Below are 559,753 nucleotides of genomic sequence, written 5' to 3'. Positions count from 1 at the left end.
TAGTTCACACCTAGTGATACATAGCTGCAAGGGAGGCTTGGAGAATATAGTCTTTTTTCCAGGTGGCCACATATTCAGTGGAAACTTGGGGGTACTAAGGAAGAAGGAGGAAGACAGCCAGAGACTCTGACACATGAGATATATTGGATAAAGTTAGGTACAGATGAGTCTTTTTAGTTTTCTTTCATGAAACCATTCTTGAATTCTTCAATGAGCCACTCTTTGCATTTGCTATTTGCCTGACACCATCCTAAATGTTAGAGATGGAGAAAAGAACAAGCCACATGTGGTCTTTACTCTCAGAAAATTTACAATTCAAATGAGAGAGATAATAATAAACAGTAGAACAAATAAATGAACAAGATAATATGAGATCATAGTAAGTACTAAAAAGAAAATAAAATCACATGGCCTTAGTTGGTTTCACAAACTATCCATCTATTGGATATGCATAGAGTTGTTTATTACATGAATGAAACATTCAGTCTTCTTCAAAGCTATTTTGGTTTCTCTTTAGGATTGTGCCTGTAAACCTCTGTGAGCTTTTTAGTGGGGAAAATGTGTTGAAAATTGCTTTGCTGGACCATTCATAAGAGGATTTATTTAGACTGGAAAGTTTTAAGCTGACATTTCTAAAAAGTTTATATCTGGGTATGTTTATATTAATTAAGGTTTTATTTATATAATATAAATGCACATTTTCAGGAGCCATTTATTTAAACATGTAAAGACCATTAAGAAAAGTGTTGTCAGTAATAGAAGAGACTTTTAATGGTATGTGTTTAATAAAGCTGCATAATTTATAAAATACTTAGAAAAATGTTAAAATTTTATACTTTTTTCCCCCATGGGAGGAATTTTCATTTTCCTACATTTCATACACAATAGTATGATTCAATTATTTAAATTTTATAATAGATTGCCATTAGAGTCAGATATGTCTTTGCAAAGGAAGGATTTTTTTTTTTTTTTAAGTGAATAAAACACAACAAAGTCATCTATCATCGACACTTGTGTGGCTCTGATTTAATGTGCTTTCTAGTGGTCTGAGTTGATTCTGGAATCTTATAGTAAAATTGTTTAAGGTTAAAGAGATATTTTATGAAACTTTCATTTTAGGACTTTTTCATTAACCCATACTTGAGTAACTTTCTAGTTCCTAATATTACTTTTCAGCTGTTTTGATTCATGGCTTATCATTTCTTAGTTATGGTGAAGACCACAATCTGGAGCAGAAAGAGAAAATCCAGATTGTTTAGAATATCTTTAAATGAGAAGTCCTGGAGAGCAGTTCTGGACTTTACTATAGAAACGTTAATCAACAGCAATAAACTGTACACTGACGGCATGTTTAAAACAAACCAGGACTTAGGAAAAAAACAGGAAATTTGACCAAAGAACTCTTCCTAGTAACAGGTTTTGTGTGTCTTTGTTAAGATCATCACAGCTTGTTTTAATTCTTTTTTAACTTCCTTTCCAAATTGTGGCATTTTGCAGTTTATGTTTCTTTGCAGTTTTATATACAGCTTCATTTAATAAGCACTTTTCACTTCAAACAAACTGGATTCCTATAACAGAGGAATTGCAAATGAAAGGAATCTATAATGAAATTATTATGCTGCATAGGCAAATTGTGTTATAAACTGCTAATTAATGAGTCTGTTGCTACAATAGTCCTTAAATATCCTTCAAGCCCAACTCTTAATTGGTAACATTATCTGGCATTTTTTTAGAATGGGAACACATTTTGCTTACCATCCTTACCCTTATTCTTATATTTTTAATTTTAAACTTGACCCTTTGTTGTCATCGTAATCCAAGAAACCATTCCCATTTAATCTGGGACAGCTGCATATGTTTAGAGACTATATACATAAGTTCTCACAGAAATCTGACCTAAAACGGACAGATGTTTGAACTCTTATGTAAAAATCTATTCTAAACATTCTGGGCTACTGCTAGACAGGAATGCCAAACATTTCCAACCACAAATTATACTTGATAATAACCACCTTGATAGCAGAAAGCAGCAGACCCCCAGTTCCATTTCATGATCTGGAGGAAGATAACAGGTCTTCGGCATTTTAGCTTCGATTTGCTATATTTACAGATGATTAAGGCCAGTGCAAATTGCATCGTTGTGAAAGTTAGAATCCATTAATTCACATACAAAACTTCTCTGAGCTAAAATTTTATACTCTTTTCTCCATGTAACTGGGCCATAGCAAAGAACTGCTGACTGAGAAGCAGAGTCAAGTTTAAAACCCGGCAAGCTGAGTACACAAAAAGCCATATGGCTCAAGAGAGGAAATGGACACGCGTTCCTTTTTAGAGTATCTGAAATCAACGTATTTCTGAAGAACCATTTAAATAAGCTCCCCAGTATTTTTATTTTATGAAATATGGGATATGCCGGCTATGAAATGAGAAACCTGAAATGTGATACATCTATCTTAACCAGCTCAGAGTTTTATTCAATTCTTCAAGCTTTAATCCTATTAACTCTCATGCACAAAGGAAATTCAGGGCTCTCTGATGGTTCTGCCCAGGCCTCACGGCATTTGTAAACCAAGTCGTGAATTTTGCAGATAAAGCTTATTGGTTGATTAAAAATATAACAAGCATCGGTGAAGTCACTTTTCAAAAAGAATGTTTTAGATTGTTTACTAGGCCTTAGAAGAGATTGATGACTTCAACCAGTGTATAGAATTTGAGGATTTTTCAAGCAGCACATTTGAATATACAGATTTTTGGTGTGAAGCACATCACATATACAGCTTTTTAAAACCGAATGTTTGGTTTTACAACTAAAGCTCATTGGTCGATTAAAAATATAAGCATCATAAATGTAACCACTGTTCAAAATGGATTTTTTTTAGGCTGTTTCCTAAAAGGTTTTAGAGAGTTTGATGATTCACAGTCAATTTATAAAATGTGAGGATTTTTTAAAAGCAACTTTACTGAAGTCAAAATTTTGGTTTGAAATGCATCAGGCTTATTTCTGGCAACATGTCCTTTGGACATAGATCTAACCTAGCAAAATAGTAAGATCTGATTATAATGCTGTTAGGAGTTAATCTCATTATAGTGAACATGAGCTAATAACACATTAGTCCATATTATATTATATACTTTTCAGTCTGCGGCCTGCCATTTTGATTAAATTTAGGTATTAAATTCCTACCATTCAAATTTGAAACAATAGTCTTTCTGTTACTACCTATCAAGTTCATAAAGCCTTTCTCTAAAATTTTGAACTATTGTAGATCTCCATTACTTACAAAATCTTATCCAATGTAAAATTTTATCTCTAATGTAAAATGAGAGGAAATATTTACATCCATCCCTTCTCTGTTCAGAAATACTTGCCATTCACAGGTGGTAGGCTGTCATTAACACAGCCTGGCCTATGCTGCAGTGGTCTGGAATGTCTAGTCATTTTGGTTTTCATAACAGTTTCACTGGGGTGTTTGCTTTCAAAGGTCACTTCAATGTCAGTCTCAGCCGTCCACGCGTAAGTCTGCCTGTTCCACATGATTGGCAAAAGAAAATATTTTATCCAAGGCATTCTTTCTCCCTACTTTCTTTCTTAGCCTAAACTCTTTGAATATACATTAAAAGAGTGGTAAAATCCACCTCATATTCTGAAGAACAGGTTTATTTTTCTGTCTGATTTCCTAATCTGTCTGATTCTTTTCCTGCCTGGGAAGGAACCTGGCCTTTTGAAAGCCAGGACAGCTGAATGCTTCCTTCCAAATACCTTGGCCTAAAGTTCGGCATGACACCAGATCAGCACCCCTTATCATCCTCACCCAGGTCCTCCCATCTCTGATAGGATCTCTTCTGACTCAGAACATCCAGGAACATTCTCTTGGTGAATGAACCTGGCTTCTTCTGTACAAGTGTATTGACTTCCCTGTAGCTGAGTAATTTAAGCCAGTTGCCTTTATTTCAACCATGTCAGAGTATCAAGTAAAGCTATAACATCAGACCAGCCAGGAAAATGAGAGGCTGGACAGTAACATGTTTATTAAATCTTTCCTGTTTTCTCAACCCTTGTTTCCCTGGCTATTTTCCATTCTGACAGTCAGAACACTCTTGGAGATTTGCCTATAGATGACGGCCACCAATTTATGGATTTGTCGATTATTTATTAAGGAAAATTGCACAGCTCAAATAAACAAATCCAGTGCTGGGTAAAACAGTTGACCAAAATCAGTAATTCTCAAGATTCGTTAGCATTAATTGCTATAACAACCAGAACAGGCAAGCCTGTGACACTCATTCCCCAGGAAAGCAGTTTAGAGGCCATAGCTAGACTTCACCTTTTGAGACCCAGATGTCTCAGGTGTCCTGCTGTTCTCCAGTGGGGAGGGCAGTCGGCTGGGAGCAAGAATACCTGAGTCCCTTGATTTCCAGGACCCTGCTTTCTGACCTTGGAGAAAATTTGTTTCAAAACATTGATTTTTTCAGTCATTACAGTTACACTTCACATGTCTCTTAGACTTTTGAAACATTCAAGGAATGTTTGTGAAATGCCATAAGTAGGATAAATAAAGGTAAAACCAGAGACCCGGATTCCTAACTGCGAATCCAAGGAAGAGCCCTAGGGAGTTAATAGACAGTCTGTCCAAAGCAAGGCTTCAGAGGGAGTTCTATTCTAAGCTCCCATGTTGAGTATATCACATACACACACTCTCTCTCTCTCTCTCTCTCTCACTCTCTCTCTCTCTCTCTCTCTCTCTCTCTCTCTCTCTCTCTCTCTCTCTCTCTCTTTACCCCCACACACACGTATTCAAGGTACCTTCACCAAAAAGTAGAACCATATCTCCTTAATGATATTTGGGGAAAAGGTGGTTTCAGAAGACAATATGATTAACATTGCCAAATAACATTAAGAAAGGAAGTATATATGCCAATTAAAGTACTTCCTTCTCTTCAGAATGGCACAGACTTATCAAATTTTCTTTCTTTTAAAGCATGTATTTAAAACTTACACTTTCCAAGACACTAGCCAGGAGATGCACATAAATACAAATACTATCAATTAACTGAACACTCATTTCAAACTATTAGAAACCAGACTTCCTTTGGAGAGAACGTGCTACTTAAGTATTCCCTGGACTGGCTACATAATTGGCTGAGTTCAGTACAGAATGAAAACGCAGGGCCCCTCATTCAAAGACAGGGGAAAAGATACATTAATTTTTTTTCTCTTCTTCCCCAGTCTTTCTCAGCTTCTGACGGTGTGCTTTATTTGCTATTTAATGTTTTAAGTAAAGAAAAATAAATAAATTATTAGCATGAATTTTACTCAGTTTTAAATACAAATTAAATTAATTGCACAATTAGCTCATATACGCATGTATTTTTTCTTACCGGAAAAGAGAAAAAGCTGCACAAAACTTACTGCTTTTATTTTACTTCTTGTTCTTGATATACAGACATTCTACCAATAGTCTCTACCTTTGACTTACTCATAAATAAAGAATAACTAAAAAGAAAATGAACTGTAGTTTACCCTAGCTTTCCCTTTCCTTCTGTGTCATCATTTTCCACATTAAATGGTTGCCTAATACAAGGAAGTAATAGGAGTAAGAAATGATATAATAGAGTTTCTCGGTTGTTAGTATTTCTTAGAACTCTTTTAACTTCTGTCTTCATTCGAAGAAAATTCTCGTTCAAATGGAAAGCAGATCTTCTCAGAGCTGCCAGCAACCCCACTTACATGGTCTCAGACATAGTACAACGACCTTGAACTTGCTGTGCATCCCACTGACCTCCCACACGTGGTAGATCCACCAGAATTCTTTGTTCATGGGCATTGCAACTGCTATCTGTGCATGGGGTAGCAAGGAATACTGGCAGACACATGCGCATGGAGCTCCTCTGCTCATGCACGTGCTCCATTGTCCCTTCAGTCTTCACTTACAAAACACAAGTTCAAATATAACATTATTCATAATTTCGAGACAGTGACAATAGATCATTAAACCGAGCATGGGGAGCGGGGTCCCCTGTGTAACTTACACAGGTCATGTGCTCTTGAAGTTGGCCCTTGGACTCCTGTGTTGTAGCTGACTTTCAAGGCAAAGATTGTAAAAGGCATGTAGCTTCATACTTCACTTGTCTCATCCTGTTTTGCCTACTAGGAGGGTCTTGAGAGCAGGAATGAGCGCATGAGGCTGATACTCTGCTCTGATGCTGGTTGCCCTTGCTAATAAGTCCCCCTGCCCCTACCAAGGAGTTGCTCAGGGGAACCGTCTCACGTTTAGCTCAGCTCCCTCTTATCTAACCCTCCCACAATATCCCCCCACCCAAACCAGTGAAATGGAAATAAGGGTTGCTAGGATCTAATTTATTAACACTGCTCACTGGTATCATCAAACAGACTTTATTTCTCTCTTACAGGTCAATAGTTTTTAGTCATAGAATTATTTTTATTTTTTATATTTTTAAGTATGAAATATTTCAGAAATAAAAAATATTTAGAGAATTACATAGTAAGTATTTGGGTAACCATTATCCAAATAAGACCTAAAACTTCACAAATAAAATGGACTCTCTATGTTATAGTCCCTAGTTTCATTCCTTTCCCTACCCCTCCTTCCAGCAACCACTATTATTTTTAATTCTCTCGCATATCTTTATTATTTTACTTCATGCTTATGTACTCTTAAAACATATATTTAGTATTGCTTGTAGTGTTTTAAAACTGAATGTGAATGGTATTATTTGGTACATAGCTGGCAGCTTGTTTTTTACTCTCAACTATATGATTTTCAAATTTGTTCGTGTTGCTGTGGCAGTAGCATTTGTGCCCAGTTTAATTTTGTTTCAAAGTTCCAAGTTTTCGATCTGTAGAGAGTTGTTGTTAGTGAATGCCCAATTTCTGGCTCAGGTGGATTACATCTGGTGATTAGCTTTTAAGGCTTTATTTAACCAAAATTTTGGAGGCTTTAGTCATCAACCCTTATCTGTTTCATTGAGTTTCCATTCAGCTCATTGTCTGGGCAAAATATGTATTGGAAATATTAGTGTCTCTTGGCAGTCATTTGCTGTGGGGACGGCATGGCCATGTAGAATGGGGTGGGCAATTTTTTGGTTACATTATTTACATTCAAATTAGATTGAATCAGTAAAAAAGGAAGCATGTAGACATGTAGAATCAGAGCCAGATAAGGCTCATCTTACTTAGAAGCAGAATGAATATTAGTTACTCATCTATCTGCTGTAAATATCTCTCCACAAATTATTCTTTTATGTAATCATTGCCCAATCCTGTTAGAGTCTATAACATTGTGTCACCCTTTTGATATAGTGACATCATCAAATTGATGTCTCTCCTAATAGGAAAGATAGGGCCCGATAAGGGCTCTTAGCACTTGGGCAGGGGAAGGGATCAAGGCACTGAATTTTTTAAAAAGGGAGAAGGCAGAGTCAAAACATGATTTCTTTTTTTAAGGAGAAGAGTGCAAAGAATCCCTTCCATTTTTAGAATACCAAGCACATACCCAACACATGCTAAGTATTTTACACACATTCAAATCACATTCACTCCTCACAACAATAGATATTTGTTTTATCATTTTATAGATATAAAAGTTCAAAGACATTAAGAAAGTTCCCTCAAGGTCCAACAATTAGTAATGGAAGGGCTGGATCAGATGTAGCCACAGAGGCAGGGCTCTTGACACACTCCGGTAAACCAGGCTTGCTGATGCCACAGTTTAGCTGCAACCTCAACCCTGCCGTAGGCAAGAGTCACCACTGGTGCCTGGCACAGGGTGATGACTGGATATATGCTGTGACTTTTGTGGGTAGGGAGTATATAAGTTGGACGTGGGTCGGTTCACTGGGAAAAGAAGTAGAATGTTAGTGGTTGCGTGGTTTCTAAGGAAGAGCCAGAAAAACTAAAAAGTCACCATAATTTGGGTTTTTATAGACCCGCCTTTGGCCTCAAAGGATCACTGCCCTACTTGAGGTCTGTCTGTGGCTGGCTGGCCTTCTGAAGCATGGTCGGCCCACCACCCGCCTCTCTCTGGCCAGATTGGGTTAGGCCAGAATCCACTGCTCCAGCAGTTAAGTAGCTCCCTTTCTCAGTGCACATGGTTGGCCGTTCCTCTTTCTCTCTCCATCCCTCTCGGCCTTCTGCCTTAACTCTTCTGAAACATGGGCGTAGCTCCCAATTCCATTCTCAAAAAAGGTTTGTACCCTGGAGTGAATTCCAGTGCCCCACCCTGACACCATATTTTTGAGCCTGTGTCAGCAATCCTTCTATTCACTCTCATTATAATCCTTTCATATGACCTTGATTCATCTTGCTATCTTTAGCTTTGCTCTCTTAACCATAGGCACAGGTAATGCCACGACTCAAGTGATCACTTTATCTCCAGGCCTTGGCTACTTTTCAGCCTTTCTGTTTTAAATGTGTCCTTTATTTATCATCTACCCAGGAACCTCTCTGGGTTGATGGCATAATTTTCAAACTTCTTGACATTTGAATGGAGCACATACACACCTTCCTTAATGCTGGCTGATTTTAATTTTCTTGACCACAATAAATCTGACACAGACCTCAAGCAAGTGGCGTGCTCGTCTTGATATTTTGAGCCCTTTTCCTTTACCACAGAGATTGCTTGATTTACGAAAGTAGCTCTGGCATGTACTGTTTTTACTAACATTGGAGTAATAAGTTGGCATTCCAGCACACTTAAATTTCTGCAGCCTCTTATCAACCTGATTATTCCAGACTTAAAAATATTTTGCCTATCTGATATTTGCTGGTACTGAAGATCAGTTAGGGTTTTGTTTGTTTGTTTTGCCTTTTTTGAATCTCATAGAATAATAAGAAATATGAAGGGTTGGAGAGTTTTCCTATTAATTTTTTTTATAGTCCAACAGGGTAACCATAGGAAGTAAATGGTTCTGGTGACAATAAAAGTTGTACCTAGAATTTCCATATCATTTTTTTTTTCTTATCTAGGTCTTATTTGGATGACATTTCTCTGGATACCTGAATGAGTGATCCTCCAAGCAGGGCATGTGTTTAAAATAGATTGATGGCAGGGTAAATAATCACGTTTCCTGGAAAAGATATAAATGAGGGCACTAAATCTTTAGTCTTGTTTTTGTTTTGTTTGATTGGTTTTTAAAGGTCATCTATCCAAGGAGGAAAGTGAAGCCAAGAAGGTTGACCTAGTCACGGTTACTCAGATAACTCATGGCAGAAATGGGCTCAAATCCAGGGCTCCTGAGTTCATATACTCAGAACCTCTAGGAGGGATTTTGAAACCTCACTTCCACATAATGTTAGGTCACTAACAGATGAAGCAATAGAAAACGGCTCTTTGAGACGAAAGATCTATATTCTATCATTTAGCCTGTTATAATCCACGTGTATCCTATATTCTTAAGTAGAAAAGCTTAAATATCTAAAACTTATTTATCCTCAGGTCCTATTATCCCCAAATGTGGCTATAACTTATTTACATGAGATCTGTCCATTATCCTACTCAATCAGTAAATATTTGTTAAATTTATGCAGTATGTTTTTTAAGGCTTAGATAGACTACTCTTCCCTGTCCTCGAGCAGCTGCCTACTCAGTTGGAAAGAAAAGACATGAAAGATTATCTAACAGTAATAAAGTGCTAATTGTGTGATACCAATCATTGGTGCCACAGAACTTTAAGGGAAATAAAAATCACTGGCAGTTAGTGCAGTCAGGGGAGGCTTTCAGAGAGGTTTCTCACTTGCAAGGTGGTTAAGGCCTCTACAGGGAGGTTAAGGAGCAAGACAGGAGGATTTGTCAAAGAAGAACCTAGAGGCCAGGAACGGCAATAAGAACAGGAAATACATCCAGGGGCAGTGAGTTATAACACAGATTAATAGACTGAGGAGGATAGCAGGATAGCAGAGGTATAGGTGATCCAAAGAAAAGCTAACAAGGAAAGGGTGGGAAAAGGAAACGGTGGTGAGTGGGGGCGGGGAGATTGGTGGGGAGAATGGAGAGGAAAAGAGATTGAAATGAATCACCAAATTAATGGGTGGGAACGCAGACTGATGGTTTCCAGGAGCACTAATTCTAGTCCAATTATCTGTCAAAAATGCTTTGGCTTAGTGGCCAAAGGAAACTTAGGAGAAAACTCCCTGCTAAAATACTTGAATGCTTTCCCCAAACCTCTACTTTTATTTTTCTTATTTGAAAGAATATGAAAGACAGCATTATACCTTTTGATCAAGAATATAATCTTAAAGTTCTGATTCTCGAACCCTTTGGAATTAACATATGTTTGGTGTGGTCTTCATCTTATCCCATTGGAAAGCACCTGACATCTTTGGAGCCAGAGTATAGTTTAATAAATTATAATTGCCTGAGCGGTTAGGTGATAACTCTGAGGAGGTCAGGACTTTGGCCAGTTGGAGGAAAGAATAAAGAGGGGAAATCAGCGCTCTTGGTTTCACTCTTCTCTCCATGTCTGGTTTGTTCATAAGAATTCATCAGCTTGAAAAGTCTGAACAGTTATTTGTGGACCATAAAGAAAAAAATTAGTTTGTTTTATTCTGTTGATTATACTTACATATTTATACATTGACTTAATAAGGGGCGAGAAATGCTTAGTACAATTTTTTTCAAACAACTTCTTTGAAATTGTTTCAAAGACAATAAGAATAATATCTTATTCTCTGTCTCATCAGCATGCTATAAAAAGTTTTAGGTGGCGAATGGTGTATTCCCAACATAATTCAATATAGTCACAGCCATTGCGCTCAGTTAAGTGATATTATATGTCCTACTTTCAATGGAGGATGAATAAACTATTAGTAGTTGATTGAGTACATTCTTCCTTGTGTGCAGCCTGAATATGGAACACAGCTTCTCTTAAAAAACAAACAAACAAACAACCCTTGCCCCCTCCCCTCCCAAAAAAAGAATGACCCAGAGCATATAAAGAATATGAGAGAATTATGAATTCTTTTGAGATCATGGAGAAATATGGATTCACCTTAAAACTAAATAGAAAAAAAAAAGTAAAAAATCATGATTAGAAATGTTCATGTTATAGTTTATTAAGTATGATCGTAAAACTTTGAAATACATTATACAATTCTCCAGTATGACCATCTAGCCAGCACCTGGAACATTCTCAAAGGCATTGCTTAGCCACCTTCTCCCTTTTTTCAATCTCAGGAAGTACTAGTGATTTAATGTTCTTCGAGAAGGATATCCTACATTTGGTGGTTCTTATTTTTATTTTTAAATTGGTTACAAAAGAACATTTTTAAAAAATAACCACAGGAAAATTTAATTATTTTAAAAATGATGATACTTTATACAGATTCGTAGTCTTTCATCTAACTTTCAAATACTTTTGAAAAGTTGACTCACCAATCCATGACACATTTAGAAGATTGGGCAATAAATCTACTTCCGTTTAATTTCAAAGCATTTACTGTGTCCTAAGACATATGGACTTCTTTTTTTTTTCTTTCTTTTTTTCTTTCCACTCTCCCTTTCTTCCTTCTTCCTCTTTCTCTTTCTTTCCTTTCCCTTCCTTTTTGTTTTAAGGCCAAAAGAAATCTGGCTTGGCCTCAACTCGCTAGGAACTCAGTGTAACGATGGAAGGAGCCATAAAAGCTCTCCAAATTCCCAGTAACACATGCTACAACTTAAAAACCAGAAACGGAAATTCTACATAGTTTTGAAGGGTCCGAAAGGCATTCAGAAGATTTTTGAGCCCTAAATAATTCCAAAATATAGAAGGCAGACTTGCTTTGCTGAATTGATATTTTAATAACTATTTATTTTTTAACAGGCAACTGTGTTACTTATAATATTCTTGCCAGGAACGAATTTGTGCCTTTTACCTGTGTAGGGAAAGAGAATCAAAGATGAATTCTTGTCTGAAAAGTTCATCTGTAAATATTTACCTGGCCGAGGACAAGAAAGTAGGCTGCCAGTAATTAGAAGTTTTATAAAATATCCATTAAGATTTTGTTGATTAGTAGTCTCAAGATTTAGCCTCTATTGTCGTTCTGATTTCTGTTGGTAGATAAAGTTCAGTGGTCTTTCTAGCTATCCTTTGAGTTGTTAAAGAAGAGAGCTATGTTGGGAGATATTTTTCAATTCAAGGGCCACATTTTTTCACCAACTTGCTTTTTAATTACTTGACTTCCAGTTCAAGAATGGTGTGAAAATACTGTTTAAGAGTATGGATCATTAAGTATGAGCATAATGAAGTTATAGGAATAAGATAGTTACTTCTAAGTATCAGAAAAATGTGGTTCTCTCATCTGTCTAGCATATCCTAACATAAGTTTACTCCTAGCAATTAGTATACTCCTATGAAACAGTTTGAGTTGCTAGCTGAAGGCATTAATTAAAAATGTTAAACATGAATTGAGGTTTGCGGTAGAGATCAGAGAAATATTACCGGATACATTAACTATGGAAAAGGTGAGAGTGGACCCCACTTAATGATAGGTATTGGGGAGCCTCTATCCCCACTTAATGATAGGTATTGGGGAGCCTCTATCCCAGGCAGAGGTATGAAAACTGCAATCTAGGACAGACTTCTGGCCACCACTTTGTTCCTTAGGACTATACTCCAAGATGGAGTCTCTTGCTGGTGTGCCTCCACTTTGGAATTTCAAGAGAAGCATCCCTAGCTCATGTTCATCTACTTTGAAATGCAAAGCACTGCCTGTATCTTCCCTGTGGGCCTCTGTTCTCATTAGCACCAAGCAAGCCACAAACCTTCCCTCTTGGTCAGGAGAGAGATAAGGAGAAGAGGAAACCATAAGATATCTTTTAAAAATGCTGTTTACTTCTTCCTTTGCCTTGGATTGCCCACACATATTAACAGGTAAAATTGTTAATGAAGAACAATTAAGGATGCTTCAGTGAGGCTTTGAAATTCAAACCCAAGATAGCTGTTCTACCAGCTGAAGAATGAATTTATTAGGAATTGTCTGCGGCACCCCAACACAACTGCTAGGAAAGCTGAAGATGAGATTCTGTTAGCCAGTGAGGACTTTCTAACATATTTAGGCTAAGTTAGAGTTATCACAAAATATGAAACACGTGCTGCCAATCTGAAAAGAATTAGAGTATAATGGAGGCAGTATAGCACAGAGTCCAGACACTGGAGTTGGGACTGTTAACCCGAGCACTGCCACTTGTTAGCTATGTGATCTTAGGGAACTTGCTTAACCTCTCTGCACTTCAGTTTCATCATCTGAAAAGTGGAGACAATATTACCTATCTCATAGGGTTATTAAGATGAAATGAGTTAATGCATGTATAGTCGTAAATCAGGGACTAGCACAAAGTCGATGCCATACTAATATTTGCTGTAGTTATTATTTTGTACTTAAAAATGTAAAAATGTCTTGTATTAGTTATCTACTGATATTCAGATGGTTGAAGGGGAAAAAACATGTAGGAATACACATAGGAAGTTTTTATGAGCCGGGCTAACATCATTCTTACTCACATTCCATTGGCTAGAACTCAGTCTCATGGCCACACCTAACACTGAGAGTCTAGCAACAAGAGAGGAGAATGTGGATTTTGCAGAGGAAAAGTCTCTGTCACAACCCTAAAATCCATTAATAACTATCCTGCTGTTTCTGTCTTTTAAGAGATCAGGCGGTTAAAATACATGTGCAATAATCATATTTTGCTACTAAACACTGTAATATGTGGCCTGAAATTCTTTTTCTCTAATTTGTGAAAACTTTTTGTATGAAAAGCCTTACAAAATTATAAAATTTAAATCAATGTGGTTGTACATTCAAGAAAAGAGTTACCTTTATTGAAAAGGATCTCAAAAATAAGAAGAAAAGGACCTCATTGTATGAAATCAGGGCAGTGCCAGAAGATCTGAAACACACTCTCTATTCAATAGCAAACAACTGACCCATCATTATAAAATCCATGTTCACTCTATTGGCTCAACGGCCAGGGTCAGTGTCAGTACAACCTGTGGTTAGTATAGTTGAAACGAAAAGTATTAGTGAAAATTAAAACCACAGAGGATTGTGGAAAATTGAGAAGCCTGGGTGGAACACAAAGGTCAGAGCAATACAAAATTTTCTGATGAAATAGCTCACCCAAAGAGGCAGAAGTAATGTGTATCTGACAGGTGGTGAGTAATGGAATTTCCTTGGCACTTTTTAAAGTATACAAAAAATATATATATAGCCAAGGGCCAGATGTACTTTGCTGGATGTGTAAACACTCCTGAGAAGATGTCCATAAACTGAATTTGCAAAAATCCAATTTAATGCTTTAGAAAAGATACCTATGTAATTGAGCTCTACGGAAAAGGCTAAAAATCCACTTTATTCATGTGGTCTATAAGTCTAAGCATTTACAATGTGATAATTTTAAAAATCCAAAAAAAGAAATGGGCTTTGTTTTTTTCTTGTTAAATTTTCTATGATAATATATTACTTTTAGAATTAAGAAAAGTAAAGAGAAAATGATATACAAGATTTTCTTAGGAAAGAGGTTTAGACTGATTTCCTAGTAGGATTGTTCCATAGTATTATTAAATTGTTTTGCAACTGTGGAGTCAGTTTTATACAGGGCTTATACAACATTTTAAATTAAGTTCATGAGTCTAAAATTCTAATAGTTGCAATTATCTTTAAAATCCCTTAAAGCAGCCACAGAATACATTATATGTGGATTTGTTGATATAAATCTGTCATTTAATATGAATATGTAATATTAGATTAATATATAGTCAATGACAAAATGTACATGCAAGTGTTATGGTGCTATATAAATTATTGGTCTCTGTTTTTCATTATGAGTGGGTATAGTTTAATTTATGTAAGTTAAATTCACACAACATGGAATTTCATGGTGTAGACTGGAAAAAACACTAAGCTTGAGTTGAATCCTGGCATTTTATTTGGGCAAGGCATTTGATCTTTCCAAGTCTTACCTCTGTTGCTTGTAAGATGAGGCTTATACTACTTACTTCATCAGTTGTATGAAAGATCAAATGAAATGATGTGAACTCTAAATATATCAAGAGGTGACTACTAGATTGAGAGTGTCAGGAGGGCAGGCACCATGTCTTATTGCTATTGCATTTTCATGCATTTCTGCTGGAAGTTACAGTTGGATGACCAAATCGGTAAGAGTTCCAGTCTATGTTTCTTGCCCAGGGGCAAACACATTCAGTTGGAACTATGCACAGCGTAGTGTTACTGTGTCTGAAGTAATGAAGGCAAAGGAGTTTTTCTTCTTGAACTTTAGGTACAGAGAGAAACTAGAGCTGTGCACATTTTAGTAAAATAGACCCAGAGAGAAATTCAGAATAATTCGAAGTTGCCCTCACTAGGCAGTGAGCAGTGGGTTTTTATTTGGAATGGAATAGTCATGCTATAAGTTTTCTACTTATAAGGCCATTGTTTGCTTTGATTGACCTGAAAATATGTCTGTTCGCCAAACTCATCTTTTTTCCAATATTACATCTTAAAAGGGGGGTTATTTAATTACAGTAGCACATAACTAATTTAATGACAAGGAGAGGAGTAAAAATGAAAATGAGCAAGAAAATCTATAACATCTGAGATGGCAGCGTCAACCGATTAGACTTTTATTCCCTTCTCCGTGCAATGAAACTAAACATTTTTGGCCATAGTGTTCATAGAATGTTAATCCATCATAGAATAAATTGAGACTATGCATATGTATATATGTGTGATTACTTTTTCTTTTAAAATAATTATAGAATCAGAGGAATTTGCAAAGAAATGTACAAGGAAGTTCCCTATACCCATCACCCATTCTCCCCCCAGTGTTAGCATTTTGCATAACCATAGTACAATATCAAAACTAGGAAATTGACATTGTTACAATCCACAGGGTTTATTCAGATTTCACCAGTTATGCATGCATTCATTTCTCTGTGCATTCATATACAACTCTATGCAATTTTATCATGTGTGTGGCTTCTAGTAACCATTGTCACAGTCAAGATAATTAACTATACCCTTACCACAAGGCTCCCTCATCATTTCTTTATGACTATATCTACCCCTCCCCAGTCCTAACCTCTGGCACCACTAATCTGTTCTCCTTTTCTATAATTATGTTATAGAACATTTATATAACATTATGCAAATGTTATATAAATTGTATTATACAGTATGCGTCATTTTGAAATTAACTTTTATCAATTAGCATAATTTCCTTGAGGTTCATCCAAATTCTTGTATGTATCAATAGTTTTTTCCTTTTTATGGCTGAGTAGAATTCTATCATATGGATGTACCACAGTTTTTATTTAACCATTCACCACTGAAGGACATTTGTGTGGTTTCTTTACAAATAAAGCCGTTGTGAACATTCATGTACAAGTTCCTGTATGAAAATAAGATAATATAACTGTTGGATCATATGGTAAGTCCATTTTTACTTCTGAAAAGAACTGCCAAATTATTTCCCAGAGAGGCGGTACCATTTTTCATTCTCACCTGACAGCAATATATGATTGATGTAGATTTTCCACATCCTCACCAGCATTTACAGTTATCCCTAGTTTAGCCAATCTGACAGGTATGCAGTAATATTGCATTTTAGTTTTAATTTGCATTTCTCTAGTGACTGTCAACGTTGAATATCTATTCATGTGGTTATTTGCCATCTGTATTTCTTCTTCAGTGAAATGTCAATGTATGTCTTTTGCCCATTTTCTATTGAAGTATTTCATTCATGTTGAGTTTTGACAGTTCTCAGTTTCATTGGTTTATGTTTTTTAATACTTTTTTCTGCTTGCTGTAGGGTTATTTTGCTCTTCTTTTTCTGGTTTCTTGAGGTAGAAACTTAGATAATTGATTTGAGATCTTCCTTTCTAGTTTAAGCGTTAGTACTATAAAATTGAATCTCAGCCACTGCTTCAGCTACATCCCACAAACTTTGATATTTTCTTTCTTTTTTTAAATTTCCTTTGAGACTTCCTCTTTGAAGTCTCATGAAGTTCTTATTTAGAAGGGCGTTATATAATTTCCAAGTGTTTGGAGATTTTTCTCATCGATTTCTAGTTTTATTTTGTTATGGTCAGAGGATATACTTTGTACTGATTCTTTCAAATTTGTTAATATTTGTTTTGTGACCCAGAGTCCATTGTGATGAATATTCCATGGGAACTTGAAAAGAATATATATTCTGCTATTATTGGGTAGAGTGTTCTATAAATGTCAGATTAGATCTTGTTGGTTGATAGTTTTGTTCATTTCTTTCAGATGCTTACAGATTTTTTGTCTAGAAGTTCTACTAATTGTTGAAAGTGAGGTATTGTAGTAACCAACTTTGGTTGTACATTGTCCTATTTACCCTTTTAGCTTTATCAGATTTTGCTTTGCGTACTTTTAATTTTAAGCTCTGTTGTTTGCTATGTACACATTTAGGATAGCTATTCAATTATTTATAATATTTTAGAGTATATAATTTTTTATAGTTTTCTTAGTGGTTTCTCCAAGTGATACCAACTACGTAAGTTACTTAATCATAGCCTATTGTTGTTCACATTTTACTCCTTCAACTGAAGCACAGAAACCTTAACATTTAAGTACCTTTACCCTCCCACATTAAAAATATATTTTGCTTAAATATTTCCTCTACATTCTGAATACCATATCAGATGGTGTTATAACTTTTGCTCCAACCATAAAATATGATTAAAGAAACCCATGAGGTAAAGGATAGTTCTTTATGTTTACTTTTATTTTTACCCATTCTGTTCTTCTTTCCTTTTTGAATGCCCTAATCTTCTTCTGTTATCATTTTCTTTTTGTAGCAAGAGTTTCCTTTAGCCATATTTTAAGAGTAAATCTGCTAGCAAAAATTTATCTTAATTTTCCTTCATCTGAAAATGTTCTTATTTCTCCTTTATTCCCCAAAGATAGTTTCACTATATATAATATTAAGGATTACATTTCTTTTAGCACTTGAAAAACATTGTGCCACTTCTTTTGACCTTCCTGGTTTCACATGAGAAAACCACAGTCATTTGAATTGGTGTTCCTCTATAGATAATGTGTCATTTCTCTCTGTTTTCAATATTTTTCTTTCTCTTTGTTTTTCAGAAGTTTAATTATGATGTGTCTTATTGTAGATTTCTTTCAGTTTATCCTAGTTAGGATTTACTCAACTTCTTGAAACTATAGGTTTATGTCTTTTGCCAAATTTGAGGACTTTTCAGTCATTATTTCTTTTAATACTTTTACAGTCTCACATTCAACCTCCTCTCTTTTAGTGACTTTGAAGATATGAATGTTAGATCTTTTGTTGTTTTCGCATAGAGCCCCTAAGCTCTGTTTATTTTTTCAATCTATTTTCTTGCTGTTGTTCAAATTAAGTAAATTTTATCGATCTGCCTTTAAGTTTACTGATTCTATTCTGTTATCTCCATCCCATGAGTTTTATTTTTTATTTCAGTTATTGATTTTCAGCTCTATAATTTCCATTGGTTCATTTTTATAACTTTCCTTTCTTTGCTCAGAGTTTCTATTTTTTTCATTTGCTTCAAGAGAATTTTTAATTGATTGTTGAAGCATTTTTTTTTATGACAGCTGCTTTAAAATCCTTGTGAGATAATTTCAGTATCTGATTCTTCTTGGAATTGGCCATACCGAAAGGAAATTAATTATCCTAACTTTAAAACTTTTTGAAGCCAGTGGTAAACTGAGCCAAACTAAAATTGCAACAAAACCAAGCCACACACAGTTAGACCACAGGTTGTATTGACTTAGCCTGACAGAGAGTGGCATGTATCTTTTCCTGGGATAAATATGATCTGCTTAAGTCTTTTCTTTACCATCAGTTAAGTATACAATTAAAAAAAAAAAAAGTAAAAAGAAAAAGAAAGAAGAAAAGAAAGGAAGGAAGATATGTGAAGAAACAGGAACATGTAACCCCAAATCTAGGGGGAAAAATCAGTCATTAGAAGCAGGCCACAGAAAACCCAGATGTTGGAATTAGCAGACAAGGACTTTAGAATAACTATGACAGATATTTAAAGGAGCTAATAGAAAAGGTAGACAATGTATATGAATAGATGGGGAATATCAGCAAAAAAATAAATAAATAAAAGAAAGAAAAGGTAACTATAAGAAAGAAACTAAATGAAAAGTCTAAAACTGAAAATGTCATAAGTGACACTTTTATAATGAGATTAAAAAAACAGACTGAGATGAATCCTTTCATCTCAGTAGGCACAGAGATGAAAGGATCAATGCACTTGAAAACAAGTCAGTAAAATTTATCTGAAATAAAATGACTCATATAAAGACAAAAAGAATGAAACACTGAACAGAGAGCATCATAGAACTGTAGATTATCAAATGGTCTGACATATATGCAGTTGGAATCACAGAAGGAGAAGGGAGAGGAAATGCAGAAACAAAATATTTGACGAGATAATGGCCAAGAATTTTACAAAATTTATCAAAGAAATTGACCCACAGATTTAGGATGCTTAGCAAACCCTCAGCAGGATAATAGACTACAAACAAAACTGCATCTAAGTAGGTCATTTCAAAATGCTAAATATCAAAGATAAATAGAAAATCTAAAATGCAGCCAGATTAAGAAGACACATTACATTCAGGGAACAACATTGGATATGATGGCAGACTTCTCCTTAGAAACAGTGGAAGTTGAACACAGGGTAATATTGCCATAAGGATGACAAATAAACCAGTGGAGCAGAATATAGAATCTAGAAATTAACCATACACATATGGTCAATTGTTTTTTTCACAAAGACACCAAGAGATATCAGTGGATATCATGGAGCTGAAAAAACTAGATATCACTATAAAAATAAATGAACCTCAACCCATACTTTGCCCTTTAAATAAAAATTAATTTGAGATGGATTGTAGAGCTAGATATGAACACTGGAACCATAACTATTCTAGAAGAAGATGTAAAATATTTTCATGACTTTGGAGTACACACAGATTCCTTAGGACACAAAAAGCACTAACTGCAAATAATTAAATTAATAAATTAAAAATTTTGGTTATGAATTTTTGAAAATGAATAGCTTAGACATAGACTAGGACAAAAATATTCACATTACAAAGGGCTTATATTTAGAATATATAAACAAGACAGCCCAGTTTCAAATATGGAAAAGGCTTGAATACACACACAAAAAATTTTCAAATATTCAATAAGTACATGAAAAGGTGTGCAAAATTAGTCATTGATTGTCAGGAAAATCAAAGTCAGACCACTCTGAGATGTCATCTATACCCATAAGAATGGCTCATGGGTGGGTAAGATAGTAGCTAAGATATTATTGCATTTTACCAAATGTTAGCAAGTATATGGAGAACCTAGAACTCTCATCCATTGCTGGTGGAAGTATAAAATGGTACAGCCACTTCGGAAGTCTTTTTGGTAGTCTTTTTATAAAGTTAAAAATATACCTACCATATGCCCCAGCAGTCCCACCCTGAAGAATTTATCCAAAAGAAATGAAAATACATCCATAAAAAGACTTGTACAAAAATATTTATAGCATCCTAATTTTTAATAGCCCCAAACTGGAAGCAACCCAAATGCCTACTAACAGGAAAATGAATAAGGATATTGTGGTATATTATTAGTACAATGACGTACTCCCCAGCAATAAAAAGGAATAAATTACTTAATGACACAACAACATGGATGTCAAAAACATTATCTTGAGCAAGAGGAGCCAGGTACAAAAGAATACATACTGTATGATTCCATTTATATAAAATTCAAAAATAGGAAAGTTAATCTATGTGCTGGAACTCAGAACAGTAGTTGTCTTTAAGGTGGAGGTGGGATCGACTGAAACAAAGCATGAAAGGACTTCCTTGGTAATAGAAATGTCTTATATCTTGATTTGGTAAAATGCAATCCAATTAAAAAAAAAAAAAACTTCACTAAGTAGACCTGAGTTCTAGGCCTCAAAATGCCATTACAATTTACTAGTAATGGCACCTTGGACAAGGTATATAACCTCACTCAACCTTAGTTTCTTCATCTGAAAAATGAGGATCGAACCAATATCCACCCTTCAGAGATAGTTGAGGAGTAAAGTGATTTTATTCATATATATCACTTAGCATAGTACCTGGCATGTTATAAGTATTTATTAAATGTTAGCCATCATTATCATTGTTATTGTTTTTTCAATTGAAGAAACAGAATGGGTAACTAATTTGCCCAAGGGTACTGGTATTATATTCCAGAGGTAGGAAATGATTCCTGTTTCACTCCAGAGCAGTTTTGAAGGCAATTCTGCTGCTGTTCCTAATGACTCTAAGTCCTATATCAAATTTTTTTTAGAAAGTACATGGACTTGTGATTAATTGATTCATTAGTTAATTAACCCAACACAGAGACACGATAGGCAGTTAATCTTGTAATGTTGAACTGTACTGTAGGAAGATTCATCTGGCAGTGTTGGATAGATTGGATCATATATTATAAACTGGTTACTTATGAAGCAGTTTGAGTTGTCCTAAGAAGGGAATGGTGCAGGACATCCTTACCAATAGGATGGTAACAATGGGAACACTAAAGAAAGAATGGATTCCAGATGGTGGATAGGTAGATTCTTGATGACTTGATTGAATGTGGGAGTTGAAGGAAAGAATGAGACCAATGATGACTCAAAGAAGAAAATGGCAGGGAGTCAAGGTATGTGCTTAAGTGAATTGAATGTGAGCAACCGGCACAATATCAAGATACATTGTGTGTCTGTCAGCCCAGTGTCTGACAGATACTTGGCTGTGTACAGCTGCTCCAGAGGTAGGCCGTGAGGGAGCAGATTAGAGAGACACGTGTCAGTGACAGTTGATGTTCTTCGAGCAGAGCAAGAAGGATAAGCGAGAGTTAATGATGGCCACATTTGAAAGACGGAGGAGAAAGAAACCATGGAGCAGGGCAGTTGCTGACTTCTGTGTAGAATGATGGTGCTATTGTTGCTTGACCACCTGGAATATGTTTTCTTAATGTGGTTGCTCCTTTCTAGAATCAGATATATGGCAAAACTATTGTATTCCTTATGCTTTGAAAGGACTTTAGTGTTCTGTTATAGAAAAGCAAGCCCCAGAGATGTGAAATTACATAGCTAATTACATAGTCAGAAGACCATGATGTGGTGGAATACTAACCAAAGTATTAGTTTCTCTCAACTATACTCATGTCGATACCACAAGAATTTATTGAACACTCTTCTGGGTATATTGTAAGATAGAAAGGAATGTAAAATTCTCAACAAGCTTGTAGTTTAACCAGAAAGACATCTGGGTAACAGTGCAAGGCCCTTTGGATCACATGCCAAATCAGTCTGGTCAGTGAAGGATAGGAGCAAAGATGACTCAAAGACGAGAATGGCAGGGCTATTAGTACAAGTAGAAACATCAAGAAAAGGAATTGATTGCAGGGTGGGGGGCAGGGAATCAAGCAAAGAAAAGGATCTGTGAACTCAGCCTGATTTCATGGATGAGTAAGGACTTAAAATATGAGTATATGAGCAGATGAGAAGACATTTAAGAAAAAAGAGTATACAACCAGGTTTTAACAACGTGCATATCAAATCCTGTTTTAACATTTTTATTGACTCATTTTACCGTGGATCCCTATGAAATGAATGACTTAGTACATCATCAGTCTTATGCTGGTGTGAGGAAAAACCATCTAGAGCCAATTAACCCCAGAAAAAATAAACCCATTGAATACATGCAGGATTCATTCGTTCATTCATTCATTCGTCCATTCAGCAGTCACTTACTGAACAACAACCGTGTGCCAGTCACAGTACCAGGTATTAGAGATACAAACATGAATAACATGGGTCTCCTGCTCTTAAGAAACCAATAATGCAGAAATAACTTTACACTGTTCTTAGAAAGGAAAATGTAAGGTGTGTACTTGTCTACTTTAAAAAATACAGTTTATGGAACATTTATAGAAATTAAACATCTGAGGACTAAAAATGTCAATGAGTTCCTGGAAAGTGGAAATAAAACTATACCTGTCCTCAGGGCAATAAAATAATAAAATTAGGAAGTAAAAGAGGAAAAAATACCCCACAGAAAACCTTTTCTTTTAACTGTTGTATCAAAGAAGCAAATCTAAACTGCAGAATATCTAGGAACAGAAGTGAAAACACCATATAGCTCAATCTAGGGGATGTCACTAAAATTGGTCTTGAAGAAAAAGTAATAGCTCAACATCACTTCTCAGGAGGTTAGAAAATAAAAATAAAATTAACCTAAAGAACACAGGAGAAATAAAAATAAATGAATTAATTAAAAAGCATGAAAAAGAAAACCAGAATTGATAAATAAATCCAAAAGTTGATTTTTTGACAAATCAATAAACGAAGATAACATTGGCTAGCTTAATTAAGAAGAGATAGGGAAGAACTCACTAATATAGAAGATTAGAAATGAAAATAAAGTGACAAACAACAACAGATGCAGAGGAAATTAAAAGAATCATAAACAGTACTTTGTGAACTTTCTAGCAAATAATTTTGACAATCTGGGTGAAATAAATGATTTTCTAAGAACATATGAATCATCAAAAATGAGTACCAGAAGAACTTTTACTAGATAACTTAAATAAATGATACTCATGAAGCCAGCAAAATACTAATGATATATATAACATGACAAGTTAGCATAATATACTATGAACTATTACTATTTCTTAATATAAAAATCATACATAGACTATTAACAAAAAGAATTCAGTAAGATTTAACATATCAAAAGCAAGATAAACCATACTTGGGTGAGTTTTATACCAAAAGTATAAGAATGGTTTTATCTTAAGAAATATATTAACATAATTTACTATATTTATAAGCCAAAGATGTCAAAATTCAGCAGTTTCAAAAAAATGCAGTTAACATACTTCAACAATATTCCTAACAAATACTTTTAGAGAAAATAGAACAAGGTGGGTATGTCTTTAACATTATTGAAGCTACGTGCATATATGCGTTTGTTTGTAATTGAAAGCCAGAACATTCTGTTTAAAGTGAAAATTTAAACAAGACAAAGTACCCACCATCACCATCATTATATAACAATTTGCATTCTAGACCAGTGTCAATAAACTGCTGTCTGCGGGCCAACCGCCTGTTTTTGTAAATAAAGTTTTATTGGACCACAGTATTGCCCGTCATTTATATATCACATTTCCCTTCCCCCACCCCCACTGTAGCAAAGCTATATAGAGGTGACTGAGAAGCTTAAAACCAGTGAATCCCAACAGGCATTACTGGAAGGGATTCAGAGCTGCGAGATCACAAACTTACCTCCTCTGTTCCGCACTCCCTAACTGAGCCTGGTAAAGAAAGCTGAGACACCCCAAGAAGCACAGCAAAAAGAAAGTACCCTACCTATCACTTGCTGAATTGTTGAAACACTATACTAGATTTAATAACCTAGAAGAAATGGACAAATCGTTAGAAATAACCTTTCTAGACTGAATCGTGAGGAATTGGGAAATCTAAATAAACTTATCGCGAGTAAGGAAATTGAAATAGTAATAAAAAACCTGTCTAAAAACAAAAGTCCAGGACCAGATGGCTTCACTAGTGAATTCTACCAAACATTCAAAGAAAATTTAATACCAGTCCTCAACCTCCTCCAAAAAATTGAAGACGAGAGAATACTTCCTAACATATTTTATGAGGCCAACATTACCCTGATACCTAAACCATGCGAGGACAACACACAAAAAAGAAAATTACAGGCCAATATCTCTGATAAACATAGATGGAAAATCCTAAACAAAATACTGGCAAGCTGAATACAATAAAAAGATAATACATCACTATCAAGTGGGGTTAATTCCAGGCACAAGGATGATTCAACATTCACAAATCAATCAATGTGATATACCACATAAACAAAAGAAAAATTTTAATTTTATGACCATATCAGTAGATGCAGAAAAAGCATTTGGTAAGATACAGCATCCATTTATGATTTAAAAAACTCAACAAAATGAGTATAGAAGAAAAGTATCTCAACATCATAAAGGCCATATATGACAGATCTTCAGCTAATATCATACTCAATCATGAAAAAAATGAAAGCTTTTCCTCTAAGATCAGGAAAAAGACAATGAATGAAGAAGTAAAATTGTCACTATTTGCAGATGACATGATTCTATACATAGAAAACCCTAAAGACTCTACCAAAAAAAAAATAATAATAAAGCTATTAGAAACAATAAACAAATATAGCAAAGTTCCAGGATATAGAATCAGTACACAAAAATTTGTTGCATTTCTACACACTAACAATGAAACATCAGACAGAGAAATGAAGAAAATAGTCTCATTTACAATTGCAACAAAAAAGAATAAAAGACCTAGGAATGAACTTAACAAAAGAAGTGAAGGTGAAGGATCTGTACACTGAAAGCTACAAGACATTGTTGAAAGAGATTGGAGACACAGAGAAATGGAAAGATAGTATGTGTTTATGGATTATAAGAATTAACATTGTTAAAATGGGCATATTACTTAAAGCAATATACAGATTTAATGTAATCCCTATCAAAATCCCAATGACATTTTTCACAGAAATAGAACAAAAATCTTCAATTTGTATGGAATAGCCAAAGCAATCCTGAGAAAAAAGAACAAAGCTGCTTGTATCACACTCTTTGACTTCATATGATACTACAAAGCTACAGTAGTCAAAACACTATGGTACTGACAGAAAAACAGACACACAGACAAATGAAACAGAATTGAGAGCCTGAAATAAACCCATACATATAAGGACAACTAATTTTTCTATAAAGAAGGCAGAAACATACAATGGAGAAAGGGAATTCTCTTTAATAAATGGTGTTTGGAAAACTAGAGGGCCACATGCAAAGGAATGAAACTAGACTGCTGTCTGACACCATACACAAAAATTAACTCAAAATGAATTAAAGACTTAAAACAATAAAATACGTAGGAGAAAACATCGAGACTAAAACATAGGACCTTGGTCTCAGAGAGGTTTTATGAACTTGACCCCAGGGACAAGGTAAGTAAAAGCAAAAATAAGTGAATGGGACTATATCAACTTAAAAATCTACACAGCAGAAGAAACTATCAACAAATCATAAAGGCATCAACTATTAACAAATCAGAATATATTTGCAAATGATACCTCTGATAAGAGGCTAATATCCAAAATATATGAAGAGCTTATACAACTCAGCAGCAACAACAACAACAAAACCAATTAAAAAATGGGCAGAGGACTTGAACAGACACTTCTCCCAAGGAGACATGAATGGCCAACAGACATTAGAAAAGATGCTCAACATCACTAATCTATCAGGGAAATGCAGATTAAAACTATAATGAGGTATTACCTCATACCCGTCAAAATGGCTATTATCAAAAAGTCAACAGACAACAAGTGCTGGTGAGAATGTGGAGAAAAGAGAACTCAGTCACTGCTGGTGGTAATGTAAATTACCACTGCTATGCAAAACAGTATGGTTGTTCCTAAAAAAATTAAGAATAGAGCTACCATATGACCCAGCAATCCCTCTCTAGGTACCTATCTGAAAAATTTGAAAACTGATTTGCAAAGATATATGCACCCCTATATTCATTGCAGCATTATTTACAATAGCCAAGACATGGAAACAGCTAAATGTCCTTTGATGGGTGATTGGATAAAGATGTGGTGCACATATACAATGGAATACTCAGCCATTTAAAAAAGGTGAAATGTTGCCATTTGTGATAACATGGATAGATCATGAAAGTATTATGCTAAGCGAAATAAATCAGACAGAACATGACAAGAACCATATGATTTCATTTGTATCTGATAAATAAAACAAAAAGCAACAAATGAGCAAGCAAAACAAACAAAAAACTCAAAGATACAGACAATAGAATGGTGCTTACCAGAAGAGAAAGGTGGGATAGGAGAAAGATGAAGAGGGTAAAGGTGGTCAAATATATAGTGATGGAAGGAGATTGGACTTCAGGTGGTAAGCATACAATAGAGTATACAGATGTTGTATTATAAAGTTGTACACCTAAAACTTAACTAATATTATTAACCAATATCACCCCAATAAATTTAAGAAATGATAAAATAAAACATCAGTAGGATATGGGTTGAGTTGATGGGGGAAGAGGACTTAAAATGATAATTATATAGATACAGATATATGAATATAAAAATATGGATAGATATGTGCATATACATAGATTAGTATTCACACACATATTTATTTATTCTATAAGTTCAGAGGACCTTGAAGCAAAGAAACCCCAGCAGCAAAGATCACACCTAGCATCCAGATCTAGGTTTCTAATAATATTTTCCAATAAAAAGAACCAGGATTCCTTGAGGAAATGACTGATTCTAGGGCTGGGGCAGGGAATATATAAGATAAGCCTGTAGAATCCCGTAATGCCACAAAGTAGGGAAGTACTAAAAGCAACAAAACCCCCTGAATGATGTGGATATGTCAAAGGGATGCAGGTGCCAACTGAGAGTTCCCAGTGGCCAAATCTGGAACAATTTGAGCAACAAACAAATAAAACAGTATTAGGTTATAGCCCAAAGTATAAAATAAATAATAATGAGCCTATACTGATATAAACAAATGATTGAATAAATAATTGGGGGTCAGAAGAGGCAAATCTGTGTAGAATTCCAAATACTGTGTGTAAAGATCCTCCCTCCCCCCATTAAAGAAGTGGATCATAACACCTTACCCGTTTAGTGTGGGCTGTGTATGGTGACTTCCTTCTCAAGGGCGCTGTATGGACAGGGTGCAAGAGTAACTTTACAGTAGAGAAATGACAGACACTACTACCACCTCAGCCCCTGATGTTGACTGATGTCCAGGTCAACATCAGTAGTGATAAGTCATTTTGATAGCATATCCCTTGATGTGATGAGAATGGCACTTTATGTCTGTTCTTTCTCCTCTAAACCTGTAACTCTTGTCTAAGTGTGAGAAAAAAAAACATCACACAATCCCAAATTGAAAGACATTCTGTAAAACACCTGATCAGTACTCCTCAAAATTGTCAGGTTCATCAAAAACAAGGAAAGGTTGTGGAACTGTCACAAAAAGACGAGGCCAAAAAGACATAAAGTCTAAACCTAATGTGGTCCTAGATGAGATGGGATGGAAAAGAGACATTAGTACAAAACTAAGGAAATATGAATAAACTGTAGACTTTAATAATAATGTATTAATATTGGTTCATTGTATTATTAGTATGGTACATTTTGACAAATATACTAATGTAAAGTGTTAACAGTTGGAGAATCTAGATGTGGGGTACATACTATCCTCACAAATTCTCCAAAAATCTAAAAGTATTCTAAAGTAAGACATTTAATGAAATAAAAAGATTAAAATTTTTATGTAAAATATAGTAAGGTATATAGATTGGTTTCTAGGAATTTCCCAAGCCATGAACATGAAGTAAAAAAATAAAAAATAGATAAAAGGTAGTAAAGGCCATTTGAAAAAAAGTAAATAAACATGAGAATGAATGGGACAATTCTTTTCAACGATTACTAAAGAGTTCTAGTTCTATCAAACATTAAACCATGTTCCAAAGGTACATTAATGAGAACAGTTTGTAACTGGAAAAGAACTAGCACTGGAAATGTGGCAGAATAGAACTCAAATAGATTCAAATACATTTAGGATTTTTTTTTATATGACAGAGGTGGCATTTCAGATTAGTGAGGAAAAGACAGATTGATCAATAAAAGTTATTGAAACAACTGATAAGTAATTTGGAAACGTAGGGGCATACCATATCTCTTTACAAAAATTCGTATCAAACATTGAATGTAAAAAAAAAAAAAATCAAACCACAGCAATAACGAATATGAATAAATTTATTTAAAATGAGGGAAACTTTCTACAGTCAGATAATGAAACCCAGAAACCATAAAGAGAATGATAAATATGTTTACATTAAATTTTAAACTTCTTTATTGAAAGAAATGCAATAAACAAGACCAAAAGAAATAAAACAAATTGCAACATATGACAAATAAGGGGCTTCATAATTCCTTAATTTACGAAATGTTCTAACAAATATATTTTTAAATCTCTTTCACCAAAATGGAAATATAATATAACCCAAAAGGAAAGTGGGCAAACAAACCCGGCATTCTCATATTTTGTGGATGTGTTTATGGAGGAGAGAAATTGGTATAATTTCTTTGAGGACAATTTGGAAATATTAACCAAAGTTTCTAAAGCATATTTTTTTTGACTTAGCACTTGCACTACTAGGAATTTCACCAAAGTATAGGTGGGCAAGTGGGCAAGAATATTCACTTCGGCATTGTGGTGAAAACAAAACTCTGAAAGCCACCTAAATGACCATTAGTGGAGCTAGGATAAAGGCACTCTGCCACACCATTCCTTGGACGTTTCTGCAGCCTTTAAAAGAAATGAGGTAGAACGACATGTGGGACAAGCTTCGACATACAATATCAGCTAAACAACATGCAATGTCCATAATGCATTTGTCCTATATATCAGAAAATATTTTCTGGAAAGATTCATAAGCTTTTAACAGCAGTTACTGTGGAGCAGAAAGACTTGACATGGAAGACTGATGAGAAGAGAATTTTCCTTTTCGTGCAGTAATTTTTTACACTGAGAATTTTTTACTATGTACATTACCTTATTAATTATTAAAATTACAAAAACAAAAATATAGGAACAAAATAGACAACCTTTTCAATAAGCATTAAAAAACCTTAAAACTTTCATTGGTTATGTCCCAAATTACTGTTTCTCTAACTAGAATTAACACATTGAGTTAAAGTACATTTAACCAAAAGCAGAGACTTAGGGTTTAATCTGTTGCATTTCCCTCCCCCAGCAAATACATAGATTAAATTGAACTTTTTGAAATACTGAAAATAGTTCATGATTTCCATGGACTTAGAAGACTTGAAGGAGTCAGAAGAAGCCAGGTTAGGAACCACCATGACAGTATGAAGAGCATGGAGTGTCCGCACAATTGCCACCTCTAACTACTGGCTGCCACCAACGCACTTGCTATGGAACGTTAGCAAATCCCTTACCCTTTCTGAGCTTTAGTTTTTCACTCTGAAAAATAAAACTATAGGGCAAAAGGTGGTGGCAAAAGACTTTGAGCTATCAAATTATGTGATTTATGAATATTCTAATCTGTAAATTTTAAATGCCACAGATTGTGATAATCACAGTAGCCAAGTACTATAAACATTATTCTTCAAATTGTACTTTCAAGGACCAAAACAATATTAGCCCTTTATGGAAGTGAGTGCAGAGCTGCTTTTTATCACCAATTCTGAACTTTCCAGGTCTTTCTGTGCTTCCCTGTGCTTCCCTCCCTCTTAGGAGAATCTCTTGCGTTATTTCTTAGTGCTCCTGCCCCACGTTGCATTAGGAAAGTGTTTTATAGTACTTGGATGGAAGATACTATGGGAAATAAACTGTCATCTCTGGAATAGTAGTCAATATGAATAATTCTTTGAAACATTTTCCTGTATCTTAGTGAACTTTCTGTATCTTAGTCAACTTTCAGGTTTCCATCTAAATGAGGAAAGTGGGGAGTGTAGATAATCTAAATGTCATATATATTTAGTTTTACAGTGTGTTTTCTACTTAGCTTTGAGTTCTGGTTATATCTGAAAATCTGAGAACTGACTTTAAATGAAATCACGAAGCTTCCCAGTGAGGACACATCTTACTCACAGTTAAGTGGGACACTTTCCAGGGCCCATTTCTTAGACCTTGCACAAATTTTTCCCTACAATAACCCCATGCTTGGATTAGCCAACTTTCTCGTGTATCTGGGCAAAACTGACCTTTCCAGTGTTCTTTCGTGTCAGAAGGCCATTACCATGTGGGTTTCTATTTCTAATTCATGCAAGATTGAGTAAATAGTATGAAACATCACTTTAGTAAGTGGTTAGGTGGGAGACATACCCTAACAATTAAGTAGAATGTGATCCCCACTATCAATAAACAAGAAATTAAAATTTCATAATCTTTCCTGACTTATATAGAGTTGACATATTTATGACATCTCAAATTGAAAAAGAATTGATTGCTTCCTCCTCTGTGTCCCCTTACCCTTCAATACATTGTTTCATTGTAGCAATTTTAGTAACCTAGCTTAACCTAGTATAGTATAGTATCGAATAATGAATGTTTTATTTTTTTACTTTTTTAAATTTTTTTAATTGAGACATTGTGTTCATATAACATATAACATTATGTTAATTTCAGATGTACAACATGATGATTCAATATATGTATATATTGTAAAATGATCACAATTAGTAGTTAACATCTATCACTTCACATAGTTACAAATTATTTTCTTGTGATAAGAACTTTTAAGATCTACTCTCATAGCAACTTTCAAATATAAAATACAATATTATTAACTGTGGTCACTATTGCTGTACATTATATCCCTAAGACTACTTATATTATAACTGGAAGTTTATATCTTTTGACTGCCTTTACCTATTTTGCCCATCTCCTCCACCCCCATCTCTGGCAACCACCAGTCTGTTCTCTGTATCCTTGATTTTTTTTATTCTATTTATAAGTGATATCATGCAGTGTTTGTCTTTCTCTAACTTATTTTACTTAGCATAATGCTCTCAATATCCATCTATGTTGTTGCAAATAGTAGGATTTCCTTTTTTATGGCTGAATAATATTCCATTGTATGTGTGCACCACATTTACTTTGTCTATTCATCTGTCAATGACATTTAGGTTGTTTCTATGTCTTGGATATCGTAAATAATGATGCAGTGAACATCGGGGTACAAATATATTTTTGAGTTATTATTTTTATTTCCTTCAGATAAATACCCAGAAGTAGAATTACTGGCTAATATGGTAGTTCTATATTTAATTTTTTAGGACTCTTCAAACTGTTTTCCATAGTGGTTGCACAAATTTGCATTTTCTCCAACAGTGCGCAAGGGATCCCTTTCTTCAAATCCCAGCCAACACTGGTTATCTTTTTGTCTTCTAACAGAAGCGAGGTGATATCTCATTGTGGTTTTGATTTTCATTTCCCTGATAACTGGTGATGTTGAGCACTTTTCATATACCTGTTGGCCATCACTATGTCCTCTTTGGAAATATGTCTATTCAGATACTGGGCCCATTTTTTAATCAGGTTTTTTTTTTTTTTTAAATGTATTTTCGGTGTAAACCCCTTATCAGATATATGATTTGCAAATATCTTCTCCTATTTGGTAGGTTGCCTTTTCATTTTGTTGATAATTCCTTTGCTGTGCAAAAGCTTTTTCGTTTGATGTAGTCCTACTTGTTTATTTTTGCTTTTGTTGCCTTTGCTTTTGGTGTTAAATCCAAAAAATCATAGCCAAGACTGATGTCAAGGAACTTACTGTAAGCCTGTGTTTTCTTGTAGAAGTTTTATGGTTTCAGGTATTATATTCAAGTCTGTAATCTATTTTGAGTTAATTTTTGTGTGTAGTGTAAGATAGTGGTCCAGCTTCATTCTTTTCCACATGGCTGTCCAGTTTTTCCAATACCATGTACTGAAAGTGTCCTTTCTTAATTGTATATTCTTCGCTCCTTTGTCATAAATTAATCAACCACATATGTCTGGTTTTATTACTGGGCTCTCTGTTCTGTTGCATTGATCTATGTATCTGTTTTATGCCAATACTATACTATTTTGATTTCTGTAGCTTTGTAATATAGTATGAAATCAGAAAGCATGATGTCTCCAGTTTTGTTTTTTTTCTCTCAAGATTGCTTTAGCTATTCAAGGTTTTTTTGTGGTTCCATACAAATTTTAGGATTGTTCTATTTCTGTGAAAAATGCCGTTGGGATTTTGATAGGGATTGCATTGAATCTGTAGATTACTTTGGGTAGTATGGACATTTTAACAATATTCTTTCAGTCTGTGAGCACAGAATATCCTTTCATTTATTTGTATCTAATTCAACTTCTTTCATAAATGTCTTATAGTTTTCAGTGTACAGACAGTTTTCTCAATTGGTTAAATTTATTTCTAGGTATTTTATTCTTTTGGATGCAATCATAAATGGATTGTTTTCTTAATTTCTCTTTCTGATAGTTTGTTATTAGTATATAGAAACATAACTGATTTTTATATGTTGATTTTGTGTACTGCAACTTTACTGAATGTGTTTATTAGTTATAACAGAATTTTGGTGGCATCTTTAGGGTTTTCTATATACAATATCATGTCATCTGTAAAGAGTGACAGTGCCATTTCTTCCTTTTTCAATTTGGATACCTTTCATTTTTTTTCTCTTGCCTAATTGCTTTGGCTAGGACTTCCAGTACTATGTTGAATGAAAGTGGTAAGGGTGCACATCATTGTCTTGTTTCTGAACTTAGAGAAAAAGTTTTCAGCTTTTCACCATTGAGTATGAGCTTGTCATATACGATTTTTATTACCTTGAGGGAATAATGAATATTTTAGTTATTTAATTTTTAATTGAAGAAATAATTTAAAATTGTTTTCTCCCATCTACCTCCCCCTAAATGAATGTTTTAAATGGAGGAACAGACCCTCTCCACCTGGCCCAATGTTCTACATATGGTCCGTGTTCATCTGATAATTGTTAAATGTGGAGTTTATCTCCTGAATATGGGATTAACACTGCTGCTCAGTGTCCCACACACCTTTACTGTCCACAAGAGGACAAAAAAACAAACAAAATACAGCTTCTTCAACCACTTTCACTTTAAATGCATATACTTTTCACTTAGGAAAGTGCTTCTAAACTTTTAATATGCATGTAAATCAACTGGGGATCTTCTTAAATGTAGATTCTCATTTGGCAGTTCTGAGATGGGGCAAGATTCTTCATTTCTAATAAGCTCCCAGGAGATGCCAGTAGTCCTGTTCCCAGACCACACTTTGAGTATCAAGAACTTAGAGTTGACTTGTGTGTGTTGTTAATTGACTGACTGTGTAAGTGGGGAAGAAAGACATGTGTTAGTTTCCCAGTGAATGCGTCATTTAATATTTCTTTCACATGTAGATATAGAAAGGGATGAAAGGTCGAAGAACGGTTAATAGGGTTCAGTGTGGATGATGTTCAGAAGATGAGAAAGGAAAATAATGAAGCTGGCTGGATCTTGCTTTTGTGTGCTTTGCTTCAGCTCACAAATGGATCCAGAGTGGCGGTAGGGTGAGCGGGGTCAGCTAGTAAAACACAGGTTACTATAGGGGTGAAACACAGCAGCTCTTTAATGTCTCCTCCAACAGCACACCCTCATTTAGGACTGGAAGCCTAGGAGTGTATTGTATCCAAAAGAAATGACAAGGCCTGGCATTTAAAATAGGCAGGTAGCAATTGGCCAACTGGGAATTTACCAAAGATATCAGCAGTGTGATTTGTGTGACTTATCTCTACAAAGATGTATTTTTCTCTTTTGCCATAATTCAGGTACATCTTCTGGCCCTCAGTTTCCTAGTATTTTCTTAGATAGAAGTGTGTGTGTGTGTGTCTGTGTGTGTGTGTGTGTGTGCGTGTGCGCGCGCGCGCCTGTGTGTGTGAGCCATTTAAAGAAGAAAATGAGAAACTCATGTTTATCTTTTGCATTTCAAGGAACTTGAAATGGCTTAGCTTGCTTCCTTCTCTTTTAAAGAAGGGCAGCAGGTAGGCAGGCACCCGGCATGGGGGAAATGATAACGAATAGCTCTGAGGATGTACTCAGCAGGTGTCTTCCTCACCCTCTCTTTACAGTAAATGAATTCATTGAAGATACTTGGAAATCCAAACTGGATACACTTTTTAAAATATCACTACAACACTTGTGGTTGCCATTTGATGCCCATTTGATGCCATTTGACCGCACACCATAGCTACTCAATTTCTTCTTCTTTGTCCAAAATGGTGCTCTTTGCTGCTTCTTCAGTTGAGCTCCTCACAGCCCAACTAAATTAATCTCTCTAAAAGTTAAAGAGGTGAAATAAAATGATCTGAGGAGAGTCTGGCCAAGACATTTATATTTCAAAAATGCACATGACAATAGAAATCCTTATAGCTTCTCTGCAAAGTGGTTGTGATGTTCATTTTAGAGATGGGACAATGAGTCTCATAGAGGTAAAGAATGTGTCCTAAACACAGTTATGCACTCAAGCCAGAAACTGAAGTATGTCTGGCTGTGAGTCCTCTAGGGCACTGGGTGTCAGTTGAAGCTGTTTTTTAAAAAATTACAGGGAAACCTTATTCAATGGCTCTCCATCTCACAGGGCAGATAGAGCCCTGCGCCTCAGCATTGCCTACTCTCTTGTTTCTTTCAGGCTTTTTAAAAAAGTCTGTGGAATGTGACAGTTTCAGTTAAATATCTCTCTCTCTTTTTTTTTTTTATCATTATCAACAGTAAAAATTAGGAAAATCTCCTCAGTGGATATTTTATATCTTAAGAATTTTTTTTTGCTATAATTGCTCATATTGGACTAAGTGAGTTCTAAGGTCTTCTCTAAGACTTCAATTTTATTTTCAAGTTTCTTTTCTTATCCACCTTAAATGCATCTATCTGGTTATACTGCCACTTTTTATTAAAAATAGGTATCTTCATAGAATTTCTAGTAGTTTGGAAGTTGCATGTACTAGAATCATAGCATGCATTTCAGCTGCACTATTAGCATTCTAGCTAAGGGGAGTTTATTGTTCCAGTTTTAGTCATCATAATGCAGTCCTGTTTAATATTGCATGATCTGTGGGCTGCCATAAACTTGGTACAAATTGGAGTGCTGATATAACATGAAATGAAGCGCCTTGTCTGAATGTTGCTTTTGTTTTGCATTTAACAAATTAGTATGTTGACATTTGTCACTGATGGATTTCATTATTTGCTGAAAGGGTTTTAGGGGGTTTGACAGCATGAATGGTTTGTCCTACAGACTTTTGAGAATTGATAAAAGCATCTTTGTTCTTTGTACAAAAGCACAACAGATATCTTATTGATGGACATACAAAAAGGGATGGCTTGTGTAGCTGCAACATAAAATAAACCAAGACAATAATTTTTGAGTTGCTACTTATGCTTTTATGTGATTTCTTCCTCTCATCCTTTTTTTCCTGTTTAAAGAATGCATTTCATTTATCTCAATAACAAGCTCAAGAGCAATCAGTGATCTTTTAGTAAATTTAAAATCTTTGTCTCTTTATACTCCACTTACATATTGTTTAAGAAAGGTATTTTGAAAACATTATAAAAGGAATTATTGTGTAGGGATTGCATTAAATAACAGTACTGAATATCCAGATAACAGAGGAGATGGAGGAGTCAGCCTGTGGATCAAGAAACTAAGAGTCGCCTATAGACAAAAAGAAAAGATAAAAATTTGATATGAAATCCTAGTTTAATCAAAACAGTAAAAATACATGTTCTTCTGCAATTTCTTTTCTGTAGTTATATTTAGAGGGACAGCCTTGTCATTCAAATGTACCTTCTCTATACATATCATTGAGTCCTTATTGGAAAGCTGCTTGCTTCACACCTTTGCCCCAACCTGGGACAATGTACTCTAGGACACACACACACACACACACACACACACACACACACACACACACACAACTTCCAGTAAAAGCTATAATAGAAAGCTACAAATAATGAAATCTATCGGTGATCAGATAATAACACCCATCACTAACAACTGCCAACACTCAGACTAAGGCAGTCAGACACTGTGCAGAACCATCCATCACTCCTGTCATTTCTTCGGGGAGGGGAAAGTAGGGCCTTGGGGGGAGGGGCTGTAGAGTCTGGGAATGAGCAGAATGTAAAGCAGGGAGGTGCAGATCCAAACATGACCCAAAGTTTCTACTGTGAAAACACAAGAACCAAGAGAGAGTGTGAAGTGAATGACTTAATACAGAAGTAAACATTTTGTTTATCGATTGTCTCCCCCTGCTAGACTGTGATCTCCATGAGGACCCCAGTCCCTGTCCCTTTTGTTTGTTAATATATTCTAAGCATTGAGCACAGGGCCTGGCACTTAGCAGGCTCTCACTATAAATATTTGCTGAGTGAATGAACAAATGGCTCAGCATCAGTATCCACCTTTGATGTCCTGTTTGTCCAACCCAATCTTGAACCAAGAACTTATGATCCCTACATGAAATCGCTTACTGTACCACAGAACCAAAGCTGGTCCCACTGTGTGCATGTTCAGAGTGATGGAAATAGAGCTGGGCTTCAGTTCCAGCTCTGCCACTCCTGAGCTTTCTGTTCCAGGTCAGTCTTTTCCTCTCTCTAAGCCTCCATTTTCTCACCTGAAAAGAAAAAATCCAAAACTCTTACAAAGCTGTTCCAGTTCAATTAAAAAGAGAAAGAAAAAATGAATGTGAAGAGCCTTTAAAATATAAAATATAAAAATTATAAAATACAAGGGTGATAATTTTATAAGTTATAAAATTAAGAGTATTACTTTATTAACTGAAGGAGTTTTAGGGGAGGAAGTCACCAATGGGAAAGTTAATTTACTAAGGAAAATACGAAGTTTTGTGAGTGACATAATAGTATTTTTAAATCAGGCTTAACTGGGTTCCTGAAGACACAGGGAAGAGCCGAACGTGCAGCTGTATATGGACACGTGGACAGCCCTGCTTTGTGACTCCTTAGTTGTCCCTTAGCCTCAGGGTCCTTTCTGCAGAGGAGAAAACTGAAAAGCTGAAAGACCCAGTAGTTGACCCCAGTCTCCTTACGTTGTGGCTCCCAGAGTTCCAGGGTGCAGGGTTCACTGCCAAGTGTGCTCAGTCCCACACATCTGGCTGTTTTCTGTGGGCAAAGGTATAAGAGGGAAAAGCCTGCCTAGTTGTGTGCCACTTACACACACACACACACACACACACACACACACACACACACACACACACACACACACCCCACCTCTCCAGATCACCTTCCCAAGGAAGATCTGTGGTCTGAGAGTGTCAGTGGGACAGGACAGTTCTCCCCTCAGCCATCCCGAATCTCCATTGAAACAACCCCTCTGCAAACTGGAATGCAAGGTGCTTTCTCCTCTGAGCCCAGAGGAGACAAAGGTACAGGCAGTTGGCTTTGTGACAGCAGTATGGCTGTCCTGGAAATCCAGGGGCGAGGCTCATCCCCCAACCTGCAAGTTTCCTTATTTGCTATTTGAAAGTGGAGTTTACACTGAATAACCACCAAGCGTCTTTCCAGCTCTAAGACTCATGAACTGCAGGTTTCGTCCTTTCCAACTTATGGAAATTATTTTCCCCACTTTTCCTGAGAGGGGAAGTGTAAGACCCCAGGCTGTCTCCTACAACTGCCAAAGCGGCTGTTTTTTATTGGAAAGTCAGCTTCCTTCTCAGGTTGCTTAACATAGCAGAAGCTTCTTGAGAACAGAGAAGCCCAATGTTTCCCTCTAGCTTTTTGACGTCATTTGCCTGTGGGTGGGTTCCCATCCACCCCGCCTCTCCAACCACACCAAATTTTATTGCACAGATTTAAAAAACACACATCAGTGTGGCAGGCCACCTAAAGAAGCACTTTAGCTCAGGAGCCCTGCAACAAAGCTGTGGCCGAGAGAAGTAGTTTCGGTCCAGCTCTGACTGTGCCAAGATCCTGTCTGGAGGAGTAAATTAGCCCTCATTCCCCTCCCAGCCCCCCGACAATAAAAGCGGAATGCTCACTTTATACTCTCTCATGGGGGATTTGAAGAATCAATTCTAAACATGGACTTGAAAGCACTTAGCAATCTAAGAAAGCGTAAGAGGGAGGAACTAACATTTGTGGCATGTTTATTGTGTGCCAGGTACTAGGGTGGGCACTTGATTTTCATTCACTATTTAACTCAGCTGTATAATCATCATACACAAAACTGTCAAACAGTTGGATTTTAAGCTACTGAGGACTTAAGCTTATCAAGAAGACAGTGGACAAGTAGAGAGACAGAAGGGGAAACCAGACCGACTATAAGCTCCCTGAAAGCTAAATGTCCTTGATATACTTCACACCGCCACGCAAAGTTTAAAAATCTAATTATGTCTATTTGCAGTACACAAATATGAGGCATTGAAAATACATTCTTGAACGCAAGCGTTTTACCTTTTTGGTGCTTTCCAATGTCAGAAAGTTCAGCCGAGTGATTGTAAATCTAACCACTGATAAATTACAGAGATATTAATCTTATTCCACTATTTTCCTTTCGTAGTTAAAAATAATTTTGCCAACCCTCCTAGTACATGTTTAGGTGATTAGTATTAAAATGTGTAATAGGTGATCCGTTCAGGAGAACTGAATTTGGTCGCCAAAATAAGCAATGTTGCTCATGACATTATGGAATAAAAACATACACTGGGCTTGGTCTCGCCTGCTTTGAGGCTTCTATCTCCTGGTAACGTGAGCGGTGTTCACAGTGAGGGGGATTTGTGGAAATCACACCACACGAAAACTGTGACTCAGGTCTGTTCTCAGAAGAACTGAGGTAATGGCTATTAATATTTTATTTCATACATTATAGCATTTGCAAAAGCAAACACTGTAGTTAAGGTTACCTGCACCGACACTCCAGCATAGCCCAGTTTTTCTTTGTGCCAGGCTTGCTTTCTACAGATGTGTTCAACCTAAAGGTGAATTTTCAGAGCCTTAAAAAAAGAAAAAAAAAAAGAAGAAACGAGAGAAAATTCGTAAACAATTAGGTAAACCGCTACAGTTACACAACTGTGAAACATATAATACTTTTTATACTTAGAAAATAGTAAGAAATGTTTTCTTTTTCTTGTTAGTTGTTATTTTCCCCCCACGTGAAACTGGTAAATAACAATAACAAACCAATGTGATTGAAACTCTCAAGGGTGGCCCTTTGTGAGAGTCTTACCAGAGTGAACATCTTAGTAATCAGCAGCTGTACAGTGCTGTAACGTCCATCTCAGAAGTATTTTGTGAATGTGGCTACAGAGGATGGCATATGCTGATTTCTGCCCTCAGTTGCCACTCTATCTTTGAGCGAGGGGGTTCCTCTGGTACTGCTGTGACTGGGATTTTGTAACACAGTATTGAATACAATGTCCTGCAGACTTAGGTCTGACGTGAACCAACCTCACAGAGACAGCTCCCACCATGTGGCACAGGAACATTGGCTTTCTGGGTCTTTGTTTTCCTATATGTAGAATAGAGAGGGGTGGACGGCTAAGATCTCTTTTGGATCAAGTGTCCAGAGATTCCAGAACCAGTCTCACACCTTCCCCAACTTCAGTGCTAGGGCATCTCTCCACCCCAAGGCATCTCGCCTGTTACAGATGCAGCAGAACTGCTGTGAGCCAGATTCTATGCAGGCCTTGGCATCGCATGGCCCTCCCGCAGAGTTGCTCATCTTCCCCCTATCATGGACTAATTTTCTTCTCCTTGACAATGCTTCCTACACTCTCATGTTTCCTCCTCACCTCCAGTCCTCCATCAAAATGAACCCGTTCTCTTTCTCAGGTTGGCAGCTGGCTAATGAATGTGGCATGCATGTTCGCCTTGTGCAGAGCAGCTATGAAACAGCATGCTGCCTCCTGCAGGGCCCTGGGACTGTGTAATGCCTGAACCCGCTGGGGGTTGATTCCATTGTGGAAGGGTCAGGTATCTGCAACAGGTGGTTGGCTGAAGTCACCCCACTGAGATTCCAGCTTCTCTGCACTGATGTCCCAGCCTGGTTCTCTCAGGCATAGAGGTGCAGACATGAGTCTTGGGTGGCCTTGCAGCACACAGCACATCAGCTACAGATCCACGCTATATCCCTCAAGGCTTGGGGCTGATTGCTCCTCCAGTCTTTCTGCTTCAGCCACTGAAGCAGACTTGCGGAAGCAGACTTGCTGCCGACTTGCAGATCTGCTTCTAACCCAAGCACATGGCTTCCCATTGAGCTGGCAAAGCACAGAGGGGGCACTGACCTACGGTCCGGCCCTTCCTGAGGACAGCTCAGTGTCATTTACCCAAGACCTGTCCTCTGCACTTTTCCACAGTGGGATACAATGGCATTTCTGATTATCCTCTGCTTGAGAAGTATGGGAATTCCCCTAGGTCCTGTGGTAGCTCCTGACATTTTTGCAGAGAAGGGTCTTGGATCAGGGAGGAACAGTCTATCAGGATGAGCCATATGAAGATGCCCACTTTAGGGGGTTGAAAATAGTCAAATATCAACAATTTTATATGGTCATCCTAAAAGCTGAAAAGATGGAGGATGGTCAGGGCCTTGGCCTGATGTTATCTTTGCATAATAAGCATCCCGGGTTTTGCCTTGATTATTATGTTACAGAACATTTATAAACTACATCAAAGAATATTACCATAGTATTCTCATTACTGCTATTATTACGATTACTACTAGTAGTTGTGCCATTATGGCTACTACTACTTGAGATCACTTTAGAAACAATTAACAGAGACAAAAGGAACTCCGAACCATCCCCTGGGAGCCACCACTGCCCTGGGCTTCCATCTCTAGAACTAGTTATTTAAAATGAGCTCTCCCCTACTTCCATTCTTGTCCTGTTTTGTCCAATGTGGTTAGTTTCAGAGGTAAGGGATGTTGAATGATCAATGGCCTTAGACGATGTAGCTGCCTTGGTTTCATTTCCAAAATGTCATGGCAATGAAAAAGCCATTTGCTAATAAAAAGGGTGGGATTCATTGCCGAGTGGCTATCATAGTCATGCTGTCGCTGCCTCACCCAGATTTCTCAGAGCAGCTGTTGGCTCAGTGTCGTAGCCGAATGATGTCATTTCAGTCATAACGTAATTTTCCAGCTGCCCAGGATGGAAAAGGGGTTTATTATTATGGCATGTTTTCCACTGTGTCTGAAAGAAAATGAAACAGACATGGATATATGACAGTATCAGTTCTGTTTTTACAGGTGTGTCTGAAGGATACAAGGTACCTTTCATTTGCAATAGAAATGTGACTCTATGGCAAAAGCAAATGAAAACAAAACTTTTCTTTAAGAGATTTAAAATATATATATATATATGTAATTAACGTTGGGAACTGGCCTTGAGTATATTTAACTTGAAAGACAGTGGGGCACGCTGCCCAGTCTCTGGTCTCATTTCTATTCCAATGGATGGGGCTCTGGCTTAATCTTTGCCTTGATTTCTCCAAGGAGAAAATAGAGACCTCCCAAAATATTTGTTTACGTGTTTGTTTTCAACTTCTCATGGAAGCAAAACATGTGCAGGAAAGTACATGCTTGTCTTAAGTGCACAGCTCATCAAATGTTCACAAACTGTATGCATCTCTGTAACCAGCACCCTGATCAAGAACAGAACACAATCAATACCCCAGAAGACGCCGTTGCCCGCTTCCAGTTACCTCCCACCTGGCGCACACAAGGACCTGACTTCTAACAGCATAGATTTTCACCCAGTGAGACCCGTGTCAGACTTCTGACCCGCAAAACTGTAAAATGATAAACTAGTGTTGTTTTAAGCTACTAAGTTTGTGGTAATTTGTTACAGCTGCAATCGAAAACTGCTAACAGTGATGCAGCTGCAAAGTGAGAGAGCCAGGAGTCAAACCCAGGGCTCCGTTCCCAAAGCCTGAGTTCTTAAAAACCACCATAATGTATAGTCCTGCTTTTAGCTTTAATAGGTTTTTGGTCTTCCATGAAGAGTGAGAAGGTAAAATGAAAGTCCAGAGGCCAGCCACCATCAGTTTAAGTTGGGAAATAGGTAGACTGTGTCCTCGACGTATCTTTACTTGCTCATCCCACAGTCCCCATGTTCAGTATGCCTCCTGTCTAGAAAAGCAATGTGTGATAGGTTGCTAACACTTCAGTGAATTATCTTAGTGTATTATCCCTTCCCAAAGTATTTGAATTCTAAAAGATGACCCGAGCAATGACTCTACTATTTATGAAAAAGAACACTGCGCTAGAGTGCTGTGGCCAGCCCTGTGGGTTGATGAGCCCAACACCCATAAGCAGATCCCTTCTTCCTGCCCTCTTGCACCAGAGAATCAGAAAAAGCCGCGGGTCCTTTTTGCCATGCTAAGGGAGTATTAGCCGGGAGTAACCCATGAGCGGAAATCTGCTGTGGGCTTTCTAGGAAGAGTTGTGCTTTCCTGATGAGAAGGATAGTAGTTGCTGGCACAGCACCCCTTTTATTTTGTGTTGAACATGAAGGTGATGCCTGAAACTGTCGTGGCCAACTCATGACCATGAGGTCGCAAGCATGAGGGCAAGAGTACACATAGTAAGGGTGGCACAGTTGGAAGATAGAAGGACCTAGAGCTCTGACTACATTGCTGAGTCCCTGAACCAAGCCCAGCAACTGCCCTCCTCCAGGGGCCTTGTTACAAGAAAGAGAAAACTCCTCCCTGTGTGTGCCATCGTTAGCTGTCTTTTCTGTTCCCTGGAGCTGAATACATTCCAAATGGGTCCAAGTACCTTCCAAGTCACAAGACAGCAACCACCCAGGAATGGGGACGTGGGCAACAATTATTTAGGAGAGGACTTCTGTGACCCTCCCCCACATTTTCGTGGTGAACACATCCAAGAATGACAGATCAGGGAACCATCCCAGAGAAATAGGATATAACTATAGATATCCAGTAAACCTGATGCATTCCGCTTGGAGAGAAGAAATGCAGGGCTCGTAATTTTAAATGAAAGGTTAGTTAAAACCAGGAAACTCTGGAGAGCAAAAGCTTTTATTTGTTTATTTTTGTTTCTGGTGAGTTTATTACCTTTCAAAGGAAAGTGCTGTTAAGTTGAATACCTCTGAGAATGACCATCTGTACCCTACTTTCTAGGACCACCCTGGAAAATGTGAAGCATCTTGTCCCTTTATCTCCACAATCATGTGGAATTGGTCTATTCATGGAATCACAATTTGAGATTAAGAAATATAGCTTTTGTTCCTAAAAGGTCTGTTATTTATGAACCCCCAATAGCCAGGTGATCACTTATCCTTAATGGCACTTATTGATGCAGACCAGTACTTTAAGAAATTCAGAGAGACCTTCACTTTGTAAGTGACTACTAAGATCTCTGACTGGATAAAGATAACTGGAGCAGGCTAATCCTTTTAACAAAGGTGGCGATATATATTGTTGCAGTTGAATGCTCCTTTACAGCCCAGGGAGAATAATCAACGATTCATTCATTTAATTCATGAATTTTCCTTCTGTTTACACTTTAAACAGACTTGCCAGTTGTTTGCTTAGCTAACAAGCTCTGCCTTCATTATAAGCCATTAGTGGCTAGTAATAATTGAAACTGTGTTTGGATTTCAGAAATACAATAAACCTAATTAATTCTACTCTTAATAATATGGGATTTGCAGTGACTGACTTAAACTAGGCCAAAATTTGTGTCTTTGCCCTCTCCAAGAAACAAGAGGAGTTTACTAAACCATTTTATAGCCATAAACAAGGCTGATAGTAGAATTGTTCATAAGGAAAACTAAACAAGAGGTTAAATCCAGGTGCCGATAAGGAATCAGGCAGCAAAAATAAATGACTGCAAGGGCAGAGCATCCTCTAAGAAACACTTGGTCTTCTCTGCCTACTTGTAATAGAGACTCGGATGGAAGAAATTTTTAACTTTTCTCTTAATCCTCCTATAGAGAAGGGGGAAAAGAAGCACACACGTGATTATAAATGACAAGTGGATTCAGCCAGCGGTGGGGAGACAAGAAGGAATGGTGGAGAGGTGGGGAGCTGAGCCCCCTCTAAAAGGCCAGCTGCTATTCAGCTGCAGTTGCTACATGGGGTTGTTGGCTTAGTATGGCCAAATTTTTCAGATTTTTGGTATAATTTGAAAATCTGGATTTCTAGGTAAAATCTTCCCCTTTGTAGACTTTGGCAATGGATTTTTCTTTTTTTCTTTTTCTTTCTTTCTTTCTTTCTTTCTTTCTTTCTTTCTTTCTTTCTTTCTTTCTTTCTTTCTTTCTTTCTTTTTTTTTAAGTTAATGCTGTGTAGCCACCACAGTGCAAATGGGTGGCTTTCTGAGTGTGGTCCCTAGACCAGCAACTTCAGCCTCTTCTGAGAACTTAATAGTAATGCAGATTCTTAGGGGCCACTCTGGCCTAAGAATTAGACTCTCTGGAGGTGGGGGCCCAGTGATCTGTTTTAACAAGAGCCCCAGGTAGGTTTGCCAGGTTTAGCAAATATTGCATTGGACATACACTAAAAAAGTATTCGTTGTTTCTCAGAAATTCAGATTGAGTTGGGTGTCTAAAGATTCCCAGAGTGCCAGAGTAGAACATGGATGCTTGCTCTCAGTGGCGGAAGCGACTGATGTCCCCTCACCAATTAAATTCCAAGTACTCTGGGAAATCTCCACATTTTCTTTAGACAGGGAACATGGGAAGACTTGATTTGTGGATCCAAAGATCCACACCCTCTTATTCCAGAGAAAACCCATAACCACACAGTTCTTTCTGAGGGTGGTGCAAGCTGCCCGAGCATGTCCCTCAATGAAGCAGCTTTCTAAGCTTCCTCATGACCACAAATGACAGCTTGTACGCACAGGGAAAACCAACTGGATGAGCTATTATGGTTCTCAGTTGCACCATTTTATTACTGTTCTGGGAGTGAAGCAAAATGGATTATTTTATTAAATAAAGATTTTCCCTGTATCACAGTGGAGGCTAATTTTATTAGCTCTTTTTATGGGAACAACAACACCCTCGTTGGGGAAGACATGAATAGGGGTTGAAGGAATGGAGAAAATCATATTTTGTCATCCATGCACTCCAAAGGAGGCTGCCAGCACGTTTTAATTGGTAATTACTTACCAGAAGAGTTCTCCAGATCCTGCAGAAAATGTACAGTAATTTAGAGATGATTCAAAAGACATGTTCAACTACAATTAATATAGTTTGAGTTTGAGCGTGGGTGTGTCCCTGGTGTCCAAAACACCAGAGTGTTCAGTAACTTCAAAAATATTATGTCTTTGTTTTCTTCTATGAGAATCCAGAGACTCCATAGTTTGAACACATACCTTAAGATTCAGAAGGAAAGATGTCCATAGCATGTTAGAAAACCCAATCAGATGCTTTTTTTGCCCCTGATTCTTTAGCTTTAAAACCTGAGACATCCACTTGCAGCTTTATTTAGCTTTTTAGATGAGCATAACCAGTAGATACTAACCCCTACCACCTTCCTCAGGAAGGGTAGCCAGAGTTAGGTGTGGCCAAATCCTAATAATTTAGTGCTAGCCCTGCCTCTACCTAGTGTGCGAGTCTGAGGGCTAGACAGTATTGTCTATGGACAAATTTCCTGGTGGCGCAGAAGTAAAGTGCCCACTGCTCTGCTTATATCCGTTGCTAAGCACTCTGCCAAAGGTGGTCTCAGTTTTCTAGAGTCAAAGGTGATCTCTGTGTTTTGTTGTTGCTGTGTGATTTTTTTTTTCCATTAGCAATAGGCCGAGGCCAACTCTAAACAAATCATGAAGCTGACAGGAATGTTTTGGTGTCCCCAGCACCCCTTTTCCCTCCTTGTGCCTCACTAGGAGACACCCCGTGCTCCCCACTGTCATCTATGCTCTGCCTTTGAGCCTTTCCCTGTCATCCATGAGCACCCACGCGGAAGCCTGTAGGATGCAAGCACCGGTCCTTACACTTTAATGTGCAGTGAAACTATAAGCTTTTTCTAAGGTCACTGCTTCAACCAGAGGTTATAAACTTGCAGCCCTGTCCACAAGTTTGTTTGCTTCAGCATAGTCGTTTTTTTTTTTAATTGTCTCCTTCCCTTCCATAGTTACCGATTTCCCTATATTGTTATCACTTCCCTAATCTCTTTATCTATCTGCTTCCTTCATCTTGTTATCCACTTCCTATCTTGTCTTATTCCTTCCTTTTATCAGGCTTTCCTGGGTTCACCTGTTTAACACCTCTCATTATCTGCTTCCACCATCTCCTTGTCTACTTCCCCCATCAACTTGTCTACTTCCCCCATCAATTTGTCTGCTTTCCTCATCTTCTTGTCTGCTTCCCTCAGCTTATCTGCTTCTCTCATCTCATTATCCAATTCCCCTTCTTGTTATCTGCTTTCCTCATTTTGTTTTCTTCTTGGCTCCTATAGCCCTCTGAGTTTGTGACCTGCTTTAAACCATTTCTTCTTGAAAAGAATGGAAGAGGATTTTCAGGGCAGTGAAACTACTCTGTATGATACTATAATGGTGGATACATGTCATTATGTATTGATCTGAGATCATAGAATACACAACACCGAGAGCGAACCCTCATGTAAACTATGTACTCCAGGTGATGATGCATTAGTGTGGGTACATCGGTTTTAACACATGTACCACTCTGGCAAGTGATGTTGATAGTGGGAGAGCCTGTGCATGTGTGGGGCGTGGAATATATAGGATATCTCTCTACCTTCTGTTCAGTTTTGCTGTGAATCTAAAATTGCTCTAAAAAATAAAGCCTATTTAGAAAAAAAAAAAAAAAGGACTATCAGGCTTTAGCAAAAGTGGGTGGGAAGTAAAGGCCAGGGAGAGGCAATAGGCAGTAGACAGTCTGGTGTGTTTCCTTTCCTGGGTTCCTGGAATCATATACTAGGCACAGACCTAAGCACTCTTGTCACCTGCTTGTCTAGGCTTCTCCTTGCAGTGGCTTAGGACAGAGTTAGAAAGAACCAGGTGTTGTGTTTGGGAATTTAGCTACTTTGGGAGCATCAGCAGTGGAATAGAGATGCTACTACCCTTTTCTTGCTCCCTCCCCCTCCCTTTCCTATCTGAGTTCTTACCAGAAGAGACTGAAGTTTGCTGTTCAAAGGCCTGGTAACCTCAAGACAGCTCTGGTTATGATGTAGATTTAAGGAACAGAGGTCTCAGGGTATGGCTGGTGGCTTCCCTTGGGTGGACTCTGAAGATGTGGCTCCTAGGAGAACAATGATCATTGCGCCACTGGGCTTGAGCTGGCATAGAGTGATGAGAACCTGGAAGTCAAAGGTCTAAACCCAGTGACCCTGGGCAGAGTGGGTCAGAATAAGCTTCAGGGTCAAGACTGTTTGAGTTAAAATACTGGCTCCATTGCTTGCCAGCTGTATGATCTTGATTTACCTCTCTTTGACTCATTTTTATCATCTGTAAAATTGCAATAATAAAAATCTATCCCCTGAGGTCATGGGGTAGATTAAACGAGTTTAAGTATGTAAAATACAGTGCATAGCAAAGAGACTTTAAGAAAATATGGGTCTCTGGATTGTTGCTCTGGGGCTTCCCTCTATTACTCTCTGCTGTAGTCACATTTAGCAATTGGACCCAAAATTCATTGACATAAATAAGTAGATATTTTACCGCCTATTTTCTATTCAGAATTTTTAATGGAAAACTTATACTGACTAACATTATCTTTTTCTCTTAAACTGAGATCCTTGTGTTGATCAAATGTAGTATGTTTTTCTCAAGTTTTTAGAACTGGTTTCACCTCAGGCTACTAAAAGTCCCATATCTCCCAAAATAGCATTCCCTCATCTCCTAAGCCTGCGTTTCAAGACTATACTGTGTGGCTACAGCGGGATGCCAGATGGGGGCCAAAGAAGGTGACTAGTGCCTACAGAGCAGTCTCAGGGCCAGAGGGCAGCAGGGATCCTGCCAGGTCATCCGGGCCACCTTTTTGCCTTTGGGACAACAGATGCATCCCCTATATTAGACTATATCCAGGAGAGAAGGGCTAAGAGATTTCATTGCAGAGATGAAGAGGCAGGCGCTGAGCATTTGATTTGCAGTCCTGGCATATATCATGTCACACCTTGTGAAGGAAAGAGAAACGTGTTCTTAACCTAAGGGAGGGGTAGAGACATTTGTCCTCTCTTTCAGATTGCCCCAGGCTACTGTGAGTTTGCTTTTCTGTTGTCCAAATTAAATTAAATTAGCAACTAATTAAGTCATGCAAGTAAAAGTTGCTTTCATGTGCTTCTGAGACCCTCTAAACTATCCAGTTTGATTTTGGAGGGAAAGGAGCCTCAGTTTCCTTCTTTCTTGGTTCTTCCTTCCCCTCTATAATGGGAAATTGGGCTCTGTGTGTCACTGAAACCGAAAAACTCTGAACCCACAAGAAGTTCAGGCTTGATGAATATAAATGTGTTTCCTGGAAGCAGGCACCTCCCGGGGATCTGTATAAAAAGTGAATCTGCTTCCCCTGAGGGGAATTGGGATCTGCTCCAGTCTAGGAGGCGTGGCCTGAGGCTCTTCTTGTCTGTAACCAAAAGCAATTTCCTGTCCTTTTGGTCCCACCATAGCCTGCTCTGACCAGCTGAGGTAGCAGTGCGGAGCTGGAGCCGGTAAGTACTGAGCAGCAAGATGGCTTACGCTGGTCACATCTCCCTGGACAAAGCAAAAATAAATCACACACCATCCCCTGCCTAAGATCTGATGAAATTCTCCATTTCCGCTCCAAATTGAATTCCTCCCAAAGGATTGGACCGGCTCCTGAGAGTAATGAAGGCACTCCTTCCTCCTCTGCTAGAAGCATGTTTCAAATTAACAGGCACAGGCTTCTAATCTGGGTGGGGAGGTAGCTTTTAGGGGCAGTCTCGAGAAACTGTTTTCAGACCAGAAATGATATTTTTAATCTCAGAGAGGCAGGGCGGCAATACCATGTGGCCTTTGTGGGGAGGCAGCCCTGCTGGTGGTCTCTTGGGAAAGAATGGGAACACGTGTCCTGCTGTCACTCTTCGCCCACAGTCTCCCTGCTCTGCCCCTCTGTTGTTCTCCTCTGTCACGTGTAGTGAAAGATAACTTATTATGGAGAATACGAGCAAGAGGGCTTGTGCGTTTTGAGAGTTGAAAGTATTACTTCCCTGCCCATCTCTTACTTGGAAAAAATGATGAACTGATTTAAAAAAAGAAAAAATACATTTTTAGGATGAAGATATCGTTGAAGTAATTATCTTCCATCCCATGTAATGATGATGAATCGACAATTTGGCATTTGTAGAGGCAGTTGACACAGGCCTTTTCAGGGGGAGGAAAAGAAAAAAGAAAACCGTTTTCAAATGGGCCCTGTCAGAGTGAAGACTGATGACCTGCTGGCTGATTAGGATCATGAATAAGAGTCTGAGAAAGGAGGAATGTGTGAGGAGCCCAGGGGTGAAACTTATAAATCACGGTTAAGGTAGGAGTAGAAAATTCTAAACATTCATTCTGTTTTGAAGGTGGACATAAAGTAGAATATCTGTTGGTAAAGGAATATTTAATATTACTCCTTGAAGTGAATTTAAGAACATTATATTTTTCTCCACTAACTTGAGAAAAAGCAGTTTAAAAATTCTACTTAACACGAGAATTTCTGATTTTGAGGGTCAAAAGAAAAAGAGGAAATTCTCCTTGAAAGAAAATTCTATTAGTTCTTTTATGTCAGAATTTTGTTAACAACCCTTGGAAAAGGTTATCAAAACCTCACTCCATGTTTTAATTTAGTTTTAAGAAAGAAGCCATTTCCTTCATAAGGATATATGACCCCAGAATACCCCACAGATAAAACCCAACCTTAGAAAACAAACTTCACTGTAGGAGGATTTGGGGTCTGGTTCCCAACTGGAAAATTGCTTTTCAGAGAGAAGTTTTCCACTGATAATAGGGTGGGTCATTTTTACCCAGTGAACCGCCCTTCCTTCCTATCTAGGAGGATGTTTAAGCTTTTTCAGAGGACAATGGGAAATACATTTATCCCTGGCCAGGAAGAAAGGATTGAGGATGGGAAGTGGGAATGTAGGTGGGATTCCAGGGATGTCAGGGCCTGTCCGGAACTCAGGCAAGATGCGCCAGGGCCTGGGTGGTGTCTCCCCAGTACAGGCAGCTTGAGAAGGAGGTCTGCTGGAGAGGACAAACTGCCAGAGGAGAAAAATTAAAGGGCAGAGAAACACAATGCCACCCCCCACACATCTGCTTTTCTACATTCCTTCAGGCCCTCTCAGACTTTGATATTTGCATAAATGGGCCTTGAATTGGCTTCCCCACTGGGACAAAACAGCTAGTGGGTCACTGAGGACAGGGCAGGCTTTTTCTTCATGAACAGTCATCAGCTTGTGTATGTAACCTTCCTGGGTGGAGCAGAGGGGTCAGTCTTAGAAAGTCTCTGTAACTACGGTGGGTGCACCGTCTGAGTCTCTGGCCCACAGACCCTTCTGATGCAGGCTTGTCTTTGAGCCTGTTTATAAGGCCTGATGTTACTTGTGTTTTGTTTTAGCCAAAAGGATGAAGTGCTGCCAACAGTATGTCTGGAATGTTATTTACTTGGTACATTTCTGTGGCTTTTCTTTGTAGCACTACGCATGCCAGAGCAAGGGGTCATTTACTTAAAAATGCCAGGTTGCACGTCTGTCTTCTCCACGGACTTTCTCAGTAAGCTCCCATGACTCTCAGTTCCCTCCCTCCTTCCCTCCCTCCCTCCCTCCCCTCCTCCCTCCTCCCTCCTCCTCCTTCCTTCCTTCCTTCCTTCCTTCTTCCTTCCTTCCTTCCTTCCTTCCTTCCTTCCTTTTTTCCTTTTTAACCCCTGAATTAGTGCTCTAAACTACTGTTGGTACCTGCTGCATTTCATTCTGTGTCCTATATGCCCCCAATGCACTTTTAATATCTGGAGTTTCTGGTGGACTCTGCCAAGAGCCTGGCAGACGCTTTTTCATTTGCGTGTCTGCCCTGTTATTATTTCACATAAAAGCTGTCTATTTTGGCACACGACTCCTGTGATTTCAGTTGGGCTCTCTGAGCTGAATGGGTGATGTTGTGCAAGGGAAATACAGGTGGGGTTTTCTCTACTGGTGGCCATGGGGGTGGAGGACAAATCTGCAAGCAGTCCTGGCCTGCGCAGAGCTGACATGATGGCTAACAAATGGCTTTTGAAGGAAGAAACCAGTGTGTACAGTTCTTAATTTGGAAGGTTTCACAACTGTTTCTGTTCAATTGATAGAGGAGAGATTTTTTTTTTTTTTTAAAGAGCAAATTCTACATTAATAAGACTGTAAACAAGTCCTGGATAATGAGAAAAGCCGAAAGAGGAAGCATAGGCAGTACATTGTTTGCCTCTTCTCTCTTCCGCCTCCTTCCCTCCCTCCCATTTCATCTGTGCAGTTCTAATCATTTTAAAACAAAGTATGGAAAATAAGATTAGATAAATCTCCCAAGCTGGTGCCAGCCCTGGGGCTATTTGCATACCTGGGTGGGTTAAATCCTTTCTCTCTCTCTCTCTCTCTCTCTCTCTTCCCCCCCTCCCTCTCCCCTGCCTCCTCCTCCCTTTTCTCTTTCTCTCTCTCTCTCTCTCTCTCTCTCCTCTTCTGTATAGTTTTCTTATGCCCTCTGAATGTGTAAGGATCTACAGAAAGAAAATGATGGTATTGAAAATATTTGCCTTACAGAAACTCAACTTTTATCAGAGTCTCTTGGAAAGTCACCCATCCATGGCACCTGTTTGTTAACTCTGGAACCAGCCCCAGTCTGAAGTGGAAAATTTTTGGTTCCATTCTTCTCGGCTTTTCCTGTCCTTCTGCATGACTTCTCAATTTGTTCGTAAGCCGCTTGGATTTTTGGCTGAAGGGTCTTCTTTGATCATCTCCTGACAGCATGGGCTTCACATTCTCACACCTGCTCTTCTTTTACAGTCCAGATTTCCAAGTAAATGCTTCCATTGCCTTGTAATTTCTTCAGTGTAAAACTGGGGTACAGGTTACTTATTACAGGTAATAGCTGTTTGATGACGGAGACAACTGCTTGGCAGAAACGGCAACCTGAACTGCTGCCAGAAATGTAAACTGCCACTTTATGTATTTCTAAAAGCATCTAAGCTTCCAGCCTATCGGTCATGATCTAGCATGCACATGATAATAACAGGCTCGCCGGGCTGAGAACGCCTCCCCATGGGGCAGCCACAGAGGACAGGCTCTAACAAGACTCCCGTGTGTTTTCTCTCCCATTATCCACAGCCCACACATCATCTTCCTCTCTCAGAGCACCTTGACTGGAAGGAGCCATCTCTGCGGGACCCGTCTCTGCCATGAAATTGCTCATTCCTGGTTTGGCCTCGCCATCGGGGCCCGTGACTGGACGGAAGAGTGGCTGAGTGAAGGGTTTGCCACTCACTTGGAAGATGTGTTCTGGGCCAAAGCACAGCAGGTGGGTTTAAAGTGACCCTAAGCATTTCACTCCCTGGAGTCAAATACTATTCCTAGTCATTCGTTCATTCAACAGCTGTGTACTGAGTGCTTATGCATGAAGCATTGTCCTTTTTCACTGGGGAGGGAGAAAAGTCCCTGCACCCTGTGGGGTTCACAATCTAGAATAGGACAGAGAATCGACAAAGGCACACATCTGTAGCACATCAGGTGATGATGAGTACTGCGAAGAAAAATGAAGCCAGGTAAAGAATGGTGAGGGAAGTGCTGTTTTAGAAGGCCTCTCTGATAAGGGCACATTTGAGCAAAGACTTGCAGAAAAGGTCATGCTGAGGCTACTCAAGTATTCCTTTGTAGTTATGGTTGTGGCGACATCGACTGTGTTTTATTTTGGTTTTTTTAAACAATGGGATTTAGTAAGTCAGGAGTCAGAATCTCAAATGCGTGCTGGCAAGTAATGAAGAATAAAGCACTTGGTATTAGAGATTAAGGAATGGTGAGGACTATGGCAAACTGGCAGCTGCTACTTAGTTCTGACCAATTGTTGTCATGTTGAAGGGAGGGCTCGAGATAGCCTAGACTCTTAGTTTTTTAAAGAAAGTTATAAATCTGGATTTTTATGTGAAATTTACTAATTTAAAAAATACTGTGCAAACCACACATACCCAGAGGCCAGACCTGGTCAACAGACTCCCAGTACAACCTCTACTTTAAAGAACTGACCCCAAACTCTAATGAGGATATAGCAGCTAAACTGCTTCCTGCTTATTTTCCAGTTGCTAATATTTGGTCACTTGTTTTCTCTACTACCCCCACCCCTTACACACTCAACTATTTAACATTTTTCTGAAGTTCCCAAGTTTGTGCATACCTTTGTGATTTTGTTCAAGTTCCTTCCACCTGTTGAAGTCCTATTTAATTTTCACCAACCAGCTCAAGGTCACCTCTGAATAGCCCAGACTGATCATTCCACTCACAATTCAATACTGCTCTTCTAGAAACTGAACTCCCACAGTTTTTGGTACTTAACCTCTTTTTTCTCTCACTTTTTTCTTCTTTCTTCTCTCCTCACCACTACTAGACTCTGACCTCTTTCAAAGCAGAGCTGTATCTTACTCAGCTTCCCACTCCCATAGAGCTAGCAGTGTGTCCCCTGCCACATGGAGTCCCATGAAGGGAGGCCACATGGAGGACTTGTGGAAAGCAGCTGTGTTCAGAGTCTGTCCAGGCTTGGAATCCCAGCTCTGCTGTTCACCAGCCTCCCTGAGCCTCAGTTTCCTCATTTGTAAAATGGGTGTGAGAATACTTACCCTTGCAGGGTGAATACGATAATGTGTAAATGAGCTTAGCACAGTGCCTGACACACAGTAGGCATTCAGCAAAGGTAAATAGGTTTCCTATAAATGTGCTGCTATCACCATCCCTTTTTGGGGGTACTTCCATCCTGAGACAATCAGATTTGTGCTGTTCTTGGAAATTGTGAATGTATTTCAGGCATTCGATGATGATTTATCTCCTATATCCCCAGAGAGTGCTCCTCCTTTACCCTCCCCTCTGCCTGAGCTTCCAGGGCATCACTCCTGAGGCTCTTTGCATGGGTCCTGCCTCTAACTGCCCTGAATATGTCTGTCTCTACCAACAGAGGAACAAAGCTGGCCTTGTTGCCTCTGACAGCTGAAAACCTTCCGTATGTCCATTTTGTGCTAGATCTGTAGGGATAGAAGGGTGAATAAGAAAGACAGCCCTGCTCTGAAAGAGGTCATAGTTTAATCGCAGATATGAGAAAAACACACAGTGGCAAGAAGAAGAAAATAAGTTAGAAGAAAGGGAAACATCAAATGTTGTACAAGTTCAAAGTTAGGAGAGGCCAAGTCTGAGAAGATCAAGAAAGTATTAATGGAGAAGGCGACTTCTGACATGGACTCAATGGGAAAGTAGGAGCTGAGGTTTCTCTATCCCTCCTTTTCTCCTAACCTGGCACCAGGGGACAGCCTGGCTCATCATCCTTCAAGGTGCATGCAGTAATTCTTCAGTATGTGAAAACACGAACACTCTTGAGGCAAAGTGGCAGTTCTAGAACCAGCACAAAGTTTGGAAGTATTCCCAGAGCATGTCCATCTCTCAGAACCCTTCCTTGAAGAACGAGTGAGACTCAGCTGCTGCTGGTCCCTGAAAAGTGCCCGCAGACTTTCCAGGCAAGAGAGAAGCACTCTTTGGGCAGATAAGGATGAGCCACCTAATGGCACCCTCCTGATCAGTCACAGGCTCCCTCAGTGAGGAGGACGTGAGGGCACATTGGTCACTTTACAGCATGGAGCATAAACAAACATGGCAGAGTTGGGGGAGTGAGAAATCATTGAATAAGGAGATGGAGATCAGCATTCTGCTCACAATTGCATTCTGTAGGGAGACGTGAATTGAGTTAGTTGCAAGATTGAGTCGTATAACTTGTCATCAATATGGATAAAGTCTAAAGTCTTTCACGGGTGTCTTAATCAGTTCGGGCTGCCATAACAAAATACCACAGACTGGGAGGCTTAAACAGACATTTGTTTCCTCACAGTTCTGAAGGCTAGAAGTCCAACATCTAGGTGCTGACAGGCTTGGTTTCTCTCTTCCCTGGCTTGGTGATGACCACCTTCTCACTGTGTCTTCACATGGCCTCTCCTCTGTGCACATGTGGAGAGACTACTCTGGTATCTCTTACCTCTTCTTATAAGGACACCAGTCCTGTTGGGTTAGGACCCCTCCCCGATGACCTTCCTACCCTTAATTACCTCCTTCAAGGCCCCATTTACAACAGTCGCATTTTGGGGGGTAGAACTTCAACTTATGAATTTGGAGGGGGCATAACTCATTTCATAACACAAGTCTGTTGATCAGCTGGCCTCTGCTTGCTTTTCGGCATCTCTGTCCCTCTCCGGATGGCAACCTGCTCCTCGCCCGACCACATCCCTTGCCATTCTCTAAACACGTCATGCTCTTTCCAGGCCTCCCGAGCCTTGCACATGATTTCCCTCTTCCTGAAATTTCTCCTCCCTTGGCTGACGCCTGCTTTCCCTGGTGACCAGCTTAGACCCTGCCACCTTCTCAGGAAAGCTTTCTGACCACCTTCATTGGTCTTTCACCTCTATCATCACGGAACTCTGATGTCAGTGTTCTTATCTCCCCCCTCCTCCGGTTCCGCCCCCAACCAGACCCCATGGGGTAGGGGCTGTGTTCATAATGTCCTCAGGGCCTAGCAGAGACTTGGTAAATATCTGTTGAATGAACTATTAGAAATCTTTAATTTCAAGAAATGCCTCTAGATAATCTACTAACATCTCCATCCCCAGTGGATGTCCGGCTGCCCTGCCTTAAGGAGGTTATAGCCATGGGGCTTGGTGAGCACATCTAGTGACAGCGGCTGATTCTGACCAGTAGGGCTGGGTGCAGTGGCCTTCTCCCTCCCACAGAGTGAGCCCAGGCAGTACACTGTTTCTGGTTATATGCAAACAGAATCATCTGGGTTGCATTAGCAGGCTCCACTGTAAACAGCCTTTAACAAAACTGAGCGCTGGGAAAATAGGAGGCAAATGGAGGGACCTTCCTCGCCCTGTGCAGAAAGACAAAGCAGGAAAGGGCTGGATGGAATCAGAGTGGAAATGGCCCCCTAGGGAAGCCTGCTCTCTTCAGGGGGTGGGGGTTGGTTCTGGGACCAGGGGGCACCTCCCAAACAGGCAGCAAGAGTGAGCAGCTGGTTCTTTGTTTGAGGACCTAAGAGGCCCCTTTGGCTCCCCGACTTTTCTGATGGAGCGCAAGGTGCAACGGGGAAGCGGTCTGTGCCATCCTCCTTGAAACAAAGCCAGCTGCTCCGTCGTAGGCTCTGACCTTACAGGAGGACAACAATGACCGTGTTTTGTGCATGTGTGTTTATGTGTTGTGGCCCAAACAGCTGGCCCCCAGCGAGGCCCAGGAGCAGCAGGAGCTGCGGGCTGTCTTGCGCTGGCGTCGCCTCCAGGACGAGGTACGGAACTCCCCGGAGGAGATGCAGGTGTTGAGGTAAAGCTCCCCGCGACCCCTTTACCTCCTCTACTCTTCCTCCCACATCTCCTTCCTTGCTGGAAACGTCCGAGCCATCTATTAGATCTGCCGTGTTTCCTTTTTAAATTAAATTGGACTAGGTTACTCATCCTCCCAGGGACATTATTGTTAGGTTTTAAGTCTTTCAGGGTGTGGATTTGGATTTGCCTTCTGACATTTTCCTGGTGTCTCTGTTCAGGAAAAAACTAGCACAAGGCCATTTCTGGGACCAGATTCTTTTGAAGTTCTAATAGTCACTCCATGTGGTGGCTGTGGGTCTGGGAGAAGGTTGGGTTTGGTAGCCTGGCAGACAGTAAAAGGAAAGCCAAAAGGAAAAAAAAAAACCTTTAGGAAAATATTGATTTCTAAGTGTTTAGTAGTAACAGATGTTTGTGTCATGGGGCCTTTTGTTCCGGATAAGTCCCAGCAGGAGGCCACTCCTGTGGGAGGGTTCTGCTCCCAGCTCCTGCACTTTGTTTTCAGAGTGTATCTTGCAGCACTTGTGGGATTACTTCTTGCCGTTTTTCCATTTTTGTCCCTCTCTGCTTTGCTCGTTTTCTTCACTTCTCTGAATAGTTGTTTATCTGAAACCTCGAGCCTAGGCCCCAGGAGCACTGCGGTTGCTGTGGCAACAGAAGCTTTCATCCTGCCCCCTTTCGACTATAGCCAAGTCTTTGGAATCCACAATCAGACAGGTGGGAAGGCAGCCATCCAGGAATCATCTCCACTTTAGATAGCAGCCTTGAAGTCTAGTTCATCTCCTGAGGAGAAGCCTGCCTGAAACGGGTCTGTGTTGTCGCTGTTTTTAACTAAATGCCCCCCACTCCTCAGTAACTGCCCATTGAGGTCCACGTCTGAGGGAACTGCTGAGCCTGACCCGAACCGGAGGCTGGCTGGTGCTTTTGTGCAGCACTGCAGCATGGGCTGGCCTCTCTTCCCACAGAGAAGTCCCCACTCACATGCTAACTGCTGGCATCAGCGCTGATTCATCTATTGTTCAGGAGAGCCAGAGCCTGGAGCCCTGCAGTCCCCACCCAATGCCAATGTTCTTGCATTTGTTCGCTCAGCTAGTGAGACGGCTACATTCACAACCCACACGCACAGGGGCCCTGCTCTCACAAAGCTTCCACTTAGCGGAGACCCTTTTGCGTGTATAGCTAGTTACAGGTGGTGAGAAGTGTGAAGAGGACACAGTGATTTATAGTGAGGAGGTTGGGGAATGCCTTTCAGAGGAGCACGGAGGCCCCAAGGCAGGAAAGAGCTTGGCTTGCACATGCGGAGGGAGCAACAGAAAGGGCAGGGTGGCTAGAAGGGTGGGGAGAGCAGGCAGGAGCCAGGCAGGATCCAGGTCCTCGAGCCTTACTCCAAGTGCAATGGAAGATGCCCCAGGGCCTTCAGCAGAAGAGGCTTTTGGTCTGTCTTATAGTTTTGCAGTGCTGCTCTGGCTGCTGTGTGGGATAGACCGCAGGCAGCACACTGAAAGCAAGCAGAAGTGTTGGAATACTGCAGTCATCCATTAAAGAGGTCCTGGTAGTAGCAGTGACAGACTCAAGAAGCAGACCTATTTGAGACGTGGAACTGGCAGATCTTTGGTCGATTGAATGTGGAGAAGAGGGAAATGAGAGTGTCCAGAATGATTTCTAGGCTTTGGACTTGAGCGGTTGGGTAGTTAGTGAGATAGCACAGACTTTGAGAGGAGCAGGCTTTGGAGGGAAAAATAAAGATTCCAGTTTCGCATGCATTAAGTTTGAGATGTCAAATAGCTATTCAGTATTGAGAACTCAGTGGGATCTATAAATCAGGCGCTCATTGGAAAGCTTGGAACATTTGACCTATAAATACTTAAAATTCTGAGCACATTGAAATCACCAGGGAGAGAGGAAAGTGAGAGAAGAGGTGGAGAGGAGTCAGCAGAGGAGCTGGGGAAATCAGTATAGAGAAAAACCGGACCCCAGGGCTCATGGAAGCCAGGAAGGAAAGTCAAGAAGGTGGGAGTAGGATGTTGGATGCTGCTGAGGAGTGTGTAAAAGGGAGGGCGAGAAGTGACCTTTGGGTTGGACCACATAAAGATGTTGTGACCTTGACATGCATGCATTTATTCATGAGTGGTGAAGGAGGAAGCCAGATTGAAGTGGGTAGAAGAGTGAATGAGTGGTCAGGAAGTAGAGATGGTGAATGTGGACTCTGTGAGGGAATTTGCGTTTGGCGGGGGGCAGGTGAAGGTCAGAGACATTTGTTTTAGGGTGGCCGATGCAGGCACATGCTTATGTGGGAGCTGTATAACTGTGCCTATTCTGTCACCTGTCAAGACTCGGGTTCTCCATTTTCCAAATCTCTTAAGTTCCTCCGATGCCTCCAGTTCTGCATGACCATCATCCTTCGGTGGAGTAGAAGCATAATAATTAACATACGTTGATGAAATGTGTTTCCACTTTATAAGCAGTCAGCCTGCACACTGGAAAGTCTACACAGGTGAGGAGAGCCTGATCTGTTAACTCCACGGGGCTTGGTCAACTCAGCCGCTGGGGGCCAACAGCTTTTCCTGTGTGTATGGAGTCACGAGAAAGAATATACCGTTATTAGATCTGTGTGCTAGAAGACTAATGATGGCATTTGTTTTTCTTTGTGTTAGTATTCAGAAATTATATTTGCCTAAATTTAGGCTAACTATGAAATAACTGCATTTAAAAGACTTGTTGCACATCACTACAGAAAATATTGTTTTCAGATGTGCTTACGATGAAGCGGAAATTTTTCTTAACCTGCCCCGAATTATATAGTCTAGGTTTAGTTTACTCCCATCTCTCTCGCATTTTCCCTTAAGTGGGCACAGAGAACCTAAAAATTACTGAAAGTGAAAAGAGGAACCAGGGTTGTAAAAATTTATTCTCAGATTTTGTTTTGTTTTAATATGCAGTAAGACCTTAGGAGAGAAGTCTCTTAAAACAATACAGTGATCGAAGATGCTATCTTTTTTTTTTCTTTTCAGATACCCCCTGGTCTTGAAATAATGGACCAAGAACAATTTAGATGTCTTGGTTTGTGTCTGAATAATTTCTTCACTTTGCCAGATGCAGTGGAAACTTTTTACCCATCTTTGCAGCCGCTTTCAACATGGGTGACCACTCCCTTTTAACAACACTTTCTTCTCTTGGCTTCTGTGTCCCACACTCTCTTTGATTTCCTTCTGCTTCATGAGCCAGTCCTGCTCTACCTCTCCTGCTGACTATTTAACATTTTCACTGAGATGTCTCAAGGCTCAGAAAGACTATAAAGTGTCCAACATCGTGCAGCTGATAGAGAGCAGAGCGGGGGGGTTGAAACTACCCTCTTTCCCCTTCACTATCTTTCTACCTTCAAGGGAGTCAATATCACATTTAGTTGCATTAAAATAAAAATACTCTGTGTATCTTGAACTGAGGAAGGACATAAAGGTCGGAGTAAAAAAGTAACCTTGGACCAGGCAGCTTTGTGCCCGATTTTGAGAGCGTGTGCCTAATTTTTTCAGTAGACATTGGAAAAAAAGAAAACTCAACATTGTATTGATTATAGATACTGGAGTATTAACAAGCTGAGACGAAAACAACTAAAATTTTGTTTGGTTCTGACTTACTAATTTCAGTAATTTATAAGAACTGGTTTTCCATTTGTGCCTTCCATGCAGTCCGTGTTGAATCATGGCTCTCATCAAATATGTCTTAGATCGACGTGGTTGTAAGTTTTCTTTGGTTACAACCGTTCTTCATGTTCTCCCAGTCTTCTCAGCTTTCCTCTGCTGGGCAGCCTGTAACGTGGCTGCAGGCTGTTGAGGCCATTTGCTCAGAGTTTCGAAAGGCTGGGGGTCATATTACTGACTCCGTCCGTTTTCTCATTTGTTAATTATTAAAGCTGCCTTTCCCATAGACAGACCCCAGCGGCTCTCTCCGGATTCTTCCTCACTGCTCCCAGCCCTAGGCAGCTCTGTGTGCCAGGTGAAGCCTGCTCTTGATGCTGTTCTACTCTGTCCTGCCTGGCCACCACCTCTTCACTTTCTCCTGTCATCCCCCACCTCCCAGCCTAAAAACTTTCCTTTTGAGCAGTGCTGCGGTACTGACTCCTGCCAAGGAAGAGGCTGGGGGGCTTCCAAAAGGCTCTGGTGCCTTTGTCTCTGGGGCACAGCTAGATTCCCGCATTTTCTCTCTAAGTGCATTTAGTTAGATATTCTGAGGGGTTGGTGGAAATGGAAGAGCTGCAGAGTCGGGGTCAGAAGAAATCTCCATTGGTTTTCATTGTTTATGATTTATTACCACGCCCCCTTTTTTTCTGGATTCATTGTTAAAGTCAAGCTCGTGCTGAGAAAAACATCAAAATATATCACGTTGAGGAGACTCTGACAAGCCTGAAGTGCCTTTTTCTCCTAGCTGCCACCTCCACAGTCGATACAATTCTAGAGACATGCAGACTTCTTTTCCTACCTTCCTCATGAATGCCTCATCCCCCTGGGCACAAAGACATCTATAATAATAAGGAAAAAACCCTAAATATGTAACTCAGTCCATAGCCAAAATGAAATGTGTGTACCACAAGTTCTGTGAGGTGCACCACGCCTAAGCACTGTATGTTCCATTTAAATCAGTAAGACTTTTAAAGTTAAAAGCCCATGTGTAAACCTTCTCTAAAATGCATGAAGTTTTCACCTCTAAAGTTTTTCTCAAAATTTTTATTTCTAATCCTTAAGTAACATGGCAATCTTTCCCCAGACGCAGGTGTCCACTGGCAGCCACGTGAGTCTGCCTCAGGGAAAGCTCTTCTCCTTCAAAAGTCCCTTGCTGCTGTCACACCCCCACCTCTAGCACAGTCTTCTCCACTGCTCCTCCAGCCTGGGGCTGAGAGCTCCCCAGGGCCTTACTTCAGTCTCCACTGGGCCCCTGGACCCAGTAAACCTTTTCACTCCTCCTTGGACAACCCCCCTTTCCATTGCCTTTGGCGTTTATTCCAGACCTTCTCCAATCTCTCTTTCTCTTTTGCTTCCTGCCCCACACGGAAAACTGAGGCCATCAGCCTGTTCTCCCTTCAATTATATAAATGCATCAGCATCCACATCTATTCTCACCTCTCAGATGCCAGAGTGCCAACTTGTCAGTCTTAATACAGTTAAAGATACATTTCTAATTTCAGAGGTGGAACTAATTTCTGTGAGTGTGCCTTAACACAGATCCGAGAATAAGGAAAAAAAAATAGAAAAATAAAAAACATATTTAAAACCCTGTGCCCATGAGGAAGAGGGAAGAGAGGGCCATACACCAAGGGGGAATGATGCTCTCATCGCTTTGGACCAGGAATCAGGGTCATAAGTGTAGGGAAACTGTTTTTTCCTAAGGTCGTTGTGCCCCATGATCACCAGATTCTATAAACATATTTCAATTACTGTTGTATTGGACTCCACTGCTTTGTGTGGTACCATTGATAGCTCTTGCTTTCTGGGAATTTCTGTCACCTGGCTTTCATGGCAACCCCTCTTCTAGTTCTCCTTGTCCCCCTCTGCCATTGTTCCTTCAGCTCCTTCACAGTCTGCTCTTTGCCTGCTTCTCCAGAGTTGGTGTCCCCAGGAGGCTCCCCTCTCTTGGAGTGGTTTCATTTATACCACCTGTCTTAGCTAGGGTTTCCCAGAAGCAGACCCTCAGACAAGATTCATGTGAAAAGGATTATTAGGAAGTCCGGGTGTGTGTGAGGGAACAGAAGGGGAAGTAGAAATAAGGAGAGGAGACCAAGCTGGGGTGCCATGGTGTTGAGTCAGTTCACACAGGATTGCTCTGGAGGCAGTGTGGGTCAGCCTCAGAGTTGTCCCCATCAGGGGCAAGAGGCCCAGAGCATGTATACCCCTGCCCCTGTGGTCATTGCCTGGAGAGATATACGTTCCCAAGTACTTCCTGCTCTCAAGTTCACAGGCAAAACAGGCTCAGGCAACCTGAGAGCCGAAAGCTGATGTGCATACAGATGATAAAAGCCCCACGGATGTGAGCTGGGCACGGGCACTGCTGGCCACACCTCCTGTCTGTGCTGGAGGCTCCCAAGTCTCCAGGCCAACCCCGCCCAGCTCTTTTAAAGATCAAATGTGAACGCTTAACAGCCCATTTGACATCATCTCTTCTTGGCCGCCGTATAGGCATCTCACACTGGCAGTCCCCTCTCTCCACCCCAACTGCTAACATCCTTTAGTGTCGAACTCATAGATGGAAACCTGGGAGCCTTCCAGCTCCTCCCTCTCCTTCTCTTTTCTCCTGAGAGGGCTTGAGCTATCACTCTGAACTCACTTCATAAGTATTTCTCATTTCTCAACCCCTAACACCACTGTCTCTCTGTTTAGAACTTAATGGCTTGTGCGCACCAATCCAACAGCCTCTGAATTGTTTTTTCTGCCTCTAGTCTTGCCCCATCAAATCTATCTTCCTCACTTCCATTAGGGAGCCCTACTTAAAACACCTTATGGTTCTACCACCTCCTAGCTTACAACCTTCTAAAAGCTTCCCCTCACCTCCAACGTAGCTCCTTGATTGATTGTGGAAAGGAGCATTAAATGAGAACGGGTTTACTGGAGAGGATAGCCATTAAGAACCTGTGAGACCGAAGGTGGACCAGGGAAGGACAGGCTGGAGTAAATGCTGGAGTTCCTTAGCTGCTGAATTCAAGAGTGCATGTGACTGTCCAGGCAATGGGGAGCTATTTTCAGTTCCAAGAATGACACAATAAAAATGGAGTTCTGGGAAGATCACCCAGACGTCGGGTTGACACATGATCAGAGAGACACAGTCTAGAGGCCAGATAGAATTAGGTGGCTGTTACAGGAACACAGGCCTGAATTAAGAAGAGCTGGGGATCCTCTTTCTTTGTTGGCCTAAGGCTCTGACTGAGGGAGTCGCTCATGTGGGGCTATTCAAAACTGATTGAAATGCCAATACATCTTCAGAGAAGGCTTCTAATAATGTGATGTAAAGTTATCCCTGCCTGCAGGTAAAGACTGACCCACTAAAGGAACTGGTTGAATATGTAAGCTTTGTGAAATTTGTTATGACTTTGAACAAAGTGAAACACAATCCCAAGTTTTTCTTGGCCAAGGCCTGATCGATTCTGCCTCATTTTAGAGAAACATCATCTGAGGATGCAGGCCTGAACTCTCTCCAGAGCTTGTCAGTCTTCGGTCTCAACCCAGGAAAGTAGTATAGGGTTTGTGGGAGTAAGCCTAAGAGCCCAGTTGTCTGGGCTTGAGTCCAGTCATGACTCTACTATAGACTGTATAACCTTGAGAGGGTTTCACGACCACGTTGAGCCTTAGTCTCGTCTCTGTAAAATAATTCTACCTGATAGGCGAGTGTGAGGAATACAGGTGATGAAAACGTGCAAGTCGTTTAGAACACTTGTATTAGATTGAATCGTAGGAAATTGCCATTTTGGTGCATCTAAAATGGCTGAACATTGTCAATTCCCTATTGTTCAATCTAGAGTAAATACTTAAAATGTGTGGGATACTATCATCTAGACTCTCTGGCATTTGGTAAATGGTTGCCCAAGAAGTAACACAAGGACACAAGGGTGCATGCAGCCTCACAGCCAGCCCCACTCTCCCGCCTAGCTTATTCTGCTTTTCTCATTCTGCCTCATTCCCAAGGCTCTGAGCTGGGCCAGTCATTTCTCTCACTTATGCCACCTTCTCTTGGCAACTACAAAGGGCATTCCTATCCCTGTCTCTACCATCCGGGGCCTGGAAACACCTGCCTTTCCTCATGACTAACGATTGGTTGGAGGGTTCACAAAGTTAATTTTACCAAGAAATGAAGATGACATTAAAAAAACAAAAAGTACAAGGATACTTGGTTACAAGTGAAAAGGATGGGATTAAAAGCAAAAAACTAAAATAAATCTGAATGTTAAAGATGTTCAAACTAATAGCTCGAGGTAATAAATTAAATTAGCAACATTTCTAAGATAAATAGGATTCTCATACTCTCCCAACTTCTGGTCTAATCTCTACGTAAGGGCCATTCTGGTGTCCCCTCTGGCTCTGCTCTGTACAGCTCCCCTGGCTTCTGTGCAGACTCTGACCCTGAGAAGAAAAAAGTTCTTGCCTCTGTGGCCTTTAAGAGTTCTTACCCAAGCTCAGACCACCAGCACTGGCCTGTACAGTTTTTAAAGTCTCTACATCTGTCTCTTGGAATTCCGGCCCTCCATCCTCCATTCGTCAGGCCTGGGATTCCCTCCACCTTCTTCCTGTCCAGTTTTCTTTATTTGAATCACACACGCTAACCAGCTAGCTGTGTAGACCATTTCTCCCCTTTCGTGACAAGAGGGTGCTATACCTATGCCAGCGTTTTCTGAAAAATGGTAAGGCTTTCAGCCAGCCAGAAACCGCCTCTGCCTTTTCCTTTTTGAAAGGCCAGCTCCACCCCTCTGAGCTCCCCACTCAGTTCCTGTTTCCTGTTGGAGGGACACCCTCAGCTCGCACTTCTTTTACCCAGCAAAGACGACTGACATGTCCTGAATAGTTGAACTCAAGTAACCCTCCCTATTCATTTTTCTAGATCATTCCCTGGTTACTCATCACTCAGGTATTTCCAAGGGAGGGATAGAATTCTCCTCTATAGGCCCCTAATTACATACTTACTATACAGGATGTTTCAATTTTGCAATAACATTTGATAGGTTTTTTTAAAATATAGAACAACATAAACAAGGAACAAAGTAGTTTATAATCACTGCTTAGTTAACCATGATTTTTTGAAAAAATAAAAGTACATAACAGGAAAATTCAACAGTTTAGAAAGGTATAAAATTCTATCTCCATCACTATAGTCCTCGCCCTAAAATAATCACTGCTAGCATTTTCTTGTGAACCTTTCTGAAAATAAATTTTATTTTATGAGTATATATGTATATTTTTTGTGTATTGCTGCCCTGTGTGGTACTGATTCACTATAACACTATTTGCCTATGAAATATTTTCCTAAAAAATAATTCATAAACCAATCTATAATAGTTCCCTCTCATGTTGCCCATCCTCTAAGGATATCACATGCACTCAGCCAATCCTAGCACTCTGTATATTTTATTCTTGGCTAATTAGTGTTAGTTTCCCATTCAGAAAAACACCCAGAGAGTGAGTGCTTTCTCATGTAATCCTAAACTGACTTTGTTCTACAAAGTACTCGCTTACCCAACCCCAACCCAGCCTCACCACCCCATTTAGTCTATGTTTTGGCCAATGGTTTTTACCCAGAATAGCTGACAAAAACTGTTACAAGTTCTTGTCTGTACCTGCTGCAAAGACATGAAAGAAGAATAACCTAACATGTGAAAATCCAGTTTTCTAAGGGCTCTTCCTCCTTTCAAATCAGAGGTTTAAGTAAGAAAAGAAGTGCAATACATGTACTGGACACTATAAAACATTGTTGAAGGAAATTAAAGAATTAAATGGCAAGACATCTATCTTCATAAATTAGGAGACTTAAAATTGTTAAAATGGCAATACTCCCTAAACTGATCTATGAATCCACTGTAATCCGTGTTACAATTTCAGCTGCCTTCTTTGTGGTTGCAAAAATGGACAAGCTGATCCTAAAATTCATACAAAAATTCAAGAGACCCTGAATAGCCAAAACAATCTTGAAAAACAGCAAAGTTTGAGGATTCACACTTCTCAATTTCAATACTTAACTACAAAGACAATGTGATACTGGCATAAGGACAGAAATATAGGTCAATAGAATAAAACTGAGAGTCTAGAAACAAACCCTCTCATTTATGATCAGTTGGTTTTGACAAAGGTGCCAGAGCCATTCAATGGGAGAAGGAATAGTCTTTTCAACAAATGATCATGGGATGGCTGGATATCCACATGTAGAAGAATGAAGTTAGACCTTCTGCTTCATACCACATACAAAAATTAACTCAACATGGATCAAAGACCTAAATGTAAGAGCTGAAACTATAGACTATTAGGGAAAAAACCCATAGGTATAAATCATCATGATCTTGGATTAGGCAGCATTTTCTTAGATAGAATACCTAAAGCACAGGCAACCAAAGAGGGGAGACCAATGAGTCGGACTTCATCAAAATTAAAACTTGTGTTTCAAAAGACTCCACCAAGAAAGTGAAAAGACAACCCACAGAATGAGCAAAAATATATCTGAGGGAATCGTATCCAGGATATATAAAGAACTCTTATAACTCAGCCATAAAAAGGCAATAAAATTTAAAAATGGACAAAGGATCTAAATAGACATTTCTCAAAAAAATATATGTGCAAATGGCCAATAAGCACACACAAAAATGATTGACATTATTAGCCATCAAGGAAATGCCAATCAAAATCTCAGTAAGATACCACTTCATACCTGCTAGGATAACTATAATGAAAAAGACAGCCAAGAACAAGTGTTAATGAGGATTTAGAGAAATTAGAACCCTCCTACACTGTTGATGGGAATGTAAAAATGGTACAGCACCTTTAGAAAGCAACCTGGCAGATCCTCAGAAGGCTAAACATAGTTATCGTACAACCCAGCAATTCCACTCCTAGGTATATACCCAAGAGAAATGAAAACGTAAATTCATACAACAGCATGTATTCAGGTGTTCATAAAAGCATTGTTCTTTTTTCTTCCTTTTTTAATTAACTTTTTGAGGTAACTAACATTGGTTAATACATTATGTAAATTGAGATGTATAACATTCTAATTTGATATCTGTATACTCTATTATGTGCTCTCCATCAAAAATCTAGTTTTCCTCAGTTACCATATATTTTACTCCTTTTACCCATTTTACTCACCCCCTGCCCCTCTGGTAACCACCATTCTGTTGTATCTATGAGTCTGTTATTGTTTTATTTTGTTTCTTCGTTTGTTACTTTTTTGTTTTATATTTCACATGTGAGTGAAATCATGTGGTTTTTGTCCTTTTCCAGCTGACTTATTTCACTTAGCATGATACTCTTAAGATCCATCCATGTTGTCCCAAATAACAGTATTTCGTTATATATATTATAGATTCACACACACATATTCATACATGCATTCATATATACCACATCTTGTTTATCCATTTATCGGTCGTATACACTTAGGTTGTTTCCATATCTTTGCTTTTGTAAACAATGTTACAACGAACATAAGGGTACATATATCTTTTCAAATTAGCGTATTCATATTCTAGAAACATTATCCTTAATAGCTAAAAAATGGAAACAACTCTGATATCCATCAACAGATGAATGAATAAATGTATTACATCCATGCAATGGAATATTAATCAGCAATAAAAGGAATGAAGTACTGATGTGTGCTATAAAAATGGAAAAATCTTGAAAATATTATGCTAGGTGAAAGAAGCCAGACACAAAAAGCCACATATTATATGATTCCATTTACTTCAGATATTCAGAACAGGCAAATCCATAGAGACAAGAAGTAGATTAATGGTTGTCAGGGGCTGAGGGGAGGGGAAAATGGGAAGTGGCGGCCAATGGGTCTGAGGATTCTTTTGGGAGTGATGAAGATGTTCTGGAATTAGGTACTTGTGATGGTTACATGACCTTATAAATATACTAAAAACCACTGATAGATCTTTCCTTCTTTTCTTTCTTTCTCTTTCTCTCTCTCTCTTTCTTTCTTCTTTCTTTCTTTTTCACATAGAATTATTCATTTATTTAAATATTGAATACAATTTTATAATATAGAATAATTATAACTTAAGAATTTCACTATCATTGAACATTTATAGGTATTTAGTTTTTGAGTTTGGGGATGATATAAGAGAAAGTTTTCTCCCTATGCTTTATTTAGTAGGCCCAGAAATTACATATTCAAAAATTATTTTTGCTCCTTTTGATTATTTCTGTTGGTGGTACTCATTATTTCATTAACATCTTTTATCATTAGTCATTGGATTGTACATTTTTTTATTATTTATTATTTTTATGCCTACAGCACCTGGTCTTTCTAGGCGGTCTCCCTTCCAAGTACTAACCAGGCCCGACCCTGTTTAGTTCCCAAAATCAGACACTGGGCTTGTTCAGGGTGGCATGGCCATAGACCATGGACCGTGGCTCCACTGGGGCACAAACCCAGGACCTTCTGCGTGTAAAGCAGATGTCCTAACCGCTACACTATGGAACCACATCCAGATTGTACATTTTTTAAATGGTGCATTTTATGATATGTGAATTATATCTCAACTTTTTTAAAAAGAGAGGGATTGATGGAAATCAATGGATGTTTTATAACATCTCATAACGGCACTGTAGCCTTAGTGGGGTTGACCAGCAATTGCCTAAAGGAAAGTTGGAAGAAGAAATTATGGTATTAGGCAGCTGGTGTCCTCAGGGCATTGGATGAAACCCAAGGGGCCATTTCCAGTGCTGGGTGCCAGGAGGACATCTCCATAGTGTCTGTGGCATGACAACCCCACACAGAGATGATTCATAGCCAAGAAAGTGCCCCTCAAGTACAAGTATCTACGCACAAGTATATGTTTCAGGTTTTTTCACCCCATCCTGTACCTTCCATTTTTCTCTTAATAGTATAATACTGACTATTATTCTGTTATCAACACTGTAGGTCTTTTATTTTCAACTGCTGCAGAATATCCCAGAATATGAACATTTCATAACTATAGTCTATGGCCATACCACCCCGAACGTGCCCAATCTCGGCATAACTGTCTAACCATTTGTTAACCATCGGATATTTTGGCAATTTCTAATTTTTTTCTTTCACGAACAAAGCTGTGGCTAGTGGTCTTACACAGTTGCCCATAAGAATGAGAAGGGGAGCTGCTCTCCTGACGACTCATCCTGCTTTACATCCTGATGTATGTTGGGCTTCAAACCCAGGCAAGCCACTGAGGAGGGAAAAGTCCTTCTTCAGCTCCCACAGACCATCTGCTCCTCTTTGAGTCATAAGAGGAGACGAGCCTTCCCATTATCTTGGCACACGGCACCACACATGCTGTTGGTGTTCAAAACGTGCTTCTGGTCTCCCTTGTAAAATGAAACTGGTGTTTGTCTCATTTGCCTTTTTCTGGGATGAAGTCATGGGTTTTTTGGTTTGGTTTTTCTTTTTTTACATAGTACAAAAAAAGTTTTTCATTTTTATCCTTTCTACTTTTGCTTTTTGTAATTTCCAGGTTCTCTATATTCCTGTGTTCTGAATGCATGTCACAGACTGACAGCCTGTGTTTTATTATGATCACCATAGCGCTGAATAGAGTGAGAGGCCGCTTTTAAGCTGGCTAATGAGGATACCAGGTCAGGTATAGTTTATGTGTACCTCTCCTTCCTCCACCCTCTCCCCGAGAATACAGCACAATAAAGGTATAATGAAAGCCTTGTGCTTGGTTCCTATACTCTCAAGCTAAATCTATCTCCAAATATATACGGTTGAATAAAATTCAGTTGTTTTCTCTAACTCATTTAGGTTTTTCCCCTAATCATAATTACCCTTGATGTTGATTTAGGAAGGCCGAGGCTATATAGCAAACCTACTGACTCCACCACAGTGGATAAACAAAGCTTTACTTCTAAATGCTGCAGCTTAAACATATTCCAGGTTATTTTATCTTCTAAAATCATAGAATACTAGGATCTGAATAGACCTTAAGAGTGATTTTGCTTAACCTCCTGTATCCCTGACTGTCAGCCACCCAGCTTCTGCCTGAGTGTGTCTAAGATCCAGATCCCATTGCTGCAGCAAGGAGCAGCATCCCTGTGGGAACAGCCCGTCTGAGAATGGCTTTCTGAAATCAGCCGGAACCTGCCTGTTTGGTAGGGTCTGCCTGGTCCTCTCAGTCCTGACATCCAGAGTTGCATAAGATTCACGTTATTTTCACCTAGACAGTCCACATATCTGAAGACCATCTCCTTTCCTGTCATGGTCACTAGGTCATACTGCAGGTTAGAGAATGTTTGCCTGCTTGGGCTTGGTCCTGTGTTGTTACTTTCTCTGAATGTAACACCTGAACTGAAAACAGCACTCAGGTTCCGCCTGTGAAGAATGCAGTGGGACAAGGTTGTTTCCCTTGATCTGGATAGTCTAGAAAAGAAAGGGCAAGAGTTAAGCAAGTTGAATGCACTCACGTATATACCATATTTCTTTTTTAAACCCAGTGTCATGCCCCATCTCACGGCAGCCTTACCATTCCAACTCCCATACAATTTTTTTTCTCCTTAGTAACATTCACTGACTGCTTCTCATGGGCCAAACACTGTTTAAGCACTCTAGACACTTCATCTCATTTAATCGTCAAAATGGCTCTGTGAGATAGGTACTAGTATCATCTTCCTTCCCATTTGATAGGTGAGGAAACATGCCTGAAGATGATAAGCAGTTGGCCATGTTTCCATAGCTAATAAGTGGCAGGGCTGGGATGAAAGCAGAGGTAAGGCGGGCTCCAGAGCCCAGTTTTTAAGCACAGCTCTCCACTCTGTCTGACACCATCCCAGCAGTACTTCCCGCTGCATCCTCATCACTCCTCCATCTCACCTACCATCATGTTTATTGTTTTGGAAGCCACATCAGTCAACTCTGGCTGCATGTTGAGTTTACAGACAATTTAATATACTGAATCTTTTTCCTAGGTAAATACTTAATTTTAAAAACCTCTTTGTCCTTATTAACTATCGTTTTGTGTGTAATGTTGAATGCTCATTCCAGCCTGTGGTTTCTGTTCTTGAAGATGGATACCGTCTGTCAATCAACCAGCTAGACTCCCAGCTTTGACCCTTATGCAAAGCTATCAGACCAGTAAGCCATCATTCCTTGGGTATAGCCCTAAAGACTCTCTCCTGGTTATATAGCAAGTAATTAATCAGTAGCCTTGGTGTTCTGCTTTTTAACCTTCTGTAAAGCCACGAAACAACCACCGTGCACTCACCACCATATCCATTCTGCCAACCCTCTAGTAAAAGTCAGGATGCCTGATGCCCACAGTGAATTTCTGGAAGCAGCCCTTGAGATCCCATGCTAACTGTAGTTCATTATTTTCTAAGTGCTCACAAACTGTTCAATAACCAAATCACAGATTTTGCCTCCCCTTCTCTTATCCTCTCTTCCTATACAAATCAGAATAACATTCGTCTATCAGCCCCTTTCCCAGTGTCCATGATTCCCAGATCCCCCGGGAGGTCTGTGATCGCACCTGGGCCTGGAGTTGGGACACCTTTAAAGGACGAAGGAGTCCTCTCCAGCTGTACCAAGCATCAGTTCCCGCAGATGAAGCATCAGCTCTCACATAACAGTGCTTGTTCTACCATGAACAGTTTGAAAATCTTTCTCCTTGGCAAAAAAAAAGTTGAAGCAGAGTGGGAGTCAAGTAGTTCTATTCATTCTGTCACCTCTTAACACCTGGTCTTCCTTATGTTCCAGACATTACTAAAAAGCCACCCCTCCGCCCCTTTTTTTTATCCTGGGCATTCTCTATTAGCAATTGGCTTATTCTGAATTTTTGCTTTCCTGACAATTTTACAGCTTCCTGGCTCTTGGTTTTTTCCTTTCTCTGGCATCCCCGCTTTCATCTTTTGAACATGTCCTTTGAAAATTCACCTTATCAGGAACCTCCCATGCAGTCATAGTGTTGTCTTCGCTCCATTTTCTTCTTTGTCTCCTTTGAAAATGTGTCCATACTATCCCTTGCTTTGTTGAGTGTGGTGATATACTGCTCAGACCATTGTGTTAATCTGTTCCTTGTTTCCTCTCTGGGATTTCGTTTCTTAGAGAGGAATTCCTAAAACCTGAGGACTAGTTTGATTTTGTGTTGATGCTCATTATTTTCTGCTTTTTTAAAGTTTCTTCTTTTATTTTCCTATGCTGCTTATCAAAATTTGTGGAGTTTGATAGTGTTTTCCACAGTTCTGCTAACTACGGGGTCTTTCCTTATTGCTCTCCTCAGCAACTGACCTCTCCCTCTATAGGTACCGACTACTAGCTCCTTTTGCTATCAGGGGACGGAATATACCTTCTTCACTTTCTCCTGACTCCTCAGAGAGATGCCCCCTCTGTCTTATAACATTTTAGCCTTTTTTAGCACCACAGTAATGGCCTCTTGTGTCTGCTACAGGATAGTGGTCCCTGATGGGAAAAAAAAACCTTTATGCTGGATAGCTGTTAAATCCACTGTGAAAAGCACACAACCAGTCAAACTTGCCAAATGCCAGTAGCTTCAATAGAATACAACTTCATCAGTTAAAGGTGTGCACCTTTTGTCCAATTCTCTTTGGTAGCACTGTCCAAAGGCAAGTCAGGGTCCAGTGTTCCTCATGCATACTTTTTAAGATAGAAAAATAGTTGTAAAAACAAATGGAGGATATAACATTCCTGTACTTTCAATTTTCTGCTTCCATTTTTCACCCAAGATTTTAATAATTACTTCATAGAGTAGTGTAGACTATGATGTGTATGTAAGGAATTTGCCCAGACCTATCTTACTGGAACTTTAAGCAACACCTGAACTTTGTTGTTTCTTTTTTTTATTATTATTATTATTTTCAGATGATGATGTGGCATGGAACAGGCGTAAAGAGCAACCCTTAAAGGATTTACATTCAAAATCAGGGGTCTCACAAATGAAAGGTGTAAGGCTACATTTATGTGTCATCTTTTTTTAAAAAAATGTTTTATTTTGGAATAATTTTAGACTCATATGAAGTTACCAAAATCATAGATAGAGTTCCTTTGTACCCTTCACCCAGCGTCCCACAATGATAACATCGTATATACATAACTGTAAGGTGATATCTTCTTAATGTCTTTGCTTGTCAGAGAAGGAGCTGGCATTCCCTGAACCCTAATCAGAGTGCATTATGATAATAATAGTACACTTATATTATGTACTAAATGCCAACAAGAGCTCTGGATAAGCACTCTTAGATACCACAACAGCCTGATGAAGTGCTATGGTCACTATCCTGGTCCCCTTTTTACATACAAAGGAACTGGGCTTCATGGGGTTGTGTGACTTGCTCAAGATCATGTGGCACTTAAGAGTCAAGATTCAGGCCCAAACTCTTAACCAGTGTGTTATGCTGCTTCCCCTATAGATCTCACTTGTGCATTTGGGGCTCAGATCAGTACTGTGGAGCCAATCTATACACAAAAGTAATTTTTAACTTCCTTTGTTATTGTGGGTGAGCGAGGCCCGGCTCCTGGACCATCAAATCTGTGAGGCAGCTGCAAGTGTTATACAGACAGCAATGTTGAAATGCTGATTAGTCCCTTCCAGTCTTATTTCTGGGATGCTTAGTCCCAGGGTCAAGCACTACAGTAATGAGTTTATAGATGAACCTATCTTGTGCCAAGGAGTGTGAGATGGATAACTCTGGCAGATGGCCCATCTAGGCTGCGGCTGAGAAGTAGGTGTTCGGACCAAACCTGACATACCTGAGCACCTTTCAGAGGCATTTTCCTAAATCCTATCCTTTGTTGATAGTCCTGCAGAATCAGTCCTTTATTCAAGAGCTTTAATTCAAAATCAAATCACTGTATATCAAGTATCACCGCCATCTGACAGCTCTTTAAATGTTCATATTGCTTCTGGGAGTGCAGTGGAAAATGAAGGAGGTGTGCAGGGGAAGGTCATGCTAATCTGAGTTGTTATATTTGGTGCCAGGTACAACAGAAACCAAGGGCATTTCAGCCCAAATGACCTTTGTAACTTGATCTCTTGCATTCCATGTATTCCAGCCAAGGAAATAAACACTGGTGTATAATGCCTAAGAAATGCTTAAAACTTTTGATTTACAAAGTGCTTTCATATTATTTGAGTCTCCTCACACTCTGCAGGTGAGGAAACTGAGCTTCAGGGAGGGAAAGCAGTATGCCTAAGGTTCTCCGCTTAGTATTTAAACAACCAAGGTGAGGGCATGGATCTTGGGGAGGCCCCAGCAAGGACTTTGATGTTCTGTAGACCCAGGTTCCAGCCTCAGTACTGTCACTAATTAGCTTTGTAGTTATCTGCATGCCTCACTTTCCTCCACCTTTAAATGGGCATAATCATAGTACCTGCTCCATAGTACCTGTCGGGTTTTTGTGAGAGTGGAAGGGTGTGATACACAAGAAGAGTTTGGCAGGGTACCTGGCCCAGGGGGATTACAGGAAATGGTAGCTGTTAGTATGAGTTTAATTCTCCATTCAATAGGTGCGAATGTAGCTGCAATTAATAGAATAGTAAGCAGTGCTGATTTAAACAAACGGGGGTTAATTTTCTCATACAAGAAAAAGTTTGAAGGCAGGGAGGCTTGGTCAGTCAGCAGTGGATGATACCATCAAAAACTGTTTGCCGCCTTTCATTCCTTTCTGGTCTCAATAGCACATTGATTTGCTGCTTCATAGTTGCAAGGTGGCTGCTGCAGCTCCATCCACCATGTTTGCGGGGAAGAGGTGCAGTACCAATCATATTTCCCCCTTTTGTAAAGAAAGATAAAGCTTTCCCAGAACCCCACCCTCAACCACAGCAGACTTCTGCTTTTGTCTCATTGGCCAGGACATGGGACATGTCTTCTGACTATTCGTAGCTGCAAGGACACTTGGAAAGTGAGCATTTAACTTTTTCAGATTTGATTGTATAAGTGGCAAGGAAGAAGGTAGATGAAAATGGAAGTAGACTGGGCCAATTGTATTCGCCACAGTTCTTCCTGTCTCTCACACTGTTATTTAAAATATATATATATTTCATTGGTCCTCAGGGATAGAGGGCTTAGTTAGGCTCTTCTAGACTGATTCCCTTTTACTCTCACAAAATATATACTGTTTCATGTACATCTATTTTTCTTAACCTTTTATTAAAATATACATACACTGAAGTACTCATTTCTAGATGGTTCAATAGATTTTTACTCTTTATCCTCATGAAAGCACCACTCAGATCGATATATGGAACATTCTCAGCATCCCAGAAACCTTCCTCTGTTTCCCAATCTGTCAATACTCCCTCCCAAAGGTAAACATTCTTCTGATCTCTATCCCCATAGCTCTGTTTTGCCTGTTCTTTGACTCCATCTAAATGGAACTGTACATTTGCATGTACAGTAGTCTCTCCCCACTCCATCCATGGAGGATATGTTCCAAGACCCCCAGTGGATGCCTGAAACCATGGATAGTACCAAACCTATATGTGTAGTATGGTTGTTCCTATATATATGTTCTTTTCACTTAAAGGGAGCATTTTATGGCTTCTGTCTGGTATATCCAAATTGTCGGTGTCACTACTCTTGTGCTTTGGGGCCATTATGAAGTAAAATAAGGGTTACTTGAACACAAGCACTGAGATACCATGACAGCCAATCTGATCACTAAGAAGGCTACCAAATGAATAACAGGACAAAAAGCATATAACAGTGTGGATGCACTGGACAAAGGGATGATTCACGTCCCAATGGGACGGAGTGGAAAGGCATGAGATTTCATCGCGGTACTCAGAATGGCATGCAGCTTAAAACTTATAAATTGTTTGTTCTGGAATTCGCCACTTAATATTTTCAGACCTTGGTCTACACTAGGTAACTGAAACCACGGAAAGCAAAACCATGTGATAAGGGGGGACTGCTGTACTCGTTTGGGGTGCGACTTCTTTACTCACCTGTGAGAGTCGTCTGTTCTTACATATAGTGGGAGTTCGTTTGTTTCCTGCTTTCTCTCTGTGCATTGTCTCTGTACAGATGGGATAAGTGGCATTATGAGAACCGGCGTAGCACAGAAATGGAAGTCAGCCCTTTTTCACTTGTGGAGTGTCTTTTCCTCATAAAACCCACCCCTTTTGATTTCTTGCAAAGCTTGCCTGGGAACTGCTCCCTCCAGCACCACATCTACTTTAAAAGGAATATCTTAGGGACTTGTATGTTTGCCTTCAATGCTGTCAGCATAAAAGAATTTTCCTGAACACTTCTTCATTTGGAGAGGGTGGAAAAAGAATAAAAGAGGGATGTTTTCTGGAAGGACATTTTTAGGCAAAGGAAAAAAGCACCAACTAAAAGCGTCATCGGGAACTTGAGCCTGGAAGCAGGCTTCAGTGCCAAGATTTACATTGGTCTTCTGTGTCCCCCACTCCCCTCCTTCTAGTAGTCTAATTCAGAGCTCAGGGCTTAAGAAACTTACTTACAGCAACTCTGTCTCTCTTGGGGCTGGGAAAACTGGTCTGAAGTTAGGCTGACTTTGAGAAGCCTTCCTCCTTGTGAGGCTGTGTGGGTGGAGGGCTTTCCCTATCAAAGCCAGTGTGGTTTTCTTTATAAAAGCGCTTAACCCCAGGACAAACTTGAGAACAGGAATAAAGCTGATGCTTTTCAATGGCGTTAAAAGGGACTAGTTATTCCTGCAAGTATGGTCATGTAGGTAAATTGGGGATAAATAGAAAAATTGCAACTATGCAGTTCGCTCTAGCGGCTGGTCGTCGTCTTTCCTTTAGGTATCTGCTGGTTCTGGCCTTGTGTCTAATGGGATGATGTACTGGAATATTCGGCAGAGACTTATTCTTTGCTTGGCAGCTAGAGCACACTGCAAAAGGACTGATTTGGCAGCTGGATCCTCCTCAGTCACTTCCGTTTAGGTCCCACATTCTTACATGTTGTGTCTGTGGACACAGAGGATTAAGTGAAAGAACAGCCTAAATACTCTAACATCAGATGACCATCCTTGAATTTAGCAATATTTATTGCTAACAATTTTAGAATATTTTATTGTTTATTGAATGATTTCTGTATCCTTGGTCCTTGGTAGGGATTTTGCATATGTTATTTCAATTATTTCCCATAGGACCTGAGGAGATAGGATTATTCCCATTTTGCAGTGAATAAATTGAAAATTAGAGAATTTAACTAACCTGCTGATAAGTAAGAGGTCTAAGAAGCAGGGTTGAGATTCAACACTAGGTCTCTTGGATTCCAAAGGCCATGTCCCTTGTATTGCACCAAACAACCTTTTAAATATCACCACCACCACCAGCCTTTCTGACATGCTAGTCCTCTCGTTGGCCCTTGCCTTCCACTCACAACCACATACACTCTTCGGTGTTGGTCTAATAAAGGACTGGTTTTAGAACAGCTGGATACTGCAGATACCTTGTCACATATTTTGATTTTAGCTAGTTGTTAAAGCTTCACAGTAACACATTATATTTTATTAAAGGAATTTTAAAAATATTTAAAACCATAGAGCATAATGGAAAACATTGACTATGAGACATTGGTTTCAGAGGCCTCAGATGCAGACTTAATTCCTGTGTGCCTCAGTTTCCCTTGTTTATAAAATAAGGAGGTAGAAGTATGTGGTTATTGCCTGTTCAAAAAACTTGGGCTTCTATGACTTTTTGTTTTTGCAATTCTAAAATGGCTTCAGAGTACAAACATTTCTTAAAGGAGCCTTATTTACTAAATGCAAATCAAGAAAAGTGGATTAACATTGGGGCTTTCAAATTTTTTTGAAAAAACTATGTTCTTTACTCTTCCAAGTAGAGCTACATTTTCCATTTCATTTTCCAACCCATCATTCCCACCAAAAGAAAAGCACATAGGTTCTTAAATAATTCATATTGCAGGTTAGATTCCTTGAGGGTCTGGCAAGCTTTAATCTTGGATAAGATGATATAAAATATGCCAATAGTCAACTCCAGGTTGCCAACGCAAATATAAATCCCTCCTTGTTCAGTATATGAATTTATAATGTAAACAGTTTTAAATTATACCTGGTACTATTGAATAGAATAAAGACACTGTTAAGCAACTCTGAAAATAAGAACTAAGACGATATTATGGTCTAATCAGTTAAGAATGTGCTATACTTAAAGAAAGTTTTACTGCGTCATTTTAGACCCAATAAAGAGAAAACTGGCCACGTAAGTGACTCAGGATCATCTCTCATCAAACATGGGCTCAATCCGGAGAAGGTCTTCATGCAAGTTCATTATTTAAAGGTAAGAACATCTAAGTGGCAGAAGCCATTTATTATGGTACAACATTTTTTAGGTTATACATATAAAAATAAATTATCAACATTGTAATGACAGTTGACTGAGCAGATATCTGATTGCCCAATAATTAAAGCACTTCATATCCCCCAAATGAGGCATGAGTGAAAGGAAGCCGAACTATTTCCTGCCCTGTACATTTCTTCTTCCTGCTTCATGTCAGCTTTGAGGAGCAGGATCTTAAATTACTATCAGGGTTCAACTGGAAGATGGGAATAAGAATGAAGTATTTTAAGTTGTTCAGGCCTTTCCTGACAGCTGAAGGAGGGAGAAGCTGGGCCCCTCTTCCCTTTTGGTCCATGATGGACAACCAGGCTTCGTGTAAACGAAGGAAAGACAAGATGGTGATGTTATTAACAGATGAACTGAAAGCAAAGTAGTTGATCCTTAATTCCTAGGTCCAACCTTACTACTGCAAATATAAAGGGCAGCCTGAGACACATCAGATGGAACGTTCTAGATGTGCATAAAGCACTGGCGGATGAGTTAGAATTGACTGTGTAAAATTTTTCTGATGAACTCATGATGGACATCTTTTTCTTCTTTTTCCTTTCTTCTAGGGCTATTTTCTTCTCCGGTTCCTTGCCAGAAAACTTGGACATGACACCTATTTTTCATTTTTAAGAAAATTTGTGTATACATTTCATGGGCAGTTGATTCTTTCCCAGGTAATTTATGAGTCTGTGATATATAGTTGGAGGGCGTGTGGCATGTGGGGACTAGATAATGTGTGTATTAAAAAAATAGGGAAAAGATTTACAATTTAATGCATTGGGAAAAATGAGAAGTTAATGAAGTGGGTGCAGGGAAGTGTTGATTCATGGAGAGTGATCCCCCTGTAGTTTTGGGACAGTCTGTGACCCAAAGCTGTCGTGTATACAGTGATATGGATAGTTGCGACTAAAGAGACCTTATAAACAAAAACAAAACAATTCTGCCGTTCCTCTGCCTGGAATGATCTTTGCAAGGCTGATGCCTTCTTATGCTTTTGTCTCAGCTTGAAAGCCACAATCTCAGAGTCACCCCGCTAAACAGATATGCATGTACCCTGTTATTCTCTACTCTTTGCCATTTTTGTTGCCTTCATTGTTATTGCCTTCATTTATAATTATATTTTCATTTATGGATGCATTCGTTTTTTTCTAACACCTCCATTCTATATATAAGCTCATCAAGGCCAGGCTGTTCTCTTTATTTCACCAGTACTTAATCCATATTTGGCACACAGCATATACACCATACTTATTTGATAAACAGATAGATTAATGACAAGATGCACTGAAACATTCAGACAGCCTGACCACAAAACTATCAGAGAAATGCTCTGTCAGCTTATGCAAGCATGGGGCCAAGCTGAGCATAACAAGAAAGTTAACAAAGAAGGAACAGCTCTGAAAACAGTGCTCATAACTGTAGATATTAGAGGATGCAGCCTCAGCGCAGATTGGACTGATGGATATTTTTAATATTTGACTGTTGCGCTCATATATAGTTTCGAGGTCACATTGTTTGGTCTACAATGTTAGATGTAAAGGATGTACATGTATGATTTGAATACATGGAGGCAAAAGCATGAGTATAACAAGACTAGATGGCTATTTCACATCTCTACATTCTTCTCATTCTTTTGGTTGGGGGAGGAGGAGATTTTTCTAAACATGTATTTGGAAAGGCAACTTGAAAACTGGCTCAGAAGTTTTATATGCTTTGTTGACTGATTAGCGGAAATTCCTACTGCTAAACACCATTCTTTCAGTGAAATTATCTTAATTGTTTCTTTAGACACATTTTTTTCTTGAAAGTGACCAGTTAGCCTTATTATACTTTTGTCTTTTTGTTCTTCATGGCATGTGTTTATCTCAAACAACATTATTGTTTTTATTATTATAAATATCATTATAACATTATAATATTGTTATTAATGTTTTTTTCTTTAATATCTATTCTTTTCCTTGCCATTTCTATTTTATTAATGCTCCTATGCTGGTATTATTTTGGTCCTTAATTTATTTCCTTTTCTTTGAAATCTCTCTTTTTATCTCATTTTGTTTCGTGATCTTATCTTCGAGCTTTCATTTTACTGAATTTATGTTCTTCTTACGATCCTATGCTAATTTATTTTAGAGTGTAATGCGTTCACAGAAAATTTTCTTCTGATCCTTGGATTATGTTTTGTTCAAAACTGGATTCTTTGTCTTTTATGTTATGCTTTTTATTTCTGTCTCTCTCTTTTGGTGAGTTTTCCCTGTATTAGTTTGCATACTTTTCTTTTTGTTCATTCTCAGCATGAGTAGCACTGTCCTGACCTTTTATTTATTCTCATACTTGTTGGAATATTATCCTAAATTTCTCTCCCAACTCATCGTAGACATGTTTTTCTTCCCTTCTGAGCTACAGTTTGAAGCTTGGATTTTACGCATGGAGGGGACGGAGAGGAAGAGCTCCATGGAGATGTACACAGTCTTTGTTGCAAGAATTTGGCTCCACTAACTCTTGAGATTTTGTTAATTGTCACCAGCCAAGATTCTTTTTACCTAATTTGGGTGTAACTTTTTCCCACTGCAGCTACTCTCAATATTGTTCCACCAATTCAGTTTGGAGCTGTAGAACTTAACATAGTTCGTCAGTTGTTTATTTCCCAGGTATTGCTCATTTTTTCCAGCAAACATTTCCAGTCTCTCCCAGTCAAAAAGAAAAAAAAAAAAAAGGAAAGATAAAGATATTCCTTTTTCTTTCCAAATGTGTAGGTATTTGTGGGAATTTGCAGGGTTTGGGCAATTCACCAGTCCCTCTACTGCTAAGCATAAGAGAAAGGGTTGGAAACTGTATTGAAATCTTACATTTCTTTCCTTAGTTGTCTCTGAAGTTTATACCACAAAGTTGTACTTCTTCCCTTGTTTGGTTACTGCTGGTGAAGTTTTTGCTGATTTTTTTTAAATAGATTGTGCTATTGCTAGATAGTTATTGATAAGGAAGGCTATAATCCAATTTCTTTCAGAAGTCCTTCAGTTTCTTCTTTTTCCAATTTAATTCTTAATCCTTTTCCTTCTTAACACCTAACCTGTCCAGCATTTTAGTATTATCATCTTTCTGGCCCCAACTAAACTGCCCTCTTGAGCTAGGCAATGACTTCTTCTGGCCATTTAGTTTCTTCTCCGTTCTTATCCTGCCAACACTGTCCTTGCTTCAACATTTTGATTGTTTTGCCTCTCCTACCTCCCCCTCCCCATGACCATGGTAATCATTTATAAAATATCTGACAGAAACTGCTAATCCTGTGTAACTATCAAGCCAATGACAGTTTGTCCAGTAGTATTTACATGCACCTGCTTTTCATTGAATACTTTCACTAAGAAATAATCACCAAATTAGCCATGTACCAAATCAATGTATTTTTTTTTTATCATAATGCTTAATTTAGTCTTGTTAGGTATGAATCAAAATAAGCTCTCTGGGACTGATCTAATTAGCATACAGATTATTAGGAGAGTAGAAAATGAAAAAAAAAATCCTGACGAATGTATTTTTGACTGGGGTGTGGGCTTGAAACAATTACCAGGAATCTGGATAAAATTTCATCCCGGCCCACTGTCAGAACAGCAGGGTTTTTGTTGTCGTTATTTTGCCTTTGGTTTTAAATTTTTTTTTCAGGCATACTATAGAGGTAGCATTTGTTGCTAGCTGACTTTGTCAGTGATTCTAGATCAATTTCAGTGCCCTAGATCCTATCAATGATCCTAGAATCAGCCTTGAAGGAAAGTCTCCTTGTCCAATTAAGATTTGTAAGTTACTTTTATAAAAATGCCAACACACTGAAGGAAAGAGTGAAGCCAGAGGAGAGAATTGAAGAGAGGCGGTGAGGGAAAGAATAACCATGAGAGATATCTTTCTTTTTATGCCATTCTGTTGTGGAGAGTGGGGAAAAGTCCCTATGATGAATCTATTCTAGGGGTATGTGCCAATTTACAGAAACAAACAAGTAAAACAAACAACAAATAAACAAAAACAGGACAACTAGCATTTCATGGTTAAAAACTAGGTCTATGAAAGAAGTAAGAAAGGCCAGTTGGGCTGATAACATTGCTAGATAGTGCAGTGACTGCCTAGACGAGACCAAGTGACTTTTTGGATCGGATGGGTCCGAGAACAGAAGAACATCTACCAGTGCAGATGGACATTCATGTAGCATGTCTTAGAGATGCTTGAGTTGTTGGGTTTTTGTGACACAATGTGATTCCCTAAACCTGTTATCCTCAGCACTGGTTGGCAGCTTCCAACTAGCTGCTGTGTGACCTGCTGGTCTCAGCTCTGAGGCAGGAAGAGGCCAATGGCCACTTGCTAGGAGGTGGGATAAGTAGGTGTCTTTCTTTAAAAATTAAGCAGGTTCCTCGGGGACCTCCTGGACTTTTCTGATATTTATACAGAATTCTGAAACATTGTGCTCTGCAGTCCTGTAAAGAAAGATTCAATTGTAATTGGAAAATGCAAAGGGGCAGAATTAGGATTAGCTCTGCCCTTCCTGCTTCTTATGCAATTAAATTCTCTCCTTTGCCACTGAGTTAATATAATCTCCCTTCACATAACTAAGCATAAATTATGGATAAATATGAGATGAGTTGATACGGTCTCAAAAGAGATAATGAAGTGAAATTAGTAAGAAATTATATTTACAGTATTTGGATTTTTAAGAACCAAGAATACTGCCATTTAGCCAATGAAAAATCTGCAAAGTAATCTATTAATAGATCAAATTGTGATAAATTAAGAACTAAAAAATAATAAAAATAATAACTTTAAGAATCTCAGGCAAAAATATTTCTTCACATTCTAAATATTGCTCTTATTTCCTTTGGTATTTTTCTCCATATACTATATCACTGCAGGTACAAGAAGGAACTTCAGATGTGAGGCATTATTCTGTCTGGGGTTGTCGCCTTCCATCTCGACTTCATGATCCATGCTTTACATATTAGTTTTGGTATTCTTTGTATCATTTATTTTGGGTGAAGCAGCAATAGACTCATAAAGCCTCAGAAGTAGAACTGAGGCTGCAAGAAATAAATTTTTCATTAGTACTCTTAATATGGAGACTTTGCCTCTGGAAGAAATGGACTTAACCACTCTTAAACTCATAGAAAAGGGACTGCTGGCTTCGCCAGTGTAGTAATGGCTATGCTTAGTGCGATGGTAGAAAAAGAACACCTTGTCATACAAATTGTTTGCAGATTTCCATTCCTCTGTAATTCCATCTGTTTGTGATCTGAAGTTCTGCGCTGCTGCGTCCATCACACACTCTGAGTTAATGGATCTCACCAGAGCCCTGTGCTGACCTTGGATCTGCAGGCTTGGTTGGTCATCTGACCTTATACGCATGCGCCCTCTTGAAAGGATCCATTTTAAAAGATTTTCAAAAAAAAAAAAAAGATTTTCAGTTTATTAAAAGAAAAACTTCAAATAGATCCCGAGAAAATTAAATATTGTTCTTGTTTGTTTCATGTTCTGTATTTTTCCAAAATATATTTTATCAAACTTCCATATGTTAGAGGGTTAACACTAATTTAGCAAATAAAAATGTACAACTTCCAGTTAAATTTGAATTTCAGATAAACAACAAATAATTTTTTAGTGTAAGTAAGCCCCCAATTTAACTGGACGTCCTTTATTTTATCTGACAAACTAGTTGAGACCAAATCAGGATTCCAGAATTAGATGGACTGGAAAGATTGGTCACAATATTCAAAGTGCAAATTAAATATAAAAGTGATTTTGAACATTTATATGTGAAGTTTTTTTATGCCTATGTTTTAAGAGTCTTTATGTTTTAGAGATTTTCTGAAACATTGATTGATGGAATTATGTAGTTTCGGATTCATTCTAAATAACACAGGAGGCAGATAGATGGGGCAGATTGGCTGTGGGTTGGTGGGTACATGAAGGATAATTATACTCTTTTGTCTACTTTTGAATGTATTTGAAATTTTTCAAAGTAAAGGAAACAATAGATGTGTGTGTTAAATCATTCCTTCAGGTTTAGAAAATCTATTATTGAAACATTCTAAAAGTCAAACAATTGAAGAGTTGCTCAGTGGCACTAGAAGAGGCTGCAGATGGAGACAGGGACTGCGAACCATTTCTGGAATTGTGACATCTTTGTTCCTCCACTGGGATATTAACTGTCTGGTTAGTCATTAGCCTTTTAGAGCTGAAATTGTTCAGTTTGTAACAAGATCTCTAGGGAAAGTTCATGAACATGAGAACGTAGTTAAGTAGAGAGAGACAGCCTTTTGAAAATAGTTAAATGCAAAATGAAATAAACTATTGGGTTAGGTCAAAATAACAAACATTACATTTTTCAATTTGTTTGTGGTTTTTACAAAACAAATCTCTTTAACTGGTTGGCTCGAAGCCCTGATAAATTAATAAATTGACTGTATAGTCTAATGATTCAGCATCGGCCTAGCTTCTCTAGCAGGTGAGCTGTCAGCAGCTGGGAACTCTCGGTCTCTGGCACGACTCCTGGAAGTTATTCACTGATAGACATCTTTAATGGTTTGCTTTTTTCTTATGCCAGGATTTCCTTCAAATGCTGTTGGAGAACATCCCAGAAGAAAAAAGGTAAGGATCAATTTAGGAATTAAGAGCCCAGTTTTACTTTTAATGTTAAAAATGACCCCACCATTGTTTGGCTCGTTATAACTGAGAAAGTTCAATCTTCCTCTCAATAGCGGTGGGGACCTAGACCAGTCAGCAGGAGTCCTAGTGCCATCAACCAAACTTAGAAATGGGCCCACATGTATATTGGAAGCCAGCAGGCACAGTGGGGAGCCCCAGAATCAGGAGCCCCCAAAGTGGTATATGAGGCGAGCCAAGGACAGACACTCTGCGACCTTGGCTGCTGTGGAAAAGAATGGAGAAGAAAGTTCTAAAAGTTAGGGTGGCTCTGGTTAACATGCCTTAACATAAGGAAACTATTTAATTGAAGGTAAAAATGTGGTGTAGTAATAAGAGCCTGGGATTTGAAGTCAGGTTCTTCGAGGTTCTATCCCCAGTTCTGCCCCTTCCCAACTGTAACATTTGGAGCAGGTCACTTCATCCCTCAAAATTTCAGTTGTCCACACACTCTGGCACGGTTTCACAGAGGATTGGAGGAGCTAATGTATATGAAAAGTCGGTGCTCATTTAATGATTGACACAGTTATAATAATAATCATCTTCTGTGTATCAGGCGCATTTACAGGATCTGTGTACAGTAGATCATTGGATCTTCTACAGCACTTCTCCCCCTCCCCCTCTTCCTTCATGATTATTACAAGCCAACCCTCTGGAGAGGTTACTATATACAGGTACTCAGTAAATCCTCCAGATGACACTAGTGCATTGTGTTTCCATCCCTGTTTTACCAGTAGGAGGACTGAGGTACCGAGGTGCTAAGTGAGCAGCTGGGGCTCTTACAGCTATATGTGGCAGGGCTGAGATTTGCTCCCAGGCAGCCTGTCTCTGCAACCTCTCCTCTTATCCACAGTGTTCCAGATGAGGAAACTGAGGCTCCCAGAGGTTAAGTAACTTTCCAAGATCCCTTAGTTAGCAAGGGAGCTAGCGCAGATTGTAACACAGTCTGCCAGGCCCTCATTCATGCTCTTCGCAACGTGAGCTCGCTGCCCTGGAAAGAAGGAGAGCCTCTTCCTTGAAGGTGCCCATTTTTATTCTGGCTGACCACCTAAAGGGATTCATGGAGAAGGTTTAAGACCGACATCAAAGTTTAGATTAGATTCATTCTAACCCTTCCCTTCTCATTTTCTATCTTAATTTAGGTGCTAAAAGTGAACACTCTGAAACATAATTTCTAATAGCAGAGTTGGTATTCAAACATTAAAGGGGGCATCTTGAGAAATTAAACATTTCTTTGAAGAAGAGCCGATACTACTCTCCTTTCTAGCCCACAGTTTTAGCCATGTTTTTATGCTCGGAACAGATTTTCAAATGTGGAAATGAATTATTTCACACAATCAACTTAGAGCCATACAAGGCCGGACATGCCCATGTCGATGAGCCTGTCTTATAGGCAGCCAAATTTGGGTTTTTAAGGGTAAGATGTCAGGGCTTATGCTACCAGGAGGTGACATGATATTCAGGGGAGGATCCAGGGGCCATGAGGATGTGGAGATTTTTTTCTAAGCATTAGATTTTTGCTTGGCCTTTTTTGTTTAAACTTCCCATCTTCCACCTTCCACCTTCTACCTCTAATTCTTGCTTCAGTGGTTGGGAGTGTTATGGTTAAGCTGCTGCTGCTGCTGTTTTTTTTTAAAAAAAAATCAGATGGAAACACACACAGAGAGAGAGAGAGAGAGAGAGCAAACCAGTGCATTATACAGAATTAACATAGCCATATTATTTGAGAATTTCCTTGATTTCTACCTTGTTCATGCCTTTGGATGCTGAAGGAAGCCCTATCCAAGGAGATTGCATGGGGCTGTAGTCATTGGCCAAGATAATTAGCTTTTTCAGGAGGCTGCTTGAAGGAAGTGTGGCTTGTTTTAAAAGGTCTGAAATGTTTCAGGTTTACCAATTTTTCTTTTTAGCAGAAATACAGGTTTTCTTTATGAAAAAATCACATCTGATGTGGTCATTATTCCTAAAGTTAAGAACAGTCGTTTACTAGCAGTATTTTTTAAATCTCTTTTCTTTTGTACCTGCCCTGGCATAACTTTTCAGGTCCTCTGATAGAATGAAGGCATTTCCTTAGGAACTAGTGCAGGGGGGAAAAAAAGAAGAAAAGAAAATTAGTAGAAATGGTATATTACCTCCTGATACCAAGGGCTGTTTCTGAGTAATGACTATGCGTTCTTTCAGAATAACTTCTTAGGGCAGAGATACAGTAATTTTCATGGAAGGAACTAATTGAGTTTGTAGTTTGGGAAGTCTTCTTTCTTTTTATCTTCTTCCTAATAAGGCTATGGAGTTCATTTGATGGCCCCAAGCCCTCCGGCTCTGGGGGACCTGGATTTTATCATTGTGAATATTTATTGAGGTGACACACTGTGGGCCACAAAGAGACTTTTATTGTGATTGTGGAAGTTAAGAGCAGCATTTCTGTTTAATGGTGGCCAACGACCACCAACCTTCTCCCTTTGAGAGGTTCCCTCTCTCGGGATCATGTTTTGGCTAACAGGTCTGAGTTTCTTTTAAAATTTCTTCTTAAAAGTTAAGGCAGTTTCATTCCCACAGTAAACTCTTTCAGCAAGTATACTGGAATATTTTTTGAAACTCAAACATCTTCTTTCCTGCTAACTAAACTCAGAATCTAATTCAGCTATTGAAACAGACTGTTTATCCGTTTACCTATGCAGCATATTGTACCAATTTTATCTAGATCTCCAAAGGCCCCACACCTATCCCCGGAGCCTCTAATCTTTGGCCCTATTGCAAAATGATCCTCAGGCACATCTGTTAGGCACGTGAGCTGTTCTGAATAGGGCAAGGTTTTTCAGATTAGACCATCCAGTCAGTATTCAGGGGCCTGTACTCTCTGTGTCATACTGCCTTTGCCTGTTCTCTTGCTTCGATTAATTTAACATTCTCTGTTGAGCACCTCCCATACCAGGCTCTAGGCTAGACACTAGAGCAGCAGTCCCCAACCTTTTTGGCACCAGAGACCAGTGCTCCTAGGAGAATCTAATGCCTGATGATCTGAGGTGGAGCTGAGATGGTGATGCTAGCACTGGGGAGCAGCTGCAAATACAGATGAAGCTTTGCTTGCTTGCCTCTTGCTGTGTGGCCCGGTAACCTGCACTAGGGAACAGAAAGGAATAAATTTCATGCCTAGCTCTCGGGGAGCTCCGAGTCTACTGCTGAAAATGTACATGAAATAGATCATTATGACCCAGTGCAGGAAGTGTTCTGGGTAGCTTCGCAGTCCTGGGTACACAGCGGAAGGTGTACCTCCAGCCTTCAGGCAAAGAGGTACCACTGAAGGTTTTAAGTAGGGAGTGCCATCGGCAGACTGGAAAGATAAATGGTAATGTGGAAGGTAGATGGGGGCAGGGAGAACTAGAAGTCAGGAGACCAATTAGAAATCAATACAGCAGTTCACTCAAGAGATGAAGAGCTGGAACCGTGGCGGGGATGGTGGTAGTGGCCGTAGGATTTGAGAGTAATGAGCGGATCTGAGAGGTATGGCAGAGAGGTGCCACAGATAAGACTTGGTTGATGGGTTGTGTAAGTCAAATGGAGGAATCCAGCAAGAGCCCGACCTTCCCGTCTTGGCCACTCAGTCATACTCTGAAGATGAGCTATAAGTACAAGGGCAGCTGTTTTGTCTTGGGAATCAGTGTGGCACAGAGGAAGTGAGTGGGAGGGGAAGTATTTGAAAATGGAAGTGTGAAGATGAGGAATTGTGTTTTAGACATCTTCAGAGAGAAGTTCCGTTTAAAAGCTGATGTTTTATGAGACCAAAGGAAGGAAAAGCTAGAAGTGCTTAGAAAGAAATCCAGACAAATCCCGGATGCCGGCCCGCCCTGGCAAAAGAGTGCTTTAGGGAGTACCTTAACCAATGTACCTGCCACCTGATATTCCAACAGTATCAACAGCTACCAGTTCTTTCTTTGCTCACCACTTCTTGTGTTTGTATGTATGTGTTCCTATGCTGGTTTTAATTCCATACTTTTCCACCCCTGCGGAGCTAGGGAGTACTCGTTTATAAATGTTACATTGGCAACCTTCATTATTTACCCAAGCACAAATAACTTTTTTTGATTAGTAAAATAAATAACCACGTGCAAAGCGTTGAGATATACACTATTTGTATCCACGTGTAGAGAGGACACTTAAAAACATAAATTACTAACATTTAAAACCCACACAGAAGGTGAGTTGCACTCCAGGACAAGAGCATTTTCCATTTCAGACCTGAGCACTGAAGTTCCCAGAGTTTGCCTCCATTCAGTACCTGCGCTCCCATCTATCCTTTAGCTCCTGTGGGAGTTGCTAGGCCATGTGCTCGCCTCTAGAGGCGTGGATAGAATGTGATCTTTAGAATCTCAAGGGGCCGAAGATGGAACTCAGGGAAAGATAAAGACATTTCTCCTGATTAGCGACCAGGTGATAGATGCGAGTAGCAGACATGGCCGATACTCAGCTCCCCATCCTCGTCACTCCACCCTCAAGGATCAACCGAATGAGCGGCACGGCATGTGCAACGCCATTTTCACACAAGCCTGGGTCTATTTCTGTGCACTTTAACATCACGAAGAGAGGAGGAGCAATTGATCACTTTCTTGGCTTCTAACCAGCATCTTGCCAGGGCATCCAGCATATTCTCTCTCCTGCTGCATTAACTATGTGTGGCCACGTTTGTAGCCCACAGGGACTAGAGAGGGACCTCTAAAACACAGAGTTATTGTCTTACAGGATGTAGGAGTCCAGCAAGGGAACTCTCTAGCCAAAAGTTTGACTAGAGACCCCAGGGCTTCAGGCAAGAGGCAGAAGTGCCACTCACGGGCACCAGTCTTTGGAAGGTATGCATCCGCAGTCTGTGCACTTTTAACCGGCTGTAGAAAATCAATTTTCATAGTGATCAGATATGCAGAAGAGTAATTTCCTATAAGTCCTGGGTCCCAGGGAGGTGGAAGTGTGTCTGCTTGTCTGTCATGATGATTTAAGCCACATGATCTCAAGGGGAAATGGTCCCCATTAGCTTGGACCCTGAGTGTCTTGATTTGAAAAAAAGTCAACTTTCGCTTTTACCACTGCTGTATAGCCACGTTCAGACCTAAAAATTTACTCATACTGTCATCTCAATAGTTACGACCAAAAAGCAAAAACTACATACGCGTTATCTTTTTTCCCTAAAACATACAGTTTTCTTCCTTGAAAATTAAGCATTTTCGCACAGTCTCTCATAATTTCCTTGGAAGTAAGGCCACTTATAGTATCCTAAAGCAATTTTTTAGCAGCTGGAGTTAATGCTTTCATCTTCTTCTCAGAGTTTAACACCTTGTGCCACGTGAGCAATCCGCAGACAGGCGTAGGTGCAGTGCGATGTCTGCACCGATACCAGGAGTCCAGAAACTCCGTCTTGTCTTCAGCCCTTTGTCTTGGTTGACGTTGGCCAGTCTTCTTATGCTGCAAGTTTTTCCATCTGCTAAGAAGCCCGATAACAATTGACATCCACTTCACAAGGATATTAGGAGAAATGAAGTGATAATGGTTATAAGATGCTTTGAACCTTTCCAAAGGAAAGTGATCTGAAAACACATGTTCTCTTCCCTCAAGGGGGAGTGTCTTTTGCTTCTGGATGCAGCTGAATGATGAACTGTCCTGCCCTCACACTTTCGCCCCTCCCAAGGGTCTCCCCATCTCTTCAGAACTCCAATCCAAGGGTAGAGGAACAGGGCAACCACAGCAGGGACCAGGCCATATTTCGCAGGAGAAGATGTTAGCAAGAAGGAGGAGTCAGCGTTGCTTGGAGCAGGCTTGTCTGCACCATGAATCACAAAGCTATGTATCGTGACACTTGAATTTGGCACAGAAAGAAAAGAGGGAGCTTTGCAGCCAGACAACATAGTTTAGTTTTGAATACCAATTGTGTAGCCTTGGATAAGTCCCCTAACCTCTCGGAACCTTTATTTGTGCATCACTCAGTTGGGGATAATAACATTGGTCTTGCATAGATATTGTAACATTTAAATGAGATTTTGTTTGTAGTGTGTGGTACGTAGTAGGTGTTCAGTAAGCAACAGGTACTTTTAAACCTTTACTTGGTGGTGGATAGAGGAGTTTTGTTTGTTCTGTTTTTAGTGCCACTATATAGTAGTAATTATGTGTGCAAATACGAAACGTGGCAAAGCAAAATTTGTCTTAATACTTTCTAATGAAATAATCCTCACAGTTGGCCTGGCCGGTTGTCTAGGTTGTAGACGGTACATGAGCATATACGTTCTATGGAAGGTTGTCCTGCAGAGAGCGATGGGCTCGTTATCCACACACCATCTCTCACCCCTCCAACAGGACTCACCCAGGATTGCCCTCCACTTTCAAACCCTGCATCCACCTCCATTTAGGCCTCCTCTCATCACCTATTACTTGAACACATTCATAGCCCCTCGCTTGGTCTCCCTGCCTCCAGTTTCTCTTCTCTTAGTTATTCTTCCTTGGCTCCATTCTGTTCACGCCATTCTATAGCTTTGCTTCAGAGTTTCCTTGATGTAGCCAAAGCTTCTTGGCAGGACCTTGGGGTCCTCACAGGACACCCCATTTCCTTTCTTATCTCATTCTGTGTGCCAGCCTAGCTGACCATGGCTCTGAGCTCCTGCCTCTGCTCTCCTTACCCTGCCTATGCTTGCATTCCATTTCTACTGGTCTTGCCCCATCGTTTGGGACAACACAGCCTTCCTCCATGACAGTTCAAGCCTGCCTCCTTTACGAAGACTCCCCTAATGCCCCTCCTGTTGTCCTCCTTCCTGGCGTCCCACCTGAAGCAGTGAGAGCCCCTTGGACACACATAGAGTCAAGCACAGGCAGCATTCTGACTCGTGTCCTCCTATGTCCCTGTCAGACAGCGTGGCCCTGGGGTTTCCCATCTCAGCCTCTCACAGAGCCTTGTACCCGGTAGGTATCCACCGAATGTTTGCCACACAGAGAAGGCTCCGGTGAAGACTTGGATCTCACTCAGTAATATTCCAGCACTCACCTCCCCAATTCCTCCCCATGCCACTCCTACAGAGGAGTCTTCCAGTTAAAATTCCCCAAAGGAAATTTATGTCCATGTCCTCTTACGCACTCTTTCATGGGGATGCACAACAGCTGTTCACCATCTTTTGTAAAATCACTCGGAAATGGCTATGAAGTCACTCTCCAGACTTCTCTGCTTCGGGATATTTAATCCCAGTTCCCTTGACCTCCCTCTTGGATCCAGTGTGCTTACCTCTTTGATCATCTCTCCTGTTCTTTTCTAAATTCTTTCTAAAATCTTCCTCTTAAGTCAAGGAAGGTTTAAGAATGCCATTTTCCTGTAATGCTACAGCACAGTAAAGCTGAGGTCAGAGTCAGCCTCCTCTTGCTACAGCTTTCCTGAGTATCCTTTGAAGGACAGGTGACTGGAGCTTTTGACCTCAGGGCCCCAGACACAGGAGTGTCCCTCTCTGGCTGGAAAGGAAGTAAACAAAGGGACCACTTAGAGAGAAGCACCAGTGAAGGAAGGACAGGAAAGAAAACGGGCCTTGTCTCTAAATCAGGGCACACAATATAGAGCGCCTGCAGGACCTCCACAGCTGCTCAAGCCCTCCAGCGGGAACTTGACCCCAACAAATGACTGCACCGCCCCCACACACATGCCAGAGAAGGTGGGGGATGATCTGCATTCATTTCAAATAAGACTAGGCCTTCATTGAGCATCTTGTCCTCAACGAAAATTATAACATTTATCTTACCTTCCAGCCTTATACTTGCCACAAAAAAACAACTTCAAGTCTCTTTGGACACTTTATCTAAGTGTCCCCTTCAGTCTGACTTTCCTTCTCCTGGCAGAGCAGTTATGCTAGCCTTTAAGGCTATTTCCAGCTCCCCCACCCCACCCCCGCAGCCAACCAAATAAATCAAGTCCAAGAAAGAATCAATGATCTCAGTGTAAGGTGCCCTGAGAGCTGCCTCTTCTTGTCCAGTCACCCCCATGCCCACCCCTGCCACCTGAGTGTGCACACACTCTCACAGGCACATGAGTGCACACACACAACTCATACTCCCATAACTTACAGAGAGGACTTGGCTGTTCGCATTGAGTTTGACACTGTTAAATGATAACAAAAAAGTAATGGGGAAAGGCCCAGGGATGGTAGGACCCGGCCTTTTATATGAGGCATATCCAGTACCATCATTGAATCTGGGAACCTGGACCAGCGGCCTCGGGAGGGAGGTCACCATCTTCCCAAGATTCACTTCTGCCTCTCTTTTTTGGCCTGTTGTCTCACAGATGGGCATCATCTTGAACATGAATCCAAATCATTTTCCTTGCATAGTCTCTCTTTCTCTCTGTGTATTATTTCTGTTTCGAAATAGCAATGGTCACTTCTTTCAGCAGCCTTTGCTTTTGCCCTGGCCAGGGAGGATAAAATGTACCAGTGACATGCTTCTCCCTGGGGAAGAAAAAGAAGGGAAAGTACCAGTCAGTCCCCTCCTTCCAGTCCCCACCTAGGCCAGCTCCCTGCCTCCCTTTTTCCCTGTACCTAGCAAGGCAAGGCGAGCACTGGTCCTTCCGCACCTTAACAAATGCAAACAAGGCCCATCTTTCCACAACTTCTTTCACAATTCCAAAAGGAAGGGAAGGAGAGAATATTATACATAGAAAATGTACTATGTAAAATAGAAAATGGAAAAGATACACATTTTAACAACTTGGGAATATCTTACTGGGAAAGGTGATTATCGTCTTAAAAAGGAATAATTTTTGTTGCGTTAACAGGAAAATGTGTTTTCATTCATTCAAATAAGAAGATCCATTGGGATCCCATTTTACACCAAGAACTGTTTCAGGTGCTGGGTTATGAAGTGAGTAAGACAGGGGTGGACCCTGATCTCAGAGAGCTTCGATCCAATGAGGAGACAGTTAAAAGTCAAGTAACCAAAAAAATCACAGTCAGAAACCATGATGGATGCCATGGCATGGAGGACAGGGAGCATGGTGGATATGACACAACCTCAAGGAAGGCCTCTGTGAGTGGAGAGACTGGGCATGAGTGGGAGTTATCCAGAAATGAGTGAGGAATTGCTTTAAACTTCAGGAAGACACAACCTAAAGGCCATTGACCCTAAATACACTGGATACTTAGTACATCTAAGGAGAATTCAAATCAACAGGGCACGAAACCAAAATTATTTCAGCTGACTTTGGACCAGACGTAACAAGCAATTATAATATTTCAAATAAAGCAGAATGTGGGCCTGCTTGAAAGCAGAAGCCATAGAAGCCTCACGTGTTCCATGCATCCGAGCTTCTCTCCAAGTGATTTGTATCGTTTTTACTTGTCATAGCTCATCGTCACTATGAAGTTCGAATTTCATTTGGATGCACTAAGTGTTGTAATGTTCAGGTTTCACTTTGCTGCACCATCTCAGGAAGCCGTCAAGCCTGATGTGTCTTATGAACATGACCTAGCCTCCCCAAATTGGCTCCCAGCCAAAAAGTCCCTCACAGGGCAGGAAAGGCACCTATCATGGTCTGCCTCTGAGCTTTAGATTTCATCCTACTGACTGAAGATAAGCTGTACTGAGTATGACCAGGTCCCCTTCCACACTTTAACCTGTGACAGTGGTGCTCTTTCTCCAGAGAACAGATACTTCTCCAGAAGATCAATGCTATGATGTGCCCGAATAGTTAGAGACCATTCTGTGTCATCATGCTCTATAACTTTTAATCCTTGTTGTTCTTGTTTTATTTTTAAAGGCTTGAGTTGTCTGTTGAAAGCATCTTTCGAGACTGGCTTGAGAGTTCCGGAATACCACAGGTGAGCTCCAGATAACTGCTACAAGGGAGGCAATGGAGAAAAGTTTGCCACTTAGTGTATTAGTCATGACAATGATTTATTTATATATTTATAAATATAAAAGTAATCATCTTTCTGAGTTGGAGTATCCCTAAGTCAGGGGAATGATGGTCTGCCACCCCTTCTCAGCCTGCCTCAGGCCTCTGCCTCAAGTGACCTCATGTCATAGGTGGACATGCTGCTCTCCCCTGAACTGTGTGTAAATGAGCTCTTGCGAAATGTGGTGTGTATTTTGGGTGGCATTACCAGGCCACAGTTCAGTGCCGCCAGTGGGTTTGTAGCTGGCCTCCAGCTCTACTCTTTGGATGCAGCCAGTGAGCTGGCTGCCTATAGCTTTCCACTGACCTGGCCCGCTCTTGGTTTCTCTTATCGTTTCCTGGTGCTGCTGCCCCTCGACTTCCCCCTTGAGTTCTGTATCCCTGCCTCAGGCTGGTTTCTCATATGAATGAGCTTTCTAGATTCATTTCTGTCTTAAGGACTAGGACCTTCCCTACTGCTGGTTTTGCTTTCCCCCTTCCTTTCAGCCCCCGGGCAATGCTGCAGGAGACAGTTCCCAGCCAGCCCGCGGGCTCCAGCTCTGTGTCTGTGAGAATCACCTGGCTTGGAGTCTTCTCTCCTCTCTACCTCCCCACACCCCTTGCCTATACTTCCTGAATCCTAGAGGGTATCCCTGGCCCCTCACCAACCTGGGTGCTATCCCTCTCTAGAGCCTGGGCCTTGGGAAGTCCCAGGGTGGCATCCTGAATGGGGCTGGTCAAAGGACCCTGCAGGCCTGGAGCTCTTCTAGTTGGGGCTGCCCCCAGTGTGGCTGCAGACCCATCGTAGTAGGCCCCCCTGTCTGAGTGGACTTCCACAGCGGTGAGAAACTGCCCTGGACCCAGGCAAGCAGCCTTGTTAGCCTGCTCGTTTCTGGTTTCATGGCTGGTTACATGAGCTTCCCCTTGGGAGTGTCTAAATGTCAATGAATGTCTGTGAACCATGAAATTAAGAAACAGGAGGGGCTGTTCTCCATTACCTTTTCATCCCCCTCCTCAAATCTTTGTCCTGTTCTACACAGGACAATGTCGGCCACCAGCCACCATGACTCATTCCTAAGAAAGACTTTGGTTCAGGACTGTGAGTCACCTGTTACAAGTTACTTGTTTGACCCAGTTCTTGGAGAGAGAAAAAAAAAAAAAAAGAATAAAATCCTGAGCCCTAAAAAGGCCAAACAAAGCAAGGGTTGGTAAGGCAGCACCTGGTCTGGGAAGGCAGTGCTTTCAACTCATATGTATTATAATGAGCTCCCGTGCTTTCTAAGATGGTGGCTTCCAAACCAGGCTGCTTGCTAAGTACAAAAATCTTGGGGAAACAAGGTTTCAGTCCGTCTGATCCTAAAGAGCCAAGCCTTGCCCTTGTTTTCGATGGGGGCGGGGGCATCCTCTGAAGCCATCTGCGTGGTGTTTACTGGGCCAGGCTGTAGCATGGCTCCTAGACATTCTTATGGTGGCCTGGGCTGGGAAGAGCTGGGAGCTCAGAGAGCAGAATCCCGAATTTCCTGGTTCCAAACAACAAGGCCGCTGTGTTCGGCAGTTTGCCCCGAGGGAAGAGAACAGAAAGAGTCCTTAATCCATGCCCAGAAGCGGGCGCACCCCACTCGGCTATAGCACTGGGGCTGACCCTCTCACTCCCAGGAGGCTCATAATTTCCCCTGAAGAGGAGGAGGCTTTGCCACCAGGAGGAGGCTTTTGCTTTTCATTAAAAGGGGGAGGAGAATGTGGAGGGGAGAGATTTGCCTCTGAGCGGAATGTTTCTTCCAAAGGTCTAGTTGCATTAGTGACAGCTTAGAGTGTAGACAAGAATCTCTGCTATAAACTGACGAAACCTGCTGTCAAAACACAGCCAGGTGCAACGAGGCCAACCCAGCTATAAATTGTCTTTAAGACCCAACTGGTATTTCCTTGGATGCTTAACTGTTGGGTAAAAACAACAGCCTCAGACAGAAAAGACCCTGATTTAGTGCATATCTTTTCATTGGTGAATGATCAGATGGCATCTTTTCATCTCTTTAACCTTTTCTGCCATTATTTATATGGTTGATGATGATTTACCTGCTTGCAGCCTTTTCACGCTCCTTGCGAATTCTAAGGCTCTGCAAGGGCTGGGACCCTCTGGTTGCAGGAGCCTGGCAGTGAATGAGACACCTTGTTCTTTGTCTCCATCATTACAATATAAAGTTACTAGTGTGCTTGGCCTGGATTGACAACCAGAGCACTGAAATCACTCCAGTGCTCTTTGTTCTCGTTAAAAATTTCTGTCCACCAGCAATTGATTGAAGTCATTCATGACAAAAGAGTCACGTTCTACCGGTGAAGTTTTCATTCCACAGGTTACAGAAGCTTTTTGTCTTCTCTCAGGAAGGCTTGCCTTGTGGTTGGCCTCGATTTTCCTTTTTGGCCACATTGAATGGAAATCATTTTTTAAAATGTGGAAATAGCTTCAGCAGCAATAAAAGTAAGCATGAACCCCCAAAGAAGTAAAATAAAAGAGATCCAAAGAACACCCAACCCTCTATAACCTTTGGCATTGCAAACAGATTTAAAATGGATCAGAGCATTGGCATTATAGATTATTTCCTTTAAGACTTTTTTTGATTATAGAAGAATTATATGTTTTAGAATATTAAAAAGTTTATAATAAAAATAACCCAAAGATAATTTTTGAAATAAATCCTTTCAGTCATTTTTCTGTATGAATATATAGTTTACCTTTTTCTTTGTCTCCCTTTTTAAAAATAATATGTTCTCTATAGCAAGTTCAAGCAATAGCAAAATATAAAACAAAGCCCTTGCACTCTTCAATCTTACCCCGCTAGAGATAATCCGTGCCTGTTAACAGTTTGGTATTCTTCCTTCCATACATTTTCTGTGCTGTATAGCAAGTAGGTGCATATTCCTTTTAAACAAAACTGGAATTTTATTATCCAAACTTAAAGCCTTCATTTAAAAATATATCCTAAGCAAGTGGTGTTGGGAAAACTAGACAGATACATGCAAAAAAAAAAAAAAGAAAGAAAGAAAGAAAAAGAAATTGGATCACCTTCTTACACCATATACAAATATAAACTCAGAATGGATTAAAGAGTTAAATGTAAGGCCAGAAACCATGAAACTCCTAGAAGAAAACAGGCAGTAAAGTCTGGCATTGCTCTTAGCAATATCTTATTGGATATGTCTCCTCAGGCAAGGGCAACAAAAGAAAAAATAAACAAATGAGACTACATCAAATTAAAGAGTTTTTGCACAGCAAAGGAAACCATCAACAAAAGGAAAAGACAACCCACTGAATGGGAGAAGATATTTGCTAATGATACATCCAATAAGGGGTTAATGTCCAAAATATATAAAGAACTCATACAACTTAACACCAAAAAAAAAAAAAAAAATCCTATTTAAAAATATAATAGGCAGAGGACCTGAATAGACATTTCTCCAAAGAGGACATGCAGATGGCCAATAGACATACAAAGGGCTCAACATCATAAACCATTAGAGAAATGCAAAAAAATCACAATGAGATGTCACCTCCCACCCGTCAGAATGACTATCATCAATATGTCAACGAATAACAAGTACTGGAGAGGATGGGGAAAGAAGGGAACCCTGGTACACTTCTGATGGGATTGTGCAGCCACTATAGAAAACAGTATAGAGATTCCTCAAAAAATTAAAAATAAAGCTGCCATATGATCTAGCAATTCCACTTCTGGATATTTATCCCAAAAAAACATAAACACTAGTTTTAAGAGATATATGTACCACTATGTTCATTGCAGCATTATTTACAATAGCCAAGATATGGAAGCATCCTAAGTGTCCATCTTTAGACAAGTGGATAAAGAAGTTGCGATATATTATGTACAATAGAATGTCACTCAACCATAAAAAAAGAATGAAATCTTGCCACTTGGGACAACATGGATGGACCTAGAGGGTATTATACTAAGTGAAATAAGTCAGAGAAAGACAAATACCATATGATTTCACTTATATGCGGAATCTAAAAAACAAAACAAATGAATAAACAGAACAAAACAGAAACAGACTCATAGAGAACAAACTGATGATTACCAAAGGGAAGAGGGGTGGGGGGATGAGAATAAAAAAATAGTCCGTAGTTTACTTTGTTCTTTACCAGCTGTGTGACTTCCAGCAAATTTAACAACAAAAAAAGGCAACTGTTAGACTTTTATATTTCTCAAAAAAATCAGTTTCTTCTACTTTGGTTATCATAATTATTATACAAAAAAAATGGATTTTATTCTATTGTGCTCTCGATTATGATGGTTATTATATTTGCCTGATTACCCAAAATGCTAACTAGTTGAAGAATTAACATTATATTTAGTACCTAGCCAATTTTAGAAGTAGGAAATTATAAATCACCATATTTAGTCTGTATAAAAAGGAATCTTACATCTAATAGTCTATAATATATATTCACCCAAGAAAACATGCATTAAAAGAACAGTAAGAGGTGAATATTCAGTGTGCCATGTGGGGACTTTGTTATGTGATTTCCATTACAGTTAATGGGTGTTTGGTAACTAAGTCCCTGTGCCTCTCTAACCCTGTATGTGCTCCAGAGGGCTAGACATAAAACCGGAGTGATTCAGGAACTTCTAAGCTTTCTGAATTAGTGCTCTTCTTCAAAAAATAAATGAAAGCAAAACACAAAGAAAAAAGAAGCCGTTTTCCATATCCCTTGATATAATTCAAGAGCAATAATTTTTAACAGCTGCATAGCTTCCTAATGAATAGTACCATAATTTAATTTACTCAGACCCTGGCTGTTGGAATAGCAAACATTATTTATAAGAAAGATGCCCATTCTGCTAATTCGACAGTTCTATAAACAGATCTTGATTTCTTTTCATCTCTGCCCGAAGGTCTTCACCACCCCAACCCATATGTACATATATTCCAGTCTTCTTTTAAAACTTTTATATGCAAATATATAAGTATATATTTTCCCATCTAGTCTTTTTTTCTGTACTTCCTTATTTTCATTGCTGCAGAACTCTCTGACTCCTCCCTTGCTTTGATTCCCTGCCCATATTGCCAGGTCCTGATATCCTTTTGTACATACTTATAAATTTTTAAATTTTCTTTCCCTTCCTAGCACCTCCCCCCGTTTTTTATTATATTTTGCTTGGGCTAGTGCAGTAGCTAATTGGCCTTTTAGCCACCAAACTGTCCCCCTTTCCATCATCATCCACATCAGTATAAATGAACCTGTTGTAAACACAGCTAAGATCCATCCTCAGCAGAAACCTTTCCCCATTAGCGATACATTTAGAACAAACTTTGGCCTGCTTTTTCAGGCCGTCAGCAGAACTGCCCCAAGCTACCTTTTTAAACTTTATTTGCTACTACTCCTACCATAATTACCAGTCTCTAAATATTGGTGAGCTTTACCACTAGCCTTTCTTTGTGCATAACCTTTTCTCTTCCTTGGACTGCTTTCCTTTCTCTGCATTTAGCAAGTATCATAACTTGTCTTACGTTGTTGCTATTTATATTCGTCTCATACGTCCCCTCCCCCACCCCTGGAAACAAAGCTTCTATCTGACTCATCCTTATCTTACCTGCTGTGCTGTACTTGGTAGAGATGCTCAGGGGCTCACTGTCCAGTACAGTAGATACTAGCCACACGTTGTTAAGCACTTGAAAAATAATCTAGTGCACCTGGAGGGCTGAATTTTTAATTTAATTTAATCTAAATTTAAATTTAAAATCTAATAATCCAGTTATTATTTGGAGTAACTTAGGTATGTGAATGAATGAATCTACTTTTTCAGCATAAATTTTATGAAATCAGAATACAGACCAAGCATTTCTGATTAAAATTCAGCATCCAAATTTTGGACTGTAAAAACACATCAGATTTATAAGAGTTAGTACCAAAAAAAGAAGAATAAAAAAATAGCCCGTAGTTTACTTTGTTCTTTACCAGAAGTATCTCATTAATCATTTTTTAAATATTGCTCACATGTTGAAATAATATTTTAGATACTTCATAACCCAATGTATATATACCCAATAAAAAGAATTATTAAAATTAATTTTAGTTGCTATGTTTTACTTTTTAATATGGCAGCTCGAAAATTTTAAATGATAAATATGGCTTGCATATATTCCTACTGAATGATGCTGTTGTAAAGCTGTTAGTTGAATTAAAGTCTGAATGCATAATGCCTTAAATCCCTCACCTTATAGGCATTATTGAAATCACCTGTATTTTGTCAGATATATGGAGAAAGAGCTGACCAATCCATAGATGCCCTTCAGTCTTCTGTGACAGCACAGATGATCGTAATCCATCTATGGGAGAGCTGGTTCACAGAGGGCACTCGGAAGGGCAGGAACAAATTAGCCTCGCTTTGGGTCTTAATTTTCATTTTGAGGCGACCTGTTTCCCAAGGTACTAACAAGTCACCCACAGATGCCCAGGAAAATGCTCAGCAGCCATCAAATGGTAAAATCATAGGCAGCAGTGGCAGCAACAAGGGTAGAGACGGCGGGTAACAGCCGACCACATATAGTGTCCTGGAAATAGACAGAAATCCACTCACGCTCCCAGACTTGCTCCTGAATCCCAGAATTTAGAACAGCAGGTTATTGTGTCATCTTGGAAAATGTCACTTCTTTCCAAGCCAACACCTGCAAGTTGCCAAAGGCCACACAAGCAAATGATGGAAAACTTTTAACTCTTGTAGGGAAAATGCTGTAGTCACAAAATTGAGGAAACTTGACGTAAGAGACTTTCTGTCATTGGAACTCTTAGCACTGAGAAATCCAGGTGGTTTAATAGGGGAATAACTTGTAGACTTCTTTTTAGTACACATTATTTAGTATTACCAACATAATTCTAAGGCCCGTTAAGATGCTCAATCTCAGTGGTATCTATAAGAATTCTATATTTAATTGAGACTAGTTGTTTTGCAAATTCCAGAGAAATTATATTTTTAAATTATATGTGCTTTGAGATTCTTGGTGTTTTGGGTTTTCTGTTTTGTTTTTGTTTATTTTGTTGTTGTTTTTTTACGTTGATAAAAGCAGTTGTCATAATGTGCTGTGCTTTTGGGCTCCTAATAATTTTGCTGCCATTTTTGTCCATGGTCCATCATCCCAGAGAGATGTAGGTTACTGAAGGTCTGTACTGGGCGTTGTGTATGATTAGGGGCATCTTGTTTGACACTGTCCAAATGTATTGGCTTCTTCACAGCATAAGGAACCACGTTGAAACAGGAGACATTTTCCTTTGGTGTCCCACATGAAAACTCTGTGTCCTTCCTTCTTTTCTCTTTGTTCCAAAACCTGATTTCAGAAAGAATGAACTTGTTCTGCCCTGTGAGAAAGAAGGAAAAGGAAGCAAGAACCACGGCTTTGAAATGTGTTTTTGTCTCAGTCCAGTCGATGGAGACAGTTGGTAGTGGCCTGTGCAAACATGGGTTTTAATAAAGAGATAAGGCTGGGTACTTTCCAGAAGCATGGCTTTGCAGGCTTGGGTTAAAGGCCCTCAGGGCCACCTAGCCCAGTTATGGCAAGATCTGGTTATCAGAATCATCCAGAAACCTGTTTAAAATAACAGATCCTGGATTCAGCCCATACCTGCTGAAGATGGATCTCCGTAAGTAGGGCTGGGACCAGTATTCTGTCAAAAGAAGTTTCCTCCTTTTCTGAGTATAATTTAAACTTTTAGAGCCCCTCAATTTTATATTCTTCCTGAGGAAACCAAATATTTGGATTAGTGGTTTAGTTCATAGGTTCAACCAATATGGTAAGAGTCGTGCTGGGCAGTGGGCATACAAAGCCTTGCCCATGAGCTCATGGTCCTTGGGGACATCTACAAACCAACCTCTGTTCAAGGCGTGCACAAAGGGCCTCTGCCCGGAGTTGGGACCTGGGGGGAGACGTAGTGGTCAGCTTCCTGTATTTGCCATGCTCGGCAGAGCCGGAGACTGGGCGCATTAGAAGACAATGTGCTTGCAGGCTAGGGACCTGGCTGCACCCCACTCGGTCACACGCCAGCCAGCTCATTGTGCAAGGAAACCAGTGTGATTGTCCTCAAGGTGCAAAGTTCAGAGGGACACGTTCAGACATATGGGCATTACCTGTTTTTCAGGTTCATATATACTATGGCGGCCACACAGTGTCCCTTAAGTAAGGACATTGTAGCTCTTGTAAAGAGCTTATACTGTTTAATAAGCTCTTGCTGTAACAGCGCTTTATCTATTTTGTAGAGAGATCTTCAGAAAGAAGGAGCAACATAAACTCAAAGAATTAGGACACAGATGTCAGCTTTGGACTGTAAACTTTATGTCAGTAAAAAACATCTCATTCTACTTTTTAAGAGGAGCCGCCCCCATTCTCTCTTTTATTAGGCTGAAGACATACACTGGTAGACTCTTCATCAAGGCAGATTGCTCTCTATCTGCATTATGCTTTTGCCACACCTAGGGGGAATGGCACCCTGGGACTCAGCAGTGCAGTGAGCTATGCACGTAGGCGCAGGCACACATCGCTCAGCTGCTGGTGGTCAGGTCTGCACTCCAGGCTTTGGGTAGTGGCTCCAAACGTGGCCCTCCGCGATGCTCTTGGAGACTTTCGCCACATCTGCCACCCGAGCCCCTTTTGACAAGGAAAGCTATTAGGGACACTTGGCTGCTTTTAAAACATGGGGCTGCTTGTTTATGGAGAGCCATTATGTGTCATACAAAATAGGCATACAATATATTTAATATCTGTGTGATAAATGTTTCTTGGGCATGGCCTGTATTGCTTTATAGTTAAATAGTAGTCTTTTCTGGTGTTGCACGACTTTCAGTCTGCTTTAGAATCCTAGGTAGGAGTGAGTTTTGGAGAAGAATTTGTCCCTTCAGCAGTCGGGGAGCTGCAACACAGGGTGGGGTGGACTCATCTGCCCAAGATCACCGCCCTAGTTAGCAGCAGAGCTGGGGCTTTTATTCAAGACCCTCAGTCTTCAGTACATCCAACTAAGGCATTTTATGTTTTTAGCAAGTTTCTTTTTATTCCAAATAAGCTTGGTCCCATCCTTGCCTTAGTTTTTATAAGCCCTATGAAGAGATAATAAATGAATACAGCAGAGAGCCCTACGCAGTGATGATTCTTAATCTAATCAATGACTGCTCTTTTTCCTGAAACTGTTCTTTAATGAACAAAATAGTGCTTTGTGCACGCGGTAATGTGAACCTCACTTTCTAGGGCTTTTCATGAATATGTGTCATGGGAATACATGTCCTTCTTCCATTTAGGTATTTCTAAATGGTTGCCCTGTGTATCTGACGGAATATTTTGCATAGGAAACACTGGGCTTTATTGCATCAAATAGCTGGTATATTTTTTTGGTGTGAATGAATGTGAGCATGTGTAGAGATTCGTGTAGGTCTTTACCTTGGGAGAGATGCAGCTATTTCTCTCTTGAGATGGAAACTAAATTAGATAATAAATACCAGATCACCAAAACAGTAAAGGAGAAAAAGCAATTGGTTGAACAAAAAAGTTGTCCATGTACCTTCTAACGCATTTAAAGGATGTTTCTCATATCCTCTTGTTTGCTTTCAAAAGCAAACTCCAACTAGAGTCCCTGGCTTTTGCCCTCTTTTTGTCCCCTCTGCTGATCCAGAGCAGGAGAGTGTCAGGGGCACAGCCCGGTAGCAGCCAGCCAGCAAGTGTGTCACAGGTCAGGGTAACAGTCAGTGACTGTCAAACTGCCCAAGTCCAAATGAATGTTTGAAAAGGGCAGCATTCGTGTCACACGTGTATCTCTGTTTGGCTGTTGTCCACACTTTATTGGCACTCAGTAATGAGTGTGTTCAGCTCACTCAGCAGAAGACGCCATCTTTCCAGGGCAGTCCTCTGGCTTGAGCCTTTAGGAGTTCAGTGATCCTGTATAGTTATAAGCACCACCATCACACTCTAAGTGGGGTCTAAACAATTTGATGCATAAAATGCAAGGCTGCATGATTTTGAAGTTAATGAGCAAGAGTGGAGGCTAGGTGGAGTAGAGTCAATTGTGTTAAACCCACTTTGCTGTTTTCACAGGGCAGTGTGTAGTGAAGTACTTTTCTGCAAGCTTAATACTATATTGCAGCAATCCCCAACCTTTTTAGCACCAGGGACCAGTGCTCCTATGAGAATCGAATGCCTGATGATCCGAAGTGGAGCTGAGGCAGTGAAGCTAGTGCTAGGGAGTGCCTGCAAACACAGATAAAGCTTTGCTTGTTGGCCTGCTGCTCACCTCCTGCTGTACGACCTGGTTCCTAACGGGCCACTGATGGATGCCAGTCTGTGGCCTGGGAGTTGGGGACTCCTGTTGTATTGGATGAAGGAGGAATTGATACAGTAGATGAAGCTTTGGAGGCAGCCCTATACCACTAAGCTGTGTGGCCTTGGGCGAGCCACTTGCCTTCTCTGAGTCCTCACTGCCTCTTTGTGGGGTGAGGGGAGCTTGCCAGGGTAAAGACCAGACCAGCTTTGTACCTTATGTCACTACATGCTGTGCCTGGTACTTCACTGAGACCTGAGCTGCAGGTGTGCCTGAGCACCTCTGAGAGGAGGGAAGTCTGGATTTACTTTTCCTTTAAGTGTCTTCCTTTCCTCCTTAAGAACCTGGTGAATTGCCTTCAGACTGAAAACTTACCCTTAGTTTGGAGTGATATTGGAGAGTTTTCATATGTTTCACCTGGAGTTGTTTTTTACAAATGTACACTAACAAGAAACCCTGTTTGTGCGTTTCTTTTCTCTCCCACTGGAAAATTGCTATTTGAGAGATTATTGAGAGAGATCTTAAGTAATAATCAATCTGCAAGAGTATTTATGTTGGTTGATCATTGAAGAATAGGCCTGCTTGTAATTCAAATCAATTATTCACAGATATTAACCTGTCTGACCAGCAGGAGATGAAAAAAATTTCTCTAGGGTTGTTAACATCTTGAAATTCCTGCAAATCAATAAGAATTGCAGGTGACTTTTACCTTGGATAGTGGCATCTATTATTTCTAGGATCCATTTGGATACATAAAAATAAGTACTTGTTTTTGTCTGTTCCCTAAATGACCTTGGGGAAAAAAGCCCAGTGAGTTCTAGGTTGCCGTTTGAAGGAGGGGAAAACATGGGGGCCAAATGCTCCAGAAGGAGAACCTCATTTTTTATGCTGCTTTTATATTTCAATCATTAGAGTATTTGCTGCTTTAAAAAATAAAAACAAGCCAGTAATGAAATGTTTATGAGAAATCTCTACAGTGGTCACAGCATAGCTTGCAGCAGACTGGTGCCATGTTCTTTATATTGAAAAAGTAGAACCTATTTGGGGGGTGAGGTATAACAAGAAATGATCAAACCCAGATGCTTTTCTAAAATTATATTTTCAGTGCATTTATATGTCTGTTACAAAGTGTGCTACATGCTAAAAATATTTTCCTTTGTAGGTCGAGAGAAATTTCAAACCGCATTGAGGACTACATAGATCAGATGGTTTTCCTTAAGAGCGTTAAGGGGCATCCTGGTTGTTATTAGCCCTGACTTTCCAATATGACTTTATTTATGCCAAAAAGCTTCACAATCCAATTCCTCTTTATTTTCAGCAACTTTATTGGCATTAAAATGCATGGACGGGAGGCCAGAGTCAGTACGTTAGAAATGAGGACTAAGACTCCAGGGCGATGGGTGATAGTGGGATCGGACTGGAGAGAGCGCCTTCATCCCTGTGGCCCATTTCCCCGGGGAGAAGTCGCCTCCCATGTCTCCATCCTTCTCTCCGAGTGTTCTGTCTCCCTTTCTCTCTATGCTCTCTTCCTTTTTTCTCACTTGTGCATGCATCACTTTTCACTTTTCATTATTCCGTGCGGCCAAGCGAAGATTCGCTCTCTGACTCTTCTTGGTTGTATTTATTACAAAGTGGACTTTTCCTGAGTTCTCAATGGATCTCTTCTCCTCAAATTATATTTCTTCATCAATGACATTGATTTTGTAATTGAAGGATGTCTGTCTGGGTTTAGCAAAAATGCTTCTAGTGAATTAAGCTGTAAATGTGTCAATCCAAGAATGTACAGGTTGTATCGCTCTATTAAATTATATTTTTTATTTAATTCTTCCCTCTTCTTCCTTTCCCCCCAATATATTGGGTAAATTATTTTATGCATTAGAATATCTAGAATGAAAAAACTATCATTTTATCAAATAACATTGGTTTTAAATGCATGTAGCTACTATTAGGATTTTAGATGTGTTTGCATCTAGCGCATAATCATGCTGGTACCTTCAGAGAACAATGTAGAAATGCCAAATTTCATTTAATGATCTTTTTGTAACAATAGTGGGCTTATTTATTTGAGTGAATGGGACTGGAAAGGGAATAGTCTATAATAAGGCAGACATGAAAGAGAACTGCTTCCTTGTGTCTACCAGTCCTTTGGGCGGGGACGGGCACTTGTTGGCCGTGCCTCAGATGTGCCATATCTCTGCAGGCTCCATCCAACAGCATCATGTCTATGTGGTGGTCAGGCGAGGCTTTTTATTACGATGTCACAACCCAGTAATTTGAGACTTTTGAAAGTTTACTTAGGTTCAAAATACCATTTGGGCTTTTGTTTTGGAAGGAATGAGCATTTACTGGTGTACGCTGTGCCTCTGGCTTCAGGTGCTGTCTCCTTTCGTCCTCACCACAGCTCTGTGAAGCAGACAGCATTATCTCCATTTCATAGGCACAGAGAGGTTGTGTAACATGCTCAAGGTCATACGGCTTCTAGGTGGCAAGGACAGAGGGTGCCTAAGTCTGAGTTCTCATCACACATCGCTTTGTGCAGAGATAGGTCAGTCACATTCATTGGACAGCACTTAAAAACAACGGCAGCACATTTGGTTCTACAATAGCGTGATTTCCAATGCCCTGGAACCTCAAAGAGCAAGGCAGTGAAATAGAAACGCTCAAATAGCAGGCAACACTAAAACAGACCATAGTATTTACACTACAAGTTGAAATCCATAATTATAAAAACAGGAAGGAAGGACCAGAAGATTGTTAAGTTTAAGAGAAGCTAATATACCTAATGTTGATATGAATGTAAATTAACTGGGGGGATTCTTAAATTTGGCATGTTAAAAGGTGTTTATGTTGGGTCTAATAAAGCACTAATGTTCTGGGTTCTTTTCCATCTCTCACACTACTGAGCACAAAAGTGTGTTGTGTGCAGAATGGCTGGGTTTATCCCTGGTAGAAAGAAGTTATGTTTGGTATCTAAAGAACAATAAGAGTTTTGCTGCTTGGCTGATCAATGCTGGATCAAGTTCACATTCCCGGCTCCTACTCTCCCACCTACACATGTGGGGGGGCGTGAGGCTGGCGAGGGGGTGAAGTGAAAGCAGAGCAAGGAGGAGGACAGATCCTTTCACAAACGAGGAGGGATGGGGGAGGAGGAGAGAGAGAGAGAAGTGTGTGGGAGGGGGCTGTTCTAATATGGAGACAGCTGGGCCTGGGTAGCCTTAAACATGGATTTAATCCACTCCTGGGGGAAACATCCTACAAAAGGTAAAGAGATTAACAGCCAATCAGTTCTGGCCCTTCCCATTGTTTACCTGGAATACCTTGTATGGATCTAAATGTTTGGTGAACAAACATTCTGGAAAATAGCTTTCTCATATATCATTTATATTTGAGACAGCCACCCCACCCCTAACTGTGATAGATTTTACTTTCATTATTCTCTGTGTGTGTGTGTGTGATCTTACTTCTGAATAGAGGTAGAATGATTCAGACCCATTCTTCTTACTTGCCGATTGTGACTAAATTGTGTACCTTTGGGAGGCCAGATGACGGGCAACCCAGTCTGAGTGCCAAAGTTTTTAAAAATAGACATTCTGGAAAAAGAAAACTAGACATGCCAAGGGTCACAGACTCTTGATGCCTAACCTCCTTGAACGGCACTGTGGAGCACAGGTTCTCTATGTGCATAGACTCACAGATACCATACCCATTCCATTTTACAGAATAACTGAAGGGACCCAGACATATGTGTTTGCTTTTCAAGCTCATGAAATGTCAACATATATGTTTGTGCTTCTAGTTAATTAGTAATATCTTTTGTAAGGTATTTCTAGATTAGTTTTCCTATAGCATCAATGTAGTGTGTCTTTTCTAAACAAGGAAGCCCATTTTGTGAGAACACGGTGCCCAAGACTCAAAGGACGTTCAACCTGGGTTGCTTCCTGTTTGCAACAGTAGCTTTTATACACAGCGCAAAGGGTCTTTTGCATTGGTACACACTGTCCCCTAATCCTAGCCATCAATCTTCCAAATGCAAATGTTTGTTTCCAGGGAATAAATGGCAGACATCGACATAATCAGAACATTGTTTGCAAGGGATAAGTGGGCAATACTACCTCATGTATACAGCCTTCCAGGTCAGCACTAAATTTAGGTTCCCTGAAGACAAGGATCTATGCTCTTTTCACTCAGGACCCAGAATCTTATTAACCATGAACATGGAAAAAACTCCCAAAAGTCAAATATCCATTCTTACCTCCCTTTTGGGTGATGTTGAGATCTTCTACTTCTTTTTAAGCACGCACATGTGTGCTTAACTAATCTTGCGAAGAAGTTTAGGCCTAAGTGTAAGGTATAAAAAATGCTGTCTTAGGTCAGCCTGACAGCCCAGCCCACCCAGCATTGTGTCTCCTATCTGCCCGAAGGCACTTAGTGTAATAGAACATAAGAGGTGGCTGTCCTTTGTGGCAGTAACCTTGAAATTTCGATGTCTCCCAAACATCTGAAATTTTTCATAGTAACTTTTTAGAGATGGATCATCATTAAAATGATCTAAACCAGTAGTTCTCAATACTGGCTGCAAAATGGAATCCCTGGGGAGTGGGGAGTTGGGTTGGGAGAGGGTTTGAAAAAATGACTGATGTCTGGGTCTCACTCTCAGAGATGAGACTCTAAGTGGTCTGGAGTGCCACCTGGGCATTGGGATTTATAAATCCCCCTGGTGATTCTAATAAGCAGTCAGGGGCAGGAATCACTGATCTGCAGCCACTCTTATATAATTTTATATTTCACCTGTGAACCTCTTTAAGTTTATAGTGTCCACGAATCTTAATCTCCTGTAAAGAATTGCAGACATACCGGTGTTGAGGGGGATATACTGACATCTCTTTTCTAAAATGGCTGTTTCAATAGACTTTTGTGGTATGGGATTATATTTTATGGGCTTTGTTTTGATCTGAGGTTGAGCTGATCTACATAATAAACAAATATTTAAAAGCAAGATGGTCATGCTAGATGTTCCCTAAGCTCTGGCGCTAGAGTAGAAAGAGCACTACGTTTTCAGCCAGGACATGTAAGTGATAATATGAAGTCCTAAAGGTACTAAAATTTCCTGAGACTCAGTCTCTTCATCCTGAAGATGCAACCATGTGAGACATAAGTAGAACAGTTTGTATGTGGAAGTGCTTTGTAAACTGTTCAGTCCTGTACAGAATTGGCCACTCTGGTTCTTTCTATCTGTTCTGAGGTTCCATGGTCTCAGATATATGTAGTACTTAAGTACTTTTTTTGTCTTTAGGTCACTTCCCTTCATATTCTATGATGTTGTTTGCCTCTTAGTTCCAGGAGTCTTGAATTTGATAAATAACAACTGCCTCCTCTTGTAAGAACATCACATATGTCATTTGATCTTCACAACTCTATGAGAAAGGAGGCCCAGAAAGCAAATATATGGGAGAGCCTGGATTTAAACCCAGACAGGCTGTGTGTGTGCTCCTTATACTGTGTCTCACTACCGCCTGGTCATACTGTCTTGAGGACAGGGATGGTGCCTTATTCATCTTTGTGTTCACAAAGTTGAGTGCTCTGTTTTGCAGAGGGCACTCAGTATGTTTGTTAAGTGAATAACCCATCTATATGTCCAATTTACATTCCTCTTCCTGCAATCTAAGCCCATTTTCTCTGGTTTTGATATCAAAAAGAGATAAAATACTTGGTTAACATTTTTGTATAGTATTATATTTTATTAAATAGTTCTTGTTCTTGAATTTTATAAGTAGAGTATAATCATATGTCCTTACCTTCTACACTTCATCTCTAAATGTTGTTAATGGAGAGATTTATTAGAACCAGAAAATTTTTCTAGACTTTCTACCACTAAAAAAGAAAAAGAAAGTGAAAGAAAGAAAAAATAAACCCAGTATATTTTATTTATTCATACTTCTCTTTATCCAAAATGGACTTAAGGCAGCTTCCAAAGCAAAATCTAGCATAAAATAAGAAAAATGAAGCAATGTGAAAATAATGGTAGGAAATAAGTTGGGGGCAGGAATTAAATTAGCACGTAATATGCACCCCCTAAAGTTCCTGTGCTTGGCTTAAAGTAGGGTAACAGAGCTTTCTAAAAGAGAGGAAAGGGAACATTCTCAGGGTCCATGAGGTAAAATAAACCAGTTGCTTAAGTCCAACTATTGCTGATGCTGATACCAGGGAGAAGTTTGTCCTGTGTGTCCTCACAGAAAACTACTATTTAATGTAATAAACAACCCTCTAAAACCATCCTTACAGTAAACATTGTGATGGATTTTATGGGGCCGTTTCTTATAAGGCTCTGCTATAAAGGTTGATGGCTCCTTACTAGAATATAATGCATTAAAAGGAATTTCATAGAGCACCAGTAAGACGCAGTGCAGCGCCAGCTGTATCGTGGTCTGCCCTGATCAGAGAAGATCTCAGGTAGGAGTTTGGGCATCAGAAAAAACCTGTGAACCTCCTGACAACTGATGTGTGTGAGGAATGATGGGGGGGACAGCATGTGATGTAGCCGTGTTTTTCTGTAGGGGGCTAATAGCTGACAGCTTATGTTTCATCAGGTTCTAAGGGCGGAGGGGTCAAGATATGAAAGAACTGAGCATGCTCCCTCGGACAAGTTCTGTCTAAGGTTTTGAGCAACAGTGAGCTCAGGGTTATGGTTACTGAGAGAAAGAGGTTCGGTTAGCCAGGTCAATGCAGAGCAAAAGTGGGATGGATTTCCTTTTTAGAAAACCGTGTTTTATAAGGACTTCCACTAAGAGGTCCATTTAACAGGGCCAAAATCCTCTTCAGAAAGAAGTTAGGTTTTCATTCTAACACAGAGGCAACATGGGCAGTAATATAAATTATACACAATTTTTCTAAAATCAGCTAAAAAATAGCATAAAGGAATGTTACATTTAAAAAAACGATAGAGCAAAACTTAAAGTCATTAATGTTTGATAGCTTTGCCCCTAATCTTTACTTGTTATTATTTGCAACTTAAATTAACCTTGAGTTTATTTCCAGACCTGTATAGACTCTTACTTTGTAATTCACCCCAAATACATGTTGGCTATAGAGCCCTTCTGAAGCCAGCCAAAGCTTCAGGACCTCTCTACCTTGTTTGGTATTAAAAGGTCTTTTGACTTCTTAGAGTGGACAGTGCCCAAGGGTGTGTCCTTTGCCATCTGATGTAGTTTGGTCTAATGAAAGGGCTCCCCTTGTCTGCCCTTCTGGCCTTCTGATTGACTAGTAAGGTATGCTGATGCTTTTCATTCTGTCTATTGTACCTCATCACGAGGCAGAAGCACACATCCATATAAACAATATGAAATTGGTGTCACTATCATTTTCCAATGAAAGAAGTCATTTCTTCTCTAAAACAAATCAGAAGAAAACAGAAAAAAGTTTTCCCTCCGAAAGTAATCTCCAGCCGCTAGGTTAAGTAATGCTTTTATTTCAGAGCAATGGCATTTTCCTCAGCCTCTGAAAATTGTCTTCAGCTATTACAAACTGCTTTGACAAGAAAGTTTCTTAGAACAGCTTCCTTTCAAAACTTGCATCTCTACTGGACAAAGCATTTTTATAGACATAATTCAAATAGAAAACATCTGTTTTTGAAAGATAGCTTTCAAGTGCTTTCACCACATTCTCAAAGGTAGTTATTAGAGTATCCATCCTTGACTACAGAATTCCAGTTTTTAAAAAGTCACCTTCCTCCAGTTTCCCCACACCCTATCTTCACTGGGGTCAGCCCCTGAAGAAAGGGAGATTCAGGTAGACAAAAAGAAGAAATATTTTGAGGTTATTATATTGAGTACAGCAAGAATTAATATTTTTCCAGTGTCATGCAATATGTTAAATTTTTATTCTGTTACATTCAGCTCCTAACACCAATTTGGAATATAATTTTAGTGATTACTATATGAGGGAATTAGGAACCTTTATTTCTCAGTTCCTTTTTTTTTTCTAAAAAATGTCATTTGAGAAGTATGCTAGCAATAACTGATGTCCCATGGTCTCTTTCAAAAATTGCATAATTCTCTGCTCTTTATTAATTAAGATTTTTTAGTGGAGAAACTAACAGTTAATTAGAAAGATCTTCATCTTAAGACTCCCCTCCTTGAAATTTTACATGCCTTTCATTCAGTCCTTTGTTTCTTTCCCTTTATATTTAGTCACTTAACATATTTATTGAGCATTTACTATGTGCCAGGTCGTACTTTTAGTGATTGGACAAAAATCAAGAACAAAAGACAGAATCTCTTTCTTCCTGGATCTTAAAGTCCAGTCAGGAAAATAGACATTCAAAAAATTAATTTAAAAAATAGCTATGAGAAGTGTACAACACAAAGAGTGAACCCTCATGTAAACTATGGATTTTGATTAATAATAGTGTATCAAATATTGGTTCATAAGTTGTAACAAATGCCCCACAGGAATGCAAGATGTTAATAATAAAGGAAACTGTGTGTTATGTTGGCATATCAGAACTCTGCCTTCAGTGCAAATTTTTTTAACTGCTGTAAAAGCTAAAGTCTCTTCATTAAAAATAAAAATGTTAAATAGCTATAAAAGATAAGCACTTTGTAGGAAATAAACAGGATGCTATTAGAAAGAATAGTGGAGTGACATAATTTGGATCAGGGAGTAAAGAAAGTGTTGTTTAAGCCCAGACCTAGAGAAGCAGGAGCCTACTAGGCAAAGAAGAGAAGGAAACACATTCTCAGTAAAGCAAAGTGATATGTGAACTACCTTTGCAAATATTGTTCTGGTTTCTCTGTAGAGGATGGATTGTGGGAGTGGGGTTGAGAGGCAAGAGTATAAAAGAGACAAGTTAGGAGGCACTTAGAATGGACCACTGCTTCCCCTCCCGACTCCGAGTACTAGAAGAGCAGAGTGACAGTGGGATGTTTCCTTGCCTCAGTTTATGCCAGAAACAATTAGGTTCTCATGGGTTGGGTGCTAGGAAAAAAGGAGTCTGTCAATGGCAGCAAGAAAGTGTTCCCAGGTCTCAATTCCCAAGATCTTTCCAGTGGCTCAGTGGGATTTATAGAATGAGGAACAATCGCTTGTGTGTTTGTGTGTGTGTCTGCAACCAGGTGAGAATTATAAGGGGCGAGGAAAGCCTTTAAGTACTAACTACCCAGCTGTAACAACAGATTTTCATAGAAGTCTAAGATTTAATTTGTAGTAGTTATCTTTATTCCTGCTACTGGATTTTTTGAAATTTATTTATTTATTTTTTTTTTGTTTGTTTCTTTAAAGACTACATGTTTTAAAATTGTTGCTAAATCAACAAAGAGGACACTTAAGTAAAGTCCATTTAGGCAGGGCACTGGTTTAGTACATCAGTATTGAACTGTTTGTTTCGGAGTTCTTAGGGATGGTGAAGTTTCAGGGAAAACAATTTTAGTGGATATGTCAGCCTGTAATAGATTTCTTTTGAATCCGAAACTGCTTTTTTATTATTAAAATTATTGGGGTGACATCGGTTAATAAAATCATATAGGTTTCAAGTGTACAACTCAATAACACATCACATGCATATTGCACTCTGTGTTCACCACCCAAAGTTAAATTTCCTTCGATTATTAGTAACATGGAAGTTGTTTTATTTCCTTTTAAAATTAATCTGCTCTGCAATTACATAATCCAGTTCATCATTTGTCTGTTTTACCTGCTTATGTGTATGTGCACTAGATATTTGTAAGTCAGTAACTATTTTTATGCATTTCTTTTACGGTAGAAAAATTGTATATGATGTTTGTACATTATATATAAGAACTTCTGATAACATTGAAAAATCCTTAGCAAAGGAGAATGCATTTTGTAGCACTTAGCTAATAAGGATACAAAATGGTTAATATATCTAACTATAGTTTTGTATTCCTGGAAACATTAAGAATTCCCAATTTGAGCAGACCTGTTGTTTATTTTAGGAAATAGAAGTGCATCATCAATGTAATTTTAAGTAGCTCAGTTGTGAATATGGGATGAAGGGATAAAATAAAGTTTTCCACTGTGATGTCTCCATTAAGAAGCTCCTCTTTGTGTAAAATACTCCATGGCAAAGTTGCTTCTATTTAAAGTAGTGAGTTTGATCTTGGCTTTGATCTAAAGCTTTTGATCTTGAAAGAAGGATGGAGTAGCAATAAAGAGAGGGCAAGGCAGATTTTCTTTAAAGAAATGTGATAAAGTTAAAGGAATGGTCAAGATTAGCGAACACGAGTGCGACCCGACTCCTTCCTAAGCGCTCACGCCGGAATCTGTTTCAGCCAATTTCTGATGCGGATGGGAAGGAAAGCCTTTTGGGAGTCGGCAGAAAACCTTGGGGCATCATACACTTTTATAAACTAGTTGGAAACTTTCCCCCTAATTATGAAGACATTGCCCCCCTTTTAAATTCTCCCCAGTCGCTCTGAGGGAACTACGGGCCGGGCGAGTGCGGCGCTGACTGTGCTTAGCCAGAGCGCATTCGCTCCCGCGACTCGCGGGTAGAGCGCGGGCTCGCCCTATAACGCGCTCCCGGCTTCTACCCCAAAGAGGTCACCTGCCACCGCCCAGGAGGCCGGAGGGGCCATTGAGAAACAGCTACTTAAACATTTCATCCGCTCCCAGAGAAAACTCCATTAGGAAAGTTCCTTTCCCTCCGCGAAGGCTATCTGGACACTTAGGCTTCTGACCCGAGAAGCGAGTTCAGGCTGGCCGCGGAGGTGAGGTCGCTTTTCGTGCTAAACCCTTTTGCTCGCGGGCGAGCAGCACTTCAGCTCCCAAGGCGGCCAAGAAGCGCTTTCGCGAGTACCCAAGGGCTTGCGGAGGTGAGGACTAGAAAGGTAAGGCGTGCGCGCCGGGGTCGGTCCGCGTATTGGAGCGCGGGCGCGGGCCGGACCCGGGAGAGGACGAAAGATGTTCGCAAAGAGAACAATAAAATCGCGGGCGCGCTGGCGGGGGCGGGGGCGACCTGCGGCGAGCGCGGCGCCTATACCTTTAAGGCAGGCCCCGCCCCGCCTAGCGCCCGCCCGCCGCCCGCGCCGCCGCCTCGGCCCCGCGCCGCCCGCCGCCTGCGCTGCGCCTTAGGTGTTGCGGGCCCCAAGTGCCCGCTGCTCTCTGCCCGGTCGGCCGGGTGGCGGCCCCCGGGCGCTGGCTCCAGCGCCCCAACTCCCACTCTCACCTACGGCAGGCGAGGTACAGGGTCAGCGCGCAGAGGTGGTGAGGCGCAGGGGAGGGGGCTGGGGCGGCTCCCGGGATAAACTTGACTGTCCCCTTCCCCCGCAGCCGCTGCAGACTGAGCGCCAGGCCGGGGCGGAGTGCGTGCTCGTGCGGCAAGTGGGCGTAGAGGTGAGCGCGAGCGGCGTGGTTCCTGCGGTCCCCTCCCTCCTGGGGCAGTGGGTCCCGCGCCTCATCCCATCCGCGGAGCCCCGGGCGCCCTGTGAGCGCCAGCGCGTGCCAGCAGTGGGTAAGCTGGCCCGGGTTTGGGGGCTCCGATGCGCACTGGAGCGGGGGCGGCAACCTGGACCCAAGATGGGAGGGAGCGGCCCGGCAAAGGTCACAGCCTGGGCGCACCGCAGCCCCGCGCACCCCCCAGCCCCGCGCACCGAGGCAGCCTCGCGAGCCCGGACTGGCGCCTGTGGCTTCTCCAGGTGAAGCCAGAAAGGTTGCGTCGCGAGGCCGTTGAGCGCTTCTCACGCCGAGGGTGGCCCTTTGGACCTCTGGTCTTATTTAAAATGCTGTGTGGTTTTTGAACTTCAGGTCGCGAAATGGAATCGAATGAACCGGAGACCTCGAAAACGGAAACGAAAGGAGAAAGAAGTGTTGGAAAAGGTAGGGGTCCCCGAAAGAGAGCACTGGGTGGAGTTCTCGAAAAATCTCCCTATCTGCCCCTGAGGACTTGGTCACAGCTGTAGAGTAGCATTCTTTAAAAAGTTTTAATTAGATATACAGCAAATCGTAAATTTACGTGGATAGTTCTATAGAAATATTGGCTGGCAATCCTAATGAGTAACAACATATTATGTTCTTAGGAAGTAATTATGACCCGGGGTCGAGATTCGTTTCATGATCGATAAGAAGAGCTGTAGGATGTAAGCGGGTTCCATTATATTAGGCCAGAGTATTTATTATGGCAATGTTAATGTGCCCCTAAAAAAGGGGAGCTTCTGAATAAATCACCCAGTATCGGGTATCTTTGTTTGGTTGTGACAGATACAATAGCACACTCACTCATTTAGACTTTAATCTCAAAAATGGAGAAGCTGAAAAAAGTAGATTACTTTGAAATGCTAGGAGGGATTTTATCTACTGTAGAACAACTGAGAAATTTGTTTTCTGAAATTTAGAGTTTCAGTGCATTACTTTGCAGAAGTTTGGACTACCTATTTTCTTCTGAAATTGTCTTAAGTTAAAACTTGATGTGTCATTGTAATATTGTGAAATAAGGTAAGTAGTCTGATGTTTTCTGAATAACTTATTGAAAACTCTTAAAAGTGAATAGTGTTTTTACAGTGTTACAGCAGATAAGATTTTTGTTGCTTTAAAAATTACTTTACTGTTTTTTGATTCTTGATAGCACCAAGGGATTAAAATAGCGGTGTGTTGTTTTTCTGCTGCTAGAATGTATGATGAATCACTCCTGTTTCTGAAGCCAAATTCTTGCTGATAGCATTGCTGCCAACTTGTGTGATGTGTTGCCTTAGTATGGGCATTGCAGCGTCCGAGAATGTGCACAAAGCACATCATAATGAAGGTGATACCAAAGTTCCAGAGTGCATCTAAGGATACCAAGGGCGGCTTCTAAGAGAATTGGAAAAGAAACTGGCTAGGAGTATAGCCATTTGTAGCTAGACATTCCGTATGTGGAAAGTAGTACCCCAGCTTTTCCCTGTTTAAAAAAAGTCATATATGTCACTTTGGTTAAACAGTAGTAATAGAAGAAGTCAGTTTGAACAGATTTGAGTTTTCTGACCATACCTCAGCATGTTATGGTAGGTCATGTTTGTTTAACTTTTATGGTCTAGGTGTTTTTAAAAATGTTTGTGAGGTGATAAAGGAGATCAATCATAAAATGTCCAAAAAAGGAAAAAGAATTATGGCTTGCTTAGTATTTAAAATATTTTCTAGCTATTTTTTAAACTGAAAATAAGATTATCCAAGCACACAGTGTATCATTGCATTAAAGAAGCGGAAGCTGTCATCTTTGTGGATTACTAGGTACCATCACTACCAAAATCTGAACTTGAAGTAACCATGTTTGTGACACCCGTGGTCTGATCACTACTTTCTGAGTCTGAGAAGAGATGGGTGGGGGACTGAGGATTTTACTTCCCAAGCAAAAGGGAGCCCTTCCCTGAGCCTTTTCCTTGAGAGACTGTTGTGTTAAAGCTTATGAGGAAGACACACATTTGCCTTTTCTTTTTTTGAAAATGTGGGCAGCAGTCTTAAAGAGGATATGAAAATGAAGTAGGTTGGGACCAACGTGCTGAAAAGAACTTCCTTTCAAGGAATGAAGCTTAAACCTAACCAGCTTTGAGGGTGGAGGTAGAGAGGGCCAGAAGATGGGGACTTTAAGAGAATATTGATAATTACCAATGTCTCTAGTCTTCCCTCCTGACTCTGTGCAGCAGCCAAGCCCCTTGCCTACTGTTTGCCTCTGCCATGCCTAGGAGAGCGTTTGGAGCTCACTGAGGCAAAGCATGCGATATTTTCAAGGGCAAGATTGAAAAGGAGTGCGATCAGCGACCAAGAGCGTTAGAACAAGTTCCGAAAGGCACAGAAGCTATCCTGCAGCTGGTAGCCAAGGCGCATCCCCTGATTGCTCCAAGTGTCTATTCCAAAATATAGATTGAATTTTCTGTGGTGATAAGTATTCAGACCGAGGTTATGTCTTAACCTTTTGCTAGGATTTGAACCTGTTATTAGTAGGTATCTAGGTAATTAACTTACTGTTCCATTTAATATGTTCTTTAAATGTCTGCCCCAAATAGAAGCAGATTAGTCCGTTTTGCCTTTTTGGTGCATCCACTGTATTTTTTTGTACAACATTAAAACTGACCTTTTCTGCTGATATTCATTTTATATTGCTGTAAGATAAGAGACTGGGTTTGAGATATTTCTGATAGGTGTACATTGTAAATCTAGCTGTTTCCTTTAATTGCCTGCTTTGTGTCTTTGCCCTGTTTCCCTTCATGCTGTCCTATCCTGCATCCCCCAGTCTCTGCATCTTCAGTTCTCAGGCAGGATTCAGCCTAGCCGAATGAACTTGGTTAACTAGTCTGTATTTAACTCTGCTAGGGTAATATTTTTCCTCCGATTTTTACTGACTTGTGGAAAGCAGGCTTCTGCCTAAGGAAGGAAAACAAAGCAGTGGTGCAAGGCCAGGGTCTGGAACAGGCATTGGATGAGCAGTTACACGTGAAGAATGTAATCTTACAGGAGATATTGGTATTTGCTCTTAAAGGAGATCCCGAAAGAGCTAAGTGGTAGGCACAGCCTGATGTAACTTGAAATACTGTACTAGTTGAGTTTTTCAGTGAACTCATAAAGGGAAGCAAAACAAACTTACCCTGTGCTCAGCTGTGGGTTAAAATAACGAATAATGAAATAAAGTAAACTGGGTGAGTGAGAGGTACCACCCAGAGGAATGATTTAAAATGCTCTTCTGGCCTTTTCTGGCCTGTTGTGTTGTGTTGTGTTGTGTTGTGTTGTGTTGTGTTGTGTTGTGTCGTGTCATGTCATGTCATGTCATGTCATGTCATGTCATGTCATTCCTGCCCACCCACCAGATAGCTCTCCTGTCTTTCAGTGCCGTTTAACAGATTTTCATATCTTTCTGAAGATACAGCATTCTCTTATGTATTTTCTATTTTCTGTGATGTTTATTTCCATTTTATTTTCGTATTTTAGCCCTTTTCCACTGTTATAACTGATTTTCTAATACTTTTTTTCCCCTTTATTTTAAATGACAAGACTCACCTCTTTTCTGGTTCTCAGGTACTTTCTCTTTATATTCAATTCCTTTTATTTAGTTTGAACAATTTGTGCAACAGAAAGGCAAGGGGAACATGAACAACTACACAAAGAACAATTAGGATGAATGGATCAGCCTGTTCTGCAAGGGCTGGTTAAACAATGAGGATTGCAACAGTGAGTTGTATAATGTGTGCTTTTTAAAATAATGTTAATAGATTTTACTAAGTGGCTGTTGGTTTTGGAAGAACACACAATTTTTTTTTGCCTTTTAACCAAAGAGAAATACAAATTATCCATCGCATTCAAAGATTAAGGAATAATATTTTCTATAAATATATGCATTTAAAGTAGTATAAAGTTTTTATTGTATCAGTATTCTGAGGACTAGGGATATACTGTAGATTAATATTTTACGAAATCATATATCTGAGGAAAATATATGAATGACGTATGATTCTTTTAGAGGAAGAAAAATCCCAATTTTCAGATTCAGAAGAAGCACTCTTTCTACTTTATGTATATCTAATAATATTTGGAGAACAAATTTTAAAATACTCATTTCTGGTCATCGATAAGTATATATGATGATGATATCAGAAGTAGTCACTGGTGTATTTTCAAAACATTGACAATTCAGCAATACTAAGGTTGGCCGTGTTATTAATAAGTGTTCCTTTACGTGTTTCAAAGTTAGTGGTCTTGGCGCGGGTGAGGTTTTCTGGCCTCTGTTTCGGTTAGTCATAAGGAGCACTACCTGCAAGTGGTTTCCAGCAAAAGCACTCTTGAAGCTGACTTTAATTATTATTTTCTGCCAGAATCTGAAAAACCGTACTCTTGAGTATAAAATTGTTTAAAATTTGGTGAAGTTTTCCTTGATATAGCGAGTGAAACGTAAAAATTTAGAAAGATAGTTCTGAAAAAGTGGGCTTTGTAGTATTTAGCAGCCATTTTCGTTGGAGCCAGATGATAAATTCTGTTTTCTGAGTCTTTGAGAAAAAATATGCTGAAACTATTTTCTTTGTGCTAATATCCTTCCTAAATTCTGAAGTATTTTCACTCAATTTTTATTTTATTTGTTCTTTTCACACACTTGATTCTGAACTGAGATCAATAATACTCTTAGTATAAATAATAGCTCACAGATTATTAAAATTATGTCTAAAGCCCAACTTTGTGCATTTTGCCACATTTATTTCTCCTTTAAAAATTTTATACATTCCAGGAGAATGCTTTTATCACAATTCTAATATTGAAATATTCAATATGATAAAGGTAGCTACAAATTTTAAACTATTTAACAGTGATTTAGGTACAAATTTTAAACTATTTAACAAAGTGCTTTACTGTTGTTTGTCTTTGTGGCAAAGGTGTGTTTTATATTTGGTTTACAATTTCTGGAAAAAACGGTATTTAAGACTATTAAAAATTATCTGGCTCTTTTTTGGACCCAAAACTGCAGCTGGGGACTGTGTTGGGCTTGACTCCTGAGCCGTCAGACTGCAAAGTTTGGTAAAATGGCACACTATGAATTTAGGGAGTGCTGAACCAAGGGTGCCGTCACCTTACAGGAACTACCCCATGGGCAGCCACTGTTATGCAACTCAGGGAGCATTTGTGTTGAGTGGTTTCCCAGGCATTGGTGCTCTTGCCTTTTTTCAAAAGTACTCTTGCCCTGTGAGAATTCATAACTAGCCTACATTTATATAGCTGTAATCTCTTACAATAGCTTCATTGATACTTGATCTCCATAGAAAAGCTTTATGGATTCTAATGAGTCAGAGCTCTTGAGGCACCAGCCACCCTCGCTTCTTGCTCCCTCCCTATCTGTGAGTGGCTTTGTGTCCTGAGTTGTACTGATTGTGCCTTTGGATGACAACTTAACTTGAGTGATGGGGGAAGGCAGAGTAATTTATTAAAAGTAATTACAAAGAAACCAAACAAAAGGAGTAATTACAGTGCTGTTAATATGCAATTCGTTATTTTATTGCTGAAATATTTGGAACTTGGTCTTATGAGTGGGTCTCCCTTTTTGCCCTGTAAACCCCTAGCAAATGCATAATTTATTCAATTCCCTATATCCAGGTCTCAAGTTAGATCCGGTTTCACAAGATCTTGGTCTTTTTTTTTCCCCCCCACCTTTTTTTTTTTTAAAGCTGGACCTAGGAAAAATTGCTTATAAAATGTGTTTTTGGTAGCCTTGGAAGGAAATCTGATCTGTATAATTTTTATCATTAAATTTTCATCTGTACATTTGTTTTTTTTAAAAAAAAAATGTAGTTTAAAGAAATAGTCTGAAAATTCTGAGTGTACTAAAATTTTTTCCCGTTTTCAACTAGAATAACAGGAAAATTAAAGAATAGTCACCCACTTATCCTCACATACTTATTTACATATTTTAAAAAGAATCTTTGAATGGAACTATTCATATAATAATAGCTGACACTTATCATGTGTCAAGCGCTCTGCTGAGTGCTTTCCATGTATCAGCTCATGTAAATGTACATTAAAGTAGTGTCACAAACCAGCAATGTGATATGAGAATGGCGTAGACTGAGTCAAATGCTTTATTGAAAGTAGATGAGGTACAAATCAAATGATCCCTGTAGAAAAGAATGCTTCGGGCCAGATGTAAAAATTCTTTTTAGCCCAGGCTATTGATAGCCCTAGACCACCAGCATAAAGCACACATTTCTAAGTTAGGAAAATCCCAACCGGCATGTATTTTCAAAGCTCTTGGAATAGTGCAGATAATTACCCTATTGTTGATTTTAGCAGATTTGATGCCAGCAGCCAACAGCTCTTCTGTGCCATAGAAGATGAAAGCCATTTTAATATAAAGCTTAAGAATTTAGCCGGAAAAGTGAGGTGGGCAGAGAAAAATTCTGTGACCTTTTAGTTACTTTTATAGGAAGCATTAGTCCGTTCTTGTGACAGAATGCTTGACTTGGCACTCATTCTCATCTTTGGCATTTTAATGAGCTTCGGTTTTGTGCTGGTATCATATGGCACTAATAAGATGCATTATTTTACTAGCACCTACTGGTGTCTGTATAGTTTAGGGCCTGTTATTGTTTCCATTAATCTTCTATTTTAGGAGGCTGACACTAGCATGTATCTTAAAATCCAGCAACAAGTATTTTATTTATATTTCTGGTTCACTGCACACAGGAAAAATGACACTCAAGCCTCGGATCTCCACTGCTTGGAAAATGACCTGATCACGTGTGGCCTTGATAAATATTTGTTGCATAAATTAAATGAATGAATTATAAAAATGTCACTTACCTTATAAATTCATACCTGGCTATTGCATTTAAAATTTTAATGTTCATATTTTTATTTAATTATTTTGTTCTTTAAAGCATATTTAGTAGAGCTTTCTTGACTTGTGGGTCATTTCTTTCATCGCTTCTATGAAGAGAGCTCAGAGCCAGGAAGACCTGACACTGATTCCAGCTCTGCCACCTACTATATGTTCCTTGAGTTTGTCACTTGACTTTTGCTTTCATCTGAAAAATCTTTTTATTTCATAGTCTAGTTAAGCCAATTTACATTAATTGTAAAATTAATATTTTGCCTTGGCTCTTTAGTATAGTTTTATGATATATTTTTCCTCTTGTCCACTTTTTGATCTTTAGGAAGGCTTATATTTTTGTTTTAATGGTTATTTTGACATAACACATTTTTGCCTTGTCCACTTTTTTTTTTGCTCTTGTGTATTGATTCTTGCTGTGAGGAATAGTGAGATTAGATACTGACCTGTTCTTGCCCTTTACCTCTTTATTTTCTGTCATGTGACTTGAAATGTTATCTTTTTACTTTCGGATAAATATCTTTAACACAGTTGACCAGTTTGTTGTATTTCTCACATATTCCTCACCCTCACCACACACACACAATTTGTGGTAGCTGTACTCTGTTTACAATGTCAGAGCATGTAGACAGTACATACTATACTGTATCTTTTATAAAATCACTTAGTTTTAACTCTGCAAGTAAATCTATATTTAATGCTCATCATCCACCTTTTATTGATCTTCAGTCATTTTGGTTTTTTGAAGCTAGTAGATTTCTCAGAAAGAGCTTGGGGCAGCTGTTCCCTGAGTTCTTGCATTTTTATAAGTTTGTGTTCTTTATAGGTGGAGGTCAGTTCAACTAGACATAAAATCCTTGGTTCATTTTCTTTTTCAAGTATCTTAAATATGTTGATTCGTTATCTTGCATAAAGTCTGATGTGGGTCTCATTTCTTTCCCTCACAATGACCTGGTCTTTTCTCCTGGATGCCCACATTTTTTCCCAAAATTTTTTCTCATACTATGTGGATCAGTTTTCCAGTTGTCACTTGGCTTCTGAGCTTTCTTTTCCTCATTTGTAAAACGAGAATAGTGATAACTTTTTTGCCTGCTCACAGAGTAAATTTAAAGACCAAATGAGATACTATCTATAAAGTGCTTTAAATGTATTTTCTTGTTGTTAGGAACTTTAAAATTTAGAGTACTTCATTTTATGGGTAGCTGGACTTGAGTTAGCTTTATATTTGTGAGACATCTAAAGTGGACGGTCTGAATATTTTTGTCTATACCCTGACAGTAAGTAAACTCACTCTCATTCCATGTGGCAAGCTGTCTGTGTGGTGGACTACTGTCCTGAAAGCAGTGGTCCTTTTTGAAAGTATTTCATTTAGAAAACTCCATCTCGTTTTATTCTGCTTATACTCTTGTTAGTTTGTCATATGTTAGTTTACCACACAAAAGTCTAGATTTACATAATCTTAGTTTATATGTGCATAGAACAATACCAGAAAAAAAGGGACTCTTATTTTTCAGTCTAGTCAGCCAACATGTTTTCTTGGATTTGTTGTACATAAGACCCTGTGTAAGAAGCTGCTGGAAAATACCAAAGAAACAGGAGATGTCATTTCTGGCCATCGGAGATAAAACACACAACATATCAAAGTTCATTTACAAAGCAGCATGTGATAAATAAATCCAAACCAGTGTAGCACAAACTAAGGACATGCCTATATGATGCATTTTTACCTGAGGCTACCCTGCACTAGAGTTTCCATGCCTGGACCTTGTTTTGATAAAGCAACCCTTTAAGCATGCAGGCTGGAAGTTATGGTGGGAAATTGGGTAATTGAATCAACTGAATCCATTTTAATGCTTTTACCTGATTTGTAAGCACAGATAGGGGTTTGATTGATGTACATATAAATAATGTTAGTGTTTTTATATGAATATGTGATTTTTAAAAATAAATTCGTCCATATTTTGCAAGTAAAGCTGGAACCTATCATAGAAATTCTGCTCACACTAATAAACCAGGATGATTTGGAAACCAAAGGCTAGAAATGTAATACTGTCTATAATTCTGTGTATAACACATTCCTTATTAAATTCTACATTTATTTAAACAATTTATTTACTAACTTCATTGCATATTCTCAACATACAAAACACTCAGTAAGGAGTAGAGTACAAAAATGAATGGAACACAGTCCTCAAAGTGTTCATAGTTGAGAAGTAAAAAACTATAGGGTAGAAAAGAGAATTGAATCAAACCTGTATCAGAGGAGCAGTTTAGATCTCTATAAGGAAAGGAAGTTAGAGCACTTGGGCTTTTTGCATTATCTGTAAGCCTTGTTCAGGCTGATAGCAGGATACAAATGTTTGTTTCAGTTCATTCAATTTGTAAAATTGAGGATGCCATGAATTCAGAATTCAGATTGATTTCATGAGAACATACCGAAATGGTGAAATGAGTATTTCTCTTTGGCTCACTAATGGGAAATCAAAGTGCTGCAGCCAATTTTTAGGCTCCTTCTGAACTTGGGAACATTTTCAGTCTGTTTCACACTTCATTTTTTTCCCTTTTATTTGCATTAAGTTTTGGGTGTTTTTTCCTTCTACTAAACGTTTAGTTTCATGGCATAGTAAGAGACAACCTCTTCAGAGTTTTTCTCTTGTGATTTTTGAATGCTGTATTCTGTCATTAAAAAAAGATCCCACGTCTTCAGCACCGCAGCTAGAGCATTTTTTTTTAAAGGTACTAAAAAAAAAATAGTTATATGCCCCTTTTATATTCCTGATGATGAGAACAAATGTACTTGTCAAGTGAGCCACAAAAATGGCATTAAGTATATATCCAGATCGTTTAACATTTTATGTATTTTTCTGTAAATCAAGAAACATTCGTGTTTTAGAGTGAAGATTCATCTTTGAAGATTCACATTTTATATATATGAAAGCAGGAAAACAATTTGGTATGTGATAATACCAGGGAAACCATATAGAATGAGAAAATGGTCTTAGAATATGTTTTTACTTTCCTGACATTTTCATAGAAAAGGCAACAGTAGTCATTTTATGTGGCCTCATTTATAACTGAAAGTCATGAAGCTCATGCTTTTAATTTTCTGTGGCAATTTTCGTTTGGTGTCCAAGAAAAATTCATGATATCCGTGAAGGGCATGAGATAGTAAAGAGAAACAGGAGGAAGAATTTAGAAGAGAAACAACATAATGTCTGGATTGTGTTCATATATAGTTTGATTTCTGATTTTTTTTCTCAACTGTCACACACACAAGCTTTAGTTTTCAGTGTTGAAGATACACCCTTAACATTCATAACAATAAAGGTAAAGGATGCTGAGTACTCCCGTAGACAGCGGCAGATAGTGGTTCTGCTTCTCTCAACAACCTTAGTTATATGTCATGTATATTTTATATGCCATAAAGTTCACCCATATACAGTTTGTTGAGTTTTAAGATATGGATACAATTGTGAACCATCACCACAATTCAGTGTTAGTCCATTTCCATCACCAAAAAGTTCCCTTATGTTCATCTGTGGTCAAGTTCCATCCCCACACCTAGCCCCAGGCAACTGCCAATCTGCTTTTCATCTTTATAGTTTTGCCTTTTCTAAAAATTTCATGTAAATAGAATCATACAGCACTTTAGTTTTGGATCTGGCTTCTTTCATTTATCATTGTGCTTTGAGGTTCAACAGTGTTGTATGTATCATAAAGTTATATTCTGTTGTGTGGATATACTGCCTTTTGTTTATCCATTTGTTGGTTGACAGATGTTTGTTTGTTTTTTGGCAACTATGAATAGCAGTTTAACGATTTTTGTGTAGACATACTTCTCTTGGGTAGATTCCTAGGACTGGCATGGCTTGCCCATAAGGTAGGTCTGTGTTTAACTTTTTAAGAAACTGCTAAACTGTTTTCCAAAGTGGCTGCATCACTTTACATTCCCACCAGCAAAGTTTAAGGTTCTCAGTTTTTTTTCTGCCTTCTTATCAGGATTCGGTATTATCAGACTTCTTTATTTTCGCCATTCTTGTGGGCGTTGAATCATGCTTTTTTATTTAATGCTTTTATTTCTCGAGAGGATCAGAACGTGTCCACATACCCTAATATGCTTCTGTCCTCCATTTTACAGATCAGAAGGCGGTAGTGCAGTGAGTAGAAATTCTGAGTGTCTCACCCAAGATCCCCAAATGAGTCACTGAGCCTGCAGTCCTCATGTCTCTGTTGGAGTTGCAGCAACCTGCTTTTGTTCAGACTCTTGGCTCCCTGTGACTTGGGGTCCTCTGTGTCCTCATAGCCTTGTTAGGTGTGGCTTTCTTTTGATCTTTGTAGAATGATTCATTCTTATCCTCTCTGGAATTTCGCCTGATGAAATCCAGTTGTTTTCTACAGAGGTGTGCTTGTGTCTTTGAAAGTTAACTCTGCTCCTTACTTGAAATGCACAGGCCTTGGGTAGCTCAGGCCAGGTTTCCAAAGTGGTCCCATGTTGAATGTGTCAGTGAGTGTCATCCTGTCTAAGGGGGTAGGTACGTCACCAGAGTCTTGTGGGAGTTAAGTGAAATGACTTAATCTAAGACTGCTGGCCCTTACTAAATATTTAATACATTTTAGAGCACCTCTTCAAAAAGATTGTGAAAGGCTGATTACCTGATGACATGTGGATAGCAACACCATTAATTTGCGTTTTTCTCCTTTATGACAATGAGACAGGAAAATATTCTTAAAATTAATTAAAAATTAAAACTGTATTAGCCTTGGTTTCTTCCTGTAACTGTTCTTTGATTTGCAGCAAGTATAGCAGTATTACTTTTACAAGTCTGTGTTTTGTCTCTGTCTTTTGCTTTATACTCCAGATGACCAGTTGTATTTCTCAGAGCTACTGCATTGTTTCATTTACATCTCTCTTCATTTCGTCCACGGCAATAGAATGAATTATCATTCCTGTTCCAAATTAGAAACACCCAAAGTATTCTTCAGGCTGTCGATAAGATTTGTTTTCTAGCAGAGCTCCATTTTAGATCAATTGATAATCATTTTTTATACCTAATAAGTCATTGCTTTTATTTTTTTGCTCCAACTACTTTGATTCAAAATTCCTTTGCAGGCTGGTGGAGCTTATAGAGATACCTAGCTAATAAGAATCACTTAATATTGGCCACATCTCTTCTTCCATTGTCACTTTACAATGTATTTCTTGTCTGTGGGAAGGTTCCAGCCCCCCTTTGCTAGACAGGTTGCACCATTTCATTTCATGACAAAAAGTGTCAATTCTAGTACAAGTAATTGTGAAGTGATTAATTTCTCTGAAATTCTTGGTCATGTTGAGTTTCTGTATGTTAAAGAGAACGTAGTTTTTGGATCTGTGGAAATCTCATCGTGCCACACAGGACATCAGGAAGAACTAGAGTCGAGGTAATTTCAGAAAATAAAATCATCACCTTCAAGGAGCTGTCTAAAATAACGACAAATTCTAATTCAGAGCAACTGGAGGAGTGTGCTGGTTAATATAGAGTCACAACTGCTACTTGACGTCCTAAATACTTGGGTGTGCTGGGCCACAGAGGAAACAGAAGGAGAACATCACATGCGAAGTAGAACAACTTAAATTCCACTTTGGCACTTTATTTGGAAGGCTGCACAAGACTAGAGTTGTTAGCCTGGAAAAGGCCTTACAGCTTTTCTAATTCTGACTCTTATTTTACATGCAACAACATGGAGGCCCTGAGTGATTTTAGGTCACAGGCCAGAACACTGGCCTGGGACTAGAGACAGGAGTGACTTTTTTTTTTTCCCCTCCTCTTTTCAACTGTCTGTATGGGCAGCTCCCCATAGTAAGGTGTGAAGGAGGGGCAGCTGTAGGTTCCAAGTGAGAAGCATCAGGCTGGCCTTTGTTGTGTTGTGGGGCACAGATTCTGAGGGAAGCAGGGAAAAAAGGTCAGAGAGCTTCAGGATGCCCCTACAAGGCCACCTCCGGTGGTCCAGAAACATATTCGTAGCAAAGGCTTTTGCCCGGCTTACAGAGGACCTGTCCATCTTGGCTTGGTTAGATTTGAGGACTGTCTTTCCAGAGAGTGGGCGAAGATTCAGTGGTGAGACAGCTAAGAGTCTACAAGGCTTGCCATATTTTACTTTTCATATTAAATTAGTGAATATTACAAGGCACAGGATATTTGAAGTTTATGTGATGCTTTATGTCATGAACCAAGCAGCTTGAGACATGAAAATGTTGTGTTTTTTTTTAAATCAAACCGGTTAAGTAGACATTTTATTTTGAAATGTAGTAAAGGCACTATCACAAACGCCTTTTCTTTAGTCTGTGCAGATATTTTTTAATGTATATGTTATTATTTTTTCTAAAATGCAAGGCTGCTTTCCATGTCTATACATCTTCACACCTCATCTTCATACCTCAAGGTATTGCAAATTTAGAGTTCAGTGAAGTTTTTCTACAGCCGCTCTGACTTGGCCGTTTGCTTGCAGGCCAAGTCATGCCTCCTCCATCCCCAAAACAGTATGGATAAAACTAATGCTGAACTTGGATTATGAAAGATTTAGCTTTCTAGAGCTCTCTGTACTGTTGGCAGGGCAAAGTAAATAGGAATACAGTATTGTGGTTTAGGGAAAAAAGCTGCTTGTGTTTTCTCTGTAATACAACTGGCATGACTAGAAGGTTAGTGCCCGAAATGGGCAGGTGAAAAAAAGAGGTAGTGAGCTGCTTCGGACTTATAGAATATGCCGCCCCCGCCCCCAGCAAAATGAATGGCGCTAGAGAGAAGACACCAGGTGATACTCCTGTGATGCTAATCCTGGTGTACTTTGAGTCTTTATTAGAGATTGAGTCAATGATATGGTCAACAATAACATTACCCAGTCGTAGAGCACCAGATAATCTAAATGATGCTGAACTATCTTCCAACAAAGGATTACTGATGTACCAGTGTGCGTGTATAGTTCGGGTGTATGTGCATGCAAACAAACACTCACTATCTGTTTCATTGGCCTTTGACCTTCAAGCAGGGGAGGTTTGGACCGAGGCGCACTATGTAACCACTGTCTCCCATCTTGGAGGGAAGCTGCAGGCGCTATTTCGAGAGCTGGCGCTGCTTGCATCTGACTCTGACTCATGCTCCCAGAGAACTGCCTCGTGCATAATGCAAAGTCATTGCCATCATGAGCCATCTTGGGGAGAGGCTCAGTGGAAAAAGTGAAGGGGGAGCAAATCAGGCTCTAGTACTTCAGAAGGCGCGGGGTGTGTTTTTTGTTTAGTTTTGGAACTCCTGTAATCCTGATGGAGTTCAAGATAATACAAGAGAGGAAATCTGACTTGTTGCTACAGGACTTTTCACTCTTGTGTTCAAATTCTTAAGCAGGAGGAGGGTAGGAGAGTAAAATAATCACAAGTGATTGTAGATTCTGAATGTGTATTCATAATTTTTCAATTTTTTATTTTTTGTCTCAAAAAAATTAAAAACAAACCTGTTTTGCAATCACGCACTGTTACAGAGAAGGAACGTATTGTGACCTTCAGTATTCTTAGTAGTTGTCTTCAGAATAATCTTCCAGCTTCTGGAGGGCACATCGTGAGGATTCGGTGCAAAGAAGAATTGCTATGGTATTTTTGGTGGGACTTTTTTCTCTGAAAAACTGTTACCAGCATATTTGGAAATACTTTATTTTTTTAAAGACAGTTCATTATGATAAATCTTAATATCAGAAATAATTAAAAGTTAAAATAAAGTAGCTGTTTTAACAAGAGATCAGTTAGAGAGGGTTCATTTGTTAAGAGCATTTACTCCCAAGCAATTTTCCAACTCTAGTTTTCTTAGCAAGAGAATGTTAGTCTCTTGTGGATGGATACTTTTTTTGTTTTCCCCAAAACATGTGATTTGAATTAACTTCCCTCTCCACAGAACTTTGGAGATGGCTGCAGTTGATGCCTGTGGCTCATTTGTGCTCTTAGCATTAAGTTGAAATCATAAAGTACATTTCTTCCCTCTAGAGTTCTTCAGGACATAGAATTCATGGTCAAATGGGCAGATCGAAATCCCATCTTCACCCCTTACTAGCTTTTGTACCTTGGACAAACTAGCCTGTGTAAGCCTTGATTTCTATATCTGTAAAACAGTTTCTGTAAGTATTTAGCAAGAGCTGCCAGTGAGTCATTGCTCATATTGTTAGTAATATTAATGACAGTAGTTATTAATGTTATTGGTGATGGGCTATTCTATTATCAGGGTTAAAAGTCCTTTGTCACCTGTGATGTATTATAAGAACAGAAGGAACCCTGAGAACCAGTAGGATAGACCAAGAAATGTAGCCACAGGAAGAGTGGCCGTAAGGGTGTGTGTTTAGAACATCAGCATGGTGTCGATGAGCCAGCTGAAGTGTCCCCAACATTAAAACCAGGGTGGCAGCCCGATTACATCTCCAGCAGGTTCCAGCCACTCCTAGACATATACCTGTCTCCCAGGCTGACCCAGGGAGTCTGTGTGTGGGGCCGCTCTGTCCCTGGCAAATACTGCCTCAGGTTCTATTGGAAGTTTCCTCTAGGCTCTTACAAAGAGAGTTTTAGTTGAAGTCATCAGAGCTATTTTATCGATTTTGGTTCAGGTCTTAATTAAAGTGATCTCAATTTGCAGAAGGTCTGGCCATCCAGAAATACAGTGCTTGCTGGTTTCCTGAGCTCCAGGAAGCTTTCAAAAACAAGTGCTGAGATATTCCCACCTCCCACCTCTCCACCCTCCCACCCCGACCAGAAACTGTAGAGATCTGAGTTTACAATAACTATCATTCTTATGTGTTACTGGCTCGCGGGAATCCCCAGGCACTGACTTACTAATAGAAACCCACTTAGACACAGAAGAAATGGGCCTACTGTTTGTCTCCACTATGAGTAATGTGTTATACATGATTTTAAAAGGCTTCACAGAATGTCCTTGCTTCTGTACGTCAGGATCAATATTTTTTCAGAGAGAAGTTTTTATAGATAAGCCATAACATTATTTGATAATCAGACATAATTTTCAAGTAGTTAAAAGGGTCATTGGACAAAACTCAGTGGACTGACTTTGGCCTCCTAATCTTAAGGATTGAAACGCCATGTGCCCTTTAAGGTGTGAGTATGCTTGAATTTTTTATAGGGAAAGATTTTTTTTTTTAAATGTCAGATAATTTTTCTGTCAAATGTTATATTAACCAACTAGCTCTCTCAGATTCTGCAGGTTGCCACTTTTACTCACCTGATCTCTACTTTTCCCCTGTGAAGTTTATTTTAAATAGAGATGGAGTGACAGGAAGTGGGAAGGGACGGAGGGGAATGAATCCTGAGATAACACTGCTTGTCACTGTCATTAGTCCTTGGCATTCTGGAATATTCTTCCCTCAGTTGACAGAGAGCAGCAGATCAGCTGCAGGCTCTCAGGGACGTCAGGGGCAGTGGGCGTAGAGGAGACGGCTAGAACATTCTCCCTGTTTTCTCCTGGGCAGTGCTCTACCTCTCCATATGCAGTAAGAGTGACTAGAAGGATTTCATAGGCTAATAGCTACAGCAGTGTAAGGACGTGCACTCGAGTGACCCTGTATGAGTACTGACTGCCCTAGAGGATGGTGCTGTACTCAGGGTCTGAGCATGGGCCCCGCCCTGCCATTGGGGTCTGCTGATCAGTTTGCCTGCCAGTGTGTCTCTGAGTGGAGGGAGAATGTTGGTAGGAAGAACAGTTTTATTGCTGCCTTCTCAAAATAGAGGAAATACTCAAGGTTGGTGGGAGAGAAGGGGATAAATATAGCATTTCCATTTTCCCACCCATTTGACTCTTTTCCTCAGCATTTTGTTTCTCATAAGATGAATGTTTGCCCAATCAATTTCAACTAAAAATAATTCCATACCGTTTATCAGATTGGCCCACTTACCACTTACATACTATTATTTTTTTTCTTACTTACAAAGTTTTCTTAGAAACTTTGGCACAGGGATGTATAAAATGATCTTAAGATGCTCGTCTTCTGAATATGGCACATGGGCTGAGGCTTCTGGCTGGGACCTTCTATGAGTAAGTGGCAGGGCCAGTCTTTTGTCCTGGCTGTTGGTTGTCTTCCATGTCCTGTTTCCCAGCAGGGGCATTCTGTATGTTTGCTGCCTTGCCCCTTCCAGCCTTCCATCAATGAGTACTGTCAGCCCATACCTCTCAGACATGGCCCCAGATCCTGGTCTTCGTCCACAGCAACAGTGCCAGATGCTGTGCAGTCCCTTGTCCTGCTGAGAAGAGGTCTGTCATGAGTCTGCAAAGCAGACCTGGCAAATTGACTGTAAGGTCCTGCCTGCCTGCCTGCCTGCCTGCCTGTGTAAAGCACTAATGAGTGTATATAGCAGGTGCTTGGTAAAAGTTCTCTCACTAGGAGATGGGAGGGGAAGGCAAGATAAGTCAGTCATCTTAGGGAGTTGTACATGTTGTGCCTATTCACCAGATTGAGGTTTTTCATTATGTAAAATTATTAAGTTGATATTGATTTTAACAAATAAAACCTAACCTCAGGGTTTCTGGAGGTAAGTGGCTTTTATTAGATTTTAGTACATGAACTAAACAAGAATTTCCTGAGTTTCTCATTTCCTGCTTGTTTGGAGTATCCGTTATCATACTTAGTGTTGCGCCCGGCCTGGGTTTGCCCATGTCAAAGGGCCTGTGTTCATAGGGCAGTGGACCTTCTGTTCCCAGGCCCAGCACTGCCCCTCCTGCAGCAGGCAGTAATAAGTAAGGTCCTCGTGGTTACCGGCTAATAGGGCCGTGACCCGATTTGAACTCTGTAATGAGGAAAGAACAAATTTATTTGCTCCCCCCGAGTGCCTCCCTACTCCCATGTTCCTTTATTATCTTTAAGAGGAAATTGAATAGCAAAATTCTGCATTCTCATAATGTTAATGACCTGATGTCATCTTTTCTACTCTGGAGTCAAAGTAAGAGGGACAACCAAAACACAAATGTAACACTTTAGCTGGGAGAAGCTTCAGCTGTAAGGGGGGTGTGTGTGTGTATGCTGTGTGTGTGTGTGTGTGTGTGTGTGTGTGTGTGTGTGTGTGTAACAGGTGTAATTCACATACCTTAAAATTCAGTATACAAATCACTGATTTTTAGTAAATTTTTCAGATTGTGCAGTCATTACCAGAATCCAGTTTTAGAACATTTCCATCATCCCAGTAAGATCCCTGGTGCCCATTAGCAGTCACTGCTCATGTCGTCTCTCTCCCCATCCCTAGACAACCGGTAATCTTTCTGTTTCTGTAGATTTGTCTTTTCTGGACATTTCATATCAGTGAAATCATATACTATGTGGTCTTATGTGTTTGCATTCTTTCACATAGCATACTATTTTTGAGATTCTTCCATGTTGTAGCATGTTTCAGTGGTTCCTATTTATTCCTGAATAATATTCCATTGCATAGATGTACCACATTTTGTCTGTCCTTTCACCAGTTGATAGACATTTGGATGGTTTCCAGTTTAGGACTGTCATAAATAATGCTGTTCTAAAGAGTCACAAGTTTTTGTAGTTCACTTGAGTAGTTACCTAGGAGTCATATAGTAAATTTATGTTTAACTTTTTTAGAAACTGCTAGATTGTTTTCCAAAATTGCTGTACCATGTTACATTCCCAGCAGTGATGTATGAGGGTTCTAGTGTCTCCATATCCTTACCACAGTCTTTTTTCAAGAAATAATATTAACCTTTGACTCTTATTTGATATTTTAATGAGCAAAAGAAAGCCAAGAACTACTTTAAGGCTTTTGCAATTTTTCAAGCATTGTTAACACATGCTAACTAGAATTGTAGTCCTTGGTACTCTATCCCCTCTAATCTCTAGGTTCTACTACAGTCATGCTTGTACTAGTTTAACAACTTCTATTTAATGATTTTTTTTTTTAACGTAAACTTGATACAAAGTATGGAGGGGTGCGAGCATGCATGGGCGAGTGTGTGTGGGGCGGGGGATGATGTTAACTGTCTAAACATTAAATTAGTTTACTTTGAGAAACGATTTTTTTGAACTTTTTTTTTTTAGTTTCTCTATTCAAACCATAGGGTGTAAGTTTATATTTCTGATTATACACATCGTTTTAATATAGACACACATGTCAATAGAAGCATGTTTTATGATGCTTTAAATAATTAAATGGTAAAGTTTCTAGTTTATAGATTAGGTACTTTTAAGGGTTCTTTATTAAAAATGCAAGTTGGGTTGTTTCCAGAGGCCTCACAAAAGCTGTACAGGAAGAATTTATCACATTTTACATGGCAGGGATTGCTGTGCATTTTCAAGATCAAATGATGAAAGTTGCTCTTTATTTTTGTTTATGCTAGGATTTGCAGGTATGTTTTATTTTGGCAATGAGCTTATCAAATAAACTTTTTTCTGTAAATAAGTCATATAACCAGTCATGACTACACATTCCGGTAGAACAGCCCTTCGCTGGTGGGTGAGGTCCATGACTGCTCTTTGGGGATGAACAGAAAAGCATATGTCTCAGAGCACTCATTGAAGGCTGATTTGTCTTTTGAATTTATGCTTGTCCAAAGTTGATTTCAGCAGTGACCAGGTAAAGGTAATGTCCTTCAGGGGGCACATGACCTACTAAGAAGAAAGGATGAGGGGCACCCAAGTGACAGAGTCTGTGGAAGGGAAATAGTGTCAGAGATGATTTTCTTATGGTCTGGTGTCTGAATAGAGAAGTTCAACTGTACATAATTTGCATGGCACTTTGTCAGATGGGGGCAATTTGGTATGAAGGAGTGGTTCTCCATGGGGCAGAATCACCCCCATGTGGGTGTCACAATGATTGGGAGTGCTCCTGGCCTTTAGTGGGCTGATCCTAGGATCATCATGCCTGCCGGGCACAGCAGTTTCCAGCATAGTGAAGAGTATACCACCTCCCGCAAAGCCTTCAGATGCTTGCTGGAGAATTATACAGGTGAAAAACCTGTGTCTAATATTCGAGCTTAGAACCTAACTCTTTTGTATGCGTAGTTTTAATCTGTGCTAAAATTTCTAGGAATGTGACTCCTTGGTAAACCTTGAAAGATTGTACTTTGTTGAATTTTTCTAGGAGTTTTTGAGGTATTTCAGAAAATCTTGTTACCGGTAGAGATGCTTTTGTGGCTAAGTAACAACACAGCACACACCCACTTCAGTTTGTGTTAACAGCTGTGTGATCATGGGGATTCAGGCCTCTCATTGCTTCATATATCTTATAAGGTACTCGGGCTTGTAAATACTGAAATTTATATTAATGTATTCTGACCCACTTTTCTTTCAGTTCGCCTTTACATTATAGATGGGGCATTGTATTAAGGTCCCTCCACCCCCATCGTATGTATTGTGTGTGCTAGGGTATCTAAGAATTTCATTTCAAGATAGTTTTAAAAGAGGCATTTTTCAATACAGTGAGAGCCATTGGCTCCAGGTTATGATAGGCTTTAGGTCCATGTTTCTGACATATTTAATTGATGTGTATGTGCAGGGAAGTGGCAGAGGTGATGGGAGGCGGTAGCAGCTCTCAGAGGATGCAGGGAGCAAAGCTTCTAGGTAATTGTGGGGGATGAGGTGCTGCTTGTCATTGAGCTGTGCTCATTTTCTGTGAATTAATTCTCTAATGGGCTCTGTGTGATAGTATTCCCAAGACTGAGCCTTCTGTACTTGCCACCTTCTCTATCACAGAATCCTCCCATCACCATGTACTACACTCACAGGGGAAAACGGGGTATTAAGAAGCCAGCCTCGTATTTCTGAGAAGAGATGTGGCTGAGAGGTATAGGGGAGAGAAGAGAGTGAAGAATCAAGCCGTCCAGCCTCTTGATGAGGTTACTAAATTCCTTATGGGTATTGCATAGATGCAGACATTAAATCATCTTACCAGTCTCAGTTTCTAGGCCTTTGCTCTTTTGTCTGTGTGTTCCTGACAAGGAGCTGTGCCCCTATGCCATACCGAGTGGCCCCTTCTGAAGCCTGTGTTTCCTCGGCAGGATAAAGTAACTTGTCAGTGTCATTCCCGCATGCTGCATTTGGCCCTCCCGCGCTCTCATTGCCCTCCTGGGTTCTCAGATACCTGCCTTCCATTCATCACTCCAGGCCACTGGTGCCATGCCAGTCACTCCTTCGCCCCTGGGTTTGAGAGACATGGTGCTTTACCAGCGCCTCACAATTTTAGCACTGATCGGAGGTTGTAGATTTTCCAATTATAATTACTCTCCTCCTCCTTCCATTGTTATTGATATTTCAGACTTCTCAGTGTTTACAAGCACCTTCTCCAGAAGCCTATCAGGGACACAGTGAAGAGGAGAAAGCTAATTCAGCCAGTTCTTGAGGAGGGTTTACTCAGGGGCAGGAGGCTGGAATGCATTTTAGTTTGGTTTCTTTTGTAATAACCAACTCCACTGTTAATATTAAAACCTGAGTTTCAACTAGGCGTTGGCATATGCCGTTGAAAGTCTTTTAGCAGAACCTGGGTAATGCAGGGTGACATTGGCTACAGCGTGCCCAGCAGGCTGATCTGGCAGGCTCCCTGGAGACTCTAGTTTGTATTGCTCAAATTGTTGAACTCTAGATTGAGTATTGAGTTGATCGTTGCAGCTGTGTAGCACATTCCTAGTTTCTACAAAAAGTAACCAAATTTTGCTTTCTTCGTGGCACCTTTCCTATATTTTTATTTTAGTTCAGCTTATTTTGCCCCTGTCTAGTTTTAAACAAACCAACTTGAGCCAAGAAAATTAACATCTTTTTCTCGTTATAAAAATGATACATACACATCAATTAAATATTTCAGCAACATGGACCTAAAGCCTATCATAACCTGGAGCCAGTGGCTCTCACAGTATCGAAAAATGCCTCATTATTAAAAAAAACTCATTATAAAAAAATTCTCATTATAAAAAAATCTACTAAATTTGATCTAGCAGATAAAATTTAGAAGATAAAGGATAAACGAATATTGAAAACTACCAGTAGTCCAATCATCCAGAGAGCTACTTACTCCTAATATTTTGGTGTTTGTCCTTTAAATCTTACAGAAAATAATTATTAAAAAACAAAGGGAGTGTATTTTATATTTGTGACATCTACTTTGTTACTCCTCAGGTGGTTTATTCAGGCCTTTTTTTTTTTTTAATTAATTGAATTCATTGATTTTTGAAATTATCTCTTTGGAAATATCTGTGTGTACCTTCCATAAAAAGTAGCTTGATTGATGATGAATATTAGAAGTCAGCATTTATCTGTAGCTGCAGTCCTGGCTTTCCCGAGGTCTTGTACACCTTACGTAACTCAGTGGTCCCCAGGCTTTTTGGCACCAGGGACTAGGGCTCCTGTGAGAATCTAATGCCTGATGATCTGAGGTGGAGCTGAGACAGTGATGCTAGTGCTGGGGAGCGGCTGCAAACACAGATAAAGCTTTACTTGCTTGCCCACTGTTCACCTTCTGCTGTGTGGCCTGGTTCCTAACAGGCCACTGACTGGTACCGGTCTACAGCTGGGGGGTTGGGGACCCCTGCGTTAACTAAATCCATTTGAAATCCATCCCCTGTATACTGGAGTAGACTTTTGTAAATGCAGGCTGCTATCTGATCTCATAATCTCACGAATGGATGGTAGAATTGGGCGATGAGGGTTTGTGGATTATAGGCACATCTCAGAAATATTACGGGTTCGGTTCCACACCGCAATGAAGAGACTTGTAATGTTTTTGTTGGTGGAGGGTTTTGCCTCACTTTGTGAACAACACATCTTCGAGGTGCAATAAAATGAAGCACAATAAAATGAGGTATGCCCATAGTCCTTTTTGTGTGTGATCATTGCTGTAAAAAGTGGCAGCAGCCCTGCTGTGTTTTCTCTTCCTGTCCCCATGTGATTCAAACTGACATCCATTTCAAGATCTTAGGGTGTACTACCAGTTCACCTCATGGCTTGTGTATGGAGTTTGTAGTCACAATATGGAAATTATAGATGAGCCTCAGTTTAGCAATTAACTGTGGGGCTATATCTGTTCTACTTTAAGAGTAAGGACTGAAATTGATACTCTCCTAATTTATTTCTAAGGAATATGCAGCTACACAGCTGTCTCCTGTTTTCTGGCTTTTATTGAAATGAAAGTAGACTTGACTTCAAAGTAGCATAATCAGATTCTGAAAGAGGTTATAACGCTGATGCTTTAACTCTTTTTTGATATTTTTGTTTTATTGTCGGCCCGGCTGGATTTTCTGATCATCTCGCTCTCTATATTGGTGAGAACTGTTCCTGGCAAGCATGGTCCCAGGCTAGTGGGAAGTGTAGTGTTTGAAGTGCCCAGTTCATCCCTGGGCACTTCAACCCATACACAAAGTGCACATCAAATACAAAGTTGGGTGACAGGCATTAATTATTTTGGTAATTAACAGATTTCTCTGCATTTGCCTGTATTAAATGAAATGGACTCAGTGCATTTCTCTGCTTTCAGTCTTCATGTATCTTCTCCTTTTGATTTAAAAAGAATGTCATGAAACTTACATGGGCTCCCTTTTCTCACAAACAGCCAGTAGCAGAACATATTCTGATTGGGTGTGCTACACATGCTCACAGAATGTCAGAACATGATGTCATGTAGGTCTTCATTTTAATGTGAGAAGGAAATAAGTCCCTCAGAGCAATTTTTTATAGAAACTGATAACCAGTTGAAATGTCACCATCCATCAAAGTCCAGGAGCACAGCTCTTTGCCGATACCCTGGCAGTGGCCAGCTGGTGGAGCATGAGGTCAGAACTGCACGCCCCTAAAGATGAAAGGGTCTTTTGTGTTACACTCTGATGAAGAACCAAACAATTGCTAAAGCTCACCTGTGCACCTCAGGTCTTGTTCCAGCCCAACTCCCAGAGGGTGAGAGAGTAAAAACATACACTTCCTAAACATTGCTGGATTGTGTCATTTTAGGTTCACTCTTGGAAATGTATCTCAGTTCAGATAAGTGAATGCTGTTTGCTGCCTGGTATGTCAACATGTCCCAGATATCTGGAGGATTTTCCTGTTTGATGTTCCACAGCCCCCACCCCTTCTTTGGATTACTCGTGTTTCTGCTAAAGACATCTTTTTCAGTGTTTACAGAGGACACGAATAAATTGCTTGGTCCTCTGTAGCTTTTTGTACCTTTCGGTTTCTCTCATCCTGTTGTTTTAACCGTAACATGGAAAGGGGCCTGACCCAAAGGCACATGTCCCAAATCATCAGACTAATGTGTGGTGGCTCAGAAATCGTCCGGCATGACCTGGAGTGGGCCTGGAAACACATGTTGTAGTGTGTGTCTGAGAAAACCCCACTGGCCCCACCTAACCAAGGCCAGCTGCTGGGAGTGTGCCTTCCTTTCCAGGTTTTCCCTCCCATGTCCTGGCCCTCCTGGGGTGCTGGGGCTGCGTAGGCCTTTCATAGGTACAGGGGAACTGACCTGGGCCTCTGGTGCCCATCAGAACGCCTGTCCCTGTAGGACCAGAGCAGGCTTCTGCCCCCAGGAAAAGAAGGTGGGTCCTGCAGCACTGTTTTTGAAAGGTGCTTCTCAGGTGTGTTTTCAGTTAAGAAAGTTCTGCCATTCTAAGGTGTTTCTATTGACACAGAAGCCACAGGGTGAAATCGGAGATGTTTTCCTGTGTCCTTGGGGGCGGTCATCAGAAGACGAGTGTTGTTCACCCTCACCACAACTGTCCCATAGAAATAGTCTGAAGAGCTGACATTCTCTCAGCATATTCTCCGCTCTGTAGGTCATTTCAAGGCACAAGACTTCATTTTGATATATTTCATTAGCTCTAGAGGCTAGTTTATTTATAACTTGTAAATAATAGCATTCTTTAGGAATAAATAACGTGTTCACTGAAACAAACCCGTGAATACATGACTGAATAAAGTCAGGGCTGGATGATTTGTAGTTCCCACTTCTGTGCCTTTATTCTACGATAAAACAGCTTACCGCTGATTTTATAGGACGTGCTGCCCCGAGAGATCCCCAAGGTCTTTACTGATGAGGGATGTATGTGAGCGTGTTTGCGTGTGTAATGGGGATAAAGATTTTCCTAATATTCTGCCAAGGGCTAGAACACTGGAGTTCATTTTAGAATGGCTGTTTGTAGGGTACCCACATAACTTCCAAGGAGATTTCAGCTGGAAACAGTGCAGTGGGAGGCACATCTGACCTGTGGTCTAGGGGAAGGAGCCGGCAACTTCAGCCAACACAGATAGCTAAGAATAGCCCTGCCGCTGGGTGCTGTTAATCTCTGAGGCAGTCCTTTACCGCTGGGCCACGGCTGGCACAGTTGAGGTGCCCGCCTGGTGTGTCCTCATTTCACTTTTTCTTTTGATACCCTTGCTTCCTTTTCTGGTGTTAGTCTCTTCTCCGACCTGTAAATTCAGGTGCCGCATATCTTCCAAGTGCCCAGCGTATCTCTCCGTTCTCATCTCTTATTCTGTAATACCCCACATGGTGACTCCTTCCCTCCTACAGAACCTTCTCACCCAGGCCCCGCCTCCCTCCACTCCCCAGTGTTCCTCTAGCTTGTCTTTCTTCCATAGGTGCTATGATAAACCAAAAGAAATAATGCGCTTACGTGTGTGTGGTCCTCTCTCCATCGGTCAGTGATTCTTCATGGTAAGAGAGATTTGCTGAAGGTACAGTTCCATAACTCAAAGAGTTTACCCTTTCTTGAAAATGAAATACTAGTCAATAATATGATACTATAATTAGTAATTAATTTAATCTACTTAATATGCCTTTCACCAAAAAAGTCACATGGGAAATTTTTGACATTTAAAAATACGAGCTTTACATTGAGTCTTTGGCAAGATTCAGTGAATCACAATACTGGTTTTGTTTTGTTTTTTTTGTATTTGTGACATTTCAGAAATAGGAATAGAGTATGAAATACATAATGATTCTACAGATAGAAAGTAAAAGTCATACTGTATAGCCAAAAGTTAAATGTCCAAAATTCTATGTGTGAGCAATTCAATTTGATATACTATAAATAGAAATTTATAATATCAAATTACATTATTTTCTTAACCAAATTTGTATGTTCTGTTCCGTTTTGCTGTCAGCCGTGTTAGTATGGTGAAGCCATCGAAAATGAGAGAATTGCTTTCTAAATGACATGTCAAGGACATGCCCCCACTTGTCTTCTACTAGAAGTTTGTTTCCGAGTGCCAGCATTCATAGTGCTTTGTTTTTTGGGGTACACATTTGAAGGCCAAGGATTTTTCAGTTCCATTTGAAATATAATCTTATTCTGATTCTTGCTCAAAGCCAAGATGTAGGCAGTAATTATTTCAACTTTATTCTTATTATACTTTTGGGTAATGGCTTGGACAGGCATCTTCATAAAGGAGATCCTTGACAAGGAAAATAGATCCAGACACCCACTAAAACATACTTTATTTTCTCCTTCCTTGCAGCATTGGTCGATTTGATAGCATAGCATCAGGATGCCAGAGGACAAAACTGGTTTATGCAAACTGAGTTCTCTGACATGGACCATAGATACGAGAGACCACACTTCTAATAGTTTGAGAATTATAAATGGAACAGAAATGGCAAAAGGAGTAAGGTTGAAACAGTTTAAACATAAAGATGAGCTAATCTTTAAACTTGAGTATTGATGATTTTGCCCTTAAACCACACACTGTGGCCTGTGAGGCCTCATTTGGCTCATCAATTTTTATGTAGGCTAATAAAGGCATTTGTTTGAAAGATGTAAATATCATGTTTTAAATGGAGAAAGATTGTAACAGTCATTCTTTCAGTTCTGATCAACTGACAGTCTTTGATTTTACATGAGCTATACTGAGATACTATTTTGATGATTTAATATGATGATGAAATATGGTGATGATGTAACATGATGATAAAAGAGGAGCTGGACAAGCATGCCTTCCTGTGGGTTGGACTGATGGATACGATTCTGGTTTTGTTATGAACCTGTGAGAGAAGTGGGAAGACATCCTACATACCTGGCATTTCATTTAATAACTGGGAGGAAAACCATTTTCAACAATAGTCACACCCCAGTTTTCTCCTGAAACTCATGATTAATTGCTGGCATATTTGAAAAATCTGCCCTTATTGTGCATCCTGTAAGAATAATCAATAACCAGAGCTAACAGTTTGACTCAAGTTGAGGACCGGTTGAAACGTCTTGAAAATCTAAGCGGAAGTAAATCTCTAAGGAATTTCATCGTACCAGTGATTTGCTGTTTCTTAAATGAATCCCTTCAACACCAGATTCAGATAATATTTTTTAAAGAAATTGCTCCGTGGCATAAATAGCTCATCTCAGTAAAAGCAAGCACACACCCCTACTCCCATCATTCTCTCAGACCCCTCCTACCATGTCTTTCAGATGATTCACTCAGAAAATGAGCAGGAGAGTTCTGACTACAGACCCCAGGGAGAGGTTCCTGTGACACTGGAAGCACTGAGTTTCTTGAATACAAAGGATTATACAAATATCTGTGTTTAAATCTCCCCAGATTTTGCTATCTAGTGATTGAGGTATTTTAAAGAATGTCTGCTGGGTTTTAAGGCTTCCTTTATGAGAATGTACATGTGATCCTTTTCTCTAAGTCTGAGCTTGAGGGCAGTTAGAATCTTCCTGTGACCTTGCTTCCTTTTTTCAAGATCTTAACCACTGATTTCTCAGGACATTTTTTAAAATATAGAAATAAAATATTTTGATTTTGCATTTTGAAGTTGTAATTCATGAAGATAGAATTTATCTGGTAGGTTTTACTTGCTTTTAATCTTTACCTATGGAAAAATAATCCTAAATTTTAAATAAACTCCTAAGAGTAGCAATCCTTAAAATGACAAGAATCATAATGGAGTTGGGGGGAGGTCTTTTGTCCCCTATAAAGGTATTTAATCTTTTTTTGAAAAGCTTTCTTTACTCCCTAATTATATAAATATTGAATATAAAATATGTATTTACTTGCTTTTAAAAAACAAAAGTAGGAGCATTTCATTATTTTCAGCAGATGTCAGAATGGTGGGAAGTCTTTTTTTTTTTTTTTTTAACTTGGGGCGAACACTGTAGTTTGTTACAAATGTCACCAGTCATGACATAGTGAGAGATGGAGGAGAGCTGTCGCCATGGGCTCCATGTCTGACGTTCAGACACTGGGCTTGAAGTCTGCCTATGAGGCTGCAGGTTTTAGAGCCCTACGATCTTGTTCTTTAGCCTGGCCACAAGCTTGTCTTAGCAGTCAGTGTCGTGAGTGTCATCTCTTGCGCATTCAGTTGTTATGGGATCAGATGCTCACTGCAATCTGGCAGGATGTGCATTCTGAATGTGCCACTTGCAGAAAGTGTTAACATCCGTTAAACTTCTGAAGCAGGTATCCTGCTACTTAGTTTGAACATCACAGTGGTATGAGGTATGTTCAGCCTAAGAATGGGCATGAAAACTGTAGAGATCCCACAGAGGCTTTTGAAAGTTTTTACCGAAGAGGCCTCAGAGCACTATTGATAGTTTGGTTATGAGTAACTGTTTTAAGAAGTTTCAGGAATAGTATTTCTTTGTCCACCTTTTAGTCTTTATTGTGACTTAAAAAAAAGTTTTTCTTTAATTAATCTCTAACCATTTTATCTTAAGAATTCTTTCAGAAGTCATCCTTCGTTTATTTAAACCAGAAAGCTGATTAGAGTTCATTGTTAGAAAATGACAGGCCGAACAAATAACCATGAAAAATATTTTTGTCCTTGGCACCTAAAAGACATCCAAAATATTGCCACATTTGGTTGTAAAGGATGTGCAGGGTTTTATTATTTGAGATTATGGTATAAAAAGCGTAGCATCTTGGGCACCAAAGCCCAATGAATTCGGGTGTTTTCCTTGAAGTTTAACTTGCATTTTTTTCCCCTAGGATATTCACATTTCTCTTCCACCCCTTACTTTGTGAAATAAATAAGACATAACATTCATTCGGGGTACAGTTTCTTCTACGGAAAGAGGATTTCAGAAGTAGTAAACAGTCCAGCCTGATAAACTAAAAAGGAAAGCCTGGAGCAGTGTTCATTCCTCTTCAGCTGTCTGCAAGCCCTCAGACACTCTTGGAGAAGGGAAACTCTTAGTTCTGAGAACTATGGCAACATTACAATTACAAGCTATTTAACTAATGTGACCCATTACCTGGTAGAACAAGCTAATAAGCTCCTAAGGGTTGATCTGGCTTCACTTTCTGATTGACAGTGATCCTGACCAGCTTTCTGACTGAGCCCACATTTACAAAAATGTGACCAGGAGTGTGATGACATGGTGGGGAGTGATGGCACCTCAGACACATATGAAATACATGAAGCTCTTTAGATAAAAGTTGCTCAGTGTAGGAAATGGCTTTAGTGTAGGAAACCAACCTACTTTCCTTCCTTCCTTCCTTCCTTCCTTCCTTCCTTCCCTTCCTTCCTTCCTTTTCCTTCCTTTTCCTTCCTTCCCTTCCCTTCCCTCTCCTCTCCCTCCTCCTCCCTTCCCTCCTTCCTTCCTTCCTTCTTCCTTTTCCTTCCTTTTACCTTTTCCTTCTTTTCCTTTCACCTATATCCATCCATCTGTCCATCCATCCATCCATCCATCCATCCATCCATCCATCCATCCATTCATCCTTTGTGCAAAGCAAGTTCTCTGCCACTTAGGCCTGTATCACCCAAATTTAAAGTTACATATACTGTCGACACAGGCGAAGATGTGTAAGTTTCTTGAAGAATAAAGTGTACTCGAGCAGGGTTTTTTTAAAAAAAAACAAACTGATTTCTCTCCAGTTTTACCAAAATGATGGTATAACTAAACCAACTCCCTGGAAAGCTAGATATCGTCAACCGTGAAGGATGGGGTACATAGGAATGAGCTCAGCCCAGAGTGTATTTGGGAAACATACTGTTTGTAGCAGCTGCAATTTCACATGCATTAGGCTGTGAATTATTCTGCACCATGGTTTCTAGGCAACTTGCATAAATTTTAAATCTGAATATAAACACGTGCACCCCCCCACCCCTCCAAAAAAATACCTGAAGAAAATGATAGCCTAATGATATTGTCCCTGCTTGTTATAACCTTTGGTAACACAGCAAACACATCCAGGCCACTACCTGGCTATTTGGAGATTCTGGTGGTTAAACTTAGGAAATGAAGACAAAGCAGTTGTAAAGAACCCCTTTTGTTGAAAAATGATTAATATTTCTACAGTGTAAGCAGATCATGGGTACTCTGCCTCTAGGGTCCCCTGCAGGAGAAGGGATCTCCACATGGGTATAGTTTTTATTGTTAGGGAGATTTCTTTTCCTGTACTTTTAGTTAGTCCTGCATTAAGATTCTGAGAAGTTGTAGCTCTTGTTATTGCCAGCAGCAAGCTCTGTTTGTGAAAGAGCACGCAATGGTTTTCTGAATGTTGACTTTATTGGTCTCCCCCAGTCATTACTTCTGGGTGGGCAGGTGCTCACCAGTGCATCCTCGGCCACCAGGAAGGGGATGACAGGAGCAATCCCAGAGTCACTGTGGCTTAATACTGCTATTGGAGATTTGGACTTGAAGATAACCTTGGTAAGTTTATTGACAGGGCAGGCTTAATAAGGTTACCAGTAAATTTAGTAATGTAAGTACTCTCATACAACCGGCACTATTTAGAGTCATGTGGGGAACTGACCAGCTCTAGATTTGAAAGAAGGGTTATTGTGGACCTCCTGGATGGACAGAAGTCAAATGGAACACCTGTGGGTATGTGTTCAGTGCCTTTAAATATTAATTATATAATGTCAGGGAGGGTTAGGAGGGGATCAGTCAGGCTACTTTATAGGCTTTTGGAGTCTGCATCTTGAGCAATGTAGATCAGTTGAGACAGGCCCAAATAAAAGTAATACTGTGGGGATAAAAAAATAAGACCTAGAAGAATAGTTTTTAAAAATTGAATTTGTTCTCTCTAGTGATAGCAACATTCAGGGCTTTGGGGATGAGCTGGCACCAGGCTTCTAACCTTTATGCCTCCAGACAAATCATTCAGGACCTCTCGGCTTAAAATAAAACTCCTGTAAAGAGGAAGCCAGACATCCTGCCGTCTTTACCTTTATTCCAATATTCAAGGAGGTGATCACGAGTTACTGACAAAAATTAAGGACGTTAAATTGCGTTGGCAGGTTTAAGAATAATTTTGCAAATAACAAGTCAGTAATATGCCGTGCTAATAGAAACATTATAAATTTATGTATTTTTACACAGCTGTCTTCAGTGTTAATTGTTGGTGGCTTTGCTAAAAACTGGATCACAATTTTAAGTAAGTACCATTCTGCCAGCAAAACACAACATTTTACTTTGAGAGAATACTTTTCTCAAAAGCTTTAGGGCATCTTGCACAAACTTTAATTCTGAATTAAATTGTATACAAAAAACTTACGAGTTTGCTGTTTTGTTTATTCCTGCTACAGGCATCACATTTGTTTATTCAGTCAGTCATTCATTTTTCATGTTAATTTAAGAAATCTTTAGCCACTGATATTATTTACTGTCAAGAACAAGGATCTGTAAAGCTGACATTACTTTTTATTTTTCAGAGTTTGTAAAAACAGTTTTGGGGGATGTTAAGTTTTTATAGTTACTACACAATGATATAGTTCCTTTTCCCACAGAACTAAAGCATGTTAAAAATTTATTTAATTCTGGGAATATAATAAGAATAGTATTAGGAGCTTGTAAGAAGAACTAGAAGAGAGCATAGGCCTTGTTAGCCCTGCCTCATACAGAGCAGCAGGAGGTCGCTGCCTAATTTTTTCCTCAGTCCCAGAGGACCTTAATCAGGGAGAATGGAGCACAGGGTCAGGCAGCTTTGAGGCCACCGCCCCCCAAGGGTTTGCAGGTACATTGACAGGAACAGTTGCCCATACAAAATCAAATAGTCATTACATTCCTGTATTTTATAAAATTTAATGTGCAGCCTCTTTATGCTGCATTTTATTTCCCCCCTTTAGAATTGCATTGCTACTAGGAATGGTTTTCTGAGAACTAGAGACAAAGAGGGCTGTGTTGCAATTCTGCTAATAAAAAAGATGATCAAACACCAAGCCATATTTAGCTTCTAGCATTAGACCTTTGTAAAGCCACATGATAAGCACCTTTTTCTAAAGGAAAAATGTCCAGGCGTGGGTCCAGGTGTGTTTCATCTTCGGCTGCCTCCCACCGCCTGAGGCTTCATATTATCTAGTTCTTTCCCAGAACCTGTCTCCATCCCTGAGATGAAAGGGGAGAGCAGGGAGATCTGTCTTCCTTTTGCTACTCTCCTTCACTTATTTCTGACATGGTGCTCCAAGAGATGCTTAATGGTGATCCACACTTACCTGTTCCCTCCAGGTTGCATGTTCATGGAGGTGGGGCCACACACAACAGAACCACCCCTACCTCAGCCTCCCTCTTGCAGTGGTACAGGGTCTTAATTTTCAGTGATCCCAACTCTTCTTATGCCAGTTCAATTCCACAGACAGTAATGCCAAATAAGAGCCAATGATAGAAAAAACACTAAGTGAGAAATGATCAGAAAAAAATTGCTTTTCTAATGTAAGACACAGTAAAGAATTGCAGTAAAGAATTCCTCAGTGGAGAGTTTACCTGGGGCGGGGAGGCTGGTTGATTCTTTCCCTTTGGAAAATATAGCAGTGCAGACTTTGGAAAATGTCATAATCAGGCAGTTCAATGACAGAGTCGCTACGTCATAACAAAGAAAAATAGTGGCATTGATCTTGGGGCATGTGAGTTGCTCCAGCCTCTTACCTATTCCTTTTACTACTTAGACATTCTGTCAGGCTTCTCAAACCAAAATGTCCTATGCCGTTCAGGAACTTACCAGGTTTAACATATGTGAATGAAATGTTTGGGGGCAAAAGCAGACCCTGTTAGGAGCCCTTTGTGTTACCCAAGGGTAAAGTGCCTTTTGAACAGTATAGGAAATGGCCTCATGAAAAGACCAATTTATGCTAAAAAAAAAAAAATAGTAGTAATAATAATAGTAAAATAGAAAGTGAGGGAAACCATTCAGAAATAAAATTGTCTTTTAAATTGATATATAAAAATGTAAAATCTGATAGTCATATTGTAATTGCGGTGCTGTGTACACCGTGTGTGTGCGAGGAAGAGGGGAAGAGATTGATTGATTGATTGATTGATTGATTGGAGGGAGGGGGGAGTGACACATCAAAAACCTACAATAAACCAGGCTGTGATCTCACCATATGTGTTGAATTGAACACAACTCTTCTGCATTTAATGAAGACTTTAGCCTTTAGGGGTAAATAAAACAGGGATGGCCTGAATATTTTTTACTGGCTGTAATAATTAAAGCCATGAAAAGGTGGTGGGGTGTGTTACTTATTAACTTGAATCACTCTTAGATTTGATCAAGACGTGGTTGCCCATGGCGTTTTGTTTCATGCTTGTCCTTTGTTTCATTGACATGCTCTGCCCTGGCCTTTGTGGCACTATAAAAGCAGCCAAGCAGTTAGGAACCAAACCCAACAGGGCTTTAGACCTCCTATTCAGCTTTCTTCTCATCTGCCATCCCACCAACAACAAACGTTCAGCCACTAGAATTGAGCCTGAAATCCCCTATAAAGCTGTGTACTTGGTGGGGAGGTGAACAGAGGGACCTGGAAGAAACCTTCTCCGCCTTAGGAGAAAATTTATCAGAGTTTAGGTATAACTGAGAGCTTTTAAAGGGTATTTTTATTTTCCTCACAGGTTGAGCCAAACATTAAGAAGCAGTGAGGCTGATTGTAAGAGGGGCTTGGAACCCAGATGTATTGGTTTCCTATTGCTGCTGTATCATTACCACAAGTCTAGTGACTTACAACACAGATTTATTATCTTACAATATCTGGAGGTCACATGTCCACAATTAATCTCTCTAGGCTAAAATCAAGGCGTGAGCAGACCTTTGTTCCTCTCTGGAGGGTCTAGTGGAGAATCCGTTTCCTTGCCTTCTCCAGCTTTCAGAGGTCCCTGCATTCCTTGGCCCTTCCTCCGTCTTCAAAGCCAGCAAGGTCAGCTAGAGGAGTCCTTCACAGATTGCTATCCGGTTTCTTAATTTATAAGGACCTTGTTATTGCTTTGGGTTCCCCTAGATAATCCAGGATCGTCTCCCCATCTTCAGGGCAGCTGATCAACAACCTTAACTCCCCTGTGCCATGTAACTTCACATATTCACAGGTTTCAGGGATTAGGATGTGGCCATTGTCATGCTTACTACATCAGAGAATGTTGATACTGTAAAGGGTAGTGAATAGGGGAATTCATAGGATTGGATAGTAGATACAGGGTGTACTATTAGAAGTGAATTTTTATAGCTTTTTATAACTTCTTATAACTGCTGTCAGGAAAAATATGTACACACACACATACGCCGTAACATAGAAAAAGTCATTTGTAATTTTAGTTTATATAGGATTTCTATATTACGGTATTATGTCAGCTACTGAATATAAAGAGATTTTAAGTGACAAATAATTCTTAATTTTAATTTGGAGGAAATTGGCAGTTCTTTATTCAAAAGCATGGTCTAACTGTCAAGTTTTATTGACCTAAGAATATTTGTATTAATCATGTTTTGTCTTATGAATTTGTGCTATAATTTGTGTTTTTACTAACACTTAACTTCAGAGGGAAACCTCCAATAAAAATACTATATTTTTAACACTACAAACATCCTTTTTGGCACTCACATCTGTAAAATTTTTACATAGTTTTAACTGCCATGTATGTGTTCTTTGTGCTAAGTGGCTTGATTTTTCTGTCTCCTCTTTCCCAGTCATCTCTTTTAAGACTGTGGATAGTGTGTGCCCCTGTCTGCACAGCCATGGCAGAGTCCACTTAAATAACAGATGTGTGAAGTTCTCTGGGAGAAAAGCACCACCTGCATTTGCATAAGCAGAGCTACAGGAGTTAAGCTGTCAACAGCTTCTTAGTAGAAAATGTCCCTGAAATAGATGACATTTACCTGTAATGGCTTTGCCTGCGAAAATAATGGTGTAAAGCTTTAAAAAAAAAAAAAAAAACCAAAAATCTATTTTTGAATTTCTCTTTTACAGTCAATCCTGCTTTAACAAATTTTTATTTGCTAAAAATCAGTGCTGATGGGCACCAGATTGAAACTTGCTACAAGGCTATTAATTTAAAATGGGTTGTGCTGGGTGCTTGGAGGTGGGGAGATTATTTTAAAAAGACATTCCAGGACTTCAGGGAGCTCAGAAATTTGAGCATATGACAGTGGCACGCTAATATTCTGTTATATGGCAGAATAGAACTGTCCACATGGGAATGAATGAGAGGATAAAACTCAGAAAGCAAAAACAGTCCCTAGAAGGGGTTTTGGAAAAGATAGCCTTTGAAAAGTGTGTGGGGGTGGGGGATTCCCAGCAGAGGGACTGGTATTAGCAATTCCTATCCGTCTGCAGAAAAAGTTTGTTGACTGGTTGAGGAGAGGATTGGAACTGGAAATGAGCATATTGAACGACACACATTGGGGCATCCAGATCATTGTTTCAGTCAGAGGACAGAGAAGGATCAAGTTGTGCTTTAACGAAACTCATCTGGCATGGCGATAGTGGGCAAAGTCGGTTTCTCATCTGGGTCCTTGGGAAAATGCAGGGTCAGCACAGAAGAAGGGCACTGGAAATCAGGAAGGGAGGAGGCCGGAGAGCTTCTTTGGTACCTGGTTTACATTTGGTGGTTAGTTGGGTAGGGAGGGACACCTTACCCCATGCTATTTGTACCATTAGTGTTTAAGGCAAGCGAGTCATTCTAAATTCAGGCCAGAAGCAAAGTGGGCCTTTAGTGCCAAAACTGTTTCCTGACACCCTTGAGAGCTGTGTTGAGTTTTTAACCGAAGTTGCAGAGTTAGTGCCCAAGGTCAGTAAGTAGCTGAGTAGCCAGGCAGGATTAGACAGGGTTCTAAGCGACTCTGCAGGGTTCTAAGCGACTCTGCAGATGAAGGTGCCCCTGGGTACCTCTTGTTTGTGTTAGGAGGCAAGGACACCAGCTTTTAAAGAAGCGCGAGTTTCATCGCCTTCACTAAGTAAGAACAGTCTCCAGGCGGTGCTGGTTGCTGGGAGGGCTCCTCAGATGCCAGGACACTGCGGGGCGGGGGCGGGGTGGGACCGGGACACCACCTGTGGTGGGTGCTGCATGTCCCCGCCCCCCCGCCCACCACCGACTCCCTTCCTCCCCCACCCTAGCCGCCAGGTGGAGGGACGCTGAGACCACGAGGCCACCCTGGGCACTGGCACAACTGCGGACTTTAGCCAGGGCCTGGAGGCTGGTGTCAAGTGAGGGTCCCAGGACGAACCGCACGCGGCCCCTCGGGCCCCGGGGCTGATATGACTTGCTCGATTAAAACTTTCTTGTATTAAGCTACTCCTGGCTTGGGAGCCAGGCTTTTGGGCATACATGAGATTCCCTTAATCCCTTTCGTCCACCGTCTTCCCTGCGGGGACCTACTGCGCCTTCCTGATGGATGCGGGTGGCTTGGACCTTCCGGCGAAGGGCTTCTATTCTAATGCCGAGGGATCCCCAGCAGCCTCCCAGGGCCTCGGCTTCGGAACTGGAGAGAGGTGCTCCCCTCAAAGATCGCTGCACAGCAGTGTACCTCCTCTAAAAGCTAGGTAATTTCATTTTGTTTTTAGTCCTCGTGCTTCTAATTTAGGTCATTCATTCTTTTCAGAAAAGAACGTGCTGCAGGGACAGTTTTCAGTGTAGTTCTTGTCATTAAACTTAAGTGACGGTAGTTGAGAGCGGGGAGCAAGATTTGTCGATTTAGGACAGCATCGCCCAGTGGGCCCTGTGGAATTGATAGTGGCATTTGGGGACTTGCCTTTGAAAAGCCTTGGAAAGGTGTCACCACCCCGCCCGGCTTTGAGGAGAGGTGGGAGCTCAGGGTGATAAGCATGGGGATTCCCGCGCTGCTGGCTAGCGGAGGACTGCGCTCTGCTTATAAAGAAAGGAAGAAACGTTTCCTAGATGCTGTTTCTTAAAGGAAAAAAAAAAAAAAATTATGGGATAGGGCTACTACTGATTTGACTTCCAAAAGGAGAAATGGACATAAAAATGTGGGTGAACAAATAGTATTGGAATCAACGAGAAATGGCATCTGCAATGTTGGTGAGAACTCTTTAAGTGAAGATACTCTCAGGACAGTATGGGATTTTATCTTAAGTCTTGCTCTCTACCTTTCAATTTAAAGTAAAATTGCAGTGTTGGCCAACAGCTTAATCGGCAATGGCTTTTTGCTTTTCAAAGTGAATGCAAAATAAGCTTGTGTTAGCAATAAGACTAACTGTATGGGTGCTTAGCTATTAAATGTTTACTTTTTACAAGAACATTGGGTATATTTTGTAAAGCTTATTTTCGTCTCTTACTGCAGAGTATTTTATTGTGTGAAGGTTGATATCACGGATTTTTCTAACTGAAAATTGTTTTATTATATTGAATGATTTTAATGTTCTTATATACCTCAAAACATGCATAAAGCTTATAAATGTTAAGGGAGGTGTCCTGTCTTGTACAGCGAGATTGACTTTAAAGCTATTTCAAAAATTTAGACTTTGACTCAGGAATTTTGGAAGTATATGTTTTTTGGGGGAATATCGTATTTTTCTCTGAAGGAGCTTTCTCTCTATGTTGTCACTTATTGTGTTTATTTCATCTTCAGAACGAGTGTTTGGGAGTCTTTTCTATATTTTTATTTCCCACGCACCTGGTTTTCTTAGTTGAAACATTTAAAAATGTCTTCTTTTCAGGGCATTAGAGTTTTAAGCCTGGGCACATTAGCATTTGAAATTGTTTGCATTGGAATTTGTTTCTTACTTTCTACTTGTTTTAACTTGAAATTAGTTGATGTTCGTGTTTAAAAAATTAGCTTTTAAAATGGTTACCACAATGAAACTCTAAATTGTGTGAGAAGCAAACTTAGCTTCTAAACAAAAATAGCATTTTCTAACAAAATAAGTTACTAAATTAATTTTCCATACTGTGAAGAGGTAAGATTTCTTGCATTTAAAAATTAAGAAATTTTAGAGGATATCCTAGTAAATGCACGGAGTGAAACTGAGACTGAAAACTACTTAATTGAAATTTTGAAAAAGTTAAAATATTTTTGAAAAAAAATATCGTAAAAGTGGAAGATATCTGAGTCATATAACCTATTTTAGGCAACATTTTTGTAGTTGTTTTTATTTCCTACTCCATTTAATAGCTGATCGCCTTTGGTTTTTTTTTTAAATCTTTAACATAAATTTCTAGGTTGTTCAGTAATTCTTCTAGAATGGATACAGATTGCTGTAAAGATCAAACCAGTGCTGGAAAATAAAGTAGAAAAAGGTTTTTTGTTTGTTTGTTTTTGGTGTTTTGTTTTTTTCCAAGCACATATTTACAGTTGAAATTTTGCTCATTTTGAAAATTCCACTCTACGTTTAAAACTAGATTGAAGAGTTTAATACTCAGAACTGTGAATGGAGTATTTTAATTTTCTAGGGAAAACAGGCCTGATCACTTCCCTTTCTGAGCTTTCCTCTCACTTATTCCCAATAAATAAATTTCCTCATTATCCTTGATATAGTTATTCTAGTTGATAATTGCAGTTTTCTTATTTTGTTGTTGGAACCTATTCTGGTCACCTTTATCTACTGGGACTGCTTTAAGATTGGAAACAATACTGGCCTATGGTGTGTTCTTGGAATGTTCTGGTGGTTTTTGGTGATGAGACAGTCATTAGGCATGAAAGCTGTCCTTGCACCCAGGAAACTGAATTCTAGCATTTGGTGTTTTATTCTTTGGACCGACAAGTAGCCATCCAGCTGATATTAGTGTGAACAATTAGCAACCTCCACCAATACTAATTAAGAATTATGCAGATTGTTCACTAGAAAGATAGTATAGTTTTTTATTCACATAATCTAAACTTTGAGAATGCAGCCCTCCCACACACATCTCTGTACATTTTGCTCATTTCCTGCAGGTGATCCAGGAACATTTGTCGTTCAGAAGGGACCAAACTTTCAAGTTTAAATGTTTTGTTTTGTTTTGTTTTGTTTTTTGAAACAGTGACTTTTTTTTTTTCTTTGTTAGTTGTAGCCAGCATGGTCTGGCGTTTTTCCACAGAAATGCTAATATCCTTGTGAAATAGTATGTACCTTAGAGATTAAACTTTTAAAAAATTTTAAGTACAATGTGCAGTGAGAGAAAGTCTTCACATTCTATAAATTAGAGGAAAAATTGCTACAGCTTTGATTGCCTTTGTTCTCAAAGCCATTTGAATTGCAGGCTCTGTTGGGACTGGTTCGTAGGTACATCGTTTAACTGCTGAGACTAAAACTTCTAATTAGAGTAATTACTGGGTGGGAGCTGACAGGCGGGGCGGGGGCCAGGGGTGTGGCTGGGAAGGGGCGCCGCGCGGTGGGAACCGGGCCCCGACTGGCCACGCGGGGCGGGGCGGGGCGGGGCAGCCTCTGCGGGGATTGGCCGCGAGGAGGAGGCGGTGCGCGGGCGGCCGCGGGACTTAGCAGCCGGCGCCCGGGACGGATCCGGCGGACTCCAGGCTCTTGTCCGCTCCCCGCGCCACAACGGGAGCCTCAGTAAGTAAGACCCTTCCCCCATCCAGGTCGGGCCCGCCTGCCGCAGCACGCCCTGTCTGACAGCTGTGGGGCCCAGGGCCGTCAGCTGGTGTTAGTTAGGAGAATTAGGGTGGTTTCTTCTCCGTCTACCAAATCCCTTCTCATTTTCCTCCCTTTAACCTCAATCTTTCCACCAAATGAGCTTTTAGCAGGAAAGAAAACCAAGCTTGGTTCACAATTATTCGTTCCGCTCTATCATCCTGTCCTTTATTTGCTCGCAGCTAACAGCCCATTTTGTGGCGTTGGTGTGTCCACTACTATGATGATATCATTTGATGTGAATGGGAGTTCTAGTTGCCTTCAAAAATACTATATAGGGTGCTTCTGACGGGCTGTTGTCTTTGTCTTCACGCTTTTGTACTTGTAAACGTATAAAACTTTCAGAGTGCATTCAAGGGCATGGGCTTCGATATTGTAATTTTGGTGTTGTATCTACCAAGCCTTAAAGGAAATAGACTAGGTAAATACGTTTTGATGCTCTCAAGAAAGCTCATTTAGAAAGGACAAATGCAGCAGAAAAAGTAGCAAAAATGACTGCTTCGGGCTGAAGCCTTTTTTAGAAATGTTCTACAAGTTAACTCTAGTCTCTAGAGAACCGTTCTCCTCTTTCCTCTTTTATCAAGGGGTGTGTGCTGACCTAGAGGGGTTCTGATCTTGGGTCTTAATTCCTAGCAAGTATTCTTTGATAGAAACGTGGACCTAATGCCAGACAGCTAACCACAGACACTAAAAGCCGTATTTTAAACTTTGACTCTAAAGAGAAGTTTGAATTGCCCTGTCTCAGATGTTACTTGTAAAGGTCTGAGATGGGACCCTGCATTGTGAAAGCAGTAGAAAACTGGTTCTCAACCTGTGAGGTTGCGTTTAGTAATTTTGAAATCTGTGTGTCTGCCTTTCCTTTTGGGGGGATCTGTGATTACTGGTTATTCAAGTTAATTTGTTTTAAATAAGCTTCACTTTGGGATAGAATATGTAGATTATAGTTGGTGCGTTGTAACTTCGATATGTTAAAAAACAAAGTAGCTGAAATTCCGTTAAAAGGTGGGGAGTAAACATTGTATTTTGAAGTTTTTTTAGTTTTAAGTATGTGAGAAAAATTTCTGAAAACCTATGTAAAGAAAACTATGTTTTCTTAAAGCTAAATTCCAAGTTAATTTATACAAATAAATTAAGCTGGAATACAGAGGGGAGGAAAAGTTTGATTTTCCAGACTATTTTCTATTAAAGTCGAATGAACAATCAGAAAATTTAGAAATCCAGACACATTTTCTATAATTTGCAAAGGTTTTGCACTGTTAAAATATGCCAATAAAATAATTCTGACTTTCTGTAACGTGAGCACATTATGCATACATAAAGGCAGATATGAAAGGAATAAAAATGCTAAAACTTAACTACCATTTTTACGAAATTTCTTTAGGCATCTGTTAGGAATAACTAAATAGAATCCCAAGCGTTGGGATTTTAGATTGCAACTAAAAAACACATCTTAGGTTTAATCGTGGTCATGCCAACACCTTTAGATCCATGGTTAAAAAGTATGTGTTTTGTATCTTCGAAGACTTACTTCTGTCCGTTGACTTTCAAGTACTTGAACTCATATGAGAAAGTATTCCGTGGTAGCAAACAAGGCCGCATTTCAGATTTCCTGCACCAGTATCAGCTTCAGGCTGCTCTGGGGCTGAGTCCAAGTTAGTAAACGTAAGATTATAATGTCTGAACTCTCATAGCAGTAAAGTGGATGTTTTGTTTCAAAAGAACACTTTTATAACACTATTTCAGTCTACTTGTTTAGTTGGGAATAGTTCCTATTGTTATGGGAAGTACATTAATTTATGAATTATTCAGCCATTTGTACATAGCATGCAGTCTTGGGGTAAACAAACCTGGCATCATTCATGTCCATGTAGTTTTATTGTTATGTTTCCCATTCACCTGTTTCACTTTCTCATGTGATATGCATCCACAAGATAGCCATCTTTCTTTTCATGCAGAATGCTCACCCACTAAAAGCTTTCATTCCCTTCAGATGAGCTGCTCTTGAGGTGGAAGAGAGAGAAAAGAAGTTAAAAATGAACTAAACACTTCTTAAGAGTAGGTGAAGCTTGTTTTCTGCATTTCTTTTTCTTGAAGTTCTTAAGTCCATATCTTTAAAAAAAAAAAAAATACAGACTTTTGTGTTGAAGTGACCTGTAAATTAATCCTTTGCTTTATTACTCAAAAAACTTTTCAAAGTTAATCCAGAATGTAAGATGTCTGAATTAGACTTCGAAAGTATACAGGATTTGATCGAAGCCCAACTCCTGTGCTTTATATACATTAAACCATTCTGTGAAAAAAAAAACACTGAGACATTGGATAGTAACATGTACAGTACTCCCAACACATTTTTATTAAATAAAAACAACTTCATTCCTATATTTTTCCAGCAGTAATTCATGGAGTTTGACTCCTTACCCTCTTCCACCTCATACCCCCTCCCCATAATTCCTCTTTAGTTGTGGTTGGTTATACATATATTAAAGGATATGTTTCTTTGTTGACTTTATGACAGAAACCACAGCACAAATTGTGGACATGTGGCTAAAATTTATGCTTAGTTTGGATTTGGTAGAAAGTATAGAAAGAGTATTAGAAAATAAAATCTAACCAAAAAGATATTTCTGTTGTTTTGACTATGCGCCTATGAAGAAGGAAGGACAGGAACTAGGAGTAATGGAATGTCAGTATTTTAGACTAGAATAAATACCCAAGAGTGAAATTTTTTTTATAAATTATGTTTTTTGCTTAAAAATATGTTTAGTGTATGTGTGTGTGCCCATGCCTGAGTGGTTTGTCTAAGCTTAGGGCCAGAGTGGTTGATTCCTTCTGTTTGTCTTTTTCTTACCTTGTAACTCTTGTTAATATCATTGTGTCCAAATGCTGTTGGGGCTTGCTTTTTTTTCAGCTGTTAATTTCGACAATTTGGAAAAAAAAAAATAACACAAATTTTTAATGACAAGTTTAAACGAGGAGATGGAAAGCAAAGAAACATCTCAGAGATACTATTGAATTTTTGCACTTAGAGCAAAATGGGTTGTTACTAACACAATCTAAGTTATTTATTAGCTTTTTAAAAACACTGCAGAGCCATCATTGATTATAGCCAATTACAGTTAAAGACACATTTCGGTTACGTTACCATTAGCTATTAAAATAAGAATCACCTACCACATCTGTTGTTATACAGGACATTTAAAAACTTTTTAAGTTGATATATTTGTGTATATATTACAGATTTGTTTTAGTTTCGAAGTGAGAATCTTCTGACCTGAATTTTCATGTATAGCTATATAAATTTTTTTAATAGACTTAAATCACCGAATTGTTCATTGACAGCTATCTTGCAGTCATTTTTACTGTTATTACTCCGTCGTAATATTGGACATTAAGGACAATTAAGTCCTTTATTTAAATTTGATAAACTTGTGAGTATCGGGCATAGTGTAGGTGGCACATGAAATGAGCAAGATAGGGTTCCATTATTTAAGGAGTTTCCTTGAAAATGTACATTCTTTTTATAGAAGTTTTGTTTGAACTCAGTTATTCTTTGTTTTAACTTAAAATAGGAGGATTCTTTCTTTGTCCATAGATCCTGAAGAACCTATTTTCAGTAAGACCTTAGTGTTTTTTTCCCATTTGCTGATCACTTGTAATTTAGAGGAAAATCTGTGTTTTCAGACTGAGTGTTCCTAAGGATTGCATATTTGTGAATATGAACACCTTAGTTTTGTGCATGCTATAGATCACTTTAACTAGGAACACAGGGCTGTCACAAAGAAAAATCTAATATTGATACAGTTACTAAAACTGTTAAATTTTAATAATCCCACACACTCTCTGATTTTGACATGGGGCAATATAGGAAGTTAGAGAAAGATAGGAAAAAATTCTGGGTTTGAGTGAAATTACAGTTATTGTTTTTTCTCAGACAAAATATTCGATAGTTAATTTGTATTGAAGTGACAGCATAAAAGTCTGAGCATGCAACTGATGAAATACTTTTATATATATTTGCAAAGCACTTGGAAGATTTAAAATCCTTCCAATATTGGTGTCTTGCTCACACAGAATTTAATGTCTTATAGTTGGTGGTATTAGCATTCATCTCTTTTTAGAAGTATGGAAATCAGAACTGTTGAGATCTATGTTATCTTCAAATATTATGACTAAGGAGAGAGAGAGACACTGATAGGTTTCTTGGCACACACTAATGCTAGGGTACCTGCCTGTAACTCACTGGACGTGCTTTATTAGAAGCCCCTGGTTTCCGCTCACCGCCCATCAGAGTATGCGCTTAAACAGTTAGGAATTTCAGTGCTCTTAGATTAGATTGCAGTTTTAAAGTTTTTCATAACATAGATCTTCTCTCCATTAAGTACAATTTTGGAAAATATTTTTAACATGATTTAAGAAAAATAGTTCAGCTTGAGTTGGAGGCAGGGAAAAAAAAAAGAAAAGAAAAAAAAGACCGGACAGCTCATATGGGTTACTCAGAAAAAGTTGACTTAAAGAGTTACTTAATTTCTTTTTATTTTTTGAGGGGGAAGTTATTTACACAAATTCAGATTTATTCTACATTCTGTAATTAACTTTGTCCTTCACTTAATAACATTTCTTGACATCTTAACCAACTTATAGAAACAGTTCCATTTCATTCTTTTTAATAGGTGCATAGTATTCCATTGTGTGGTTATATGCCATAGCCATAATTTTGACACATAAAACGAGCTGACAGTTTTCATAATAAAGGTATATTATGCAAGCTTTATAGTCATTTGATGTACCTTAAGGAGTCATAAATCAGTATGCAATTACAATTTCGAGCTGGAAAATATCACTAAAAGGTAAAAACTCAGGTTCATAAAAATGTATACGCTTATTCAAGATAAATAACATCAGTTATTAAATACAATATTAACTTAGGTAAGAGTATTAATTCTAAGGGCATGAGAAGCAGATTAAAAAAAAAACTATGAGTACAAGAAAAGTCGCAGATATTTTCTGATATCTTCAAGTGTTCCAAATTCTGTAGAAAGCCTGAAATACACCCAACGTTGATCATGCCATTGTTGTCATGGCAGGGCAAGTAGGCTGAGTCACTTAGGAATTTATAGTTTCCTATTCATGAACAGTGATTTTCTTGAGAAGCATAAAATTTAGATCAGGAATGGTGTCGCTTTGGCCCCTTGGGTTATTGGTCTGGTAGGTTTCTGAGAAGAGAAACATGAAGATCTCAAGCACCTCTTATAAGATACTTGGAAATTTTCAGTTTGAGTGTTTACAAATATTTATTTCCCAAAATGTGTAATATAAACCATTAGTGTACATATGGTTTTAAGAGATCCAGTTGCCAAGAGGATTACATTTTATGCAGTTTAAATAATATGCTTTGTGTCAAATTGTATATAGTTTGGATGAGACCTTTATAAAAGTTAGGGAAATGTCAGCACATGAAAATTTGACCCTTATAATCTGGAAATGTGAGAATAATTTATACCAATAAATTTTTTTCAGATACTTTTTGCTAATGATGTCTGTTTTAGTCACTGTGGTGCCAGTTTTGCAAGCAGCGTGACCAAACCATGGTTCAGAAATGCAGTAGTCTTTTTAAATAGTAGCTTTTAGAATTGTTTCCCCCAAAATATAGTAAATATGCTTTTTTTCCCACTGTGAAATAAATTATATGAACATTTGCTTCTGTTTGATTTTTCTTTCTCAAATTTGCAGCCATACTCCCTAAAGGATATTTGATCATCAAAAATAACATTTCGTTGGACAAATACATGGCTCTTGTTTTATTTTGAAGAAAATTGTTTTCACTTTTAATTAATTTGGTGCCTTTCATCTCCTGGCAACTGAAATTTGTGTCCCCAAAATAATGTGAACTATAGACGTTTATACTTGGCAGTTTTTTAAAGTGTATTAAGGTTTCGCTTCAACACATAAAAGATGGTTTTTCTTTTTTAAGTTTTGTTTTTAGTAGCAATTGTTTTTGATAACAATTCAAAGCAATTCTGTTTTTCCTCTATACAAGTTACCAGTTTAGACTAAAAATATTTTAATTATATTATGATATCCTAATGACAGCAGCTCTTGGGCACACTCTTGCCTATATACATATTATTAAATATTTCATTTTTGACACTTAAAAAGGTTTATCATTAAGAAAGTGACAGATGAAAGAAGATTATATACTAACATTGATGTGAAGACCGTGGTCCTCGCCAGTGCTTGGAATAGGCAAGGTCAGCTGCAACACCACAGTTCTGATACTCTTAGGATTTTGTGTTTCTTTTTGGGTTATGAGAAAGGAGAACTCTTTTGTTTTGAGAAACTTCATCAATTATTTACCCCATTTTCAAAAATCATATGAAAATTTATACAGCTTAGAGATTTTTATTTATTTTGGTTCCAGTTCTGTCTTGTGTCCTGTGGTCAGAGTTCCTTGTTGCCCCCAATGAGAAAACTGTATGAATGGGAGCTATTCGCTCTCCCGCCTGTGGACTGTGGAGGCACCTGAGAGTGTATAGTGTGGTTTCTGAGAAGAGTCGGAAGGAACTTGTTAGTCTTTGGAGAAGTCTTATTAAAAAACACACACACACACACATTTTATATCTGTGGGATTTCCTTCTTAAACAAAGGGGCAAAGGAGAACTGCTGTCTCAATTGTGCTCCTACACCAGAAAGCTTTCTGCATGTGACTTTCAAAGGTCAGCCACTTCAAGTCTGGTTTGGACCCTGCTTGTGTTGAATTTGAGCCAGCAAGTCTCCAGCATACAGGAGAATTTGAGATTTTCTCCCTCCCCCATTTCTTCTGTTTTTGTTCAGTGTAAACAGTTCCTGCCGTAGAAACATAGACAAATATAGCAGAGAATACTTTTCTGGAAGAAGAATGCTCCCTAAGCATTTTTTAACCATTTTTGGGAAGAATTGATCTTTCTGTGTATTTCAGACAGACTGAAAGAGAGGGAGGCCATTGCTGTAAATTGAAGTGACATCATATGTATTGCCCCCATTGATCTGCTTTTAGTCTCCAGCCAGGATAAAAGGAAATGGCATCAGGGAGGAAGCATGCTTCATTTAGGCACAGATCCCAGAGTGATAATGGGGTAATAATAGAACTCACGCCACTGTCAGTCGGTGGCTGCATTAGTCCCAGGCTCCTTCCCGGTCTGGGAGCCTCTCAGAGACTTCCTTCGTGGCTGCAGCCGCCAGCTGGGCCGCGAGGGGAGGTGCTCTCCTTTGCTTTCGGAGGGGTGCAGGCCGAGGGGCTCGGATATTCACGTGCACTGGATTCCTTGTGTTCGGCGCCTGCCCGTGGAAGGTCAGTAGTGGGACACATCCGTGACATTTTCTGTAGGAGACGAGCTGGCCTCTTCTGCATCCTGCTAATGGAAGAGATGGTGGAGGGTCTCAGTTGCGTGGGTGGTCCTTCTGGGAGCCAGGGGTGAGTGATGTCCCCTGTGACAGCAGTAAGAGGCTTCTGGAAGAGTCAGGGTTTGTTTTCTTTGTGCTGCTTGTAGACTGGGAGAATGGATTCGGAAAATTCATATTTTCTTTCTAAGAGTCTACGTAGAAACTCTTTAAACCCGTTCAAAGTTGTGCGGCTTGCCTCAGCTCTTAAGTTGAATAGGAAAAATACCAGGTAGACTTTTCTTTTTCTTCGTACATTTCTGGTTAGTTAGCAACTACGAAATCCTCCATGTTTAGAGCAAGAATACAGACCTCTAAATCCTTAACAAATAGCATTTGTATTGACTGACCTCCTTTAGCATTTTGTTTTTTTGTATTTGAGTTAGTGTTGTGGAGTTCTCTATTTCAAGTACCCACATGACTCTGGCACCCATAGCCTTATTTTGTCTAAGTTTCCGAGGAAAATGCATTTTAAAAATACCGACTGGTTTCTGTATGGAAAAAATAATCCCATCTTGAATTCCTTATTTTTGCAGAGGACAGGACTTTCTATTCCTGTCACTGTTGAACTGTGCCTGTGAGCACTGTAAGACCCCCAGAAATAAAGGCAGGTTCTTTTTTTAATGTTCAAAAGAGCTGCTTTTTCGAGAGAATATTCTAAAACATGTACTTTGTTTTTCTTAATCTCCCCGTAGTGTGACTAAAGCCATGTTTGTTTCCTCCGGTACCACTGTATTAAAACACAGTTGGCCTAGGAGTCATGTGAAATTTAATTTGATTTCTACGTAGGTGGGAGTGGAATGACCCACACATTTCCCATTGCCACCGTGCCAGCTGCCAGGGCGAGCCGCCCGGCACTGCATCCAAGCTCATTTGTAGTGTATCTCTCTCAGTTGCTTTGCAAACTTTTGGTTTATTACATAGTTCTTCTTTTTCATTGTAGGGTGGCTTTACAGGGAGTAAATGTTTATTTTACAAAGAGAAATGTACTGTATTAAAGCGAGCTACTCACCACATTTTTGCTTTAATATCCTCTTTTCAAGATCTGTACTCACATGTAAAAATTATGTAACGGTTACTTACTCATTTGTGAATGAAAGATACTGAATTAGTTTTATTCTCTGTGTTCTAAAATAGCATTTGATCATTGATGTTCTCTACTTTTCTCATTGGTAAGAAACTACATTCTCCGGGAATTAGAAGAGTTAAAGTTGAAAGGCAGATGGCGACAGGTTGTTTACTGAATGAGAGTCACTTACACAGCCCATTCTGGAGAGTGGACCCAGCAGCACTCACAGCACTGGGCAGGACTCAGGGCCGCGTGCATGTCCTGGTTCTGCCCCCTCTGAACAAGCCAGCTCTTGCAGCAGAGCAGTCTGCTGGCGCCTCCAAGCTGAGGAGGGCTACCTAGAGGGCTACGTGCATGCCTGCTCTTTACCTATCTCCAATTAGAGTAAATTAAACTTATTAAAGATTCGCAAAGGTTTGACTCCCTCCGTTCCATCTCAGATGTTTATCTTTAGTCAGGGGGCTTAAGCTTCAAATATTTTTTCCATTGCGTAAAGTTAGAACAGGACCGAAACGATCACCGATCCTGTTGTTTTGTTTCTGTGTGCAGACGCATGAACTTCTACTTAGAGAAAGCTACAAGAGATATAAAAATACGAATCCAGATATTTTGATAGGTTCACATATTAGTAATTCTTTGATTTTAAACTGGAATTGCATTTATTGGTTAAACCCAGTTAGGGGTAAGTTGAGGACCAAGCTCATGATCTTCCTCAAGGGTTTCTTTCCTCTCTGGTTCTCTGGTTTAAACTAAATCTCACATGGGAGTTCCAACAATAGACCTCTTTGTGAGCGTGGCACATAATAGGGAGATGCTTTTCTTTCTTCTCTGTCCTTCCCTGTAATTCTGCAATTTGCAAATTGCCAGGCTGGTTCCTGCTATATTTAGTCAGTGAACCAGGCCCCTACCCCCAGCCAGTGGGTGTTCTGCACTGTATCAGGCTGGGCCCTTCTCCAGAAGCTGTCTTCCTGTGTCCCGAGTGGCCTCAACATTTGAACTGTTGCTGCCCTGGGCTTGGCTGCTGACCAGTTTTGAGAGTACCCATGGAGGTACAAGGCTGGGTGGCTACTCTGACCCAGTCTGGAGCCCTCCCCACCCCAGCCCCCATAGAGGCAGGTGGACTGCTGTGTGATGGGCATTCAAGCCAGGCCACCTTGGGGTGGGAGTCACGTGGAGAACACTAGAAAGAGATGAAGTGGGTCGGGAGAGACCATGATGAGGGAGAAAAGGCAGACTCTGTGATGATGGTTCAAGTGCAGAAGGACAGTCAGGGAGTGACTATAGGGGTGTGAGGGATGCACTCAGGGCCGGGCTGAAGGCTCAACCTCCACTGTCAAAAGGCCCCTCTTGGAACTCAAGGAAGAAAGGTCCGGAGAGGGAGGCTAGGCTGCAGGGCGAGACGGCTAGGCAGGAGGAGGTCCAGGCAGCTTGGGTGCTGGCCGAGCTGCCAAGTCAGAGGAGGTAAAGAACCCCACGAGTACCCAGTAGCAAAGGGTTCACGGTGTAACTGGGTGAGGAAGCTCTCCAAAGGCTGGTGGCCCCGAATTTGGCCATTTTATAAAACAGATTTCTTTTAATATAAAAGTAGCCTCATGTGTCTAAAACTATAGAAAATGGAAAACCAGTGTTCTCGTTAATAGTTGTTATGTAGTAACTTTATATCTTTAAAGCATCTTACAGGCACATGACTTCTAAGGAAAGGAAATTAAGTGTTAAGCATTGTGAGTCCTTGTGGAGAACCTCATGGGTCAGTGCTGGTTGTAACCCTCTGTTTTGGCTGAAGGCCTCTAGTTTCTCCTGTCAACCTGAGAGAGGATTCACAGCACAACTCTTAAATACATGGAGGGATGTTATAAAGTAAAAATGCCCAAGAATCAAGAGACGTGTATCTGCGCCTGTCTGTAGGGAAGTGGGTGTTTTATTAGAACTTAGGAGGGCAAGGTAAAGAAATACAATAAATGCTTTCTTTGTGGCATTACGTGATGAATGTTGTGTGTGCAGTCCACCCGATTTTCCCCCTCCCGCCTTTTGGGAAAGTGTGTGTGTGCGTGCACATTTGTGTATGAGGGGCAGGCAGAGTGCACACTTGGGAGCAGAAAGGTAAAGAAAGGTAGAGAAACCAATAACTTAAAACATTTCTTTGAGATGTTCTTACGAATATCCTGTTGGCCTAGTATTGACTTGCATACTTGTAAATTTGGGTTCGTTGACAGAAACTACCTGGGCATAAGGAGGGATAGAGAAAAGCTAAATGTAGAGAGTAGTGGAATTCATAATAATATTTTAAAACCTTAATCGTAGAACATTTTTCATTTTCCACAATATATATCATACATGTATTTTTTCCTTCATTTATAGTTTACGTGAGCTCTGTCTGCTCTACGGCCTCATCTAGGCACCGCAGCACAGTAGTGAATAAGATAGTTTCAGCTCTTAGATTTCACAAATCTTGTTTGTTTATAAAATAGTTTTCATTGTTTTTATACCATATAAAAACACCCTCCTCTCTTTGCCCTTCACTACTAGTAACACCATTTCTTACCTGTCCTGTATGAAAACAGGAATATGAGTGACTCCGTGTGCGTGTAATGATGTGCACATTTTATTTTTTTAACGGAATAATAAACTTATAATTTTTTATAATGGATTGTGAGACATGTTCTTGTTTCATTATATGCTCTTTATTTCCTGATGTACATTTACAGGGTTCAGGTGGTAAGGAAGGAAATCTGAAAGCGGCTTCTTATTTCTGTTATTCCAATATGTTTGCCTAAGATCAATGGTTTCTTGAATGTTTGTCTAGACTAAATGACATTTGTGGCATAGGCATGCCATGAAGTAAAGAATCTAATAAACCATGAGAATTATTAATAAAATAATACAGTCTTTATCATTTCACAGTGTATGCGTGTATTAAATCATCATCTTGTACACCTTAAGAAATTACGTCGTACAACCTAAAAAATGAAAAAAGATAAACACAGTTTTGAACTACTGTAAATATAGAAGTGACATGATAAGCCATAAAGAAGCAGGCTTAATCAGGCCCCAGAATGCATTTTCTTTGGGGAATACAGTGTAAACCCCGAGGTTTTACCAAAATCAAGTTTACAGTCTTCCCGTTTCAGACATCTACTGAAATACCCAGGTTACCCTGGATTTGCTGTCTTTGTTCTAAACGTTTGGGTTTATTTCTTGTAAGATGAATGGCATTTTCACTGGCTGTTTGGTTTTGTCCTTAGCTTCTTCCAGACCAGCTGGTCTTGCTTCTGGAGCATCTCTTGGAGCAGAAGACCCTGAACCCCAGAACTCTGCGGAGCCTTGAAAGGACGTACCACCTCCCCCAGCAGGATGCAGAGGTAAGCCAAGAACGCCCTGCCCTCACAGTTGTGAAGAAAGGTGATCCCATCACATCCCACACTGTTGAAACTGCTATTTTCATTAGCAGAGTCCCATGCTGTGTGCTTATGAGTGAAGAGCAAGCACTTCCAGCCAAGTGTAAACTGCTTCCCTGGTTGTAGTCACTCCAGCAGAGGTCCCCGGAACCTGGTTGTTACTGGGGTATTCTAAGATCCTGAGTTTTTCTCTCTTAGATCATAAAGAGAGACATAAGTCTCCTAAAGGAGTGGGCAGGCAGGGTGGAGTGCTTTTGAATTGTAAGCTCGGGCGGGTCATTTTGTGCATGACGGTGGCACCGTCCTATTGCACATTAACGAAACTTGGCCTTGGCTCAGATGAGCCAGAGCTTCTTGGTTGCATTCAGTTAGGACAGGAAAGGAGCCATGTGTAAAGGAAATGAAAACTAAATCTAACAGCCGTGGTTTAAAAAGCAAAATTGGATGCTTGTGGGAAAGCAATGTGGTTCTTAATATCTTTTAGCTTATCGTAAAGAATGCAATGTGAATCCTAAGATGAGTTCCAGGGATTTTTTTTATGTACATAAAATAAAAATATTTATTGTATTTAGTCATCTTAAGTAAAAAAACAAGCACAGAGTCAAAAAGAGAAAAGCTTTTTTATATAAAACTCCTAAAATGTAAGTAAGTATGGTTTGTTGAAAATGACTGAACATTTTTAAACTGTGCAATCCAGTATGGCAGCCATCGGGCATGTGTGGCTGCTGAGCACTTGATACGGGGCTGTTTTGAATTTAGATGTGCTATGAGTGTAAAATTCACAGTGGATACTGAAGACGTGGTATAGTAAAAAAAAAAAAAAAAAAACAACAAAATAATTTCTTCTTACTAATTAAAATGTGAAAATGATATTGGGTTAAATAAAATACTATTAAAATTAATTTCGTAGTCATTAAAATAGAGTAAATGGAGAAAAGCTAATTATTAGATTAAAAGGTAAGATAGACAATGCTATACATTTTAAAGCCCCATAAATTCAAGAATTAATGGAAAAGCTTCAGAGAAGAGTTTTTTACCCACCTGAGCATAGATCACATGTGCAACTGTTGCTGTTTATTTCAGCTCTTATATTTTTGTTTATAGGAGTTTCCAAATACCAGCCTGTTATTTTTAATTAGTGTTTAAAAGATGTTTCTATTTATAGGCAGGAAGTTAAGTTTTAATCAGAGCTGGATACCACCAAAATGCCAGGCCCCTGTGAGGGGCAGTGGACAGTCAAAGGCGGGAGGATCAAAGCTGGCGCCGGGCACCTGTCACTCTGCCGAGAAACCATGGGGTGGTAGACCCTTTTTGCCCCGTCCTTTTGGCATAAAACACATCGTGTTCTTAACTTACAGCCCAGTTTAGTTGTTATATATAACCTCTTTAATATTTGAGAAGTATAACAAGTTTTAATTGGTGGTTCTTCATCGAACAAACTACACCGTGATGCTCAAAGCCAGGGCAGTCTCTTCAGCTTGGGTCTCTGGTGACAGGAGACTGGGACCTGAATATGGCTTTGCTCCATTTATACAACTAGCGTGGTCACTGTTCATACAGTTCACAAATACTCTGCCAGGCACTAGGGATACAGCAGTGGGCATGACAGGTGAGGGTCTCCCTGAGGAAGGACAGCTCATAAGTAAATGAATAAGACAATTTTAGGTAAGAGCTATGAAGAAGATAGACAAGTGAGGCTGGGGGAGTTGTCTGTAGATTAAGTATTCAGGAAAGGCCATGCAGACAAGGTGACATTCGAGCCAGGACGTAAGGACAAGTAGGAACTGACCATACAAAGCCAAGGGGCCGGGGTGACTTCCATAGAGAGGCAATAACGGCAAGTGCAAACGCGAGAGTATGGCATGTGCCAGGATAGGGGTCAGCAAACTTTTTCTGTAAAGGAACAGGTTGTTAATATTTCAGGCCATACGGTTTCTGTCACAACTATTCACCTTTGCTGTTGTAGCGTGAAAACTGCCATAGACAGCACGTGAGCAAACAGATCTGCCTGTACTCCAGTAAACCTGTTTATGGACCCTGTAACTTGAATTGCGTGTAATTATCTTGTCTCAAGATAATTCTTTTTGTTTTTGTTGTTGTTCCTTCTTCAAACTATTTAAAAAATACACGCCACTTCTAGCTGCGGGCTGATTTGGCCTGCCCCATCCAGAGTTTGTTGACCCCTGCACCGGGGTGGGCAGGGGCCAGACCAGGGAGGGCCTGGGTGCCATGCGCCCAGTGGGATTTCGTTCTAACAGTGTGCCTCCTTCCCTACTTTTGTCCTGGCTTGTAGTTAGTTATACTGACGGCTGATCTCACTGTAATGTTTCCTTGAAATGTCACTCAGAACCAGAAGAGCAGTAGGATTTTGGCCAACCGGGGTGTTTTCTAGAAACTTTATTAGTTAAGCGTGATTTATTTTGACACCAATTAGGAATTTAATTGAATTACCATCTGCCTTTATTTTAAGTGACAGAACATTTCATAGAAGAAAGAGTTGTTCTTTGGTGGGAAAAGTCTTAAGGATTCTGACTTTATTCTCAGTGCTTCTCCTTGACCTTAACAAATAAAGATAGTCTCTTTCAGTTGTTATCAGGGCTTTTAAATATTTAATAAATAGAAAGCATTTGAAAGCTGGCCAAAGATCCTGGAGTGTGGCAAGTTGTATGTGGAACATCCCTATGGGAAAACGTTCTAAAGGTATTTTCCTGGCAAGGAGCACTGTGAGTTATGGCCCTTATGCTCTCTGTTCAGGATGGTTGCCTCTGGCCCCTGGGACCATGGTGTTGAATTAGATGTCTGTGCGGAAAAACTTCAGCACAGAGCAGGGAGTGCTCATAACTTGAAAGGAGCCGGGGTGTGTTACCCATATTTCCAAGAGGTATAGAAAGGTTCCTTACTCTTTTTTGGACTGGTGTTTTTCCCATAGACCAGGGTTCCGCAACCTCTGGGCTGTGGACCGATAGCGGTCCGTGGCTTGTTAGAAACCAGGCTGCATGGCAGGAGCTGAGCGGCAGGCAGTGAGCGAGCAAGCGAAGCTTCATCTGTATTCGCAGCCGCTCCCCCAGCACTAGCATCACCACCTCAGCTCCACCTCGGATCATTCATCAGGCATTAGATTCTTATAGGAGCATCGATTCCTGGTGCCAAAAAGGTTGGAGACCGCTACCTTAGAGCATATACATATGTAAAGATTCCTTTTGAGAAGGCAAACCTGCTATCTCCATAGCTCATTTAAAGCCGTGATGTTGCTGCTTATGCCCCTGATTGTCCAATTCGCTGGAACTCCCTTGTTGGCAGAACCGGATATTCTTGACGCATTAGACCAAAAGAATCTCAGCTGCGTAAGAAGCCTATCCTAGCATGAATCAGGGGTCCTCCATTCAGTAGTTTGCTTTAGCTTCTTTTCTGTCATTTCCCCTTATCCCTTCCCTCCTTCCTTCTCTGTGGGCGGGTGGGCCAGTGCAGTTGCAGTGGGAAGTGTATTTGTAATGATTATCTTTATGTAGCTCAATTTGTGTCACTTGTGTTGCGTCTGTATTTTGGTTCTGTTCACAGACTGTCTCCTCTGTTGGTCAGGATTTCTGAGCATGGTTCCTAGTCTGATGTTGTTTGTCAGCTGTGTTTGCATGTCAGGGATGGTAGGTTACATGGCCCTCGTCCTTCATGTGCCTGCATCACATGTGGTGTGAATCCCCAGGTATGCTCTGGGGGAAAGGATACCACACGTTCAGAATCTTAAAGGAAAAATGCACCAGAACAAACACAGTAAGAAGCTGGGCAGAATAAAGCATGTCATCCTAAGCCATCTCAAGGGGGAATGTTTGCATTTCACAGCCTGAAAAATAACGCTGACTATAGGAGTAAACCATCTTTCACATCCTGAGTCAAAGACACTACTAACCATATGCTGCGTAATTTTAACCAGAACAAAAAATGAGCTGAAGGGAACCTTAGTTCATAGAAATACACTGCTTTCAGTTTTGAGCATACCAACTCAAAGAGCCCTAAAAGTTTAAAAATATGTTGGACGTCTGATTCTTGGAAAGATATTTTCTAAGATCTTTTTTTGAGTAATGAATTTCCTGCCCTCATTCACAGATCTCTTAAGCCTTAGAAATAGCTGCTCCGTGGTAGCGAGATAAAGACCCATGGAACTTGGCTCTGTGACCTTTCCCCCCAAGAGCCCACAAAACAACTTTATTTCTGTAGACTACAGTTGAGCACTTAAAAATTGGAGGCACACCTCAAGTGAATTTTTGGAAAATTCAGAAACAGCAACTCACTGTCTTATCTGTCGTAATTGGGAGTGGTGGACATTTGTCAGAAAAGTCCCCATGGTAGCATGCTCTGCTCTGCTGTTTCACCTGGTAGGCTGAACCAGAAAATTAACTTTCTAGGAGAGGCTGTTACCAGCATTGGTTCATCCTCACTGTATTTAGAGAAACCTGTTGGTTTAGCTTAGGAGGAAGAGGCCTTATAGGTTAGACTGGAGTGGGAAAGCGTGGGTATCATGTCCCTGTCTTCCCTCTAGCCCCCTTCCAGGAGTACCGCACCCTCATGGCTAACCCCATGTGAAGAGAAGAATGACACCTGTTTATGTGCATATGAGTGGCTCTTCCGTGTCTTGATCTCATGAAACACCCAAACCAACCACCTGGTATTGGCCCAGGCATTGACTTCACAATGAATGGACTTGGGTCCCAGGGTCCATTTTCCTCGTCTGCACAGCTGTGCGTGGACTGCTGGTTTCTCAACTTTTTGGCCACAGCCAGCTGTTAAAAAAAGTTTCATGATGCTATCTTTATGTTTAAATTTTCTATTTTCTATTTTGTTTTCTTAAAAATATCTGTCGTGGTACAATAAATTGAGTTTATAATACACATATGGTTGCAGCCCACAGTTTGAAAAATGATAGACAGTGTCACGGTCCTCGCTGGCTCTCCTGCTTCCTCCTTGTGGACTGTGACCAAGGTTCCTGCAACTCCATCTCCTCCGGATTAGAATGGAGCCATAAACCCCTTCTTCACAAGATTGTTAACGTGACATGAGAAAATGTTAGTGAGCATCCATGGTTTTAACGTAATTTCTATTCAGATAAGATTCATTATCTCATTTTGTGTGAAACAGTCAAGTTTTGTTATTTAGCCAATCTCTTTTAATTTGTCAGGACTGGCAGGGAGAAAGAGAGAAAAGTAGTATAATCTCCCCAGCTATTAGAAGGCCCTAAGCTTCCAGTCAAAGAATTCTTGATCTTGGCGGGGAGCTTCTTGGGTTTTGGGGTAGGAGGACCTTGCTCTAAATCAAGGCTTCTTAATCTTAGCACAACTGACATTTTGGACTAGATAGTTCTCTGTCGTGGGGGCTGCCCTGTGTATTATAGGATGTTTAGCATCCCAGGTCCTTACTATGAAATGACAGTATCAATCCTTGCCCCAGTTTTGATAATCAAAAATGTCTTCAGACATTGCCAAATGTCTCATGGAGGCAAAGCCACTCTGATTAAGAACCACTGGTCTAAAGCGGCAACTGATTCACAAAGGGCAATTGTTTCATCTCATCTAATAGTGCCTGACAACGGGTTACAGCATGTAGTGGGGTAGCTAGAAAGGTGGTTAGCAACATTGAGAGGCTGCCCTCTGCCAGCTTGTCTCTCCCAAGGCTCCAAAGAAGGTAACCTTGGGAGAGGTGAACACAGACTCTCTAAGAGGGAAGAAAAAGAAAGAATTGCAAACTAAAGTAGTAGTAGCAAGTAAATCTAAGGAAACAGATTAGTAAGTAAGGACAAACCTGTTTTACCACTAGTACACAGAGAGCCATGCCAGCAGCTGTCCGCATTCTGCTCTGAAAAGGACACTTTCAAGGTTGATTGCAAGTGGAAAAACATCTACCTTGCAGGCCTTTTCCCTCATCACTGCCTTTCTTCTGGCTCTGGCTGAAGAGCCCTTGAAAACCACATAAAATGGCCCCCTCCCATGATGGGCTTTACATGCAGAGAGGACATGGGTTTTAATACATTGTCGGTAAGAACTCATTGTTTGCTTGAAAACACCACAGCATTTATTTGAAGTCCAGAGGTGGAAGGTGTGATATCAGGAATGCAATGGTCTAACAGCTCTGATGCTCATTTTTAAATATAATTTGGGCCAAAAACAAAGTTTCTCTGAATTGAGAGCATTTTGTGATTAACAGACCTCTAGAGAGGCATATTTAAAAAGGTAGAGAATAAAGATTTAGCTACATATCATGTCTCTGAATTCTAAAATTGATCAGTAGCTGTGATTCTATCCCATTCCCTGTAATGCTAAAACTCCTTCCGTTCAGGGTGACCAGTGTTGGGGCTTTGTTCCCCATTCTCCCTTGGTTGCTTTTTGGTAATATTCTGGCTACAAAATAAACATCTCTGTTTTGTTTCCATCACAGAAGAGTTTAGAGGGGAGGTGAGGTATAATCTCTTGGGCCCCGGAGACCCTTCAGGAAGCTAACCAGTTTCTATTCAGGAGAATGCTGCGTACAGAATTTGGTGCCTCCATCCTCTTTGGTCCACCTAGATGTGGAATCGAAGCAGCGTAGAAGCAGAACCCAGCCTCACTGACGTCAGGGCCCATAATCGTAGTGTGTGAGAGTAGCCTGCGGGACGAGAGGACTGTGTAAGGACACGAGGCCCAAACATAGGAAAGGTGCCAGAGTACCGCCCCGTCTCAGTGCTGCCCCAGCGGCCGGTGCCTCTTACTCTTCCTCCTCCCGCTGTCCTGGAGGCTGCCCCGGGTACATGCACGTCATCACCTGGTACTGTCAGGCACTGTCGTGGAGCCCACAGGCAGATTTTCAGATTGGACATCAAAAGGAACCATTGTGGAGTGTCAGTGGTGTATGGCGGTTAGCGAAGTGGTTCTTCAGGATAAGATAAAAGGGGCCAGATGGGATGGGAGCTTCCGGAAAGGCAGTTTGACACGTGCCATATTCAGTATGCAGTCGTTTGTCACAATTTCTTTGCAGGGACAGGGGTCTGGCTTGTTGGCCCCTTGACATGGTCAGGCTCAGGTTACAATCAGAGGTCAAATGCTGATGAATCTGAACTTTAGGATGAAAGTTATAAATAGTGTGACTTAATAATCATTTTTTAAAAAGCCAAGACAGCACTTGTGAGGGGCCCAGCTGTCCCTTTAACACAGCATTGTAATACCTTTCCTAGAGTTTGAAAGCTCGCTGGGTTATGGATTGAAAAAATGGAATATTTTTCTTTAGTTGCTTTTGTCTTTATCTGTCTTTTAAAACCATGTGCCTTTAATGATGTGGGAAAGAACAGAGCTCTTATATAATTCTTTAGTTATATTTGTGTATTCTTTGTTTTATTCGGTTTATGAAACAATGTTTTAGAACATCTTCAGAATCAGGAAGATACCTCTAGGTGTTTCTTTCTTGGAGCTTGCTCTGTTATTCAGTCCAGCGCCCCCAGAACTATTCCTTGGAACCCTTGCAACAAGTCAAGTCTCCCCTGCTATATTGTGGTGAAGGGATTTTTCAAAAGCTGATCTAAAACGACAAAATAAAAAACTCTCATCTTTCAGATCAGTATTCCTCTCTTGTTCCTCTCGTTTCCATAGGCCAGGGATTGTTCATTTACCTTGAATTGCTACAGCATGTTGGGGCTGGTTAGATATTTGTTAAATAATGAAGATAAAGAAGAAAACGAGCCACTGATGGCAATATCTGCCTGATTTTTCTTAAAAGACTCTTTCAAAGAAACAATTGTAATTCATTCATAATACTTAGAATTTGTAAATAAAAGGAAAAGAGCATTTAATATGTGGTTCAGCCAGACTTTATTAGAAAAGCTCCTGGTTGCTTATTGTTCTTTGCTGTTTGCTTCTGCCACTGTACCACTGTACTCAGCAGCAGGTCCTGTTGGATAGAGGCTTTAAGGGGCCTTATCTACTCTGACTGTATCTGTTCCCCCATCCTTCCCTCCTCCCCCACCGTCCTGTACAGATGTTCTCGAGATGGAGAGATATACACATTTTTCTGGGGTTATAAATCACTTTGCCCCGATGCTCTTCTTTGTGTATAGCCGCAAATGCAGCTACATCTCATGTTCATTGTGTCTTAACGGTCTCAAGGGTGAAATCAACACGTGGTGTTTTATTGGTACTTCTGGCTTTTTTATACTTCCCGTCAGTAGTTTACATATTTCTGTATTAGATTTCTGCACGAAAATCCATGCCGAGAAAGCATACAGTTGTCAGTGAACACTGCCATTTTCTTTCACAGGTGCACACCGGACCATATTCCCGTGCGACGTGTGTTTTACATGCCCTGAAACAGAGGTCTCATTTTTCCAAAGTACTCAAATGTCTTCCCAGATGGTTCTTTTCCCTCCAGTGCCTTTTCCTGTCCACCTTTCTCAGCCGTCTAGTTTCACGCACTCCAGGATTTGAGAGTTCAGTTTGTCAGGCCTTGGAGCTGTGGAGCCCGCAAACTGCACATAGGATAAGCTCTTCCTGCAGTGTTTGCCAGCAGCTGGAGGGTGGTCCCTGAGCCTGCCCTGCAGGGAGAGGACAGCACTCTGGAGATCCCACATGTTCCCTGGTAGTTCGTGCCTCTTACATTGGAATGTTTGTGCTGGTGCCTGATAGCAAAGAGAAAGCAATTAGACTGGATTCAAATTGTTTAAAAAATGAAAAGACACCTATTCGTGTGCAAATGATGGTATTTTGTGTGTATGTCAGGGTATGAAATTTTAAGGGGTCAACTGAACTTACAAGGTGGCACTATAAATGAATTTTAAGCTACTTGGTCTGCATGTTGCTTTGCTGCAGCCTTGAAACACTTGGAACTATGTGCCATAGACCAGCTGGTCCCCGCCCATCTTGGGTAGAAGCAGACGCCCAGGCCTAGCACAAGAATTCTGTGGGCACTGGAGGACCAGCCAGCCAGCGAGCAGTGGCCGAGTCAGCTCAGCTGCCAGGACACCAGGTAGTGTCCTTAGGAGTGGCCTATGTAAAATAGTACCCTTTCGCTCAAACAGTTTTTCCCAGCCTGACTCGTGAGTTGATTTTAGTAACCTTTATGGGAAATAATTCATCCACTTTGTACAGTTCACTCATTTAAAGTGTACAGTTCAAGGATTTTTAGTATATTCACAGTTGTACCATCACCACAGTCAGTTGTAGAATATTTGCATCATCCCCAGAAGAAACCTTGTATTAGCTCTCACTCCCATCTCTCCCCTGCCCCAGCCTAGGCACCCACGCTAATCTTCTTGCCTCAGTAGATTTGCCTGTTCTGGACTTTCATGTAAATGGAATTGTGACTGGCTGCTTTTCACTTAGCATATTGTGTTCAGGAATCATCCATGTTTCAGCATGTACCAGTACTTCTTTTTTTTTTAAATCACCAAATATTTTCAATTGTATTAAGTACACAGCATCTGCTTGTTCATTCACCAGTTGATGGATGTTTGGGTTGTTTCTACTTTTTGGCTATTATGTATAATGCTGGTATGAACACATGGGTGTACATGTTTTTGTGTAGATGTATGTTTTCACTTCTGTTGGGCCCGTATCTTGGAGTGGAATTGCTGGGTCATACGATAACTATTTAACCTTTTGAGGAACTGCCAGATTGCTTTTACAGAGTTAGTGTACCATTTTTCCATTCTCCCCAGGAATGTCTGAGGGTTCCAGTTTTTCTTCATCCTCGCTAACACTTGTTACTGTCTTTTATTTTAGCCATCCTATTGGGTGTGAAGGACTATCTCATGATTTTGATTTTCTTTTCCCTAATAACATCATCTTGAACATTTTTTTATTGTCCATTTGTACATCTTTGGAGAAATGCGTAGTCAGATGTTTTGCTCATTTTTAGATTGATTTATTTATCTTTATTATTGAGGTATAGTCATTTATATATTTCAGATACAAGTCCTTTATCAAGTATATAACTTGTAAAAGCATTCTTTTCACTTTCTTGATGGTGTCCTTTGAAGCACAAAAGTTTTAATTTTGATAAAATCCAGTTTATCTTATTTTTTTCTTTTTTTGCTTGTGCTTTTGGTATCATCTAGGAAGCCATTGCCTAATTCAAGCTCTGGAACATTTACATCTATGTCTTCTCCAAGTGTTTTATAGTTTTAGTTCTTAAATTGAAGTCTTGGGTTTATTTTTAAAAGTCCATTTCTCTAACTCCCGTAGGGAAGGAAATTGGGAGAAATAGCCATTAAGAAGAGAGAAGAAGAGAGGGTACGATTTTTCATGGAACACATGGCATGGCTAGAAACTGGGCTTAGGACACCCTGCCCAGTAACATGTGTCTTTTCCTCCTTCAGGTCTCAATTCACATGGCCCCTTCTTAGGGAGTCTTCTGACCACATCTCCGGCCCATCCCCACTTCCCTCGTTGCACCGTTATGTCCGACTATATCATTTATCACCAACATAGCAGTCTGCACTTGCTGGCTTACTGAATTTTCCTTAGACTTTCTACTTAACTATAAGCTCCAAGTAGGCTTGTCTGGTTTATTCACCACTTTCACCTCAATACCTAGTACCTTTTTTTTTTTTTTTTTTTTTGGAGAATGACTTTTCCTTGATCTCAGGTGTTCTGTAATAGCAGGCACTGGTGTCTGACACGGCAGGGTGATTGGAATAACTAAGGCCGTGGTGAAACCGCCTCAGGAGAGAGCGAGCCCTTTTGCCAGACTTGGCGAGGCCCTCCACAGTTGAGTCCACCTCTGAGGAGAGTGAGAGAAGGCACTGGTGTCCCTTCTGAGATTATCGGCTGAGGTAACCCATGGTCACTTTTCTGCCAACAATAAAAATCCTTTTTTAAGCAAAAAGTCCTTTTTCAGCAAAGGCCGTGTGTCACCTGTTAACAAAACGAAGAACAAATGTGGAGTGCATTATTTCCTAGTTACAGAATCACATATTGGTGTATTGCCATTTGGAGCATAGTTTTGATAGGGAAGGGTATCAAACTGTGCTGTATTTCAAGGCAGACGCAGCATGGGTTCCCGAGTTTTCCTTTTTGGAGCCAACTGCGTGTAATAGAATTAATGTCACTAAATAAAATTATACCTCCATTGGAGAAGGAAGAAAGGTTAGAATTTGCCATTTGTGGTGACGTGTCATCACATTTGACCCTCGCTGTCACTCCCCATGCACATGTCAAGTGTGATGATCCTGATAGCAGTTTCAGAAGACCCTGTTTTGCGTGCTGCTGCGGCTCTGGTTATAACTGGTTAAAACCGGTTATGAACAGTTAACATATAGACAAGAGCTTTAGTTACTGACTGGAACAAGGTTAGTAAGAGCCCCTGAAAAAGAGCCTAGGGCCTCTGATGCCTCATTTGTAGTCTTAACCCCTGGCCTAGGGATTTATTGACCTGGCTTTGTGACAGCAAATAGAGTAACTTTTAATTTCCTGTACTTAAAAAGAAATATGTTAAGATCGCAGTCCTTTGAGTAAGGTGAGAAAGAAAATGAGAAGTGCTAGAATCAAAATACAAATGTTGGGAATCTTCATGTGACAACCACAAAATTGATGATTATTTTTATTTTTTCAGGAGAATGAACAGATAAGACATACGGGTGCATCGAAGATGCCCCTAAACACAATGCTTTCTGGAAGTGCGGCCTGTCTTGGCACTGCCTTCCCACTCCTGGGCTGCCAGGCAGGCTCCCTTACCAGCAGTAAACCCACTTTTAAAGCAAAGTTAAATCTAATTTAAGAACACAAATTGAAAAAGCAGGTTTGTTTATTGCAGTGTTAGACTTATTAACTCACAAAAGCCATGAGCCTTGGTCTTTCTGTTTACAGATATAAAATGGAACTCTAAATGAGCTTTAATGGGCTTCTCAGATCATGTTCCCTGGACAGATTTCTTTCCCCTTCAACAGTAAATTTTGAAATCAAAAGGACTGAAAAGAAAGGGGAGTGCTTCCTGTCATAAATAGGATGGGTGGCATTCTTCAAAGCATTTTACAGCTTCCAACTGTGCATTATAATTTCAGAGTAGCCGAAAAGCATTCTGAGTTTTTTTAAGGAGTACATTCATTCAGAAACATTTATCAAGCACGTGCTAGGCACCAGGCATCGAGATAGGGCCAGGAGATGGTCTAAAGGTGCCCAGGCCCCTGCTTTCACCAAGCTTTCGTTTTAGTGTAAATAAATACATGAACAAGCGAACAAGGAAACGCGAGTGTCCGAGAGCACTGTGAGTTGGAGAGATTGCAAGACACTGTGAAAGAGCGACCGATGGTGTAACGGGGAGGGGCCGATGAACTCTGGGCAGAAGAGGTGAGTTAAGTGGTGCTGACCTGTTAGATCATTCGACTAAATGTGGGTGTGGGAGATGAGGTGCGGCCACAGCGGTGCCATCTAGTGTGACCGAAGACACACTTGTCCCCTTTGTCTGCCGGCCCCTCACAGCCTTCTTCTAAAGGCGGTTAACACAGTTTGGGACTTCCTGAGACATGCTTAAGACTTTCTGGCAGCATCAGAGTGATGGAGTGGATGGAGCTCTAGTATATTAACAGAAGGGAATACCTTGTCGTGAGTTTTTAAGTGAAGGAATGTAGGCTGCACTAAGCTAGTGAATCCAACAGTGGTAAGTGGAGAGATGGTAGCACACAATATATCCACACTGACTGCTGCCGTTGTAAAGATCAGAAGTGAATTTGACCGAATGGCTAGGATTTCACATTCATCGTGTTATCTATTTGTGCAGAGTTATCTGTTTATAATTTTGAAACATTTAAAAATAAAGCAAAGGAAGCAGCTAGAAGCAGCTACCTACAAGAGCCATAGATGCTTTTCAGGCATGGCAGTGAGTATACACCAAACCAGACCCTGGCTCCAGGATCGCGGTGACAGAAGCAACACGGTTGATTCACTCTCTGTGACTTTGACTGTCTCATATACTTTGTTGATGGCACAGTGGCTACCAGAACAAAGTTGGGAATATTAGCTATTAGAAGTTATTAGGACTAATTTATTGTCTTATGCCTATAGCAGTATCTGCTCAGCCTCTGCGATTCCATTTATCCTGCAGGCACAGTAATGCTTTCGTAAGATGCTAGTTTTCAAACTCCACCTCCAAGGAAGGAGTTTACTATTTAACACTGTTTTTTACCTGACATGAATATTTCAACTGCTAGAAGAACCCACTGACATTCTTCTCTTTAGTCTGTCTTTGTATACTGGAGTTCCAGCTTAGATTCTTATTAAAAGTTAGAAGAATTATGTTCAAGAAAAGTTTGAAAACCACTTTGGAAAATTATTTTATTAGATAATAAGCAGGCTATGGGGCGCATTCCCATATAAGAATTTTTATTTCTTAGAAGTAGTTTAACAGAAAACAATCTAAAGTTGAAATTAGAAAAAATTGAGATAAAATTTTTTATAAAAGAGTATTGGGAATTGTAAAATGTTAATAAATATGGGATTTGAAGTATGTAGTGATTCACAGAGGTATGTCGTCTTGTCATGGATTGATTGAATCGGAGCGAGCTGACTTAGGAGTTACTCTTCTTAAAGGCTATGTCTCACTGTCAGGGTCACTACCCACACGCGGCACCTTATATCTGCATTTGTGCTGGGCTCGTAGGCCTGGGAGATGCTCTGCCTCAGCAGAAGGAATGCCAGAGCGGGTTTGCATGTGCAGAAAGAATTTAATCCATAGAGAAAGGGATAGGATTTGAAGGCCCCGAATTCAGTAACGCTCTTGTGTGTTCCTGCCAGCACAAGGCTGAAACTGGCCAGAACCAGCCATGAGGTTCTGCGACATCATGCTGGTAGATTCGGGGTGTTAAAATTTCCTGGCGTACCACTGCCTGTGCCTCTGGAAGCCTAGTGCAAGGCCCCTACGATAGAGCAAGGGCCAGTGAACTAGAGCTGAGGCAGTCCACCCTATAGCCTGTTTTTGTAAATGAAGTTTTATCTGAAGACTGCATGCTTCATGCTCGTTCACATATTGTCTAGGGCTGCTTTTGTGATATGATGCCAAAGACTGAAAAGCCAAAACTGTTCACTCTCTGGCCTTTGACAGAAAACATTTGCTGACTCCATTCTAGAGTCTAGTAGGCAATGGGTTCCAGATCCATTAAAATATCTCAGGACGAGAAGAGATTGAGGTAGGGAGTAGGGTCGTCCTTTAACAATTTTCCTCTCCCATTTCCAGGATAGAACATTTAATGCGAGGGAGGCCCAGCATGTTCTGCTTAAGGTCATAGTTATACCACGGAGGTACCTGTCAGGACACAGGACTTGTCCTCTGAATCTGAGACATGGTTTGTGAATACAGAGACCCTAAGGGCAGTTGCCATTTTTCAGGCACTGGTGGAAATCAGAGAAGAGGCTTCATTCATTTTGTACTGTGTATTTCTGAGCCAGAAGTCAGCTCAGCCGAGCCTTTTAGGTAGCGAGAACTTTCTTGAAATGGCAGAGGTGCCGTGCAACTGGGGCTGATGCTGGCGCAAGGCCGAGCCATCTGTCTTTACAAATTCCCAGGCCTCTGGGACCTTCCTTGGTGGCACCCCCTGCTTCCTGTGCTCTGCTGGGAATCTGAGACTCAGTCCAGCCCTCCTGCCCCCCGAGCCTGGCCCTGCCCTGTCAGTGCCTTTTTTCCGCACATACTCTGCCTCACACATGTGCAGGGCCACCCTCAGCCAGCAGCAGTCACCCGACAGCCACCTTGCTCTGTCATTTCACCAGTTAACAAACACTTCTTGGAATTAATACTCCCAAGGTTTTTACAAATTTAGTAAATAATGAATTTCGAAGTAGCCAAAGCCAGAAACATGCTACTCCTGCAAGCACTTACTATATGGGAATCACTATCCTAGCACTTGCCTGGGTGTCCTCGGTGGGTTCCCGTTGCAGCCCAGAGGGGCTGAAGCTCTTCCGACCCCCCATCCTAGGGAGGGGAGCGGGATCAGGGAAGAGTGTTTAGAGCAGCGAGCCGAACTTACAGGCCCAGTGAGTGACAGACCCAGGCCTTTAGTTTGGGATATCCAAACACAGTCGGTCATGAAATCAGTTTAGTAGGTCACCAACCAGCATTAAAAAAAGAAAAGAAAATATCAATGCGTTGAGTATAGTGAGAGAAAGTATAAAAAAAAGAAACTTTGGTTTCTGTGTGTGTACACATGTGCATGTTGAATGCGTATGTGTGTTGGCTGCTGCGAATGTGTTTGGAATAAATGAGCCACCAGCCTTAGAGCCAGAGCCCTGTGTTTTTGTGTTCTGCAAAATACCTTTTGGATACCCAGGCCCCCCATGTCTGCTCAGGTCTCCCCAGTGGCTAACACCTGTTACCATAGACACACACTATTCTCCTGGTGGAATCCATACTGTGGATTGGAGGCCCACCATCCAGGAGCAGTTATATGGTTCATTGGAGGGTTTTTATTCTGTCATTAAATGTGGGTCTGACATGAATTGGCTTCTGCATACCTACGCTTTATTCTCCCCATCCCCAATTCTAAGACCCTCCCATCTGTACCCATCCCCAAAGAACCTGTCATATTCTTGGGCACTCTTGGGAGAGCACTGATGTCTGTGCACTCATCACTTTCTGTTTGTGGAGGCTTCAGAAACCTGCAGACTTCTAGAATCCATCTGCAGTGATGTGACCCAGCACCGCTCTGTTAAAACCCACGTATGCACTGAGGGCAGCACCCACATCATTTTTCTGCTCAGTGTCCTTCGAGCAGAACGCTTTGTTAAAACAGAATTCCAAAGTGATTTTTATTAGACCAAAGTAGTTAGAAGTGCACACCTGTACCTGCACATTGTATATCACAATTTCATTGTGACTTTGTGGGAAGAATTGGGGACCTAAATTCCCTTTGTTCTTCTTCTTACCTTATTTGTGCCAGACACTGTGCTAATCATTCACACATGGTATGGAATCCTCAGCACTGCTGTGTGCGGTGGGGACACGTGTCCTGGCCCTGACTGGCAGGGAGTGGGGCTGGGTCCAGCTGCTGTTTGCCCTGAAGACTCAGTGAAGAAAAGCTGGGCGCGTGCTCAGGAAGCAAGCAGGCTCTGCCCCTCACCACAGCTCTGCTCTTCCCACTCCTGCACGGCCTGCTTCTGATTTTCTCCAGCTTTTTTACTCTCTTCCTGCCCTCCTGCCTCCATCTGCCCCTCGTCTCTCCCTGCCTCCTTCCCCTTTCTTGTCCTTGCCCCTTATTTCTTGTCTGCCCAACCTGACCGTGTTGGTGGTGTTCAGCTAACATGTTTGCTGACTCCAGGCTTCCAGTGATTTCTAGCATGAGTTTAGAGTGACTTTGTGAATTTGAGCCATTGAAAAGTCATTAAATCTTTTCATCTCTATTGAGACACAGTTGAAGTATAAGAAAATATGAATATTTCAAGTGTGACTGATAAGTCACGGGCTGTGTGTGCACGCACGAGGCGACGGAACTGGACGAACAGAGCCAAGGAGCCGCAGATGGAGTGAAGGCTTGTTGTGGATGTGTGCGGCGTTTTGTTTTGTTTTGTTTTTAATCTCACTGGAAGTTAAAAGACAAGGTGACCACTACCCCCATTAATTAACCTGTTGGAAAATAAAGAAGAGCAAAATTTGCCGAACAGGCAGCTCTCTTTTGAGAGATCTGCTTCTGAATCTTTTGGCTCGTGCTCCCCCGGCACAGAGAACTCCACTTTCCTCCACTGCCAGCGGAGAAAGGAGCTTGATACAAGGATGTGACAGATTGTCAAGAATTTTTTTAAGTTTCTCAGTGACCTGGAGAAAGGGGCTGTTCCATTAGTGCCCACTATGGAAATACTGCTGAAGAAAATTGAGGCAAATGTCACTTTGCTGCTGCTTTTCAGGAAGACCCCGGTTCCATATGATGGCAAGTGGTTAAGGAGATTTCAAAGGTGATAAAAACAATTTAGGGGATAAAAAAAATAGGGATTCTCTTTGTTTCTCAGAGAACTGCTAAGAGAAGTGAAAACGCTGCGCTGGAGCAAGAAATATCTGTTGGGCCCTCAGCCTCACACAGCATCTCTGATGTCTTTTAAACATCCTGTCATTAAAATATTGAAATGAGTTGAGCTCTTTTGCAATGAAAAGGGTTGTTGTTTTTTTCTGCTCATCGTGGAGTGGGGAGAGGGAGGTTGGTCTGTACTTCCTGGATGCCATGTCAGCCTTCAGGGGTCAGAAGACTAGATCTCTTATTAATCGTGACAATAAACTATTTTTAACAGTAAGAGAAATGGAAATGCTGACTTCATATCGATTGTGAAAGAGCCTCTTTCACTAGGCTGTCTCTGGGCCTTCTTCCAGTCACGGTGGGACCGCCCTGCCTCCTGCCCACCCCTCTGGGGGCCTTATCCTACTAGGAAATATGCTTTGTTATTTCTGTATGCGTGAATAAGATGAAGGAAAGCACAGGAAGGAAAAATGACCAGCTAAACCCTCCATTCTCAAAGTCAAATCTGAAAAATAAACTTGCCCCCAAATTTTAGAGTGACAAACAGCAGTCATTGTCAGAGGCATGGTGTGCTCAGGTCACATAAATCTAAGTCGTTCAAACATTCCGAAGCTGACAGTTTTTCCATACGTGACCACACTAAAAGTTGGTGCAAAGACTGTTCGCAGTGTGCAGTTGTGAAGAGTGAGACTCTGCTCCGAGGGCCCAGAGCAGGTGGCAGAGCAGCATCCCTGGTCTCCTGACTGTCTCTCCTGTGTGGCGGCCCTCGGGGCTCACAAACAAGAGACACCTGTGGGGCATGGCCGGGGGCTGGTGGTGTCTGAGGCATTTAGATGACCGTGACTTGGGAGAAAACAAAAGGGGTAGGTAGAGGCACCCAAGGGAGCCATTTGGGTTTCTGCACTGCATGGCCTTTGGCACTAGGACCACAGCGCGGGAGTGGGGATCCGATTTTTCCAATGTCTTCCTCAGATTGGTGTGGTATGAGGAGCCGGCTTCTCTGAGCTCTTCACTTGTTCTTTCTGCTCATAATGTTTCAGGGGCCGCCCTTTCCCTTTTATGGTCTGCCGTTAATTTCTATTGATTGTATAGGAAAGAACATTTTATTGAAGATGGAAAGACTTTCGAGATCCGACCAGTCTGAGTGGCTTCTTCCCTTTTGTTGATGTGATGGTCTGAGGCTATTAGCTCATTTCCGTGCACCTCTGAAATTCCTTCAGGGATGTAAAAATTGATTGGGTGCTCTGTCCTTACAAGTGCAAAGGGCCTGGCTGCCCACAAGCAGAGGGCAGGGCCACCAGAGACCCCAAATCAACACCTGTCTGGGAGCTCACTCCAGCCTTGGGGAAGGATTCTTTCCAAAAGATTTGTTTCTTTCCTTCATTCCTAATTGTTGGCATATAAATCCATTTAGAGCAGATTACAGGAGAGATCTGGCCTGGTCACTGAGTAATGATATAATTTATAGGGGCCCCAACCAAAATGATGAAATTGCTTATATTTTACTGTTGCCACAAATGGAGTCCTTTAAAAGGTCTCCCTCTTTCAAAGGCAGTAAAAATAAAGAGTGATGGAAAGAGGCTATTTCAAACACACATAATCACTTCCATGTATGGCTGGTGTTGAACTGACAATGGAATATAAAATGGTAGGCTGCTAAAATGGGCGTAACTGAGAGGGCTTTGACGCAAGTAGAAAATGGCCTGAAACTGCATTCTGAAAACCAAATTCAGGTAGAATTTCCATGTAAAAAGAATGTGTCTCAAGTGTCAAGAGATGCTGGGAGCTCTGCCTCTATCATCAGAGGCAAGCAGTGCTGGGATCAGACTTCCATTTTGTCTATAGGGGTATTTGTGTGTATGTGTGGGGCGGGTGTTCCTGGCAAATAACTGCTGGTAAACCTTCAGTAAAGTGTATCTTCACTGAACAGCATCCAGATTTAGCTGGCCTATTTTTAGTATGTTGTACAAACCTGCAGCAGGAGCTCCTTGCATCAAGGCGGTCTTCCTTCCCCCTCTGGCAGACACCCCAAAATGCCTCAGAAGGCACACTTTGCGTCTTCTCAGGAATGTGAAAAGCAGTGTTTTTCTGCTTTACTTTGTTTATTGTTAAAATGGACAGCATCGAACCATACTGGTTATTTCAGGAAGTTAAGTAGTTACGGTCGGAAACCTTCACTGACAGCAAACTGTAGGGCACAGCACCAGCTGCCTTAGGATGCGCATTTAATTTCCCAGTTACATTTTGTGTTTACCTTTATCTTTCAAATTTGGGTTGAAAAACACCAGAACAGCTAGCTGAAATATGCACTTTTCTCCCCTAAAGTTGACTAACAATCCTCCTGTTATAAAGGAACTTTGTAAAAGAAAACTGAAACGAAACTTAAAAATTAAAAGTGTCAACATTGTTAATATACTTTAGAGAATACAGTAGCCCCCCCCTTATCTGTGGTTTCAGTTACTCACTGTCAACTGTAGTCTGAAAACATTAAATGGAAAATTCCAGAAATAAACAATTCTTAAGTTTTATATTGCGTGCTGTTATGAGTAGCATGATGAAATCTCACTCCATCCCACTCTGTCCCGCCCAGGGCATGACTCACCCCTTTGTCCGGTGCCTCCATGTTGTGTATGCTCCCCTCCCTTTAGTCACTAAGTAGCCGCCTCGGCGATCAGATCGACTGTCACAGTATCTCACAGTGCTTGTGTCCGGGTCATCCTCCTTTTACTTAATGATGGCCCAGAAGTACACAAGAGTAGTGATACTGAGAATTCGGATATGCCAAAGAGAAGCCATAAAGTACTTACTTTAAGTGCAAAGGTGAACGTTCTTGACCTAATAAGGAAAGGCAAAATAAACCCAGGTTGCTAAGGTCTGTGGCAAGAAGGAACCTTCTGTGAAATTGCGAAGGAGAAAGTTTTGCTTGCGGGGAATTGGAACGTATCCCCTGAGGATGAGGGGACCACTGTAACTTTTTCTAACACAGAAGCACTCGATCATTAAACTCATTTGGCTAAGAAAACCTACGAGTTTGTTGCTCACTGGATTTTCTCTCATTCCTTAAGGTTCGCCATCGGTGGTGTGAACTCATTGTTAAGCACAAATACACAGAAGCGTACAAAAATGTGGAGAGATTCCTTCAGGAGGATCAAGTAAGTTTCACTTTTCAGCTAACGGGGTTCTCTAAATGTTGTCCCCTGACTATCCCGTATACTTAACGCAGGGGCCAAGTCGCAGACCTCTTTTATAACAAATATTTAAACATTTTCCAGAGATTTTCAGGAAGTGGATAGGTGCTTACCTGCCCCACTCTTGATCTGATTTTCCCTCTCTCGGTGTCACTTTAGCACTGAGCCAAGCCCCTTCGAGGTGCCTTTGGTTTGACCTTGCTGTGGCCCACGGCTGTACCAAGCGAAACTCGCCGACAGCACAGCGCCGCCAAACCTCAGATCAAGGTTGTAGCTTGGTGCTGCCGTGTCTGTGTCTTCACTTGGCCCCGATCTAAAGTATGTGAAGAATTGACTGGGACAGCCCTGGTTGGCTTGAACAGTCTGGTCTGTGTCTGTGCCTGTCCCTGCCGGCCAGGCCCCTGTGGTGAGTGTCTTTCCTGTGAGAACTTTACTCAGTGTTCACCAGGGGAAAGCAGTCATCTTCCAAGGGGGCCTGCGGGAAGCATGTGCACGCGTGGCCGTTCGGGGATGTCCTCCTTGCCACCTCTGCACCTACCCACGCCTGTCCCAGCGTGGCTGTCGATGGCAGTGCATGTGCCATGGGTTCTGTCTGCTGCTGGAAGTCGGCCTGCAGCCCGTCCCCGTTGGCGGGACCACTGTGTGCCGTGAGCGAGCTCGCTGCCGAGCACTGTGGGCTGACAGAATGGAGCCGTGTTTCATTGGGGCGGAGAGTGGGGCGAGGGCAAACAAAAGGACTTTTGAAAGGGCCCAAGTATGGGGGGCTGCCAGCAAGTAAGGGCTCTGTATTCCCACAGAGGAAAATACATGACTTTGTACCAGAAGAAATGTCACATTTGCACAGGAGAGCAGGAGGTGTTTGGAAACATGGGAGGGAGTAAAAGGACAAAATGCAAGAGAAGCTTAAGATTTATTTGGAAAACCAAAATTAACTGCAATATACTTAGAACCATGGTCTTTGCCAAATAAGGGTGACCAGATCGCAGCCTTTTCAGGAAAGAATTTTTGAACTGCAACTAGACCAAGTTTTTGTCTTGCGCTATCTGTGAGATCCTTCTTTTAATTTGCTCTAACAGAATGTAATCCATGGCGTAATTAAGCTTGGAACGAGAGAAGGCAGAACCAAAGGGGTCTTTTGGTCTTCCAGAACATTTTTCCTACAGTTTTAACAACAGCCAGTTATGTAGATGTGAGTCTTTGCAGCGTTGTGTTTGAAACAGAAGGGCCAGTGTTCGCCGTCAGGGCGGGGTGGTTGAGGGAACACGGTCAGGCTGGGCTGGAGCGGCAGGCAGCTCTTCCCAGTGGCGCAGTGATCCTTCCCACCCGTGGCTGCCATGTGGCATGGCGGCCTTCATTTCCCAGCAACACCCAGGGACACACCTTGCTGGGGGAAGATCTGTGTCTTTGTGACACAGGCACAGCCCTTCGGTGCTCCCTTCAGCTGCACAGGCTTCTGTGGTGGTCGTTATCGGACCCCCTCTGTCTCTGTCCAGAGCGATCCTGACATGTTGTCACGGGAGAAATGTTCACTGTATCATCGCTTTGTCACCAGTGAAATCATTAGAGTTCTGTTGACGGAGCTGATAAGAATTCCTTGGAGTTTCAGTGAAAACTAGAAAGAGATGGGGATTGAAAACTTCAGGTTCCTAAAGTACAGCTGTTCAACTGTCTCTTCTCTTCTAGTCTTTGTAATTTCCAGACCAGCAAGTTTGTGTGAAACCAGCACAGACTATGCACGTGTGGATGCATGTTTTCTTTTTCTCACACCCTCTACCCACCCCGCTCCTCCCCGCAGGCCATGGGCGTGTATCTCTACGGGGAGCTGATGGTGAGCGAGGATGTCAGGCAGCAGCAGCTTGCCCGAAGCTGCTTTGAGCTGACCAAGGAGCAGATGGATAGATGCTCAGCTCAGGTGGTGGCCGAGATGTTATTTTAAGAGGTAATTCCCTCCTTTTCCTTTCTCCATTGTTTGCTTCTACCAGAGATTTCTCATAGGAGCCAAATCAGTAGTCAAATGGTGAGCCGAGAGCACCTACAGCATCAGTCCTCCGCTCCACCTCGGGTGGCCTTGTGGCTTTGGAGAGCAAGGTGCCGGCTGGCCTCATGAGGCTGAGTCTCTGCAGCACTCATCTGGTGAGTGGCCACCAGAAAGCAGAGGCGGCCCACCCCAGGCAGGACAACGCTCCTCGGCATTGTTTTGGCCAGTTCGGTTTTACTTGTAGGAACAAAAGTCAGAGGAGGAGAACATCTCGAGTTGGGTTAGAAGGTGACCTGGGAAGCCCCATGGAAGTGTTGACCCCTAGTCTTCGAGGTGAAGGCTGACACAGGGGCACATTACCAGGTTACTCCAAACCCTGAGCTACACGCAGACATTTTGTCCTCCTGGGCTCCACGAGAACTTGAGGTTCTTCAGGGTGTCCCCGCCTGCCTTAGGAGGCTGGCAGGAGGTCCTCCCGCCCCAGCGCCACACACGCCTCCACACCACATGTCTCAGGCTGGCTTGCAGTCTACCTTGCGCTGGAGCGGAAGTTCGCCTTGGCGTACATAGCAATGGAGGTCCTAAATTACTTACTGTGCTGCTTCTGTTAATTGCGCTTGTAATCGACCTGCTAGATTTACATCCTAGCAGTTAGGTTTTAAATGTAGGTTTCTGAGTTTTAAAAGTAATTTAGCAATGGTATATAAAGTTTTAATGTAGAACTGTGGAATTATAAGTGTATTTTTTGCTCTAACAATGATCATTTCTGTGTCTTCTCAGCTTTTCTGCAAAGTTTTACATGCTATAATAGGGTATGTCTAATTTTGTAATTTTTTTTTTAAGCTGAACATCAAATCTCAAGCTATTTTTCATGTTATGTAGCTTCTCTATGAATACAGTTCTATTGGATATTTAATATTTCGTGTTGGCCTTCTTAACCTCTTGTTGGACATTAGTTTGCTTCTAATATTTAACTCTAGAAAATCCATTTTTGTCTAGTATGTTTAAGTATCTTATTTATCTGAAAGAACTTTAGTACTGAGAAGAGAAAAAAAGTTTTTCTAAAGTATGATCCTGTTCTTCCAGAAGAGCCAAGGAACCACATGTGCCAGGAAGAGGAAGTAGTGGCACTAGTGGCAGTGATTGTCCCTCTCGTGGCGAGATAGCCGCGTGCGGACACTCCCCAGACCGCCCCCACCTCCCAGGCCAGCCCCAGGTCCTCATCACAGACGGGCCAGTTTAAAAAAACAGCTGTTACATAGCTACCTTGTTGCCAGCCTCACACAGTAATCAGTATGAATCATATGTCTCTTTAGATGTTTAATTTCATGGAGAGTTTGTGTTTCTTGAAGTCTGTGAAACTACGCTGAGCAGACCAGACAGCTCCGTCCCTGTGTTCCAAGTTGTGGGAACCACAGCGGGCACACAGCTCTCATGACTCGCGAGTTTTTTACCCCAGGCAGAGGACTGGTCCTGGTGACGAGTCCGCTGCTTTCTCCCCTCTCCTCTGAAATTGTTCTTCCTGTCCCTTCCAAGTGAACTGGGGGTCACGTGCATGCCCCCGATCCCCACTCCCACTTTCTCAGTGAAGATGAGTGACTTGTACTTCCAGCAGTTGGGGATCCTTCCCAGCCTGAGAGCCCCACCACCCGCACACACCCACACCCCTCAGACCACTTAGAATCTGTGCCCTAAGGGTTGAAGGCAAGGACAGCCGTCTCTTCACTAATTCTGCCACAGTCTAGTCGGTGCATTTTTCAGTGTCACATCCCAGAACTGCACTGGCATTTGTATGGTTATTTCTGAGTCCTTTGTTTAAAAAGTTATACCTCTGGGATGTAAAATAAATGAACAACAAGAGAATAAAACCCATTCGGTAGCACAGCAGGCCTGGAGCTGGTGTCATCGCCTCGTGTCCGAGGACCCCGGCGCATGCGGGTGGGCTGTGAGCGTGCAGGCACGGCGGCTCCAGAGTGCTCTGGCTGCTTGGGTTCCTGGCATGCTGATTTGTGACTTAAGATTAAAATCACATTGCCAGGGATTACCACGCAACCACGACCTTGGCTGCTCCTCCAGAAGCCATAGTCACTTTCTCTCTGCAGTTTGGAGAACAGGCGCATCGCGTAGCTCTTGTCTGGAAGCAGAAGAAGCCAGCAACCGTGGAAGACGCTCACCGGCCCTTTCATTAAGCCCAGCCGACGACCTCTCTGACGAGGTGCAGAGCTTAGCTGATTGGTGAACAGTGACTGGTTTCCGCTTTGTTCACAGTGGCTAAGTTCTGCACCTGAAGAGAAGGTGAGATGGGGACAGTTAAGTTGGAGCCACTGGGGCAGAGGCCACTGCTGAGTGGTCAGCTCAGGGGCCGAGCGCGATTCTGGAGGAGGAGAGACCTGCTCGGCCCCAAGGATGCACTTTCTCCTGTCGCGAATGCAAGGAATATACCAAAAGTCTACGGAACTATAAATCTACTAACTAGATTTCTCTCTGAAAGGTCAAATGTGTTGAAAGCTGCAAAAATATGAATCTTATAGAAAACTAAAACCAAACGCATCACAAAAGTCAAGTAAAACTATGTCAGCGGTCGATTGCATGTGAGTTGGGCCGGTCGCTTTTAAAGGAGAGCCTTGTTTCCTTCCCCAAGCACCGTGACTCTTTCTTATATTTGCAGCCCAGGTTTCTGTGTCTTCTGCAGCCCCCAGCGGACAACGACGAGCAGCTCCCAGCTGAGGCACTGCTTCTCCGGGCTGTCGATTGGACCCGCCCTCCGGTGCCTACTGAGCTGATATCAGTTCTCATTTTACACACTGGCTCAGTTCAGCAGGAACAGGAGTCGAGCCCTCGAGCAAAAAGCCTTCCTGTTTTTAAGTGCCCAGAGGCTCAGGAGCTGGGACTCCACTCACCGAAAGACAGGCCGCAGCGCCGGCCACCAGACCCCAGCGGCAGCCACGGCGTCCATCTGTATGTGGTCCTGTGTTGTGGATGTTGGTAGAATCGTAAGGCTCCTCAGGAAGGAGGTTCCACCCCTGAAGGCAGAATGCGCATAGCGCCGCACAGCGTGATGCGGGCAGTGCTCGCATCTGTCACAGTGTAGCTGAGACTGTCTGAAAGCAATTGGAGTGAATGCAGGTCTGAAACAGGCTCTCTCTTTTGTGTCTTGTCTTGTGAATGAGGCCTAAGTTACAGCGCTGGCTTTCACAGCCATGTGTGAGCAAGGCGAATGGCTGTGGTTCAGCTATAAACCCCATTTTCAGGGCTGTGAGATGTGGCCTGGGTCTCATCCTGTCCTCCACTCATAGTCCTCTCCCCACAGTGGAGGGCAGAGCCCCACAAAGGTACTCGTTTACAAGAATTCCTCTGTTGTGACCGGGCAATAAATTTTATTGCTGTTTCCTTTGCAGGAAAGATCACAGCGAGATTCTTTCTCATAATCTCCTCGTTGCCCTGATGGGACCAGGATTGCATTGACCCTGGACATCAAAGAAGGGATTACGGGGCTGCTAAAGCCATCAGTCGATAACGTCCGTCCGCATCTTGGTGCTTCTCTTTCCAGAGCTGCTCTCACCAGAGCACGTGTGAAAGGCCCATCCTCGTAAACGGTCTCCACAGGACCGTGGGCCCTTTGTCCCCACCCTGAACATGCCGCCTCGACACACTGACCCACAATTCGGTCTCGTCTGTGAGTTAAAGGCAATTCTTTCACACAAATAACTAAAGGTAGCTGAGACATCAGAAAAACCTGCTGAACTTTTTGCATCAGTCCCATCAGCATATGGCTACATTGGATATTTCTGTAATTCCAGAAAGTCACAGAGTTTCTATACACTGAGACCAGTGAACACCATTTGACGTTCTCCTCAGGGTCATTTCAGAAAGATTCTTCAGAATTATTTTGATTGATATGTCCATCATTTAGATTTTCTGCAAAATTTTAGTACCTTTTGATAAAAGTACAAGATCAGATCTAAGGTATATTAATAATAAAATGTACTGGGTTAGTATTTTTGTAAACTTGTTTGCTTCTGAATTTAATGGTTTTTTAAGTGGTTTAAAAGGCAGCCTCGCTATCCCGGAAGGCTGGTATCCCGGAGTGCGAGGGGCGCTCCTGCTCTGCACGGAGGCATAGGCAGCACCAGGGGGAGCGGGGGGCTGTCTATGCCAATGTCGCTTTTCCCACAAATGTTGGAAGTTGAAAAACAAAAAAAGGAAAACGGAAACTGAGCTTCCCGGTACCTGTCCAAAGGGCAGGGAGGTTTAAAATGCCTTGGGAAACCACAGCGGTCGGTGCTGTCACAATGGCATAGGCTGGGCTGCACGAGAATGAACTTGAACCCGTGTTGGCTCCACCTGGCTCTGGGGCCACGTTCACCTGACTGCATCTGGCCTACTCAGAGTGAAGTGTGGCTTTAACACATTCCTTCGTGCAAAGCTTCTGGTCCTCAGAATTATTTAGCGGTGACCGCCATTCTAGAAGGGTTTGCGCTGTGCTGTAATATGTGCTCTGCATGTGATTATGTGCTGTGTTTACCGAGTTGGTAAAACAATCAAAAGTTTCGAATTTGAATAAATATAAAAATGCTACTTTCTGTGAAGAATAAATGATGCCTCCTCTCTCTGGTCGGCGTATGTTTGACCTCCTGTGAGGTAAAGCAGGCCCCGGGGCCAAGGACACCGCCGGCGCCGCCTCTGGGGATGTGGGCACCAGCAGGCCCAGTAGTTTGGTTTGGCCTTGTTTTTCCAGAAAGTCAAAGCCACACTGTTGCCTTTAGGAATCACTGAGGCAAAGCCGAACTGCCACATTTGTGAAATTTTGCACAAAGATGGCTGGTCGTCTCCTGCGGCCTCTGGTTTGAGCACTGGTCATGGTCAGTGGGTGGCTGTCAATCATGGGAGAGCCATCAGGACCCACACCCCAAGTCTGAGCTGGTTCCGTGGTGGTGGGGGGGCTATGCTGTCAGCAGACATGGCACCTCCTGTCAGGGGTTGTCCCCAGCCTCCGAGGAGCACCTGTCTGCGCTCCAGCCGCGCCCAGTTCCTCCCTGCATTGAGTTCCCACAGACCGATTGGGTTTTCCTTGCTCGCTCCTCCGCTGTCTTCTGAGTGGGCTGGAGAGGAACCTGTGGCCAGGGCTGCCAGTCAGTAAGGAGACAGATGTGTAAGATGAGAACTCTCTATTTTTAAGTAATTCATCTGTTTGATGAATTACTTTGGTGTTGGTTATTGGCAGACCGACCACCCTGGACTTGTGATGGGGTCTGAGTCATAAACTGGCTGCGCCCCACTTGGGTGCTTTCTCAGCACAACTGTAGCACCTTCCAAGAGCTGCCTGGGTCCCGGCAGGAGTGTTTGCCGAGAACTCGGGAGCCCCCGGGATGAAGGATGGGCTTTGCACAGCCAGGATGTGCTACGCCAGTGCAGAAGGGAGATTGCCCTTCCCAGGTTCCCACTGGGGATCAGGCCTGGGCAGGTTTAGCTCCATCCGCTGGGTCGTGTACTAATTGACAGGCAGGATATAAATGTGGGTTCACATGTCTCAGGGTTTTCCTCCCCACCGCTGTACCTCTCGGTGTGTAGGCCGTTCATTCAGTAATAAACTCGGGCACTTCATCTTGTCACTCAGCCAAGGTTTGAGAGGCCTTCACTCCTGATCGTTTGCCGTAAGGATCGGGGCCGGGTGGCCCTTGCTTTGGCAGGCATGGAAACTTGAACTTTACTCAGCTACACAAGTCACCATGGAAAGACCACAAAGACCTGTCCTCATGGGAGTTTGGCACACTTTCTTAGCACAATTTCTGATCTCCACTCCCTGGGCTGAGCATAGGGAGTACACTGATGAGAACGAGCCTGTTTCCCTGCAAGTCGTTTTCACTGAGCAGAGGGACAAAGACAGAGGGTCCCACAAGCCACAGGTCCCCTGGTCTAGTGAAAGCAAAGAAATTCCAGCCCCTTCTTCCTGTCACTTCAGCTTCCTTTAAGCAGCGTGTGAATTTGACCCTGAAACGCTGTCAGCGACAGCACTGACCAGTCATTCCACAGGGGCTGCTGTGGGCCCCCGCCCACAGGTGGACTCTGCCGTGGGTGACTCCCTGTCGCTCCTTGTGAGGCACCCTAGACCAATGAGCCGCTGTGGGGACAGGTGGTGGCCGCCAGGCCAGGCACGCAGGCGCAGAATCAGCAGTGTTTTCACTCAGTGGGTTCTCAGGCTTATTAAAGGGGTGAGGAGAGGCAGTCATGTCCTCTGAGCAAGTTAATTGATTAATTGCCAAGCAACTGTCCCAGGGGAACAAAGGGCTGCGGAAGTGCAAGTTCTCTGACCCTTAGAGCCCAGGCCCTGGCCCTTCTCGGAGCAGGTTGTCCGGGACAAAGCAAACAGGCCAGGTCATCCTGTGGTCGGATTTCTGTGGGCCGGCCTCTGACGTCCACTGGTTGCCCCACGTGGGGGAAGCGGCCATGACCCCCTGGCCAGCTGTAGGCAGCCCCGTCCCCTCTGCACCGAGTTAGCCTGAGGGGCTGAGCTTTAAAAGTAGGGGCATCATGGGCACCCCCAGGAACCCTCACCACTGTCGGGCTCCCAGCACCAGGCTTGAGGCTTTGGGCAGCAGCCAGGATAGGAGAGGCTGGGAGCCCTGGCCTGACCAAGGCAGGAAATGGAGGTGGGAGGAGACAGGAAAGAAAGGCAAGAGAAGATGGTTCGCTTCTCCCTCTTGGCCTCTATTTTAGGATTAAAGGGTTTTAAAGCATTTATTTTTACTGGAATTTCAAATAAAAACATTGAAATAATGGTCTTCACCTCGAGCAAGGTACAGAGATGTCACATTAGCAGGCAGAACCCAGGGCGCCAAGTGTAAAAAGGAGAAATGTGAGCTGCTTCCAGGACATTTAGGCTTTCTCCCCTGATCCCCTGGACACTTGGCAAAGCTTCCAGGGCCCAGGGTCGGGGCAGGGGAACCGTGTATACTGTCTGCTTGGACAGCGTTCGCCCTACTGCAGTCAGTGTTACGAAAGACAACTGTAAGCACAGGTTGGCTAGAAAGCAAAGCTTATTGACTTATGATCCAAGGGTCAGTTTTTTGCAGTTTTCCATTCTAGGCAGCCACCTCCTCAGCCTGCAGATGGAGCTGTCTGGGCGGGGGAATGAGGAATGTGAGCGAGGCGGACCCGCCCTGACAAGACGGTCTATACCAGCACGTCTCCTGCCAAACAGAATTCTAGGTGTCCTAGACCTGTGGCCTCCACTGGCTGGCCTCCCTGAGGTGACAAGGCCCGCCACACCCTGTTCCGGAGAAATCTAGGAGGGAATGCTGCCCCTTGCACTTTGCCAGCAGGTGACAAACAAGTACAGCAGGGTGAGAGAGTCTCGACGCACCCCCTCCCAGGGAATGTTGGGCTGCATCACCTCTGGGAGTACAAAGAGAGTGGGCAGCCCTCTGTGCAGTGCCTGGCCACAGCAAGGACTCCGTACACAGGTGCCCAGGTGGTGTCAGACCCAAGTCAGGACGTCCAGAGCCATCTTAGCCTGAAGCCCCAGGGACCTGGTGGTTTGAAGGGCAACCTGCACCTCCCAGGACAGTGCCTAGAGACCAAGCTGAGTGGAGACAGCAATGAACTCTTAACCCTCAGGCCACTGGGTGACAGTAACCTTGCCTCCCCTCCCTCCACCCCTCCCCCGGCTGGATCCTGGGGGTTTACAAGGTGGAAGGGAGGAGAGGCCTTTTGGGGCTATTCAAAGGTGAGGTTTTATAGAATTTTTCCCACTCTATTGTGCTGTCTGGGAGATTGATCTGTTAAGGCATTTCTGTTCCAGTCCAATGACTAGTGGGTGTGAAAAAAGCGGGGGTGGGGAGGCCATCATAAAACTACGAAAGTTCCTGGGACTGGCACTGGCCTCAGAGCCTGCCGCCTGGGTGGTGGGATGGGCGTCCGGACATCTGGCATCAGAGCAGAGGCAAACCTGGCCCTTGGGAGCCCCAGCCAAAGAAGCCACTCTTGGGAGCTGGGGTTGGGAAACCAGAAAAACCCACATGTGTGTATGTGTGTGTGCACGTGCGTGTGCAGCAAGGCTGAATGCAGAAATGCAGATACAGGCCTCTGACCACACATTTCCATCTTCTCCAGACAGCTCACATAAAACAATTCTGGTCCCTGCCAAGTGTCGTTTGAGAAAAAACAAGTTCAGGGGTTTGGCTTCTGAGCCCCAAAGACTGGGATGGGAAACAAGAAAACTGTTCCGAAGGCCCGTCCTGGGCCCCTCCCACAAGCTTACCCAGCCTGTGCGGCTGCTCAGCACGTCACCCAACCAGTGTGTCACGGCCGAGGGTCGGGACATGGGGGCTCCCTCTACAAGATGCACGCCTGGGGGAGCCTCGTGGCCGGCGCTCCACACAGCCCCTCTGTGGCTCCGTCTGGGAGAGTCTTCCCTCGTGCTCCTCCTGTCCGTAATCTTCCTCAGCTCAGGCCTTTGGGGACTGTTCCGCTGCTGAAAGCCCAGCCCAGGAGGTGTTCTTGCCGTGGGGTGGTGGGGGAGGTACTGCAATTGCCCAGAGTCCCAAAGTTCTGTTTAACTGTCCCCCCTTGTTGTGCAAGGTCTGGCAGAATAGGCCTGGGAAGCAGAAGTGTGTCCTGAGGCCGGAGAGGACACTCTTGGCAAGATTTGAAAGGCGGCCCTCGGGTTAAGACCCCAGGGCTCTTCACCCCATGCCTTGGGTTTCCACATTCTGATTGCGAGATTTAAGTCTCCCAACACTTTAACAGAAGTTCAGGAGGGAGGCTCAAGAAAAATGTGACTTATGAGGAAGACATAAGAGATTAAGTAGGAGCCTTTTCAGTGTTTACCAATGGGATGGTATAAGTGTGTGTTTATGTCGAGTTATAAAGAAAAGGCAGCTAACTTAAGAGAAAGGAATTGTAGCTTTATGATTTTATATGCTTTAACAAATTAAGTTATTTTATATGCCAAGGAAGAAAGAACTGCAAAATTTGTGGCTTAAGTGCAGAGAAGGCTTTTGTAGAGCAGGAAAGTGATTATTCATCATCACAGAAGGTGGACAGATTGGCATTTGCGAAGTTGGATCATAGCCCACAGTGTCCCAATTGGGGGTGCTCAAGGAGCCCCAGTCCCTCAGGCCACCCTCCCTCTCTGTTGGGGTACATGGATCCAACCATAATGAGCAAGTCTTTTTCTAGAAAACGCTTACATCCAATGCTGCAATGTAAGTCCTGCGAATAAGCTATAAAACGCCACCATGCTAAAGAAACTGCAGAGAGCACCAGTGCAGACGTCTCCTTTTAAGGTTGCACCTGGTGCCCAGGCCTCCTTTCCTTCATGGCGTCATTTGACAGTAAGCCTCTCTGGGAACAGACAAACACAAATCCTTTATTTATTAATGATTACAACTTTGGGGGGGAGGGGCAGGGCATACATCAGATGCGCAAACAAACATAAACAACATGTCAGCAAAAAGTAAGTTTCCCTCCACCTGCTTCCTTCTCCAAACCCATCATGGTTGGGAGAAGATTAAGGATGTGCTCCAGCAAACACATGTCCATGCCCCCTGGCTTTATGCACGAATGGGAGCAGAGCGCACACTGACCTTTCCATGTAACGGAAGAGCTCGAGATTGACACGTACTTAGAACTTTGCCTCTATTTGATGGCTCCATTTCCAAGTGTCACAAAACTTGAGAGGCAGTAGTGTACAGTAGTCCATAGGTTCCTTTTTTCAGAGCCCAGCACTGCTAGATGTCATCTGTGTAAGCTTTCTGGGCTTCAGTTTTCTCATCTGTAAACCAAGGATAAGTTCGTTAGGTGGTTATGAGAATTAAATGAAATAATTTATGTAAAATGCTGAAAACAGGGCCTGGCATCAACTCTAAAAGCGTAAGCTACTGTTTGATTGTTGGTTTGTTTAATTTATTTAACCAGCCCTCTGCCAATGAACCTTTGAGTTGTTACCAGTGGGTGGCTATTTGAAACAATGCTGCAGTAACGCTGTGCATTCTGCATGTGCTCTGTATCTGGGACGATGCCAAGATTAGCTTATCATGGTGGGATCCATGCAATCTAAAATGAGGGGAGGCACCTCTGAAGAACTGGGTTTTTGTTACTGGATAAAATGATATAATTATTTAAAATTTATTTAATGTCTTTATTGTGGTAAAATGGCCATAAAACTTACCATTTTAACCATTAACCAAATTAACCATTTTCAAGTGTGCAATCGAGTGGCATTAAGTACCTTCACATTGTTGTGCAACCATCACCGCCGTCCGTGGTGATATTTCATTTTTTTGGAAGCTGTTAAATATTTTCATCTTCCCAAGGTGAAAAACTCTCTCACCGTTAAACAATAACCTTCCATCCCCTCTCGCCCCCCGTCCCTGGCAACTATCATTCTTTTTTCTCTCTCTATACATTTGACTACGCAAGGTACTTCATATGAGTGGAATTATACAATAGTTGTCTTTTTGTGACTGCCCTGTTTCACATAGCAAAATATCCTCAAGTTCATCCACATTGTAGCATTTGTCAGCACTTCACGTGTCTTTTATTCATCTATCAATAGACATTTGAGTTGTTTCTACCTTTTGGGTATTGTGAGTAATGCTGCTATGAACGTGAGTAGACAAAAACCTCTCCGAGTCTCTGCTTTCAGTTCTTTTTGTGGTCTGATTGTTACTTTAATTTTTATTTTTCAGTTTGAGTTGACATTCATTATATTAGTTTCCGGTGTACAGCATAGTAGTTAGACATTTGTGTAATTCACGAAGTGATTCTTCCAATTAGTCTAGTAGTTATTACATTATTATTGACTCTAGTCCCTGTGCTGTACTGCTGCTTTCAGTTCTTGTGGGGATACAGCTACAAGTGGAACTGCTGGATCATATGGTGATTCTGTTATCCTACTATTTCCGGGATGTATAAATCTTAAATGTTAAATGTTTTTTTCCAACTTGATATAGAAAATAATTTTCATTTTTTTGGAAGCTGTTAAATATTTTTAAAAAGCTTTTCCAAAGTATTGTGTATTTCTCTCGCTGTTAATTTGTATGCAGTGTCTGTGTCCCAGGCCCACAAGTCTCTGTGCTGATGGCCTTTTTCTTGATTTATAGAAGCACTTCAGAAGTTAGAAAATTAGTTCTTTGTCATGTGTTGCAAATATTTTTCCCAATTTATTTCTATTTTGATTGTTTTGTTACTTTGTTTTTTATTTCTGTATGGTTAATTTTATCCATCTTCTGTGGTTTCTGAGTTTTGCATCTTGCATAGAAAGGGCCCCGGGGCGGGGGTGGGGGGGCGGTTGGAACGGAGGATTCCTGGAAGTCTGCAAGAGATGTGGTCTGTGGTCGGAGCCTCAGGCCCCTCCCTACTCCCTCCCCGCCTTTCCCCCCCGCTGTTCCCCAGAGGACTAAGAAGTCTTCTTGAAGCACTGACCCCTGCAGAGGCTTTGAACTTGGCAGACCCCAGGCAGGGACTTGGGTGCCGGGAGAAGGGGAACTCAAATACTGAAAACAGGGTTTCTGTGAAAGTCTGCAAACCAGAGATGAGCAGAAATTCTATATGAACTATAGGAACATTCTTTCTACATTTCGAGAGTAGGAAAGTTCTGATTTTATGAACTAACTTTTTATTTATCTAAGTAATAGACTGTCCTCCCAGAGCAGCAGCAGCCTTCCTACCACCCCCGTCCCTCCGCTCTTCCGAAGCAGGAGAGCTGCTAGAACCTTCTCTGGAGAAAACCCACAGCCCCAGAGAACAGACCGCCAGATACTGACAGTTGGCTGAGCATTTTATTTTTGATGTTTATTTCCATCTCAGAAGTAGAGATCCAACTTGATTTTCTACTACCATCTTTTCCCTGTTAATGGAAATGCCTTTATCATACACTAAATCCCCATGCAGATTAATTCAACAAATATTTCCTGGGCACCTATTGTATGCCTGCAACTATTCCAGGCACTTGTAGTTGAAACAGTTAAGGAAAACACAATGCATAATTTATCATAATTATTATGATACATGAGTAAACATAATACATATTGTGGTGTCTAGAAAGTGTCGTGTGTTAGGGACCAAAGCTGAAGTAGTGCAGGCTAAGGGTGGTGGGTGGGATGGTCAGGGGTGCTTCATGGAGGTGGCAACATGTGAGCAGGCAAGGGGCTGGCCATGTGTGTGGGTGGGGGTTCAGCAAAACCCATGCAAAAGCCCTGGGGTTGGAATGCATTTGAGAAACTGTCAGGGGGCTCAGGCGGCTGGAGCGGGTGGGGCGGATATGTGAAGGGGTCCTAGAGAATATTAGATGAAGTCAGAGAGTAAAAAAGATTCAGATTATCTAGGGCCTTGAAAGCCACTTTTGGAATGTTGGACTCTGAGTGAAGAGGGGAACTTCTGGAGTGCTTTCAGCAGTGCTGTGCCGTGATCACACTGGAAAGTCCTAGTCTCGGAGAGCCTGCAGGGTGCGAGGGCGAGAGGGAAACCAGGCCGAGGATGGTGGCAGAGGTGGAAGGCAAGAAATGATCAAGTTCAGAAATGTCTTAATGGATTTGAGGTGGGGTGACATAGAAGAATCCAAAATAAGTACAGAATCGGGCCCAAGTCACTGGAACGATAGAGTTACCATCAACTGCCCTGGGAACACTGCGTTTGGTGGGATGGGAGGGGCTGGTAGAACCGGCTTTGGACGCGTTTTCTGCGATGGTCGGCTGACCTCCAGGTGGGGAGACACCTGATGGGCAGTGGGTCCAGGAGAGGGGTGTGGTCCCTCTCTGCACAGAGATGACATGTCAAAGCCCACCAGGAAGAGATCAAGGGTCGAGCAGAAACCAGCATTTTTGGGATGAGGAGAAGCCGAGGGACACTGTCGGGGAGGGGATGGGCCTGACAAGTCAGGCGCTGCCCAGACCAGTGAGAGGAGGCTGAGAACTGTTGGCTGGAGCCACGAGGAGAACATTCTCCAGTGCTCTCTCTCTTGGGTCCCACCAAACCGTTGTTAATAACTCAGGCTTTAGAAAATGTGCCAGTATGTGGTGCACTTTGTTCTACTCCATTACACTACTTTCCTGGCTGATCTTGAATGTTTATTTTTCCATATGAATTTTGGAATCAGATTATCTAGTTGTCTTATTAGGATCCTATTACGTCTAATTCATATCTCTGTAACAATTAGTACTTCTATCCGGGATGTCTTTCCAGAAGGAGAAAGCCACCAGTTAAGTAGTGGTTCTCAACTGTGGGAGCAGGGGGTGGTTTTCTCCAGGGGACATTTGGCAATGTCAGCAGGAAGTTTTGATTGTCACTACTGGGCTGGCACCTAGTGGGGAGAGGCCAGGGATGCAGCTCACAACCTGCGATGCATATGCCAGCACTTACCACAGAGACCTACTGGTCCACAGGGCTGACAGTGTCGCATTGGAGCTATGTGGCTTTAGATGCCTGCAGACTGGCTTGGTGCCAAGGGTTCTCCTCTGCCTTTCCTTGCTGAGTGTGGGCTGTTTCATGCGGTCTGTCCTTCACAAATGCTCTAGAAGAGACTTAAAGAATAGACAATACATAGTGTTGTGGACGTTTTTCACTCTTTTTAGCTGCCCAGGCTCTGACCCCTTCTTGTACGTGGAAGATACCCTTGGGTGGTATCCAGTGATGGCACAGAAAGGAAACAAGTAGGATGCTTGCTTCTACAGCTCCCATCCAGCCAAAGTGCAGGCAGGACCTGGGCTCCCCTAGTCAGACACACCAGTGGAGACTGGTCAGTGCTTCAGAGTGGGGCATAGGGGCCTGTCTCCGTATCGGAGGAACAGACATTGCAGGAGCTACAGAGGTTCTCAGTGCAGGATTCGGTGGCAGCAGCAGGAGTCTCCTCATGAGGCCATTCTGAAGCGGGGTTGTGGGTGCTGCTGCTGGCTGGCCGGCACTAAGCCTTGTCTGCCTGATAATTCTGTGGGCTTTTAAATACCCTTTTGATAAATTCCCTTCTCCTTTCAACATTGTGTCTGTTTCTGTTGCTTCTGGCCAAGAATCCTGGTTGACAAATAGGGATTCATATTGTGAGAAGCACCAGAGGCCAGTGAGATTTTCAACACTGATTCATGAGACGTTTACTTCTACAGAAAAGTTAAGGCATGTGAAACGTTCAGTATCAGAGAAAATACGTTTCCTACCCAAAACACCAAATATAAGATGCCGTGATTGCGTCAAGACCGGGAAAAGCAAGTCCTACATTTTTATAAGCTTGCTTTGATACCAGTTTGTATGTGAGGGTTACGATCAGACCCATGGTATCAATGAATTGTGGAACTGGATTTTAGAAGGCGGCTTTAAGATGCTCATTTATTTTGACTTAATTTTGGTTCTGTAGGAGTAAAATGTTGTGGTGATGATTAATGACTTAGAATTGTTTGACGAAGTCCGTGGAATTCGTGTTAAAACCCAGTCAGAGGAAAGAAGCCCATTACCAGCACTTTCGGCAGTGGTTAGGGGTGGTAACAGGCTGAAAGAGAGGAAATAAGAAAGGCGAGGAGAGTGGCACAGCTAACATTCATTTCTCTTCTTCCTTGGAAAGCAAAATCAACTTGGATTCCTTGTCAAATAAAGAGGAACGTTCCCCACGCTTGTTCTCACTCTGCATGTAGTACGGCGTTGCCTCCACCCCTGGGGAACAGGACAGGCTCAGGTCCAATTTTCTTTGCATTCCTGGCCCGCTGCTGTGGTTGCATCTTCTCCACCTCCCCCAAGTCCCTGTTCTTGACTCCTGCACTTCAACAAAAAACGTGCCTTTCTTTTGTCCCCTGGATATTTTCCCATTTTTGTCCCAGCACTCCTGTCCCACCAGCGAGAAGGGCTAAAACACCGATAAAACAGAGCCAGCCCTTGGGATGCTCAGGCAAGGGGCTTCTCCAGAAACGTGGCTTATCCATTTGCCATCTGCTTTCTCAGATGCCTTCTGGAAATAAGAGGCCTCCAGTGTCCCATGTCAGGAAGAAAACTGACCATTCAGAAAGCTCGTGTATGCTGTCTGGCCTCAGTAAAGCAGGGCCACCTGGCGTCCTGTAAGTAGCCACAGTGAAGCATGAGCCACCAAATGGAGCTGGGCAGATTCCATCTCCCAGGGGAGCCTATGGAGGCTGCAGCGCAAGGGCCAAGAATCTGTGAAATAGCAGAGCGAGCAAGAGGATGTGGGCTGTGCTTTGTGGGACGAGTTCTGTCTTCAGAGACGGGGAACAATGCACAGAACAATTCAGATTATACTGAGAGGTGATATTCACATCAGGCTTATGGAAAAACATACATGTATATGATACATTTCATTTGGTTTGAGCAACCCCTGCCTGCCCTACAGTCACTCCTTTCTTCCTTGGCAATGGGACCCCAGCTTTTACGTTATCTGGTGGCAATATTCCCAGGCCCAGAGGATAAACCATGATTGGTCTTTTTCAGGGGCAGAGCTATGGAGATTTTATGCAGCCTGAAGCTTCTATAATTGGGGAGTGAAGTTTTTTCTAAGAAAGATTTTATTTTATAAATACAAAGGTAGGCACAACTGTGACTTTTTATTTAGAATGAAATAATGTAGGACAAATTATAAACTTTATAATGGTAATAATTCTACAAATGTCACAAAGTCCCAATGCATAATGTAACCTATGTGAATGTGTGCTCTATAATGCCTTTTCTCCCTACAGATTTTGGCTCTGTCCTTTTTGATCACCTCTTCTTAGGACAGTGATTTTATGCATTTTCTATAAAGAGAAGAGAAAGATAATTCAGTCTTTTCTCCAGCATGCTGTATAAAAAACTTCATTATTAAGACTTAAGAAAATTTCTGAACATCATAGCTAGCTATTAGTAATGTAAAATTTTAAAGCTGTTGTCAGATCTCTGAAAATTTCTGTCAAATTCATTACAGACCCAAACTATAGGACTGGGAAGGACTCCTCCCACACATCCCTTCTTGTTTCTCCTGTGTACCCACGTATCTCAGATGACATGGCCCCTGGACCTGCATTTGTGTCTCAGGCTACCTGAGCTACAGTTCTTGGAAGCTGTTCTTTCACTAGGATGGCCACAGTGACTCTGCTCTAAAGTGATGATAAGCAACCTCAGAGTCCCCTCAGCTGGACTCTGGAAGTGCCTATGGCCAACCCTGTGATGCCCAGTAGGTAGGAATGTACAGACTTACTTTTACTGGTTGCAGTTAAAATCTCTTTACAAATTTTACAAAAAATGAATGGCCAAGGGAGCTGGGGCCTCTTCCAGAGCCTTAGAAGTGGCCGGGCAGTGAAAGGCCCTGAAGCTCAAGCTTCACTGGTGTCCTGATAAATCTGACCCTGGTCTTAGCCCATCAGGGCAGCCGCATTCCCCATCCTTCTGTGGCTGGGTTCTGCCTGTGATTTAAGGGCAGGTCTGGTGTACCTGGTGGGGAAGATGAGGAAACCTGCTGTCCTTTTCCTTCTCGGATGTTGCCAGCAAAGCCTAGGCTTGGCAGCCTTCTTGCAACATGGAGAGGAAAGCCAGCAGAAATTCAGTGAGGCCAGCTCCAAGCTGTAACACTGCTGAGTGGCTGAAGGAGCCAGTTTTCTGGGAGTCTGTGTCTGAGGCCATCAGGTGTCTTCCTTGTTTAAGCCACTCTTTGTCAGATATTCTGCTGGCAGAAGCAGAAAGCATATGTCCGGCACAGATGCTGTGGTGGAAAGAACCCCACTTCCAGCAAACCCCCAATGTGGCCTCTATTCTCAGCCATGCCACTTGACATGCACCTCAGGCCTCAGTGCTTAGCTCTCCAGTGAGGGAATAAGGCTTAGTGGTCTTCGTGGGTTCACTGTGCATTTTCGCCAGAGCCCATTTTTAGCTAGATTCTTATTTCTATGAACATATTTCAAAAAAATTGAAAGAATCCATGTCTGAACTTTCCCAAAAATTCAAGGCAACAGGAAAAGTAGGTAGACTTTACTGAATACATCCCAGCCCGTCTCTTTCTATGCTGACTGGGTTCTTTCCTGGAGTCTGGGCATGGGCCTGCTGAAGAGCTGAGGACACACAAAGGATCCATCCTTGGTTTTCAAGGGGAGGGTGTCACTCCCTACCCGTCCACTGTGCACTCTCTGCCATCTGTGCTCACCTTCACAACAGTGAACGGAATGAGTGACTCCGGCTTCCAAAGGAGTCAGCGGTTCTGGCATGGCTTCCCGGCTACTCATCTGGGTTGGGGGACGCCACCCTTCACCACGCGGCTTTCCTTCGTTTCCACCGGGAGCCTTCCCCGCCTCGTCAGCACCTTTGTCAAGGCAGGGGAAGGCAAAGGGAGAAAATAACATCAGTCAGTAAACCAGAGCCTACTATCTCCTTGTAGAAAGTCTTCACAGACAGTGAAGATTCACGGAAAACAGGGAATGGCCAGGCTGCTGGGCATTCACCGAGGTGAAGACTGAAGTTCTGCCAGCTCAGTCAGTCTGCTCGGTGGCCAGCTCAAATGGCCGAGGCTTGGGAGAACTCAGAGGCTTTGTAAAGGGATTGGGACATACTACAAACAGGCTGAGGTGTGGTCAGGACAGGAAAGAAATCTTCCAGAACCCAGCTTCAATGGTCTGAGGTGGAGAACCATCTTGTTTTTATTGTTTGCTATGAAACTGTGTGAATGGATGTCCACATGGAAGCACACTCCACAAAGGAAGGTCAGTTTTCAGTGGGCGCTCGCTTCGAGAGTTGTTGGCCACCACCACACTGAGCCCTTTTCTTCACGTCCACAGAGACTTATCACAGCTTCTATGGCAAAAGTCAACATAGGTGAGGTGTCCTGAACTCCAAGTGAAGCATATGAAAGTAATGATGATGGCAGTTGGGGTGAAAGTATTTTAACAGTATACCTTTCACACGGTAACATTTCTCAAAAGGCAGGCTCGGGTCAAAAGTTCTTGGAATTTTTCAGATCTTTGGGTGGATGCATATACTGAAACAAATAATTCTCCTAAAAGCTCAACCTCCAATCTAACAAAACTTTACTCATACTTCAAACAGAAGCCAAGACAGGGAGATTCAGAGATTACTAATACATACATCAAATGCATAAAAGAAAATCTGACTCACTTGACAGAATATACACAAAAGAGCATACAATCAATACAAGAATAAACCTAAAAAGAAAAAATATCTTCAATTCATGTGAAACAAATATTAACCTTGGAGATACCAATTCCTTATTAGAAATTTCCAGTTCCCATTTCACTTAACAAGACAACTGATATGTAATCTCTTCCGTTTCTAGAACAAGTTGTGTACCCTCCCACCAGCCATCTTTGAGGCAATATGAACTCTTTTGGTAGCTGTCAGTGTTTAGTAAACATAAAGCAAAGAGAGTTAGCACTAGAACTGTTTTCATTTTATTGCTAAGCACGGTTGCTCTCCACGGCAGGGCCAGCACACTTGCCTGCCATTCACTAGTGGTCGCTGTCACAACTACTTGCTACTGGGCTTCAGTGGGCTCTCCTTCCCCTTGGCCTGCCCAGGGGGTGCCCCAGGGGAACGCCTGTTGCTGAAGAATTTCTTAGGGAAACAAGAGAGTGTGGCTTTATCTCAAATCTCTGTGGATTAAAATAAACACCAGGAGGCTACAGCCCTCTCTGGTGTAACCCATTTCTCTTGAAACATACTTCAATAAATCTTACTTTTCCTAAACTTTGCTGATCTCTAATTCTTTACTGCGTCAGCAGAAAGGACCAAGGCCCCCCAGCACCACCGGGACAATGACGGACTTAGATCGCCTCCAATGGTAACTTAGGAAAAAAGCCTCAGGTCTACTGACCAGAAACAGAGTTTTGGTCAAACTAAAGATGACATCTTGCAGCTCCACACCCATGAAGATGGAATGACCCTACCAGCATCCCCTTGAAACCGGACTGAACGACACCATGACTGACATCAGGACCTGATGCAATTATCAACTGCCTCCTATCCTAGCTCCAACCAATCAGTAGAGTCCACGACCCCAGCTCTCTCAGCTACTAATGAGTTTTCCTCTATAATAACCTATCTCCTAGAGGCCTTCGGGGAGCCAGATCTTTGAGTGCTTAGCTCAGCTGTGTCTCCTGGCTTGGTACCATTTCCTTAAAAAAAAACCCTCTACTTTGTCTGCTGCAAAAATAAAAATAAAAAATAAAACAAAAGAAACACCAAAAACGACCTGACTTCTAAAAAAGAGATGTGTGGAAAAGGATTAAGATAACTTTCTAAACTGATCAGTGGTTCATATCAAGTTCTTAATCAAAAGACTTTGAAACACTCAAATAGTTGTGCACCTTGCTTTGATAAGGGAAAAACAGGAAACAAAAATCTGTCCTCCCATCCAAGCCTTTTCTTTAGTGATTCTCTAACTGACATCGAGGTTGAGTAGGTACACAGAGTGCTAAAGGCATAATCCAAGTCATTAGTGAATAAATCTGACTGAGTTTGGGCTAAAGAACCTGTCTTCTCATTTTCTAAACTATGTGCTGCCAGATCTTGCCAAGATATTTATGGCTCATTGTTACAGCTCACAGAGGCTATTCATAACATAAAGAGATCCCATCATTTCATCAAGTGGCTCCAGAGAGCCTGGGCCCTGCATGGCAGCTACACATTCAACGAATCTGTGCTAGACTTTTGCGTGCAGTTCTGTAAGGAGCTCTCTGGCCAGTTTTCTTGATGTTGGGGCTTCCACGCAAAGACGATCCCATCTGTACAAGGTCTGGTCGAGAAAGCCAATAATCTCATGGGTTACCTCATCAGTTTGAGCCATCTGCAATGAGGACAGAGAGAAGCCAAATTAAAACACTTTCCAGACAGATTCGTCTCTTTGTCCAGTGGACCAATTGTAACCATCCTGCCTCAAAAAAGCAGCCGCATTCCTGTCAGCTCCAAAGGGCTCTTGTTTTGTTTTCAAGGTGACTAGCAAAGCAAGTCTGTTCTCAGAGGTTGGCCATCCACTGAGCAGAGTCATTTCCTGATGATCACGCTGTCCTGAAAGAATGGCTAACAAGCAAGCACCACAGTTCCTGGAATGCCAGTCACACGCTTTGGGGAGAAAAAGCAAATAAACATGCTGGGGCTTGACTTTCTGTAAAAGGCTTACACTAATATGAGAACTGGAAAATGCTGAAAGGAAAATGCCACCTGTTTTCACATGAACAGCTTTACAAATAGCATTCTTGGGTCAGTAACCAGGCCACTTGTTTTTTAAAGGCATAAGGTTTTAACACCTGATTCTCAAGGGAAGCAGGAAATGCAGGAATTGTTAGTCCCACTAAATACAGCCTCAAGGCATTGAGTTGTTAGTGCCCATAAGTAATTTCCTAAGAATTTAAGTTCAGCAAAAAGGGAAGGGCAAGAATCTCACAATTTAGCTGCATGAAGAATTTATTGTGATTTTTTTAGACATATGCCACATTAAGAAGCCATTGGTTTTATAGAGTAATCTACATATTTGTTTTATGGGTATTAGTTTATATTGAACCCTCCATCAAATATTTAAGTAGCCACAGCAGCCCATAGATAGCTTCCTCTCTGTTTCCACATCAGGCTCTTCTGGTAGGGTGACCAGCCATCCTAGTTCCCCTGGAATTACCGTAAGCCCAGGACCCTTCCTGGCACCCATCTCTGTCAGTCAAGGCAGACAGTCTGGCCTCATGTGAGCTTCGGTGAGCGCAGCATGGGAGGGGTGGGGGCATACTTCCAGCGTTAGACTCAGCCATCTACTGGGGCTCTGCTGGAGGAGGAAGGGGGCAGGCTGCCAGCTCAGGTGGGGTTCACTGTGGCTCTTGGTGGCTGTATTGTCATCACTTGGTTTTTACTCAGAAACCACAGATGCTGTAGATGAGTTTCGTCACATGCAGTCTCTGTCCTTTGTGGATGAAATAACATGAGCCTCCCTGGTACACCTTAATAACAAAACAATTAATCTACTACTTAGTAGTAGATTAGGTGAAGACTGCCTCTTGCACCATTGCCCAGTGATCCCAGGGGCTCCCCCAAGCCAGAAGCAGGGAAACATAGCCATTACAGATGAATGTGGAGGTCACCTGATCTAATTACACATCATCTTTGCATCATCTTTGCAAACCAACTCAACTCCCACACTGTACCATTCAAGGTCTCCAGTCACATACAGAAACCTAACTGCAGCCGAGGTTGGAAACTGCATCCTTGCAGGGCTTGGTCGAGGCGTGTCAGTAGACGGGTTAAGTTCATTTTGAGTTCAGCAACGACAGGACTGAACTCCATATTTCAGATTCTAGCTAACTTTTAGCTGTTATTGCTATGGTCCAGCCACCAAAGACGGAAGGGGAAGGAGAGAGAAACATGAACTCAGGCCAGGAGGCAGGAGAGGATAAACCTCAAGGGCAGGAGGAATCCAGACACCAACCAGGCTGTTCTTGCCTCATCCTCATCAGAGGTGCAGAGAAGAGAGTAAGGACGGTAGACAAAGAGAAGAGAGTGGGGTAAAAAAGCAGAAGGACAAGAGATAGGAAGGCACGGGGAATCTGAGGAATGAGTTAGGCGGAAACTCTCAGAAGCCAAAGGCCAGCGCGAGTGGATCCTGGGGCCTGTGTGAGGAGCCCCAGGAAGCAGTGGGCTGGCAGAGGCTGGCCAGGGGTGGGGGAGGGACAGCAGGAGGAGCTAGAGGAATAAGACGCCTGTAATGAAATGGAGCTACTCAGCAAGATGGGGTCCCCACTCAGAGAGGGCATGGAAGGCAGTGAAGAGACAGGGCTCAGACACACAGCCCCTGCTGTTAGGTCCCCCAGCCGGGAGCATTCACAGCTCTCCAAAGCTGATGCTGAGACAAAAGGGACAAGACCAGGACCCAGGCATGGGGGCTGGCTCTGCTTGGGCCTGAGTTCACATCAGAGCTGGGCCTGGGCCTAGGTCCCAGGGTGGTGAAGCCAGAGCCACTGGCACAGAAAGGTTGCCCACCAAAGCCAATTATGTCTACAGTCTGGCCGCCACCTGCTCCCAGGCCAAGCAGACCTGACTCAGGGCTCCTTCCAGGGTGATTGCAGAGAGAGGAACTAACGAGAAGGGAGAAGACGAGAAGCGCAGGAGAGGCTGGCACTGTGCAGAGGACTCCTCCATCTGTCCTGTTTGTAGCTGCACTAGCCAAGCTGCCTTTGGCCTGTCAGGCGACCACTGCAGAAAAGCTTTTGAGTTAGGAAGGCTGGTACGTTAGTAAAAACAGTTTCAGAACATCTGTAAAGATAGTGTCCAGAAAGCTCTCTGAGCTACGATGGGCTCAAGATGCCCAGATAGTTAGCACCCACCTGCTAAGAAGCTAGTGCATGAAGAGAAACACTGGCATTTTATCCTTTAATGAATTTTTGCAGCTGAGTTACTTATAAAATTTAATGAAGATGCACTGGGGTTTTCCGTGTTCCCTCAGCATCAGGTATTAATGTATGGCTGAGGTTGAACTGTTTTCTGGAAATGGGCTGCCTGGTACAGGCAGCAAACTTGAACTCTGTGACATGATCTAGCTTCTTCATCACAGCAGCTTCTCTGTGAGTGAGTACTGAGTGTGGTCCATTTTGAATGTGGACTGTTTGCCTGGAACAGATGGAAATGAGGCAGAGATGACTGAAGCAGAGATTTGGGTGTCTCTGAGGAGCTTTATCTGGGTCACGTTCTCTTACACGCCATGGGCAGCGCTGGGCTGTGATCTCCCCGGCCTGTGTTCTCAATCCCAGGGTGACAGGACGGGAGAGGAGCAGAACAGGTGCTCCCCAGGGAGAGGGAGCGGGCAGGCTCCCACAGGTGTCCAGAGCATGGGCAGGAGGTCAGTGGTCACGTGACAAAAATGCTGCCAACACTTTCATGATTCAAAAATGCCTGCTGTTGACTTTTTAAAACAACTTATTTTTGAAAGTTTTAGATTTATAGTTTTACTGAAAAGATAATACAGAAATCACACATCCCCCACATCCAGTTTTCTCATTATTAACATCTTACATTAGTGTGGTATATTTGTCAGACTTAATGAACCAATAGTGATATATTTTTATTAACTAAAAAGTCCAAACTTATTCAGATTTCCTCTGTTTTTCTCTAATGTCCTTCTGTTCCAGGATCCCACCTAAGATATCACATTACATTTAGTTGTCCTGTCTCCTTAGGCTCCTCTTGGCTATAACAGTTTCTCAGACTTTCCTTGTTTTTGATGACCTGGACAGTTTTGGGTAGTACTGGTCAGATATTTTGTCAAATGTCCATCAATTGGGGTTTGTTTGGATTTTTCCTCATGATTAGACTGGGGTTATAGGTTTTGGGGAAGAAGACTACAGAGGTAAAGTACCACTTTCATCACAATACATCAAGCGTACATGCTGTCAACACGATTTATCCCTGCTGATGTTGACCTTGATCACCAGGGAGTGGTTGAAGGGTGACTATTACAACTTATACTTGGACAGAGATAAAACTGTGTGGTACAAAGACATACGGACGTTTTTTAGCTTTCATCAATGGAGTGCTCCTACCCCAAATGGCTTTCGAAGGTGTGCAATTTGTAAATGCACACACAACAGATCATTGTGTACAATTCAGTAGCTTGAAGTACATTCACAATCTTGTACAACCACAGCCACTATCCATCGCCAGAACTTTTTCATTATCCCAAACAGGAACTCTGTATCCATTAAATACTAACTCTCCATCCTTCCCTCCCCTCAGCCCCTGGTAAACTCTCTTCTACTTTCTGTCTCTATGAACTTATCTATTCTAGGTGGCTTATATAAGTGAAATCATACAATATTTATCCTTTTGTGACTGGTTTATTTCACTTAGCATAATGCCCTGAAGGTATATCCATGTTGTAGCATAAGTCAAAGCTTCATTCGTTCATTCTGAATATTCCATTGTATGTACGGGCCACATTTTGTTCATTCATCACCTGCGGATGGACATTTGGGATGTGTCCACCTTTTGGTTATGTTTTGTTTATAACAGCCATCCTCCTGGGTGTGGAGTGATACCTCATTGTGGTTTTGATTTGCGTTTCCCTAATAGCTAGTGATGTTGAACATTTTTTTTGTGTGTGCTTATTGGCCATGTGTACATCTTTTTTGGAGAAATGTCTGTTCAAATCCATTGCCCATTTTTGAATTGGGTTATTTTTCTGTTGTTGAGTTGTAAGAATACCTCACATAGTCTAGGTATTCTTACCACATATGTGATTTCCAAATATTTTCCTCCCATTCTGTGATTTGTTTTTCCCCTCTTTTGGGAGTATTCTTTGATGCACACAAGTTTTTAGTTTTGATGCAGTTCAGTTCATCTATTTTTTCTTTTGATGCTTGTGCCTCTACTGTTATTATCCAAGAAATCACTGGCTAATCCAATGCCATGAAATGTTGCTCACTTTTGACCTGAACCATTCTTTAGTCCCTATGTCAGCTAGACTTCAAGAAGGACTCTTTGTATTTAATGAACAAAATTCTTTGAACTACTGCAGTGAGCACATTGTCACTGAAGTCTTATTTCTCTTTATGCATTGAAGGGGGAGACAGGAGACCTAGCTTTTACTACAGGCTCGGGCAGTAAGCCATGTGACCCGAGAGAAGTCACCTCATTTCTCTGAGCCTCCATTTTCTCTTCTGTGACATGAAGCTGTTGTGCTGGGCAGGTTCTGGGGTCTGTCCCAGCTGTCCACCTCACTGCCTACCCATCCATGATTGGACAGTATCCTGGTACACACACACACGCACACTCTTCAAAAGCCTGACCCTTGGGTAGAATGTGAATGAGAATTAGGATGCTAGAAAAGGGGAGACTTACGAGGGCGATGACTTCCCGGGCAACTGCGTGGCCTCCAGGAGCCCAGAGCAGGAAGTTCAGGAGAAGGCACCTGATCAACTGTCGACAGGCAGGCGGCCTGGGGTCACCGCCTTGGCTCTCTCCTGCTGCTGTCTGTAGCTCCCTGGCCGAGAGGGTTGGCCTTCTGAGCAGCTTCATGAGGCGGCCAAGCACTGACTTCACCTCTACCTGGGAAGTATGATTTCAAAGGTGAGAGATTAGAGAAGAGTCAGGACAAGTATGGTTCTAGGATTTATCTGGAGCTCTGAAGCAACTCCCTGAAAGAGAAGAGAACCGGTGCCTGAGGGAGGGCAGACAGAGGCGGCCCATGTCTCAGTTTACACATTGCTCCACACAAATTCAAATGGGCGGAATGGAATTTTCTTGACTTTCTTTCGCCTCGCTCACTAAGCAGCTAGGGCACCATGCCAGGAATTGACCTTTTTTGTATGAAAGGAAACAGAGAAAAGTCTTAAGCAAAATGTAGTCAGATTTTTATTTTGTGAGAAAAAGAACAAAAAGGCTTCTTGAAGGCTAGCTCACTATCACAGCCACAGATCAGTTAAAGCCCCATGCAAGCAGACTGCCACTGTGCCAGTGTTCGGGTAAGAATGAGGTTTGCCTTTTGCCTTTTGCTATAGTTGGGAGTGGGGTGGGAAGGAGGAGGACGAACACACACACGGACACAGACACGGATGGACGGACGGACGGACGGACGTACACATACACACACACACACACACACACACACACACACACACACAGAGTTTTAGACACTGGGATAGTCTGTTCATACAAGTTTAAAGCTCAAGCAGTAGTCATGAGTCTGTAGAATCCACATAATAATTGATTGTTATAGGTATGTGGGTTGTTTTTACATAAAAAATATTTATTTTATGCTGAGATTTCTGCTTGCTGTAAGAATGGTACATGAAGTTGTAACTTGGAAAACAAAGCAAAAAACTGAAAGCCATAGATCCAAAATGCCACATGGAACTCATGAACAGCTACGTTCCATCATTTTTTAAAGAATACTTAGGCCTATTCTAAGAATTCCCATGACCAATTTTATGGATTTTGTGTGGGTCTTTTTTTCTGGACGTTGAGGCCTCATTCAATGAAGTCTGTCATAAACTCCAGTATGCTAGGAGTGCTGTGTGAGCTATTCTGACAATACAGGACCGTGAGAAACTGCACCGCGGGGCTCTTCCATGGAGAATGGCAGTGTTCCGACAGGAGAGGGCCACTCTTACCATCTCTCTTCTCTCAGCTGGGCCCAGCCTGCCCTCGGCGGATGGCCATCTACAGGAGCCCAAGACCGTCTTGCGATCTAAACGGGTCTACAAAAATGTCAGGGCTTAAGAAGTTATGCCTTCATATCCATTTTCTTTTTGTCCAGTATTCCCTAAGACTTGATCATCTTCCTTTCTATTTCATCCCAGACTGTTTTTTCCCTTCAAATGCCTCCCTGATGCCAATAGCTTTAAATGCTTTCTAATTTTTTCAGGAGAAAGAAATAAGCATTCTTTTCTAAGTATTACTTTTTATCCTGCATCATGAAAATTTATATATGCTCACAGTAGAAAATGTAAGCAAAAAGGTAAAAAGAAAAAAATTAAAATGACCTATAACTCCACCATCTAGAGACTCATTGTTAAAAACAAGGTTTATAGCCTTCTCATCTTTTTTCTATGCCTTGTGAACACAGAAATCACTACACACAATATTTTCTCTCTTAAAGTTTTCTCTTCACAATGTACTTTAAGCAATTTACCATATCTATAGCACATACTCTTTAAGAACATGATTTTTCATGGTAGAATGCTATTCCATAGCTAGCATGTACCATGCTTTATTTAGTCAGAATGCTTACTATTGAAAGTTTAGGCCATTTCCAATTTTTGCAATCATGAACAATGCTGTGATATTCTTGTACATATATCTTCATAAGGATGTTTAATTGCTTCCTTAGAATAATTGCCAGGAATGGAATGATAGGGTTAAAGTGTATAAACTCTTGCCTAATTCTTAAGAGTATACAAATATAGACGTTTTTTGTTTTTATCACGATCCAATTCAAAGTTAGCGAAGGAAGATGAACACTGGCGGGCAGGAGCACGGTCTGCAGAGAGGGGCAGGCCTTTGTGCAGCAGTGCACATTCCGGGCACGGATAGTTACTCCTTGCTCCCCTGATCGTGAACCTCAAGGACGGCCAGCAGAGGCAACAATACCAGCCATGGTATCCTACTGTGTATAACATAGTACCTGATTTAATTGCTCCTTTTAAGGCAAAGGCACAGATATTGTTGAGCTTGATCAAAGCTCACAGTCATGCTTTCAAAAGACAGTTTTTTAAGTCATCCAATAGACCAATGGTATTAAAGCTCACAAACCTAGGAGAGTAGGAGGTATGTACTACTAGTTAAACTAGGGAAACTGGGCCCCACCTGCTCCGTGGCACAGCATACATGCCAATGCCTCAGGTGGGGCACACCAGGGAGGAAGAGATTCTGGGATCAAAACGTGAAGCAGGACTTCAATCACAAGGTGAAATAAATGGCTACCTCTGACAGAACAGCTAGGAAGGAAATGGACATAATGGCACTAACCTACTCTGAGTGTGCTAGTCCATTTTTATCCAGGACGCCAAAGCATCCTCCGAGTAAGAGCTCTGCATAGGTTTTATTTTAAAAAGGAGCAACATAACTAGTTGAAAGATGTCCCAATGCAGAACTTTCTAGAAATACATCTTATCAGATGATCTAGTTCTCTGTACTTCAAAAGTGAATCTGTTAATTTCTATGATCAATATGGAATTTAACACATAACTTACCAACTTAGCTTATACATATATAAAGTATATATAAGAGGGCTTTAGGAATCAATAGAGCTTCACACATTTTAATTACTATCCAAATTAAGATCATGAAAACATACATTAGGATTTTCCTTCATTAGTTTAATGTGATATTTTTAAGAGGGAAGAAATAGTAAGCTTTCTTTTTAATCAGATAGCGATCCTCAGATACATATGTAGATTTATGTTAGTTCTAAATAGTGTTCTATTTTTTATCCAAAATAAATTATTGCCAAACTTTAACTTTTTAAAATCCCAAACTCTTGACCCTGTCATGCAAGCCTTTAAACAAGTATAATATACAGACATATCTGTACTGGTCTCTGGTTTTTTCAAACAACAGAAAACATCAAGCAAATAGGAGTGCTGCTCTTTACATAAAGGAACCTGCTCCCTTTAATGATTAAAATCAGCAAAAAGCACTGGCAGTTGAAGTTTTAAAAACCAACAAATAAATGTTTGCAAGGGAGGTGCCAGTGCCTTTAATCAGAGCATTGCTTCCTGTAATTATTATATTCCACATAAAATAACAACTGTCTTTGCCACAGATAGTTAGCCAGGCCTGTATTTAGCTGCTCTATTATTTAGAAAATGACCAAGTCCTTTTTCAGAAGCAAAGTGGTTAATATCATGTGATTACTTTAGTAAGAATTCTAAACAAAGCCGGTAATGTGAGGATCTGCTGAACAATCCAAGAGAGCGGTAAGTGAAGACGGAAGCAGATATAGCCAGGTCGCTGATCGGAAAGAGGACAGGGCTCCTCAGAAGAGTGGTCAGACTATGAACAGCATCCCCTGGAGGGTGCAGCCCCGGGTCAGGCACGTCTGTAGATGAGGGCAGCCAAGGCAGCTGAGCAAGAACAGATAGAATGACCTGGGAGACTGGAGAGCTGCACCTCATCTCCTTGGTGCTTCCCAGGAGAGCAGAGTGGCAATGCCTGGTTTCCAGTCAGCTCTGTGAAGACAGGAAACTGTCTCCAACCACCAGCCCCCACTCAGTCACTCATCCAGGTGACATCTGCACGCTACCGTAATGAAACTGGAGCGCTCAGTGCTTAGATACCTGGGGGTCAGTGGAAGCCAAACCCACTATAGGGTCCCTTCCTATAGGACCCTTTTTCAGCTCCGGGAAGACCGAACCTGAACGCCACACACAGTGGGTACTGCCACCCACCATGGTCTGTGCTCTCTTCTGACTCCCGTCACGTGGGCTGTAGCTGAATGCCAAGAGCCACAACAAGGCATCAGGGGGTTCGCCTTCCGACATCAGTAACTGCTCAGCTGCAATATCAGCCCATCCTCCAAAGTGAACGAACAAAAACCAGCTCTCAAAGGGGCCTCCGTAGGACCTGGAACAGAACCAAAACACATGGCAGCCAGGCAACTTGATTTCTTTTTCCTTTTGGTTCTTAAAGCAACTGTAATGTTTGCGAACAGTTGGTTTAAATTGTTCTTATCCACTGAAGTACAACTTGCAAGGAATACAAGTTAGACGCAGAAAAACAGCTCACAATGCCACTCCGAACCCTTCAAAGGCATGCCTCTCAAAACCTCACGTGCCCTGGGAACTTCAGACATTTAAATCTTTATATCCAGGGAACCTGAGTGAGTACAGATCTTTGAAAGTAAAATTTTGGCCCATGACCAGCAGCAGTGATGTGAGATGAGAATCTGCAGGTGTGCCTCTCTGCCTTCTGCAGTGGCCTGAATAGCTGGGCTGCTGGGGAGAGTGGGACCTCCCTGCCACAAGGCAGCCACTGAGGTAGCTGCAGAGCAAGAAACGAGGGGAACCCCTGGGGTCCAGATGCAGACCAGGGAAGGGGCACAGGCAGAAATGTGCTGTTTCTTTTCTGATGACACAAGGTTCTGGTCAATATTTTGGCAATTATGAATTTTTAGAGAGCTACATATTGTGTTCTTTTCTGTCATCACAAATACATAAAGGCTGAAAAGTTAGAGCCTTTGTGAAGCTATCCTTTTGTCACATTAGGAACTGGGAGTTGGAATAGCTGTTTAAAGGGTAGAATGTGCTCAAGGTAAGAACCTGTTCATTTTGCACAGTGACAGTATCAGCATTTTAACATCCTCTGGAAAAAACGGAGCAAGACTAGCCTGAGATCACATTAGCTCTGAACTTTCCTTAAGAACTAGGGAAGTCCCTGGAACAGAAGAGCTCTGGGCTCCTCTGCAGTGCTCTGTCTTTGCTGGATTTGGGTCTGTACTCCTCTGCTTGGCTCATGGAATCCCCACGCTCTAAGGACTGTCCTCACCTCCCCTGGTTACTGCGTTTCTCCTGTCCAAGTTCTCCCCAGAAAGGATGAAATGTTCTGAAGTCTAGCTTGTAAGACAATGGGGAGGGAAGGAAGGAAAGGGAGTCTTACTCTTTCCCACAAGAGGAAGAACTGACGTTCCGTGGGCCATGTTAGTGGTGGGCTTGGTTATGATATCTCAAAAGCAAGAAAGAGGCTCCATGGGGTCTCCTCCCTGCAGATCTCATGGACAGTGAGCTTAGCACTCCACGTGGGCATCAGGCCTGGATCAGGGTTCAAGACCTGCATTGCAGAGATGGGCCTGGTCATTCGCTCCCTCTTTTCTACCAGTAACTGAGTGTGTGAGGCAGTCCCATATGGCTGGCTGAGAAAGACACATTCCATCCTACTGTACAGGACCCCTCACAGAGCCCTCCCTGCAGGTAGTTAAGGCAGATCTAAGTTAGGTTGGAGTCCCATGAGGTTTTGGGTCTAGGTCCTGCTCTTCAACAGAGAAAGGATACAGGTGGGGCTGCCAGGTGTGGCAGGTCTTGATATGGCCAACACTCTGGTCCCTACTTGGCCACCAATTCTTTTTGTCTCTTCTATTGGTAAGAGTCTCGGTGGAGGAAAGGAGCGAGTAACTGGCACCCAATTCTGCATTAGTGATCATGAACGCAAGAGCAATGCCCATAATCTGTGATGGCTCTGTGATGAGATTACAGGGAATTTCAAGAGGGAAAACTGGCAAACAGAATAAATAAAGACAGTTTTGTAAGCTAGTACAGACAATGAATAAAATATTTATACTCTAAAAGCAAGGAAGTTAAGAGGAAGCTGAAGGGTGTTATGTTACAAAGAACTTTGCAAAGCCTAAGTGTGACTGATTCTAGGAAAATAACACATATAAGAGGGTACTTAATATCATAATATTAGAAAGAATTTTTAAATTTTAGATAAATAGTTATTACAAAGAAGAAGGAAAAGAAATATTTCATCCTACTGTACAGTTGTTTAGAATTTTTCTTCCTTGGAGAGAAGACCAAAGGACCAGAGAGTTATCTTTCTTCTGCACAGCTGGGGGATTCGCAGCATGTGGGCACTACTTTTTTTCTAGGGCCTATTCTTTTTATTGATATGCTTATATATTTTTCAAAATCTACTACTAGCCATAACTGAGAACAGTTTCTATACAGAGTATTTACATACGCATGCCTGTTTATTCTGAGCTGATCAAAGTGATCGTGCAGCTCTGTGCTTCCTCCAATTCTTACTCAGCAGTGTGCTTACCTGTCTGACATGGTTGCAGACCAATAATGCCTGTCGGCCTTGCTAAAGGGAAGAAAAGGGTCCAGAGAAACGACATGTGAAGCAGACCTAGGAGTCATCAGCATTTGCTTACCTGTGAGTCTGGTCTTCAACTATTTCTCTGAGCATTTCAGAAATATGTTTCAGTGGTTGGTGCCACAGGCTTTGTGGGATATCTGTGGGTGGAAAGAGAAGAGAGGAGAATTGAAGAAAAGTCAAATCTGTTAGGTAGGAATCATCTGCAGCTAAGACTGGAAGAGTTTTTGGGAAAGGCCATTTTTTTTCCCTGGTCAATGGAACCGATGCTACCTCTCTCATGCTGCTGCCTGCCAGTACCTTTCTCTCAAGCCTGGGAAGAAAGATCCATCGCTGTTACACAGCTAAGCTTCAGGGGCTTTTTAACTCAGGTCCATTGGAGTGGACAGATACTGTATGAGCAGCCCGTCCTAGGATTTAGAAATGCTGTGTTGCAGATGCCTCAGGATTTTTTCTTTGCTACCTACCCAATCCCTCCTCTATCACTAACAATTTGTGATTCAAAATATGTGGAGACTGTAATAAAAGTCAATAAGGAATTATAAATGGGATGTCCAACTGTTTGTCTATGATTTCTGATGAATTCAGAATATGATTTCAGGTTTATAGTAAAGAAAAGGCTTAAAAAAAAATACATACAAACAAATATCATACAAACAAATGCCTTTTCTTGAGTTAGTGTTTCTGGTTCCACGATTATCCTGTGGTTTTAAACACATCTGAGCATGTATGTTCTGCAGTTTGAAACAGCGTCTGAAAAAGGTTACCACATTTGCATGTAGTGATAGGTTCTTAAATAGTAATTAAATAGATGAGGAAGACAATGTAAGGGAATAGAGTAACCACTGCTCCTCCACAAACGTTACAGATTAAAGAATCATAAATTCTCTCCCTCCCTCTTCTGAACTCCCCTAACTCTTGATTTGCAGCCTTTGAAGGCATTTCATTTTCTTCTTTGTATCAGTTGTTTAGATACTTATTTTATGTCCTCTCTACTTATAGGTCCTAGATAGTCTGGGCTCATAAGGGATCTCTTTTATACCCCACAGGACTTGACAGTGGGAACAAAATCCATTTCTGATAAATAGAAGAGTCAACTATTAAAAACAGCTCAGTTTGTGTATATAACATTATTTTTTCTAAAAGTAATATGTAGAAAACTGTTCTAGAAACTAGCATAGGGAATCCTTGTACTTCTGCTTGAATTTACTTATTTTGGGACATAAATCTAGGATAATCACACCAACGAAAAGGCAAGTAGGCTAAGTTCATGCCCATATACTATCTTAATCTTTTGTTTATAGATTTCCAAACTTAAAAAATAACAACACCAATCCTTTTACTGGAGCTCATTCAGGTTCTCATGCAAGCTGACTTTAGGCTTTGGTGATCTGACTTAAGCTCTGGAAAGTGAATTACCGCCTTTTCTGTCTTGTTATTAAAGTTTTCCCATTGTGTTTCCACAGATTAAGTTTCACAAAACTGTTGACCAGAGATCCTACCGGGCCCATCACCACCTCCACCTCTAGCATCTGAAAGGACAGTGTCAGCTGGGGACTTTAGATGAGAAACTAGAATAAGGAAGAAGAATTTTGATTATATAAAATGCCATGAAACTTTGAATCATCTCCTTTCCTTAAATGAATCTACTTACTCAAGTCTCAGGAAAAAGGCAGGCAAAAAATGGCATAAAAAGGAAATGCTATTGGCTGTACTACTCTTTCCTCTTCTCTTTCTTTCCATGATCAGATAAAATGCCTTCTTCTCTGGCAGAGTCTGTGCTCATGTCAGTGTTGCCTTTCCTTCAGATTTAGGCTTTAGAGGGAAAAGGATGTCTTTATTCTCTATTTCTGAAATGTTTCTTAAACACAAGCATGTTAATGGACCAACTCCAGTTGAATTAAGGATGGAGTCATCATTTCCTCAACTGGATATGGCCTGTGGAAGGCTGGCAAATGAAATCAGAGAAGACTGTGGTCTAATATACTTAATGAATTCTTTCAAAAGCCTTCCCCTGGCTTGGTTAGGAGAAATTTCCCCTAAATTTTCTTGGCTTTGTTCATCCTTTTATCTTTTCTTTTGCAACAAGGGGCATGGGGTAGAAAGAATGAAATACAAATAGATGTACTGTTATATTCTAACTCAGCCAAGTCTTAGCCTGTTCTTGGCATCTAGGTGGATCTGGCTGGCACCAGCAGAGGCCTTGTGTTAATCCAAAGAAGACTATCAAAACTTCACAAGAGGACTTTTTTTTTTTCTTTTTGTTTTCTTTTTTTTGGTAAATGATCCTAATAGGGAAGTTAAACAAATTCTCATGTCAAAATCCACAGAATGTGAGACCCTGAGAGCTTAAAGAGATGTTAGAGATGACCAATTCCATCTTCCTTGTTTTATAAGTAAGGAACTGGGAGGTAAGGGTTACGATTTATCAGTGCTGTTTACCAGAAATTATTTTAAGACAGGCAGAATAAACCTTCACATACCTTTCGGGTATTGGAGTAGCACCATGACAAGAGACGGAGAAGCGTAAGGAAAGTAGGTCTTGAGTGTAAACTTCAGCTACAATAGAATCAGAAATGCAAAACTGCATGACTTTAGGATTGGAAGGAGTGTTAAGAAAATACTAAAATTTGCATCCTCTGTTCCAAAAGGACCCACTAGTACGAACATGATCAGAATGCCTTCTTAAACATTTATTTTTTTAAAAAAAAATATGGTTCTAATAACCTCATAAATATTTTCCAGAAAAAGAAACCTTTTAAAGTCACCTTCTAGGACTTAAGAAAAATAAAGTTATGCTCCTGATGTCTTTATATCAATTCTTTACCTTATACGAACCTAGTAATACAAATAAATCTTCTATTTAAGTCAGAGTTTGCAAGGCAGCTGTGAGATGGTTTTTTAACAACAACAAAAAAAGCAGAAAATGACAAAGAAGCTCACAATACTGCGAGGGCCCAAGCGCTATAGCCATCTGTGCCCTCAGAAGCCACATAACTTTTGAAGTACTCTTGTGAAAAGTTGAGGTAGAATCTAGAAACAGTGAAATGCACAGGCATTAAGAGTACGATTTGATAAGTTTTGGTAAGTGTGTAAATCAAATGTGACTACTACTCCAATTAAGACACAGAACATTTCTGTCACTCCAAAAGAGTTGCCTTCTGGCTGTTACAGTCAATCCCTCCACCCAACCCTGGCAACCAATATTTTGATTTAGATGAGAGAGATTAGTTTTGCTTATTCTTCAATTTCATATAAACAGAATCATAAGAGTATGTATTCTTTTGTGCCTGGCTTCTTTGGCTTAACATGTCGTTTTTGAGATTCATCCATGTTACTGTGTATAAGAAGTTCATTATATTTTTATTGCTTAGAAGCAGTCATTGTATGAATATACCATAATCTGTTTATTCATTCTCCTACTGATGGGCCTTTGGGTTGTTTCCAGTTTGGGATTATTATGAATAAAGCTGCAGTTAACATTCATATTTATGTCTTTTTGTGGACACGTGCTTTCATTTTTCTTAGGTAAATACTATAGGAATGGAATTACTGGGTCAAAGAGTAGATGCTTGTTTAACTTTATAATAAACTGCCATACAGTTTTCTAAATGATTATATCATTGCGTACTGCCATCAGCAATTTATGAGAATTCCAGTTGTTCTACATACTCACCAACATTTGGTACTGGTAACCAAATCTTACTATCTTTACTATTCTAATGGGTGTAAATGTTACCTCATCATGGCTTTACTATTCATTTTCCTGATGGCAAATGATGTTGAACCATTTCATTTCTTTACTGCCAATTTATATGTCTTTTTTGAAGTATTTTGTCCATTTTTAAAAACTGAGTTGTTTCTTATGGAGCTATGAGTTTAATATATTCTGGACACAAATCCTCTGTCAGATATATGTATTAAAAATATTTTCTCCCAGCTGGTGGATTGCTTTTTCATTTTCTAAAAATGTCCATCAAAGAACAGAAGTTATATCTCATTTATCTATTTTTTATGAAGTCTAATTTATCTATTTTTTTCTCCTATGGTTAGTGCTTTTCCGCATCTCTTCTTAAGAAATCTTATATTATCCCAACATCAAAAAATTTTTTTTCATTTTCTTCTAGGAGTTTTCTCGTATTTTAGCATTTATCTGAAGTCTATGATCCATCTCAAATTAATTCTTGTATTTTGTAAGGGAGAGGTTCATTTTTCCCCATATGGATATCCAGTTGTGTTGGCACTATTTGCTGAACACTTCCTTTTCCCCATGTAATTGCTTTAGTATCTCTATCAAAAATAAGTTGACCACAGAGTCCTCTGGGGGGTTTTGCTTTTGTTTTTCAAAACTATTCTGGCTACTATAGGTCCTTTGCATTTCCGTGTAAGTTTTAAAATCAGCCTGTTGATTTCTGTTTTAAAATGGCTGCTGGGATTTTGATTGGAAGCACACTGAAGCAATAGATCAAATTTGGGGAGAGCAGGCATCTTAATTCGTGACTATGCTTTCTCTCTTCATATATTTAAATTTTCTTTAGTTTCTTTCAGCAGTGTTTTCTAGTTTTCTTTGTAGAGGCTGTATACAACATTTGTTAAATTTAATCCTAAGTATTTTTATATGTGACTAGATACATCTATTTCTCTTTTACTATTAGTTTTTACTTCATAGATTTCAAGGCTCTGTTACTAGGCACATATCTTTTTCTAATTGGTATTTCTACAAGTATGAACTCAAACTTGTAATTACAAAATGTTCCTCTTTATCTCTGGTCATATTTCTTGTCTTGAAGTCTCCTCTAGTTGAACCATATTAGCTTTCTTGTGCTTTTGAGTCTTTTGAAAATGACATATACTTGGGTCTTGGTTTTTCATTTGGTCTGAACTATTTGCCTTTTTCTACTATATTTAGTTAATTTTCACCTAACTTTTGTAATTAATGTACTTGTAGATTTGTTTGGGTTTAGGTCTACCTTTTGATATTAGTTTCTTTTTTTCTCATCTATTTTTTTTGTTGTTCTGGCAGCCCACAGCACTGTCTTTTAACAGCTCAAGTCAATCAGATTGTGCCTTGAGTTCTGGCCACCCCCTGATCCCAGCAACTCCCCTTCCATCCCTCATGTGAGAGTCCTCAGGAGAAAGTGAGAGAATATCCAAAGACATTTCCTTTTTCAAGGGCCGACTCCCCTGTTTCTACCTGCTTTTTTGGTTATTCTCCAGTACCTTCAAATAGTTTTTAAAAATATTTTCCCCAGAGTTTATAATTTTTATCTGTGGGAGATTTAGTCTAGTACATTATTAGACTCTGCCACTACTAGAACTAGGACCTGAACTGATTGCTGTTTGTATTGAGCTATTATGCAAGCTCAGAAAAACCGGCTTCTCATGACAACCTTAAGTATTTGCCTACTAGTCCGATTGGGCATATCAATGGAGCTGCACTGCACTCTCCAAATAAAACAAGGGTGAGAGGAAAGGATAAAAAGAGAATGAGAACCAGTAAAGATAAACATTTCTGACAATGGGAAAGAATGTGGATTAATGGGATTTCTTATAAACTGCCGGGGGGAGTATAAAGAGGCATAGCAGCTGAACCTTTGCATACCTAGGTAACCAACACTTCCATTCCTGAATGTACATTCAAGAATTTCCCAAGCAACACTGTTTGTAAAAGAAAACAAAATCTGGAAACAACCTAAATGCCCACCGCCAGGAAATGGCTCCCCTGTGACATATTTTCCCAATGGAATACTATACAGCAACATTCCACCACAGCCACATACGACATAAAGCAATCCTGGTAACAATGCTGAGTGGAAAAAGCAAGGCTCAAAAGAATGCATACATATGCTACTCTTGTTTGTTTTTGTTTTATAGAGTGCAAAAATAACCACAAGAAAACATGGTTTAGGAAATAATATATATATGATCAGACTATTTCTAGAAAAAACAAAACAATGATAAACATAAAATCAAGACAGTGGTTACCTGAGGGAAGAAGGGCAGGGTGAGAGGATGGAGGTGGAGCACATGCATACAACTAAGTTATTATTATTAGTCCAGGTCTTGTTTGGATGTCTGGTTCACAGATATTCATTTTATTAAGAATGAATACATAAATGAATGAAGAGAACACAGGAAGAAGGTAATGCATGCAACAAATAGGACACAGGATATTATACATCAAAGATTATGATTAATCTAAAAATAGTCACTCAAGAAGGGAGGGAATCAATGATGAGAATGGCCATTGATTAGAAAGAAAGGCAATCAGGAAGGAACAGCCTTAGGAAGAGAAATGACATATGTAAACAAAGGCATTTGCAAAGGTAAAAGGTTATTGTCCTCTTATTCTGAGCCCAAGGTGAGGGTGATGAATTCCTGCTTCTTTCCAGATCTCTGCCCTGCTTTCCATTAGGACGCAGCATGTGCCTACATACCACCAAACACATATATCCTGGTCAAGCTGCTACTCTAAATTAAAAGTGATGGAAATAGAACATTCTTAAAATTTGTATGGAACCACAAAAGACCTTGAATAGCCAAAGCAATCTTAATAAAGAACAAAGCTGGAGTCATCATGCTCCCTGTTTTCAAACTTTATTACAAAGCTATAGTAATCAAAACAGTACAGCACTGGCATAAAAACACCCAGGTAGATCAATGTAACAGAATAGAGAGCCCAGAAATAAACCCATGCATATATGGTCAATTAACTAAAAACAACGGGGCCAAAAATATACAATGGAAAAAGGACAGTCTCTTCAATAAATGATACTGAAAAACAGAGCAGCCACATTGAAAAAAATGAATCTGAACCCCTATCTTACACCATGCACAAAAATTAACTCAAAATGGGTCTGACTCCAAAAGCAAAGGGAACAAAAGCCAAAGTAAACAGTGGGACTACATCCAACTAAAAAGCTTCTACACCATCAACAAAATGAAAAAGCAGCCTACTGAATGGGAGAAAATATTTGCAAATCATTTATCCGATAAGGGGTTAATATCCAAAATATATAAAGAATTCATATGATTCAGCAAAAAAACAAACAGTACCATTTAAAATTAGGCAGAACATCTGAACAGACATTTTCCCACAGAAGATATGCAGATGCTAACAGGTACATGAAAAGATATTCACTATCATTAATCATCTGGGAAATGCATATCAAAACCACAGTGAGCTATTACCTCACATCTGTCAGAATGGCTATTATCAAAAAGACAAGAAAGAACAAATGTTGGTGAGGATGTGGAGAAAAAGGAACCCTTGTGCACCACCTATAGTGGAAGTTGTGGAGACGCTGGCGCAGCCGCTACGGAAAACAGTGTGAGGTTCCTCAAAAAATTAAAACTACAACTGCCATATGATCCAGCAATTCCACTTCTGGGTATTTACCTTGAAGAAAATGAAAACACTTACTCGAAAAGATAAATGCACCCCAATGTTCACTGCAGCATTATTTGCAATATCCAAACTATGGAAACAATCTAAGTGCCTTCCATGGGCAAAAGCATAAAGAAAATGCACACACACACATACATACACACAATGGAATATTATTCAGCCATAAAAAATGAAATCTTGCCATTTGCAACAACATAGATAAACCTCAAGGGCATTATGTTTAGTGAAATAAGTCAGACAGAGAAAGACAATTATCATGCGAAATATAAAAAAGAAAAGAAAAGAAAAAGAAAGAAACCAAGCTCACAGATACAGAGACCAGATTAATGGTTGCTAGAGGTGGGGATGGGTGGTGGGCAAAATGGGTGAAGGGAGTCAACAGGTATAAATGTCTAGTCCAGCTATAAATTAAATAAGGGGATGTAATGCACAGAATGGTGACTGCAGTTAATACTGTACTGAATATTTCAAAATTGCTAAGATAGATCTTAAAGTTCTTATCATAAGAAAAAAAATTCGTAGCTATGTATGGTGACAGACATTAACTAGACTTATTGTGGAGATCATCTCACAATATATATAAACATTGAATCATGATGTTGTACACCTGAAACTAATAGAATATGTCAATTATGCCTTAATAAAAAATAGATAAAAATAAATTAGTTAAAAGCAACTGCAAATCCAGTCCAAATTTATGGTGCCCAAGGCCAACACTCGAGAGAAAAACTGGTAAGAAAAACAGACCCAAGCTAACGCTAAAGAGCAATACTACTTTCACCAGTGTCCTCCACCCCAACCTAGATGTGTTCTAGGAGTCAAAGGCAGAGGTTTTCTAGAGGTAGATTCCTAATTGGGAATACAAAGAATTGTACAAGGGAGGATTAAAAGAGATTTATAGTTATGCCTCAAAATAAGTGTGAGGGCCAGCCAGTGCCTTTCAGCAGACCTCTCCTCCCAAATTCCATTGATACCATTGATAACCACTGATAACACTGTTTGCTACAGTTTAGTTAACTTCCCTAGGGAAAGAGAAGATGGGGAAAAAATACATCATAAATATTTATCACTGCCTTAAAAAACAATGATAAAATCTGAGTTTTTTGGTGCAGGGGTATGTGAGATTTTAGCAGAGCCAAGCATCATACAATACTGCTCTCCTAAGTCAAACTGCTGAAAGCATCACAGGGACCATGCCTCACAGGTAGCTGCAAGTGGACCCAGGCACTTGAACAGGCAAAGCACCAAACAGACTTACAGGCCGGTTAAAATGCCCAAAGGAGAGAGCTCTCTGGAAGAAAAGGTTCCTGTTTCACTTTAATTGATCAGTGGTCCTTGCCCGCTAGAGTCTGGCCTCCGCTGATGGGGCCCAGTAGTGTAAGTCTTCCTGCAGGCCCCTGTGCCTGGCTTCTCCCTTATTGACTGGGTCCAACTCGCACTTCTTGGTCACTGTTTTTCTAAGCTCCTCCTCTACAATTAATTCAAATCTTTCCTTATTGTTCTTATGACCTCTTTTCTCTCCTAGAATCTAATTCACATTTGGGTCTCTCATAGGAATGGAAATTCTAATAATTAAGACTGTCCAGTATTGCTTTGTAATAAGTGGCATTTCCTTCTTAGCACATGCCATGTAGATTCCAGAATGCCTATTGCTGGCCTGGGAGGGGCAGAGTCCCACTTGGCAGACAGCAGACACACAAGGCCTGGAAAATTCATCCTCTAGGGATGGCATGACAGTTCTCTGACACAACAGTATAAAAATGTTTCTGGATTCTAGGGTATGGGGCAGATGGGAACTTCTTTACTTTCAATTAAAATGGTTTTACCTTTGCAGGGGCATTCGTTTGGAAGCTTTCTTCGTGAGCAAAACAATCTCTTAAAATCATTGAAACTAAAGTGCTCCGTTCTTGTGATTAGCCAAATACTCTTAGCAGTCTTTTTTCTTTGGGAGAATGAATTACATATGCAATATAACGAACCTGTTTGTTTTCTTTTTCCAGAGTTTCTACAAAGCACCACGTAAATACTTGAATGGTGGCTAGTACTTCTGGGGCTCCATCGGTTTCCAAGAGTGCATACCTGAGCAATGCAATGCCGTATCACAAGACATGTAATGATTAATCTGGCAAAGAGGTGATTCTGAACTGTAAAAGCGAAGAGTGGAAACATCCTTTTTGTGCCATGAACTTCAGCAGTACCCCCAACTCATCAGATTTCAAACCTTGTGTGAATGTAGAAATTTGTCGCTCCTTTACTAAATATTTTAAAATTGCAATGTGAAGCACTCTCTTTGTTGATTTTTAAATTATTAAGCACTGCGTACCCTTTCCACATAGGCCTCAATGCTCCTTACAAATATTTGTACACTGTATGCACAGATATGCAACATCAATAGACCTCTTGCTTTTTCAAGTGGAGAAAGAGCTGCCCAAGGGTGTAACATGGTTTAGTCAAATCTACCCACCAAAGTGGTAGAAGAATCTACATGTAGTTGGTTTATTTTCCATGCATTTTTCATACAACTAAATTCTCTTTATGTTTAAACAAACAAACAAAAAAATCAAGTCAAACTTTGCTAGCTTTAAACGAAAAACAGCATTTTGACTTCTTATTTCTATGCTTATTTAGCTTAAAGTTGGCATGTTTCAAGACCAACCCAAATACTGGGCTATGTGCTATTAAAATTTCTTTCCCCAGTGTCTGCTTTCTGCCTTGGAGTCTCTACTGCCGAGTGTGAGGGGGATGAAAGGGAGAAGGCAGATACAATAGTTCCACCAGTACCTCTAAAAGAGGCAGGAAGATCTCCCCAGGTGACAAGTTCCCTTAGAGGGGTCCAGTCTCTCACTAACTGCCAGCCATAACCCAACCTGGTGTCCACTGGTCTCCTCATCTCTCATCACTTGCAAATTCAATGCAATTTCCAAGAAGTACTTGTATTTCCAAAAAAAAAAAAAATGTTGTAAGATGACTTGCATAGTTGATTTTGCTTTTCAGGAGAGTTCTGTTAATATGGCATTATTTATTTATTTTTCTTGGTTTTCCTTAACTTTAAAATCCTTTAAAAAGATTGGTCAGCCCTCATGTGGTGAACGAAGTACACTGCTACTCTTTATTTTGAGCTGAGCAAAATCCTACATGAATATTTAATTTTTAAATTACTTCTACTTTCTATCATTATTATTAGAACTTTAAAAGGTTAAAAAAAGAAAGTTATCTTAATTCTTAGGCATTGGCTTTTAAATATACACTGACACTAGAGTTTTACCAAAAGCTCAGAGGGGTAAAATGGACTCAATCTAATTTCCTCACAATATAGCCAGAGACTACAACAGAATTTTAAATTCATATTTAGAAATTGAGCATTTTAAAATCAATTATTAATAGAAACAGCATAACACTTACCTGAACATTTCATCAACCATTCTGAATATGGCAGGGTGGCAGGCTGCTTCGGGCTGTAAAGGAAAAGACCAGAAGCATCTCATCAATAACGATTTGCTATTATCAGGCAAATAAGTTGTCCAGAACTGCTGAAAATGGCATATTCCTTTGCGTTAGAAAAAATGCAAAAAGCTCGGCGTACAAATGCAAATAGTGATTTTCCTGGGGCAAGGGAATTATGGGCAAACTTTATTTCCTCTTTATATACCTACCTGTATGTTGCACATTTTCTACAATAAGCCTATATGATCCAGAAAAAAAGAGTCACTAAGTATCATGGAAAATTTAAAAACACTTTCTTCCAGCAGGCTGCAGTAAAGACACAGAGCCTGCCTGTGTTGCTAGTTTTAAGTAACATGTCTGACCTCTGCACATGGCCTAGAAGTGCCTCAGGGTCAGACTTGGGCCTGTCTTTTCATTCATGCCTATTAGGTAACGAGTACATAATGATTTAGAGTTGTTATTGAGGAAAGCAGCGACCACTGCCATGCTGGACTAAATAATATCGCATCTTAGTGCACTGCAAATTTTAGCAGTTAAATTATTTAAGACGAAAAGAGGGTTATTAAAAAAATTAAGATACCTTCATCTTGAATGATGAAAGTAATCTAATTTATTCCACGAATATTTTTGTGACAGGTTTCGATGATTTAAATCTGCATAAGCCGACCTACTATCGCGTGGATGGGGCATCAGTGGGCCTGACCTAGGTTCCATATCTTTTTGGCCAGAGCTCAAAGCATGAGATTAAGCCAGATGAAAATGTCGTTTGTGTTCTAAATCGTATATTTTACACTAGCATCCAAGTGTTAGTGGATTAGGCTCTATATGGAATTTTTTCAAGTCATATTACCCTTGATATGGTTAGGTTATGCTTTGTCTCTCAAGTTTTCTGACCACACAGATGAAAGAATGGTGCCCATCACCATAGACTTTGTTTTCTGCTATTGGTTCTGCACTGGTGTTTTAGTTGTAACATTGAACGTGTGCCATCTAGTGTTCACACACTGCCACTACAGGTTGTCACAGAAGGCCCCAGGCAAGAACATCACTTGTTAAAAAGATGGAATGATTTCCTTTTAATTATTTGAAGAGATTTGCAATTTGTAAATTATAAATCTCTACACTTTTAAGTAGAGTAATCTATTTAGTAGAGTAATCTACGCTTCATAATCCTTCACTGATATGCATTTTTACCTAAAAAACACCAACTACAGATAAATTCATTATGTATGTACTCAAGAAAGTAATTTGCCAGAACCACACTTCAACAACAGAAGAAAGGCTGGTTATTTCTTGGTTTTGATCTCAGGCAAGTCAGTTAACTTCCCTGCTTCTCAGCATCACTATAAATAATAAGTTATTAACAGATTACTGGAAATATGCCCAGAAAATATCATAAAAGTTTCTATGTATTCATAATGGAAAAATTAAATGAGAAATGAAAAGCAAACTGCGTGTCTTGAAAAAAATGTGATTCATCAAATTTGCCAGAACAGTTTTTCAAAGTTTCATATATAGACAATATGCCTCCTGAATAAGAGTGTTTAAGACCAAACAACACTACTATGTGCTGTCCAGGCAAAGTCTGAAAATGCACTGAGTAAATGCACCAAAATTGAAAATGGTAACGGTAAAATGGGACCATTCCTTTTGTTCTAAATGGTCTAACTACTCCAGAGCCACTCTATAAATGTGATGCTAGTAGAAAATCATTCAGTACTAATTACAGGAATTTCCAAGTGGCAAAGAAAAGGATGATCCAATGTGTAGAATAGGGCTACCATGAAAATCAAGGGGAGAAGAAAGTTCTAACTCAATTTGTTAAAAGAGGATTAGAGCTTGGACATATTTTTATGCAATGTTTTCCAGCAAAACAGCTCAATCCAATGTTTTAAACGTCACCAGACTGTGGAATCTGCCTACTCTCTCCACACCATTGCACTTGCCTTTTTCTTCTGTTCAAATATTTTAGACCTTTGGTTGCTCTCAACCTGCTTCCACAACTCCTTTTAACTTTTAAAACAGATAAGATGCCAGTAAGCAGGGAACCCTGCTGAAACAGCAATAACAGAAATTTTGATTTTAAAACCAGTCTCCCTTGCTGCCCCAGAGCTGTGAAGCTTTTTCTCATCCTCAGCCTTTACTGATAGTTTTTAAAATGAGACTCTTTACACTTTCTGAGCACATAATTTCAGGGTCATTGAGTCCCCTCATAAAGCCCAGTGTGTTCACAGGCCAGGCATGCGTCCTAGTGACATCAAATCACAAAAGCAAACTTAAGCTGCTTTTCTTATCAAGGGAATCCTCCAAATAGATTTAAATTCTTAATTTATTCTTCTTTGGAAGCCATAAATTGCCCCCCTAAATCTTTACAGCATCCTTATGAAGGAAGAGGCAAACATTTAACCCTCTGTGTCTGTTTGATTTATAAAATGGGCCACACCACAAACCACTCTGCAGCCCAGAGTCCAGAGCCTACCCTCAAACCCTACAATCTAGGCTATTATCTTTCCTATAAAAATAAGAAAATAAAAAACCTTTCTTGGGTTCCATCTGTTTGTATGTTTTTCTCCATCCTACCAAAATCTGTTCCTTTTCAAGCTCTTCTCTTCTCCATATGGCTTAACAATTTCCATGTACAGATTATTTCAAGTCTAGGGAAACTATGTCACCAGGAGGCCATCAACATGAGTTCTAGCACCCCCCACCCACCCCACCCCCACCTCCTGACGTTGCCCTCAGTCTTTTCACTAAATATCGGAGGACGAACGGACGATGATGATGAAGAGCTCTAGACTCTGGCTTCCTTTTCTTATGGACCAAATTGTTCTGTTGAGTATGCATCCCCTTCCCATCTCCCACAGCTAACCAGAACTGCATTGTTTATCTTCTCTCTGCCAAGAAAGACAGCCCTTTCCCATCCCTCAACAAAACACGGAAAGACAAAGTCAACACAGGAGAAATGTGCAGTGGTTGAGTTCTCTAGGCCTGCGTTGTGAGGAAAGGTGAGGGAGAGGCCAACTTGTCACTCTGTACCATGAACTGTACAAATAACATCAATGCTTGCTCGCTGCCCTCAGTGTCTACTCTTATTTTCATCCTGATTCACCAATGATTATTATAAGCTATGTGCCACTTGAAAGAGGCCTGAGAACAGAGAAGAACAGAATTCTCAGAAAGAAATCTTATCTTCTATAATTTTGATTGTGTGTGTGTGTGTGTGTGTGTGTGTGTGTGTGTGTGAGAGAGAGAAGGAGAGAGTGAGGGAGGGGAGGGGAGGAGGGGAGGGAGAAGAGAATGTGGGTTGTGGGGGGTAGAGAATACAAACCAGAAGAAAATTATACTATGATTTGAGGTAATTCACAGACAAAACTGAATGGGTCTTATAAAAAATTAAAAAAGCAGTGAAGAAACAAAAAATATCAATAAATATTTTTTTCCTAAGTAAAGAAGAGAGAAACTGCATATGAGAGATAAGACGATGAAATTCTGTAAGCGTGGAATAGATTCGCTTTCAGCTTTCATAGTCTATTTTAATGCAGTTTAAATATTTTACTCAGGAATAGTCTTTTTTTTTTTTTTTTTTTTAAAGAAATGGCTGATGAGCTTTCCCTCCAGTTAGCAATCCTGTCCCACTGTGTAAGAAACTCCTTCAAATCCTTGAAAGGTAGGAGTCTTTACGTTAATATATGTATATAAAGAGTGACTATATTCATTAAAAAATAACTTTATTCTTAAAAAAAGGATTCTTCATAAGATTCATTTCAACAGTAAAACCCCTTTATTGAGTTCAAAAACAATTTATTTAAAAAATACTACTTAAATAAAACCTTCACATCTATCATATAAAATAAGTAAATATGTATTTTTTATTTGCCATTTTCTTCTACTTTCAAAATACTAAATGTAAAACTATAAATATCTCTTTTATATGTTAGGATCTATTTTGTTTCAAAACATTCAAGTTTCTTTCAACAAATTTGAGATGGAAAAATATTCTTTCTTTTTAATCTTTACCAGATGTTGTTTATACTACAAGCAACTTTTTCAGTACTCCCTAATGTAATTATTGTTTAATTAGTGATAAATCTGTCATTTCTGGGCTTTAAAAAAACTAAACAAGTACCAAATGTACTTTTGTGTTTTAAATTTACCCACACTCTCTCAGAGTATTAAGACACAAGGATACTGGTTCTAGAAGCTGAACAAAATCCCCCAAATCTGAAGTTCCTCTTTCTAGCCTGGCCCAGCGCCTCCTATTCAGTCAGCTTGTGCAGCCTGAGCAGGAAGACAGCTTCTCAGCCCCCTGCTGCTTCTCAGCTCAGCCTCTGAGTGGCAGTGACCTCCCAGGTCGACCACTGTCCTGTTTTTATTATTTATTTAATTTTTTCTCTCTCCCTTCATCTCTGACTGGTTGCAAAATCCTCCATCTCCAACAGTGAAAACAGAACTTGGAATTTGGGCCTCTATCTTCAGAGACAATGCTGGGTGATCTGGTGCCCCCCTGAGGTCGACGCCGGGAAGTGCAACTACTGTCTGAGATGCAGATTCTTTATCTTTGAGCCACAAGCATAAGCCACTAGTGCACTTCCCTCATTAGACCATTGCTAAATTACCTACTTCAGCTTTTGTTAAATTACATGCATCACATTAAAGAACTCGAAAAAAGACATGCTTAAAAGATTGCTAATGAAAAAGCAAGAAAAGAAAACCCTAGAACATTAGTAAGAAATTATTCAAGCACAGAAAACTGACATCACCCAGGATGAGGATGGAGTTAATTCTTCGGTATAATCTTTTATTAAAGGGGAACTGTGTTTGGAATTTTGTGTGAAGGAAGTTTCTTTTTCTTTTTGAAGTGGCTATGACTGCTCTCTGGAGAATGAAGACAAGAATGCATCAGGAGATCAAGGAGGACACGGTGCGGGGGGATACCTGCATGCTTTTTTATTCTTAATCTCTTATCAGATCAAGAACTAATTTTCCCCCAGTTTTATTGAAGCATACTTGACAAGAACGAATTTGAATTGAGCAATGAAGACTTTCAGGTAGGAGAAAATATCGAGTATTTTTTAAAATGTGAATAAACAAAACCAACCCTGCTTGCCTTTCCCCTCTACCCTTCTCTGCTACCTGCTCTCTCATGCGCAAGTCTATCTGAGAAGGTGAAGGAGCTGCGACTCTGGACCCAGACTGAGGGGCAGGCGGCATGCGGGATCTGCCAACAAAGAGCGACTGGGAGGGCATGGGAATCAGGCTCATCTCAGCCTTGGTGTTCAGCAGAGTAGCCAAGCACAGTGCCACCCTGCCACTCAGCCAGCACTTTTCATTCAAATGTGAAATACAAACAATAGCTTTCTGGGCTCCACGAACAGAACTGTAACTGGAAAACATAACATCCTTCTGATTTGGGGCCAGCCTTGGGAAACCCAACAGTCAAGAAAGCTGCATAATTAGCAAGTAGCTTTCAATGCTTTTGGGGACATCGGGTTTTAAGGTCAGGTCTGAAGCTATGGATTATGGTCTTCTAGTGCCTGTTCCATCTCGGGAAACACAAGACTATCTGCTTTTGAAAAGTATCAGTCTTCACAGTAAATGACAAACTGACGTTAATACTGTGATACTATACGTTAATACTATTTAGGAGCCACCAAATGCAGCAGGTGACCATGTACTTGGGGGCATTCCAACCAATAGAAGCCTAAGGGTGAGATTTAAAAGCAAACTTATTTTTATAAGTCGTGTGTGTGTGTGTGTGTGTGTGTGTGTGTGTGTGTGTGTGTATACATTTAGAATTCAGGTGGGTTAGTGCCTTATTATTCAGTCTTAATGGAAAATTCCAAGCCTCTGAGTCCCTGAGAACCCAAAGAATATTTGGAGAAATCATTTCACTGTGTATAACCTGTACCACACTTTTATCTTTTGTTTTTGCAACATATTGGTAACTATAGAATTTCCAGAGCTAATTCTGGATAGTCCCAAGAGATGGAAACATAATTAACAGTGCTCCATATAAAATACAAGTTACGTAGACCATCACACTTTAATTACTCTCAGAATCCAACTCTAATGTAATAGGCATCAAGTTTCTTCTGGAGGAAAAGCACAGCAGTCCCATGCTATCTGAGTCTTTGAGATCTCTCTGATACTTCTGCAAGGTCCTGTCACTACACCAAGATACTGTGCTGTGATAAATGAATCAGATGATGCAATTAGGAAGCAAGTTCTTCAGGTTACCCTTCTAATCACTCGGTCATGTCACAGACTTATTCTATCCTGCTTTCTGGCACTGCTGGCCCAGGATGCCTGAGGAGAGCAGCCCACGCCAATCAGGAACTTCCACTCTGTACTGTAATTACCTCCTTGAACCATAAGGCACAGAGAGGTCACATCCTGCCAATGCCACAATAAATTAAACCAAATAATACTCTCTGGAATCCCCCTTTAACCATAGTGGAATCTCTGAATCTTTACACACGTGATCTTGATAAATGCTTTTATTCATCAACTGACTTTGAAGCTGTTCAACTGGGGAAGATTATTTTAAACTGTAAACTGGCAGCTGACGGTTATACAATGCAATGTTTAATGGGAGTGCCTGCTTTCTCTCTCCTTCATTTGCAGTGATATCCTATGCTTACAGAGTGTTGCTTAGGCCTGATGGCCACAGGTAAAGAGGACATGGAGAAGGTCCAAAGAAGAACCACAAGAACCAATGAAAGGTCACAGAATCAAACCACATTAGAAAAGTCAATGGAACTGGAATTTCTCTATAGAGAGAAGACTTAAAGAAAATTTAGTAAAGGCCTTGAAAGCAAGGAAATAGTTCAGTTACTATATTTTGCCACTAAAAAAGGACCAAAGAAAATTAAATTATAGCATGTTCATTTAAGTTAGAAATACAGAGATCTCCCTGATAATGAAAGTAATGCTTGCAATGAGATGCCAGCAAGCTTCGAAAAGCTTTGTTTATTTTGAATTTTGTTGTTATTATTTTTATATAAGGCACATCTCTTTTCTCACCTTAATATGCAACTCTTTTCAATGATGAGGTCAACAGTAATGTTCCTATAAAAAACTCTCCTTAGGCTCCCTCAGTCTTTATATCTACCTTCCTTCCTCTTTTTTTCCTATCAAACACTGTAAATTTCCAAACCAGTTGGGTTCGATCTGAGCCCCAAAACTTACAAGTGAAAGCTACTGGTGACCACGACCCAAGCCACAGTCACCCGAGAGGACCCATAACATGAAGGCAAAGAGGGGCTCAGGCAATAAGTGAGGAGGCAAGCATGGCCATGGACAATCATACACATACAATGGTGGGAAATGATCAGGATATAAAATGAGTAATTCAGGAATATAGGAAGAAGGTAGCTGATTCAATTATGATTCCCTTACATGATCTCCAATTTGAAAGAGAAAGAAAACAGGAAGTTCCAACTAAATCAAACAAATAGAAGGTGTCTGGGAGGTGGGGGTTGAGTAAACTCAGCCAACCTCAGAGCACTCTGGGCACAGGGCTTCAGGCCTACCAAGTCTCAGCTTTGTGGGGAGGGTGAACACTTTTTCCTGCCCAATCTCCTGGCCACCAGCTTAATATCTGACTGTTCTCCATCTCTCCCTGAACTAATTTTCTCCATCTGTACAACAGGAAGTAATTTTCTGTGCCACATCTCCCTGAGGTTATGAAAGCCAATGAGAGCCACTGAGGTTCCTCAGTGGGAGCATCGCATGTCCTTGTAGTTTTAGAATTGTTTCTTCAGGGAGTGTTGGTATTTATCCCTGTTCTTACAAAAATGCACATAAATTCCAGAGCTGCCTCCCACAGAGGGAAAATGCTCAGACTGGTCAGGTTCTGAGGACTGCCTGGGAGCCCGGCCCCCTGAGCCCAACTTCCCAGGTCTGAGAAGTTCTGAGAACAAGGCAGACAAGCAGCTACTGCACAGAGCTAGAGTTCAAAGTGGGCAGGCTTACACCAAAAGAAAACTTACAGAATTCTTAAGTTGTTTTTGTTGTTTTAACCATATTTCTGGGGTTTTAGTTTCTCTTATTTTATTTTTCCTCTAGTGAAAGTTTATTTTTGAATGTTTTTCTTTGTTGATTGATTCCTCCTCTCATTAATAACATCCTCATTTTTTTAAAACTTATTTGTCGTGTGAAAATAAGAAATTATTGTTTTAAAAAAGTTTGTTGTCAAATGTTAGTTCTTGTGACTATGCAATATAAGGTGCAACAATCAAGTAAATTTTGAATCTCTCCCTATTTTCAATATATGCTCTAAGCATGCAGAAATAACCCCCACAGTGGATACTTTTAAAATAAAAGGTAAACACATCATTATTTTAAAGGATGTCAATTGCTCTTTTGTTCACATTTTTTCCCTTACTCTGATTAAATGAAATGATACCCATCATCTTCTTTAAGAATTATTCTCATCAGAGTTTAGCACATACCAGCAATGAATCTTTTATAAAGCATTCGATCCTTCTCAGAAAATTTCTCTCACTGGAGGTTAGCTTTTCAAAAAGATGAAGCATTGCTTTTTCAAGGCTGGGAAGGTGTCGCAGCCAGAGGCAGACTATAGCCGACTTGGAGAGAGAAATCTTCTTCCTTCAGTAAAAAATAAATAAAATTGTAATTAGAAATGAGTTACAAAGTTCAAAACACAAAAACGAATCTAATTTGTGAATCTTTTCCTCATGGTCATAGAAGTAGTTAATATTTATAGTAGCAGTGAATATTTACCAAGTACCTATTTGTAAAATAATGTGAATATACTTCTATTCCAACTCAAGAAATTAGAGAAATGCTCAAATAAAAAAAATGCTTTCAAAAAGGATAAACAAATATATAGCGATGGAAAACAGAGTTGATAAAAAATGAGCTAGAAAGAGGCTTTTAGAGATCTAGGTCAATACAGTCCCTAATTTCAGAAACAGTTATGCTTGAAAGTGCATCATGATGGTTTAAAGAATGGAATCAGACTTAGGTTTGAGTCCCAGAGCTACCACCTACTGTGACCTTGAGAAAGTTACTTAACCTCTAAACCTCAGTTTACATATCTGTAAAATGGGCCTATCTCCCTTATAGTATTATAAGAAGGATCAAATGCAATAACACATGTACAGTGATTAGCACAGTGCTTGAAACCTAGTAAATATATTCAATAACTGTATTTGTAAATCTATTGCTTGAAAGTTAAGACATTTTTCTTTAGTAACAATTTCATATATGGTGGTTATGGCCTGCTTGACCCACAGTTGATTCATAGCATGATACCCTATAGACCGCAACCATTTTGTGTAGCTCAGTTTCTATAGGAAAATGTATTTGGAAGTTCCTCCTGTGTTAGGTCAGTAAATCAAGGGTTTTACTTCCCCTCCTGGGAGGGAACATGAGGGGGACATCTATCTAAGTCTGAGCCATTGGGCCTATTCTGGCCTACTGGGACTTGTCTGTCTTCTTTTAACCCTTCTTTGCCAAGGCCTCCTGCCCTTTCACCTGCAGCATCACAGGCAGCAGAGTGCTTTCCAGGTTCTGCCAAAGATGTTTACTGCTTTTAATAAGGAAAACTAAAGCTGGGGCACAAAGGTTCCCCATTACCCACCAACCCTTTCAATGTCTTTCCCTTCACCCATCATTTCTGGGTCATTTTTCTGCAGGAACTGGCGTGAAGCCCAGGGAATGGGTACAGGGCAGGAAATGAATAGACAGGAGACACAGGGTAGCAATTTCTAGTGGTTTCTCTTTTTCTTCTCCCTCAGCATAACTCCTGTAGACCTTGTCCTGGATTAACTCTGGGGCAAGACTAGAAGAAGCTGACGTGTTATAGGGTCTGTCACAGGAGCAGGCAGAAGGGCAAGAGAGAGGGAAGGAGGGATGGCCTTCCCCTGACCTGCTTTCTGATCTCACATTCTCACCTTGAGCTTCACCTCCTCTGGGAAGTCTTGCGGGATCCCTTTCCCAAAGCTCCTCACACCTGGCAAAAAAGAGTTGCCACTGTGTCCCCAACCTCACATCACATGGCATATTCTGGGGCCACACTATGGATGTCTTCTATTGTGGCATCAGTGCTTTGGGCTGCCATTCCCATGGGACCTCCCCTATTATATTTAATGGCAAAGAGCTAGGGGTCATTCAAAGATGATGACTGAGCATTTCCTGTGTGGAACTCAATGTGCAAGGTGCAGGCCAAATAACTGAAAACAAAACAGACCTAATCTGTACCCTTAGCAATTCGGGGCCCAGTGGGAGCTATGCATATGTATACACCAAACTGTAATAAAGGTCATGAAGGAAAAGTACAGGCTGAGGTAAAAGAGAATAACAGGAGGGGCCTAATTTAGATCAGGTGGTCAGGGATTAGCTCAGTGAAAAGTAATGAGATGAGCATTCTAGCAGAGGATAAGGCTAGATGGCCCTGAGAAATGGAAGAGCTAGATCAGAAAAGCCCCAGAAAGCAAAGGGGAGGTGACTTGTGATGAGGCTGTCCAGTACCACAGGCCAAGGGATTTTATTCTGTGATTATTCTGGCCCAAGGATTTTAAACAGAGAAGTGCCAGGAGGCAATTTACATTTCAAAGATCACTCTGACTTCAGTATGGAGAACTGAGTGCAGGGACTAGAGTGGGTGCAGGGAAACCAGGAGTCTGGGGGAGCTGGAAGTGGCTGGGACCTGGGTGGCAGTGCAGGAGTATGTATTTTAGCAATACTAGCAAGAGAAACTGGCAATGAATTTGATGAGAGGGGCTAATTTGATGATGAGGTAGGAATAAAGGCTATCCCAGGTTTCTTGAGCAATGAGATGGATGGACAAACTATTTACTCAGATGGAAAGAAGATGAAATCTATAAAGGATTAACTAGGAGCTCAATTTGAGGTGTGTGAATTTAGTATATGAAGGCACGGTCCAACAGGGATATGAAATAGGTCCTCGATTATCTAAGTTGGAAGTTCTGGGGTGAGGTCTGGGCTGAAGATACACATTAGGGAGCTGTCAGGTGCATGGAATGGCAGAAGAATGGATGAAAACTCTGAGAGAGAAAGTTCTGAATGGGGAGGAGAGGGCTTGGGTCTGTGCCCTGAGGACTGCCAATACACAGAGGAGGAGGAACTGCAGACAGAAGGGGGCAGGAGACGCTCAAAGAACTATGTCACTGAGGAACAGAAGAGAGGCCTGGCTGTGTCTGACACCGCTGAAAGAACATGGGGAGGGAATCACAAGCACTGCTCTGGGCAGGCTCTTTGGGATCTCCCCAAGAATACAGTTTTAATGGAGTGCTGGAAGCTGAATGTAGAGTCAATGAGGAGAGAAAAAGGAACTGTAGCCAGTATTACAGACAGGTTTTCAGAAGGATGGCTGTGAAGGGAGTGCCACCAGAAGGCGGGACAGGGGTGGTAGCCTTGTCTGCTCCCAGAAAATGGTGTTTTAGGACAGCATGGCTGACTGCTGAAGGGCCAGATGAAGAGGAGCAGGGGAAGCTGAAGGACACATAGCTGCCATTTATTAAGGGCTTACCTGGAACAATGTTAAACATTACATCTGTATTTTAATCCTCATAACCACCCTACAAAACAGGTACCATTATTATCCTTATTTTATAGACAAGGCAATTGAGGTCAGAGAGGGACCACGGACTTACACCTATGATTTGAATCCAGGAGGTCTGACACTAGAGCTCGTCCTCAGTCTCGGGTTATATATGTCTCTTCACTCTACAGGAAGGGGAGTGGAAAGCACTTTTCAAAAGACAGCGCCTGAGCCCTGGGGGAGGAGCAGAGGCTTCCCAAACATAAGTCAGATATCTAGACCCTGTGTTCACTCCCTTTGTGTTTGGGGAAGTCTTTTCAAAGTCCAGGCTGTCAGCCAGTTTTAGCTACATTAATGAACCCCGAGGAAGGGGTTTCTGTCCAGCTTTCTTAAGGAAGTAGAACATTCCTTGAGAGTGGTGGGAGGGTTCTATAGCCTATGTCACAGAGCCAGAGAGCCCCCAAGAGGCAGGAAGCTCTGACGTGTAGAGGGGAGAACTTGGCTGGGCTGTTAAGTGGCTCCTCCCTTCTCAAATTGCAGGGATGTTTTTTAAACTGCTGTCATTACACCTTATCTTTTTTCAGTATCCATATGAAATAAATATGTACATCATTAGAAAAGTTTCTTGCTTCAGTCATAGTTCTTCAGAGGTGGCACCATTGCTAAGCCCTCTCAGCAACCACGTGCATTGTGATTTCTACCATTAGGTCACAGTGGCTGAGCAATGCTCAGCAGTTCAAAGGTACAAGCTGTTGAGAATGAGCAGTAGATAAATATGAACAAATGTAAAAACAAATTTAGTGTAAAATAATAGTTCCATCAAATATCTGAATTAAAAGACACTGCTTAGTTAACAAATTTACGTAAGAGTTGCAGAAGTCCTATATTCAAGACAAGTGCATACAGTAGTCCTCCCTTATCTGTGGGAGTATTTTCTAAGACCCCCAGTGGATGCCTAAAACTGTAGATAGTACTGAGCCCTATATATACTGTTTTCCCCTATCTATACATACCTACGATAAAATTTAACTTACAATCTAGGCACAGTGAGAAGTTAACAACTAATAAAACAGAACAATTATAACAATATACTATTATAAAAGTTATGTGAATGTGGTCTTTCTCTCAAAATATCTTACTTTACTGGACTCTTCTTTTTGTGATAATGGACATGATATAAAGCCTACGTGATGAGATGAAGTGGGGTAAATGTGCTGGACAAAGAAATGATTCATATCCTGAGCAGGATGGGATGAGATGAAGCAGAATAGGGTCAGATTTCATTGTGCTACTCAGAATGGCACGTAACTTAAAAACTTATGAATTGTTTATTTCTGTAATTTCCTATTTAATATTTTTGGACTGTGGTTGACTGTGGGTAACAGAAACCATGTAAAATGAAACCATCCGCAGATAAGGGGGGACTACTCTAATATTTTTGTTCTGTTCTCAGACACACTTTGTAAAATGTGTACATTAACAATTGTCTTTTTTATTAGATCCCGATTCAGAGCACATTGTACTAATCGCTATGAACGATTAAATTTATGGATCCATGTATAATATGTGAATCATCTATTATCAATAAAATCTATTTTGCTCTAAAACATTGAAGACTTAACTCTTTATAGAAATCTTGGATGAAGAAATCACAAAAGCAATATGATCTTAATATACTTCCATAACAACACTTGGTTGGCTAACACATTCCTATTACATACAATGTTCTAAATGTGTACCAGGTTTGTTTTGAAATAAAAAAGGCAAATTACGTCTTATGTCAATTTTATTTTTAAAAAACTGAGAAAAAAAGCAAATCACAGAGGAAGAAATGCATATTGCCAATATAAGCATACAAATACAAATACCTAAGAATTTTCATCCTTAATAAGAGTAAAAAAAGGTAAACTAACACATTAAGGAAGTATCATTTTTCACTCTCATGTCAGCAAATATTGAGAAGTGATATGCAATGCTGACGTAGGTACCTCAGAGGTAGGGCAGGGAATGGCTTTGCCCTTTTGGTTAAGTCATGTGATACCACCAATAAAGTATACAATACACATATCCCTGGCCTTAATAATCATACTTTTGTGACTCTGCTTAGCAGAAATAAAAGCATCAGCTGAAGGATATTTACTGCCCCAATACTCTAAAGGCAAAATTTGAAGAAACTTAAATGTATCCACTGGCAAATAGCTAAAAATATGGTCTGTTCATATCAGGGAGTATGTTCCAATTTTTAAAAATGAGCTGAATACCCCGAGGGATATCCAAAATATGCTGGTTAAAAGGAAAAATAAAAGAAGAAAATATTTTTAGGGACACTGAAAATTTTCATTCTAAGGCTGTCCCTTTTTCTCATCTAACTATACTGTTCCATCCATTCAGTCTGCATACTGATCAAAATGACAAATTCAAGAGAAACAGTGTAAGATAAAACTTGGCTCTCCAAAATTCCTACCTAATAATCATGGGGAGTTTCCTGCATTATAACTATGTTTTAGAAAAATGATAGGGCGTTTGGACTTATGTGTAATACATTGTAATTTTCTCCTTTAAAATACTGAGGAATAGACTCCTAGTCAGTGCTTTTCTGTAGAACATCTGAGTTTTAGTAACAATTTCTGACACAAGGTAGGAGATGCCTGGACAGGACAGATACCCTGTCCAACATCTTTTATATTAGACTCTTCTAGACAGATGCCTCCTTCACATTTAAAAAACTATTTTGTTTCTCCCAAATACTGTTTGTTCCATCCTCTTCAAAAAGAGGTAGTAGGTAAAGAAATTGGTCCAGCTGCTTATTAAATATTTTTGGCTCAATTTTTTTTTATAGCTACAATAAAAAACCAGAATGTGGGATCCAGTCCTTTGTAAGGAAGGTTCCTGATGAGGGTGGTGCCTGCAGTGGGAAATGTGTTCTAAAGCTGAGAGGCAGAGGAGAAGAAGGAACCTCTTCATATGTGACAAACTCCATATTTCTTCACCTTTCCAAACCAGAAAGAGATCAAGGGCTGCTTAGTCTGCCAGAGAAGCTCACAAAAATTGGGACCAGCTTTTGTGGAGAACTGCTTAAATTCAAGGAATTGGAAGAATACTTTCTATTATATATCAAGGACATACTTCCATGAAAACCTGATCTAAGAAGTATATTAAAAAACTGAAACTGTGATATCATTATCACTTATACTTGCAGAGATGTCATTTCTCAAAGCAAAGAGCAACAAAACCAAGCAAAGGAAATGTCCAAGCCCAAACATACTGGCATATCTATTACAAATCAATATTAGCAGGTTTTTATTTGAAAAGTAAACTTTTTCAATGACTTATTTTGTGACCATGACATATTAAGATTAAAAAAAGTCAGGAAGTCTCAATAAATGGATAAATAGAAATGAGAGAGTTTCAGTTACTTCTCTGCTAACTGTCCTTGATATTATTACCAACCTTTCTTCCTTTAGACAGTTGCCCATATTATTCGACAACATTTAAAGCATGATTTTTCTTATCTGAGCTAAAAAACACAAAACTAGACGCTTGGCTTGAAGGTAAGCCTTTTCTTGTTATTTCTTTTGTTTTCTTATTATCTTTGGAAGCTGTATTAGCTTTTTCAGCAAGGGGAATTTAGCTTACATCTGGTCCTAGTTCAGTGATATTTTCATTAGGAAAAGAGATATAAGCGTGAATAAACCTAATAAAACATTACAAAAAATAATAATTTTTATTAAAGTCAATAATAATAATAATAATAATAATAATAATAATAATAATAATGGCAACATGCTAATAGTTACTCTGCATGCCTGGCACTGTGCTAAGCATATTACAGACATTGGACCCATTTAAATATGTTCCAGTGTGCCTGGGACAAGTTAATGTCTGTTATCCCACCATAATTATAAAAGGCACCCCTGTTAATTCTCAAAAGTGTTATAGTCTAAAATTTATAACTGTATAGTCACCTTACTTAACACATAGTTACCCCATGAGGTATGTTGGTTGGTCAGTCATGCATCCATTCTTCCTTTTATTTGTTCATTGGCTCATTCATTCCAAGTATACAGAAAAAATACTCCATTTACTCATCAAATTTCTCAATATTTTTAAAGCAAAAGATTTAGATTTGCCTCAGAGGACATGTCACGTGGAATTACTTCTCCTTCCAGAAAGGTTTTATGCACTCTCCTCTCTGCAGGTGGCTATGATAGCAACCCCAGGTATAGACTCAAGAAGTCAGGTTTGACACTAAGGCCAAGAAATTAAAAAGCAGGGTATCTAAACTATACAGAGGGGCGAGCATCTGCTGTTTAAAAACTACAGGCAGCTCACTTCTGAAAATACATGATTGTGTTTGGAAGCCAAGGCCAAAGACACCCAGCCAATTGTAAAACAGATGAAATTCCACTGATGTATTGTGGTAAGCAAATAGTTGAAAGGCTAAACACAGGGCAGGGCACACTGGTCAAAGTATGTGGTTTCTAAATGACCACGTAGCACATTTGGGGAACTGCTCAAGGGGCTGGGGGCAGGCGGATGTTGGAGTTAGGGTGGTAATTTGCACTGATTGACTGAATCAGTCTCCCTGTGTCAACATGTGGCTAGGATGCTCTATCTATGGGAAAGTGTCCATGGAAAGGCTCCAGCCCTTACGCCACTGCTTGGGGAACTTGCTGAGCTGAAACCATAGGAACTGGACAAGTTGAAGACCACCCAGCATTTCTGGACAGTCTGTCCCCTATGGATTTTCCAAACTGAATAAATTTTATTAGTTGCTGAGGGAAAATGTGCTATCACAAGTAAAATAAATAGCAAAGGAGTTCAGCCTACTCATGGAACCATTGCCTTCCATCTGAGCACTAGTAGAGTAAGAGTAGCTACTCTCTAACATATCTCTTCAGAAATTTCTGAAACAGTTTTGTGGAGTTTCACAGAGGATGTAGAGGGGCAATTTCTCATTTCCTTTCTAGTCAGCGCTTGATGAAAAAGTAAGATTGGAAATATAGGATCCTAAGATCATATTATTCAATGAAATGTATTACTAAATAAATCAGGAATAGAGCTGCCAAGGTGAAAGGGAAAGAGCATTTTAATTAAAAGTAAATACTTCAAAAAATTGCTATGGCGTGTGAAAAATATAAGTTAGTGGGATAAATCATTGTTGCCTGTAGTGTATACTCAGGTAAATAATGTGAAGGTACAAGCACGTGAAGCATACTTATCACATTAGGCAGACTTTCAAATGAATTATTGTTAAATATATTACATAAACAACAAAGATAACTAATCAGACTCCTCGGGAAATTCAGACTTATTGGGGAAATTCTGACATAGGTTTACAGTAGGTAGAAAAAAAAGACTTTATATTTTAACCATGAAAATTATGTTCTGACCTTTTTAAATAACCTCAAATGATTTAACTTTCTATTTCTTTATCTAAGTCTTACCTTAACAAATTCCTGGATTATAACAATTTATAAAAATGAAATTAAAATATACATTTCAATTTTTAAGAGTTATATGTGAAAAACAGCAAATACTCTACTGGTAACGACTTCCTCTGAAGAAACTAAAAAAAAATGACGGTGGTTTTGAGATTGTTCATTTTTCAAATGCAACGATATAATAAAAATCAATTTGAAGATGGAGGAAGACCCATTTATTATAGTCAAAAATAAAAACAAAAAATACAATAAAACCTTAGGAATAAAAAATGTCTATAACATTTTTTATTTTTCGGTCTCCTAAGGAGACAACAAAATCCTACTAGATTTCAAATTCTGCCAAATTTCTGATCATAGACTTATTAAATTCTTTGAACTATCTTGTGAGGTTTCAGGCTGAATAAACATCCTTAGAAAATGGAGAAAATATATAAAACACTTACTTTAAGATCACAAAAGTAAATCCGAACAAATAGAAAGATGTAAGTGTTCTTGGACAAGTGAATAAAAAACCTCAACATTATAAATATGCCAGTCCTCCCTCAGTTAATCTATATATTTACTTAATCTAGGAATTTACACGAGCCTCCCCACAAATAATATTAGCTGTCTTTCCTGAAGCTAGACAAACTGGTTTTAAAGTTTATTTGAAAGATAAAACAACCAAGAATTTCCCCCCTAAAAAAACTCTAAAAATGAAGAGAAACGAGTGGGAACTACCCCTATTTTATATTAAGCATATTAAAATGACTCTATCATTAAAACAAAGTATACTGGTACATGAATACATAATAGGCTGAAGATATAGGTCAGAAAAGAACAAAACAGACCCAGCTGCATATAGCAATTGCATGTATAATTAAAGGAGCATCTTAATTGGGCAAGGGTTTGGGGGGGTGGTTGTAACTTTTATCATACTCAGGATGGTGGGATGCTCTGAAACCTAAGAGTAGGGAACAGCAATCATATTACTTCAACAAATTATTTGTAAAACAAAAACAAAGAGGAACTGGGAACATAGAGATTGAGACTTTTGAACCTATCAACAAAATGCAATGTATAGACTTTGGACTCTGATTCCAACAAACTGACTATAAATTTAAAATTGAGAGTGGATCTGAAGGAAATATGGAGGAGTGAGAGACATCCCCAGATATATCCCCTTGAAACAACAATAAGCTGAACATCTAAAACTCAACGAAAAACACCCCAAATGCACACCAGCACATCTGAGCATGGAATCTGTTCATAAGAGATACCACAAGTCAGAACTACTGCCAGAAACCCAGCTGTCTGGCAGTAGACTGGGAGAAATAAAGAAGCTGCCTCTGGCAGCCAGAGCTCCCTGCAGGGAGAAGGGGAAGGGAGAAGGTGCAGTGAGTTCTTGTGGCGAGTTCCCTGGACAGCCTTGCCTGGGAGAGTTGTGAGTTCCACGCAGTCAGTGGCAGGGCCCAGTCATCAGGGCAGAAAGCAGAGAAACGAACAGCAGAGAAACAACAATTGATTTTTACCAGCCACATTTGCAAAACTGAGGCTGAGCCACAGCCCCCAATCCCCAGCCCAGAGGGCTCCTCCCCACATACTCTCTGAGACCATCACCGCAGAGCTCCAGGGGAATCTGAGCAAATGCTACTGAAACTGTTGCTAACACTGACAGGGAATGAAACAGAGGGTAGTGAGCATGATTAAATATCTACAAGAAAATAAAGGTATTATATAAAGGCATTAAGGCTTTCTATAAAGCAGGGATCCAAGGGGCTTAGACGCCACCTTCTGGAAACCAAAAGAAGAGCACCTTCTTTGAAGCAGGCTAAAGAGAGACTTTTATATAATAAATCTTCTTTCTGGGAAAAAAGCAGAATATATTTCCATTAATGCCCAGGCGGAGAAAGAGTCCATTAAACACCATGAACAACCAAGGTGACAAGGCGTTTCAGAAAGAAAGAGAAAAAAATACAGAAAATAAACTTACAGATATAGAAATATGTGACTTAGATGATAGAGAATTCAGGATGGTACTTCTGAAAAAACTCAATGAGATTTGAAACGAATCATATCAACAATTTCAGGAATTGAAAAAACAACTAGATGAGCAGAGCAAGGTGATTGAAACCCTCAAAAAGAACAGAATACATCTTCTAGAGATAAAGAACACACTGCAAGAGTTGAAAAATGAAATAGCAAGCTTGGGAAATAGAGTTGACCAAATGGAGGAAAGGATCAGTGATATCGATGACAGAAATCTAGAAATAAATCAGAAAGAAGAAAAGAGAAACCAAAGAATGAAAAATAATGAAAAAGAAATACAAGAACTAGCTGATACCACCAGGAGAGGAAACATAAAAATAATGAGCATTACCAAAGGCGAGGAAAAGGAGCAGAGACTAGCAAGCATTTTCAGACAAATAGTGGATGAGAATTTCCCAAATCTAAGGAATGAGCTAGAACTTGGAATTCAAGAAGTCAACAGAACACCCAATTATCTCAACTCAAAAAGGCCTTCATCAAGACACATTATATTAAAATTATCAAAAATCAATGACAAAGACAGAATTCTCAGGGCAGCTAGGGAGAAGAAAACGGTAACTTATAAAGGAAAACCCATTAGATTATCCTCAGATTTCTCAGTGCAGACCTTACAAGCCAGAAAAGAATGGAATCAAATATTTAAACTATTATTAAGTGAAAGGCATTACCAGCTTAGAATAATGTATCTAGCTAAGCTCTCCTTTAGATATGAAAGAGAAATTAAGACCTTTCCAGAAATACAAAAATTGAGGGAATTCTCCACTACGAGGCCTTCACTACAGGAAATACTGAAAGGAGTCAGCTGAACTAACATAAAATGACCAAAACAAAACAAAACAAAACAAAAAACCAAACCGTAATTAGGAGTAAAGTAACTATCAGGCAAAAAGAAGCAGAGGAGTGCAACCCCTACTAAGAACAGGGCATTCTAAGCTTAAAAAAAAATTGAGACAACAGGAGAATTTGCTCTCTCCCCAAATATATGATGATAAAGAATGTGTCATTTTTTAGATAAAATGATACTGTAGTTATATTTTTTAAAATGTACCATATAGAGACTTCCAGTTTCCTATTCCACACATAATGAGCTTAGAAGTCACCACTCTTCCTAACAAGGAAAAGAAGAGACTGAAAATGCAACAACTCTCTGACATCCTTAAGAGAAAATTTTGGTCTACAACACTGGCAAGAGAGACAAGTGAATACAAGGAATAGTGGCTTACGTGAATGGAGATCCTCACGTAGAAATCACCACATGAACCATTTCCGAGTCAGGGAAACCTGAATTATAATTAGCAACTGGATGGAGGCTAAGGTGAACAACTCTGACAGTTAAAAACTCCAGGAGGACTTAGTCACAGAAGGGCACCTGAAATATTGTGAGATTTCCCTCTAGAAGCTTGACCAGGTTCTCAGAGTAAATAACGAAGAAAAACCCACTCTTGCTTTAAGCAGGAAGAGCTGTAAAGGAAACATTTTAAATACAACAGAGTACACTGTTCTTAACAAGGCCTGCCCTCAGGGGAAACTAGTTAACCAAAGCAAACCTGCTGTGGTATATCAGAGCCTAAGTGACCTGGGGGAAGGGAAATAACCTATTGCAGTTGGTGCCAGATATCTGGTCCCACCTATGAGAGAGAAAAAACTGAGAAACTCTTATAAGGTTCACAATCCAGAGGCATAAACTCACACAACAAGACTGAGACCTAATCACAGGACTACAGAACACTTTCCTTCCCCTCATACCTCACCACCACATTACGAAAAGCTTATTTACAGCAGTTCTTTTTACCTAGTACATCATATTTAGCCATTAAGAAAAAAATTGTAAGGTCTATCAAAAGGAAAAAAAACAATCTGCACAGACAGAGCAAGAATCAGAACCAAACATGGCAGAGATGTTGGAATTATCAGACAGGGAGTTAAAAATAACTATGATTATTTTTTTAAGGAATCTCCATACTGTTTTCCATAGTGGCTACGTCAATTTACATTTTTTAACAACAGTATATGAGGGTTCTCTTTTCTCCACATCCTCTCCAACCCTTATTTTTTCTTTTTAATAATAGCATTCTAACAGGTATGAGGTGATACCTCATTGTGGTTTTGTTTTGCATTTCCTTGATAATTAGTGACATTGAGCATCTTTTCATGTGCCTTTTGGTCATCTGTATGTCTTCTTGGGAAAAATGTCTATTCAGATCCTTTGCCCATTTTCTAATTGGGTTGTTTTTTTTTGCTGTTGAGTTGTAGCAGTTGAAAACAGTAAGGAGATTCCTCAAAAAATTGAGAACAGAACTACCATATGATCCAGTTATCCCATTTCTGGATATTTATTTAAAGAATATGAAAGATATATGCACCACTATGTTCACTGAAGCACTATTTATAACAGCCAAGAAATGAAAACAACCTAAGTGTCCATCAGAGGATGAATGGATAAAGATGTCTGATACACACACACACACGCACACACACAAAATGGAATACTCAGGCATAAAAAGAAGGAAATCTTGCCATTTGTGACAACATGAATAGACTTTTAGGGTTCATACTAAGTGAAGTAAGTCAGATGGAGAAAGACAAATACCATATAATTTCACTTATATATGGAATCTAAAAATCAAAATAAATGAACAAACAAAAAACAAAAACAAACTCACAGATATGAGAACAGACTGGTGGTTAGCAGAGGGGAAGTGGGCTGGAGAGTGGGAGAAATGGGTGAAGGGGGTCAAATGTATGGTGATGGATAGTAACAACTTATGGTGATAGTAACTTTGTAGTACATACAAAATATTGAATTATAATGCTGTACACCTGAAACTTCTATAATGTTAGATACCTATTTTATCTCAAAAAGAAAAAGAGTAGATCCCTCATAGAATCGTTGTGAAGCTGTAATGAGAAAGTACATAAAAAACCTTTAGAATACCCTCTGAAACCTGGAAAACAATCAATAAATGTTAGCCATGATTATTAAAAGCAAACAAACCTGTGATTCGTATGCAAAGGGCTGTCTAATGGGTAAAACAGACAATATGCAGGAACAGATGAGTAATGTCAGCAGAAAGATGTAAATAATAAGAACCCCCCACCAAATGATACTAGAGATAAGATACACGGTCACAGAAATGAATGCCTTTGATGGACTTATTTATAGATTAAGAACCTCAGAGCTAGAGGATATATCAATGGAAACCCTGAAAACCAAAAAGCAAAGAGAACAAAGAAAAAAAGAATAGAATATTCAAGGAATGTGAGACAACTACAAAAGATGTAACATGTGTGTAATGGGTGTAACAGAGAAGAAAAAACAAAGAACAGAAGAAATATTTGAAACAATAATGACTGAGAATTTTTCTAAATTAATGTCAGCTACCAAACCACAGTTTCAGGAAGCTTACAGCTACACCTGGGCATATCATTCAGAAACTACAAAAATATCAAAGATAAAGAAAAGTCCTGAAAGAAGCTGCCAGAGGAAAAAAATCTTACCTACAGAGGAACAACAGTAAGACTACATCCAACTTCTCAGAAACCATGCAAGGAAAGAGTAGAATGAAATATTTCAAATATTGAGAGAGAAAAAACACCATGTAGAATTCTGTACACTGCAAAATTATTCTTCGAAAGTGAAGAAGAAATAAAGATTTTCTCAGACAAACAAGCATTGGGGGGATTTGTTGTCAGTAGACTTGCTTTGCAAGAAATGATGAAGTTCTTTTAAAAATAATTCTTCAGAGAGAAGGAAAACTCAGATCTACATATAGAACATCAAAGAGAGAAAACCTAAAGGCAAAATAAAAACTTGTATTTTTTCTATTCTTAATTGATGTAACAGACAACAGTTTATTCAAAATAATAAGAACAATGTATTTAATTATATATGTTTATGTGTGTGTATATATGTTTATATATGTGTGAAATGAATAACAGCAATGATACAAGGGGTAGGAGAAAGGAATTAGGATTATTTTGTTATTATAAAGTATTTACACTACTTGTAAAGTCATATAATGTTTCTTGAAAGTGAATTTGGATTAGCCGTAAATGTATACTGCAAACTCTAGGGCAATCACAAAAAAAAGGTTAAAAAAAAGTATAACAGATAAACTAAGAAAGGACGTAAAATGGAATCATGTAAAATGCTCAATTAAAACCACAAAAGACAGAGTAGAAGACAAAAAGAGAAACAAATAACAAGGAACACAAATGTACAACAGTAATGAATAAATGTTAATCCAACTATTTCAATAATCACTTTGAACTGCAATGGTCTAAATGCACCATTAAAAGAATGAGATTGACAGAGTGCATCAAAAAAACAAGATCCAACTATACCCTGTCTGCAAGAAACCCACGTTAAATGTAAAGATACATAAATTAAAACTAAATGTATGAAAAAATATAGAGCATACTGACTAATCAAAAAAAGCCCAAGTAAAAACCAAAAATAAAAAATGGTGTAGATGATAGAGGTCCTGTTCATCCCTCTGGTGACCAAATCACAATTGTGACAGAAACAAGGAGCAGCAGCAAGGAAAAATTGCCTGGGATCTAGATGGACAAGACATACAACTAGGGAGAAATCCAAGAAATCACCTTGCAATGGCAGAAGGCAGGACAGGGCAAGGATGCGGGGCTGCCCAGTCTACAGTGGCTGAGTGAGATGGAGGCAGCGGCAGAAGACTCTTAAAGGGGCCACGTCTGCAAGCAGATTTTCATGGTGACGGACCTGCTCGCTCTGAGCACCAGTGCTGACAGGCTGTGTGCAGGGAGTACCAAGGACTTACAGGGAGATATTGTTGGAGTGATGGTACAGGCGAGACTCGCCCTATACAGAAGTGCCAGCTACATCCACTGTTCCCTGTTGAGCCCTCCTCCATACCAGTGCACTGGACACAGCGCCGATATCATCAGACTGGTTAACTGAGGTCATTCCATCCAGGATTCCCTGAAACCCTGCCTCCCTCAACTCACGGCCCCACTCAAGCCACATTCAGGTGTGTCTTTGTTTAGTCAGGTGCCCCTTGCTGACCATCACCCTAGACTCACGATGGTGGCAGCTGGCCTTGGTTTCTGGTGTGGCCTTTTGAGGTAGCTATAAGCACAGCATCTGTGGATTGCTTGCTGAATCTTAACAGGTGGACCCAGAGGGGTAGAGCCTTGGGCTAAATTTGGCCTGCAGCTGAACCCTTCTCAGGACTGTGCCACTGGACACCTACTTCACAAATCCACCCTAATAAGATCAGGAGACTTAGGAGATTTGCTAAGTACATAGAAACAGACATGGAAAGGCACTCAAAATGGGAAGGCAAAGAAGCAGAAACCATATGACAGAACAGAATAGAGATCCAGAAATAATGGAGTCAAGTAATCTAACAGATGCAGAGTTCAAAACACTGGTTATAAAGATGCTCAATGAACTTAGGGGAAGTGTAGATAAATTCAGTGAGAACTTCAACAAAGAGAAAAAAAACATAAAAATAGAAATGGAAATTATAAAAGGGAACCAGTCAGAAATGAAGAACACATTATCTGATGAGAAGTATATTAAATGGAATAAACAAAGGAATAAACAAAGTGAATAAAGAAAAAGATCAAATACCCTATCTAGAGGATGGGAAAGCCAAGAACACTCAATCAGAATAACAAGAGATAAGACGCCAAGACTGTAAAAATAATTTGAGGAGCATATAGGACACTATTAAGGGTCCAAATATCCGTCTGATCGGTGTACCTGAAGAAAATCAAGATTTTTAAAAGCTGTTTGAAGAAATAATGATGGAAAACTTTCCTAACCTGGTGAAGGAAATGAATATAAAACTCCATGAAGCTCAGAGAATTCCAAAAACCAGGGATTCAAAGAGGCCCACACCAAGACACATCATAATTAAAATGCCAAAGTTTACAAAGAAAGAATACTAAAAGCAGCAAGAGAAAAGCAGATAGTTACTTATAAGGGAACACTCATAAGACTAGCAGCTGATTTCTCAAAAGAAAGTATGCCGGGCAGAAGGGCTTGGCAAAAAATATTCGACAGGATGAAGACCCAGGATCTACATCCAAGAATACTTTATCCAGCAAAGCTATCATTTAGAGTCAAAGGACAGATAAAGAGCTTCCCAGATAAAAATAAGCCAGTATCACCACCAAGCCAGTATTACAGGAAATGTTGGAGGGACTTCTTTAAGAAGAAAAAACATGTATCAAAAGCAGGGATAAAGAATGGTAACAACTACATTTCTATCAATAAGTATCTTAAACGGAAAAGAATTAAGTGCTCCAACCAAAAGACAGAGTGGCTGAAAACAAGACCCCTACATATGCTGCATATAAATGACTCATTTCAGAATAAAAGACATACACAGACTAAAAGGAAGGGGATGGTAAAAGATATTGCTTTGATTGACCTAGAAAGTATTTAAGTCAGACAGAGAAAGATAAACACTATATGATTTCACTTATATGCAGAATCTAAGGAATAAAAAGAACAAACTAATCAAAAACAGACTCACAAATATAGTGGACAATTTGGTGATAAACAGAGGGGAGGGAGTTTTGGGGGGCTAGGAGAATTGGGTGAAGTGTTAAAGAAGTACAAATTAGTAGCTGATGGATGGTCACGGGGATGGGGAGCATGGCATAGGGAATGCAGTTAGCATTACTACATTGGCTAGGTAGAGGATCAGGGGAGGGAGGGAGCAATTAGAGGAATTGTTTTATGAACTATATAGATGTTTAACCAATGTACTGTATACTTGAAACTAATTAAAATAAATAAATTTTTAAAAAATGAAAAAAAGCCGAAGTAGCTGTATTAATTTTAAATGGAGTAGAAGAAAGTTATAAACAAAGACGCTTATTACATAACAATAAAGGGGTTAATTTTTCAAGAACATATAACAATCCTTAACTTGTATGTGCCTAACAACAGAATGTCCAATTATATGAGGAAAAAAAACAAAAAGAAATAGATGAATCCACTATCATAGATAAAGACTTCAATATCCCTCTATCAGAAATGGACTGAGCCAGCAGGCAGAAAATCCATAAAGACACAGTTGAATTCAACATAAACATCAATCAACTGGTTATAACTGCCAGCTAATGACTCCTTCATCCAGCCGCAGCAGTATACACGTTCTCTTTAAGCTCACAAGGAACATTCACCAAGACATACCACATTCTGGGCTATAAAACACACCTTAACAAATTTAAAAGAATAGAAATCAAACAATATCTGCTCTCAGACCACAATGGATTTAAACTAGAAATGAATAACAGAAAGATAACGTGAAAATCCCACGTGATATGGAGATTCAACAACACACTTTTAAGCAACACATGGATCAAAGAAAAAACCTTAAGAGAAATTTAAAATTAGGTTGAACTGAATGAAAATGAAAACATAACTTATGAAAATTTGTGGGATGCAGTGAAAGCAGTGTTTAGAGGAAAATTTTTAGCACTGAATTCATATTTAGAAAAGAAGAAAAATCAAAAATCAAAAATCTAAGTTTCCACCTCAGGCAACTAGAAAAAGAAGAACAAATTAAATCCAATAAAAGCAGAAGAAAAGAGTAATAAGAATTAGAGCTGAAATCAATGAAATTGAAAATAGGAAATCAACAGAGAAAAATCAATGAAACCACAACCTGGTTCTTGGAAAAGACCAATAAAATCAATAAGCCTCTAGCCAGGCTAAGAAAAAAAGAGAAGACACAAATTGCTAATGTCAGAAATGAAACAGGAGACATCACTACAGATCCTATAGGTATTAAAGGGATAATAAAGGAATATAATGAATAACTCTATGCTGACAAATCTGACTACCTAAATAAAACGAACTAATTCCTTGAAAGACACAATCTACCAAACTCACACAAGAAAAAGTGTAATATCTGATTAGGCTTATCTCTATTAAAGAAATCAAATGAACAACTAATAATCTTTCAAAACAGAACGCACCAAGCCAGATGAATTCACTGGTGAATTCTACTAAACATTTAAAAAGAAACTACCAATTCTCTACAATCTTATTCAGAGGATAGAAGCACAGGGAATATTTCCTAACTCATTCTATGAGGCCAGAATTACACTAGCACCAAAAGCAGACAAAGACATTATAATATAGATGCAAAAATCCTCAACAAAAAATTAGTAAATCAAATCCAATTAGTAAATCAAATATTAAGAGAATTATACACTATGACCAAGTAGAATTTGTCCTAGGTAATCCGCCTTTGCAAATACAATTAATGTAATCTATCACATCGACAGGCTAAAAAAGAAAAACTACATGATTGTATTATAGATGCAGAAAAAGCATTTGATAAAAGCCAAACCTGTTCAATACAAAAACTCTCAGTAAACTAGGAATAGAGAGGAACTTCCTCAAATTGACTGACAACTGAAGTGGAAGACTGAGCCACTTACCTGTGGAATCTCATACTATCTCTGGGTTGACAGTATCAGCACTGAGTTGAATTCTTGGTCACCCTATTGGTGTCTGAAAATTGTTTGTTTGTTACACATGCACAAGCACGTGCATGCACACATGCATTCATGTACCAGGAACCTAATTTAATGACCAAGTATTATTTATTCATAGCATAAAAGGATGGTCAACATTTGCAAATCAATCAATGTGATAAACATTAACAAAATGAAAGGTAAAAAGGTCGTATCATCATTTCAATAGATGAAGGAAAAGCATTTGACAAAACTTAACACCCATTCATGATAAAAAAAAAAAAACCTCTCAACAAGTGGGTCTAGAGGAAAGGTACTTCAAAATAATAAAGGCTATATATGACAGGTGATATTATACACAATGGTGAAAAACTGAAAACTTTTCCTCAAAGATCAGAAACAAGACACAGATGTCCATTCCAGCTACTCGTATTCAACATAGTACTGGAAGTCCTAGCCAGAGCAATTCGGTAAGAAAGAGAAATAAAAGGTATTCAGTACTGAAAGGGAAAAGTAAAATTGTCTTTATTTGCAAAGACCAGAATATTATATATACAAAATCCTAAAGACTCCACCAAAAACTGTTATAATAAACAAATACAGTAAAGTTGGAGAATACAAAAACAATACAGAAAAATCAGTTATATATATATATATACATTAACAATGAACTATCTGAAAAATTAAGAAAAAAATCCCATTTGTAATTACATCAAAAAGAATAAAATATCTAGGGATAAATTTAACCAAGGAGGTGAATGATCTATTCTCTGAAAACTATGACACTGATGAAAGAAACTGGAGAAGATACAAATAAATGAAAAGACATTCCATACTCATGAATTGGAAAAGTTAATGTTGTTAAAATGTCCATGCTACTCTAAGCAATCTACAGATTCAATGCGACCTTTATCAAAATTCTTATGCAACTTTTCACAGAAACAGAAAAAACAATCCTAAAATTTTTATGGAACCAAAAAAGACCCCAAATAGCCAAAGCAATTTGAGAAAGAACAAAGCTAGAGGTAGCACAATTCCTTATTTCAAATTATATTACAAAGCTACAGTAATCAAAACCATAGCACTGGCATAAACACACACACATAGGTCAATGGAACAGGATAGAGCCCAGAAATAAATCCATGTCTTTTTGGTCAATTAAATTACAGCAAAAGAGCCTAGCCTATACAACGGGGAAAGTACAGTTGCTTCAATAAATGATATTGGAGAAACTGGACAGTCACATGAAAAAGAATAAAAGTGGACCCCTATCTTATACCAGACACAAAAGTCAACTCAAAATAACTGAATGTAAGCTCTGAAACTGTAAAACCACCTAGAATAAAATTTAGGGGATAAGCTCCTTGACATTGATCTTGGCAATAATCTTTTTGATTTGACACCAAAACCAAAGGCAAAAAAAAGCAAAAATAAAAAAGTGGATGACAACAAACTAAAAGCTTCTATACAGCAAAAAGCTTCTATACCACCAACAAAATGAAAAAGCAACCTACGGAATAGAAGAAAATATTTGCAAATCATATCTGATAAAGAGTTAATATCCAAAATTTATAAAGAACTCATACAACAATAGAAAAAAAATCTGATTAAAAAATGGGCAAAGTAACTGAAGAGACATTTCTCCAAAGAAGACATGCAAATACTTGACAGGTACATAAAAGGTACTGAACATCACTAATTACCAGGGAAATACAAATAAAAACTATGACGAAATATCACCTCATACCTATTATGACTACCATCAAAAAGACAAGAAATAACAAATGTTGGTGAGAATGTAGACAAAAATAAACCCTTGTGCATAGTTGCTGGGAATGTAAAACGGTATAGCCACTATGAAAAACAGTATGAAGGTCACTCAGAAAAGTAAAACCAGAACCACCATATGATCCAAAAATCCCACTTCTGGATACATATCCAAAGGAAATGAAAACAGGATATCAAAAAGATACCTGCACTCACAAGTTTATTGCAGCATTATTCACAATAGTCAAGATATGGAAACAACCTAAGTGTTTATCAGTGGATGAATGGATAAAGACACACACACACACACACACACACACAGAGAGAATGGAATATTATTAAGCCACGGGAAAGAGGAAATTCTCTCATTTGTGATAACATGTATGGACATTGAGGGCATTACATTAAGTGAAATAAGTCAGACAGAGAAACACAAATACTGTATGGTATCACTTTATGTGTAATCTAAAAGAGCTAAATTCACAGAAATAGAGACTAGAATGATGGTTATCAGGGACTGGGGGTGGGAAGGAATGGGGAAATGTTGGTCAAAGAGTACAAACTTCCATTTTTAAGATGAATAAGTTCTGGGGATCTAATGTACAGCATGGTGATTATAGTTACTAACACTGTTATTATATACTTGAAAGTCACTAAGAGAGAACTCAAATGTTATTACCACAAAAAAGAAGTGGTAATTATATGATGTGATGGAGATGTTAGCTAATCTATGGTAGTAGTCATTTTGCAATATAAAGGTGTATCAAATTGTACATCTTAAACTTACATAATGTTATATGTCAATTATATTTCAATGAAGCTGGAAAAAAATAAAATGTAAAAAAAGTGATATTTTTCTCGTTTCTACATGAAACGTAAAAGAACTGAATATACAGTCTTATTTTGTAATATTTTTAATTTTCAAAAACTCTAAATTTTATCTAAATTATTTTAGATATATATTTTATGTATTTTATGTACATATAAACCTTTTTATTTACATGTAAATATAAACTTTAGGTTTTTAAAAAGAATTTTACATTTTATTTAAAAATAAAAATTTATATTTTCTTATAGTTAAGAATGGCTTTGCAAAGGAGAATTAAAATATTCACTTTCTCATCCCACAGTTGTTTTATTGGGAAAAGATGAAACCAATATGTATTAGAGATTTCTCTGGCTCATGAGAGGGAAATATCTACTCCAGAGAAAGTGGGCTAAATTATAAATGAAAAGCATATATGAGAAAAGTTATTTTCCCTTGGCTTTACAGATGTTTATAAATTACTTTATTGTGCCTTATTCAATAGAATGTTTTCAAATACTATTATAGTGCAATTTAATTGCAGCGTCAATTTGAGACCATTCAGTCTAAAAAAGGAATTAAACAATTCAAACGTAGATGTGATGAATTAATATTTTCTCACTAGAACTGTACTTCTGCCTTAAAATGGAAACTCTAGATATGGCTGAACTAGCTTGTATTCATCTGGTATCAACCCCAACTAAGGATAAGAGTTCTTTTAGGTGAACTTAGCAATATACACATGTGATAAAGAAAGACAAAGTGTTGAATAATTATTTTCAATCTCATGGTTTTTCCTAGAACTGTGCTGATGCTTGCATTTCACAGTGCAGAAGCAACAGTGGTAACGCTGCTGTGCCTAGCACAAATCAAAGGCAATAATTTTATTCTTTCCCACTACATACTCCCAGTAAAAGCACTGCCAGTTTTATATAAAAATGTGTTTTACAAAACAGTATAAAATACTAGTTTTATTAAATTTTCACCTTCAGAATACATTTTATTTAAAAAAATTATGTGCAGTAAAAAGAAAAGCATACATAAAGCATTTCTGGTACATACATAACAAAAAATGCTGGTTGTCTAGAAGCAAAGCACTTGCACAGCAGTTTAAGCTGCGAGATCAACTAGCCACTTTTTTTCCACTTTTTTTTTCATGGAAACTTACTAGAAAGACTGGTCAACAAATAATGGTTATTCAGACATGCGTATTTAGCACATATTTTCTCAAAAATTAGTGAAGTGACATAGTAGTTCAAGTACAATAACTGACAGTATTTGTACCCAATGATAAATTTGAGTTTTTAAGCAGAAATTAGAATTTTGGAAAATTAATTTTTGTCAACATGAGCCTGACAGCTTCCCAGTACTTAAAGACATTCCTGATGAGATTGGTGGTGATAGGAACGAATGTAAGTTTTGATACTGTAAAATGAAAATGTCAGTGTTTGGAAGATCTGTATAACAATGAACCAGTATTTTCCAAATGAACCGTGCACAAAGCTATAAGTCCTGTGTGGACAAAAGATCTATTAAAAGTGCAAGACACATCAGGAAGTTTTAATCTATCAGTATGAAAAGCTCATTGATATAATTTCAGATTCCACATCACAACTAAACTTCAAAAAAACCACAATTTTCAAATTCTGGTGAGGTATGCAAGGAGAATATCCATAATCAACTGAGATGGCAATCATAACATTCTTTTCTTCTGACTACGTATCTGTATGAGGCTGGATTTTCTTCATAGACTTCAACCAAGACAACATATCACACCAGACTGAATACAGAAACATGTATGAGAACCCAGTGTCTTTTAAGTCAGACAATAAAGAGATCTGCAAAAATGTAAAATGATTCCACTCTTGTTAAACAAATTTTTTGCTTGGAAAAGGTCATTGTTTTTCATAAAAATATGCTACTTGTGTTGATATGTAATAAATTTATTGTTATTTTTAAATGAAGTAAAATATTTTTAAAACTTTGTTTTAATTTCAAATATGATAAATATTGACAGATATAACTCAAATATTAAAAAAGTTAAGTGGGATCTTCAATAATGTTTGAGAATATAAAGTGAGTACAGACAAAAACATTTGAAAACTGCATTTCCAACATACTGAAGTATTCTAAGAAAAGAAAAAACAAAGTTGGATGATAGGGTAAATGCATATCACTTACAACAAAAAGGCCTCATTCACAGCATCAAAGAACTCAGGCCAGAGCATTTCCTGAGGTTCATGTCCATGGTAGGTGAGCAGAGCCTCTACCAGTGGTTCAAAATCTGGCAGAGTGACAAGTGGAACACAAACTCGTGATAGGGACCTTACTCGTTCAGGAGCCATTCTATAGAATAAATAAAGTAAGAAATAATTACCCAAATCGTAGAGCCACATGTAATTAAAGACATATCAAATCTTCATTTTATATGAAAAGGTTGATGAAAGGTCATTTGTTCTGCCCCTCACATAAGAGGGCTACTCTAATGCCATCTATGAACGTTCTTTTCTTACTCAATTCTCTAGAAAGAAACTGTTTGGCTGCAGTTCCCATTTTAACTTCACTCGTTGTCAGGACTTTGGCATAACTATTGGCACCTCTAACTTGTGTGTTATGTACCACTGAGTTAGCTCTGACTCCTGGCAAATCCTATGAATGAGTGATGTCCACAATGTCCTGTCCTCAAAATCTATGCTCAGCCTCCGTATACTCATCCCTTCTTTTATGGAGTCAATCCATCATATATTTGGTCTTCCTCTCTTCCTGCTGCCTTCTATTTTTCCCAGCATTACCATCTTTCCTAAATAACCCTGCCCTTTCATGATGTACCCAAAGAAAGACAGCTTCAGTTTTGTCATTTTTGCCTCCAGCAATGTTTCAGGCTTAATTTGCTCTAGGACCCATGTATTAGTCTCCAACCAACCACACTCAAAACAGAACTCTTGAATTTCTTCCCCAAATGTTCTCTTCCCTCAGTGCTCTCTATCTCATTTGATCAAGCCAAACCCTTGAAGTCCATTGTTGATTGCTCCCTTTCTCTTACAGCCCTCATGTGATCCAGAAGGAAATACTGTCAATTCATCTGACCACCTCTCAACACTTCCATTACTACCCCCTAATTCACCATCATCTCCAGTATGGGTTACTGTAGGAACCTCCTAACTTTCTCCCTGTTCCTGACTTCACCCCCATTGTTTATTATCAGAACAGTTCCAGCAACTCTAAAAAATTTAGATCACCGCACTTGTCTGCTCAAAGCTTAGCAATGTCTTCCCACCTCACACAGAGATCAAGCAAAGTCTTCTACTAAACACCAAGGCCTTTCGTGGTAGGACCCCCTTTTTTTCCTCTGGCTTCATTTCCTTCCACTCTTACCTTGCTTGTTTAATTCCAGCCTTACAGGGTTCCAACTATACCAGATAAGGTCCTGCACAGCCAGTTCCTTCATTTCATATAGCTCTCAGTTCCAATGCTTCCCTGACCATCCCATGTAAATGCACTAATATGGCAGCAATCAGCATCTGTGGCAATTTACATTTATTTAAATGAAATAAGATTTAAAGTTCCATTCCTCAGTTGGACTAGTCATACATCAAGTGCTCAACAGTTACATGAGGTTAGTGGCTTACAGTACTGGACAGTGCAAATTTACAGGACTTGTCTTTTATTGCAGAAAGCTCCACTGGACAGTAGAGTTAAACATATCAAGTGCCCTCCCACCCTACTGTGTACTTCCTATCTTTTCTTCAGAGTATTACATTTACTTGTTTATTGTTCATGGTCTGTTTCATCCTACTAGGATATCAGCTCAATAAGGGCAGGTACTTTTTTCTATTTTGCTCATTGCTCTATTTCTAGCTTGTAGGCACAACTACTTACACATACTACATGCTCAAGAAATAGATGTTAAAAAGTTAACAACTGGAGAGCAATAAAACAATAGTTTGAAATGTATGCTACTAGATCTTTTCTAAGTATTTTTGTATATAATCAAATCTAGATAGTCTGTATGTTTTGTGAAACAAATGGAACCACAACATAGAATATATAGATGTCTCTCTTTTTACTTGCTGCCTATTATTAAAAAATATGTGATTCAATATGCCTCTACTTATAGACATTTGTTTCTAATTGTTCACGATTACAAACACTGCTGCAGAGGTATCCTTGCACATGCCTTTCTGTGCCCCATGTGTATTAAACTGCATCCCAAAAGACTACCAGTTTACTTTTCCACTCTTGCCAGTGATATTATCATCGGTGTTTTTAATTCTTGCTAATCTGTACAAAAATTATCTCATTGCTTTCATTTGCATCTTCCTGATAACTTTCAAGATTATTTATATTTGTTACCACTTGTATTTCCTCTTCGACAAATGTTTTTAAATTAGTCCTATTCAATAAATATTTTTTGAGCCCTTACTGTATTCAAAGCTGTTTGTAGTTGTTCGTGACACAAAAGCAAACAAAGAAACAAAGCCCAGTAATGGAGAGAATAAAATGCCAGGTGATATCAGGTGCCATGATGAAAAGTAAAGCAACTGTGGGGCTAAAGAGGACAGAAATTTACTGAGGGGTATATTTGAGCAGAGATCTAAAGGAAGTATATAAGCAAACCACGTAAATATCTGGGTGGAAAAATGTTGCAGGCAGATACAAAGGAAATGCAAAGGTCCTGAGTAACTAGATACAGCAAGGAGGCCAAAGTGGTGAGACCACAGTGAATGTGGGAGAGGAGGAGGAAATCAAGTTTTCGTAGACTACTCTAAGAGCCTGGGATAGTCTTTTTTTTTGCTTCTTCTTCTTTTCCAAGAGCACTTCCGCCCCCATTTTCTGATCTCAGAGGCAACCACTTTTAAGCCTAACTCATTCTTTAGATATTTGATGTTTTTTCTGTGTTAAATGACTCTTATTTGGCTTGTTTGCTCATTTTTCTTTGTACTGATTATTTTAACCCCAAACTCCCACCCTAGTGTGTAATCTTCTTGCAATCTATTCAGACATATCTGACATTCTACCATTTTCATCTTCTTAAAGAAATTTTTCTTAGAACCTTTTAATCTGTTCCAATTGGGACAGTTTGCTTTTTACTCCTTTTGCCTTCTTGGTTAATTTTCTTATGCAGGAAATGGTACATGAGAAGTAAAGTATCTGAGATCTTGCATATCTGAAAATATATTTTACTCTCACGCCTGATTGACACTTTGGCTGAGTATAGAATTATGGTAATTTTCCTACAGAATTGTGTAAGTGTGGTTCTACTATCTTTTAGCTTCCAGTTCTTGAGACGTCCCAGGCTATTATGAATTCTGATCCTTAAATTTGTAAGACCTGTTTTTACATCTTGGAAGTGTTTGGATATCCTCTGAGAAATTTCACAATATGTCTTGGTATGGATTTATTTTTATTTAGTGTGCTGGGCACTCACTGGACTTTAAATTAGGAAAGTTCCATTCTTTTCTCTATTCTCTTTTTCTACCAACTCCAATTTTTTGGATATTGAACTTCCTGGACAGTTCTCTTTTCTTGTCATATTTTGGTCTTTTTGCTCTTTTTGGAATTTGGGATTCTATATTGCCTTTCCATGAATGCTCTGTTTAATGTGGCTTGTCTCCAGTACTTGTGGGGTCAGGATGTAGTGCTCATTGGGGTTGCCAATAAACTGCATTCTGAGCATAAGAGCATCCCCAAAATTGCTGGGGACTGATAGCCATTTTGTGCTTGCTTCTCCTCCAAAGTGTCTCCCCTCCTTCTTGTTGGAAACAATCTCATTTGGGGACAGTGGGTAAGGAGGAAGAGTGTATGAAGGCCTAGCCAGCGGGTTGCTATTACTGAAGTAGTCCAACAAATTATCTTGTTGGCTGCCAGGTACCCTCCTGCTCCTTGAATCCACCCCAAAAGTAACTTTTACCTTTTGCAGTAGTCCTCACTACCAAGCTTTTGGGACTGTGCTATTTTCCTTCAAAAATATCCCACGACCTACCATTTTAAGCCTTTCTCATAATTTGTGGGTCATCAAAAGCCCCTCCTCCCATTTTATACAGTATTATATATTTGTTAAAATTCCTTGTCATTTCTAGGAGTTGAAAGTATAACGTGAATGCTAGGCCATTCATGAACATGGTTCATCAGTTGGCTTAGTGTCCTACATTTTCATCTTATTCTCTCCTGACTAGATTATGAGAGTTGCCATTCTTCACAGGTCTTGAACTTCAGTCATCAGGATCTGTCCAAGTTCTATCAGAGCTACTCAAAGTATTGTCTTCCGAATCAGCAGCATCAGCATCCCTGGGAATGAGGCCAAGGAATCATCTGTGTATATTTTTCCAGGGGATTCTTACACACACTAGTTTGAGAAACACTGCTCTACATTACTTTAGTAGCAGTCCCCAGAATTCGATATCAATCTCCAGTAATGATCCGAGTATATTATGGGGACACGATAGAACTACATTTAAGGTTTACATTTTATTGATGAATTTCTATAAATTGGTTCAGCTGTATTATTTTTTTTTGATAATCAACAGTACTATTTTTTTGTTGAACTATACAATAATTTTCTTTAGGGTAAACATTTTGCCTTTCTCTTCAAATTATCACCTTTTTAAAAAATTCACTTCTTGTTCTTTACCACTTTTCTAAATAAGAGTCTCTTCAACAACACTTATCTTCCACAGTGCTCTAACATCTTTCTCTAACTATCAAAGTGGTTTTAGACCTAAAATTAACGTTTTGAGTCTATCATCAAAGTTCTTAATGAAAAGACATATTGAGCTTGAGTTGTAAACTCAAATTAAAATTTAAAGTTTACAACTTTGGAATATATGAGTTTACTGGGTGGGCTTGGAGAGGGGGAAAGTTGTTGTGTGTAGAATGCTTTTTCAAATATTTATTTTGCACAGACTCTAGCAGAATATTTTGCATAGAGTAAGGGCTCTACGAACATTTGAGAAATTAAAAAATATGCCTGAGAGTTATGTGTACTCATAATAAATCGAGAACTCTGAAATAAAGCAAGGAAGTAGGTGGTGATCTTGCCCTCTCGCCTTAATTTATCAATCCTTCTCTCTAAAAGAGTAAGTGCAACTTTTCTCTCATCTAAAAAGGAGGAAAGTCAGAGACTAGCACTGGTGACTAGGTGGGTGGAAAAGATAACCTTTGCAACAAGGGCACTTATCAAACACTAAAGCTTATAGGCTGCAGATTTTATCTCCTAAGTAGGCTGAAACAGGTCCAAGATAATCTTCCTAAAAAATTCTAAAGTCTTATGTAAACTTAGAGGAGTTCTTGGTATGACCAAAACACAAGCAGGCCAAATGATAATCTTCCGAAAGGCTTCAAAGTGCTCAGGGCCTTCACAGCTCCCTCTTTTGGCCTGAAGCTTGCCAGAGCATGAAGATCCAGCTTCAGTTGGAGTTGTGCAACACTTTCCAGACTGGATTACACCAAGCATGAGGTCTTGACTGATTGCCAGAGCAGCACTCCCAAATGATTTTTGCATAAGAATTAAACTGCAGAAGGATCAACAGTAACCACAGACTGCTAGAAACACCCTTCCCATGTAGCTGTACGGAAGCCTCCAAACCATCTGTAGCAAACCAAAGAGCAAGATAAACTGATGATAGAGAGTCCACAATGTCGTTCCTTCCAGACAGTTTGTAGCAAAGAACAAGAGAGAATTTAAACATTGTCATTGAATTGTTGATTTTACTTGGTGGCAAGTGAAACTCTATTTAAAACACTATGACAAGACCATCTATCAGGCCTTTAAAAATTATGTAAAGAGAAACTAAACAAATTTTCCTATTTTTTTGTTCCTCTGACAATTTATGCATCAAAGTTATAAGATTAATTTCTGTATTTTTACAAGAATTTTGGATGTCGCAGAAATTCAAAATAAAGTTTAATTAAACTTTAAACATTTGAGTGGTAAAAAGTGAAAAAAATATGGATGCCTTCTATTAAAAAAAATAACAGAGCATTGTTTATAAGGTAAGTTTGAGACGCTCTTGGCTGCTGGAACATTTATAGTAATACTCATGGAAGGAAAGTAATGATTAAACTCAAGTTTCGTAAATAGTGGGACTATCTGGATTTGAGCACACCAGAAAGTAGTTTGCCACCTGAGCTATATTGATTCAAATTTTTTGACTTTTAAATCTTAAAAATGTACAGATAACCTCAGGTATATAGTAGGAGAAATTTACATATAATTTGATACATATTTTAATTATTATATCTTATTACAGCAACTATTAGCAGCTCCAGCATGTTTGGCAGCTCTTTCAAATGCCATTCCACTACCCAATTTCATGAAATCCATTTTTATGTGAGACAAAGCACACACACTTGGTTAAATTTATAACATACTAGAGAATTGTGGACTTAGAGTTCTGAGTCTCACACAAGCTTTTATAGATCTGGATTATTTTATGGACGAAGAATAGAACTTCCTGGCTTTAGGTCTTAAAAGTAGGACTTTAAAAGCTCATAAAGAGACTCAAAAAGTATGCTGGGCATCGAATTGCTTTTAAAATTCAATTTTTTGATAAGAATAATTGAATTTAACCCAAGAGATTGAATTTCCTTAAAAACTATGTATGGGTTCAACACATTCAGAGAAATCTCTGCAAGAAATTTTTGTGGAATTCTAAAACTATTTCTAAAAAGAAAAAGACTCTGTAGTAAACATCATTCAACAGAGAAAATTAGGAAGGTATCAGATGTGTCAGCGTGCAGAGAAGATTCTACTACCACAGGCATCTCATATTCTTGGTAAATTCAGTTACGAATCTTACTAATTCCATCATAGGTTTCCTTTGATTAAAAATATCCTAAACTACTAACCAACGTAATTGCCATTTTATCCGTGTTGCTACTGCAAGCTGGGGTACAAGCATGGACACCTTTTAATAGACTTTGTTCTGCACCAGGGAGTTTATTCATATTGTTTTGAAAAATAAACATCCTTAATGAAGAAATAGTCATGAGTTTAGGAATGAACATGCCCCCCAAAATGCTATTACCAGTGGGATTGTTTTTTTAATTTCTTTTTTGGATTGCTTGTTGTTAGTATATAGAAACACAACTCATTTTTGAATGTTGATTTTGTATCCTGCAACTTTACTGAATTTGTTTATTAGTTCTGACGGTTTTTCTGTGGAATCTTTCTCGGACTCCCACAATGCATATAATTGATCCACTTGAGGGTATCTCATAAGCTCTTAGAGTTAACTTCATTCTCTTTTCTTTTTATTCTCTTGACTTGATAATTTCAAATGACTCGTGTTTGAGTCAACTGCTTAATCACGTCTACTGTTGAATCATTCTAGTGAATTTTTCAATTCAGTTATTGTATTCTTCAGTTCCAGAATGTTTGGGATACCATATATTTTTTTCAAGTTTAATTTCTTTTATTGTGGTAAAACATGTAATAGTTATCATTTTAACCATTTGTAAGTGGTAATCATTCAGTGGCACTAAATACATTGACGGGCTGTGTACCCATCACCATGATCTATACCGAAAGCTTTTCAACATCCCCAACATAAACTTTGTACCCATTAAACAGTTATTCCATTGCCTCTACATACTGATAATCTCTTTTCTGCTTTTTGTCTCTATGAATTTCCCTATTCTAGATACCTCATATAAGTGGAATCATACAATAATTGTCCTACTAAATCTGGCTTATTTCACTAAGCATATTTTCAAAATCTATCCTTGAATATACAAAAATTTTATTCCTTTTCATGGCTGAATAGCATTCAATTGTATTTGTATACCACATGTTATTTATCCATCCATCTGTTCATAAGCACTTGGGTTGTTTCTACCTTTTAGCTATTGTGAATAATACTGCTATGAATACTGGTATACAGGTAAGTGTTAGAGTTTCTGCTTTTGAATATACACCTAGGAGTGAAATTTCTGAGTCTCATGTAATTCTGTGGTCAACTTTTTGATGAACTATCAAAACGTTTTCCACAGTGGCTGTACCATTTTCTATTCCTCCAGCAATGCACAAGAGTTCTACTTTCTCCACGTTTTTGCCAACATTTATTATGTTTCATTTTTCATTTTCTGTAAATGATATTATACTAGTGGGTGTGACGTGGTATCCAATTTTGATTTTTGTTTCCATAATAATTAGTATTGTTGTGCAACTTTTCATTTGCTTATTGTCCAGTTGTATACATTCTTTGGAGAAATATCTAGTCAAGTCTCTTGGCCATTTTTAAATTGAATTTTTTGTTACTAAGTTTTAGGAATTCTTTATATATTCTGGATATTTAAGACGTTATCAGATATATGATTTCCAAATGTTTTCATTCATTCAGGAGGCTGTTTTTCTGCTTTCTTCATGGTATCCCACGATTTATAAAAGTTCTTAATTTTAATGCAGTCCAATTTATCTAGTTTTTGTTGTTGCCTGTGCTTTTCGTGTCATATCCAAAAAATCACTGCAAATCCAATGTCATGAAGATTTTCTAGTGTTTTTGTCTAAGCATTTTATAGTTTAAGGGTTAAATGCAAAGGATTCCTAAAAGCTGAGGGCAAACACCATTTCTGATAGAGCTTTAATTGGCAATAGCTCTACAAAAAAAAAAATCACAATATGTCTTGGTCCTCAGATTCTTAGTTAATGACTTGTTAAAAATGAAATGGTCAATGAAAACAACTTTGAATTCCTTTCTATAGTGAAAAACCATTTTGTAATGTAATTAATTCTTTTAATTTGTCTTGAGTCTATTTGATTTTAGCATAAATTTTGGAATATTATGTTTCTTAATATAGATCTTATAGGTCATATGTGTCACATCAAATAATCTGTTGCCTTGCAAATATCCTGATTGTGTTTGTGAAGTATACACATACACACTGAGCTGAATGCTTCTTTCTTGTGTGTTATCTACTGTATATGTAGGGCTTTTTCCTTAATGGATGCCTAAGAGATATCACATGATTTACTGTCCTATGAGAGTTGAGAGAATAGTTATTTTTAAAAAGTTTAATAGTTATTCCATGTAGTCCACTAAAATAATCTTTCCACACAGAATATAACCATAACTATGAACATGCATTTCCTAAGAATTATAAAATTTTTCTCTAATGACCAAACTGACACATTTTGAAACTTGAGAAGAGGGATGTTTAATTTGACACCTACTGCCTTTGAGTGTTAAATCCATTAAGATGATTCTCTCTGAGTTCAGACAATAATGATAAAACCATCTGTAAAACAAAATCAGTTACAGGTTAGCATGCACTGAAAACAGGATTACATCAGTTCTGTTTTTCTTGGTGTGAGTGGTATTTCCGTTGAGATTTCCTACCCTCTCCTACCCGTCCTCTCCTTGTTTTACTTTGTCAAAGTGAAAAAAAAGCAGTGCCATGTTACATTTACTGATAATGTGTATTTTATGTTTACTGTTTGTTATTACAAATTCCTATTTAAGCAAACAAACAACAGACAGACCATTAATTTCCTGAGAATTAAAACCAAACCCATTACAAATAAAACCATGCTAGATTTATTTTTTCTTAATTCAATTTTTTAAAACAGGCTATTCATGTGTAAAGCTTCCAAAAGGCCAGAATAGTGAAAAAAACATTAAAAGTCTCAGTCTCATAATGCTTTTTAGAAGAGCTATGTCAAGATCACAAATTAAAATTTCTTCGATTTAGCTAAAATTTAAAGCAGAAGTAAAAACAGCTTTAATACTAAGATGTAAATATATATAATAGTATTTACAAGGTTGTTATTTATTGAATATTTTGCTTTAACATAAAATTCCTATCAGGTTAAATAAAAAATTTATCTAACAGTAAAAGGCTGTGTTTGCATAGGTTAAGGAACTCTCATTTCCCAAAAACCTTTGAGTGAATAAATGCAATGTGTTAAGAGACAGAGAGGTTGGCTGATTTAGAATAACCTCTCTTGGTTTCTTTCTACTTTCTCATAATCTTCCATTTCTTCCTTACATGGCCATAAGTTCTCTCAAGGTAAGAAGAGATAAACATAGGAAAGTTAAACATCTCTCCTGGAGAAGTGAAATATTTCCATTTACTCCTTATGCTGATGATACATTAACCAATGAAAACTTCAACACTAATAAATTAAAAATACTCACATTTTTAAGCAAACTAGGATAGTAATCCACAGGTGCATAACCAAGACTTTGAGTAAAAAGGCCAACTTCTTTTATATTAAGTCTGAATGCCGAAAGTATATGAGATAACAACCGCTAAAAAACATAAATAGAAAGAGAAAAAAGTTCTCAAAAGTGGATGCAAGTGCCTATTACGTATAATGCCTAGAATCTGGGTCATAAATGGGATGGTCTCTAGGGAACAAGCAATCTTAATGTGCCCAAATACCTAGTTCATTTTGATTCAAGGTATAAAGAAAAAAATAAGCTTGCATTGAAACCATTACATTAAAAACAAGTCAATTCAAACAAATTAGTAACAGTGAAACAAAAATAATGAACAGTGCTTTAACCATATTAAGAATATGATCTTTACTGGTTTTTGAACAGCAAAATATTTTTATCGTAGTAGATATGATAACTAAGTATATGGCAAGGAACACATACATATCACTAGAGAAAGGAAAAATTATGTGATAAATAGTGCTAGGAAAACTTTGAAAAAAATTAGATTCTCACTTTATGTTATTCATCAAAATATACTTGAATTTAACATAAATTCAAGAAATCAATGTAAAAGTGAAATGAAATAATAAACAAGAAAAAATATAAGTACTTTTCATGTGTCTAAATGGGGAAGAATTTTGTAAACTGCAAATCAAGGAAGCAGATCATTAATTGTTGTAAATAAAAATAAAACCTTTTGTTTTTCAGACAATAAGTACAAATTAAAAAGAATAACAAATAATACAAATCATATGTAATCAAATTAATGTGTAAAATACTAAATGACAAACACTAAGCATAAAAAATGAGTATGAACAGGTAACTTATAAGAGAAAATACAAATGTCCAAGAAACACATGTATGAATGTACATCCTCATCACCAAAAAGAGTAAATTTAAATGTCAACATACCATTGTTTTACTTAATAAATTAAAAATTTTACAAACATGAATACTTAATGCTAATCTGGGTTCTCCGAAACAGGTACTCTGTGTGAGCTACGAAAAGAGAATAAATGACTGTCCATACATCACTGTTGTTATGAACCGCACTATAAGGCACCCAAAGAGAGTGTGAGTGGGTATAATAGCCCACACCCAAGCTTGAGCTGTCAGGGCTACATCTATCCAGAATTTTGTAACCTGAACAAAGATGACTTATAGGTTGACACAGGCCTGCCTTATAGGAAGCAATTTGAGAATATATATTAAAGACTTTAAAAGTATCCAGAACTTTTAATATATTTGGTATACATTGAAGGAAATAAATATAAACATGACAATGGAGATTATGCTCAAAGATGTTCATTACAGTGTTATTTCTCATAGTAAGCAATGTCTAACAGCAGGGAATGATTAATTTATAATGCCCTCACACAGTGGCTCATTGTAAGCCATTAAAATGTTTATAAAGAATTTGTAACAACATTTTAAGTGGTTATAATGTTAAATGAAGGAAGATGTAAAATTTTTAGAAATAATCTCAATATAAAAATAATCCATATATGGGAATGAAAAATAATCAAAGAAGATATTATCAAATGTTAACAGTGTCTAGGATAGTGCTATTATGAGTATATATATATATATATATATATATATATATATATATACACTTTTCATATTTATATACTTCATACACTTTTCTCCTATTTAATACATTTTCCAGTTTCCTGTATGTGTGCGCAATTCTTTTATAATCAGGGAAAAATATTTAGTTTTTGAAAAAGTGTTGTATTTGTAAATATTTTATTTTTAACAGCTTTGACATATAATACATATACCATAAAATTTACCCCTTTAAAATGTACAACACATTGGTTTTTAGTATATTCACAGGGAAACAGTCATTTTACATTTTTTAAAAAGTCCTGCACTCCATTTTGTGAGAACATATTATGAGATACAATGAATATGTATATGTGCATATAAATGTGTGTGAGTTCATATACAAAAATGTAGAGAGGACAGTCGAACCTAGGGAAGAGGCTCTATAACTTCAGTGAAGGATAGGCTACACAAGACCAGGATAACACATAATCATACCAGTAATGCCCAGAGTAGGTATCACTAATTCATTCTGGTACTCGTTTCAATTTTATTGTAAATGATTTCACATATTTAAAAAGAAATAAAATAAAATGACAAATTTTTTCCACCATCGAACGTAGTAAGCATTAGAAACACCAAGGGAGGAGCCTTCTGGGCCATCCCTCCCTTTCCCCACAGTTTTAGAGGTGTCTTTCCTCATGAGGAAAATTCTACCGCAGATCTAGTATGCACCCTTTCATGTAGATCCTGCTGTCCCCCAAATGAGATCCTGTGTACTGTTTTTGAATTATAAAAGTTCACAGCAAGTTAACAAAGTAGCTTTGAAATATTAATACTTAGAAGATATCCATGATTTTAAAAATTCCAGCAACATGTTTAACGTGATTTACAAAAATGAATCTATTGAAGAGGGAGAAAACCAAGTTTATAGAGTTAAAGTGAACTTTTTGTAAGGTGTAAGATCATTAAAAGGCTCCTTACTAGAGTGAAGAAAAGGCAGGATGGAAGCCCCTTGTACATTATTTGAATTTTTTTCCTTTCAGTTCAAAGATGTCCTTTATAAATACAGAAAGCAAACAGGGGTTGACAATAGCCCCAGGAGAGTTTATTCATCTGCCAGTTATTTTCAAACACCAAGTGCAGTCTGGGTGACAGCAAGCAGTTGTGGTAAGGTCAGCAAAACCGGGGGGACGGGTAAATCACAGTCCGAGTACCATCCTTTGAGGGGTAGTATTTATTGGAGGATTCTGCTTAGTTCACCACAGCAGGAAGCACATGTGGTGCTCTCAGCAAACTGAGATTGGGGCCTGACCCCCCTGTGTGGGGTGCAATGCAGGTGTTCTGGTGAAGGAAAGCTCAGCCAGGCCTGGCCAGCCATATGCCACATTCATGTGGAGGTATCCATATCAGACCAGGCATGGGGAGGGAGGAGGCTAAGCTTGATTTGGAAGCTTAGGAAGCCAAGGGCTCAGAGTCAGGTACAGATGGAGGGAGGGCACTACCACGAGTGATTAATCTTCTACCACCAGACTTTTGGCATTTTATTTAACAAACACTTAAAGCAATTATATGCCAGATGCTGTTCAAAAGACTTTACAAATAGCAACTCATTTAACCCCCACAGCCTATGGGGTAAGTACTATTATTGAATCTGTGTTACAGATGAGCAAACTGAGACACACAGAGCTTAAGTAGCATGCCCAATGCTGGTTACCCACTCTATGGCCAAACCACTTTAAAAGGAACCTCCCTGCATCCATTTTCCATGAGGCAGCTACACTAGTTTAATAATGCAAATATGACTCAGCTTAAGGTCATTTATGGCTCCCAGTTATTCTTATATGAAGACCAAACTAGTTCTCAAAGCTATGAAATCTAAACTCGCCAGTCTGCAGCCCCTTCCTGGGACTGACTTTCCCTTACTAGTTTGTTTGGGGTCCATTAGGGCCATAGGTTCTTCAGCTCTTCAGTACTTTAGCGTACTCTAGTCCCTCTGCAGGGAGGGCTCTTTTAGCCCCTTTATCTCCTTAACTGTTGATTTTTGAGGTAATTCTAACAATTATGACAACTAAAATTTATTCAGTGCCTACTATAATGTGAAGTACTATTGTTAAGTTCTCTCACTATGGCATCTCAGTTTTCAATAAACTTCAATTAAGTAAAGTTTCAATTAAGCTACTTATAAAAAGATGGCTGTTATCATTATAATTTACATGATTGACCCTTAACCCTTTTCCTTTTTGCCCAGAGAATACTTGCTGGTGGCACTTGCAGCTACAGGGTTTACCCTGAGATAATACGCGGATTACAGTCCTAAACTTGCCCCCCAAGTTTGCCATGAAATATCTTGCTTTTATTATTATTTTTGCATTAATCTATTTATCAATAGTCTTTAGAAACAAATGAAAGCATTTATTTATAGCATTCTGTTTTTAGTGGTGGTATTTCCATTTACAAAGTATAGTAATTCTTAATCGCTGAAAATGTCAAATCCTAGGAAACATAGTATTCCTACACATGATGTTAAAAGAATGCTGTACTTTTTTTTTTCTAAATAGGAAAAGGTTTAACAAATTAAAAGCACAAAGTACTCCAGACCCAGTGGGATAAAAAGTAATATAGTGTATGTGCAATAGAAGGAAACCAGTTTCAAGGCCGTAACAGGTAAGGGTCAGTTAAGATTGCAGGTCTTAAGGAAAATTATGCCAAGGCTTTCCCCTGTGACCCAGTGCCTCCCAGAAGTACTCACATCCTGGCCCTTGGACCAGTGTGTGGAGGGTGGCTTCCCAAAACTACATGAGTTACTTTGGTAGCCAAGCCAATGAAAGTTATAAAAAAAAAATCTAGAACATTCAATAGATTCACAAAGTGCAATGAGGGATTGTAAATAATTCCTAAGTAATGTTTGAAATAGCTATAAACAGTTCCCTAGATAGTATTTACAATGCGTGCATTAGATAAGCTGACTGTAAAAGGGTCTTGAAAACATGAAAATAACTTAATTGGCAGACCTATCCTGGCCTAAATTGCTAAAATGATATTGTTAGAAACTGATTGTTTAAACATCAAATATTATAAAGATTAGTTCCCTACCCAAACTTGCACCCTGTTTTTAAAAAACAAACAAACAAACAAAAGAAAAATGCTATATCATAATATTCAAGTGTTGGCAAGGATGTGGTGAGAGGGGCACTCCATTATTGCTGGAAGCTCAAATTTGTAAAGCCCTTCTGGAAAGTCTACTTGATGATATGTAGCCAAAACATTAAAATTCATACCCTTTTACTCAGTAATTTAATTTCCAAGACTATATCCTAAGGAAAGATTTAGGTTCATAGCAGCATTACTTATAACAGTGAAAACCTAGAAGCAACCAAACTACCCAAAAGCATTGGATTGATTGAATTCATCATGATGTAATTGACAGTGTGAATCATGTTTTGTAAAAAGATATTTAATGACAAAATAAAAGTAATGTAACATTAATTTGAAACATAAGGTGTAAAACTATGTTCTATGCGATTTTAATTTGTACTCACAAAAAAAAACTATTGGGAAGAAATGTAACAAAGGGTTACAGTAGATTATTTCTAGGAGTGATTTGAAATTTCTTCTTTAAAATATCTGTATTTCACCTGTTAGAATGGCTATCATCAACAGGACAAGTAATAACAAGCGTTGGAGAGGTTGTGGGAAAAAAGAAACCCTTATATACTGCTGGTGGGAATGAAAATTGGTACAGCTACTATGGAAAACAATATGGAGGTTCCGCAAAAAATTAAGAATAGAATTACCATATGACCCAGCAATCCCTCTTATTCATATTTACCAAAAACAAAAACAAAAACAAAAACATTTATCTGTAAAAATACATGCACCCCCATGTTCATAGCAGTGTTATTCATGGTGGCCAAGATACAATAACAACCAAAGTACCCTTGTGTCAAGAAGATGTGGTACACATATACAATGGAATATTATTCAACCTTAAGAAAAGAAGAAATACTATCAATTTGTGACAACATGGATGGATCCTGAGATAATCATCCTAAGCAAAATAAGTCAGAAAAAGTTGAGAACCATACGATTTCACTCGTATGTGGGATATAAAACTGAAAGCAACAAAAGAACAAGACTAATAAACAGAGACTCATGAACACGGACAACAGTTTAGTGGTTACCAGAGGGAAGGAGGGGAGGGGAGGAGGTAAAGGGGGTCAAAATATATGTGACAAAGGTAATTTAACTTTGGTTGGTGAACACAATGAAATATATATATGACATACTACTGAATTGTACACTTGAAACCAAAAATTTTATTAACCAATGTCACATCAATAAATTTAATTTTAAAAAGAATTCCAAAAAAAGTAGCATCCAGAAATTTAAAAATAATAAAATCTGTATTTCCAAAGTTTCTACAATTACCATATCTGTAAAACAAAATTACATGCTTTAACTTATCCCTTTTTTCCCCATAATTCTCTAATATGAATTGCTATTGAGGGCCACAAAAGTTTTATTCTGGAATAAAACAAGCACAGTTCCTAAGAAAGAATATATTGAGGCTTGGCTACCATTATATAACTTCAAAACAGACACCTCAAACTTTAGACCTCCAAATCTCTTTTAAAGTAATCTTAAAAAATGATAAGCACTTCTCATAGCTAAGAATAATTTTTTTTTACTGCCATCTAGTGGCAAACAGTCTAAACATAAAAGCATTAAATATTCTGTAGACACTGGCTCTTGGACAAAAATTAATTCCTACAAGCATATAACAGGTTTTCTGAAATGCTGACAGACCCGCTACTTCAACCCCATCACTTTAACGATGAGGAGCTGGGTTGCTGAATACATGAATCAATATCTACAAAAAGGATGTGGGTGTAAATGAACCTTAAGGGAATAAAGAAACCGTGCAAATATATCACCCTGACTGTGATCTAAAATCCTTCAAGGATAGAAAGTGCAGGAACCAACACAGCTGTGCATAAAACATTTTAAGCCCAATTTTAATTCATGCAGAAGTTTTAAGAACTCTCTAATGTCTGAAAATCCATTTTAAAAATGCTTCTACCATGAAGGTGGACTTTCACGGAGAGAAGTTTTAAATAAATCAGGGGAAAATCCACTGATTTATTTAAACAATGCGTTGTTCTCAGGTGTTCTTTTTTGTCCTTGCCTTATTGTATCTGCTCCATCTTGTAACAGGCAGCACATTCACAGGCAGTTAGGAAAGTTGGAGCAATGAGGCTGTGGTTTGGCGCAGGGTCTGGGTGTGGAAGAAAGGCTGTGCTTTTTGCTCAAAGGACTAGGAGAGCCAAAATGTGGTCAATATTCTTGAACTAAGACAGAGCACATATTTTGTGCTTCTCCAAATAATTTCATCTGATCATTAAAGTCTTTTAGAATTTCCACCACTTTGGTCTCTACTCCATCTCTTTATACATAATATAAATAAAAACTGTAAACAAATCTGTTACTCATTTATCCAACAAACATAGATTGAGTTGATCTTGACCTGTATTCAAACTACTCTACTAAGGCTATTGGAATAAAAAGCCCCTACGATATGATGAAGGGAGATCGAGATGGAAACAGCCATTATACACAGAATGTAGTGAGTGCTATAATAAGGGTAAGGCAATCACTGTGGGAACAGAGGAAGTAGTGATTAATTCCAACTGTAGGGTTTCACAGTGCTCCCACAGATGATGACTTTTGAGCTTAGTCGGATGGCTGGAGAAGGAGAGAAAAGGTGAGGGGAAGGAAGTATGGGAAAGAGAGTCAGAGAAAAATGAGTAGATGAGTAGAGAGGCAGCAGAGAGAGGCAGGGAGAATGGGGCCATGGTGGTCAAGCAAAGACAAGGCAAATGCTGTTACCCCTACTGCTCAAGCCTCTACTAGATTCCTAAGCAAAGATTGCCATCCAGAGCCTCAGCCCACCTGGTCAGACTCACTTCACAAATGCTTTCCCTTTGATTCCTGTGACGGCTAGTCATCAAATTCATCCACCCCTTCCCTACCTCTATACCACTTTTTTCCCCCTGAGAAATCCAACAACCTCCACCCATCTCTAGCTGCTAAAATTATACCTATCTTTCAAAATCCATCTTTTCCCAAGATTCTTGTTCTAGTTCCCAACTGGATGGGATTGTGTTCTGAAATCTCCATGGTATCCTATTTGTATTTCTCTCACAGTGCCTTCCAAGTTCTTCCTTGCACTGTAGTTATAAGTTTCACCATTCATTAGTCCACAGGCTCTCCTAGGAAGGGACTGTCTTACTAATCTTTATGTTCCTTAGAGCAACTGTTAACTAGCTCTTGGTATTTCACACAATAGATATTCAATAAACACCAGCCACATCAAATTCAATAAAGCAGGTTGTTCATTTATAGTTACTAAACAATATATTTACGGCAGAATTCTTTTGTGACCTTGTTACAGTATAAAATGATAAATTTTCCTTTTCACAATTTGCTTTCCTAAGTTTCAATCCATAAAATATCCACAAAATACTGGGAAAAAAAACATAGTATTGCTACAACTTTTACTTCAAAGAGTTTTACTTCGTTTGGTAACACTGACTGGAACCTGGCACACTGATCTGGATGAAATTCCACTGAATAATATGCTGCTTTGGTGCCACACAGCCTATGGCAACCTATGGGTATACCACAGTACAAGAGCACCAAGAAGGGACAAGGACAATCTTAGCTGAAAGGGGCACTAGAAAATTATAGTATTGACTATACCTAAATAAAAATTATAATGCATAGCTATGCATTTTTAAAACTTTTTTTCCTGCAAACCTGAACTTTTGTTAGTTCAATGCAATTTATTTAATTATTTTTGCCAAAAAATTTAATCCTTGAGGTATAGCATGTTTAATCTTCTCTTCTCCCAAGACTTCACAGAAGTAGATTCAGTTCAGTTCTTGGCCAGCACAAATGCTGCCATTTTGAACACTTGGAAGGTTCTTTTACCATATAAAATACCTACACTCAAATGCTGAATTAGTTCCTTTTTTATGTTCCTATGGCAGTTCTGTATACATCTAGTAAAACATTTATGTTACTATCTGAAATTGTTTGTTAAGTAATATTAAAATTCCCAAATTAAATCACCAGCAAGTGATTTATATTTTTCTAAATTAGATACCATAGCAAAAAATGGCAAATTTTCGTAATAACACAACCTTAAATTATAACTTCCCCCTGCCAACAAGAACCATCTAAAACTAGATAAGTTGCCTTCTATAAAGTAAAATGGACCAGCAATAGTCTGTGCATGACAAAACAACAAAGAAGGTAAGTGTTATAAAACTTTAAAAAGATAGTAAAGAGTTGCATAAATGGAGATATACCATGGTCTTAGCAAGAAAAATTCAATGTCATAAAGATGTCAATTCTCTGTCATAGACTCAGTGCAGTGTCATTAACAATCCTAAATAGGTTTTCTGGTAGAATTTCAAAACCTCTTCTAACATACATAGAAAGCAAAGGACCAAGCATAGAACATGCTAGAGAAAGAAGAAAATTTTAGAGGTAAACATACAGTGACTCCATTTCTATGAAGTTAAAAAACAGGCACATTAAACAAGATGTTGTTTAGGGATACATACACAAAGGGCAGAACCAAATGCCTCAAATTATTTTTTGATGACGGTTCTAAAAGACAAAGTAGAATAAAGCAAATTAAATATTTCATACCACCACAATAATTATTCTGTGCCTGTTAGTATGAAGCACCCATAATATGAAATTTCTCAGGAAGGAAATATTATTCTGACAGTTTCATTGCTAACTCTTCTAAAATCTGAAAGCCCTAATATTCGAGAATATAAGAAAGACTTCATATTATGAGATATAATTCATACCTATTGCTGATAAAACTAAAAGAAACAAGATACAAATTGCTTGAAAAGTTATTTAGAATTCTGTAAGTTAAAAATCTTTTTTTAAGCTTCCATGGTATTTCTTTATTATTTTCAAATTACAAGAAATTTCAACATGTAACTGGCATACCTGATACCAGAATAATCTATAATCTAAATCAAGAAGAAACAAGTCCTAAATTAAAGTTATAGGTTCATTTCTCACATGTTCTTTCTGAAAACCAGACATGTTTAAATTAATTTAATATCATTTTTAAAAAACTCTCATTATTTTCAATACAAATATTTATAATAATGCATCCTTTACCAAAGTAATAAGAAATGGTTAGACTTTTTAAGGAATGAAAACAGGCTAAACTTAGGACATACACATTATTTCCTACAAACAAAAAATGGCAATATGAATAAATTAACTGAAACAATGCCACAGAAACAAACAATGGCTAAATCCCAACCTGGAACCCAACAACTTGTGTCCAACTGTTAATACTCTTGCTAATTATTAGTCTAATTAGGGCATAGTAGGGTAAATCTTGTAGATCTGCAATTACCACAGTTCCTTTTATTTAGATTCGATATTTAAACTGTTAAATGATTTCCAATTTTACAGAATCTATGTCTACTTAAGCTTCAATGGCAGAGTTTAATTCAGTGAACAATTTCTACTGAAGGAAAACTAACCACATAAAACATGCATTGAGAAACATTTTTCCCCATTACATGATTAGGAAGCAAGATTCAATAAGTTAGTCATTATTTTGCTGCTTTCCTTAGCCACACACTCTGAGATGTAGGAAAGTTCAAATATGATTATGATTTCAAATCAGGGAAGAAGCCAGAGTACAACTGGTTTTCTTCCTGAGAAAACTTGAAATCCTACCATTTAAAACATGTAGATTTATTACTCAGCACTCTTTTAAGTAAAGGTTAGTGCTGAGAAACCATGTATTATTGATCAAGCCCCGGCATGGGTCTGCTGAAATACCCTTAAGATGAGTAGGTGTAAACCAATCAAGTTTTCTCAGTCTTGGTACTATTGACATTTGGGGCCTGAAAATTCTTTGTTGTGGGGGACTGCCCTGCGCATTCCTGGTCTCTATCCACAAGACACAAGTAGCAACCCCCCTCCAAGTTGTGACAACCAAAAACGTTTCTAGACATTGCCAAATCTCCTAAGAGCAAAGCAGTCCCAGCTATGAAGCTCTGGTTTAAAAACATATCTGCTTTTGAAAATTAGTTTGGATTATAGTTTTTGAATATTTCTCGTCTGTGGTATAAAAATGAATATTGGCAATATTGAGGAGACTTTTGTGACTGATATGGAAATATCTGACTGGAAATATCAGTCACAAAAAGATAGTATTATGAGAAATTGCAGAATAATTACATCCAGAGTAATTCCAGCCTAATGCTATGTTTGAACTGTTTGATTTTTTGGGGGGTGTGTGAGACTGTATTAAAGTATAATTTATGTAATTTAAAAAATAAAAGTAAAGAAAGAACTTTAAAAGTAAAGAAAGGGACTTTAAAGTTAAATAGACTTTGATTTGAATCCTAGCTATATGACGTTTGGGTAAAATTTTTAAAGAATGTTTGACCTACAGTTCCCTCTTTATAAAATGTAAATAAAATTGATTTCATAGGTTTGTTACAAAATTAAATGAGGCATATGCATGGGAAGTAGCCAGCATGGCTCACAGCACCTCCTGGATCACAGGTAGCTACTATGTCTTAAGTCTCAGTTTGGGTAACAAATGGAATATAGTTTGACAGCTAGGTAACCCTGTTCCTCAATTCTGGGTACCTTTAGCCTTCTCTCTCTTCATTATCCTGATTAAGGTCCACGTCCTGCCTTCTGAATCATCACAAATGCCTCGTCTCCCATACACTTATCTACATTGAGGGTATCATCTCTAGGTTTACCAGAATCAAATAAGAAATGTATAAAGAGACCAAGGAGGAGCAATGCTTGAAAATTGGGTCATCTACCTCACTCTTTCTCCTGGTATGATGTGGAGATATCTCAATTTGAATCAGCCAGGTTCTTATTACCATGTAGACGGTCCATTAAATCAAAACCTCTGGGTGTGGAGCCCTAGAATCTGCTTTTCCAACAGGACACCCCCCTCCTCCACTGCACTGTAAGGTTTGATGGTCATATCCTAGCACCTGACCAGGGCCCAAACACTATGTATTTAAACAACACACACACACACACACACACACACACACACACACACACACACACACACACACACACACTCCTTCCTCCCTCACTCCCACTCACCTCTACCCTCTTCTCTCTCTCTCTCTATGTACTGGGGAAAAAATCGAGAGAATAAAGAAAAGCCCAGGTCATCCTATCACCTCTTTGTTGGAGCGAATCCTTCCTCTGGTCCAAAATCTACTATGACAGCAGTCCAGACAAGTCTTAGACCATTCTGTATAGCAATATCACTCAAGGTGCTAAATTAGAATACTTTCAGAGTGAAAACATCCCAGGGAGTCAGCTCCGATTAGGTTCAACTAGTAGCTCTGTCGCTCAGTAGAGAAAAATCGCTTAGTGTCACTAAGCTTCTGTTTCTAAAATATCTTCGAAATGGAGAAAATAATACCTCTCAAGATTAAGAAGACCAAAAGAAACCATGTATGAAAATCAACTGGTTAGAGATATGGCTCAGAGTGAGCGCTAAATACATGCTAATTTTCATGCTTCAGTGGCCAGGCTGATGCAATTTCTCTGAGACAGGCCAAATGTCTAGAAGCTATCCTTATTAGGAGAGAGATGTCTTTGATGCATTCTGTTCTATAATTCTCTTTGTCTACAAATCAAACATTAGCAATAGTTTATACTGAACTTAAATATTTTCAGTTTCCCCAAATTAGAGGCATGATCTCCACTTTATTTCCCTAAGGTCTATCTTCCAGGGTTCCCAGGAAGGCATCGCTGCCGCCCCAGCTTCAGGATGTATGCAAGCTGGTATTTTCCATGCAGTCCACTCTATAAAAAAAATTCCCCTGGGCTCTTTCCTCTGCCTCCTATCATGACTTCATATTCAAAACACCACCCCCCATACTCTCTTTGTTTTTGGGGAGAGGACACCATAAGGAGGAAGCACAAGCTCAAAACTTTCACTGCTCAGTTCTATGAAGAAGGACAAAGGTTCCTGGAAGGCAGAAATTCCCGTCCAATGAAAGGCAAAACATTAATTTTTCCTTGTATTTATTATTCCTGTCCATACTTTAAATCTTCATAATCAATAAACTTATATCCCTGAAATTATTACCTGGCAGTCTAAAACAACTAAGTATTTGGATCTGTTTTATCTGCAGTATCTCTTTGTTTTCTTCTCATTTCTACTCTGTGCAGTTTCCTGCATTCTTACATCTTTCAACTAACAATCCTTCCCCATAAACTATGGGCCCTTGTCTTTTGTCCTAAAGCCTAATTTTTCCTAATCCTTTTCTCACTTCACTCTGGATACTCAAAATTGTGCTCTGATGTCTCTCTATAATTTTAAAAATACTCCAAATAAAAAGATATAAATGGTATTTAAAATCAAATTCAAAAAGAGAACTTTTTAAATTTAAAACTTGGTATATGTAATATTCTCATGATAGCATATATTTGTGAATTATGGTACACTATTCATATATTTGTGAATTATGGTACACTATTCTTCAAAACTTTTGCACATCAATTAAATGTGCCAATTGGTCTCACTTAAAAGATGGAACAAAGTTATTCGCATCTCTTTTGCACTTTTACATCCAGAGCCAAAACAAACTACTACAGAGAAATTTCTGTAGCTTTTCCTTCAAAATCCTGCTTTCAATGTTTTTTTCCTTTTAGAATTTATATGTCCCATGCAGTTTAAATGAAATGATCTACAATAAAAAGCTAACTGGCCTGGTATTTTTAGAGCCCTTTTTACTATGAAATAAACACTGAGAAATCTGGAGAATTGCAGTGGTTAAGTCTGTAAGTGAGAAGGAAAGCTAGTCATTCATAGAACCACCCAACACCCATTGTTTACATAGCCTATTCCATGAGCAGGATGCTGACATAACACAATTCACAAAATTTCCAAACACAGGTCCAATCATAACAAAGTCTGCAATTTTTACATTTGCTTACAGAACCTCTTGCTTGCTCACTCATTAGTTCCAGGGGGGAAAACAGAGTTGGTTTTCCAAAATCCAAAATCAAAAGGCTTTAGAAAAAAGAGTTTGAACTAAATAGCAGTATGAGTGATTCAAACAACGCTGTTAAAACATATCTATGATCATGTGATATAGACATAGTTAGATAGACTGAGAAATGTATGCTTTACTAAATACACTTGCTATAAAGCAGATCATGTGTTTGATAAATACTTTGCTAAACTTAAATGATCATTAATTTGCAAGCACTCTCAACTCTGCTTGCCCTTCTTTCTAAAGTACTGTGGAACTTGCCTTGTAAAACCTGACCCTTGTGAATCCAATTCTGTATCTTCTCTTCACCAGTGCCTACACTGCCGATACTGCTGAGAACATCAGACACCAGAGCCGACAACTTTGGCTCTAATTTCATGACCACAATCCCAGAATTGGCTCAGCACTGCCTTGCAACACTCCTACACTTCTCTAGTCAATTTGCTTGGCAACTTCCTAAGCAATTATTTCATGTCGTCTCCTCTCTCATCACACCACTATCCCTTCCCCGCAACTCCTGGCTGAAGACCTTGCTTCATATAGGTGAGAAAACAGCAATTAGCAAGAAATTCTCTCATCACATCACCAATCAGTTTAGAAACTTAGCTACAGGCACACTGCTGTTTTCTGTCTTCTCTCCTGACCAAGTGCCTCTGCTCCTATAAAGTGGACTTATCTACTTGGGCTCTGACCCCCTCTCCTTTCCACTTCATCAGGACTCTCTCCAGCATCATCACTAGATTATTCATGTCAGTTTACAAACATGCTCTAAGATCTCTCTAACTTAAAAAAAATATTCTCCTTGATCCTACACCTCCCTCATTCTAATTACTGTCCATTCTTTGCTCTCCGTTTATCCAAGTGTTCTGAGAAAACTGTCTAAACTTGCCTTCTCTACTTCTTCACCACATATTCATTTTTCATTCTTCTCTAATCTGGCTTTTTTCCCCTACCAATTCATGCATCAGAATCCACGATGCAAGTCCATGGATCTGCCTCCGCCGTTATCCATGCTCACCCCCTCAGCAGTATCCTGGTGTTGACTCTTCTCCCAAGGCCACCACCTGACAGGCCTCCAGCATGCACAGGCACCATACACCATGGCACTGTGTGGCACACAACCAGTGCAGATACACATGGTGTCCTACCAGCTTGAAACACTCTTGTTTCAGCCAGTGGTTTCTATCCCCATCCAGCTTAATATGCTAGTACTTTGTCCTCAACCTGTTTTTTAAACACTGGAGTACTGAGTTCAGTGATCCCTCAGGAGATCTTTTCTAGTTCCAAAATTTTAGAAACCATCTATTGCTGTCTTCTGTCATAAAAAGTCTAAATCCACTTTTGATGTCTGACTACTGACAGTTCTGAAGTCACACCACTCCACTTTCCCCTTCTGTCCCACATCTGGGCAAGCTTATAAAAAAGCAGATAAAAAGGCCTGGGTGCTCCCTCCTGTGGCACCAGTGGGAAGTTCAAACCTCACAAAACCCACACAGGGCAACTCTTAACCCAAGCCCCATTCTCTAATGACCATAAAAGCCAGTCCAGTCTCCTTTCCTGACAGATGAGAAGTACTCTCCACCAGTATACTTCTTTCCAGTGTCACTGCTTTCACTCCGATCCCAGCCACTACTGTCTCTCATCTAGTTGCTGTCACAGCCTCCTACCTGATCTACCTTTTTTTTTTATTTTTGCCTCCTCTCCTCAGGTCCACTTTTCATAAGGCAACAAGGAGTGTCAGGATGTAGCTCTCTCAGAGGCAGAACAATGTGTATGGATGAGTAATTCTGTGAGTTTTGAAGGCAGTAATAATTTTGATGAGACTGGTTTCCTATTCAAGAAGAGAGATTAGGGAACAATGGGATGAATATATAGGATGTGAAAATCTGAAGCTCAGTTACCTCTGTGGTTCAGCTAAACCCACCGGACAAGTACATTTCCTACAGCTAACAGGAGAGGCAGATAAGACTGAGGAAATCGCTAGGTTGATATCACATGGTTCCGACATCTGACTTGGCAGCATTCACCTTCACTTACTCCCAGATTTGAGGACAAGCAAGGCTATTCAGTCCCAGGTTCTTGCTATACGTACTTTCAGTGAAATGTGACACTCCAGTGATGTGAAGCCCAGTAGCAAAACAAACTGAACAGCAAAGCTGAAAGACCTAAGTCCTAGTTTCCCAGCATAGCCTGCTTTCTATATGCTTAATATTTAGAGCCTCGCTTTTCTCATTTCAAAGAAACTATTTTTCACAAAGGGTTGTTAAATGCATCTATGTATGAACAAACTATAAAACACCATACGAATAGAAGTTGTTACTATAACTCCCTCTGACAAGCCCTTTAAAAAAAGTACTTTTAATTTGACTGAGGTGTTTTTTATTACTATAATTATAGAAGCAACAGAGTAAAGATCATTATGGAAATTTCAGAGATATAGAGCAATACTTATTGGGTAAAGATTCTTGGATCTTACAGTAATTACAGACTTCTATTTCCAGCTTGTTTTCCCCTAGATAGCAGTCTTTTCCCAGTTTCATTTTCCACTACATTCTTGGCCTCCATTCACCCAAAAGTTACATGTAAGAATGAGAATAGGCAGAATTTCATTAAACAACCATAAAGCAATATATTGTTAAAATCAATGGAAAAACAAGATTCTACTGTCAGGGAACTATTCTACTATAAAAACTTCGCCATAATGTATCTATATTGAAAATAAACTACAGCACTTATTTTGTGCCTCGCTTTAGAGGTGTAGCAGCAGGACAGTTTAGGTTGCTGCACTCATAGAGTTTACTTTCCATTGAGGGAGGTGGAAGAAAGCCATAAATAAAGTAAATAAGATAATGACAATGATAAGTGTCATTGAGAGGAAATAATCAGGATGCTGTGATTTGAGAAAAACAGAAAAGAATGGATTTACTTCAGATAAGTAAAGGAAAGTGACTCTGAAGACTGAGCATGTGACCAAGAGTTGTGGAAGGAACAGTATTCCAGATGGAATATGCAGCAAGTTCAGATCAAAGACAAGAAAGTGCTACTGAAGACACTCCACTAAGGCCAGCATAGCTCTGCCATAGTGAGCAGAGGGAAGAATGGAATGAGATGGGATGGCGATGAAACAGGGATCCAGCAAGTAGTGTCTATAGACTGTGGTAATAGGAACTGTGTTATTTCAAGTGCAACAGGATGAAACTAAAGGGTATTTAATAGAAAAATAACTTGATTTATATTTTCAAAACTATTAAATTTGAGCTTTATGTTGTAGATAGAAGCAATGAAAGTGTTTCTGAGGAGGGCAGTGGCATGAGCTATGCTTTATGAAGATTGGGTTAGTGATACTGTGTACAGTAGACTGGAAAAGGAGGAAGATATTCGAGGTTGAAACACTAATAGCCAGCTATTATATAGAGTCAAAATTTGACAAGTGCCTGCATTGCAATGATAGAGAGATATACTGCACAGGTGGAATGAAAAGAACTTGGTTTACCTGGAGCAAAAGAGGAAGAATCGGAATTGTAGAGTGGGTTTCCAACCTAGAGAATAAAAGAATGCTACTATAAGGAAAACACACTAAGTATAAACGCAGAGGCCCAAGTAAAGAGAAGATAATGCATTCAGTTTTAGCAGTGACACCAATTTCCTCTTATTCTGCAGTTACCACCCTGCTACCTCACTGCATTATTCTGTCTCAGCATTCCAATTGTTTCTCACCCAAGACTGGGCACCAATATCATTAGACTCAAGCCACACATCAATCTACTGAAGAAGGATGTGGAGGTTATTTATTTATTCAATTCCATTGGTTATTCTGATGTATAGCTAGGATTGAAACTCACTGGCCCAAGCAGAGTATGAAAACAAGATTGATTTCTTATATTTTGGGGTGGAGGACTATTACGGTCATTTTCCCTCTGCTTAAAGAACAACTTTAGTATTTCCTTTACTGTGGGTCTGCTGTTGATAAATTCTCCCACTTTTTGTTTGATTGTCTCTTTCGTAAAAGAGTAAAAGTCATTTCTTCTCCTGATCCCCTGCCCACCCCGCAGCATTTAAAGATATCAATACACTGTCTTCTCTAGCTTTCATTACTTCTTTGAGAAGTCACTAGTCTGATTGTCAAAGCTGGTACTAGAGTGATGCAAGGGACTTGCCTTGGATGTAAAACTATATCCACTGTCACATTGCTACCAGAAATGTACAATATAGTTCCTCCATACCTTAAAAGCATTTAGTGTTCTATTTTTTATTTTAGGCATTCAAGTGTGTACTGACATTTCACTGCGGTTTTAATTGCCTTCCTCTGATGGCTAATGAGACCAAACATCTTTTTGTGTGCATACCTGCTATCTGTATACCTTTACTGGTGAAATGTCTGCTCATGTGTTTTGCCCATGATAGTGTTTTTACTGCTGAGTTCTATGACTTTATATAATCTAGATACTACTCCTCTGTCACATGTGATTTGCATATATTTTCTCCCAGTCTGTAGCAAGTCTTTTCATCCCTTTTACATGGTCCTTCACAGAGCAAAAGTTTTTGATTTTGATGAGGTCCAAATGATCAATTTTCCTTTATGTACTGTGTTTCTGACATGAAGTCTAAGAATTCTGCTTAGTTCTGGGTTCTAAAGATTTTCTACATTTTTCCCCGAAAAGTTATACAGTTCTACATTTTACATTTAAGTCTCTCATCTATTGTGAGCTAATTTTACATAAGTTGTAAGATTTAGGCTAATGTCAAATTATACTAGCACCATTTGTTGAAATTCTTCCATTGAATTGCTTCTATACCTTTATCAGAAATCAGTTGAGCCTACTTGTATTAAGTCTATTTCTGGAGTTTCTAGTCTGCTCCATTCATCTATTGGTTTATCCTTCTGCCAATATCACCTGGTCTAATTACTGATGCTATTATCGTAAAGCCTTAATATTGAAAAGAGTGACTCCTCTCACTTTTTTTGTAAAGACTGTTATACCTGTTATTGCCTTTCCATATAAATTTTAGAATAAGTCTATGTCTACAAATAACTTTCCTGGGATTTTGATAGAAAATGCTTTAAATTTATAGACCAATTTGAAGAGAACTGACATCTTTACTATGTTTAGTCTTTCAATGCATGAACACTATATGTCTTTCCACTTTTTTATGTCTTTTTTATTTAATTCATCAGTATTTTGGAATTTTTAGCATACAGATGTTTTGTTGAGGATATACCTAAGCATTTCATTCTCTTAGGAGTGACTCCAAGTGATACTGTTTTTAATTTCAGTTTCCACATGTTCATTGTTAGTTTATGGAAAAAGTAGTTGTTTTGTGTGATCTATCTGATGACTCTGATGAACTCATTTATCAGTTTTAAGAGCTATTTTCACCTTTCTTTTTTATTTTTGGTAGATTCCTTGGAATTTTCTACATAGACAATTATATCATCTACAACTATGTAGGCCTTTTTTTTTTCCTTTCCAACATTAGGCCTTTTCTTTTTCTTGTCTACCACAGTGACTACAACTTCTAGTGCTATAAGAACAGACATCTTTGTCTTGTTTCTGATTGTAGGAAGAAAGCATTTAATCTTTCACCATTAACTTAAGTATGATATTATTAGCTGTAGGTGTCTGGCAGATGTCTTTATCAAATTAAGGTAATTATCCTCCATTCCTAACTCACTGAGAGATTCTTGTCATGAATGGGTATTAAATTTTATTAAGTACTTTTTGCTGTACCAATCTAACAGGATGATTTTTCTTCTTTTGCTTGTTAATAGGGTGGATTACACTGTTTGATTTAGTATAGTTATTTTAAAGTCTGAGTCTTACAATGCCAGTATCTGGAGACTTCATGTGTCATTTTGTTGTCTGTTATTTCTACTGATTCCATATTGTTGTCTTGGTTCTTTGTGTACCTACTTTTGTTTTATGCCAAGCACTACATTTGCAAAACCCTTAGTAAAAATAATTTGAGGCACCAAGAGGATATTGGTTTCCTTCAAAGAAGCTCTGCCAGATCTGAAGCACTAGTAATTCAGGATCGCCTTAATCCAATTTCAGTGACTAAAATAATCTGAAGTACTCCTTGGAAGGGCCTATCTATGTCAGTTCACACTCTTAAAGTACATTCTTACAGGGTCCCAACTTAAAATGAAAGGTTCACCAGGACTTCTTCACTTGGTAGGCCACAGACTCTAATTCCTATCTTCCTAGCTCTGCAATGTTGCCAAAAGCATCCAAGGTTACCCCCTTTAAAATTGGTAGACACCTCCATCCCCAAACAGTGGGTTCAACTCTCTTACCCCTGTCCTTACTTGGATCTTGATCTGCAAAGTTTTGACTATTTTGTAAGTTTTTTCATGCCTTTAAGCATGTTTCTAATATACTGACAGGTTTTCTCATTCTCAGGAGGGTTCATTTGATTTTTGGGTTAGCGACTGCTGGAAACAGAAGTTCCTTATGACTTATTTTGAATATCTGATGGAAGTTGTGAACTTTCTTCCATGAGAACTATACATACTTTTAACATTTTAATACAGTATCGTGGAGTTTGCTGACTCTTTGAAGTCCACTCATGAACCCCAGGGTCTAGGGTCCTCAAGTTAAAAAGTCCAATATAGTAAAAAGAAAAGGGAATTGTAATCATAGTTCACATGTACTGACAGCTTTCTCTGTGTTAGGCACCATGCTAATAGCACAGCCCTATAATCATGCATACTTTTGCACTTAGCCCTTATAGTCTCTGCAGGAGGCATGGTTGTTGTTATTCAAAGGGGGCTGATTCATGAGGAAAACCAGCAGTGCTGGGGCCAGGAGAACTTTCTATTTCTGCTGCTGCTAAGATTATGAACCTTGAGTCAACATAAAGGAGTTACTAGGCAGAAGGTCAAGGGACAATGTCTCAAATATGAATATGTTTTGAACAAACAAAACCATCCAAAGGGACCTCCCTGGTACATGGTGCAAAATAGCAGAGGTTCCCACAGGACCTAGAAATTGCAGTCAAGAGGGAAATAGTGGCCAATTTCCAGGTGTCCTGGGGTGGGGCAACCTCAGCAGAGGAGATGGCCTATAATCAAGAATATAATCAAAGGCTTAAGACTCAGACTCCTAGATTGGATATACGGCTGTAGCTTAGGAGGCTTAGGAGTGTACTAAAGGCACCCAGAGCCAGCTCTCCCAGGAGAGCTTCATGACCCAGCTAGTGAAGATGGAATATCCAGAATGCTACTGCACTTTACTGTCATTAAAGGTTACAAGTTTTGGCAGGAAAAGGCTATTGAGCCTAACAGTGGTTTGGGAAGACTAGAAATTGTGTCACACACAATTGTCAGATGTCCCACTGTACTTTCATATACATGAAACCTGTTCTTAGAGCCTAAATTGGTTTTGCACATAAACACAAAGCAATTTTTGAATGTACTGACATCTTCTGGCTGCTCCAAACATGTAACTACCATATCTACCAGGGGAGATTTTATGGTATTTTAGTCAGAGTTTTACCAAGAGCTGTCCATCGTTTTGGAAAAACATCTCCCAGAAGGTAAGGCTGCTCATGATATTTACCTCATCATCACATTACCCTCTTATGTCAGCCAGTATTAGTGGTGGTCACATTCTCGGAGAACTTATGTGTAGATGCACATATCAGATTGTTTGTTATGTCTTCTAGGGTTGAAACATCCAGCACTTACATTTTGAAATGTATATTATTTTATTAATATTATTTTCTTTTTATTTTTTATTTATATTGTAGTAAAGGCAATATATTGATTTTTTAAAGAGTGTTTATGAATTTCTTTTCAGAATAGCTTAAGAAGGCATCATAAAATATTTGTTCTAAATAATTTGTGTTGGGTCTGAAAGAGCTGAGAACCCTGCTATGTCTTAAAACAACGTTCTACACATTGTACTCGGGTGATAATTTCAAAGCCCGTCCCTTAAAATCCCTTTTAGGCCCTGCTGCTGCTCAGATACAAACAAGTCTCCCAGAATCAGCCTCTGCAGCCCCACCATATAATCCACAGGCCTCTCTCCTTCAGCCCCTCGTATTTGTTATGTTCCCTCCCACTACATGCTGCCCACTTCCTGTATCCCCTTCCCTCTGCTCCTCACCTACTGACCCCTAACCCTTCTTCAGATGTCAGCTCTAGTAAGACCACTTTCTGTCTTTTGCTATGATTCTCCTAGGCCACCCTTCTCCCAGACACAGTCCTTTGGTTTGAATGAGCACTGACTGATGGCAGCCTGACCCTTGGACAATATGCTCCACAGGGCAGGGCCAGGGCCAGTTTAAGCACTACTATATGTTCAGCATAGCACAGGTAGGGCCTGGTGCACACAGGCATCCCATTTGGTGAATGAAGATGGAAGAGCAGAGAAAAAACACCATTACAGGCTCCTGGTTTCCATTCTAAGAATGAGCATTTATAGCAATGACTTCTTTTTACAGTTTTGAGACATGCACATTCACTTTGGTACAATGACTCTCTTATTTAGATGAGACTCTTCCATACTTTGCTTCCTCCTCAAAGTTTTATACCATAAGAACCCTCTATACGAGAATGGGAATATCGATTAGGTAAGAGTTTTCACAGCTCATATGAGCTTTCTCTCTTTCTTGGTAAACATTTGTCTTATTTTTAGGATGATTTATACTAGCTGGCATCTATCTGTTACATGTAGTATAGATACTTGTAATAAATATTTTAAAATGTCTTATTTGGTGTAAATTTAGATGATAAAACCTCTCATTTCTAAATCTTCAAGATTAGAGACAAATGCAAATAGATGTTATTAGAAATACTAGTGAATATTTGATGCTTGCAAATCAGTGCAGATGAACCACTATTGGGAGCTAATGTAGTGTAGCAGTTAAGAATCCTGAATCTTAGAGCAAAACTGCTGTGATTCATAATGGTGACCACCATTTACTGGTGATATAGCCTTAGGAAAGCTCTTAATCTCTCTTTACCTTAGTTTTCTCATCTACAAAAGAGTGAGGTTGTTGAAGTGATTAAATTACATAAAACATTATCTCGAAGTGTGTGACACTTTGTCAGCAGTCAATAAATGTGCAGTATAAACAATATTATTGTTGCTATTTGTCTAAGTATCACTGTGTAAAATATAAAGGAGGTCTGACTGGAAGCCAGAGCTGCTTTCATGAGCAGCAAGGTGTTTAGTGGAGTACTTTCACTTAACAAATGGGGAATTTCAGGCAAATTCCTTACATGTCTCATCTATGACATGAATATAATTAAACATGCCCTATGGTATCACAAGATAATTTTAAGAATTAAATGAGATAACAGGGATTTGCTTTGAAATCTACAAAACAGTATCAAAATCTGAAGTATTAATACAATTGGTATTTTCATTAGAAATTTACTATTCCTCAGTAACATAACATGTATAATGAGATAACGTATAAATAACAGATCACTTTTTTCTTAAAAATATAACAACCAAAGGAATAAAAGGTATCTCTGTTACCTTCAAAATATTTATTTGAACTAAGAATAAGCCTGTCTCAATCATGAGTATAGTCAAGTGCTATTTGGCTTCAGACAATCAAAATTTACTCTCTAGAACAAGTCAACTAAGATTATGCTGAGTTGTAAACTGTAGTACATCTCCCAACAAGAAAGCAAATCCACACAATGCAATTTGGTACTATGCAATATAAAAATACAATTAACAAAAGAGAGTTCTTTTTAAAGGCTTGAACAATATAGTATTATTAAGCATATTAGACTTATTCGATTTGCTCCCTTTTAAATCAACAGGCAAATGTTAATTCTGCTAAACCATTTTTTTACACAAATCAAGAGGGAAAAAGCCTACACATAACACACACATATCCCCTTACACTACTAGTCTCTCATCAATTCCAGCTCAGTTAACCTCTGTGAAACTAGTATAGGAAAAATAAATTGTGCTGCTACTGTGGCTAAGACCACACAACCTTTCAATGGAACTGTTCCAAGGCTTGAAGTTCCATTTGAAAGTCACTAACAAAACCTTTGGAAATGTTAAGGAAAAAAAAAAAAGCCAAAGAACTGAAGACCTGGCAAGCCCTAAAGCCTATGCTTATCCTCACTTATGAAAAGTAATCATAGGTCCAGTTCTCGTCTTCCCTCTGTATTTTCTTCAAAGCAATCCACTAACAAAATTGCTACTTCTTCAGTGAAGAAAGAAGAGGATGAAGGAATGGAGACACAGTCTGCATAAACTAAATATGGGGGAGGAGGGAGGAAAAACCATTTATGCAACCACATAACAAGAACTACAATAGTTCTTAACTAATCCATACTGAAATCTACTGGTTTAGCACCTAGTGATTTAAATTTGTTCCTTTATGTGCAAGAAACGCCACACTCTAATACTAGCCAAGACACAAAAGGCCACCTACTTAGTTATATATCTATTTTTAAGTGATAGGTAATAGCAGTTTTAAAAGGTTTCCAAGTTTTAAAACATTTCCAGAAACCAAGTCCCTTAATGTACTCTAAACCTCAGATTACTTTCTATAATAAGATACATTTTGCTTACATAAAAAAGCATTTTAGCTGTACCTGTGTAATACAGAAGGCAGATGGTTCTTGACTACTATAATCTTGGAAAAAATCAATTAGGTATTTGGCAGAACTCAACAACTGGCATAATAAGCTCATTATCATGCAAATCACCTACAATGCCAAATATATAAAATTGCTGTATTAAGCTCAAAGAAGAAAACTTCCTCCCCCTCCATGTGACCTGAGACTAAATGGAAGACTCTAGGGGTGCTGCTGGCTGTAAGGAGAGCTGGGGAAACTCCCCCAGGGGAGGTGGTGTCCCAGAGGAGGACATGGGGCTTCATGGGAAAGAGCCAATCTAGAGAAAGAGCCAGCTCTCCCAGCACAGGGCAGAGTTAGACAACTTCCTAAGCAGATCAGTGAATCGACCCTGCTATAAGTTGCCAACAGATAGGTAATCAATCACTTTCTCTAAAGATTTTAGATGGTAATTATAAATAGAAGAAAATGAACCAGATCCTATCTTACTTGACTCCATTTCCAGTACAGAAGTTTATTTGCTCTATAGATAGGGCATTAGCCCCTTACAAATGAGAAATAAACCACATTCTAAAGGATTAGTTACAAAGCAAGATAAACTAAAAACAGATGATTTAAAGTAAGAATAAAGGCAAAAATAATGGTTATTTTGTCAGGTTATTTTTTTTCTAATTTATCCCCAAACTAAAAATCAATTGAAAAATACAAAATATTGGGTAACTGAGGCAATTATGGTTAGAAATATCTCAAATACAAATAAGAACAATGTATTCTATGTGTATTACAACTGCCATGGATTCTATGATTCCATGGAATCATATATGAAAGATGGCAATCTGTAATGTTTGTCAAAAGTCATATGTTAAAATGCACATGAGTGCAGATTATATCAAACTACACAGAAATATCAATTATATAAATAAAAGAGATCAAAACTACGTAACCTATGGCTCCTTAAATTTACAAAAAGACACTGGCAGCTTTGGTTGAGAGACACTTTATTTATAAAAAGACACATCATAAAAATGTTCTGAAAATGTAAAGGAGATACTTAATTAAAACCTCATGACTGTGGGCTAATTTCATATATTTTATAGGCTCACTTGGATCAGACTCTCAGAGAAGCCAACAGAAGACTGATTTGAGAACTACAGCAATAGCCCCAATATCCATAATAATAGTTCTAAAATGTTCTAGTCTTAGGACCCCAATGAGATTTTGTTTATGGGTTTCATCTATCAATATTTACTATACTAGAAATTAAATCTCAGAACTTTTTACAATATTACCTATTAATTAATTAGAGATAATAATAAGCCCTTTACATGTTAACAGAAACATGCATGGAAGAAAACTATATTTTCCAAAACAAAAAAATTATGCATAGAATGGCATGGTTTTACTTTTTTTGTTTGTTTGTTTTACAAATCTCTTTAATGTCTGGCTTAATAGAAGACAGCTGTGTTCTCATATCTGCTGCTGCATTCACTCGGTTGTGATATGTTGCTCTGGTTCAACTTATGAAGAAAATCCATTATCACGAAGATACATATTTGGAAAAGGAAGGACATGGCAGATCTCCTGAAAGTGTCTTATAGACCTGAGGGTCCTTGGATCAAACTTTGAGAGCTGCTAATCAACAACACAAAACACAATGATGGATATTTACACTTAGGGTGGAGGCAGTGAGGAGGATATAGGGCTGTAAATATCACTAGGAGCATAAAAACACCATATTGATATATGATAATGTGTTCTTTATAGACCAACGCCAAGAAAAGAAATTAATTTCAAGGGTAACAGTCTAAATTCATGTAATACTTCATGCTTTAATTTCATTCAAGAAATCACAAAAATTATATACAGAATATATAGTCTTCTAGTCGTCTTAATATTATTTAAATCTCTCATATTGCTAAGTATCATTTTTATGAAAGGCTACGTCTATATAAACTCATGAATCCCTCTCCTGAGGATCTTATCAGCTTAATTAAATAATAGTAAGAGGGGAAATGTTCTGAAAGTATGTCTGTGAATAAAACTTGTTGAACCTCATGCAGCCCACTCTGTAGGAACCACAAAATAAGCCTGAAATGAGGCATTAACTCAGGCACATTTTCTGTGAAGGAGGGTTTACCCTGGCATCTTAAGGCAAGTTCTGAGGCTCATCAGGAAACTCAGGAAAAGGGAGACTAAATGCTCAGTAGTAAGTGTATGTTAACCAGTAATAAAATTTAAAATGTCAACATCCCTGCTTTTGATATGGTTACTGAACTCCAAATAGTAACTTCTAAAACCAAAACCAACCTGCCTCACCCGTACTCCATTTAAAATTAAATGTAATCCTTCAATTTATAGATGAAAGACAATTCCAAAAGAAAGTTATATTCAGCATCCTTAACTTGTCCCAGTTGCACCCAGACTCTCAAGTTCCAATCCCCTCTGCCAGAGGGTCCCACATCAAACGCCCGATGGCTCCCCATAAACAGACTGTAACATACCATAGAACAAAGGGTGCCCAAAATAGCTTCAAAATACCGAAGGGGATTAGCCAGCAATTTTTTTCTTAAGCTGTTGTGATCTAAAGTTTGGCAAGCAGCATCAGAACAGAGAATTAGATTAGCTTTATCATAAATGAAAATGACTCAAGTATTTCTTAAATGCTTTCATGAACAACAATAAAATTCTCCAAAAATCTATATATAGCACTGGATTTTTTAAAGGTATGATTTTAAAAGGAAGTTATTCTTTCTAAAATATATAATCACTCTACTTTCTTTTTAAGCTGGTTTTGACAATGTCATTATAAATTATAATTGTAGGCAATCCATTTTTTATCAGCTTATGGGAAAAAAGTACAATATAATGATTTTATTAGGGAGTATATCTTTTGATACACAAGTTTGCAAACTATTTTCTTTTTTTTACACACCTTTATATTAATTTTGTATGCTAACATAAAATATCAACTAAAGTGTCATGTTTTATTAAAAAAAATGATGACTAGGAACAGTCTGTCTATAATTTTAACTAATAAGACAGTATCCCCCTAAGGAAATCAAAAGGGGTGTGAAGGGGGTAAGGGTACATATTTGTAATATTAAATGCTCTTTTATTAACAAATCTATATTTTTGAGTCTTTATTTTAAAAATTACTCTTTTAGGGAGAAAATGTAAAGCTTGAGATAATACACAACCATTTGCACACATTTATCATTTAAAATAACTCTTCCCTAGGGAAATTGACCAAGAACTTTAATAAACTCCATAATTCTCATAAATGGACAAAAACCAGTGACTTTACATTTTCATTACTTGATTCTTTCATTAATACTCATAACATCAAAGGATGATAAAATTTATAGAAAGAGAAAATAGAATACTAAAGAACAAAATAGTCTAAAAAGGACATTTTTGAATGAGGAAGAAAAAAACTTCACAAATAATTCAAATTTTCATTCTATCAAACAAACATCAAAGGAATCAAATAAGGGGCAGAAGTTAAATGTTTTTAAAAAATGAAACAAGGAAATAAATTGATTATATTCATTTTACCAAAGCTTATTGTGAGAAGCTGCTAACTTCTAATGATCACAATATGCTACTGGTCACCTCCACCTTTTGTGCTGAAATAGACTTTTGAAGTGTTAAACATATTTTATTTTGGTGCAAAAAAAAAAAAAGGCTGGAAAAAGAAAGCACATATGATTAAGATTTCGTCTGATAAAAGAGTATAAACAACAAAAATTTAAAGGAAGAGGCTGGAGAAGAGAAAGGGGGAAAGCAACCTAAAAGAAACGCTATACTTTCTTAAAATGAAAATCCTGAAAAGCCTATGGAATGCTGTTTACTTGTGCTCTGATTCACAGTCCTTCTCACAAGGGGACTAGACTGCCTGAACCGTCTGTGGACCGTGACCACCCACACTATGGGAGGCACCGTGATTAAAGAGAGTGCTGTACTCTAGTATCTGCCAGCGCGGTCTGCGCCATGTTGTAATTATTAAATTTGCAGTCTTTTTATAATCTATTGCATGTGTTGTGGCAAGTCCCCTAAATTGTCTAACAAGATAACCAGTGAACATGAAGAACAAGTTATTTTTAATGTGCACAAATGGCTAGAAAACTGGATACTTTTAATATTATACTTTCAACTTCCACAAAAATGGTTTAACTTACCATACATCTAACACTACAATGAAAACAGATATGCCACTCCAAATTCCTTTTCAATTCTCTTAAAGAGGATATACAGATAAAGTTAAGCCCCTTAATAAGTAGCTGAGATGTAGGTTAAACATATACCAAGGAACAATTCACCCTTATATCTGTCCAGTGATTAAATACACAGGAGGATACCGAGGAATATAGCAGCTATAAAATTCTGCAGGTCTATTTATCCCCAAACTTCGTTTTCTATCAAATTTGCTTTACATCCTAATTTTGTTCACAACAGTAATGTGGCTTTAAAGACATACTTTTCAAGAAACATTATTCCACGTGGTGTAAAAATATCAGTCAAGACACCCAGAACAGGACACCCAGAACAGGCATTCAGAAAAGGATGTGAACAAAAGGACGTGAACAGAACGCAACCAAGTCCTGGTTCAACAACTTCCCCTGATCCCTTCCTTCCACCCCCACTGGAGAAGCTATTACTAAGGCACAGTAGGTCTTCTCTGAGGAGCCAAGGATATATAAAGGGGTTTTCTTTAAGTCTTTTTTTTTTTAAAAAGGACAAGTTCAGCTCAACCAGAAATTGGCAGGCAGGCTTGGCCTAAAGACAAGTAAGGAAGACCTTCAAACCTCCACCAAAACCTATCTATATCAGAGCCCCTGCCTTGGGAGAGGTGCATAAGTGAGCTCACACAGACAGCTGGCCATAGCTTCTATCACTAAAAAGGAAAGAAACCAAAAAGAATGAAAGAAAACAACCAACCATAAAAATTTTTTAAAAGATCTTTTTTAGAAGCATAAAATCAAAACCACCAAAAAATCATGACCCATCTCTGTAAGGCTCCAGCCAAAAAGAGCCTTTCATCTGGAGGACAGATGACGGTCTTCTTTCCCTCTTCCCAGTGATCAAAGTCCTTGGAGATTATTTGCTTAGGTTAAAGAAGGAATGAGGATCCTTCTTTCTCAAACATACCTCAAAAAGCCATAAAATCCCCCAAACTATAAGACCGAGACTAAGAAAATCAACTTTGAACTGTGCTGGCTTCCAGGAGACTTAACATTTCCCATCTCTCCTGGATGTATGTTCAGGTGAACTCTGCACAACTCCATTACTCAGTGATAGGGCAGAGAGAAGAAGGGACAATCCCAAGGGTGGGTGGGTGTGTGTGTGTATGGGGTGTGGGTATGTGTATGTCCCATGGTGTTACAGTCTTCCCACAACCCACCCATACCTACCTCATTATATACTTTACCTATAACAAAATGCTCCAGTGATAAGAAATGCCACAAAGCTTTGATTTTACAGCCAGAAAGCAATTTGGGTTTAGAGACTTAATTGAACAAATTTTACTTTTTTCCAAGAAAGGGAAAAACAAAAGAATAAATATATGTATTTTAGGTTATAAAGTTATGCATTTGAATTAAAGGCCTCTGGTTGTTTGAGAGCTCCTATTTTGTTATTTTTCAGTTTTACTCACACAGATTAGACTACATTTGTGAGTATGACACAAATGGCTCTAACTGCAATATCTTGGTATGACTCTTAATTTCCATCTTCTCATAAACTTTTCAGGGAGGGCGCAAGGGACAGGAAAATGCTTAATTCTTTAAATGACTTCTGCTAATCCATAAGCCTTTTAAAGAGACACGTCATCCATATATATGCCTTATTATGTCTCTGCCATGTTATATAAAGATCATTTTCTTTTTTAAAAAATAAATCTGATGCAATTTCAAGTTTAAGAAGTTTTCAATAGAGTCATAGGTCTTGGGCCCATAAAGTTACTATCCCCAATAGTTAGCTTAAAAAATGAAAAGGGGATGAGAACCTATGTAATACATACTTTAAACATCTCATTAATACACATCACACAAAATGTGCTAAAATTCATACATCTCTCCTGACTTTTAAAGTGCCTGATATATGGACACAAAGATAAAGAATTAAAGTGGATTGTGAGCCTTTAAGTGTCCTCCTGTCTCATATACTGCCTTCAGTATAAATTATAACAAAAATAAAACCTGTAACATTTGCCCATCGTTTATATTCTTAAAGTCCTCCAAACACACTCTTCACCTGAATATAAAAGTGAGTGATATTGTTATTATTATTATTACTGTTTTGTAAACAAGAAAGCTGTTCAAGTTGCCCATGTGACTAAAATGTGAGCATCAAGTCAGTGGCAGTTCGGCATGAGCACATGCTCTAGTCACTGGAACCTGCAAATATGTTACTTTACATGGCAAAAGAGAACTAAGGTAGTAGATAGAATTAAAGTTGCTAATCAGCTGATTTCAAGACAGGGATAACATCCCAGATTATGCAGGTAGGCTCACTGTAATCATAAGGGTCCTTAAAAATAGAAATGGGAAGCAAAAAAAAAAGAGAACAGAGAGATGACAGTCTCAGAAGGATTTGCTGGCTCTGCAGATAAAGGAAGGGGCCAAAGAATGTGGGGTGGCCTCTAGAAGGTGAAAAAAGCAATGAAAAAGATTCTTCCCTACAGCCTCCAAATGGAACACAGCTATGTCGACACTTGATTTTTTAGCCCAGCTGGAATTCTGACTTCCAAAGGGGCAGGATAAAAATCTTGTGTTGTTTAAACCGATAAATTTGTGATAATCTTGTTTAAAAAGGAGCAATAGGAAACTGATGCACAGCTTACCAGTAAGAGGGCCAAAATTCAAATCCAGAGTTCCATACTTCATATCACTTGCCATGTTCCTTAGCATATAAATTATGATCTTTTCCCTCCAACTGTCACTTCATGTAAATAACTTTAATATGAAGAAAAGACCTTAATAAGATCGTATCTTACCTGAAATTTAGCTAACTAATAACCTTTACCAACACAGCTCAGAACTTGACGTAATCAAAAAAAGAGTCCAACTCTCATTACATTCCTAAGGAAACCTAAACCTTTATTTGGTGACATTACATATAATTACAAACAATTTAGTTCTTATTTATGATTAGAGCACATCTAAAGCAGCATAATGGAAAGAGAAAAGTGCATTGTATAGAGCTAATAAGAAAGTAAAACTTTTTTTCTTTTTTAAAAAAGGAAATACCTATGTATGAATTCAAACAAAATAAAATGTCTTATCTTTTGGAGCAGTCTCCATTTCAGTAAATGATACCTCCATTTAAACTTATAGGAAGAGTGATGTCAGAAACATGGCGGAGTGAGAGACATCCCCAGATTTCTCCCTTTGAAAAAACAATAAGCTGAACATCTAATACTCAACAAAAAACACCCAAACTGCACACCAGCACATCTTAGCATGGGATCTGCGCATAAGAGATACGAGAGGTCAGAACTCCGGGTGTCGAGCAGTGGACAGGGAGAAACAAAGAAGCTGCCTCTTGTAGCCGCCAGAGCTCCCTATAGGAGGAAGGAGAGGGGAGAAAGTGTGGCGAGTTCCTTGAAAATCCCTGCCCAGGAGAGTTGTGAGCTCCATGCACCTGGCGGCAGTGACAAGGCATCAGGACAGAAAGCAGAGAAGCAGGATGGCAGAAAAATAACAGTTGATTTTTATCAGCAACAGTTGCTAAACTGAGGCTGAGCCAAAAACTCCATCCCCCAACCCAGAGGGCCCATCCCGCCATATGCTCTGAGAAGGAACGCTGCGGAGCCCCAGGGGAATCTGAGCAAATGCTACTGAAACTGTCGCTAACACTGACAGGGACTGCGACTGAGGGTAGCAAGCGTGATTAAACATCTATAAGGGGAAAAAAAGGCATTATTAAGGCTTTATATAAAGCAGGGATCCAAGAGGCTTAGACGCCACCTACTGGAAACCAAAAGAAAAGCACCCTCTTTGCAACAGGCTAAAGAGAGATCTTTATACAATAAATCTTCTTTCTGGGGCAGGGGCGGCGGGGAGCAGAATACACTTCCATTAATGCCCAGGCAGAGAAATAGTCCATTAAACACCATGAACAATCAAGGTAACAAGGCACCTCAAAAAGAAAGAGAAGAATCTCCGAAAATAAGCTTACAGACATAGAAATATACGACTTAAATGACAGGATGATACTTCTGAAAAAACTCAGTGAGGTCTGAAAAGAGTCATATTAACAATTTCAGGAAGTGAAAAAACAACTAGAGGAGCAGAATGAGTTCTTTAGCAAAGAGCTTGAAACCCTCGAAAAGAACAGAAGAGAACTTCTGGAGATTAAAAACACACTGCAAGAGTTGAAAATTGAAATAGCAAGCTGGGGAAACAGAGTTGACCAAATGATGGTAAGGATCAGCGATATCAAAGACAGAAATGTAGAAATAAATCAGGAGAAGAGAGAAACTAAAGAATAAAAAACAATGAAAGAGAAATACAAGAACCAGCTGATATGATCAGAAAGGGAAACATAAGAATAATGGGCATTCTCAAAGGGGACGAAAAGGAGCAGGGACTAGAAAGCATTTTCAGACAAATAGTTGATGAGAATTTCTCAAATCTAAGGAATGAGCTGGAGCTTGGAATTCAAGAAATCAATAGAACACCCAATTATCTCAACCCAAGAAGGTCTTCTCCAAGACACATTGTACTAAAATTATCAAAAATCAACGACAAAGACAGCATTCTCAGGGCAGCCAGGGAAAAGAAGACGGTAATCTATAAAGGAAAACCCATTAGATTATTGTCGGACGTCTCAGCACAAACTTTACAAGCCAGAAAGGAGTAGAATCAAATATTCGAACTATTAAAAGAAAGGAACTCCTAGCCAAGAATAATGTATCCAGCAAAGTTCTCCTTTAGATATGAAGGAGAAATAAAGACCTTTCCAGACATACAAAAATTGAGGGAATTCTCCACAACGAGGCCTGCATTACAGAAAATACTGAAAGACGTCAGCTCATCTAAAACAAAATGACAAGAAAAAAACAAAAACAAAAACGAAAACATGACTAGGAGTAAGGTGACTATCAGGCAGATAGAAGCAGAGGAGTGCAACCCTTCTAAGAACAGGACATTATAAGCTTAAACAATAAGAAGAGATTTTCTATTGCAAGATAGTAATGAACGTTCAGCATAAATAGGGACAAATTGAGAGAACAATGACTGAAAAGGGGAGGATTCAAAGATCCAAATTCACATAGGGGAATAGAGATAAGGCATGCACAGAAGAAAATGAATGACTGTATATATATAACTATCCTTTACATATTCGTAATGATAACCACATGCCAAAGATTCAGAACTGAAGGACATAACATAAAACAAAAAGGACCAGAGGGAAAACTCACAAAGGCCAACCAAATTAAAGAAAACAGAAACACAAGGACAAGGAAGCAATGGAAACACCGAGCTACCAGAAAGCAAAAGATAAAATGGCTATAGGAAGACATCATATTTCAATAATCACCCTAAAATATTAATAGACTGAACTCACCAATAAAAAGGCACAGAGCTGCAGACTGGATCAAAAAACAAAACCCAACCATATGCTACCTCCAGGAGACACATCTCAGTTCCAAAGACAAATATAGATTCAAAGTGAAAAGGTAGAAAATGCTATTTCAAGCAAACACTATTCAGAGAAGAGCAGGAGTAGTGATACTAATATCAGATGAAACAGACTTCAAAATAAAAAAGGTAAAGAAAGATACTGAGGGATGCTTCATAATAATAAAGGGAGTCATACACCATGAAGACATAACACTTATTAATATCTATGCTCCCAATTAGGGAGCCCCCAAAAATATAAAGCAATTACTAACAGAAGTAAAAGAAGAAACAGACCAAAACACTATCATAGTGATCTGTCAGATATGGACAGATCATCCAAACAGAAAATCAATAAGGAAATAACATTCTTAAATGATACATCAGACCAACTGGACATAACAGACATTTACAGAGCCTTTTATCCCAAAACAGCTGCTTATACATTCTTCTCTAGTGCACATGGAACACTCTCAAGGATTGATCACATACTGAGACACAGAGATAGCCTCAACAAATATAAGAGAGTTGAAATCATACCAATAATATTCTCTGATCATCATGCTTTGAAGCTAGAGATTGACTGTAAAAAGAAAGTGAGAAGAACCACAAATACACAGAGATTAAACAATATGCTAATGAAGAATAACTGGGTCAGAGTAGAAATAAAAAGAGAGATCGGGAGATACATAGAAATGAATGATAATGATAGTACAACATATCAAAACTTTTAGGACACGGCAAAAGCGGTCATAACAGGAAAGTTCATATCATTACAGGCCTACCTCAAAAAACAAGAACAAGCCCAAATAAACAATCTAACCCTTCATCTTAAAAAACTAAAAAAGGAAGAACAAATGAAGTCTAAAGTCAGCAGAAGGAAAGAAATAATCAAAATTAGAACAGAAATAAATGAAATTGAAAACAAACAAACAAACAATAGAAAAAATAAATGCAACAAAGAGCTGGTTCTTTGCAAAGGTTAATAAAATTGACAAACCCCTGGCTAGACTAACTAAAGAAAAGAGAGAAAGGACACAAATAAACAAAATCAGAGATGAAAGAGGGGAAATTATGACAGACACCTCAGAAATACAAAGGATCATACGAGAATACTATGAAAAAGTATTTAACACCAAATTGAATAACCTAAAAGAAATGAACCAGTACTTAGAAAAATACAACCTTCCTGGACTGAATCAAGAACTAGAAAATCTAAATAGACCGATCAGCAGTATGGAAATTGAAACAATCATCAAAAACCTACCAAAAAGTAAAAGTCCAGGACCAGATGGCTTCACCAGTGAATTCTATCCAATATTCAAAGAAGATTTAATACCTAGTCTCCTCGAAATCTTCCAAAACATCAAAGAGGAGACAATACTTCCCAACTCATTTTATGAGGCCAATATTACTCCGATACCAAAATCTGGTTAAGATAACACAAAAAGAGAAAACTACAGATCAATATCTCTCATGAATACAGATGCAAAAATCCTAAATAAGACACTAGTGAACTGAATACAACAACATATTAAAAAGATTATATACTACGATCAGGTGGGCTTCATCCCAGGGACACAGGGATGGTTCAACATATGCAAATCGATTAATGTGATACACCACATAAACAAATTAAAAAATAAAAATCATATGATCATATCAATAGATGCAGAAAAAGCCTTCGACAAGACATATGTGAAAAGGTATTTGCGCACCGATGTTCATAGTAGCATTATTCACAGTGGCCAGGACATGAAAGCAACCGAAGTGTCCTACAGTAGATGACTGGATAAAAAAGCTGTGCTACATATATACAATGGAATATTACTCAGCCATAAGAGACGAAATATTGCCATTTGCAACGACATGGATGGACCTCGAGATAATCATGCTAAATAAGCGAAAGAAGCCAGATAGAAAAAGTTGAAATCAAATGATATTACTTATATGTGGGATACAAACCTAAAAGCAACAAATGAACAGGACGAACAGACACTCATGGACATGGACTATGGACTAGTGGTCACCAGAGAGGAGGGAGGAGGTAGACGAGGTAAAAGGGGTCAAATACGTGGTGACAGAAAGAAATCTAACTATAGGAGCTGAACACACAGTGTAAATATATATATGCCTTACTGTTAATGTGTACACCTGAAACTTGGTGGATTTTGTTAACCAACGTCAACATAAAAAAAAAAAGTAAAAAAATAAATAATAAATAATTTAAAAATAAATAAATAAGTTATGGAAGTTATTATTGATGGCCCTCTCCCTCATCCTGCCACCCTGCTTCTATGTCATCAACATTAACACCTGCAGATTATATTTACAAACAAAATCTGAAATACATTTGCTTTCCTCTATCACCTGGTAACCATTCTAGTTCAAGCCCCCTTAATACCTTGCCTGGCCTACTGCAGCAACTTGCTTCCACTCTGGCCTGTTCCAGATGGCAGCCAACTGAAGATTACAACCCGAAATTTCTGTTTCTAGACATATACCAGGAGAAACTCTAGCACATGTAACTAGGAAACGTGTACAGAAATATTCAGAGCCATCATCCAGTGTATAACAGCAAAAACCCAGAAATATGAAATATTCCACAGAAGTAAAAATGTACTATAGCTACATGTAACACCGATAAACCTAAACAAAACATTGAGCAAACAAGCAGACTACATGTCATTATATTTACATGAAATTTAAAAAACATGACAAATTAAATTATATATGGTTTATGACTAAATCAACATGTAGTCAATTGTATTATAAAGAAAAACAACAATAAAAAGAAAATTCAAGATGAGAGAAAGAATATTGCTAATGCTGGATGGTACATATAAGTGTTTGTTATGATTCTTTAAATTGCATAATGATATACATGAATAAAAAACAAGGGATGCGTCAATTAAAATGGTAAGAAAAATATAAGATTTAGAGGAATAAATCATAATCAAATCAAAAACTCAGTTCCCTGATATGATTTCCACATATATTAATATGCTACTGACAGTGAGCTCTTTATGTCAAGTACTGCTCTAAAAACTTGACACACACATCCAAAAACATTCTCATACACCTCACACATAATCATTTAAGCCTCCCAACAATCCTAAGAGGTGTAAAATTATTTTCCCTTTGCAGATACGAAACTGTAATTCTGAGAAGTTATGTGACTTGTCCAAGGTAACACCAACTTAGTAAGTGGTAGACCCAGGATGTGAATTCAGACAGTTGTGTTAGAGAGTACCTGTATGTAATCATTCCAAACTACTCAGTCCTGAACTGATATAATTCTTTTAGATTTGATGTAGATACAACAATACTTTAAATTTAACAACCTTAACAAGTAGCAATTATTACAGAACAAAGACTCTTAAAACATTTCATGTACATTCTGTAAACTCTTACAATTTATATGCTATTAGGACAGATGGAGCTTTGTAACCTGAAAATGTTAATTATACAGAGGTCAAGTAGCATATTAATATAAATGCTCAACGATAAAATTGACTTGGAAAATTTTTGAACCCTTATTAATTTGTTCAAAGGTTTTTAAAGCACTCCAATTGTCTTCAGCACTTCTAATCCTAGCAAGCTATTGCATTTACTCCCCTGCTACCAAAAACTAGAGAACTGGACAAATTTTTTAAGACACCTATCCATAGGTAGCACAAGACTGTGATCCCTAAAAGTAGAAAAAACAATAAAGTGAGTCCCATTATCAGCCTGGCTTTCTAACTGGATGCCTTCCAAACCACGGAGCAGGGAGAGCCATCACAAGCAGAGCACAGAAATCTCACTAAGGTAAGGAGATGGAGACTAGAGTTCAGAAAGACAAAGGCAGCTGGGATTTGAGGACAGAAAAGGGAGCTAGACAGAGAAAAAGCTCCAGACATCAACGTGGGGGTTTTGAGTCTTTGGTTGAATAATAATCTGTGCACATGCAGGGTAAAACTCCACAAAGGCAAAGAACAACTGCTAGAAAACAATAAGGTAAACAATTCTCGAAAATTATAAAACACTGGGAGACACTGCAATTTTGTGTTCCAGCAATCAGAGTAGACTCAGTGGTAGGACAAAAGAAGCCCTGCAGAAAGGCTACTAAAGACCTGCTCCACTGAAGTTTAAAAACAACCCTGGAAAGGTAGAAAGGGTGGACCTAATTTTCAAGGAATATACTGCCTGCCAAGATAAACTAAACAAAAAAGACGACGACATAGTAAAAATATTCAACACTGTAAAGTTCACAATATCTGGCATTAGGCTGAAAATGACAGATGATTAAAATAGCAAATAAAGACCTTAAACAGCTGATATTATATACTGCATGTATTTAAAGAAATACAAGGAGAGAACTGGACAGTTAAGAAAGAACCAAATTGAATTTCTGGAGATAAAGAATACACTATTTGAACTGAAAAATATGTTGAATGCAATTAAAGCAGATTCAACACTGCAAAAGATCTCACCGAAGTAAGAGACACAGCAACTGAAACTATCTAAAATGAAGCAGATAGAGAAGATAGGGGAAAATATGACAAGACCATCAGAGGTTTGAGGGAAAATGTCAAGTAGGTTCATATATACGTAACTAGAGTCCTAGAAAGAACGGAAAGACAGAGACAAAAGTGTTTAAAGAAATGATGGCTTAACTCTTCCCAAATTTGAAGAAAACTAAAAATGCAAATACAGGAAACTCAAAAAATCCCAACTGGGATGAACACAGAGAAAACCACACCATGACATATTGTAAGCTGAGAGAGTTCTCAACAGCAGGCATACACTCCAAGCAATGTTAAAAGTAGTTCTTCAAGAGGAAGGAAAAGGATATCAAATGGGAATGTACATCTACACAAAAAAATAAAGAGTGCTGGCAATGGCAAATATATGCATGAATATGAAAGATTTTCTTCCTCTATTTTTCAATTTTAGTTTTAGCAAGACTGCTTAAAGAAAAATAAATAATGTATTATGGGTTTCTAAAAATTTTTGAAGTAAAATATACAATATAAAAAAGCTGGGATAGGAAAAATGGATGTAAACTGCTGTGAGGTTCTAATACTACACATATATAGTATATACTATACTATTAAGTAATACGGACAGTCCTATATGATACAAAACATGGATATTATAAATCCTAGAGCTGTGCTGCCCAATACGGTAACCACTAACCACATGTGAAAAATGAGAACTTGAAACATTTGTCTGAGTTAAGGTTTGCTGTAAATATAAGTTATACACTGAATTTTAAAGATTTAGTATGGAGAAGAAGAATAAAACTCATTTTTTACATTGATTATGAATTAAAATAATATTTTGGTTTTATTTTTTATTGTGTTAAATAAAAATACTTTTATAATTACTTTTATCCCTTTTTAATATTTAATGTAGCTACTGGAAAATTAAATTTATGTTTGGGGTACACAATTTGGCTCCCATTATATTTTTCTTGGATATGCTGTCCTAAAGCAACCACTATAAGATAAAATCAAAAGGTATAGCTATTAAGCTAATAGTGAAGATGAAATAAAACTAATTTTTTAAGAAGTTAGAAATATAGGGGAAAAAAAGAACAAATTTAAAAAACGACAAAAAGCAAAATGCTAGCTAGATATAGCAGTCTTAAAACGTGGTTCTGAATACCTTTGATAAGTCTTCACATTCACAGGTGGGGTTTGTCTTCTTCCCTTGAATCTGGGGGAGGGTTTGTGACTGTTCCTACTAAAAGAGGACAGCGAAAACGACACTGTGATTTCCAAGAGTAGGTTATAAAGAGTATGTAGCTTCTGCCTGGTTCTCTTGAAGACATTCTCTTGAAACCCAGCCACCATGCTATGAGGAAACCAAGAAGCCCCACGCAGAGGACATGTGTAGATGGGTTCCAGCTAATAGCCCCAGTTGATGTACCAGCTGACAGCCAACAAAAATCCTCAAGATGATTTCAATCCCAAGTCATTCAGTCCAGTATTCAAGTTTTCCCACCTGAGGCCTCTGACAACAAGGAGCAGAGAAAGCCATCCCCTACATGTTTTTTCTGAGTTTCTGATGGTCAGAATAAAAAAAAAAAAAAGCATTAAAATGATTATTGTTTTATGCCACTGATTTTTGGGATGGCTTTTTACTTAGCAATAGCAATTGGTATTAAAAATTTTAATTCAGCACACCAATAATTACATTAAGTAGAAATCCATGAAAAGGCAGCAGTTGTCAGAATAGATAAAAACCAAGAACCAACGACCTATATGCTACCTACAAGAAACCCACTGTAAATATAAGGACACAAAGAGACTAAAAGTAAAATGATGGTAAAGAATATAACATGCAAACAATCAAAATAAGCTAGGGTGTTTTTTGTTTTTCTTTTTAATATGAGACAAAGTAAATTTTAGAAAAAGTATTTCCAGGAAAAAGAGATACATTTCATTAATAATAAAAGAGTAGATTCATCAAAAAGATGTAACAATTCCAAATGTGTTTGTGCCCAATAACAAAGCTTCAAAATAAATGAAACGAAAAATGATAGAATTGAAAATAGAAATCAGTAACTCACAATTATAATTAGAGACTTTAACATATTTGTTAGTAACTGATGAACAGAAAATCAGTAAGGCTATAGAAGACTTGAACAACATGATTATTGGGAGTCAATTCTCCATGAATCTCTTGCATTTCTGAACATTTTGTGAGCAGAGATACTGACTGCCTTTGTGAAAGAATATCTTTTCAAGAATATCTGTAGAGCAAACAGCTCCAGAAAAGAGATAAGGATCTCAATCGAAGGCAAAAGGCAGGTTTACTGTTCAATATAAAACGTGTCCCTCCAGGGTAAAAAGAAGTTTATTTGCAGTCTATTATAGGATATCTGAACTGGAAGGTACTTCAGCTGTGACGCAAACCCATGTATAACCAGTATTTATCTAGGACTCTCTGCATTTCTCCAATGAGACATGAGAGACAAAGTGAATAGACACAAAAATCAAAATTTGTTGTGCTGTGAGTAATAAAGTCCTCTGTCTTTGACTAAGGAATTCTATGTTTTCTCCCAGCAGGCATAAAACAACGGCGTAATAACTTGTTTTTAAGAAGGAAACAACCTCAGACCCTTCACAGTCTTCGACACATACCAACCACCATGATGGCCCAATTGATATGTAGAGATTACCCCATCCAGTGTTATTTTCAAGTTTACATAAAACAGTTACCAAGACAGACCAAAATCACAGCTATAAAACATGTCTCAGAAAATTGAACAGAACTGAAATAGTACATATATTTCCTCAGACACAACAGAATTAAATGATACATCACTAACAGAAAGATATCTGAAAAATATTCAAATATTTGGATATTTAACAACACATGTCTAAATAACCAAGGAGTCAAAGAAAAAGTGACAAGGGAAAATTAGGAAATACTTTGAAGATAATTAAAATGAAAAAAAATACATATATATATCAAAATTCAGGAGAAGCAACCAAAGCAGTGATTAGGGGAAAATTTACAGCTTTAAGCTTTATGTTAAAAATGAAGAAAGGTCTCAGGTCAAGTATTTAAGTTCCAGCTTAAGAGCTAAGGGAAAAAATCCAATTAAATTCGAAGTAAGTGAAAGAAAATAAATAATAAATGTAAGAAGAGAAATAAAATAAATAGAAAAATGCACAAACAAGAGAGAAAAATCAATGAAGCCAAAACCCAGTTTTAGGAAAAAAAAAAGAAATTTGTAAATTTGTTAAGCTCAAGCTATGTTCATGGGGAAAAAAATGGAAGATACAAGTTTTAAAGTCAGAAATGAAAATAAGGACCTCACTACATATCCTACAGATACTAAAAGCATTACAAAGAAATATTATGTCAATAAAGATGGAATGGATAAATTTCTTGAAAGACAAAACTTACAAAAATTGATTCAAGAAGAATCTTTATAAAATTTACCTAATAAAGAAAATGAACCCATAATTTTAAAACTTCCCACAAAAAAATTTCAGAATCAGATAGTTTCATTAGTGATATGAATCATTTAAAAAAATATTATTCTTACATATAATTAGAAAATAAAGGTGAATTACTCTGATATCAAAACCAACAGACAATATAAAAAACTCCAAATCAATATTTCTCATGAATGTAGATGCAAAATTCCTTAACACAATTTTAACAAGTAGAAAGCAGCAATACATAAAAAAGAGAACATTATATCACTAACTGAGGTTTATCCCAATAATTACTGGTGAAATTAACAATCTAAAAATCAATAAATGTAATTTGCTATACTAGCATTAGGAAAGAAAAATCATATGATCATCTCCAAAGATGCATAAATAGAATTTTAAAATATTCAATATTTGATAGAGCAATGTCAGCAAAATGACAGACTACTAAGTTCCAGACCCTCATCCTCCCCACCATGTTAATATCAAGAACTACAGGCTAACTAAAACAGCTTTGTGGTAGCTCTGAAAAGCAGTCACGGATCTGCAGCAACTAAGCAAATATCCAATCAAGAAAGAGTCACACTCAAAACAGTAGGAAATTTCATGGCATTGTTGCTTGCACTTGCCCCACCAACCTCTCCCTGGTGAAGCTCGAAGGAAGTGGCCCAATTTCTAGTACCCTCCCCCTTGACAGTAGGAAAAAAGTGAAACTTATCTGCAATATTCTGGCATGTCTGTGGGCTGCCCCAGGAACTGATTTCTATATTGCCTGACTTGGAGCTCAGTTGCAAATGGTGGCACAGCCTGGATTTCAGGTTGGAAACCACAAAAGGTAGTAGAGAGTGCTATGGTATGTGAAAACTACAGGGAACTGAAGACCTACAGATGCCTACAGATAGGATTACAGACAGAAAAAAAAAAGGAGTAGAAACTTCAAGAGTGAAAAAGTAAAAGTGAGACTCACAGTGAAATTAAGACATCTTAAAAGAGCTATGTAGACTGACGAATTGGGAAAAAGTAAATGTACGGACCCTGGAAAAATGCACTCAGAAAATGCTCAAGAAGACCTTAAGCCTTCATGACAGGTTAACTGGTAAAGGTATTCCCCTACACAGAGGAAATCTGTAAAGACTGAGATGGTGGTTTTCAAATGACAAATTTTCAACAAACATAATAAAGCAGACAAAGAAAAAGGGAAATATGACTAATTAAATAGAACAATATAAATTTCCAGACCTGCCCTAGGAAAACACACACTTTGAACTTACTAGACAAAGATATAAAACAACTTTTTTTTTTAGTTTTTGTCTGTTTAATTCATTATCATCTGTGCCTACAGTAGTGCCTAGGCTCATGATAGGTACCAATATTTGTTGAATAAACAAAATTGTATTTACCAATGTCCAGGTGAACACCTGCACATGATAGCCCTGAATAAATGTTTGCCAAGAAAAATAAGTAAATGCAACATCCTAAGGTATTTTATAGAGAACCATGAAAATAACAGCAGTAAGCATTCAACATTTATCTTAATAACAATGCTATCAGGAAAAATTATGTGCCCTGTTTTACAGAGGAGAAAAGAGAGGCAGTTTCATAACTTGTTCAAAACAGAGCTTGAGCATTTCACCACCATGTGCTCGGGTCACGCGCAAAGATGTAACAGCAAGGGGCACTGAACAAGGGTGTTCATAGAGACAGAATATTTGCTGAACAAGAGAATAGAGTCCAGGCAACGAGATCTTCTTTAAATACTGAACCCCATTACTCTTTAGACTCTAGAGTGCTGTTGACCTATAGTGGGCATGGGGATTCAGAGATAAAGAATATTGCCAGAGGCTGAATATTGACAAATGTGGGATGTAAGTAGGGATGGAACATTTGGGAGGCCCAGAACTGTGTGAGAATGAACCATTATAAAGATCCAATGATAGCTGTAATGAGTTATTCAGAAGGGCATAGAATGTTGTCAGGGCAGAATATTATGGGCACAAGAGAATACTTTCAGAATAAAATGTCATTGGAGTGTAGAACCTCCTTGTGTACAAAGCACAGAAAGACCTAGAACATTGGCAATGAATAAATATCTGAAGGAGTATAGGACCAGATGTCATCAAGGATGGTCCGTTCGCAGGACATAGAATTATTGGAATGAGTGGAGGTATTTAGGTAAAACATTTAGATGGTGATCTGGGTTTATGGTGAAACAAGAGACCTGGGATATGTCTGGGTTGGGATATTTAGGGGACTGGGATGTTTCAGGTACGTAACATCTGGGAGACTATAGTGCTAGCTGTGACTGAGTGCTTTTGAAACACAGAATGTCAGCTGGGATGGGATATTTTGAGAACATAGGTCACTGGTTCCAGTGGCACACTCTGAGAAGGGCAGAGAATGGTAAACTGAGTATGGAGGGCATGATAGGAGGAAGGAGGCAGGTAAGTCAACCCAACTTTTACTGTGGGCTCTTCTCCATTTCTGCTCCTGGGTTTTGTTTTCAGATGGTTTCTCAGATCCACAAAACATATTGAGACTCAGGTATAAACACCAGGGTGTTTGGGCTGCCCAAATGAGAAGTCTCTACAGGAGAAGATGCCACAAAGCATTCCATCACAGTGGGTGGGCCATCAAAGTCGGCCCCACAGGAGTCCTTGCCACCTTCTTTTGTGCCAGCACACAGTGGGTTTGCTGTGATCTTCCTCAGGTAGACATGATGACACTCATCAGAGCATAGCTGGATGTTGGCACATTGTAAGGTTTGGGAGTAACTCACCTGGGGACTGGTGGTGGTACCCAAGCCAGACACCTGACAGCAGGTGGAAGCGGGGAGGCAGTCACTGTAGGAGAGGGGTAGGACATGGATGCGGCTCATGAGCTGGACCAGGGACCATCACTCCAGAAGTATGATATTGTGGTTATGGCTTAGGTGAGTGAGACTGCTCTGGTACTAAAGATGGGTGATAAAACAGACTACCTCCCTCACCTGCTCTCCAGCCTCCACATGACCCAGGGCATGCTTGCCAAGGTAAACTCTGCACCTATCCTTCATATAGTGTGCTGCAGTGAGGATCCATCTGGGGTAGATCAGGACTCCCTTACAGAGCAGCCATCCCTATACTAGTAGGGCTGTCTGCCAGGGCTGAGAGTGGGGGAAGCAGGTGTAGCCACCCAGGAGAAGCCCACTGGTTCCACTGAGAATCTTGGGATACTCCTGAGAGATACCATCTGATGAAGCCACATTCAGGAAGGCAATCACTACATCCAGGGACCACATGGCAGCTCTGAGTTTGGGGGGCAGCGAAGGGAGCTCATATGAAATTACTGACTCAGAGGAACAAAGAAAAATAATAAGAGAAGGAAGCCTAAGAGACTTATAGATACCACAAAGCGCACCAATATATGAGTTATGGGACTGCCAGAAGAAGAATGAGAGAAAGTAACAGAGTTTATCTGAAGAAATAACAGCTGAAAACTTCCCAAGTCTGAAGAAATAACTGGACATCCAAACTCAAGAAGCTCAAAGGACTCCAACTAGGATGAACTAAAAGTGGTCCCCACTGAGATTAATAACAGTCAAACTGTCAAAAGTCAAACACAGAAGAGAAACTCTTCAAAGCGGTAAGAAAAAAGCAACTTGTCACAAATAAGAAAGCTACCATAAAATTATCAGCGGATTACTCAGCAGAACATTACAGGCCACAAAGGGGTGGATGATACATTCAAAGTGATGAAGAAGTCTATAGCCATGCTACCCTGAACAAGCCCAATCCCGTCTGATCTCGGAAGCTAAGCAGGGTCAGGCCTGGTTAGTACTTAGATGAGAGACCACCTAGGAAGACCAGGTGCTGTAGGTGTAAAAAAATGAAAAAATTAGGGATTGTAAGCTGATAAGGTCCTTGCAATCTGTGAGGTCAACCAAGGGTTGCCACACCTAAAAAAGAAAATAAATAAATAAAATATCCCTAAAAAAAAAACAAACCCCAAAAAACAAAAAACAGAGTGATGAAGAAAAAACTACCAACCAAGATTACTGTATTTGGCAAATACATTCTTCAAAAATGAAAGAGAAATTAAGACGTCCCAGATAAATAAAAGCTGAGGAAATTTATGACCTACAAGAAATAGAGGGAGTCCTTCAAGTTGAACCGAAAGACTACTGGACAGAAACACAAAGCCATATGAAAATATGACATTCTCCAGGAAAAAATAGAATCTTCTATTATTGTATCCGAGGTACATAAATTCGTTTTAATTATTGTACTAAATTTAAAAGACCAAAGCATAAAAAGTGTAAATCTAAGTTACTAAGTATATAATATAAACATGTTATTTGTGACATCTATAACATAAAGTGGAGCAGCAGAGCTATAAAGAACTTTTTTATGTGATTGAAGTAAAGTTGATTTCAGTTAAATTCAGTTTATCAGTCTAAAATAGACTCCATGAAGAAAATATCTATAGAATCTACGCAAATGGAAATGAGAAGGGAATCAAAATATGTCATTACAAAAAAGAAATCAACTAAATGCAAAGGAGAAAGTAAGAGACCAAAAAAAGGGACAAAAACTGTATGACGCACAAAAAACAAAACCACAATGGAGATAGTCCATGTTTTTGGATTGGAAGAATCAACATAGTTAAAATGACCTTATTACATAAAGCATTATACAGATTTAATGCAATCCCCATCAAAATCCCACCGGCATTTTTAAAGAAATAGAATAAAAAAATCATCAGATATATATGGACGCACGAAAGACTCCAATTGCCAAAGCCATCCTAAGAAAAAAAAAAGAGGCATCACTCTGCCCAACTTCAAATTATATTACAAAGTGACAATAATCAAAACGACATGGTATTGGCAGCAAAACACACACACAAACCAGTGGAACAGAATCGAGAGTGCAGAAGTAAACCCATATTTATAGGGGCAAATAATTTTTGACAAAAAAGCCAAAACATACAGTGGAGAAAGGAAAGCCTCTTCAATAAATGGTGCTGGGAAAACTGGAAAGCCATTTGCAAAACAATGAAACTAAACTGTTGTCTATCACCACACACCAAAATTAATCAAAATGGATTAAGGACCTAAATATAAGATCTGAAACAATAAAATGCATAGAAGAACACATAGGAACTAAATTCAAGGACCTTGGACTTAAATAGGATTTTATGAATTTGACCTCAAAGGCAAGGGAAGTAAAAGCAAAAATAAATGAATGAGACTACATCAAACTAAAAAGCTTCTGCTCAGCAAAAGAAATCATCAACAAGGTAAAGAGACAACCGTCTGAGTGGGAAAATACATTTGCAACCGACACCTCCAATAAAAGCCTAATATCCAAAATACACAAAGAACTCATATGACTCGTTAACAACAAAAAAGGCAAATGATCCAATCAAAAAATGAGCAGAGGATCTGAACTTCTCCCTAAAGGACATACAAATGGCCAAGAAATATATGAGAAGATACTCAACATAGCTAGCTACTAGGGAAATGCAAATCAAAACCACAATGAGATACCATCTCACACCTGTTAGAATAGCTATAATTAACAGGACAAGTAATAACAAATGTTGGAGAGGAAAGATGCAGAGAAAAAGGACTCCTCACACGCTGCTGGTGGGACTGCAAATTGGTACAGTCACTATGGAAATCAGTATGGATACTCCTCAAAAAACTAAGAAAACTATGAACACCAATGTTCATAGTAGCCTTATTCACAGTGGCCAGGACACAGAAGCAACCGAAGTATCCTACGATAGATGACTGGATAAAGAAGCTGTGCTATATATATACAATGGAATATTGTTACTCAGCCATGAGAAGAGATGAAATACTGCCATTTGCAACGACATGGATGGACCTCAAGATAATCATGCTAAGCGAAAGAAGCCAGACAGAAAAAGTTGAAAATCAAATGATATCACTCATATGTGGGATATAAACCTAAAAGCAACAGATGAACAGGACAAACAAACAGACACTCATGGACTATAGACTAGTGGTTACCAGAGGGTAGGTGGTGGGGGATACTAAGGGGATATGTAGATGGTTAAAGGGGGTCAGATATAGGGAGGTAGGGGGAGGGTGAAGTGGGTAAAGGGGATCAAATATATGGTAGCTGAAGGAAACTGGACTTTGGGTGGTAAACACACAATAGAATATATAGATGTCAAATTATAATGTACACCTGAAAATTATATAATTGTATTAACCAATGTTACCCCAATAAATTTAATGAAACAATAAATAAAAAATAAAACAAAAAAACATAATGGCAATACAATACGGTCCTTCTCTATGAGTAATTACTATAAATGTAAATAGATTAAACTCCCTAATCAAAAGACGTAGATTATTACAATAGGTAAAAACAAATAGGATTCAACTATATGCTGTCTAAAAGGGACTCTCTTTAGATTTAAGGACAGGTACAAGTTTAAAGTAAAGGGATGGAGAAAGATTTTTCATGCAAACAATAAGCAAAAAAAGCAGAGGTGGTAATACCATATTAGACAACATAAATTTTAAATCAAAAACTGGTACAAGAGACAAAGAAGGACATTATGTAATAATAAAAGGGACAATTCACCAAAAAGACAGCAATTGTAAAAATATAAGCATCAAACATTAGAGCTTCTGAATACATGAAACAAGCTAACACTGACAGAATTAAAGGGTGAAATAGACAGCTCTACAATAATAGTAGGATATTCCAACATCTCAGTTTCAATAATGGACAGATAACAAACATAAAATCATTATGGAAAGAGAAGACCTGAAAAACATTATCCACTAATGGCACCTAAGAGACATATACAGAACATTCCATCAGACAATAGAAGAAAACACATTTTTTTCAAATTCACATGGAACATTCTCCAGAATAACCCATACATTATGCTAGAAGACAAGCCTTAATAAATTTTAAAAGCCTTAAGTCACAAAATATATTTTTTTCCAATCATAATGTAATGAAACTAAAAATCAACAGTAAGAGAAAAACTGGAAAATCCACAATATGTGGAAATTAAACACGCTCAACTAAAAGTTCAAAGAAATCTGAAGGGAAATTAGAAAATATCTTGAGAGAAATGAAAATGAAAACAAAACATGAAAACTTATGAGATGCAAGAAAAGAAGTGATAAGAGGAATATTGTTAAGAAAGATCTTAGCAACCTAACTTTAAATCTTAAGAAACTAGAAAAGAACAAACTAATTCAAAGTTACCAGAAAGAAATAATAAACATTACAGGAGAGACAAACAAAATAGAGAATAGAAAAATAGACAAAAATCAACGTAACCTAGAGTTAGTTCTTTGAAGAGAACAAAGGGTGAAAAATGATAAACTGTTGCCTTAATTGAATAAGAAAAAAAGAGATAAGACTCATATATCACAATCAGAAATGAAACAGGAGTTATAAGAAAGGACCACAAACAACTGTATAATAACAAATTGGATGATGCAGATGAAATGAACAAATTCTTAAAAAAACACAACCTACCAAGACTGAATCATGAAGAAATTTAAAAATCTAAATAGACCAATAACTAGTAAGGAGATATTCCGAATAAGCAATCAAATATCTACCAACAAGAAAAGCCCAGGACTAGATGATTTCACTGGAGAATTCTACCAAATATTTAAAAAAGGATTAACACCAATCCTTCTCAATCACTTCCAAAAAATTGAAGAGAACACTTACTAAATCATTCTATGAGGACCAGTATTATCCTGATACCAAATCTAGATAAAGGCACTATTTAAAAAAAACTATAAACTAACATCTCTGATGAATATTGATGTAAAAATCTTCAAAAAAAAAAATTCCTAGCAAACCAAATTCAATAACACATTAAAAGGGTTAAACACCATGACTAAGTAGGATTTATTCCTCAAATGCAAAGATGATTCATCATACAAAACTCAATCAGCAAAATAAACTATATTAACAAAATGAAGAAAAAAACACATGATCATGTGAATTGATACAGAAAAACTATTTGACAAAATTCAACATCCTTTCATGATAAAAAAAAAAAAAGCACTCAACAAACTAGGAATATAAGGAAACAACTATATAATAAAGGCCATATGTGAAAGGTCCACAGCTAATATCATACTCGATGACAAAAAACTAAAGTTTTCCCTCTAATATCAGGAACAAGGCAGGGATGACCTCTTTTACTACTTCTATCCAACAAAGTACTGAAAGTTCTAGCCCGAGCTGTTAGGTAGAAGAGAGAAAAAAAAAGGCATCCAACCTTGAAAAGAAGGAGTAAAATTAGCTTTGTTCACAGATGACATGACTTTATATGTAAAAAACCTAATGACTTCTCACACAAAAAAGTGTTAGAACTAATAAATGATTTCAGCAAAGCTGCGTATACAAAATCAACACACAAGTTAACTGTTTCTATATAAAAATGATTGCCCCCCAAAATGAGAAAACAATTCTATTTAAAATAGCATCAAAAAGAATAAAAATACTTGGAAATAAATTTAGCCAAAGAGAGGAAAGAGTTATAAACTAAAAACGACAACACGGTACTGAAAGAAATTAAGGAAGACACCAATAAATGAAAACACATCCCATAATCATGGATTGGAAGACTTAATACTATTGTCAATACTACCCAAAGCAATCTACAAATCCAATGCAATCCCTATCAAAATCACAGTGGTATATTCTGTGATAACAGAAAATCTACCCTAAATTTCAAATTGAATCTCAAAGGCCTCCAAATAGCCAACACAATCCTGAAAACAAAGAGCAAAGTTGGAGGTCTCACACTTCCTGATTTCAAAAACTAACTATAATTTGCAGTAATCAAAACATTATGGTATGATAATCTTCGTTCCTTCAGTTATATGCAATAAAAGCCTGTAGTCCAGTGTGGTAATAATTGTAACCAAAAGCTGAACTTCATATCTTAGTTTTCCTGTAGTATGAAACCTTATCTTAAATGACAATAAGAAGATAAAGCATATGACATCTACATTTCCTGTATATCACCATAGTGTACAAAGAGTAAAGAGCATCAGCTCTACTGAAGAAACCCTAGGTCTACACCACAAATAATCTTGTAATTACAATTAAAATGTAATTTACCAATTAACTGAGGGCATTTGGGGGCCTACAACAAATCTTATAGTAGTGACGTCAATCTCTTATTGCAGGGATTAGAAAAAAACAAACCTCTACCCTTAACCTCACAACCATATAAACAAATTCCAAATAGATCATATATCTAAAAGCTAACACTACAAAACTTTTGGAAGAAAACATAGAAGAAACTCTTTGCAAACTTGGTACAGGCAAAAATATTCTAGGACACAAAAAGTTTAAATCATAAAAGAAAAAAATTGACAAAGATTTCATTAAAATTTATACCTTACATACTTTGAAATATACTATAAGAAAATGAAAAGGCAAGCCACAAATGGAATGAATACTTTATTTAAATATATGTATATCTCACAAAGGAACAGTATCTGGAATATTTAAAAAGTAGTCTTATACTTCAATAAAAAGGCAATTTTTTAAATGGGCAAAACATTTGAATAGACATTTCTCAAAAGAAAACATAAAAGATGCTCTAACATCAAATCATCTGAGAAATTCGTCATAAAACCACACACAAAAAAATCAGTATACACACGAGAACGACTAAAACACAAAAAGTCTAACAATACTCTGTGTTGGTAAACACGTGGAGCTACTAGAAGTCTCATACACTGCTGGTGATGATGTAAACCACTTAGCAGTTTCTTTATTTTTTTTTTTAATTAATTTTTGTTATGGTGACATTGGTTAACAAAATCCAGTAAGTTTCAGGTGTACAATTTAACAGTAAGGCATATATATATTGCATTGTGTGAGGCAGTTTCTTATCATATAATCCAGCAATCCAATCCTAAGCATCCAAGAGAAATGAAAATGTATGATTAAACAAAATTTGTACAAATATGTTCACAGCAACTTATTAATAGCCCAAAATTAGAAGCAATCTAAACTGCTATCAATGGATAAATGAATAAACAAATTGGCATACTGAACATGGAAATATTCCTCAACAATAAAAAGGAATTAACTACTAAGATGAGCTACAACATAGATAAATCTCAAAAACATTATACTGAATGAAAGAAACCAGGCAAGAGTATGTACTATATTACTCTGCTTACATGAATTATAGAAAAGAAAAGAGTAATCTATAGTGACAGAACACAGAACAGAAGTTAACTAAGGCCAGGGCTGAGAGAATGACTGACTTTCAAAGGGCAATAGAGAACTTATTGTGATGACAAAAGTTTTATTTCTTTTAAATTTCTTGGGGTTACATTGGTTAATAACATTATATAAATTTCAGGTGTACAATGTTATAATACAACAACTGTATACTCTATTGTTTGCTCACCACCCAAATTCTAGTCTACCTTCATCATCTTGTATTTGACCCTCTTTACAAACTTTTTCATTACCACCATTCTGTTGTCTGTATTCATGAGTTTTGTTTGCTCATTTGTTTGTTTTACATCCCATACATATGAGTGAAATCATGATTCTTGTCTTTTGTCTAATTTATTTCACTTAGCATAATACTCTCAAGATCCATACGTGTTATCACAAATGGCAATATTTCATCATTTTTATGGCTAAGTAGTATGCCACTGTATACAGGTTCCATGCCTTTATCCAGTCATCTGTCAAAGAACATGCGAGATGTTTCCATGACTGTTGTAAATAATGCTGCAATGAACACAAGTACATGTATCTTCAAAAATGAATGTTTTCTAATTCTTCAGGTAGACACCCAGAAGGAGGATTGCTGGTTCATATGGTAGCTCTGTTTTTAATTTTTTTGAGAAACCTCCATACTGTTTTCCATAGTGGCTACATTAATTTATATTTCCACCAGCAGTGTACAAGGGTTCCCTTTCTACACATTGTTTCTAACACTTGTTATTTCTTATATTGATAACTGTTCTAATGGATGTAAGGTGGTATATCTCATTGGGTTCTATTTGCATTTTCATTATAGCTAGTGATTTTGAGCATTTTTCCATATATCTGTTGGCCATCTGTATATCTTACTTGGAAAAATATCTGTTTAGGTCCTCTGCCCATTTTTTAAATTGGATTGTTTCTTTTTTGTTGTTGAGTTGTATGAGTTTTCTATATATTTCTATATATATATTAGCCCCTTATCAGTAGTATCATTTGTAAATATCTTCTCCCATTTGTTGGTTGCCTTTTAGTTTTGCTGATGGTTTCTTTTGCTATGCAGAAGCTTGATTTGATATAGTCCCATTCATTTATTGTTTTTACTTCCCTTGCCTCTGGGGTCAAGTTCACAAAGATCTCTCTGAAACTAAGATCTACAAGTTTAGTGCCTATGTTTTCTTCTATGTGTCTTACTGTTTCAAGTCTTATATTCAAGTCTGATGCATTTTGTGTTAACTTTTGTGTATGGTGTCAGAGAGCAATCTACTTTCATTCTTTTGTACTTGACTTTCTAGTTTTCCCAGCACCATTTATTGAAGAGACAGACAATTTTGGCTCTTTTGTCAAAAATTAGTTACATGCATATATAAATATGCACAAACATACATATACACGTATACTTATGAGTTTATCTCTGGGTTCTCAACTCTGTTTCTTCAGTTTGTGTGTGTGTTTTGCTGTCAGTATCATACTGTTTTGATTGCTGTAGTACAGTTTGAAGTCAAGGAGTGTGATGTCCGCGGCTTTGTTCTTTTTTCTTAGGATTGCTTTGACTATTTGGGTCTTTTGTGGTTCCATACAAACTTGAGGATTTTTTGTTCTACTTCTGTGAAAAATGCCATTGGGATTTTGATGGGGGTTATACTAAATGTATATATCACTCTAGATAATATTTTAACAATGTTAATTCTTCTAATCCATGAACACAAAATATCTTTCCTCTTCTTTCTGTCTTGTTCAATTTTTTTCAGCAATGTCTTGTACTTTTCAGTGTACAAGTCATTCACCTCCTATGTTGTTTGTTCCTGGGTGTTTTATCCTTTTTACTGCATTTGTAAATGAGATTTTTTTCTTCAATTCTCTTTGATATTTTGTTGTTGGCATATAGTAATGCAGCAGATTTTTGTACATTGATTTTGTATCCTGCAACTTTACTGTATTTGTTTGTTGTTTCTAATAGTCTCTTGGTGGAATCTTTAGGGTTTTCTATATACAAAATCATGTCATCTGCAAATAATGACAGTTTTACTTCTTCATTCACAATGTGGATGCTTTTTATTTCTTTTTCTGGCCTGACTCCTCTGTCTAAGACTTTCAATATGATGTTGAATAACAGTGGTGAGAGTGGGCATCCTCATCTTGTTCCTGATCTGAGAGGAAAAACTTTGTTTTTCACCATTGAGTAAGATACTAGCTGAGGGTCTGTCATAAATGGCCTTTATTATGTTGAGGTTCTTTCCTTCTGTACCCATTTTATTAAGTGTTTTAATCATAAATGGATGTTGTATCTTGTCAAATGCTTTTTCTGCATCTGTTAATATGACCATATAATTTCTGTTTTACTTTGTTAATTGGTATATCACATTGATTGATTTGTAGACGCTGAACCATTCTTGCATCTCTGGAATGAACCCCATTGATGGTGAAGTATTATCTTTTTAATGTATTGCATTCAATTTACTAGTATTTTGTTTAGGATTTTTACATCTATGTTCATCAGAGATGTTGGCTTGTAATTTTCTTTTTTTGCATTGTCCTTGCCAAGTTTTGGAATCGGGGTAATAATGTCAGCTTTATAAAATAAATTAAGAAGTATTCCATCTTCTTCAATTTTTTGGAAGAGTTTGAGAAAAATGGGTATTAATTGTATTGAGTGTTTAGGGTAATTCACCAGTGAAGCGATCTCGTCCCAGACTTTGTTTTTTGGGAGGTTTTTGATTACTGTTTCAATTTCATGACTAGTGACAGGTCTATTTAGGTTTTCCAATCTTCATGGTTCAGAGTGATTATTGATACATGAAGATTTACTATAACTATTTTATCTTTTGTTTTCTCTGTATCTCCATTGTTTCTTTTCCCTTGTGTTTGAAATGTTTTAGTTCTTGATTACAGCGGAGGATACAAGGAGGTATACATTTGTCAAAACTATCAAATTGTACACTTTAAAGGGTACATTTTATTAAATGTAAAATTTGCCTCCATAAAGTTGATTTTTAAAAGATATTACAATCACGATAATACATTATCATAATTCTATGTCATAAAGTCAACAAATTAAAAGAAAAATCAAAAAGAAAAATCTACCAAATCTATCCCACTATCCTAACAAAGCTTTTTTCTGTGTTCCCTTCCAATCTTAGCCAATGCATATATATTTTGCACAGCTGTTAGTTATCATTTTGTATAAACAATTTCACATCCAACTTTTTATTTATGTTACACACATTTTTCACATTATTTCACAGGCTATACAAAATGACATATATAATTTGGTTAGTTGCTAATGCCTAACCATTTGGGTTGCTTCCCATTCTTTCCAATTATAAAAATTATAATAGTGAGTATTATGTATAAAGATCCTTTCTTAATTTGAATATTGCTTGGGATAAAATCCTAAGAACCATAGCTCACTTTTTCACCCCATATTTTTTCTTTTTCATTTTAAAAGTTGTATTAAAGTGCTAGGGCAGCTGTAATAAAGTACCACAAACTGAGTGGCTTAAACCACAGATATTTATTGTCTCACAGTTCTAGATGCTAGAGGTATGAAATCAAGGTGTCATCAGGGTTGGTTCCTTCTGAGGATGTGAAAAATATTTGTTCTATGCCTCTCTCTGGCTTCTGGTGGGTCCCTGGCTATCTTTGGCATTCTTTGGCTTGTAGAAATATCACTAGATCTCTGACTTCACTTTCACATAATGTTGTCCCTGTGTGCATGTCTCAGGCCAAATTTTCCCTTTTTATAAGGACACCAGTCATTTTGAATTACAGACCTAACCTACTCCAGGTGACCTCATCTTAACTAATTAAGTGTGCAATAATCCCATTTACAAAGAAGGTCAACATACTAAGATACTAGGGTTTAGGACTTTAACATATGAATTTGAGCACAATTCAACCCCAAACAGAAGTTATACTTGTTATGAAAAACTCAAAAAGCAGAAAAAATTATAATGAATATGTGAAGGCCCTTATCAGTCTTTACCAAGCTTTTCCACAGAAGTAATCACTATTAACACCTTCACTTAGTAACATTTGAATAACACTTTGGCTTCCCATAAACAGCAGTTGGTGCTGCTATACCAGAGACTAAATCTAGTATGGCAATTTTTATTTACTACAAATGATAGATGGGTAGTCTCCAAACACATAAACATTTAAACTCTTTTTTCACTTGAAGAGTCTCTGTGGGGTACCTGGAGAATCTCAGAATCATAGAATCACAGATTCCAGTGCTAAAAAGCCTTAGAGATAGCCTGGCTTAACTTTAGCTGGTGATAATATATATTTTGAGTGATTTTGGAGTCATACATAGGTCCAAAATGGTTTGCCATTTACTGGCTCATAAATTACTCCTCTAAGTTCTTCCACCTATAAAACAGGGTAATATTACCTACCTGCATGGATCTGTGAATATTTAATAAGGTAATACCGCCAAGGCACATACTGAGCACTCAATTAACAGTAGCACTATCCATTTAAAATTTTTTTAAATGTAAATTGTCATAAAAAACACATAAGATTTACCATTACAACCATTTTTACTTATAATACAGTTCAGTAGTGTTAAATATATTTACAATGTTGTGCAACAGATCTCCCGAACTTTTTCTTCTTCCAAAACTGAAGCTCTGTGACCATTAAACAGTCTCCCTCTTCAACGGCCCTTGCTTTACTTTGTTTCAATGAATTTAATTAACTAAGATACCTCATATAAGTAGAATCATATTTGTAATTCTTTTTTAAAGATATGTAAATGAGAATATGTAATTTTTAAAAGATCTCACTAGCAGAGCCAGAATGAAACTGGATTTTCTGATTCTTAATAGGGTACCTCGACTGAGGTTATTTTTTAGTTCCAGGTGAAGTATAAAAGCCTTATAATTGCCAAAATTTTTACAAGTACTGTTTATGTCTACCATAGAGTGAAACTCTATTTAAAACACAAAGCTTTTAAAAGACCTAGAAATCAAGATTTGTGGGTTTAAATATGCCTGGTTCTTTTGCCATGCTACTAATTTATAGAAACTCCAATGTTGTCAGTACTAAACAGAACCAGAACTGATAGAAACAACAGTCAAACTAACACAAAGTATAACAATCTTAAAGTCAAAAAGAGTAAGCCAGTTATATTTACCAGCTCACAGTGCCTGGATCCTGGGAGGGATGGATGTCAGCCCCTTAAAGAAACGCACATGTGGTCTGAGCAACAACTGAACTTCAAAACAGATGTAGAGATCATACTGCCACATGTAAGGCAGACATCGACACAGCCCTTACCAGTGGCTATTCACTAAGAAATGTCCCCCACTATAGACATTACTGTTTAAATTTACTTTTCACAGGGATTTATCCCTAAAAGGCCCAAGGAGCATTAGCCAAGCAATTTAGATTGTGGTGTCCTATGTGTGCCTATGTCTTAGAAACATATATTTGTAAGTCACAAGCCTAAAAATTCCCTTCACTCCAGACGGAGGCTGGAACACAACAGGAGAACTGGGGGCAGGGGTGGAATAAGGAGAGGGCTAGGAGTTAGAGAAAGAGATCTGGTCAATGTTCTATTAACTGAGCCAACTCAATTAAAGTTATAGTTTAATGGAAAAGCCAACATGATCATAAAACAAAAATAAAACAAAATAAACAGAAAACATAAAACAGGTCATCCGGAGAACATCACTAAACATCTCAAACATCCTGTTCCTAATTGGCAATAAATGTCTTGAGCGGGCCTATTTGAGCAGTGGCAATTTACTAAAAAACAATCTGATACAATTTAGAGTCATAATAAGCAGAACTCCATCTAAATGAAATGAAAAAAGGAAAAACCTAAACAAGAACACAAATGGTATCTCATTTTGCCCCTTCAGAGGAAGCAAATTTTCATTCTGGGAAGTTTGTTTAATAATAAGTTCAGTGCATTCACATTAATGACACAGGAGACAGTTACCACTCCCCCAAAACATGCACATATAAAAACATAAAAACATTCACAATTAGATTTCACATGTGGAATGAACTGCTGATCATATCAAGTGAACTTAAAATACCTGGGAATGAGAAGTAGTGCTTTTCACATTTTCCGGAGCCCTGCAAAATACTTAATGCCATATTTATACTGAAAAACTGAAATGTTGAGAAAACTTTATCAGACTGAATAAAAACATGACATTTATTAAGGTGGATGCCATTTCATGGATTTACTTAAAGCATTTGTGGAACTGGGTAGCCTACTACCAGACTCCACTGACCTAATACAATATGGCAGACAGCTTTGGTGGTTTCCAAAGCCCTGGGGAAAATACATTTACAAAACTACAGAGTAATCTTCCATGCTTTCTCTTTCTCATTTGCCTGTTCCCAGCCAGTCTATTCAATAACAGAAAGGAAGAGAAATGGAAGAGGACTCAATTAATATTGTATCCCCTGAGCTATGGTCTCAAGGATGTAAACAGACACGAAAAGGCAGTAAGAAAGGAAGAAAACAAGGTCTCTATATGTCACTGTCCTGGAACACGGCACATAAGAGGAACATGGGACAGCTGCTGGGATGACCTGATATCCATTCCCACCTGCCCCTGTACATTCTTACTTGGTTTATTTCAGGATACCACTTCTGGCAGCACTTCTTTCCCTTACATTTCTCAGTGAATGGTACTACCATCCACCATTATATCCAAGTAAAAACTGTTCTCTCTCAGAGGAAAATAAAATTGCCCAATCCTCATGTTTCCAGAGAAGGCAGAATGTCAAACCCACTCCCCAGCAGGGTAAAGAGAAGAAATAGTTTTGGTATCTCTGAAGGATGTTGTGATGTCATATCATCTTCAGCCGTCTCAACCTTGCCCAAGATTAAACTCCCTTCCCACGGTGGCCACATTCCAATTACTTATGGACATAGAAGTACAAGGGCCCAACCTTCTTGTCCCAAAGCAGGAAAAAATCTAAAGGGTCTTCCATCTCTATCTCAGAGGAGGTTTCTGTTCGAGATTGAGCTGCAGCTAAACTTTTCCCTCTGCACAACCTGCTTCTTTTCTTCCCCTCCACAGCTGTTACTCCTCACAGCATTCTCTGCACATCAATCTCCACCTCAGAGTCAGATATCCAGGGAGCCCAATCTAAGACATCATCTCTATCCCCTCACTATCTCCTCTTCAGGAAAAGAACTGACCTGCTTGGTAAATTTGGGAGAAGAAACTAAAAATGCCCAGTACCCTACATTCCTCTCCTCTGGCTTTCTGACTTGCCTTACCTATGGAAAGGATGTATTCTGGTCTACTGTTGGAACATGCTTAGCCACAGGCACATTCTATGTCACACAGGCCTATGGTGGTTCAGCTTAGCTGTATCTAACTCATTTGTCTACCAAATCTAGAGAGGCCCAACTGAACCACAAACAGAATTACATTCTTCAATCTGTTTTAAGAGTTAAGGGACTGATTCTCTGATTTCCAACTGTCCATCTCCAGTATCTTGTATCAACTGGTTCCTAACTCAGAAGACAGAGGTGTTATTATTAGTTCTCTAAAATTTTAACATTATCCTTAACTGCTACTCTCTCCTTTTCCTAACAAGTAATCAGTACCAATTTCTGCCCTCTTTATTCTCCAATGTACTTACAACACTGAAGCCACTATCTTATTTATATTTCTATAATATGGGTCCCTCCCCACCCCCTAAAAAAAAAACCCCACAACTACCATTTAAACTCCTCCAATTAAAATCTTTGCCTTCCAGGTTAAATATGAGCCATTTGGCCCATATCACGATCTGGCCCTTTCTAACTCTCATGCACAGCTAGTGCATAATAAATGAGACCGCCCATTCTTATTATCATTAGCAAAAAGGCCTTTTCTAGCTTTTTCTCTACTTTCCTACATATGTATACCACAAATCATTTTCAGTTCTCCCAGCTCCATGCATGTCCTGGGCCTCTGCTTACCTAGAACTCATACCTCATAATGCAAAGCTCAACTATCATCTTAAGAAAACCTTTCTGAACATCCCTGCAAGCTCCCCAAATACCTCCCAACAAAGTTTTTTCTCTGTCTCTCTGGGGTACCACAGTACTTCCTATATGCTGTTCTACTCCTTCACTCATTAGACTACTACTTCATCCTTGGAGGCAAAATCTTTATATCCCCCAACATCTGCTTATACACAGAAGGCACTCAGGATATACATAAGGAATAAGTGAATAAAGGAAGAAGAAAAACTAGAGAGCAAGGGAGAAAGCAAGAAGGCATGCTAATCATTACAAATACTCCTCTCCCAATGCCACAGTTAAAATACTCTTAAGTAGTCCTTCAATTGCCCTAATTTATGAACAAACTCACAAGGTGGCACTCATGGCTCTCCAAAATTTCTCCCAAACTATTTTTCTAATCTTAACTTCAAATTCTCTCCATGACTACCTTACTCTTCAGCCTACTGGAGTAATCAGTTTTTTCTTGATCATGCCCACCTTCTGTCTGTTCATTGTCTTCTTTGCAGGTGGAAACCCCACCACCACCACCCACCAGGTTTTACCATCTAAAATCATAATCATTTATTTATTCATTTAAAATAATAAATCATTTCTTTATTCATACTCGCTGAATGTTTACTATGTGCCAGGCCCTGTTCTAGGATTTAAAACAAAGTCTCTGCTCCCTTGGAATTTGTAACATAGTTGGGAGGTAAGGAGACAGAAAAAAAAAATCAGTATGTCAGGGTGTGATCAACCCTAAGGAAAAAAAAAAAAGTCAAAATAAGGACAGTGCATGCCTGAGACAGGAAGGTGAGGAAGGCCTCTCAGATAAGCTAACATTTGAGCAGAGCTCTGACAGAGGTAGAGCCGTGGAAACAGTTACATAAGTTTTAAGGAGGAGGTTGCTAGATACCAATGAGGTTAGTGTGGCTGGAATAAAGTGAGAAAATGGGAGAGAAGATCAGCAAGGTCAATGAGGCAAGGTTGTGGAGGGCCTCACCAGCCAAGTACAGATTTTGCACTTCACTCTAAACAGCATAGGAAACACTGGAAGCTTATGAACAGATGCACCTTTCAGACTAAGGGTATATGAGAGCACAGTGAAAGCAGCAAGACAGATGAGGTAAACTGCAATGGTCCTCATAAAAGATGATGGTGGCTTGAATGGAGGTCAAAGGAGTGAAGTTGGTGAAAAGTAGTCAGATCCTAAATATATTTCATAGAACTAACAGATCTGATGATAGACTGGATGTAAGATGTAAGAGAAAAAGAATAGCCACAGATAATTCCAGGGTTTCTGATCTGAGGAACAGGAAAAATAAGGTTGCTTTTAAATGAATTATGGAAGCCTGTAAGAGAAACAAGTTTCAGGGAAAAGATAGGAATTCATTTTGTACATTTTTAGTTTATGCTCATAGACACCCCAATGAAAATAACAGTCAGTCAGGTATCTGGTACTCAGGGGAGAAGTATGACCTGGAAATGAAAGCTTAGGACTTGTCAGCATGCATACATACATACACACACACATATCTACCTACATACATATGCACATACATATACACATTCACATACACACACACTCTAATTTATATCTCTCTCACAACTCTTTCCATATTTGATTTTGTAACAGATTCATCACAAAATAAAACATAAAAAATCTGGTTAATTTCAGGAAAATGAGAATGGACCAAATTGTGAATGATAAAATTTAATTAATTTTATCTATTCAGTAACTTTTTATTTTGTGCCTGCTATGAGCTAGAAATACAATTCTGAATAAAACAAATATGGTCAATTCTGTGGAATTTAATGTCTGGTAAGCTGAAAACTACTGCTTAAATAGTTGATTCCTTAATTATATTAGTAAAAACACTTTTTTAAAGTATTCAGTACAGAAATAGATGCAGGTATTTTTTCAAGACCACCATGAAGAAAGTTCAGCCCTCTGCTGTCCCCAGCAGTTTGGAAGACAGTGAAAAAACTCTATCCACTGAACAAGTGTTCCATTCCACAAAGCGTAGACACACTGTAATCATATATACTGAGTGAGCTTTGGACCCCTAGTTGAAGCAGACCAGATAATAAAGCCTAAAAGCTTTCCATGAAATAAGTGGTATCACCAGGTCAAGGTTGGTTTCATGGGTGAGAAGTCTAGGGAAGCAAATATCTTGCTTTCTACATCATACCTGGCCTGTGGATGAATTAAAAAAAACATGATTTCCAGTGTTAAACTTTAACTTTATTAAGAGAACTTTTTTTTTGTAACTTCATTCCATTTTAACAGCCTGACTTATTATATTCAATTTTAAGTCTGCACATTTGAATACTGCAAGTCTTAACAAATAACTATTTTTAGAATATTAGTTTATCCTCGCACTTAATTTTTTGAGATGGTATATTTACAAAAAGTAAAAACCAAGTCCATAAAATAGTTAAGTCATGTCAGTTTTTCAAAAATGGTTGCAAAGAAGCTTTGTAAAAATAATGATTCATGAAATCAAGGCTACAGTTCTTTGGAGAACAAAGTGGTATAAAGTTCATAACTGACTTAAAGAGGAATTTTCATGAGAATGCAAATCAAAGAAACGGGTATTTTTAAAAGAAATTTATATGGCCAGTCCTTTATCATTAAGATTGAAGGAGAGATAAAGAGTTTCCCAGACAAAGAAAAACTAAAGGAGTTCTTCACCATTAAACAAGCTTTACAAGAAATGTTAAAGGCGCCTTCTTTAAGGAGAAAAAGAAAGACCATTACCAGAAATAAGAAAATATGAGAAAGAGAAAAATCTCACGCTTAAAGCCAAATATTTAATAAATACAGTTAATCAGACATGAAAAAGCTACTACGAAGGTCAAAAGAAAAAAATTATCAAACTCAACTTGAACTACAATAAGTAGTTAGGAGATAAACAACAGAAAAAGATCTAAAACATGACATCAATAACAAAGTGTGAAGGGGGAATAAAAATGCAGTCCTTATGGAATATAATCGAACTTAAATGTCTATCATCTTAAAATAGACTGCTATAGATACAGAATGATATACATAAACATCATGGTAACCACAAACCAAAAATCTACAAAAGATATAGAAACAATTAAAAGAAAGGAACCCAAACAAAATGCTAAAGAAAACCAGCGAACCATAAGGGAAGAGATCAAGAGAAGAAAGGAAGCGAAAACTATAAAAACAACCAAAAAACAATTAACAAAGTGGCAATAAGTACATACTTATCAATAACTACCTTAAACATAAAAGGAATAAATGCTCCAATAAAAAGATACAGGGTAGCTGAATGGATTGAAAAACATGATCCATCTAGGGTGATAACTTCTTTAGTTCCATAAATGTCTAATCACTATGTTGTACAGCTGAAACTAATATAATATTATACATCACCTATAACTGAAAAAAATTTAAAATTATTTTAAAAGCATGACCCATCCATATGCTGGTTACAGGAAACTCACTTCAAATCAATAGACATATACACACTGAAAGTGAAGAGAAGAGAAAAGATAGTCCATGCCAATAAAAATGAAAAGAAAGCTGGGGTAGCAATGCTCATATCAGACAAAATAAGAGTCTAAAACAAAAAATGTAAAAAAAAAAAAAAAAAAAAAAAAAAAAAAAGGCAAAGAAGGACATTGCAAAATTGTAAAGGGGTCGATCCAAGAAAAGGATGTAACAATCATAAATATCTACACACCCAACACAGGAGTGCCTAAGTAGATAAAGCAATTATTAATGAACATAAAGGGAGACATCTGTGGTAATAAAATAATCATAGGGGATTTTAATACCCCACTCATATCAATGATATCAACAATAAATCATCCAGACAGAAAATTAATAAGGAAATAATGACTTTAAATGTCGCATTAGTCCAGACAGACTTAATAGACATTTACAGAACATTTCATCCAAAAACTACAGAAAACATTTTTTTAAGTACTCATGGAACATTCTCCAGAATAGATAACATATTAGGCCAGAACAGATCACATATTAGGCCACAATAAATTCAAGAAGACTGAAATCATATCAAGCATCTTTTCTGACCACAATGACATGAAATTAGAAATCAACTACAGGAATAAAATTGGAAAAAACACAAATAAGTGGAGACTAAATGACATGGTACTAAAAAAATCAATGAATCAGAGGAAACCAAAAACTATCTTGATACAAATGAAAATAAAAAACACAACTTTTCAAAATTTATGGGATGCAACTAAAGCATTTCTAAAAAGAAAATTCATAGCTATACAGGCCTACCTCAAGAAATAAGACAAATCTCAAATAAACAATTAACTCTACACCTAAAAAAACTAGAAAAAGAAGAAACCCAAAGGAAACAGAAGAAGGAATAGTTAACATCAGAACAAAAATAAACACAATAAAAAATTTAAAAACAATAGAAAAGATCTATAAAACTAAGACTAGTACTTTGAAAAAAAATTAACAAAATTGACAAACCTTTAGCCAAATTCGTCAAGAAAAAAAAGAGATTCCAAAGAAATAAAATCATAAATGAAAGAGAAATTACAACTGACACCACAGGAATACAAAGTATCATTAAAGAATTCTATGAACAATTACATGTCAACCAATTCGACAATACATGAAATTTATACAAGGATAAATTTCTATAAGTATATAATTATCCATGACTGATCCAAGAAGGAAAATAAACAAAATCTAAGCAGACTAATTACTAGCAATGAAATTGAAGCAGTAATCAAAAAAATTCCCAACAAATAAAGTCAGGATCAGACAGCTTAAACCATTTCAAAAAATTAAAGAGAAAGGAATGCTTCCAAACTCATTCTATGAAGCTGGCATTACCCTGATATCAAAACCAGACCAAAACATTACCAAAAAAATTAAAAGCCAATATTCTTGATGAACGTAGATGTAAAAATTCTCAAAAAAAAAGAAACCATTAGTAAACTGGGTTCAACAATATATTAAAAGGATTATATACCATGATCAAGTAAAATTTATCCCAGGGATGCAAAGACAGTTCAAAATCTGTAAATCAACTAATGTGATACATCACATTAACAAAATAAAAAATAAAAACTATATGATTATCTTGAAAGACACACAAAAAAAGCATTTGACGAAATTCAACATTCTTTTATGATAAAAACTCTCAACCAAGTGGGTGCAGAAGGAACATATATTAACATAATAAAGGCTATATATGAGAAACCCACAGCCAATATCATAAGCAATCATAGCCAACATCATACTCTAGATCACAAACGAGACAAGAATGACCAGTACCCACCACTATTCAACATAGTATTGGAAGTCCTAGCCACTGCAATCGTAAGAGAAAAAGAAATAAAAGGCATCCAACTCAGAAAGAAAGAAGTAAAACTCTCATTATTTGTGTATGACATGACAGTATATACAGAAAACCCTAAACACACCATCAAAAAACTATTAGAACCAATAAATTCAACAAAGTTGCAAAATCAATATGCAGAAATAAGTTGTTTCTATACATGAATGACAATCAGAAGAAAAAAATTAAGAAAACAGTCCCATTTATAATTGCATCAAAAAGCATAAAATACCTAAGAATAAACTTAATGAAAGAGGTGAAAGACTTATAATATGAAAACTATAAAATGCTGAAGAAACTGCAGAATATACAAATAAATGAAAGGATGTATCTTGCTCATGGATTGGAAGGATTAATATTGTTAAAATGTCCTTACTACCTGAAGCACTATACAGATTCAATGCAATCCCTATTAAAATACCAATGGCATTCTTCTCAGAACTAGAACTAATCCAAAACTTTATATGGAACCACAATAGACCCTGATTAACCAAAGAACTTTTGAGAAAGAACACAATGGAAGGTATCATGCTCCCTGATATCAAACTATACAATAAAGCTAAAATAATCAAAACAGTATGGTACCAGCATAAAAACAGATATCCAAAGCAATGTAATAGAACAGAGAGCCCAGAAATAAATCCTATACAGTTAATTAATCTATGACAAAAGAGGCAAGGATATACAATGCAGTAAAGATAGTCTCTTCAATAAGTGATGATGGGAAAACTGGACAGATATGTGCAAAAAAAAATGAAACTAGACCACTTTATTTTACCAGAGTAAACTCAAAATGGATTAAATATTTAAATGTAAGATCTGAAACCATAATAAAACTCTTAAAGCAAAACAGAGGCAATGAACTCTGTGACATCACTCTCAGCAATATCTTTTTGAATATGTTTCCTTGACAAAGGTAACAAAAGAAAAAAATAAATAGGGCTACATCAAACTAAAAGGTTTTTCACAGTTAAGGAAACCATCGACAAACCAGAAAGACAACCTATTGAATGGGAGAAGAAATTTTCAAATGAGACATCAGATAAGGGGTTAATGTCCAAAATATATAAGAAACTGATACAACTTAACATCAAGAAAACTAAAAAATCCAATTGAAAAATAGGCAGTGGACCTGAATAGACATTTGTCCAAAGAGGACATACAGATGGCCAACAGATATGAAAAGATGCTTAATATCACTAATCACATGGAGATATCACACCTCATACTGCATCAGGCTGGCTATCATCAATAAATCAAGAAATAAATGCTGGCAAGGATGGAGAGAAAAGAGAGCCCTGGTACACCTCTGGTGGGATTGTAAATTAGTGCAGTCACTATGGAAAACAGTATGGAGATTCTTCAAAAAATTAAAAATAGAGCTGTCGCAGGACCCAGCAATTCCCCTTCTCGGTATTTATCAGAAGAAAACAAAAACACTATATTGATTGCATCATTACTAGTAACAGCCAAGATATGAAAGCAACCTAGATGCCCATCAGTAGATAAATGGATAAAGACGTGATATACACACACACTATGGAATATTAGTCAGCCATAAAAAAGGATGAAATCTTGCTATTTGCAGCAATCTGGATGGATCTAGAGGGTATTACGTTAAGTGAAATAAGTCACACAAATAGTGTATGATTTTGATTTTATGAGGAATCTAAAAAAAAAAAAGGACAAACAAAATATAACAGATATAGAGAACAAACTCATGATTGCCAAAGAGGTGATGGGAATTAAACAAACAAACAAATACTGACACGCATGAATTAAAAATAAATGATAAATAAATAAAAAGTAAAACAAAAGCAAAAATGACAATTTGCAATTGCCAATGTTTTACTGGAGTGGAGCTGTGGAAGAGGAATCTCCAGATGCCTGCCTTTTCCCTGACTTTCGCCTTGCCTCTGCTGTCTTTCACTAACTGCCCTCAGGAAATATGCTATTTTCCCTTTTAAATGATCATTCAAAATACTATAATAAAAGTTATGCGAATGTGGTCTCTCTCTCAAGATATATTGTTGTACTATACTCATCTTTCTTCTTGTAATGATGTGAAATGATGCAATGTCCAGGTGATGAAAAGTGAGGTGGATATGCTGTACAAAGAATTATTCATATCCTGGGTGGCATGAAGCAGGATGACATTAGATTTCATCACACTGCTCGGAATGGTGTACAATTTAAAACTTAGGTATTATTTATCGAATTTTCCATTTAATATTTTTGGATGGCGGTTGACCACAGATAATTTAATCTGCAGAAAGTGAAACCAAGAATAAGGCGGGCCTACTGTAACAACAGAAGTTACTAACGGTGCAGACATATCATGTTTCCAAAGTATCATTGTCTGCCCCTTGGCTGACCAATCCCTGGTGCCATTGTACCATTAACGAACTGTTTCTTCAGAGTCCCCTGCCTGTCTTGCATCTCGCTATACATAAACTAACGAATATAATTTCTGAGACCAGTGGTTTTCTAAATATATAGGACGCTCTCTGACACTGATGTGTTACACTAAAAATAAAACGTACAATTTGGAGTTTACTCAAGAGCCACTGGTTATTCGGTTCCAATATAGAGAAAACTCTCATGGAAGGGTTCGGCCTTTTTGTTCTATTCAGGCCTTCAACTAATTGGAAGAGGCCCACACACATTAGGGAGGGTATTCTGCTATACTCAGTCTATCAGTTTAAATGTTAATCACATCCCAAAACACCCTCACAGAAACACTCAAAATAATGTTTGACCAAATAGCTGGCATGCAATGGACCAAAGTTAACACATAAAATTAACTATCATAGATAGATAATGAAACCAATGGAGAGCTTTAGGATCATACCTGTACAAACAAAAATACTTGATTTTTGATGAAGGTAGCAATATATATTGATCAGTGAGGAAAGGACTTTTCAACAATGTTGCTGAAACAATGGGGTATCCAGGTAGAAGCAAAATGAAAATGGACTCCCACTTTAGAACATGCAATAAAACAGTTACAGGTGGGTCACAGACCTATATGGGAAAGGCAAACCAATATACTTTCAGAAGATAATATAGAAGGTCTTCATGACATTGGGTAGGGAAAATCTTCTTAAGACACAAAGTTATTAACCACAAAGAGTAATATTAATCAATCTGACAATAAAACTAAAAATACCTTCCTTAAAAAAATTAGGAAATGTAAACACAAAAACAAACCAGAGTGGAAAAAAGAAATAGCTGCAAAATATACAATAAAAAAGGTACCCATATTCAACGCGCATAAAGAATTTCTACAAAATGATATGAAAGACAACCAAGTAGAATTAAAAAACAAATGGCTGCTCCTTCAGCTAATTCAAATCTCTCCTAAAAAGTCATCTCTCCTTGGAGGACATTTCTAACTATCCTTTTTAATAATGAACTTTCATCATCCCTTTCCCTTACCCACCTCTATTTTCCTTTCTAGCACTAAGCAATGACTTGTTATACATTTTGGCATGTGTGACCTTTTTTTTAATTATTGAAGTATAATTGACGTATAACATTAGTTTCAGGTGCACAACATGATTCAATATTTGTACACATGGCAGGATGATTACCAAAATAAGTCTAGTAAACATCCATCACCACACATCACACATTTACAAAAAAATAAAATCTCTTTTCTTATGATGAGAACTTTTAAGATCTACTCTCTTACCAACCTTTAAATATGCAATATAGTATTATTAACTATAGTCACCGTGCTCTACATTATATCCCCATGACTTTTTATAACTAGATATTTGTGCCTTTTAACCCCTTTACACTTCCCCCACCACCACTGTCAACTGCCAATCTGTTTTCTTTATCTATGAGCTTGTTGTTGTTTTTTTTTATTATTTAGATCCACATATAACTGAGATCATATGGTATTTTTTTTTCCTGTATGACTTATTTCACTTAGCATAATGGCCTCTAGGGCGCAACTATGTTGCTGCAAACAGCAAGATTTCATTATTTTTCATGGTTGAATAATATTCATTCCATACATATACCACATTTTCTTTATCCAATCATCTACTGACGGACACCTAGGTTGTTTCCATATCTTGGCTACTGTAAATAATGCTGTCTTTAGATCCACTGCTGCTATCCTCAGCTTCTGTGGTAGTGCCTGGCAAACAGTGGGTGCTCAAAAAGTATCTGTTCAACGGATTCAAGAACCAAGTATTCTGAAAAGATGTGAAAGAGTCCTGTGACTTCGACCAGTCTCTAAACTATAAGACTAGTCACTGAGGTAGTGTTGTTGGATGGTACATTTGAGGTTACCAGTAAAACTCAAAAAAAAAAAAAAATTGAATTAATGTATTCCAACATAACATATCAACATATGCTAACACAGAGCAAGCATCAAATAGAATTTTTATTTCACCTCTGTTCTAAAAGTACAAACTGCCAAGGTCGGACCTAGTTAGTACTTGGATGGGAGATCGCCTAGGAAGACCAGGTGCTGTAGGTATAAAAAATTAAAAAATAAGGGATTGTAAGCTAACAAGGTCCTTGCAATCTGTGAGGTCAACCAAGGGTTGCCTCATCTAAAAAAATAAATAAATAAAATAAAATAAAATAAAAATACAACCTGCAGAACTCAGTCTAACATTTTCAAATTTAATAGTTAATCTGAATTTTTACTGAATTTTCGAATTTATAGAAATTCTTAGTGTTTCATTCAGGTTGTTTCAGTCAAATTTGCGATGCTCTAAGAAAACAGAATAACCCAATTTTACTACCACAATTAGAGCAGCATAGCAAATACCAAGCACTAAATAAATGCTCACTGAATAAAATAAATGTTAAAATATGGCTTGTTACGTAATTTTAAGAAGGATATTGGATGGTAAGTTACACATCCTTAATGTGTAATATATCACTTCTAAGATAAAAGAAAGTAAACACATGTACAATTAATTCATAAACAAGTATCTTCCATCTTGCTGCATTTATGGTCAACAATATATGATTATGTAGGTACTGATCTGTGATAGGTATATGTAATTAGCTTTAGATTGCTAATACTTAAACAATCGATATTACTCTAGACATCTCTTTAATCATTTAATATTACAGGCCTGCCTAGTACAATGAGGAGGGAAACTGTTTTCCCCATTTCCTATATCCTCAACTCCTGTATATAGATAAACTAATAACCCAATCACACTGCCCTTGGATGATCTGGTTACCAGTCTATGAATTCCCTGAAGACATGAATTAAGTGTTTTTATTTTACCTCCCTGAGGTAAAATACTTAATAAGTACATATTGACAAATATACACTAAAGTAAGGGAAACAAACCCACAGAATAAAATGCAAGGCTAGAAACTTTAAAACAGACTAAGAGTCATGAGTGAAATGAAGAAAGTTAATGCCAATCACTTAAAAATGTTTTAATTAGAAGAGACACTTAAAAATGGTGTAGATGACAGAGGTTTTCTTCATCCCTCTTGGCACTACATCAAAGTTGCGACTGAAACATGGAGCAAACAGCAAGCAAAGTTGCCTGGGATCTAGATGAACAGAAGCACTACAATTAGGGAGAGAAATAATTAATCAACCTGCAGTGGTAGAAGGCAGGAGGGAGCAAAGACACAAGTCTGTCAGGTCTTGAGTGGCTGAGGGGGACAAAGGCTATGGCAGCACCAGAAGGCGGCTGAAGACACCTCTTAATGAGGCTGTGTCCGCAACCGGACTTCCAGGGTGACAGACTTGTTTGCTCTGAGCACCAGCACTCCGCTGGCTGTCTGCGGGGCACCAGGGACTTACAGGGGGACATTAAATTGTTGGAGCGAGGGCCAGAGGCAATGCTTTCTCCTGGGCATAAGAGGTGGTGGTATCCATGGTTCCTCTGTTGAGTCCTTCCCCTCCCAGTGTGCGGAAACAGAGCTACCACAGCTGAGACATCATCGAACTGGGTAAGAGGTCCCTCTGCCCAGAGGATTCCCTGAAACTCCATTACCCCCAACGCACGGCCCCATCCAAGCCACATCCAGTTGTATCCTTGGTGAGTCTGGTGTTCCTTACTGAGACTCACACTGGTGGTAGCTGGCCTCGGTTTCTGGCGAGGCCTCTTAAAGCAAATATTAGCACAGCATCAATGGATTGCTTGCTGAATCTTAACAGGTGGCCCCAGAAGGGCACAGGCTGGGGCTAAACATGGCCTGCAGCTGAACCCTTCTAGACTGTGCCACTGGACACCTACTACACAAAGCCATGCTAATAAAACCAGGAGACTTAGGAGCTTTGCTTTGTAGGTAGAAACAGAAAAGCAGCCAAAATGGTAAGACGAAGCAGAAACCACATGAGAGAACAGAACAGAGACCCAGGAATAATGGAGTCAAATAATCTAACAGATGCAGAGTTCAAAACACTGGTTATAAAGATGCTCAGTGAACTTAGGGAAAGTGTAGATGAACTCACTGAGAACTTTAATGAAGAGAAAAAAAACACGAAAATGGAAATTATAAAAGGGAACAAGTTAGAAATGAAGAACACATTATCTGAGATGAAGAGTTTATTAGAGGGAATCAACACAGTGGATAAAGAAGCGGATTGAACCAATGACATAGAAGATGGGGAAGCCAAGGACACCCAATCAGAACAGCAAGAAAAAAGAAGCCAAGACTATTTTAATAATTTAAGAAGCCTATGGGACAAAATTAAATGTAAAGACATCCAGGTCATAGGGGTACCTGAAAGGAAACAAGAAGTTGAAGAGCTATTTGAAGAAATAAAGATGGCAAACTTCCCTAACCTAGTGAAAGAAATCAACATACAACCCCAGGAAGCTCAGAGAGTCCCAAGAACCAGGAACCCAAAGAGGCCCACACCAAGACACATCATAATTAAAATGTCAAAGGTTAGATACAAAGAGAGAATCTTAAAAGCAGCAAGAGGAAAGCAGTTAGTTACCTACAAGGGAGCCCCCAGAAGACTGGTGGCTGATTTCTCAAAAGAAACTATGCAGGACAGAAAGGCCTGGCACAAAATATTCAATGAGATGAAAACCTAGGATCTACAACCAAGAATACTTTATCCAGCAAAGCTACCGTTTAGAGTCGAAGGACAGATAAAGAGCTTCCCAGACAAAAATAAGCTAAAGGAATTTTTTTTTTCCATAGTATTTTTTTTTAACATTTTTTAATTTCTCCCCTCCCCCAAACCCCTCCTTTCTAGTAACTACTAGTACATTGTCCACGTCCATGTGTCTCCGTTTGTTTGTTCTGTTCACTTGTTGCTTTTATGTTTACAACCCACATATAAGTGATATCATGTGATTTTTAACTGTTTCTCTTTGGCTTATTTTGCTTAGTATGATTATTTCAAGGTCCATCAATGTTGTTGCAAAAGGCAGTATTTCATGTCTTCTTATGGCTGAGTAATATTCCATTGTATATATGTACCACAGCTTCTTAGCCAGTCATCTATCATAGGACACTTAGGTTGCTTCCATGTCCTGGCCGCTGTGAATAGTACTGCTATGAACATCGGTGTGCAAATACTTTTTCGCATATGAGTTGTAATGTCTTTGGGGTAAAAACCCAGTAGAGGAATTGCTGGATCATATGGTAGATCAATTCTTAGTTTTTTGAGGAACCTCCATACTGTTTTCCGTAGTGGCTGTACCAATTTGCAGTCCCACCAGCAATGTATGAGGGTTCCTTTTTCTCTGCAGCCTCTCCAACATTTGTTATTACTTGTCCTGTTGATTATAGTTATTCTAACAGGTGTGAGATGGTATCTCATTGTGGTTTTGATTTGCATTAATAGCTAGCGATGTTGAGCATCTTTTCACATATTTGTTGGCCATTTGTATGTCCTCTAGGGAGAAGTGTCTGTTCAGGTCCTCTGCTCATTTTTTCATTGAATTGTTTGGGTTTTTTTGTTGTTGTTATTGAGTTGTTTGACTTCTTTGTATATTTTGGATATCTGGCCCTTTTCAGAGGTGTTGCTTGCAAATATATTTTCCCATTCGGATGATTGTCTCTTTACCTGGTTGATGATTTCTTTTGCTGAGCAGAAGCTTTTTAGTTTGATGTAGTCCCATTCATTTACTTTTGCTTTTACTTCCCTTGCCTTTGAGGTCAAATTCATAAAATCCTCTTTAAGTCCAAGGTCCTTGAGTTTAGTTCCTGTGTTTTCTTCTATGCATTTTATTGATTCCAGTCTTATATTCAGGTCCTTAATCCATTTTGATTACTTTTGGTGTGTGGTGATAGACAACAGTCTAGTTTCATTCTTTTGCAGGTGGCCTTCCAGTTTTCCCAGGACCATTTATTGAAGAGGCTTTCTTTTTCCACTGTATATTTTTGGCGTTTTTGACGAAAATTATTTGCCCATATAAATATGGGTTTATTTCTGGAATCTTGATTCTGTTCCACTGGTCCATGTGTCTTCTTTTATGCCAATACCATGCCATTTTGATTACTGTCATGTTGTAGTATAATTTGAAATCGGGCAGAGTGATGTCTCCAGCCTCATTCTTTTATCTCAGGATGGCGTAGGCAATTTTGGGTTTTCTGTGCTTCCATACAAATTTGATGATTTTTGTTCTATTTCTTTAAAAAATGCCAATGGAATTTTGATGGGGATTGCATTAAATTTGTATAATGCTTTAGGTAATATGGTCATTTTAACTATGTTGATTCTTCAAATTCAAGAACACAGAATATTTTTCCATTTCTTTGTATCTTCTTCGGTTTCTTTTAATTGGGTCTTGTAGTTTTCATTATATAGGTTCTTCGCATGTTTTGTTAAATTTATTCCTAAGTATTTTATTCTTTTTGGTGCAATTGCAAAAGGAATTATTTTTTCCATTTCTTTTTCTGACACTTTATTATTAGAGTATAGAAACACTGGATTTTTGAACATTGATTTTGTATCTAGAGCCTTTACTGTTTTTGCTTATTGTTTCTATTAGTGTTCTTGTGGAGTCTTTAAGGTTTTCTATATAGAAAATCATGTCATCCACAAACAGTGACAGTTTGACTTCATTTCTTATTTGGATGCCTTTTATATCTTTCTCTTGCCTGATTGCACTCGTTAGGACTTGCAGTGTTATATTGAATAGGAGCGGCGATAGTGGACAGCCTTGCCTTGTTTCTGATCACAGAGGGAAGGTTTTTAGTTTTTCACCATTAAGTGTAATGTTGGTTAAGAGTTTGTCATATATGGCCTTTATTATGTTAAGGTACTTCCCTTCTATACAAATTTTGTGAAGTGTTTTGATCACAAATGGATTCTTTATCTTGTCAAAGGCTTTTTCTGCTTCTGTTGATATGATACGATTCTTATTTAATTTGTTTATGCGGTGTATCACATTAATCGATTTGCATATGTTGAACCATCCCTGTCCCTGGGATGAAGCCCACCTGATCGTGGTATATAATCTTTTTAATATGTTGCTGTATTCGGTTCACTAATATCTTATTTAGAATTTTTGCATCTGTGTTCATAAGAGATGTTGATCTGTAGTTTTCTTGAGTTATCTTTACCAGGTTTTGGTATCAGAGTAATATTGGCCTCATAAAATGGGTTGGGAAGTATTGTCTCCTCTTCGATGTTTTGGAAGATTTTGAGGAGACTAGGTATTAAATCTTCCTTGAATGTTTGGTAGAATTCACTCTTGAAGCCATCTGGTCCTGGACTTTTACTGTTTGGTAGGTTTTTGATAATTGTTTCAATTTCCATACTGCTGATCAATCTATTTAGATTTTCCAGTACGTCTTGATTCAGTCTAGGAAGGTTGTATTTTTCTAAGTACTGGTCTATTTCTCTAGGTTATTGAATTTGGTGTTAAATTTGGTTTTTCATAGTATTCTTGTATGATCCTTTGTATTTCTGAGGTGTCTGTCGTAATTTCCCTTCTTTCATCCCCGATTTTGTTTATTTGTGTCCTTTCTCTTTTTTCTTTAGTGAGTCTAGCCACGGGTTTTTCAATTCCATTAACCCTCTCAAAGAACCAGCTCTTCGCTATTTATTTTTTCTATTGTTTGTTTTCAATTTCATTTATTTCTGTTCTAATTTTGATTATTTCTTTCTTTCTGCTGACTTTAGACTTCATTTGTTCTTCCTTTTTTAGTTTTTTAAGATGAAGTGTTAGGTTGTTTATTTGGGCTTGTTCTTGTTTTTGGAGATAGGCCTGCAATGATATGAATTTTCCTCTTATGACTGCTTTTGCTGTGTCCCAAAAGTTTTGATATGTTGTACTATCATCATTCATTTCTATATATCTCTTGATCTATTTTTTTATTTCTACTCTGACCCAGTCATTCTTCAGTAGTATGTTGTTTAATCTCTACTTATTTGTGATTCTTTCCACTTTCTTTTTACAGTTGATCTTTAGTTTCAAAGCATTATGATCAGAGAATATGACTGGTATGATTTCAACCCTCGTATCTGTTGAGCCTATCTCTGTGTCCCAGTATGTGATCAATCTTTGAGACTGTTCCATGTGCACTAGAGAAGAATGTATAGCAGCTGCTTTGGGATGGAAGGCTCTGTAAATGTCAAGTATGTCCAGCTGGTCTAATGTGTCATTTAAGGATGTTATTTCCTTATTAATTTTCTGTTTGGATGATCGTCCCTATCTGACAGTGGGGTATTTAGGTCCCCTACTACGATACTGTTTTGGTCTGTTTCTCCCTTTAGTTCTGTTAGTATTTGCTTTACATATTTTGGGGCTCCCTGATTGGGAGCATAGATATTAATAAGTGCTATGTCTTCTTGGTGCATGATTCTCTTTATCATTATAAAGCGTCCCTCAATATCTATCTTTACCTTTTTTATTTTGAAGTCTATTTCATACGATATTAGTACCGCTACCCTCGCTTTTCTTGAATGCCATTTGCTTGAAATATCATTTTCCACCCTTTCACTGAGTCTGTATTTGTCTTTGGAACTGAGATGTGTCTCCTGGAGGTAGCATATGGTTGGGTTTTGTTTTTTGATCCATTCTGCACTCTGTGCTTTTAAGTGGTGAGTTCAGTCTATTAACATTTAGGGTGATTATTGAAATATGAGGTCTTCTTATAGTCATTTTATCTTTTGCTTTCTGGTAGCTCGGTGTTTCCATTGCTTCCTTGTCCTTGGGTTTCTGTTTTCTTTATTTTGGTTGGTTTTTGTGGGTTTTCCCTCTGGTCCTTCTTGTTTTATGTTATATACTTTGGTTCTAAATCTCTGGCCTGTGGTTATCATTACAAATATGAAAAAGATAGTTGTATATATACAGTAGTCCTTTTTTCTGCGTGTTTCCATTCCCTCTTGCGAATTTGGATCTTTGAATCTTCCCCTTTTGTCATTGTTGTCTCAATTTGTCCCTCTGTATGCTGAACGTTCATTACTATCTTGCTATAGCAAATTTCTTCTTATTTTAAGCTTATAATGCCCTGATCGTAGTAAGGGTTGTACTTCTCTGCTTTTATTGGCCTGCTAGTGACCTTACTCTTAATTATGGGTTTTTGTTTTTGGGGGGTTTTTTGGTCCTTTTGTTGTAGGTGAGCTGACCTCTTTCAGAATTTCTTGTTGTACAGGCCTTGTAGTGGAGAATTCCCTCAATTTTTGTATGTCTGGAAAGGTCTTTATTTCTCCTTCATTTCTAAAGGAGAGCTTAGCAGGTTACATTATTCTTGGCTGGTAATTTTATCAACACCAAGCAAGTATTACAGGAAATTTTAGAGGGGTTCTTTACGAAGAAAAGATGTGTTTCAAAAGCATGAACACATTCCTATCAACAAGTATCTCAAATGGAAAAGAATTAAGTGCTCCAAACAAAAGATGGGGTGGCTGAATGGATAAGAAAACAAGACTCCTATATATGCTGCCCATAAAAGAGTCACTTCAGATTAAAAGACACATATAGACTAAAAGGAAGGGGATAGAAAAAGATATTGCGTTGATGGACCTAGAGGGTATCGTGATGAATGAAGCAGTCAGATAAAGACAAATATCACATGATTTCATGGACATGTGGAATCTAAAGAATGAAACAAACAACAATAAAAATGGAAACAAACTCATAGATACAGAGAATATTTTGAGGGCTACTAAATGGGAAAGGGGTTGTGGGAGGACGGTGAAAAAGGGCAAAGGGATTAAGAAGTACAAATGGATAATTACGAAATAGAAATGGAGATATAAAGTGCAGCATAAGGAAAATATTTAATAATGTCCTAATAAATATGTAGGCGGAAGATGGATACTAGATTTAGTGGGGTGATCACTTTGTGAGTTATATAGATCTCTATCCACTATACTGTACAACTGAAAAACATATTATTGTATGCCAACTATAATTGGAAAAAAAAAAACTCATTGAACTGTACAATGTAAATACAAGCAACCTACTGTCTATTAATTTTCCATAAAGCGGGGGGGCAAGGAGGAAACACTTTAATTAGATGGCCTATATCAGAACTTACTGAGCTAGGCAATATAAAAATATATCTTAAAGAATCATTAAGATATCAAATATTCAACAGAAGCAACAATTTAAAGCATTAAGACTAAGTACGTTATTCTATTTCTATAACCTTGTTTTCATACCTTTTCAACCTTAATTCCACTTATCAGTTCCTTCCTTCAGCTCTTTAATTATCCTTCCAATTAAATGTTGCATTCTTTCCTTCCCTCACTCAATCATTTTCACTTCTATTCTTTGAGGTAGAATAGACCTCATATTCCTTCTATTCTTTCAACCTAACAGAAAATTACCAATATTGTCTTTGTCATCTCTCTTGGTAATTTGTATAAAACAAAAGAATTGTAAAAAAGCAGTGAATGAAATGATATCACCAGTCAGGTGGAGAGACAAAATCACATGCATTAATCTGGGTGGGTGATTTCATAACACTAAGCAGCTAATCAGAACCACATGCATATGAAAGGGAGTCTGACAGGCATCAGTGAGTCCTTGGGGTTACTGCAGCAGTACAGTGTGGGGTAAGAGAAAAGAACAGACAACTTGCTGGTGGTAAGGACAGCCACAGCCCAGTATTACAACTTTTTCCAACTTATGCCCTTCAGGGGGAAGCAGAAAGACAGCAGGAATGCAGGAAGCTGTCAGCTATCTGGACTAGCAGAGCTGGGTAACCGATTTTAGGATGTGAGCAGCAGTAGCCAACTAACACCAGGTGCCAGTCTGAGCAAACTGGCCTGAGTACCAACTTGAGGACACAAAATAAAGACTGCTGTTCCCAGGGAACTTTGGAATTTCAGTTTTATTACAGAACAGATTCTGAGAGAGGCAAGAGAGGTACCTGGAGAGGAATTATGTATTACATTATTTAAACTAGGTTGGTAGGGAGAAATAATTTTTTGAAAGATAGCAACTGCTAGAAGGAAATAGAGTACATTCTTTTAATTACATGAAAGTAACTTTTCAAAACCAGTCAACATTAGGTCTTGTAGGCATGGGAAAGTTCACCCTAAAGACCGATGTCTTATGGAATTCACAAACAAAAATAAAACCTCTTGAATAACTTTATACTCAGCAAGATAATGTAACAGCGAAGGGTATGTGTGAAAAAGTTTCTATAACATCCTAGAACTGGACTGTCAAAGCAGCACCTTTAAACAATCAATTTTATTCAGAGCAGTGCAGGGCAAAATTTACTCTTACCCGTGTCCAAGAGTTAAGTTTCAATTCTCCAGAATTCTGTGGTTCTTTGTTAATCAGACAACATAAGCACCATATTAAAAATTTTTGGCTTTCATCTGCAAAAAGAAAAACTAAAATGAGTAGGTTTTATCAAATAAAAAGGAAAGATAATTAGTATATAAAATTTAAAATACTATATTTACAGGAAATATATTTATTATATTATAGGAAAATCTAAAACTACTAAGTTTGTAGAACAAGTATCCAGGGCCACGTGTGAAACTTAACTTTGTAGGGATTTTTCTTCTTGTGGTTTTGGGATCACTTATGCTTAGCCCTTGTGTGGTCAATTCCCTTTCTGTTAGAGCAGCAATTTTTAAAGCCAAAAGAGAATGATGGAAAGAACTAAGAGAACTGGGCTTTTCTCAAGATTAGTTCTTTATTTCACATTTCAAACCCTAGTAATTTCAACCTTTTTAAGGCCACATTACTATTATAGGCAGTAGTCAATATTTCTGACTTAATTTTTTAATTTTCTAATTTACCAAAACACTCTCACCTGTTAAAAACAAATTCAACATAAGGATTGTTTAACACCAAATGGTTTGGATAAAACAGAAGCCTCTTAACATGCTCTGAATTCTTTACTCTAAAATTTAAAACTTCACCAAGTATGCGATGAAAATGCTGAACTTTGAACTCTTATATTTGATGAGAATATATAGTCTGTGAACCATTCTCTTTGTCCTATTATGGAAACTGTGTCCATTACAGTTGGAAATTTTATAATGATTAAAAAGCAAAAATAAGGCCTAAAAACTGAAGATGTCATTACCTGAAATAGAACCAAGCAACTATGAACTTTATCACAAGGCCATGGAGGTGAGACTGAGAAAATCCACAGTTGGAATCAATCCCTCTGCAGAATCATCCAATGCCCTTGTGGTGTGGTAAAATAAATTTTGCTTCTATCTTTCTAAATTCTTCTGGCTTGACTAATAATCAAATTAATATGAGACAGATTAACAGGAGAAAATGACCAAATTTATTACACATGTACATATGGGGGTTTCCTAAGAATATGGGACAAAGGAGAGATCAGACAGTTAAGGCTTATATGCCATCTTGGGTTAAGGAGAAGGAGGTGGGGATTGTGGTTTGGGTCTTCAAATGCCAGGAAGACAATTCACATGCATATAGAAAAGCAAATGTTTAGTAAATAAATGTTTGCTGGACCATCTTTAACAATGGGACACAGAGAGGACTTTGATTAAACAGGCCGTGCTAAGTTCCTCCCTGTCTATTAACACTTAGTTCATACTGAACTATAGTTACCTATGACAATAGCTTTCTTCCTGAAGCAGGTTCTCTAAATTCTTTTAGGTAGCTGAAGAAAAGGTAAACTCAGTCTTTTGTTAATTAAAAATAACCAGCTTAAAATAATCGATCTCCCAAAAGGCATATTTTGGGGTGGCAAACTCTGCTTTACCTCACCCTTTACCTTCTTCTGTCTTCTACAATCTCATAAACACAGCATTTCTAAGGGTTTCATTAACAAGAAATAAGGAAAATACAAGCTACAGTAAGCTACCTCTGCATTTTCAACTGTACACTAGAAGACATTAACAGTAATTTTTAAACACATTTTCTCCCATACACATCCACAGACTTACGGTCTACTAATGACAAACATCTCTGAACAAACTTTATCTGAGGGACTTCACTTTTTTTCTCCGAGTTTTTATGAGCTCAAATACAGCACTGGCTTGCTTGAAATCAATTATTTCAAGAATCATATAATCTCTAATGATCTTAAGGTTTTTCAGGTTAAACCAATGCCACTGATTAAAAATGTGACTGTTGTATGTCTTATGCTTTAAATATGAGAAGAAATTCTGTCTTCACATTGTAAATGTGACACACAACCAATGATATATTTACACAAGCAGCTTCCTGTGTTAAAACAAAACAAAACTTGATGGGGAGCATTTTCAAAACCCAGACATTCAACACCAAATAAATGAATGAATGAATGAATGAATGAATGAATAAATAAATAAGAGAAATGTTAATTTATGGAACTTAAACATAAATGAATCTAAAATATGGGAGTTTCTCCCAGGTGTTGAGTGATTCTGCACATTTAGTTCAACAAGTGTATTTATTTTTCTCATAAAAAAGTGAAAAGAGTCAGAGATCACTCAACTTTTAGGAGGTGACTTCCTTCACCCAGAGTCAATGAACTGAAATACACTGAACTGTACTGCTCATTAACTTACTTTGCTTTAGGAATTTATAGATGCAAGCCATCACTTGTTATTTATGAGTGTCACCAGCACTCACTACAGGGGACGGCATCTGTCAAGATCCTCCCTGGAGGCCCTGACTTTGGACTGGAGAATCTTGCCTGATGGTTTAAAGGAGATGGGAAACTGCCTCAGACCATAGTGAACTGACTGCAGATCGTAGTGAAAATTTAGACTCTAAAAAAGAGTGAAAGGAAAAGGAACATACCAACTTATATTTGCCACCTAAAATTTTATTTTTTTTGTTATCTTGAATTGAAATTTCAAATAAAAACTAAATTATTTTTAAACTTTAATTCTATAGTTTAATAGTGTGAAGGCAGCATTATTATTATTATTATTTTTTAAGACAATAAATACTGTTTTAAACTCCCAAGTTTGCGGGCAAATTGTTATACAGCAATAGACAGCAAATAGTGAGGAAGTCAGGTTATAGCTGTTATGCTCAATTATGAGAGCAGAGCTAGAATCAAGGATTCCAAGGAGGTAAGGGCAGTAATTTTATATAGAGAACATCACTGAATAAAAGGTATTCTCTCCCTTTATCTATTTTTTCTCTTCTCTTTGTGATGTTTTTTCATTTCCAAATCCTTCCTCCTTCCCTATCCTTATTTCTGATCCTGTTCTCTTTTAATATTATAGGAGAAATGCTTTTTTCCTTGATGGAAACTGTTTACTTTTACCACATTTAAAAAGAAATTTTGATATTATTTACTGTAAGAAAATATCATTTTCTGAAAGAAAGGGCCTGACTGGTGAAACAACAGCATACAGGCAAGATTTGATTATTCATGTGCTGTGAGTCTCTTCTATGAGCTCAGAATCAAAGTGTACCTCAAACAGGAAACTGAAATTTAATGGGCAGTTCAAAAGGTAACACATGCATTGAAACAAAAGAGGTAGAGAACTTGTTTCTGGTTGTCAGAGGGGGCCAATGTAATGAAGATAAGGTGCTAAGAAAAGATCACAGACTGATGCAAGTTTAAGGGATAGGGCTAAATTGGTCCAGCCTCTAGCAGTTTTACAAATAAGGAATCCAAAACCCAGCAAGTTCCATGGCTTGCCTTAGAAAACCCCATCTTATCTACTGTCCTCTAGGAGTCAGCCCCAGCATGAGCTACCCTGTGAAATTCTCCTTCCCCTCGGCTCCTTGTTCAGACTTCCAGGATACCAATCTCACTCTGAGTCTGGCTGATCTGCTCAGGTCTTTCTTCTCACCTAACCAGAAAATGGGCAAAAATTGCGAGATATGTTTTCCTAGGCCCTGGCTTACAGGAAAAAAAAAAAAAACCCTTAGTAAATTTATGTCCAGTGAATATATACATTCAGGTGAAGCTGCCCCGTGGCAAAGCTAGCACTGGAATACTTCAACCACAATGGTGTCATCCATGGGCGTTAGATCATAACACCAAAGCGAGCTTTAGAGGGGTGGGATCCTGGCTCTTATTAGCTTTCTATTCTGAAAAAAGCGACTTATTTACTCCAATCCATAATTACCTATCCTCTAAGACTATCATCATAAAGAACTCAATTAGATCCACTATGCAATCCACAGAGAACAGCACCTAACACAAAGTGAGCAATGCCTTTCATTCTACTTTTTCGATTCTACAACACAAACTTTCCCACATTTTAACATTCTAAATTAGGGATGTGTCTTACATGCACCATGTACACTTAGAGGACATAGTATTTTTTTCTAAAAAGCGGTATCCAGTCCATGAAATATCTAACGATGGGTGGTGCTTTTATGGAGGAAATTCAACAAGTTTCCTTTTTCCTTCTATCAGCATCATCAGCCTAGCTCAATGTTTTTCAAACTTTTGGTCATGACCCATCAGTGGTTTGTGAAATCAGTTTTGGGTCATGAAGACCATTTTAAAAATAGTATAGTGAATATGGATTGCACATAATAAAAATAAGCATTCTTTAATGTGTGTGTGCATGTATAAGTATTTGTGTGTTTAAGTGTACGTGTACATACACATATATACATATATACACATTGTACAGAGAATGTATTTCTGGTTAAAGATGTCTGAGAAACAATGGCATAGCTGAAATATACTAACATAGGGCAGGTAAGTGTGGCCCTGGTAAATGTGGCAAACACAGTGATGGCTATATCGTGTTTTTGCCATTTCAGATTAAAACTTGAACAAGCTGAGTGGGTGGAGGGAGAAAGAATCAACTCAAGAGGGAAGAATAAGCAAAAGGCATAAGTAGAGAGGAAGAGGAATAGATTAGGGTGGGGAGAGAGCAAGTGAGTTTGGGTGTATTTGGTGCACTCAGGCATGTATACTCACAAGACCAAATGTGATGTCCCTTTCCCACCTAGTTCCTAATGACTTGTAACAGGCTAGGAGAAATTATACAATTCTTTAAAACATCAAAAGAGGAATATTCATTTTATTTTTATTCTGATATATTATGCAATCAATATTTGAATAAAATATATGAGAAGTAAATATTACATTAGCTAATACTACAGTCAAATCAAAGCAATAAACTTCAACTGTGTACCTTTAGAAGTGCCTGTTCCATCCTATGGTAGGCCCTAGGATGACATAGAGACCTAGAACCACATTTCTTGCTTTTGAAAGGCATTTGGTTTTCCAGGGTATCAGACAGGCAAACCAACAATTATAAAACACTGTAGTATGTGTTATAATTAAGGGAAATGATGGCGGCTATAGACACACTGAGAGAGGTTCCTAACTCAGCTGCAGCAATGCGATTTCAAAAGTTTAAGAGGATGAGAGATGAGAACAGAGTTCTAGTCAAAAGGAATTGCGTGTCACAAGCCCTAACATCATGTGCCTTCAGGCGCAGTTAGTAATTTGACCTGGCTATAATGCATGTGGTGTAGTTGTGGAAGATTAAACAGGAAATGAGGCTGGACAGGTAGGCAGGAGGTCAGTAAAAGAACACCTCCCCCAAAGTTTCCCCAAATTCCTCTTAACTTTGTGTAAAACCAAAATGTCATCCCAAAATAATGGCAGAATCATGCAGGATTCGGACTCTGAAAAATGGTTTTACACATGGAAAGCAGTATGTGAATTAATATGAAACTGTGAAACAAAAGAAATGATTTCACTGCTATAACCATTTTACGTTGTAAAAATAAGGTTATGATAATCATTGGGGAGTTTCTGCCCTCTAACAAAAGGAATTCCATTTTACTACAGATCTGCATGTGTGTATGTTTATCTGTACATATACAAACATGTATTGACAACAATAAAGGATGTCATCTTTGTAATGGGGCAATGAATACATTTAATAAGTTGCTTCAAGAAAAACAGAAGACAGGTTTATAATTTAATCATTTGAAGTTTGTGTTTTGAGAGGACATGCTTTGAATCTTACCATATGCTAAGATAAAAGGATTCCAGCAAGTTTTTGCCAACAGTTGATCAATTGTGGGGAATCTTTCAATGACTGTACTAGAATCCTGTAAAAGAAAATTGTTTTGGTGAGTAAAAGTGCACTATGCCACTTAGAAAGATTAAACTGATACTATAGGTTAAGGGAGCTTCAATCCTTCTTGTTCAGCATATATTTAAGAAAAGTAGGAAAAACAGGATTAGAGAAGATCTTAGTTATTCAAATAAAATTTAAAAGCAACCACCTTCTTTCTCCTTAAACCAGGTCACCAAAACTAAGATGTACAGCACATTTAGGTAAAATCAATTTTGTTATAAAATTATCTTCATTTTATTCATACTTAAAAGTCAGGAAAGAGCACTGTATTTAAAAATAACAAAGACTGCATAATAGCAAAGGAAAAAAACCTATTAAAGGTGATTAATATCTTTATAACCTCATTTTCATCCAGGAGTTTGATTCTAACATAATTAGAGAGGTTCCTAATTCAGCTCCATTAGGGCCATTTCAAAGAAGTTTAAGAGGACGAGAGCTCTGGAGCTTGTAAAAAGAAATAAAAGTAGCCAAAGCGTAAAGATAAATATCTGTGTTTATTACTATTTTGATTACTATATGCTAATGACATCATTTTTAGTCTACAACAACTTAAAACCTGAGACAAAAAAGATTGACCAAGTAGAAAACAGCTTAGGATTTAAAAATATACATGCTGTTGTATAACTGGCCCTTTTCCCACTTCACCTTTCAGAAAGTTCAAAAATAAGACCAACCTGAGATAATGTACACATAAGCTGAAATTAGAAGCATTTCCTACTATTGCAGCAATAAAGTCCTCACATTTGTCTCTTCCTCAAGGCTGGTCTTACACTTTCTGGAACTTTTTTAAAGTCAAGTTACAAAAACCAGTTTTAAAAATATTAGTATTGGTCGTTCATACAGAACTGCATCTTTCCATATAGTTTCTAAAGACATAGTAACCCATATCATTAACATGAATAATTCTTCAAATTTCCTACTTGCTTCCTTGACAAAGGAATAAAAGTATAACACAAGAATGGCTATATTAAATGATCATTTTTTTATCTTTAAGTTAGACAGTAAGTATAAAACAAATATTTTTATAATATGAAAACATGTTAATTTATAAAATATTGCAAAAATAAATCTTATGTCAAAATGAAATTATATCAAATTTTTAACACAATAAACTATATAACAATTGTAAAGACATTCAAAATCTTAATATTCACCAGAAAAGACAACTTAAAATATTTTTAAGAAGAGATCTTAATATTTATCATCTCTTAGTAGAGCCCACTTTAAAACAGGGTTGAGGAAAGGGTAAGCATTTCAGCAAATTCTTAAAAGTTTGAGATGCAAAGGCCCTTAAAAGAATCCCAATTATTACCTAACAACATGTATCCAAATCTTGTTTGTTTAAAACCATCTTGATTGGTCAGGAACTCTCATGTGACAGTATAATCAAGAAGGAAAGACTGAAGTCACAATAAATCAGAGACAAGGAAACCACTTCCTGTCTGTATTACCTACAGGTAATTTGTCTTTCTACTCCTTCAATATATTAGGCCAATACCACAAATCCTTGACCTTGGATCAAATTCAGGCTTTGTAAAATATGGTAGAGTCCCTGATGTCACAAAACTTCATTAATTTTGGTCCACAACTTACCATCTCTTTCAAAGCTTCATACATCTGCCTCAAGAACTCCTGAAACTGAGGCAGGTGATGGCAGGTGTCTTGCTGGGTTTCCAAAGTGGAGGCCTGGCCCCACACAGAAAGCTTACACATCCAAAACTGATAATCGGAAAAAAGGCCTCCTGAATCTTGAGCCATTTCAGCTGAAGGGAAAAGATGATGTACTTTCACAGTGGCCTGCCAAGCACCAAAGGAAACAGTAAGCACATGTCAAATCTTTAAGAATGGGGGAAAATGAAGCATTTTTAAAACAATCTTTTGGTGTCTTCACAATTCACTGATGAGTGAAAGGGGGATTACAAGAGACTAAAGTAGCATGCACTCTGTGGAGTCACCTCTGAGTTATTTTAAAATGTGTCACCCAGCTGTAGCTCCAATCATTACCATCTGAACTTTTTATCATGAATAATATCATTACACTAAAAGTCATTATACCTCCACAGGCACATGTTAATTATGTACAAAAAGCACAGCTGATAATACTTTATATCTTTTTAAAATTGAGCTATTTTTAAATGTTTGGAATATGAAGTTCTAGTATTTTAATGTAATGGGGAATCAAAAACATCCATGGGCATTTAATAATAGTCTGTATCTAAGAAATGTTTCTGAAGTTCTCACATTTTATATGCATTTCTGGCTCCTCAATTAGTTGTAAAAAATATCTATGCACTACTGTGTAATGAATTTTCTTCCCAGTTTTTCTTCATTTCTTAGGAAAAAAGTAAAATAATTCATTCCACATGCATCAATTTGAATAGATTTGCTTGATCTAAAGAAATGTTTGATCTCAATACATTCACAAGAACTCATATTTTAGTAAAATATGATAAACTCCAATTACTAAAGAGGTGTACTAGTCCTAAGTGACAACATAAAAATTCAAACTTGACTTACTGTACCTAAAGTACATATTAAAAGTAACAGTGGAGTTACACAGTGAGCCTGTGCTCAGGCAGAGCTAAGGAAATGGACTCCCGGTGCCCCACCACCATCCCAGTTCCTGGCCATCCTCACCCTGGGCAGTACACTGGGCAGAGAAGGGAAGGCTGCTTCAAGAGGTGCAGGCCTTTAAAGACTGGTGCTCTCCTGGGGCAGGGATGACACTCAGCTATCTAATTTCAAAAACCTACTCTGCAAGTGGTGAGTTTAAATCCTCAGCAGCAGGATTTAATAATTAACAGATAAAATGCTCCCAATTAAATGCCAAAAACATCGAAAAAGAAGGTTCTCATCACTAAACAGGAAAACAAGAAAAAATTTAAAAAGATTGCACAATTTGGCTGTAGTGCAAAAAAAAAAAAATCTAGATCAGGAAGATGAGTTTTAAAATAGTACTAAAATTTAATTTTAAAAAGGTTCATGTTAAAATGATAAAAAAAAAAGGCTTAATAATAGAGGGAATACATGCATACTGTGAAATGGCACATAATAGCCCAAAATGATTCTCCTCTTTCTCTCACTATCCTCATCCAAGTCATCACAAATACCTGTCAATTCTACCCCAAAATAAATACAGGCATATCTTGTTTTATTGCACTTAACTTTATTTTACTTCTAGATATTTCATTTTCATAAACATTGACCCTCTACAGCAAAAAGATTACAATTCTCTGAAGGCTCAGATGGTGGTTAGCATTTTTTAGCAATAAAGTACTTTTTAATTAAGGCATGTATATATTTTTAGACATAATGCTATCAAGCACTTAACAGACTATAGTATAGTGTAAACGTAACTTTTATATATACTGGGAAACCAAAAAATATGTGTGACTAGCTGTCTTGTGATATTTGCTTTATTGCAATGGTCTAGAACCAAACTCAGTATCTCTGAGGTATGCCTGTATGTGTGATTTGATTAGATTTCATCCACTTTTCACCTCTACTGCCCCTATCCATCCCATCTCCATTCATGCCTTCCCTGGAATCTTCTACTTGGTCTCATCTGCCCCTCTCCAATTTATTTTCAATGAGAAAAAACAATTCAACACAATTGACAAAACGTCTTTCCCAAATTTAAATCTCACTCAGCACATTCCTGCTTAAATTCCCCCTCAATCCCCAAATCTACCTCCAAAATATTCTTTGGAAAGAAATCCTAACTCCTTGTAGAAAAAAATTCCAGCTCCTTAGTAGATTCTCTAAGGTCCTACAAAATATAACTCCCACACACCCTCCCACCTCGCCTCTTCTCAGGTGACCATAGTCCAGTCCAGGCCTCTCATCTGTTCCACCAACAGACCAAATCCTTCCCTATTCCAAGCCTTTCTGCTGCTTCCTCCACAGCTACTATCACATCAATAATTACCCTGGGCATTTATTTGTTCACTTAGTTACTGTTTTCTCCACTGGTATGTAAACCTGTCTTCCTAGAATTGCTACATACTTGGCAAGTACTCAATAAATATTAAATAATGAAATGAATAATTCAATTATTTTTCAAGATATAAGCTAAATGCCATACAAAATGCTTTTCCAGATAGAGCATTTTAATTTTTAAAAGGTAGCTCCCTCCCAAATTTTTATTTTTTGTTACCTATGTGAAACTTTATTAACATTCCATTTTAGAAATACAATCATTCATACATACACCTTCTATGCTCTTGGGAATATAGTAAATACTTATGCATCTAGCTCATTTAATCCTCGCAGCAATCCTATGAAAGAAGTGCAATTAATATCATCATTTTACAGAAGCATGGAGAGAGTATGTAATTGCCGAAAGTAAATTTATGTAAAAGCCCAAATGAAGTAACTGCTAGTAAAGAGCAGAACTATGGTTGTGAGATTTGAATTCTGAGAGTCTAGCTCTAAAGTGGGTGTCTTTATCTAAAACCTACCAAAAAGTAAATGTCCAGGACCTGATGGCTTCAAGAGTGAATTCTACCAAACATTCAAAGAAAATTTAATACCCAGTCTCCACAAAATCTTCCAAAACATCAAAGAGGAGACAATACTTCCCAACCCATTTTATGAGGCCAATATTACTCTGATATCAAAACCTGGTAAAGATAACTCAAAAAAAGAAAACTACAGACCAATATCTCTGACTAACATAGATGCAAAAATCCTAATTAAGATACTAGTGAACCGAATACAGCAACATATTAAAAAGATTATATACCACGATCAAGCGGGCTTCATCCCAGGGACACAAGGATGGTTCAACATTTGCAAATCGATTAATGTGATACACCACATAAACAAATTAAAAAATAAGAATCGTATCATATCAACAGAAGCAGAAAAAGCCTTTGACAAGATAAAGAATCCATTTATGATCAAAACACTTCACAAAATTCGTATAGAAGGGAAGTACCTTAACATAATAAAGGCCATATATGACAAACTCTTAACCAATATTACACTTAATGGTGAAAAACTAAAAACCTTCCCTCTGTGATCAGAAACAAGGCAAGGCTGTCCACTATCGCCGCTCTTATTCAATATAACACTGCACGTCCTAACGACTGCAATCAGGCAAGAGAAAGATATAAAAGGCATCCAAATAAGAAATGAAGTCAAACTGTCACTGTTTGTGGATGACATGACTTTCTATATAGAAAACCCTAAAAACTCCACAAGAACACTAATAGAAACAATAAGCAAAAACAGTAAAGTCTCTGGATATAAAATCAACGTTCGAAAATCCATAGCGTTACTATATTCTAATAATAAAGTGTCAGAAAAAGAAGTGGAAAAAATAATTCCTTTTGCAATTGCAACGAAAAAGAGTAAAATATCTAGGAATAAATTTAACAAAACATGTGAAGGACCTATATAATGAAAACTATAAGACCTTATTAAAAGAAATCGAAGAAGATACTAAGAAATGGAAAGATATTCTGTGTTCTTGAATTTGAAGAATCAACATAGTTAAAATGACCATGTTACCTAAAGCATTATACAGATTTAAGATTTAATACAATCCCTGTCAAAATCCCATTGGCATTTTTCAAAAACATAGAATAAAAAATCATCAGATTTATATGGAAGCACAAAAAACACCAAATTGCTAAAGCCATCCTGAGAAAAAAGAATGAGGCTGGAGACATCGCTCTGCCTGACTTCAAATCATACCACAAAGTGACAGTAATCAAAACGGCATGGTATTGGCAGCAAAACAGACACATGGACCAGTGGAACAGAATCGAGAGTGCAGAAGTAAACCCATATTAAATGGGCAAATAATTTTTGACAAAAAAAGCCAAAAAACATACAGTGGAGAAAGGAATGCCTCTTCAATAAATGGTGCTGGGAAAACTGGAAGGCCACCTGCAAAAGAATGAAACTAGACTGTTGTCTATCACCACACACCAAAAGTAATCAAAATGGATTAAAGACCTGAATATAAGACTGGAATCAATAAAATGCATAGAAGAAAACACAGGAACTAAACTCAAGGACCTTGGACTTAAAGAGGATTTTATGAATTTGACCTCAAAGGCAAGGGAAGTAAAAGCAAAAGTAAATGAATGGGACTACATCAAACTAAAAAGCTTCTGCTCAGCAAAAGAAATCATCAACCAGGTAAAGAGACAATCATCCGAATGGGAAAATATATTTGCAAGCAACACCTCTGAAAAGGGCCAGATATCCAAAATATACAAAGAAGTCAAACAACTCAATAACAACAACAAAAAAACCCAAACAATTCAATGAAAAAATGAGCAGAGGACCTGAACAGACACTTCTCCCTAGAGGACATACAAATGGCCAACAAATATGTGAAAAGATGCTCAACATCGCTAGCTATTAATGCAAATCAAAACCACAATGAGATACCATCTCACACCTGTTAGAATAACTATAATCAACAGGACAAGTAATAACAAATGTTGGAGAGGCTGCAGAGAAAAAGGAACCCTCATACATTGCTGGTGGGACTGCAAATTGGTACAGCCACTACGGAAAACAGTATGGAGGTTCCTCAAAAAACTAAGAATTGATCTACCATATGATCCAGCAATTCCTCTACTGGGTTTTTACCCCAAAGACTTGACAACTCTTATGTGAAAAGATATTTGCACACCGATGTTCATAGCAGTACTATTCACAGTGGCCAGGACATGGAAGCAACCTAAGTGTCCTATGATAGATGACTGGCTAAGAAGCTGTGGTACATATATACAATGGAATATTACTCAGCCATAAGAAGACATGAAATACTGCCATTTGCGACGACCTGGATGGAACTCGAAATAATACTAAGAAAGAAGCCAGACAGAAAATGTTGGAAATCACATGATATCACTTATATGTGGGATATAAAGCTAAAAGCAACAAATGAACAGGACACAGACTCAGGGACATAGACAATGGACTAGTAATTACCAGACGGTAGGAGATGGGGGAGGAAGGAAGAGGTAGACAGTAAAGGGGTTCAAATATAGGAAGGCTGGGGGAGGGTGAAGTGGGTAAAGGGGATCAAATATATGGTAGCTAAAGGAAACTGGACTCTGGGTGATAATCATACAATAGAATATATAGATACCAAATTATAATGTACACTTGAAAATTATATAATTGTATTAACGAAAGTTACCCCAATAAACTTTAAAAAAAATTTTTTAAACCTGAAAAATGCACCAAAAAAAATGAGAGAAAAAAATGAAAAAAATAAAGTGGGTATCCTTAAGTAAAGAAATAAACTGAAGAAACAAATTGATGAATTTCTTATATATTTTGTGTGGTTCTAGGTACAGATCAGTTTAGATATTTGGAGACAATTAACTGAAGAACTGTTTTTTCCATTTTTTAATTAAGATAGAGTTAACATGTAACATTGGTTTCAAGTATACAGCATAATGATTTGATAGTTCTATACATTATGAAATGATTGCCACTGAAAGTATAGTTAACATCTGTCACCACAGTTACAAATTTTTCTTGTGATGAAAACTTTAAGATCTACTCTCTGAACACCTTCCAAATATGCAATACAGTATTATTAACTACAGTCACCATGCTGTACATTATATTACCACCTCTTACTTTTTTATAACTGGAATAAACGGAAAAACTTTTTGACAAAAGAGAAAAGAAACATTTTATTATAATAAAATTACAGACAACCTTTTGCTTAGCATTGGAAATGTTTTGATTGTTTAAATGGAAACAGGCAGTACTGTGGTCCAGATGTTCTATTACACAGCCTGTCTGAGAAAGAGCTGGGGCCACAGATGCTAGTGGCCAGGAAATGGTGGTGTCTTGGTTGTGATAGTAGCAGTGGGAGTGCTGCCAGCATTTAGTGACCAGTAGCCAAGGATGTTGAACATAACGCAATACATTGGGACAGCAAAGAAAAATGGTCTGCCCCAATGATGATCCTACTGAGAAATATTAACTTAACCTGAATACTCCAGAATGGGCATCTGTTGGTTTTGCCTATTGAGCATTCCTCCTGCCTTCTTTTGGTTACAGCACCTTACTTTTGATTTAGGAAACTATCTCTCCTCTATTTTGCAAGTCTTGGTGGTCTGTTAATCAAGGTACCTTGTGCCATCACCAAGGGGTGGGATGATGATTCAAGTTAGGCAAACCAGACTCTACTGGGAATAAATTTGCATTTTGAGTAGATTGACATAGAGTGGAACTAAGTCATTCAAAGACCTCTTCATCTAGAATCCTAGAGCTATCCTACGTAATGTCCTTAACAAGGAAATTTTCAACTCTCTCTTTAATTCTGTCAGCTACCCAACTACCCAGGGGCCTTCCATAAAAATTTCTTTTTCCTTTTTCCCTTAAATTAACCACTGCTGGTTTCTCTGATTTTCAATCAAAGAACACAAACAACTGATATATCTGAAACTGATTAACATTATCTGATACAAACTGACACCAGAGAGTGAGCTACAGTCTACAGACCTTTGGAGAAAGAAAAGGAATTTAGAACTGGTTACTGGCCTAAGTCAGGGGAAATGGTAATGAAACTCCTATTCATCTTAGGGAATTGGAAACCAGAAGTCCATGGAAAAAGAAGGTGAAACAGAACAATGAGGTTTCACCTGCAATCGGGGCACCAGACTCATACTCTTTTAGTAGTAATGAGCAGGTGAAAGCCACTGGACTATCAAACAAAAACAAACAAACAAACAACAACAACAACAAAAAAAACAATGCTGCAAGTCTGGTGATTTATAGAAAACCTCACCTCCCAATTAAGGGGCCAAAGGGTCTCAGTCAATGACAGGAGGCTATCAAACATAAACAGTGACTCCAATCCAAGCTGCACTTTCAGATGTGGGGCCTAAGTGGAACAAATTAATACTAGTCTTGGCACGTAGAATGCAGTTATAAAGCAAGTAAATGCACTTCTTCATTAGAATAAACTGAGGACATGAGAGAGTTTACTTTCATGTGCCTCGGGCATATCAACTCAGGACATAGCACATTACACTAATCTACCATACTGAAGATGTCAGGCTGATATAACCTGGAGAGTAGAAAGATATAGGTGCCTTGCTTACATTTCAGATGGTGGTATATAAATTGCATGAATATGCAGGGCCTGCCACATTAGGGAGTTTCTTGTGATCCAACAGTCTGTGCCAAGTCAGGATATGCCGTTTAAAATAAGGATACACAAGCAACTAACTGGTGCCAGTGGTTGCTTCCAGTGTGGAGATCTAAGTAGCTAAATAAGTGCAGAACAAGAACTTAGGTTTTACTGTATACTTTTTTGTACCTTTTCCATTTAATGCAATGTATACTAATTACTTTAAAATAATAATAATAAACAAAAAATAAAATGAATGATAACTGCTGTACCTTACACCTTATAAGAGGCAAAATCCCTGGTTAACATCTTGGGGATTCTGAAGGCAACATATATTGCATGGGTTTTAGAACTTTTATCTGCTTCTATGCCTTGCAATGAGAAAATATGGGTAGGGCCCAGAGCAAGAGTCACTGAACAGCTGATCCATGCTGAAGCACTCTGCTACTCAGTTCATATAACCCAGCATAGCCAATAGTGTTTAAGGCATGTGTGGAAGATTTGGATTCTGGGAAGAGCCTATGGCAAGCCTCACTGAAAACTAATCTTCCAAGTTATAAAGCTGGGTGTGTCCAGCAGCACTCTATCATCATGTGTAAATTAGGCCTGCTTGGTCAAAATGCATGGGTGAGGTTTTTGAATGCTATCTGTATATGTCTTGCTTGCTACATCATATAATTTTTAAAATGCCCTCCTCTTTCATTCCCCCCCACACACTGAATATAGGGAGCATATTATTAGTAAATAAATTTTCTAAAGTCTGTAATTCACAGAATAAAAAAGATGAAAAGAGCAACTAACGTTATCCAGAACTCCTGGGCTTGAAGCTAGATACATTAATCAGGCAGTACTTCGGATTATCTCCATCTCTTAAGAATGAGATAGCTAAATTATGTTAGTTGGAAATGTTTTAAAAATTCTGTATGTGGAAAGCAGTAGGTTCGAATGTCCTGAGTAACTAACAAGTGCAAGATAGTGAGTATCGGTGGTTTCTGCCCACCTAGCACCCTTTTCTGTTCTTTTAATATATACGCGCCCCATTTTAGCTCTCAATAACTGTCCTTCTTCCTTTCCATAGAGTTTTAGTAAGACTATGGATCAAGGTGTGCCTCCTTAAAAATGGGAGAGTTACACATGTCTAACAGTAAAACTAACAGCTAGGAAATATTCTATACAAATAAAATGAAGTTTATGCCTCTTTGTCTGATACCACTCATAAGTGGCAGACATTCATCCAATGAAAGCAGCTTATGATATTCTCACTTAAAACACAGGCTGTGTGGCACAAGTAAAATTTTATTTATGATGCTTATTCTTTTTTTTGTACCTGTTTAATGAGTGTTTTTAAATACTCAAAAAATTAGAGAAAGCAGCCAAATGAACACCTATGTATCCATTAACTAGTTCAAACAATTATTAAAATTTTCCATATTTAAAGCAAATTATAGGCATCATGTCACCTTACCCCAAATACTTTGATTTGTATCTCTTTTTTATAAGAATTTTTAAAAAGAAGAAACTTAACTACACTAGCTCTTTCATACCCAATAAAGCACTAATATTATCTAATAGCCCATCTATGTTCAAATTTCTTAAAAGTTTCCCTTTATATTTAGGTTGTTTATATTTAGATTCAAGTAAGAGCTACACATTGCTTATGGTCAAAACTCATATTTCTCCTTTAAAGTGTACCAAAATAATGTTAAAAAGTCTCTTTAATCTGTAACAATTACCCCTCTTTGTTTTTTTTAACATTTTCATATCATTTATTCCCTGAGGAAAAAAACAACACATTTGACCTATAGAATATCTCATACTTGTGCACTTGGTTGACTGCATTCCTTTGGTATTATGTTTTGCTAATATCCTATCTTGCATACAAACTGACAGCTAGATCTAGAGGTTTCATTAGATTTGGGGTGAATTCTTTTGCAAGAATACTTCATTTGTGGTGTTATGTACTTTGATTCGAATCTGAAGGCACATAATGTTGGGTTGTCGCATGTATCAGAATGTTGAAACTAACTAGGGGTTTCAGGTATTGTCAATCCAGCCATTAAAGTTCACCATTAACCTTGCCCCTAATGGTTTTATGATCTATTGGTGATCATTTTATATCCAGTAGGGTTCGAAAAATAGTGACTTCCTAATTTTATCCATTCTTCTGTTTTTGTTTCTTGATGTACATAAATTTTACAATTTTAGGTAGTCAGATTAACAATCTTTTCCTTTAGAACGCCAATGTGTCTCTCTCTAACCCCGTGAAACTGCCCTGGGAAATTGTTCAGGACAGGACTTCTTTCACGTTCTAGGTCTCTTCCTGCTTCTTAAGAAATTGCAAATGCCCTGAGAGTGAAACACTGCTGTAGAATGTCTGCTCAGCACTCTACCCTTAGCTCCAGGATCTTAATCCCTTGAGTCCTGAGTACCTTTGCATTTCTCTAATATAAGTATGCCAGATCAATGACATCATCACACATCATGTAACCTCTTGACAACTTCACTGCACATTAGTGAGAGAATGAGAGTGGGGAATGCAAATAATGTCTTTAGCATTATTATGAAAATAGTTTTGCCCTTGTGGCCCTTCTGAAAGGGTCTTAGGAAGACCCAAGGGTCCCTGAGCCACATTTTGAAAATGGCTGATAAAGACAAGCCATGGTACCCACTTGCCCTACTGAATCTAGGTATGGGCAATGTTATGCATCTCTGGAAAATTAGAACTGAGCTTCAGCTAGAGAGTTTCCAAGGGAGACTTTCTCAATTTTAAATTCATGTTCTTTCCATATAAGACACTGTAGTCTTCATGTGACATGGTGGTCGTCACCTTGGGACCCAGGAGTAAGTAAGCCTGAGAGGACTGGTGAACATGTTGCAAGTACCAAAGCAAAAAGATGGACCTGAGTTCTCTCAACTAGTATAGCTGGAGCAATAAAGTAGTCAATGTTGGAATTTTCCTTTTGGTTTAAGCCACCTTTCATTGTTTTTTTTTTGATACTTGTAGTCAAACATGTCCTAGCTGGCACATCTCCTAAGAACCTAGTTTGTCAAACACATTCTGAAAAACACTACTCTGCACAGTATCTGGCACATAGTAAGCACTCAACAAGTAAGAACTGAAGAAGCATATGAATGAATAAGTAAATAAAGCTTTAGTGGATTAGATAGATAAAATAGATTAAAAAAAAACCTGACCGATTTTATTTTGATAGAACCCAATGTAGCTCCCAGATTGTCAACATTTCAAACAAAACTCATCATAGACCTCACAGTATCAAAAATGGCTGTGTATCATAATTGTCAGAGGGGACAAGAGAGCTCAAAATTGCTTTCCTTTGGTTTGTACCATCTTTAAGCCAGAGGTATGAGAAGTCAGTCTATACATACCAAATACAGACCATAATCTAACTACTCAAAGTGGCAACCTGAGAAAGAGCACTATGTTTTTTTCTTCTATTTCTCCTGAAGTCGCTTCTCCCATGCAATAAGCAGAAGATTTGTGGACAGAATGCTACAAAATTTGTGGGCAGAATGCTACAAAACACACTGTTTATAAAAGAAGAAAAAGAGACAAATCAAATACCAGGCCTCCAATCAATGTCATCAACTAAGGGAACAATGGCCTTGTCAGGAAATATTTAAAATCTCCAGAAATATAATCAAATATAAAATTAAGAAATATGTGTTCAACTATGCTTAAGCTTGACAACATTTTTCCTCTTCCTTACCGAAAGCCCAATACCCTTAGTTTTAGTTTACTTAATATTTCTTTGCTTCATTAAGACTGGTCAATCTGTCCTTGTGTTCGTGGCTTTTTAAAAAAAGGTCACAATAAAATATTCTTGTTCCCATAAAGCGCTTATGAAAGAAACAAATAATATCCACCCCACCCCACCCCCGACACACACATCCTTAAAACAATGAGGTTTTAAGAAAATTTCCACTAGGAGGAGCTGGCTTTTTCTCTGTTGGATCAGCAGTGTTTCTGCTTTGAGATGGTCATATCAAAAACACAGACCTGAAATTTGTAGATAATTTCAAACAAATCTCAATCATAAACAAAATCTAGGTCTAAGGAATCAGCAGAGGCAACTGCAACCCAGGCGCAGAGTGCACATACACACTCTTCAAAAGGCTTTGCAAAGAATTAAGTAAATTTAATCTAGCAGATAACTCTGGGGATTTACTGGGTTCCATTCCCCTACCCATTTTTCCAGCCATGTGGGGAAAAGAGCTGCTCTCGAGAACAGGCTTCCAAGTCAAAGCATCTCTTCATAATATTCATAATAGTACTGCCTTCGGAAGTGCTAATTAGCAACCTCTGACCTTGTTTTCCATCAGAGCACCACAGAACTATCACTGGGATTCCAGAAATGTCTTCTGCATACATTCTGTTAGAAATAGTGGTTACTTACTTTCCTTGAATTCTTGTCCTCAATTCACTTATCTGACAGTAAGACTATGAGCTTTTAGTGAGACCATTTAGAAAAATGAGCTGATGAGCACATTAGATATTAAAATATTACAAATCATCTCCTTGCCTCTATCACTGGTGACTTGACTAAGTTATTGCTGCCTCATTCCACTGTTGATTTTCTCTACTTGTAATTTATTACTAGATAAACAAAAACAAAAATTCCACACATTTATTGGGAACCTACTTTATGACAGGAACTCTGAAAAACATAGCAAATAAAAAGATGGCAGTGTTCCCTGCTCTAAAGCAACCTGAGGCTAGTGAGGAAATCAGGATCTGTAAATGGATAAAATATAACCCCTTGTAGGAAGGGCTAGGAGAGAAGGAAACAGAGGGTGCCTGCAGGAAGCATCAAAGGGCGCCTCACCCAACAGAAGTGTCAGACAATTCCAGACAGAAATGATGCCTCAGCTAAGCAAAATCATAAAGTATGAGAAGGAGTGAGCCAGGCAAAAGCATCAAAATCAAACACAGAATGACACTTCATTGGAAGAGTCAAGTTATCCTTTAATCCATGAAAAAAAAAGCTCTTGAGAGCTCCCAGAGTTGTCTAAAATCACTATTCTGTCAAATACTAACAAACATAAAACCACTAAAATATGTATTATGCTTATAACTTATATAACTACATTTTTTTTTTGAAATGCACAAATACCAACAAATCTACGAAATGAATAAAATTTCAATCAACAAAATAAATTTGATGCAATCAATAAAGTAGATTACTGAGCCTCACTTGGACGAGTCCTGTGAACCTGGTAGTGGCTGCTACTAGCAGCTTCTGTTGAGTGTGCTGGTCCTACCATATGCTGGGGATGACTAACTTCACCCAATACTTTTCTCTTTTTGAACTACCATGAAACAGCAATCTCTCATTCAGCTTAAACACGTTATTTACATTTTCACCTCTGTTCGTTTTTCAATATCTAAAAGTAGTGCTACTTGGCGCCAATACAAACATTACTGCTGGCTCTGACATCTTAAGACACTATTTAGTTAGAATTTAGGTGTTTGGAAACAACTGTATTTGTTAAATTGCTATCAAAATGAAAAATAAAAGGTAAAGTCCTTGTAGAGAACCATGACATGCTAATAAATCCCACCTGCTTAATCCCACTCATCTTTTTGGAGCTGCCAGTCACTGAAGGAGTTTAAATAACCGTGTTATGGGTCACTGAACTCACACAGAAAAGCATTTTTGTGGTTAGCTTTAGTACTATGTAAAACCAAATATCTCACTTTATTTTCTTTAAACCCTCAATCTCACATGACTTCCAGTTAAGATGGCACAGTAAATCCAATCTTTGATGGATCCTAATTCCAAACACACAACAACAAGGGAGGAAACAAGAAAACTAAAAGGATGCACACAAGCAAAAAATAATAGCAATATTTCTGTGAAATAGCTTTGGGGCAAAAACATAAAGAGGTAAGTCCTCAAAGTTAAAGCCTTGAGCCTCCTAAGCTCAGGATCCAAAAATAGGCACCAAAACTAGAAGTATGAATCCTATAAGGTTTTGAGGCTAAACATTACCCACTAAGGACAGAGTGAGACCTAGCATCACTGCTTGAAGGTAGGGTCAAAGATGATAAATGAACGAGTGCTCTCCCGTTCCTGAAAAAGGTTGACAGTTGTTTGTTTCATATGGAGCTGTGGCCTAGGGAGGAGGGCAGGACACAGGCCAGCCAGCCTTCAGGAACTCAATGAAGCAGCCTATTATTGCCCAAGTAGCTAAACCACCACTGCATTCTGGACTAGGGCTCCATGGAAGCCAGACAGAGACAACTATGAAATTGCTAAACAGGGGAAAGTGAGCAGAGAGGGAGAAAGAGTGGTAGAAAATAAATGAATAAATGAAAATAATTAAAAAATATATCTCATTCGAAACATGCCATTCAACCAAAGTTCTAAAGTATATAAAGAAATCTAATACCAACAAAGGCAAGTAACAAAATCAGCCATCAGATCACTAATTTACTTCAGATGAAATTGCTATTATAAAAGTCAACAAAATAAGTATATTTAGATAATTTTAAAAGAATAAGAAATTATAAAACAAAAAGGCAGAATTAAAACGAGATGTTGAAGAAAGAATCAACTGGAAATTGCGTAAATGAAGAATATAGTCATTAAAATTAAAAACTCAGTACACAAGATTCTTTAGACTGGGCAGAATTGAAGAAGGAACTGGTAAATTCTTTGAAGATAATACTCAGGAATTCACTCAGATTGCAACTCAGAAAGAAAAGAAGAAAAATACGAGTTAAGAAACATGAAGGATAGCTTCACAAACATCTAGAGAGCATCAGAGCAAAAGAAAGTGAAAAGAATGAGAAAAAAGCAGCAATCAAACATAAAGCTAAGAATATTTAAAGAGGTAAGCTAAGAATGTTCAAGAAATACATGAGTTCTCAGATTAAAAGTACATTGTAAATACTAAGATAATTTAATAAACAAGCAGATAATTATATAAATCAATTTTTAAACAGCCACACAAACGAAAATACTAATCATAAAAAAAAAAAATCTCAAAAGCCACCAGAGAGCACCCTGAACATCCACCAGATTGCTGGGTCACAAAGCTCAAGAGGAGGCTGGCTGCTAGTACAGCAGCAAGAACCAGCTGAGCACACTGAGACCTGCAGCCTGCAGACATAACGGGGAATCAGCAGCTCGGATCATCACATCCAGGCCAACAGAGAAGTCCTATAAGCATTTTGCCTTTTCCTTAACAGTTGGTAGGTACAAGGTAAAACAACTATCTTCCACATTAGAGATAACCCCAAGAAACTCCCTGAAAAAGCAGACTCCTAAATGTTTCCAGCAACTTCAGGCAACAAGAGATTTGTCCTCCCTGGAATGGATACTCAGATCCAGATTTAAATTTCTTTTCCTTGCCCACCAACCAAGCTTTTACCAGCCACACCAAATGTGGACTTTACTGGATGCCTTCCTTGTTCACCATCATGGTATCATAACCAACTTCAGACCGAAAAACACATTATATAGGAAAAGAAGTGAGGAAAGGGGCTGATGCCAACAGGGTTCACTGTCAGTTACAGTTACTACTAGCTGCTATTTGAACTCAAAGTTTTTTCATCCATATTCCTTCATCACTTACAAATTTCTCTACCATATGTTATTTCATTCTACTGTATCGTCTCTGAAGCTAAAGAAAAAACATAAAGAAACAAAAATGATAGCCTGAATTATCTGGAAATGAATTTGATTTGGAGGATCACAGATGATTTCCAATAGAAAAAAAATGGTCTTGGAAAACTGGTAACAGAACACACATCATAATTATTCAGATAAAAACGAAAGCCACATTTATTAAAAAAAAAAAAAATCAGTAAACCTTTCATTCAGGTTCCTCTGGAAAGCAGAGCTCAGGCAAGCTAGAGAAAGTAAAGACCAGAATTCACCTCATTTCCAAACATAAAAACCTCTCATCAACACCACCCAGGTGATGCTATCCAAATCGTGCACCTGGCAGTCATCCAAGGGGATGGATAGGGAAACAGGCCCTAGTAACTAGCCATGGTAGTTTCAAAACCTTTTCAAAAACTACATTATGTTATGGCACAAGAGCACCACCTACTGAAACAGTTCCAGGGGACAATTTAGTCCATTTATTGAAAAATGGCTATGTATCCACCTCTACTCACCTGATTACCTTGGCTTCAGAAAAATATAACTGTGGAGGGATGGACTTCAAATCATTTCAACCTAACTGGGTGTCTCTTCCTCTTTTAAAACTAAGGCCTTTGCCAAGACTTCCTGAAAAAGAAACAGGATGCCTTCTCCTTGGTTCCATTTTAGCTTTAATAACCGCAGTAAAACAAATTTGGCAAATGTTAAAGTCCTCTTTCCCTCTTATGAGGCTTCAGCTCTCAGTGAATACTGCTTATCTAGAGCTCTTACCCTACCTGTTTTCCAAGGGGCAAAGAAAAACTCAAGTGGAGAAGTTGTAGTAGTACTAGTGGGTCTGGAAAGGATATGTGTAAAGTCAAATTTTAAGTCCTACAAGACAGTATTAAGATGATCAAAAGAGTCCCCCACCCCTCTAGGAGTTTAAAATAAAGAAGTTCTAGACCAGCAAAGCAGGAAGCCAAACTACTAGCAAAACAGAAGAAAATACATGGAGAAAGACAATTTATGGGATATTACAAGTAACATCAGGGTAGAGCTGATTGTTTATGATATGCTGTATACATACAGAATACAACTAAATCCATGGCAAAACACGGTTCTATTTGGAGCCCCTCATGGCTTTTGTGAGGCTCCTAAGTATTGTCAATTACAATAACCCTAACAGACTCACTTGAAAATTCACATAAATTCTAGCCTGTATGTCATTTAGTTTTGTTATATTTTATTGGTGTGGTGGGGGCACTCTTTGAGCCATTGTATGTGTAACCTCTACTAATGTCTTAGTTGTGATGAAAAATCAGCAGCTCATGTTTATTCCAACTCATGCTGCACACCCTCTGATCCAGTACTAGTCAGGGTTTCCATTACAGCTAGAGCACTCAAATGAAAATAAAGAAGAGATCCTCTACACGGAGCAATCAGGGAAGAAATAACATGTACCCCCAAAATATCAGACATCTGATGCCGGTAAAAGTACAAATTTGTTAATTTGGAAATCATAAAAACTTCAAAACAATAATAAATGTGTCTGTATTCTATTTCAATTACTTCACAGAAAAGGAAAAATGATACTTTAGAAAAATTCCAATCAGTTCTCTAGTGTATTAATGGCTAGCTAAATGGGTAGTCTGTAGAACGCAATGTTTGTGAATGCCCCTCAGCAAGGGGAACTAGGGCAATGTTATAGGAAGGGTAAGTCCTGAAGGTAAAGACCTCAGGGGATAGATTTGTTGAAAAAGAATGAAGTTATATAGAGACAAATTCTAAGACAAAAAGCAACTGACTAATCAACATAAGTAAAGCAGAAAAAACAACCCAACCTGGGACTGATATGCTCATAGAATTAAATAAAAATTAAAAGCATAATATTGGGTTTTAGTTGTCTAACATAAAAGACTATAATGGTAGGAAATATTTACTGGGGTCTAGCAAAAATTCTGTAAGCCTGCTAAATTTAACCCAATTTTGGTCCTCATTAGAATTTCAGGTGAAGGGGACATTTGCAGTTAACCTCTCCAGCATGTATTTTCTACTTTCCTCTTCCTAAAGACCCGAAATATCCAAGCCAGCAGATTTTGGTGAAACAAGAATGGGCTCTGATTGTTACAGCACTGGTTCTCAATCAGGGGCAATCCTGACCCACAGGGACCTTTGACAATGGTTGACAACAGTTTTGTTTGTCACAACTGGGGTAGTGAGCTAATGGCATCCAGTGGGTAGAGAGGCTAGGGATGCTCAGGACAGTCCCCACAATCAAAAATTATCTGGCCACTAGTGTCACCCCCTCACCCATGCTACAAGGAGCTACTGGAAAAGACTCTCTCCTTGCCAGATGTGAATTAGGAAATAAGAGCTCTAGTTGCTGCTGGAAGTCATCTTACCCTACAAGGAGGCTGGCTCTAGGATGAAGTATGGAAGGCAAGCACAGAGTTCAAGTCATGACTTCATGCCATAAGAGATCTTAAAAAGATATACCATTTTTTAGAAATGGCTAATTTCCCTCTTCATTTAATGATCTTTTCAACACACAGCAAACTAAGTAAACCACTATAACATTTCAACATTATGGTTTCAGATAAAGAACAGACTCGCTAATTTATTCAATATAGCAGTTTCTTGTCAAGACTATCATATGGAACAAAATGATTTTAAAAAATGGTTCAAATATCAATCTCATCTGTCATAGGCTAAATGATGGTCCCCCAAAATATATGCCCATATCCTAGTCCTGGAATTTGTGATTACCTTACGGTAAAAGTGATTAAGGATCTTGAGAAGAGGTACTTTTCCTGAATTAGCAGGGTAAGTCATAAATGCAATCACTTGTATCTGATGAGACAGGGGGCAGGAGTTTGCAGACAGACACACAGAGGAGACAAGGTGAAGATATACCACAAGCTCAGGAATGCCATGCTGGCAGCCACCAGAAGCTGGAAGAGGAAAGCAAACTTATATCATGCCTTTTTTTTTTTGGACCCAAAGATTCCTCTTCTACAGAAGTTTCTTCTACTGTCAAATTCCCAAAGGCATAAAAAAAATTATCATTAGGCACTTCTGATATTGAAAGCATGTCTGAAAGCCCAAAAGCCTGGCTCTCTACCATCTTCCAAAGAATGACTTCCTCTCTCTATCCCCACATCCTGTCAAGCCTTCTCTTTCTTCTTTAGAGGCAACAAAGTAACATTTTATTATATTTTATGTATAAATTTATTTATTTTCAGATTATTGTTTACTACATATATAAAAATGTTTCATTGCTCAATGATAGATTTTCCCATTTGTGGAAAATGCTTAGGTATCTTGGGTTGGGAAAGAATATGTAACTTTTCCCATTAACCTATTTCCTGTTTGCCCAGAGAATACTAGCACTTGTGGCTGCAGTGTTTACCGCAAGATAACGCGCAGATTACAGTCCTAACCTTACCCCCAAAGTTTGCCATACATCTCCCATGCTTTTCAGAGAATTGCATCAAAACAGGACTGATGCAGTTGGGACAGGTTGTTTGAACAGAAAACTGATACCAAATGATCTGAAAAAAAGGATTGCAAAGGGAATGCCTGTAGCCAAATTCCATGGTGAACTTATGGCACTGAAATGGTGTGACAAGAAGGAGGTGACAATGTTATCAGCAACCCACAATGATACTGTGATTGAATTAGACAACAGAAATGGAAAGGAAACTGAGAAGCTATGTGTCATTGTGGATTATAATGAGAATATGGGAGCAGTGGACTCGGCTGATCAGGTGCATACTTCTTATACGACGGAGCGCAAAAGGCATAAGGTTTGGTATAAGAAATTCTTTTGCCACCTTCTAAACGTTGCAGTGCTGAACTCCTACATCCTGTTCAAGAAGGACGATCCTGAGCACACGATCAGCCATGTAAACTTCAAACAGACATTGACTGAAAGAATGCTGGAAAAGCAGCACAAGCCAGGGGAACAATGTCTTTGAGTTGTCCATGCTCTGATGATGTGTCACACCTCCTCGCCTGTCTGGAAGACACTTTCCCAAGAGCATACCACCAACATCAGGGAAACAAAATCCAACTGGTTGCTGTGAAGTTTGTTGCTTGCACAATGACAAAAATGGCAAGATGATCCAGAGAGAAATGCGATATTTTTGCACAAAATGTGATGTTCCATTTTGTGTTGTTCTGTGCTTTGAAATTTACCAAATGAAAAAAAAAAATTATTAAATACTGATCATCATATACATTTGTTTCATTAGGATTAGAGACAAGTTCTGTTAAGAAATAACTCCAAGAACAGTTTTTATATTTTATTTTCACATTGAAAACCAGATTTGTTTCAGCTTCAAAGAGCGCATTTATGTAAAATTAAATTAACGTTGGCAGCGAGTTGCGCTTTTTTTCCTAAATGGGAAATGGGTTAAAATTAAAATAATTTTTTCTTTACTAGCTTTTCACTTAGTGACAGGGTGTATAGGAATTAATTAAAGTCTTTAAGTGAAGAATAGGTGTATTTATCTCATCTATAGCAAATGCCTAGTTAGTAGCTTGGTTTCTTGACTCTCTTCATTAATGTCTTGGCAAGAATATCATATGTAACAAAAAGATTTTCAAAATGATTCAACCAAGTCATCTCATCAAAAGTATGGCTAAATGTTGCCCCCTACCCACCCAACACTCACATATATGTCCCCGTCCTAATGCCTGGAACCTGTTATTATTACCTTTAAGGAGTGCAGGAACTATAACTTAGAGATCAGTGATCCAGCCCAACTCTTTCACATCACAGAAGACTTAAGATGGTACAGAGGGATGAAGTAACCTCCTTAGACAGACCAGCCACCTGGTTAGAATCCCAGGAAGAACAGAATCCAGGTCTCCTAGCACTTAGTCTAGTAGTCTACCTGAGGTTAAATAAAAGAATTGAAGAAAAATGTGAATAAAGAAGCAGAAAATAGCAGAACTTTTTTTTTTTTGGAAGGGGGGTAGAAAGATGAAATGATACAGGTATTCTTTAGCATTGAAAAGGAAAGCATGCGTAGTGAGTTAATAAATGCCTTCAGGTTTAGAAAACATTGATTAAACGCTACCTTGACTTACTTTGCACTGATAATCAAACCTTGGTTTTCTAACTTTTTGAGACTTGCAACCCAAAGAGTCAAGACATGAATGATATAAGACTCTATTATACTAGATTCTACTCATACTCTATCTCAGTTGTAGAATAAAAACCCATACAACTGGCTCAAGTCATATTGGGGGGAGGTTGCTATAAAAAGGCTACAACAAGATTCTCATGGATACCCAAGTAAAGAAAATAGTTTAGCTGGACCAAATGAAAACTGGGACTGGAAGTTCCCGCCACCATCTCTTATGGGTCTCCGTATGTCTGCTCCACTCTACAGCTTCTCTCCATAGACGAGCTTCCTTTGTTTTTTTGTTCCCTCTGGCTTGCACAAGGCTTTTGTGATATAGTTCATAACGTGATCATGACTCTACATGATCTTTCAGCCCTAGGATTCATCATTATGTAATTAACTCAGCAGCTCAAGGTCACCATTCTCAGGGAAAAAAATCTAATTAGTTCAATCCAGCCAATGGAGTCTCTAGATTGGCTTCTACTGGGTCAGCTGCTCATTCCACAAAGATTTGTCGTTGACAAGGTACTGAACTCTGGGCAAATTCTTCAAGAAGGGTGCAACAAAAGAGAAAATGATTGGAATGTGTATTAAGGCAGAGGTCCGCAACATTTTTGACACCCAGAACCGGTGCTCCTATGAGAATCTAATGGCTCATGATCTGAGGTGGAGCTGAGGCGGTGATGCTAGCGCTAGGGAGTGGCTGCAAGTATAGATGAAGCTTTGCTCACGCTCCCACCGTTCATCTCCTGCTGTGCAGCCCAGTTCCTAACAGGCCATGGGCCAGTATGAGTTCATGGCCCAGGGGTTGGGGACCCCTACATTAAGGCACTCAAGAGTTTTACAGCCTTTTAGTAAAGGGCCCAAGAAGTTTTTTATGTATATGTGAAAGAGATGACCATAACCTGTAAGCAGAGCAGGAACCATTTTCAAATTTTCTTTCAGCTCTATGTGTTTGGAGCAAAACCTTACTACTTACTATATTATCAAATTCTATCATTTGTCCAGAAATATCTTCAATTAGCAGGCCACCAAGAAAGTCTAAGGAATAAAAGAACATTTCTTCTTTTATACAATATGGTCACTGACTTGCCATTATTTGGGGAAAGGAATAAACAAAAGATATCAGCAGTTCTTACATAAGTAGAAATTCTCTGAACTATATCATGGTCAAAGTATAGTTTAACAGTTCAGCACAAGCAGAGAATTCTAATAGAACTTTTACCTCAAGTAATTTTTAAAAATAAAAACTAAAAGGATGACAAAGATTGAGGGGTGGGGGAAGATGTATCGGTAGGCACAGTAGATCTTTAGGGCCACAAAACTACTCTGTATGACACTATTATGGTGGACACAGGTCATTATACATTTCTCCAAATGTACCACATCAAGAGGGAACCCTACAGTAAATGATGGACTTTGGATGATTATGATGTGTCAGTGTAGATACATCAATTGTAACAAATGTATCACTCTAATACAGGGTGTTGATAAAGGGAGCTTGTGCATAAGTGGGGGAAGTGAATCTATCGGAACTGTGTACTTTCCACTCAAATTTTCTCTGAAGCTAAAACTGCTCTTTAAAAAGGTCTATTTAAAATAAAAAGGCCATGGTGACAGGAGCAACCTTGGCCTAACAAAACTAAAGCCTGTTCTAGACATTCTGAGCATAAAGATCATAAATAGCAGGAGTAGAGTGAGAAAGGCAAGAATGGATCTCAATTACATCTGGCAGCACCCACAGCCCTCATGCCCTATATAATAAAATTAATCAGTTCCCTCAGTTACAATTTCATAAATCCAGACAGCCAGCTTGGTTTCTCCAGAGAAGATAATTCCTGTTGGTTGTACTATGAGGTATTATCTGCTTCCAAGTCTAGTATATGAACTCCTCAACCACCAGGAAATTAAATACAAAGCTTTTATTGGGTCTCCCCCTAACTCTACTCCCAAGATAATATTCATTTCCAATGTCAACTAAGAATTTCATAGGGGAGATCTCCTCTTACATCTATGAAGTTTTTTTGTTGCTAGGTTTGTTCTTGAAGTTTTCATCTCGACTTAAGACTGCAGGATATTCAAAAGTACCATATGGCCTCTGGCATTAATTCCATGGGCCAATTTTTCTTTAAACCTTTCCTCTAACAGTTGCTCCTCTTCCTGTCAGGGAGCCTGGTCTTTCTCTTAACCCTCCCCTACCTTGTCTTCAAGACCACTCATTTAGGGGCAAAGTAATCTCAAGAAATAGCTTGATTATGTAAGTATGTACCTAGCCTAAGTCTTAATAAGTGCTACTGCTCATTCCTTGTTATACTCTAAGAATTGTATTTTTGGTCTGGCAATCCTCAAAAAGTTCAACCACATCCATTTGGGTAGGACCTCAAAAAAAAAAAAAATCAAAGAACAAGTATGAGTTCTTTTGACTATCAGCTGTGGATATAGATCCTGAAATTGTTTTCTCTAGCTTAAAAATCATAATTGTAACCTTTGGTTAATTAAAGATAAGTTTTGAAAATAAACTAGTCCACACACAATTACTTTTGTCTGTTTTCTTTTTTGCCTCCTTCCCTATAGTACAGATTTCCTCCTTTAAGCATTTGAGAAGAGAGACATCATGAAAGTACAAAATGTTTACATGGTATTTCCTGGCTTTTACCCTTTGTTTTCACTGGAAAAAGAAATTTACCACGCCATGCTTTTATTCATCTAAAAAACACTCCCAAGCACTAGTTCTGAGAGATATTTAAAGAGACTCCACAATCAAAGGGTTCAGGAATCAAGTAAGGTTTCTAACTGTATGCTTTAACTTCTCTTAGGGCATCTCAGTGCACTGTAACTAATTAAAGACTGTGAGAAGCCAACATTCACATGGTCATTCAACAAATACTCAATAAGTGCCTACTATGTACCAGGCACTGTGCCAGAGATTGGTGATAAAATGTCAATCCCAGGTACAGTCCTTTGTCTCAAGTACCCTTAGTCTAGAGAGTGTTTTTCAAATTATAAGTTGTGAAATCAATTAAGTGGACAGCAACCAAGTATTCTTTTTTTAATTAAAATAGGATGAAAAATATAGTACAGCATATGTAGAAAGAATAAGTGCTGTCTGGTGAAACCTTTGTAAAAAATATTATATAAATGTGTTCTAAATAGGATATAAAGTAGATTTCTTATTGCAGAACACAGTCAAAATGTTTTAGGAAACCTTGCTGTGGGAGGAAAATTTACTGCACAAGAAATGATAATGAAATATAAAGAGTGATAGAGAAAAGGAAAGGATACTATGAGAGCATCAAAGAGAATTATCAAAACTTTTTTGAGCCTAAACAAGTTATCACATCACACTAGTTAAAAACCTATGCAAGAGAGGATAGACTTCCAGCATGACAGTGCGAGGAGCTCAGCTGATCTGCTCCCAGCAAAACTGGTGAAAATTATTAAACAACAACCATTTAAAGCCTCTGGAAAGGGTCCCAAGGGCAGACAGTAAATGAAAAAAAAAAAAATCTATTCATGAAAACTTGTTAAGAAAGGAGAAAGTCTGTGATATTTGAACTAAGACCACTCCCTACTCCCTTCCCTCAATTGAGGAAGACTCCACTGCAGCAATCAGCGGAGCTCAATAGCTGGGTGTAGCCAGAGAAATAGCTGGAGAACCCTACCAGTATCTCTATCATTCTAGGGTGATGATGGGCATACCCAAAGCTGCTGAGGGGCGAGATAAGAAGCTTAACACAGTAAGAGGAGAAAAAGACCAGCCACTCTAAAGAAATAAACAAGCAAATGACATAACAAGCCTCGGAAGGCAGAGGGTTGGGGACAACTAGTGTCCAAAGTTGCTATACTCTATTATCTAAAATGTCCAGTTGTCAACAACAGCAACAACAACAATAAAAAATGAAACATGCAAAAAACAGGAAAGTATGATCTATACACCAGAAAAAAATAAGGCAACAGAAAATGCCTGTAAGAGCAATCAGATGTTAGATTTTCCATAAAAAGAGTTCAAAGGAACCATTATAAACATGTTCTCAGAACTAAAGAAAACCATGATTAAAGAAGAAAGGTATGATGACAATGTTGAATCAATAAACTGACATAAATTATAAAACAAGAAACAAATTCTGAAGATGAAAAGTACAATAACAAGGTGTGGGGTGGAACTCACTAGAATAGCTCAATAGTAAATATGAACTAACAGAAGAAAGAATAAGCAAACTTTAGGATGGATGGATGGATGAACAGAGATAAAGCCAACGAATAGGGAGAATAAAAATGAAGAAAAATGAAGAAAATTTCAGAGAAATGTGGAATACCATTAAATGCACCAACATACTCATAATGGAAAATACCAGAAGACAGAAAGGAACAGAAAAAACATTTAAAAAAAAGATATCCACAAACAGATACATCATTATAAAAACAGTGAAAGTCAAGGATAAGTAGAGAATACTGAAAGTAGGAGGAGAACAATAACCCGTTATTTACAAGGGAATCCCAGTAAGATTAACAGCTGACTTCTCAGCGGAAACAATAGAAGCAAGAGTGGGATAACATTTTCAACATGATCAAAGGAAAATACATTCAACCAAAAATCCCATATCCAGCAAAGCTATCTTTCAAAACTGAACATTAAATAAAGACTTTCCCAGATGAACAAAAACTGAGAGAGTTCATTCCTTAGAAAACTCACCTTACAAGAAATATAAAGTAAGTTCTTCAGGCTGAAAGCAAGTAACCACAGAAGGTAATTCAAATCTACACAATAAAACAAAGAACACCAGCAGTAAAGGTAATCACATATTACAAATGCACGTTCTTTCTTCTCATAACTAACATAAAAATCAATTGTATAAAATGCTATGTATATAAGGTATGTAAGATATATGTGCTATATTTTCCAATACCAGTGCAAATGAAGTGTGTGGGAGCAAAGCTGTATTGAGCTAAGGAAATAACTACACATAGCAGAGTAATATCTATCTATAACAACCTATTGTTGGGTTTATAACATTAAAGGGTGTAAATGTAAAATAATTATGTCACAAAAGGGGATGGGGGAGAAGGGAATAGAGCTATATAGGATTAAGCATAAAACTATATGTTTTTATATATCACTGGAATAAAGCTAGTGTAAACCTGAAGCTGATTCTAATAAATTAAGCTGTACATGGTAATCCCTAGAGTAACCACTAAAAAACAAAACACAAAACAAAAAACAGAAAATATCCTTAAAGAAATTAAGATGCTATATTAAAAAATGTTCACTTAATGGAAAAGAACACAATAAAGAAAAAGAGAAACAAAAAAAGGCAAGAAACATATAGAAAACAAAAAGTAAAATGACAGACATAAATCCAATTATATCAATAACATCATTAAATGTGAGAGGAATAATCCAACCAAAAGAGAGATTATCAGACTCTATTTAAAAATATAATCCACTTAATATACTCTACATAAGACACACTTCAGATTCAAAGATGCAAACAGCTTGACAGTAAAAGAATGGAAAACAGAATATTATCCACACAAAAACAAGAAAGTTGGCATGTCTATACTAAAATCAGAGAAAACAGACTTTAAAACAAAAAATATTAGAGATAAACAGTGCTACTTTATAATGATAAAAGGGTCAATCCACAAGGGAGATATAATTATTTCATATGTGTATAGAATAACAGAGCACCAAAATATATGAAGCTGACCACAAAGGAATCAAAGTAGAAATCAATAGTGGGAAAAATTGAGGGAAATACATAAATATGTGGAAATTAAACAATGTACTGCTAAATAACCGGTGGGTCAAAAAAAATCAAAAGAGAAATTAAAAATGTTTATAGATGAATGAAAATAAAGACACAACATACCCAAAATTTATGGAATGCATACATATGACATATTAAATTATATACCTGAAACCTGTAAATTTTATTAACCAATATCATCCCAATCAATTTAATTAAAAAGAAAACTTATGGGATGCAGCTAAAGCAGCGCTTAGAGAGAAATTTATAGTTGTAAATGCCTATATTAAGAAAGATAAAAGATCTCAAACCAAAACCTAATCTTCCCGCTAAAAATAGATCAAACTAGACCTAAAGCAAGCAGAAATAAGGAAATAATAAAACTAGAGAAGAAATCATATGAAATAGATAATAAATAATAAAGAAAACCAATCCAAAAGTTGTTTCTTTGACAATATCGACAAAATTAATAAATATTTAGATGAACTGACCAAAAAAAAAAGAAGACTCAAATTATTAGTATCCAAAGTAGAGAGGACATAACTATGAATCTTATGGAAATAAAAAAGAATTCAAAAGGAATACTATGAATAAGACACCAGCAGACTAGATAACTTAAATAAAATGAACCAAATCTTAGAAACTACCGAAACTGACTCAAGAAGACATAGACAAACTGAATAGACCTATAACAAGTACAAGGATAAAATAAGTAATCAAAAAACTACCCACAAAGAAAAGCCCAGGATCAGATAAGTTTACCACTATCAAGCATTTTAAAAAGAACTAATACTAATTCTTCATAAACTTCAAAAAAATATAAGAAACAGGAATACTTCCCAACACATTTTATGAGGCCAGTATTACCAAAATACCAAAACAAAAAATAGACATTATAAAAAACTACAGACCATTATTTTTTATGAATATGGACATAAAATCACCATCAAAGTACTAGCAAACCAAATCCAGCAAATTTGAAAAGAATTATACACCATGACCAAACAGATTCATCCCAGAAATACAAGATTGGTTTAACATTTGAAAATCAATATAATACATTACAGCAACAGAATAACAAAAATCACATGATCATCTCAATAGATGCAGAAAATCTGTGTGATAAAATCCAACACCTTTTCATGATAAAACAAACAAACAAACAAACAAACACTAAAGAAACTAGGAATAGAAAGAACTTCCTCAACCTGATAAAAAAAAAACACCTGCAAAAACAAAACAGGGCTGACTTCATATTTAATGGTAGAAGCCTAGATGCTTTTCCCTAAGATGAGGGACAAGATGCTCACCCTCACCACTTCTATTTAACATTTGTACTAGAGTTTCTACCTAGGGCAAATAAGCAAGAAAAATAAATAAAAGGTATCCAGATGGAAAAGGAAGAATTAAACTATCTCTATTTGTAGAGGATATGATTTCGGATATAGAAAATCTTAAGGAATACACACAAAAAACTATTAGAATAAATGAGTTAGGAAGGTTGCAGGATACAAGATTTATATACAAAAGTCAATGAATAATCTAAAAATAATATCAAGAAAATAATTCCATTGACAATAACATCAAAAAAGAAAACTTAGAAATAAATTTAACAAAATAAGGGCAATGTTTATACTCTGAAAACTATAAAACTGTTGAAAGAAATTAAAGTAAGAACTAAATAATTGGGAAAATACTCCATGTTCATGGATCAGAAGACTTAACGTTGTTAAGATGGCAATATTCCACAAACTGATCTACAGATTCAACACAATCCCTATCAGAATCTCAGCTGACTTCTTTGTAAAATTTGCCAACTAATTCTAAAATTCATATGAAATTTCAAGAGACTTAAAGTAGATAAGATAATCTTGAAAAAATAAAAGAGAGTGGAGGATTTACGCATCCTGATTTCAAAACTTACACAAAACAAGGCAGTGTGGCAGTGGCACATGCACAGACATAGAGATCAACAATTGAGAGTCCAGAAATAAATTCATTCATCTATACTCAAATGATTTTCAACAAGGATGCCAAGATCATTCAATGGCAAAAAGAACAGATGGTGCCAGGACAACTAGATAGCCACATGCAAAAGAACAAAGTTGAAAGTTGGACCCTTACCTCATACCATATAAAAAAACTCTAAATGGATCAAAGGCCTAAATGTAAAGCTAAAATTATAAAAAAAACTTACAATAAAATGTAGGGGTAAATTTTCATGACCTTGGATTTGCTGATGGTTCTCTTAAACATGGAACCGAAAGCAGAAGCAACAAAAGAAAAAACTAGACTTCATAAAAATTAAAAACTTTCGTGCTTCAAAGGACATCATCAAGAAAGTAAAAAGGCCTACAGAGTGGGAGAAAATATTTGCAAACCATACGTCTGATAAGGAACTTGTACCAGGAATATATAAGAATAGCTTAATAATAATAAGTAACCCAATTCTAAAATGTGCAAAGGATCTGAATAAACATTTCCCTAAGAAAGATATACAAATGGCCAATGAGCACATGAAAAGATGCTAGACGTCCTTAGTCATAGAGAATGCAAATCAAAAACACAAGATACCACTTCACACCCTCAAATCACAGTAAGAATTTAAAAAGTCAGGTAATAACAAGTATTGGCAAAGATGCAGAGAAATCAGAACTGTTATACAATGCTGGTAGGAATGTGATAATGCAATTGCTTTATAAAACACTGTCAGGTCCTCAAAAAATTTGAAAATAACTACATGATCTAGCAATTACACTCCTAAGTATATACACAACAGAACTGAAAACACACATTCATATAAAAAATGTACTCAAATGTTCATAGCATTACTTATAAAAACTCTTAAATATTCTAAATGTCCATCAATTGATAAACAGATGAGTGATAGGTGGTATACCCACACAATGGCAATAAAATGGAATGAAGTACTATTACATTCTATAATATGGATGAATCATAAAAAACATTATGCTAAGTGAAAGCAGCCAGTCATAAAAGACCACATATTACACTATCCCACTGATATGAAATGTCCAGAATAGACAAAACAGGAAATAGATTGGTGCTTGCCTAAGGCTGGGATAGTGAAGTGACAAATGATTGCTAATAGGTCCTGGATTTCTTTATGAGGTGATGAAAATTTTCTAAAATTAGGTTGTAGTGAATAAACTAAACTCTGTGAATAAACTAAACTACATTGAATGTATGTTTTAAGTGGAGAAATTTACAGTATGTGAATTATATCTCAATAAAGCCATTAAAAAAAACTAAAAGTATTTGTATAGTATCGGTTTAAGAAACAATGCCCTAAAGAATTAATTTGACCTCTCATGGCTTATGGGTTTTCAGTGGAATCACAGAAAAATGAAGGCTATTCTTTACTCTAATAATTCTCCTAAGGACTGAACCATTTCCGGTCCACTCTGGTATTAGAATCAAAGAGTTTTAGGCAATGTCTAAAGCAATCCCAAATTTTCCTAGAGTTACAGATCTGTGAGAAACAAAATTAGGTATTCCAGGACCAACTCAGCAACCAATTCAAGACTGAATACAGGGACTTGGTTTATGCCCTCGGCTAAAACCCTGGGCTTACCTTAGAATAGGTTGAATTATAACCCCCAAATTCTCACAGAATCCTCAAGATCATTACATTAGGTTGAATTATAACCCCCAAATTCTCACAGAATCCTCAAGATTATTACATTAAATGAGAAAGAACCAAGAACTAATCCTCGATATTCTTTAAATTTTAAAGTTAGATGGAAAAACCTGCAAAACTCCACTATCTTCTGAATTATGTTTGTTTTTATTGCATTGACTTTTCCTAACACCTCCAATCGTCTCCATTAAAATTTAAAGTGTTTAACATTTACCTATCCAATTAAACAATATAAAATGTAACCAAAGGCAAATGGACGGGAAAACCTGGGCAAAGACGTCCTAATCCCTAGAATTTGTGAATATGTTACCTTCCATGGCAAAAGAGGCTTCGCAGATATCATGAAGGTAAAGATCTTGAGATGGGAACATTATTCTGTATCATTCAAGTGGCCCAAATACAATCACAAGGGTCCTTGTAAAGGAAGGAGGGAGGCAAGAGAGTTAAGAAAAGATGTGACAATGAAAAGAAAGGAGGGACTGATGTGGGGCCAAGAGCCAAAGAATGAGGGTAGCCTCTAGAAGCTGGAAAAGGCAAGCAAACAGATTTTCCCTAGAGCCTTCAGAAGGACTCAGCCTTGCCAACATCAGATTTTAGCACACCAGATTTTACCAAAAGTGTAAAAGAAATTTGTGTGGTTTTATACCACTAAATCTGTTGTATTCTTTTACAGCAGCGGTCCCCAACCTTTTTGGCACCAGGTATTCATGACCCTATGAACATCTAATGCCTAATGACCTGAGGTGGACCTGAGGCGGTGATGATAGCCCTGGGGAGCAGCTGCAAATACAGATGAAGTGCTCAAGGCTCACCACCTGCTGTGCAGCCCGATTCCTAACAGGCCACAGACAAGTACCAATCCCTGGGGGTTGGGGACCCGTTTTACAGAAGCAATGCGACGCTAATACAGGTTAGTGTAAAAAATGCATCTTAATGACCAGTGGTTGACATAAAATGGCACTATATTTTTTTGTGGTCAACTCAAAACTGGCAAACAAATCATGACTCAATTTGACTAAAATGCAAAGACAAATCAGTTGTAAAGGAGAAGCACATATTCCTCGTAATCTTTCCAAAGAGAAATCTCTCTCTTAGGCTGTTTATATAAGATGCTTTGCCTACTCAATTAACAAAAAATCTACCTTTGTATACAGAATTTCCAATTTGAAAATGTTCCAATAATAAATGGTTTCTCTCCAGATTGCTTTAAGTTATTCGGTAACTATCTACCACTCATTCTCACATTCTTTCTCTTTGGCAACAAATCTCTTCATTTATTTCCCTTTCTTCCAAGTATCAAAATATTTTTTCCTCTATATAGGAAGAATCCTAATTTTTTCACTTTCACCCTTGCTCCTTAGCTCAAAATCTTGTTTCTTTCATCATATGTACAGAAAAGAGGAATCTTAAAACTCAAAGAATATGATAATTACTACCACATCAAATTGGACACAGGCCTGAGAACCTGGGTTATCATTACTTATAAATATCAGTTCTCTAACAACGTGTGACCCACAATCAACAGCCAAATATGTGGTATACCAACAGCAAATGAAAAACAGTAAACCTGTCAGCAATCCTTATAAATTTTTAATGTCTTAAAAGATGAACTTTTTCCCAATATTTTTTAAGAGCAAAGTCCAAAAACTATTCCAAAGTATTCAAACAATTAAATAATCATTTTAGACTCATCAGAGTACAGAAGGGAAAAACTAACCAAATTCACCTTACACTAAAAAAAAGATAAAATCTGATCTCAATTTGTATGTGTTACCCAATTTCAGGGTAGCCTATACAAATAACAAAAAGTAGTTTTTGAACCAGAAACAACTTTAAGGATTGTCTAAACTCAAATCCCTCAGTTTGCAGATAAGGAAACTCAGACTCTATAGAAGTCACTGATGTAACTAAATTCTGAATGACATGAGGATACTCAAATCCATGTGTTAAAGAGCAGTAAAAATACACACACTGAAGAGAAGAAGACCTTGACCCAGGTTTGTCCATGCCATGCTTCCAGGCTTTATACTACGTCTTTGATTTGTGATGTATTTACCACTGGGAATATACAGTACAGAGGTTGTCTGAGGAGTACACAGACACAATTAGTTTTAATATCAATTTCTAGATCTTCGACTTTCATGTGTACTTAGTCCATTAGGCTGCTATAACAAAATACCACAAACTGGGTGTCTTATAAATAACAGAACTTTATTTCTTACAGTTCTTGAAACTGGGACATCCAAGATTAAGGTGCCGCAGATTCAGAGTCTAGTAGCGACCGACTTTCTAGTTCATAGACAGCCATCTTTTTGCAGTGTCTTCACACACTAGAAGGGGCTAGCCAGCTCTCTGGGGCCTCTTTCACAAGGTACTAATCAGACTCATGATGGCTCCGCCCTCATGACCTAATCACCTACCAAAGGTGCTACCTCCTAGTACCATCACTTTTGGGATTAGGTTTCAACATATGAATGGAGCTGGGGGTAGGCGGGGGACTGTGGCATCAGTCTGTGGCATCATTCTCTTTCCTAAAAATTCTATGAGAACTCAGGTCTAAGCCTTTCTTTTCCTCCCTCCGCTGTCATAATCATTTTTCTCCCACTTTGTAGAAGGAAGCTGTGATGTCGTAATGTGTAATAAGAAATATACATTTTGGTCTTCATCCAAGGTTCCTGGCTCACAGCTCCCAAAACCCTTGGAATTTCCTAAGTGATAAGAGCAATGGGAGTATCTTTTGTTATAATATTTGGTCTCTAGTTCTCAATTACTGAAATAACTTCAGAGCAGTAAGGTGAAAGGGCTTGTTTTTCATAACAAGTCCCTTTCAACCACACCTGAGTTTATGTTAATGTTTTAGAAAGCCCCTAAGGATGGAGGCTGGTTGCCAGGGGACCAACCATGATTAATGTGTTGGAACTTTCATCTCACCCCTCCAAGAAGGGGTCAAGGGCTGGAGGTGAAATCAATCATCAATGGCCAATGATTTAATCAATCAATCATGCGTAATGAAGCCTCCATAAAAATTCCTGAACTACAGAGTTTGAAGCTTCCAGGTTGTTGAAAAAGAATGCATCCACTTGCCAGGAGGTGGTGCACCTCAAACTCCACAGGGACAGAAACTCCTTTGCTTAGAACCCTTTGGACCTCACCTTATGTATCTCTTCATCTGGCTGTTCATTCATTTCCTTTAATATTCTTTGCAATAAACTGGTAATGTAGTAAATAACTTTTCCTGTCAGCCACTGTTTTCCTGTCAGTCCTGTGAGTCACTCTAGCAAATGAATCAAACCCAAGAAGGGGGTCATGGGAACCTTCGATTTATAGCTGGTTGGGTCAGAAGCATGGGTGATATACTGGACCTGTGACTGTATCTGAAGGGGAGAAAGGGAGGGGCAGTCTTGTGGGACTGAACCCTTAACTTCTAGGATCTCATGCCATCTCTAGGTAGCTAGTGTCAGAATTGAGTTAAATTATAGGACCCTGGATGGTGTATGAGAATTGCTTGGTCTGGGGAAATCCCTACACAATTGGTGACCAGAGTTTCACAAGTGAATTGGAATGTTCTGTGAGTAGGTATCAAGAACAGAGGAGACATGCAGAAAGGGAAATGTGTTTTCCCTTTTCAGAAGTCATTCTCTTACTATGGTACATAATATCTGTAAGGTGTAAAAACTAGGGCTCTAAACAGCAATTGTTCAAAAGACTAGCAATGATACATTTCTCAAGGCACTCACTGAAAATATCACCACCACGACCCCATCCATCTCATTTAGAGCCACAGTTCTCATAAAATTGCACTTTTATGTTTAATAGATTTTCAAATTTTATAAAACCTTTATGCCATTTTAATTATGTATTAGGAATAATTTAAAAATACAATTCAGAAAATTTTAATGCATAACCCTAAGTTATATGCAATTTTATTGCAAAATCTTTTGAAACTATTTGAATCTTTTGACTCTTTTCAAACCATTATCAGTATTCTTGTATTCACTGTATTCTACTCAGTCTGAAGCAGTTTTTTCATTTTTTGAAATGTCTGTCCTGAATGTCCTCAACTTCCCCACATTCCAAATGAAACTGCACCCTTCCTGCTTCCCTGATGTCTCTCGAATTCCACTTTTCCCATCAATGTTCTATTCTCATCCCTTCCCATCTCATTTAAGACTTTTCTCCAACCACTGTTCTCCCTGTTCATCATCTCCTTTTCTCCTGGCTACTAAAAAACTATTTTTTCTGATCTTGAAAAAGAATAAAAGTAAAAGCCTTTTCCTTGATCATGTCATCCTACTTCCTTCTTTTCCTTCACCGTTAAGCTTTTTGAAAGAACAGTCTATAATCACTCACTGCTGTCTCTATTTTCTCAGTAATTGCTTGCTCTTCAGTTTCTAGAAATGACTTATGCTGCCACCATCATGTTGAAGTTTTAAAGGCAAAGGTCAACAACAACTCGTGCTACCAAACCTCCTGGGAAAAGTCCAATATTATTTATTCAGGCCTTACTTTGTTTGCCTTTTCTGCAGCACTGAACACTATTCGCGGTACTTGCCCTAAACACACTGTCCTCCCTTCATTTCATGGGCATCACTTCCTTTCTGTAACAGCTCCTCCTAAGTCGGCCCCTCTGAGGGCTCTTTTTCCTCTGGCCATCATGCAATGCCCAGAATTCTCTGTCCTGCAGTAGATTTTCAAATATGTAAAACACACACACACTCATACACACACCACACACACATCACATACCACAAAAGTCTATCCCCTTGCCATTTTTTTAAAAACCGAGGCTGACGCTCTCACCATGTCCTTGCCCTGGTACATTGGTCTTGAAGATTACCAAAGAAAAAGCTCCAGTTCTAAATTCAAAGAGATAATGGGAGATGCCTCAGCAGAAGATAAAGGACAGGGATATATTCATTTCTCTAGATCCCTCCACTCTTCACATGTTACTTATGATCCTAATTCCACAAGCATGCTAGTGATATACCAAGCAGTGTTAGTAATGATCCGAATTCAGGCCAGTAGCTGACTCTACCACATATGACTATCTTACAAACAAATGGAGGAGTTACTGCCACTTCTGAATTGACCAATTATTATCTGACCAAGGGCCACTTGAAGTGATAGCCTTTCAAATAACCAAGAACTATACAAACAACCATCTCCAAAAACTGGGTTGGATTCATTAGTTTAATCTAATTCACCTATCTCAATATTTCCAATGAGAAACAGTGAGGAGGCCTGGTATGGGATATGGGGTAACAGTAAATGTCCAAAGATGATATGCCAAGTTTTCATTTATTCACTACTTCTCAATCATGAGAAGAAAGGGTGAGATCAAATTGCTGTTTGACAATGAATCAGTCCCACCATTCGCCATTATCATTATTAGCTATGCCACTAGTAGTAACTTGGGCCATCCAAGCCTCCTTCTTAAAGTCTAGACTTGGCAGCAAAACAAACAGAAGAGAGACAAGGATGAGGAGAAATGTGAGCCTCATAAAGGAGTGAGGCAAATCTCAAAAGTAACCCTACAGCCTAAATTGATTCTTTTTATTTAAAAAAAATATCCTGAGAAAGGATGTACCATGCTTTTAAACATTAATATGAACATCTTAGAAAGACTTGTTGACAGTGAGTAAAAGTAGGTAAGCAGCACACCCCACCTAGTAATGGGGAAAGGCAGAAGTGACCAAGGGTACCAGTGATGGGTGAAAGGAGAAAGTATCAAAGACAAATTCTGCCTTGAGCAAGCCTGAGCAATTCCAAAATACTTCACCTGCCATGTTTTGGAATATTGTTATAAAAAATGGAATACAGAACCAAAAAGTCATGGTCTACACTCTTTATTACAGATCATTAACCAGATTATCTGACCATTCTGTTACTATTAGTTACTTTGATTCTAAACCCACTCTTCTAAGGTTTTGTTTTAAACATTGTCTTTCTACAAAACCATATTGTTTACTGGAAATGCAAGCTTACCTAAATTTATATTAACACAAAAGAGTATGTTTTACTATGTTCCACCATATTAGGTACAAGACAAATAACTCATTTTATATGAGTTATGAATTTAATGAGTGGCAATCGCTTAACTATTTTGAGCTGCCACTAGGCATAGCCACGCCTTTTCCAGAAGACATAAACAGCTATTTATGAGTCACCCATACCTCTCTTTTTTTCTCATCTAGTAAATATCAGTATATCAGAACAATAATGAAGGATGACTCTGGAGGCAGAATGCCAAGGTTGGAATCCCCAGTCTATTCTAGGCCATATACTAGCCCTGTGACCTTGGGAAGTTCTTTAGCCTCTCTGTCTCTCAGTTTCTGAATCTGTAAAATGGGAAAACTAGTAGGTTAATGTGAATAATAAAATGCATAAACATACAGAAAGCACTTAGACCTGTGCCTGGCACATTGTAAGCACTCAAGAAAATGTTAGCTATTATCATTAGTTATTGCATTTCTAATAAAAAGAAGCTTATAGCTTTCTCAAAGATTTCTCCACTCCATAGAAATAATCTCCCTTGGTGAGCCCAAATGCCTGTCAGTAAAACTGCTCATGAAAGAGAGTCAACACTGAGAATAGGCATCAATGTCTTGGACAGGCTGTGCACCACACAACCCTGAAAGCTCCAAAGTTGTTTACTTTACTGTACCACAAATATCAGAGTCAGAGGTTTCAAGATTTTGCTAAGCCAGTTCCTGCTACATTCAAAATATGGTAATGTAAGATGGTTTGGTAGGCTGTCAAGTCATGGGTTGCAGAAACACTAGTTTACAACAAAATGACTATAAAAGTGGTATGGTTCTTACTGGTTATATTAAATTATATTTGAGGGGCTTTTACTTTCCTAGCTGTAAATAATAGGGAGAAGAGTCTACTTGAGAGGTAGAACCAAATTTAAATAAACTGTAAATTTCTCAAAATAATTTAGAAAACTTCAGTTCAGCCTCTTTTTATGTGCAAGACCAAACATAGTACACTTTGTAATTTTAAATCCAAACACATCACTAGCAAACTAGGTTACAACCCTAGCTCTACCACTATTAGCTGTGTGGCCCAAAATATTTCTTCTGTCTCTAAAAGAAAGGGGTAATGATACAAATCTCAGAACAAAAAAGATTAAATGAGACATTAACAATAAAAAGTAGTTGTAACTATCAATAAATAACATAAAATATATTTACACACACACACTCACACACACACACTTATAATTGAGAAAAGAAAAAAGAATCTGAGCCAAGAAGGGAAAAAGAATAAAAGTAATTGAAAATTCCTTCTATATAGGGGAAAAAAAGATTTTGATACCTGGGAGAAAGTGAAGATAAGTAAAATTCTATGATGCCAAAGCAAAGAAGTGTGAGGAAGAGCCATAGACATTTACTAAATAACATAAAGGAATCTGAAAAGGAACAATTTATTTCTCAGTCATTATCAAAGATGAAGTCTATATGTAATCAGGAGCTCCAGGGAGGATGTAACTATGATGGATAACTCATCTAACTAAAGTAGGCTCTAAAATACTATAATTTAAAATTATTACAGTATTACAAACTGAGTAGACTAAATTTGGAATAACAAACTTAAAATAGAATGTCACAAATTCTATGGATTTTACATTTAACATTAACATACTTTTTCTTTATATTGTGTATACTGCAATAAAAAGTTTAAAAAAAATAATAATGCCAGATAAAGGATGTGAACAGATAATCTATACATCAAGAAACACATTCTTTCATTCAACAGATATCTAGTGATTGCTGACTAAAGGAAAATATATTTAATAACACTGGTAATCAAAAAGAGCAGAGTGAAACAAAAAAAAAATACCACTTTTTGCCTGTAAAATTAGCAACTAAAAAATAACTCCCAGTGCTGGCAGGAATACAGTTAAATAGACACTCATATTTGTGGGAGTGCAAATGTTACACATTTTCTGGAGGGTAACCAAAAGTTTTGAAGGTGTTTATGCCCTTTCACCCATTAATCCACTTCTAGAAATTCTAAGAAATAACCAGAGATGTACACAATGACTGACATTAAAATATGTTCACTGTATATTTACAATAAAAAAACACTGATCTAAATATCTAACAAACAAATAATTTACATATAGCTATATGAAGGAACACAGTGAATCATTAGTCTCATTTTAGAAGAACGTGATTTAGTGACATGGAAAAATTTTTGTTGGACTGCTATATTTAAGACTATAAAAGCTATGTACAATATGATTGCAATTTTCTTTTATAAACATAAACATATACATATACAACCAAAAACGGGAAAGCTAAACAGCGTATTGTTAACAATAGTTTTCTCTGTATAATATTGTTTTTTATTTTCTTAATTATATATATTTTCCAAATTTCTTATAATCATCATGTATCATTTTTATAACTAATGCAGTAGTCTTTGTGTTTTATATCTTAAACACCTATTCTACCTAAGTCAATCCAAGTAATCCCATACCCCTTGTCAGTGGCTGTATCCTGACCAAGGAGTTACAAGTCATCTAGAATGGGGGCTCCCAGGAAAGATTTCCTTGTTCCTGAGAAAGAAAGTGGGAGAACTGTATCTTTCTTCTGAATATAGTCACATCTAGATGTGATTCATTCATTTATCATCAATACACATTTAACCAAACGCCTACTATGCACTTCTTAAGCCATCTCTGATGATTATGTTTGCTATTATTTCTAGGAGTCCTAAAATAATAACTTTAGCAGTTAAATACAAAAATCTCACCATTTATCTTCCACTTTGATCTTAACAGGTAAGATTATCTGTTGGATAAATGGTGGTACTGTATGAGAAAACAAAACCAACTTACCACGACAAAAAAGCTGACAAATTGCATAGGTAACACAAAACGAAAACATAAAAAGGCAAGGCAGCTTCAGACCATCACTGCCCCTATAACACATTATGGACAATATTAGAAAAGATAAGAGGAATATGAAAGTTTGGAAGGAAGATTAAGAGTTCTGTTTCTCTCATGCTAACTTTAAGGCTGTGAAAAAAATACATGACTCTTTTATTTCAATGCACCTATGAATATACTAAACCTAATGGAAGTTGCTAAAATCAGGAATTTTAAGTGCCAAAACTTGCTTTATGTATTCATGATGGAAATCTTTTTAAAAAGCAATTACACAATTCTCTGTCTTTTTAAAAGAGCATCCTAAAATTAGGATGTCTTGGGGGCTGGCCACCATTAAGAATTACTGTACAGTTTTGTAATATATAGGGATCACTGGGGTATGTATAGTTCTTTGCCCCTACACTAAATGGCCCCAAGTGGCCATATGGTTTTTATGTGACATTTTTAGCTCATGTTTTAATCTGGAAAAAATGCTAAGAAAATGGAAATCACTCATAGTTACTCATTTTTCAAAAATTAATTTTTCAAAAGTAACATGGATATATTATAAATCACCTTAAATACTAAACAATTCGTTCCTGATTCATTTCTGTAAGAATATATCAAATATACTAAGATTATTAGAGGAACCGAAGAGCTTCCTCCTTCACAATCTACTAAAATAAAAATGGAGATGATGATGGTAATAATTATTATAATGATAATTATCATTATAGCAGCTACCACTTATACTGTGTTTGTTCTATGCCAAGGACAATTATAAGAGCTTTAGACATGTCTCGGTTAATCTCTAAAACCCTATTTTGTAAATGAGAAAACTGAGGAAAAGAGAAGTTAAATATTCTGCCCAAGGTCGCACATTATGATAGAGCCATTCACTGAGAAACATGCTCATCCAAATCACAAATCCTTGGTGACATCGCAAAAGGAAATGAAGGCTGAATATAAAGAGTAAATTCTTTGTTTTTGTTTGCATCAAAAGCAAATTTTTCAGGGACCTCAACCTAAAATCTTTGGCTTCTTTTCTTAAGGAAGAACACTTTTTATTCTAAGCATTTGCATTCTTCATTTATGTCCACATTTTTCAATTCCTCTCTCAATTCTAACAACTCGATGTCATGCCACATCATCAGTGTCAACAATCTCGTTCTAGGATTCTCAGTGGGTCCTTCCAACTGTCAGAGACAATCTCTCTGTCTGCTGTTTCTATTTACACATCCTAAATTTACCCACCCAAACTTCTGTGAGGAAACCACAGACGACGTCTGCCTCTGCCAAAGGATAAAGGAAGCAATATGTTTTCCACACAGTTAAAATAATTCCATTTGTCAAATCAATCTGATGATGCTGGATGAACTGAACTCTTCCATCTGACCACCTTACCACCCACTATTTAATACAAAATTGCATAATTTCCAAAATGGAAACCATTCAAATTGCCTTCAAGGCGTTAAACCAGAAATTTTTCTTTTTTGTTGACAACAAAAAGGCAGGCAGTTCTCAATATAAGCTGCACATCTCCAATATGCCTTGTCCTCCCTGAATGAAAATTGATTTCTATTTTCTTTGCTTGTAAAAATTCAAGATAGATATCCAAAATAAACATCCATGATAAGATATTCTTTTTACCATTGGTATACAGTAGTAAAATCAGTTTTTCCAGTTGATAAGGTTTCCCCATTTTTGCAATTCAATTCATAATTTCTTTGAAAATCTCTGAAATTTCTCAGTTACGAATCATCTGTATTAGAACATGGATATCTGACATACAAGTAAAATGTCTGGCATTTAGTATTAATGGGATGAAGAATTGTTTCTTTTTATCTAAAAATATTCTTGCTTTCTCCAAAACATAGGGTAATGTTTCAGCAACAAAGAATAGTTTGTAAAGTAGGGTTTTATTTACAATTTCACTGTTCAAGTTGATCACATCTTTTTTATATAAGGTAATCTGTCTTTGATAAGACCATATACAGAAGAAAACTCAGCTTTCCATGGTGTAACAACTATTTGTTCCAGCAGCTCTAAATAGCTATAAATAAGATGCTGATGTATTTTATTAATCTGCCCATATACTTGAAACCCACTGGACCATTTCAAGGCCATGACCTAATCTTAGCATGGTAAGCTATACTGTCATTCAGCTAATCTTTAGTATTGTGTTCCATGTAAATTTTCTTTTACATGTTCTCATAATAGGTAATAGTTACAACACTTAGCACATGGTCTCTAATAGCATGCATTACCAAGCTCTTGCCATAACACATATTTCCTATGCTCTTCTACCTTGATTAGTTTGTTGAGTATTTGCATCCAGTGCTTCTATCTGACCAATCCTATGGCACTTTGCTCTTTTTATTTCCAATCACATTTCTCTTTCTTCACTGTTTTCTGTTACTCCAAGAGTTTCATTTCATCTAACAGTTTCATTTCACTCTATAGTTTCTCCTTTCATATTTTATTAATGTGTCTCTACAGTTTCTCAGAGAAACTATAGGGAGTTCAGCCTTTCAGTTTTTAATTTTCTGAACTTTTAAAATACCTGCTGAGGTAAATGCTCAGAAGTATACATAATTCTTATATATAGCATTATCTATCAGTGTATACATAAACTAACAGTTACAGCCGTCCCTTGTGGGTGATTGGTTCTAGGAACCCTGCAGATAACAAAATCCACAGATGCTCAAGTCCCTTATATAAAATGTCAGAGTATTTGTGTATAAACTGTATTTGCATATAGGCTACAGCAGGGTGTGCCTACACATCGCTTTATTCTTATGGGATTCAGCATAGGGCTGGGCACTTGACAAATTTAAGTTTTGCTTATTGAAAACTTCTGTGATCTTTTTCTGAATATTTTCAATCCACAATTAGATGAATCCTCAGATGAGAAACCTGCAGATACAGAGGGCCAACTGTATGGTTTTCACACAATCACTAAGTGTTTGCATATGCCCTGGTGGGAGTAGGAACCTAAAAACTACACAATTGAACCCTGAAAAAAGACACATGAGTATACTATAAAGAGAGGATACCATAAAAAGGGGCCTTTCACCCTCATATTTCACAGGGGAATAATAATTTTAGGTTAACATCTACAGTTGATGTTTATGATTGTGCTAAAATTCATAAATCACTCTCCACAAAATTCATATAAATATCAATATTCACAAATTCTCTATTCTTTCAAATTATTTTTTTAAAAATTTTAACCTGAATTAGACAGCACACACATTTCAGAATGGAACTCAGACATGCCTGAAATTTACACCTGCTAAAAGACTGCTTCCAGAAACTGGTCTTCATGTCTGCACAATCCTGCAGTAAACTCTGAAGAATGTGTGGTAATTGCTGTGCACCAGTTACTTCTACCTACTGAGTAGGTAGGCACGTCACTGGACTAAGAACAATAACATTCAAGCACAAGGGTGGGGAGAAGAGCAAATGACCAAAAATGTATAAAATCTCATGAGATTTATGAGCTGCTAAGGGGGCTTCTCATCAATGGTAGATCTACCATTTGGGAATCTCCGGGGGACCTGATAAGCCTATACTTCTGTCTCAGATCATGTATGCTTTATCTTGATCCACAGATTCCTATCCAAATAGTTTTCCATTAGGAAACTGAACATCTTCCACGTGTACCTTTTTGTCACCAATACACATATTAATCCACAGATCTTAGAAGCCTAATTAATCCCAATGTCACATAGAAAAAAGGATAAATGCCTTATTTTGGGTTCTCCAGAAGTAGACCTAGAAAAAAGATTTAAGTAAAAATAGTTTATCTAGAAGGTAAATACTGTTAGGGAAATGGAAAAGTGATGCAGGGAAAAGAAGGTAGCTAATAAAGGGAGAGTTGTTAAGCCAACTATTCAGGGTGGTTAACTGGAACTCAGTTCAAGAGGATACTATGGGGAAATGGTACAAAACACACTCCTCAAAAACATAATATATACTAAAATTGCAGGAAACTAATGGCAAAAAAGAAATCCAAAAAAGCAGGCAGAGCCTCAATGTTCTGAATGAAACTGCTGAACCAAAATGCTATATCCAGCAACATTTCCAAGGATGAAGATGCAATGTAAACATTATCAGGCAGATTTTTAAAGTAGGAGAGTTCACCAGCAAACCAGCAAAGAAAATTCTTAGGAATGTTCTTCAAATAGAGGAAAATTATCCCAGGAGAAAAATAGAAGGTAGAAGAAGTAATTAAGCACAAAGAAAAAGAGCACTTATGGATGTAAATGTTAAAAACTCATAGAAGCAATAGCACACAGGCTGGAAGGAGTTAAACTATTTTAAAGTCTGATATTATCCAAAAAAAGAGAAAAGGTACTTTCAGACTTATATGAATAAAATATGTTGTAATTTCTAGGATAATCATTAAAAGAATAGACATGCAATATGTAATTTTGAAACTAATAAACTGTGGCATTACTTTTTAAAATCATGGATCAAAAAGAATGCAAGAAAGGAGAGAAAATGGAACACAAAATAGTTGGAGCTAAAAGAAGGAAATAAAAGTCAGATTTAAATCCAACTATGTCACTGATCACATTAAATGTAAATAGGCTAAATGATATAGCTTAAAAAAAAGATGATCAGGTTAGGTTTTTAAAATCTAAAAATACAGTGTTTATCAGTGACAACGGAAACTTAAGAATAAGAAAAGGTTGACAATAACAAAAAGAAAGTTGGCACAGCTATTCCTAGTAAATAAAATCAGTTACAGCAAAATACATCAATAGAGACACTTCATAATAATAAAATTCAACTCACCAGGATGCTATAGAAATTTAAAATTTGTACACACCAAATAATATATTACTACGTAAAGCAAAAACTGACAAAACTCCAAGGAATGAAATAGTTCCACAATCAAAACAAGTGGGATATAATTAAAGCATTTACAGCTGTAAATGTGTATATATTTTAAAAGCTTTCTAAATTAACCTTACACCACATATAAAATTAACTCAAAATATCAAAGACTTTAATATAAGCTCTAAAATTATAAAACTCTTAGAAGAAAGCACAGGGGAAAAAACTTCATGACACTGGAATTGGCAATGAATTCTTAAGATATGACATCAAAAGTACAGGTAACAAAAGAAAAAGAAATCAGACTTCATAAAATTAAAAATTTGTGCATCAAAGGGTGCTATCAAGAGAGTGAAAAGGTAACACAAAGAATAAGAGAAAAACATTTGGAAATCATATATCTGATGAGTTAAGATTTAGAATATATAAAGAACTTCCACATAAACACATGACAACAAAAACAAACAATTAAAAAATGGGCAAAAGACTTGAATAGACATCGCCCTGACAAGATATACCAATAGCCAATGGGCATATGTAAAGATGTTCAACATCACTAATCATTAGGGAAATGAAAATCGAAACCACAATGAGATACCACTTGACACCTATTAGAACAGCTATCATCAAAACAAACCAACTAACAAAATAAGATACAAGTGCTGGTGAAGCTGTAGAGAAATTAGAACCCTTGGACTTTGCTGTTAAGAATATAAAATGGTGAAGCTACTGTGGAAAACAGCATGACTATTTCTTTAAAGTAGTTATCATAGAATTACCACATTATCCAGCAATTCCACCTCTGGGTTATATCCAAAAGAACTGAAAGCAGGGATTGGAACGTGTATACCCAGGTTTACAATAGCTAAAATATGGAAAGAACCCAATTTCCATCAGTGAATGAATGTACATACAAGGTGTGGTATCCACATACAATGGAATATTATTCAGTGGTTAAAAGTAATGAAATTATTGACACATCCTACAACATGGCTAAAACTTAAAGATACTTTGCTAAGTGAAGTAAGCCAGACACAAAAGAACAAATATGGTATGCCTCCACTTATATGAGGTGCCTAGAATAGTCAAATTCATAGAGACAGAACGAATGGTGGTTGCCAGGGGCTGGGGAAAGGGGTAATGGAGAGTTATTGTTTAATGGATAGAGAACTTCAGTTTGGGAAGATGAAAAACTTTCTGGAGATGAACGGTGGCAATGGTTACACAACAATATGAATGTACTTAATGCCACTGAACGGTACACTTAAAAATGGTTAAAATGGTAACTTATATCATGTATATTTTACCACAATAAAAAATATTAATTAATGAGTTAGGTATCCATCTTAAGAAGGGGAAAAAAGGGAAGAATCCAAAAAATAGCAAAAAAGTACTAGATTACTACTCTGAAGAAACGAAGTTTAAAAGCCTGTTATGAATCTGTTAGAAATTAAATCACATTCGAAATATAAAAGACCTTATATAAAAAATATGTTGAGACCTTTGTCAATACCACTAAAGTATATTGTAGAGTAAAATATAACTAAAAGATTTAAATGACTCTATCAGACTTTATTATACCAATCAAAATAATTTGTAAAACTAGTGATGCAAAGGAAAATAGTAAGTGTTGGAAAGTTGTAGGAAAATTGGAATCCTCATGCATTACTGTTATGTTATTTCGCTGATGGAAATTTGGGTTGTTTCCAGCTTTTAGCATTGCTGGTGAAAATATAAAATGGTGCAGCCACTATGAAAAACAGTTTAACAGTTTCTCAAAAAGTTAAACATATGACTCAGCAATTCTATTCTATGTAGACCCAAGAAAACAGAAAAAAGTATTTAAACAAAAATTTGTACACATATGTTCACGGCAGCATAATTTATAATAGCCAAAAAATAGAAGTAACCCCCAAATTAATCAACTGATGAATGGATAAAATATGATATATCTCATATGTAACTGTAGAATCAGCTCAAACTGGCCTTATCTTGTTTCTAACAAGATACTGAATTGTTTTTCAGTGACAAGAGAACAAAACCTTATGTCATGCAGTCAAAGCATGCACAGAGGAGAGAATTCTGACTTTCAATAACACCCTGAATCAAAGTTTCCCCCATCCTTCATGGAACCAAAATGCTGGGACTTGACCAGAACTGGATCACCAGAATCCTTTCAGAGGTGAGAGCTCTGCTATCCAGGAAGAAAAAGTACTAGATTACTACTCTAGATCCAGTGCTGAAGCTCTCCAACTGAAATCTGCTCCACGAGTGCTTCCATATACCTGACTGTCCTTCTCTAACTCCTTAAGTTCTACTCCAAACCCTCAGTCAGGGAGACACATTTGAGCCTTGCCTCCTGTCTCTTTGCCGGTAGATCTCAATAGTAAGCCTTTTATTTTTCTCAAAAGTCAGTGTCATAGTATTAGCTTCTACGCACGATGGGCAGGGAGCCCTTGCTCAGTAACATATACAATGGAATTTTATTTAACCAAAAACAAATAATGAAATATTGGCACATGCTACAATATGGCTGAACCTTGAAAACATGCTAAGGAAAAGCAGTCAGACACAAAAAACCACATACTGTATGATTCTGCCTATGCAAAATGTCAGAAGAGGCAAATACATAGAGCCAGAAGCAGATTAGTGGTTGCCAGGGTCTGGAGCAGCGGGGAGGGGAGGATAGGGAGGTAGGGAAAGGGGAAAACGGGGAGTGACTGCTTCATGGGTAAAGAGTTTCTTTTGGAGGTGATGAAAATCTTCTAAAATTATTCATAATGGTTGAATAAGAATCAATGCACTTAATACTATGGAAGAATTATTACACTTTAAAATGATTAAAATGGTGATTTATTTATGTGAATTGAACCTCAATAAATAAAAGCCTAGTCATATAAAATTCTGCCATTAAAATCAACTCAATATTATATAACATTATTACTATAGGAGCATGGATCATTTATTTACTGAACTGAGAGGTATCAAAATGATTCTAAATGATTAATAACAATATTTCACATTACTACTCCTGCCTTATAGTTGCACCCAAGATGAATATACGAAAGAGTAGGACAGAAACTTCCACACTTGACCTTAGCCAAAAGGCCAAGAAGCGATAGGTTAGAAACTTCCAGCAAGGTCCTTCTCACTGACCTCCTCGTGGCCATCAGCAATATCAGAATGAAAACAGGTAATGGAAAAAGACATTAAATCAAATGTGAAAAGACTGAAGGAAGACAATGTAGATACTGGTAGATGCTTTCTTAAAGCATACATAATATTTTCCTTTCCAGCTTTTTATAAATTTCTTTTACATGAGGCTGATGAGAAATTTACTGCACAGGCATTCTTAAAGCTCCAATTCATCAATACATCACAAGCGATGAACATGTCAATTAGCAACTTCTACTGTAAGACTACTTCACTGGAGTTATAAATATCACACACAGCTTATTCATATTCTTCATCACTGTCTTTGTCTCCACCTTTATTATCTGATGAGTACTTTTCTAGTCTATAACATCTTCACCTTCTAGAACTCAAGAGGAAACTTGTCCCTAGCACTATGATTGGTTGATGCTTCACATTAACTTTGCATTACACAAAGAAAGTCATTTCTTACAAGTCAAACTTTACTCACACTAAAGTTGTTTTTTTTTTAAAGAAATTGACTAGTGCCTTCAATACTTGATGCTGGAACACTAAAATGAGTTCAGCAACTTGATGACTATTATAGACTCATTCACACTTTAATTCATAAATACAATTTAAAGAGACATTCCAGTCTTTAATTTACCCAAAACATTACTGTTCATACCAAGAATCGACATTTTCTTAGACCTTAACATTTTCTCTTCTCTTTCAACAACAGGGCTAGCAGATGGCTTTCTTTTATGAAACCATTAAAAAACATTTTATTACTTCATAAGAACTATTGAGAAAGCTCTGATGAGGGATAAACAGCAAAGTTACCCTGAGAGCCAAACTCTAGGGGTGAGTTAGGCTTACTCACTCCGTCAATGCTTCATGCCCCCAAACCTGCCTCACAGTAACTACTATTCAAATTGTATCAGCAAAACAACTTACTGCATATCAGAGATTTTCCAGATCAATTGCAAAAGTCAAAACTGCACATGCTAAATCTCAAAATATTGAGTCTACTGTATATTAAAACCCCTCTATATCACGATCTGACTTAAAATGACATAAGAATCATGATATAAACATACTAACTGAATGTACCAGGAGAATTCAACACTGGGAAAATAGCAAATTCAAAGGCCCTAAACACCGTGTCTTCTGGATGACAAAGAAGACTTCTGTAAACTGAAGAATATACTGTAGTTGAAAAGAAATATACTTTTTTATTGCTCCTTTAGATACCATATCAAATCCATATCTTTGTTGATATTTTTTTCTCATCCAAAGAGATTTCATTTAAATTTTCCAATAGGGTTTTTGTAAAGTATAAATTAGGAAATTATATGTCCTTAGTGGATTACAATATTTCAACTATATTAAACTCCTCTGAGCATAGATATAAAAGTACTCTAGGGTTCTGGAGAAACAAAAAGGAGTGAGAGACGTCCCCAGATCTCTCCCCTTAAAAAAACAATAAGCTGAATACCGAAAACTCAACTAAAAACACCCAAACTTCACACCAGCACATCTGAGCTTGGGATCTGCACATAAGAGCTGCCAGAGGTCAGACCCCGGGGTGTCAGGGGAGCAGTGGACTGGGAGAAATAAAGAAGCTGCCTCTCGCAGCTGCCGGAGCTCACTATACTGGGAGGGGGAGGGGAGAAGGTGCAGCGAGTTCCCTGAACAGCCCTGCTTGTGAGTGCTGTGAGCTCCACGTGGCTGACGGCAGGGCCCAGTCATCAGAGCACAAAGCAGAGAAATAGGATGGCAGAGAAACAACAGTTGATTTTTACTGGCCTCGGTTGCAAACCCGAGGCTGAGCTGCAGCCCCCAACCTGCAACCCAAAAGGCCCCTCCTCCCATACCCTCAAAGACCGAACACTGTGGAGCCCCAGGAGTATCTGAGCAACCACTATCAAAATTGTCGCTAACACTGACAGGAACTGAGACTGAGGGTAGCAAGCGTGATTAAACATTTGCAAGAAAAATAAGGCACTATTAAATCTTTAAATAAAGCAGGGATGCAAGAGCCATAGACACCACCTACTGGAAACCAAAAGAAAAGCCCCTTTTTTGCAACAGGCTAAAGATTTATATAATAAATCTTTCTGGAAAAAAAAGCAGAATACACTTCCATTAATGCCCAGGTAGAGGAACAGTCCATTAAACACCATGAACAATCAAGGTGACAAGGCATCTCATAAAGAAATAGAAAAATCTCCAGAAAATAAGCTTACAGGTATAGAAACATGCAACTTAAATGACAGAGAATTCAGGATAGTACTTCTGAAAAAACTCAGTGAGTTCCAAAATGAGTCATATCAACAATTTTAGGAACTGAAAAAACAACTAGATGAGCAGAATGAGTTCTTTAGTAGGGGGATTGAAACCCTCAAAAAGAACAGAGTACATCTTCTGGAGATAAAAAACACACTGCGAGAGCTGAAAAATGAAATACCAAGCTTGGGAAATACAGTTGACCAAATGGAGGAAAGTATCAGTGATATCGAAGACAGAAATCTAGAAATAAATCAGAAAGAAGAAGAGAGAAACCAAGAATGAAAAATAATGAAAGAGAAATACGAGAACTAGCTAATACCATCAGGAGAGGAAACATAAGAATAATGGACATTATCGAAGGTGAGGAAAAGGAGCAAATAGTGGATGAGAATTTCCCAAATATAAGGAATGAGCTAGAGCATGAAATTCAAGAAGTCAACAGAATACCCAATTATCTCAACCCAAAAAGGCCTTCTCCAAGACACATCATATTAAAATTATCAAAAATCAATGAAAAAAATTCTCAGGGCAGTCAGGGAAAAGAAGATGGTAACCAATAGGAAAACCCATTAGATTATCGTCGGACTTCTCAGCACAAACCTTACAAGCCAGAAAGGAGTAGAATCAAATATTCAAATGATTAAATGAAAGGAATGTCCAGCCAAAAATAATGCATCCGGCAAAGCTCTCCTTTAGATATGAAGGAAAAATAAAGACCTTTCCAGACATACAAAAATTGAGGGAATTCTCCACTATGAAGCCTACACTACAGGAAATACTGAAAGGGGTCAGTTCACCTAAAACAAAATGACAAAAAAAATAAAAAATAAAAAGAACATAATTAGGAGTAAGGTGACTAGCATGCAAATAGAGGCGGAGGAGTGCAACCCTTAGTAAGAACAGGGCATTATAGGCTTAAATAATAAGAAAAGATTTGCTATAGCAAGATAGTAGTGAACGTTCAGCGTACATAGGGACAAACTGCGACAACAATGATTAAAAAGGGGAAGATTCAAAGATCCAAATTCACAAAGGGGAATGGAGATAACGGACGTACAGAAGAAAAGGACAAGTGGTGTGTGTGTGTGTGTGTGTGTGTGTGTGTGTGTGTGTGTGTGTAAACTATCCTTTCCATATTTGTAATAGTAACTACACGCCAAAGATTCAGAACTGAAGTACATAACATAAAAAAAGAAGAACCAGAGGCGAAACCCACAAAAGCCAACCAAACTAAAGCAAACAGAAACACAAGGACAAGGAAGCAATGGAAACACTGAGCTATCAGAAAGCAAAAGATAAAATGGCTATAAGAAGACCTCCTATTTCAATAATCACCCTAAATCTTAATGAACTGAACTCACCAATAAAAAGCACAGAGTTGCAGAATGGATCAAAAAACAAAACCCAACCATATGCTGCCTCCAGGAGACACATCTCAGCTCCAAAGACAAATATAAACTCAAAGTGAAAGGGTGGAAAATGAGATTTCAAGCAAATGGCATTCAGAGAAAAGTGAGAGTAGTGGCACCTATATTAGATGAAATAGACTTCAAAATCAAAAAGGTAAAGATAGATACTGAGGAACACCTCATAATGATAAAGGGAATCATGCACTAAGAAGACATAACACTTATTAATATCTATGGTCCAATCAGGGAGCCCCGAAATATATAAAGCAATTACTAACAGAACTAAAGGGAGAAACAAACCAAAACACTATCGTAGTAGGGGACCTAAATATCCCACTGTCGGATATGGACAGATCATCCAAACAGAAAATCAATAAGGAAATAACGTCCGTAAATAACACATCAGACCAACTGGACATAAGTGATATTTACAGAGCCTTCCATCCCAAAACAGCGGCTTATATATTCTTCTCTAGTGCGCACTGAACGTTCTCAAGGATTGACCACATACTGGGACACAGAGATAGCTTCAACAAATATGAGAGGGTTGAAATCATACCAACCATATTCTCTGATCATAATGCTTTGAAACTAGAGATCAACTGCAAAAAGAAAGCAGGAAGAACCACAAATAAATTTAGATTAAACAACATACTACTGAAGAATAACTGGATCAGAGAAGAAATAAAAAGAGAGATCAAAAGATACATAGAAACAAATGATAATGATAGTACAACATATCAAAACTTTTGGAACACGGCAAAAGCGGTCATAAGAGGAAAGTTCATATCATTACAGGCCTATCTCAAAAAACAAGAACGAATCCAAATAAACAACCTAACACTTCATCTTAAAAAACTAAAAAAGGAAGAACAAATGAAGCCTAAAGTCAGCAGAAAGAATCAAAATTAGAACAGAAATAAATGAAACTGAAACAAACAAACAAAAACAATAGAAAAAATAAATACAACAAAGAGCTGGTTCTTTGAGAAGGTTGATAAAATTGACAAGCCCCTGGCTAGACTCACTAAAGAAAAAAGAGAAAGGACACAAATAAACAAGATTAGAGATGAAAGAGGGGAAATTATGACAGACATCTCAGAAATACAAAAGATCATACAAGAATACCATGAAAAAGTATATAACACCAAATTTAAAACCTAGAAGAAATGGACCAGTACTTAGAAAACTACAACCTTCCTAGACTGAATCAAGACGTACTGGAAAATCTAAATAGATTGATCAGCAGTATGGAAATTGAAACATTCATCAAAAACCTACAAAAAGTAAAAGTCCAGGACCAGATGGCTTCAAGAGTGAATTCTACCAAACATTCAAAGAAGATTTAATACCTAATCTCCTCAAAATCTTCCAAAAAATTGAAGAAGAGGCAATACTTCCCAACTCATTTTATAAGGCCAATACTACTCTGATACCAAAACCTGGTAAAGGTAACACAAAAAAAGAAACCTACAGATCAATCTCTCTCATAAACACATATGCAAAAATCCTAAATAAGATACTAGCAAACTGAATACAGCAACATATTAAAAAGATAATACACCACAATCAAGTGGGCTTCATCCCAAGGGCACAGGGATGGTTCAACATACACAAATCAATCAGTGTGATACACCACATAAAAAATTAAAAAATAAGAATCATATGATCATATCAATAGATGCAGAAAAAGCCTTCGACAAGATATAGCATCCATTTATGGTCAAAACACTTAACAAAATCAGTATAGAAGAAAAGTACCTTAACATGATAAAGGCCATATATGACAAACCCTCAGCCAACATTATATTTAATGGTGAAAAACTAAAAACCTTCCCTCTAAGATCAGGAACAAGGCAAGGCTGTCCACTATCGCCACTATTTTTCACTATAACACTGGAGGTCCTAGCGAGTGCAATTAGGCAAGAGAAAGATATAAAAGGCATCCAAATAGGAAACGAAGAAGTCAAACTGTCACTATTTGTGGATGACATGATTCTTTATATAGAAAACCCTAACAACTCCACAAGAACACTAATAGAAACAATAAGCAAATACGGTAGTTTCTGGACACAAAATCAATGTTCAAAAATGCATAGCATTCCTATACTCTAATAATGAAGTATCAGAAAAAGAAGTGGAAAAAATAATTCCTTTTGCAATTGCAACAAAAAGAATAAAATACCTAGGAATAAATCTAACGAAACATGTGAAGGACCTATATAATGAAAACTATAAGACCCTATTAAAAGAAATTGAAGAAGATACCAAGAAATGGAAAGATAGTCCATGTTCTTGGGTTGGAACAATCAACATAGTTAAAATGATCATATTACCTAAAGCATTATACAGATTTAATGCAATCCCCATCAAAATCCCATCGGCATTTTTTAAAGAAATAGAACAAAAAAATCACCAGATTTGTATGGAAGCACAAAAGACCCTGAATTGCCAAAGCCATCCTGAGAAAAAAGAATGAAGCTGGAGGCATCACTCTGCCCAACTTCAAAATGTACTACAAAGTGACAGTAATCAAAATGGCATAGTATTTGCAGAAAAACACATACAAACCAGTGGAACAGAATTGAGACCCAGAAGTAAACTCATGTTTATATGGGCAAATAATTTCGACAAAAAAGCCAAAAACATACAGTGGAGTAAGGAAAGCCTCTTCAATTAATGGTGCTGGGAAAACAACTCAATAGCAACAACAAAAAAAACAAACAATCTAGTGAAAAAATGGGCAGAGAACCTGAAGAGACACTTCTCCCTAGAGGACATACAAATGGCCAACAAATATATGAAAAGATGCTCAAAATCGCTAACTATTATGGAAATACAAATCAAAACCACAATGAGATACCATCTCACACTTGTTAGAATAGCTATAATCAACAGGACAAGTAATAACAAATGTTGGAGAGGAAGCAAAGAAAAAGGAACCCTCATACACTGCTGGTGGGACTGCAAATTGGTACAGCCACTAGGGAAAACAGTATGGAAGTTCTTCAAAAAACTAAAAATTGATCTACTATATTATCCAGCAATCCTTGTACTGGGTATTTACCCCCAAAACTTTAAAACTCATATGTGAAAATATATTTGCACACATATATTTGTTCATAGTAGCATTATTCACAGTGGCAGAACATGGAAGCAACAGAAGTGTCCTATGATAGATGACTAGATAAAGAAGCTGTGCTACATATATATAATGGAATATTACTCAGCCGTAAGAAGAGAAGAAATACTGCCATTTGCAACGACATGGATGGACCTCGAGATAATCATGCTAAGCGAAACATGCCAGACAGAAAAAGTAGAAAATCAGATGATATTACTTATATGTGGGATATAAACCTGAAAGCAACAAATGAACAGGAGAGAGACTCATGGACAGGACTATGGATTAGCTGTTACCAGAGGGTAGGGAGTGGGGTGAGAGGGGAGGTAAATGGGGTAAAGGGGATCAAATATGTGGTGACAAAAAGAAATGTAGCTCTGGGAGGTGAACACACAGTGTATATATATGCCTTACTGTTAAAGTGTACAGATGAAACACTGGTTTCGTTAACCAATGTCACCATTAAAAAAAAATAATTAATTAAAAATAAAATAAATTAAATTAAAAGTATTCTAGGAAACAGAAGTCCCAGACAATATCTTTTATTTAATAAAAGTAAATATCCATTCTAAAAGGAGGGAAAGTAGAGGCTAAGTGCTAAAGAGGGCTAGGAGAACTTCTAGGCAGAAATTTGGTGTTAAGATAGAAAATGAAAAAAAATGCAGGTAGATTATACTGAGTTTGCCAAACAAGCACAAGTCATATGTTGGGAAAAGACCAGGCTGGCTTTACAGCTGCAACATATACCAAAATAAAGGACATCAAACATGAACACTGGCATTTACATTCAAGACATTCACAACTGACCTGGGGCAGGCTAGCTCTTGTCCACAGAATACCTTATGGTATGATATGTCTGAAATGTTTAAAAATTAGAATAGGTTCAAAGACAACTCATGGCTTTAGTGGTTTCAGGAGTGGAGAAATGTCTCATGAGTCTAGTCAATCCTCTTGAATCCTTTCAAATTATAAAATTAGTCATTGTCACTGAACTTAAAACAAACTAAAACTGCAATGTGAGAATTTCCTATAGTACAGGAGACTCAGCAGAACTCTTAATCCAGACTTGGCATAACAAGGAAGGTTTTCAGAAACAGAGATCTATCCCATACTTGGGGGTTTCTCAATTGAATAGTAGGCAGAATGTTCCAGGTGGGGGAAGAGTATGTGCAAAAAGACTGAGGCAAGAGGACCTGTCAGTAGACAAAGCACAGACTACCACAACATAAGGCAATTGTTTTAGAATCTTGCCCAAATCAGAGATTACTACCTTTTCTAGGTGAAACCTGTATTGACTATTTAATAATGAAGACAAACATTTTAGGGCATGTAAAGATAGAGACCAAAGTATTATTCTACTGGTGCTCTTATATTTTGACTCACCATTTTTATCCCTCCAGTGGTGGCATTCTTTCCTTTCTTCCTTATTTTCTTCCCAAGACTTCTAGGAATCCCACTCTCTAGGAGGTCATAATGTCTACACCATACAGCAAACCTCTGTTGGCATATTTGGGCAACTGCTTCAAATGAAGATGTTAACTCTTTTATTATCTGGAGAAAAATGACAGGCTGTGGTAACTGCTAATCACTTCCATTACTTTATTTGAGTTAGGCTCAGTAGACAGGCTTATCTATAGCTTGCAATAAAAACATTAAAACATCAAACATAAGTTCTAGGCCGAGATTTATCAAAGGAATTTGCCAACTATTACAACTATCTTCACTATGTATAATGTATCTTTAGGAAAAGGGGCACACAGCTCTGATAGGGGTTTACTAATGGACAATAGACCACAGTAAAATTTCTTGCTTCTCATAAAAATAGCAAGTGCTATGAATGATAAATATTAGGGGGATTTCAGGCTATAACAGTAAATTTGACCAACGCTGTCATCTTGCTCAGGGAAGCAGTAGATAGATTTGAAAGGACCTTATAATATGTGGTAAGGAACAGACTTTTTTCTAAGAGCAAGGGGAAACCACTGGAGAATGTTTATCATGAAAGTAATATAATCAGATTTGTGTTTTAGAAAGACCACACAGAAACAGTGTAGATAATGGACTAGAAGGGGAGACAGGAAGACCATAATGTAAGATGGAAGATCATCTTCTAGTAATCAAGGCCAAATCTAGTAACATGAAGGAACAAAGAAAAGTATCTCGATATGAGAGATACTTAAGAGGTAGAGTACACAATACTTAGTGTTTGACTGAACATGGCAAAAAAAAAAAAAAAGGAATAGGGAGGAATTAGAATGGTGCTCAGGCTGCTGATTAGGGAATTAAGTACATGGTACTACCATCCACTAAAAAAGGAAACAAAGGAGTAAGGAAATACTTAGATGAGTCCAGTTTTGGACATACTGAGTATAAGGTAACAGTATAGCCCTGTTTATCATTAACATAAACAACTCTGGACACTCCAAATTCATCTCCTTCTTAAAGTCTCTCCATTTTTATCTATCATCCATTCACAGTGTATTGGCATTCAAGAGAAAATGTTCAATAAGCAATGGGCTATATGATCATGAAGGCTAGGAGACAGATCTGAGCTAAAGACATAAATATGAGAATCATCAACACAGAGAAGATAATAAAAGCCAAGGAAATGGATGAGAAAACCCAGAGGGGATAAGGGGGAAAAAAAGACTAGGCCATAGACAATAGAGATGTGAGAGCAATGGAAGCTTCAACTGACCTGTGAACATTTAATTGAAGAAACAAGAAGGGGAGGAAGGCTAATCATGACAATAGTTATGCTAAGGGAACAAAGGTTTTTTTACCCAGGGAGAACTCATACAGGTTCTCCTGGGAAAAATTAGCAGACCTGTGGTAGGGAATAGGAGGAGCATCCACCCAGTCTGTTCTTGGCTCTAGCTTCTAGGTTTAGTCTGCCACATTTATAAGAACTACAGTCAGCTAAAATTAAAAAATCAGTAAAAATGAACTGGCAAAATCATTGTTGTCCTAGTTTTCTTTCAGTCAGTAGATTCAAAACTGGTACCATTTGTGCAGATAAGTAATGCATGTTACCTAATTTTAAGAATCCTTATATTTCCCCCACTATGCAATCCAAAAGCTCTATCAGGACAGCACACACAGTAATATCAGATGTAGTTTCAAGTGCTATAAAACACACTGATTCTACATTTTGGTTCCAGGCTTTACAAATATTATATGTGGTTCTGAGTTAAGATGCTAATTGCAGTCATGTTTTTAAACTAGTTTTTTTCAATTCAAGTGCTGACAAAATATATATATAATTTTAGTCTGACCTTACAGGCACATGCCATTTACCCTATTTTTAATGTGATTCTAATCTTAAGTGTACTCTTGCAAAGCAACAAAAATGTATAGAATTGAGGTCAATTAATAGTTTCTAAAATCTACTGAATTTTTAACTGGACAATATCAAAATCTCTATAATTTGTGATAGTGTAAAAGCAATAATAAAACTTGACGCTTTCCAGTTTCAACTAGGATTTCCCCAAAGATGAAAAACAAGTTATTTTAGGAAATTCTGTCTGATTCAACTGTATATCCTTTTAAGTGCTTCACTAGCAATTATTTTATTGCTAGATATAAGGTTACATATAATTAATACACACATTCTGACCACATTTTAGTAAAAAGCTAATTCAATGATGAAATTGTTACCCATATTTGTCTTCTGGGAACAACAGCTTCTTTTCTGAGCCCCAAAACAGAGTCTATCCTTTAGACAATATTTAACTTTTCTTCAAATAGAAGTTACTAACAGTATATAGCCCTGTTTATAACCAATGTAAATGTCTTTGTATACTCTTAACATCTCTTTCTGAAAGTCTTTCCATTTTTACCTATCATCCATGCACAATATGTGTCCTTCATATCACAGTTTTGGTCACATTGTATGGTCAAACAGTATGATCATATTGTTTAACCTTTGCTGTAATATTTTTTTGCACCTTCTACGTGGACTGGCCTCCTTTCTCCCACAACACATTCTATGTCTTTGGAAGTGGGGACTTACCAGTAATCTTTTTGTAAAGCTTTATACACAAAAGCCACCTAATATTAGTGTCCAGCTGATTCTCTGGTCTCCCAAATATGAGGAATCAAAAAAGAATTAGGTTCCTTAATATCTTGTTTTATATTAAACAATAGCAGATAACATATTTACCTCCACCTTTTTACTTCACTCTTCTGTCCCTCTCCAGTGAAAAATTAGATCATTAGATTCAAGCAGAAGGAAAATTTTATTAGCATAAGCCTGATTAAGAAAAAGAAAGAAGTCTGAAGAATTAGAAATAGATGATTAAAAAAATGATCAGAGTAAAATGACTAAAAGGAAAATTTAAGCCAACGATAATAAAAGGGAATAAGATAGATAATAATAATGTCAGATGAGGACTAAGAAAAAGAAGCCTGAAGGAAATAAATTCAAAATCTTGCTTAAGTTGATCACTAAACCGCAGCTCTCAGGACAACCGACAACTTTTAAATCCCAGTCCAGGGACATGTGGTTATCCCACCCTGGTATTTGTTATACCAAATATTACTGCTGACTTGGGGTGCTCCTGCGTCAACTAAGAGGACCACCATCACTTCCTTTCCCTGCCAAGAGAAACATCAGTGACTGAGGGCTGGAGGGAGAACCAGTGGCAAAGATATCACAGTAGCAGGCCAAGGTCTGCAGTCTGGTATTGAGGTTAAAATTAAATGAAATGGAAGAGAAATCAATAGAGGGGAGGATGAGAACAAACACAGCATCAGAGTAGGTTCTTTCTATCTTCAGGGAAAAGCAAACTTCTGGAATTATTTGGTGCTAAGTGCCACCAAATTTAAGGCTTGGTTCCTCTCTTGCAATTATTTGTTAGTAATAACACACAAAGAAAAAAATGGACCTAGAGACTAAAATGAAGGGGAATGGTTATGGTGGTATAACATTAACCCTTAAAAAAATGCATTTTCAAAGTAACAGAGCAGTTAACTGCACAAAGAATATTCCTGACTGACTTGGAGAGATGTTCATCCTAAATTCTTAAATCAAATGAGAAAGCTTCAGACAAATAAATAGCATGACAACATTTTTGTTAAAATATGTGTATGCGAGCACAGGAAAGTCTTTAAATGATTCCAAAATTAATGCTGATATTATGAGTGATTTTTCCTTTTTTAAAAAACTTATTGGTGTTTTCAATATAATTAAAATTAACAAGTCTTTAAAATAAAAGAAAAAATATCCCCTTCCAGATCCTTCTGTCTTTACACTGTATTAAATGTGTTTGGAATTCACAAAGAACCCCTTTCACATAGAACACAGATTTAGGAGAACTGTTCCCACCCAGTGGGGAGAAGGGGCCAAGCCCAGTTACATTATGTTGGAAAAAACATGAGCTGTGAAGATCAACAGAAAGGTTTGAATTCAGCATCTCTATTCAGTGGTTTGGTGACCTAGAGCAAATTATATAAAATTCAGAGTGCCTCCCCCACTTGACTTCAGGAATGGAATACCTACCTCACAGGATTCTCAAGAACAGCTCCCACACATGACGCCATGGATTGGAGGGGTAGGTACCAGGGAGAACTATGACCCTTCTGACCAATGTTATACTTTTTATTATCTCAAGAAACAATCTTCCAGATAATGTAAGAGTGTTTGCCATTTTCACTGACCTCCCCTCAGCCTGGGATTCCTCAGACCAATCAGTGCTCATAAGATCGGCCTTGTTACTGATTCTTCCTTCTAAAGCATCTGTACCTACCACCTCCAGGAGAGAGCAGAGAAAACATCCAGCACAGTAAAACAGGGAAGCAGGTGTCGGAGAACAAGCCTGTGCTTACTCAAGTTCTTTGCCCTAGAAATATATAAGCAAGCCCAGTAGGGGTAGACATCTTTTCTAAAAGCATATACTGTAAAAGCACGACCAAAGGAATAGCATGATAACCACAGATATTGTTATAGACACAGCTTGACATAGTACACTTCAGCAGTTTCAATTATAATAGTTATTCTTTTTTTCTTTTAGTGTTGTTTTAAGACCTTTAAGGATGCCCACCAAAAATTTTAGTATTCAAAAGTATGCCTTGAACCTGGAAAAATTCAGAACCACTGAGATAGAAAACAAATAGGACAAGGTGTGAGGCAACTATATAGAAAAGTCCTGCCCAACAAGACTTTCTGCAAATGATGTCAATGTTCTATCCATGTATATGCCACCCAATATTATAGCCACTAGTCACATATGGCTATTGAACACATGAAATGCAGCTAGTGCCCCTAAGGTACTGAATTTTTAATTAATTTTATTTTGATAAATTTAAATTTACATCATCAAATATGGCTATTGACTATGGTATTGAATGACACAGTTCTAGAACCTTGGGTTAAGGACTTGTGTTAACTAAAAAGGTATGTGAGTGAGTTAGCTAATTTTAAAAAGCAAACAGACAAAAAGAGAAACAACCAAAATACCAAAACATCAACAAAAAGTCATGCACCATATCAATATCAATATTCTCTTGTTCCACATAGAGTTCACCTTGATAAAGCTGAGGTCCTAGTCTGATCTCAACCTGTCTTAGTCTGCTCAGGATGCCATAACAAAAAGCCACAACACAAATAAATTTCTCAGTTTTAGAAGCTAGAAAGCCCAAGATCAAGGTTCTGGACTATTCAGTTCCTGGTAAGCTCCTTTTCTTGCGCTCGGAGGTGGTTGCCATCTCTGTGTGCTCACATGATCTCTTCTTTGTGCACATGCAGAGAGAGAAAAAAAGATCTCTTCCTCTTCTAATAAGGCCACCAATCCTATCAGATTAGGGCCCCCACCTTTATGACCATATTTAAACTTACCTCTCTAAACTCCCTATCTCCAAATACAGTCATACTGGGCTGTGACAAATGAATTTGCAGGGTGGGCAGGGGACTGATACACAAAATTCAGTATATAGCACAACATTCCTCTCTCTCCCATAACCAGCTTTCTAATCCTGAGTTCCAAAATTCTGTGGACTATATTTCTCACCCTTAATTTATAATCTATTTAGGCTTAGTTTTGTGTCAACTCTCATCATACCCCAAGTTTACACCTGAGTAAGGCTTTAACCCTGCCATCAAACACTTCTGAAATTTACCAAGATTACACTCAGTTTCGGCCCTCAAAAATGGCTCTTAATCTCCTAAAAGGACTGTGTAGAGAAGAGATAATATTACAAGCCCAAACCACTACCGCTCTTAGAAAAGACAGTTTGTAAGGTTGGCCCCTTGGCTAGAGTCTGGGAACTTGGATACTGTTTCACCTCTCTAACTGCTAAGAGGGACTTACTGTGCCTAAATTGTTTGTACAAACAATGTGATTTATGCCGAACATCTGCTTTTGTTCTGAGGGTCTGGAATTTTGGTACCTGCTAAGCAGAGGATGACTACATGACCAGCCCTTAATAAAAACCTAGAGCACTGAATCTCTAATGAACTTCCCTGATGGATGACATTTCACACATGGTGTCACAATTCTGCTGGAGGAATTAAGCGTGTCCGATGTACCTCCACAGGGAAAGGACTCTCAGAAGCTTGTGCCTGGTTTCCTCCAGACTTCATTCTATGAACCTTTCCCTTTGCTGATTTTGCTTTGTATCCTTTTCCTGTAATAAAGCATAACCACGAGGACAACTATATGCTGAACTCTGTGAGTCTTCCAAGTGAATTGTTCACACCCAGGGGTGGTCTTGAAGACCCCCAACACATCAATCTACTTTCTTCACATCACCTAACATCTATCCCTAGTAAAATAACCCTGTATTCCTATATTTTCATCTTCCTAGGTTCCACCCCAACTCATAATTCTCCCAGCCCTGGCCTTATCCAGCCCCGCCTACAATTATCACCACCACTCAGACTAAGATGACCATCGACCCTCCCTATACATGTTAATGCTTCTATGACTGGGGTATTTACCAAGAGATGGGGAACAGGTTTTTTTAAATATAAAAATGTTTGTTTCCTAAATCTTTTAGTAAAAATAATGTTCCCAGGAACTTCTCCATGCTTAGCCTCCTTTTACTTGACCTTTCTGCAAGGGTAGAGCAGCAGAGCACTTCGTCAACCTGCCTAGAAGGTTCTTCTTCCTCCAAATACCCTTAAGTGTCTCCTTTCATCTCCCTTTCCGTGGACCACTCTACTCACTTCTATAACTTTAGCTTCTGCCTGTGAACTCTAAATCTTTAAATTAAGCCCAATAACCTGTCCTAACTCCTGGAATTTTATCTCTACCTACAGGACAAGCATATCTCTGGATCCTACCAATCAATCCTTAGACTGATGTTCTTTTTGACACTTTTGTTTAAAAAGTCATCAACATCTGTTTGCTTTACAATTCAACTGAACTGCCCATATCAAAGCAATCCAAAGTTATAGAAGACTATTTGACTCTTTTTTCTAAATCTTTTGACATTCCAGCCTACATGTTCCTATTTAATAGTTCATTACTACAGTAGAGATTGGTATAATGCTATGCACAGAGCAACCATCTAAATGTTCATTCAATAAATTAATAACATTATCCGTCTATTAGACCTGCAGCAAACAGAATGGGACACCATGCTAGGAGCACAGCTGCATTTAGAAATGTCACTATTGGTAAACTCACTTCATTAGTTACACATGAATCAGAACTTGCAAAAAAAAAAAAAGTTTGGGATGACCAGCTAGTCATTTTAGGGGTAAAATAAAGAGGGATGAAAAGTTTAAACTTTAAAAGTTAAATCATTAAAAAGAAAAAAATGACGGTGTTTTTCACAGGAATTTCCAGATAAAGACAGCTGACCGAACATAGACATATGCTTTCATTCCTTCCTGAAACCTTACTGAAATGAAAATAACGGAATTTAATTTTCATTTTTTAAGACATAAACTTACAAGGATGAGAAGACTAGAAGAGGAGGAAATATCAATAGAATTTTACAAGCTAGAAAGCAGATAGACATGTGGTAACTGATTCAATAGACCAGAGAAAACTGAATCAGAAAGGAACAATGGCAAAGCTAAAACTAGCCCATTTTACATCTCATTTTCTATCAGTGGACCCCAATAGGATCAGGAAATGTAGATATCTGGGACATCTGGAAAAGGGATGAAGGAGAACCTAAAATTAGGTCAACTGGTTTAAAGTCTAAGAGGCAGTTAGATCCCCAGATATCCATTCTAACTCTCAGGTGCCTGGCCACCAACCTGACAAAGAAGAAACGATTTATTCTCTGGAGGTGATAAAATAGAGGGTCTCTGGACCAGGAGTCAACAGACACAGTTGAGAGCACGGCTATAGTTCCACAAGTTGGGGGCCTGGGGAAGTAAGGAGTTAAATTAAAATGTGTAAACTGGAATAGTGAATGCTGAATCATCCCCGCCCCCAGAGTTTTCGACCCCACTCAGGCCCCAGAACAATGACAGTCTGCTTTATAGATGACAAGCAATTCTGATAAGTTGAAGCGTAAAGATCTAAAGGTATTGATATGAGAGGGTTCCTCAACACTCAGCCCAGATATTTTTAATGAGAATCTAAAAGTTAGTAAAGTGTCTTCCATGCATTCAGAGCTTTTGTTCAGCTTTTTAGTTCCCTGTTCCAAATATAAGACAACCAAGGACTGATTACCAGACATCTGAGGAAACATCTAACTTAAAAGACAGGAAGAAAAACAGACAGATAAAAAGCAATGTGGAAATTGTGGGGTGGGATGGGGTGAGAGAGCACCTCAGAAACTTTTCTTAAAACTCTTAACAATATCTTTACAGCACAGAGAAGATAATACTATCTATATTCATAAAACAAAGAGAATGTTAACAAAAAGAACATTCAGAGAATGGTCTTAGAAATTAAAATTATAAAAGCAAAATGAAAAACTCAATAGAAAAGAAAGAATTTAAAGTTGAAAAATGTCTCAAAAGTAAAGCAAAAAGACAATGTGATGGAAAATAGGAGAACGATAAGAAAGTCAGAGGATCAGTCCTGAAGGTCAAACTCCAAATAAAGGAACTCCAAAGAAAATGGATGGAAGGAGATAATCAAGAAAATTTTCTTAGAACTAAAATATAAGAGTTTCCAGACTGGAAGGGCTAACCAAGTGCCCAACACAGTAGATGAAAAGAGATCTACCCAACAGTACATAATCATGAAAATGTAAAAACAATGGAAGCTTGAAGGAAATGACAATGTCTTCACAATTCTGAAGGAAAATTATTTCCAATCTGTAATTCTATACCCAAACTATCAGTCAAATGTGACCAGAAATAATTTACTTCCCATACACCATTTTAAGAAGATATTAGAGCATGTGCTCCACCAAAAGCATGGAGTAAACCAAGAAAGAGAATGTAGTAAACAAAAGATATAATATCGGTCTATGGCCATGCCACCCTGAACGTGCCCGATCTCGTCTGATCTCGGAAGTTAAGCAGGGTCGGACCTGGTTCGTACTTCGATAGGAGACCATCTAGGAATACCAGGTGCTGTAGGTGTTTAAAAAATAAAAAGGAATGAAGATACAATATCAGAAAAAGAACAGAATAGATGATAATGAAGGACAATCCTAGGATGGTTGCAAATAAGTTTTGAAACAAGGAACAGGCTATTTATGCCTGCCCAGATTACCCTCTCAAAATATAAAATTTTACATAAATGCCAAGAGTTAAAAAGAAACCTCCACGAACTCTTAATTTAAAAAAAAAAAAAAGGAAAAGGAGGAGGAGGCAAAAGTAACAACAGCAGTCGTTGTATACCCATTTTCTATGCTGACAGAAATATCCCAGATTCTTCTTAATAAGAAATTACCGTATCAGCTACTTGCTTTCTCGGTTACTAACCTTAGGTTACAACATGTTACTTGACAATGGTGGCTTCAATTCTCCTGATCAGAAAAATATTTAATAAAAATTATAGAACAAATGTAAATGAAAGGGATTCAACTATCTTCTTTTGATAAATGTTGCCTCTTTTTAATCAAGGACTAAGGACAGTTTATCAATAGTCATATTATTGCTCTATTGCCCAATTTAGAGGCTTTCCCAAAAGTCCAGTGAAGAAATTCAGTAAAGGCAAATGAAATTTTAAAATGCAGCCACCAATAAACAAGCAAACAAAAACAAAACCACCACGCTGCCCTCTCACCACACTATTGGGCCTCATTCATTCAAAGAGCTTCCAGTGTACCCTTTGAACTCTTAAATTTGACAAAAATAATACAAGATTTTATAGGAAATCAGAGCACAGAATGTCACTCTAGAAGATACTATATTGCTGAACTGACAACTCACCAGTCATCCCACTAAGTAGAAAATGAGCAGAAAAACAAATTAGAGTGAAGGCTTGTCCCACCTTGGTCTGGCTGAAAGACAAGACCACAAGAAACGTGCTCGGAATCATTTAGAATGAAATTATTTTCTTAAATACAACTAAAATGTCAAACTAATACAATCCTAAAATATAAAGTTTTTGGGGTCTTTTTTTTTTTTAATTGGCCAATGCGAATGGATCCCATTAACAGCTAATTTTTGCCCAATTTAATTCTAACAAAATCATTTAAGTCAAAAGACCATAACGAAAGAATGAAATACTTATACTGTATTTTTGCATTCCTACAATTCAAAAGCAACTGGATCAAAATTTTTTTAGGCTGTAAATAAACATACCATACTTCAGACTTTTTAAAGTATATTTTATTCTAAAATTAGGAGTGAAAATAAAGCTTAAAAAGAAATAACTTCCCAGTCTTGAATTCAGTGGCATTAATATTTATGACAATCCCACTCATTTCAAAGGCATGTCCCAGAGTGTTTATATTATGAAAAATGAGTCTGGAATGTCATCTTCAGTAAATTTTAAATTGTTTAATCTGAGGTTTTGCTAGATTTGTAACAGCTGCACTTGTGTTTACAACTATAATAAGGTCTTTACAGCATGGCACTCCTTTATACAGTTTTTAGATCTGGTTGGTACAAACATGTTGTACTGATCAATGGAAATGAGTTTGGTATCTCTCCCTAGCTACACGTTTAGTCAGAATAAAGTTTTGTTTTGGATTAACATTGTACAACAAATGCATCATGGACCTTCAAAAGTTTTATGGTATTGGTTACAAAAGGATAAGACAAAAACTTCCATTCACATACAAACATTTGGAAAATGACTCAACTTGTGTTTGTGGAATTCAAATTTTGTTTGGGGAAAAGATATGCGTGTCAAATACACTGTGGATCTAATTTGTTTGCTGGCATTCGTTGAGAACCTTAGGGCAGTTACCAAGCAGAAACTGGTTAGACAGTATTCAAAAATTACATTTCTTCTAATGCCTCTATTTACATACACAGTAGAAAGATGCAACAACAAAGTCTCCCAAAGACTTGCTAAAGAATGTTTCAATAGGAAGCCTCAACAACCCTTGGATGTGGGGTTGCTGGTGCAATAAAAAGAGCACCAGACAAGAGTTAGTGACAAATCTGCTGAGTTAACAGCTTTGTCACTAACCTCAGTTTTCTTCTCTGTAAACATTTCAAAGAGAAGTTATTGCTGAAGGTGAATGTTTTCTGCTAAAATAAGCTGAGTGTAACAAATGCTCAGCTCTTTTAGCAACTGAAAAGATTATCATGCCATAATAATTGAGATATCATGCCATAATAATTGAGATAAAAGATAATTGAGGATATCATGCCATAATAATTGAGATAAAAGTTGAACAAACAAAAATAACCCAAGAAGTTCTTCAGCAGCTATTCTCTTTTAGGGTAATTTCAGAAGCACCCAATCAAAATTAATTTTTTTTAAAGGGCTCTACTCTATTTTCTTTTTTTTTTTTTAAATCTGTCTTACCTTGGCACATATGGTTACTATAAGAACCACATACAATTTGCAAAGTATGAAACACATTTAATAGGGCTGATGACCAAAATAATGTTGGAAATGAACCAAGAAGCCAAAAGTAGTAAAAAATAATCATAAGAAATAAAAGTTTTTAAATCCATGCTTTTAAAAATCAATCAAACAAAAGCTGATTTCTAAAGGGTATATGGTATATTATTGTTCAGGAATGATAATAATAATAATCTCTTTTCTACAAGTATGAAACTTTAACTGGAGAACATAGATTATTATAGTAATTTCCCCAATAAGTATAATAAATTTGTTCTGAACTACCCATTTTTTCCCTATGGGTCGGTTTGACAGCTAAGTGACTGCATTTCAAAATAATTTAAAAGTTAATAATTTACTTTAGACAAAGGTTATAAATTCAAATATCCACAATGGTTAAGTTAAATGAGTAAAGCAATTCGATGGGCTTGAAGCAACTGGAAGACAAAGCACCATCCACAGAAGACAGCTAAAACTTATCTCCAGCCAATTCCTGCCAAAAGAGAAGTCAGATTTAGTGTTGTCAGACTGCCTTTCATCTTTAAAGAAAAAAGAAAAAAAGCCAAAAATATGGATTTTTAAAGGTGAAATTGCTGAGTGTTTAAATGTTAGTAAATGACTCAAAAAATCTTAAAACATCATGCAAACCATATAAAACATTATCTGCAAAGGAGATCTGGTCTCTGCTTTACCATCTCTACCATGTTTGTTTTTTATAGACCTATTTAAAATATCATTACAAGGTTGAAAAGAACTTTGGCAACTTTTTAATGCTTCAATTCTACTATGATGCATGTTAATGGATTCAATGGGGTTTGTTGTTTTCTTTTTAAAATTATTACCTTAATTTTGTCAAGCAAGAGAAATTATCTAGCCAATGGCAAATGGAAGATACTAAGCAATTCTTTTACCAAATACCCAACAATGCCATGGCACCCCCACTCCTCCCAATCCATCCTGGAAAATAACGTCAGCCACAGCAGGAACCAAGAATACTTTGTATATTGTTATGTCCCCAGCATGTAGCACAGTGTCTGACACATAATAGGTGTGTGTAACAGTTTAACAGAGCTCTCCACATCTGAGGCAACTGAGAATTTCCCAGCTCCTTGGTAACTGGCCATATGACTAAGTTTTGACCAAAGAAATAAGAGCATATTTCCAGGTCTGGCCCTTAAAATATTCTGTGCAGTCTTCTACCTTCTTTCCTAATACACAAGGCTGGAAGTGAAGGCCTCTGAGTCAGTGCAGCCATAAAATGGAAGGAGCCCAGATCCCAGAGACTACAAGAAATCTGCACCAAGATAACTACACAAGAGACATTTTACATAAATGTGACTGTGACATCAACAAAAATGAGCATTACATTAAGCCACTGAGATTTACAAGTTTGTTACCACAATAGCATTTACTTAGACTAATACGGTGTTCAATATTTGATAAATGAATGCCTAAATATATAGATGCCTCAGCCAACTAAGAATCTAGGCATCAAAAGTTTGAAGATTCCTGTCCTTCAAAACTGATTGACAAATGCTAAAGCTATGTCCTTGAACCCCATTATGGACACTATGGATTCCAAAACAAATGACAACTGTGGAGAACAACCCCAAAATTACCACAAAGGCAGTCAAAGTTAAATGAGGATATAATCCCTAAGAATGTGGGTGTACCTCAATAGAGGCAGAAAAAGCACATCACAAATGTTACTACCCATTCATGTTTAAAACTATCATCAAAGTAGGAACATAGGGAAATTTCCTTAACCTGATGAAGGATATCTACAAAAAACCTACAGCTAACATTATACTTAATGATGAAAGAAAGAATTACTTGAAAACTCAATATTGTTAAGCTATTAATTGTCCTAATGTGATCTATAGATTCAATGCAATCCCAATCAAAAATGCAGGAGGGATTTTTTGGAGCTGTGGACAAATTGATTCTAAAATGTGTATGTAAATAACCTACGATAGCCAAAAAACTTTGAAAAGAGCAAAGCTGAAGAACTGACACTACCTGATTCCAAGACTTATTCAAAGGCTAAATGAAGCATATATATATCTCAATGGAACTGAAAAAAAAGAGTTCAGAAATAGAGCCACACATACATTGTATGTTTTTTGACAAAGTTCCAAGGCAATTCAATTGGGAAAGAACAATCTTTTCAAGAAATATTACTAGAACAACTGGAAAGCTATTAAAAAAAAAAAAAAGAACCTGAATCATTTCTTCATACAAGACATAAAAATGAACTCAAAATGAATCACAGACATAAAATATAAGAGCTAAACTATAAATTTTCAAAGAAAACAATGGAGAAAATCTTAGCAACCTTGGGTTAGGCAAAGATTTCTTAATTAGAATATAAAAGGCATAAACTTTAAAGTAAAATAATCCATAAATTGGACTTTATCAAAATTAATACTTCTTGTTCTTCAAAAGATACTGTTATGAAAATGAAAAGGGAAGCCACAGTCTGGGAAGAAACATTTGCAAATTATGTACCTGACAAAGGACTTGATTAGAGAAACTCAATTTAAAACTACTATATCATATAGAATGGCTAAAATTAAAAAGACTAACCATACCAAGTATTGGTGAGGATGTGAAGCAACTAGAAATCCTCAAAAACTACTGGCGGGAATATAAAATGGTATAACCACTTTCAAAAAGTTTAGCATTTCTTAAAAAGTTAAACTTTCACCTACCCTACAATCTAGCCCTTCCAATCCAAGATTTTTACCCAAGAGAAATGAAAGCGTATATCTATACAAAGACTTGTACATAAATATTCATAAGTTTTATTTGTATAGACAAAAACTAGAAACTATCCTAATGTCTTTCAAAAAGTGAATGATAAACTATGCTGTATCCAAACAATAAAAAACTACCTGCAATAACATGGACAACTCTCAAAACAACTGTGCTAAGTTAAAAAGAAATAAAAGGAGTAAATTCAGTCTGATTCCACTGCATAAAATTTTAGAAAATTGCAAATTAATTTATGACAGAAAGATTAGTGATTGCTTGGGATGGGGGGGCAGGGTGGAATGGAATAGGAGGGAGGATGGCAAAGGGGCATTAAGAAATTGGAGGGGATGATATATGTATTCATTACCTTAACTGTGGTGATAGTTTCAAGGGTGTATTCATATATTAAAGGGCACAAGTGAATATGTTTTGACATATGTGTAGCTCACTCTATATCAACAATACCTCAATTAAAATGTGTTTTTTTTTTTTTTGAATAGCCATTGTGGCCACAAAATAATGTAACCAAAGGTGGTTCATATCAAATATAAGAATATTTTATAAGACTTGGCCCATTTTCACCATTTTGTCTGAAGAACAGATAATTCTTTAAAAACTCAAATTATTTTAAAATTAAACAAATTAGACTTAAAGTCTTTTAAAAGGACTTAATACAGGGTTAGGCATATATTAGATGTGTACGGAACACTAAACAGAGATATTAGAAACTTTCATAAAATGAAATAAATTTCTAGCTTTTTATATCACCAAAGAACATCACTATCAAAATTCAAGATATTTTCCACTGCACTTAACTTATAATCACTAAATTTTAAAATAAAATCAAACTTATTACAGTACTCCATATAAAAACATTTGTTTTTTATTGCTAAAAAACTGATTAGTTTAAAAAAATACCAATACATCAAAATACTTATCAGCCAGCAAAACTTTCATTAGCTTTACCAATCTTTTTAGTGTAATGACTAAGAAATCTAATGGTGCTGGTCGGAATCAGAAACAGGATATTCTGGGTGCCAAATACTGCTGAAAATTCTAGTTGATAAATGTCATGCTTTTACACCACTAATGCAGGGTTACTCACTTTCAAGGCCTATGATTTCAGACACAGAGCAAACAGCTTCAAATAAAAGCAGAAATTAGATCTCATTTGAAATTGGAAATGTCCAAATATACATTCTAACAGCCTTTTATTACAAACTCTGATCTGCGGGGATAGGCTATGGAATCATCATAATCCATATTGGACAAGGTCATGTTCGGGTACCTCAAGTTCAGAAAGCTAGAGCTAAGCAGTAAATGTCTCTGCCACACCAATCAAATCTGGCTAAACAATAAAAGAAATATATTGGTTAAAAATCTGGCTGGTCCAGAGATAGGGAAAACTTCATAGTTAATCCATCTCTCTATTCTGCTCCCCTCGTAATAGCAAAATAGCTCAGTCATTACAGGAGTTACATTACACACCATACTACCCAAAAGAAGACTATACACTTCCATTCCAGCATCCCAAGTAAAACTACATGTGTATTCAGACTGGACTTGCTGAAGCTTATACCCATCCCTAACCAGTGACTATGACCATGCAAATTTTACTGCCTATTTTAAAGCAGGTTGTTTAAGCCAATCGGAGTCAACACCAGTGTTCCCTAAAGTCTACATAATGGTGACTACTAAAAGAAAATCTGGACACTGTTGGGAAGAAGGAAAGGACGCTGAGCTGGCACCTCCCAAAGGCCAAAAATCCTGAAGAAGCTGGCCAAGAGTTGTAAAATTAAGGCACACGCACATAAGACAACAGTACGAATTAGAGTGTAAAAGGACAGAGGAAAAGTCATTATTCATAACCAGAAATGACCATCAAGGAAGCAGGCGTTGATAAGGAAATCTATGACAATAGCACACAAATGTATAATCAGAATCAGAGAGATAGGTTTAAGCTTAAGTACAAGAAAAACTGATAATGTGGTTGCTTTAAATAAAAAACAACAACAAAAAGGAACCAGCCCAAGGAGGATGTTGGAAGTCACTAAGGTAAATAGCACCTCCAAATTCCTATAACAGAAGCAAAACAGTTTAGAAATTAGGCGCCTACAAACCTGACCAGATAAGGGATCACGGAGCCAAATTCATATTCTTAAATAAGGCCCTGCCCTCACACACACACACACACACACACACACACACACACACACACACTCACTCACTCACCACTCACACACACACTCTCTCTTCCCCTCCCTCCCTCTCTATGTGTATGAACAATAGCAGCCTCAACTGTCTTATTGGTAGTCACCAGAAGCCAGACTTAAATCTCAGATTCCACTAAAATATATTAATTTTACATAAAATGTTTTTATATCATATAAATTCTTTATTATAAAATCAGCATTGGGCCTGTAGAGGAAAATGGGGAAAAAAAAGTCCAAGAAATCTGAAAAATAAAAACCATCCATGGAGTATGGGGTAAAAGGTAATATGAAGTATCATCAGACAGATGTAAAGTCAGGTCATCTGGGGGTCCTGCCCACTGGGTATCATAACACTGACTCCAGCCCAATTCCTTTCCCCTTCCCCCTCTCTCCTACTCCCTAACTCCACTTCCCAAGGGACCTGTACTGTTACTAATTTTCAACAGCCTGGGAAGGAATAAAGAAATATAAAGCACAATTCATCACTACACAAAAGCCTGACACGTTCTTACCAAAACCTACCTTTTGTCATATGAAAGTAAAACTCTAGGTTTTACTTTCACAATTCAAGAAAATAAACAAGCTAAATACTCCTTTCACTCGCTATTTCTTGGGGAAGTTGGAAGCAAAGATGATGGATCAGTCTGGATCCAATCATGAGAGAGAAACCACAGTAATTTAAATAGGGAAAAATCAAATATAAATAATACTCACAATAACAAGGGATTGGAGTAACAAGAGATTATCTAGTCAGAAATAAAGAGAAATAGACTACAGGAATCGTAGATATAAGGAATACCAACCACTCCTAAGGTGGAGATACAGTGCCCAAAGAAGAGCACACCATTTTCCACCCCAATTGAGGACTAGACCTTGTTGAGAGGGAAAGTCATGGGTCACTGAATGGCAGTGAAATCTCTATGGGTTGCTGTGCCAGTAGAACTTGCTAGAAAACCTTTTACAATTTGCCAGTAACCCACCCTGAAGGATGCCAGGAAAAGCTGTTCATGAGGAGGTGTCTCACCAAGAGACACTCAGTTACAAAATCACTGGTAGGGAATAATGGGGTAAGCTACTAACAGCTGGATGCTGCAGGCCACAGTGCTATAAGGACAAGCATTAGAAGAGCCACATGACCAGGAACCCAGTCCTGGAGGAGCCCTATACACCAAGGGGCCTAGTGTGGGAGAACCACTCAAGCTACAGAAGCTAGGAACTAGGGAAGCCATGTGGGCTGCAAGAGCTAGAGGTACTTGTCTTGACATAATATATAAAATATCACATTGGCCTACTACATGGACATTATGTTGATTGGACACGATGAGCAGAAAGTAGCAAGTACTTTAGCTGGTCTTTGTCACATATTCTTTTTTCCCAAAAAACATCTAAAAATTTTTTTAAGTATTCTTACCTCACAGGTCATATGAAAACAGGCAGCAGGCCAGATTTGGGCCACAGGCCACAGTTTGCTGATTCCTGGTCTGGTATATGTTGAGATAACCTCTATAAGATTAAATGTAAGTTGCTCCTTGCACCACCTACCATGCAAAGAGATACAACGCTGGGGTAGAACTTTTTGAATTTTGGAGGCAACATATACCACATGTGAATGTGGCATTTTGACTCATCTATAGTCATGTGTAAAGTTGCCTCTTTTGAGTGGGATCAGAGCAAGAGAAGACTTTATAGTTCAAATCCTTCAAGAGTAAAGGTTCCATCTATGGCCATGCCACCCTGAACAAGCCCGATCCCGTCCAATCTCGGAAGCTAAGCAAGGTCAGGTCTGGTTAGTACTTGGATGGAAGACCACCTAGGAAGACTAGGTGCTGGAAGGCATAAAAAATAAGGGACTGGAAGCTGACAAGGTCCTTGCAATCTGTGAGATCAATCAAGGGTGGCCTCGCCTAAAAAGAATAAATAAATAAATAAAAAATAAAAAAAAGAATAAAGGTTCCATCATTCACCAGGTAAAAAGCCCCAACCACTTAAGGCTCTAGCTAAAGACAAAGGAAATATGGATCAGGTAGTACAAAGAAGCCATAGATATCAATTATGGCCTTATGGCCAACTACAGAAAAAAGGACCGTAGCTTATGGCTGAGATTATGGCTGATCTTAAAAAGTAATATAGTCAGCAACGAATATAATTATTCTTGGAATTGTGCATCTGCTCATTTGGGGAAAGAGTAAAAACTTGTTTATTTGTAAGAAGGATAGCTCTATCTTGTTAGGTAGCCAAAGTTAAAAAAAGAAATCACAAAGAAAATTAGAAACCATCTTGAACTGAATAAAAACAAAAACATGACATATCAAAATTCGTAGGATGCTGCTTAAGCAATGCTTAAAGAGAAATCTGTAACTGTGAACAGTTGCATTATAAAATAATAAAGGTCTCAAATCAGTAACACAAGTTTCTACCTTAAGAAACTATAAAAAGAGCAAACTAAACACAAAGCAAGCAGAAAGATATAATAAAGATTAGAATGGAAATCAATGAAATAGAAAACAGAAAAACAATAAATAAAATCAATGAAATAAAGAGTTGGTTGTTAATTTGTAATTTAAAATTTTCCCAAAAAGAAAAATCCAGGAACACATAACTTCATGAGTGAATTCTACCAAATATTGAAATAATAATACTAGTCCTTCAAAAACTCAGAAAATATAAGGAACGCTTCTCAACTCAATCTAAGATGCCAATATTATCCTAAAACCAAAGCTAGACAAAGAATTAGGCAGGAAAATTAATTAAGGGGAGTTTCTGAGTCTGCCTGTAAAGGCACTAAGGTAATAGCTGACCTGGAAATGTCCCAACACCTTCAGGTCTTAGGGAGAATCCCCTGCCACATCACTAGAGAAATTTTAGAAAAAGGCCTCATCCTTTTAGAGAATTAGGTCCACCCCTTTCAGCCAGAAGAAAAAGTACAGGTTAAAAGACTGGAAGAAGAAGCCGCTATAACCAAGTTATACAGGTAATCCTATGCTGTAAAAGACTAAAACCAAGAAAAAGTACTATAAATTTTAATCCAGTGTATTACCCTAAATTAAAGCAACCTAGAGTCAGGAACTGAAAATATTGTGTGAAATGTCTGCTAAAATGTGTTTCATAATTTGGTTTAGCTAAAGTGTTCATTAGCCTAACATAATAGGTGTTATTAGACCATAAGATTGTCGAATTTACAAAGGATTTGGCCCAATATGACAGATTCTATGAGTATAACAATTATGTTATACTAATTTAATAGGATTCCCTCTGTTTTGCCTAGTTTGTCAGTATGATTAAGCATAAAGACCAGCCGTCTGGACTGTCCAGATATTCATCACAGTCAACTCCTACAGAAATCCTTTCGTAGATGGCGCAGACAGATTTCATCATCTCCTATAAAGACAACATGCCCTGCTCCAGCCACAAACCGGAAGCTGGCTGGTCTATGCACAGCCAAAGCTTGAGGAATTTTATCGTGAGACTCCTTAGAATTGGACATTGCAGAAAGAGGGAAATTAGAGCAGAAAACTGTAAGTTGTGCATCCATGTCAATAAAGGGGGGGAGGTGTCAAAGAATTTTCCATAGTCACTATGAATGTGAGAGAACTCAAAAAGGGACCTGTATCTACAACTAGACTCAATATTCAGTATGTAATCCAGGAGGTAATCAGCTTTATGTATGTTAACCGCTAACACTATTGTACAGTCTTCCTGTTACTCAGGGAAAAGAAATTCTGAGCAAGCAGTTTTAGAGATCACTACTAACGAAACTAGGAGAGCCCTGACCCTCCTTGCACATCAACAACTCAGATGAGAAATGCCACCTACCGAAATAAATTGGCACTAGATTATCTGTTAACAGCAGAAAAAGGCATGCATAGGAAATTCAATCTAACTATTGTATACAGATAGATAACCAGGGCCAGGACAATGTGGAACAAATAACACACTGGCACATGTACCTGTGCAAATATGGCATGGATAAGACCCTGATAACTTCTTTCAAGGTTAGTTCTCTACTTTCAGAGGTGTTGCACTAGCTTCGAGGTAACAAAGGTATATCTTCCGCAGCCATGCTGGACGTGGCAGGATTTACCACTTGCTGGATACAGCAAGTGGCATCCAAACAAGAAGATGTAAATAAGGTAAGGAGACGCCTACAGGAAGAGCATACCCAAAAGAGGGAAAGAGAAAATAAGATCACAGCTTAATAAGATTCGAGAAAACATGCGTGTTAAATAAATTTAAAGGAATAAGTTGTCATCATCAGGAGTAAAACATGAGGCAGCAAAGGCCAAAAGAGAGGATCCTTTATGTACAAATGTTTAAGGCCAGAGGAGAAAGAAAAACTGCAGTAAAGACCTTTATGTAATAGAATTATCAGTTTCTAGTCTAAGAAATCAAAACGAGAAAACAAGAAGGTGATGCCCTAAAAGAATTTAAATGAGCATCAAACGGGGGGAATGAAGAGGAAATTTGGGGAATTTCATTAAAAACTAATCAGTTTTCTGCTTCTGTAAATATGCTTGCTTTCTGCAAATAAGCTCACTGCATGCAAGGACTCCTGCAAAAGCTCCCTTTGCACTTTGCTCGACTTGCAAATGTAACTGTTTGTGCCTTTGCTCCACAGATGTAACTATTTGTACCCTACCAGCTCCTGCTTTCTGTAACAATTTGTATCTGTCAGCAACCAGTGGCAACTCCCAGCTTTATCAATGTTACTACTTGTAGTCTCCATAGCAATCCCCGACCTTTGTAAAAGTTTGAGTTTAAACTGACCAATTACCTTGTGTAAAAATTCTGGTATATAAGCAATATTTCAACTGAGCCCACTGCTCAGATCTTCAGAGCACTAGCTCATCTGAGACAGCTTATAATAAATTTGAATTCTTCTCTCTGAGTTACTGCTTGGTTTTTTGTTGGGTTTTGGAGCTTTTGGAATATTTTCCCACAACATATTCACACAATGGGATACTTTTCAGCGATAAACAGTAATAAACTACTGATACATGCTACAACATGGATGAAGCTCAAAAACATTATGCTAAGTGAAAGAAACCAGACACAAGACAGCACTTATTTTATGAAATCATTTATATGAAATGCCCAGAAAGGCTAATCTACAAAGACGAAAAAGCAAATCAATTATTGCTCGAGCTGAAAGCCAGAGCTAGGACTGAGTATGAACTTGCATGCACAAATGTATTAGGGTGATGCAAATGTTTTAAAATTGAATTGTGGTGATCATTGCACAATTCGAAAAATATACTAAATTTACTAAAAACCACCTAATTCTTTAGAAAACAGTATATCATTTCAAAAAATGATTTCCATATGAGCTGTGCCTTCTTGTAGCTAGAAAAAAAGGTACCATGAAAATTATAGATATTCCTATATTAGAGATGTTAACGGAAAAATTTCTACATACCCAGCAGTTTATGAAGAGCCTAAGAGAATGTACCAGATAACTTCACAAGGTTTCTTCCAAACTGAGTCAAAAAAATTGGTATTTAGTAGAACATAAAATATACAACATCTGCATTATTTAATTTTTCAGATGGATTTTTAACTTTTTCCTTCTCTACTCGTACATTTGTATTAAAACACTGCAAACTCAAAGTATCTCTATAGGTGTTCCTTCATATTAAGAAGTCAGTCATTCAAGATCCATGAACAAGAACAGAGAATACATATACCCCAGCCTAAAATAAAATTTTGTAAATCCATTTGGTGCTGATTTTGAGCCTGATTTGAAGCTTCACTACTACCAACTTGGAACTACCACACATGTGAGATTTCTCTGGCACTCTCTGCAGCCTAATCAATCCAATTTTCTACTGCCCAGGCTGGCTTCCCTGTAGCTGGTTTTCATAAATATGAAATTTGTATAATTGTTACTGGAACTACTTAAAATATGGAACTAGTTTAAAATACCATTTATTTAAAAATGTACATGCACAGTTTCACAGGCATTCAGCATCACATCTTTCACATCCAGCCAATCAATCAAGTCAATGCTTTTTATTAGAGAACAGAACGAAAAATCCTAACATAGAGCTTGGCTTTCTTTTCTGGAAACTTAGTAAATGTTTTTCAAGAAATCAAGAGTATGACAGAATACTGAAAAAAAAAATGAATTAAAATTTATAATATACCTAAGTATAATTAGTCCATCTAAAGATGTGGGATTTAACTTTTATTCTGGGGGAAACAGGCCTTCGATATAACTAGGAAAAGCAAATTCTTTTTTGATGCAGCCTTTCCTGTACATGTATATGAGTAATGTATATGTGTTTATTTCCATGTGAATCTGGCAGGGTACACTAGATTGAAACATCAATTTAAGTTTAATGGATAAAGACACAATGAACATGTTTTCTATCTAAGCTTCTGTAATAAATGATCCCAACACATGGTATGTGGTATGAATTCTATCATTTTAACAACCTTTCCTCCCTTTCCTGAAAGGAGTAATGAGAAAATGTTGAGCTGCACATCACTGAAGGTGAGTGACATCCATAAATAGCTGAAGCTGGGTGGGCCAAAGTGCCCTGCTCCTCTGATAAATAAGTAATTACATCTTTGGATGCAGTAAATGGGACACAGGTGAGAATAAAACCAGGAGCCCTGGAGTTTCCCAAATTTCAAATCAGGACAAAAGCACAGGCACACACTGGTCTTTGCCAGAAAATTCCTCAGCCTTTTTTCCTTAAAATTATGGTCCAAATTTTCCCATGTTTCAAAAACTCCAAATCCTTTTCCCCCTCCAGACCACCTGCCCATACAACATGACCAGAGAGGGTTCATGGTTGTAAACATGCACACATAAAAAATACAAAAAAGCAAGCCACCACCACCCCCGAAAAAATCTCTCAAGGGTTTTGCACCCGATTTGACCTGGCATTCAAAGAAAGTTGTGGGGGGACGACTGCCCATCAGAACTCTCATCCTCTCCTGGGATGAAAAGCCTTGAGGGCGGGAAGACTACCAGTCGCGCCCCGGGCTCCAGTATTTGGGCCTCGCCCCTTCCCCAGCGCCTTGGAGCAAAGGGGAGGAAGAGAGCATACGGCCAGCTGTAGAGGGTGATGGGTTGGTTAAAAGAGGCTTTTCACAGCTTCCACGGATCCCGAGCGACGAAATTCACCTTTGCACCCCTCTTTTTACGAAGACATAGCTGCCAGTCTCAATGAACAAAAAGAACCAACATGCCAAATTCCAGCTCCCACAGCTCCGGGGACTCCCTTGAGCGTGACCCCTACACCAGCTCCATCCCCTGGGCCTGCCCCGCCCCCTCGCCAGCGACCCCGCCCCTCCGCCGCCTGGCGCCGCTTCTGGCTCCTACCCACTTCCCCTCCTCGCCGCCCCCACACCGCAAGAGCCTCATTCACTCACCTACAGGCGTGGAGCGCGGCGGACGTTCTCGCGAGTCTTCCCTCCCTATCCCCACCCACGTACCCACGCTGACTTGTCGCCCAGAACCCCAAAAGAAGCAGCCGCCTTTACTCTCGTTTTGCGGCCTTTCTCTTACCGGGTGGTCCGCCCCAGAGCTGCTTCAGCAGTTTGGGCAGTGGACGCCACCGCTCGGGTTCTGTGGCTTGAAACTTTGGCTTTGCCTCGTACTGGCTTTTTGTTTTGACGTTTTTGGAATTTTCCCGCGGTCTCTCTGCAGTGGAGCCGCGCGCGCAATTGCGCACGCACGTGCCCGCAATGCACTCTGGGGCCTGGCGAGCGGACCCACGTACCCCCCCGAGGCATCGCGCGAAAATTCGGACAAATCTCGGGCTGGCGGGGCGGGGCGGGGGCCTAGCACCCGCTCGGCCGGAAGTTAGCTAGGCGGGTGGCCTCCGGAGCCACTGGGGAGGCTGTGGCTGCGTAAGTTTTCCACGGGTGGCTTTGTGCTAGTCACAGGAAGACTCGGGAAGGAAATCGGGTTGTTGCCCAATTATTTCAAGAGTCTGGGAAGTAAAATAGAAATTAGATTTTTAAAAGAAAAATTGAGTCTTTGTAAGAGAGGCAAAACCACTAAACGAGGCCTAGAATATGATTTTCTAGTTGTGGTCACACAAAAAAGGAATCTTTTCTAGGAGGTTAATGACAACCCCCAGCCCCCACCCTACCCCCACCTCCCGCCAATCCATTCCATACAGTATTCGATTCGGGTTCAAATCAGTTCAAAGCTGTATTTTAACCGCTTAATGGAAAGCATTTTCTGTAAACTTCATGTCAATAGTATTAGCTTGTTTTGGTGAGGTTTTGGTTTTTTTTTTTCATTCTAGAATTTAGCAGTGCATGAAGGTTTTTCATACATGTTGAAATTGTGAAAAATAATTTGAGGAGCCTAACCTTAATCTTCTATTTGTTTATAAATCAGTGCCTCATGATCATAAAACTACAACGCCAGGATGCTTAAAAAAAACTTACTGCAAGGCAGTGTAGACATATAATAAAAAGTCAAACACTTCCAGCCTTCTAAAAGGAAGGAATACCCATTTACCAAAGAATAAATTGAATTCAGAAATTAAGTATTTTACCAAGGTATATAGTGTGTAAGTGACGGTATGAAGGTTAGTGGTAGCAACAATTTTTTTTAATTAAAGGGAGACATAAAAGGAACCCAATCCAGCATTTGAGAGAAAATTGGCAGTATCTGCAACGGTATTAAGGAATCAGTTGTTAAATCCATTCTTGTAATTACTCCCTAGCAACTAAAGAGGTCTGTGCTTTTTTTTTTAATGTGTGCATAGTTCAATGTGGGCCTGTGTCGAGCAATACATGCTTGAGTGACACTCATGGCACCTTGGCCCTAAGAAGAAAGTCATTGTATTTATATAACAAATGTGAGCAAGTTAAAGTTTAAGTTTTGCTTGTACCAGCAAAGGAGGGAGTTAAATCATGTATCCCTTTAGAGAAAATATGTATTTTGATACTCAGGTCCTTTTACGTATTTCCTGAAAAATCATTTCTAGTGATTGTAATGTTAATAATTGGAGTCTTGACATACTGAAGTTTTATGTCTTTTTAATTCAGTGGTTAACAAAAAGTTGCTAGGCTCCTTCATCATATTTAGGCCTAATTTAGACCTAAATGGGTACTATATATAATATAAACAGCCAAATGTAAATGAATGGGGATTTATAGACATTCATTTTATCTGGCATCCATATGTATGGAGCTGTCCTAATACTTTAAGCAGTAATGAGATGATCACTTTGTAAAATGCCTGATAAGTTTCCTGAGAAACAAATACTTAGATATGAATCCTGTTTTTAATTGACTTGTAAAATTCAATATGTGTGCCTCTAGAAACAGTTTTCGTTATAGTACAGAGTCCAGTCACACTTAAATAATGTGGCAAAAATGGCATGTGTAGGTAAAAATTATTTCATCTTTAGAAAGAATTAGAATCCATTCTAATTGAATCCATCTGTTAGACTCTTTACATTCTAAAGGAGAAAACACCACAGCTGAGTGCTACAGAATTCCTGACATCAAATCTTCCTTCAAAATTCAACAAACAAAATCAACTATCTTGGACTCTAGCCATTATAGAAAGACTCATGTTTCTAGAATTAGTCTAGACACCCACCTAGTTTCCAGCTGTCATTTGGTACCCCAAACCTTAACACTGTCTTGTCCATGATTCTGATATTTGCCTCTGGAATCTCAATTGTGAATATTTAATGAGTTTTTATTAAGTCCCAGGCACTGGGCTGACTCCTTGATCCGATTATTTTCTTTAATTCTCACAGAGATTTTGTGGTAGGTAACATTCCAATTTCACAGATAAAGAAACTGATGCACAGAACTATCTACTACTAGGTATTGGAATTTCAAATCCAGGTAAATTGTCTCTGGGGCTTGTGCTTCTTACCAGTTATTATGCTCTTGCTCATGCCCCTGTCTAAATATCAGACCACTTCCTAAGTGTTATGGCACGAACAATTCTAAGACTCACGGAGCCAATTGTGATTAATTATGATATGAGCCTTTATTAGCCGGCCGGCGACTGACTCTCTACCATGCAGGGTTAGAAGAGATCAGCCCCGGGGTTTGAGAGTGAGGCAGTTATAAAGCCTAGAACAAGCAAGCAGATTACAGAAGCAGAAGTTGGCCATTAGCACAATACATCACCTAGTACCACACCCTGGTTAACAAGTAAGTAGATTACAGAAGCAGACATTGGCCATCTTCATATCTTATACAATACATCTCCTAAACCATAGCCAAGCAAGTAGGACAATTTCTGGTATCTAAAGATATTTCTTCCCTGTAGCTGACTTAGCTAGTTGGCTCACTTGAAAATTTTCCACCCTTAACACTAAGTACTTGGTGGGATAGAAATGGGAAGGAGGTGATGTGACCCAAGGGGCTTATGCATGTTAATCACAACTGTGCTTTTCTCTTAAAACATTCTGAGGAAATGTATATTGAATTAGAGAAGAAAGCAATAAGAATAATATTTGTGCATGAAATGCTTCAAGAAATGGAGTAAATAATAGTGAGGGTATTTAATCTGCTACCCTGATGGCGAAGAACACCTGAGGTCAGGAAAGAGAAGCCTGCCCAAGGTGAATTGGAATTAATGGAAAATTGTTGGAAAAAGGGAAATGTTTTATAACTATTGCATGGGATAGCCTCCTCTCTCACATGCTCATTCCCTAGGCTCTGCTAAAAGAATGAACCTTAGGAAGACATGTTTGTACTAATCACTACACTCCTTGCCACAGCTACTTGAGCCAGGAATGGTAACCTGACACTTAGTGAACCAATCAAGCTATTCCTGGGAAACTTGGAATTGCAACACTGAGAGTGAGTACCACCTCTACACCACAGGAGCCAAACCCGCATGCCAACCAGTTACTGGAGGAAGAAAGAATATGGTAAATAAAGTTGGTTGGCAGAGGAAAGAAAGTTGAAAGACCATGTTATTCCAGGAGAGATACAGAGTAGCTTCCAATCCTGACATTCCATGTTTAAGCTCAAATTTAAGGCAAACTGACTGCTTATTTTTCTGTTCGTAGTTTCCATGAGATTCCCCCATATCCTCAACAATCACCCCTTTACCTATTCTGACTTCAATGCGATTCTCTCCCTTACTGCAAAGCAAGCCCTGCCCAAGCACCTGGAGGTCCTTATCAATCTCATATTACCACTTCTCCCCTTGTTAGTATAAGAACACTGCTTTTACTTAACAAGGGAATGTGCCCAATAAAAAAAGACTGCATTTCCCAGACTGCCTTGCTGTTTGGGGTGGCAATGAAACTTTTGTATATGTACTGCTGAATTGAGCACAAGCAGCAATGAAACTAAGTTCTAGCCAATGAGAGAGAAGTGGAAGCTGTTGGGTGGAACTTTCAGAAAGGCTTCTTAAAATGTAGAAAGACAATAGGCAAGGAGTTTTTTAGACCTTTTCCCCTTTCTACTGCTTCCTACTTCGTGTAAGGGCAAGATGGCTGGAGTTCTAGTCTTGGACTGTAAGACACCCACAAGGATGATGGTCATGGAATAAGGATGACAGAACAAAAGAAGTAGAAGGATCCTAAGTCCCCAGTAATCACAGGAGTTACCTGGTTTGCCTACCTCTAGACTTCTTTTGCAATAAATAAAAATAAACTTGTTTCTTTTCAACAACTGTTATTTTAGATCTCTGTTGCTAGTAACTGAACTCACCTGAGTCAGGTCTGGGGTTACCGTGGTTAAAAAAAATTAAAAAATTTTTTTTAAAAAAAAGGAAAAAAATGTTCTCTGCTCTTGTGAAACTTAGTCTAGTGAAGGAAATCTTTAAATTCATCATCTCTTCCAGCAGCATAGCTCAAAAGATATATATTTGTCAAAATGAGATAAACTCAAGAGAGTAGTAAGTTTAATTCAAAAAAGGGGAGTAATGAGACCTAAACCACATCAAGAGACAGAAAGTCAGGAGATTCTCTTATCCACTTATTAAAATGCTGTGAATATAGTAGAATGGAGAAACAGCTTTATCATTGTGCCATCTCTGACACGGAATTCTCAGAAAACAAAATCCATCATTTTTCCATTGAGCAATGATACACCCCGTTTAAAAAAATTAAAGGGGCGGTTTCCATAGAATAGTGGTTAGCACACCTGCTTTACACACAGAAGGTCCAAGCCCCAGTGGAGCCACACCCCCGATGTGCCTGCCGGGAGAGCACGTGGGAGGAGACACCCCACCTTCAGAGATCCAGTTCGCAATATCCATAGGTCAGGGGTAGAAGTGGGGGAGAATTTAAAAAAAAATTGTTAAGGTAGTTTTAGTCTAATTTTTTTAGTTCAGTAAAAATGCATTCCTATTTAAAGCATGTATTTCCACCAATCATTATGTGTTGTAACTAATATAGCGCATTTTTATTGCCTGCAGAAAGTAATAAATTACATTTTTAAATGAACACATGGCTTAAAAATAATTTTTCTCATAAGTATTTCATAATGATTCATTTAGCATGAAATTAATATTAAAGAACTGCTAAGAATAAGCACTAAAAAATTTCAGAAATTATGCACATTTGTGATTCGATTAATTCTGGCAACTCTTAAGTTAAAAGTAAGTTTCACCTCATTCTTGTGTCTGTTTCAGAATGGCCCTTTAATTGCCTAGTGTTTTCTAATAAAAACTAGTTAACAGTATCTTTTTATTTATTCATGTGCTAAATTAAGGTCTTAATACACTGAAGTCATACAATAAAACAATTGCTTGGGGGTGGGGGAAATAGGAAGATGTTGGTCAAAGAGTACAAACTTGCAGTTATAAGATGAATGAGTTCTGGGGATCTAATGTACAGTGTGGTGACTATAGTTAACAATACTGTGTTGTATACTTGAAAGTGGCTGAGAGAGTAAATATTAAATGCTTTTACAAGAAAGAAAGATAATTATGTCAGGAGATTGAGTTGTTAACTAACCCTACTGTGATAATCATTTCATAATATATGTGTGCCAAATCATCCCATTGTACACTTTAAACTTACATAATGTTATACACATATGTCTCAGTATTATATCTCAATAAAGCTAGAACAAAATCTGCTGCATGATAAAAGAACAAACACAAACATAACATCAACAAGTTTATATATCATACTTTTATTACTCAAGATCCAAAATCTATAAGGGCAAGCGGGAAAACATTTAATGAGCACCTATTATTTGTCAGGTATTTTTGCTAAGCACATTACATTTATTGTCTCATTTGATTTAGTTTCTGTGACATAATTTTATCACATGTAAGTGTAATAAAAATGCCAATCCCATTTCACATGTAAGCCAATAGAGATTTAATGTATCGGAAGAAATCGTTTTAACAGTAAAAAAAAAAAAAGAAAAGAAAAGAGGACAGCAAGTGACAAAGTATCATTAATAGAAAACTATTTCTCTTTGTCAATTTTGGGATTCTCAAAACTTCAGCTTTCATGCTTCTTGCTTTCTGTATCTCTGTCTTCTGTATTAGTTTTCTATTGCTGCTATAATAAATTATCACAAACTTAGTGGCTTAAAACAACACAAATTTATTATCTTATACTTCAGGAGGTCAGATGTCCCAAATAGTTTTAGTGGACTAAAATCAAGGTGTCAGCAGGATTATGTTCTTTCTTACAGTCCAAGGGGGAGAATTCATTTCCTTGCCTTTTCTAGCTTCTGGAGGCTGCCTACGTTCCTTGGCTTATGGCTCCATTCTCTAATTTCTCCCTAATTCTGATCCTCCTTTCTCCCTCTTATGAAGACCTTTGTGATTACATTATGCCACCCAGATAATCCAAGATAATCCTCTCAAAATTCTTAATAACATCTGCAAAATCCTTTTTTTTGCCATATAAGGTGACGTACTCACAAATTCGAGGGATTGGGACATGGTTACTTGGGGGGGGGGCATTATTCAGTTTTCCACACCCTATTGTTTATTTGAATAAATCTCCATGACTTCATTTTCAGATAATAATTCATAATACCATTTGAATGCAATTTCCACTGTATTGAAGACAGTTGCATTCCGTGTAACTTTTATAAAATCTTTTTCTTTCTCCAAGAATTCTTCGTTTCTTGTAGTGTTCATAAGACATTCCACTAATACTTGCGAATGAATCTACAGTAGCCCCCTTAACCTCAGGGGAAACAATTCAGGACCCCTAGTGAATACCTAAAACTTTGAATAGTATCAAACCCTATATACACTATGTTTTCCCCATATATACATAACTATGATAAAGTTTAATGCCTTATCCATATTAACTAATCACTTACCATGCACTGCGTCTGTACCTTTTGCAGTTTAAGGTGCGACAGCAAAACTAGCGCAAATTTTTTTCCTTCTTCACAATTTCATGGACAGAAGATTCATTCTTGCCATAGATCTTTGCAACCTCAGCATACAATTTTCTTAAATTTTCTTATTAAGCAGAGAACTTTCACCTTTTCACTTAGGGAAAGCATTTAACAATTTTCTTTGGCATATCCGAATTGCTAACATCACTATTCTTGAACTTTGGGGCAGTTATTAAGTAAAATAAGGGTGACTGGAACATAAGAACTTTGATAACGTGACAGTCAATCTGATAACCTGGATGGCCACTAAATGACTAATGAATGGGTAGTGTATAAAGCATGGAGATGCTGGAAAAATTGATAATTCATGTACTGGGTAGGACAGAGCAAGATGGTGTGAGATTTCATTATGCTACTCAGAAGAGAGTGCAATTTAAAACTTATGAGTTGTTTATTTCTGGAATTTTTCTTTTAATATTTTCAGAATGCAGCTAACTGCTGGTAACTTTAACCGGAGAAAGCAAAATCATGAATAAGGGGGGACTAACGTGTTTCTTAAACCAGATTTGCTTTAAATCACTGTTACCTGCTTAACTATCAAAGTTGGTACTGAACAATAATGACTGCGTTGTTTTTTCATCAACAGTAATTAAGACAAAGTAAACCAGCTATTTCCAACACAGAGGATACTTCCACAAATCACAAAATTCAGCTCTGCGAAAGTATCTGCAGTTTCATTAGGGCATTGTTTCACAGCTCCCTTAAATGGCTTAGATCTCTATTTTTTTTTTTACACTTGAAGACACATGTCTTAACCCTCAACAAGGCAACACTTATCTTAAGAGCTGAAACCAGTTTCTTTTTTTATATGTCTCTCAAGGATGTAACAAATATTGGACCAGAGAGTATAAGCAAGCACCCTACAGTTTGTATCTGGCCAACGGACTTGTTTTGTTTACTTGAAGTGTGTGTGAGAAAAATATTAATTGAAAACATTTAGAAATCAGAGAATTTCACATAAAATTCTCTATATCCTTCTTCTTTTGAAAAATTGGACAATATAGGCACCCAGGGCCAGCATTTCTGCCTGAGAGCCACCAGGTCTCCATCCTGCTCCAGAATGACTCCTGTAAGTGCTTGACTTTGAGATTCCTAGAGTAGAAACCCTGTAGAAATCTTTAGTGATAATCTAATAGTGTCCCTTCTTTTTTCAAGTGTAAAACTGCTTGCTACACCCTTATTTGGCCTAGTAACTATTTGAGAGCATTTTAACAAAAAGATTTTACTGTGTAAATTGTCCTCTAAGACATTGTTAATTGTGAAATTTAATAAACAGAAACCTCGTTTTAAACAAAATTGGGAGGCTAGAAGAGAGAACACTCACACATGTCTCACTCAACACTACTGATCCCAACAAGTAGAGAATACTTTGCCTCGTTCATGGGAAGTGATAGCACTTTATTACCTCAACAAGAGGAAGAAAAGATTTCTTCTTGCCCAGTAATAGCTCAGCCAGTGGGAAATTGCCATAATTCAGCCAATGAAAAGCCACTATACTTCAAACTTTCAGCTTCCTCTGACGGAATCTTCATTTACAATAGCCCCTCCCAAGTCCATAAAAGAGAAGTCTTCTCCTTTGTTCTTTTGGACTTGAGTGTGATTCACCATCAGACCTCATGTCCCAAATTGCAATCCTTTGCTGTTCCCGAACAAATTCTTTTTGCTGGAGAAATAATTTGGTTGTCTATTTCTCTAAAGTAAACATAATCAAAGTGTGATCGATGCATCTCATCAATTGGGGGCTTGTTAAAAGCTCTACTGAACCAGAATTTGCAGTTTAGCAACATACCCGGGTGATTTGGATATATATTAAAATTTGAGAAGTGCTGCTGTAGATGAAGTTCATGACTAACCCTCTCTCTCTCACGCACACACACACACATCACTAAGACTAGGCCTAATTCACTCATTTATGTGTCAAGAAAATACTATTTTGAAAGTTATTAACATCTTTCTCTTTTGCTTCTTTTGAATGTAGAGTCAGATGTATCCTTCTGAATGGGTGGGAAGAGATCAAAATTACAAAAGGCTATTTCCCCCCTTCAAAAAAAATGAGGTAAATTCTCTAGGCTCAGGCCAGGAAAACCCAACTCACAGAATTTACTTATCACATTTGATGACGGAACAAAAAGGCAACACAATTTAAAAATGGGCAAAAGAATTGAACAGACATCTCTCCAAAGGAGATCTATAAATGGCCAATAAGCAGATAAAAAGATGTTCAATATCATCAGTTAACAGAGAAATGCAAATCAAAACTACTTCTCACTTACTAGAATGTCTATTATATAAAAACCAAAATGGAAAATAACAAGTGTTGATGAGGTTAAGAATATAAAATGGTAGCGGCTGTGGAAAACAGTTTGGTAGTTCCTCAAAAGGTTAAACGTGAAAAAACTATATGACTCAGCAATTCCACTCCTAAGTATATACCCAAAATAACTGAAAACAGGCACTCAAGCAGATATTTGTCTACCGATGGTCATTACAACATTATTCTCAATAGCCAAAGGTGGAAACAACCCAAGTGTCCACCAAAGGATGAATGGATAAGCAAAATGAGGTATATGCATATAATAGAATATAATCCAGCCATAAAAAAGAGATGAAGTTCTGATACATGCTATAACATGGATGAATCTTGAGGACATTATGATAAGTGAAATAAGCCAGACTCCCAAAAGAACAAATATTGTGTGACTCCACTCATATGAAATTTTAAGGATAGGCATATTCATAGAGATAGAAAGTGGATTAAAGGTGACCAGGAATTGGGGGAAGGAGTAATGAGGAGAATTTCTGTTAGAGATGTTAAAAAAGTTTTGGAAGTAGTGGTGATGGTTGTACGGTACTGTCAATTCAATTAATACTATTAAATTGTACACTTAAAATGACAAATTTTGGCTTCCAGGTTGAGAAACCAGAATGCTTTTATGTGCCACCACAACAACTCAAGCTCTTTGTTCAAGACCTCGCTCTATGGATCTGTCTCTTCATCAGGCTGTTGCATGGCCATTTGTAAGGGATTTCAATTGTGTAAAGGAAAGAATGGCTAAAAATTCCATTCATTCAATGTTAACCAGAGAGCATTATAGAGTCATTTGAAAGGTTGAATAAGAAACAAACAAATCTGTTCTTTCTGGAGATGTGGGGAAGTTGTAAAAATTACAAAAAAGAAAAATGGTCATGTCGTTAAGGACAGAGTGATTCTGTGATGGTAGCTTCATCCTTCATCTTCAGAAAGACAAGCCACAGACTGGGAGAAAATATTTGCAAAACACACACATCAGATAAAGAACTATTATCCAAAACATACAAAGGATGCTTAAAATTCAACAGTAAAAACACAAACAACCCAATTAAAAAATGGGCTAAAGACTTTGACACCTCACCAAAGAAGATACACAGATGGCAAGTAAGCATATGAAAAGATGCTCCGCATTATGTCTCCAGAGAAATGCAAATTCAAACAACAATGAAATACCATTTTATATCTATTCGAATGTCTAAAATCTAAAACACTGACAACACCAAATGTTGATGAGGAGGTGGAGCAACAGGTTCTCTCATTTTGCTAGTGGGAAGGCAAAATGATACAGCCACTTTGGGAAAAAGTTTTATGGCTTCCTACAAAACTAAACATACTCTCACCATATGATCCAGTAATCAAGTTCCTAATTGCAAGTTACCCAAGGGAGTTGAAAAACATGTCTACACAAAAACATATACAGGGATGTTTATAGCAGCCTTATTCATAATTGCCAAAACTTGGAAACAACAAAGATGTTCTTTAGTAAGTGAATGGATAAACAAACTATGACACATCCAGAAAACGAAATATTATTTAGTGCTAAAAAGTCATGAGCTTTCAAGTCATGAAAAGACATGGAGGAAGCTTCAGCATATATTATTAATTAAAATAAGCCAATCTGAAAAGCTACAGACTATATGATTCCAACTATATATTGTAGAAAGGGCAAAATTATGAAGACATAGTTTACCTTGGGTCAGGAGGAGGGTGGAGATAAATAGAGCACAGAAGATTTTTAAGGCAGAGAAAATCCTCTATATGATATTATAATTATGGATGTATGTCAATACCAGGATTGAACCCTAAGGTAAACTAAAGGTTTTGTGTAATTATGATGTGCCAAGGTAGGTTCCTCCTTGGTTTTAAAAAAAAGTCCATTCTGGTGAGATGGTGAGAGATGTTGGTAAAAGGGAAGGCTATACATGTGTGGGGCAGGGAATATATGGGGAATCTCTGTACCTTCCTTCAGTTTCACTGTAAACTTAAAATGGCTTTTAAAATAAAATATTTTTTAAAAGACAAATTTTATGTTATATATTTTTTGCTGCAATTAAAAAAGCATACATTTTGCCTCTGAGGTTCTCCTTATCAGCGTGGGTAAGTTGAGAGTTGATGGTCAGAGTGAGTGGACAGTAAATGGACCTATCACTGCTGAGCCTGAAGGCTGGAAGGAAAATGTGGCACAGACCCAGAGGTCTACAGTCAGTGGAGGCCAATTTGATGCCAAGTCAGGAAGGGATCACCACAGATTCTGACCAAACTGACAGAAAGACCAAACCAGAGACAAATGACATCCAGCCAATCTGCAAAGAGAGGGACTAGCGCCATCCTCCCAGAGGCCAGATAAGTCAAAAGACACCTTATCTGGAGACCCCAACCATTCTTTGTCACCATAGGAATTGTATAAAGCACATTCCACACCCCCCCTCCATGTCTCAAGATACCATCTTAAGAAGAGAAGCAACAGGGAGGGGAGTGGTCATGGCGTAAGAGGTATGAAGGGGTAACTGAGAACGTAAGTATGTTCATCTGAGAAGACTGAACAACTAATGACACTGATTAAATCAAGTGAACCGGCTAAAATCTTTAAACCAGATAGAACTAACAGTTAATTTTTTAGCTCCCTCTTTTCCCCCACCCTGACCATAAACCAGTAAGTGGGGGTTCGTGAGGAAGACTGGATTAGGTACAGTCAAAATAAAGAAATTGCAAGAGCATGGCAGTGCATCCTACAGCTCCTGTTAAACCTCTTACACACATTCTGATACCTCTCTTTTGGCTTCTGGGTGCTTTTGTGCTAGGCTGGGCTCTGCGGTGACTCACTTTGGAAAACGACTTCAGCTCCTGGAACAACTTCTCCTGCAACAAACTCTGAAATTGAACACGTGTTTGGTTTCCTCCTCTTCCTTGCCCTTCCTCCATATCCTTCCTGGTTTCTTTAGGGGTCTCTCCTTAATAAATCACTTGTACACAAAAGCTCATCTAAAGGCCTCTTTCTGGACGACCAATCTAAGGGATGCAGTGTTCTCTGTGACAACAAATTGTGACAACATTTTCAACCTTCCACTTCTATTACTTGGCTGACTGCCAAAGTATTTGAGTTTGTGGCCCTTGTTCCAAGGTGTTCTGCCTTGTTTGGGGGAAGCATTGAATCAGCTCTGTGGTAAGAGCACCTTGGAGAGGGAAATTTTCAACAAGGTCAGAGGGACCACTTAATGAGCACGATCACATAGGTGCTCCCAAGTTCCCTCCTCTCATTTTAGCCATCCCTCCCCTAAACTCCAATTCTGCTTCTACATGTCGCACTAAAGGCAGATGAGCAAGACCAGTTTTCTAAAGTGACTCACAGTGACCCCTGACCCTGAGGACAAAAACTCTTTAAAATTTCAAAGGTGATATGGCTTTATTTCAGACTTTATTTCAGGCAAGTAAGAAATAAATAAAAACAAAGTCAACAAATTCTAATTTTCTATTATATATCCCTGAGTCCATTTACTTTTTTCTCTTTTCCTGCTTTCCCTTGGATACTCTGAGATTTCTTCTGCTAGTTTAAATTTTGTTCAGCAGTGGTTGTACTCATGTTTACTTATACCTGCTGACTTCTTATGTTTATCGACATCTGCACTTACTCCAAAAGTTCTTCTGTTCAGCTGCTACTACTCTGATCCCGGGTATCACCATCTCTCATCTGGGTCACTGTAAAGCTTCCTCTTGAATCTCTCTGCTTCAGCCTAACAGCCACATAGTCCTTTTAAAAACTGAAGGTGACACTCTTCTACCAAACTTCCTCCCAATACTGGCACCCTATTTTAGTCAGAAAAAAAAGTAGAGGTCCATCTGTACTTTGGCCCGCAAGGATCCTCCAGGTCTGAATTCTTACTGTTGCTCTGATGTTATACCCTGTTAATACTTAGCTCACTGGGCTCCAGCACATTGGCCTTTTAGCTCTTCCTCAAACATGCCGTGGAAGGTCCCACCTCAGGGCCTTTGTACTCATGAGCTGTTGCTTCTTTTTCCTCTCACTTCTTTCATGTCTTTGCTCAAATGTTCCATCTTAATGAAGTATACGCTGATTGTCCAATTTAAAATGGAAACAAAGACAAAAACCCTCCTAGCCTTTCCCATCCCCTTCCCCAGCTTTGATCTCTTTCTTTTGGATCGTCTCCTGACATATCATGTAATTGACTTATTGTTCATTTTTGGACTCCTCCAACTAACATGTGAAGTCTTTGAGGAAGGAGTCTTCTCCTGCTTTGCTTGACTGATGTATCTTAAATACTCAGGCCAGTGTCTGACACAAAGCAGACATTTAATGAATATAAATGAATGAATGATGCTCCACTTTTCTTATAATTTATCATCTAATTTCCTGTTTAATTATCTTTTTCCTTTTAATTATTGGGGTATTTCTTCATCTTTATTTTCTAAATATTGTGTTGAATTTTACATATCTGCAATTGTATTTTATTTCCAAAAGCCCTTTCTTGTTTTCTAAATGTTCTATGTTTATAATCACCTATTTGTATCACGGATGCAATGTCTTCTCTTATTTTGAAGTTTTCTTGAGTGGTCTATGTTTCCTCTGAGTTTCTTTTTCTGTTTTTGTTTATATGTAAAAGATTTCTTCAAAATTTATGATGAATTTCATCTATTCATATTTAAAACTGAGGCATTAAAGTCTCATTGGATTTTACACACCTGGTAGAACCTGTATGCCACTGAGTGGGCTTCACTGGGTAATGACAAGTGTTAATCTGTCCTTTTTGTAGGGGAACTCCAAGTACTAGTATGTATAGAACTGGGGAGAGCAGGCTGGTTAGTTTCCCAGCAGAGAAGAATTCTCTTAGCTCTTGCCTGGGAACATACTTCTGGCTACCAGTGCTAGGGACCTGAACATAATACAGGGGGCTTCAGGTCTCCCAGTTCAGTGTATAGATTTTCATTTGAGTTTTTCAGCACATAACTTTATCCCTGCCCTAAATTTGGACCATGTGTCCCCAAGATCGGAGTCCATATGGTTCAACCCATCCTGTCTTCTGTCAATGTAGGGGTCGGGTAATTCCTTGGCTGTATGGTGGGCAGGTAGTAGAGTACAGCTTAGGGGTGTAGCTGTTTCTTACTAATGCCACCAACTTTCTTCCTGCTTTTAGCTCTACTCTGTACCCATGCTTTTGAAATACCCAGGACTCCAATTCCTTTACCTTCCTAGGGTTTACTAGTGCAAATCTGCTCACTTCTAATCTTCTCAGTGGGTGGAGATTTTTAACATCTGGTTTGCCAAAACAGATGCCATCACCCACATGAGTTGCTTGCTAGCTTCCAAAGTTTTGTTCAGATCTCACATCTGTTGTTCTTTATTCTGCTTTCTTTATTTTTTCTGGGTTTAAGCCTGTTTAATGTATTTTGCTCTATTTATTGAGATTTCGGGAGGGAGCAAATTTAAAATGTATTAATTGCCATATTTAATTGGAAGTGATTTGTGTTATGTCCAATATAAAATTTATGTAAAAATAAAAGAAAAACACTTCCATTTTTCTTTCGAGAGTCATTTCTTTAATTTCTCATCTCTTTTGAAACTAAAATTTATAGTTCATACTACTTCTAGAAAATAGATATAGCTTTGGAAACTACAAATAGTCACAAAATTTTGATTCACATGAATTTCAGCTTGATGAAAGTCAGAATCAGCCATAGAACAAAGTTAAAGCAGAGCAGTTAGTTATAGTAATTATTAAAAACTACTCATATGAAGATGAATCACCGATTTAATTAAGATTAAACATGTATTTAAAATATTATGTAATTTTCAGTGCATAGTTATATATAATGGCCCTAGGATTATGGGATTGAGTTTATATGAGGACACTGATTATCAAATAAAATGAAGTTTTACTACATATACACTTATTTGTGCAATACTATCTAAAAGGTATCTACTTTTTAAAGACATTTAAATGTTTTAAAATGATGGGCAGGAGCATTGTGATTTGACCCTCTATAACATTAATCATTTATTCCTCTGGGACACTGTTTCCCAGTATTTTTTAACCCACTTCTCTTTTGGATAAATGTAAAACTCACCATTCCCCCCTAGTCCTTGCTATTTCTGATTAATTTCTCTTAAGAGCCTAGAAGGTATTTGTTAAGCTTTATCTTCTATTTTTGAATTATAAAAATAAGTTTTTAAGGTTTATTTTCAAATGTAAAGCATTGAATTTTATTTTTCAAGTCACAGTTTCTCCCTTCTCCAGATTCTAATGAGTTCCCTCTGCTGGGGGTAGGAGAGAGGGCAGTGACCTTCCCAGGTTGGTAATATTGTGTTGGGGATGATTTTAGAAGCAATAATGCTTGCCCCGCCTTTATTCATAAGCATAACAGTCTGTGAAATGTTGGGCAAGGACAATAATTTTCAAACACTGTGAGCATGTTACTATTTACACAGTAATTTCCAGAGGAGCCCATTTCCTTCCAGACTTGACTAAGTCATTGTGAGAGTTGAACTGTTAGTATAATATAAATTTAAAAACTGAAGCTGAGTGGTTATATGTCTCTATCATTGGAAACAATACCAAGTTACCTAAATAAAGTTAAATGTACTGCATTTAACATCTTTACAACCACAACATAATGTTTATTTCTGGTTTTAATAACATATTTAACCACAATAAATTAGTTGGTGGAGAAGTTATTTTTAAAATCCAATTATAGAAATATAGAGGAAAGTGAAAAGAAAAATTAGATAACTTAGACTGCGTCAAATTTTAAACTTTGTGCTTCAAATGGTACCATCAAGAAAATGAAAAACAGCCCACAATGTATCTGATGAGGGACTCATATCCAGAAGCCTTACAGTTTAATAATAAATGATAAACCAACATAAAAATCAGCAAATTATTTGAATAGATATTTCTCTAAAGAAGAAATATGCAATAAGCACATGAAAAGATTCTCAACATCATTAATCATTAGAGAAATACAAATCAAAAGTACAATAAAATACCACTTCATACTGACTAGAATGGCTATAATAAAAAAAAATTAGCAAGTATGTGGAGAAATGTGAATGCTCACATGGTACTGATAGGTATCTAAAATGTATAGCCACTTTGGAAAAAGGTTTGATACTTCTTTAAAATGTTAACATAGAGTTAGCATATGACCCAGCAATTCTACTTCTAGGTATATACACTAAAGAACTGAAAATATATGTCCACACAAAAACTTGTACATGAATGTTCATAACAATATTACTGATAATAGTAAAAAAGTGGAAACAACCTAAATGTCCATCAACTGATGAATGGATAAGCAAAAGTGGCCTATCCATATAAAGGAATATTATTCAACCATAAAAAGGAATGAAAAATACTGATACAATGCTACAATGTAGATAAACCTTGAAAGCATTATGCTGAATGAAAGAAACCAGACACAAAAGACCACATGTTGTATGATTCCATTTATATGAAACGTCCAGAAAAGGCAAATCCAGAGACAGAAAATAAGATTGATGCTTACTAGGGGCTGGGGTGAGGGGGAATGGGCAGTGACTATTAATGACTATGGGGTGTATTTTTGGAGTGATAAATATGTCTTGGAATTAAATATTGGTGAGTGGTGCACAATATTGTGACTATAATAAAAATTACCAAATTGCACACGTTTAAAGGATGAATTTTATAGCATGTGAGTTATATCTCAATAAAGCTATTGTTAAAGAATAATTTCCCTGATTATTTCAAAAAAACCTTTGATTTACCCGGTAATGGTTAAGATCAAGATCTAACAGGGTCCACAAAACTCATTTGGTTGATAAATCTCTTAAGTCTCTTTAAAAATCCATCCATTTCCCTTCTCTTTTTCGTGCCACTTAGTTGTCGAAGAAACCCCCTAATTACTACGTCAGCTTAGTGTGTTACTTGTGTTGGAGTTGTAGGAGTGCATAACGGTGAATTTCTTTTATCTTAAATTTTCTATTAGCTTCTTTAACTTTCATTCTGGAAGAAAAAAGCCTGATTCCCTGTTACGGGAAACTCCCAAGCTTTCAAAGACTTAGATTCTCATTAGCCTGCTCCTCTCAGCATCCCCCGGCATCCCCTCGACCTCCCTCCTTGCTGACCTCTGCCTGTTCTCCATTACCCTTCGGCCCAGCCTGGCCTCCCCAGGGTGGCACACAGAATTGCAACTCCAGATGTGGACTGACCAAGGACGTGCCTACTGGGATGATTATGTCCCTTGATCTGGACTCCATCTTACTGTTAATATAAATTAAGGTCTCATTATTTAGTTCATTCACCAGCTCACACTTTGACTCAATTTCCCCTTGCAATCAACACTGCGTGTGTGTCTGTTTTGCCATATATACTTCTTATACCAGGTTGTGTACTTTACAGTGGAATTTTTGAGTCTAAAAGCAGGTTTTTATTTTTAGCTGTTTGCATTAAATTTCATTTTGTTAATTTCTATTCATCTGTAGAATCTTTAGAGATCTTTCTGAATCCTGAGTTTTACATACTTTGCAAATCTGAGAAGCACATTTCTCTGTTGCAAGGTCAAATACAGAGCCCTAGTGCTCTCCTTTAAAGACCTTTCTTCCTGTGTAACAATGATACATTGCCTCTTTGACCTCTTTGGTTTAATCAACTATAAATCCACTGAACTGTACCATTACCCAGGCCTTAGTCCTCCGTGCTCTACAAGAATATCATAAAAGACTTTGAGAAATGCCTATCCAAAACCAAGAAATTGTTTATTTATTTCCAGATCCATTTTTATTGTCCTTACCTTCCATTACAGCTTACTAAATAATACAGGGTTTTCTCGATCTCAAGAATGAAGAGTCTCCAGGTTTCAAGACTAGATTGTTTTGCTGAAAAATTTGATATCCACATTACTCTGCTCACAAACCCATCATTTCTAATCTTTAAAAGGTAATCTTTAAAAAAAAAATGATCAGTAAGTTGTCTTAACAGACCTTAGCTTTTATTTGCATTTTATTTTTACATTTCTCTTCTTTTGTCTGTCTTTGAATTTTGTATTATCTGTATGACATGTTGGACAAAATATTTATTGACTTCGATATTTTCTTTTCAGGAAAATATTTTCTTGTTTTCTCAAACTTCTTGAGAGTATCTTCCTATTTATTTCAGCTCTCTAAAATGAGTCTTATGATAAATACCCTATGTATGTGGTCTATATCTTAACTGCTTGTTCATTTTTACATCCTCTACTAGGAAATAGCATGCTTAAATCTATGTACTGCCCTATAAAAAATCAGAATGCAATAAGTAACTGCATAATCCAACCATTAATGCAGTGAATTTAACTTTAAGGTAAGCTTAGAGACTCGGGGTCTTCTTTCTGACATGTTCTGAAGGAAAATCCCACACTCCCAGAACCCATAAAATGATAGGCATTTATGAGAGATCCACAGACTGTGTGATCAGCTAGAGAGTCTCCCCTGCCTGTGACTGGTGCTCTTGCAGGACCACATTAGGTTCTGCATCTGAACTGGCCACGTTTAGTGATATGGATGTGGCCGGGTGAACTTGATACTCTGCCATTTTCACTGTCACTCACTCGAGGAACAATTGTGTTCAGAAAGTGCTGGTTAGTTTAGGATTGCAAGGAGCTAGACATGCTCCCTCTGCTTGATGGAGTGATCACACTATAAGAAAATCCCACATTCTTTTTCAACAAGGGCTGGCCCTGCATTTCAAATGGAAAACAGCCAAACTCTGAACAACATGTGGTTTGGTCTGGGCAAGATGCAAATTTGATCCTGCTTGGAGAATTTTTCTCCTGCTAAAATAGTAAACAAAGCAGTAAATAAAGCATTCTGTAGGAATCTTATATGGAGGGTGTAGGGAAGATGGTTCTATCAGAGCTGATATTTCGGAAACATCTTCAGCCTGGAGAAAACGTATGGCTTTTGCGTTATTCAGCCCCGTAATGGATATACTGTGCTTCAGGGAGACATTCTAAACATAACCGTATTAATGGAGTTCATAACTTTACTAGTAGATTAACGAGGATCTGAAAGATAGGGTAAGTCTGATCTGTTACTGGATAATGTGGTGATTAATGTTTGTGATGCAATAAGGAAGCCCTAATTAGGAAGCTACAGGGGAAAAACCCAATAGGCTTTTTCACTTAGCCAAAGCTTCCACCACTGGAAAAAAAATTCGAAGTGTCATTTAATAAGCTTTATGGACTCAGGATGTAAAATCAGAGGAAAGCCTCTTAAATGTTGAATAAGAATGAGCAACATAACGATCCACTGAGACTTCATATCTTTCCTGATGAAATTTCTACATCAGAACAAATTACTGTGAAAATATGATTTATGGTTACAATAATAAACTGAACTATGTTTATGATGTTTCAACTATACTTTACATTTGATTCTTTTAAGAATATGGGAAACATACGGTACCATATTCAAGGGAACATTCAGCTACAATTCAATTTTTACTCTCATTACTAGTTTTAATAAATTTATTCAAAGTATTAAGGATGAAAAAACTCCCTTTTTTAAAAGTGAATTTTATAGCCCCTTTTCTTAGGGCCAAGACAAACATTTTAGGATGTCAGACCTTAGTAATAGTTTTCCCTACATACATAGCATATTTATGTCAAATTATTATTTTGTAGTGGAAGAAAATTCTAGAAATAAAAACCTAAAGAAATTTTAAACTACCATGCACATATATAGAGAATATAAGAGAGATGTTTTCTTATATTTGAAATATGTGTATTTACCGATTATATGACCTTTTAAATAATACTGGTAAAATGCTTTTTTGAATACTACTTAGCAGTTTCCAGAGGTTAATGACCAGATTCTAGAGGTTAATAACCTTCTGAGGAGGATCAATGAACCAAGCTTTCGTCAGAACTATTAACCTCAGCCAATCATTAATTGGTACAAATGCCTTGGGTCTAGGAGGTTAGCTACAGTACAAGATTAAGGAGAAGAAAATATAGACTCTTAATACTATCTTTATGAGCTATGCCCTTTAATTTGGAATGTACATGGCAATTATTGTTTGTGCATTGGCCAATCAGATCGTTTAAATTGTCATTCAGCATTCTGCCCGACAGTGCTATAATTAAAGGACTTGTATTTAAAGAGGAAATAAAGTCTATTAATTTCTGTCTACTTTAGTTGCTTATGGCTTTTATATCTCTTGCCAGAGATGGTTTTGCGTTTTTTTCTCAGACTTTTATCTCTTAGAAAAGTCTACTCATTTGTCTATAAGTTCACTGGAGTACTCAAAACGAAAAAGTCGAGAAGTCTCAAACTGTAATTTAAGCAACCACGTGCATTTCTCAACTCCCTCTGAATCTTTGAATCGCACTTGTCACTGAAGACTTTGTACTGAGCAGGGAAAACAGGCATCCCTGCAGTGTCCATTTTGTTTTTAGCACATAGTAGGCCCTCAAAAACGCATATTGATTTGACTGTATAATGGAAACTGAGAAAGTCTCCTTATGTGTGTCTTTAAACACAGTAGCCATTCTTATTTTCAAATAATCACGCTATACAATGCAGCTGTTCAGAACAGTGATGCCCATAACACATCACTAAGTGAAAAAAGAAAGTATGTAAAATATGATCCTATTTTTTAAAAGGAAAGGAAAATATTCTTAAATTATTTGAATTATTAAATAAAGTCACTCAGCTATAAAGTTATACAATTAGGTGTCTCTCTTTTTGAAAAAAATTCTAGGTCCCTTAAAGAACAAATGAGTTGGGATACTTTAAGCAAACAAAACAAAAATCCTCAAAGCATTCGACTTAGTCTTGCCTTGCATCAATAACTCTTTCTTATTAACCTATCACCCTCAGAAGGTGCTGCAAGCGGGGAAAGTGTGAGTAGTAGGCTCAGGGATGAGGGGAAACTATAAAATACAAATTATTTAGAAGGGACTATAGTTAGAGTAATCACTTATGTGGTTTATTCAGAGCCTTCCCCTGAGAGTCTCAAGGTGTTTTGTAAATGCCATCTCCTTAATCCTCTGGGAAAGTAGGTAGCAAGACTCTTGATCTTTACTTGACAGATATTTTATCTAAAATATAGAAAATTAAATGTCAGCAAAAGATCTTAACAGAAGCAATTGGATGATGAGAAAGATTAATTCTAATGTATGCCTGCGAGTACAATTCAGAGTAATCTACACTCCACTCTTGATTTTTAATCGCATTTTTTAGCATTTGAAGTTCCCATATGATACTATTCCCAAGAAACTGGTCACGGTGACTGCCTTGAAAGAGAGAAATTTGGCAGCTGTGGGGAGGGAGATTTTTCACTGTATACTCTTTGGTACCTTTGGATTTACCTATTCAAAAAATTAATTAAAAATTTAAAACCCACAAAGCTTCTCAAAACAAGTTCAAGAGGGCATATTCAATTAAAGGGCCTGTTTTCCTGATGCTTTCCCTCTGCCCTCGCAGCCCTCCCTCCCTCTTCCCGCCATGAAACTTGGCGGCTATGCTTTAACTCTCCATGTTTCTTTGTAATGTTCTGATAGAATCATTGCAAAAAAATTAGTATACAATTTATACTCCACATTCAATATATAAATTTAGAGATTTAGTAGAAATGAGAAATGCAGTGTGTTGAAAGGCTGTTTGGATCTCCCTTTCCTCTGTATTTATGTATTTGTGGCACTTCCTTCATTTGGGTAGTGGATCACACCAAAGACATTCCAGATGTATTTTTAAACCATCGAGAGTTTTTAAAAGAAAAGGTAATCTTCCTCCTTTTCCGGATTCCACCCAACCTTCAACTTATCAATTTTGTCTTGATTGAATAAAGTACATATGGACTCTTAGGCTAACTAGTAAGAAAATACAACTTTAAAGCTTAAACAAGGAAAGAACTAAATCAGGGTAACTGGTATGTGTGGGGTGAGACATGTACTAAATGTGTATATATGCAATTTTACACCTATCTCCTGATGTTTGAAATTTATCCCAGTGAATCCCAAAGGTAGCATTGTTTCCAGACAGACCACATCTTTTAGCCTGGGTGGAAGAACCCAGGCCATTTTCCTCCCTGCCCTCTGAGATCTCCAAAGCAGTACTCCTCCAACTCTGGAGTGCATCCAGATCAACCCCAGCAATGACAGTGCATCACTTTCATGTTAAAATGCAGATTCTGGTTCAGTTGATCTGGGGAAGGGCCTTAAATTCTGCATTTTAACACACTCCAAGGTGACATCCTTGCTACTGGTCCAGGAAGCATGCTTTGAATAGCAAGGATTTAGACAGAACCTATGTATGTTAGAACTAGATTCAGTTTCTTAAAGTGGTTACTCTAGTGCTAACAATTAATAGTTCCTTTTTTCAGGTATCAGTCTGGAGTTTGGCAGACTGAAGCTAATGTTTCATTTCCACAATGCCATCAGGGATCTCAGATCTTTGACTCTTTTTACCTCATCATCCTGCATGTGTAATTTTCATTCTAATGCCTAAAATATAGTGGATGCCCTTCTGGGTACCACATTCATTTTCCACACAGGATGAAGAGTTAATGGGAGTGCGCAAGAAGTATATGCCAGCTGAGTCTGCTTCTTTTCATCAGAAAAACAACAACTTTTTCAGAAGCCAGAATTCTACTTCTCATTGGCCAGCAGTCTTGTATTAACAGATCATTGGCCAGACTATGTCATATGACCACATGTACCTTCAAGGGAACTTCATAAATTTTTTTAAAGCCAAGCTTATTATTCACCCTGAACATCTAGAAGCTGGAAAAGGCCAGGAAATGGATTCTCTAGAGTCTCCAGAAGGAATGAAGCTCTGTGACACTTTGATTTTGCCCAGCGTAACCTACTTTGAATCTCTGACTTTCAGAACTATAAGATAACTTTGTGTTGTTTTAAGCCACTAAATTGGTAGTAATTTGTTACAGCAGCCATAAGATATTAATACAGTGGCCAATCAGCATCATCTGTCACAAAACTCTAGGTAGGAGAAGGCATGAAGAGAGCTACAGTGAGGAGGGAGAAGGAAGTATGAGGACACAATATGTGGCAGGGCCATACTTTGTCATCTGATAAACGCAGATGGAGCAACGGGTAGCCCAGATTAAGGTGAGTGGTTAATGTAGAACTACTGAGAAAATAAACACAAACACAAAAATACACAAACACAGCAAATGAAAACAACTGTCCTGACCTATAGTCACTTTAAAATTTGTTTATTTTATTTTATATTGGCCGAAGAATATATCTTCCGTGTAATCATAGACCACAAAGGAACCATGATGATCATCCAAGCCAGACCCCTCGTTTTATATCTGAGGAATCAGGTCTGATGGTAAAATGTTTCATCCTAGTAATCCTGTCCTATCTCCTATGCAAGAGTGCTTTTTACCACATCCCATGGCCTCATGCTTAGGTATTTTAAGTAGGGTTGCCAGATAATACTGGATGCTTAAGTTAAATTTGAATGTCAGATAAACAAGAAATAATTATTTAGTATAAGTTTTGTATGAGTTGCCTATTGCTCCTGAAACAAGTTATCACAAATTTAGTGGTTTAACACAACACAAATTTATTACCTTATAATTCTTTATGTCAGAAATCCCACTGGGGCTCACCGGGCTAAAATCAAGGTGTTGATAGAGCATTCCTTCTGGAGGCTCTAAAGGAGAATATTTTTTCTTGCTTATTCCAACTTCTGGAAGCCCTTGCCTCCTTTGGCTTGTGGACCCTTCTTTCATCTTCAAAGCCAGCATTGTAGCATTTTCCAATCTCTCTGTCTCTGGCCCTCCTGTCTGTCTCCTATAAGGATGCTTGTGATTGCAATGGGCTCACCCAGATAATCCAGGAATCTGCCTATCTAAAGAGCTTAACTTAAATCACATCTATAAAGTCCTTTCTGCCATGTAAGGTAACATATTCACAGGTTCTAGAGATTAGAACGTAGACACTTCTGTGGACCATTTTCTGCCTACCACAAGTATTTCCCAAACACTACTTTGTTCTTCTGATATTTACATTTAACTTAGCATATTGTATTTTTATTCATTAAATACAGCAACCCTAGTTGGGGTTGCAGTATGGATGGTGTCTATTCTCTATGGCACGATAACTGTTATACCTAAGACTCCAACAAGAAACAAAAAAATTTTCTTTGGGCTGGTGAGCTGCTTTTGAAATAAATGCTTCCCATTTTGTAAAAATAAATATTAGATTTTTAATATTTTGTACTATTTTTAGTAAAAAGCTGCTAAGCAATTTTTATTAATCCTTACCATGAACATTTTACCCCTAAAAATAACTGAACACATTGCAGCAGTCCAAGAGAAAAGATGCCAAGTATTTATTTTAAATATTTTCAATTTTCTCAAACACCAAATGGTTTAATTCTCTCAACCAGCCCATTAATAAATCTGTTGTCCAAAAATGTGGATCTAAACATGCCTTAGCTTGGCTGTACTTAATTATCGAGTGTATAGAATATCTTTCTCCTCTAACCAAAACACTTACTGGGCAAGAACAGGGCCAGGAAGTGGGACCGTCACAGCCTATGTGTTCAGAATCGACACCTCCTTGCTTGGCGGTGTTGAAACAGGCCCTGATTTCCACTCCCACTGGTTTCTGAATAACCCCCCTGGAAAAAGTGTCTCTGTGGGCACTAAGGCCCCGGAACCTTCTCATTTCTGCCGGCCTCCCTTCCTAGTCTCTTCTGTTGTCTGATGGTAGCAGGGGACTTCTTCTAGTGAAGCGTGGCTGAATTCAACTACTTCCCACTCCCAGAATCAGTCAAAATGTCTCTTCCTTTGAGCAGATCGCCTCAGGACTCCTTTAGTGACTAATTAAAACCACCACAATTAGCAGCGTTCACTGACATGCAAATACTATAATGCTCACATCAATTAAAAAGTCAAGACTCTTAAACAGATTGCTCTCTTGTAAAGAAAAATTATCCCAAACTTAGAAATAAGGCCAAGAAGATTACTGTTTTGTTTTGTTTTTTTCATGTCACTAAAGCATTACAGGCCCATCTAAGGATTATTTAATTCTCTGAGTTTAGGAAGTTTACTATTATTTTACTTTGCTGTTACTATTAATTATAGATGCTGGCTCTATGCGGTTAAGTATTAACTTGCAGGTCTGTGTCCTGACAGGTAGAAATGCAAGTTATTTGTCTCAGGTAGAAAAGGTAACCCCAAAGATTATATCTAACATAGTAATGTTCTTCTAACCTCCTTTTTTTTTTTAAATGCCTTTGCTCATGAGCTATATAAACTGTTGTCCTTCAGATGCTCTACAAACCAGCTTTACACTCTTACTGGATCCCACGTTAGTTAATGAGCTGAATAAAATCTTTGACACGCACTCATCCTATATTTATATGAGAGTCACGTTTTAACCTTTTGAAAATTATTCCTTGACACTAGTAAGTTCATCTGGCTTATGCTATGGATTTGCTTTAACAACTGATTTCCTCAAAGTTTGAAGGTCCAAATTTCTCAGCATGGCATTCGAAGTTCTTCATATTTGAGTATCCTCTTCTGTGACATGTTCCTCAACCTTCTCTTTCCCACTCATCTTTTGTGGCCGTCCCCTCATCTTTTGTGGCCAGCATGCCCAAACACATATTTATTAATATATTGAACTATTTTCCTACCCTTGTGGTTTACATGTGACCTAGAGGTTAATTCAGATAATGCATTCCATCTCCTGGCCACAGTGATTGCTTCACGAGAGGGTCATATGACCCACGCAGATTCAGTCAGATTGTTCTCAGAACATTTGAGGGAATGGTGTGACAAAATCACTCTTTTTTGCTGGATGTAAACAAAAGCCTGTAACCTTGGAATCTGGTGGCAACCATCTTCACACCCTGAAAGGAGCACACCTTAGGAGGAAGCAGAAAGTGGCTCTGAGAACTGTGAAAGGAACCAAGGCCTTGGTCACCTGGTCAAGCCTTTGGATCAAGCCTTAAGATAGCTCTGCTTCTACACTTTTTCAGCCCAGTGATCCAGATCTCTTTGATCATTTAAGCTTGTTTGAATCAAGCTTTCTATTATTTCTAACCTATATATCCTAGCTCAGGGGTCCCTAGTCTCCAGGCCATGGATCAGTATTGGTCCTTTACTCATTTACATAACAAGTACTATTCGGAACCGGGCTGCACAGCAGGAGGTGAGAGGCAGGCCAGAGAGTGAAGCTTCATCTATATTTGCAGCCACTCCCCAGCACTAGCATCACCACCTCAGCTCTATCTCAGATCATCAAGAATTAGATTCTCATAGGAGTACCAGTCCCTGGTGCCAAAAAGGTTAGGGACTGCTGTCCTAGTGATACATATACCTGTATCACTCATTTGTATATCCACCAGTATTTCCTGAATAATTTTGTGTCTGCCTAACTTCTGCCCAAAGAGAAATATCTTTATGTCCCTAGCTTACATAGTTTCTGGCTCAATCTAACTCAATAAATATTGCCTCAATTAGTTATAGGAAAATGCTTTTGGGGGGCTATGCTCTTGCTATGTCCACAAGTAATGAAATAAAAATCTACTCTCCCCACTTTCTCCAGAACCCAGTGTCTCCAAAATTCCAAGGCTTGATGACCTTCTCTGGAATCCCTGTCATCACACCTGGGGCCAAATAAATTTCTCCATACCTCTACTCTACTGCATCCGCCCCTGCCACTTCCTTTGGAAATTTTCAGAGAGGAAATGCCTGGGCAGTTAGCCAAGCTGGCAAATTGTGGGTCTAATAGAGCCCTACATAAATATACCCACATCATATGTCAACAGGATGCACTCTGTCACTTGCTACTTCAGATCTGGAAAGTGATTGTGGAAACTCAGCACTCAATGTGGAGATTTACTCTGAAAATTACAAGCCCCACACTTGAGAAGCCCCACTCCAGGAGCAGGCTGAGAAATCACCTGGGAAAGATTGTGCTGGCAGATTCAGAGATCCTGAGGATGACAAATCCTGGGGAGCACTTTGGAATCCTCTCTCCCAACTGACATTCAGATCTGACAAATGCACTTGTCCTTCCTATCCTAAAGAACCCCTTTTTGACAATCATGCCAAATTTGTTCACAGCATTTCTTGTATCTCTCTTGTGTAGAGTGAGAACTCAAAATATCTGTGGGAAGAACGATTCTGGAGAATTACATTGTGCTTAACATATCTGTATACCTTGACAATAGCAAGGGAAAAAACCCTGCCTTGAACTGGTTTAAGTAGAGAGGAGCCAGATAGATTTGGTAATCTAAAATTGAAATTCAGTAAGTTAAACATAAAGGAAGAAGCTTGTCTGCCTGAATTTCTAAATAAAATTGGTATCAATTCTACAAATATTGAATGACATCAAAATGCTCCATGCCAGTTTCATATTTCAGATGTTATTTACTGTTGTGTTAGTTTCCCGTAACCCACTCCTTCTGGGACAAATTGTTAAAAATAATTTGTGCATGATTTACCATCTCTCCATTTTGAAATAGAGTGTAATAAAGTATCAATCTGGTTTTTACACCACAGGCCAGAAACTTCTTTTTACTCACCACCTGGGTTTACTTAGGCATGTGGTGTTACCATTTAAACATTGAAACTCTCAATCTCAATATTTCTTCCTCTCTCTCTCGATTCATCAAACATTCAGAGGTAAAAATAAAAAGTACGTGTGTGAGGCAGACACCCATACAAGGAAGCAGAATTTATGCTTTGTGTCTTGCAGATTTTTTAACAGGTTTGCTAGCATTTTTCTTTCATTGACTTTATACCTGTTGCTATCACAAACATGTAATATTAAACTCATGGTATTCCCAGTTGAGAGATGGCTATGGGGATACAGCAGATGGACATCCACAAGTTATTTTTAACAACAATGACCTGCCCCAGAGGTTCACCGTGGACTTTCATTTTGAAAAGTGAGCCTGAAATATTTCCTATCTTAATGGCATATGAACATGTCTATGTTGCAATGAATGTTTTCTGTTCTTGAATTGAAAATATTTAAAAGATACAAGTTTAGTACTTCTACATAACGTGTAGGTAGCTGCTATCTCCCTGTTGCCTAAGATGCTACCCCTTTCATTTTGGCAACATAATGATCACAACCTCAAAAACGTTAATAATCACATTAGACTATCTCAGTGTGGGTTATAGAACACAAATTTGCAAAGCTTAATGACATCTGTGGGAACTCCTCATGAAAATAGAATTTCTAAGCTAAAAAGTCTGGGCCTCTGTTTATCTATATTAACCATGTCACAAATACATATTCAATATTTATTTCATATAAGCCTATCAGGTATAGGGGAACTGAGAAATAAAAGGTATGGTGCCTGTCTTGAATTGTTCACAATTTAATAGAACGTAAAAGAATATATCATTAAAAACCTCGTATTCATCCTACAAGAATCAGCTCAAGACTCTCTTCCTCGATCCTCCTGTTATTCCTTCCTTGAAAGAGTTAATCACTCCCTTTTATAGATTTTGCAGTACTTTCATTTTGAGCTGTGATGGTTTCTACAGATATCTTCTCATCCACAGATATCTTTGTAGTTGTCTGGTATAGTACAACATAGTTATTCCAAAAAAATGTAGGTTAGATAAATAATAAACAAAGGAATCAATGCACAACCAACAACCAAATAAACCAACCAACCAACCAACCAACGTCCAACCAACCAACCAAATAAACACCAAGCTATAGATACAGAGAGCAAATTGGCGGTTGCTTAGAGGTGGGGAATGGGAGAAATGGGTGAAGGGGGTCAAAAGGTAATAGAAAAGGAAAAAAGCAATGCTAGGGATAGTTGGGCTGATTAAAACAAACAAACAAACAAACAAAAACAAAAGACTCAGTGCATTAGAAGAACCGAGAGGATGTTAGAACATTCTGGATTGTAATATGCATGAGACAAGTGGGGCATAATATACTCTCCCTCCAGGTTGGGATGATCAGGGAAGATTTCACTTAGGAGATGGGAAATGCACCAGATCTTCATAGCTTGACTAGTCAGGTGTAGATAATTGTGCATGAGATTTTGAAGACCCCAGGTATCCCACTCCCAAATTTGGTGTTGCTCTTTGATTTTTAAGTCAAACCAACATAGAATAAGAGGAGATAGATAGAAAGTGCTTGACAAGAAGAAGCAGCTTCATCAGGGAGGATCAATATTTGAAGAAAGAATACCTCCACTTAAGTGTCTGTCCAGTTCAGAGAATTACAGTTGAGTCAGTGGATGTGAAGCACATCCAATTGAGAAAGAAGATGAATCTAATTCCTAAGAGATCTGTATCTTCCCACTCACCAGAAAACAATTTTAGAAGGTAAATTTTCGGCCAGCTAAACTCAACATACCTCAGACCTTTTAAGCCCTAGTTGATGCTTAGTATGAGAGGGGAGCTCAATCATACTCTTTACGATACCACCGTGCACACATTTTCCTCAATCTAACTTCCCTTTGGTCCTCAACCTTCGAAGCTCCCTCCACTCCACTACCTCCCTCTACCTCTTGCCCCATCTAGTCTTTTTCTTCTATCATTCACTGAAGATTCTTACATATTAGTCACATTTTTAATAGAATAAATATGTTTTTATTGTGGTAAAATATGAATAACATAAAATTTACCATTTTAACTATTTTCGATTGTACAATTTAGTAGCATTAAGCATATTCACATTATTGTGTAACCATCACCAGTATTCTAGATGAGGTATTTTCGATTGTACCATATATGTCAATTTACTTCTTAATTTTATCAAGATTATACATACACAGAGTTTGAGTAAGTTCAGTAAGGCTCATTACCTACATCAGGAGTTCCTGGCCCACCCACTCCCCAGTTCTTGCCCCTTCTTCCCCAGAGACAACCACTTACAATTCTTTTAGCTATTTCTTCTCCAGTTATCTCCATATGTCTAAATGTGTTGTGCCTTTTTGGTTTTTCAATATTAGAAATTATCTATTGTTTCTCACCATGGAAAATGAGGATTTCATCCTTGGACTGGCTTACTCCTACCTCACACATGTACACCCCATATCTTTGCAATATAGTTATACAATAATTTTAGGTAGATCAATATTCATTGTTGACCCTTTCCTGATTATAGGTTTGGTTGGAAGCAAAATTTCAAGCAGAGCCCTGTAGAAGACATTATTTTCTTACATGATGTTTTATTTTCCCTTGAGTCGATAATTTTCTTATTTCATTATATGCTAACTTTTCTATGTGCTTACTCTACATTAACCCCTCTTTTCTCAGTTTAAGTAAACCTCTTTAATACATTAGAGCACATTGGCCATTCTATCAATTTCATCTTCTTGAAGATTCTTTTTTCTTTTTCTTGCATTTAATTCCCCATAGTCTAGATCCCATGTCTTCTTTCTTGGTTTATTCCCTAATTTGTGGAGTACGTCTTCCAGTAGCTTCTTTAGAAAGGATACATGGGAGATAAACTGAAATCTTATTTTTTTTTAATAACTTTATTGAAATATAATTGACTTAAAGTAAATCACCCATGTATATACTTGTAAATCACCCATGTATATACTTACTAAAATCAAGATAATGAACATATCCATCTCTCAAAAAAGTCTTCCTGCTCCTTGGTCATCCCTCTTTCCTGGACCTCTCTGTGCCTCTCCCCTAACCTCAACTAACCACTGATACATTTTTGACAATATAGATCGGTTTGAATTTCTTAGAATTTTATAAAAATAAAATTATAGAGGGTGTGCACTCAACATAATAATTTGAGCTTCATCCATGTTGCATCGTATCAATAGTTCATGCCTTTTTATTCCTGAGTAGTATTCCATAGTACACATAGACAATTTCTTTATTCATTCACTTATTGATTTACATTTGGATTGTTTCCAGTTTGGAGCTATTACAAGTAAAGCTGCTATGTACATTCATATATAGGTCCTTTTATATATGAATGATTTTTTTTCCTTTGGATAAATCTGAAGAAATTTAGATCTATGCTTCCTAGAAGACAAATGGCTGGGTCCTTCAGTAGATATCTGTTTAACTCTTTGAGAAACTTCCAAACTGTTTCCCAAAGTGGTTGTGTCATTCTGCATCCCCAACAGAAGAGTAGAAGAGTTTCAGCTACTCCTCACCAACACTTGGTATAGTTGGTCCTTCTAATTTAGCCATTCTAATTAGGTAAGTACTTGTATTTCATTGTGGTTTTAATTTGCATTTTTCTAATGACTAATGATGTTAAGCATCTTTTTGTAGGCTTATTTACCATCTGAATATTTTCATTGATCTGTTTAAATTGGTGACTTTCAAAAAGAGTTGTTTATTTTCTTATTGAGTTTGAGAGTTCTTCTTACATTCTGGATAAAAATCCTTTATCAGGTATGTAATTTACAAATGATTTCTCTAATTTTGTGGTGTCATTTCATTCTCTTACCAGTGTCTTTTAAAGGGTAGAACTTCTTGGGTAAAGATGGCAGAGTAGGTAGATGCTGTGCTCACCTCTTCTCATGACCACATCAAAATTACAACTAAACTCCTGAACAACTATCAATGAGAATTGCCTGAAGTCTAGCTGAACAAAAGCCCTATAACTAAGGATATATAGAAGAAGCCAACTGGAGGCTGGTAGGAGGGGCGGAGATGCAGAATGGGCTGGTCCCACATCCATGTGTGGTTGTTAAAAATTGAGGGAGAGATCTCAGCTGCAGAGATCCTTCCCTGAGAAACAAGGAGTCCCATCCTCACACCAGGCTCCCCAGCCAAGGGGTCCAGAGAAGTCCCCATAACTTCTGGCTGTGAAACCAGAGGGGACTGTGGCTGAGTGAAATGGAGGGTAGCTTGAATTCCAGGCCCTTAAGGGGCCCACACATGAATTTACTCACTGATGGACTCACTCGCACTGAGCTCCAGCACTGAGGCAGCAGCTCAAAAGATTCCAGGGACATACAGGGAGGAACTGAATTGTCTGGCTTCAGAGTGGAGGCTGGAGGAGGCGCTTTCTCTCAGACAGAAGTACTGGCAAAAGCCATTGTTCCTTTGTTAAGCCCTCCCCACACTGAGCCTGCACAGGCAGGCAGGCACCATATTTGAGTCTCTATCAATCTGGCTAACACCATTTGCCCTGCCTGGTGATTCCCTGAGACCCTGCCCAACCCAAATTGTGGGCCCACACAAACCTTTTCCAGTGGCTCTTCCATACAAATGGCCTGTCTTGGCTCATGTTATGGACTTTCCTAAAATCTCTTGAAGGTTCACTGACCTCAAACAAGAAGCATTTGGTCTTGGCATGCCCTGTACCTCTTGCTAAACAGCCCTAAGCCTGGTACTAGCAGCAAACATCCTCAGTTCATAGCTTTGCCTCTTGCAGGCACCTCCAAGTTCAATACAACTGGCAATTATCTGCAGATCACTTTGTAGCTCATTACAAGTGGCCCCAGGCAAGGCGTAGGCAGCTGTTGACCCTGGCCAGCACCAGAGCCCCTCCCAAGGGACCCCAGACCCAACACATGTGGTGGCCAGCTTCAGACCACACGAGAACACTACCCAACCACCTCCGCCAACAATGTACCCAAAGGGCAGAATTGGCAGGCACCAGAGCTTCACTAAAGTGAGTCCTGCTCTGTAGGATCAGCCCCTGCATAAGAGCTCCTCCACTGTAGTGATGACCAGTCTTCATAATCAGCCTGAGTGTCAATCCCTCTGAATGGTATACCAACAGTGATCAAGGCTCAACTAACAGTAAAGCACACAAGGCACACAACCCACAAGAAGGACAGATATGGAGCACCCAGGTCATGAGACAGGGGAAACTGTGCCACTAAGCCCCATAAAATACCTACTACATATTGCCACTCAATAAGACCAGGAGACATAGCAGCTCTGCCTAATACTTAGAAAAAAACACAGGGAAGAAGCCAAAATGAGGAGACAAAGAAATATGTCTTAAATGAAAGATCAGAACAAAGCTCCAGAAAAAGAACTAAACAAAATGGAGAGAAGCAATCTACCAGATGCAGACTTCAAAACAGTAGTTATAAGAATGTTCAATGATTTCAGTGAGAACTTCAACGAAGAGATAGGAAACAAAAATGGACAGAAAAACCATAAAAAAGAACCAGTCAGAAAGGAAGAATACAATAACTGAAATAAAGAATACATTAGAAGAAATCAACAGTAGATAATATGAAAGAAAAAAGAATCCAAAAAAATGAGGATAGTTTAAGGGAATGCTGGGACAACATGAAGCATACCAACATTCATATGATAGGGTACCAGAAGGGGAAGAGAGAAAGCAAGGGATTGAGAACCTATTTGAAGAAATAATGATAGAAAACTTCCCTAACCCAGTGAAGGAAATATACATACAAGTCCAAAAAATGCAGAAAGTCCCAAACAAGATGAACTCAAATAGGCCCACACCAAGACACATCATAATTAAAATGTCAAAGATCAAATAGAGAGAATCTGAAAAGCAGCAAGACAAAAACAGATAGTTACCTACAAGGGAACTTCTATAAGACTGTCAGCTGATTTTTTAACAGAAACTTTTCAGGCCAGAAGAAATTGGCAGGAAATATTCAAAGTGATGAAAAGCAAGAATCTGCAACCAAGACTACTCTATTTAGCAAAGCTGTCATTTAGAATTGAAAGATAAAGAGCTTCCAACACAAGAAAAAGCTAAAGGAGGTCATCACCACCAAACTAGTATTACAAGAAATGTTAAAGGGACTTCTTTGGAAAAAAAGAAGGAAAAAAAAAGATAAATATATGAATAATAAAATGGCAATAACTACATATCTATGAACAATTACTTTAAATGTAAATGGATTAAATGCTTCAATCAAAAGACGTAAGGGGGCTGAATGGATAAGAAAACAAGACAGTTACATATGTTGCCTACAAGAGACTTGCTTCAGATCAAAAAACATACACAGACTGAAAGTAAAGGTATGAAAAAAGATATTTCATGAAAATGGAAACAAACAAATAGTCCGGGGGAGCAATACTTATATCAGACAAAACAGGCTTTAAAACAAAGACTATAACAAGAGATAAAAGACTCAGTAATCTCACTTCTGAGTATTTATTCAAAGAAACCCATTTCCATATAAGTTTTATAATCCCCTTATTAATTTGGACAAAATGAAAGGTATTCTGGGATTTTGATTTGGATTGCATTGACTCTATAGATCAATTAGGGGATAACTGGACAGGAAGAAAAGAAATTTTTAAGTAAGAGTATGGGAATAGTCCAGGGACTACAGAGTTGGAGTCCTGATGGTTGCAAGAAAAAAACTTATCACCTGGGTTAAAGGAGCCTTCAGGAAATAGGACTCTGGGGATTGTAGTACAGTAAATTATTAAGGAAAGATAATGACTCAAAGGATCATGGTCCAGAAGGAGCTGACCCATAAGGAAAATAAAAATAAGAAGAGTCGTGAAAAATTTGATTGTCTTTCTGCCCAGTTCCTCTATTTCCAAGCCGCACTGTTCCTTGCATTACACTTGTCTTGTATTCTCCATTCTTTTTGCTTTAATCATCTCTTTTCTCTCTTTTTTATAATTACATAATTTTTCAAATATGTGTGTATTACATGCTATTGAGTCAGCATAGACTCCTGGTTTCCCTATTAATAAGTGACATCCATAATGTCCTGTCCTTAACAGCCCTGCTCAGCTCCTGTAGACTCATGCCCATGGCTTCTTTGAAGGAGTCAATCCATTTCATATTTAGTCTTCTTCCTTTCCTGCTGCCTTCTATTTTTCCCTGGGATTATTGTCTTTTCCAAAAAACCTTACCTTCCCACAATGTACCTGAAGTAGGGCAGATTCAGTTTTATCATTTTTGCCTCCTGCAATGTTTCATGCCTAATTTGTTGTAAGACCCACGTGTTCAGTTTCCAAATATACCACTTTCTCAATGTGCCTACTTTTTCACAATCCTGGTGATTTGTATACGCTATTTGTTACATTCATCTATTTGTTCACTCATTCATTCAATAAATACTTCCTGTTCCTACCATGTGCCCGGCCCTGAGCTAGGTGTTGGAGGTATTTCCGCCTAGAACCTTACCTCCAAATGCCCTCTTCTCAACCTGAACTTTCACTTAGTTGAATTACTCTGACTTTGTCTGTGGGCTCATTCAAGGTCACACTGTGTGCTAGATAAGCTTTAAGCCCCAGCTCAAATCACAATCTCTAATATGATTTTCTGTTTCCTCTAGCCAGAGTTAATTGTTTCTGCCACACTCTATAATGGTACTTCAATAATGTTTTGCTTGTTCATTTGTGTATTCATTCATTATTTCATCAGATATTTTTGAGAGCTTGCTATATGCCTGATACTGTGTTATGAGCTGGAGAAACCGTGGTGTGATGTAAGTGCCAACAGATGTTTGTGCCTAATGCAATGGAAACTCTAAGGTGGAACAGCTAATAGTGTGTTGTAATTGTTTCCTTTGGTCCCTATGTTGTTCACAGACCTGAAACTACCTGAAGGCATGGATTAAATCTTCTTGTTATTCCCAGAACTTAGCACAGCCTCTGGCACATGGAAGATGCTTATTAAAGATTTGTTGTGTCTTTGAAACCCACCATTATGTTATTTGAATAATTGGGGACCAACATGCATTTTATCATCATACAGCCACCAAATTAATTCTCTCTCCGGGCCCGCACATTTTGGTTTGTGCCTTTTTTCAAAGTTGAATTAAAACGAAAGCTCATCTGCAACTCAGCTACATTTCAGACACTTGGGCCTGGTCTGGCTGGCAACATACGAAACTGATTTAAGATTTCCAGGTAGGTAGATTGTGAAGGGTGGCTCAGGAATGTTGGGTGCTTAGAGGGAGATGAAGGAGGAAAATAAATTGTTGGAAGATGTGATGAAGGCCAAATACAAGGCTGGTCTCCTTCACTATTTTTTCTAGAGCCAGTTAGTCCTGGTAAAAGCTCAACAAGTCAACTTTAGCCTGGGATCTGAAATAAAATGAAGTATCCTAGATGAACTAAAGACTAAAAGCAGAAAATAATTGAATGACATTTAAAAATATGTCCCCCTACTCAATGTAAAGTATTGCAGTTGCTGACCCGTGGATCTGTATAGTTGACAGCTCCAGATTTTTGTTGCTGATAGATGTAGTCAAAGATGATGCAATAATTTGCAGATTTTATACCTAACAATGAAAATATGACCCCTCTCCCTTTTTAAAATAGAAAATAAGATATGCTGAGGAAAGATGCATGAATTAGTTTTGGAGTGTCACCAGATTTTGTGGTTTAAAATCTATGTTCAGCTATCCTGGTGGTCAGTGAGGTTCTTCTCTAGGCAGATTAATTTGTTCTAGAAAATGAGATGATGAGATAACAGTAAGCACAGAAATGTTCCACTGTTTGGAAGACTTGCATTCGAATGTGGTTATTAAGCTAATTTGCTTATTTTAATCCCATCTTTGTGTTGACCTGTGTCTCAAAATGATGATGTATTCTGGAACCTCATACCTACCTAAGGAAGAGTTCAGGTAGAGCAGATTAGACTCCATTGATGTTACTGTCACTTTGCTAAAAACAAATGGAATTCTTCTATAATAAATACAGTATTATAGAAATCTCTGTGTCACAGAGTGCCAATAAAAGCATTGATCTATTTACTTTTTCTCATTAGATTTGTGGAAAAAATAATTTCATCAATAAAATAATTATATTGATTATAATTCAGAAGTTACCTCCAAATTTTCTAATCCTGTATCAGCAAGTTAATTTATTTTACTAAAATGTATTGCAACAGAGTTTCATTCAAGTTAATTGGCTTTCTGATTACCCCTGTTCTTAGATAATTCTTTTGGCGGGGTTTAGGCACCCTTGGAAATGCCAGTTAAAAGATAATACATTTAGAACTTCTTTTTTTCCTCCTCCATGGAAAAATTTGTCTCCCCATCTGGGAGAAATATTTTCTCTAATTCCAATGCCCTTGCTCTCCTTCTTTGTCCATCTGGAGAACATCCACTTACTTTGCAAGAATCAGGCCAAAGGTCATATCAACCATGAAAACATTCCTAATTCTCCACTTAACACTAGAATTGCATTCCTCTGTGCACATTTCTGTCTTCCATTACTGTGTGTGCGTGCAAATATTTTAAAAATTAAATTAAGTTTTTAATTTTGTGATAATTGTAGATTCACCTATAGCTCTAAGAAACAACACAGGGAGAGCTGTACACTGTTTATCCAGTTTACCCAAAGGTAACATATTTCAAAACCATGTACAATATCACAACCAGGATGTTGACACTGATACAGTCAAGATACAGAACAGTTCCATCACCACAAGGATCTCTCTTGTTGCCCTTTTATAGCTACGCCTACCTCCCCCCATCCTGCATCTTTGCCTGCTGGCAACCATTAACCTGTTTTTCACTTATATAATTTTTTTCACTTCAAGAATGTTATATAAAGGGAATAATACAGTATATGAACTTTGGAATTGGCTTTTTCACTCAGCATAATTCTCTGGCGATTCATCCAAGTTGCTGCATGTTCTACATATCAATAGTTCCTTTTTATTGCTGAGTAGTATTTCATGATATGGATGTAGCAAAGTTTGTTTAATCATTCACACATTGGCTATTACAAATAAAACTGCTATAAACAGTTATATACAGATTTTTGTGTAAATATAAGTTTTCATTTCTCTTATATTATATTTTAATTATACCCAAGGATATAATTGCTAGGTCATTTGGTAGTGGCATGCTCAGTTTTGTAAGAAACTGCCAACTTGTTTTCTAGAGTGGCTGTACAAGTTTACATTCCTCCCAGAAATGTATGAGCAATCCAGTTTCTTCACATCCTTACCAGCATTTGGAGTTCTCACTATTTTTATTTTGGCCATTTCAATAGGTGTGTAATGACATTTCATTGTAATTTTAATTATTTCCACTTTCCTGATGGCTAATGATGTTGAACATCTTTTCATGTGCTTATTTGCTATCCGTATATCATTATTGGCAAAATATCTGTGTCTTCTGTTCATTTTCTAATTAAATTTTTTAATGTTCAGTTTTGAGACTAGAAACTAGTCCTTTGTCAGATGTGATTTGCAAATATTTGCTTCCACAATGTAGCTTGTCTTTTTATGTTCTTCACATGGGATTTAACAGAACAAAAGTTTTTAATTTTGATGAGGTCCAAATAATGATTTTTTTTCCTGTTATGTACTGTGATTTTGATACCAAGTCTAAGAATTCTATACTTATTTCCAGATCTTAAAGACGTTTTATATATTTTTCCATAAGTTTTATAGATTTACATTTTACATTTAATTCCATGATCCATTTTTGGTTAATTTTAGTATCAATTATGAGGTTTAGGTCAATGTTTGATTGCTCCAGCACCGTTTGTTGAAAAAGTTATCCTTCCTCCACTGAATTGCTTTCGTACTTTTGTTTAAAAACCAGTTGAGAATATTTGTGTGGGTCTATTTTCAGGTTCTGTATTCTATTGCATTCATCTATGTGTTTACGCCTCTGCCAATATCACATGGTCTTACTGTAGCTGTTATAGTAAGCCTTAACTAGAGCGATTCCCTCCATTTAATTCTTCTTTCTCAAGATTGTTTCAGTTATTTTAGGGCATGTGCCTTTCCATATAATTTTTACAATAAACTTGGCTATGTCTATAAAAAATCTTGCAGAGATTTTGGTGGGAATTGCTTTAAACCTGTATATCAATTCAGTGAGAAATGACATCTTCATTATACCGAGTCTTCTAATTCATGAATACAGTATGTATTTCCATTTATTTAGGTCTTCTTTGAATTTTTTCATCATTTTGTAATTTTCAACATACAAATCTTGTGCATGTTTTGTTAAACATATATCTAAGTATTTCATTCTATTTAGAGCAATTATAAATAATACTGTGTTTTTAATATCATTTTTATATGTTCATTGTTAGTATATAGAAATGTGATTGATATTTATGTGTTACTCTTGCATGCTACAACCTTGCTGAACTACTGCTCAGTTATAGGAATTTAATTGTTTGCTTGTTTTAGGTATCTTGCAATTCGTACATGGATAATCATGTCAATCTACAAATAGGGACAGTTTATTTCTTCCTATCCAGTCTGTATATCTTTTATTTTATTTTCTTGTCTTATTGTAGTAGTAGTAGAATAGAATCACTGCCACCTGGTTCTGCAGGGTAGGAAATAGAAGATCAGCTGTGCTCTTGGTCCCATCAACACCATACCACATGGTACATAAATTGGAGCACCATCTGTTTCTCTGGGTCAAGAATGGGGTGGAAGATCAACCTTCTATTCAGTCTTGATGAAAGTGTGGGAGATATTGCCAAAAGGGTTTCTAGTTAGGTCACAATTTTTCTGGTTTTTTGACTAGAAAACAGGGCTTTTTTGAATTTTTTTTTTTCTGTCTATGCCTTTGGCAATTCTAGGTGAGAGGAAACCTGCTGCTGTGTCTGTCATTCCTTAAGTCTTAAGGTCCTGAGGCAGTTGGCCTTTTTCTTCATACCTTTTAGAAACTGTCTATGCTTTTGTATTGTGTTATATCCATGGATTATTAGTCATAAGGGGACAACCTGAGAGGAAAGGAGCTACCCTATTTCAGCAGAACTGAAAGTCCTGTTACTGACTTTGAACTCTTTGAAGATCATAGGTTCTGTCTGCTTCTTTTATGTAACATCAAGACTAGCTAGTATATTGTCTGTCACATAGTAGATGGTTTAATAATATTGGTTTAATACATAAGTAATTAATATTTGTTGAGGAAAATAACTTTGTGCTGGATTCTGAGAATATGTATGAGGCATGTTCTCTACCTTCAGAGAACAAACTACAAAACTATGAAAACTAAATGTGAAACTCTAAAAGTGGTTTAGTTTAGTGGTTTTTAGTACAAAATTTAGAATCCAATAGCCCTCGATATGAATCTGCCTTCCATTAATTTATTAGCTTTATGAATTTAGGAAAGTCACTTATCTTCTCTGAGTTTAGATATTTCTCATTTAAATAATAAGCGCACTTCCTCAATTATATAAATAATACCTACAAAAAAACCTATACTTAACATCACACTTAATGGTGAGAAACCTAAAGCTTTCTACTATGATCAGGGACTAGGCAAGAATGTCCCTTCTCACCACTTTTTTTCAACATTGGACTAGAAGTCCTAGCTAGTGCAATAAGACAAGAAAAGGAAATCAAAGGTATACTGATTGGAAATGAAGAAATAAAACTATCTTTGTTCACAGATGACATGATTGTTCATGTAGGGAAAAAAAAAACACACACACACAACAAAAAAACCATCCTGAAACTAATAAGTGATTATATCAAAGTTGAAGGACACAGTGGCAGTATATAAAAGAAAATCATTTCCTATACACCAGCAGTGAACAAGTATAATTTGAAATTATAAACACAATACCATTTATGTCTGCACTCCTGAAAAATAAAACATATAGGTATAAACCTTAAAAAATATACAACATCTATATGAGAAAACTAGAAAACCCTGTTGAAAGAAATCAAAGAACTAAATAAATGAAGAGATATTTCATGGATAAGAAGACTCAATATCATCTAGATGTTAGCTCTTACCAACTGGATCTATATATTCAGTGCAATTCTAATTAAAATTCCAGCAAATTATTTTGTGGAGATAAATAAAATGATTCTAAAGTTTATATGGGGAGGCAACAGACCCAGAAGAGCCAATACAACATTGAAGGAGAAGAACAAAGTTAGAGGACTTCAGGGCTCAACTATGAAGCTATGGGAGTCAAGACAGTGTGGTATTGGTGAAGAATAGACAAATATATCAATGCAGCAGAATAGAGAGCCCAGGAATTGACCCACATAAATATAGTCAACTGATCTTTGACAATGGAGAAAAGGTAATACAATGGAGAAAAGATAATCTTTTCAACAAATGGTGCTGAGGCATTTACACGAAACGGTGTAATGTCTCAGCAACAAATGGTGCTGAGACATTTACACGAAAAAAAAAATAATACTGTAGACACAGGCCTTAAATTCTTCGCAAAAACCAGCTCAAAATGGATCACAGATCTAAATTTAAAATGCAGAACTATGAAACTCCTAAAAGATAACATAAGTGAAAACCTTGACGACCCTGAGTTTAGTGATGACTTTTTAGGTACAAAACCAAAGGCACTATTCATGAAAGAAAGAATTGGTAAGCTGAACTTCATTAAAGTGAAAAGTTTCTGCTCTGTGGAAGAGACTGTCAAGAGAATGATACAATAAGCCACAGACTTAAGAGAAAATATTTGTAAAAGACATATCTCATAAAAGTCTGTTATCTAAAATATACTAGGAACTCTCAATGAAAAGAAAACAATCCAGTTTAAAAAATGAGACAAACTTTAATAGACACCTCACCAAATAAGACAAACAGATGGAAAATAAGCATGTGAAAAGATATTCCACATCATATGTCTTCAGGAAAACACAAATTAAAACAATAGCGAGATACCACTAGATACCTGGAATGGCCAAAATCCAGAACACTGACAGCAGCAAATGCTGGCAGGGATATGAACAATGGGAATGCTTGTTCACTGCTGATAGGAATGCTACATGTCACAGCTACTTTGGAAGACAGTTTAGCAGTTTCTTTTTCTTTCTTCTTCTTCTTCTTCTTCTTCTTCTTCTTCTTCTTCTTCTTCTTCTTCTTCTTCTTCTTCTTCTTCTTCTTCTTCTTCTTCTTCTTCTTCTTCGCTGTGTTATTTCTTATTGTATAAAGTAGGAACAGAGCATGTGCACCAGGGACAGTGCATTTAAAGCAATTAAAAGAAAGAAACAAGTTAGAGCCACTTAGATGTTCAAACAATGCTCAAGAAACCGTCTCTATTTATCTCCTGGGGCCTGTATACTGAGGTGACTCCACTGGGGTGAGGTCACCCACCTAAGGCGTAGGAACTCTGTGGGGGAGTGGGGAGAGGTTTAGTGAGAGGCAGTCAAGGTGGCCCAGCCTGTCACATGTACTCTATGCATTCCTGCAGCTGGCCTACCCAGAGGACAGTGTATATCTGGAAAGAGCAGAGTGCTTTCTTCCTCAGATGTGGCTGGTCATGGAAGTGACAGCTGGCCAAGTTGGGCTAGGACTTGGTACACGCATTTTGACCAAACCCCACATCCAAGAAGAAAATCATCTCAGCCACCACCTGCTTGTGGGCACGTACCACCCACACGGCGGGGCTGTGGAAGGCATCCTTGCTTGCCTTATTGTACTCAATTAGGGCGAAGTTTAGCACCTGCTGCATGCCCTCCTCATTCACATCCATGTCTTCCAGGTCACCCAGCAGACGAGGCTTGCCGAGGATCATGTGGGCTGCAGGGCTCACAGCCAGGGCCAGGCCAGAGAGGCCAGCAGGAGCAGCGGGGCACGGCAGGGACCCAGCCATGGTCTGCTCCAAGGGGTCGCTAGCTAGAGTGAGCTGAGAACAGATGTGGGGGGAAGGCACAATCTAGACGCTCCCGGTTTAGCGGTTTCTTACAAAATATACTTTTGCTATAAGATCCAGCAATTGTGCTCCTTGGTATTTACTCAAAGGACTGAAAACTTACGTCCATACAAAAAACTGCACACGGATGTTTATAAAAGCTTTATTCATAATTGCCAAAACTTGGAAGCAACCAAGATGTCCTTCAGTAGGTGAATGGATAAATAAACTAGTACATCCAGATAATGAGATGTTATTCATAGCTAAAAGACATGAGCTATCAAGACATGAGAAGATATGGAGGGACTGAAATGCATATTTCTAAGTGAAAAAAAGTCAATCTGAAAAAGCTACATACTGTATGACTCCAACTATATGGTATTCTGGAAGAGGCATATCTATAAAAACAGTAAAAAGATCTGTGGTTGACAGGGGTTGGGGAGAGAGAGGGATGAATAAGTGGAGCACAGAGGCTGTTTAGGTCAGTGAAAATGCTCTGTATGACACTGATGGTGGATACATTTGTATATCCCATAGAATGTACAGCACAGAATCACTAGAATGTACAAGACCAAGAGTGAACCCTAATGTAAACTATGGACTATGAGTGATAATGATGTATCAATGTAGATTCATTAATTATAAAAAATGTCCCACTCTGGTAAGGGATATTGACAATGGGGGAGATTATACATATGTGGGGGCAGGGGATATATAGGATATCTCTGTACCTTCTTCTCAGTTTTGCTGTGAACCTTAAACTGCTGTAGAAAAATAAAATTTTAAAAAATAGGTGCTGATTACAGTCACTTCTTAAGATTTTTACGAGGTTAAATGAGATAATATATGAAAAGTACTTTACTTGTGCTTGACATATCAAAAGGCCTTAATTGGCAGCCAGATGAGAATGGCTATAGGATTATAAACAGATAAGATATGATGAGCTATGGTGAGCAGTCTGCAATGTGCATTATAGGCTTGAAAAACAAAATGATTATTTGAATGATCTCAGAGGGCCTATAGAGATGTGATAGCAATATGGTAGACTAGATGTCTTAAAAAATCATTCCCTTAAGAAACCCTAAAAATGCTTGATTATTTTGTAAAAGGCTTTTTAAATGTACAGCTAAGATTTCAAAAGGCAAGGGAAATCTTCAAATTCCAAAAAGTAAAAAAAAGATGGATGAAGTGAAGTGATGAGCACTGAAGTCAGCTGCTGCTCTGTGGGCCTTTGTCAGCCCCTGACTGCCTGGAGCACTGGTTTTGAAGGCCTGCACAGGGCAACAGGGGACAAAGGAAGTCAGATCAGAGATCTATAACCCTGAGACTCCTTCAGTGGGCAACCTAGACAAAAACCTGCCCTTTCAAAGGGACACTGGAAAATTTGCCCTCTTTTGGCTTTAATTCAGGGGAAAAAGGTATCCCTGAGGATTTATAACCACAGGTAAGTTCTTTATGGAGGAATGTGGCCTAAATTCACATTGCCCATATCATTTGATAAACCTCAAGCCAAGAATTTAGTTCAAAGAGAACTAGAGTTGATAGTGCCCAAGATACAAGGCAGATGCAAAATTCTCTCTAGAGGGATGTGCCTTAAATCCAGGCCTCAAAGAATTTCTTTAGATAAAATTGTATAGAATGCAAATCAATATTTTTAAAAAATCAGAGAACATATGAGAAAACCAGGTGCCATGAGTGAGAGTTAGCTAAACAATAAACAGTAGAGCCAGACAGGTAAAGATGATCACACACAGAATATGCAATGACTATGTTCAATATATATGAAGAAATAGAAGAGACTATTAAAGGTATGATTAAGGAACAAGAGACTTCAAAATGACTAGGCAGACTTAAAAAGGACGTGTTGGGAGATGAGCCTGCAAAGCAGATAGTGGCCTAAGTGTGGGGACCAGGTGAAGAGGTGGGACTTTGCATATAATCACAATAAAATCATTGAAATCACCAGCAATGAGACTGACATATGTTAAGTGGAGTTGAACTAGGATTAATTTGGTAGTCATGTGCAGAAGAGACTAAAGGGGAGAGGGTGGCATAAAGATCAATCGAAAATTCCATGGCAGGAGCACCAGTGTATGAGTCTAAAAGACTGGAAAGAATCTGTGAAAGAAGGAGAGTCATCATGATAGAGAAACCAATAGTGTTTGATGCTTGGATGCCAAGGGAGTGGGGAGAATTCTAGTTTAAGTCTTAGATTAATTCTAGATTAATTCTAGTTTAAGTCTCCGATTAATGTTTTATCCCCTCCTCTTAGAGCTTTCCCCAAACCCAAATTTCTGAGCTCATCCTCAGCCTCCGCTGGGTCCCCAAAGCCTGGGCATGAGTAATGCATGAACAGGGGAGAGCTGAGGGACCATGACCCTTCAGGAGGCATCAGAGCACAGTAAGCCTCTTACTAACCGAAAACATATGGGTCCATACAACTCTGCTGACATTGGGATAATAATAATCATACATTATTACAAAGATTTTTAATCCACCCCCTCTCATTTGATCTTTAAAACAATCCTTGCAGCAGGCTAATGACAATGTATTACTTACCCCTATTTTATGAGTGATGAATCCAGGCTCTACGCTGTGAAGGAACATCCCCAAAGTCACACGAGTTGTTTATTGGCATCCAGGACTAGACTTGTTCGGGGTGGAACTCTTTTCGTTCTTCTACATCTTGGAAAGGGAAATCTCAAGATGAAAATCTGTTGATTTGTACTATGTTCCATTGTATTTTTGTCCTCACATGGATACAGGGCATAAAAAGAAGGGAAGATGCTGGAAATTTCAGTTCTAGCTGAATCACAGCTATAAAGGAGGAGTTGCGTAACGCAATGCATTTTGCAATTTCTTGTATGCTTTTGATCATAAACAAATAGAATATGGGGGAGGGGCTTCGTTATGGGGGAAGGGATGAAAGAGAGGAATGGAGTCGCTTAGAGAGATATAGCTGTAAAAAGGGATAGCAACTGAGTTTCTGACACTAGATTTTTTGGTGTCCTATGGTGTTAATTAGACATTTCTTTTCAACCTGATTGACAGTGCATTTTAATGAAGAAATAACAGAGCTCGGTAGAGCCTGGCAGTATACACTTTTCTTACCATTTACAAGCTGAACTTCCCTTGGCAACTTACATCTGGTTTGCTCTGCTAGGAAGTCTGTCAGTAGAACAATGTATAGGCTCTTTCATTTCAATAGGTTTGCTGTTATTAAAGCCTTCTGCATTTTCTTCAGCTTAATTGATTAGGGCTGTTAGATTTCATCAAATTACTTTCCTTAAATTAAAAAAAATAAATAAAACAGTTTCGACCCATCTGAATAATAATGGGATAGTATGGAAATGTGCAAGGTTTTGAAGGAAGAGGCTGTATATTAAGGGGTTGTATAGTGAAGGCTTCATGGCATTATTTTTAAAGTATTTTTTCTCCTTTTAAATGCAATGTTTCTGGGAACATTAGAATAAATCCTAAAGGATCCCCTAAGCCTCCTGTGACCAATTGGAAGCAGAAGGTCTCTACGCATCAAATGTCTTGACCACCTAGGAGTGCTGGTACTTGACAAGTACTTTTGGGACACCTTCCATTTTAAGATTTCACCTTTGTTTTATATTTACAAACAGACTTTTAAAAACACATTTTTGTTTTGACTTCTATCCAAGAGTAAATGTCCATCTCCACCAGAGACTAACAAGCATCTTTGCTTTTTGTATATGACCAGAGAAGACAGGCAGGAAGAGACTGGGTTAATATACCTTCCCCCGCCTGGGGACAGGGTTGGGAGCAGAGCTGAACCTACAAATTGGGGGTTAAGTGACTCCCGTAGAGGGCTATAAAGGCAGAGAGCCAAGCAGATCATTACAAGCTTCTCCTCCAGGAAAATGGAAGCCATTTAAAAAATTCCGGGAATTGCTTGGAACATGCAGTATTTATTCTTAAACAAAGGACCTTTGTGACATGCAGAATTACAGAATTTAGGAGAGGAAAAGACTCACACCTCACCTGCCTCCTTCCCTTGGTCTACTGCCACTGCTTTGTCTAGATCAATTGAAAAGACCCCAGATTTGGAGTCTAACCACAGTCTTACATTTTTGTGAGGAGGGCAAAGGGGTATTGTACCTTATTAAGGATTCTGCCCATGTGCTATTTCCAGGTGTTTGCCCACCTGGCTTTCACGATCTTCAGTTCTGTATTAAAGTTTTCTTAGGTAGGAAAAATGCTTGAATTCATGCTTCACACAAACGTCTCCTATTGCTGCAAGCATATGGTAGGAGAAAATCATAACAAGAATAAAGTTAAAGCCTCACTCAGTGACTTTTGCTCACATCTTATTGATTAGACCTGGGTCATGTGACCACCCCTAGATGCAAAGGAGAGTGAGTAATTTCTGGGCCCAGTGCTGCCCACAATAAGTCATGGGTTGCTGGTGAGGAGCAGAAGAGAATGGATATTGTCAACTCATCGTTTTTTGGAAATTGGAGCATTTCTAATGTTAGTTGCTATGAACAAGTTATAACAGCCCCAGGCTGTTGTGCAACTCTTATTAGTTCTTTACAATTCAGTAATACAAGTTCATTATAAATTTTTTTAAAATTAGAAAATGCAGTTGAGAAAAAAAAACAAAAAATACCTTCAACCTATTATGTAGAGAGAACCAGTGTTAACTTTAGGGTGTATTGCCTTTCAAAACCATACACACACACACACATACACACATATACATTCAATACTTTTTTTTAATGGATCGATTAATTTTAAACACCTTTATTTTTATTTCTGGCATTGTAAAACTGTATGCTTGATTCTAAAGCAGAGTATTGGTATAACTTTGCCCAATCGAAAGGATGTGGGTGTATTTGAACAGATACAGATTGTCTCTCTCTCTCTAGCTCTCTCATGTGTGCACATGTGCACACACACACAGACATGCATGTGGGCATGCACCTAACTTAAATAAGAAGTTGTACTTTCCTGGCTGGATAGACCTCACTGTTAATTAATTAACTTACTTACTTACTTATATTTTATTATTGTAAGAAAACTTAACATAAGATGTACTCTCAACATATTTTTAAGTGTACAATATAATATTGTTATCTAGAGGCACATTGTTGTACAGTGGATCTCCGGATTTATTCATCTTGCATAATTGAAATTTTATACCTGCTGAGTAGCAACTGCCCATTTCCCCCACCCCCAACCCCGGACATTCACAGTTCTCTTCTTCGCTTCTGTGAGTTTGACCATTTTAGATACCTATACAAAGGGAGTCATGCAGTGTTTGTCCTCTGTGACTGTCTTATTTCACTTAGCATTATGATCTCTGTTCATCCATCTTGTCACATATTGCAGGGTTTCTTTCTTTTCTAAGGTGGGATAATATTCTATTATATGTATATATCACATTTGTTTTATCCATTTATCTGTTGATGGACATTTAGGTTGTTTCTACATCATGGCTATTGTGAATAGTGCTATAATGAACATGGCAGTGCTAATACCTCTTTGAGATCCTGTTTTCAATTTTTTGGATAAAAATCCAGAAATGAGATTGCAGAATCATATTGTAGTTCCATTTTTAATTTTTTGAGGAAACTCTATACTGTTTTCCATAGTTATACACCATTTTGCATCCCCACCCACAAGATACAAGGGTTCCAACACTTGTCATTGTTTTTGTTTTTGTTTTTTTAGATAAAAGCCATCCTAACAGGTATGAGGTGATATCTCATCATGGTTTTGCTAAAGTAATTTGCATTTCTATGATGATTAGTGATATTGAACACTTTTTAATATACCTGTGGGCCATCTGTATGTCTTCTTTGGAGAAATGTCTATTCAAGTTTTTGCTCGTTTTTTAATCAAGTTATTAGTTTTTTTTTTCCTGCTGAGTTGTATATAAGGGGTTCCTTATATATTTTTTAAAATAAACTTCTTATCAGATATATAGTTTGCAAATATTTTCTCTCATACTGAAAGTTGCCTTTTTATTCTATTGATAGTTTCCTTTGCTATGCAGAAGCTTTTCAGTTTGATATAGTCTCACTTGTCTATTTTTGCTTTTGTTGCCTGTGCTTCTGATGTCACATCCATGAAATCATTGCGAAAAGCAATGTCATGAACTTTCCTTAGACCTCACTTTATGGCTCAGACCTCGATTCCAGAGATAACATCACTTTGAGGTGCCTTATTAGGTGAAGGTGGAGAGCCAATTTGAATTCCTTTGCTCCCTTTCCCAAGGACTGGGAGCTGGCCTGAGTGAGGGCTTCTAGGGGCCAGGGCGTGGGCCAGAAGAATGACCAGAAGTGATAAGTGTGACTAAAGCAGAAGTAGAAATGGGCTGGGGTAGAGTGAAAGATCAGAGTACCAGAGAAGTTCAGAGATTCTCCAAATGGAGTGGGGAGGCCAGGGGAGGGAGTGTGCCTGCCTGGGCTTATGTGGGTGGGCAAAACAAGACTTGGGGAGCCAGTTATGAGGCTCTGGGCTCCTCGTGGGATGCGGGGGGCTCCACTTCAGATGAAGACGCTGGGCCAAATAGTGATTCCATTTATGAATGTCTCATTATGAACATCTACCTGGTGATTCTCACACAACTCTGCTCTAGTTAATGTAGCCTTGACTTAGAGCATTTTGATATTTAAATGCTAGTATTATTTGCTTTGAAATTACTTTAGCAATGCTGTTGTGGGCATTTTCTAGTTTTTTCAAAGGACTTCCATGTGCTTACACATTTGATTAATGAACTGCCTGATACAAGAAAGGTCTCTGTTTCTCTGCTGAGGAAACTGATGTGAACTGGGGCTAAATCACTTGCTCAAGTCTCCACTGCTGCCAGTTTGGGGGCTCTCCTTTCTCAAGGCAATAAACATGACAGCAATGTCTAGTGACCTTGTTATCACTTATAGATATAGTTGTCCACAAAAGGCTAGGTTAAAGAAGCTTTGTGATTTCAAAGATTGGCCAAATCTGTTGTCAGGGACTATCCCTCTGGGGCTATCCCCAGTCCCCTCCTCAGGAGTAGGATGACTTCACCCAGTCAGCTACTGGGTGCCAAGCTGCTGCTCTGGGGTGTGAGGCTGTCAGGTGGTGCCATAGGAGACTGGTGCTCATCAGCTGGCATAAAAAAAGGCCCCCATGGGGCAGATGAAGTTTTCCTCCGAAACTGAGAATAACAATGCCTAACTCATACTAAATGTGAACAATAGAAAACGTAATGATATAAAGTCAGTTTACAAACTGAAAATGCCACACAACTGTAAGGTAATACCATAATGACTGTTTTTGTTTTCAGTATTAATAATAATACCTAATATTTATTGAGCACATGTTACGTGCTAGGCACTGTGCCACAAGGTATACATAAATGATTTTATTTAATCCACAGAATAATCCCATGATGTGGGTATCATTATTACTATTACCTCATTTTTATAAATGAGGATATGGAAGCAAGGTTAAGTAACTTTCCCAAGACCACAGCTGGTAAATTATAGATCTGGGATTGTAACCCAATTCTAACTCAGAACCCTGTTCTCCTAGTTAATCTAGGTATGTTATTTTGTATGGATCCTTCATTATTCAGGTCGTCCTTCTTGGATGCTTTCTGATTTGTTAATGTCTGTTTTAAAATTCATCACCTAAAACTGAAAAAATACTCCAAATGTGGCCTGATCATCAAAGAATACAGGGGATAATAACTTTCTTCGTTTAAGATATTATGCTTGTATTAATGCATCTCAATATTTTATTGAATTTTTGAACAACTAGGTCTCATTGATCTGACTTTGAAGTCCTTTAAATTCTCTAAGTCCTTTTCTCTTGAGGTATTATTAAACTTGATCTCCCCTCCAAATTCCAAACTCCTACAAATGAAACTGGATGTCAGTCTTTAATATGTTGGCTTGATTGAGGCCCCAGCCACAGTGTGGAAACTCTTAAGGAATCAATAAAATATTCTTCTGCTGGGTATTTTAAGCAAGATTCCCAAATGCTAATTATTATTGTTAAATGAGTGATTCATCTGAAAGAGTTTCCTTCTTAAGTTGCATTGCATCATATGGGAACGGTTTTAAATAGACCACCCCGTACACAAACATTTTCATCTTAAAGCATTCAGGCACCACTTCTGTGTAGTAAGAGATTAATTATCCTCTCCATCTAATAGAGGGGGCAACTTCACAGATGGCACAATGTAAGGGCTGCAACTAGGCCCAGAGCTCATGGTTCTCCTCCTGTCTCATTTCCAGAGGGCTAGACTGTGTTTCTTCATGAAAGGGAAAATTTAACAGCAAACCAACCAGTTCTCTACTGAATTAAAAACAGGCTGTTGATAAAGAAGATTCTTTAAAATTGAGGTTGAAAAAGCAGAACTGATAGAAGATGAATTCAAATTAAAATATTTTAAGTGCTACTTCTAATGAAGCAGAGCAAAAATGGAATATCTCCACAAGTTGAAGAGAAATAAGGGCCTTGGCTTATAGAAAGTGAGTTAGACTCGCAGGAATTCTAGTTAACTGGCTAATTTGCAGACAAATAAGGACAATAAAAATTTCACTATTTGGAAGGGGAAATCTCTTCTTAGAAAAACAAAACAAAACCAAATAAAAAAAAAGCAAATCTTCACCTCTCTGTGCATATTTTCCTTCTCTGCAGTGATGAAAGTGTTTGCACTAATTTTCCAGGGAGACCAGAAAATATGTATGGTGTGTTTTGTCTCCAGTGGCATCCTGGGTCACTGAACACCGTCATTCAATGCGATTTGTTGATGGATAGATGGAAGAATCGAACCTTTCAGCGTCGGAGGAAAAAAAAGTAACCAGAACTCAGCATCTATAGGAGCCCCCATTAAAAATAATTTGAAATGTTAAATCTAAAAGTTACAGAAAATGCCATGCCATGGAGGAAGCACAAACATTGTCACCAGAAGAAGGACAAGCCAGTTGGATTTTGCCTCCGTTGGATAAGATCATTTTTCTAGAAGCTGAGTGACAAACACAGAGTGTTCCATGTGGTGTTTGAATGGGCTAGATCGGGCTCTCCACATCAATTGTGTGCAGAAAGAAAGGCCCAAACTGCTAACCAGAGTTGCCCAGAGAACTGGTGGGCTTCAGAGTGGATGGGGGTGGATGGGGAGGGAGGCAGGGGTGGGGAGGGGAAGAGAATTCTCTCTTTGCTTGGAGGGGAAAATTCTCCACCAGCTCATTCCCAGCTGAGCAGAGAAAGGAGACGTTTCCCGGACATCCCTTCCAGTTCCCAAGGGAACCAGAGGCAGCTTGAGCTCTCCCTCTTGTTGCCTCCTGGTTCATTGAATGCAGTGGCCTCTTCTCTGGGGTTGGGGTGAGACCCCAGGCCGCACCCTGCATGGCCTGCTGCACCTTGAAAGCCTTGTCTTGTTGTGTCCTTCTCCTCAGTGCAGGCCCCAGATGGAGTCCACTCTGAGCCCACAGCTGAGCCCACTTTTCCTGACCTTATGTGGGGTGTTCAGAGTGAAGTGGGTCAGGGCGGATGACTAGGGTATGATACAACCTAGAGTGGGCTCAAGAGGCAGGAATGGGAGGAAATGTTCCCTGAGCCCCTGCTGTATGCCAGGCCTGTGCTGAACGCTTTCTAGAAGTTTTCTCATTTATCCTCATTTTACACAGGAAGATGTGGAGGCTTAGTGACAGTAAAGAATTTTTAGAAGTCAAGTGTCACATCAGTGGAAAAGCAGGATGGCAGTCTGCCTCTGTCTGAAGTGCATTGAAAGGAACCTGGAGATCAGCTTTGGCCCGGAAAAGCACCAGTCCCAGGCCTCAGGAAGCCCCAGGCTTCACGTATGATGCTTTCATTTCTGCACTGAGAGGGATGATGCTGTCAGACCTAAAAACCTTAAATGCCGGGAAATTCTTACATTCAGCATGAAAGGAGAGAACAAAGTCTAATTTAAGATTTTGTTAGGATCCCCAGAAGGGGATTTGAATTCTGGAATTCTGTTGGGGAGGTCTCTCAGGATATATACATCCCAGAGAGAAAGGGAAGTAAATGGGATGGGCAGAGGGAGAAGCCGAGCTGTCAGGCAATCTTAACAGAAGCCTAAGCCAGTCCCCCATAGTAGCTCTAGAGCGGAAAGGGCCTCAGAGGGCTGGGCTTTCATACTCATTGAATACCGGTGGTCCTGGGGAAGAAGGTATGAATCAGGGAAGGTGGCTCTTTTGAGTAGAAGGCAAATCATAGAGAGGCACTCCATAAGAGCTGTTGGCAGCCAATACTCAGTATGACTGAGGGCGGAGGGCTTCAGTCATGGAGGGGACTCTGGGTGGTGTACCCACTGTACAGCTGTACAAAAATACTGAAACCAACAGGCTTAGATGGGGCGTATGGACCGTGTGAAGTTCAAAAACCAGGATGTTTTAAATATCCCTCAGTTGAGAGATGCATGGTCTTCACATATTAATATTTCTGAAATTGGGATGCATTTTGCAATTCGTGTCAAAGTAGGCTTGCCAACCATTCCCCACCACACTTGCCTCAATCATTGGTGGGTTTTAGAATAGATGATCTTTAATTGATTGGCTGATAATTGGGTCTTTGGGGTGTAAAAGTGTTTTTTAGTCTACAAATTGCTGAAAGGAGAACTCCCTGCTCCATTCACAGCAGAGAAGTAAGTGTTCTCATCTCTTTTTCAGCTTCTGAGCTGCTTTTAGTGTTTTGTTGTTGTTGTTTACTTGTTTTTACACCGAACCTCTGAAAATAAATAAACGAATAAATGAGTAAAGACAAATTGTAGTTATCTGTCCTGCGTGCCTGTAGGGCCTCTTGAATGAATAAACCACCTTAATAAACTGCTTCAAATTTTTTTTCACATTGCTCTAGAAACCTTCCTAGAAAGTTGAATTCCATTGTTGGAAAAGACTTTGTTAATAGACTTTAAAGTCCACAACAATATTATAGTAATTTTTATATTATGAAGGCAGTACATGTACAATATTGATAAAGTACAATAGTATTCAATGGCTTGTACCAAAACACAGTGGTTCCTGCTGTCCTCATCCCAATTTTTTCTTGTGAAAGGAGAGCACACACACGTATATATACACACATATGTACATATTTGTACACACATATATGTACATATACATATATACACACAGATATATACAAACACAGATATATTTGTATATACACACATACATATATTACATGTTGTTTACTGAAGCATAGTTTACATTCAGTAAAATGAACAGATCTTAATTGCATAGCTCTTTGGGTTTAACAAATGAATAAGATATAGAACATTTTTATCCCCTGGCAAGTTCCCTTGTATTGCTTCCCACTTAATCCCACCCCACACTCCCAAAGCAAAACCACTAATCCAATTTTGATCACAATAAATTAGATTTGGTTGGCCAATTCTAGAACTTTATATAAAAAGTATTTCTGGTGGGGCGAGTCTGGCTTCTTTCACTCAGCATAATATTTTTGACATTCATACATGTTGTATATAGTTTATTCCTTTTGATCGCCAAAACAACTGTATTTTGTTAATGCCTTTCAGTACTATTTGTTATTTTTAAGCTCCGTGCATGTATTTAGTTTGAGGACAATAAACAGGTGGTACAACAGCAGAGGGCATGGTGATGAGAGTGCTCCCTGTGCCTGTCCTTGAGCCATGTTGTTTCCATGGAGACTGGCTGCACTTGGCTTACACCTGTATCTTGGGCTCTCCTTTCACAAGCATCCTCCAACTCTGTTACATTGAATTTTCCTTTTTATTGATACAAGATATGTAAGAGATATATTTTTTGAAACCTGGAATGTCTGAACTTGTGTTTGTTTTATTCTCATTTTTAATTGATAGTTTCTTGTACATAGAATCTAGATTGTAGATAATTTTCCTTCAGATATTTTTGAGGCATGGCTCCATTATTCCTAGATTCCAGTGTTAGTGTTGAGAAGTCTAAAGGCATTTTCATGTCTATGAGATTTTGATCTTGTAAAAAAATATATTCTCTGGAATTTTAGAGGTTCTTTTCTGTTCATTGTATTTTGAATTTTACAATGATGTGCCTTGGTGTGAGTAAATTTTTATCTGTAGTGCTAAGTCTTTTCCATCTAGAAACTTGTATCATTCAGTTCTGGGAAGTTTTCTTACATTACAGTAAGTCCTCACTTAATGTCATCAATAGGTTCTGCAACTTCAAGCGAAGATTTTAACATAGGCTAATTTATATAAACAAGAGTTAAGTTCCTAAGGTATCTCATCAATGTTACAAAACAACATTGACCAAACAACATTATTCAAGGACCTGCTGCAGAAATGTATTCCCTCACATTTCTGCAGACCAGAAATCTGAATTCAAGGTGTCACAGAGTTGTATTCCCTCTGGAGGCTCTGGAGAAGAATCTGTTTCTTGCCTCTTTCCGGCTTCTGGTAGCTGCCAACCTTCGTTGGCATTCTTTGGCTTGTGGCTACATCACTCCAATCTTTGTGTCTATAGTCACATTTCCTCCTCCTCTGTGTGTATGTCAAATCTCCCAGTGCTTACCTCTTATGAGGAAATTTGTGGTGACATTTAAGGCCCACCCATATAATCCAGGAGAATCCTCTCATCTCAAGATCCTTAATTTAATTACATAGGCAAATATTCTTTTTCTAAATAAACAACATTCACACATTCCAGAGATTAAGATGTGGACATATTTTGGAGGACCAATTTCACGCATGCTAAATGTAAAAACAAAAATGTAGTCACATCAAAATGAAAATGCAGAAAAACAATTTTTTTTTTAAAAAAAAGCAACCAGAGAATAAAAGCAATATCTCTTCATTCGATTAAATAGTTTGATTGAAAGCTCATCAGCAATAATGGATGCCAGACATTAGATGAATTAATAATTTCACTGTGCTGAAAGGAAGTACTATCACCTAGAATTCCACATTTAGGAAAGCTATCATTCAAAGGAAGGAAAGGTAAAATGTTCTCAGAGAAAAGAACTGAGAAAGTTCATAGCCAGCAGACACTTATTAACTTTAATTCTAAAGGATATACTTTAGGCGGAAGAAAATTAATCCCAGATAACTGGTCCAAAAGAAAGAATGAAGATCAAAGAAAGTGGCAAAGATATGGGCAAATGTAAATGAACGCTACCTATAAAGAAACATTAATAATAGTATCTATTTTTTAATAAAAGAACAAGATAGAATTAAAATACAAGGCGATAATAATATACATTGGGATAATCCATGGAGTTAAAGTTTTCAAAGATTCCTATATTATTCATTTAATCATTCATTCATTCATTCAACAAAGAGCTTCTTACGTAGAGCTTATTTATATTCTAGTGGGAAAAGAGAAAATAAGCAAAAAATATGTTTTTTAAAAAAGTATCTTATAAAGTGATAAGTGCAGGAATAATTAAAGCAGGGAAGGGGAATGTAAAATGTTGGGTGTTGGCTTTTACATTTAGATGGGATGGCTAGGGAAGATTGCATAGAGAAGGTGACAGTTCGGTCAATCTGAAAGAATGGAGAAAGCTAACCATGTCAATATCTGGGTGTGGGGGGTGGAGGTTAGGGGTAGAGGGTGAGGGCATGGTAGACAGAAGTGTAGAGCATTCCAGGCTAAAGAATGAACGGCTGCAAAGGCTCTGAGGTGGGAACATGCATAGAGTGTTCAAACAACAGGAAAGATGCTAGCATGATTAGATCTGAGTAGAGGAGAAGAGTACTAAGAAATGTAATGAGAAAAGGAACAGGGGGCCAGGGACCAAATTCCATGAGACCTTGAATGTCATGGTAAAACTTGGTGAGTTAATCTGAGTAATATGGGACACCTTCAGAGAGTATGAGCAGATTGACATGATCTGACTTGAGTTTGAGCAAGATCACTTGGCTCTAAATTGATAATTGAAGCAAAAGATGATTGTGCATTGGATTATAATGGTGGTAGTAAGGTGAGGAATGGTGAGAAATTGTCAAATTCTGGATATACTTAGGAAGTGAAGCCAATAGGACTTGCCAATGTAATAGGTATAAGATGGAAGGAGAAAAGAGGAGTAAAGTATACATCGAAGTCAGGATTGCTTACACGATCTGCGGAGTTCAGTGTAAAATGAAATTGCTGGCCCCCTGTTCAAAATTTATAAAGAATTTCAAGACATTAAACCAAGCTCTAGGTCCTTTTGAGTGACTCTAGGTCTTTGTGTGACTGCACAAGTCACAAACCTATGAAGTCGACCCTGACCAAGGTTTTAGGCCTGAGCAACTGGAAAAAGGGAGTTATTATTAACTGATATTGAGAACATTAGAGATAGCTTGGAAAGGTATTGATTAACTTTATTTTTGATCAATTATATATGTGTATTATAATTTTAATGTAACCATAAAATAGAAACAAAATATATAACTTCCAAACTAATAAGAGGAAAATGGGAGAGATGTAAAAATACTCAATGAGAAAAAAGGGAAGAAAGGTTAAGAAAATATACAGAACTAGTAGGATAAGTAGGAAGTATACAATAAGATTGTATAGTTGAATAATTGAGTATAATTTTAGCTAAAGAATTTAGTCCATTTGTTTTTAATATAGTTATTAGTACATTTTCATGTACTAATGTACTAATAACTATATTAAAAACAAATGGACAATTCTTTAGCTAAAAGACAAAAGATTGCCTGTTATATATATTTTAAAAAATACTCAATTATAGGCTGTTTAAGAAAGACACATATAAAAGGATGAAAAAATATATACCATGCAAATATTAACCAAAAAAGCTGCTGTAGCTTTATGAATATTAGATAAAATGAACTTTGAGGCAAAGGCACTATGAGAGATAAAGAGAGCTAGTTCATAATGATACAGGCTAGGTTTACAAAAATAATAATTTTAAATTTGTATATGCCTATTCTATTGAACACCCTCAATATATTGAAATTAAAAATTGACAACTAAAATGAGAAAGAGACACACTCATAATCATAGGAGGAATTTTAAAAACATTCCTCTTAGTAGTTGAAAGAAAAATTCATGTGTGTACATAATTAACAAACTGAGCCTAAATTATTTATAAAACCTGTCTCCAACAACAGCACAAGTCTTTTCAAGCAAACGGGGAACATGAAAAAAATTGACAATCTAGTAGGCCATAAAAGCAAGTTTTAATAAATTTTACAGAGGAATGTTCTCTCTTCACAATGAATTTATGTTAGAAATCAATTATTAAAAGTTAAATCAATAATAATAAGAAAATAGTTTCACTTGGTTGGAAGTGATGAAAGACACTCCTAAATATAGTATGGGTCAAATAAGAAATTACAACTGAAATGAGAAAATATTTAAACTGAACTAAAATAAAATAACATATTAAAACATACGAAACAGTAAACACTAAAATAGAAGTCTAAAAATCAATAACTGAAGAATTTGTCTCAAAAATTAGAAAAAGAACAGCAAAATAAATGTGAAGAAGATTAAGAAAATAATACAGGAGCAGAAGTTAGTGAAATACAAAACATATACATAAAAACTGAGGACTGATCAAGAAGAAAAAAAAGAAGGCACAAATAATCAAAATCAGGAACTTTATGAAATATAGAGCCATCACTACAGATGCTGTAGACATTAAAAATGTCATAAGAGAATATTATGAACAACTTTATGCTAATACATTTGAAAATTAGACAAAATGGAACATTTTCAGAAAAAGAAAAAAACAGTTTGACTTAAGAAATAGAAAACCAGCTGGTTCTACAAAGAATAATGCTGTCCAAGAGAATTACAACATGAGATAAAAATATGAACTACGTGTGTAATTTAAAATTTTCTAATAGCCACATTTTAAAAAGAAAAAAACGGTATGACTAATTATAATAATATATTTTATTTAACCAATATGTTCAAAATATATTTCAACAATCAATATAACAATTTTTAACAAGCATATTTCATTCTTTTTGGTACTAAAGTCTTTGGTGTGTATTTTACACTTAAAGCACATCTCAGTTTTAACCAGCCACATTTTGAGGGCTCAAAAAACATATGGAGCTACTGGCTACTATATTGAACAGAGCAGATTTAGACCAAAGTCGGAGAAGCTGTTTTACCAGATATCAGGATTTTATACTTTTTAAAATGTAGTAATTAAGACAGTGTAAATTTTGTACAGAGCTAGACAAATATATCAATGGCCGCCTCATTAATTAATCAGAACATGCAAATTAACACCTCTCTGGATAATACTATGTACCCACCAGATCTCAGAAATGGAAATTTCTGATAATACCAAGTTTCGGTAAGATTATGGAACAATGTTTTATTTATGTGTCTGGGATGTAGTTATTTACATGATCAATTTATTGTTTAAAAAAGTCCAACTGTTCATTATTATGGAAGCAATACTAAAGAAAATTAGAAAATATAAGCACGCAAAACAAATCAAAACAAACCAAAATCATATTTGGTTTGCTCCCCAGAGATTCCCACTGCGACACTCGTGTGTGTGTGTGTGGTGGAGGGAAAGAGAGATAGGCTTACTTTTCAGAAGCCTCAGAGATGTAGAGTGAACAATGTGTTGAAAATATTAAAAGTCAAGAAGGCTGAAAAAGTTTTAAATTAAATCTTCACATTTATCAGAAAGAGTTATCCGAAGTAGAATATGAAAACAATGGAAATCTAGATGGTAAGAGATTAGAATTTTAAGACTGCTCTTTATGATGCTTACTGACTTTCATAAAAAAGAATGATTTTTTGGTAGTTCTGGGCTAGATTTTGTGTTTCATTGTTCTTATTTTAAAAATAACATTTAGGAAATATTAAAAGTATGAAGAATATAAAAATCATTTCAACTCCCATAACTATCTAATTTTGGTATATTTCTTTTCAGTTTTTTTGTGTATGTTTAAAATAAACTTTGATCATGTGGTTTTGAATAAAGTAATACACATGCACTGAAAAAAATTGGAAAATATAAAGAAGTATAAAAAAAAATCTCCCATAATCTCAATAGCCAGTGGAGCCCTTCCAGCTTTAATCATCTTACTTCTCTATAAACTTTTTATACAACCCAAGTAAGTCAGCTTTGTAGCTGTACATTTAAGATGAAGAGTAGTGAAGCATTTCTCCACTTCAATAAAGCTAGAAAATCAAATGGGGTCTCCCTCCCTCAGTCAGTGAAGGAAGTGGAGCCACATAATAATGGTCTGCAGTGGCATGTATAATTAAGGGGATATGTTGGTAAATGTATCATGAGCAAAGAAAAATTACAAGATCTAAAGAACCAAACATGATGGATTGCTTCAAAGCAGGCTATTTACTAAGAGTAGCCTACATCATGTTGTGCAAGAGAACCTCTGCAAAGAAAATCATATTTTCGAAGATCCAAAGAATTTATTTACATGTATACATACATTTCAAAATGGATGGACTGATTTATGTTACTCTCTCTCAGTTTCAGAATTTCCACCTGGAACATTACCTCATCAAACCAAACTACCCTAAGTCCAGTTAGTTTGAAGTCTATTTTTTTCTCCATTACCAGAAGACAATCTTTAAAATATTATAAGCTTTCTGAGATTATAATCTCTTCCATCTAAACAACATACTAGAGTTTACAACAAATTCTTTAAGATGAAATTCAAAATTCTATCAGTGTTTATGACTCGGTGGCAGATATTCCATTCTAAGTCAGAAAACTGAATTTTTCTCCAGGTCTATAAACTATAGTTGTGTCTATAATGCATCCAAAAGGAGAAATGAAAGATGAAAATGAAGTCAATTTGGATGTTTTACCATCCCAATGACAGATACATAAAAACAATGAGTTGCTTCAATGTCTGAATCAAAAAATCTAAAGATATAGATGTGAATAATAAATTGAATTTTCGACTTTTCCTTCAATTACTTGAGTGTTATATAGACAAAGTGTGTGTCTAGAATTGAAATTGGAGGCTTTAGTTACTGGAGCACACAGATAGCCTAAGGGACTGAGTCTCACTTAAAGTGATGTAAATTGAAAAGCTCACATCATATATCAACATGATATTGAAACAATCATGCATTTGATAATGAAATGTCAAGCCAGAAGAGTTTTCATGTCTGAGAGGTAATGACGGCCGCCCGAATCCAAATGTCTCTCTCTACATCCTTAGACATCTACTTCCCAAACATAAAATCACCAGGGAGAACAAATGAAACCACACATGACCCATGCATTCAGCATTACTAGACACAGAGGATACTATGACCTTCAAATTACCTGTAAATAGAGAAATAAACACCAAGTTCCAGGAGAGTCTCACCACCACCGCAAGCCAGTAGATGCTGAGAGTAGAGAGAAGGAGCCTTAAGTGACCCATGAAAAAACGAGAAAGAGAAGTGAAAGATACAGATGAAGTATAGGCAAAATCAGCCGAGGAAAGTTCAGCAGTAAGTGTTAAAATACTAAACACATGTCTGGGACTTAGTAGTTCAAAGGAACAGCTATAGCAGAAGGGCTTAAAATGAGCAGCACCGGAAATGGCAGCCTAGAAGAAGCATTGCTGCTTCAGTGAAAAAATTAAATACAGAAGGGGTTGTGCCTTTGAAGATGCTGCCATGGACAAGAAGGAAATAAGAGGGGAAGTTAAGGATCATACAAAAACAAAAGAGAAACAAGATATTCAGGAGACATAATGGCTCACAAAGACCGATGGCATCTCTTCCTAATTCTGTGTTCAGTAACTTCCTATCGGTAGTTTGATATCTTCCATGGAGAAAGTATATACACCATGGAAACTGGCAAATGCTACAATTCAGTCTACTTGTATTTCCTGGATATTTGATTGTTAAACATTTATCAGCCCATCATTACACCAATCAACCCCCTTTCACCATCACCACCACTATCACAACTGTCAACAACAACATATATTAAAGAAAGAGCACTTCAATAAACTGGCACAATAAGGCACTCTTCATCTAGGAACACTGCCCACAAAATGCCTAGAAATTGCAAAAATTTAAGCTGACTTCCTATAAAACAATTATAAAAAGAAAATAGAAAATGTTAAAATAACATTTGTGCTGATGAAAATTCTCCCCCAGAAAAATATTCACAGAGCAGAAAAAAACTTAACACAACCCTCCTGACTGAACTTGGTGTCCTACAGCAAATATATGGAAATAGATTTTTTAAAATCCTAGAAACATAAATGTAAAAAAACTAAGACTATAAATAGATGCAAAAGAGGAAGAAATAAAACATTAATTGATTGAACTCAAGAAAGACGTTGAAAAAAAGACACAATTATCTCAGAAATTAAGAATAAATTACGAGTTCCAATGGAGAATAGATTTCAATGAAAAATTAATAAGGAACAATGAAGAAACATAGGCAAACAACAAAAAGAATTAAAATGAGATAAAGGAGTTAAAAGTGTCCAAGAGAAAGTGGTACAAATAGACGATAGACAAAAAAGGTCCAACAAATGAATAATTGTGGTCCCTGAAGAAGCAAACAAAATACTGAAACAGAATGAGTATTTAAATTTCTAATCCAAGATAACTTCCTAAAATGAAAAATTTTTTCAATCTTCATATAGAATAAGCCTACTGTGTGACTGAAAATTGACACGAGACAATTATCTCCAAGACATATCCTAGTAAAACCATTAGACTTTAAGACAAAGAAAAGAAACCCTCAGAACCTCCTGGCAGAAAAATCTAGTTACTTATAGGTAAGAAAATCAGGTATGACATCAGGCTTCTCCTGAGCCACATTCAAAGTAATTTAACAGTGAAGCAGCATTTTTATGACACCCAAGGAAAGAAAGTACTAGTCAAGGATTTTATATCCATCTAAGCTGTCCAAACTATGGAATACTGTATAATGCCTTCCCTGAAGAATATAGTAGAAAATGAACTTCATTCAACTAAGTGAGAAAAGAGGAAATTCAGCAAAATAATCAATGGTGAACACTTAATATAGTTCACTGTAGAGCAAGGAGTGAAACAAGGAAGTGAACACGTGTAGAAAGAATATAAATATTATATGTTCTGACAAAGTAGAAAGAATACAACTAAAAGATGAAAGGAGATGATAGGGGAAACCAGAATAAGATCATTGCTTGTCATAATAAGTAGGAGTCAGAAGATACCATTAATAAGTCAAATAATAAGAAGTTAAGTAAGGGGGAAAAAAAAGGAGCTGGGGAACTAGAAAAGAAATACGAAGGTAACAACTAGCATAAAAAATTCTTAAATAACAAAAGAAACTTTAAAATTAATATAGCCGACATACTAGAGAGAGAAGCACAGTTAAACACAATATAATATACACTGTAATTATAACATAAAACTCTATGACAGTTGAGACCAAACATATGTCATATTGTTAAATGTGAATAGGTTTAACTCCTCTATTTATGAAAAGATCACACCTAAAACAAAGTGATTCAAAAGAATAAAAGTAAAGAGATGGACAAGGATTTACCAGGCTAATTGAAACAAGAATTCAGGAATTGTCGTTGTGATATAAGACAAAGTAGAATTTAAGCCACACAGCATTAAACAAGATAAAGATGCTTAGTAGAGTTAAATCCATAATTCACAAAGGACTGGAACCTGTATTAGAGAGGAAAATGCTATGAAGAAAATTATTGGAATAATTGTCAAAATTGGAATCTGGGCTGTAGTTTCGATAAAAGGGTTGCATCAAAGTCAAGTTTCCTGCATAGAATAGCCTTGTTCTTAGGAAATACACATAGAATTATTAAGAAGTAAAGGTAATACAATGTATGTAAATTGTTCATAATTGCTTTAAGAAAGTAGTGAATTTGGGTAAGAGACAAATGAGAGATCTTTGTATTATTCTTGCAACTTTTCACAGTATGCATTTATTAAACTGCATGCATTTATTAAAATTCATCAGAAGGCCCACTTTAAATTTGTGCATTTCACAGTATATAAATTTACTTAAAAATTCCATAAACCATAAACAAATATTGAATGCTAGTTAATAGATGCATGCTGAGGTGTTTAAAGGTGAAGTATACTGATGCCGGCAACTTCAAAAAGCTTGAAAAATAAGATGACTTGTTGAACAGGTAAGAGGAATGGATAGATGGGTGTGTATATGATAAAAGCAAATATAGCAAAGCATTAATTACAGAATGTAAGTTGTTAATATATGAATGTTAATTGTATGATTCAACTTTTTCAATATGTTTGAATTTTTTCACAATAAAATGGGAGAAAAAAAGGTAAATCAGTAGTTTGATGCTGTGTAGACTTTATAAAGAACTAGAGTGTTGACCAGATTTTTCACTTTCCAGTGCTTCCTCATTTTACTTGGCCTGTTAGACTCTAACATCAGGTCCAGACACATGAAGTCTTGGAAACACCAGCAACCTGTATCTCACCTAGGTCCTGATGCTCTATGGATGGGCAAGTTTGCTCACTTACAGAACTGGCTCCACAAATCTAGTTCCGTGGCCCCTTTTCTCTAACTTGTTTAATAAATTAGGCCAAGGCCCCTCAGACTTTGAATTTGCTTCCTTTAACTCACTCACTCACTCTCACTCACTCACTCACTCACTCACTCACCTGTCTTTGCTGGACAAGGCAAAGCCATGGAAGTCTGTTTCTGGTTTATTTTTTAGGATAAGAAAAAGGCCATTAAAATTCTCTCTGATGGTGGAGTCAGTCATTGTGGGGGAAGGGGAAAGACGAGCCAAGGGAAGAAATTTCCTTGTAAGCAAAGCCCCACTTAAAAATTTTCCCTTTCTTTCTTTTTGTTTCTCCTTTTTTCCCTCTTGAAGCTGCTCTCCCTGGAGTCAAAGCATTTTACAAAAACAAACCACTCCAAAGCTTTCAAGTCCAGGGAAAGCTCAAGCAAAGTTAATTAACATGAAGGTTCTCACAAAAGTTAATTAACATGAAGGGACTCACAAAAGCTGTCTGTTGGCATCTGCTTGCCTCCCATGTGCAGCGGTCCCTTTGTCTGCTGGCAGGGCAGGACAGCCCAGCCCTGCGTCACAGCATCTCCCAGGGCCCAGGCTGCCTTCATTTCTCCCAGAGCACGTCTGAATCCTCCACAAAGTTACCCGCCTGACGCCCTTGGAGGCTCCTTGCTTCCGTGATGATTTGTGGCTGCTTGTAAGAAATCTCTGAAAAAAGCTACTTTTTAAAATGGCAGTATGAAAAGAAAAGAGAGGAAAGAAGGGTAGGGGGAGAGGAAAAGAGGAGGGAAAACAAGTGAGGAATGACAATAATAAAATCTCTTTTTTTAAAAGGGGCTTGTAACATAAAGATTGTTTTGGCAGAGCCATTAAAAAATACAGATACACACAAAACAATAATATAAAGAAATAACATTATATCATAAATAATGAAAAATAGAACATATTAAGTAATAATATATAATGATTAAAAACTAACATTCCACTAATGTAAATAAATGGTATTGAATATTGCTTGTATGAATAATATAATGAAAATGTACATTCTCTCTGACTTTGCCTCTGCTCTTGTATAAAGATACTTTTTTTCAGAAACAAAGTTATAATGTACTGACTGCTTTTTTTGTAATCTACTTTTTAATTAATAGGTCATGAACATTTTTTCAGTGTCGGTAAGTACATGATCTCTGCACACCCACAAGGAATTTTCTGATCTTCCAGATATTCAAACTGTCACAAATAAATATGGATATAGGTTTTGCTATGTCACTTATCAGGCCTCTCATGTGTATGTAGCCAATACATATACATTGTGAGCATACACATGTATTGAACAAACTACATGAAGAAAGGTTATTTCTCTTAAACAAAGGCTTATTATGGGATTTCTTCCCTGGAAGAAGTTGTACAATCGTGTTAGAAAAATCCATTTGTTTAGATTTGGGAGTTATGTATCATTTACCCAGAACCTCGATACTGGTGATGTTTACTAGGAATGCTGATTTGGTTCCCCTTTGAGACTTTAAAATGTCTGTTTCTGAGTTTCTATTGGTTAGGAAGGAGTCACACTGACACATGTGCAAATCTCTCTTCTTCAGGAACGAAGAAGGTCCCACCCATTTAGTGCAGTCAGAGAAAGCAGAAAACAGAAGTGAGTTCAGGGACATATTGGTGTTGCTTCTGGTGTTTCTCCCGGGAAGTGTGGTTGTGGTGGCTTTGTGCCGGAGCTGTTAAGAACTTTCCAGTTTGGTGGCTTCTTGATCTTAAAAGGGGCAGAAAGCCTCTCGGTGGTCTGCTTCTGTGGCATTGCTATTGCTCCTCAAAACTCAGCCCACAGTTTTTTTTTTATCCAGTTTTCTCAATAACTCTGGAAACCATTCATTATCTTATAATAAATCTCTTTTTGTTTAAACAAACTAGCATGGATTCTGTTCCTTGGAATAGAGCACTGACCAACAGAGTTACTTAATTTTTCTGAGATGGTTTCTGGTGTGTCATCTTGGCTAGGCTCAACTATAGTCCCCAGCATTCTATTTCTAGTATGTTTCTGATTAGGATTATTCTCTTTTGAGAATTGGAGAATAGAAGGGAAGCAATGGTCATTTTGAAGTTTGCATACATCTTCTCCCAGGTATTTAATTTTGCAGATGTGATTAAAATACCTCATCAATTATCTTTCAGTTAATCAAAAAGGAGATTGTCGTGGGTGGGCCTGACCTAATCAGGTAAGGCCTTTAAAAGTGGTAAGCCTTTAAAAGAGGGTAGGCCTTCCATAAGTTTAGAAATTCTCTCCTATAAACAGCAAGCTTTAGCTTATGCCTGCTCATTATCTACCTTTCCTCTCTACCCTAAGGAGGAGCTTGGACTTGCTTAGTCAGCCCTATACAATTGCATATGCCAATTTTGTGTAATAAAAATCTATCTATCTATCATCTATCTATCTATCTATCTATCTATCTATCTATCTATCCATCATCTCTTTTATTAGCTCTGTTTCTCTGGTTGGACCCTAACTGATACACTCTCTAAGTCTCAGTATGTTAAAGTATAAAATGGGACAACGTCTCTTTCACAGGTTTGTTCTAAGGGGTAAGTAGAAGAGTGAATGTAAAGCACAGTACCTGGCAGAGATGTCAAACTCTATTTTGAATACTGTCTCTGCTCCCATCCTGTCCTGGACATTCATTCATAGAGTGGCAGTAGTTAGGTAATCTCAAAAACCAATCCTTCCCTCCATAGAAATACCAAAACTATCCTGTCAGCTCACAATGATCCTTCCTGCCCATGAATTTCTGGGCTCTGCTTATCTCCTACTGAAACTTAACCCCTATCTGCCTTTTAGTATCCTTTAATCATCTGATACACAGCATTATACATCATTTGTTCGCTCCCTAGCTCCTTAGTGGGAACTAAGGTACCCCAAAAGATTCGAGCATATACTGGTTAAATTGAATCCAACTCAGACTTTATCACAAGCTGCATAATACTCTTTGCAAGCAAAATATATATGTTTTTGGGATCAAAGGGCCTATCCTCTTCCTCTAAGAACAGATGGTGATAGAAAAGGCTTGGATTTGATTAAATCCATGACTACTCTGAAAACCAAATGTGGCATCTCTTTGGTACTGAAGAAATGAAATCTCACAGGTTAGGTCATTCCTTAGGATGGCTGTTTGGTTTTATTTTTACCATGTATTTTCAGTTGGAAAATACTTTCTCTTCCTGTATATCTCTCTCCTCAAATTACTAACCATAGAATTTCCATATGATCAACAATTCTACTCCTATATATATACCCAAAAGAAATGAAAAAATATGTTCACACAAAAACTAGTACATGCATGTTTATAGCAGCACTATTCATAATCACCAAAATGCAGAAATGACCCAAATGTCTATCAGCTGACCAGTGATAAATAAAATGTGGTATAGCTATACAGTGGGTTTTTATTTGACCATAAAAAGAAATGAAATATTGATACCTCTACAACATAGATAAATCTTGACAACATTTAGTGAAAGAAGCCAATAACAAAAGACCGTATACTGTATGTTTCCATTCATATGAAATGTCCAAAACAGAGCAAAAAAGTTGATTAATAGTTCCTTAGGGCTGAAGGGATGGAGAAGATAAGGGAGTAACCACTATAGGCTGATGAAAATTTTCTAAAATTGACTGTGGCAATGGTGCATAACGGTGAATATACTAAAAACCACCGAATTATATGCTTTAAATGAGTGAATTGTATGATATGTGAATTATACTCCAATAAAACTATTAAAATAAAAAGAATCCAAAGAATAGGGATAAGATTTTCAGAAAATCCACTCCTTTTTGAAGACTTTTATGTTTTAGTCAGCAAATACACATGTTTCAAGTACTCCTGTCTTATGCCCAGATTCCAGATTTTCCCCCTAATTTAACTGCTGACAACTGATTAACTCCCACTCAACTCATTGGCCATCACCTTCTTTAAGTTCCTTCTATAGAAATGAGTTGATATAAATTAAGAACTTAGAGTACAGCCCAGCACCGAATAAACAGTCTATAAGTATTTGCTATTATTACTATTATCTTGGGATTTGTAACACTGCCTGATTCTGCTACCTCTTTAACTGATCCTCATTTCTCCCATCACGGGTTCCTTTTCTTCTCTCTTCTCCTTTCTTTTTCTGGGGAGCTCCTCAAGCTCCATCCTCCCTCGTTTCTGTCTATCTGTACTCTCTCTTGGCAGGTGCTCATCAACTATGATTTTTATTCCCATTGTTCCCAGACTGATGTCTTTCTGGACCTCTGGGAACACCTTCTCCAGTGTTTAGATGCCGCCTAAAACTAAATCTGTCCTCTCTGACTCCATCTGTTCTTCCTCATGCCATCATTTCAGTCGCAGTCACCCATATTCTCACAGCCATTCACTGTGGTATGACACCTAACCCTGACTTAGCCTTCTTCAACAAGTTGTGGGAGTGTTGGTGGCTAATGACTTGGCTCAGTCCCTCTTCAGGAGTTATACTTGATAGAAGAAAGACAGCTGGCCCAAGCACATGCCCCTGTCCTGGTGGCAGCCTGCAGACAATGACTAGTCAAAGTGAGGATGAAAGCTCTGGTTTCTTTGCCCTAGTTGGAGTCAACTCTGAAGGGCAGTCTCAGTCCCCCACAGGACCAATTGCATGGCTCCTCAACCTCTCCCTCTACCCATTGCTACTTCTTTCACTCTCCCATAGGTGTTGACCTTGGGAGCACTCCCCAATAAACTTCCTGCACACAGATCTCCTTTTCAGAGTCTGCTTCTCATGAAATCCAATCTGCAGCACTATCAGTCACCTCTGACTTCCCCAATCTCTTCTCTCAATGAAGTCCAAAGCCTGTCAATGTCCCGTGAATCCTATGGCTCCCTTGAGTTTAGGTCCTTAAAGATAAAAAAACCTGATTCCAATTGACCTGAGCACAAAAGCCTTTCAGAATTAAATATTTCAGGAATAGATTTAGCTTTAGGTATGGCTTGATCCATGGTTCAAATGTTGTAACCAGTTTTAACTTTGTCTTCTTCCTTCGTTGGCTCTGCCTTCTTCTCTACTGGCTCCTTTCTCAGAAAAGCTCTCTCCCCTTCCACTCACAAAAAGGCTGCACATTCTCTATGGGAAAGCACATCTTATGTCTGCTTTTAGAAGTTTCAGACACAGCCTCACAACATCTGACAGAGTGTAATTCGTTCAAGCTCCCATCCTTGAACCAATCACTGTGGCCAAGAGATGGTGCTCTTATTGGATGGTCTAGGTCACATGATCAACCCTGGACCCTATGACAAAGGCAACTCTACCTGAAGCAAATAGACTGAGATAGAGGAAAGTGACGGTTCCTCCAGAAGAAATTTGAGTTAATGGGGACCCAAGGAATGAATAGATGCTGGGAAGCAAACAATAGGTTGCTTCTACAATCCCACTTCACAGCCACTGTAAAAGCTTCCTCTGATCTTCTTGCTTCAAAGTTCCCTTTCCATCCATCCTTTTTCTCATCCACTCCTCAGAGCTCTAAAACAGACGTAATAGGGTATCTGTTCAATAGTCTTCAAAAGGGCCTCCCTGTTTTGGCAAATTGTCTTTAGGCTAGATTTCAAGGTTACCTTCTTCTAGTGTGTCCCTATGTGTACTTCTTAAACTTTTGGGAGCTTAAGAATCACCTGGAGAACTTAAGACACAGAATCCTGGCTCAGTAGGGTTGTGGTGGGGCCAGTGAGTTTACATTTCTAATAATTTCCTAGGTGATGTTGAAACTACTAGTCCTGGGACCTCTACTCAGTGAAACGTGACTCATGTCTGGCATGTGCTCCAATAAAATGGGTCTCTCATTTTTCAGACATACTCCCACTTTCTTACCCTCTGGGACTTAGCTCAGGCTCTTCCTTGTATTGATAATGCTTATCCCACAATCTCTATCTTCTGAAATACTACCCTTCACGGCCAAATTCAAATGCTCTCTCCTCCAGGACATCTCTCCTGAGATATTCATTCCTTTGAGCCCTATTTTGCTTCATTTATTCATTTTTTAAAAAATGATGGATTGTATTCCATATTATAATATTTAGTGCATCTCTTACTTTATCTTTCTTTTTAAAATATAAAAAATATTTTTGTTGCTTTCTTTGTTTCAAATTGAAACAAAACAGGTTCATTACAGAACTATTGCCACACCAAAAAAAATAGGAGAAAATAAAAACACACACAAAGTCATATTTGGGACAATCAGGGGAATTTGAATATGAATTGGGCATTATGTTATATAAAAGAATTATTGTTAATTCTGTTTGGTGTTATAATAGCTGGGTGGTTAGATTTTAAAAACAGTCCTCAGAGATACTTACTGAGGTATCTGCAGGTGAAATGGCATGATATCTAAAACTTGTGTTTAAATACTCCAGCAAACAATCTAAAGTTGGAGGAGGACTGACAAAACAGAATTGGGGAAATGATACCAATTGTTGGAACTGGGTGATGGATACATATAGGTTTATTATTCCATGCTATGTTTGCGTGTTTTATAAAAGTAAAGCAAAATAAACCAAAAAATGCACATACATGTTTCTATATATTTCTATGTATTTATGGGGGAATAGAAAGAAATTGATTTTAAGGTCATTCATGTCAGGGACTATGGTCATATTTCCTTTTTTATTCTGTCTCGAATCTAGAATGGTGCCTTTCTCTAGAAAGGGCGCTGTGGTTAATAACTAGCTGTGGAATGAACAATAGAGACAAACAGTAGTGATGGAAACGGGTCCCTTCAGTAATGTTTAAGCCCAGGGACTTAGGAATCCATTACCAGTTCTCCCCCTTACTTGCCTTGTAATCTCTAGCAAATCTTTTAACCTCATAGGGTCTTAGTTTTCTCATCTGTAAAATAGGAATAATTATAGTAGTTACTATACTTACCTGAGCACTGTGTTCCAGGAACCATTCTAGATACAGAGAACTGGTAGTAAATACCGTGGCCCCTAATTCCTATCTTCAAAGAGCTAACTTTTTCTCATAGGGTAAGAAAGACTGTAAATAAGTTGGGAAAATATACAGGATGTTAGATCTTACTAAAATTAAGTAGAAAAGGGAGCAAGCATGTGCTGGGGTTGAGGTAGAGACTGTATTTGTAATTTTAAAATGGGCGGTCAGGCAGGACTCCCTGGGAAGGTGACGTTTCAACGAAGACCTGAATTCAATGGGGGAGTGAGCCAGGTGTCTGTCTGGGTGATAAATGTCCAGTCCAGTGGAGGGAAGAATAAGTGCAAATGTGCTGAGGCCAAACGGTGCCTGGTGTGTTTGAGAATAGCAAGAAATGGTATCACTTGTCTGTACAGTGGCTCAGAGTGGATACTTACTTGGTTTGGTCTGGAGGCATTATACTCAAGGGTGGCAAATTTCTTCTGTAAAGGGACAGATAGTAAATATTTTAGGCTCTGTAGGCCATATGGTCTCTGTCACAACTACTCAACTCTGCCATTGTAGCATGAAAACAACCACAGACAATACATAAATGAATAGGCGTAGCTGTGTTCTAAAAAAATTTCATTTACCCAAAGTAAATGAGGATTTGGCCTGTAGGCTATATAGTTGACCAACTCCCGCTCTAAATACATCTATCACTCTCAGATTTTGAAAAATTAAAGGAAGATAAAGGAAAAAGTTAACACATAAAACAAAGGCACTTTTGTTCCTGTGTGTGTGTGTGTGTGTGTGTGTGTGTGTGTGTGTGTGTAAATCAAGCATCAAGCTCTGGCCAGTTTTACTGAAGAAAAATTTTTCATGATGTACTTTTCACCAGTCTGTTCTGGCATGCTTCTAATGATGTCAGAATCACCTGGATCAATGGTAGCCAGTGAGTATGCTCTGCAGTATTTTTTGCACATTGTGCCCAGTTCAGTGTTGTTGCCACTGTGGTGATGGACACGTTTTTGCCAACATGGTGTAGTGCTGGGTTTCTGATTTCCTCAGTTGTTGGCAAGGATAACCAGTTTCCCTTTGCCTTGTCTTATTATTTTCAGAGCCTGCTTGTACTCCAGCATGTACTTTCCACTTTTCATAATGACTAAGAGTCCAGAGTTGACTGACTCTAGTGACTTTTTAATCTTTTTTGTGCCCACCATCTTCCTACCTCAGGTGTGATCTGGCCCCCCAACCCAGAGCAGCCACCAGGATGTCCTGACAGTGAGAAAGCAAGGCACTGTTTCTTTATACTCTTATCTTCCTACTTTGGTTTTAGAACACTACCATTCTCACAAAATTACTTTGGTGTGCAGTGAAGAATTCCTATCATGGCTTCCACTCTGCTAGTGCCATCTTCTCACTTAGGCTTTGCCTTTTCCCTCTCTTTGTTAATCCACCTCCATAATTCCAAATTTCTCTGCTGTTTCATTCTTCTCTTCACTGATCTGCCCTCATCTCTTTCTCTTTTTTATCTCCTCCTGCATTTTAGCATTCTTTCTTCCTCATTTTAAATCTTTGTTGATATCATGTTTATTGGGTTTGTTTAATGAGATAACCTATGGCCTGACACATATCACACAAGAAACGGTGTTTTTTATTACCAGTATTATTGCTACTCAGGTTAGGGCTCCACCGTCTGTATTTTGGATAGACTTCTACTAGCCTTGGCGCTGCGAGAGCCCACTCAAAGAGGACAAGCTTCGAGAGAATGAGAGTAGAGAGGAGAAAGTTTGGAAAGGGTTAAAGTTCACAGGTCAGGACTTCTTGCATATGTGGGTGTGTATGGGCAGACACGTGTGTACATGATGTGTGTTTTGCAGGCTATGTCCTCGGCAATGAAAGAATAATTCATAAATTCAGGCATCCATCCTCTCTCACACTTTGAAAATCCCATCTTAATTGTGTGTGCCTTATGATTACAAGCCATTAGAGACCATTAGTAAATGAACTGAGATTTCAATCATGAAATGCAAACTCTCTTGTGAAATGCATACCTAGTTTCACATATTAATTGCTTCTAATTAAGGAGGAACATTTTAGCCAATTAGCTTTTGGAATTTAAGTGTAATCAGAAGGATAATTCAGAGATTTGCTAATTGCTTCCCCCATTGCAGCTGCTTGCCTTTAGTGCAGACATATAGTCTGTGTGCGCATGATTATGCATGTACACATGGTGGCTGAGAGTCCCAGAAGTTCTTTTGCTATAGTAGTTGTGTAGACAGCAGTCACCCATATCCTTGAAATTAACATGTAAAACAAATTGAGGGGTGGGGATGAGGGCAATAAGAGAGAATAAGAACATCAGATTGAACTAGATCCAGGTTCTAAACTGACTTGACTACTGAAGTTGTTGGCTAATGTTAGGCATGTCATATCGCTTCTCTAGATTTCTTGGGTGCAAGACGGCAAATGTCTCATACAGCTTTAGCCTTCCATTATTCATGACATACTCCCATGATTCTTGATAACCTTCCATGCATGATTCTATGTGAGATGGGAGCTGTGTAGGAAAAGAAGAAAGCATCCCTTGATAGAGGCCCAAGTGTGTTTATTGACACTTCAGCAGTCACACTAATGAGGTATGATGGGCTGGCAACTGTTCTTGCAGCCTATAGATGTTTTGAAGGAGAAGGTTTTGGCACTCTATTCCATTGTTGCCCTTCTTCATACCTCTTATTCATTTTAATGGTCTTTTCCTAGTTTCGGTGGCACTTTGGTCTTTTTCAGTGTTGGCCTCACTTTCTGGACATCTGACCATATCCCCTCTGATGGAGAGCTGTTCTCTCTCTCCATCCAGAGCAAAAAGCCTTCTGCTTTTCTCCATTCTTGCCTCATCCTGCTTCTCTTTTTGCTGTAAAAGAGGCTCTCAGTAGGAATCTACCTACCGCTGTTGCTGATTGAACTTTGTAATTACCACGATTTTTCTTTTGGCATTTTGACTTGGGCTTAATGCTGCAATCCTCATTATTATATAATAACTCACCAGTCAGAACTTGCTCATCAATTTCTCTTCCATCTACATTTTTTTCTTTATAAAAATAAAACAGATTCTTATCCACCTTACCCCACCCCTCTCCACAAGAACTCAGGCTCTTATGCATTGTGTGCAAAGACAGTGCTGTTGACAGGGACTTCCTGGGCTTGCATTAGTGTGAACTCTTAACCGTCTTAATTTGTGCCTTGCTGGTAGTTTACATCTCACGTTCCTATAAACTCAGCCTCAAGCCCTGTGGACAAGGAACAGATGAATGAAGAGAACACTCCAGAGAAAAAGGAAGGTAAAGGTGTCGATTAACTTTGAGAAAAGTATGGCTGTGGTTGCCTCTTCTGGGTGGTATTGCTCTCAGGTGTGTGTCTCATTCTCAGGGCAAATTTTCTCTACAAGGTGGATTCCCTTCCCAGCATCTCAGCTGATAGGCCCCGTCCCCTTCGTCCCAAAAAGGGAATCCCTGATGAGGTGTGAAAACACCCTGCCATATCCAACATACATGTTTTGGTCATGCCAAGTTTAATTTGGGTCATGTCTATTGCTCTCTTCTTTTTGTAACAAGAGAGCCCTGGTTCCCTGTTTTCCTGAGGTCCATCACGTTCCAGAGTATCTCTTCAAGATCCTTATGCTGACAGTTGTAATTTCCCTGCAGGGAACCTACGTAGAAAATGTTGCCCAACCTGCCCTCTATCACAATGTGAACGATTAAACAGATTCATGTTTGAGGTATGTTCTTATTAGGTTCAGCCTTCATTAAAAGTAATTAAAACTTGGCAAATATTCTTTTTGGATGATTAATAGGTCATCTCCACTTTTCCTTTTGAGAGGTCAGTTGCCAGTTACCAAAAATGAAACACCTGCTTTTACGTCAACGTGGCTGCTGCCCGAAATTTAGCAGCATGCAGCATTCCCGAAGCTGTTAAATATGTCCGGTGTGCCAAAAAAAATGGGGCCTTGTGTTTACCTAAGTCCTGAATAAATATGGTGGATTTCGGGACACAAATCTGATTGAAAACGTCTCCCTAGGCCAACACGAAAACTAAATTAGCTTACTTAGGTATATGTAATTTATAAAGAATATAAGATTAGATGGCAATGAATGGTCATTTTGGGGGAATAAAGCAAGTCTAAAAGAAAGATTTCTCAATTCGAATTCCAATTAATGCAATATTTTCCATGCTGTTTCATGGTGTACATATTCCTCCATGACTTTTGAATGGACTAAGTGAGCATTATATATGAAATTCACTATTGATGGCTTAGGAACAGATTGCTGATTATACTAGGAGGAGGTAGGAAGATGAGGTTGTAAGACAGAAAATCTGCATATTATTTTATGATTATTTTTTCCAGGTAAAGTAACCATTAAGGACATTACGTGAACATCCTACTCCTTGGTCAGAGTTTACTGTCTATCTTGAGAAAAGGGAGTAAGCACAAAACCTCCCCACAGCAACTCATGTTTCTGTATGAAGGTCCCTGTCACCTTAAAGGGGGGAAACTCCAAGAGGCTGAGAGTTGAACCAGAACTCAGTGTGGGGTCCACAGAAGTTGTTCTAATTCTATTTTGACTCTTAATGTTCCCTCTGGTCCAGATTTCATCACAATCGTCATTGCTTTCAACCTCCAGAAGTCAGTGAGGGACACGCATCATCTTTAATTTATATACAGATGAGGACACAGGCTCCGAAGTATCAAGTGACTTGCCTAAGTCAGAGTCGTTCAACTGTAACCCTCGGCGGGGAGGGCGGAAGCCCGTCTGGTCCAGCATGGGCCTCCCTCCAATCTGTTAGGTCCGGAGCCAGCGCCCTCCACAGAGATCCTGCCCTACAGTGGTGGCAGAGCACTAAAAAGGGAATTCCTAGCTCCAGACTCCTAAAACACAAATGTGGAGTTCACGGGTCTCCACTCTTTCCCACAGATGAACATGTGTTTTTGTGGAAAGACCACACAGAGGAGTCAGGATTGCTATGTTGTTTCCAGATCTGGCCGTGTAGCCTGAGTCAAATTATAGAACCATGGCCACATTCAGCTGGAAGGAATTTAGGGATTGCCTCTGCTGGTGCATCAGAACCACCAGGACAGCCCGTTAAAGCACAGATTCCTGGAATTCTGATTCAGTAGGTCTGGGGCCCTGAAGATTTTGCTTTCCTAGCAAGCTTCCAAGGCAGGTCAAATGCTGCCCATCCGTGGATCTCGTGATACTTGAGCATCATTGGCATATGATCATCTTGTCATAAGATGGGTAGGCAAAGTCTTCAAGGCCACTTTGTAAATATTAGGCTTTACAGGCCATGCAGTCTTGTTGCAGCTACTCAACTCTGCCATTGTAACTCAAAAGTGGCCATAGAGAATCTATATCCTCCTACAAAAATAGGAGGCCCGTGGGCTGCAGTTTGCTGATGTTTTACCGAAAGCTTATAGCAATTTGGGTCTCTGGTTCTTCCCCAGCGCTCCTTGCTTCCAGCTGTCAAATAGGGATGATATTCTGGCCTGATTTTCCTCTGTAACTATACTGAAGATAAGGTATAATCATATCATAAACACTCAGAAAATAACATTTCTGTATCAGGTTCAATCAGCCCCATATTATCAGCTGTACTAAACACCTTTATTTTAATAATCATTGAATTTGTCTTTATAAATGTTCCCTCTAATTGTTAGGCATTGCATAAAAAAATAAAGACGTTAAGAGATGACGGAAGGGATCATTTTGCTTGGTAATTTAGAACTTGCTTGGTGTCAGCAAATAGAAACGAACTCTTTACGTCAACAATGCCTTCGTGAAGTAGAACAAAAAAACTCAAGCATCTAACAAGGTTGGCAAGACAAAAAAAACCAAAGCTTATGATGGCCTGCCATACTAACTGCCTTTGTAAAATATTTTAATTAAAAAACATTCTATAAACAAAGACATAACCAACAAGTTATATTATTTTTTATTCATGTTAGAACTTCTATCAGTGTTTGAACATTAATATTTAGAGAGTTTGTACATTTTTGCCTTCCAAAGTTTAAAATGAGAACCACACTAGTTCACAAATGGTAACTAATACACACTTCACAATTGCATGATTATTCACTTGATCTCACTCTCTTAACACTGTTAAAACTTTTTCTTTTCCTTGTTGTACTTTACAATGAAAAGTGTGCCCCACTCATGTCTCAGCAAAGTTCCAGACATTATGGATTCATCACATATAAATTCTTTAAAAATATACTTCTGTCAAAAGACTTGATGACTACTATGTACACTACAAAAATAAATTTTCATATAAATAAATTATATGGCATACTTTTATCTTTGTAATTGAAATGACACAAACCCATTTCCACCAAAACTGGCAGACAATGAGACCCAGTTTGAATATTTATTTCCTTTAAACTCCTTACACTAAAACCTACCATGAATCCTTAATGAAAATGTTATATACTCTGAACTATTTAACATTAGTAAGCACTCTATACAAATAAAAATTCTGTTCAAAAGTAAAACATAGCTGTAATAGTGTTTCCAATAGAAATAAAAATCCCTGCATTCTTTTTGTTATAAACTGGCATGACAAATACTGTAGGAAAACATTCTTATGATACAAAATTATAAATATCAGCAAAGATTTCTTTTAAAAAATTAAAACATCCAAATGAACAAACAAGACAGACAAAATAAAACTATTTTAAGGAGAGAGAAATTCTAGTTGCCTGCCAGCCCCCGTGTTCTCCCTTTGCCAATGTGACTATCGGAGAGAGAATTCTACGCTGTGCAGAAAGCAGTGGCTGGGCAAGCTGTCATGCGCCCCACGAGTTGGGCTCAGGAAAGGAGTGAGGGCATGCCACGAGGCACAGGGAAGCAGGCCTCAGAATTTTGCATCGTCTCTCTCCTGAACGCAGGACGTAAGTTTTCTGAGCAGAGCTGGGTGTTAGGTAGACAGACAGTGTGGCTAACAGAGGCACCAAACAGTAGCGGTGGAGCCGTCAGGGCCCCTAGCATATTAACACACATACCTGGTGGCCACAGGTGGCTTCTAATTAGTATCTTACAGTTTTGTGATGAGTTTAGGATCTGAGGTCACTGCACTGCTGGGTACTACCTGGGGGCCCGTTGCCTTTCGATTACAATTTTCCACGTAAAATGGGAGGGCATGATGGGAGCTGCCATTTGTGCCCTCCTATAGTAGCTTAAGTCTGGATGTCAAGTGCTTCCCCGACATTCGCTTGTCTCTCAGGCTAAGAGCTGAGGAAGACCAAGCCTCAGAGATAGAATTGATACAGAAGCAAATCTTTAAAGTAATGCCTGGTTGAGAGACTTGCCTCCATATCCATTCTTCAGTGGGGTGTGTACAATAAGCATCTCCCTGCTCGTCAATAAATGCCACATAGAAAGAACACTAATGATAGTGAGAGGAAGGAGAGGATTTACTTAGGAAGTATGCACCCATCATGTTAATGCAAACACTGAGAAGAATCCTTCTGAAGTTCACATCCTACAGAACTTCTAATTCCGCATCACCATATTGGATGCTCACTATTTTAAGACGCAAACAGATCCAGAAAGCCCCAACCCACTCTGCAGTTTAGGAAGAAAGAGAGTTTAAATTGTAGAGACTCGAAACATCACCTCTGGGTTTATTATGGGTCCAGAATGAACAGGTTTTCATACCTGTAGCAGGGTCATTGTCTCCATAAAACATTTTCAATCTACTCTTAAATTTTTTTTTTTTTTGGTGGGAGGAGGGTATGCATGTGTGTGCGTGTTGGTCACGAGAGGTATAATGAAGGCTGCATAACACATTCATGGCCCAGCCAAGGCTCACCATGAGGTGTGTTCTCTAATTCTTGAACGACAAGGAAGATCTCTGTACCCTGAGGTTCCAACGACCACCAAAGATCCATCTGAAGGAAGTTATCTCCTCTGAGGCACGAGCTGAAGTGAGTCTGGCAAAAGGATAAGGCGATGTTTAGGGTGGCGCTAGCCCTCTACTGGCACTAGGCAAGAAAGGTATCCTGACTCTTCCAGCCTGACCAGGGCAGAGCCCACTAAGGGTTAGACAGACAGTTAAAGAAACAAAAAAAAAAGAAAAAAAAAATCACAGTACAGTACGTTGGGGAATCACACACGTTCATACACACAGCCAAACAGAAGAATCGCATTCAACTACACCTAGAGAAGCCACCGGGGTTAACGTGCTTTCTTCATATCTGCTCATTAAACAACAACAAAATTATCACGCATAGCGTGTTTGAAAGTTAACAGTAACATTTCATACTACCACAGGGTTGTGATATGCAAATTTAAAATATTTTAAACAAAAACCTTTACAAAATAATCCTATTATATAAGCAATATTTGCATAGAATTATACAGGTAAATTATACAATATTTAAGCAGCAGCAACACATGCTGAAATTTAAGACTAAGTTAAGCTTGGTTGTGGCACAGAGACCAATGTACAAATAGGGAGGGGCCTTGCTGGGGCCTCCCCACTGCCCACTCTGGGGCAGAAGTGGAGAAGCCCCAGATCACACTTCTTTACATCTGTTCCTTTGTATATTACATATGTGTACACCTCTTAAATATTTATAGAAATATTTCACAAAATAATACAATCGGTTACAGTAACAACGAACTGCCACCCTGGGGCAGTATCTTTCGAACTCCAAGCAGTTCTCTTCAAGCAGTCTGGAGGGAAGGTGGGGGTGGGGATTCCAATCTTTGGCCTCTTTGCTTCAGATTTTACTCACCCTTTAAAAGAAAAAAAAAAAAAAGTCAAACCAAGTAACAGGTATAGGAGTCCATATTTATAAAGCATACAAACAGGCAAAGGCGATCTATGGTATGAGAAATCCAGATGGTGGGGGCCTGGGTGAGGACAGGAGGGGTTTCCAGGGGCTGGTTACGATCTCTTCCTTGATCTGTGATCTGGGGACACGGATGTGTTCACTCTGTAACCATTCACTGAGCTATGTGTGTATCATACATACCTGTATGGCACTTTAATAAGGATTGAAAAATAGATGAAAGGTGCTATTGTTAGCACCTTTGTTAAGTGGCGCTAACCCTCAACAAGTTAACAGTGAGGGGAGAGACCCAATTGGGGACAAGACTAGTTCTCCAAAGATGACAGAGCTTGGACATGGCAGCGTTGCCTTGGGAATGAGACAGGTCGCTGGCATTCAGTCTGGAACACACCAATGCCCAGGGGCTCCAAGCTCCTCAAGCCTCAAGGAGCTTTCTTGCTGTGCCCGTGTCCCTTGGCCTCACAAACCTCAGCTGGAGCTGCTGCCCCGGGGCCTCTCCTCACACTCCACGTCCTGCAGCTCGATGACCTCCACCTTGGAATCCCTCCTCTCACACCGCACACTAAAAGGCACGTGGGGGTCCTCGAAAAGCCCAGGGTCCATCTCGGGGTAGTCCTCGTAGCCCGGGCACAGGCCCCCTCGGGGGTTTCGCCCAGGCCCGGGAGTGGGCTGGGGGTGCACAGCAACAGTTACAGAGGCTGAGGCTGTCACGGTGGTGATAGGCTGGCAGTAGCCGGGCACGGAGCTACCCATGGCAGTGAACGCTGGATGCCGAGGGTTGTGAGAGCGAGCTCCTCGGGGGCCCATGCGGTCCCTATTGCTAGGGCCAGAATGCCCTTCAGTAGAAATTTCAAAAGCGTCTCTGCGCGGTCTGTAGGGAGGTGGTCGCAAGCCTTCTCTGAGAGGTTCTCTCCGGGTTTGCTGGCCTGGCCGTCCAGGTGGCAGGGGCCCAGAGTCCGGGTGGGGCTGTTGTCGAGGGTTCGAAGGCGGGTGATGTCTTGCTTCAGGATGGACCACCTACAGAGGGTGAAGGCAGGTTAAAGCAGGCCAGGCGCTAACCCCAGGCCAGGCATCACCCCCGGTGTTCCCAGCCCTCCCTTCTTGGCTCTGGCTCCTGCCTGGCCACCCACACACACATATGCACAGCTCTTCTCAACCAAGTGCTCAGTCAACCTCACAAATGTCTGGAGAGGCCTGGTGGGGGAGCCCATGGGGGCCTTACACACACACACACACCCCGCCCCCCGAGAGAGTAAGAGGATCCATTTGCTTAGAACCTCACGATGTGGCGGAGGAGCACCTACGCCAGGCTTTCCAACTCCTACGTCCAGGCTTTCTCCAGCACGGCTGGCTGGACACATACAGCTGCTACCCACACATGCGGAGCTGTGGACAGAGAGCATGTGCGCGGCCTCCCTCCCAGTCGGCCACCCCAGCCTGCTCAGCAGCGTGCTGAGCTCCTCTTCTAAAAGCGCCGAGCCGTTGGCCCTCGCATGCACAAATGCCGGACGTCGGCAGAACTGTCCATACCTACACTCTGTTGAATAAGGTAACGGTTAGGGACCTATAGCTATTTCCATTTAAATTATCTAGAATCCTAGCCACATTTCGGAGTGCTCAACAGCCACATGTGGCCAGTGGCTACTGTACTGAAGAGCACAGAGCGCGTTTGCATTGTCACATAAAGTTCTATCGAACAGCGCTGCTCTGTCTGGTTGTTAGGAATCTGGTTTCTGGGTCTCTATACAAAGCATGGAGCAACACAGTGGCCACATCAATCAAAAGGACCGTGACCAACTTCAAAGTCGTTCAGCTTGTACCTATTTTTAGGCTCCCGCTGAACAAAACCAGATTCACACTGCAGCTCAGCAGGCATCGCCCCGGGGGGTAAGAGGAGGAAAATTTAGGTTATTTGGTTGGCCCCTCTCGCTTTCATGGAAGGCCTGCTCTGGCCTGGGACTGGAATCCCCATTTCCTGGAGGGACAGCAGGAGGCTCTCGGTTGGAGAGTTGGAGAAATATGAGCCTCAGAACCTTCCGTGGGTTTTGCGCTGTGCTTCTCAGGACTGGGGACCGGGGACAACCTGGGAAGCACAGAGTGAATGACACACGTGGCTGGGCTCTCGGAGCCTCTGAGAAGGGCTCCCAACGTCACACACAGATTTCCTGAAATCACCAAAGGCTAAGCTGCTGTGCTTGTCCCCAACCACCTAGAATATGCACTTAGAGTCACAAAAGCTTCTAGTAAAGTCTTAGGCAATGATAACTGAAATAATTTTGTACCAAGGTCAATTAAAGGTAACAGAAGTGAGAGAAAAAATATATCACTTCTGCTGGCAATAAAGATCATTATATTTTTCAAAAGTATCATTCTAAAATGATAATATGCAACTTAAAAAAATAAAAAAGGCCAAGCCTGCTTTGTCTCTGGCCCTCCAGCTCAAACTGTACTTAGCTTGAACAAGATATATGCTGCTGCTCCATGCACTTACCGTTGCTGTTACTGGCCTCTGCCTTTTTTGATCCGTGTAAGATCCAACTATATGAAACTGACATTTTTACACTTCAGAAGAGTCGAATATTGACAATTTCATATGTTTCCACCTAACCTCTACTTTGTTTTTGCATCCTGTCTGATTTGCTACTCAGAGCAGGCAGGGGCTGCCCCTGAGGGTGACTTACGGTAGAGCGGGCAAAGACGGGGTTTTCTGTGGCTTCCACGATCACGTGGTGGGCAGGGCCCCCGGCGCCCTGCTGGGCCTCATACTGCCGAAGCTCCTCGCTGATGCCTGAAACGGTCGTTTGAGAACTGTACTCCGAGTCAGAGGAATCAGACCCGTTGTTCGCATGACAAGGGGGCACGGCAAAGCGGACCACACTGGGGGGCGGCTCTGGGGAAGGAGTGGGCAGCCGGTTCATCCCGTTTGCTGGAGATACCTGTTTAAGAGAATTCCATATTAAAAGTGCCATCATTCATCTACTGTTAGCCACTCTCAAAGTTCAAAGAATAATATTGTTCAGGGGCCTCTGCCCCTCCCCTCCAGCCTCCCCTACTACTCTGTATTCCCCTCCCCCTTTCTGCCACCTTGGAGGACCCAAAGGTCTGACAGCTGCAGCAAAAGAATGGCCCTCTGCTCTCTCATACTGGAAAGGCAGGCAGGACCCTTTTTACTCTTCAAGCCCAGATTTATCTTGAGTGGAAAATACTTCATTGATCTAGATGTACAAGACTCAGGCTGTCAACCACTTGGTTTAAAACAAAATAAAAACATAACAAAACCAGTACTATATCCCCAAAACTATTACACTGAAGAGAAAAAAGGCCATGGTTTTTGAGATGTTTACTAAAAAAGCAAGTCATTGGTAATGTGGATATATCTAAATATCTAAATTAAGAGTGACAGGAAAAAAGGCATTCAGGTGGCCTGTTGACTGCACACTACGCCCAGCATAATTACTGACCTCGGGATACGGTCCGAAGAAGGACAAAAGGACTGGAAGCAAAACCAGCCCATTGAGAACACCCAGGATTGTTAGGATTGCCAGGACAGCAAAGAAATACCTTGAAGATAAAAGAGAAACAGGAACATTCACTGTGGCAAAGATCAACTAAGCTACCCTTCACGTGCCCAAATATTGCAGCACATCGTAAGCCAAAAATTAGCAAAACCCATACAGGTGAAAAGGCTGTTATAAAATTACGGTTCAAATTCAGCACTAGATTTTTTTTTTTTTAACCTTACGATTTAGAGGGCTGCATTCCACAAACCAAAGTGTCAGTTCACGAAAGAAGGAAAAAAAATTAGTTTGTTAATTTGCTGAATTCTCATGGTATGTAATGTTATTTATGAATGTGTTACTCAAACACAAAAATATGGAATGCAAACTGAATGGCTGAGCGGACTGAAAGCACAAATACAATGCAGAGGGGCCCCCGTCCATGAAAACCCAGCAGAAGCAAACAAATGAAGTGAAGGGTGTAGAATTTAAACAATTTAGCCCAGGAGGAAAAGCAGCCCACTTGTGCAAGGCAGCTAATCCACTGTGAAATGCTTCTGCATCTTAGAGTAGAATCTCTAATTAAGTCTCCAGCGTATCAGGTAAGGCTTTCCCTGGGCTTTCATTAATCACAACTTTCTGTCTAGAATTCTGTGAGTTCCAGTTTAACCAAACAGCTCCAACTGAAACCTTTTTAGAACACAGGAACCAGCTTTCTGTAAAGAAAACCCTGCCCATTTCTGTGGTTGCTGGGGCATTTGCGGGGGAGGGCGGTCCACAGTGATGGGGCTGCTCTGCGGCCAATCTTTTGTTGAACAATTTAGCATCTCTGAATACTCTTGTTTTGCGTCAGCCAATTCAAACATAAAGGCCACAGCACCATGAAGAAGAGGAGCGTGCACAAGTGGCCCTGCTTTCCCACCACTGAGGGCTAAGGTCTGGGATCGTTCATGAATACCAAGGTAAACCTGTTAGCCAGGGACAGACACTGGCGGACACACCACACAGGGGGAGGGGGTGGGCTCCATGCAACTATGTGTTTCTGTAACTAATGATTTCTAGGGCAATTTTGCTGGAAATGGGCTGCGGGGGAAGGGAGCTTAGGATGTTCTGAGAAGAGGGAAGGCAAGATATCTGTTAATAGTCCTCTTGATCATAAAACAGAACAGGCACCAAACTTTGCCACATCTATATATGTTTGAACATTAGATGAAAGGAGAGAGAATCCCTATAAAAATACAAATACCTCGCAGCTATTGTAAACACTAGAAACTTCTGAGCTGCATTAGTAAAAACCAAGCAGCCAATGTCTTACTCTAATGTAAACTGCTAGAACTTTAGGCAGAGGCATATGTCAGCAGCAGGCATTAAGACATTTGCATCCCATCCATCTAACTGTAGAATAAACAGACCAATTAGATTTCTGACGCTTAGTGTACACAATGTCTGCTCATCTAGCCGACCCCAGTGAGGGCTTTATCAGGTTAATCCATCCAGTTCTAGAAAATGGGAAGCCCTTTTAAGTGCTTGAAACAAGAATCCTGATATCTCTGGGAGAGAACAAGAAGCCGTAGGTTAGATGAGAGAGCTGGGATTCTGCCTGCCATTCAAGGTCTCATCTAATGGGTGTTCAGATTCAGGCTAAGTTTCCTCTGCATGGCTCACTTGGCATCCACCACGGCTGAGTTAGATCCTCTGAGATCCCAACACACCCTGAGATTCCCATGGTTTTGAATTGCCTGTGAACTTGTCTCTCCTGTAAGTTACATGGATGGGGACAGGGTCCATGTTACTTGTTGTGTGAAATGGCACTTATGACATGCTCGTCACATTGTGTTGAGTGGAAAATTACATAAAAGAAACTCTTTTGACACATGGCTTTATACCATAAAAAAAACAACTGCTAATGCCCGAAAAAAATGTACACTAAGGAAATAAAGGAAAAATCAAATTAAGAACTTAAAACTGACACCAAAACCTTGATCTAGTTTAGGCATATATCTGGTATTGAAAAATAAGAATGTACTAATTGGCCTGTTAACTGATTAACAGTGTATGCTGAAATCAGCAGCATGGGCATCACCTGGGAGCTGACTACAACTGCAGAGTCTGCTACTCACCCTCCCATCCCCTACGAAATCTGATCTGCATTTATGGAGAGCCTCAGATGACTCATAAGCACATTACAGTTTGGGAAGTGTGGTCTATACTGTAATAGATATCTCACCTCTTCACTCGCCTTACTCCAAAAGGAACGTGAGCGGAGGCAAACTCTGACAGTCTTTCTAGGAAGGCTAAGCTCCACAATGCTGAACTGCCCAAAGGGGTATGCCACACACCAGGGGAATGATGTTTTTCCCATTATAAACTGGCTAAAACTGAAAACCCTCTTCTTTTTATTGAAAACCAAAGGCCTATCACAGACACACACACCTAGAAAGCCTGTTTAGGTTCTCTCACCAGATTGCTGAAGCACCGCTAACAACCCAGGCATTTCTCACATTTGGTTCAGCTTTACTTATTGACTCTGGCCCCGCCCCTCCACAGAGCAGCAGTGTTGCATCCAGGAGCAGCTGCTTCTCAATGCTGTTCAGAGAAGAAAATGATCTGGCCCTGCTATTCTCAAACTATTTTCAAAAGGAAAAGTTGCTCCCCTTTTATACTTCAAGTCACAGACTTCATTAAATTCACCAGAAACTGCTTGCCTTTAGAGCCAAACGTATCCAAACTAGGCTTGGATTTCCAAAATTTGATACCAAAGTCACATATTAAATGCACCCTAAAATTTAGTGGGAACTTGAATCTGAAATCTGGGCACATTATGTTCACGTCTTAAAAGAGTAAAATCTAGGTGACAATTTTAGGTGTTTGTAAGTTTTCCTTCCTACAGTTTTGAAAGAAGTGAAGGTGAGACTGTCAATTAATGGGAACCGCAGTCTTCTTTCTGTAGATATTTCTAACCTGGAATACCAAAAAATGGAATATTAGGCAATCCTTCGGCCTTTGCTGCTAGCCCCAAATCCTCCATCTTTTCTCAAGATGGCCTTAGAGGAGAGCTTACCTTTATACCTCTTGGCTCATCTTTGAGTTAATAAAGTCAAAAGAAAGTGGCATCACACATAGTGGTAATCAAAACATCATGTTGTATACCTTAAGTATATGATTTATATTTGTCAGTTATAAATTATTCCTCAATAAAGCTGGTGTGTGTGTGTGTCGGGGGGTGCGTCACGGTGAAGACATGCTACAATCTACCAGATACAGAAGGAAATAAGCAACAGAAGTCACGTGAGCAAATGATGATTTTTAAAACAAGTCTTCTCTCCTATCCCTGCTTACCTGACAATGAAATCAAATTCTGATCCTGCCAGCATCAGCACTCCCAGCAGAGTAGAAACAGCCCCATCCAGAACAGGTGCAAACATGTGCTCCAGGGCAAGCACGGCCCTGCGGTTCTTATCGCCAATGGCTGTGAGAAAGGCCTGTGCAAAAGGGAAGACTTCAAATGGTCACAGTCCTGGACTTGACTTGGTCAACGCTGTCTTAACCCCTTTTCCATTTAGAAAAAAAAAACAGTGCAGCTTGCTGCCAGCATTCATTTAACATCACACATAGGAATGCTACATTTTCTAGGATTTACCATTTTCAGCAACAGAGTTATTCTATTTTGTAACTGAAAATACCACTATTAAAAACAAAATGCTATAAATAGAATGGTATCATTTGTTCCTACAGACTATTGATACACTACAGCGATTCAAAAATAATAAAAAGAAGTGAGATATTTTGTGGCAACCTTTGGGGGTAAGGTTAGGACCGTATGTAATCTGTGAGTTATCTCAGGGTAAATGCTACGGCTGCAAGTGCCGCCCGTGATATTTTTAGGGCAAATGGGAAATAGGTTAAACTCTATAAAGTGCTTTAATCTGCCTCTACAGAAATGCTTAGATCTTCCTGTTTAGTGGGTTTATTCAACTAGCTAAATCTAGGCTTATTCTAAAATGACCTGTTCGTGATATTGGATCATGTTTGGTGTTGATATAAATCTTGAAGAGCAAAAAAGGATGAAAAGCATATTTACCTGTAATTAAAAACCAAACCAAAACTATTAAAAAATGAGCAAAATGTTCCCTTTTCACTGCTACTCACCCCTGAGTTTTCTCCTCCACTCAAGTTCTCTTACATCATTCACATGGGAGATATCTCCAGTTACGAAAGTGACAATATCTTGCCTGATGTTTTGGATGGTCAAGGTCTTTGTTCTGAATGGACTTATTAGCTCAGTGTCATATAAAACAAGGTGCTAAATACATATTTCCTCATGATTATACTGAGCGTAGAATTTCTGTTGCTGTGTTCAAATGAATGTATTTATAGTGCATCTAAGGACCAGGGGGATATCGTAAGAGAAAGAAAGGACTATAAATTCAAAGCGAGCATGCTCTGATCACATGTGAACACATCCCTGCCTCCTCTGTGTTCCCCACAGCTCTCCTAGGTCAAGAACGCTGTTTTACCAGTAAGTCCCGGTGTATCACACTGTTGGCTTGAGTGTGACCCAGGACTGATTTAATGTGGGTTACACCCTGTCTGGTCTTATAGTGGGAACCCAGCAGGGAGAGGTGGGCCTGGCACAAGATCTCTCTCTGCCTGAAACTTCAGGTTGCTCTGGGATATGCTGAGAAGAGAGAGCTAGGAGCGTCTTAAAAACCCAGGCCCACGATACACTGCAGGGAGCATTCCATCCCTGATGCACCCTGTAAAAGGACAGGAAGGTTATTTTCCTTAATGGACCAAGAAACAAAAGTATATCGAGGTGTACTATGACTTCGTACTTTTCTCTCAGGTGGGTTCTACATATCCATGTGCTCTTTCAAAGTTGGAAGATTTTAGGGTCAATCTAGTTGCCTTTCTCTCTTGGGAGGAAAGCACCGAGATGTCTAGAACCATGTTACGTTGTGCGTACTTGGGCCATGATGACGTCAGGGTCAAGTTGATTTCTCCTTTCACACTCAGTTTATGTTATCAAAACAGTGAACCAACAGGAATCCCTCAATTTTCTGAAGACCATTCATGGAATGCATCCTCTTCAACAACCTTATTCCATCATTTTACAAATCTTGTAAGAGCAGTAACTGCCCACTTTAAGATTTTCAAACACGGGCTAGGGTAAGAACACCATGTCCTGAAGATGGATAGTCTCCTGATAAAGACTGGGGCTTAAAACACTGAGTAGGGGTTGTTGCTCACAAAACCAAACTGGCTCTTGAGACTCCTTAAATTCTAGGAATTAAATCTTGTATGAGCAGTAGAGGCATTCCTTAATTGTTTATTCCACTCTGGTGTGTGTTTTCATGTTCATACCAGCTCACAGGCAGAGACTTGGAGTGCCGCTGCAGCTTAGACTGTAGTGTGCATTTACCTTGTAAAAATCTATTCTAGGACAGATCTGTCCATGTTTTGCAATGCAAGCTACCAAAATTTCATTCGTATCAGAATAAAATGGAGGCTTAACTCATATGCAGTGTTTCTTCCTTTTTTGAAAAAATGAGATTAGAATGTGTTTCTGAGCTCTAGGCTATTGGGCTCTTCTTTTCAAAAAAGAAAAAAAATCCTTTTCCCTCCTCCCAGGTCAATGGAGAAAAGTCACTTGGGAAGGCTCGATATTTAGAGAATGCTATTTCTGTATTATCAGTTTTTTGTTATACACTGGGAGAAAAATGGGTCAACTTCAACAAAACATTCATTCTGAAACACAAAAGTGTATAATCTCTAAGTTGCATAAAAATGACCCTGAAAGACTCCTGTGGAAGGACTACGGGAGGTATAAGGCAGAGGCATATATATAGACACGCAGGTGCCATAAGTTGAGTCCAAAGAAAATCAATGCTAGAGATTGCTAAATCAAGGCTAAAAGTAATTAGATCCAAGTCCAAGGTTCGGTTTCCTAGCTGAGGCATTCCCAAACGGCGGTATTTATTCTGTCAAGGACTTAGGCTATAAGCACAAGTGCAGATGGTACATAATTTATACACTGCTATGAGGCTTCTGAATAATTCTCTGATAAATACAGACAATGGGCTTGTCTCTTGGATTTAAGACTCCTTTTGAAGTTTAATTTCCTCCAACAAAGCATTCACAAGGACTGGGCACAGGACGATAGATTCCTGTTGAGAGCAACACTAATTCTCATACTTGGAGGATGGAAGGGTGAAGAAGCTTGGAGGGCTCAGTTGGGAGAGCAGCTCCTCAACACTCAGCACCTGCACCTTTGCTCACCAGCCCCAAGGTAGCTCCTCAGCTGCCAACTAGCTGCACTCTTGATTATACCATCCCCAGTAAGCTCGTGCGTGTGTTCTCATTTTATCTCCACTTTATTACTGTGATTTTTTGTGTGTGCACATACACACACCCCAACACACACACGCACGTACTTAAACACACGCCATCTATCTTGGGAACACAGTCGACAACTTGAGGACCTGTGATGACACTAATGACAACACCAAATAAACAGAATCCTTCCTGGCTCACTCAACACACTGATGACACTGCCTATTGATGACCCGGCCCAGTAAAAATTCACCTTTGTTTTGATGCCCTTCTCCTTAGATTCCCTAAGAGGGAAAGGAGTCCAGGCAAATTCTAGCCACTCCTAGGGAATGTCTGTGCCAGTCTGAAACCTTTGCATGGTTTGTGAACTGGGCGTGTTCTTGATGATGGAGAAAATGAAAAGGTTCCCAACTTGGAGACTAAGAGAGCGAGAGGAAATGTGCTGCTTTGTCACAGTTATAGTTGGCAACATCTTCCATACCAGAGCAACGTGAACGGTAAACTCCACTCCTATGCCGACGGACGCAATCAGGATGACCACAGGCACCGCGCTGAGCTTGATTCCGATGAGGCCCATCATGCCAAAGAGCTCAACCGTCATCAAAGCCAGGACCGTCACCTGTAAGAACGCAGGGGGATGAGGGGTTGGCCATAAACACACTCTAGGTGTGGAAAACAAGTGAGATGTTCAAGCCCTGATGTGGCCTCGCTTCAGATGGAGAGCTGAGAGAAACACCTGGGACCCAAATATAATGAAAGAGCTGACTTGCTGCAACTTCCAATAACTGTCTTTATTTCCTAATTCAACATTTCCCTGCTGGGAAAGGAGACTTTTGAGATAATTTTGGGACAGCTGTAGGCAGCAGAGGTACATAAAGGCAAAGTTTAGTATTCTACTGAAAATTGTTTTTCTAATATACCTACTCTATAAAGCAAAAAAATTTCAAAATTCCGCCAGAGCAACTTTTGAAGAGTTAGTTACACAAACATGGAATCATCACTAGCTACAAATTTCAAACAACTTATTTCCTTCTGTTTTGATCTTAACTATCACAGACTATCCTTCAACTGTCACTGAGTTGAAACTTTCGAGTTTTTGGTTGCCTTAACCCTCCATCCTAAAGAGTTGATAGGAAGGGGTGAATAAAAGTTCTTTCGACTAAAAGTAACTTTGCTTTTGTTAGAAGGGCCCGTGGACTAAGTGAAGATGACTTGGGAGCAAGTTAAGTAGGAGAAAAGGGATGAGTCATCAGCTGATGCGGGTCAGGTTACAGGCCCCTTCACTTTGAAGAAAATGTGGAGCGACTGGGGTGCACAAAGCAAACAGTTAAATCCAAGGAAAAGCTTTTATTTGCCTTTCATCTGCCTTGTAAAAATTTGCGAGGAGATGGAAAGAAAATCTGTGAGGTAGACTTTGGAGTTTCTTGGGCCAAAGGGGAGAAAATAAAAATAAAACAAAAAACTTTGCAGGGATGGAAGGAAGAGAAGGAGAGCATGAGCTACCCTTCTTGGGGGTAGGGCAGCAGGGAGTGGTGGCAGGAGAAGGACAAGTTTAATAAAAGTTCCTTTTGCTTTCTTTCAATAAGCTAGTGAAAGATGGACAGCACCAATTGCTTAAGTACCATGAAAACTCCTACAGACTAAACATTTACCTTTTAACATACCTGCTGCACAGACTTATGGTGCAGAAGCAAGACCTGGTCTCTGTTTTTATAATTTTGGCATTTTGAAGGCTATACCACAGTTCATGGAATTTAAACACTGCCATGATTTTATTAGACTCTACAAGAAATTTACTTCAAATCTGACCATATTACACTTGGAGAAAGGATGCCAAAAAATAGGTGAGTAATACTAGTTTATCATTTTCTCCCAGAAGTTAAAACACACACAACACACAAAACCGTTTTACTCATACCACTGTCCGAACTTCTCGACTTATCCCTCCATTTAGAATAACCTTCTCTATATTAGGTCCGGAATTATCACAAAATGACACTTGAATTAAAAAAATTAGTTATTGCTTCGACTGTATTTCACAAATGTTCAGAGCTATTATGAAAAGTGTGCTAAAAACTCTCCTATCTTTACATAAAAAGTTTAAAGCTGCAGGGAGAGGGGATATAAGATTAGGGCCATTAAAGGCTCTACCTAACCATGAACCTCGCCACCTCCAGCAGAATAAATATAGCATAGATGATGCAATCTTATACCCTCCTCCAGAGGCCCAGACATAAACAAAACTTCCCGGCTGCAGAAAGAGCTATGCTGAAAGGAATTTGACTTCCACAAAGACCCTTAGAATAAACTCACAATGATCCCGGCCGTCCAAGGGTTCAGCAGGAAGACGGCACACACCAAAAACGTGCAGGCCAGCACCACGCTGATGGACAGCAAGAGCCAGTGGCGGAGGCCGATGTACTGCTCCCAGAAGAGGAAGGGGTAGCCATTGGGGTAGCTGGAGAGGCCCAGGCTTGTGTAGTTGTTGCAGATGGTTCTGACTTTTTCAATTGCTTCCACGAAGTCGGAGGTGTCACGCAAGCCATTGAGGTAGAAAGGGAACTGAGCATATTCGATGGGCTCTGCTGCTGGGACTGGACAGAGAAAGTGACAAGGAGAGAACCATGGGTTAGGGGCTCCCAGCAACACTGAAAAAGGCAAATGGATGCGATCCAGGCAGAGAAGAGATGTAACAAATTCCCACTGCTGGCCACACCAGATGTGCGCCCCTGGATTCTCCATAATTACAACGAACAGAGAGAAAGCGCTCTGCAAGAAAGTCTACTTACTGCACTTCTTTCAACATAAAGAACAAACAATATCAATGACAGTCTTCAGGTCTTTACAATTTTAATCTCTGGTTTAAAAATTTTTAAGCAATAATCAACCTTTGATATTTTGGGTGGGGGAGAGGAGGAGCCTGTGATCTGTGTGTTTATTTAACCTTTGATTTTAAAGTTTTAGAAGCAGTCACTTTTGTAATGGGTCTAAACAACTTAAGAATTCAATTGTGGGAACATTTTTTGTTCAACTGACACAAGTGAAAATACTAAGTTCAAACTGTTTCACTCAATCACTTATGAGAACAAAATAACTCGAAAGTCATGCTTTACTGAGGAAAATGCTTAACTTTCTTATCCTCTTAGTGATCTAATACACTTAAACCTTCCATGCCTCTTTTCTAATGCAATGCTAAGTCTTCAGCAGCAGGGGAAGAAATCCTTACACAACGAGCATTTAGTTACTGCCGTTGTGTGTTCCAGACCCTTTGGGGTCATTCAGTTGACTTGCTAAACATGATTTGCCCTATTATAATCTCAACTATAAATTTTCATTAAGACAAGCCTTGGCTGCTTGCCACAAGGCTCTGGGGTTTAGATACAGGGACACACAACCCGCTTGCTCTCCAGACATGTTTGCAAAGGGACCCGTCTTCTTTCTCACGTCCTCCCTCAGCCTCATATCCAAGGTATAAGCTACTAATATTGCTAACATAAATGCAAATTAAATCCACACAGAACCACCTTTCAAAGTCAGGGCAGAGAGGTGAAAGGAAGAGGATGCTGCTGTATACAGACTTCTCTGTTCCAGTTTAAACAGCTTTGACAGAGTACAGGTGCTTGGTGGCTTATAGGAATGACCCAACTTGCCAAAAATCCCTTCAACACCAGAGTTGACAAAGTTAAGATAAACATATAATCCCCAGCGATAAAACTTTGCAATAGTAAAATAACACTCAACCTGGAGGCGTCCCCAGCTTTCACAGGGAACAGCTGGCATTAAAGAGAGATGCCTGGTGGACGTCTTAGAGTTAAAGCTACAAACGGAGATTAGAGACTCTTATTTCTCAATGTGATCGAGCATGGGTTGTATTCCATTACACATCCTCATCTGTCTCCTAGAGTTTTAAGCTAAATGAAATAGATTGTTCTGTTTACACTTTTGAACCCTGGGCAACGTCAGCACTTGAGGGCTGTGACCGAGCTTGGAAGAACAGAGTGGGACGGCTCCATAAGCTCTCGGGCCCTGGATGGAGGCTACTTACTTCTCAGCCTAGTTTCCGGCATGTAGTCGGCTTTGTCGTGGACCCACTCAGGACGGTGAGGCCGGATGTTGGCCTGGGAGGCGGCATAAGCCACGGGGTCGTTGCTGACCCAAGCGGTCAGGTAGATGTAGAAAGCGCTGGGATTAATGATGCCGTCTGCATCCACCAGGCGCCGTTTAGTCAACTGCAAAATGGGAAGAACAGAGGCCTTTCAAAGGAGGTTTGGGGTAAACAAACTCCTGCTTAGGGAGAGAAGAGGCAGAGCCCTGTACCAACACATAACAAAGACTAGAATGCCCACTGTTTGCAAGTGTAGAAAATCCTATCAGAATACCTTTGGTTTCTTTCAAAATACACTGATCAGAGGATGCAAAAATCGGAGTGTTTATAACACACACACAGTTCTGCAGATGGCTGGGGAATCGACTGAACCAATTAAATCTGAATGCTAAAAGACTGTCTGCAGCCAAGGCAGAGAATGAACAATCTGGAGAAACATATTTATAGGAGGGGAAGGGGGTGGGGGAAACCTGGCAAGAATCCCCATACACGTCTGTGTGCAGTTAACCTCTGCTGTTAACACTGAAGGAAATGCCACCCAGTAAATGGAGGAGAGCTATAAAAATAAAACAACATCTGTATAAATTTTGCTAACACTAGACTCCTATGACCTGTGTATTCAAAAAATGCCCATCGCCAGAAAGTGGAGGGGACTGGCGCACAGCCAGTCTTTCTGGGTAATCTTATTTCTGAGAGAGGTGGTCACAAGTAGGATGCCACATCCTATGCTGGCCAAATACTATGCTTCCTCTAAAAGGTCTTGTGGGGGCTGCTTAGGTGAAAAACACTGTGAGACACACAGACACACACGTATATTTTTTTCCTGTTTACTTTAGGTTCAGGCCTGGTTCCAATGCTTTTGGTCTTTTTTAACAAAATGAAAAACACCAGTGACAGCAGTTAACGGAGAAAGAGTGAAGGAAGAAAAGAGAATGGAGGAAAATGAGGGAACTAAATTTCAGAGATCTGGATTCAATTAATCCACAGGATATGTAACAACTGTATGTCTTCAAGCCGTCTCTGGAATTGCATACTACATCTCATGGCCTCCGTGCATGCAGCACCCTTTTCTCCCTCCCAGGCAGAGGAAATGATGGGGAGTGGGGGGAGACCGGCCCAGTCACTTCTGTCTCAGGCGTCCCTGGCCCCTGAAGCCCACTGCAGGCCCTGGGGCGTGCCCTGCTATCTCTCAGACAGGCTCCTCTGCCCACATCCTGGTCAAACACGACGGCATGGCGCATGCGGCCGTAAAGAACCGAGTTCACACTCCATAATAACTCTGAACAATGTACTTTGTAAATCTGTCACCTTTAATGCCAGCAAAAAAGGGGAGACAATAAACAGAGCTGCTAGGAAGATCATTAGCATGACGGTTTTCTGCCTGAAGGTGAAGCAAGTAAGCTACAAAGAGCAGAGGGAACAGGATCTGGGAAAGCCAGTAGTAAGTAGTGTTGGACTCATTTGAAATCTGAAGGGTCTAAATACAGTCCCCAACACGCCTGAGGAATCAAAAGGGATATCCTGGAATCAGTGTCACAGTGAAGGCACAAATGCAGGAGGAGCACGATTACCAAATGGAAACAGCTCTTGTTACTAAGGGGCGTGTGCAGAACCACCCACGAGTCTACGCAGATTCCAACGATCTGCATTTCCGTTAAGTCTCATTCAAGACAGAGCAAGCTGTCTGTTCTCTCCTTCTCTACCCCAAGGGCCCGGGAGACCCAAAGGAATCAAATGCAACAAATGCTTTCATCCTTGATCACCTCTCTGATCTCCTAACCCATACATCCACCCCAAATTCTGCTCATTCAAATGACAGCTACCTAATGACTCCACCTTTTAAAATTTGAATACAACCAAGACCAAAGCAGTAGCAAATGTTAGAATTCAAACTTGAATTCAAAAAGAACACAATATAGTATCTCTAACACCGAAAAGAGCCTTGACTATACTTTTTAACAATTGCTCCGAAAGTAGGTAACACACTTGCCCCCACCTGACAGATGAGCAAAGGGAGGCTGTCTGACTTGCCTGTGGGCACACAATTAAGCTGGTGGGATAAAGTGAATTAGAGCCTATTGAATGTTCTTCCAGCCCCCGATGGCTCAGGTCTGCAGAAAACAGAGGCTGGGATTGCAGGCTGTGAACCAGTTTTCAATATGGGAGCTGCCCCACAGCTCTCTCACCGGTGCTCTCTGACACCCTACCATGTAGGGCAGTGAGCGTACCTGACTGATGTCGATGGGTTTATCGCGGCTGCCAGTCTGCACCAAGAGTTTATAGGCCAGGACCCCATCATCTGATCCATTTTTGTAATTGTTTGGCATGATTTTCCCAGTTTCCCAGTCGCTGTCGAATGCATCCTGAAGTCCTAAAAAAGGCAAGTGTGCATAATACATTACAACACCTCACGGGAATGACCCTGGTCCTAAAAAGGTGGCTGAGGACTGAGAACAGGACACAATGGTGTGGGACAGCAAACCAGGACATTCTGTGTTCTAACTGTATTCGACTTCAAGTTCAAGGGATGCTTAGATTTTTCATGGATAAACTTCAGGTTGCTAATAACCATTGCTTCAAAGGTGGAAGTGGGGGGGAATATTTGTTTCTAGAAAACAAATATACACGTTTTATCTCAGGAAATAAAATTTAAAAACCCTCCTTTTCCTCCATAACTATTCCCAAAAGAAGCAAGAGAGAGCACAGGAGAGCAGGCGGGCTGGGGGAGGAAGACACACCAGGCTCACTGTGTCATGCCACCATCAGGAGCTGAGCCACAGGCTCTTCAATACAACCAGAATTCTACTGGGAGGGGGAAGAACACGTTCAAACTCCCCACTTCAAACAGCAACTCAGCTGCTTTGAGCCCAGGGTGGGTGAACACGATTCTGTCAATTTGTTCCATCTGTTCGACTTGTGGAGCTAATACAAGTTGTGGGATCGGCTGCCAGGTTGTGTAAAGATCACAGCCAACACCTATTCACTCTCAACTGTTCTCTTCCTCTTTGCCACCCTTCCTCAGAAGAGGGGGTGTGGGGGAGAGGGCAGGCAGGGAGCTTGTGCACGCGTGTGTGTGCAGGGAAATACCTCACAGGGTAAATTTGGATCAGATTGAGAACAGGAAGCCACAGGCCAATACAAGGGGGCTCTGTGAGAACAGATGACAAACCACAAGCCTGAGGAGGGGAAGGAAAGAGCTTTCTGGGCTTGGGGGATGGGAGAGCCCACCAGCCCACCACACACAGCTGCGCTTGGCCTCTGTAATCAAAACCATCATTACAGACCTGACGGTTTGGCTACAGCTGTAAAGAGATAAGCATGTTGGAAGAGAAAACAGGGCCCTGGTGACCTGGCCTTGGGGTCTGAACCATCCCGGTGTGCACACACTCTCCTCTAACACTCCCACCTCCTTTCCATCACCCTGCTCCCCCCGCAAATCACCTCCCAAGTAGAGCTCACGAGCCCCAGTAGCTCAGGAAACCACATCTTTTGAACAAGCTGCACATGCATAGGTTAGACGTGGCCAGTAAGGAGAAGGGTTCATTTCATTCCACGGTATGCCTCGAGTGACTTCAAAGACACTCCCCCCGCAAAATGGGTTCCATTAGTGATCAAAATGGTTAAGCTTCCTGGGGTTTAAAGTGGTGTGTGATGGGGGGAGGGGTGAGGAGGTGGGGGAAAGCACGGGACCCTGCCTCTCTGTCTCTCTTTAAACTAAACCTTCCTTCCGACATTGCTGTGGGCATTGTTTTTATACGAACAATTTGGGGATGAGGACTGTGGGCTCGGTGGTGAAAGAAGGCCCTGTTAGGGGGTGAGCATGTAGGAGTGGCAGGCAGGGAGACCACCGGGATGGCGGGCTCCCAAAGCTCAGACTGTTTTTCATGGCAAGGCATGCACACAACAAGCTGTATTGAACAGATGTTATTTTATTACCTAAAGCCTTTTCTTGTTGTTGTTTTTGAAATAAATAAACAGGAGAGGAAAAACAACCCCACCCCCTAAAAAAAGAGGCCTGGTCTGTTTTCCTCACCATTATAGAATTTTCATCACTTTGTGGCTTGCATGGCACTTTAACCCTTTCCCTCTTGACCTGTTAATGCTAAGGAGCAGCTCAGGCTTAATATGAGCACTGCGCTGCCTAAGCATTTTACGCTGATTACCCCTGTTTAATTTCTACAACAACCTTGTGAGATTGCCCTCTTAGTACTATCACTCCCACTCTACAGATGAGGAACTAAGGCTTGGGAAGATACAGTCACTTAATGAAGACTACAAGCAGGCAAGTGTTGGAGCTAAGCTTTGGGCCTGGGCACTCTGATTCGGAGCTGGCTTGAAACACTGATGCTATAAATTGCCCTGAACACACCAGGAAGGATTTGTTAAAGACATGAATAAGATTAGCAGAATTAATTCGGGCACTAACAATGTCTGGTGGCAAACACGGAGTCTCAAAACTCGAGTGCAGTTTTATGATATTTATGCACTAAGAATTTTGGGATACCCTAGAGTGAAACAAAGGAAGAAAGATCCAATTTGGGGAGGTCCGCCCTGCTGACAATTCAGGTCAATTCGTCATCCCTGCTGCTGGACCCCATATGACATTCGCTCTACGTGGACTACAAAGATGAAGGAGAAATAGTCACTGACTTTACAGGAAATTTAAGTTTTTATAATTAGTATATTATTTTCGGACTAATAACCAAAAGCTTAAGTTTCAATGGGTTGGCACACACAATATATGATTCTGGACACAAAAGAGGGACAAGGGACAAGGAGTTGCTTCCACTGTCCCCTGGCCAACATTTGATAATTTAATACATGCACACTTCTTTTATAGCAAAACATGAAAAGTTCTAGCTAGAACTTCTCTCATTTTAGATATTTAATACTAAAAATTATTTCCCAATTGCCAAATTTTGTTTGATATGGGACTCTAAAAAGAAAACGTTAAATTTCATTTGCCTAAGTAGTATAAAATACAAACAAATACCATTTGTACATGATGATGCACAGTGTGGCTTTTATCTCCAACTCGACCTTATTTACATGTGTGTTTAAAGATGATATGGGGGATAATTTCCATACTGCAATTTTATATGAGTCCAACCTCCAACCCCCAAGCTATTAAAATGTTGATAAAGACCAGTGAGATGACATGGTTTTAAAAGGTAATTCCATTAAAAACCAACGAGAGTCCCATCTATCACTTAACAACCACAGAAAATGTTTTGAAGGAAAGCTGATTCAAGGATAACTGCTTCTTTGCAGGAAATGTTCAAGGACCAAATCAACCACTCCACAGGCCTGAAATACATCTCGGCAGCCAATGGTCCCAGTATCTGGCCATTCTGTGTACAGTGCTCTACTGGACCTCCTACGAGTCAGATGGTTCTAAGGCTGGCTGGGACCCTGACTTGGGAGCATTAAATGAATCTCATTTGGTCTAGGTAGGTGCTGTTCACTTAGCAATCAAAACACAATCTAAACGCACCTTTTTCTCAAGTCCAACTGCTTTAGGTCTTTCAAGGGATGAAAGCACAGGGATAATTTACAATACACTATAAAAGATTAGTGCTCTCTGCACTGCTTGGAGTCAGTAATCCTCAGTCCCCTTCCCAAGCTCTGCCTAACATGCCAAAGGGATGGCTGAAGACACTGACATCAACTCCACAATAACCCTCCTTTGCTCAGATGCTGGCAGTGCACTGCACATCTCTTTGTCATTTGTGGCAAGTTATTTGCATGTCTTTGGTCAATTTGGGGGAATAAAAAAGCAGGGAATCTCTTCAACTGTTCTGGTCTCCTTTTGACTCATTCTCCAAAAAAAAAAAAAAAAAAAAAAACAAACAACAAAACAAAAAACTGCTTCCCAAACTACAGGGAAAAATAAGACTTGGAACAAATTCAAGTTAATCTCCCGAGCATGTTAAAATATAATATTAATATCATGTATGTACTTCCCTTCGATTTCCTCAAAAAAAGAGGTCAAATCCGGTATACGTGTAATGAACAAAAGTCTAAGAACACAAGTCAAAGCCAGAAACTGCACTGAACAATTCTCGATCGAACTCAAGTTGTTTACCATTCATGCAAACTTACAGGGAAACTGGCTGCTTAATTCTTACATACAAGTGTATTGACTTAAGACCAAAAAAGGCACTTAAATTTGTGTTTAAACGAGTCTAATTAAGTGGGAAATTAAGACAATCATTTGGATAACTTAAGCCAAAAAATGTTGAGGCCATAATTATTTGGATATTTCAGTAACAGCATTTTTGCTTAAATTGTGTGGATAATTATCTTGATTCTCCACTTCACTTTGCATGTGTCAACAGAGAATAAATGAACAGATGTTATTGGAATCACTGAATACATTCATATTCAGTCAGCAGTCAGGAGCAAATTTAGGGTTTTTTTTTTTTTCCTGCAGTTGACTACTATTTCCTAGAAATGTTTCTAAGAGCAAGATAAGAAGCTAAAAAAGGGCATTTAAAAGAAGAATTTAATTATTTATGAAATCCTGTGAGATATGATTAAGGATTTATAAGTTTATTTCATGGCATTTTGTGTCAAATAAAAAGATGGTTAAAATATGGAATTTAAAATTATATTCACTAATGACGCAAAATCTACTGGTGTAGTAAGCTATACTTTGGCAGTGAGTCAGCCTAGAGATTCCATCAACACTATTTTTATTTGGTGACCAAATTAGCCACCATCCCGCCAAAAAAGAGCACTAGAAGTATCTAGCTCTATATTTTATAACACACTTTCCCATTTCCTAATGTGCACTCATAAATTCTCACAGAAGTTCCTGAGTCACCCAACGAATTGTTTGCATTGTTTTATAGGTAAAAGCCAGTTTTGGGAGGCTGCCCCAGAAACAGCCTACAAAAGAATTTTAAGCAACACTTAGGAGTCAATGAAACATGTCAGTGTTACATTATAATCTAACACTTTAATAAAGTGAACAAAAGGAACTTGTAGAAGCTGAATGCACCAAACCAAATGGTGTACGTTTACAAAGGACGAACGCCCTCTAGCAGCGTCTTACCTTGGAGCCAGTCTCTGAAGTAGTGCAGCCACATTTTGGGAAGCTGTTTATTTTCTTCCAACATGACATACTTCACATTACTGAAACTCTTGTGAAGGTCGTAAAGTAAGTGCTGGATATTCGGGTAGTCTGCTTTCTGGGTGACTATATACATGTTGTAGAAAGAAAAGTATTTAAACTGTGCAGCAATAAAGTCGTATTCTCTGGTTTCCCGAGGCACAATGTCGGTAAGGTCCAGCCCGTCGCGAACTCGGGTGGTCCCATAAAGGCTGACCCCCAGCAAGCCCAGGAAAAGGAAGATCACCATGACCTGCAACAGAATAAGAGGCACAAGGTCAGACCCCGAGGGACATAACTGATTCTCCCTTGACAAAGAGAAGCTGTTTGGTTTAAACACGCCTCACTTTTACCACCACTCTGGCCCTGACATAGCATGTAGGGGTTGTTCTCCCAGAAGGGAAAACATAAAATCATAGTAACCACATTTTTAAACTACCTCATGAAGAATAAAATGTTTAAAATGCAAGGAGTTGATCTAAATTCAGAGAAACACTTGCTACATAGAGATTCATTCCTGTAGAAGATGAGCTCATTGAAATGGCCCCACGCTCAATGGACTAACTCCTTAGGAGATCTGAAATGTATCACACTTGACGAATTCCAAAGGCACCTGCTCAGTTACCCAATGAAGACAGGAAGAGTATTCTGTTTGGGTAGATTACCTTGGCTTTTGGTTTCAAGAGGAAAGGAGCATAGTGTTTCTCGGCAAAAGATGAGAGTGTCCACTTGGTGCAAGGGGGCTCAAGGCAGTGCAGGCTGGAGTCGGAGAACTGGGAGAGCAGGTCCCTTGTGGAGCTAGTGCTCTCGGGGCTCTGGCAGCTGAGGGTGTCCTGTGTCAGGGTGACAGGCTGCACGGAGATCTCGGAGCGCGGCTCGGCGGTGGTGTAGTACACGTGTGTGTGGGGGTCGTACTCCGTGCGGAGCTGCACTGTGGACTGCATGGTGATCTGTGTCTCGTGGGCGAAGCTGTGGCTGCTGTAGGGGGGCGGGGGGCTGGAGCGGGTGCTATCGTGAGTCTCCGTGTAGGCCTGAGGTTCAACCTGAATCACTCTGCTGACGCAGGGGCTGAAAGAGGGGAAAATGTGTTGCAATGGCCTACTCAAATGGGGAAATGGTGTTTTTTCTTTTTTCTTCTTTCAGCAATGACTGATAATATCCATTTTACACAGCTCTGACGTAGGAGAGAAACGGCCTACCATTGAACTCCACAAACATCACATGATTTCTCTATCTGGATATAGACACGAGTAAGTCAGAGGAGGCCAAAGGGAAGGCTGATCCTGAATTTGGCTTACAAAATTAAGGTACATGCTGATGAACATCATCAAAGCATAATTCCTTAAAAGGAAAAAAAACAAACAAAAAAACACCCAAAGGGCTATATTTTTCCCTGATGGGTGGTTTTTAACTTTTGTTCTGTCCTAATCCATAGAGATACGACACATTCCCAACAATGAGTAATGGTTTATGAAAGAAAGAACGAACCATGGGTATCATAACCGCAGGGCTGTGAGAATGTTCGGTCAGGAGAGTGGAGGACCCCAGTGCTTCCGCTATCTCTCCAACCCCCGCCGTAAGGAAGCATCCTCTGTCCATTACTTTTCCTACCTCCATCATATTCTGTTAAGTGCATTTCCTTCCAAGTCCACAAACTAACGTTCTCTCAACACTACCACTCTGTACCCAACAAATGAGGGCCACTGCAGCCAGAAAATGTACCTTGTAAAACAGCAGAAAATATCCAATCTCCTGTCCTCACGTCGATACAAATCCATGCTGAGAATGGCAGGAAAAATGAGCAGAACCATAGCAAAATTGAACACCACTACGACAGCCGCCTGGGAGCAGAAAAAAAAAAATGTAGAGGTTACCATTACATCTCCTCCCAGAGAATTCTTGGAAAATAAAGGTGTTTTAAATATCCTTCTTTCACTTCCCTACTGAAGTACTTAAACTTGAAAGAGATGTTAAAGTTTTTTCATCACTTTGCTTCTCTTTCATCAGTAAGAGACCATCTGACTGGACTAGGCCCCCATCATTCTGCTTCTTTCCATTGCTAATAACTCCACGAACCTGTAAGGTACAATATACAGGAACTAAACTAGCATCTTGCTAGTAACCTAACCAAAGATGCCAAGGCAGGACAGAGAAGATACTTGAGATGTTTTAATTTAAATCAAAAAGGAACATTTCCCTCTCAGAACATTTCTAAGAGTTCATGTAGCCCTAATCTTACACTTAAGAAAATTATATGTAAAGTAGATCGAGTAGATCAAAATGTCACCTTTAAAACATGAAATAAAATTTCAAATACGTCCCTTGAGGTTTTTAATAGGCACATTCCAAATAGCCTCTGGAGCGGCCTGTGGGGTGTGTGAGCACAGTAACATAAAAGGTCAAGGAGAGTTAAGCGGAAAGAAATTCCTGTGTGTGATTATAGTATGCAGAATAAATAAGTACAGATTCAAAAGTCACTCCATAACCTAGAATAAACACGGGGTAGATTCTGTAGTGCTTTGGCAAATCTCCTGCTGACCTAGTAAAAATTACACAATTGGGCTGTTAACAGGGAAAGTGAGTAGAGGACAGTTGAAAGGCATGGAGAGAAGCAGCACAATAAAAAAATGCAAGTGGAATGCTAAGCAACCAGGAAATCATCACAAATTTTTTTTGAAAATTATAACCTCTCGTGAAGTTTTTCAAAGAACTGCTTAGTTCTAAAATGTTCACAAACTAGGGCACTTATCTCAGGGCGAGAGAAGAAAACTTGATTACAACTGACACCTAACAAAATCAGAGGACAACTTCACAAAGGGATTTGTATAGTAACTGAACTTATCCTCAAGGTGCAAACCCGAGTTCTGGAGAGATGACTTTCGATAATTAATTCCCTGTCAAGTCTAACAATGCCAAAAAATAACCAAGAGGTTCCTTCAAAATATGGCCTGACCCCTCTCTTCTTAAGAAGTCTGCCATGAAATTTCTCACCAATTCCAATATACAAATGTATTCACTTGCCACTCGGTACTTTAAAAACCTGCCCCATATGCTTACATTAATAAGCAAATTGCTATTTTGACTAGAAGATTTATCTAAGAGACAAATACTTTAAAAAGAAAAGCCAGGGCACTGTGCTGGTTATTGGAGATACAATGATAAAATAAGACAAAATCTTGCTCTCAAAGACTGACATAGCCACATCTAATAAACAAATTACATTTCAGGCTGATAAATGTAATAAAAGCAAGCACAGTGTTACACAGTGGCTCAGAAAAGGGAGAGAGTATGCAGGCGGGGGGTACATGTAGGGTGGATGGGGGTTGAGGAGCATGGTCAAGGAGGATTTCTCAGGGAGATGTACAAAAAAGACTCTGGCAGGACAGGAGAGGAAGGATGTGCCATGTGGAGAGAATCTGAAAGGCAGTGTCACCTGGCACAAGCCATTCAGCAATGCTGGGTTTAAAACTCTACTCTGAGAAAAGAAAAGAGAAAGGAGGAGCCATAGGAGATCAGGTAGTTATACGTGATTTACTCGATTCTCACAGCAACCAGGAGGCAGATACTAGCATTGCTTTTGATGCTATCACCTAATAAAGACCTGATGAAGCAGAGGAAGGCCACCTGCTGGAGGTTACCCATACATCAGACTCAGACAGCAGGCTTGATGCCTAAGCTCTCAGTCCAACTGAGACCTGTTAAATCTGCGCACCCCCGGATGGGAGGGCCACCGGCGGGGTTAAGACTCCTGATCAAGCAAACAGTAGGGATGTTGGGAAGAATGGGTCTGATTCTCAAGGATTTTCCAGGAAAACTTAATCCTATGGGTGGAATCTTTTCGGCTTTTCTCATTACTACAGTCACATTTAGAGTTCAGGAGTGCAATGCAGACAAGAAACTCTGAGTATCTCTGTTTGAACAAAAGTTCTTAAGGACGATGGCAGAGACTGTGAAAAGACAAGCCACACATGTGCACACACACGGCCCAGAATGACACTGATACTTTCCATAGGGGCGGGGGCAAGTATCTGATACAGACCTCATTCAACAATGAAGTCTGAAGGGCTCTGTCTCTTGGTGGAAATGGAGCAATGAGAGAAGAAACCCAAAGCAGTACCCCATCTAAACTCACTGTCAAATGCCTTATTATATGCACATGGAGAATGAAAATAACAGAACCTCAATATCCCCTAAAATGCACCAAAACAGTAAAAACAAACAAAAAGGAATTTTCAATAAAGAAGTGTCACCACTAGAACAAACAGGAGTTTAAGAAATTGTAAGTAAATCTGAAAAGATGTTGGGGAGGATCATGAGCTGTCAATCAACTCTAATTGCTGTGCTTAAAGGAAATGTCCCATTCCCTGCAAAGCATCTATGGTGGCCCCACTGAGACACTTGCAGAGCACCGAGACAAGCTGGCCTTGCCTAGGGGGGCCCTCATCTAAACCCTCTGACCACTTGGAACAATAAGGCATTCTGTTCCTGGAGTTCCATTGAAGAACAAACACCATTCAGTTACCAGCAGAGCCCCAGTGTAGGGCACCGGTTCCCAAAGAATTACAGCCGGTGCCACTGCTTTCTGGGATAGAGGTGGCATTTGGATAGATGGATAGAGACTGACAAGGAGCTGTGAGGCAGTTTCTTTGGGGAAAAAAATTCTATATATTTTAGTTAGGCTACAAAATTGGAAAAAAATTCTATATATTTTAGTTAGGCTACAAAACAGGGAAAATTCCTAAGTTAACAGAGGTTTACTATTGGATAGAGCCACTTTAGGTCTCTGCATTTTGATGCTTAATCTGTACTATCCTGACTAAAGAAACACAAATGAATACAAAGAGTCACAACTTAACACAATTCATTAAAGGAAAAGAAAAGTTACATAATGGTCAATTTCAAATGTCAATACATTTAAAAGGGAATCAGTGTCAAAATTTCTGACGACTACTGCAAAACTCATGGAACATTCTTTTTTTTCCTTATGGTTTCTTCTTTTCCGGGCAGTAGGGGGGAAAGGGTATGTGTTTGTTTGTTTGACAGAGAATAAGCCAGTGTCACGAGAAGCCCCATTCTTTAATAAACGAGGACTCCTGGAAGCTGTAGATGCAGTTTTCAAAAGTGATACTCCAGAGCCTTGGAACAGAAATGCAAAACCCACAGTACTCATTTCATCTCAGTGCTTACCTTGGAAGAACTTAGCGTACTGGATTTTCTAAAAGACGTAAGGAAAACTCATGTAGCGTTTCAGACCACCACACCATAGGATACCATTAAAGGAGACTATGCCTTGATGAATCATCAGTGTGTACTGAGAGAGGACGAGAGAAAATGAGAGAGAACAAGAAGAAAAGAAGGAGTGTGAGGCAGAGCAGATAAAGAACAGTGAAGGAAAAGGCGAGCAGGAAGGAGAGAGGCGGGAGGACAGGGTCCCACTGCTAAAAGACTCTAGAACAATTCCAGAATCTGCTGCATATGAAACAAGAACAGGTATCAAAGGGAGCTGCGCAGATGCATGCCTGTGAAAAAAGGCATTCTACAGCTTCAGTGGTACCAATAATTCAGCAAGCATCTTTTACTTATCTTCCATGTTAGTAAGCAATTAGATATATTTTCATTTTCCTGAGCCTCTGTCCATTTCAGATGTAACATTATCAATTTATTCACTTACTATTTCTATTTATAGTATTACATGTATTTATAATAAACTTTTTTTATTTTTTAAAGTGTTTTTTCTTTTGGAAGCTGGTAGCCATAGTGATTGGTACAAAACCTCTTTTCATGTTACATCTAACACTTAATATTAAATAAGGCTAGTGTCCCAACACAGTAGGCTCATTAGTTGATTAAGTCTTTATCAGTAATGAGTGAAATGCAATTCAAATATGAAGATTAAAAAAGAGCTAAGCATGTTGACAAAAATATAAACAGAAACTTAATTTATGATTTGGCAGTTTCTCTTCCTGGTCACAATCCTTAGAACCTTTCAGTGATTAAAGAGAATAAAGCACTATGAATAAGCTGGGTGTAGTAACAATTTTAAAAGTGACATCGAAAGTAGTTTCCTTTAAAAACCTGACCATCTTATAAATTACAATCATACTGTAAAAGAAAAATAAATAAATAAAGGAAAAGCCGCTGCTCCTTTAATCTTTCTTGGAAATTAGTGGAAGCTTTACAATTTGAATTTAATTCACAAAATTTCAATAATATCCTTGAGATATCAAAACCCTAAAACCACTTCGGGCTTCAAAGACCAAAAAGTGGTCAAGTCGCTGTCCTTATCTGCTGAACTGATGAACGTCAGGATTCCTGTGAGTTTCCAATGGCTGCAGAGCAATGCCAAGTTCTGTAGACCGAGCACCAACAGACCACAGCTGCAGCCCCAGTCTAGAAAACTCTCCATCCTTCAATGTACGTAAGCTGGCTCTTTGTTTAAAAAAATATCTTGATGGCCTCTAAGTGTGAAAGGGCCTCGTTTGGAAAGAGAGAGTAGTACAATGTGGGAGCCAAATTGCTCTGCATAAAGAATGAAAAGGAATTTTGAGTTTTCTTGTGCAGCCTGTGAGGGGAGTCAGGGACCAAAAGAAAAGAGAAGAGGGGACAAGAGTCTGTGGAAGCTAACTAAGGAAAGGAGGTGGCAAGGCCCCTCAATGAACCCTCTTGCAGGCAGAGAACAGCCAACACATTCTCACACAGTGGTGTCTAATGCTCAGTTTTAAGTTGTCACCCAGCCTGAGCTAATGCAACCTCCTCTTCATTGTCAATGAAGTCTGCTCTATATAGCTGCTTTGTGTTAGGGCTGCTTCAAGGAAATCAGGAGAGAAGTTGGCATGCTTGGGGAGTAAGCACAGAAACTAATATAGCGGTTTAGAGGTAGAAACGGCCAGGAAGTGGGCTGTACCGTGCATGAATCCAGAGGACTCCTGCCTATCTGGAGTAGGGGCCTACTGGTATCCCACATGGAGCAGCCCTGGTACCATTTTAGTTTAACTAAAAGGAAAGGGTAACTTCCTAAGGCAGGGGTCCCCAACCCCTGAGCCGCAGACTGGTGCAGATTGGTACCACTTAGTGGCCTGTTAGGAGGAACCTGGCTGCACAGCAGGTGAGTGGCTGGTACGTGAGCAAAGCTTCATATGTATTTGCAGCCACTCCCCAGTGCTAGCATCACCGCCTCAGATCATCAGGCATTAGATTTTCAAAGGAGCACTAGTCCCTGGTGCCAAAAAGGTTGGGGGCCATTGCCCTAAGGGACCATAGCTTGAGGATACCCAGAACATGGGCATTTTAGGAAGGAAAGGATCCTAAAATTTTTTTTAGAGGGAATGTCAGATTTATCGTTTAAAGAAACATCTGGCCATAAAGAGAGTCCAAAATGCTGGCATGTTACTTCACTTCATGGCAATGGTGGAGATGCTCAGTGTCACTGCAGTGCTCACACAGATTTAATCACTGTAAACTCACCTGGAGGGAAAAGGCCCGCAGAGCGGGAATCGGGATCAATGCGGCCATAAAGAAGGCTGTGACGTTGCTGATGGATGTGAGGGCCACGCTGGCTCCTGTGCGCTTCAGGCACTCCCCGGTCCTGTCCTGAGGACAAGAAACCACAGTGCTGAGAGCTGCACAGGGAAGGGTTTCCTCAGAGCACAGACTATGAACAATTTAAATCTCAGCAAAATAAGACAACTGATAGTCTAAAGCACTGACATTAGGGAATATGAAAGGGATATATATCTCTGCCTTTCTCCCTAACACCGGCACTGAAAATGTTTTCAGTACTGTCTACATAGTCACATGTTGTTTGTAGTTATTACTATCCAAAACACAAACTGCAAGATAATGATTTAAGTAAATTTTTAATATGATTTAAAAGGAGATGGGCACCAAGTGATAAAAAAAAACCCTAGAGAAACAAAAGTGTAGTTTGGAATATATTTCCTGAGCTTCTTCTAACTTAGTTCACTCATTTACAGCCAGTAACCCGTCGTCTGACTTGGGATGAAACTACTTTGAGGCCAGATTGAGAAAAATGAAAAGACAAATATTTAAGAACAGAGGGGACTTAGGCTGTCCCCAAACCTTTTTTTCTTTTGTTTTTTTCTATTACCTCAAAAGGGATCCTTTTATTCTGTCCTGTTTCACTAAATGCATGTGCCAGAAGGAAAACATCATCCACACCAACACCAAGAGCAAGAAATGGCAAAACCTAAAGTGAAAACAAAGGACAGTAGATTAGACATGTGAGGTCTAATTCTGATCATTCTAAAGCTATTTAAAGCATTGCCACCAGTGTCCCCAGTGGCTACCCAAGGACAGCTTACATTAATTCATGGTGAAAAATCAAGTTTTTTATCTGATAGTTAAATCCCTAAAGTCTAGCAGTTTTAGCTCGCAGTAGATATTGTACATTTCTATTTCTAAGCCTCACATACAAATTTTTTTTAAGCTAGTAAATGAGAAGAAATATAACTCACATAAAGCAGTGATTCTCAGAGCATGATCAGCATCATTGGGAATTGGTTAGAAATGCAAATTTTCCAACCCCATCCCAGGCCAAATGAATTAGAATCTCTGGGGGTGGGGCCCAGCAATCTGAGTTTTCACAAGCCCTCCAGGTGATTCTAACTAACACACACTAAAGTTCGAGAACCATTGCTTTAATAAATCATCTAAATTCCACTGATAAGTGAAGCAACAAGCACATTCAGATCTTCTGCCCACGGCCAACCGGGAGCAGTCCATTTAGAGGCACAACTCCCTTGAGAAATGTGGCATCCTAGTGGAAAAGGCTGGAAGACCCTTTAGGTGACACGGACACACAGGAGGCCATATAGGAGGCCAGAGCCCGGGGAGGGGTATTGGTCAACAAAGCAGATGGATGGCTCCTTTAGTACCTGAGTTGTTGCAGCGTTAAAGGAAATCCCGATCAATGAGCACAGGCCCAATCCTGCAGCCACTGACAGTGCAACCAACAGGACGCCAGCCAGCCCCACGGCACCCTGGGACTTGGAGCAGTCCCAGCGCAGCATGGTTAAACAGGCATAGGCAAGCTGCAAGCAGAACCATTGGGGTGGGGGGGGGAGGAGATAAAGGGGTGGGGGAGGAGGGAGGAGAGGGAAGGGAAGACACAAAACAAAAGCCAAACATTAGAATGTGTAAGGATTCTAATGTTTTCCCCCACCCATCACCCCATATCAAAACGTAGAACTTATGAAATCCAACGACAAAAATTTACATTACAGACATCACATGAAATGATACAAGTCAAAGACGGGCAAACTGCAAATGAGAAAAAATGCTTTACACGACCACTTTTCAAACTGTTATGAAGGGAGGAGCTCTCTCTTAGATGCACATGTGTGTTAAGAGCAGTTAAAAAGCAGGAGCCGTCATGGAAAGGTAAAAACCAAAAACCAAAATAAACCCAAACTCCTAGGAGAACTGAACTGATTTTTACCATCAGTAAGTAGCCACTGGCCACTCGGATGACACTGACATCTGAGAAGGATTTGAGGATGTCGTCCAGGGTCGTCGTGGTAAAGGAAAGCACCTTCTGAGTGGAATTCTGGGCGACGCTTTGATGAACCACCTGTGGTCACAACATAAAAATGAGTCTCAAATGGAATTAAAGCTTCAATGAGCTTCAACAGCACATGTCTCCTCCACTTACCCACCATTTCTTTTTCTGATTCATTATAAAGAGTTCTACATGATTCAAGTTCGAACTTGGATGCACATTAAATGACCCTGGGCCTGGGACAGTGAAGGTGACCACTAATCAAGTAAGAATGTGGTGCTGAGGTGAGCTGGTGTCACTGAAGTTCACTGCCAGTGCTTTATTTACTTTATGTAGAAGACTGCTATTCCCCTCACCATCACTCTACAACTGATTTTCAGTCCCATCAGTTGCCCGTAATCCAAAACAACTCATTCTTACGGGCACTCCTCCCCCCTTCATTTGCTGGCCACTTTTAAAAGGTCGTATGCAGCTCCGTAGAGGTCACTGCTTGGGAAACAAAGGCCAGCTCCTGTCACATGACCTAACCAAGGGGACTGCAGCTGTGAACAGATTCTATGCCTTGCTAATGTTTTCCAGACACCTTTTCTTGCTGAGCGTTTTTTAAAACACTGTTATGCCTTAGTTCTGGAGTTCAGAACTGGTTACTCAAAATGTTCCTGGGCACCCCAATCAGAATTAGCTTCACCCAGATATTAAGATTTTCAATATCAAAGAAAGGGAAAAAAGTTTTCATCCCACTAAGTTCCCAGAATTACAAACTGTTTTGAAAATAAATTTTAATTTAAACAAGTTTTAAAGTGTCATGCAAATGAAATATTTATTCACTAATCCTGTACCCAGATTCAAATGTGGGCATCAGAACGCTGGCGATTTACCTCCACGTATGTCCTCTGCCAAGCCTCTAGGATGGCTGCTGCCTTATCCTCGTTCCAGTTGATATGCGAAACATACTCGTACCCCTTGAAGTGTTCGTACATCTGCTTGGGGGTCATTAACTGAAACATGGTCTGCAAGGCATGGGCACTGCAGCGGGAGAGAAGGCATAGATTAGCACCCCCAGGAAGCAGCTCTCACTGTGTAAAATCCCCAAGAGCACCCCCAACTCACCTGCAGTCATTCTATCCTTCCACATGAGCACATGTTTCCATTAAAATGGGACCTGAATGGTTATTTTATGTAACAGATTGATGTACCATATTAAAGGTGTAACCTTACAAACCTTTTACAGATAGACCCCAAAATTAAATTAATAAGCAATTTCCTTTCTCAGTTTCTATTCAGTGAAACAGGAAGAGTAGAAGAGTAGATAGCTTGACCAGATATGCTGGCTCACCCCTGCACACTCACTTGTGCAGAAATCCCAGACGAGGACTCTCCCATGGGAGAAACCTCAGACAGTGTGCCTGACACTTGCCGGAGCAGAGTCCACAAGTGCACAGAGGATAATCTTTGGTTAGCTGTCATTTGTTGGTCTTTTCTTTTACAGGCTATGATGAAGTTTAGCTCATATCATTTAACTCTATATGCTATGACCAGCATCTCTTGCCTGTTTTACACTTGCCCTGACTTTCTACATAACGGGCAGATCTAAAAAACCCTATGGTCATTAACTATAGTCTGGATGACAATGACAAATCTGCTCTCAAAAAATTACCCACAAGGTGCCTTTTGAGCTGGTCTGGTTTGCTAACATTTCCTAATATTCTATTACAGCGGACGGCTAGCGAGGATAACATTTAAGTATTAATACAAATACACCTGCATATGTCAGAAGGGAAGTGGGTTCTCAGAACAGGATAAAAATGAGATGGCTTAGATTTTCCTCTATGTGTTAGATTACCTGACAAGCTTCCCAGTGCTGTTCTTGACCGTGCCACCCACAATCAGCTCCTCCTGCCAGTGCATATACTTCCTGGATAACCCATGACATCCGCCATTCAAAACAAGGGCCATATCAAGAGGCTAAAATAGAAAGACAGCCACATAATTACGAGAATTAGCAGGCAGGTCACATGCCTTGTTAAAATCCAGTGCATTCAGGGCTTGTTTGTTTCAGAGAGAGCATTAAAAACAAGGCTAATGAGAGGCGTATGGCAAATCTTACAGCAAAATTTCACTCTATAAACAAACTTAGTTCCATAAAAAAGTCACTGAGAATGAAATCTTACAAATGAAAATAATAAAACAAAAAATGAGGGGAAACATCACATTTTTCTCTCTGCCCATCTGGAGAAGAATGTACTCACTTTGGTTGCATTTTTATTGGGGGCTGTGGCGGGGCAGTCTGGATCAGCCGGATTGAGGCAGGGCCGGTCCATGTAACCATGACCAACTTCTGCCTTATTCAGCATTTCCTCCCAGCTGTCCACTTGATAGTTTATTTTCTTTAACTCTTCTAGGAATTCCAAAGGGTCAAAGTTTGTCCACTGCAAAGGAGGCTTACCTCTGTGAAAGAAATTAGGAGGCAAGACAATGAAAAGAGGCTTCTAAACCCTTAGTGAAATAACAAGACTACATGTATTGCATATACTGCATCCGATTACACGAGGCTTTTTAGTAATGCTGCCATTCTAGGACCCTGGCATAAAAAATGCTCCTTTCAAGTCAGGAAAATAACTCATGAATGAAGATGGCAAGCAGAGAACTGATAAATGAACGAAGGCACAAAGAATCTTTACTTGCTGATATATCGTTTTTAATACCTAAAAACAAAATTAGTTAGTGGCTGGTAAGCAGAAGACCGAGATTCAAAATTAAGACCAAAAAAGGGGGGTGGGGGTGCACAATGTCAAATTAGCACTTGCCAGCCTAATAAATGCTTTGTCTATGTCGTCAATCAAAATATTTGATCTCCATTACCTGCAATAATCCCATACTTATGAGCTCTCCCTGACAGCCTGGCAGTCAACCCCGTAAGCCCCCTGCTGCCTCTGCCATCACCGCCATCAAGGCCACTTCCCCCCACACTCACTTTTGAATTTGTGCTGTTGACAGACCAGAAAGGCTTTTGGCTGCCTGTTATGTGGTTCAAACCACACTGTAGCTGCTTAACCAGGCTGAAGTCATTATTCAGAATCTCCCAACCAGAAAACACAAAACCCCTTATTTCCCATCTAAAACTGTACACTGAAGGTCAGGGTATGGCCACTGCAAATTGCTTTTGCAGATATGTGCAAGCTAGGACAGAAACAATAACCCAAGCACTAACTCTTGCATAATTAACTGAAAATGTCGACACTGATTAACAATTATTCTTTAAATGGTTTGGTGTATATAATATCCAACTGCTAAACTGTGAAGCATCCTCTACCAGGGGCCTTCAGATAGCAGATTTCCCCCTTAAATGTCATTAATGTGATCCAAAGGAAAGTTAGCATTTTACTTCGCAGGAAGATCTTGAATTTTAACTCAAAATGTTTAGTTCTGACATGTACTCACTAATAAGTTCTCTTCTTAAAAGATAAGTTAAACCTACTTGAGTGCCTAATCTGCAAAACTGCAAACATTTTTAAGAGCTAAAAAAATCACACATTCACCAAAATCATTTGCATTTTATTTGCATATAAATAGGCTGGTAAAGTGAATGAAATTTAATGATGCCTACAGAACTTTTTTTGAAGAGAAAAAATATTCTGCTGAAGTCCCATCTCTTCCAACTATTCATTCAAAGAATACACATGTAATTTCAACGTTTTTATTTCTTGTTTAAAACTGAAATAAACAATGATAAAGTAACATGAGAAACATTCTAGAGCCTAGAAATCACAGACAACAGAAAATAAGATGATACACTTACAGTAGGTATGCTGTCCCCGATTGTAACTTGGCCCCTTCCCAAAAGCAGTCCAAAGGTGTAATGATTAAACAAGGGTAAAGATATTCTATTATCTGTCAAAGTTAACAAGAAGAGGCTATGCATTAGGCTAACACACACCACTAGGATGGTTTCAGAATTCCTGAGAATTTTTTTTGCGAACAAAAAGAAAACATACCTGATCCATGTAACCTGTTTCTGTGATAAGTTCTCCAGATTTGTAACACAAATGTTCTAATTTCCACTGCCTATTAAATAGCAGAGACAAAAATTTCTCATTGTAATAAAGTGTGGAAATCAGCACAAAATCAGAACTATAGAACATACAAAGAATGGCAATTTTGATCACTTTTAAGTATCTGTCAAAACGAGCAGAGCTTTTGCCAAGTAGAGACCCAACAAGCTTGCTTTAATGAATAGATAATACTCAATTGTAATTAACATGTGGGGCGTTTATGTAAATGATGCTATCAAAGTACTAGAGAAGTCTTGTTCTCTTAAGTGTTCTCCCAATAATCTTGTTTACACCATTAATCTGCTTTTCACATACATTAAACAACTTCAGGGCAGATAACTCAGAGCTGAATTGTCACAAATTCAAAATAAGTGGGGACTAAATCAGTAAGGATTATAACGTATTAACATATATTCAGGTGCGGAAATATTACTGACTTTTTTTTTTACTGGCAGATAATGGCCTTATTAACAGAAAGTGTTCAAAATGAACTTTCCTGCTCTTAACTCTGGAAGCTACAAAGCATTGCCAGGTAGATCAATTTTCCACTTTATAGCCTTCTTGTCCTATCAAAATGATATTAAATATAACGATCAATAATTACCTCTTTTATCTATCATCTACATATTATTATAGCGTTCTGTTACCCCTAGAAGAGCGCTATATAAAACCCATGCCTTTAGGGAGATAAGTCTAATTCAAAAAAAGGAAATTTGGAGACAGTGGGGATGGGAAATCCAAAAGAAGAAGAAGAAAAAAAAAACCTTCCAAACTCCTCTTCTGGTCACCCTAAGAAGCACTCTGGACTTTGTCCTCTTTCCTGTGCACCTGCCCACCCATCCCTTAGCTCTGTGCTAAAACGGCATCTTTCTGCTAAGCTTTCTTTGGCCAGTACAATTAAATGACTCCTTTCTCTTGAAAATTTTGGAGCACTAAGTTGGTCAGATCTCCTGCATGACACCTGGAGCACCTGCAGTGGGGACTGCCTGTGTTTGGCTTTGTACCTGCTTATCTGTATTGAGATCTTTCTTCTTCTCCCTAACCAGACTGTTGGCTCCTAAGAGTAGGACCCAAGATATCCATCCATCATCCATCTACCCACCCACCCCTCTATATCTTTATATTTTAATTCTACATAGCGTCAACAGAGGCTATCTAGCATGAGTAGGTTTCTAACTTAATATCACTTGATCAATTAATTCTTAATTCCCCCTTCTTGAGAAGAGCATGGCTGTGCATAAGGAAAAAACAAAAAACAAAAAAACAAAATGCCCAACACTGCCTAATTGTATCAATCTAATTCTCCATTTTCTCACTTGAAATATTAGATGGGTTGAACTAGGTGTTCTTTAAAGTTCATTTCAATGCATAAAAGTTCTCTGGTTCCATCTCAGCTTAAGAGTGTAATTTCATAGTACAGATGTGCACATTTTCTCCTTAGGTGTGTAAGTGACAAGCCCCCTCACAGTAGGTTCCCATTATATTAAGAATGCATCCAACATGCTCACAGTGGCCCTGTGACACCCATTTCCCACTTGCAAACTTCGCAAAACTGCACTGGGTGGTTGCTTCCCCAACAGCGCTCCTGACAGACTGGGAAGGCTGTGTTGGTAAGAGCCAGGATGTGCTGTGCTCTCCAGCCAAATCTGCCTGACAAAAGTGCTAAAATACCTCCTTACATTTCTGAGAGCCCTTTCATTTACACATATATCTGCCTTTGTTCTGGGAAACTCCTGAAGGTCATGGAGCAAACATGATTATGGCTTAGTTTACGCATGAAGAAACAAGAGTATGCCAAAGATATGTGACTTGGTCCCAAGTCATGCTGGGCCCTAGGATCCTGTCCTCCAGCCAGATCCAGTTAAGACCACAAGAAGTGGTGGTTACAGCAGAGACATGCACAGATTTTCATTTTATTTTCTCCCTCATTCTCCCTGGCCACTGACTATGTGTCTACATTGCTACTTTACTCTGTCTGTGGAAAATAAACCGTAATGGCCAACCACTCAGTTAAGAGGTGGTGAAAGCCTATTGGGGTGGGCTGGACTTATATAAATGTCAACTCAGTGGTCCCCTGGAAATGGGAGTTAGTGATAGTCATTTTGACAGTTCAGGGAGGAGGTCCAGTTGAAATCATCAATTCAGGTAGTCAGGCAATCAACGAACTCCAAGTGTCTGCCCTGATCTAAATGCTGTATAAAAATGAACAAGATGTAGTCCCTGCCCTAAATAACTCACAGTTCAGATAGATAAGAAAAAGCGCCGTTAGTTTTGTTACACAACTCTTCCTATGCTGTTACTATACCTACAGGGTTATTACATTAGCCATGAAGCTAACTGGTAATATTTTGTAAAGTTGTATATGTGTCTACCTTATTCCACCTGTCAGTAGCAATTCACCATAGTGGCTCAAGCCCCTATTTGCTTTGTGACACATACCAACAACTATCAATATCTTCAGTGAATACAAAGTAAGAAGTAACTTCTTTTTCTTTTCTAGTCTTTTCTTATTCCTTGTAAGTTGACCACAGGCAATTCAAAATCTAACTGTCCTAAAAACGTATATAGCCACCCAAATGGCTCCTTGAAGGATCATACTCATTTGGGTATAGTGGCAGGACACTAACCAAAAATACATTATAAAGTACTGTATTTGGTTGGTTACCAAACTCTGGAAACAAATCAAGATTTTAGAAAAATCATTTCATTAAAAAATGATATAAATGAACACCCCAGGCATATTTCCAGGGCAACCTTATTTACTAAAACAAAGGGGCCTATGCCAGCAGCCCCTTCCTACCACCTTACCTGTTATACATATAAACGTGGACCCGGCTGGCCTGGAGTGCCGAGTCCAGATGTTGGCGGAGCGCTTCTGTGGTCAGGACATTAGCACCTTCTTCTTTCGGGGTCTGAATCATGAGTTGAGGATTAAACATAGCCTCTTCTCCAATCTTCTGGCGAGTATAATTTAATTCGCGACTCACTCGTCCACCAACTGACAAACGTAAAGGTTTCAATTAGAACAGCAAACCCCCCACAAATTCATGTTCCATCTGTTATCTCACTAAGAAGCACAGGATACATGATAAATACACTCTGGCCATGAAAATACATGACTGATGTTTGAGGAATAACATTTGTGTTATTGTTATCGACAATGTTAACTTTACCAATAATAAACACAAAAAAATACTCACTAAATCCATTAACAACTGTCCTGCCTATTACATGCACCAATCTAATGCATATGTGCTTTGTGCACCTTCTAACTAATGCACTGTATGTACAAAGGGAGGAGGTGGCAGGAAAACTTGAGACACCTTTTCCTTGCAGACCAGACCAAATACCTCTGCTGCAATTTCTTTCACTTGTATAAACAACGCTCCCCTGCAGCACATTTCAGGATAAATGGCTTCAATTTATACTCTTCTAAAGAATCTAAGCAAAGGTAACAAAGAAATGTTTCTCCTTGTGGAAAAAGAAACAAGTAAAGGTGACAAATGTGTATTCGGCACAAAACTTGCCAGGAGAAGATGAAGAGGATTCACAGATGCACGCAGGGAAATCCTACTGGAGAGGAACCAAATGTGTCAGGAGTGGCTGTCATGGGCCGGCACTGGAACCTGGTTCCAGCAGACTTACCTGGTCAGCACTCAGAAAACCCAGATGCCAGGTTCTAAGCCACCTAGAGGCCAGCAGCTTGTGTTCCAGGAGCTGCCCAGATGATTCTGAACCTGCTAATGAGGCCAGTACTGGCCTCAGCACCAACTTGGCCCTCCAATAGGCTGGCCAAAGTTGGGCATGCTAGGAGCCAGTGCAAGGAGGCACTTGAGGTACATGTGACGTTGTTGCTGCAAACTGCTTTTTTGTCTTCTTCCTCAAGTCCTAGGTTGTATTTCAATTATGGTTTTAGAACAGTCCAAGCTCAGAATGCTGAACCTGGCTGGGAGGTATGGTGGGAAGGAAGGGGAGGGGAGGGGAGTAGAGTGGTGAGGTCAAGCCCTGAAGGGTGTTTTGATCTCATTCAGTCAAGAATAAGGGGCTGGAAGGGAAGGGGCTGGGAGGAGCAACAGAGAATCCTAGAGCCCCCTCCCCAACACAACTCCAAGGCCTATAAGTGAGTCTGAATAGTTCCTGAAGGCATTGATAGTGAATGTTTTCTGAGAAGCAGACTTTACGCTATCATTTAGAAAGAGCCTTCAGTGATCATTGCAGCTTTCCCATGAGGAGGAATCCTTTTCCATCAAGTTTAGTATGCAAGGACGTAAACATTTGGTTTGGGCAAGTAAATAAGTACTGGGAACGGCGGGTTGTTTAGTTCTCTTGGCATATTTTATAAACAAGGGGGCAGGCTAGAAAGCAAATAATGCCCTCATTAGGAAAACTAGTCCAGATTCACAGACTGGCAAGATCATCTGTGCAGATTCACGCAGATGGCCGAGGCCACCTCGGAACTTTATGAGATGAGGTTGAACAGACTGTGTGGGTGTCAGAGAGAAGCAGAGAGGGAAAGGGGAGGGGGAGTAAAGGAGTTGGGGAAGAGTGGGAAAATTATCAGTTGGTTACATAAAGTATTAAGAGCCCTCCAACAGAAAATTTTGACAAATGCCTTGGGGAATTAGGGAGGACTTTGTAATCAATTTGAGGTATGAGAAAGACCACAGGAAAACATAGGAAACAACTGGCAAAGGAGAATGAATTTACAAAATGCTCCTCTAAAACTGCCTGCAGGTAGGGTCTGACTCCTTTTGGCAGAAATCACAATACATTACTTCAACCAATTAACAAGTGAGCTGAATCACACTCAATCTACCTTCTCTAGAGACAGAAAAGCTGTTCGAGGCTAAAAAGCCAATTATTAGCCCAGAGGTCACTTCTGAAAAGCTACAGAGCTGCATACCAATAAAGCTCCAAATAGCCTTTTTCAAAACAAA

At 38.7% G+C, this 559,753-nt stretch overlaps 4 protein-coding genes, 2 long non-coding RNA genes and 4 pseudogenes across 38 annotated transcripts in view; 6 read left to right on the top strand and 4 right to left on the bottom strand.

Moving 5' to 3' along the window:
- AOPEP (aminopeptidase O (putative)) overlaps nt 1-195,659 on the top strand; it is a 333,589-nt gene extending 137,930 nt beyond the window's left edge. For 2 of the 25 annotated variants that reach the window (XM_039880463.1, XM_039880473.1), the window contains 10 exons: nt 52,960-53,149; nt 57,083-57,189; nt 79,038-79,140; nt 79,755-79,862; nt 85,766-85,809; nt 95,630-95,690; nt 117,345-117,407; nt 117,819-117,890; nt 168,803-168,919; nt 177,227-177,760. In XM_039880463.1, coding sequence (XP_039736397.1) covers nt 52,960-53,149; nt 57,083-57,189; nt 79,038-79,140; nt 79,755-79,862; nt 85,766-85,809; nt 95,630-95,690; nt 117,345-117,407; nt 117,819-117,890; nt 168,803-168,919; nt 177,227-177,493 — 1,132 coding nt within the window. In that variant the 3' untranslated portion in view covers nt 177,494-177,760. The other 23 variants (XR_005656715.1, XR_005656716.1, XR_005656717.1 and 20 more) reach the window with 23 other exon arrangements.
- On the top strand, nt 7,104-15,715 carry LOC120616908 (uncharacterized). Its single transcript, XR_005656732.1, has 2 exons — nt 7,104-12,485; nt 12,520-15,715. It is a non-coding gene; the product is annotated as an uncharacterized LOC120616908 (long non-coding RNA).
- Nucleotides 195,660-206,583: 10,924 nt separating the features above from the next.
- Nucleotides 206,584-440,599, bottom strand: FANCC (FA complementation group C). Of its 7 annotated transcripts, none has more exons than XR_005656729.1 (18): nt 440,428-440,597; nt 422,595-422,692; nt 416,453-416,620; nt 361,715-361,918; nt 360,008-360,092; nt 354,354-354,448; nt 275,356-275,469; nt 274,392-274,456; nt 265,403-265,567; nt 241,623-241,779; nt 233,128-233,180; nt 231,705-231,804; nt 224,801-224,876; nt 222,376-222,457; nt 219,899-220,073; nt 215,850-216,056; nt 207,465-210,822; nt 206,584-206,791 (listed from the first exon to the last, which is right to left on the bottom strand). XR_005656729.1 is itself a non-coding variant. In XM_039880474.1 (17 exons), the coding sequence occupies exons 2-17, from the start codon at nt 422,646-422,648 to the stop codon at nt 210,679-210,681; spliced, it is 1,944 nt and encodes a 647-aa protein (XP_039736408.1). In that variant the 5' UTR covers nt 422,649-422,692; nt 440,428-440,597; the 3' UTR covers nt 206,584-210,678. The 7 variants fall into 7 exon arrangements, 5 of the variants coding, with proteins under 5 accessions (XP_039736408.1, XP_039736409.1, XP_039736410.1 ...); XR_005656730.1 differs by having other exon boundaries at nt 206,584-207,693; nt 208,171-210,822; XM_039880474.1 differs by having other exon boundaries at nt 206,584-210,822.
- LOC120616906 (kallikrein-13-like) lies at nt 319,076-320,908 on the bottom strand (annotated as a pseudogene).
- On the top strand, nt 320,879-320,997 carry LOC120616936 (uncharacterized; annotated as a pseudogene).
- Nucleotides 425,443-425,561, top strand: LOC120616935 (uncharacterized; annotated as a pseudogene).
- LOC120616929 (uncharacterized) lies at nt 434,631-434,749 on the top strand (annotated as a pseudogene).
- A 105-nt stretch (nt 440,600-440,704) lies between the features above and the next one.
- LOC120616907 (uncharacterized) lies at nt 440,705-444,527 on the top strand. The gene is made up of 2 exons (XR_005656731.1): nt 440,705-440,771; nt 443,627-444,527. It is a non-coding gene; the product is annotated as an uncharacterized LOC120616907 (long non-coding RNA).
- Nucleotides 444,528-482,669: 38,142 nt separating this feature from the next.
- LOC120616918 (cystatin-C-like) lies at nt 482,670-482,975 on the bottom strand. The gene has a single exon (XM_039880482.1). It carries the CDS (start codon nt 482,973-482,975, stop codon nt 482,670-482,672), a length of 306 nt encoding a protein of 101 aa, XP_039736416.1.
- A 34,340-nt stretch (nt 482,976-517,315) lies between these two features.
- Nucleotides 517,316-559,753, bottom strand: part of PTCH1 (patched 1) — a 60,689-nt gene continuing 18,251 nt past the window's right edge. Inside the window, exons 3-24 of one of the 3 annotated variants that reach the window (XM_039880459.1) lie at nt 557,625-557,814; nt 554,760-554,829; nt 554,564-554,655; nt 553,014-553,212; nt 552,608-552,729; nt 551,643-551,790; nt 550,705-550,836; nt 550,142-550,297; nt 549,355-549,453; nt 548,712-548,837; nt 542,970-543,088; nt 541,913-542,315; nt 541,191-541,500; nt 536,362-536,504; nt 534,074-534,257; nt 532,342-532,622; nt 530,510-530,647; nt 527,035-527,177; nt 523,660-523,759; nt 522,880-523,134; nt 520,666-521,215; nt 517,316-520,142 (exon numbers count right to left, since the gene is read on the bottom strand). In XM_039880459.1, coding sequence (XP_039736393.1) covers nt 520,667-521,215; nt 522,880-523,134; nt 523,660-523,759; nt 527,035-527,177; nt 530,510-530,647; nt 532,342-532,622; nt 534,074-534,257; nt 536,362-536,504; nt 541,191-541,500; nt 541,913-542,315; nt 542,970-543,088; nt 548,712-548,837; nt 549,355-549,453; nt 550,142-550,297; nt 550,705-550,836; nt 551,643-551,790; nt 552,608-552,729; nt 553,014-553,212; nt 554,564-554,655; nt 554,760-554,829; nt 557,625-557,814 — 3,959 coding nt within the window. In that variant the 3' untranslated portion in view covers nt 517,316-520,142; nt 520,666. Of the gene's footprint in view, nt 520,143-520,665; nt 521,216-522,879; nt 523,135-523,659; nt 523,760-527,034; nt 527,178-530,509; nt 530,648-532,341; nt 532,623-534,073; nt 534,258-536,361; nt 536,505-541,190; nt 541,501-541,912; nt 542,316-542,969; nt 543,089-548,711; nt 548,838-549,354; nt 549,454-550,141; nt 550,298-550,704; nt 550,837-551,642; nt 551,791-552,607; nt 552,730-553,013; nt 553,213-554,563; nt 554,656-554,759; nt 554,830-557,624; nt 557,815-559,753 lie in introns of those variants that run through there. The other 2 variants (XM_039880461.1, XM_039880460.1) reach the window with 2 other exon arrangements.

This window comes from Pteropus medius, unplaced genomic scaffold (assembly GCF_902729225.1).
Source record: "Pteropus medius unplaced genomic scaffold, Ma_sr-lr_union100, whole genome shotgun sequence".
Classification (NCBI taxonomy): Eukaryota; Metazoa; Chordata; class Mammalia; order Chiroptera; family Pteropodidae; genus Pteropus; species Pteropus medius.
The sequence above is the reverse complement of the archived record's forward strand: the minus strand, read 5'-3'. Positions and strand labels throughout refer to the sequence as shown.

What these genes read in the sequence shown, in the direction of transcription:
- FANCC (XM_039880474.1), bottom strand. Translation starts at nt 422,648, where the DNA reads ATGAAGTCTGGAGGAAACCAGGCACAAGCTTCTGAGAGTCCTTTCCCT. An exon ending in TTATAAAAGATTCATTGCTG is followed by an intron (nt 233,181 to 241,622) that starts GTATGTGCTAAA and finishes TTTCCTTTACAG; the next exon opens with CCCGAAGCAGCCTGCCACCC. An exon ending in GTTGAAGACCAGACTCACAG is followed by an intron (nt 220,074 to 222,375) that starts GTAAGCAAATGC and finishes GTTCTGTTCCAG; the next exon opens with GTCCTACGGAGGCCCCTTTG.
- LOC120616918 (XM_039880482.1), bottom strand. Translation starts at nt 482,975, where the DNA reads ATGGCTGGGTCCCTGCCGTGCCCCGCTGCTCCTGCTGGCCTCTCTGGC.